We start from the raw sequence: 570474 nt of genomic DNA, 5'->3' as shown, positions 1-570474 counted from the left end.
CACCGAAAACAAAGAAAAATGAGCGAACAACATATGGTATGCAGAGACAGGAACAGACACCCGTAGGAGACCCTGAAGATAGGAAGCCAAGGCCCCCCAAAAACTCTGGATACTCTCACATTCCCAAAGTCCATGAAAATAAGAGTTCACCTCCACCTGACAGGTGAGACAGTATTGGGTATCGACACACCCCATATGGTAGGCCCGGCTCTGGGAGGCATACCCTCTTAGCAGGGTCCTAAAGTGACATTCTCGAAGCTCCGCACTATGCACCAGAGTAGGAGTATGACGAATAGCCCGCAGCAAAAACCCCACCCCCAGCTCCTGCCCCAAATCCCTCTGCCAAGCCTCCAGCACCACAGTAAAATCCCTCAGGGGCCCCAGTGCCCCAAGCTGCTTGTGAAATACAGAGACCGAGATCCCAGAGGCTAGGTCCTCTCCCCCCTCCAAAAAGGCACGAAAATTGATCCCAAACTCCAAAGAAAGAGCGCTCTGCGGAAGGGACTTCACATAATGCCGCAGTTGACAATGAGCAAAGAGAAGGCCCGATGAAGGCAGACCACATCGCAACAACTCATCGCAAGAGAGGAGCGTCCCATCCTCCCGCATCATATGAAAAAGACATTCAAACCCTCGAGCCCGCCAACGCCCAAAAACAGAAGGAAGCAGCCCCGGGAGAAAGGAGCGATTACCAGTAATGGGCAATAACACACTAACATGAGGATCCTGACGCCATAAAGACAACACCCGTCTCCACACTTCCCAAAGGGGGCGAAACAAAACACTACGGCGACAAAACCCCGGCAGAACTGACAGCCGAGACTGCAATAGAAAGAGCAGATGAGAAGGATAATAATAATCGCGCTCCAGGGATATATCAGTATAAAGGTCAGTACCCAAGACCCAGTCCCGGTCATGGCGTAAAAGACACGCCTGATTATAAAGAGCCATATCCGGCACACCAAACCCGCCCCGAGCCCAGGGACCCACCAGCAACTGCCACCGCAACTTCGGTCTCCGACCCCCCCAAAGGTATTTAGACAACAAGGACGAGAGAGCCCGGATATCCTTACGCAAAAGATACAGCGGTAAAGTCTGTAAAACATAAAGCCACTTAGGGAATAAAACCATCCGAAAAAGTTGCACCCTCCCCATCAAAGAAAGCGGCAGAGTACGCCAAGCGGCCAACACCGATCCGGTAACGGAGAGCAAACGAGCAACATTCAACCGATAGATCTCCCGAACATCCATGGACAACTGCACTCCCAAATAGCGAAACGAGGATTCCGCCCAGTGCAAGGGAAAAGTCCCACTCCACGAACGCTGCAGGCCTGCATCGGAGGCCAAAGCCTCCGATTTCTTTAAATTTAAGGTGAACCCTGAGAAATCACCATACTCCCGAACACTCTCTAAAAGGGTAGATAAAGAACGCTGCGGATCAGTCAAAAAGACCAAAAGATCATCAGCGAAGGCCGCAATCTTAAAATGAGCGGCCCCCAGTTGAAGTCCCCGAATGTCAACATTAGATTGCAGCTCTCTTATCAAGGGATCCAAAGACAACACAAACAGCAAAGGCGACAGGGGACAACCCTGACGGGTCCCCCTACAGATGGAAAAGGGGTCCGAATAGCCGCCATTCACCGAAATCCGCGCCACCGGGTCACTATACAACGCTAAAAGGGCGTTAAGAAAAAAAGGGCCAAAGCCATATGCCCGCAGCGTAGCAAAGAGGAATCCCCACTGCACCCGATCAAAAGCCTTTTCAGCATCGAAACTCACGAGTACAGCAGGGTCTCCGTCCACAGCAGACTTCTCCAGGGCCAGCAAAATACGGCGAAGATTTTTAGATACCGGCCGATCCCGCACAAATCCTACCTGCTGGTCCGATATTAAAGAAGGCAGCACCCTAGCCAAACGATTCGCCAGCACCTTAGCCATCAATTTCGTCTCATAATTCAGCAGGGAAATGGGTCTATAGGAGTCCGGCAAAGTGGGGTCCCTCCCCGGCTTAGGAAGAACTATTATCTGAGCCGAATTCAAATAACGCGGTAAAAACCCCTTAGCCACATTCAAATTAAAAATTTCGGACAACACCGGAGCAACCTCATCCACCAACACCTTATAGAATTCACCCCGGAATCCATCGGGTCCCGGAGCCTTGCCCAACGGGCTGGCCCGAATCACCCACGCCACTTCCTCCACCTCCACCGGGCGCTCCAACATCGCCAAGTCTACAGGAGAGATATGGGGTAAATCCAAGCTGTCCAAATAAACCCCCCCATCAAGCACATCCGGGCCAGGCGCAGCATACAAGTCAGCGAAAAAGTCCCGCAGAATACGCCCAATGTCCTCAGTCTTATGATACAGCGTTCCTTGCGCATCACGCAAAGCCGAGACCCCCGCGGACCCACGAGAGGAGCGAGCTAAACGCGCCAACATCCGGCTACTCTTATTAGCGAACCTGAAGAGCTGGAATTGATAGTGTTCCCGAGACCTCTGAGCCCCCCTATGCAGGAGTTCATTCAAGGCCTGCTGCGCCTCCAAAAGCTGCCTCTTAAGCGCCAACGTGGCAGCACTTGCGAAACGTTGCCGCAGAGTCCGAACCCTACGCTCCCAGGCCAGAATCTCCCTCTGACGCGCTCGAGCCTCAAAGGCCACAAAGGACATGATTTCCCCACGCAACACCGCTTTCGCAGCCTCCCAATAGAGTATGGGGTCCTCTCGATGTTGCAAATTCGTACTTTGAAAATCCCTCCATCTAGCCAACAAAAAGTCATGAAAACGGGCATTGCGATACAAATGACAAGGGAACCTCCATGAAACACCTCCACCCCGAGGGGACCCCCACAGCCACCGCAGGCCCACCCATGCATGATCCGATATTTCAATCGGACCCAGCATGGCCTCCTGAACCCTCGGGAGAAGACTCCGGGAAAGAAGAATAAAATCAATACGGGAAAGCGTCCCATGCGCTCGAGATAAATGAGAATAGTCCCGCTCCACCGGATGAAGAACCCTCCAAACATCCAATAAATCCAAAGAGGAAGCCAGCATGGTAGCCCCAGTACAGGCCCGCAGCGATTCCCGACCCACCGAAGAAGAACGATCCAGCCGAGGATCAGGGACCTCGTTGAAGTCGCCCCCGAGAATTAAGGGAATATCCCCAAACTGCAACAAAAGGTTACGCAACTTCTGAAAAAATTTGGCAGAAGGATTATTAGGGGCATAAAGATTACAAAACAGCAAAGGCTTATTGTTTAGAGAGACCGAGGCAATAACGTACCTACCCCCAGGATCCCGAACCACCTGATGTACCTGCAGGTGAAGGCCCTTACGAAAAAGGATCACTACCCCACCCTTCCCCCCCAGAGCCGGAGCCTCCAAATGCGTACCCACCCACCAAGAGCAGAGCTTAGCATGCTCCATAGAGGACAACCGGGTCTCCTGTAGAAAAGCAATAGAGGCCCTCCTACGATTCAGTGCTTGCAATATTTTATACCGCTTGATAGGCGAGTGTATCCCCCCCACATTCCAAGAAATCAAATTATGTTCCAGAAAAGACTAAAAAGAGCACCACAAGCAGATACTGAATAACCCATCTCAGCATGCCAGAGGAGCGTCCCAGCCACCACCCCTCCAACCACACACTCACAAATCCGCCCATCCCCCACCTGTCTGACCCAAAGGAAACCCCCAACCCCCACTCCCCCTAACCCCCCCAACTCCCCCCAACCCTCCCCCGCCCCCCAACCCTTGCCCATCCAAATACTGCACCCCAATAGGTGCCACTTCCAGAAAGCTGGCGCGCCCGCAGCAGGCCTCCCTCAAACCCCTCAGCCCCCCCCCAAGCTTCCCATAAGCTAACAAACACTCTCCATTCCCACCACCAACCAGCGAACCCCATCCACTCCTCCACCCAGGCTATCAGCCCTCCCGATACCACCCCCCTAGACAAACCCTACCCCCCTCCTCCTTACAGCCACCCCTTCCCCCACCCCCACTCAAACCAACACAGCCCAAACACTCTCCCCCTGCCCCCAACACAGCAAGGCACAACTAACACAGAATGCAGAGAACCCAACAAAAATGCTGAGTGTAAGCTGGTGAAGTCTCAGCGGCCATGAGGAAAGACCCACAGGGGAGACAGCGCATCATCCACAAAGTCAGAGTATACAGCCGTCAACTCCCAGCATCGCCAACCCCACCGAAGAAGACAGTCAGAAGATCACAGCGCCACCTCCGGAAACTTTTCCTCCACAAATCGCTGGGCCTCCTCCGGCGTATCAAACTGGTGCGACCGGCCGGCGTGCATCACCCTCAGCCTCGCTGGATACTGAAGAGAAAAAGGAATACTGCGCCGGACCAGACTGGAACAGAGTGGAGAAAACTTGCGTCGAGCCTGAGAGACCTCCGCCGAATAATCCTGGAAACAGAGGACCTGCTTGTTGTTGTAGAGCAACTTCTTCCCCTGGCGCAGGGCCCTAAGGACCGCAATCTTATGGCGATAGTTGAGCAGACGACAGATAACCACCCGTGGACGCTCCAGACCATCTCTCCGGGGCCCCAGACGGTGCGCCCGTTCGATATAAAAGGGGCCCAGCTGCTGCGGGGGGGCCAAAGACTCCATCAGCCACTTCTCCAGAAAGTCTCCCAGGTCCGAGTCCCCCAGAGATTCAGGCAGACCCACAAACCGCAGGTTGTTCCGGCGGGACCGGTTCTCCAGGTCCTCCACTTTTGCCCGGAGCGCCGCCATAGAGGTAGAGTGGCCCGCCTGATCTTGTGTAAGCCGCAGCACAGATCCTCAGTGGAGCTGACCCGTTGCTGTGTCTCCCTCACCTCCGAGGACAGAGCGGCAAAACGCTGATCCAGGGTGTCTAACTTATCCAGAATTCGTTGCAGCTTGTCCCCCAGCGTTCCCTCCAATGCAGCCTGCACTTCCGCTGTAACCTCCGCGACCCAGAGGGAGCTGGGGGTTTCGGGCGATGCAGGCGCCACGTGCGCCGCCATTTTACTTTCAGGCTGCTTCCTTCTCTCTCGTTCCGTCTTATTCGGACGCGCGGCCATCCCCCAGACCGCCGCGAAATCGCTACACGGACCCCCGACAGCGCTCCCCGACGTGCTGACACCGGGAGCCGAGGAATTCAATGCCGCTCAAAAACAATTACCGCCGCGGGCGCGCCGGAGCCTCGAGCCTGACCTGCTCACAGCCCCATGCTTCCGCCGGAAGTCGAACAGCTTCTTTCTTTTGCCAGATGATTTGTTTACATTGAGCTCACAGCCAACAGCGGTAACAGACATGTCAGAGCAAAGCTTATCTAACACACACATTTTATCACCAAGGCATATCACAAATTTCTTGTACTTGTGAAATGCAAGCAGGACATTTTGGTGCCATTTTCAGTAGCAAGGATGGCCACTTCACCCGCAAAACTAGTGCTACCATTGGCTCTGCAGCTTTCAGTTCTGGGGATACATTTGAAGCAATCAGAAGTTCCTGATTATCTTTGATAAGGGATGAACTGATATATAAACTGATAAGAAAGAACTTGGTTTAAAATATGCATGTCCGCAAATAGGCGGCAGCGCAGTACGAAAGGTAGTTTGTTGGTTAGAAATGCGTCTCCATGAATGCGCAAAACCACAAATTGTGAGTGTGCAGATAGCGAGACCGCCCTGTACTTTGTATGTTATTACTAGAATATCTTAATTTGGTCACACTTGCAGAACAGAGACAAAACCTTTTACCAGACTAGAGCAATTGACCACAACTTACAATCAGCACTAAAATGGAAACCGAGACACCAAACACAGGACAAAACTGTAAAGCTAGAAATAGACACACATTTCTTTCTTTGCTAAGCTGACCTCCCATTGCTGCTGTTGCAAGGAATAGGGGTATTATGCTGGAGCTGAATCGGGCGGGGACAGAGTGTTAACGTTATTTAACATCCACCAATCCCAGCATAACATCTTCCATCCCACCTGTGATACCTTGCCTTTCTTTCCTATCTCCATTATTCACTGACCTCCCTCCTGTGCACTATAGGCAATTAAGAAAGAGCTTTCTCGTCTCTCTCTCTCTCTCCCCCCATTCTTCCCCTGCCTTCATCAGAGGACCAGGAATGTGAGGAAGAGAACGAAGATAGGAAATGGAGCAGGGGTGGAGGGAATAAAGGGAAAATGGACCAGAAGTGGAGGGAAAAGAGGAATGAAAGATGAGAACTGAGGAGAAACATAAGAGTATGACAGCAGAAAAGGGGCCGACGGCCCATCAAGTCTGCCCACTCACGAACCCTCCCTCCTTCGAGAATCCGTCTTCTAAGTATTCCTCTGGAGCGACCCCACCTGACGGTCCCATCGTCCTTTGAAGTCGAGCGTGGTGCTCGCTTCAACTACCTGACGTGGAAGACCATTCCATCTATCAATCACCCTTTCGGTGAAGAAGAATTTCCTGGTGTCCCCATGAAATCTTCCCCCCTTGAGTTTTAACGTGTGCCCTCTTGTCACCGTGGGACCAATAAGGTGAAAGATTTCTTCCTCCACCTCAATGCGGCCCGTGATGTATTTGAATGTTTCTATCATGTCCTCCCTTTCTCTGCGCTCTTCGAGAGAATATAAGCGTAGAATCTAGAATGGGAGGAGAACAAAGGATAGTAAAGGACACAGGTTTCCAGGATTGAGGAGAATTGGATTAGAGGAGGGAGAGCAGTGTCCCTATCCATACTTTTGGTTCTGCTCACACATTGCCACTCCTCTCTAGCCTCACTTTCTTTCTTACCCTTAATTCTGCTTCTTAGGGCTAGATTCACTAACAATAACAACTCAATTGCTGTTGGCCGATTTTCCAGCAGCGATTGATTTACTATTAAGTTATGCAAATGATTTGAACGCAAACCCACTGACTCAATTGCTCAGTGAGCGATTCAGACATGCACAGAACACTAACAGTAGTGGAAGCAGCCTCCTGTCACTGCTGTCAGGGCTTCTGCCATTTTGGGGGGGTTCTTTTTTTTAATGGCACAGATATTTTGCATGTGCAACAAATTTTAACTTTTTTTCTGGGGCAAGAAGAAAATGAGGTTTACTTTATAGAATTTGATCTCCTGTGTATGAAAATAGCCTCAGTTTTCTCCTATAACGTATAGTTTTTGAGCAAATCGCAAATATTTATAGCATGAGAAGTCATAATGTAACACATTGCACCGATTTAACTAAGAAGCAAAACTCTGATATAAAATTGACAATTTAATCTCAACAGTGCTGGTGAAGCTTGAAAATTGCTGATGATGCAATAGGCCTACAGAGGACTGCAAATTCCAGCTCTGCCTCCTAACATTTTGTAATCTAATCTAGCACAATTGAGTTTTTATTTATTTATTTATTTATGAACTTCAAATAACAAATCAAGATAAAACTTGTACAGAAAGTGATTACAGCAAAAGAAACAGAAGAAATCTCATAATTTTACATAAGAACAAAATATTGCATAATCTCTCAAGTCCACCATAAGATCCATGATGTAATATGAACGGAATAACAGGAAAATACTAACTACAGATACGTGGTACATGGTTAACTGATGTTCAGGCGTCTAATATCTTAAAGCCCTCATTTCTTTCCCTTCTCCAGGTGGGACAAGGAGAAAAGGGCCGTCAGCTGGTTTGGCTCAAAGAAAACATATTTCTGAGAATTATATTGTACTATACATTTGCAGGGATGACGAAGATAAAAAGTTCCCCCAAGAGCCAAAACTCCAGGTTTTAATGGTCCTGGAATTCTTTCCTGAAAATCCTGATTTTTGTTGGGTAAATAATAGATCTGAGTGAAAGGAGGCAATGAATCTTCCGGTACTTCCAATATCTCCAACAAATAACGTTTTAACATTTCTCTTGGAGTCACTGTTGAAATTCGGGGAAAATTAATCAATCTAAGATTGTTATTCCTAGAGAAATTTTCAAATGTCTCTATCTTCCTTCTTAAATTAATATTATCCTTAATTAAAGTATCCTGAAGCAATTTGGAAGATTTGAGTTGATCTTTAATACTCTGAATATCTAATTTTGATTCTCCCAGGTCTTGTTTTATCTGAAGAACTTCCTTCTCCTGAGATTTTATTTTGGCCTCAATCTGAAAGTAATTAATATTCACTGTTCTGACCAAACTGGCAGTCAGATCCCACAAAGCCTCCAATGTAACTTCTTGGGGCTTTACAATATTAAAAGTCTGCAAATTTGATAGTAGAAAATTGGGCTCACCAGCCAAAGGATCTTCTCTTCTCCGTTCCTCCTGGGTCGGGACTGACCCCAGCGTTGTAACATCCTCGTGTACATTCAGGCTCTGCTGCAAACTCTCAGAGCCTGAATCGTTGTTTGTCTCGCCGTTCCCAGCAACCTCAGGGTGGGAGCGCATGCCGATGTCCGACTGCCTCTCCACCCCCGGGGAACTGGCGGCGCGAGGGTTGGGAGGAGGGACTCTCACATCGGGGCTCAGCGAGATCTCATGAGCCCGAAGAGACGCCTCCAATCCGTCTCCAGGAAGCGTCTCAGGCGGGTGCAATGCCGACGTTCCAATGGCGCCCTGCATCTGCCTCAGCAACTCCTCGATGTTGCCGGAGGAGACTGCACCAGAGCGCCGCGAGGTTGCAAGGGCACCCTTTCCTCTCCTCTTCAGCATGACCGCAATCAGCAATGGTAAAACCGCCAGAAGAAGAAATTTTTTTCAGAGTAAGGCTTGCGGGCGGTTGCTCAGTGAACCACGACCGCAGCCATCTTGGATCGCATCGCACAATTGAGTTTTTAATATTTGCTTAAAAATGTAATTGATTCGAACAGGTCCTCAGGATGCCAGGGAGGAGATTCCATTGTTTTACGCCTGCCACGGACATCAATGCTATTCTTGTTTTTCATACTGGACAGTATTCTCCTTCCTTCATTGAGAGGGAATCTCCCTCCAGGCCCCGTTATAATGAATGAAACACATAAGTGTGAAATAAAGGTATTGTAGGTTCTCGATACTATAGGGTAGATGACAGTATTTAGTTCACTGGAAAAGCTACAGACCTGAGGAGAGTTCTGGGTTAGATACATCCAATGTTCAGGCCAATAGACTACTCTGACAATTCCATGGATGATATCCTTTCAGACCAAGCCCTAGGGGTCCTGGGGTCACCCTCAGAAGGGGGAAGGGTTTAATGATGAGCACTTACCTTCCAGGATATTTTCCTCACATAAAAAGTGAGCTGCAATCCCTTTCTGTCTTGTATACTGTTCCTAGTCTGATGATGCGAGTTGTTCCCATTAGATCACTGATGCTTATGGAGGCATCCTCCTGATTGGCTCTGTACACTTTTTTAAACCGTGGAATTCCAATTCTGTCTTGCCTCTGAATAAGTCTGTCTTTCAAGTTCCTGAGTGCTGTACTTCTGATGAACTTGGGTATTTGACCCATGCCTGCCTTCTGCATAGTCTGTTTCTCGATCACCCTTCTGCCTGCTATTTTGGTGATGGTCCTGTTAGTCAAGACTGTTGAAGTTCAGGAAATAAGAATATTGAAATCAGAAAATATGATTCCTGCTTTAAAATCTGGACTTTCTAGTATGATTGTGTTCTATATTCAAACAGCAGTGTTAATTTTAGATTGGGAAAAGAAGCAAAAGTTAGAATAGATATACGCATCATCCTCCAAGCAAAAAGATGTCATAAATCATTCAAAAAGCATTGCTAAAAACAGTACACATATTTGAAGTATGCAAATCTAGGATCTAGAGGCTTTTTCTTGCGTGTCTGTGTCTTGCTTGCACCTTTAAATCAGCTCAACAGTAAAAAAGCAAGACAGTGAAAAGGTTGCAGTGATCTTTAAAAGAGAAAACAGGTTCCTCCACCGTTAATAGGCAAGCTCTGACTCATTGAGTGCATTTTATGGCAGCCATATGTTCTGCATAGTTATGTTTTCCTTGGTACTAAGAATATGCAAATTTCTAATCAAGATTTGTCACTAAAAATATATTATTATTGCCACCCCTGCCCAATGTCAAACACTAGGTTTCTTACTATAACCCACTTTGCAACTGATCATGCTGTGGATGTGTCCTGAGTGTCTGAGGAAAGCACCTTTGGGCCTGGCACATAATTAGGTTTATCGGGCAGTGATATTTCTACTCCTCTAGTTCCTGTAGCAGGGATCCATGCAGGACTTTTTAATCCCCTAAAGTAGAATAAAGAGTTTAGGGAGAAAAGCAAGCAAAAGCACGCCATTCGCTGATATTTTTCTACAGCAGTGGTAGGAAGAGTTCACAAGTATGAAAAGAAGAGAAGTTTCATATACAAAATACTTGTACCGTATGTCAAACTGCTGTTCTGTGTTTGCCATACCTTGTTTTTATTTGCCATCCAGTGATTGTAGAAAAGAACTGCCTGAACAAGTTACTTTTGGAGGCATAATCAAAACTCTTGGACGTCCCAAAACTGGCATAAGTCTGCACTTGGACATTTTTCTCCCCAAAACATCAGAGTGCCTATTTTCAAGTCCGACTTTTTGAATGTCTAGCGGAACTTCCAAGCCACTGTGCGCCCAGAGTTCCACTGGGCATGTTTTGGGCAGGCTTTTCAAAAAGAAATAACATTTCAGTTTGGTTTTCGAAAATGGTCATTTTCTGTGATCTCAACTTTGGGGGTCTTGCAGGAAATGTCCAAAGTCAGACTTAGGCATCCTATCGAAAATGGCTAACATTGTGTAATCTGAGCTCTGATTAGCAAGAAGAAGCCTGTTCTGAGAGATTTCTTTCACTGATTAGCGGTTAGAACAGCTATGTCTGAGCCAAAAAAGTAACTGTGTAAGCACCCTCCATTTTCTGTAAGTAGATTTATTTATTTATTTATTTTAAAAATGTGGAGGGGCATAATCAAAAGATACATCTAAGTCCGTTTTGGACCTAAGTCACTAGTCGCCCAAAGATGGCAGTGCCTAAAGTCCATTCCCGAAAAATACGTCTAAAATATTTTTTCCCGAAAATCGTCTAATTATACGTCTAGCTGTTTGATCGGCTAGACCGCTAAGTCCCCTTTCTCGTCCAAAAATTCGTCCCAAGTCAAAAACGCCTAGAACAAGACCTTTTGGATGTGGAATGGGCCAGGACAGTGATGGACTGGACACCCAGACATGGCAACACAGTAGTGGGGCACCTTACAGGGCACTGCTGCGAACTTCACAAAAAGGGTGTCATATAGACATCTCACCAGAACTCTCTTATAGGTCATGGTGAGCCCCCCAAAACCTACTAGACCCACCTGTCTACAGCCCCAATAGACCCAGACTACTTAAGCCACCTCTGTGCTACTCTATTAGGCTTTCCTAAGCCAGGTGCTGATGTTCTGGAGGCAGATATGTTCATTTTTATTCTGATTTTTATGGTGTTGTGGGGGGGGGGGGGGTATGTACTTTGTGTCTGCAGTGATTATCCAGTCACTTTGGATACCTTCTGGACACTTAGACCTGCTTTTACATCACTTAAGTCACAACGTACAAGTTCCATCCAGGCAGCCTCGTTAAACTTTCAGTTATACTTGCAGTAGGATTAAGTCTAGGTCAGCCCACATCCCGCCCTGACCACTCCTCCTAAAACGCCCCTTTCAGCTCTGGGCGTACAGCAGCAGTGAAGAAGCCTAAGCTGTTTTTAAATATGTCTAAAATCCATTTTGGTTATCAGCACTTGGATGATTTGTCATTAATTGTCCAAGTGCCAATTTAGATGGGATTTTAGACATACAGTATTTCCATTTTGTATTTTGAATAGTTAAATTATTTATTTATAATTTATAATCACATCATATGTATTCTTATATTAAAGATGAGGATGGGAAAAATGATTTTTTAATGTAATAATTATATAGTGAATAGTGTGTTTTGTGCAGTTTTTCTGATTTACCATTTGTATTGCACTGTCGAAGTTTGAAAATCAATAAAGATTTTTTTAAAATAAAATGGGGGGAGGTCACGTGGTGTCATGCGCGAGTGAGGACGTCTCCTCGCTTGCTCCGGGGCTGCCCTGCACATAATAGAGCCGATTGGGACATTCCTCTATCGAACGCCGCGATCGTAGCAACATTGGAGAACCCCTCCTGCATGGACAGATATCTGACACGCTCCAACGATTCCATGCAGGCGAAAACAGCGCGAAAAGAACGAGAGCGTGTGCGGCCGACAGATAACAAAATGGCGACGAGCCCCGCGGCGGCGGTCTCCCACCTTACAGAAACTGCACTCAGCGACATAAAAGCGGCGTTGGCACAGGTACTGGGGCCCCAAATGGAAACCCTGACTGCCCAGATATCCAATATAGAAACGCTACTTGCGGCGGCTGCCACACGTACTGCAGCACTAGAACAACGGGTGTCTGACCTGGAAGACACTTCTACAACACGTGCCTCAGAGGTCAGCACACTACAGGAGCGGTTGCGGGCCCAGTCTGACAAGCTGGACGATTTAGAGAATCGCTCTAGACGCTCTAATTTGCGTTTGATGGGGGTCCCCGAAACAATCGCTGACCGTTCCTTGCCGGAAATATTGGAGAAATGGCTACAGGATGAATTTACTTTTCCACCTTCCATGGGGCCTTTGCGCCTGGAACGGGCCCATCGCTTAGGCGCCAGGCCAGGATTGGAAACGCGCCCTCGGGTGATAATATTGAAATTCCTGAATTACCGACATAAGGTGGCTCTACTACAACAATATCGTGCCAAGAAGGAGGGCTTGAGATATGATGGAAATTCGATTCGCATGAGTCAGGATTTCTCCGTGGCACTGCAGGAACGGAGGAGGCCCTACTACCCTCTATGTGCCCGACTCTCGGAAATGAAGCAACGCTTTCAATTTACCTACCCGGCTATGCTGCGGGTGCAATCCAATGGTGTCTGGAAATCTTTCCAGACCCCAGAAGCTGCAGATGAATATATAAAACAACTAGCAAGCCCCGGCGCCGGAGCGGACTGACTGCAGGAATTGAGATGCTCCTAGAGGGGCCTATTGCATATTTGTAACCATAACTGTGGTTTTCATTTGAGGGGGGGGGTGTCTCAGGGGCTCATTTGAGAACATGATAATTGATGGTCGGGGTGGCCCTGGGGGAGATATCTTTTGTGACCTACATTTCTCCCACGGGATGGGGGGCTTTGGGTTGATTGGGGGGTATAAGGGGGAAGGGGATTACTTGGGGGCAGCAGCGGTGTGGTACTGTTATTCTTTGTTCTATGTTGCTTTCTGTATTTGGTTGATGTGGGTACAGCTGAGTGGATGGTTTGACAGGAATGTGAGAGAGATGTCTTGGGGTGTGGCTGGGCGCCCTGGGACACGACTTCTTAGGTGTATTGTTTGCAAGCATATGGAGGGTGCGGATACCAATGGGTGATCGAAGGATACGTATATTATCCTGGAATGTATCAGGTATCACGTCCCCTGTAAAACGCACCAAAATATTATCACAATTGAAACATCATTCTGCAGACATAGCTTGCTTACAAGAGACTAGGCTTACTGATCTTGAACATCGGAAACTTCAGAGAGGTTGGGTTGGAGAATTACACTTCGCATCCTCCCCGGGGAAGAGGGCGGGGGTTGCCATTTTGATTAGAAAGGGCTTCATGGGCAAAGTGCAGGTAATACGACGTGACCCTCAGGGCAGGTACCTTTTGGTGAGAGTGGTGGGACCTGGTGGGACCTTTAGATTACTGGTGGGATATGGACCTAATGGATATCAACATTCCTTTTTTCAGAATTTGGTTAATGTTTGTTTGCTTGATTCTGACAGCCCACTAATATTGGTGGGCGACCTAAATCAAGTACAAAATCCCACTATGGACCGCTCTGGGTCGACGGGTGAGGTAGCGATGAGGCAGACAAAGGGTATTCCTTACCTGTGTAGAGCTTTGGGGTTGGTGGACCCCTGGAGACTGCTTCATCCTACCGAACGTGATTATACTCACCAATCTAGAGCACATGGCACATTCTCTAGGCTCGACTATACTTTAATCTCTGAAACATTGTTTGCCCAGGTCTCTGAGGCTACGATAGGCCCCCTAGAAATATCAGACCATAATATGATTTGGATTGACGTAGCTCTAGGTGGTCGTACAGGCCCAGGATCGGGCTGGAGATTCCCCTCCTACTTACATAAAGATACCCACTTTCAGAAATTTTTGCTTGAAAGGTGGGAGACTTATTCCACACACAATGCCCAACATGCTGCTCAACCCACCCTGTTCTGGGATACGGCCAAAGTAGTCTTACGTGGAGATATCATTGCCTATGTAGCGACTAGAACCCGCAGGATAGCACAGCGCATAGTACAACTTGAACGACAGTTAACATTGCGGAAACAGGACTTATTGCGAGATCCTTCAGATGTTAATAGTGAGGCATATAGGGCGGTTCTGGTGGCGCTAAATTCTCTTATTCACGAACGTACTAAGAAATTGTTGTTTTATCGTAAATTCCATTTCCACAAATACGGTAACAAAGCAGGGAAACTGTTAGCATCCATTACTAAAAGTTGGAAGGGATCTAGATATATACCCATGATACAGGAGAGCACAGGGAGGATTTTAACCTCAGCAGAGGATGTCTCGGCTGGCTTTCGGAACTATTTTGAGGCTTTTTACGCGTCCCCAGGTCCTTACACGGGACCGGATGTGTGTGACTACCTGGAGGATGCGGGAGTGCCTCGCCTGACGGCAGCCCAGGTATCATTATTAGATAGGCCGTTACATGTACAAGAGGTGTTGCAGGCAATACAGAAATTGAGGCCGTGTACTGCACCGGGACCAGACGGTTACTCACCGGAATTTTACAAGATCTTATCCCTCTCCATAGGCGTACCCCTTTTAGACTACTTCTTGACTATTCAGGAACGAGGGGTCTTCCCCCGTCATTCTAATGATGCCCTGATTACATTAATTCCAAAACCATCTAAACCCCCAGAGGACATGGACTCTTACCGACCGATATCACTATTAAATGTTGACGTTAAAATATTCGCTAGAATATTGGCCGATAGGTTGGCACGCATTTTGCCTTCTCTTATTGTACCTGAACAGGTGGGTTTTGTTCGAAACCGACAATCAACACTTAATGTTAGGCGGATCCTTTTAGCTTACTCTCGTGCACAACAAGAGAAATGCCCAGGACTGCTTGTTGGGTTGGATGCGGCAAAAGCCTTTGATAAGGTTAATTGGCACTACCTGTTTCAGGTTTTACAATACATAGGGATTCCCGTGAATTTTATGACATCGGTACAAGCACTATACACTGGACCGACGGCTTCAGTGTTAGTTAATGGGGTGAGATCTCCCGGCTTTTCCATAGGTAGGGGAACCAGACAGGGCTGCCCGTTGTCTCCCTTACTCTTCCTTTTATATTTAGATCCTTTGTTACGCACCCTACAAAGAGATGATGTGCTAGTGGGTTTATCAGAGGGCTCGTCACAATTAAGAGTACTAGCCTTTGCGGACGATCTCTTACTTGCATTGGGCAATCCCCATAGATCACTACCGCGAGCATTAGAAATATTAGATGAATTTCACATTTATTCTGGGCTGGTTCTTAACAGGCAGAAGTCTTTGGCGCTTCCTACATTATCTGAGGTGCGACAGACTTGGCCGGGTGAGTTTCCTTTACAGTGGGCTCCCTCTTCCTTGACATATTTAGGAGTGATCATTCCCCAAAATTTAAATAAGCTCTACTCAGCCAATATCCTGCCTTTGCTCCATCGAACTTCGCATCTGTTGGGGGGCTGGCAGAAATTTCCTATTTCTTTATCTGGCCGCATAGTACTCTACAACATGATGATACTGCCCCAATGGCTATATATACTGCAAATGCTCCCTGTTATGTTAACTGCACAACATTTAGCACTGCATAGATCAAACTTGTCTACATACTTGTGGCAGGGTAAGCGAGCGAGGATATCTTTGGCCAGGTTAATGCTTCCAATTGCTCAAGGGGGATTAGGATTATTATGTATATCTAAATTTAACCTGGCATGTCAATTACGTCATATTCATGATTGGTTTTGTAATACTACTGCTTTTTCATTACCTGAGATTGAATGTTTTCATTTTCAGCCTTACCATTTCAGTTACCTTCTGCATGTTCCACAGTTGCCTGACTTACCTCAACTGCAGTCCCACCCACTCTTGCCGGCTATGCGCAAAGCATGGAAGATGTTGTGTAAAACGTTGCTTATTTCTCCACGCAGCACACCCTGCCTTCCTATAGTTGGTAATGGCGACTTCTTACCAGGCTTGGACTCTATAGTATTTCGACGCTGGTCCCAGCTAGGTCTCCAATATGTGTCACAGACTGTGCAACCTACCGGCTCTCCTATCTCATTTATGGACCTGCAGACGAAGTTTCATTTATCACACACAGACTGGTTTGCATACAAGCAACTTCAACACTATTTGACGGCCTTGACTCCGACGATGCTACGGGAAGATGTATATGACGGACTGCAGGAGGCACTTTCTCTCACTGCTCAAGAGCCCGTACCACTACGATTCTATCATAAGTGGCTACAGGAGCGTGCTGGCGTTTTGGACTATTCCACCTTGGCCCAGAGGTGGTCCACGGACCTTCAGTTGCCTGTCTCAGCGGACATGATTCGTAAAGGTATAGGACTGGGAAGGACTACTACAGTGTCATCGACGGAGAGGGAACGTAACTACAAATTCATATTGCGTGCGTTCTATACACCGAAGAGAGCGCATGTGATGGGGATCAGTGAGAGACACTGTTGCGGGAAGTGTGCTTGTCCTAGGGCGTCGTTTGGACATATGTTCTGGACATGCCCCCTGATATCGTCCTTTTGGATACAGTTGGTGACTCTGGTGGCACGAATTTGGAATTGCTCTTGGAGACTGCACCCCAGTTTCCTTTTCACCATGCAGATTCGTTTTCACCCACCTAAACCGGGCTGCGCAGCCTTTCTCCGAAAAACCATATTGTTGGGACGGAAATGCATCTTGTTGCAGTGGCTTTCCCCACAACCTCCAACCATTCCTCAATGGAGAGCACTTATGCTGCACCAAATGTTATTGGAACGACAAGATGTGGTGGATATGTCGACCAAAACTGGACGCTTGTTTTCTCAATGTTGGTATCCTTTTAGCTTGACTTTTACTCCTTATGTTCAAAACCAAATTTGGAGAACTTAATTGGACTATTTTAGTTACATCACTATTATTTGACTTTGTTACCGCTGCTGCCGGGGTGGGAGGGTGGGTGGTTGGGGGGTGGGATTGGAGTTGTATACTGTTCTGAAAAATGTGATTTGTTATACGCATTGTTGCTTTTGTGTAATAAAAATGATTGAAACACATAAAATAAAATGGGGGAAAAAAACCATCAGTCAGTCTTATTTTCTTTCTTCAACAGATCTCAGATATGCCTCTAGTTCCTGTTAAGTTTCTCTCAGTCAGAGTCATGGAAGGCATTGCTCTTTCACACTTTTCAGTATCCAGCCAAATAGCATCAATTAGGCTGGATGAACCCTTTCACTAAGCTGCTTACAGAGCTAATGCAGGGTTTATTGTGCTGACGACAGTAACGTGGAACTGAACTACCGTCTCCTGCACTAAAAATGAAATGGTTGTGGTAAAAATCCGACTTTAGCTGCCTAATGCAGAAATGGGTGGAATCTGGATGTGATATGGGAGGGTGGAGGTGTGGCCGGCTGTGACAACTAGCATGCAGATCCATACTGCTTGCTAGCTGTAATGACTGTCAACAGCACAGCCCAACCTACCACTACCTCAAGAAGAAGCAGTAAGTGCAGCTGTTTGATGTGACCATTAAAAATTGCAACTATCCTTATCACTGGGGAGAGGCGGTTTGGCATTGCCGGACCTGCGGAAATACAATGTTGCCTGTCTCCTTCGTCACCTGGTCGACTGGATCAAGAATACTACCTATTATACTCCTGTGTCCCTGGAACAGCAACTGATGGCACCTATGCATTTGTTGGGTGGGTTATTCTTGGCTTTTGCTGAGTATCTTTTGTCTCCGCGCAGAAACCTCTAGTCTTGTGTTTTGATTTGTTCCTGGTTCTTTGTATTCAGATTGTGGTTTACTTCTTTGTATTCTTCTTTTCTTAATAAAAGAAAATTTTTTTAAAAAAAATTGCAACTATGTCATTACCCTCTTACCAATGTCAGGCTGGATTCCCTCCCCACTGACCTGAACACTGACCACCCCCCGCCCCATCTCACTCTGAACCTCTTGACGACAATCCCAGCCCGGACCCAAAGACTCTACTCTGCAACAGAAACAACCAGGAAGCCCCAGGCAGCAGCAGTAACATTATGCAGACACTTGGGTTGGGCCATCATCCAAAATGGCACCTCTCCCTCTAGTGGTAGTCTCGCCTTACTTGCAGTACAGGTGGTCCACATTTGGATTGAAAACTTTAGTGAGAACCTTTGGGCACAGTAAAAAGCAGGCAAGTGTGAACCTGAGAGTCCTTTGTGGGGGGGGGGGGGGGAGGGAGGAAAGAAATGTGCCCCCTTCACCCCCACTGTTTCCTTGAGAAACGGACATTGTTTCATTTATATGAGACTAAAGCCAGTAGGATAAAGATAGATAAAGAGTTGCATGATTAAAAGCAGCAATGCCTGCTGTGTTTTTGGACAACTCAACTGACAGAACTCCCCCCCCCCCCGAAGATCATCTATTTTTGTTTTTTTATTTGTTTCATATTTGTATTGCTTTTGCTGTAAATCATCTTGAATTCAATTTTATTCAAGGAAAGCAGTGTATAACCAAAACAGAACATAATATTCATCCTTACAGCATTTAAAATCATGTTTAAATTGTCTACTTCTTTGTCAAATTTTGTTTTATCTATGAATTTGATCATTATTTATCCTTCAAAACTACTGCATTGTTTTTGGTGAAAAAATGACCCAGAAGGAATTGACATCCAAATTTCCAGGGGTAATTTTTCAGGGAGCAATCATCAAAGCAAACCCACCCAACGTAGTTGCAAATTCTGTGGGTACCTTTTACTCACTGTGTTTGCAGCAATAATCCTACCTATGTTTCTTGATTCTTGTTTCCTTACTCTGATTAAACACGGCTGTCATGCATCCATGATGACACTTCTCTCATTGTGTTTAACACTTTGCAATTGTCTCTACACTCTCTTTGGTAAATATTTGCTTTTGGGTTCAACTGACTGATCATGTTTGGTCTGTACCAGCTGTGTCGCGTGTATAGTTTTGAAACATTAGCTAAAGGAGTGATTTAGGGAAATAAAATGTTGGGTGGAGGTATTTACTTTGCAGAGTTGTTGGCTTTCTGCTGAAGAAACAAACTTTAAAGCGATACTAGTTTTAAAATATGAATCTTAACAGCTCAGACCCGTAATTGCTACAAACAATGAAGAGATTTTTTTCTCACTGAAGCAACCTCCAATATCAACTTTCTTCGAAAACGAATCAAAACATTTTTTGTGCCTATTGAATAGAATTAATTTTTAAAAGAGATTATGAATGTTATGCCAGCAATGGAGACCACAGTGAAAGTGAAAGGTGCAGTAGACTTAACATACTCAAAAAGTAAACTAAACCAAAATACATCCCCTGGATGTGAAGCCTTACACTTCTCCCTCCGTATGCACTGTGATAGGGAATTAACAGAACCGCAAATACAGAAAAACCGTGAATAACTTTTTCATAAGTTGTTCACTGTTTTCTATTAAAAACCATCATGAATATGGTGAAACCGCGAATAACATGGTGGGAGGCAAAACATGGTAAAGAAAGTGTCAGGCATCAGCAGGTTTTTTTCAGTAAATCCTTGGAATCAGCGATTTTTCTATGCAAGCTGATGTAATTTGGGGAGGAGCCAGCAAGCTAAAAATCGTGAATAATCGAAACGGCGAATGCTGAAACCACGAATACGGAGGAAGAAGTGTATATATTCACAGAGAGAAAAGGTTTTCAGCTGAGTGGGCTATGCAGAATGTTTCCAGTTTGTTGCTTAGGTTGCCTTGGGTAAGGATGTTATGAAGACAGTAAAGAGACTGGGACTTGTGGTCAACATTGAAGGATGATACCTAAAAGTTGGATTCGGAGCTTATGATTGCAGGGATCTGGAAGGAGCTCTTATGTATGCCCCTTCTTCCCTCCAGCCCTGAACTAAGGCTATAATGACCATGTTAGGGATTTTGGGGGTGATGTAAGAAGAGCAGTCCAAAGGAAGGCGATAAAAATGATATTGGAATTGTGCCAAGAGACATATGAGAAGAGGCTTGAATACCTGAATACGTATACTCTGGAGGAAAGAAGGGATATAGAAGATATAATACAGACACTTAAATACTTGAAGGGTATTAATCTACAAACAAATCTGTTCCAGAGATGGAGAAGCAATACAACTAGAAGTCATAATATAAGGTTGCGGGGTGGTAGACTTAGGAGTAATGTCAGGAAATACTTCTTCGCGGAGAGGCTGGTGGATGCCTGGAATGCCCTCCTTGTAGAAATAGTGGAGGAAAACACAGTGATAGCGTTCAAAAAATGTGTGGGCTAGACACAGGATCCCTAAATAGAAAGAGGATAGTATCAACACAAATCTCAACAGGTCAAAAACTATAACTTTATGATGTGCCAGAATGGTGCTTAAATGGAAGCCCTTCCCAATCCTGCATATGACAAGACGGATTGGGAAGGGCTGGAGATAGCTTTGACGGTGACTCCAGCAGTGGGACAGTGTAGCTGATGCTCGACAGATCTAATGGTCTCTGTCCCATATGAGGCAAGAAGGATCAGCAGCAATTATGCTTATTTTATACCACGTTCAAATCATCTGAGTACAGATCTTACCTATCTTGGGGGGAAGGGAAGACATCTTGTACTGGAACTTAGCAAGTAAATACTGGTTTGTTGCTTCAACATTGCCTTGAGAATGAATGTGACTGTTGGGCAGACTGGATGGACCACACAGGTCCTTATCTGCTATGTTACTATGTAACACTTTTCAGTATTTTTATGGCTCCACTGGCTGTGCAATAATTCAGTCATTAGGATTGACAACATGGGGTAAATTCTATATCAGTGCTAAAAGTTAGGCACCAAAACCAGGGCATCTAATATAATAAAACGCTAGGCTGCGCATGCGCACTTCCTATGTGTGCACCGGTTTTCCGTGAGCTGTAGCGACACATAGGAAGTGCGCATGCGCGGCTTACGCTCTGTCCTGCTCCCTGTTGGAAGACGCAGCGGTCGCCGCCTCTCCGCTCTCTCTCTTCCTTCCCCCCCCCCCAAGGCGGATGTTGACCGCGGCAGCCAAACCCGGCTTTTAAGTTGGGCACTGCTTCTCCTGCGGTGCGGCGGCCCGAGTCGGATGTCGGCCGCCTCCTTCCCTCCCCCCCAACCCGGGCAAAGACGCAGCCAACAAACCTACCCAGAGCCGGAAATGAAACGCCAATCCCTGCAGAGGCTCCCGGTGTGTCCTCCATGGCGCTGACATGCCAGCATTTCACCATGTTATGGAAAATACTTTCCTGAAAAACAAGCCACCTGTTGACTGAGTCCATGGCTCCTGGCCCCCCTCGCGTGCACAGAGGCACATGGAAAACAGATGCTCCATGGCTGGCCATCCAGTAAAACCTGGCATGTAATAGGAATAGAAAGACCTGAGGGGTCCATTTCTGTTGATTTTAAGCAAAATCGAGGGGTTTTAAGGCAGAGAGACTTTAGAAATAAAATTGGGAAATCCTAAATGGCCACCGCAGCAGCGATTCTGTCACCAAAACAACCCAAAGAAGCCAAACTAAAAGCTAAAAAATATATAAAAAGTAGCTTTCTGTGGGAGAGAGACCACTACACAGAGGGATGGGAGGGAGGCAGGCAGGCTGGCTTCGGGGGTGGGGTTGGGTCAAAGTCTGGAAGGCAGTGAGGGGGACATAGGAAGGAGGCACTGGGGGTCACTAAGGACACAGGACAGAGGCACTGGGGGCACTAAGGACAAGGAAAGGAGGCACTGGGGGCACTAAGGACACAGGACGGATGCACTGGGGGCACTAAGGACATGGGAAGGAGGCACTGGGGCCACTAAGGACATGGGAAGGAAGAACTGGGGCACTAAGGACATAGGATGGGACAGTATGGACATAGGAAGGGGGCCACTGAGAGACAGCCAGGCATGGCACAACAGAGAAATACAGAGACAGAAAGAAAGGGGGCCAGGGAGAGACACAGTCAGAAAGAATGACAGACAGACAGCATCTAAGGAGAAAGAGACAAAGAAAAAAAACAACCCCAAAATAGATGTCTACGCTAGCACCCGTTAATGTAACGGGCTAAAATACTAGTTTAGGTAATATTCTATAAGAGCAGTTCAGTACGCCAAATCTGTTCTAGAATTCTAGTGTAAGCCAGCAATTACACGCCAAGCTGTAGGCACAACCACATGCCATGACTAGGGCGGGTGTAAATGGTGGCACCTAAATGTGGCATCTGGGCACCTAAAATGCAACTAGTCTATACAGTACATGCAAGGCTAGCCAACAGGCTCATGCCGCTCCCTCATTTACAAACTCTTTGCATGAACACATGAAAAAAGTTTGATGTACTATTTATGGAAACGGAACATAAGTCCGTTATGTACTCAGTGTCAAATTAGCACCAATCAGTGCTTATTCATGCCAATTTTTTTATATTTATTGCCAAATATTTGCTAATTTAGTGACCAGTAGTTATGTCACAGGTGTAACTGCCCCTTTTCTATAAATGCACGCCCAACTGTATGTCTAACTTTGGACACTATTGATCGAATTTGGGGCATACATCTATGGTGACGCTATCCAAATCCTTTTCACAATAAATCCCGCTAACCCCAAAAAGGGAACTGTCCAGCAGTACCCTGTGTTCTCCCATCACAAACACTGTGTGACATCCTTCAAGTCTCTGCTCTTCCCCAGTGCAACTAGGGCCAAATCTGAACATCTACTATGGTATCTAAGAGACCCACTGAAGCACAACTTGCACCTGGCCTTGCTGGCTGCTCTGTAAAATCATGAAATCTGGGGATAATGCCCCTTGGGATGTTAGGGCCCTAACATCCCAAGGGGCACAATAAAACAGGGGAAACAATTCCACAGAAATCGAACAAGCAAGAGCAAAGTGGAAATGTCCAATCAGAATGGTGCACAAAAAAGTGTCTTTCAACTCATCTGATAAATCCAATGATCTTTATTCATCCAAGACAATTCATACATCCAACTCTAACCACTAGGCCACTCCTCCCTCCTAACCATAGAAGTGAATGGGGTTTGCTCCTGTCTCTGCACTACTGGACATCAGCAATGAAGACTCCTGATGCAGGCCGGATGGCCGAAACATGATCATGTCGAGTCATTGAGCTGCTTTGGATGTATGAATTGTCTTGGATGAATAAAGACCATTGGATTTATCAGATGAGTTGAAAGACACTTTTTTGTGCACCATTCTGATTGGACATTTCCACTTTGCTCTTGCTTGCAGGGCCGTATGCTGGAGCATTCTAAATTTTGCTTGCACCTTCTGCCTAGCCTAGCCCCCCCCCCCCCCTCCAAATAACCAAACCCTACCACCTCTCCTCCCCCGATCTCTCCTTTCCCCCACCTCAATCCAATCCTTCCATCCTTCTCTCTTACCCCTCCCCTCTCGACACCCTCCCGTAATTAATACTTGTCATTTTGCCACTCTTTATCCATGCTATATAGGCATCTATCTTTGCATAGTAAACCACTACAACCGCATTATCCAATCTCTTGCACTGTATCTTACTCTTTTTAAGTCTCTCGCACCGTATTTTCACTGTATAAATATCGCTGCTGTAGATGTACAGACTCCTGCACTGTAATTCTGCTTTGTTTTCCGCTGTATTAATACCTATGTTAAATATGTACAGTCCCCTGCATTGTAATTTGCTCTCAACTGCATAGTACATTCCCTGACATTGTATCTTCGCTGTATATATACAGTCTCTTACATTGTAAACCGCTCTGAACTGTTTGTGGTATTGCGGTATACAAAAATAAAGTTATTATTATTATTAAAGCTAGCTGCATCACCACCTCCTTACAGTCATCAGACTGGTATCTCTGAGATCCCCTGGAAATGCAAGTTCTGCTGCCATGTGTATAAAAGAATTCCAGCAGTACTGCTTTCATATTCATACACCCAAGCATTGGTTTTGCAGGAGATATCAGCCTATTAGCAATGCCACTAGCTATGTGGCCAAGTCTCCTGAAAAAGGTATAGTCCGCTACACCAAAACGCTTGCAGCGTAGAGTTGTTCTCTGCAGAATTGTATTTCTTCTTTCCATCAATAAAAATTTAATTTGGAAACATCCCGACTGATCCACTTGCTTCTGCTTTGATCTACTACATTCGTGGGACTGCCGTGTTGCTTTATATCCCTAATATTTCATATAGGACATGAGTCTTTCTTCAAGTGCTTTTTGCTACAGCTTTCGTCTTAAACTGTCATCAGCTAGAAATTGGGCCTTTAGCTAAGTGGAATTTTATGCTTAGCATGGTTAGTAGCCTCAATGGCTATTTCAACTTTCGAAAAGCCTTGAAAAACTTGGATATTTTCCAGTACTTATGGAATGTCTTGATTGGTGGCTCTTTTTTTCAAAAGTGACTTCATGTAGCTTGCACCATTTATGTATTGTATTGTATTTTTATTCTAGTTGTTGTAAACTGCCTTAAAACTTCTGTGAAAGGTGGTGTGTATCAAATCAGATCACCTTCAATGCAAACTTCATATACATCTGGAAAAATAAAGAAATAGGTCTGTGCAATTAATCTAAATATTGAACCTAAATAGTAATTTCCTACACTAAAATGGACGATGAAAGCAATAACAAATATTACAAATGAGTAAACATAACGTTAGTCATCCTGAACCAAATCAGTCTGTTCTGATTTTATTTTGTTTTTTATTTCTTTATTAATTTTTCATTCTAAACACAGTGCATAAAGGAATACATACAAATAATTTGAAAAACATCACTTACATCCATCAATAAATACATGAGAAACCATTTTCTCCCACCCACCCTATATTAGGAATTATTTATTAACTACATGTATGTACTGTTGTATGGTTTTATTGTATACATTGGAATTTATTTTGTTTTGTTGTGGAGGGTTTTCTGGTGTAGTAGATTCTTTCTTCTTCATTTCTTTGTTCCGGCTCTCCCTCCCACTGTCACCCTTAGCAATGATCCTGGTTCCTTACAAGTTTACAAGTTTATTAGAATTTGATGGATCGCTTAATCGGTTTGCTAAGCGATATACAAAATTATTAAAAGAAAAGTGTGAATTACAAAAAGGACAAACCAAATGACAAAATTCTTAGAGACAAGACCAACTTGAGTTGGGAGGAAGGGGGGGGGAAGTTACAATTCTATTTAGAAGAAAAACAAAAAAGGAAAAGAACAAAAGGAAATGGGATAGTTAAAATTTAAAAATATTAAGGTGTGTGGACACTGCTGCCACAGCATCCCAGCCTCATCCAGCTCAGGTGTGGCCTACACTGGTTATTGAACCCTAGCAGTGTTCAACACTGGCTATGGGCAACAAGGTTATCTTTTATTTCAGGTTGTGAAAAAAAGGCTTCTTTCTTCCTTTTTAGGAACTTTGGTAAATCTGCCATCCTCCCAAGGGTTTCCTAGTTCTCCTAAAGTTCTTGTCATAAACACATGACAAGGGGTGCAGCAGAATTCACAGATTTTGTAGGGATTCGACAGAGACACCAATGTAAATATTCCTATTGTAGTTCTTAGAACTGGGCTGTAATCTGCAGCTCATTTCACACAGGACACCTATGAACCTCAGCTACTTTTCAACCAATAATCCATGAGTGAAAGGGTCTATTAGCATCCCTTGAACATCCAGGCTCTACTGTAGGTTATCAATTTAGTTCAAATTTCTTCTCTGCTGATCAATGAAAAAAGTATTTCAGGCAGCTCACAGAGGGTTGTAAGGTTGGACTCTGCCTTGTATTGTGGAAGTACTGTATATGGTATCTGCGTACACACCCCTATGTATAGAAGTCCACTTACAAATGTAAAGCAGGAGCACAGCTGGAGAGCAGAGTCGGTAAAGGAGATTGCTTAAGCAAAGGGTGGCATAAATCTCAAGCACGTGAGGCTGCCAAGATAAAAAGCCCTGCCTTTCAATTCAGAATTTTAATGATTTTCATCACTGGCAACGTTGCATATCCTCATGCGTGATTTTGTGCACCTGGCATTGCTGAATCAAGTTCTCTGTCCCTTACTGAAAAGGCCTCTCTGTACAATATTATTCAGGTTCATAGGCCTTGCTTAAAACAGTTTTGGATGGGCAGCAAACATTCAGGGTGGTGTCAGTGTATCCGTAATAAGTACACAGTGGCCTTTCACTCACTTATTCCGCTCAGGTCTCCGGATCAGGCAGACGAGATCCACCTTATTCTCCTCTTCTTGAAGGCCAATCGCTCTGTGCACTTGATAGGTACTGTACTTTAATCATCATCGGTGTGGATGAACACAGACTGAAATGAACACCCGAAAGGGTTCATCTTCCCTGAGACAGAGCTCTGCCTTTCCACTTTTGTGCAGAAGCTGAGCTTCACCAAATGGTTGGCTAGAGGGGTTATTAAAAATTTACAGAGAGAAACAAAGGTATGCTCTGGTGTCTCCGATTACCCTTTCTACTGTTACTCCAGCACACAAAAGCTAGAGCCAGCTTCATGAATAATGTGCCATGCAATATGTAGGATGCATTTTTAATGGCACCAAGTAATAACATTAAGAGAAATACTTGCAATCATCAAATTTCATACTGCAGCAGGCTCAGTAATTTGTTCTGATTCTGGACTGTCGTAGTCAAAATATTTTTTACTAAGTTCTACAAATAATGCAGCCACTATTACCGCTTAACATCTCGAAGTACTGTGCAGGTGTTTAAGAGACAAATAGTTCCTGCTCCATGGAAACACAGACAAATAAATTCGAGCAAGAATTTAAGTATTAGCAGGAACAGTTTTTAACACAAAAGGGTCAGAATCAGCAAGTCAGCGGCTTTTGGATTTAAAGAGGGGGTCTTTAAGCTGGGCGGAGATCAAGCAGTTGCACCAGTTCAAGAAGGCCACTTTGGGTGGTGAAAGCCAGAAGCTTGAAGTTGGCAGTGGAGAAGGGCCAACCTGAAGAACAGAAATATCACAAGGAAGGGTACAGCAGGGGGGGGTGGGGGGGAGACAGCATGGAGCTGCAGAACAAAGGCATTTGCAGTTGTGAAGAAAAGGTTTGAATCTGCAGATTAAAATGAATTATTTGCAGTGTAAGAGCAGAGACTAGTCAATGGCCAAAGTGATTTATGCGATTAACTTTGGAGGAAACCACATTTTTATACTGAATATTTAGAGCCAGTTTTTTTGACGGGAATCTCAAGATGTCATGACAAGCATCATGCATTTAGGTTCTGGCATTGTAGGAACAGGGCCAAAATATGCAGGTAGTGTCAACATTCAGCGATATCTGGATAACTTTATGCATTTACATAAATAGGACCAGCTATCCCAACTTAGGACTAGATTCACTAAAGCTTCCGATCCTGTCCCGACGATCGTTTTACCGGTTTTGCGATCGTTCCCTGACCCGATTCACTAAACTGCTGCCCAATCAAATCTCCTACCTGATACGATCCACCCATGCAAATGAGGGGAAATGGCATGCATAAGTAGGAAGCCATCGATTCACTAAGCAGAAGATTGGGTTTGCCGATCTGAAATGAAGTGACTTGCCGACTTTCCTGCTCTCTGCCGCCCTGAAATCTCAGTATCAAGGTTAAAACCCCATATAAAACAGCCATCAAAATATCTATACATATGCATACAAATTCCTTTTTTATATATTCTGCAAAACACGCAGTGCAAGCCCATGGTTTTAACCCGCGGGTTTAAAGTGTGTTCTGTTCCATAATCTGGCTGCACAAAAATTGAAATCATTCCTTTTAAAATGTCCACTCGTATAGCCAGCAAGTAAACTGCTGCCACCCTCCCCACCCCCCTCTGTTTTGAGCTCACTTGTGCGAAGAGCAAGCACATGCGTAAATTACATCTACAACCAACTAGGACAATCTGCGCATGCGTCTCGATCGCTGTAGGGCGTGCGTCCGATCAGATAATTTGCATGCAGAATCTGTTGTGAATTGGTCGCTCGGCAAAACTCGGCCAAGAATCACCCAACAACGATCCAGATTGGTGAGTTTAGTGATTGTAGGCCTTAAACAGATAAATGAGCCATTTCAGTGCAGGACTGCAGATACAGCAATCCTAGTTAGCCTACATACTGATACTAAATATACCCCCCAAATTCTGTAAGTGGTGCCAAAAGCTGTGCACATACATTGGGGTGCCTACCCAATATGCACACAACTTGATTAATTGACCTAATCAGCACTGATAATTGGCAATTAACACCTCATGATTCATCCTTTTTGTCCTGTTTTCCATAATTAAGTTGTAAGCTCTTTCAAGCAGGGACTGTCTCCTGTGTGTTTAATGTACAGCACTACGTGCTTCTGATAGCGCTATATAAATTATAAGTAGTAGTAGAATAATCAAAGCTAATTGAGACTAACTAAAAGTTACAGTGAGAAGCCCACTCTCTAACACAGTTTGATGAAAGGAGGAAGAGGATCTCAGAAACCAGCTTAGTAATTGGTAAATGAACCTAAGCCAAGACTTACAAGGTTCCACATTTCAATCATCGATCCTTCTGCCTTTCCCCTTCCTATTACAAATCTTGAGTATTCACTCTTTAAAACTATTTATTTAAATTATTCCTAAAAGTTTTGGAAAAACTCATTCGTTTTACTCTCTTAGCTTCCAAAACATATATCAAATAAAGAGGTTTGATCACTTATCTTCTGTTTGATGATACAGGCAGCCACAGCCCGACGGGACCCGTTTCGCCAGAAATAATGGCTTTGGCAAGGGTTCATAGTACTATTTCATGAGCTGCTGTGCTCCTTCTTAGGGCTGGGTGCTGGTTCTAAAGAGTGAATACTCAAGATTTGTAATGGGAAGGAGGAGGGCGCAAGGATCGATGATTGAAATGTGGAACCTTGTAAGTCTTGGCTTGGTTCATTTACCAATTACCAAGCTGGTTTCTGAGATCCTCTTCCTCTTTTCGTCACACTCTATGTGTTAGAGCAGTGTTCTTCAACCACCGGTCCATGGACCAGTGTCGGTCTACAGAAATTTCCTGCTGGTCAACAGGTCCAGCATGTGCATCAGGCCCAAAACAGTGTTCTTCAACCGCCGGTCCATGATGTGACCGATGCAACGTTATCTTCGAGCCAGCTCCCTCTTCCTAACTGATTCAGTGCACAAAGCCACAGGCAGTGGCTCCTAGGGCATTCTGCGCCTGAACCGGAAGCCTTCTCTCAGAGGGAAGGCTTCCAGATGAGGCACGGGACGTGCAAGGTGCAATTAGTACTATTAAGGGGGAGGGGTCTGGGGTAGATATGGGCGGGGTCTGGCCCACGACTTAGCCCCATGTTCTTCAACCGCTGGTCCACAGAATAATTCTTTTATTTCTGCTGGTCCATAGGTGTAAAAAGGTTGAAAAACACTTTGTTAGAGAGTGGGCTTCTCACTGTATGGTTAGAATTTTTCTGTATAGATCCCACTTACCATCTATTTGAAAAACAGATTCTATAAAAAGTATAAACTAGTTCCGCTGCACAAATCTGAAGGGAAGTCATGTCTACTGGTGGATCGTGGGCATTCCTAAGAGTTAGGGGCATTGTTATAGAATATGCCCGATGTGCACACAACTGATTTTAGCTGGCCTAAATGGATGCACTTAAGTTACGCAAGTGCGATATTATACAAGGTATTCACACATTGTAGAACGTGCTAAGTGCCATTCTAGTTGGCACTGATTTTTTAGGCGTAGGTACCTTTGTCATCCACATATTTTTCTATGGCAGCTGCCCTACTAAAGACTGACGTCACAATGTGTGCAGGACTTCCTCCAATCAGCACAGCTCCAGAAATGCTTTTTAAAGGGGGGGGCATGCCAGTTTTATTCACCATCTGAACACAGTTCCTTTATGAAGAGATGCTTTAGAACAGTGGTCTCAAACTCGCGGCTCGCCAGATACTATTTTGAGGCCCTCGGTATGTTTATCATAATCACAAAAGTAAAATAAAACAGTTTCTTGATCATATTTCTCTTTGGCTATAAATGGCAATATTATTATTAAGACTTAGCCAAAAGGAAAGATTTATAAACTATAAAGAGTTTTACCTCATTCAAAATTGTCATTTCTTTAATAAGACATTAACTATTTTTTTCTGAGGCCCTCCAAGTACCTACAAATCCAAAATGTGGCCCTGCAAAGGGTTTGAGTTTGAGACCTCTGCTTTAGAGTCAATTGAACTTTCAAGGAAAATGGAGTATATAAAAGTAAGAAAAGCCAAATCCGTTTGAGCGTACATTTTGCCAAAGGCACTTACTTACATAGCAATTTTTAAACCTCCCATGTATCTGCAAAGGCCATGGATAATTTACACCCACAGACCTTGCCCCTGTATCTCTTTTTTGTGCAGGTATTTTTTTCTGAGTAAAATAAGCCACCTACATTTGAAAACCCTATTCCACTATTCCAGCCCCAACTTCACCTACTGCAATAAAATGACCATTTAGTTTTGCTGTGTGCATAATTTTACTTGCATTGGGCAAATTTCCAGAATCCTTGTTTTTGCCAGGTTACATGTGTAAATTGCACATGTAGGGTAGGGTAATTGCACGTGTAGGGTAGACGTGTAGGCTACACATGTAGTCAACAAGTGTAGGGTACACGTGTAGGCTACACGTGTAGAGTAGATGTGTAGGCTACACATGTAGGGTAGACGTGTAGGGTAGATGTGTAGGATACACGTGTAGGCTACACGTGTAGGCTACACGTGTAGAGTAGATGTGTAGGCTACACGTCTACCCTACATGTGTAGGCTACACGTGTAGGGTAGACGCGTAGGATACACGTGTAGGGTAGACACGTAGGATACACGTGTAGGGTAGATGTGTAGGGTACACGTGTAGGCTACACGTGTAGGCTACACGTGTAGAGTAGATGTGTAGGCTACACGTGTAGGCTACACGTATAGAGTAGATGTGTAGGCTACACGTCTACCCTACATGTGTAGCCTACACGTGTAGGGTACACGTGTAGGGTAGATGCGTAGGGTACACGTGTAGGGTAGATGTGTAGGGTACACGTGTAGGGTACACGTGTAGGGTGGCCGTGTAGGCTACACGTGTAGGGTGGCCGTGTAGGCTACACATCTACCCTACACGTGTAGACTACACGTCTACCCTACACGTGTAGCCTACACGTGCAACTACCCTACCCTACACGTGCAACTTACACGTGTAACCTACATCCCTAGTAAACATATTTTATCTTGAATGTACCACTGGCACTCTGGCCCCGATTCTGTAAACTGCATCTAGTTTTAGGCGTGGCGCAAAGCCTACACGTGTACCCAGAGGAGATTATTGCGGAATCCACTGTTCTAGGATTTAAAAGCAAACTAGATGCACATCTCCTCTCGAAAGGCATAGAGAGATATGGGTGACTAAAATTACGCCAGGTGAACACCTGGCTGGGCCTCCGCGTGTGCGGATCGCCGGACTTGATGGACTGAAGGTCTGATCCGGAGATGGCAGTACTTATGTTCTTATGTAGCCTACACGTTAGCTTGAATGTACCACTGGCACCATTGTGCAACTCGACACCTCCATTTGCAATGAAGGAAAATGCATGTTAAGGTCTGTATCTGTTTTTTCTGATTTTAAGCTTTGAGAAATTAAGTAATGTGTGCAATCTTTATATATTTTTCATGTTCTTTCTTTGCTTTCAAGAAAGAGCTGATTGCAGCACTGTTTGGTGAGAAAATCCAAAGGTGTGTGTTTTTCATGTGCTGTAATTAGGTACTTATATTGCTGTTTGGGCTGAAAAGCAGTGGCGTACCTAGGGTATGTGGCACCCGGGGCCCATCATTTTTTGACACCCCCCCCCCCCCCATGTAAAAAAATTTTTTTTTTTTTTTTTTTGCAATAACCATGAAATGGAATAAATGGTCAGAATAGAAACAGGCAGTGAAAATTTTCTTTTATTGAACCTCATATATGTAACCATTATTCCAAACATAACATAACATAAATTATGTCTAAATTGTCATGACATTAGAAGTACATATGGAGTAGTTGCAGGTGATGCTTGGGACAGTTCTGATTGTGTTAGTTCGGTTTTATGTGTTTTTTGAATAGAAGGGTTTTTATTTCTTTTTGAAGGTTTTGCAGTCTGTGGTTGATATCAATTGGTTGTAGAGTTGGGGGTCGAGTGTTGCAGCTCGAATGGCTAGGAGGTTGTCGAACAGTTTTTTTCCTTTTGACGTTTTTGGTTGGAGGGTGTGTGAATGGTGCACAAGTTCTCCTATGTCTGTTTGAAGTGGATTGAATTATTTAGCTGAAGAAATTAGTTACCTCCCCCATTCCACACACATTAATTCTCTTCCATTTTTGTTCCCATTATAAAAAACACCGATAAGTTCCCAGAAAAAAAATACATTAAAATAAGAAGTGAAAACAAAGGCCCCTACAGATGAGAACATAACATAAGAATAGCCTAACTGGGTCAGACCAATGGTCCATCATGCCCAGTAGCCCATTCTCATGGTAGCCAATCCAGGACACTAATACCTGGTCAAAACCCAAAGAGTAGCAACATTCCATGCTACCGATCCAGGGCAAGCAGACACTTCCCCCATGTCTTAATAACAGATTATGGACTTTTCCTCCAGGAATTTGTCCAAATCTTTCTTAAAACCAGCTACACTATCTGCTTTTACCATAACTTCTGGCCACTTCATTTTTAAGTTTAGATCTTTCCTTTCAAACAGAGACCTTGCTAGATGTCAAATACAGCACAAGGTAACTTCACATGGACTTAGCTGTGCAGGAAATGTGAATCTCCTCATACACCCACCATATAGTGCAAAAATGTGCAAAGGTCTGTTTTTTTCTTTCAATCACTACATAGCCTAATGCCACACAAGCAGCGCTGTTACAAACATATTCTGTAGGTCAATGCTAAGGATAACAAAGTTTCCTTCCTTGGACCAGAAGGAGATAAACCACTGGAAGAGATCCCAAAACAACACCCAAAGACCCACTCAGTGTGTGAATCAGTTGAGTGGAGTGGACTAACTGGGGGGTGGAAATGGGCCCGGAGTTTGCTCAGCAGAATTTCCCAGACCACCTCTTCCTCTCAACACATTGACACGCTGCCACCATCACCACTAGGAACACCTCACTGGGTAGGCCAGCTATGCTATAAACTTTATAAAACACATTATTATATTTTCTTATAAAGCACATATTTTAACTGACCTCTCTGACATCCTCAGCCTTTCCATTCACAAAAATAGAAGGAAGAAAAGTTCCCATTTCCTGCTGTCTCATGTCCCCGGCCTATACAATATTTTTTTTCTGCAGACCCTTCAAAAGTCTGACCAAATCCTCGTTTCACTTGCATTATAAAGTACTGAGGATGCCATCTCTCCCCAATCCCAGGTCCTAAAGTCTAAGACAGTAGCGCAAACTAATGCTGCCAGATACAGGAAAAAAAAAATTTTGATTCGATTCAGCCCTATTGAATTGGTTTTTCAATTCGATTTTCCTGCCCAGTTGGGTGATTTTTTTCAAAACTCCTGGTGGGTTTTATAGCTTTTTCACCCCCTTTGGCTTCTCCTAACCACACTGGTGCTGTGGTGTAAATAAAATAAAGAAACAAAAAGGACTTTTCCTCTTTCTGTTAAATCCTAGCTCACGTTTGCAGTCCAACACCAGCTCTGGCAGGATACACATTTCAAATCTGACATGTTATAATCACAAAACAGAAAATAAAATTAATTTTTCTACCTTTTGTTGTCTGGTTATATTTCAAATCTTGTTGGTCCAAGGCTCTGGTTTTCTTCTGATAACTTGCTTGCCAGGGTCTCCTTCTTTTTGCATGCTAACCATCCATCTGCCAACTCTGTCCTCCCTTTCCATTTCCCTTCCCTTCCCAGGAAGTCTGGTATCTTTCCTTTTTTTCATCTCCCTCCACAGATCCACCTTTTCTTAAATACCCTTTCATCCGGCATCTCTCCCTCCTTCCCCACCATCCCAGAGTCCACCATCTCTCCCTTTCTTTTCCTAATTACCCTCCTATCCAGTATCTCTATCCCTCCTCCACACCATCCCTTGTGTCCAATTTCTCTCCCTTTCTGTTCCTTCCCTCCCTAAATCCCATGGTCCATCATCTCTCACCCTCTCCTCTATTTTCAGACCCATTATTTCTTCCCCCCCCCAAAGTTTGGCATATGCATGTCTCTTTGAACACCCCCTTCCCTCCGTGTACTTCTAAATCATGGTCCCCCCCCAAAGGCCTGTCCCCCCTTAAAGGTCTGCCTGTCCCACCTTGAAGGCCTGCACCCCCCTTGAAGGCCTGTCCCTTCCCCTTGTAGGCCTGTCCCCCCCTTGAAGGCCTGCCTGCCTGTCCCCCCCTTGAAGGTCTGCACCCCCGGAAGGCCTGCACCCCCCCGAAGGCCTGTCCCCCACTTGAAGGCCTGTCCCACCCCCTTGTAGCTTCTCCCCCCCCCTTGTAGGCCTGTCCCCCCTTGAAGGCCTGCCTGCCTGCCTTTCCCCCCTTGAAGGCCTGTCCCCCCTTGAAGGCCTGCACCCCCTTGAAGGCCTGCACCACCCCCCTCGAAGGCCTGCACTCCCTTGAAGGTCTGCCCCCCCCCCCCAAAGGCCTGTCCCCCACTTGAAGGCTTGTACCACCCCCTTGTAGCTTCTCCCCCCCCTTGTAGGCCTGTCCCCCCCTTGAAGGCCTGCCTGCCTGCCTTTCCCCCCCTTGAAGGCCTGCACCCCCTTGAAGGACTGCACCCCCCCCGAAGGCCTGCACTCCCTTGAAGGTCTGCACCCCCCCGAAGGCCTGTCCCCCCCTTGAAGGCCTGTCCCCCCCTTGAAGGCCTGTCCCACCCCCTTGTAGGCCTGTCCCCCCCTTGAAGGCCTGTCCCACCCCCTTGTAGGCCTGTCCCCCCCTTGTAGGCCTGTCCCCCCTTTAAGGCCTGCCTGCCTGCCTTTCCCCCCCTTGAAGGCCTGTCTCCCCCTTGAAGGCCTGCACCCCCCTTGAAGGCCTGCACCCCCCCTTGAAGGCCTGTCCCCCCCCTTGTAGGCCTGTCCCCCCCCCTTGTAGGCCTGTCCCCCCCTTGAAGGCCTGCCTGCCTTTCCCCCCTTGAAGGCCTGTTCCCCCCCTTGAAGGCCTGCACCCCCTTGAAGGTCTGCACCCCCCCAAAGGCCTACACCCCCCCCCGAAGGCCTGCACCCCCCTGAAGGCCTGCCTGCCCCCCTTGAAGGCCTGCACCCCTTGAAGGTCTGCACCCCCCCCCGAAGGCCTGTCCCCCCTTGAAGGCCTGCCTGCCTGCCTGTCACCCCCCTCCCCCTTGAAAGCCTGCTTGCCTGCCCGCCCGCCCCACCCTGAAGGCCTGATGCCCCGACCCACCCCGAAGGACCGCTCGCCCCCCTGGCCTCCCCGCACCACCTATGAAGCAGCCGCAGCAGGATCGCGAAGTCAGCGTCAGCGATCCCTGCGCTGCTTCCTGCGCCACGGTCCCGCCCCTCCTCTGACGTCAGAGGAGGGGCGGGATCGCAGCGCAGGAAGCAGCGCAGGGATGCTGACGCTGACTTCGCGATCCTGCTGCGGGCTGCTTCACAGGTAGTGCAGGAAGGTCAGTGGGGCGAGCGGTCCTTCGGGGGTGGCGGGGGACTGAACGGCAAGGCCTGGAACACCCCCTTAGGGCTGGCACCCGGGGCGGCCCTCCCCCCCGCCCCCCCTAGGTACGCCACTGCTGAAAAGTACTATGTTTTGCATGCAATATGTTTGTATTGATGTGCCCTATTGATATGGTGCCTTATTAAATGTATTAGGAGTGGAAAAAAAGAGGGAAAAACATATTCCTGAACTCTATGTAGAAAATATAATTTCGGAAGCCCAAAGGACGCCTATGATTCACCCATAAGAAGTCGCGTCTTGCTGAAGCTAAAACCACACTTAGACCAGCTTTTCATTCGCCTACAAGTTCTGCACTGTATGGACGCCCATATAGCGCCTATCTCAAGCCTAACCTTAACCACTCCCAGGTTACGTAGGTAGACGTGACATAGGCACCAGTTTTTGTTGAGGACGCCTACAAATAGGCGCCCCTCAGAACTCGCGTCTATCTTTTAAGGACACCTAAGTGGCGCTTACCTCCATCTAAGTCCCAATTAGTGCTTGTTAAGACCCTTAAAACACTTGATTAGGACAGCTAAATAGTAAGCGCACTTTGCAGAATCAGGGCCTAAGTGCAAAGGCACCCACTTATAATATCTCAAGTTTGTCAGTACTTAACTTTAACCGCTTCTGTTGTAGCCAGAATGCTCCAATGTTCACAGTACTTTGTCCACTAATTATTAAAAAGTACAAAAACTAAAACATTATGTACATATAAATACATTTGAATCAAATGAGCGGTGGACTAAAATTGAGACTCTGAAGGGCTGGAAAGCTGGGAGCCCTATGGGACTCAATGGCCTAATGACATCACTTCTGAATATTTAGCTCCATCTCAGGCAAGAAAGAAAAAAAAAAAAAAAAGATTTGTTTTAACTGCTCAAATTAGGGCTTGTTTCTTTCTAGCGGCGCTGAGCTAAATTAGGAGAGAAGCAATCGTCTTGCAAAGTGGTATAAGAGGAGCAAAAGATTCTTCTTGAACTCTTCTGCTTGGGTTGCTCTCTTTTCCTTCAACACAGATTTTTAACTACTCAAAATGAACGCAATAACAAATAACGTATAATTGGAAAAACTGGAGTAGATTAAATTATAATTTCTGGTGGAATTCCTTATGTTATGTTTATAAAATGGAGAGAGTTATTGCAATACAGCGGGGATGTTTTAGGAAATTTCAAGATGTGTGGGAGCCATTAACAAAGTATTCTACTGAGTAGATGTCATTGTTTCCCTTAAATTTACAAGGTCAGTGATAAGGGGGGAGGGGGGGTAATTTTATAATTACATATTGTATATGATATTTGATTACAGGTTAGGAATGGGGGGGAAGGATGAGTGATAAGGATATACTATTTGCATCATTGATGATTATTAAGTGATTTATTTATTGTTAATTTGTTTGGTCATATTGTCACACCTATTGTAAGTCTGAAAATGAATAAAGAATTTAAAAAAAATAAAAAAAATGAACGCAATTAGTTTGGCTTTGGATTTTGCAATGCGCATTTCTTCTGTTGCAATAATACCGATATTATGGAGTACAATTTTCAGTATAGGGCTCCTTAGCGGTTTTAGCGGCAGCTCAATGCTGGCGTTAAGGTCTACCGTGCGCGCTGCGGCTTAGAAAAAGGAGCCCAGAGTCTTATTTTATAAGTGCCTGAAATTATATCCTCGTTCCATGGTATAAAGGTTCACATTAGTGTCTTATTCATTCAAGCTTCCAAAGAAGTGAAGAAGATATTTTTCTATCAGCGGAGTAGCAAACTGAATAAAATTATTACTTCTCAGTGAATGTATTCATCGGCAAGCTGTGGTTTTTCCTCTTCCTAACAAATTGAAGTTTCCCCTTCCCCCTGCCTCTCTCCCTCCCCAAGTAATTCTGCAGTGGAACAATTTCACTGGCCCACATGTTACTTCTGATGTAGCAGGGTCAATGATGCTTAGCCTGACATTGCCTTTTCTCTAAGTTCAACAGCCAGTTAATTATTCTTCCATTTTGTTTGGTTGATTTGCAAATAGTTTTTGAACATCTCATAAGAACATAAGAACATAAGAAATGCCTCTACTGGGTCAGACCATGAGGTCCATCGTGCCCAGCAGTCCGCTCACGCGGCGGCCCAACAGGTCCAGGACCTGTGCAGTAATCCTCTATCTATACCCCTCTATTCCCTTTTCCAGCAGAAAGTTGTCCAATTCCCTCTTGAACCCCAGTATCGTACTCTGCCCTATCACGCCCTCTGGAAGCGCATTCCAGGTGTCCACCACACGCTGGGTAAAGAAGAACTTCCTAGCATTCGTTCTGAATCTGTCCCCTTTCAACTTTTCCGAATGCCCTCTTGTTCTTTTATTTTTTGAAAGTGTGAAGAATCTGTCCCTCTCTACTCTCTCTATGCCCTTCATGATCTTGTAAGTCTCTATCATATCTCCTCTAAGTCTTCTCTTCTCCAGGGAAAAAAGTCCCAGCTTTTCCAATCTCTCAGCGTATGAAAGGTTTTCCATCCCTTTTATCAGACGTGTCGCTCTCCTCTGAACCCTCTCGAGTATCGCCATATCCTTCTTAAGGTACGGCGACCAATATTGGATGCAGTACTCCAGATGCGGACGCACCATTGCTCGATACAATGGCAAGATAACTTCTTTCGTTCTGGTTGTAATACCCTTTTTGATGATGCCTAGCATTCTATTTGCCTTCTTAGCAGCCGCTGCACACTGTGCCGACGGCTTCATTGTCAAGTCCACCATCACCCCCAGGTCTCTTTCTTGGGTACTCTCATTTAAAAACATCCCTCCCATCGTATAGTTGTACCTCGGGTTTCTGTTTCCCACATGTAATACTTTACATTTCTCAACATTGAACTTCATCTGCCATCATGTTGTCACTTCTTAAAGAAAGAGTGGAGAAATAGCCCTCACCTTGAGTATCGGGTGCAATTCTGGTTGGAATTTGAAAAGGTTCAAAGGAGAATGACCAAAATGATAAAGGGGATGGAACTCCTCTCATATAAGGAAAGGCTAAAGAGGTTAGGGCAATTCAACTTGGAAAAGAGACGGCTGAGGGGGAACATGATTGATGTCTACAAAATCCTAAGTGGTGTAGAATGAGTAAAAGTGAATTGATTTTTTACTTTTCACAAATGACAAAGACTAGGAGGACACTCAATGAAGTTACATGGAAATACAGTGGAACCTTGGTTTACGAGCATAATTCGTTCCAGAAGCATGCTCGTAAACCAAATTACTCATATATCAAAGCTAGTTTCCCCATAGAAAGTAAAGGAAACTCGCTTGATTCATTCCCCCCCCCCCCCGAGACCAGCGGCACTGCTCTACCCCCCCCCCCAAGAACCAGCATTGCTCCCCCTGCTCACGAAGGCCCCCCCCCTGCGATCTGGCATCCCTCCCTCTGCCGCGATCCGGCATCTCCAAACGCAGCCATCCACCCACCCAAACACATCACTTACCCCCATCTGGCACCCGGCACCCGCACCAACGCACAGGATATGCCAGTGCCAAGATCTGCCATCCTTTTTGCTGGTGCCAGTGTTTGGCGTATGTGGGACAAATTTCTGGAGGAAAACTCCATAGTCTGCTATTAAGACAGACATGAGGGAAGCCACTGTTTGCCTTTGGATCGGTAGCATGGAATGGTGCTACTATTTGGGTTTCTTTAAAAATAACATATAGTAAGGCCCCAAAATATTTTTTATAAAGAACAGAGTTCTTTATAAAAATTTGTTTGGGCGTCAGGCCTGTTCAATTTGAAAGGCAGCTTTGGTCCAAAATTTCCCCCAGAGAAGACCCGGTTCAGGCCCACACAAAGTAAAGGCATCGTGAGTTCCTTATTATATCAACGTTGATGGTGGCAGGCTCCACCTCACAACAAGCTAAGTGTTGCCTTTTTTCTTTCAAATATTAGCTTTTTTGCACATAATTTATTCATATTGAGACACTTTTTAGGCATGTGTACACTTTAGGCACTTGCACTTTGGTCTACTGTACATTTTTACACTCATATTTTCCTTCATACTCTATAGCCAATCAATTTGGGTGTTTTATACCTTAAAGTTTTTTAGGCACATGCACTTCATGCACCTTAATAATCTTTTCAATGTTATAAATTCATTGAATTTTAATATAATATGAATATAGCACTTTAAGATGAATTGACACTTTAAATTCTAATAAATCATTCACTTATTTATTATTTTTTAAAGTATATATTATAATAACAAAGTTACTCACAATAATAATAATAGTTATTCAAAATTAGTGATAATAATCATCTTAGAGATTAAAATTAAATAGATCAATATTTTTCTGGTAAGTGGGTGGTGGACATAGATGATTATAACAACATACAAGACAGGAACTTGCAAAGGTATATATCATAAGAGGTTCCAAAGACTGAAGTCTGTATAATTTATGATATGTCCACCACTATTTCCTTTAAACACTCAATAGGGATTGCAACTTAATATTAATATTTTTATAAATACATTTTTAGAATAAATACATTTTTAGTAAAAATTAATTTACTAAGATGCCATTATGGCCTTAATACAGTTATTAATTCTGTGAGAGTATTGTTTAATCATTTCATTTATTGATTGAATTATCTTCCCTTTTACTATTTGGGTTTCTGCCAGGTACTTGTTACCTGGATTGGCCACTGTTAGAAAGAGGATATTGGGCTAGGTCAGGGGGTAGGCAATTCCGGTCCTCAAAAGCCGGAGCCAGGTCAGGTTTTCAGGATATCCACAATAAATATGCATGAGATAGATTTGCAGCTCAAGGAGGCAGTGCATGCAAATCCATATCATACATATTCATTGTGGATATCCTGAAAACCTGACCTGGCTCCGGCTCTCGAGGACTGGAATTGCCTACCCCTGGGCTAGGTGGACCATTGGTCTAACTCAGTGTGACTGTTCTTATGTTATGTTAGAGAGCTGGCTTTGAGAAGTGGGAAGTCAGTGATATAAAGAGAAAACCAAAAAAACTCTGTGGAGTGACGATGTTCCCAAATGGACTTTATTTGAAAGTATCAAAGTTCCAAAGATACACTAAAATCATCCACATAAAATAATTCCATCCACATAAAAGTAAATCATCCACATAAGAGCCTTAAAGGACCTAGTCCGCTAGGGCAGTGGTTCCCAACCCTGTCCTGGAGGAACACCAGGCCAATTGGGTTTTCAGGCTAGCCCTAATGAATATGCATGAAGCAAATTTGCATGCCTATCACTTCCATCATATGCAAATCTCTCTCATGCATATTCATTAGGGCTAGCCTGAAAACCCGATTGGCCTGGTGTTCCTCCAGGACAGGGTTGGGAATCACTGCGCTAGGGATACAGGACCCAACATGGTCCGCGTTTCGACAAAAAGTCTTCTTCAGGGGTCCCTGGGGGTCCTATAAAGGTGAGTACGTGGGAAACAATTGTGTTGTGAGCCGGAAGTGAGATACTGCTTGCATTTGCAATGGACTAGGTCCTTTAAGGATCTTATGTGGATGAATTATTTTATGTGGATGATTTTAGTGTATCTTTGGAACTTTGATACTTTCAAATAAAGTCCATTTGGGAACATCGTCACTCCACAGAGTTTTTTTGGTTTTCTCTGGATTTTCTTCTTTGTGGATATTTTGGGGTCAATTCCTTTTGTTTTAAGTCAGTGATATAACCCTGCTCCTCCTGATCTCAGGAACAATATTCAGATTGTAAGTCCTCCGGGAGTCATATGACCTCCTGTAGCTGAATGCTGTTAAAATTTAGAAATCTGAGTTATTGAATCTAAGCAAAGATGCTACAAAGTCTCTTCAAAATTTTATTCATTTAAAACAAAGTCCAATAAATACATGCCAGAAAAGATAATACACTCTATAAAGTTTAATCAAGTTGTATATACAATCTGTCGAAAAACAAAACATTGCCGTTTTGTTCATATATATATCTACAGGATTACTTAAGGCAAAGTCTGCTAGCAGTCCACGCATAATGAGGCCACCAACCTTCATGGCTGATAATATCTGAGGAAGAATGTAATAAATGCATCATATAGAGCTCTCCTGCTCTTCTTCCTCTTCTCTGTTTCTTGTAGTCAGTCCTGCACAACACATGATTATTTGAGGCAGGAGGAAGGGGGCTAGGAGAAACCTGTGGCTGCTTCGACACTTTTCACTGACTTAGGGCTAGATTCACAAAGCTTACTGATCGGTTTGCGACCCCGACCAGATAAATTTACCTCATGGTCGATCCAATTCCGATCCGCGCATGCAAATGAGGGGAAATGGCTTGCAAAGCAGGAAGGATGCGATTCACTAAACTTTTTCAGGAATCCCGACTGGGCTGGCCGATCAAAAAAGAAGCGACTGGTAGGAACCAGTCGCTCACGACCTTTCCTGCTCTCTGCCAACTACTCCTGCCTTGCCACCCGCACTTCTCCTCTCGCTGCCCTGCTGGCTGCCCAGACTTGCTGCCCTGTGCCCCGAATCTGTCTTGCTGTCTCGCCATCCCGACTCTCCTGCCCTTCCCCTGCAGCGCGAGCCCATGGTTTTAACCCGTGGGTTTAAAACCACAGGCTCGCAAAATATTTAAAAAGTTTTTAAAAAGCAGCTCGCAGCTCTGTAAACATGCACAGAAGATAGTCTGCACATGCTTCAGGATCGTTCATTAGCGATCTGTGTGGTTGGTGGTAGGGGCGTTCCTCTGATCGCCCCCATTTGCATGCTGACCCTTGGTGAATTCATCAGCCTGCTGCAGATTGGTCACGGATCGGGCAGGTTAGTGAATCTAATCCTTAGTGGTAATAACAATTCATGGTATGTCTACAGTCAAGCTCTTTGTTCATCTAGCTCAGGGATCTCAAAGTCCCTCCATGAGGGCCGCAATCCAGTCGGATTTTCAGGATTTCCCCAATGAATATGCATGAGATCTATGTGCATGCACTGCTTTCAATGCATATTCATTGGGGAAATCCTGAAAACCAGACTGGATTGCGGCCCTCAAGGAGGGGCTTTGAGATCCCTGATCTAGTTCCAAGCTGAGGTTTTCATGGATTTTACCCACTTCAGCGGACATCTGTAGTAAATCTCCTGCTTCTCTCATTCTGAATCCTGTGCTAGATATACAGATGTGCCCAGGAAAACAATGAGAGGCAGAAAACTCTGAAAGTATTGATACAAAGCCCTGAATAAAAACGCAAATTCCTGGAAGCAGCTAAAATATAGCTTAGAAATTGTTGCCATCCTATAAATAACACAAGTATTTTAAGTTAAACACAAATCATATATACATTTGAGGGGGTAAATTTAAAAAAACTGGACATTGGTTGTAGAAATAGCCAATAGATAGTAGAGAGGCTGTAATTGGGAATCCAAGCCAGGTTTCACCAGTATTTTAGAACAAAAACTGCCAACTAAAAGTCTGTTCTAAAATACAGGAGAAATGGATGTTTAGGCATCCAATACGTACATCATAAACATCCATTTTAGAAAAAGAAACAGTGAAAATTTTGACGGGTCAAAGACCAGCTATGAAAATATGTATCAAGAAAAGAAACTGGTTTGTTTTCTTTTTGTAATACAACAATAGATTTAAGATTTCTTTTGGTCACATTCATTGGTTTGTTTGTTTTTTTCCCCTTTTTAACATTTATGTGCTGGAACATACACAGTTATGCTGCAAAATAGTAACATAAACATATCGACGCCAGTGCACAGTTTTATCTTTGCCTGTTTAAAAATACAAACATATATTTTTCTGATGCTAGATTGGCTTTTGGGGGGGGGGGGACAAAAACCCACTGGGGATTAAGGATGCAAGTTCCACCCACACACACGCTGCTCAGTCAGAGCTGTTTGCCCTAACTTAAACGTGTTTGGAAACAGGTATAAATCCTGAGGCTAACTGTCACGACATTAACATCAATTCCCCTTCTGAAATGCACAGTCTAATCCTGCCCAAAACATGCTCAGACCATGCCCCCTTGCCATTTGCACATATTTGGGAACTTAGAACGAGATGCACTAAAGTCAGCGATTGTCGCTAAACCTGTTTTCACAGCTTTACCGGCAATCGCTTTTACCGACCCGAAGCACAAAACGGCCCACCGCGTGTTTTTACACTTGATTGCCCATTTTCTGATCTGGCCATGCAAATTAGCTAAAACCTCATGCAAAATAGCCAAGCGATTGATGCACTAACATTGCTTGGCTATCCCCCCCTCACAAAAAAGGGGTTTTAGCATCAGAAAAAAACAACTGCCTGGGGGGTTTTCAATGGCACAGATATTTTGTGTGTGTTACACACATAAAATATCTGTCCCATAAAAAAAGGGTCCCCCAGCACTAGTGACAACCCTCTCCAATGACCGCCAACAAACATGGCATGAGAGAAAATTGGCAGGAAGGATACCCCAATGCCATGACTTCTCTGCACCAGGCACCCCTGAGCCACTGTCCCCCCGAACCCAAATAAATAGCAGGATGAATGCCCACACCCTCCTGTTAGACAGAAACCCCCCAAGCTACTGTCCTCCCACCCGAATCTCCCCCAAATGGCAGGTGGATGCTCATTTCCTCCTGCTATGCAGAACACCCTTTCACTATGACTCCCCCCCCTTACCAGGCACCCCGAGCCACTGTACTCCCTCCAATCTCCAAAAAGGTGGCAGGAGAGATGCCCACTCCCTCCTGCCACCGGACCTCCTCCCCCTGAACCTCCCCATATCTTTTTAAAAAGTTGGAAGCAGGAAGCCCGCTCTGAGGCTCCTCCTTTGGGCCTGCTAGTCATAAATGCAAGATAAACGTTTAAGTACCGGTTTAAGAACTTCTCAAACGCAAAGAGACCATCTAAAATGACTCCATAAGTTGTATGTGGAAAATTTTCCTGCATGACCGGAGGCATTTTGGTGCAGGGTTAGGGAGGGATTAGTGTTTATGCACATATTTTAGAAAATATGCAAAAAAAACGAAGCCAGGAAAATTATGTTTATTAAATAACAGGTCATTTTCCCTTTGAAAACTGGGTTTATGTAAATACGTACTTGACATACAAGTTAGGTGACGTGTTCGTAGGAGTTACCTCTGTGGGTGTTGAGCACACCTAATATTGAGCACGTTCCTTCATTATGTTCAGGTTGGGGGAGACAATTTGTATTATGTTGGTACCTCCAATCATTTTGAAATGTGCACGTTAAAAAAATTACCTTCCCTTCTATGGGATTCCATCCAAAATTCTTGATAATGAGCTGATTAAAAACGAGGGCTTGGTCACTTGAATATTAAACTTGAGTCTTCCTTCTGCAGGGAGTTTAGAGTAATGCATGTTCCACACACCTCTATATAAGACATAGTCCCTTTTTTGTGGAATGTTAAGCTTTAAGTTTTAAGGAATTTGTTGCGAGTGCTTCTCATACTACAGTCCTTAAAGTTGTCTTCTAAGCGGGTCCTGGTTCAGCTCTCCTTTCCTAATGGCTGTAGAGGGTTCTCAACCTGTTCAGTGAAGATGTGTTAACACTTTTGGGTAATGTCTTAAAATGACCAAAGAGAGGCCTGAGCAAGAGAGATTGGAAGAGGAATAAAAAGCCACTTTTTGAATGGGGCTGGGTAGATTTCCCCAGCAGGCGCTTTTTCCTTCTTTCATGTAACCATGACAACCACCAGAACATCAGCAGAAATTGGGTCATTCCAGGTGCTCGTGTTTGCTGTTTACTCATGGCGAGGAAAAGACAGCTTCTTCCCTACTCACTTGAGCCCATGTTGTGTTTCCCGATGTCTTCTCAGATCCACTTTTCTCTGGAAGCCCTTCCCACACAGATCACAGCCAAAGGGCTTGAAGCCAGTGTGTTTGCGGCTGTGCGTAATCAGGTTGGAGCTCTGACTGAAGGCCTTGCCGCATACCTGGCACTTGTGCGGCTTCTCACCTGCAGGAGAATGGAAAAGAGAGTGTGAGCAAAGAATGAAACATGGGAATCTCACCTAGAAAATCATAAAACCTGTAAAACATATGAAGACCCATTTTCATAGCACTTAGGGCTAGATTCACTAAAGATAGCAACTCAATAGCTGTTGGCCGATTCTCTGGCCAATTCATTCACTATCAAGTTTACATGCAAATGATTTGCATGGAGGTGCACATGATTTGCATGCAAATGCAACTGGTTCAATCGTTCAGTCAGCGACTGACACATGCATGGAGCCCTAACAGCAGTGACAGGGAAAGCAGCCTCCTGTCACTGCTGTTAGGGCTTCTGGATTTTTTTAATGGCACAGATGCTGTGCATGTGTTAAACATACACCATCTTTCCTATTAAGAAAAGCCCCCCCCCCCCGTGCTTGCACCCCAGAGCCACTGTCCCCCTGAACCTCAAAAAGATGGCAGGAAGTATGCCCACCCCCTCCTGCCATCCCAATTGACTCCCCACCCTGCCCCGCAGCAAAATGGCAGGAGGGATGCCCACTTCCTCCTGACAGGAAAGACCTCCCCCCTACCCTCCCCCCAAAGAAAAAGGCCACTCCCAACTTCCATGAAGGTGCCCATTACCTTCCCCTCCTCCCTGAAAAGAAGGTAGGGGGATGCCCACTCCCCCTGCCACCAGAGGCCCCCCTCTCCCTCCAGGCCCCCATGCCCTGTACATTAATAGTTGGGAGCAGGAGATACTGAAACCTCCTGCTCCTCATCTCTTGTCAATGACACTGGGCCTTAGGCCCCTCCTTGGTGCATCATGTGATGTACAGGGAGGGCCCTAAGGCCCTGATTGGTTCAGACATCTCTGACTCCTCCCTTGGGAGGGGCCTGAGACATCTGAGCCAATCAGGGACTTCCTTAGGAAGGAGCCTAAGGAAGTCCCTGATTGGGACCTGATTGACCAATCAGGCTCCTTCCTAAGGAAGATCCTGATTGGCTCAGATGCCTCAGGCTTGGCTATTTTGCATGGGGTTTTACTAATTTGCATAGGTTGGATTGGATCGGATCAGAAAATGGGTGATCAAGGGGAAAAATATGCAGTGGGCCATTTAGTGAATAATGACGGTTAGCAGCAATCATCGCTAAACCTGACTTTAGTGAATCTAGCCCTTAGACACCTATGGTACTTTGTGTGTCTAAGTGTTTTGAAAATGAGCCCCTAAATCACTGACTCAACTGCAATGAAGCCTGTGAAATATGAAATAGCTTTACTAAACAGCAGAAATCACACTAAAGGTAAAAATCTAATAAAGTGAATTAAGACAGAATCATCCTACCAAGGGGTTGGGAAGGAGAAAATGTAAAATATATATATATTAAAAATAATTCATCAGACTGATTCCATTGTGACCCATAGACAAGGCAAAAGTTACCTGTTAACAGGAACATTCAGGGACAGTTTTTATTCTGTAAGAAAAGGGATGAAGCAAAAGCCTGGTACAGCTGGTACTCATTTCAAATAAAATATAGAATGGAAACGTACTTAAGTGTCCAAATAACGCTACAAAGATCAAATAAGGTGGAGCACTCAATTATTACATATAATGTAAATCCTAAAACAGAGGAGAAAAGACCTCAAAAAACCCCTGGAATATGATCAAACAGACCATAGCCAATTGGGGTTGGTTTTCATCACCGGTCAAAAACCCCTATGAATTATTTTTATATGATTTTGATTATTTAATCAATATATACTTTTTTGAAAATTTTTTAATTTGCCAAAATTTTAAAAGGTTTTTGTTCTATCAGAATCTCTCATCAAAATCTCTCTTAGTTTTCAATTGAGCATAATAAACCAGCAGCTCTAAATAAATTTCAAAATATATTTGTCAAATTGCTCACATGTTCCGTGAGAACGCTAAATGCTCATGGTTGTTGAAATGAACCATGAGCATTTAGCGTTCTCACGGAACATGTGAGCAATTTGACAAATCATTGTATACCGGCACTATCCAAGCTCTATTGTTACCCCCGAAGAAGCCCGTTAGAGCGAAACGGATGGGACCTCCGTCGGGTCACTAAGATAAGTGCTTGACATCTAAAAGCTACATATTTTATATTTTGAAATTTATTTAGAGCTGCTGGTTTATTATGCTCAATTGAAAACTAAGAGAGATTTTGATGAGAGATTCTGATAGAACAAAAACCTTTTAAAATTTTGGCAAATTAAAAAATTTTCAAAAAAAAATATATTGATTAAATAATCAAAATCATATAAAAATAATTCACAGGGGTTTTTGACCGGTGATGAAAACCAACCCCAATTGGCTATGGTCTGTTTGATCATATTCCAGGGGTTTTTTGAGGTCTTTTCTCCTCTGTTTTAGGATTTACATTATATGTAATAATTGAGTGCTCCACCTTATTTGAACTCATTTCAAATAGACATGACCACTGAGTTGATCGCGGCAAGGAATCTTCCTGGGTTAGCTGAGCAGCTGTGACAGGGAACTCCCCCGCTATGAAGTCCACCAGCAGGAGGGATGCCCACTCCCTCCTGCTGCCAACCCTCAAACTCCCCCCCATGAATTTCCACGCAGGAAGGATGTCCATTCCCTCCCGCTGCCACTCCTGAACTCCCCCGCAAATGTCCACAGCAGGAGGGATGCCCACTCCCTCCTGCTGCCAACCCTCAAACTCCCCCCCCCATGAATTTCCATGGTAGGAAGGATGCTGCCACCTCCAACCCCCCTCCCCCCCACAAATGTCCATGGCAGGAGGGATGTCCATTCCCTCCCGCCATCATCCCTGAACTCCCCCGCAAATGTCCACAGCAGGAAGGATGCCCACTCCCTCCTGTCACCACCCTGGACCCCCTGACTAATCCCACTCCCTAGAACTTCCCCCCCCCAGCCCACCTTAGGAATTTAGCCAATCTAGCAACCTGCAGATCACATTTTATTTCGCTACCAAAATGTAAGCCAAACATGTAAGTCATATGAATGTTTAAATAGAATAACACATTAAAGTAAGATTGCTGGATATTTTCTGTCCCTGTCCTGATTCTTTAAAAATCATTTTGTATTCCAGCTCTCTACAGAGATTTATTAGTGAAGACAGCAAAACACCATCCATAGAATTAAATGATTAGATTTAAAGCTCCATTGTCTATTTTAACCACCTAGTGAAACCAGACCTACCTGTCTCCTTTGTCTAAGAAGCTATAGATGATCCACGGATAACTTGACATTATCTGATAGAGCTGTAAATATTTAGACGGAGAACTAGAGCCTGGGAGCTGCTATTGTCAACGCACTTCATAGAACACGAGATCAATGGTGTTCTCTGCAGGTCTCAGCCCAGATCACCTGCCATGGCAAGAGGCCCTATGAATCGAGGTCAGACTGATACAATACACTTATAGAAAAGCCCTTCTGGATATATGCGGGACAGATCACGTTAAAAAGCAACACTGATTGGATTGCTCGGATTCACTTAAGCAGATGCTAGTAATGAATTCAAGCTCAAATATCCCTTCTCTCCGCAGGGAGACAGTTTGTGCTGTGGTGATGGAGTTACTGCTAGGTCAGATTCTGCACAAACATGAACTTAAAGGCAAGTCGCATGCAAATATTGTTCAACACAGAAAGATGGATTCAGAAATGTCATCCGTTCAAATTTGATGTCCTAAGCTAATTTCAGATAGGAGACTGCTAATAAGGCAATGTATAAAGTTTGTAGGAAGTCTATTAATTAATCATTGCCAAATACTGCATGAAACTGTGCCATACTGAGAACACTTAGGTCATGTTATAAAAGGGAAAATATTAATCAGAATCATTATGAATAAAAGAGACAGGAATGGAACATCTTTTTCATCACACAGTGGAGCCAGGGCCCCCTGCCCCACCCCCATTTTCTTATTTACTTCTTTATTTCCACTTTCTTTCTTTTTTTTCTTTTATTTAAAAATTCAAAACAAACAACAAAGATTGTCATCCCATACCATCAGTAAACTATACCGTTGCTGGAAGCAACGTCGGCAATGGGTAAAATCAGCGCTGTAGGCTCCTTTTATTTTCACATTTATTCACTCTCTACTGCTGCAGAACGAACACAGTCACTGAAACTAGAAAAGCAATAACACAAGTGGAGAAAAAGACCTCGGTATTTTCTAGCTCTACTGCTATGAGCTCACACTCTTAAAAAACAATAGGCTATCATTCATTCTCTGGTCAGAAATCAAATCAAACCGCCACAGACTCCACCGCACGCGCCGCACATAGAACACGACCCCGGAATCACAAGTCACGGCGGCAGGGATCACACCATTTCAACTACACATGCGTGGGTGAGGGTTTTATTCTATTAAATGAATTTGATTTACTTTATAAAATAATAACTAACCTTAGAATACATTTTATTGATTTTTGGCTTTATCCCTAGCTCATTTCTTTACTAATAGTCTTAATTTGTGCAGGGCCATTTTTGATAGAACGTCTAAGCCTAATTTGGATGTTTTGGAAAAAAGCATCCAGAAATCCAGTAAAGAAAACGTCCATTTTCAAAACAGCCAAACGTCTATCTTTTATTTATGAAAATGGCCTATGTAGACGTTGTGGCCCTTAGTACGTCTATATTTTTTGGCCATTTTCAAAATAAAAATGGCCACATGAAAAATGCACAAAAGCAAGTTTTGCAGAAATACCCAACTACCTTGTGGCAGAGTATCCCCAGCAGTTGAGCCAGTTTCGGGGATTCCTGCTGGCTCAGCTGATGATCCCCATGCCAGGATCAACTGAACTGGCAGGTAGATTCCTCTCTCCCTCTCAGGCACCAATCTCCTCCAGCACACCTCCAAACTAACCAAATAAAAAAAGAGCTGCTGAGACCTACACCCCTTCCCCCAACATCCCCCTGAAATCCCTGGACCCCCAACATCCCCCAACATCCTTGGACACCCTCCTGACATCCCCAGACCCCCCTAACTCCCCCCATCCCCCTGACATCCCTAGACCCCCTCAACATCCCCCCCACATCCCTGGACCACTCCCCCCTGACATCCCCCAATACCCCTGTACCTGCAGATGACAAATCGGCAGGATGGAAACCCACTCCCTTCTGCCTATAGGACTGCGAGCTCAGAATGATGGGCCTTCCCCCTCCCAGTGCATCTTGGAATGCATTGATAGGGGCCTAAGGTCCTGATTGGCTCAAAATCATGGGGATGTCAGGGGGTCCAGGAATGTTGGGGGATTTCAGGGGGGTCCAGGGATGTTTAGGGTCCAGGGATGTCACGGAGATGTTGGGGGGAAGCCAACAGTCACTCAGGAGCGGATGGTTCAGTATGGAGTATCCTTGAAGGATACTATTGAAACAGGATATTTAGGGGGTCCTAATAGAGAGGTTTCAGTAATGGTGAAAGAAGGTCAGGAGTTTGAGAGGAAGGTAGAGTAAAGGACTCAAATTATCCCTTTCATCTTCTCAGCAGCCTGTAGTTACAAGAGAAAACACAATTTGAAGCTTTTAACATTTGATTTTAATTCCTTTAACTCCCTTAAGGAATTAAGCAGCAACGAGCCCTTTCCTTGTTTTTTTTCCCCTTATTTGTCTTTTGTTCCTATCCAAATTGTATTTCTAACCCTATTTCCTTTTGTCTCCCGTCTGTCTGTCTCATTTATCCCTTTTTAATATGCCAATTATTAGTTGATGTTTCTTTGTAATTGTTTTCTTTTGTAAGTATTAATAGTATTGTTAATGCCACTTTTATTATGTTTATGCTCTCTTTTTTTTATATTGTAAACTCACTTAGAAATTAGATAAGCGATTAAATCAAATTTTAATAAAACCTTGAACCTTGAAACCTCTATATACAAATGCTAGAAGCCTAAAAAATGGAGGAGTTAGAGTATATAACACTGAATGATGAGGTACATATAATAGGCATCGCAGAAATCTGATGGAAGGAGGACAATCAATGGGGCACTGTGTTACCTGGGTACAAATTATATCACAATGATTGAGTAGATCAGATGGGAGGAAAGAATTGAATCAGACAGAATAAACATTCTCCATGACATAAATAGCAGTGTGGAATCCATATGGATAGAAATTCCATGTGTGAATGGAAGGAATATACAGGTAGGGATATACTACCGTCCCCAGTACAGAATGAGTAGACAGATGAAGAAATGCTTTCAGAGATTAGGAAAGCTGGCAAATAGGGCAAAAGTATAATAATGGGTGATTTCAATTACCTCTGGAACAATTAGTATAGGATAGAGTGGTAATTAATGATCAAAACTATAGCAACCCACTCTCTACTTCTGCAGAACGAACACAGTCACTGTAACTAGAAAAGCAATAACACAAGTGGAGAAAAAGACCTCGGTATTTTCTAGCTCTACTGCTATGAGCTCACACTCTTAAAAAACAATAGGCTATCATCCATTCTCACCACTTTTTCTTAGCCACATAATAAATGTGAAAGTAGTTCCTCCCAAACAGCAGGATCATAATTCTAAATTGACTTAAAAGACTTGAAGTGTTCCCAGTCCTTTCAAACTGCTACTAAAACACAGTCCCGCTACTTCCTCTTTCAGTTCCTCAAAGGTTCACAGATTGCTACATTACTAAAGTGTCATTAATAATTGCCATTCCAAAGAATTATAAACAAGTATTTTTCTCTACAAAAATCTAATCTAATCTAATCCTTAGGTTTGTATACCGCATCATCTCCACGTTCGTAGAGCTCGACGCGGTTTACAGTAGGAGAAATAGGAAGGAACTACAATTTAACTCTGACAGATCCTACATAGGGAGGGAAAAGCATTAGGATCCGTCAGAGTTAAATTGTCATAGAGCTCTGTCTAAGCCAGAGACTAAAAGTGTCAGGGACCTCAAAGTGGCGCAGACCTCGGATTTTTAAGGATGTGACATGCAGTTCAGGTCGTGAGGTCCGCGAGGGAGCCGGGGGGCCTGAGCTGAGCTGCAGGGAAAGCGAAGGCAGACTTGTCAATGCACAGACCTCGGATTTTTAAGGACATGCGGTTTTAGATCCGTGAGGTCCGTAAGGTCTGTGAGGTCCGCGTTTTACCCCTTCCCTGTTGAAACCTATAAAACAGTTTTGGTCATAGATTGAGAGAAATGCGGCTGAAAGGAGAGGTTTTGAGCGAGACAGGGTTTGTTTGTTGAAGGTAGAGAATGACACGGTGACAAAATTCATCACCATCCCCGTCCCCGCGGATAACCGTGGGAAATAATCCCATGTCATTTTCTAGTGTCTATTTCAACCTCAGTCCTTCTACACCAGCATTCTTCAAACAAAGCTTGAGGGTCAGTGGTTGAGGCCATTCATACTCTGATTCTTATGTGAGCCAAGGATAATGAAGCCATTGTGACATCACTGATGTGATTGGCTCTTAGGCACTGGTGGAATGAGGCATTATGACATCACAATATCTGCTCTGGATACCAGAGACTGTCATTCTGTAGTGTCTGTTTCAACCTCAGTCCTTCTACACCAGCATTTTTCAATGCAAGGCTTGAGGGTCAGTGGCTGAGCCCATTCATGCTCTGGGTGGGAACGGTGATGAATTTTGTCACCATGTCATTCTCTAGTTGAAGGCTCACTGACAGTTGGGCTAACTCGTGCCAGAAGAGTTTCACATGCATCCCATGACGGGGATGCATCTCACTTCTAAGCCAGTGTACAATCCCGAGCTCTCCAATTTCCTGCTGGGCTCACCTGTGTGGATAAAGGTGTGCTTCTTCATATCCGACTTCTGGTGGAACCTCTTCCCGCAGTACTGGCAGGGGTAGGGTCGTGTGTCCGAGTGGATAAGCAGGTGGGTGGAAAGAGTGGAAGAGCGCTTGAAACTCTTCCCACAGATCTTACAATCAAAGCTCCTTTCCTGTAGAAGGCAGACAGAAACAACTCAGCTCATACCCCTTATATTTAACACACTACAAAGTTTCAAGTTTATTACATTTTTTGTTACGTACGCAATGTCAAAAGCTTCAAAGCGTATAACATTTTTTAAATGGGGGGTAGAACAAAACTCTTTTACATAATTACAATCAAATGCTATCCATTCTAATACATAACTGGTACAAAAGGTGAAAGGGATGAATTACAATCTTTAAAGAGAGAAAGAAAACATTTAGCGGGGAACACAAAAAGGAAAAAAAGAGAAAAAGGAAAAAAAAAAAAAAGATGAATCCATAATCAATTCAGAAATCTAATTTAGATCTAAGAAGTTTGGTGATTTGTAAAATTGTGTTGTCTATTTTACAAAAGCGTATATCACTGTCAAATGAAAAGCCTGAATGTTTATAAAATTGATGTGCTATGATTTTTACACTGATTTTGCATAAATCCAGCTTTACCCTATTTTGCTAATTTTCATAGCTCAGTGTGCATATGAGAGAATGCAAGACAGATGTTTTTCTGAATAATTGAGGTTCTTTCCATGAGAGAAAGTCTGGAGAGTCAGACTGCAAGGAATGGTGCTGGATTGATGGAATTGATAGCAGAATGAACCTCTTGACTCGTACATAAAGCACCACAAGATCTTTATAGTCTACAGAAGATTAAGAGGGGATATGATAGAGACTTACAAGATCATGAAGGGCATAGAGAGAGTAGAGAGGGAAAGATTCTTCAAACTTCAGAAAATAAAAAAACAAGAGGGCATTCGGAAAAGTTGAAAGGGGGCAAATTCAAAACAAATGCTAGGAAGTTCTTTTTACACAATGTGTGGTGGACACCTGGAATGCAATTCCGGAGGACGTTATAGGGCAGAATACGGTACTGGGGTTCAAGAAAGGATTGGACAAATTCCTGCTGGAAAAGGGGATAGAGGGGTATAGATAGAAATTTACTGCACAGGTCCTGGACCTGTTGGGCCGCCGCGTGAGGGGACTGCTGGGCGCGATGGACCTCAGGTCTGACCCAGCGGAGGCATTTCTTATGTTCAGACAGCACTTCAGTTTAAGGCCTGGCTCTTTCCATGGTAGGAGGAGCTTCAGCTAGTCCCTGATGAAGGTTCTCCTCTACTGAGCTAACGTCATTTTCTGCAGCAGCTAATGTTTGACGTTCCCTACTGAGATATGAAACCAGGCTCAACTTCCAAGCAAAGATGCCTCTTCATGCTGTTTCTAACCCATAGTCTGTTGATTCTTTGCAATGCCATTAATTTAAGTAATTGGGTGTAATGCTGATAATTTATTTTATTCTTATAATTTATATTCCGCATATCTTACAATTCTATGCGGATTACAAATTATCCAGGTATTCAAGCATTTTCCCTAACTGTCCCGGTGGGCTCCCACTCTATCTAATGTACCTTGGGGATTAAGTGACTTGCCCAGGGTCACAAGGAGCAGTGCAGGATTCGAACTCACAACCTCAGGGTGCCGAGGCTGTAGCTTTAACCACTGCACCACACACTCCCACAATTTGTGGGGGAGGGGGGTTCATCTTCTGTTCCGCACTCTCATTTTCTTGATCAAGAGAATTTTTGTAAATATTTTGAATTGCATAAATACAACGTTAAAAAAAAAAAAAAATGATTTAAGATGCCAGCTATAGGCCAGTTCTCCTCTTTACCAAGACTGGTATAGAAGTATAAAAAGCCATGCTTCTGATTTGAGGCTTTAACCAATAAAATATTTTACTGACTCACTTTGTTATTCAAAAACAATGTTAAATCAATCAATCAAGTAACTGAAGTTATTTAGTGAACACTCAGACAGTCTGAGTGTTCACTAAATAACTTCAGTTACTTGATTGATTGATTTAACATTGTTTTTGAATAACAAAGTGAGTCAGTAAAATATTTAAGTATATCACTTTGGATAAATAAATTCCCTTGAGGCACAAGATTTAACCAATAAAAGTCAAACATCCCCATGCAAAATACATATGTGTGTGTGTATGTATATTTATGTTGATTGGATAAACACAGAAAAACACCACTTTAATACTCTCTCATTTCATCCCTGATTTGCCTTGTATTCTTCATTCAGATTTCCCTTCTACCATTTTATTTCTATATTCCACATTTGCTATACCGCTACAACTGTAAAAATAGAGCTAAGTGGTATAGAAACTAAGGGCTTCTTTTACAAAGCCACGGGATGGGGAAGTAAATGCTCTGACACTCCTAGGAATACCGCAGTTTTGTAAAAGCTAATGTAAATAAAGTAAGGAAAGGAACGCCATTTATTTGGATAGGAAAGAGAATTTGAGAGTTCATGTGTCCATGGAAAAGAAGCATAAACTTCTCTCTCCGTATTCGCGGGGGATACATTCCAGCTATAGCCGTGAATATGGAAAAACCGTGAATATGAATTGTATTTGTGAATCGCGTTTTTTTGTAAAAGATAGCGGTTTTGTTACTAAAATCGCGATTAACAAATACAATTCATATTCGCAGTTGTTCCATATTTGTGGCTATAGCTGGCAAGCAGCGATTCAGAAAGCTTTAAGCAGGCAAGTGATTTTCTCTATGCATGCTGGGAAGCAGCATTTCACTCTATGGATGCTGGGAAGCAATGTTTCACTCTATGGATGCTGGGAAGCAGCGTTTTCCCCCGTGCACCGATGTGAACCAGTGATTTTCAGGGTGAAAGTTTTGAAACTTCAATTTTGTAGGAGAAATCATGGAAGCAGAGTGATTATTGGTAAAAGTCTAACTTTTTTTACATTACAGCATGATGTAATTTTGGGGGGCGGAGTCACCTGATGAAAAATTGCAATTATGTGAAACCGCGAGTGCAGAAACCACGAATACGGAGGGAGAAGTGTAATAGAAAGGGAGGGCAGTGGAGAAACAAGTTCAAGGGGAGAAGGTGGGGGGGGGGGGCGGTCTGCTGTTCAAAGATCCTTGCTTCATTATTTATGTTTATTTGGATTTGATATACCGCTGAATCTTACTAAGAGTTCACAGCGGTTTACTTATATACTAACCCCCTGTTTTATGAAGCTGTGCCACAACAGCCTTTAAATCTTTATGGGCTTCATGGCCGTTACTGCAGCGCAGCCGTTAGCATGGCTTCGTAAAACAGGCCCTAAGTATTAAGAAATAAATAAAAAAGGAATGCCAGTTAAAATAGGAAAACACACAGAGAACAACAAAAGAATACAAATTTCAATCAAGTCTTTACAGCCACCTTAAAGTCTTTGAGAGGTGACAGATTTCAGACTGAAAGAGGTAAATTATTCCACGTCGAGGGGCCAATGAAGCAGAAAGCTCTAAGCCTGGTGACTTCCAAGTGTGTCTGTTTAGGACCTGGGAGGTCCAGGTGATGATCATTCAAAGAGGCAAGCTGGGGAGTACGGAATGACCAAGACTGACATGCAATGGGGAACATTAAGGCGCAAGGTCAAAAATAATATTTTATATGCGATTCTTTGCCTGACCGGGAGCCAATAATAAGATTTTAACAGGGTGTTACCGTGTCATGTTGACCTGCCTTACAAAGTAGCCAAATGGCTACGATCTGGAGTGTTAGCAGTTTTTTTAATTGTGGAAATTGGTAGACCTGCTTAGATAATGCTCGCCAGCCAGTGGTAGCATCCTGTGTAAGTGGCCCAGGGGTACTGCTGACTGCCAAGCTTGGTAACAGGGAGATCTAGCTGCCTTCAGAAAAAATCTTCAGCAGTAAGGGCTTGAGGATCCTCACCAGCTACAAAAATTTATCCTTTGAGTTTGGAGGCCTCTGTGGGAGGGGAGAAAATGTTGTGCCACCCACTTTGTGCTTAGGCCCACCCAAAATTGGCTACTTAGCTAAACCACTGATCTTATCCACTGCAAAAGGTACCCAGCTGTAGTGTCTGTGCTATGAAAATACCATTCAAGACTGGGTTTTTTTGTACTCTCAAAGGACACTTCTTTGCTGGAAAATAAACACCAAAATGTACTATTTATAACACCTAATAGAAGCCCTAATGGAACATAACATAACATAATGTAGCCAGCCACTTAGAATGACCAGCTATAGAGAACAGCAAATTAACCTATTTCCTTAGTCACCACCAAAGCTTCCCTGAGCCCTTCTGTGGAGCTCCCCTCTCCTCACACCTTTTCTCAGCACACCCTCCCTAGCTCTTTACTGCTGGACTGGGTGGCTTTGGATTAAGGTGTGACTGCCAGGACCACACTCATAGGTTACCTGATGCTACAATCCCATCTCCTCCCCCTTCTTTAACTGCACACACCCAACTGGTCTTTGCAAACACAGGCTTATTTGGTTTGTCATCTGCTATATGCTGCTAAACTCACTTTGTCATCGACATGGAAGGTCACAGGTACTTCTACATTTCTACAATGGAAATTAGGACTAAATTATACTTATAAAATTTAAAATCTTACTTCCAATTAGGCATAAAACTCTAGCAGGCTAGCAGAAAATTTGAGCTAAGTGGCTGAATGAGACATCACTGCTCTTCTTTTAGTTATAAATTATTGTCAGTTTCTTGTGTTCCCTCTTCCATTCCCCTCCTCTTTTTTCTTTTTAGTGTTCTAATAGGGCAGAGTACGGTACTGGGGTTCAAGAAAGGATTGGACAATTTCCTGTTGGAAAAGGGGATAGAGGGGTATAGATAGAGGATTACAGCACAGGTCCTGGACCTGTTGGGCCGCCGCGTGAGCGGACTGCTGGGCACGATGGACCTTAGGTCTGACCCAGCAGAGGCATTACTTATGTTCTTATGTTCTCTTTTCTTAAAAAAAATATTTAAAAAATGAATAAAAATGCAAAGAAAAAAAACTTAAGTTTTATGTGCTATATATTTTTTTATATATTCTTGTAATCACAGCTATAGTCCAATTAGAAATTTTTCTTTTTCTTTTATAATTAAACAAAATATATTTTTATAAATTATTTGTGAAGTGCTCAGAGCCTCCACTAGGTAATATTTGAACTTAAAAAGTTTATAAGAACTTGAATAAAGGGTTCTTTATGTTTTTAATAATGCTTTAATAGTGTTTAGATCTAGATTTAGATTGTAAAGCTATTATTATTTAATATGTAAAGTTGAGTTGACATACACTGTTTGTTTGATTTTTTCTTAGTGTCCCTCCCTGACGAAGAGACGAAATCCGGGTCGGAGGGACGGGAATTTAATCAGATAAGAAAAAACGATTAGTATTTTATTTAAGCATTTTATTTTTATTTTCATTTTTCACTGTTATTTCAATAAGTCACCAATGAGAGGCAACATCGTTAATTGCTCCCCAAAATAGATCAGCACCATAAGTTGGATGCACTCACCAGATAGGCTTTACACAGGCCTTAAGATATAGGGAGGGCTGGGGACTTGTGAAGGCGATGATGGTCCCCTCGAAAACCTCATTGTAGTGACATCACTATTATATGGGTTTCTTGGTCTGAGCACTTCACAAATAATTTATAAAAATATATTTTGTTTAATTATAAAAGAAAAAGAAAAATTTCTAATTGGACTATAGCTGTGATTACAAGAATATATAGCAATTAGTGTCACAGATTACTAAGAAATTTATCTCTCTAATTTGTAGTCTATATATTTTTTTAGCCATTTTTCTGTCTTGAAATAACTTTGATTTGTTTTATAATGAAAAAAAATTATTTGCTAAACACTGTGCTCTTTATTCTTCAATAAAAACTTCTTGTTTAAAATTTATTTATTTAAGTACACCCCAGAAATGAGAAAGCAAGGCTGCAGGCACTAGAGCTGTACATAATCTGGTCCCCATCACCACCTGTCCCCAGTAAATTCTTTCCCACTCCTCTACCCAACCTGCATGTACAAGATCTTGTAAATTCAAACAAAACATAAAAGGCCCATGATGGTCAGTGATATTTTTTTTTTTTAAATACTGACTATCGTGAGCAGAATTAGCCCCACATATTCAATGCTGGACCATGTTTGGCCACCAGCATTGATGATCCAGGGCTAAAGCTATAGCCTCAGCACCCTGAGGTTGTAGGTTCAAACCCACGCTGCTCCTTGTGACTCTGGGCTAGAGAATGACACGGTGACAAAATTCATCACCGTTCCCGTCCCCGCGGATAACCGCGGGAAACCATCTTCATGTCATTCTTTAAGGAGAGAGGGAAGAATCAGAGTATGAATGGCCACAACCACTGACCCGCAAGCTTTGCTTTGAAGAATGCTGGTGTAGAAGGACCGAGGTTGAAATAGACTCTAGAAAATGACATGGGATTATTTCCCACGGTTATCCGCGGGGACAGGAACGGTGATGAATTTTGTCACCGTGTCATTCTCTACTCTGGGCAAGTAACTTAATCTCCCCATTGCCCCAGGTACATTAGATAGATTGTGAGCCCACCAGGACAGACAGGGAAAAATGCTTGAGTACTTGAATAAATTTATGTAAACCATTCTGAGCTCTCCTGGAAGAACAGTATAGAAAATTGAATAAATAAATAAATAAATAAATAAAATTTGGCATGTGCAGACTTCAGCTGATATTTAGCCAGGACCTACATATGACAGTTTAAGATGCTTTCAATTCTAAACTCCAACCCTCTAAGCACCAATATCTGTATTATCCTTCCCTCTGTAATTCCCCCACCTGAGCACTGTGTATAGATGCACCTTCTTGTCCAGTTTGTCTGTCTTGACTAGATTGTAAGCTCTTTTGAGCAGGGACTGTCTCTTCTGTTGTTTGTAAGAATAAATATATTGACAACAAATATTTTGGCTGCCTTTGGTTTACCACGTGTATGTATGAGTGTGTGTGTGTGGTTAACTTTTTTTTTTAATTCAGCACCATTCATATTTTTGAAATTCCAAACAACTTCAAAAATATGAATGGTGCTGAATTTAAAAAAAGGTTTTTCATGGTCCTTTAGGCAGAGGGAAAAGTTCCAGCCATTATACAATAATGCCATCTAATGGCCAAACTCAAGATGTGCATATATCAGATTCTAGAGAGCCATAGTCAAGGCAGGATTAAGGCAAAAACTCATGCCTAGGGCCCAAATGTTTAAGAGGAGACCTCTTAAATGTGCTAATCTCATGGTTCCCAAGGCTGTACTTTGTTCTGGTAAGTCAACTACAGACAGGAAAAATATTGGAGTGGGGAGGGAAGAGGAGAAAGTCACCACAGACTGCAGAAGTCTATCTTGTCTCCTCACCCTCTATGCTTGGCCCTGCGGCTGGCTGGAGGAGTTCATGAGCAGGGCTTCCTACTTGCTGCTTCCTCACTCTACTGTCAGAACCACGCTGGGCCCCTTTTAAAGTATTTTTATATAACGATGGGGGCCCAAAGATATTTGTTTGCCTAGGGCCCAATAAAGGATGGAATTCCACTGGACCATGGTCTGTGACAGCTGAGCTAGATGATGGATAGGGGTACAACATGGGAAGCTGTGAATGAATGTTTAGCCCAACAGAGACTGGGCTGGGCCCGAAACAGATAATGTAGAGGTAAGGTGGTCAACTCTGAAATCAACCATACACGAAGCAACCAACCGCTACATAAAATCAGTAAGTAAACGGCGAAGAAACAATAAACCACAGTGGTTCTCTGCGGAGATCATAAAAAAGAAGAAAAGAGCATTCATCTTCTACAAACAATCAGGGAAGCAAGAATCTAAGGAAGACTATTTGGCCAAGTCAAAAGCAGTCAAAACAGCAGTCAAAGAGGCCAAACTCCGAAGAACATCAAGAAGGGCGATAAATCCTTCTTCAGGTATATTAGTGACAGAAAAAGAAACACAGATGGGATAGTACGCCTTAGTCAACCCGACGGGAACTATGTAGAGTCGGACTCCGATAAAGCCAAACTTCTAAATGAATACTTCTGCTCAGTCTTCACTTGCGAGGCACCGGGATCCGGCCCTCAGCTACAGACAAGGGAAAGCTCGGAAGACCCGTTTCGAAATTTCGAGTTTACGCCCAGCAGTGTTTACTATGAGCTATCAAGACTCAAGGTGAACAAAGCTATGGGACCACACAAACTACACCCCAGGGTGCTCAGGGAGTTGAGTGACATCCTGGAAGAACCGTTATCTGCGCTCTTCAATCTTTCCCTAAGTACAGGAAGAGTCCCGTTGGACTGGAAAACGGCTAACGTCATTCCACTCCACAAAAAGGGATGCAGGACAGAGGCTGCGAACTATAGACCAGTGAATCTCACATCGATAGTGAGTAAAGTTATGGAAACACTAATCAAACACCAATTAGATACGATCCTGGACGAGGAGAATCTCCGAGATCCCCATCAACATGGTTTTACAAAGGGAAGGTCCTGCCAATCAAATCTGATCAGCTTCTTTGACTGGGTAACAAGAAAGACTTGGCAACTAGGTTTCAATGCCATAAAATGCAAGGTCATGCACCTTGGCGGCAAAAATCCATGCAGGACTTACACCCTAAATGGTGAGATCCTAGCAAAGACTGTAGCAGAACGTGACTTGGGAGTGATCATTAGCGAAGACATGAAGACTGCCAATCAAGTGGAGAAAGCTTCATCCAGGGCTAGACAAATCATGGGTTGTATCCAAAGAAGTTTTGTCAGCCATAAGCCCGAGGTCATAATGCCGTTGTACAGATCCATGGTGAGACCCCATCTGGAATACTGTGTACAATTCTGGAGGCCACATTATCAAAAAGATGTGCTGAGAGTTGAATCGGTTCAGCGAATGGCTACCAGGATGGTCTCAGGACTCAAGGATCTCCCGTATGAGGAACGGCTGGGTAAGTTGCAGCTATACTCACTCGAGGAACACAGAGAGAGGGGAGACATGATCGAGACGTTCAAATATGTCACGGGCCGTATCGAGGTGGAAGAAGATCTTTTTCTTAAAGGACCCACGACAACAAGAGGGCATCCGTTGAAAGTCAGGGGTGGGAAATTTCATGGCGACACCAGAAAATATTTCTTCACCGAAAGGGTGGTTGATCGCTGGAATAATCTTCCACTACAGGTAATTGAGGCCAGCAGCGTGCCAGATTTTAAGAAAAGATGCTTCAAGGTAAAATAACACTATTCGCCGATGACGCCAAACTATGTAATATAGTAAGTGAATGCAGTTTACAGAATTATATGGCGCAGGACCTGCTTACATTGGAAAGTTGGTCCTCAACCTGGCAGCTAGGCTTCAATGCTAAGAAATGTAAGGTCATGCACCTCGGAAGCGGAAATCCATGCAGGACGTACTTCTTGAACGGAGAAACTTTAACTAGGACTTCAGCAGAACGAGATTTAGGAGTAATCATCAGTGCAGACATAAAAACTGCCAATCAAGTGGAGAAGGCTTCATCTAAGGCAAGGCAGATATTGGGTTGTATCAATAGAAGTTTCGTCAGCCGAAAGCCTGAAGTCATAATGCCGTTGTACAGGGCCATGGTGAGACCTCATCTGGAGTACTGTGTGCAATTCTGGAGGCCACATTACAGTAAAGATGTGCGCAGAATTGAATCGGTTCAACGGACGGCCACCAGGATGATCTCGGGGCTCAAGGGTCTCTCGTACGAAGAGAGACTGAACAAATTGCAGCTCTACACTCTTGAGGAACGTAGGAAGAGGGGAGACATGATCGAAATATTTAAGTACCTCATGGGACGTGTCGAAGTGGAAGATGATATTTTCTTTCTCAAGGGACCCTCGGCCACAAGAGGGCACCCGCTCAAACTCAGGGGCGGAAAATTTCATGGCGACACCAGAAAGTATTTCTTCACAGAGAGAGTGGTTGATCATTGGAACAAGCTTCCAGTGCAGGTGATCGAGGCAGACAGCGTGCCAGACTTTAAGAATAAATGGGATACCCATGTGGGATCCCTACGAGGGTCAAGATAAGGAAATTGGGTCATTAGGGCATAGACAGGGGGTGGGTAAGCAGAGTGGGCAGACTTGATGGGCTGTAGCCCTTTTCTGCCGTCATCTTCTATGTTTCTATGTTTCTATGGATTGGCATGTGGGATCTCTTCATGGAGGAAGTTAGGGGGTGGGTCATTGGTGTGGGCAGACTAGATGGGCCGTGGCCCTTTTCTGCCATCATTTTCTATGTTTCTATGTTCTCATTGAGTCTAAAGCTCAAAGAAATGGGAAGAAACTATTAGGCCAAATAAAAAAAAACCAAACAAACCCAACTTTTCTTAAGATGATTTCCCTATGTTATTTTGGCATCTAGAGAAATAAGAGCTCTTCAAAATGGTGTTGCTTGTAATCTTTTCTAAACAGCCATGGATTAAAGCACCCTGAGGTTACAGGGTCAATCTCCATGGCACCCCTTGTGACCCTGGGCAAGTCACTTAATTCTCCATTGTTCCAGATACCATAGGTAGATTGTGAGAAAAATACTTAAGAGTACATGAATGAAAAACATGCCTTGATGGTCTTGTAAAGAGCGGTATATAAGTACCTTAATAAATATGTTATGCAACCTTGTATACAGGTATTCTATCAGTTTGGAACAGCACTGAACCTAATGGTGCCACTTTGACACCATTTCAGAGGAACTGGGATTATTTCAGGTGCCTTTGGTCTGGATGGTGCAAGAGTTTCAGAAGCTCTAGGCAGTCCTTCATCCTTAGGTCCCCCCTCCCCCATCCCAATGAACATTTATGTCCTATGACCAACCCCCCCCCCCCCCATCAATCAAATTCACCCCAAGGGACCTGAGCCCTAGACATATCTTCAGCCATGCATCTCCCTTCCCCAGAGTGGCTCAAGGTTCAATCTCTCTGTAGTCCAACATCTCTCCTTCTTTCCCTAATCCCCTCATAGTCCAGCATTTCTCTTCTCCTTCCCCTTGGGTGGGCAACATTTCCTTTTCCCTCCACCCAGATGACCAGTATCCTACATCCCCTCTCCACCCTCCCTCCCCAACATCTTTCTTCACCACTCCCAGATGGCCTTTTCTCTCCCTACCCCTATTTAGCATATTCTTTCCCTTTGTCTACTCCCCATCCGCATCACCCCACCCCCCCTACCCTGCCCCCACTGCTGCTGCAGCTGTCCTATTTTCCTGGACCCAGTTCAAAGTTGAAAGCAGACTCTGAGCTGGTGCATGGACTTTAAGGACAGTCCACACTCGAGCGCTGCTGCGTCTTCATTCCCCATCTCTGCGGCAGGAGTTCCTGTCAGGAAGAGGTTGGGAGGTGGCTGTGCTTGAGAGTGTGCCTGTGTCTGAAGGCTGCACAGTGGCTTCAAGTCGGCTTTCAAGTTTGGCCTGCATCCCGGAAGAGGTAGGGCAGCAGTGGCAATGGGGGCCAGGAAAAGAGGGGAATGAGGATGTTCACCTGCCACTCCACAAATGGTGCCCTCCCCTCCAGGTGGATGCCCAGTCCAACAAGTGGCAGAGTCAGCCCTGGATCACCCCATCACTACCCAAAATGTATTTGCCCGAGAAAGGGCCCTTAGTTTTATTAGGTTCCACCCCCTTTGTTGGATTTATTTTAAGTGCACTTTATCTACTGCAGTAGACGAGCAGTGGGGCGTTCTTGGCATAAAATGAGATACAAGAGTGAATACTTTTCTACATGGTTATAGTGTGAATTACCTGCGAGTGCACGGCTTTATGCTGCTCCAGGCTCACTGCATGGCCAAAGGTTTTGCCACATATTTCACAGGCAAAGGGTCGGGTGCCACTGTGGGACCTGCGCACATGAACCTCAAGCCCATGCGGTGTGGAGAAAACCTGCACCAATAAAGCATCAAGTCAACCGGTGAGCAATAACCAAATAGGGATGCAGGCTTCCCTTCCTCGCCCAGCACCTGCACACTGCCTGCTCTCACTCAGCCCCAGCACCCCTCTCTCCTCCTCCACTTGGACACCTCCCTCCTCATCCACCCAATGCCAGGACATCTCTTGCCCACTTTCCTTCCCTCACATCCTTACCCCTGAACCCAACACCTGCACACCTCCTTCCCTCATTCATCTACCTGGAGCCCTCCCTCCCTCCTCATCCGCCCAATGCCTAGACACTCCCCCCTCCTCCATTCGCCCAACACCTGGACATCTCTCGCCCACTTTCCTTCTCTCACATTCCTACTTCCTCACCCTACATCTGCATCTTTTCCTTTCTTTCACCCAATGTCAAGACAACTCTCTCCCTCAGTCTTTGACATCCTCACCCACCATCTGCACATTTCCTTCTCCTACTATCCTTTCCTAAGCCTTTCCTTCCCTCCCCCTCTCCTCCTCTTGGTTTTACTTTTCCTATTTGAGTACTGCAGTTCCTTTCCTTTTCTGAGTTTTTGCTTATAAGGGTGGTATGTTAAGTACCAGTAAACATCCTCGCACTCACCACCAGCACACCTCCTTTTTTCATTCTTCCACCTTACCCAACACCTGCACACCTTCCTTCTCATTCATCCAACACCTTCACACCTCTCTTCCTCGTTTACCCGCTGCCTGAACACTTCTCTCCCTCCTCCCTTAGTTCCTCTCACCTACCTTGCTGCATTTGATGCACTTGTAGTTGCCACTGGTGAGAAGCAGCCGGGTGCAGAGCACATCTGCCTCCATCTTGATGCCGGGACCCTTGTCCTGCTGCTGGTTTCCGCGCTCAGGATAAAGGCCTGGCCTGCCATAAAAGCGGCCACCTGGGCTGAAGTCAGCATAGAGTTCAAGGGTGGAGCTGCGCTCAGAGCCGTAGAGGCCAAGTGGGGCTGTGTGGCCGTAACTCGGCACCAGCGTACACAAATCTGGCCTCCATGTGTAGGGCAGTGAGAACTGAGGGCTCTGCTCTGGGGACGGGCACGGTGACTTTTCAGAGCCTGAAATCAAGAGCCAGAAGAAGGTTTTAGGCCTCCATTCTCCAAACCAGTGTCCTTCCAAAACCAGCCACTAACTAAGCTGAAACAGATAGCAGGATCTATATGTGTGTGGGGGGGGGGGAGGGGGTAGCACAGATATTTGATCCAGGCTTCGCTATGAAAAGGAGCCTCCCTCTGCAAAACTTCTACTGTATATAATTTTATTTTTTTTTTTTACTATAAGTTCCATGATTCTGGGACTTCCTAATCTGAGTGTGGTGCAGTGGTTAAAACTACAGCCTCAGCAACCTGGGTTTGTGGGTTCAAACTCACACTGCTCCTTGTGACCCTGGGCAAGTCACTTAATCCCCCCACTGCCCCAGGTACATTAGGTAGATTGTGAGCCTGTCGGAACAGACAGGGAAAAATGCTTGAGTACCTGAATAAACCCATGTAAACCGTTCTGAGCTCTCCTGGGAGAACAGTATAGAAAATTGAATAAATAAATACTACCTTGGTACCTCTATGATTCTCTGAAAAGTTCTGATGAGTAAGGGATTGGGACTTGTATACCACTTTTGATAGTTTTACAATCTCATTCAAAGCTGTTTACATACAGGCAATCCAAGCATTTTCCCTGTCGGTCCTGGTGGGCAGTGGAGGATTAAGTGACTTGCCCAAGGTCACAAGAAGGCTGGGGCTGTTGCTCTAACCACTATGCCAAGAAAGACCTGGTAGATCCCTCCTCATAGATTTGGAAGTGGTGCATTATTATTGCTGAGCAAATAATATCAAAGTCAGTCAAGAAATTCATTTTTAAAGAAAAGAGCAGGGATCCGAAAGTTTCAACAAGCATTTTTATGAACTGAAGCAGTGAGTTATATGCCAGTAGTCTTTTCTCAGTAGAGTAGGAGCAGGAGGGGGGAAAAAAACAAGTTACAGCCTCTTTTACATGCCACGCTAGTGGTTGCGCTGACGGCCCCGAAGCCCATAGAGATTTAAAGGGCTTCGGGGCTGTTGCTGTGCGGCTTTGTAAAAGAGGCCGTTAGTTTTATTTGGGCTTTAATTTTTATTTATTTTAAAGTGTCTTTGGCAATTGTAAGGTTGTAACTTGTTATCTGTATATTTTCAGTTATTTTGGATGTTTTATTGTTATCTGCATAAAAGCGCAGGAAATGCAGAATATAAATGTTTTAAATAAATAAAGCAGAGAGATAACCTAAGCACTTTACAATGGACCATCCTTTGAAAAAAAATACTTTTCAGGCTTTAGTTATGCTGAGATCAGATTCTGTTGGAAAGTCATGATGAAAAGGGAAGGGGTAAAACGCAGACCTGACGGACCTCGAGGATCTAAAACCGTCCGTGCCACTTGTAGTTAGTTTCTGGCTCTGACAGACCTCGATGACAATTTAGCGCTGACGGATCCGTCTCAGCATAGGGAGGGAAAATTATGAGGATCCATCAGCGTTAAAATGTCACCGAGGTCTGTCAGAGCCAGAGACTAATGCTGGAGCGGCTCTAAAACGAATCCTTTAAATCGGTTTCCTGCAGCCCCAGTAAATTAAAAAATCTGAGGTCCGCGGCTCTGGCAGATCTCGATGACATTTTAGCGCTGACGGATCCTAATTCTTTTCCCTCCCTATGCTGAGACGGATCCGTCAGCCCTAAATTGCCATCGAGGTCTGTCAGAGCCAGAAACTATCTATAATCTAATCTAATCTAATCTAAATCTTAAGTTTATATACCGCATCATCTCCACGAATATGAAGCTCGACACGGTTTACAAGAACTTAAATAAAAGGTAGAGAAGGAGAAGGTTTACATGAACTTATATGTAGAAGGGAGGAAAAAGAGGGAAGGATAGAATTACAATTTGGTGAAAAGCCAAGTTTTCAGTTGTTTGCGGAATAATTGGAGGGAGCCTCAGATTTTTAAGGACATGCGGTTTTAGATCCGCGAGGTCCATCAGGTCCGCGTTTTACCCCTTCCCCGATGAAAATATATATTACTGATATTGGTATTAGATCCCTAGTGTGTGTCCAGTTAGGATAAAAACCTGTACCAGAAAAAAATAATCTTGTAGTTTAACTATGGCATATTCTAACCTGTTAACTGTATATTATGTTATTAAACTGTAACCCGTCTTGAGCTCTTTGAGGAGGAGGGGAGTAATCAGATCTGACGTCATATATCACTAGGGGGGGTCTTTTACTAAGGCGTGCGAGCCGATTTAGCGCACACTAAATCAGCTAGAGTGCCTTAGTAAAAGACCCCCTAGGTTTACTATCAAGACTGGACTTCCGGGGTTATAAGTGCATTAGTTACACCTGAGATATTGAGAAGCACCAAACCTTAATATCGGAGATCGAGCCGTCAAATTTAAAAACAATCAGCTCATTATAACAATGAGTAGAAAGCACATTTTAGAAGCAAACAGCCATGCTCATTTCCAGGGGCAACAGCTGCAACACGAAGGGAGAAAAGGTTCTTACCGGCAGCAGTGCATATGTTTAACTAGTGGAAAAGGGCTTAAATCCCGGGACAGCAAAACTTTTCTCATTGTGATTTTTCAGATGTGTAGGATTTCTTTATTTCTTACTTACGTGAAATGTGCGATAATACTCAAGGTTAAGGATGTCGCACAATTAATAAAATTAAATTAGTTTCATGATTTAATAAAACAATAAAAATTAATAAAATTTAATTAGTTTCATGATTTAAAGAAGTCAGAATTTTCGTGATATCATTTTATAAATTGTGTCATTAATTTACTTGTACACTTTCACTGGAATGAAAAAATGTCATGAAAAAGAAGAGGAACGCAGCACTGCTATCGCTCTAAAGGGGAGGTACAGCTAACTGGAGGAAAAAGCCTCAGATAGGAGCCCTTCCACCACCACAATGGTGGTCCAAGGTGGTTGGACGTAACACCTCACTGGCAAAAAACCTCCAGACCGACCCCCCGTAGTAAAGAACTTAAAGCAGGGCGGCGGTGCAAACGATAGAGGATAACAATCCACTTATGATAAGTGGATTGTTATCCTCTATCGTTTGCACCGCCGCCCTGCTTTAAGTTCTTTACTACGGGGGGTCGGTCTGGAGGTTTTTTGCCAGTGAGGTGTTACGTCCAACCACCTTGGACCACCATTGTGGTGGTGGAAGGGCTCCTATCTGAGGCTTTTTCCTCCAGTTAGCTGTACCTCCCCTTTAGAGCGATAGCAGTGCTGCGTTCCTCTTCTTTTTCATGACATTTTTTCATTCCAGTGAAAGTGTGTTTTTTGTAATATTATTGAGTTTCACAATTCCGAGTTTTTTCTTGCTATTAATTTACTTGTATACATACAGAAAAATTGAGTGTCATATATCAATAATTCAATCAAAAACAAGTTTGAGTTTCTAATATATCAATAATTTTAACACAATAAAATTCTGCAAATACAAAAATACGATTTTTAAAAATTTCCCAAAATACATTTAAAACGAAATTTTAAAAAAACCAAAACAAATTGCAGTCTGTGAATTGCACTGGTCCTGGGAAAAATATGATTTTTTTTTTTTAGGGGGTGAGATCGTTTGTTGGCTCAGCTGAATAATCTAACGATTTGACCAAAGGCCCTGCAAAATCATATCATTATTTTATGTTGAGCCACGGAATAAATATCATGACTTGTGAAACATCCAGAAAACCCTTATGTTTGGTGCTAAAAAAGAGACAACTCTTTTGTATAGATTTTAGGTGTTTCTAAAGCTCAGGTTTGATGTATTTCTTAGGTATATTATATCTTTTCTAACTGCAGAGTGTGCCCGGGGTACCTGGTGAGACGGAAGGAGAAGGAGGTCTCCAGTAATCCTCATAGTCGGCTGCGGTGCTGTCACAGCCGCTGCCCTCGCAGCCTGGGGGAGACTCGGGGGACCCGTTGGCCACTTCCCCCACGTGGGAGTCGGGACTAAAGCCACCTTGGCATTCGGGCTCTGCCTCGTCCTCAAGCTTTGGGTCTGGAATGGAGCAAGAAACGAAAAAGGGAGCACAAAGTCAGATCCGGCAAACGAAATAAACGAAATTCGTTCTGCCTTGCCAGCTACTGCTACCCATCCTCTCAAAGCATGCACCAAAGGAAGCCTATATTTCACTCTCCCACAGATACATGAAAGCGCACCACTAGGGAAGGAAGCCCTTGGCTACAGGTTGCCGCTTCCCTACCTGCACAGATGTGAGCTAACGTGTTCTCCAGCCGCAGGTTGTAGCCATCCTCCGGAGAGCGGGGCTGGTGGTAGCTGTGAGCTTTCTTGCTCTTCACCAGGAAAGATCTGGGCATGATGCGGCCGCGCCACAAGTCAAGGCGGCCAACGCTCCGGGACTCAGTGGCGATCTAGGGAGAGATTGGAGAAAGCCTCGGTTAGGAATGCGGGACCTGGCGGGGAGGACGAGCCAGGGACGCGCATGCGCGTCGCCTCTGCTCCGTTCAGCAGGTGGCACGCGGACAGGTGGCGCCGGGATCCATCTCTCTCTCTGCTGGTGGCTCGGTCCCTCGAGGCTCAGAATAACCGATGCTTCTCTTGCAACCTCTCTTACTCAAAGCCCAGTTACTCAATACTCAACGCTGTCTTTCATCAGAAGCCCGATAACAGACATCCTGGGCACCCTGTGGAAATAGGCCCTTCTTGCTCACTGCTAGGAACAGGCAACTGACTTTTTTTAAAGTAGCAGCCCCCCCACCCTCATTTCATTCACATTGGGGAAAAGATGCTGCTCGTAGTGGCTCCGGCTTGGGGAGGGATACGTCCTCTACTGTTCCAGTCACTGGAGATCAATATTTGATGAAGGGAAAGAATGAAACCCCAAATCTGCTGAATGATCGGCCTGTGGGGGAGGAGAAATCTCACATTTCTGGGACTACTGAGGGGGGGGGGGGAACAAAGCAAATTCTCCCCCCCACCCACCCCCACCCTCAACTATTATTGAGTCAAGAATTTTCGAGCCATAGGTGTGGATGGAGAAAGTTTCTTTTTTTTTTTTTCAGTTAAAAAGTTTTATTGAATTTTTAACATCATCAAAACAGATGCTTTACAAAAGATACAAACCCCCAAAACAGAAACTGCAGACTGTGTACAAGATGCAGGCTAATGTTTATTACACCAAAAATGAATTGCAGGTTGGTAATAAGGTTGTATAATCACTGCAATTCATTTTTGATGTAATAAACATTAGCCTGCATCTTGTACACAGTCTGCAGTTTCTGTTTTGGTTTTTTGCTTGCTGCTTGATATACTGCAGACCTGGTTGGATTTTCTTTTGTGTTACAAAAGATACAAAGCATAATATATAACAACTTAGAACTAGAACAACCTGTTCATCTCTCCACAATGCATCTGAGGTTCTAAAGCAGTGGTCTCAAACAGTTTCTTGATCCTATGTCTCTTTAGCTATAAATGACAATATTATTATTAAGACTTAGCCAAAAGGAAAGATTTCTAAACTATAAAGAGTTTTACCTCATGCAAAATTGTTATTTCTTTAAAAAGACATTAACTATTTGTTTTGCGGCCCTCCATGTACCTGCAAATTCTAAATGTGGCCCTGCAAAGGGTTTGAGTTTGAGACCACTGCTCTAAAGGGATCAGACCTGCTGATGGAGAGGGATCATTAAAGACTACTCTCTTCTCATTCACCCTGGCAGAAAACGCAGCCACTGGATATCTCTGGAACAGATCAAGAAGCTGTGTTAAATAATACCCGGAGGATTCACGCTATAAGTTGTTTATACTGTAAATGATTAATATGTATGAAGTTGCTGGGTTCATAGGAGCACCTCCAATATTGAACAAACACTTTTCCATTGGGTTTAGTACCCCCAACCATTTGGAAAAGTTGGCTCCTATGATTCTGTTATATAGCTTACTACTGCTTATTTGGAAATAATATTAACAAAAAATATGAGATTTGTAATTCTGTTATCCCCCAAATACGTTGTGGAAAAAAGTTTTAGAAACATACATAGAAACATAGAAAATGACGGCAGAAAAGGGCCACAGCCCATCTAGTCTGCCCACACTAATGGCCCACCCCCTAACTACCTCCATGAAGAGATCCCACATGCCAATCCCATCTTTTCTTAAAATCTGGCACGCTGCTGGCCTCAATTACCTGTTGTGGAAGATTATTCCAGCGGTCAACCACCCTTTCGGTGAAGAAATATTTTCTGTCCAGCCAACCAACTTCCTAAATTCTGAGCGTTATTTTGCCACTGTTATCTTATTTTTGTTCTGGGCCAGTTTTCAGAATTGCAATTCTTTGTTGTTTTGACGTTGTTTCAGATCACTCATTGAACCAAATCCACCTTTCTCTTCTTGGTTGGGCAGAGAACTTTTCAGCACCCCCTTGTTTGGCAACTAATTGTAGGAGAAAAGACCCTCTGATAGGCTTGCACTATTATTATTATTATTTAAATATGTTTTACCCATTTATATGCCTTTAATCAATTGATTGTCCTTGTGGCTGATGTGTTGTGTCCCCTCCCCACTCTCTTTTGCGTCGTGCCTTTGTATCTTGCTTTGTGCTACGGATGGGCAGACTAGATTGGGCCATTTGGCCTTTATCTGCCATCATGTTTCTATAAAAGATGGTAATTGTTTGCAGCTGGACAGCACAAGTTGTTGTAATATGTAAAAATATTTCTGGGTTTTATTGAATTGAATATTAGAAGATAGCTGTGAGTAGCTGGAATCTAACTATGGCGGTGTGTTTTGGTTTGGTTTTAACTGATAATTAGCAATCTTTGTATAAAACGCTGATTGTTGCTCAGATCAAGCCCTGCATTATTTCTTGCTATTATTATTAATATACTCATCATCACCACTTGCTTTACAGGCTCCCAACACATGGGAATAGGAGAGGGATCGTCCTTTTTTGGTGCAGAGCTGAATGTGAAAGGATTTGGGGTGGAAGAGGCACCCCCGTAAACCTTGTAACATTTCCTGAGGGGGAAGGGGTAAAACGCGGCCCTCACCGACTTGACGGACCTGGCGGATCTAAACCCGCACGGCCTTAAAAATCTGAGGTCCGTGTCCGTGCCACTTGTAGTTTCAGTCTCTGACAGACCTCTATGAGATTTTAGCTCTGACGGATCCATCTCAGCATAGGGAGGGAAAAGTATTAGGATCCGTCAAGCTCTTCATCTCTGCTTCCAGAATCTCAAGTTCACCTACATCACATCACAAATCGGAGAGACACGGGAAGGGGTAAAACGCGGACCTCACGGACCTGACGGACTTCACGGATCTAAACCCGCATGTCCTTAAAAATCTGAGGGCTCTGACAGACCTCGGTGACAATTTAGTGCTGACGGATCCGTCTCAGCATAGGGAGGGAAACGTATTAGGATCCATCAGCTCTGAAATGTCACCGAGGTCTGTCGGAGCCAGAGACTAGTGCTAGTGCTGGAGCGGCTCTAAAACGAATCCTTTAAACTGGTTTCCTGCAACCCCAGTAAATTGGCTCTGACTGACCTCGATGACATTGTAGCGCTGACGGATTCTAATACTTTTCCCTCCCTATGCTGAGACGGATCCGTCAGCGCTAAATTGCCACCGAGGTCTGTCAGAGCCAGAAACTAACTACAAGCAGCACGGACCTCAGATTTTTAAGGACGTGCGGGTTTAGATCCGCAAGGTCCGTCAAGTCGGTGAGGTCCGCGTTTTACCCCTTCCCCCATCATATCACAAATCGGAGAGACACAGCTAACAGTGGAAGATTAGGGCCCTCTTCCACACATACACTGTACAACATCATTACTTCACTTGGCCTATCAAAAAAAACAACAACAAAACCCCAAAACAACATTTCACACTATATTTTGCGGAATTTCTTTTAATTAAAGCTGCAATCCGAAACACTGGCTGAGTTCGGTTTGTATCTGAACTCGAGGGTCTGAAATCAATAAGAACATGTGTTTTTGCCAAAAATATCTGTCCCTTTCATTTCTATATATTCAAAGTTTCCATGAGAGAGCTCCTCCTTTACTGCACCTGTTGCTGATTCATCCTTGAAAAACTACAGTTTAACTGAAAAAAAAGCTAAGAAATCAAAGCGCTTTGATAAAGTTTGACAAATTTCGTCACATATCACACACCTTATTCTGCCTTCTACCGAGCCTTTCAGCAAGGCCTTCTACATTTAGATTAAAAAACAAAAACAAAAGTCATAATCAGAGAGATTAACATTTTGAGTTTCTGCATTACACAAAATTTTGGATTTTGGAGGGTAAGATTAATTAGAGTAAGATTAATTAATGGATTACAAAATCTACCCGCTTATTTTTGTGCAGTTTATTAATCATTTTTAATTATTGTTAGATGCTGTATGCAATTTATGGATGTACAACTGTAAATGTATTCCTTTTGGGGGGCTTTAGTATCGAGCTTAAAAGTGGATAATCACTCATTTATGCATTTAGTTATTGTACATCAACCGGAGCAGATTAAATCGTTATTTAGGACATGAAGAATTCAGAATATTTTCTCGTGCTTTTATTAAAGCTAGACATGCTGCTGGGCATATTTTCTTCTAATCTGGGCACGCTCTGCATTTAAATCTGCCTCCTCTTTCCCACCTAAAATCAAGGCCCCTCAAGCTGAGATCTCAGAATAATCCAAGTAAACTAATCTCAGCCACTGGAGGCCTGCATTGAGAAAAGGGGTCCAGATGTGGGAAACCGTGCTGCAAAGCACACCTGGCCTTTGTACATGACTCAAAGAAATGTAGCATATGGCAGAGCTTCAGCCCGATCTTAAAATAACACCTACAAGATTAACAGGCAGCTGCTGGACTCCTACAATCCTATATAAAACCGGTCTAAGAAAAGACATACAAATTGTTCGATTGCATGTCACATTCATTCATTAATAGAAAAGTGGTGTTTTGGCATGACATGACATGCCCTAGCTCTTTTATTTGATACAGGATCGGTCTTTATCTTAGTGGTTACATATGAAAGGGTCATAAAGTCTTTTGCAGAGATTAAGTCGATCTCTAGACCTCTTACAACCAGGGGCAGCGGAGCACATTCATTTGGGGGTCAGAAGAGCCAAGCAAACCGTTCTGCAGCCCTAGCCCCAGGCTCTGTAGTCGCTGATAAAAATATTGGTGGGTCCAAGGCCCGCCCCTGGTCTGCTACCTGCACTGACAGCAAAACGTTTTGGAAAGACCAAGTTAGTTTTCTAAAGATTTTCCTGAGCTGGCAGCAGGAGGAAACACATTCATCCATTCCCGACATTATTTTTTTTTTCCAGCGGGGCCCTATGTGGCACCTATGGATTTGGAACAGGCCCCCTTTGGTCTGAGCTGCCACAATCAATCTAGGTCAGTGGTCTCAAACTCAATCCCTTTGCAGGGCCACATTTTGGATTTGTAGGTACTTGGAGGGCCTCAGAAAAAAATAGTTAATGTCTTATTAAAGAAGTGACATTTTTGCATGTGGTAAAACTCTTTATAGTTTATAAATCTTTCTTTTTGGCTAAGTCTTAATAATAATATTGTCATTTATAGCTAAAGAGACATATGATCAATAAACTGTTTATTTTACTTTTGTGATTATGATAAACATGCCGAGGGCCTCAAAATACTACTTGGCGGGCCACATGTGGCCCCCGGGCCGCGAGTTTGAGACCACTGATCTAGGTTAATCTCCAAGGCGAACCTTCGCAGATAAACCTGACTTTAAAATCGTCCGCGCATCTCTGAACTCGGGCAGGACGGCTGGACCACTTCACAGAGCTGTTTAACAGGAATCGACGTTTTAAAAGAGGAAAAAGGAAGCTCCTTACCAGTCAAAAGTGCCAAGAAACGTGGATTGTAGAGGTGACATTGTCGGCGTGATGGAGGAGAAACTTACGTTTTAGTTTAAACTTTAAGAAGAGTTGATGGTTTAAATTTGGGGTTTGTTTGTTGTTGTTTTTTAAATTCAAAACTCCTTCAGAGCTCAGTTCTCAAACCACCCCACCAACTTCCTGAGCGTTAGGAGCTCGGCCAAACCAGAGGCGACTTCCCCCAGCTTAGTTAGGCTACGAGATCGGTCCCGAATTCCTGCTTAAAGCTTCCTGGGCTCGTCCTAGCGACAGTGGGCGCAGATCTAGGTCTGGCTTTCCAGCCGTGCGGCTCACGTTGGCTACAAGTGACACAAAACTGAACTGCGCTTGGATCCTCTTTGACTTCCGGCCCGAGCACCAGCCCCCGCTGTGGCCCTTCACATCTGTCTACCCAACATCTGGCCAGGCGCTTTCGTCCTGCGCAGAAGGTGACTGGCTCGGGAGGAGCCGTCCTCGGCTGAGGTGCAATTTCAGCCCTCCAAAGTCTACAAATAGCTTGTTGTGGTAAGACGTTGGGCATACACACGCCCAGTGGAGCTGAAAATACCGCCGAACCCAATCGGAGGATTGGCTCATTTCCCCTGGGATTTACGTAGTAGTTAAGTCTGGCGGAGGTGGGCGAGAGAACCTGAAGTCTGGAGACAGGATCTAGGCGCATTTTCCATATAAATATTCATTCATCATAGCAAAAAACCTGTGTCATAAGTACCCCTAGCCAAAAATATCCCACATTTATAGTTTCTTTTTGGGTTTTGTTGAACTCTGGTGTCCTGCTGGAAGTGCTGCCAGGCTCTTCCCTTTGAGCCTTTCAGAAACTAGACCCAGCCCCCAGATCAACACAGGAGTGGCAAAGTTTTACCTGTAACAGGAATCAAAATAAAATGCCAAGATCCTAATAATGACCGGGGGAGGGGGGGCAGGGAAATACAAGGGGATGCTGAAGAGATACTGGGTCCAACCAAGAAAAGAAGGATCAGAAATGACAGCAGGATTTTGCGGGAAGGGGTAAAACACGGACCTCATGGACCTCGCGGATCTAAACCCGTACGGCCTTAAAAATCTGAGGTCCGTGTCAAACGCAGACCTGACGGACCTCGCGGATCTAAACCCGTACGGCCTTAAAAATCTGCGATCCGTGTCGGTCCGTGTCCCTGCCGCTTGTAGTTTCTGTCGCTGACAGACCTTGATGAGATTTTAGCGCTGACGGATCCGTTTCAGCATAGGGAGGGAAAAGTGTTAGGATCCGTCAGCGCTAAAATCTCTTTGAGGTCTGTCAGAGCCAGAGGCTAGTGCTGGAGCGGCAGAGCAGAAGCCAAGAGAGTGGGGACATAGGTTTTGGACGTGCGTTATGGAAAAGAAGTCTCCAAACTCCAGCACTAGTCTCTGGCTCTGAGAGACCTCGAAGAGATTTTTAGCGCTGACGGATCCTAACACTTTTCCCTCCCTATGCTGAGACGGATCCGTCAGCGCTAAAATCTCAATCAAGATCTGTCGGCGACAGAAACTACAAGCGGCAGGGACACGGACCGACACGGACCGCAGATTTTTAAGGCCGTAACGGGTTTAGATCCGCCAGGTCCGTCTGGTCCGCGTTTTACCCCTTCCCGGATTTTGCTTCTGCAAATTGGCATTCACAAATAAGCTTTTCAGCTACAGTCAAAATAATGCTCAGCATTAGGAAGTTGGTTGGTTGGGCTGAGAACTTTTCAGCACCCCCTGGTGGTGGAAGGGCTCTTGGACACAAAGCACAAGGAGGGTTTCTTTGACCACAGAGACCAAATCTACACCCAAAGAGAGGTACTAGCCCCAGGGCTATCTTAATCACTAGGCAGACTTGTGGAGGGGTGAGTCACCAAGGAATAGGGACAATCAAAACAAAACAAGTGGTCCTGACAGTCCCTAAACCTGCAGGGAGGATAAATGGATACACACATATCATAATCATCATCATAATAACAGTTCATATACCGCAGCACCGTGAAGTTCGATGCGGTTTACAAAGATTAAAAGACGGTACAAATTGATTGAACTTGACAGAGGTGAAAGCTAGTGATTCACAGCTCTAGGGATCAGTATATTGTCTCCGCCCAGTATATTGTAAACCGCCTAGAAGTCGCAAGATTGTTGGCGGTATATAAGAATAAAGTTATTATTATTATTATTATTATTATTATATTGTGGAGAAAGAGCTGTACGGGTCGAACAGATACGTTTTTAGGCGTTTCCTGAATTCTACGCGTGTAAACACGCAGAGGAAACTTTAGTCCTGAAAATAACGGTGTCCAGTTCTGCATGTTTACAGAATTGTTTTGGAAGGGATGGCGTGGGGGTGATCATGATTGTTAAGTAAGTATCATTTTATTCATTTCTCACTCCTACTAGCAACATCTTTGTAGCAGGCGGGGCACAAGGCTGAGTTGTTTCCCCAGGTCAGTTCTGGAGTAGCCCCTTGCCAGCCAGGTTTTCAGGTATGTATGAGTTTGATTTGCATTCACAGCCTCCATTGCAAACCGCTGAGAACTGTTGTTAGATTTGGCCGTATATTAATTTTGAATAAACAAACATAAATCAGAAGTAAATTTCCCAAACACTGGTCTGGGGTGCCTAATACCCTTGAACCGCCTTTCAGTATTCTTCTAATATTACACATACTTGTGAAACGGTCACATTGGGTCGGACTAAAAGTTCATCAAGCCCAGTTTCCTGTTTCCAATAATGGTCAAATCCAAGTCACAAGAACATGGCACATGGCAGGATCCAAATTGATATCATTTGAGATAAAGACAATAGTGGTAATGACCAGAGCAAAAGCCAAAACATACTTAAAAGGGCTTTGTTGTAAATATTATGCATACTTTGGGGTCCTTTTACTAAGGCATGTTAACTGCTAAATGCAAAGGCATAGAATATAATGAGTGCCTTAGCATGCACTAAATCAGTTAGCACGCCTTAGTGAAAGGACCTCTTCGTTAGGTAAAACCACTAGAAAAGAATTTGTTGAAAAGGGGAAATAGGAAAATAAAAGGTCTTTAAATGTGAAAGCTGGGAAGTAATTTATTTATTAATAAGAACGCATAAAAGACCACAACAGTATAACTCATAGAATTTAAAGCAAGACGTGAAGAACATAGCACTTGAAAAGGAAGGTTATTAATATAATGAGGGTGAAAGGAGAGGAAGCCATGCAAACTTAGAGACATGAGTGACCAAGCTTCTAAAATTAAAAATGAAAGAAACGCTGCTGAAGATTGCAGAACTAGTCCTGGGGAAGTCTGGAGGTATATTAATAACAAAAGGATGATATAGGTTTGTTTGTGGAGGAAGTAGGTCAGAGAATGGAGACAGAGCAGAAATCTGATCTGTTTGTCCCAGTATATGGACAGGAGATCTCTTATAGGCCTGAAAGGATACCAGACCTGGGCAGAATGATGTTTAAATACATCGATGCAGGTAAGGAGAAATTGTAATACAGTATGTAAAAAAAAACATTTAAGCCAGGATAAGAACATAACAATAGCCTTACTGGGTCAGACCAAAAGTCCATCTAGTCCACTAGCTAGCCTTCACAGTGGCCAAATCTAGATCATTAGTACTTGGCCAAAACCCAAGAAGCAGCAACATCCCATGCTAACAATCCAGGGCAAGCAGTGGCTTCCCCCATGTCTGTCTCAATACAGACTATGGACTTTTCCTCCAGGAATTTGGCCAAACCTTTCTTAAAACCAGTAACACTATCCGCTCTTACCACAACCTCTGGCAACGCGTTCCAGAGCTTAACTATTTTCTGAGTGAAAAAATATATTTCCTCCTATTGGTTTTAAAAGGGAAGGGGTAAAACACGGTCCTCGCGGATCTTAACCGCACATCCTTATAAATCTTCATTGATTGTAGGCTGAGGTTTCATATTTCATGTGTGCAGGTCGGCGTTTTAGCCCCTCATTCCACTCGCTGTGTCTGTTGCCGCTTCTGACCCCACGGATCTGTGCCGACGGTCTTTTATTAATAACACTTCAGCTACAGGAGCTCTGACGGACCCTAATGCTTTTCCCTCCCTAAGCTGAGACTAAAAGTGGCACGGACCTCAGGGCACACGTTTTGCCACTTTTAGTATACACACCCCACACCAAACTACCCCCCTTTATCAAGCTGTGCTTAGATTGAGCAGTTTGGCATTTAGCTCGCACTGTTTGACAAAAGGGGAGGGGGTTTAAATATGTAAATAATATCACATAAAGATCTATTTATTCTAAAAGTTTCAAGTTTATTGTATATTTGATTAATCGCTTACTCAGATTTCTAAGCGATGAACATATCATTAAAATTACATACAATTAAGGGGGCAGCAAAACAAGCAGAAACAAAACAAACGTGACATGTTAAAGACTAAGTACAAATATGTAAAAACGAGAGGAAAGAATGAGAAATACAAATTGCTGATAGAAAAGAAGACAATTATGGGGGGAATAAATAATGAACCTTAAAGAGGTTATGGAAATGAAATGAAACTCCTAGTCACATCACACCCCCATTCTTCATAAGTTTAAGAATGGTCTCCACATCTGCTTTACACCCTATTTGTCTCTACTTTAGACAGGGATCATTTCCATTGAAAACACCTTCCAAGCTATTTATAGGCAGCTCTCTACAGGTGATTTGTTCTGCAGTATCCAGTAGGCACAGGCTGTCGTTTGCAACAACATGGGAACTATTGACATCATATCTCATGTTGTTAAAACCCAAACGGTTCATAGACAACGGCGCGAAAGACAAAGGCGCGCCCAGACAATTGAGCGCAGCGTGGAGGTGCGCGCCGCTCAAAATTACTGTTTTTAGGGGCTCCGACGGGGGTTTTTGTTGGGGAACCCCCCCCCACTTTACTTAATAGACATCGCGCCGGCGTTATGGGGGTTGTAACCCTCCACATTTTAGTGTAAACTTAATTTTTTCCCTAAAAACAGGGAAAAAGTGAAGTTTTCAGTAAAATGTGGAGGGTTACAACCCCCCGCACCCCCCACATAACGCGGCGCGATGTCTATTAAGTAAAGTGGGGGGGTTCCCCCCCCACGCCCCCCCCCCCCCGTCGGAGCCCTAAAAACAGTAATTTTGAGCAGCACGCGCCTCCGCGCTGCGCTCAATTGTCTGGGCGCGCCTTTGTCCCGGCGCGCTTTTGACCTGACACCAACCCAAATAGGGGAAAAAAAATATCATGGCTTGCTGATAATTTACCCTCCCCCTTTCACAAAACCATGCTAGCGTTTTTAGCACCGGTCGCAGTGGTAACAGCTCCGACGCTCATAGAATTCCTATGAGCATTGGAGCTGTTACCGCCGTGGCTGGCGCTAAAAACCACGCTACGGTTTTGTAAAAGTGGAGGGGGGAGGGGGGTTAGTGCACACTCGTGAAAGAAAGCACACTTTTAGAAAAAGGGTGCACTTTCTAACAGTGTACACCAGAGGTCTCAAACTCATAACCCTTTGCAGGGCCACATTTTGGATTTGTAGGTACTTGGAGGGCCTCAGAAAAAATAGTTAATGTCTTATTAAAGAAATGACAATTTTGCATGAGGTAAAACTCGTTATAGTTTATAAATCTTTCCTTTTGGCTAAGAATAATAATAATATTGTCATTTATAGCTAAAGAGACTTCTGTGATTATGATAAACATACCGAGGGCCTCAAAATAGTACCTGGCGGGCTGCATGTGGACCCCAGGCCGCGAGTTTGAGACCACTGGTGAACACTGTTTTCCAGATGGAGCACCATTACACATGAACACATTTTCAGCAAAGGAATGTGCAGTTTCAAAAAGAGTGTGGTCTTTTTCCAAATAGTGAATACTCGATGACTTTGCTCCTGAGATGAAAAAAAAAAATTAGCCAATTAACACGAACAAAATGAACATTCCTGAAGATGACACAGGAAACACCACAAAATAAAAATTTTCTTGCTGCCGAGCCCTAGTATACATATATACACACATACAAATTGTCCAGATCCCCCCTTCCCAGCATTCCCAACATCTTTCCAAATAACCCCAAAATGTCCTACTGCAGCAGACTTCTGTCTAAAATTCAAAGCATTTCCGAGTACTTTATTTTTCAACAGGAGGAACCAGGGCATCCATCTCACGAAACAGCTAAGCTCTTAATTAATTAAACTCCAAAATTCATTGAGCTAACTGCTCAGTAGCATTGAAGACTTTTTGAAAGTGTCAAGCTTGAAGGAGGACACTTTGAACACAAATTATGAATTAACTAAAGAACCCCCCCCCATGATACTAATGTATTTTCAAAGGTCATATTAAATGTTTAAACAATTGCCAAAGTACAGTAAAACCTTGGTTTGCGAGTATAATTCATTCCAGAACCATGCTTGTAATCCAAAGCACTCCTATATCAAAGCAAATTTCCCCATAGGAAATAAAGAATACTCAGACGATTCGTTCCACAACCCAAAAACTTTAATACAAAATACTATACGTACTCATATTGCAAGACGTCGCTCATTTAAAACAGTCACTTCACTCCTGCAGCATCAGCGAGAGAAGAACCATCGGCTCAGTTGTGATGTGTGTATACTGTATGTACTTGTATTGCAAGACATTGCTTGTATATCGAGTTAAAATTTCATAAAATGTTTTGCTTGTCTTGCAAAACACTTGCAAACCACGTTACTTGCAATCCAAGGCTTTACTGTTTTTTTTGAAACTATGTCAGGGGTCCTTTTTTAAATTCCCAGATTACATAAATAAACTCTCATGATAAAACACAGCCAGCAGCTCAGGTTCTAATGCCCACAGTCGCCACCTTTCTGCTTGCAAAGCCAAGTAGAAGCTGTCTCCAAGGAGTACTTGAATTGTTGAACTATCTAAATTGAGTGTGCTGTTTGTTTGTGGTGAAGAGAAAGGGGGAGAGCTGTGTCTGCACCTGCCCACGGATGACACAGAGTGATGGAGGAGGGAATCCCCATACAGACTCAGAGAAGTCAAACAAGATTTTTCTGAGCTGGAGGAGAGCTCCAGCACACCACTGGCTGTGTGGTGACCTCACCAAGAACTGTGGGTGCACTGAATATACTAATAAATTCATTAGTGATTCAACAACTCGATTATTGTAGTTCACTTTATATGGGGCTTACGCCAGAAAGACATCCGAAGGCTCCAAATAATTTAAAATACAGCAATTTGATTAATTTATAATTTACGGATCATATAACTCCTTCAATGAAGGAAGTCCATTGGCTACCTATAAATCATCAAATTACTTATAAAACCCTTCTATTGGTTTTCAGAACATTACACACAGGAGAACCGTTGTCTCTTAAACCCAAACATACCATTAAGATCTCTTAGGTCAGACACTCAAAATAGCCTCAGAATTCCAACATATCAAGAAATTGTACATGAACACTTCTTCAGTAACAGGTCCCAAACTTTGGGATTCTTTACCTATAAGATTATTGAACACCATTGACAAGTTTAAGAATGACCTTAAAACCTTCTTATTTGAAGACGCTTATAAATCGTAAAGATATAAGATAAATATTAAGATTCATAATGGGGATCAAATTGTGCAGGTTGGATTCTGCAAGACTTAAAACTAACCATACTGTGTTTTCTCATCCCTTCTTTCCTATACAATTTTGTGGTTCATAGACAATGGCGCGAAAGACAAAAGCGCGCGCTGACAATTGAGTGCAGCGCGCCGCCGCCGTGCCGCTCTAAATTACAGTTTTTAGGGGCTCCGACGGGGGTTTTTGTTGGGGAACCCCCCCAGTTTACTTAATAGACATCGCGCTGGCGTTATGGGGGGTTTGGGGGGTTGTAACCCTCCACATTTTACTGTAAACTGAACTTTTTCCCTAAAAACAGGGAAAAAGTGAAGTTTTCAGTACAATGTGGGGAGTTACAACCCCCCACACCCCCCACAATGCGGCGCGATGTCTATTAAGTAAAGTGGGGGGGTTCCCCAACAAAACCCCCCGTCGGAGCACTAAAAACAGTAATTTAGAGCGGTGCGGCAGCGCGCGCTGCACTCAATTGTCTGGGCGCGCCTTTGTCCCAGCGCGCTTTTGACCTGACACCCAATTTTGTAGTTCAAATTAACCAAAATTTCTGTATGTGAAATGAGAGACTGTTATTATGGGGTTCAAATTCGAAAATGAAATATGTCCAAAAAATGGCCTTAGTCAGCACTAGGACATCATTCATTTATGTTTGTCCAAGTGCCGCTAAACGAACTGGGTTTTGGACATGTTTACAAACGACCTAGGCCTTCACAGTGCCGCTGAACGACCAGAACTAAACAGGGCATTTCAGGAGGAGTGTCAAGGGCGGGATGTGGACTGTGCTAGATTTAGTCGTACTGCATGTATAACCGAAAGATTTACAACACAGCCTAGACAGAAATTCGACGTAGTGACTTAGACCATTTAAAACATGGTCTAAGTAAAAAAAACAAAACCCAACAACCTAAAGTAACCAGATAAGCACTTCAAACACAAAGTACAGACCCCCCACACACTACCCCAGTGATCACCGACCCCCCCCCTAAAAATTGTAATAACAACTTTAAATATCTGTCTCCAGAACATCAGCACCTGGCAGCCTGACATAGGAAAGCCTAGTCAAGCTGCACAGAGGCGTCTTAAGTCGTCTTGGGGGTGGGTTAGGGACCCATGGAGAGGAGGACCCAGGCCCATAAGCCACTGTAAGCACTGCATTCATGGTGCATTTTGCACTCCCCAAAAAACCCCAAAACCCTTTTGCACTGCCCTATAAGTGGCTCCTGCAGCCATAAGGGCTATTGGGATAGTAGATAGGTGGCTCTAGGATATTCTGGGGGTGTTTTGGGGGGCTCACCATGACCTATAAGGGAGCTGTAGTGAGATTATAATGTGGCACTCTTTTTGTGAAGTTCACAGCAGTGCCCTGTAAGGTACCCTACTATTTAGGTGCCATGTTTGGGTGTCCAGTCCATCACTTTGCTGACCCCTCCCACGTCCAAAAGGTCTGTTTCTAGGTGTTTCTGACTTGGACGAAAAGTTGGACGAAAATGTGGTATAAAGATGGATGATTTAGCGACTTGACGATCATGTGGCTGGACGTATAGTTAGATGATTTTCAAAAAAAAAATATGGGGACGTATTTTTTGAAAATGTGTCCTACGCAGTGTTTGACTTTGGACGACATGCAACTTAGAAGTTCCTTTTGATTATGCCCCTCCACATGTATTACTGGATTTTGGGTTGTAAGCTGCCCAGAAAGATTGACGCTGATGAGGGATAATAAGATTTTAATAAACCTGGAAACTTGGAATAGACACCAAAGTCCATTTCTGGAAGAATGGCCTGGAATGCAGTTCTCTACTTCTTTTCAAATTTCAAAGCATTAGGGGGTGTCCTGCTCCAACCTCACCCTTCCAGGCAGCCTGCAGGGAAGAGGAGCGAAAGGGATAGGGGCTGAAGCAGGAGAGTCAGGAGACAGAATCACATTCTGTCTGACACATCCCCTAGTGCTCCTACCCCACCCACTGCACATGGCCACTACAGGGGAGACAATGAACAGTGAATACTATCTGTGCGCCTGTTTCCTTTGTGTCTAGTGCAACCACACTGCCCACATAGTCCTCGGGACATTCCTGGCCTGAGGCAGGGTAGAGAACAGTGACAATATTCCATGACCTCTATCTGCTTCTCCTTTTGCTTCTTCCCTGGTCCCACTATTCAATTTTCTTTTTAAAATTGTGTTCTCAGTCTGAAGTTAAAAAAAAAGTGTATTAAAATGGAAGTTAAAACCATTGGTTAGAGCAGTGATTCCCAAGCCTGTCCTAGGATATCACAGTCAGTCAGTTTTTCAGGATATTCACAATGCAAATGCATGAGATAGATTTGAATATCAAGGATGTGCAAATCAACTGCATGAACATTCATTGTGGATATCCTGAAAACCTGACTAGCTAGGTGTGTCTCGAGGACAGGTTTAGGAATCACTGGGTTAGTGGAAGAAGTTGAAATGAACTAATGCCTCTAAATTAGGCATTCTCAACCCAGTCAATCAGATTTTCAGGATACCAACATGAATATGCATGAGATAAATTTGAATGCACTGCCTCCACCGTATGCAAATCTCTCTCATACATATTCATTGTAGGTGTCCTAAAAACTTGTCTGGCTTGTTGTGTCCCAAGGATTAGACTGAGAACTACTGCTCTGACTATTGAATTAGAGGCCGACTGTTCCAGTTCTGAATAAGCTGGAAACCCTGAAGCATGGAGACTACCTCAAAAGCCAAAGAACATAATACTCCTCTCACACTTTCACAGTACAATCCACTAAGCCACTACCCCAATTCTAGAAGAGTCCTCTCCCACCTCCCCCTTTTCCTATCTACCAATACTCAGGGTGGTTCGGGAAGGGATAAAATTGGATAGGTGGGGGTTGGGTAAGCAGGTTGGGGAATGTGATAGTGGGTTGTTGGGAAGATAGGTAGGTGAGGGAGTAAAGGTTAGCTTAGCTGTCTTGATAAAAGCTATGTCAAGGGGAGGGGATTATTAGAGTGATAATAGAAGCCTGGTTCCATCACAGATAAGGTGGAGTCCATCCTTTTGGAATAGGCTCCCCCTTTCCCAGAAGGTAGCCCAGTTCCTAACAATCTAAATCTCTCAACCCTGTACCATCGTCTCAACCACACATTGAGACTTTGGAGCTTTGTCTGCCTCTTGGGTCCTGAGCGTGGAACGGGGAGCATTTCTGAAAATGAAACCCTGGAGGATCTAGATTTTAGCTTTCTACCTAAATTTGATTTCCAGAACCTCCCCTCCCATATTTTCCTATGTCATTAGTACCTACATGTACCCAGGCAGCCGGTTCCTCCCCAGCACTATAGGGAACTATGATAAAGTACCTGAATGTAAACCACTTAGGATATAAGTGGTATATCAATAATAAAATAAATAAATAAGTGATGCGTGAGGTGCACCAGGCAGGCAAGTGACCAGGCAATCCTTAAGCCCACCAGCCACCCAGATACCTACATGCCTAATGATTGAATCTCCCACTTCAACGGTTGCCCTACCTTCTGGGCTGAAGCTCCTGGAGCTAGATCCTCAGTACAAGAGGATATTGCATCTGCATCTCTTGGTGGGCAGGTACTAGCTACAGGATTATTTCCTGCATCACCAGGGTGATGTTCTCCTTTTAGGAGACCTCTCTCCTCTAAGGCAGCACAGGGGCTTCCAGACTGGAAGTGGGACTTCTCTACAATGTCCTTGTAAGTCTCCTCTATGTACCTCTCTGTCTCCCTCAGATCTTTCAAGCCTGCAACTCGAGCTTCAAGGGAACAGACTCGTTCTCTGAGAGCCAGGAGCTCTTTGCATCGAGCACACACATATAATTTCTCGTCAACTGGGAGATAATCATACATGTGACACTCGGTGCAAAAGACTGGATAGCTCCCCTCTTGCTGCTGGACTACTGTCTGCATCTTATTATTGAGCTGCTTAATTAAATCCTATTAAGGTACTGGGTATGTTAGACTGGTATAGAGAGCCTTAAGGTAACTTGTATGCTTTATTTAGTTTTTGAGTCTTAGCAAGTAATGAAATGTAATAAGAATATGTAACAACTTGTTCACCTGTTGTCCTAAACAGGATAATTGACTATTTAAATAAACACTGTAAGTAAAGGAAATGAGCTAGGGGTGGGTGAGTGGGGATGCAGACCAAGCTAGACATTATCTCTGGCAGAAAGTTCAAGTCTAAAAACTGTAGCAGGCTTTTACTCCATCGAAACTAGCTAAGTAAAGATTGTTCTTTTAAGATCTAAAACTATCTTTATAAAGGAACCTACAGCTTAGCTTTTTATCCTTCAAATTAGCAAAGCTCAGAGCAAATTAATGTATACTCTACTTACCCAGAGAAATATCCTGTCTCCTCTCCAAAAGATGTGTCCTCTCCTTTCCTCTCAGAGAGAAATTTTGGCCTCTGCAACTGTCCTCTCAGATTGTCCTTGTACCAGAAAATTTTCATGGGTTATGATAAGAAAAAACTGAAAAACAAATCTCAGTGACCTGGAAGACATGCTGAGTCAAATTGAAAAATTAAATCACCTGAATTGGATGGTATGCAACCTAGGCAACTGAAAGAACGGAAAACATGAAATTGCTGATCTGCTGATAGTGATATGTAATCTGTCATTAAAATAGTCTGTAATAATTGAAGATTGGAGTGTGGTCAATGTAATGCTGATTTTTAAAAAGAGTTCCGGGGGTGATCTAGGAAATTATACGCAAACAAAACAAAACTGCAGATCTGTACAAGACGTAGGCGAAATTTATTGTGACAAAATAATTATATGCAAACCCTTTTACCAATCAAGGGACCCGACTCGGTCCGTGTTTCAGACAAACCTTCGTCAGGGGTCCATGGTAAAAAAGGAAAACAAAAAAAGTCACAAAAATTGTAGCAGCAAGGTTTAAGCGACGTTAGTAAAAATCAAAACAACAACCCTGGTATAATAATAAACTCGCTCTCCTTCGTAAGCAACTTTGCTCCGTAGAGCATAAATGGCGAACTACACGCCTCAACAATTTTCACCTTCTATTTAAGGAAAAAGCTACTCTATACAAAAAAGCCATTCAACAAGCAAAAAAAGAATATTACTCAAAACTCATTACAACCACTCGTAACTCCTCCACCCTTTTTAATCTTGTTCAGTCCCTTTCAAAATATTCGAAGAAAAAAAACCCACCCCCTACTACTCAGCCATCTGCAGACGAACTATCACTTTTCTTCGACAAGAAAATTAAAGACATCAGATCACATCTGGGACCTTCATCTCCTACTACTTCTTCCCAAACCCACGATTCCAACGATTCCATGCAAATATCATTCAGCACTTTCTCCAAATTCAAAATGCCTTCGCAAGCTAATCTTCTTCTTATTCTTCAAACATTAAACTGCTCTAACAACCCTTTGGAAAGCATTCCCCCTTCGCTCCTTAAAAAATTCTTCTCTTTCTTCGGCCCTTAAATCTGGGAAATGATATCCAAGTCTCTCTCTGACAGTCTAGTACCCTTTTCCTGGAAAACAGCCCTTCTTTTCCCAAAACTTAAACAACACAATCTAGATCCTTCTCTGCCCAAAAATTACCGTCCTATAGCCAATCTACCACTACTCTCGAAACTTACCGAAAAAATCATTCATACCCAACTCACAGAATTCATAGAAAAAACCCATGCCTTACATCCATGCCAAACTGGCTTCCGCTCTTCACACTCTACTGAATTGTCTCTGTTAGGCCTAATTTCTTCGATACACTACTATCACGACCATCAAAAATCTGTCATCCTTATTTCTTTGGACCTGTCAGCAGCCTTTGATACTATCGACCACTCTCTTCTTATTAACAGACTTAAAGACTGTGGTATCACAGGCTCAGCTCTCTCCTGGTTTATATCCTATTTCAATGAACGTAGTTTCAAAGTCCGAGTAAACAACGAAACTTCCCAACCTATTTCTCTAACATACGGTGTCCCACAAGGTTCGATTCTCTCCCCACTTTTATTTAATATTTTCCTTTCTCCTCTACTTACTTTAGCACAATCTATCAGATTCACAATTTATGCCTACGCAGATGACATTCAACTCCTTCACCCAGTTAACACCACAAATAGCTCAGACATAAAAGACATAAATGATAAATTAGATACTATATACAATTGGCTCATTTTAAATAAACTCTCCCTTAATATTGATAAATCTCGCGCCATCTTAATCCCAACTAAAAACTGTGTTCCCTTACCAGGACAACTATCCATTAATTCCATTCCAATACAATTAGAATCAAAGTTAAAACTCCTAGGCGTCATCATTGACAAAGACCTCACTTACCATGATCATATCAGCTCAACTGCAAAAATCTGTTTTTTCAAACTTCGTATAATTCGGTCACTACTTTCAATCTTAGAGACCGAATCAATCAATATCCTAATCCACTCTTTAGTCATCTCCCACTTAGATTACTGTAACTCTCTCCTCAACGGTCTCCCCCAAAAAGAAATCAGACGCTTACAACTAATACAAAACACAGCAATAAAACTCATCTACAAAAAAGGCAAATTCGATCATGTCACTCCTCTTCTCAAAGAGGCTCATTGGCTCCCCATTAACCACCGCATCACCTATAAAATCATTCTACTCACCTTCAAAATAAAACATTCTCACCAACCTTTATTTCTTGATAAACTTCTTATTCCCCAATGCTCCCCTCGTACTCTAAGGTCAACAGACCAAAAACTTCTCTTCATTCCCTCTATAAAAGACTTTTACTATACTCGGAAAACAAATTTCGCAGTAACTGCGCCAACACTGTGGAACTCTTTACCACAGCAAATCCGTGACGACCTTCATCTAGACAAATTTAAGATAAACTTAAAGACTTTTTTATTTCGTGATGCCTTTGGCTAAGTTCAGACATACCTTAATGTTCTTTTTTCCTCTTTTTTTTTTCTTTCTTTCCCCTTTTTTCCCTCTCATTCTAATCTCAACCAACCGCTTTCATAAAGCGACCCATCCTATATGTTCTTTCCCCTTCCCCACTGTCACCAGTTCTTCTTCACTATGTAACTTTCCCCTTCCCTCCCCTTTACCCTCACTTTCAAGTTTGTCCTGTCTATGTTATATATGTACACATATTTATTTTTAATACCTAATATTTTATCTTACTTTTATCTTGTTTTATATATATTGTAAACCGTCCAGATATTTGTTTGATGGTCGGTATATTAAAAAACCAATAAACTTGAAACTTGAAACTTGATTGGTAAAAGGGTTTGCATATAATTATTTTGTCACAATAAATTTCGCCTACGTCTTGTATAGATCTGCAGTTTTGTTTTGTTTGCTCTTGGTTGGTTTTCTACTGTAGATTAGGTTGGGACCTCCCTTCTCTCCTTGTTTTGCTGCCTAGGAAATTATACACCAGTAAGCTTAACTTTAATGCTATGAGAAAACAGCACAAACTATTATAAAGAATAAAATTATGAAAAGTTGTTTAATGGGAAAATAATCTTTTTCCTTTTTCTTGTCCTAAATAGAGCAGCAGCAGAAGAGCCCACCATATCAAACAATGTTAAATTTAAATAATTAGTGAAGGGAGAATCCTCAGTCTTCACAACTCATAACTGTGGGAAACAAAGTAAACCACTCTCTGGTTAATTCTTCATCTTTTTTGATTGGGTTTATTGGATTATAAATATATTGTTTAACGGGACAGTCAGTATGGATTCAGTCAAGGAAAGAGACTTGGGAGTTCTGATCGGCAAAAAGGGCGAACAGAATGCTAGGAATGATTAAGAAGGGGATCACAAACAGATTGGAGAGGGTCATCATGCCGCTGTATCAGGCCATGGTATGCCCTCACCTGGAATACGGTGTCCAGCACTGGTCGCCGTACATGAAGAAGGACAAAGGTACTACTCGAAAGGGTCCAGAGAAGAGCGACTAAAATGGTTAAGGGGCTGGAGAATTGCCGTACAGTGAGAGATTGGAGAAACTGGGCCTCTTCTCCCTTGAACAGAGGAGACTGAGAAGGGACTTGATCGAAACGTTCAAAATATTGAAGGGAATAGACTTAGTAGAGAAAGACAGACTGTTCACCCTCTCCAAGGTAGGGAAAACGAGAGGGCACTCTCTAAAGTTGAAAGGGGATAGATTCCGTACAAACGTAAGGAAATTCTTCACCCAGAGAGTGGTGGAAAGCTGGAATGCTCTTCTGGAGTCTGTTATAGGGGAAAACACCCTCCAGGGTTTCAAGACAAAGTTGGACAAGTTCCTGCTAAACTGGAACATACGCAGGTGAGGCTGGACTCATTTAGAGCACTGGTCTTTGACCTGAGGGCCACCGCGTGAGCGGACTGCTGGGCAGGATGGACCACTAGTCTGACCCAGCAGCGGCATTTCTTATGTTCTTATGTAACAATTTACTTCATTTCTTTGAAGGCATGAATAAACATGTGAATAAAGTTGAGTTGGTTGATGTAGTGTATCTAGATTTTCAGAAAGCTTTTGACAAAGTTCTTCATGAGAGACTCCTAAGAGACCTAAAATGTTTTGGGGTAGGAGGCAGTGTTTTGTTGTGGATTAAAATTTGGTTATTGGACAGAAAACAGAGAGTAATAGAGTGCCGCAGGAATCTGAATTGGGACCAGTGCTATTTAACATATTTATACAAAGTCTGACAATTAAATTCGCGAACTTGCCTCCATGTGCTTATTTTGGCAGCACTGTACAAACAACTTGGTAAGGTTTTATAACCTTGGTTATCAGTGTCTCAAAGCTGTGTTCATGCCAACGTGTAGTGATGTCTTCCTGAGTGGCATTCATTATTGTTGTTGCGTGTTTTTATGTGCTGTCGCAAGAATGTCGGAGCTTGAATTAGAGCAGGGGTCCCCAAAGTCCCTCCTTGAGGGCCGAATCCAGTCGGGTTTTCAGGATTTCCCCAATGAATATACATGAGATCTATGTGCATGCACTACTTTCAATGCATATTCATTGGGGAAATCCTGAAAACCCGACTGGATTCGGCCCTCAAGGAGGGACTTTGGGGACCCCTGAATTAGAGCAATGAACAAACAATAAATTTCTTGTTAAAGTTGGCAAGAGTGGAAGTGAAATCAGGGACATGCTGGTCCAAGTTTATGGGGATAATGCTATGAAGAAAATGGCAGTGTACAAATGGATTCAACTTTTTTCTGAGGGGAGAGAAAGCATCACCGATGAAGAAAAGTCAGGGCAGCCAGTAACAAGCAGAACTGATGAAAACATTGCAAAAATTTGTCAACTTGTGCATAAAATCATTGGCTGACTGTGGGAAGCATAACAGATCATGTAAACATTGATAGTGAAATATGAAAATCTTAACTGAAAATCTTGGCATGAGAAAAGTGTGTGCAAAAATGGTCTCAAAGGAGCTCTTGATGAACAAAAGGAGAGTCTCAGGGCTCCTTTTACTAAGGTGCGCTAGTGTTTTTAGTGTGCGCTAACCCCACGCTACATGAAAAATACTAACACAAGCTCTATGGAGGCGTTAGTGTGTAGTGTGCGCAGTAGTGTAGCGTGCGCTAAAACCACCTTTGTAAAAGGAGCCCTAGGTTTGCCAAGACATTTTGGAGATGCAAGACGATGTTTTGGGCCGTGTTATTACTGGTGATGAAACATGAGTGAACCAATATGACCCTGAAACAAAGCGTCAAAGTGCACAATGGAAGTCAGCCAATCTCCATAACCAAAAGAGGTCCGCCAGTCCAAATCAAGAGTCAAAATGACATTGCTAACCTTTTGATATCAGAGGGATTGTTCATTATGAATTTGAACCAACTGTATAAACAGTTAACCAAGTTTACTATTTGGAAGTGCTGAAAAGGCTGCGTGAAAAAGATAGACCTGAACTTTTCAGTAACAACTCACAGCTCTTACATCATGACAATGCATCAGCTCACAAAACACTCTCTGTGAGGGAGTTTTTAGCTAGAAAACAAATAATTGTATTGGAACAGCCTCCCTACTCACCTGATCTGGCTCCCAATGACTTTTTTCTTTACCCAAAGATAAAGGAAATATTGAAAGGAAGACATTTTGATGACATTCAGGACATCAAGGGTAATACGAAGACAGCTTTGATGGGCATTCCAGAAAAAGAGCTCCAAAATTGTTTTGAAGGGTGGACTAGGGGTTGGCATCAGTGCATAGCTTCCCAAGGGAAGTACTTTGAAGGTGACCATAGTGATATTCAGCAATGAAGTATGTAGCACTTTTTTTTAGGATGAGTTCATGAACTTAATTGTCAGATCTCATAAGTGATCTGAAAATTGGAACAAGTGAGGTGATAAAATCTACAGATGAAATAAAACTTTTCAATATTTTTAAAACACATGTGGACTGTGAAAAATTGCAGGCAGGTCTTAGGAAATTGGAATGCTGGCCATCCAAATGGCAGATGAAATATAATGTAGGCAAATTCAAGTGATGCACAGTGGGAATAATAACCCAAATCATAGTTACCAGATATTAGGGTCTACCTTGGAGGTCAGCGTCCAAGAAAAAGATCTGGGTGTCATTGTAGACAGTGTGCTAAAACCATCTGCCCAATGTGCAGAGATGGCCAAAAAAGCAAACATTCTAGAAATTATTAGAAAAGGGATAGTAAACAAGATTAAGAATGTTATAATGCCTCTTTCTTCACCCCCATGGTACAACCTTACTGTGAGTATTGCGTTCATTTCTGGTTACCTTATCTCAAAAAAGATTAAAAAGCCCAAGAGCTAGTCTCAACGGGCGACTTTAACGCGGAGCTGGGTGGCCCGCTGAGTCGCCCATGGGCTAGGAAATCTAGGGGGAGTAGGTAGGTCGAGGGCAGCAGGAAGTTCATCGGGGGAGGTTGTTTCGTCGAGGGATCGACCTTCGATTGGTCCGTCATGGCCGAAGAGGATTGTGGGTGGGAGGGGTTAAAAGAAGGGCTCTCGGAGGACCCTAACGGTTTTCGATCCTCCGAGGCAGCCTTTCGTGGAGCCGTGTCGGTGCGAGGCCTACCTACTCGTTGACACGGCGGTTTCGGAGCGTCCTCGTGCTCGTTGGTGGCAGCGTGGCGTGGGTTGGTGTTGGCGGGAGCATGGCGCACGCTCCTCGTACTGCCGCCGCGGATCCAGTGGAGCTGTCTTTGTTGGAGGGTGACTCCTTCGATGAGGGTGATCCTGCCCCGGTGAGTGCGGCTGCTGGCGGGGGTCGGATGTTGCCTCCTTGGCGCTTACATTCGGCTGCCCGAACGGCGATATAGCTGGAGGTTGTGGGGGAGGTGCCTGCTACAGGAGGTGGCGCCAGGGTCGCCATCAGGGCAGTACTACCAGTCCTGCATTCAGGGGCCCGGAGCTGACAGGGGGCCCGGGCTCCCCCAGGGTCCTAGGCAGTGTTCTAAGGCAGGGGCGCCAGTAGCTCGCCAAGGCAAAGTGAGTCGATCACCCAGGACTCACTTTGTCTTGGCGATCTAATCTATCGGGCCGATCAGTCTTCCTCTCCCCGACGTCAATTCTGCAGTCGGAGAGGAAGTTCGGGCCAGCCAATCGCTGCCTGGCTGGGCGGAACTTCCTCTCCGACGGCAGAATTGACGTCGGGGAGAGGAAGACTGATCGGCCCGAAGCAGGGAGAGCATGCGTTGGCGTCGGCTTTGGGGCCTGTTATCCATTGGTGGGTCCTGTTCCCCGATGGCAGCGGCAGTGGCAGTGGCTTGGGGAACGGCAGGGAGAAATAAAGAAAGGGGGCAGGCAGGGAAACAGAAGGAAAGAAGAGAAACAGAAAACAAGAAAGAAAGGTCAGGGAGAGAGGAAGAAAAAGTTGAGGGAGGGAATGAGGTGTGGAGGAGAGAAAGCATACAGGCTGATAGAAGGGAAGAAAGATTGGATGTACAGTCAGGAGATGAAAGTGCAACCAGAGACTCATGAAATCACCAAAGATAGGAAAAGTGATTTTATTTTAAATTTAGCAAAGTGGAGGCAGTATTACCACAGTTTTCAAAGGAATTTGCCCAAATAACTTAATAGTTAACTGGATAAATTCCCAGAGATGAAAACTTCCCTTCACTTACTATGCACAGTTCTGAATTTATATCTGCTGTCTATATTTTACAATATGGTCCCCTTTTACTAAACCGCAATAGTGGTTTTTAGCGCAGGGAGCCTATGAGCGTCAAGAGCAGCGCTGGGCATTCAGCGCAGCTCCCTGCGCTAAAAACTGCTATTGTGGTTTAATAAAAAGGATGGAGGGTATATTTTTCTATTTTTGTATGGTTGTTACTGAGGTGACAATGCATAGAGTCATCTGCCTTGACCTCTTTGAAAAAAACCCAGAATAGGAATGATAATTAACATTTTCTCAGCGTATAGTGTGCTTTGTGTTTTTTAATTTTATTGTTGGTAGATCATTTTGACTTGGTCATTTTAAAGTAGCTCACAAGCTCAAAAAGTTTGGGCACCTCTGAGCTAGAGCGTTGAAACTGTGTATTTCTTTTTTTTTTTTTTTTTTTTTCTGAAACTGTAATTTCTTTTTTAATTTATATACATGTGGATTTACTCCCGGGCCATAAGCTTCTGCTTCTTCAGCTTTTTCTGAGATATCTTTTTCTTCTGAGCAACTTCCTCCTCTGGCTTGGGAACAATCTGTTCTTTCTCTGTGAGAATCATTTCGATGTGGCAGGGTGAGCTCATGTAAGGGTTGATGCGGCCTGTATTTCTGTGTATTTCTATTTTATCCCCCCTTTTACAAAACTGTGGAGCGTTTTTTAGCGCCAGCCGTGGTGGTAGCAGCTCTGATGCTCAGAATTCTATGAGCATCAGGGCTGTTACCACTGTGGCTAAAATCCACACTACAGTTTTGTAAAAGAGTGAGGGGTTAGTTTGTGATGACATATTCCATACTAGGCGAAGGTGTTTTCTGTGTTCTGTGTGTTCGAAAGACATGGTTTTCTGTTAGGATTGACGGTGTAGGATTGATCTGTGCTGGTATGGCTTGTTTAGTTTTACTATGGGTGTATTGATGTACTGCTCACTGCAATATGTAAGATGCTGCCTTTTCCTAGGTACTCATGTGTGATGTGTGGTTTGTTACTAAAAATCATGTTTTTCTTACAGATGGGGGGGGGGGTGCCAAAAAATGATGGGCCCCGGGTGTTACATATGCTACGTACGCCACTGTATGTAAAGATACCAGAAAGCTGGCGTAGCAAAAACTTTAAGTAAATTGTTATTCTTCTAAGTTTTAAGTATTTAACCCTCCCACAATCTCACGGGCACTCGTTTCAAGTTTCAAGTTTATTGAGATTTTGATTTAAACGCAATATCAAATATTTTCAATGCGTATAACAAAAATAAATTTGGGGAAATAAATAAAACTATTTGAACAATAAACATACAAACATATCCATAGATGATTAAAATTACATAAGGAGTACAAGGATAAACTACATTTGTTTAAAAATGCGTTCTCCGTGCCTGCTCATAAATTTGTTGACTGGAAGGATCCAGCAATGTGGCCAGATGCCATTCAGGACAAAGACAGAGAAAGAATTGTGCAATTTGGATTAATGATGGAAGATGATTTAAAGCAAATGGCACAATCTATGAGTAAAGATCTTGACGGACGTTCTTTTTATGAATATCTCCTCTATGCCAAATCACCCAATGGACGTGAGAAGATTTTACGGGACTGGCTTAGGTGGGGCATTAGCAGAAAAGTATGTGTGTATTCGGCCCATGGAAGAAGGGGGGGGCGTCGGGGGGGGGGGAAGGGGTGCGTGGGGGGCCCAATAGGATTGCTCAGTAAGGGGCCCAGAAATTTCTGATGGCGGCCCTGGGTGGCGCGGGTTTGACCCGCAAGGGCAGAAGCAGGCTGCCTGTAGTGCGGGGACGGGGTAGAGCTGTATCAGGGAGGGTTGCGGTTGGAGCCTTGCCTGCAGCTGCGGTTCCTCTGGCGGTGCCTCTGGACGCCGGGGTGGTGTCTGAGGTGCAGGGAGAGGACCATCGGGGATTGGGAACTTCTTATCTCACTGGGGGTGGGGAGTTGGGGAGTGGGCTCCAGGAGGCTACCATTCGCTCCTCGACTTCTGGTGCGGGTAGCGGGCCGCCAGCGGGTCTGGCGGGCTGGTGGTCTCCTTGGGGGTCGTGGGGTTCTCCTTGGGGGATGGGCCCTTGGGCTTCGGTCTCCCCTCCTTTTCCGGGAGTTGTTCCTCCGTCTCCCTGGGGTCCGGGTGTTGCTGGGGGGTCAGGGGGTTTTGGGGAGGTAGGGGTCCATAGTGGGGGGTGCTGGTTCCGCGGGGCTATCTTACCCTCATGCTGTACAGGTTGCTGGCCCGTCCGGATTTCTTCCCATAGGATGTCGCCGCTTGACATGTCGGTGTTGCTGGGGCCTCTGCTGCTGGACCGGCTCATGTCGGACGGGATGGAGCCCCGTGGATGGGTGTCGAGGAGCCTGACCAGACCTGGCAGTGTCCTGCTATGGTGGTTGCTGCGGATGGCGCCGCTTTGGGAGCAGTCAGTGGCGGACGTGGACCTGGAGGTGATCGGACTGAGGGTAACATGGCCCTAGGGGCTGGGGTTGATGTCTGGGGTAAGCGGGGGAAGGGTAAAAAGAGCCATGGGGGCAGGGATTCTTCTTCGTCCTCTTCCTCTTCTTTAACATCTTCTTCCTCTTCTCTGTCGTCTTCCTCTTCTGGGTCACATCGGCGGGCGGCGAGTGAGCAACCGGTGCAGGAAGGTGACGATCTGGGGGCCCCTGCGCTTGTGGCGCTGTCGGAGCTGTGGGAGATGGTCCCGCAGTCCCTGAGTCGTAAAATTAGGAAGCGTGCGTGTGTGGACATTTTTTAACTCCTGGAAGGTCGGGTTCGCGGTAGCAATAAGAAGAGTAAGAAAGAGGGAGGGAAACCTAAGGTGGGTGCGGTTTCGCGCAATGTTCTCAACTGGAAGTACGCGTTCTTACGGTTAGCCAGTGTCTGGGGGAGGGAGCGACCCCAGGATTACGGCCTTCTGCTGGAGTATGCTGACTCCATTTTGGATGCATGTCAGCGCTTCGGGGGTTGGGTGTGGCTGAATTATGATGAGGCGTTCCGTGACAAGATGGAGGAGAACCGGCACATGTCCTAGGGCACGCAGGACATTAATCTCTGGCTTACCCATATGGCGAAGCCGGGAGGTTTGGGTCAGGGTATTTCGGGTAAGCCGGGCTCTCAGGCCACGGGGGGGGGGGGGGGTTCCTTTCGTCCGCCCGGAGGTTCAGGTGGCAGGGGTGGTCCAGGCCTTTGCTAGCAGTTTAATAAATCGGTCTGCTCCTTTACCGACTGTCGCTTTCGTCACGCCTGTTCCCTGTGCGGTCAGGGTCACTCGGCTCTCAAGTGCCCCAAGAAGGGAGCTGGGTTGCCTGCTGCCCCGGCTAAGTGAGACTGGGACCCGTGGGTTGCCCATCCCGGTTGCTGTGGGCGCCATGCATCCGTGGCTTGCTCAGTATGGCAATTCGCGGGTGGCGAATGTTTTGTTGGGGGGGTTTAGCGAAGGTTTTGTGATACCTTATTTGCTGCCCTTGGATAATGTACAGGCTTCCAACGCTTCCTCCGTTTCTCAGCTTCAGGTGGAAGTTCGGAGGAAGTTGGCTGAGGAACTCGAGCGGGAGCGGATTGCGGGGCCTTTTCGTGAACGCCCGTTTCCAGTGATGGTGCTGTCTCCCCTGGCTATTATACCTAAGAAAGAGCCTGGCAAATATCATTTGATTCACAACTTGTGCCTGTGGGGCGTTCGGTGAATGACGGCATTCTGCGTGATCTATGTTCGGTGCGCTACGTGTCCTTTGACAGTGCCCTATGTCTTATTCGACGGGTGGGCCCTGGGGCTTTGTTGGCGAAAGTCGACATTGAATCTGCTTTTCGGTTGTTGCCAGTCCACCTCGTATCCATTGTTAGGGTTTCGGTTTGAGGGTGCCTTTTATTTTGATCGTTGTCTGCCAATGGGGTGTTCGATATCCTGCGCCTTTTTTGAATTGTTCAGTTCCTTTTTGCACTGGGTAACTGTTCGGCGGAACTCAGTGGTTCACTACCTGGATGATTTTCTTTTTGTTGGGGGGGGGCGGATTCTGGCGATTGTAGGCTCTTGAAAGTCACTTTTGAGGGCATGGCCGCGGAATTTGGGGTACCGTTGTCGGCTGATAAGTCCGAGGGTCCTACTACGTGTCTCACGTTCTTGGGGATTGAGATCGACTCGGTGGCGATGGTTACTTGGCTTCCGCAGGGTAAGGTGCGGCAGTTGTTGGATTTGCTCTCACTGGTGCGGGGTACCCGCAAGCCTACTCTGCGGGTTATTCAGTCTCTGTTGGGATCTCTTAACTTTGCCTGTCGGGTCTTGCCTATGGGTCGCCCCTTTTCTCGTAGATTGGCGGTAGTGACGGCTGGTGTCCGAGACCGCAGACACTTCATGCGGGATTCACGCAGATATGCAGATGTGGTCCCTTTTTCTCGAACGCTTCAATGGATCGCTCCCAATTCAACAGCCAGAAGTTTCTAATTTGGATCTTGACTGCAATTGGACGCGGCAGGTGGTGTAGGTTTCGGTCTCTATTTCCAGGGCGATTGGTGCGCAGCGGCTTGGCTGGAGTCTTGGCGGCAAGCTGGGCTTACCCGTAATGTAACACTTCTGGAGCTTTTTCCGTTGGTGGTGGCTTGTGAGTTGTGGCCGGATAGGTTACGGAATAGGCGTGTCGTGTTTTGGTGTGACAACATGGGCGTGGTTGAGGTGGTCAGTAGGCAGGCTGCAAAATATTTACAGGTGACTGCGTTAATGCGTGAACTTGTCCTGCGCTGTTTGCATCTTAACTTGTTCATTCGGGCGCGTCACGTTCCTGGGGTTCAGAACAGACTTGCTGATGCTCTTTCTCGTTTCCACTTTTTGCAGTTTCGGCAGCTGGTGCTGGCAGCGAAGATGGTGGGATCGCCGATGCCAGAGCATTTGTGGAGCCTGGTGGAGAACAGGCTTATTGCAACGATCCGTAGCTTCGTCTACGTGGACCCGGTACAATCGGGGTTTTGTTACGGTGTCCGGATTTCTTCAGTCTCGGGGTTGGACTCCTGGACCCGTATCTGAGATCCTGCTAGCGGACTTCCTAGCATCAGCTCAGCTTCGGGGTTGTTCCCGGAGTGCGGCGGTGGGGCATTTGGCGGGCTTTGCGTTCTTTTGTAAGGCCTTCGGTTGAACATGCCCTTCGGATGCTGGCGGCCTAGGGGCGGGTGGCTCCGCGGCCACCGGATTCCCGGCTGCCGATTACCCATGTGCTGTTGGTCAGTCTTGTCGGTGTTTTGCCAAGGGTGACGAGGCATGCATGTTTCGGGCAGCTTTCTCCTTGTCCTTCTTTGGAGTGCTGTTGGTGGGCGAGCTGCTTGTCCATCCGTCGGATGTTCGGGGTCTGCTGCGTAGCCAGGTGTGTATAGCTGGGAACACGTTGCGATTGTTCATTGCTCGGTCTAAATCGGACCAGCTGGGCAGGGGGCGCACGCTGATCCTGCATCAGATGGAGGGTTGTACGTTGTGCCCCGTCCGCTCTCTGGATGCCAATATGGCGGTCCGTCCTCACTCTGCCTTGGCGTTGTTGGTGCACGAGAATGGAACTCTTCTTTCACGTTATCAGTTCCTGGCGGTGTTGCGTCTAGCCCTGGCTCAGTATGGTGAGGAGCCGGAACGTTACGGCACTCATTCCTTTCGCATTGGGGCGGCTACCAGTGCGTTTGCGGCAGGGGTTCCCGAGGCGGTCATTCGACAACTCGGTTGGTGGTCGTCGGATGCTTATCATGGCTATATTCATCCATTGGGTTCTGATCGTGGTGATTCTCGGTTGGGTGGGTTGGATTAGTGGGGAGTTCTGGGGTGAGTGTCTGTCCTGGGTGGTGGAGGGGACGGGGTTTCCAGTAGGGGGATTGTTTCTGTGGTTGGGGATGGGGCAGGGGTCACTGCATGGCTCCCTCCTTACTAACATTCCGGTTTTGTGGACTGTGACTTACTTGCGGGGTTTTGCTTTGCAGGTGCCGTGCAGCGGGTCCTAACTGTTTGGATTATCGGGCACTCCTTCATACATTGGGCTGGGGAGCGTGCCGTTGTCCGGCCAGGCAGTCGGCACTTGGGCGTCGTGGAATGTTCGTCTCTTGGTGGGGACAGAGGGGCATGCGCTGGCATCAGTTGCTACCTCTTATGGAGGATCTTCGGCAGCGCCCTCGTCGTCCAGACCTGTTGCTACTTCACCTGGGTGGCAATGATGTCGATGCTCTTAGCGGCAAACATCTCATTGATATGATCATTAGTGATTTGGGGGTGGTTCAGGGTTGGTTCCCTGAGGCGCGGCTGGCTTGGTCCGATATTATTCCTCGACCGAGCCGGTTGGCGTCTCGGCGGTGGACCAGGGGGCTAGCTAAGGTTAATCGCCAGGTGGGACGATGGGTGGAGGCTCGGGGTGGTATGCAGATTAGACACGACTGGGTGGATGTGTCTTGTTCAGGGTTATACTACAGGGATCGGGTGCATCTTTCCGCTATTGGTTGGGATCTGTTGTTGGACGACTTCGCATCCTGTTGCGAGCGTGTGTTGGTTCCTTAGCCGTAGCTCTGTTTCTTGGGGGGGCCTGTAATTGGTTACAGGCCTGTGGCGGTATCCCGAGCTACTAGCTACTGGGCTCATCAAGGGATGAGTGGTGGGCCGGCTGGGAGCTGTGCCTGGTGGGTCGGATAACCCTGGATAATGGGGCATGTGTGGGACATGCCACCCCTCGGACCCTTGCTTAGATGGCGGGGTCGGGGGCCAGTTACATCTATTAAGGTAGCTCGGGATCAAGGTCACAATGGCGATACCATTGTTTTGGGTAATCGGTTAATGTGTTATTTATGGCTGTTAATTAATATATATTTAATTATGTTAAATGTTATATGAATATGTTTACTGTTCAATAAACAGGGCTGTGGCCAGGTTTTACCAACTAAAGAGTATTTGTCTCCTTAGGAAGGGTTAGAGGTATGTCGGGTGGGAGGTAGATTGTTATGGGGAAGCGGGTCACTCCAGGTTCCGCTGTTAATAGTGGAACTAGAAAAGGTTAAAAGAAAAGCGACCAAGATGATAAAGAGGATGAAACTTCTCTCGTATGAGGAAAGACTAAACAGGTTAAGGCTCTTCAGCTTGGAAAAGAGACAGCTAAGGGGAGATATGATTGAAGTCTTCAAATCCCTGAGTGGTGTAGAATGGGTACAAGTAGATTGAATTTTTTACTCCATCAAAAATTACAAAGATTAGGAGGAAATATTTTTTCACTCAGAGAATAGTTAAGCTCTAGAACACATTGTCAGAGGATGTGGTAAGATTGGTTAACATAGCTGGTTTTAAAAAAAGGTTTGGCCAAGTTACTGGAGGAAAAGTCCATAGTCTACCATTGAGACAGACATGAGGAAGCCACTGCTTGCCCTGGATTGATAGCATGGAACGTTGCTGCTATTTGGGTTTTTGTCAGGTACTTGTGACCTGGATTGGCCACTGTGAAGATGGGATACTGGGCTAGATGGACCGTTGGAAAGGCTATTTTTATGTTGTTATGACCTTGTATTGTGTTCAGTGATGGTCGCAGTTATCTCAAAAGATGCAGCAGAATTAGAAAAGGTTTAAGGAAGAGTGACCAAAATGATAAAGGGAATGGAACTCTTTTCATATGAGGAAAGGCTAAAGAAGTTAAGACTCTTTAGGAGATGACTAAAAGGGGATATGGTTGAGGTCTACAAAATCCTGACTGGTCTTGAATGTGAAAAAGTTAATCAATTTCTTACTTTTTCAAAAAGTACAAAGACTAGAAAACACACAATGAAATTACATGGAAATAATTTTAATACAAATAGGTAGAAATATTTTTCACTTAAGGAATAGTTAAGCTCTGGTACTCATTGCCAGAGGATTTAATAACAGCAGTTAGCATATCTGGGTTTAAAAAAAAGGTTTGGACAAGTGTTCCTGAAGAAAAATCCATAATCTGCTATTGAGCTAGGAAGTCACTAGTTGCTCTGGGACTGGTAGCATGGAATGTTGCTATTTGGGTGTGTTAGATAATTGTGACCTGGTTGGCCTCTGTTGGAAGCAGGATATTGGGTTAGATGGACCATTAGTCTGACCCAATATGGCTATTCATATGTTGGGATATCTCTGTTGTTGGGGAATATGAAGTTTGTGATACAGAACTGGAGATGCATTGCATAGCTTATACTTAGTTTCTTTCCAATCCCGTAGAGAATCTAGACTTATACTACACCGCAGAATTTGTTCAATGATGCTATATAATACTGGTTTTACTTGGTTGTTGAAACTACCTGGAAGAGAATGGTTTCTTTACACATATAAAGCCATGGTGTCTTACATTATTAATTTTAAAAAGGAGCTTAGGGGGAGGGGTATGTGATTTGGTGAGCATGATGTGTGAAAATGTTGCATGACTTGCCCTCTCTCTATAACTAGCTTGCCCCTGCTTTCAGGAGTAAACTGAGTACACTTCCCCCTCCCTATTTGCGGTTTTGACTTTCACGATTTCGATTATTCACGGGGAGTTTTCCCCAGCCCCCCCCCCCGCGAATCGCTCGTTGGCAGCCCACATTAAAAAAAATGGCCCTGGGACTTGGATCGGGGTGAGGAGGGAGGCGATCAGAGGAGGAGGGGGGGGGCGATCAGAGGAGGGGGCGATTGGAGGCAGCGGAGGCGAGGAGCTGCCCCAGAAGCATGGACGTTACCTTGTGGTCTAGCGGTGACGTGGGGCAGGAGCGATCTTCCTACACTCCTGCCCTGTGCAGAGCCATGCTGAGAGTTCCAGTGGTCTCACGAAACAACAACAGGGAGTTCCTGTTGTAGTCTCGTGAGACCAAGTTTTCAAGTTTCAAGTTTTATTAGGATTTTATATACCACCTATCAAGGTTATCTAAGCGGTTTTACAATCAGGTACTCAAGCATTTTCCCTATCTGTCCCGGTGGGCTCACAATCTATCTAACGTACCTGGGGCTACGGAGGACTGAGTGACTTGCCCAGGGTCACAAGGAGCAGCACGGGGTTTGAACCCACAACCCCAGGGAACTCACATCTTTGCATGGGGCAGGAGTGTAGGAAGATCGCTCCTGCCCCGTGTCACCGCTAGACCACCAGGTAAGGTCCGGGGGTGTGTCAGAGCCGGCTCAAAAGTTATTCATGAATTTTCCCTATTTGCGGGCCGGCTCTGCCCCTAACCCCCGCGAATAGGGAGGGAGAAGTGTATAAATACTTCATCACAGAAAGAGTGATGAATTGAAGAAAGCTTTGGACAAGTACACAGGATCTCTAAGGAAGGAAGGGCTAATAGATGGCATGGATAGGCAGACTGGATAGGCCATACAGTCTTTATCTGCTTTTATTTTTATCTGTATATTTGATTTTTACAGTATGATGCTAGCCCACTTTTTTGAAACTGCTTTCAACTCTTAACTCCTACTCACTGTAAGCTCTTCCGAGCAGGAACTGTCTATTGAATGTTAAATTTACAGCGTTGCATATGCCTTTCAGCGGTATAGAAATGATAAATAGTTGTAGTACCCTGTTTTCCCCAAAATAAGCCCTATCTCGAAAATAAGCCCTAGCATGATTTTTAAAGATGCTCCTAATATAAGCCCTACCCCAAAAATAAGTCCTAGTTAAGATCGACCCCCGAAGCCCCCCGCCCCCGAATGTCCCCAACACTCCTTGACTCCATCCCCAACACTAGTGCTGCCTTATTTGCTGAAAAAATCAGACTCATCAATTCAGCAACTCCCACCCCTGCTGCTTTAGGAGGCCTCGGAGTGGAGGTATGTCAGTCTCATGGTGGGAAGGATGGTGGGGTTCTGCTGCACAAGGGAATGGGTGAGAGGGGAGTAATGATGCTGCACATGGGGAGGGGGAGAAAGGAAAGAGGAAGAATTGGGATAGAGGAGAAGGGAAAGATGATTGTTGAACATGAAAAAAATAAGACATCCCCGAAAATAAGCCCTAGTGTTTTTTGGACCCCAAATTAATATACGACACTGTCTTATTTTTAGGGAAACACGGTAGTAGTAAAGAGAAATGCCAATACAACAACTTTTATTAAATCCTGAAAAACTTTATTGTTGTTACATACATATAAAGTTAAAAGACTTTGATCAATAGTGTTCTTGAATAAGCTTTTTAGTTAGAGGCTGGGACCTGCTAGTGTCCATGGCTAAGCACAGCCTTAAAACCTATTCAACAGATATCTGATTAGTGTTTTTTTTCTTTTCAATATCTCGCATCCATGTATATACTGTATACAACTTTATTCTATTAGAATGCTGAAAGCAAAATTGTATTGCAACATTTACATTCCCCATATAAAATGAAGGTGTGCAAAGTACATCTTCTGAATGATGAAAAGATATATATGTATGTACAAAATCAGTATACCACAGGTTACATACCATTTTGACTGGTTTTGTTAGCAATACATCACAATTACATATAAATTAAAAGAAAAATGATTTGAAAATATTTCCAGAACAGACAGTGTAATCATTTCATTACTGTTTCTAAAATTAATTGTGCCAATCAAGGCTTGTGTGTAGTGGGAGTCTACCTGGTAGCTTCCAATAAAACAGATTTTCCATAAGAGACAGAAATTCACACACGGAATCAGATGCTTCCCTATGATCTAATGCTTTGCAGATATCCTTCTTGATTAGAAATCCATACATAAGGTAAAAAAAGGTAACACAATGCTTGTTCACTGAGCATAAAAGAATATTGCACAAAAGTTTCTTCTAAAAGAAATAAAACCCCATTTCCTATATTCAAACTGCAAAACATGTTCTTATTTCATGTGCTGAATTAATAAGTTACAGTTGCGTTTTCTAAAACAAACATTTAGGAAAATAATGTTCTGTAATACTGGTATCTTATCCTTGTGCACCATCCTCTGTGCAGTATACTTTATAGCAAAAGGATGTTGAAGAAAAGGATTTGGCAGCGGTTGAAAGTATGTAACAGTCTGTATATGTGTTTATATGCTGAAAATCTCAGGTTTCACTCAATTCATCCCTTAGATGGTGACTTTTTGCAATGATAATAGAACTTTTAATGAAATTTGCAGGCTTGGATGTTAACCACAGTTACAATCAGACAGTAGTTGAATAGGATTCCACTCTTTTCTGTTCCTTTTGCTTCTGAATGATTCCATTTCGATTGCCATTATCTAAAATGCCTTCCTCAGCGTCACTGTCGCTACTGTCTTCTACAGCTGGGCCCAGTGCTATCTGGCCAGTTCTCCTCTGGAGATGAAAATGGACTCCACCCTCCTGTAAGGAACTACTTATAAAATCTTCATCAGAGGAATGAAATGATTCATCATCTTCTATCAAATGACTGACAATATGGATTCCATCAAAAGTGGGTTGGCCTGAAAAGCCCTTCTGGCCTTTTAGGCATCTTATCTGTTGAAAAAAAAAAATTACTATGAAACAACAGCTAACAAGCAAAGCAATAGAAAAAGAACACACTGAAAAAAATGTTAGAACCATTTATGACTGTCACTTTTCAGGTTCTGATTCCCTTTTCACTTAGCAGTTCTATAACTCACATGGGATATGCCTCTATTCAAACTTATCTCAGTTTCAACCATTTCACTGGATTCCACCACATCACATTCTGCAGGTTCTCTGTTTCTTTACTTATGTGGCACTGCTCTCACTCTTCAATGTTCTTTTTACCACCACATGTATTTTAGCTTAATGTTTTCAATAGAAAAGGAAGTTCTAGGCAAAGGTCATGACATTGGGGTTTCAGGAGCAAGATTTGGAATTTTTCATGAAAAAGGTAATAGATTTATGGCATCTACTCCTGGAAAACACAGAGAACTCTTAGCTGCTAAAAAGGGAAAATAACACTACTATTAGTGTTTCTTATCTTGTATTAATCTGTAAATTCCTAGATATAAAATCTAATCTTATTGTTTGTAATTCATACAGAACCACTGACAAAAATCAGGCACAACTGTAACATGGAATAATTAATCAGCAGTTTGGTTTGCCTAGCAGGCCACATGTATAATATTTAAAGACGCAACGGTCTCCAAGTGGCTTAAATCACTAAACTAATAGTTCTAACAAAAAGCAGGTATTCATATAGCCACATCTGTCTATGTCAGCACTTGCTAGTCTTTTTGGCTGCAACCGCACTTTGCATGGCTGCAAAAAGCATATGACCCCTGGACAGCACAGGACAGTTACCTCCTATGGAGTGCCTGCCCAGATCACAACCTACATTTTTCGAAGCTCTAGTCTATGTGCTTCTCATATTGTACAGACTGTTAATGTGAGAAAGCCACATGGACCTACTGTCAAAGGGAAGAGGTGGAGTAGCAAGTCATAAATATGTTGGCAACTGTTTGGATTATCATGAGAGTTTGTGGACAGACATGGTAAGGGATGAATTCTGGGGAGAACTAAAACAGGACCTTGCATGTTCCATAACACAGAAAGAATGACAAGACAAAAAATATAGGAAGACAAAAATCTGTCCTGGGGAACTTAGCTTCAAATGACCTTTGTACTTGGGCTTCCAGTCTCTGATCCCAACAGGGCCTGTGTCGCCCTTGGCTTCTTCAACAGATCAAGAGAAATATTCATACACAGCCATATTCCAAAAACATTTAACAATCAGAGAACCCCAATGGATGGAGGAGTAAAATGTGGCTACAACGAGTAAAGATGCAGTAATATTGAGGAGAGAAAGTATGGAATCTTGTTGAATGTACTCGATTGTTTTTGGAACATGGCTGTGTATGAATATTTCTCTTGATCTCCTGAAGAAGCCAAGGGCGACATGGGCCCCATTGGGATCAGAGACTGGAAGCCCAAGTACAATGGTCATTTGAAGCTAAGTTCCCTATTTATCTTTTCAAGAATGCGATATGGTACAATTTTAGTGAATTTCATAATTTGATCTATGTTTGGAGGTGGTCGCGGACCAGTGATTATAATAATACCCGCTGAGTAGATCAGCTTATGCTGCTCTGTAATGAGTTGGGTCATAAATATCTGAGGTCCTACCACTTTCCAATTTATTTATCTATGAATATCGAAAATTTTGTTCAGCCAAATTTATTGGAAATGAATGAATAAGATAATGAGATTTTAAAATTTTTATTAATAATTTATATTTGCTCACATTTTTGCAGATTGTCATTTTTTGACCATTTGGATGGAATTTATTGTCTTTGTTTTAGCTGTTATGAATTTTACCAGTCATAATATGAAGTAATCCTGATTTCTTTATTTTCTCTCTCATCCTTGATGTGAATTGTATTTTCTTTAATAAGTGTTTAATCTGTACTCATTGTTAAAAACTTCAAAAATGAAAAATATATCTAGTATTTTTTCTTAGGGCCTTTGGTGAGGAGTGGTGAAAAATATGGATAGAAAGGAGCTACTGTTAAAAAGCCAACATGTTTCTTGTTCAGTTTCTTAATATATATATATATTTTTAACTGTACACTGTTTTATACTATTTTATTGTAAACCAGTATGATATTTACTGAATGGCTATACATGAAGTCTCATAATAAACAAGCATACACAAAATGGCCCTTGTGTAGTATAGGAAAAAACCAAATAGTCTGCCGTATGTCAAACAGAACATTCAAAAAAATTCAGTATCGGGGAACTGAAACGTAATGTAATGCTCTTAAACAGTGTCCCCCCGGGCTGACAACTTTGTGATGGCTATTGAAGGCCCAATGAATTTGTCTGATACATCATATTGTCTCTTAAGTGCTGAAAGTGTGCTTGAACAAACTTACAGGAGTGAAAAAATATATAATAATAATTAACTCATTCATCTCCCTCTTTCAACGTATTCTCAAAGTCCAAATAAGTAAATAGTAAGAAAAAAGTGCCACAATCACAAGTGACAATAAATATCATAAAAGTTCAATGCAAAATAACACAGGTAAAGTTCATCTTATCTGAATTTAAAAGCTGGATCCGTCCGTGATTATTTAAGGTAAGTCCGTGATATAATTGACAGAGCTCTGTTTCGTTGTCTTCTTCAGGAGCCGAAGTTCCTCCAGATGAAATCTTGAAAAAAACGCTTTGCACTCCACAGTGAATCCATCTATTCAAAGTGAAACGTGAGAGAATAATACTCAAAGAGATTTTGTTCTCTCTCACCACCCAAACATTGAAGAGCATTCAATGGCGACTGAACAATGAGGCCCAGTTAAAAAGCTCCACGAAAAGGCTGTGCACTATCTGTAATATGATGGCGTGAAGACAGCGAAACAGAGCTGTCAGGTATATCACGGACTTACCTTACATAATCACGGACGGATCCAGCTTTTTAAATTCAGATAAGTTGAACTTTACCTGTGTTATTTTGCATTGAACTTTTATGAACTTGTGATTTTGGCACTTTTTTCTTACTATTTACTTATTTGAACTTTGAGGATACGTTGAAAGAGGGAGATGAATTAGTTAATTATTATTATATATTTTTTCACTCCTGTAAGTTTGTTCAAGCACACTTTCAGCACTTAAGAGACAATATGATGTATCGGGCAAATTCATTAGGCCTTCAATAGCCATCACAAAGTTGTCAGCCCGGGGGACACTGTTTAAGAGCATTACATTACGTTACAGTTCCCCTGATACTGAAGTCTCTCAAGTTTCTTTTTTATAGATTTTGCTTATGCAATTTCTTCTATAGGCTTTTCATTTATAGCCATTTTGAGTATTGGTGTACTTTTTCTCTTATTTACTCATTCATCTCTTCCTTCTTTCCTCAATTTATGAGCAGAGGTGTCCTCCTCTGCTCATATTGTTGCCGATTTTTTTGAATTTTCCTTATGTAGTATGTCATTTCAAAATGTGCTTTCAGCAGTACTATCTATATTTTATAAAGGGCTCAGTACTCATTAAGCCTTTTATGAAATACTTATCTGGTTTTATATGGGTAGACATAAATGTACTGTATACTTTGAGTGTATTAAGATGTTTTAAAATTTAGCATGTTTGTTATGCTATTTTTGTTTGATTTTATTTAAGGCTCCTTTTACTAAGCTACGGTAGCGTTTTTAGCGTGCGCTGCAGATTAGTGCGTGCTAACCCCTGCGCTACGCGGAAAAACTAATGCCAGCTCAATGGAGGCATTAGCGTCTAGCATGCGCTAAAACCGCTAGCGCAGCTTAGTAAAAGGAGCCCTTAGTGTGTCCAATCAAAGATTATGTATGTACACAATTGTTATCTGCCCAGAACTTTGGATGGTGTGCCCTGTAAATATTTTTAACTAAATACATAAATGTCTGTTTAGCTACCTGAACCAAATTTATGGGAACAATCAAACTTACAACGTATTGCTGGAAAAAAATGAATGTACTCACAGCAAACACCACACACCCAGGGCAGGATTAACCAATAGGCCAAGTAGGCACGTGCCTAGGACCCAAAATGGTCAGGGGGGCCCGAAGAAGGAGGGCATCAACATTGTTTTTTCCAAACGGTGATGGGCCCCTCCAGCATCAATCGGCAACGCGTACCCCCTGATCGGCAACGTTGGCCCCCCCCCCCCAATCGGCAACGCAGCCCCCCCCCAATCGACAGAAAGTAAGACAAGCAAACAACGCGGGTAAGAAAGGCAATGGGAACTGTAATTGTGCAAGCGGTGTTTCTTGCCCAAAGCTTCCTTCTGACGCAGCTTCCTGTTTCCGCCTGGGCGCATGGTGGGGTGGGGTGGGGCAGGGGGCCCAGTGTACTTGTGTGCCTAGGGGCCTTCAACGAATTAATCCTGCCCTGCACACACCAGCAGTGAATTAAACTGTATTGTTACTGTGCTCAGAGGTATAGGCAAAGAGACCAATCACTGGGTCACGCTCAATATAGCACTTCTCTTCCAGTTCTCTTAAACACTGCACTTCTTAAAAAAGTGGGGCCTGATTAGGGCCTGATTTTCTAATTACAAAGACTAGGGGTTAACTCAATGAAGTTACATGGAAATACCTTTAAAACAAACAGGATGAAATATTTTTTCACTGAACAAATAGGTAAGTGTTAACAGAGGATGTGATAACAGCGGTAGAAGGGTTTAAAAAAGGTTTGGATAAGTTCTTGGAGACAGACATGGGGGAAGCCACTGCTTGCCCTGGGATTGGTAGCATAGAATGTTGCTACTATTTGGATTTCTGCCAGGTATTTATGACCTGAATAGGTGACTGTTGGAAACATGATACTGGGTTAGATGGACCATTGGTCTGACTTAGTATGGCTATTCTTGTGTTCTTATGTTTTGCCATTATGTGTCTATGTGAAGGAGCCCAGTAAATCAAACCCATAAATGTGTCACAAAGCAGCACTTGCAGTAACCAACAGCCCCGCCAATCGTCTTCCCATAAATCATGCTGTAAGCCTACATCATTTCCTTGAAAATTGTGCTTCAAGTGCTTGCCTCTTGTCTTCATCTGCCACCATGGCCCAGTCTTGTTTGTCTCTCATTTACTTTATTCTCACCTTTATCCAATCTCTCTCTCTCTCTTATTCACCTCTTCTCTCCTCACTCTGTCTCATCAGTCTCAACTCCACTGCTCCCATCCAGTTATCCAGCTCAATCTAACAGATGAACCCGCTCAACTAGAGCTAGCTACCCATCCCTCATACATTGTCATTTAGTAGTAGTAATGTGGCTGGCTGCCTCAGAAACAGTCATCTGCATTATGACACTGCTGAGCTCTTAGTGAATTTGAGCTGCATGGTACCTACATTTATAGATCTCACTATATCTAGTCTTAAGACTTGAAACTGTGAAATCAACAAACTCTTTCTGCATTATATGGCTCAAATTCATTCAGAGCTCAACAGCAATGTGGTGGAGATGTCAGGAATGCCTGCTTTATAGGGGAGACAGCCAGGAGTAGAGTACATGAAATCCTAGGAGCCACAATCCAATTTCCTAGCACCATGGCAACCTGGTACCCAGGATTTGTTGAGCCTTGGTACAGTTAGTGCAAGATAGTGACAGGACAACAATGAATGGGGTGCTGCCAATTCACAAAGCACTAGATGAAGAACCTTTTCCGCTTAAAAACCAAGGTATGCTAGACAGCAGGTTTCCTTGAATAGACTCTGGTAGTCAGAGTTGAGATAAAGTGCTGCTCAATTTCCACACTATGAGGACTAGTAATGAGACTAGGATGAAGAAGATAGCCCTTATTCTGAGTGATCAATGATGGAAATAACTGAAGCCTGCATGGGAGACATGGGAGTAAAATGTTTACATAGTAAGTGCTTATGTCTGATGCATAGGCAAACAGGATGGGGACCTTAGCTTCTGGAAGTTTTCATCACATTGCAGGCAGGGCCAAATCCCTAGGTCCTGCTCGGAAATGAATAAATAATAATTTGCAAACTAAAAATTTATGATGAAGACATAAATCATCAACTGAAGACAGAGAAATAAAAATCTCTCACAAATCAAGAGCAGTTTGTTTTACATCTATACAAAATTGAAGAGCTGAGGAGTCTGCTGCGTGCAGGAACGGCTATGGATGCTCAGAACTGTACATGAAATTCTGAGCTGTTCCATCCTGGTAACTTGCAATGATATCACACATTTGTGTGCCCGACTCATTCCTGTTTCTCTCTTTATTTTTAGGCATATCTGAATTATTCTGCCAATACTTCAAAATGATCATTATTTAAAGTAACTTTATATGATTCAACTTAAATTACAAATTCAACCTCTTTTGAAACCTGAATTACATTAGGCTAAAAATTTTATTCACGTGACATTTAAGCTTTCTTTGTAATTTCTAAAGCTTGTCTCTTACATATCACCTCGTATTTAATTTTTCCACCTGTGAGTAGTTTCTTGTTCATTTCAGATAAATAAAAAAAAAAAACAACAACAATCCCCAACCTAAGTATTACATATGAGAAGTGCTCTGTTGTGTGCAGGGAGGACTGTATTCTCTTAGGGCTCCTTTTCCGAAGGTACGCTACGGGTTTTACTGCATGCACTGGATTAGTGCGTGCAAACCAAAAATCTACCGCCTGCTCAAAAGGAGGTGGTAGCGGCTAGTGCACGTGGCATTTTAGCACACACTATTCTGTGCGTTAAGGCCCTAGCGCGCCTTTGTAAAAAGAGCCCTTAATATACAGGTTTTCTTTTCTTTAAATCATTATTGCTGAGAAAGAGTCTTCATAGCTCATTTAGGGGTCTATCAATTCAGAGTTAAGTATCATTATTACCAAAGTTGAGCACCCATGTGTATCTTAAGCTGATTCTAGATCAGAGTTGCTCAATTTCGGTCCTCAGGCAGGTCAGCTTTTCAGGATATCCACAATGAATATGCATGAGAGAGATTTACATACACTGCATCCTTTGTATGCAAATCTCTCTCATGCGTATTCATTGTAGATATCCTCAAAACCTGACCTGCCTGTAAACCCTGAGGACTGAAATTGAGTAGCCCTGTTCTAGATCATTGCTTCTCAACCTATTATTATTATTTTTTTAATTTCAGAGCATGCTTTCAATTTTGCTTGATCCTCATGATACACCAAGCCAAATCTGCACCACTCACACACATCTGCAAGCCAGAAAGCCAGTCTCACTCTTACTCCCAGCCAGCGTACTCTTTCCTCACACTAATTCAGCCAGCAAGCCTTTCTCTAGCTCACTCATCCCCTATTGCAAGCAACATGTCCTCCTCTCTGGCCCATTCACTCACACACAGACACACCCCAGCCACCATGTCCTTCTCACTTCCTCACTCATACAAAGCCAGTATGCCCCACTCCACACATACCCAGCCAGCATGCTCCATTTCTGCTGCACACATACAATGTCCTTCTGCTAGTTCACACATACAGCCAACATGTCCCTTGATTTTTTTATCCTCCCTCCCTACACATAGCCAGTAATTCACTCTCTGCTTTTCCTACACACACAGAACTAACATGTCCCTCTTCTTCATCACCCACACATAGAAAGCATGCCCCTCACCCCACATAAACCCAACATCTCCATTGTTCACCTATATTATCCACATCCAGGCAGCGTGTCCCTTTTTTCATGATCCACATTTACACATAGCCAACATGCCCCTCCCTGCATATTTATCTTTTCACACACACACATGTTTGTTCCCTCCCCCCCCACAGGCAGTATCTGTCCTCTCCATATGCACAGTCAGTATCTCTCTTTTTCTCCACCGCCCACATCCAGCCCCTCTTTCTCCTGTCCCCTACCCAAATATACCCTAACATGCTTTTTTTCCACTGCCCACCTACACACCCACACAACCAGCATGTCCTGCTCTGCTACCCCTACCCCACAGACCATAATGTCCCTGTTTAGAGCCAAAATACACCCCTCATACACACTGTCTTCCTACACAAACATCATATACCTAGCATGTCTCTTTTTTGGTGTCCACCTATATACATACAACCAACACGCTCCTCTCTTCTTTCCACTTCACACTACTAGTACTTATCATTTCTAAACCACTGCAAGATATATACAGTGTTGTACACAAGCACGCGAGACTGTAAACTCTATAGAGCAAGGACAAATAAATCAGACTCAGCTTTTAGATGCTTCCCAGGAGGAAGCAGTTGAATGGTGTACCTCTTTTTTGACCATATTTTCCCTGGAAGCAGGTGGAAATAGATACAACAATTATTTTTTAGACATCAGGAGAAGTTGTCTATGGGTCATAAGATTTGGGTTTTTCCAAATTGTTGTAAGGCTGCTCTTAATGCAGGGTGTAGATTTCAGAGGTGTACAAGAACATATATTTTATTTATAGTTGAATTTTTTTACATACTTTTCCAGTGTCTATATTAAGTCACAAGTCCTCAATTTTATTTTGTGCTTCTTTCCTTCACTTAGTTTTCTTTCATTTGTTTTGTTTGTATTTTATAAACAAGCACCTTTCTCTTCTCTTGTGATCTGAGCTAAATCTACGTCTTCCTTTCAAGATAACAAAAGAAAAATGCATCAATTGGACTATCAAAGTATATTAAACTAGAAACTACAAAAGTGAAACAATAACTACAGTTTTTGAGATGAAATTTGAATCTTTAACTTATGCCATCTTGAAGATTCTGATATCCTGATGAAAACCCCAGAGGAAATTCACTCACCAGTTTGATTTACAATTCCAACAAACAGAAATGTCTTGTTATATGTTAATTGTTGGAATCTATAAACTGTTTTACCTACATTAGAAGGCAGAAAATAATATAGAGAGATTTCCTCTGCTGTGGATGAATAAGCAATTCTGCAGGGCTGACAGACCACTCATCTGTTGGACAATCTCAACCTTCCAGGAAGCAAGCTCTTCAAAGAGACTTTTAGCAAATAGTGTTTGCATAATTAACATTCTGCTCTTAATTGCTGCCAAAGGATCAGATTCACTAAACTCACTGGTCTGGATCATTGTTGGGCAATTCGTGGCCGAGTTCTGCCGGGCAACTGATTCACTACTGTGTCCTCATACAAATTATCTGATCAGACACATGCCCCCCACGGATTGCCGCAGAGCGATTGTGACGCACGCGCACGCTCTCCACACAAGCGAGGTCAAAACAAGGGGGAGGGGTGGCTGCCTTGCTGGACCCACGAGTGGACATAGGAATCATTGAAATCATTTCAAATTGAGCAGCCAAAATGGAACAGAACACGCTTTGCAGCCAGACTACTTGAGCAGACAGATATGGAACAGAACACGCTTTTAACCTGTGGGTTAAAACCAAAGGCTTGCACTGCACTGCACTTTTTGCAGAATATATGGGGAGTAATGGACAGTTTTATTTTTTATTTTGAGGGTTGTTTACTGGGATTTCAGGGCGGCAGAGAGTAGGAGAGTCGGCAAGGGCAGTAAACGACTGGTCCTCAGCAGTCGCTTCATTTCGGATTGGCAACCCCAATCGGTGTTTCTTCTTTTGCTTAGTGAATCACTGCCTTCCTACTTATGCAGGCAATTTCCCTTCATTTGCATATGCGGTTCCAATTGGAGATTGATCGCACAGCTGTTTAGTGAATTGGGTTGGGAAACGATCGCAAAACCATCGGTACACAAACGGTACGTTTAATGAATCTAGGCCAAACTGTCCTCTTGTTATGTGTCTCTCTAACTGTGTGCCCCATAGAGATTCCAGAATTTTACTTTATTTTTTATAATTCACTACATAATTATACACTAGAATAGATGACATGTATGTCTACACAAATTACTTACCTGAAGCAGACTGCCTCACCATGTTATGCTTGTAGGAAACAGAGTGAAAAGAATAAGGTACAGTCCATAATTTTCGGATCAATTTTATAGATAGAAAATATAAGCAGACCAATGACTGATATGCCTCTTCTCAATTTCTAAAATTTGTAGATAATTCATTATTCAAATATAATTTAGGGCACTGTTTCTCAAGCCAGTGCTAGAGTACCTCCCCAGCCTGTTGGGCATTCAGGATATCTACAAAAAATATATATGAGGTAGATTTATAAGTAAAAGAGGCAGTTTGCGCAAATACATTATATTTTAATCTGTAGACTTCTCAAAACCTTAAAACAGGATCTAGGCAGTTTACAGAACAAATACATATGCAAATTTACAAAAAATCTTGATCTTAAACAAAATTAGACCCACTTAACTGTACAACACCAGCCCCAAAGACTAAGTCACAGCCTACCCAACTGCTTCTAGAATAAAACAGGTTTATATTTGGACTACACACTTAGCTAAGAACTTACAGAAAATGGCACTACTAAAAAGGTTGTTAACCTATGGCAGTTCTTCAAAGATTCTAATGAAGGGCTATATTATAAACTGGAATTTAGAATCCTGCATTCGTATTGCACCTCATAGTCTTAATATCCTACATATCTGTCTTCACGATCCTCAGCAGGGCCACCAGGCACTCAAATATTTTTCATAGTGCTTGGCTTTATGCTCCAATTCGTCATCAGATCATTTCATACCCCACAAATGCTCACCTTGCTTTTCTCTAGAACTATGGACCCTTAAGCAGGAAGGATGGAAACTGGAAAGAAGATGGTGTGAATCTTGCCTGGTAAGGACAGGCTAAACTGTAGGAAACACATGGGAAAGTACCACCAAGCCTTAACAGCAGCCAAAAAACAATGTTTCTCTCAATTTATTCAACAGCTTGCCAATTCAGCATAGCAAACAGCCTACTGCAAACCCTTACAACAGAACCAGCCTGCCTAGTCAAAACTGAACAACAATGGGTTTGCTGCATGCATCAACAATAAAATTAAAGTCTCCACTAAGATTTACAGTATAGGAAGATCCATCCAGTCTCCAATCAGCTAACTAGGAGCGCACAAACTTGCTCCCTCCTGACACAGATATATGGGACTCTTTAGTCCAATAACAGAGACCTTCGATCAACTATCTGCTTCCTCAATCCCTGACCATCAAAGAAAGTGCAGCAGGGAAGCAGGGACCTCCTAGAAGGCAAAAATTACAAAAATTGTAAATGCCTCTTTCTAATAGGCAACTACCAACAGTATTAAAAGGGACAGCGGTGCGTCCTCAGCTAAAGAAAATCAACAATGAATAGGACAAACTTTAAAGTTGCTGGCTGGTATCTAAAATCCCATTTCTAGGAAAACTTAAAAAACAGTCTGTTTTCAACTCAGTGATTAGCTAGAAAAGAGAGATTGGCTAGATCAATGTCAATCTAGATTCAGACCTGGTTATGGAACAGAAATAAACCTTGTATACCAGTGGTCTCAAACTCGCGGCCCGGGGCCACATGTGGCCCGCCAGGTACTATTTTGAGGCCCTAAGTATGCTTATCATAGTCACAAAAGTAAAATAAAACAGTTTCTTTATCATATGTCTCTTTAGTTATAAATTACAATATTATTATTAAGACTTAGCCAAAAGGAAATATTTATAAACTATAAAGAGTTTTACCTCATTCAAAATTGTCATTTCTTTAATAAGACATTAACTATTTTTTTCTGAGGCCTTCCAAGTACCTACAAAGACAAAATGTATGCACTGCTACTTTATTCTGAGGCTTTTTTCTCCCTCGTATATTGGGTGCATGCTGGGTTTGAATTGGGGTGCCTCAGTGGCCATGATCTTACAACACTTTTTGTGGATTTATGTAACTATAATTCATTCCAATCAGATCAAACTTGCAACAAGCCCTCTCACCCACACCCTGTCACCTAATATTCCCTTCCATGATGAAATGCAGCAGGAATCCTTGATGTGCCACTGGGAAAAAGAACAGCAGGCACAGTAAACAAATTAACTGTGGTTATCCTGAATAACTAGAATGTTTGCGAGGTATTCCAGGACAGGTTTGTGAAACATTGTTCTTAGGGGATTGTTTAACACAGAAATACATAAGGCTCCTTTTACTAAGCTGCAATAGCGTTTTTAGTGCACGCTAACCCCTGCGCTATGTGGAAAAACTAATGCCAGCTCAATGGAGGCGTTAGTGTCTAGCACCGCACTAAAACTGCTAGCGCAGCTTAGTAAAAGGAGCCCATAGTTTCAAAACTCCTACAAAATGAATTTTTTCAGTTGCTTTACAGATTTATCAGCATTGTAAACCTTTTATTTCTTAGTTATCTATGAACGATCTGAAGAAGGAAGGTAAGACAAGTGACCATTTTTGGCTATTGATCTCTGCAATCTGCAAATGATATAACTTCTGTATCAATTGTTCTAACAAATGATAAATGGATTTTATCTCAGGCAAACAGTCCTGATGCCTATACCATTTAAAATTAATTTTGCGAATTGTGATCACAATAGTAGGCATTAGATATCTTATATCTAATTGGGATAAAAATTTACAAAGTTAATTTTAAATGGTATAGGCATCAGGACGTTTTATTTGAGAAAATCTATCATTAGAAATAGAAACAATGAGGAATTTAGAAACAATGGGGAATTTAGGAAACGCCTAAAAACATATCAGTTCCTGAAGAATCTAGGCAGCTGACCCACACAACTCTTTCTCCACAATAACTGATCCCTAGAGCTGTTAATCACTAGCTTTAACTCTGTTAAGTTCACTCATTTTGTACCATCTTTAATCATTGTAAACCGCATAGAACTTCACGGTCCTGCGGTATATAAACTGTTATTATTATTTGGCAAAAGCAATTATTATTATGAAACAAATTACCGACAGAGAAAGGAGAAAGCACGTAAAGTACTACTATATCTGAAAATAGGTAAGAGAACAAGGATCAAAAGAGGTATACCCAGAATACTGAGAAAGTTTAAGAAGTGTTGGTGCTACATGTGCCACTAGGCAGTACACTAGTTCCTCGTAGATTACTGGCACCATAAGCATATTTTAAATTTGCAAGCCAGTTGTGCTGCTTTGAAATGTGAAATCAGTTTTATAAATGCACTCTGAGCTGGTATCTACACCATCCAGTGATTGGCTCTTCTGGCAGTCTTCATTATGGTGTAAATTTTATTGTTTTAGTGGAGTGGATTCTCTCCCATGGCAGTCAATCTTCATTTGGTTGAAACTTCCCCCCAGTATCATCTATGAAACCAAGCAAAAAAAGTAAAGTGCTGATCCTAGATTTAACCTTTCATTTGGAAATGGGGATAATTCTAGTGATTAGAGAATAAATGTAGTACCACACCAAAAAAAGTGTCAGTCTAAGATCAGTAATAGGCAAAGTTAAAGCAACAAGGAAGACAATGGGAATGGGTAATCCAGCACCATTAATCATTTAGGCCTAGATTTTCAAAAAAAACTGTGTTTAAAAGCAATGGTCTGCTATTGCAGCTGTTCTGATGCAAATTTTTAAAAAACAAGTCATTCTCCAAAAAATGCTCATGTAAATGAAGTTGGCAGAGAGTAGCGAAGACTCGCTTAATTTGCATGTGCTCATCACTGCTGATAGTGATGACCACATGCGCAGAAAAAACGTGAACTCCCCCCCACACACACAACAACAGCAGGAGAGATGTTCAATCTCTCCCACTGCCAACCAACAACCCCCCACCCACAGCAGCGGGAGAGATGCCCATTCTCTCCCTCTGCAAACAACCCCCCCCTGCAGCGGGAGAGATGCCCATTCTCTCCTGCCACTTACACCCCCTTCAGCGGGGGGCGACCCCCCCCTTGCAGCGGGAGAGGTGCCAACTCTCTCCCGCCGCCAAGTGACCCTCATTCCCCAGCAGCAGGAGAGATGCCCACTCTCTCCCACTGCCATACAACACCCCCCTGTCTCCAACGCCCTCCCCTCTTATCTCCATGTAGATATCTGACTGCGGGGATGCGAATTCCCTCCTGCCAGCTGGCTCGCCGCTTCAAAATGGGCCTTCCCCTCCCCGGTAGATCCTGGGATGCACCGGGGAGGAGCCTGAGACTCTGAGTAGCCCAAGTTGTTTAAGGCCCCTCCCATGGGAGGGTCCTTATGCAACCTGGGCCAATCAGAGCCTCAGGCCCCTCCCCAGATGCACCAGGAAGGGGCCTAAGGCTCTGATTGGTCCAGACACCCTATAGGAAGAACCTTAGGTGTCTGGGCCAATCAGAGCCTTAGGACCCTTCCCGGTGCATCCGGGGAGGGGCCTGAGGCTCTGATTGGCCCAGGTTGCATAAGGACCCTCCCATGGGAGGGGCCTTAAAATTCTTGGGCTAATCAGAGCACCGGAGATGGGAAGGCCCATTTTGAAGTGGCGGGCCATCTGGCTAGAGGGAATCTACATCGCTCCGGTCAGACATGTACATGGAGGAAAAGTAGGGCGGGCATCGGAGATGGGGGGTGTTGTATGGCAGCGGGAGAGAGTGGGAATCTCTCCAGTTGCTGGGGGAGGGAGGGTTGCTTGGGGTGGGAGAGAGTGGGCATCACTCCTGTTGTGTGCGTTTGTGGGGGGGAGGAGCAGTGCCGTGCGGCAGCAGTGGTTTTGCTTGGCTGTGGGAGAGTGGGCATCTTTCCCGCTGTGGGGGTGGGGGGGGGTAGGAGGTTCATCACCACCACTTTTCTAGCAGTCTCTGTACCAGCACCCCTTGACCAGTCACTTTTTTTGTTGCCAAAAGCTGATGCCGCTTTTAAAAAATGGCTCAGCATTTTTTTAAGAATCCACTGGAGTGCTCATTTCAATGTGGAAGAGCCCATTTGAATGTTAGTGTCAGAGACTGCTAGAAATGTCGCTAAAGATAGATAATCTATTTTGATAATCCACCACTAAAATGCATGCAGGCTAAACTGCTGGAAAACAGTTTAGCAATGGTGTTAAACTTTTGAGAATCTGCACCTTAGAATCCAGGGGCCAAGGAAAAATTGCTTGTGACAAGAGTTGCTGGGCAGAAAAGATCAGTTGAACCCAAGCTCCAAGCAAAAGAACTTCTTTATTTCTCATAAATTCCTCTTACCCACTGCAGGCTTTACAAGTAGTATAACAGCAGGCTCATAAAAGCACAGTGTGCTGCTACTCATGGAACCTTCCTTTTCTTTGTTCAATTATCCGTCCTTCACTGTGCCTAGATTTTCAAATTCTTTGCCTGGGACCCACCTTCATGGTTTCCCAAAAATGCTCTTCTTAAGATGGGTTGGTTGGTGTTCCTTAAGGATGGCTTATTATATAATCCTTCACAATGCCTTTTTATTATTGTTTGGTGGTGGTGGTGGTAGTGAGGGAGGGGAGGTGTAGGCTGATTGTTAGACTTGACTGGTGTTTAGAGTACTGAATTAAAGTGATGCAGAGGATATTATTTAGACTTCAATAAGGCCTTTGACAGTTTTAGATGCAGTTCACAAAGTAGGATGTTGCACTAGACAGTGTGGGAGTAAACAGAAAGCTAAGTAGGTGAGCAACTGAGTTCAACACTGGTGGTCAAAATAATCACTTTTGATCAGAATAAGCTGACTAGAGGGATGCTTCAGGATTTGATGCTAGGGATTGGCGCTTTCTTGTTAGCCACCTTGTGCAATGCCTTGCAAAAGTCTTCAAACAAGTGTATATTTTTTACATTTTGTGGTCTAAAAAAATACAATGATGTAGAGGTGTTTTTTTTAATGGCACACAGAGCTTCAAACTGAAACCAGAAAAATTCCACTTTGGTTTTATTGGGGTACAAAATCTTCTCCCACTTTCATACATGGTCTAAGGGTAAATCTTTATGCAGCATTTAGTTAAATCCTAATGCATTCTCTCTCAGGCTTCCACTAAAAGTGGGATTTCCAGAATATGCATAATAAACATTCATACATTACAGTCTACTCAAATGCTGATATATAAAAAAGAAGAGAAAAATCTCAGTGTTACTGGATGATTCTAAGGTTGACTAAGGTATATAAGGAGTGGTACACTTCTCCCTCTGAATCCATTGGTTTAGTACCCGCGAATTCAGTTATTCGTGATTTTTGCCCTGGATCTCCCCCTTGTTTTTTAATGCAGAAACGCTGCATCCCAGACCTTATCTGGTGGTCAAGTGGTGACGCGGGGCAGGAGCGATCTTCCTATACTCCTACCCTGTGCAGAGTTGTCATAAAAAATGGCTGCCATGAGTTCCTGTTCTCTATTGAGACTACAACGGGAACTCAGGCAGCCATTTTTGATGACGGCTCTGCACAGGGAAGGAGCGTAGGAAGATCGCTCCTGCCCTGCGTCACTGCTAGACCACCAGGTAAGGTCTGGGGAAGGTCTGGGACGCAGGAAGGAGGCAGGGGGGGGATCAAAGTCAGCTCTAAAACTTATTCGTGATCTTTCTATATTCGCATGCCGGCTCTGCCCTTAACCCCCACGAATATGGAAGGAGGAGTGCACAAACTGCATATAAAAGATAACCAAAATATTTCTAGAAATAATTCCATCAAGTGAGCTCTTGCTAATGATGTAGTCACTGCACTGTTTTGGTGGCCCTCTTTTGGCTGACTGATCTATATCATTTTTCAGATGAGGTGTAACTAATTATTTGTGGCAATATTCTCATTTTTATTTCATTGAAGGTCATATGTACTTTAGCAATCCCTAAATTCTTGTAGCCTTATGATCACCCAATATCATGCTGAGACTCTTCTCCTGTTTGTCCATATCAGCACTTGGGTAGACTTTAATGCATGAATGTTTATTATACATGTCCTAGAAATTCCAACTTTAGTGGGAGCTTGAGGAATGAATATGAAGAACAATGCATTAGTATGTAAAAAAATGTTACATAAACACTTAGGGCTCCTTTTACTAAGGTGTGCTAGCGGTTTTAGTGCGCGCTACAATACCGCATAAGCTAAACGCTAACGCCTCCATAGAGCTTGCGTTAGTATTTTTTGATTAGCATGTGCTAAAAATGCTAGCGTACCTTAGTAAAAGGAGCCCTTAGATACTATAAAAGTAATTCTATAACTGAGCACACGCAGTTCCTTGTGCACTGAAATGTATCACTTATACATATAAGTGCACTATGCACTAATCCAGGGTGGGCAATCGCTATACACAAGAGGGCCATATGAATACCAGTACTATCTGTAGCTGGTTGCACACAGAAAATTAACAAATGAGCCATATAATTAATTAACTGCTAACAAAATTCAATGTGATAACTGAATGAACATAAACTATTACCAGAATGATCTGTTACTGTACACTTTTGTCTTTCCAAGCAGTTGCTAACACTGTCAAACAAATCTTGTCCTGTTGTATCCTTTAATGGCTTCACTGACAACAAAAATGATTACTGATGTTTGTGCAGGCTATGATCTCACTGGATGCCCACCTCCACACTAGTCTGTAAGGGCTACACTATGTAACTCCAAGGGGGAAGGCAGTGCATGGAAGGGGCATGTGCAGGGCTGTCACTTACAGTATGTACATAACTTGCAGAATAATGTATGCTATGCAGGTTGCTTAGGAGTACCCATGATTTTCATTATATAAGCCATGGTATTAGTTTGTAGATATAGGTGTCTGTTTTATTATGTTTTTATAATATTATGTATGTAAATCATGTAAACCGTTTAGTTTTAAACGGTATAGAAATTTTTAAAATAAGTAAATAAAATAGATAAATATACCTGCCATTGACTTGGTATAAAAGCATGCACTTACATTTATGAATGCTAATGCTAGTTTATGCTAATATTCTATAATGGAATCTGGGCACTCAGATGTAATTATAGAATAGGTGTTCTCCGTGCAGCACCTACAAAGGGGGCACCCAACCTATAAGGATAAATAAGTGCCCCTTACACATATAAATGCAGGGAAAAATTTCACTTACACACGCATGCCCTAAGTGTTACTCTATAAGGGTACATGTAAGTGCTACTGTGCATGACTGCAAGAGGGGCAATACATGTAGGAATACCATAGATAGGACATGGGTATGTCTCCTACATAAGCCCATAATTTACAGAATACTATGGGTTACACACACCCATGCCACCTTTACATGCTGCAGTTACACCAGGTCTATAGCAGACGTATATTTTAGGCATGCCAATGCCAACCTATGCTAGTATTCTATAATAGAATCTTGGTTTTAAAATGCTGTTCTAAAATAGGCATTCCCTGTACTACATCAGTGCACCAAAAAGAAGATGCTCACTTATGGAACAGGGGAAATGTTTTGTGTCATGATGACACCAAAGTGAAACTTTCAAGTCTGAATTCTAAACTTTGAATGCCATTGAAAACATTCCTATGTTACTATAATTTTTAGACAATAAAATGTAAAAAAAATGCACAAGTATTTGAAGACTTTTGCAAGGCACTGTACATGGGGGCTAGCGGAGAGCACCAGTCCCCTCCTCTTTGTCTCAAATCTTGAAACATCCTTATAGTCACTTAAATCTGACCATAACTGATTAAATTTATCACCAGGTTTGAAATCAGTTGCTCACCTACTGAACTTTATGCCTTACTCCCACACTGTCTAATTAGCTGCATTTGTGAAACTGCCAAAGGCCTTAATGTAGTTTAAATATGTTATGTATAAAAGAGACACAGACAGTAGAAACATTCAACATCAGAGGTATAATGTACAAGAGGCAAGCAAGGAAAGGAAGTTCTAGAGGTCACAGTGAAGCCAACAGGATGATCTTCAAAAAGACATATTTCTTCACAGCAAGTGTGGCACATATACTGTATGTCCTCCTAATTAAGGTGGTAGAGGCAAATATGTATTGGAATTAAAAGCACAAAATTAATATACAGGATCTAAGGAAGATATAAGACTAGGCTAAAGATCAGCTCTGTTTTGTAATATTAAAGAGAAAATAAAAATGGGCAAACTAGATATGCTTGAAGTCCATATCTGCCATCATACTTTATGATTTTATGTATTTCAGGGCTTAAGTTGGCTAAAACTAAAGGCTCCTTTTACGAAGGTACGCTAGGGTTTTTAGCGCACGCACAAAATTACCGCACGCTATAGCATGTGGTAGCCGAAAATCTACTGCCTCTTAAAAAGGAGGCGGTAGTGGCTAGCTCGCTCGGGAATTTAACGCGCGCAAGGCCCTAGCGCACCTTTGTAAAAGGAGCTCTAATTATATTTGCTGTATAAAAAATATATTCCAAATACACTTTTAAATTCCACAGTCAATAGAGTACTATTTTTTTAAAATACATTTTTGGGGTACCTTCATACTCGTATCAATAGCTATCAGAGATTATGATGATTCAAGGCTCTGAATCTGCCAAATCCTTATAATCATGGGTCCATTTATATTTATACCCAAACAGAAGTGCATAAGCCAGCAGAACTGGGACCTAAAGTTCTTTATTCAACGAAAGACCCGACATTGCCAGTGTTTTGGCTTTTGGCCTGCTTCAGGGGTCTTTATAATTATCTGTTGTTTGGGCTTTTTTAAATTATTGTCCCAATATCATATAAAACAATGGCTGTGGTTCAGAGTACAGTACTTGCCTATATTTTTTTGAGATACGGCAACCAGATTTGCACTCAGTATTTGAGGTGCAGCAGCACCATAGAGAAATACAAGGACATTATAACATTTCCTCCTTTGTTTTCCATTCCTTTTCTAATAATTCCTAATATTTTATTTGCTTTCTTAGCTGTCACCACAACACATTGAGCTGAGGATTTCAACCTATCCTCAATTATGACACCTAGATCCTTTTCCTAGGCAGTGACTCCTAACGTGGAAACCTGTATCACAGAAGCTATAGTTTGGGATCCTTTTTCCCACATGCATTACTTTGCACTTGCTCACATTAAATGTCATCTGCCATTTTGACACCCAAGGTCCTTTTGCAATTTTCTACAATCCTCTTGCGATTTAACAACTTTATATCATCAGCAAATTTAATTATCTCCCTAGTTATTCCCATCTCTAGATCATTGATAAATATATTAAAAAGCAGCTGTACCAGCACAGACCTGGGGAACCCCACTATTTACTGCTCTCCATTGAGAATATTGACCATTTAAACCCAATCTCTGTTTTCTGTCTTTCAACCCGTTCTTAATCCATAATAGGACATTATCTCTTATCCCATAGAAACATAGAAACTTACGGCAGAAAAGGGCTATAGCCCATCGAGTCTGCCCATACCAATGACCCACTCCCTGATTCTTACTCTCCTAGAGATCCCACATGAATATCCCATTTTCTCTTGAAATCTAACACGCTGCTGGCCTCAATCACCCTCTGAGGCAGCTCGTTCCAATGATCTACCACCCTTTCAGTGAAGAAGTACTTCCTCGCATCACCCTGAAATTTCCCTCCCCTGATTTTCAGCGAGTGTCCTCTGGTTACTGAGGGCCCTGTAAGACTGAAGATATCATCTTTCACCTCTATACGCCCAGTAATATACTTAAAGGTCTCAATCATGTCCCCTCTCTCTCTTCGCTCCTCCAGTGACTTCTAATTTCCTCAGAAGTCTGTCATGAGGTACTTTGTCAAATGCCTTTTGAAAATCCAAATACACAATACCATCTTAAGATCATCACATACTATCACACACAAGTCCTGTCGAAACGCGGACCGTGTTGGGTCCTGATCCCTAGCGGACTAGGTCCTTTAAGGCTCTTATGTGGTTTTCTCTGGATTTTCTTCTTTGTGGATATTTTGGGATCAATTTCTTTTATTTTTTACCAAAAACAAAATACAACGATGAAGTACAACAAAGTAATAATAAGAATCCACACACAGAGAGTCATAGCCAACCCCAATCCCTCCCCAACCCTCTCCCTCCCCCCTCCCACCCACCCTGGGAACAGTAGCAGCAAAACTAAACATGGTAAAGTAGTGGGGTACCTTGGGATGTATACCATCCAGTCCAGGTAATTTATTTGACTCAGTACGTCTTCCTGGTTCACAGAGATTTCATTGAGGAGCAGGCCTAGAAGACGATTGATTGTAATGTCTTTTGGTGTTAAATAGGAATGTCTGGATGAGGCAGAATATCTTCTAGACCAGGGATGCCCACACTTTTTTGGCTTGCGAGCTACTTTTTAAAATGACTAAGTCAAAATGATATACCAACAATAAATTTTTTAAAAAAACCAAAGCACATTGTACACAGTGAAAATGTTAATTATAATTTATATTCAAGTTTTTTTTTCCAAAAAGGTCAAGGCAGATGACTTTAAAATATGCAATGTCACCTCAGTAACAACTATACAAAAATAGACAAATATACCCCCTCTCCTTTTACTAAACTACAATAGCGGTGTTTAGTGCAGGGAGTTGCGCTGAATGTCCCATGCTGCTCCCGACGCTCATAGGTTCCCTGCGCTAAAAACCGCTATTACGGTTTAGTAAAAGGGGGCCATAGTGCAAAATATAGACAAGATATAAATTCTCAAAATGGACACATTTTGATCACTAAATTTTAAATAAAATCATTTTTCCTACCTTTGTTGTCTTGTGATTTCATGAGTCTCTGGTTGCACTTCTTCCGACAGTGCATCCAGTCTTTCTTCCTCTCTTCCAGATCTCATTCGATTCCCCAACTGACATCTCTCTCTGTCCCTCCATAAGTCCAACTTCTTCTTCCTCTCTACCTGCCCCCTGCCACCCGACACACTCCATTCCTTCCCCCAACTTTTTTCTCCTCTCTCCCTGCCCCCCTCCCCTTCCTTCCTTTCTTTCTCTCTCCCTGTCCCCCCCCCTTTCTTTCTGTCTTTCTTTCTCTCTCCCTCTCTGCCCCCAAGCCACCGCTGTCGATTTCAGCCACTGCCATCAATTTTTCCCTGCTTCCCCGACACCACAAAAGCCAGGTGCAAGTGCCGGGCCCACAAGCCTTCTCCCCCCCCCCCCCCCGACTTCAATTCTGATGTCGGAGAGGAAGTTCCAGGCCAGCCAGGCAGTGATTGGCTGGCCTTGAACTTCCTCTCCAACATCAGAATTGATGTTGGGGTGGGGGGAGGCTTGTGGGCCCGGCACTTGCACCTGGCTTTTGTGGTGTCGGGAAAGCAGGGAGAACACAAAGTCAATGTGAATCTATTGCGGAGCCCCAGGATGAGTTCCACGATTGACTCAAGTTACCCTTGTGATCTACTGGTCGATCGCGATTGACCTTTTGGGCATCAATGTTCTAGACCAGTGTTCTTCAACCACCGGTCCATGGACCAGTGCCTGTCCACTGAAATTTCCTGCCGGTCCACAGGGCCAGCATGTGCATCAGGCCCAAAACAGTGTTCTTCAACCGCCGGTCCATGGTGCGATCAATGCGGCATTATCTTTGAGCCAGCTCCTTCTTCCTAACTGATTCAGTGCACAAAGCCATGGGCAGTGGCTCCTACGGGCATCCTATACCTGAACTGGAAGCATTCTCTCTGATGTTGCAACGTTAGAGGGAAGGCTTCCAGATGAGGCATGGGATGTGCAAGGTGCAATTAGTACTATTATGGGGGCGGGGTCTGGGGTGGAGATTGGGTAGAGATGGGCGGGGTCTGGCCCACGATTTAGCCCAGTATTCTTCAACTGCCGGTCCACGGACCGATGCCGGTCCATAGAATAATTCTTTTATTTCTGCCGGTCCATAGGTGTAAAAAGGTTGAAAAACACTGTTCTAGACAATGAAGAAGATTGAGTAGTGTGTGGTTTAGATAAAGTTGTTATTGTATCAGTGTGTTTTTTGATCAGTGTGTTATAGTATCATTCTGTTATCAGCAGTTTCTTCAATTTTATCCCCAAACAGGTCATCTCCCTTACAAGGAACTTATGAAAAGCATTTGTGTACTGAAGTTTGCATATAAGAATATAAGAACATAAGCTGTGCCTCTGCTGGGTCAGACCTGAGGTCCATCATGCCAAGCAGTCCGATCACGCGGCGGCCCATCAGGTCCAGGACCTGTATACTAGACCTCTATCTATACCCTTCTATCCCTTTTTCCTTCAGAAAATTGTCCAATCCCTTCTTGAACTCCAATACCGTACCCTGTCCTATCACTTCCTCTGGAAGCGCGTTCCAGGTGTCCACCACCCATTGGGTGAAGAATAACTTCCTAGCATTGGTTCTGAATCTGTCTCCTTTTAATTTTTCGGAATGCCCTCTCGTTCATGTAGTTGTCGAAAGTTTGAAGATGCACTCAAGATGCACTGGGAAGACCTGCCATTTTGGAGTAGTAGGCTTGTGAGCAGGAGCGATTGGGCATCCCTCCTGCTGTCATCATAATTTAGAGATACAGGGGAGGTTTGGGGAGCAGGAGGGAGTGGGCAACCCTTCTGCCTCTATTATGGTTATGGGCATCATCAGGGGGGGGGGGGGAGGACGCACTAAGCCAGTGGTATCATACTGAAACCCTTTCAGGGCCACTTGTTGGATTTTTAGGTACTTGGAGGGCCTCAGAAAAAATATTTAATGTCTTATTAAAGAAATGACAATTTTGCATGAGATAAAAATTCTTTATAGTTCATAAATTTTTCTTTTTAGTTATGTCTTAATAATAATAATATTGTAATTTATAACTAGAGAGACATTTGATCAAGAAACTGTTTTATTTTACTTTTGTGATTATGATAAACATACTGATGGCCTCAAAATAATACCTGGCGGGCCGCATGTAGTCCCCGGGCCGCGAGTTTGAGACCACTGCACTAAGCCAAGCCAAATGACGCATTGCAATTCTAGATATTCTGGAAGAAACATCAAAGGCATTAAAAAGAACCTCTAGCCAAATACCCGTATTTTTCGGACCATAAGACGCACCCTAGATTTAGAAGAGGAAAACAAGAAAAAAAAAACAACATTCTGACCCAAATTCTCCCTGCCAGGCTCTGCACCCAACTCCACACTCCTTGCCAAGCTCTGCATCTTGTCCCCCCTCCCTGCCAGGCTCTGTACCCTGTCCCCCCCTCTGGTGATCTAGTGGCTGGCAGGCAGGCAGGGACAGGGCAGGCAGGCCTAGTGGCTGGCAGGCAGGTAAGGACAGGGCAGGCAGGCCTAGTGGTTGGCAGGCAGGCAGGTAGGGACAGGGGACAGGTCAGGCAGGCCTAACCACCCCCAAAGCATCCTCCCGCAGGCAGGCAGACACTGGCCTCACCCCTCCATGTACCTATTTTTAATTCAGCAGGCCTCAGTGTGCCCATACCTAATTCCCTCCATACCTATTTTTAATTCGGCCCGTACCTATTTTTAATTCGGGCTGCCCCCCATACCTATTTCCCCTGTACCTATTTTTAATTTGGCAGGCTCGGGCCCCGTTACTTTCTCAATTCCACTGCCCTCCCTCGCTGGACGCAGCTCCCCCGTTGCCTTAACTCAATTCCACTGCCCTCCCTCGCTGGAAGCGGCTGCCTCTTTGGCAGCAGAGCAGGGCACAAGGCTGCCTGCCTGGTCATCTGAAGCATCAGCCTCCTCCTCTCCAGCGGCAGAGCGATGCACAAGGCCGCCTGCCCGGTCCTGCGCTGCCACCTGTGAGAAAAGTGCATCTTATGGTCCAAAAAATATGGCACATTCTTGAAGTGAACATTGTGTCCATTTTTTTAAAGAGCTACCTGGATTGACAGGGGGTTCTCTCAGTTTTTAAATAAGGTATCTTTCATGACTCTATGCAAAGGAACCTTAATGCATTCATTGGGTGGTATTTCAAAGTCAAGAAGTTCAAACATATCAGAGATAGACTCTTCCTCTATTTCCATTTTAATGGGTAAAGATTGCCCCATCTGCCATACAAAGCAAATAAAAGAAACTTTCTGGTGGAGATTTGTGTCATTGAGGAGGAGGGGAAGGATCAAAATATATACCATAGGATTCTTCTAGTGAGTATTCTGGCAAATTCTCCTCTGAATGGGTAGAGATATGAGTCAGAGTCCTTGAAGTACTCTCCGTAAGGCGAGCCAAGGGATGTGTGTAAAGAGGAGCATTGACTGTCCATTGAGATGGAGGTCAATGGTCTGAATGTTACGCTGATCTTCATGAAAGGTTCTAGGGGTAATCCAGAAAACTACAGACCGGTGAGTCTGACCTCAGTACTGGGAAAGATGGTAGAGGCACTGATAAAGGACCGCATCTTGACGAACACAATCTGATGAGGACCAGCCAGCACAGCTTCAGCACAGGAAGATCTTGCTTGACGAACTTGCTGCACTTCTTCGAGGGAGTAAACAGGCAGATAGAAAAAGGTGACCCAGTCGACATTGTATATCTGGATTTTCAGAAGGCGTTTGACAAGGTTCCGCATAAAAATTGCGAGCCATGGAATCGAGAGTAAAATACTCATGTGGATTAAAAACTGGCTGGTGGATAGGAAACAGAGTGGGAGTAAAAGGACAATACTCAGACAGGAAAAGCGTCACCAGTGGAGTGCCGCAGGGTTCGGTGCTTGGGCCCGTGCTCTTCAACATATTTAAAACAATCTGGAAACTGGCACGACGAGTGAGGTGATTAAATTTGCAGACGATACTAAGTTATTCAGAGTAGTGACTGTTTGGAGACAATTGGATTCTCCGGTAATGTGTTAAAATGGTTTCAAGGTTTCCTGACTAAATGTTCGTACGGAGTGTATAGCGATAATAAACAATCCTCCAGCTGGGTAAACCCATGCAGAGTCCTGCAGGGCTCCCCTCTATCCCCCACTTTGTTTAACATTTACCTAGCCCCATTGGGGAATCTACTGCAAAGCTTAAAAATCAAATTTTATATCTATGCTGACGGCATCAACATAGTTCTTCCCTTAACAAGCCTGACTTCTGAGACCAAGAATCATCTGGCATCAACATTAAAGAAAATCAAATCATGGATGGTTAAATTCAAACTAAAACTCAACTCAGAAAAAAACAAATTCTTCCTGGAGAGTCCGAATGACAAAATCAAAGATACTTCAATTTCCTTGAACGGTCAGATCTTTACTATTGTTGATTCCATAAAAACTCTGGGAGTGACGCTGGACCGCTACCTCACTCTAGATGTTCACACAGAGTTACTGGTTAGAAAAGGCTTCTCCACATTATGGAAACTAAGAACCATCAGAAAGTACTTTGATGCAGCATCATTCCGATTACTGGTGCAATCTTCCATTTTAAGCCATCTCGACTATTGTAACATCATTTATCTGGAGTCTTTCAAGAAAACCATTCAAAGACTCCAAATCATACAAAATTTGGCAGTTCGACTGATTTTTGGTATTAAAAAATGGGAACATATAACCCTCTACTATCAAAAACTTCATTGGCTGCCCCTAGAAGCAAGAGTGTTGTTCAAATTTGCCTGTCTCTGTTTTAAATCCATTCAAGGTTTGGCCCCCATATACCTGATTTCCCATTTTAACCTGGACTGTTCTACCAGGCCTATACGCAGAGTACATATGTTTAGCCACCCAACAATAATGGCCTGTCGATTCAAGAGACACCTGGACAGAACTCTTGCTTTCCAGGCAGGTCAACAGAACGGTTGGTTGGGTAACATCATTAAGCACTCCTCATCCTATCTTAGCTTTAGAAAACTAGTTAAAACAAACCTGTTCAACCGATTTGTAACCAAGAACTCTTAATGCCTTATCCCTGTACTTTACTTACATGTACTCGATGTCTATACACTGTGTCTATTACTCTGACTTTCTCCCTCCCCTACTTGTATCCTCCCTCTCTACATGTATTTGATGACTTCATTGTAATTATTTTCGCTGATTGTCCAGCTCTTCTTGTTGTAAACCGCCTCGAACTACTATGGCTTTGGTGATATATAAGAATAACATTATTATTATATTATTATTATAGTGAAGATGCAGGAAGATTGCGAAGATCTGCAACGTGACATAAATACGCTTGAGAAATGGGCTGCAACATGGCAAATGAGGTTCAATGTGGATAAGTGTAAGGTGATGCATGTCGGTAACAAAAATCTTATACACGAATACAGGATGTCCGGGGTGGTACTTGGAGATACCCACCAGGAAAGAGACTTGGGAGTACTGGTCGACAAGTTGATGAAGCCGTCCGCGCAATGTGTGGCGGTGGCGGCGAAAGGGGCAAACAGAATGCTAGGAATGATTAAGAAGGGGATCACAAACAGATCGGAGAAGGTTATCATGCCACTGTACCGGGCCATGGTGCGCCCTCACCTGGAGTACCTGGAGAATCACCGGTGCCATTTTTAAAATTTGCATAAGCAGTAAATCTAAACGCAGTGAGTACTATTTCAATTTAAAATTTCAGCGGCTTTTGTACTTAGATTGTATATCTGACTGCACTTTTTTCTTTCATAGTTTTCATAAAATCCCCCGACGAAGCCTAAATCTGGGCGAAACGGGTCTCGTTGGGCTCTTATCATCATTTAAGATAAGTGCAGCTCTTATCATTATTATAGATAAGTGCTTTGTGTTTTCAAGCTGATCTAAATAATCACATGGTGTATAACACACTGAAATTAATTAAATTTTTTGATCAGTCACAAGAGGTTTTTGACCAATGATAGAAATCCTGTCCCTGCCATTAGCCAATTGTGAATTCATATTCTTTGTGGTGCAGGAATCTGAGGTCTTTTCCTATTATTAGTTTATCACAGCTGTATTTTAAACCTGTTTTCACTTTGATCATGCTTATATAGAAACATGATGGCAGACAAAGGCCAAATGAATCATCCAGTCCACCTATCTGCAGCATTCACCAACCCCTCCTCCCGAACCCAGTCTGTCTCCACTACCTCCACCGGGAGACCACCCCACACATCCACCACTTCTCTGCAAAAAAGTACCTCCCCAGATTACCCCTAAGCCTATGACTCCCAATCTCATTCCATGCCCTCCCATTCCAGAGCCCCCCTTCAACTGAAAGAGACTTGCCCTATGCACATCCATGCCACACAGGTATATAAATGTCTCTCAAGTAAAAAAATAAGAGTAATAAATTAACTCAAAAATCAACTAATATATATATTACTCACCAGAGATGGGCTACACCCCCCCGATAAACATTTCATCAAAAAGTGGAGAAAAAGCCTCAAAATTGATATCAGCAGTCAACCATCAAAATTGATATACGTTCAAATCTGCTTGTTGGAATTGAAGGGGACATGGTCTTTGGACTGTTCATTTCGTCAGCGCCGTTGTTCCATCTTGTCTGGCCAGACTTTTCCAGCCACAGCATCTTTATGACCATGGATCCTAAGCTAAGTTAAACTTTTCAGTTTTTCTTTTCCTGTGCACAGTGATGGGTTTTTCACCCTTTTGATAAATACATTTCAGTGGTGGTAGAATTTTTTTTGCCTGTGATAGAAAATAAAGCAGATTTTAACGTATATCAATTTTGATGGTTGACTGCTGATATCAATTTTGAGGCTTTTTCTCTACTTTTTGATGAAATGTTTATGGGGGTGGGGGTGTAGCCCATCTCTGGTGAGTAATATATATATTTGTTGATTTTTGATATAAATGTCTCTACCACATCTCACCTCCCTTATCTTCTTAGCTTTCTTATGTGTCGCGTTTTGGGATAGTGATTTTTCACTTACAATTTATTTATTTATTTCATTTAAGTACAGAATTGTGCTTAACAGGTAATATAACAATATTGGTTCATCCAATCTTCTATTGGGTTAAATAGAGATAAACCGAAAAGCAATATTAACTTAAACATAGTCCTCAAGTTAAGAAAGGAAGAGAAAAACAAGAAAGAAACTCTTCCAGGAATGAGAACATACAGTATTGCCATAATAAAAGGAAATTAAAGTGAAAACGTCAGCATTAATAATGGACTTGAATTATTCCAGAAATCACTGAGGTGCAAGCAAAACTCCTTTCTCTTCTAAAAAGAAACGTAATTGATCTGGGTCATAAAAAATATACTTATTATCTTGATATAACACAAAACATTTACAAGGAAATCTTAACTGGAAGGAAGCACCCAATGAAGTAACTTTATCACGATATGTAAGAAATTCTTTCCTTCTTGACTGAGTCTATTTAGAGACATCCGGATATATGTATATTCTTTCTCCCAAATAAGAAACTAAAGTCTTTACCCTGATAAAATACCAGGGAAACTATTAGTGTAGCTCATCCTGACAATTCAAAATCTGATGACTCCAAAAGTGCTGATAGTTCTTGTTCTGTTGTTACATTAATTTCTTTTATTGTCCTTTTTAGATAGTAAATCGTTTGCAAAAGTGGTATATTCACTTCCGAAATTTTTAATATGGAAGTTAGAAAGTCCTTGAAAATCTCTCTGGGAGCTTTAAATTTCGACATAGGAAAATTTAAAATCTTTAGATTTAAACTCCGATTTTGATTTTCCAGATTTTCAATCTTCCATAGAAGAAAAACTTTATCCATTGCTTGCTGTTTAGTAACAGTTTTAATCTCTACTATAAAGAGCTCAATGGCCAGTGAGTTCAAGTAACTAGGACACCGAAAACAATGTTCCTGGAGGGAAAAAAGGGCCTGGAGTGGCCTAAAGGTTGAAAATGAACCGAAGTCAGGTAAAATACTGGAACACAACAAAAACAATGAAGTAGGAGGAAAAGAATGAAAAATAAGTATTGGATGGCACAAAACAGTTTGACACACTGAAGAGAGAACTGAAGTCACAACTTCTCAGCACCACAGAAAATGAACAACTGATTGGTCCATGAGCTGCTGGGCATGAAGGCACCAGCATGCATGTGGTATGCGCACTGCCTAAAGATTTAATGTGGTAGAGCACTTAAGCTGTGTCTGTACTGGGTTCTGTGGATGACGTCAACCATGTTAGAATATTAAGACTGCTTGTCTTCAGAGAAAAAAAAAGAGTTATACCTAGGTCTTGTTGTTCAAAGTCCACTGCATCAATCAGTAGACTACCCCATACACTTGTTTGTTGCTCTATTAGGAATGACCATTGTCATAGAGCTTGGTATCCTCTGTCAGTTTTACTTTTTAGGTGGGTAGGAGGGAGTCAGTAACCATAGGAAAATTAAGGAAGGGTAATGCCTTTTTCTATCTAGTGGTCTGCTGCTCAATCAGGGCACCTTTTTGCACCCTTGATGTGATTGAAAGAGGTCTAGATAAAAATGACCATTTTGGCCTTGGATATTTCTTCCTGTTCCATTATCACTGAAAGACATCTAATTGTGGGCCTGCCCAAAACATACCTCCAATGTGCCCCCCTCCTTGCTATTTGGATGAACCGCAGTGTAAAACATCCATCTTATGATTTAAAAAGACAGAATTTGAATGTTTACAGCACATGTATTTTTTGGCTATTTGAGACATCCATCTGCTTTGAAAATGAGCACCATAGTGATAAATTATAACTGAAGGCACCATAGTAATAAATTATAACTGAGCACCATTAGAAATTTTATAGCAAATATATGATTGAAATATTAATAACAACTAAAGAAATATGTATTTCTCAGAATGTATATACACATCCAAAATTATATGAAAAAGACAATTCTATTAATATACCAAACTACTACTATTCCTACCTTTCTGTCATCTAAAATAATTTTTAAATTATTCAAACCTTAACACTATTCACAAAAAAACCACACATTTTATTGTAACTAAGGAAGTACATCTTTCTTGAAGCACATATACAGCAATTACAGGAAACCTCAATTTAAACTTTTTTTCACTTAGGATTCTAATAGGTATCACCAAGTGTATATAATTTCAATTTGTCCAGTTCAGTAATTTTTAAGAGGTACTTTCTGTTGAAATATCCCTTTTGACCAAGTTTCTGAAAGCTCTTCATAAGTGTGCTACTATACATTAACTATTAGATACAAACTAAGCTAAAAGTTCTGTCAGTTTAAGAGTGACCAAAGCATACCCTCAGGATTTGACTGAGAATGTGTATGATGGTTACTTGCTCAAAGCTATTTCCAAGATCTATTTAGCCAGAAATTATTATAGTCTTCTCTCTGTCAGAGGAGGAGGGGTGCTACCCAGTAGCCTGGGAGCTAATTCTTCTAATAAGGCTACATAGAAAATTTGATATATGCTCAAGGTTGGTGAAAATATCACTTTAAAAGACTGAGTTTATTTCTCTCTCTCTGAAGAATCCTATCTTTCAGATACATCTGGTGGCCATTATTTTGTTGTCTACAGTATATCCTGAGCTTAAATTGAATAGTTGCCTTACTGGGCCTTATGTTTATTCTTGACTCTTTTCAGTTCCTGCGGATTACGAGAACTACTACTTGGATCTTGAACTGTATATCACTTGTATGCTATCATGAACACAATCAACAACTGGTATAGAATAGGATCATCAGGATGACTGAATGTACGAGTATGTTATAAGCAAATTGCACAGTAGGCAATAAAATAATTGAATCTTCTTGCTGGAAGCTGCAAATGCAACGAAGGCACTGTGCTAAATGATCTGCTTTATCTGGTCATAAGTTTATGGGTCGTATGCAAATAGTCTGAATAGATCTGCAGGAGTCTCAGAAGTACTGTATAATGGAAATACATAGTAATCTTTGATCTGACATGATATGTGATGTGAAGTTATATCATCTCACTAGTTCTTCCAGGAATATATTGTTCTAAGGGGTTTATGGAGTCATACTACTGCTATGATCAGCTACTTTTTAAAAGAAATCCACCACCACTACTTAGAGAAAGAAAAGATACTTACCTGTTAGAAGGTGTTCTCCAAAGACAGCAAGCATAAATTCTCACATGTGGATGACATCATCCATGGAATCCAGTACACATACTACCAAGTGAATTGTCACTTTAAATTATTTAGACAGTGACCCATACTGCATGTGTGTCGGTGCCTTCCCACCTGAAGTTGGCTTGTGGGTCTATCAGTTCAATAACAAAGCTAAGAAGCCAATTTGGGTAGGTGGGAGGGTTGTGAGAATATATGCCTGCTGATCTCAGAGAATACCTGCTAAGTATCTTTGCTTTCTCTGAGGACAAGCAGGCATCATATTCTCACATGTGGGACTCTCAAGCTGCAAGGAAGAGGTTATACATAGAATAAACATTAACCTGGCGAAATCTGATGTATCCTCTGGCATGGAATCCTTTAATGTCTGTGAAGACTGCGATTGCAGTAGCCATGAAAACTCTTGTCGGAGAATAGCCCAGATCTCCTCCTAGAGAGGTGGTGCTGGTACCAGCATGGAAGCAGTCTGCTATACTGGTTGGTGTGGCGTTGGAGACATTGATGTCGAGGGATGCCTACAAGGACACACCATTTGAAAGGAAGGAGAACAAGCCATTGTTGTGTTGATGTTTACTGTGTATCAAGAAAATTGACACCTGGGAGGATGCAGTGTCATGCCTAGAAGGGGAAGAATATTTGTGCTTTTTAACTTTCTTAAATGCTACATTCTTTGACACTCGCGGCATCAATGATACAGTGTTGATGCCCTCAGTGCCGATGCTGGGGTTATAGGAGACTCAGTATTGGGTTTTGAGTCCCCTGCCATGCTAGATGTTGATGCTAGAATGAAGTTTCTGGGCTTTGAGTGACCTCTTTTGGATATAGAGACTGAAGGCACAGTTCAGGACCTAGACACCAGACACACCGATTATGTGGGTCAGAGTCTGAGATGATCTGATTTCAAGAAAAGTATTTCTCAAAGCCTTCAGTACTGTCTATGAAATGGAGGGGAAATGGCTGACTGAAAATTAAAGGGCTCAATGGCCTGGGGAGCTTGAATGGAAAGTATCCTGAAAAAGATAGATGCTTTGTGGTAAAGAAGCATGCCTACAAGGACACACCATTTGAAAGCCCCCAAACTAAAAAGTTGACAAAATTAAACCAAAAATACTGGAACATGATAAAAAAGAAACAATTATGAAAATTAAGAACAGGAAAGCACAAAAAAGTTGACAAGTTTGATGCACTGAAGAGAAAACTGAAGACACAAAAAAGTTGACAAGTTTGATGCACTGAAGAGAAAACTGAAGACATTGTTTTTCAGCTTCGCAGAAAACAAAGAACTGATGATCCTCTAGTCAAAATCGGGTGGGAAGGCACCAGCATGCACGCAATATGGGCACTGCCTAAAATTTTAAAGTGACAGTATACTTGGTAGTGTACATACCAAGTTTTTTGGATGACATGATTATGAATATTGAGAGCTTCTGTACCGCTACTAATGACTGGGGAGTCAATTCAGAGCGGTTTACATGAGCCTTTGCAAAGGCGCTATACTACATGAGTTTCTGTAAAGGCATTATGATATATTAGCTTCTGTAGAGATGTTACCACAAGGAGTTGAGAGGTGTTTCAATGCACAACGCTCTGTGGTGGTGTTACATAGTTATTAATATGGGCATGGTTATGCCAATAATCTATCATCCTACTTATATGAACGTGTTTATATCAAATCAGTTGTCCTATGTATGTACACATGTAATACTAGGTTTACTATTGCAGCTAAATACACTATACACTTATTTTTATATATATATTTTTTACATACCTCTTAAGGAGGTTGGCCATTTCAACTAAATATAATCTATTTACATGCACCCACAAGTGAGAATATTATGCCTGCTTGTCCTCGGAGTTCAGTTTATACTAAGATGATTAAATACTCCTATACTGGAGATAGTTTGATTTAAAAAAAAAAATCACTTGAAACCCATTCCAGTGGCTTCCCTGGCCTCTGAAAGTAACAATCTAATAATTTTTGAGTTCTACAGATCTCAAAAGTCTCCTTCCAAGGAGGATTCATGACAACTGTAGGATCTTCAAAGGGTCCTCTTCTGGTCTATGCTCTATTAGTTTTAGAAACATTCTCCATCCCAAACAAGTTCCAGGATTGCTTTTGTCTTCGATAGTTGGAATTTTTTTCTTTCCATAAATGGGTCTATGCAAAACTTCTTAATCCTATTTTACTGGTACTCATTCCAAATTCTCTGGTTTCAAGATCATGGATAGCTCTTCTTTTTTTCTTTAGTCTCTCTCATAAACTAAACTAAACTAAACCATTAGGTTTGTATACCGCACCATCTCCGCATGCGCAGAGCTCGGTACGGTTTACAGAGGTTAAGAGGAAAGGAATTACAAAGAAGGGATATAGGAGAGGGACTGAGAGGATAGAGAGGGGCAGGGTACTAGAGAACGGGAGGAGATTAGATTTTTGAGAAGAGCCAAGTTTTCAAGCGTTTACGGAAGGATTGGAAGGAGCTAGAATTTCTGAGTGGGGATGAGAGGTTGTTCCAGAGTTCAGTGGTTCTAAAGGGGAGGGATGTTCCAAGTTTTCCTGCGCGGGATATACCTTTTATAGATGGGAAAGATAGTTTCAGTTTTTGGGAGGGTCTAGAAGAGAGCGGGTTTGATGAATTCCAGAAGAGTGGGATAACGGGAGGAAGGACGCCATGTAGAATCTTGAAGGCTAAGCAGGCACATTTATAGAGGACTCTGGAGTATACTGGGAGCCAGTGAAGCTTGGAGAGGAGTGGGGAAACGTGATCAAACTTGCCTTTTGCGAAAATAAGCTTGGCAGCGGCGTTCTGAATTAGCTGAAGTCTATGGAGGTTTTTCTTAGTTAGGCTTATATAGATGGAGTTGCAGTAGTCTAGTCTAGAGAGGATGGTGGATTAGACGAGGATGGCGAAATGAGAATGATGAAAGCAAGATCTTACTTTTCTTAACATATGGAGGCTAAAGAAGCATTTTTTTACCAGGGAGTTGAGGTGATCGTTGAAGGAGAGAGAGGAGTCTAAGATGATGCCTAGGACTTTGCTTGAAAACTCAAGATGAAGAGTGGGGCCGGAAGGTAGAGGGATGGAGGTGGGTAAATGATCTGAAATTGGGCCGAGCCAAAGGAGTTTGGTTTTGGACTCATTTAGTTTCATTTGTACAGATTGGGCCCAGGATTGGAGGTTCGTAATACATGTGGAGATGTTCTCAGTGAGGTTCGAGAGGTTCGCGTCGGTTTCGAGGAGGATGAGGATGTCGTCAGCATAGGAGTAGAGAGTTTCTAGGGGGGATAGATGAAGGAGTTTCAGAGAGGACATGTAGATGTTGAAAAGAATAGGAGAGAGGGGTGAGCCTTGCGGGACTCCACATTTCGGCTTCCAGACGGGGGATGCGGAACCGTTTGTGTTTACGGTGTAGGAGCGGAAGCGTAGGAATTTCGAGAACCAATCAAGGACTGTGGAGCTTATGCCTATTTCGGAGAGTTGGAAGATAAGGATGTCGTGGTGAACGACATCGAAGGCTGCGGAGAGGTCGAATTGAAGAAGAACAGCGAATTTGTTTCGAGAATGGAGTTGTTGCACCTTAGAGATTAGTGAGGCCAAGAGGGATTCGGTGCTGAAGTTGGGTCTGAAGCCGAATTGGTGGGGTAGGAGGATAGAGAAACGTTCTAGGTAGGATGAGAGTTGGGTGGATATGATGGATTCTAATAGCTTGGTTAGGAAAGGGATATTTGCTATAGGACGGTAGTTAGATGGAATGGTGGGATCAAGGTCGGCCTTTTTCAGTAGAGGGGACAGTGAAATGTGTCCCATGTCGGGGGAGAAAAGGCCCGATGTTAGGGCAGAGTTTATGAGGTCGGTGAGGGAAGCGATGGCCTGTGTAGGGATATTATCGAATAGATAGGAGGGGAAAGGATCCAAAATGCACTTGCAAGTTTTTAGTTTGTGGCAGAGTTTGGAGACTTGCGGTTCAGAGACAGGCTCGAAGGCGGTCCAGGATCTGTCGGCAGGAATGGGGGTGGATACAGGTGAGGTAGGATTGAGATCAATAGAGGTCAGGGAATTGTAGGAGACTGTGGGAGGGAAGGAGCATCTTAGAGTGGTAACCTTTTCATTAAAGAAATTTGCAAGGGCATCAGCTGATAGGGATGGTGGAAGCGAAGGTGGGTCTTTTTTTGTAGTTAGGGAGCGCCAGATGTTGAACAGCGCACTGACTTGGTTATTGGATCTAGAGATCTTATCTCCAAAGAAATTTTTCCTGGCTTTTTTTAGTGTTGAATTGTAAAATTTAATGTTAGCCCTCCAGGTCTGTCTATCAGAGGGGGATTTAGATTTTTTCCATTTGCGCTCCAAAGCGCAAATGGTAATGTAATGTATCAGCTTTCCTGTTTTGCAGTCCCAGTCAATAAGCTAACAAAGGGGGAAAAGAGCTATCTTACTTGCCTGTCTGAAGTTGAGATGTTTTGATATTTTCCACAACTCTAGCTTTCTATGGTCTGGAAACATTAAACCTAATATTGTCTGCCATCCAACAGGTGGCACAATTTTTCAAAGGTTGCCTTAATAGTCAGGTAATTCTTCTCAGCCTAGGTTAACATCCAGAAATAGAAGGTACCTGGGTGGAAAAGGCTTCTTCACACTTCTTACTGACATATCAAACCTCTACTGCTCTACTGGACATACTTGCCATCTCTATAAATACTTACATAGAATCTGTGTATACCAGGATTAGACAAGTAGTGAATGTCCTCAGATCTCTGTCTAGCTAATAGGCATTCCTTTTCCCTTCTTTAGAAGCTTAATGAAGGAGTCTGCTATTGGAGAAACCTCTGATAAATCTAACAGAAATCAGAAAGACAATAAGGTTTGGTATTAATTACAAGACTTGACTATCCATTAATGAAAATCCTGTGCTTCAACTGATGTGTCCTTTAAGTTATGCTGTATATTCAGGAAAGGAAAAAAAGAGGGAGTATTGCAGTAATTTATACTAAAACATTGGAGTTCAAACAAGTTATACAAACAATTATGACATCTAACATAGAGGAATTATCCCTCAGAGTAAAATTACACTCATTTAGAGATAGGCCTGTTAGAGATTTAGACTGCTATGGTAAATGAACTGCACTCGTTTTTAATTCAGCATTCCATCATTTTTCAGCATACTATCACAGAAAGGGATTTTAACCTCAGTTTGGAAGATCAGAATCTTCCTTGCTCTTTTGGACAGTCTTGATTTAAAAGTAATGAATTCTGGGGCCACATGTTAGATGCTAAGATTTTTGCTCCAGGTTGGGATGGAGGGAAACAGTTGGTCTGTCCCTGGCGAGAACGTTATGGATTTAGCTATATGCTTAGGTTTTGAACTGTTCTTTATTCTCCATCCCCGACCCTGAGGAAGAAGACTGAAACGCGTCGGTGGGGATTAAGACAGAACTGTTCTAAGCTAAGTGGCTATTTAATACGTCTATTTTGAAGTCATGATAATTTATTTATTCATTATTAAGCAGTGGCACTTTATCACAAATAGATATATTTAATATAAAAGGGTCAAATTGAAAACTTCACCGAATACAGGTTCCTATGAGGACGGCTACCACACTGAGTAATCAATTATCTAATATATTGAGTGTGGCATTCTGAGGAACATGGTGACGGTAGTCATTGGACACATTTAAGGTGGTAACTAATGCACTAATAAGTTGTTTGACTAAAGATATTGTGCATATTCGAGTGTTGTGAAACTTCCAGCATTAGCCATGTCTACAGTGGTGTTAGGTTTCAAAAAGCGCCTACATTTTTCCTTTTAAAATGATGTTTTATTTTTTTTAAATGGCATCTTCAACTAACTTAAGGCGGTTTATAGAATATGGACTTATGTGATTAAGAAAGATCTAAATTTGGTATTTCTCCATGATAAAGAAGGAGGAATGTCAAAAGTTAGAAAGAATATTGCAGCATTCATTAACAGATTCTTCTAGGGTTGAATAGAGAGCTCAGATTAGGGAGTAAAAAGAGATAAAAGAAGGAAAGAGAAATTATTACTCTAAGCTAATTGGTGGAAGTTAAGACTCCTCTAGTACTTTTTTTGGGTAGTAAGGACTCTGATAAACTGTACCCTTTGATGCAAACGTACCGATTCAATCGCTCAGTGACAGTCTCCTGTCATTGCTGTTAGGGCTTTTGTATCTTTTTTAATGGAACAGATGTTGCACGTGAGTTAAACATACACAACCTGTCCCATTAAAAAAAAAAGCACCCCCCCCCCCCGTGCCATGCCCTCCCACCCTGTACCAGCACCTCAAGCCACTGTGTCCCTCTACACTCCCCCGCGGCAAAATGTCAGGAGGGATGCCTGCTCTCTCCTGCCATTGAAAGAGCTTCCTCCTCCTCGCCCCCAAAAAGGCAGGAGGGATGCCCACTCCCTCCTACCATGAAGGTGCCCACTACCTCCTCCTCCCCCCCAAAAGGCAGGAGGGATACCCACTCCCTCCTGCCACTGGAGGCCCCACTTTCCCCCTCCAGCTCATACCTTAAAAGTTGGGAATATGAGGTACTGAAAACACATCCTGCTCCTCCTCCTTCGATGACAATGGGCCTTAGGCTCCTCCCCAGTGCATCATGTGATGCATGGAGAGGGGCCTAAGGCCCTGATTGGTTCAGATGCTGAGGTCCTTCCCTTTAGCGACGATCATTGACTTTAGTGCATCCCCCAGATAGAAAGCCTATAGGGTTCTCCAAACACGTGGTTTTTAAAAATAAGGGCAAAAGATGCTGTGCTCAAAAAGTACAGAAAAACACAAGAGGATAATGGAAAGGATTACTGGATTAAACTGAAAGAAGAGGGGAAAACAGCTAGCAAAAGCACAGGCAGAAGAAAAAATGCCTAAAGATATTTAAAAAAAAAAAAAAAAAGTGATGAGGCCTTTTTTAGATATATTGGGGTAAGCAGATAAGCTAGGAATGAAATTTAAAGACTGAAAGATGTTGAGAACGACTATATGGAGAGTGATGAGGAAAAAACGAATGTGCTAAACAAATACTTCTCTTTAATATTAATGGAAGAAAATCTTGGAGAAGGACCACAGTTGGCTGCCGAGGATATATATAGGAATGGAGTGGATATTGTGCCATTTACAAAAGAAAGTGTTTATAAACTACTAGAAAATCTGAAAATGGACAAAACTATGGGCTAGATTCACTAAGCAAACCGATCGTGTACCAAACGGTTTGCAACCCCTTTGTGACCCAATTTCCCTCCGGCCTGATTCACTAACCTTTCCTGCGATCCGCTTCTGATCCGTGCATACAAATGAGGGGAACGGCATGCAAAGTAAGCAGGGACCCGATTCACAAAACAAATTTTGCAATCCGACTGGGCTGGCTGATCAACCCAAGAAGCGACTGCTGGGGACCAGTCGCAAATATCTTTTCCAACTCTCCAGCTCCATTGCCGCCCTGCTCTCCCCCGAATCACCGCCAAGCTCTCCCCTGAATCTCTCCTGCCCTTCCCCGCACTGCGAGCCCATGGTTTTAACCCCTGGGTTTAAAGCAGGTTAAAACCACGGGCTCGCTGGGATATAAAAGTAAAAATCAAGGTTATATTATGGCATGACAAAAATCCGCCTACATAGAAAAATAAAACGTGCCATCGTTGTATCTATTTCTTCCCAGGAATGTGTGCCAGAAGCTGGAGCTTTCTTTCTGGAGAGCCCGGAGTTTTTTCAACTGGGCTCTCTGGAACTGTGTGGTGTCTGCGTGTTGATTTGTCATCCGAAGTCCCTGTTTTCAAAAATGTTTGCACTACCGACACAGGAGTCAGCTCTGCTGGTGCTGTGAATGCTTTTGAGAAGGGAGGAAGGGTTTCAATGGCCGGTTGTTAAAGTGACTCTGAGTTTTTGAGTTAAAAAAGGATGATGATGATGCATGAAAGTATGGGTTTCTGCCCTTCCCTACACCAGGAGAGTCAGGGCCTGACCCCCCCCCCCCAAACCAACTCAGAACACCCCCCCAACAAAAACGGACACAAAACGAATGTACAGACCATCTGCAGGAAAAGCAGATGGTCTGTGCATGCATCAGAATCGCACACTAATGATCCATGCGGGCAGAAGGGGGGGGAGGTGTTCCTCCTATCGCACTCATTAGAATTTTTTGCTGTTGTGAATTGGTCAGGTCTGCTAGAATTGGCCATGGATCGGCCACAGAAATTAGGTTAGTGAATTTAGCCCTATGAGACTGGATGGGATACATCCCATGATACTGAAGAGAACTCAGAGAAATCCTGGTAACATCTCTTAAGAATTAATAGATCTTTAGAGATGGAAGAGGTTCCGCAGTATTGGAGAAAAGTAGATGTGGCCTCTATTCACAAAAGCGGGGACAGAGAAGAAATGGGAAACTACAGGCCGCAAGCCAATGAGCCTAATGTTGGTGGTAGGAAAAAAGATGAAGTCGCTGCTGAAGGAAAAATATGGTTAACTTTCTAGACACTGGTACAGCAAGTGAGGTGATTAAATTTGCGGACAATACGAAGTTGTTCAGAGTAGTGAAGACACAGGGGGATTGCGAAGATCTGCAACATGACATAATTAGGCTCGAGGAATGGGTATCGACATGGCAGATGAGGTTCAACATGGATAAGTATAAAGTGATGCATGTAGGTAACAAAAATCTCATGCATGAATACAGGATGTCCGGGGCGGTACTTGGAGAGACCTCCCAGGAAAGAGACTTGGGAGTTATGATCGACAAATCGATGAAGCCATCCACGCAATGTGTGGCGACGGCAAAAAGGACGAACAGAATGCTAGGAATGATAAAGAAGGGGATCACGAACAGATCGGAGAAGGTTATCATGCCGCTCTACCGTCCATGGTGTGCCCTCACCTGGAATACTGCATCCAGCACTGGTCGCCGTACATGAAGAACACAGTACTACTCGAAAGGGTCCAGAGAAGAGTGACTAAGATGGTTAAGGGGCTGGAGGAGTTGCCGTACAGTGAAAGATTAGAGAAATTGGGCCTTTTCTCCCTCGAACAGAGGAGATTGAGAAGGGATATGATCGAAACATTCAAGGTACTGAAGGACAGTTTGTTCACCCTCTCCAAGATAGGGAGAACGAGAGGGCACTCTCTAAAATTGAAAGGGGATAGATTCCATACGAATGTACGGAAGTTCTTCTTCACCCAGAGAGTGATGGAAAACTGGAACGCTGTTCCAGAGTCTGTCATGGGGGAAAAAACCCTCCAGGGATTCAAGAGAAAGTTGGACAGGATCCTGCTGAACTGGAACGTGCTCAGGTAGGGCTGGTCTCAGTTAGGGCGCTGGTCTTTGACCAGAGGGTGCCATGTGAGCGGACTGCTGGCACGATGGACCACTGGTCTGACCCAGCAGCGGCAATTCTTATGTTCTTATGAATCTGAAGGCAACATGGCTTCACCAAAGGAAAATCCTGCCAAATGAATCTGATTGATTTTTTTTGACTGGGTGACCAAGGAACTGGATAAATGACATGCGCTCTAGATGTAATTACATGGATTTCAGCAAATCTTTTGACACATTTCCTCACTGAAGACTCTAATAAGCTGAGAGGGTTGAACTTAAGACCTAAAATGGTGAACTGGATTGGAAACTGGTGGACCCGCATGTGACAGAAAGTGGTGGTACTGTAAATGGAATTTGCTCAGAGAAAGGAAGGTGAGTAGTGGTGTGCTTCAGGAGTTGGTACGGAGGCCAATTTTAATATCCTTGCCTTGTGAGAGACATTGCTGAAGGGTTAAAAGGAAAAATTTGTCTTTTTGCAGATGACACAAAGATATCCAATAGAGTGGATACACCAGATGGAGTAGAAACCAATGGAATAGATCTCCGAAAATCAGAAAAATGGTCAAAGATTTGGCAGTTAAACTTTAATGGAAAAAGTAAGGAATTACAAGCTGGTAAGTCTGACTTCTGTGTCCCACCAATGTAAATATATTAACCATTCCCTCTTTCCAAATTGATCCACAGTGCCTCATCGTTGCCCTGAAGATCTTGCAATTGTGTGGCTTTAATATGATCATTAACATACAACGCTATTCCTCCTTCTTTTCTTCCTACCCTGTCTTTCCTGAACAGATTATAGCCCGGTATAACTACATCCCAGTCATGGTTCTCTGTGAACCATTTCTCTGTGATCGCCACTATATCCAACTTCTCTTCTTCCATCAATGCTTCTAGATCCATAATCTTGTTTCCCATACTTTGAGCATTAATATATACTGCTTTCCAGACATTGCCCCCTTTTCCCATCCGTGTAGCGGTATTCAGTGATTTATATACCTGAGGGCTTATACTCACCCGGGAGCTTTGATCACCCTGCCCCATCACTTATAGTTTAAAGCCCTCTTCAGTAGATTAGTCAGCCTGCTGGCAAAGACACTTCTTCCCTTCTTTGATAGATGAGGTTAAATATTTAATCTCTTTTAGACTGGAATAGGACAATGACCACTCTTGAAGACCTCAAACAATGTTCATTGTCAAGGTGATTAAGACACCCTAAATATAGATGCAGTTCCTGAACTAATGGAGACTTAAGTTTTTGATGCCAATGTATGTTTGTTGGTGCTTTCTTTTAGTCAAACTCTCTTCTTAGGTAAACTTGATGAACTGCTTGAGATTCACAGTTATGATATTAATTTTTATCCATGACACGATATTAATATTTATCTCTTTTAAGGTTTGTTTTAATGTAAAGCTTTGCTAGCATTTTTTAGCTATGAGTTTTAAGATCTTTTTGTATGTCTATTTTATGATGTTTCAAGATTATGTATGTATACCTTGTTAACTGTTTAGTTATAAACGGTATAGAAATTTTTAAAATAAAATAAATAAATATGTACCTGGTCTCATCAATGAAAAACTTTTCTCTCTGACTTTCTCTACCATGAATCTCTCTCTTTGACATTTGTGAAGAGAATATAATGAGAGGGTTTCGTGGTTGGATCCTGGACTTACAAACACCATGAGTAGATAGTTTCAAGTTTCTTTATTTTTGATATACCGTTTATCATACAGATATCTAAATGGTTTATAATAATATGTAATAGAAGTTAAAAAAAATAATAAAAACTTATCTAAACTAAAAAAAAGGTGAAACATTTACACTTGAATATACATGATACGTTACAAGAAGATGGGAAGGAAAAATTAATAAATACATCCAGATAAAAATAAAAGAGGAAAATGGGAGAGGGAGGTACAATTAGGCTGGGGAAGTCGCTTCTAAAAAAAGCGTTTTGGTTGCCTTAAGATTCTGTAAAGGATAATCGAATTTCAAAGGAAATAGTAATTACAAGGTAAAGGCATCTTTAAAGAGGAACGTTTTAAGTTTGGATATATAGTTCTGAGGAGCCAGAAATATGTTTTGAAGCTGCTGGGGGTCTTCCTTTGGGACATTTTGTCTTGAAAAATAGCCAATGACTCAATGGTATCAAATATACTTTGGCTGGGAGCTTGAGGTCAAAAAACAGCCTGTTAGCTGATGAGAAAAGAAGAAATTAAACAAATTTTGTCAAAAATCCTAAGGAACTACCAAGTGCTTCTGGACATACTATGTGAAAGTGAGATGATTTAGAATTTTTTCTCAATTACAGCCTTTCAGTCTAAGGCACCAAGGTTCGATCAGTTCTGTGGAAAAGATTAGGAAATGTTGTGCCATAAGATATTATATCATAGGCATCATTGAATAAAAAGTTTTGAGATTGGTTTTAAATTTAATCAATGATGTTTCATGACGAAGGTATGATGGAAGGGCATTCCAGAGAGAAGAAACTATTACTGAGAAAATGGTTTTTCACATGGTGTCATATGTTATATGCGTCAGAGAGGGAATGATTAATAGATTTTGTTGACTGGATCAGAGTATTGTCGTTGGGATGTATGGAGTGATTAGTTTCCAATCTATACTATGAAATTTTCTTAAAACCAAACAAACTCAGAAAGAATCTCTTGCTTCTTATCAAAATCAAGAAATTGTGTTAAAACCACTTTTTCTAAAGGTTTAGATAAAAATGGTAAATTGGACACCGGCCTAAAATTACTCAGCAGACTTGCATCTAATGAAGGTTTTTTCTCAAAACTGTCCTAACTACTGCAAGTTTCTAGGCATAAAGCACAATTCCCATTTTCAAAGATTCATTTATCAAAAATAAAAAGCATCACATCTTTCATTGCCAATAAAGATGAAGGTCATGGATCAAAATAGTCTCTTTGCATTCTTCTGCTTCTATCATTTATCTACGTACATCAGGGGAGAGTATGGCGCAGTGGTTGAAGCTACAGCCTCAGTACCCTGAGGTTGTGGGTTCAAACCCATGCTGCTCCTTGTGACCTGGGAAAGTCACTTAATCCCCCATGCCACAGGTACATTAGACAGATTGTGAGTCTACCAGGACAGAAAAAAATGCTTGAGTACCTGAATAAATTCTTGTAAACTGTTCTGAGCTCCCTTGGGTGAATATAGAAAACTGAATAAATAAATAAATCATTAAATGACAGGCTGAAATTGAGAAAAAAAAAATCATCACACTTAGGCCTCTTCTGAATACTAGAATTAGTATGATACTAGGTCCCCTACATCCATAGGTTGGGTCCCTAATTGCAAAGCTAAGTGAATTTTGTCAATCTTCTCACAAAAAAAATCTGACAAAATTTCACAATTCAATCAATATGCATGAGATTTATTTGCATGCACTGCCTCCATTGTATGCAAATAAATCTTACGCATACTCATTCAAATAGATCTCATACACATTCACTGTGGAATCCTAAAAGGCCAACTTCAAAAGGCCAATGTTGCACATACCTGTTCTAGACCAAATTCCAAACCCAGTAGAAAAAAGGAGAAAGAACCTCTATAAATCACAAAGCAGTCCAAGACAATGAAGGTGGTCAAAGGAAGGAAGGGACACTAATAGGTCAAACAACAATTTTATTGCAGGGAACCATGACTTGGCTAAGTTTAAGCTAATAGCCTGCAGGGGTTATCCGGTTCTCAAGTGGTAACTGGTGAATAATGATCACTCCAGTATGCTATGGATAGGCAGACTAGATGGGCCATTTGGCATTTATGTTTTTCTGTCTACTTCCAAACAATTTCCTGTAATCAAACAAAGCCTACTGGTGTCCCCTTCTTCCTTTAACCACTTTCATTGTCGTCGACTACAGCAATAGCTCAAGTTTCCTGCATGGCATTAAGTCAGATTGATTACTGAGAACCACTGATATGTTTAAAGTTGATTTATGTCAAATTATATTTTACTGAAGCCAAGTCCAGAACAGCACCAAACAAATCACATTTCTTTCTTTCTGATGCCTGTTAAAATAAATAGTGGCTATTTGCATTGGATAATTTCTTGCTTGACACAAAGTTTTTACCTGTGTTTACCTTCCCCTCTATTCTTTTAATAGGAGTTATCCCTTTAACCTTACTTTTATGCAGTATGTTATTTTGTGTCTTTCTTTCTTGTTTGATCTGATTTTAGATTATAATCCACCCAGGTTTTACCCTTGGTGTGAGATAGCACAGTTACTTACCGTAACAGTTGTTATCCAGGGACAGCAGGCAGATATTTCCACACATGGGTGATGTCACCGACGGAGCCCCGCAGTGGACAGCCTCGAAAGCAAACTTGCTTGAAGATCTTGATCTTTCGAGGGCTGCACCGCGCCTGCGCGCGTGCCTTCCCGCCCGAACTAGGGGGCGCATCTCCTGCGAGGATCCTAAGTTCAGATACCTAGCCAAGAAGCCAACCAGGGGAGGTGGGAGGGTTGTGGGAATATCTGCCTGCTGTCCCTGGATAACAACTGTTACGGTAAGTAACTGTGCTTTATCCCAGGACAAGCAGGCAGCATATTCCCACACATGGGTGACCTCCAAGCTAAGTAAAAAGGGATTGAGGGAAGTTGGCAATTTACGAAAAAAGATTTTGCAAAACAGATTGGCCAAAGTGGCCATCCCTCCTGGACAATGTATCCAGACAATAATGAGAGGTGAAAGTATGAACCGAGGACCAAGTGGCAGCCTTGCAGATTTCCTCAATAGGAGTTGATCGGAAGAAAGCTACAGATGCCGCCATAGCTCTAACTTTGTGGCCCGTCACTCAACCTTGCAGAGGAAGACCAGCCTGAGCATAGCAGAAAGAAATGCAAGCAGCCATCCAGTTGGAGATGGTGCGCTTTGATATAGGACGTCCCAACCTATTCGGATCAAATGAGATGAAAAGTTGAGGAGATGTTCTGTGCAGTTGAGTGCGTTGGAGGTAAAAAGCCAAGGCACGTTTACAATCCAGGGTATGAAGGGCCATTTCTCCAGGATGAGAATGAGGCTTTGGAAAAAATACAGGTAGAACAATAGACTGATTGATGTGAAATTCTGAAACAACTTTAGGCAAGAATTTAGGATGAGTACAGAGAACCACCTTGTCATGATGAAAAACTGTGAAAGGTGGATCTGCAACCAAAGCTTGTAACTTACTGACTCGTCAAGCAGATGTGAGAGCAATCAGGAACACAGCTTTCCAAGTGAGATACTTGAGATGAGCTTTGTCAAGCGGTTCAAAAGGAGGCTTCATAAGTTGAGCTAAAACAACATTGAGATCCCAAACCACTGGAGGTGGTTTAAGTGGTGGATGGAGATTTAGAAGTCCTTTCATAAAGCAAGAAACCATAGGATGTGCAGAAAGAGGTTTTCCATCGAGAGGCTGATGGAAAGCAGCTATAGCACTAAGATGGACTCGAATAGATGTAGTTTGAAGTCCAGATTGTGACAAATGAAGTAAGTAGTCCAGAACTGATGCTAAGGAAGACGAGGTTGGGTGTAATTGATGTGTAGAACACCAAGTTGAAAATCTAGTCCACTTCTGGCCATAACATTGTCTAGTTGATGGCTTTCTGGAAGCAAGTAATATATCTCGAACAGACTGAGAAAATTGAGGAAAGTCTGTTATGCAGAAAGGTACCAAGCTGTTAAGTGTAGAGACTGCAGATTGGGATGAAGCAAGGATCCTTGACTTTGCGTGAGTAGAGAAGGAAATATTGGCAGAAGTAGAGGCTCCCTAGTGCTGAGTTGAAGTAGAAGGGAGAACCAAGGTTGCCTGGGCCACCAAGGAGCTATCAGAATCATGGTGGCCTGTTCTGACTTGAGTTTGACTAGAGTCTTGAGAATCAGAGGAAACGGAGGAAAGGCATAAAGGAACTGATTCCTCCAATCCAGTAGAAACGCATCCGCTTCGAGACGTTGAGGAGTGTAAATGCGGGAGCAAAATTGAGGCAGTTGAGAGGCGAGGCAAACAGATCTATCTGCGGAGTTCCCCAACGAGCAAAGATTTGGTGAAGAGTAGGAGAATTGAGCGTCCATTCATGAGGTTGTAGAAGACGACTCAATTTGTCCGCCAAATAATTGTGTTGACCCTGAATGTAAACAGCCCTGAGGTAGAGGTTGTGAAGAATTGCCCAATGCCACAATTTGAGAGCTTCTTGACATAGGGAATGAGATCCCGTCCCTCCCTGTTTGTTGACATAATACATGGCTACCTGGTTGTCGGTACGTACAAGAAGCACCATGTCGTGAAGGAGATGTTGAAAAGCTTTGAGAGCATAGAATATCACTCTGAGTTCCAACAGATTGATGACACCACCGGTCTGCTTGAGTCCATAGACCCTGAGTACGAAGACCGTCCACATGAGCTCCCCATGCATACATTGATGAGTCGGTTGTGAGGACTTTCTGATGAGGAAGAGGGTGGAACAGCAAGCCTCTTGAAAGATTCAAAGAGAGCATCCATCAACGGAGAGACTTCCGCAATGAAGGAGTTATGGAAATCAGTCGAGCTGGTGGATCCACGGTTTGCTGCCATTGGGATGCCAGGGTCCATTGAGGAATGCGAAGGTGAAGTCTGGCAAAAGGAATCACATGAACTGTAGAAGCCATGTGACCGAGCAGAACCATCATCGTTCGTGCTGGAACAGTTGAAAGTTGGAAGACTTGTTGAGAAATCTGCTGAAGGGCGGCCTGACGTGGTTGTGGAAGGTAGGCCCTCAGATTGATAGTGTCTAGAGTTGCTCCTATGAACTGGAGAGACTGAGAGGGAGTCAACTGAGATTTGGGAAAGTTGATGTGAAATCCCAAACTTTGCAGAAAAAGAATAGTCTGTTGGGTCGCTGCAATAACCCCTGAAAAAGAGGGAGCTTTGATGAGCCAGTCGTCGAGGTATGGAAATACTTGGAGACCCTGGTTGCGAAGAGCTGCAGCCACCACCACGAGACATTTTGTGAAAACTCTGGGAGAAGAAGCCAATCCGAAGGGGAGAACTCGGTACTGCAGATGAAGGCTTCCTACTTGAAATCTGAGGTATTTGCGAAATGCAGGATGAATAGGGATATGAGTATACGCCTCTTTGAGATCGAGGGAGCACATCCAATCCCCTTGATCCATTAAGGAATATAAAGTTGGCAGAGTGAGCATTCGAAATTTCTCTTTGACTAGATATTTGTTGAGAGCTCTGAGATCTAGGATCGGTCGTAAATCCCCCGTCTTTTTGGGAACTAGAAAATAACGGGAGTAGAATCCCAAGTTCCTTTGTGGAAGAGGAACTTCCTCCACAGCTCGCAGGCGCAGAAGGGCCCGAGCTTCTTGAAGAAGAAGGGGAAGGTGCGACTGATCGGAAGGACACTCTCTTGGATGGCGATCTGGAGGCACCTGTAGCAACCGAAGAGAGTATCCCTCTCGTAGGATTGAAAGCACCCAGAGATCTGATGTAATGAGCTCCCACTGGTAATAAAATGTGGACAGACGACCCCCTATGGGGAGGGGAGAGTTTGGAAACAGAGAAATTGGAATGCTCAGGCTGAGACTGTCAAAAAGACTGAGCTGGTTTGGTGGCAGCAGGAGTCTGAGATTTTTGCTGGCGCTGTTGTTGAGGAGGATGACGAGGAGGAGGCCTAGAAAAAGCAGGAGTCGTTTTTTGAGGATAACGACGTGGAGTCTGTTTAAAACCTCTAGTTGGTGCAGGTTTGGGTTTTGATCGAATGAGGGAAGCAAAAGAGCGTTCATGTTCTGATAGACGCTTGGTAGCTACTTCAATAGAGTCATCGAACAATTCGTTACCCTGACAAGGTAAATTCGCCAATCGATCTTGAAGATTGGGATCCATGTCAACAATACGTAACCATGCTAAACGACGCATGGCTACCGCAAAAGCAGATACTCGAGACGATAGTTCAAAAGCGTCATATGAGGCTTGTAACATGAAGAGTCGCAATTGGGAGAGAGTCTTAAGGATGAGTTTGAATTCTGAAAGACGAGTTGTGGAGATGTCCGGATAAAAAGATGGTAAGATCTTGAGAAAATGGTTGAAGTAAGAAGTAAAAATGTAACTGTAATTAAGAACTCTATTTGCCATCATAGAGTTCTGGTATAAACGGCGACCAAACTTATCCATGGTACGACCTTCTCTGCCTGGAGAAACTGAAGCGTAGATTTTAGAAGGATGTGCTTTCTTCAAAGATGATTCCACTACCAGGGATTGATGAGAAAGTTGAGATTTTTCATAACCTTTGCATGGAACTGTTCGATAACGAGATTCCAATTTAGATGGAATGGCAGTGATTGAATAAGGAGTCTCCATGTTACGAACAAAGGTTTGTTTGAGAACAGGAGTCATGGGTAAACGTAGTGACTCTTTAGGTGGATGAGGAAGCTCCATATCTGCTAAATATTCAGGAGTATATTTAGAATCAGAATGAAGATCCAGTTTGAGAGCTTGTCCCATATCAAAAATAAATTTGGCAAATGAAATGGATTTGGAATCAGATGCTTCCTCAGGAGACACACTGCAAGATCTAGGAAGTGCTGAGTATGAAGGAGAAGCCTCTCTGGAATATGGTGACAGTGGTTCCGAGTCAAGGCGTAGAGTCACCGAAGAAGCTGCACTGTGAGGTGGAGTAAGAGAATGTTTTCTCTTAAGGCTCCTGGATGGAGAAGTACCAGGTGTACGTGGTACTGAATGAGTCGAGGTCTGAGGCGAAGTGTCTCGACGAGCCGGTTTCGACGGAGGAGTCTTCGGTCGAGAAGGACTTCGAGTCGATGCTCGATGGTGTCGAGATCTGTACTTCAACTTTGAAGAATGCGGCAGAGAAGTCTCGGTATCCAAAACCGAAGACTCCCTCCGAAGCTTAGAAGCACTATGTCTCGAAGGCTTCGACCGGTGCTTCGGAGGAGGTGAGTCTGGAGAAGAATCAGATGAAGGTATTCTCTTCGGTGTCCGGGATCGGCCTCGAGATACTGGATGCTCCGGTTGGGTGACAGGCTGATCCACCCGAGGCAAGGTCGAGGACGGGACCAATTGAGCCACTAAAGAGGAAATCTGTGTGGTCAGTATAGATTTTAGCATGTCCTCCAGCATCGGCACCGAGACAGAAGGTTCTGATCTCGTAGGTGCAGTAGTACGCTCCGAAGAGGGCGACCTTGAAGGTGAGTATTCCCTTATCTTGGAGGTACGCTTGGAAGATGGACGAGTAGAGGACTCTGGTGGCTTCTTGGGTACGGTACCTGAAAGACGGAGACACCATCTTCGAGGGAACCGAAGCAGGCAAGGTCGAGGCCTTCGAGACCGAAGCTCCAGCCGGAACTTGGGTCGAAGCCTTCGAGACCGTGGTCGTCGATGTTGTTGGAGTCGAAGCCTTCGATACCGGGGCAGCCGCCGAGGTCAAAGTCGAATCCGAAGGTTGCTCCATGTCTCCGAAAAGTTGAAAAAATTGGGCGCACCTGCGTCGAAAAGCCCGTGGAGTGAGAGTGAAGCAACGATGACAATCTTCTGGGGAATGGGAAGGACCCAGGCACTGTAGACAGCGACAGTGGGGATCAGTGACCGAAATCACACGATTACACTGACGACAACGTTTAAACCCGGTGAGAGGTCGGGACATAGAAAAAATAAAGTCCGTGTCGAACGGAAGGAGCAATTGGGCCTAGGCCCAAGGCTCACTGGCTGGACAAGCGAGAAAAGTAGAAACAAAAATTTAATTTTTTTTAAATTTATTTTGAGAAAGGAGAAATAAATTAAAGCACAGCGACCGAACTTTGTGAAAAAAAAGAAACAGCCGCGGTGAAGAGAAGGCAAAAGTGCTGCAGAGCTGAAGAAAAACGTGTCTTCTTGTCTCCGCGGAATTAAACGAACTGAGGAACCTCTCAGGAGATGCGCCCCCTAGTTCGGGCGGGAAGGCACGCGCGATACAGCCCTCGAAAGATCGCGATCTTCAAGCAAGTTTGCTTTCGAGGCTGTCCGCTGTGGGGCTCCGTCGGTGACGTCACCCATGTGTGGGAATATGCTGCCTGCTTGTCCAGGGATAAAGTAAGATATGAATAAACTTGGAAGGATTTAAAATGCCAAGGATTAAAATCAGAGGTAAGTGAGATGGGAGAAAGATGGTGGACATATTGGATCCCTAATTAGCTTTGTATATACCAACATGTTCTCTCTTTTATGGTATTAAAAAAAATTAAAATTGTGATTGAACTAATGTTTCTATAACATCTGTTCCCATACTGACAATAGAGTGCTAGTTTTAAGTAAATCTACATATCATTTCTAAATGTTACTGACTATGCATAATTCCCTGTGCAATTCACACCTAATATAAATTCACTTTTATGAGGCACTTAGCTTGTGGTAATGCTAACATGTAATTTTGGGAAAACAGCAATATAATGATGCTAATGTAGAAAATTGCATTTGTAATTTCATAAATAAGAGAATTATTGAAGAGTATATGCAAAACACTATAAAAGCAATTCAAAAAGTTGCATTTATATTTTTCTGGATTTCTTTTAATGTAGGTTCTTAATATATTAAACTATTAAAACTATTTTAGTATCTAAACATATATCAAAATGAAGAGCACCCATTAAAAGTTTAATGTACACTAATTTTAGGAGCCTGTTTACTAAAGAGTGGTAAAATGTTACCATGTGATACACATGGCCTCAGTCACACTTACTGCATGGCCATGATATTTAGATCATGTTAATTCACATGCTAAGGGGGAAATTCTACAACTTGGTGTCATAATAGGGCATGCTTACTACTGTTTTATAATGGCACTTAGGCACATCTAAACCGTTATACAGGAGAACACTAGTGGAAAGCCATGTTGGTGCACCAAAATTTAGGCATGCCCACTTAAGACAGGTCAATGATTGGTATAGATTGGCGCACCCAAGTGTACTATGTAATGCAAGCAACTGATAGCATTATATATATGTTGTGTACAACACTTGGAAAACAATCCCAAGCTCCATCCATGTATACATTCATTTGCAGTTAAGAAGTTGGGGGGAGGAGAAGTTATCTTTGTGTATAAATGTAAGTGTTATGCTTTGTATTGCTGTTGCTTTTTGCTTGCACACTAAAAATTAATAAATACATTTAAACATAAGAACATAAGAATAGCATTACTGGATCAGACAAATGGTCCATCAAGCCCAGTAGCCTGTTCTCACAGTGGCCAATCCAGGTCACTAGTACCTGGCCAAAACCCGAGGAGTAGCAACATTCCATGCTACCGATCCAGGGCAAGCAGTGGCTTCCCCCATGTCTTTCTCAATAACAGACTATGGACTTTTCCTCCAGGAACTTGTCCAAACCTTTCTTAAAACCAGCTACGCTATCCGCTCTTACCACATCCTCTGGCAATGCGTTCCAGAGCTTAACTATTCTCTGAGTGAAAAAATATTTCCTCCTATTGGTTTTAAAAGTATTTCCCTGTAACTTCATCGAGTGTCCCCTAGTCTTTGTAATTTTTGAGAGTGAAAAATTGATCCATTTGTACCCGTTCTACTCCACTCAGGATTTTGTAGACTCCCCTCAGCCGTCTCTTTTCCAAACTGAAGAGCCCTAACCATTTTAGTCTTTCCTCATATGAAAGGAGTTCCATCCCCTTTACCATCTTGGTCGTTCTTCTTTGAACCTTTTCTAGTGCCACTTTATCTTTCTTGAGATAAGGAGACCAGAATTGAACGCAATACTCTAGATGAGGTCGCACCACAGAGCGATACAGGGGCATTATAACATTCTTAGTCTTGTTAACCATCCCTTTTTAAATAATTCCTAGCATCCTATTTGCTTTTTAGCTGCTGCTGCATATTGGACGTAAGATTTCATTGTATTGTCTACAATGACACCTAAATCCTTTTCTTGGGCGCTTTTCCCCAAGGTGGACCGTAGCATCTAGTACCTGTGATTCAGGTTATTCTTTCCAATGTGCATCACTTTGCATTTGTCCACATTAAATTTCATCTGCCATTTGGACAACCAGTCTTCCAATTTCCTAAGGTTCGCCTGCAATTTTTCACAATCTGCATACGTTTAACAACTTTGAACAGTTTAGTGTCATCTGCAAATTTAATCGCCTCACTTATCGTTCCAATTTCCAGATCATTTATAAATAAGTTAAATAGCACCGATCCCAGTACAGACCTCTGTGGCACTCCACTGTTTACTCTCCTCCATTGAGAAAAATGACCATTTAACCCTACCCCCTCCCTTTTTACTAAACTGCGATAGTGGTTTTTAGCGCTCTCGACGCTCATAGGCTCCCTACACTAAAATCCGCTACTATGGTTTAGTAAAAGGGGGCCATAGTTCAAAATATAGACAGCAGACATAAATTCTCAAAACGGACACAATTTGATCACTAAATTGAAAATAAAATCATTTTTCCTACCTTTGTTGTCTGGTGATTCATGAGTCTCTGGTTGCATTTTCTTTTTCCGACTGTGCATCAATATTTCTTCCCTTCTTTCTACCTCATGCATGCTTCGTCTCCTCCAGACTCCATTTCCCAACCAACCAACATCTGTCTTTCCATTAGACCAACTTTTTCTTCCTCTTTCCCTGCCTGCCCCCTACCAACCGACACACCCCGTTCTCTCCCCCAACTTTTTCTTCCTCTCTCCCTGCACCCTCCCTTTTCTTTTTTTCTCTCTCCCTGCCCCCTTTCTTTCTTTCTCCCTGTCCCTTTCTTTCTCCGTCTTTCTTTCTGTCTCCCTGCACCCCTTTCTATCTCTCTATCTTTCTTTCTGTCTCCCTGCCCTCCTTTCTTTCTTTCTGTCTATCTGCCCCCTTTCTTTTTCTCCCTGCCCCCCTTCCTTTATTTCTTTCTGTCTCCTTGCCCCCCTTTCTTTCTGTCTCCCTGTCTGTCTTTCTGTCTCCCTGTTCTGCCTCTCTGTCTTTCTCTCTGTCTGTCCTTTCTTTCTCCCCAAGCCACTGCCGGGGCCGTCATCTGGGAACAGGCTCCCAAGCCACCGCCAACATCTGGGAACAGGCCCCCAAGCCACTGTTGCTGCTGAGTTCTTCCTATTTCCCGATGCCACAACAGGCTAGCAGCAACTGCAGAAGCACCAGGCCACCTAGCTTCCCCCCCCCCCCCCCCGATGTCAATTCTGACGTCGGAGAGGAAGTTCCGGGCCAGCCAGGCAGCAATTGGCTAGCCTGAAACTTCCTCTTCAACGTCAGAATTTACGTCGGGGGTGGGGTGTGGGGAGGCTGGAATGCCCGACGCTTCTGCAGTCGCTGCTGGCATGTTGTGGCATTGGGGAACAAGGAGAATACAAAGGCAATGCGAGTCTATCGAGGATCTCGGGATGGAATCTGCGATCTAATCACGTTGCCTTTGCAATCTACTGGTCGATCGCGATCGACCTTTTGGGTACCCCTGCACTATACAACTGGCTCACTTTTATCCACATGTTTATTTACACCTTCAAAGAAGTCAAGCAAATTTGTGAGGCAAGATCTCCCTTGGCTGAACCCATGCTGACTCCGCCTCAAATCATGTTTGTCTAAGTGTTCCACAATTTTATTTTTATAATCGTTTCTACCATTTTGCCTGGCACCGAAATGAGGCTTACCAGTCTGTAATTTCCCAGATCTCCCCTGGAGCCCTTTTTAAAAATTGGCGTAACGTTGGCCACCCTCCAATTTTCAGGTACTACAGACGATTTTAGCGACAGGTTATAGATCACTAACAGCAAGTCAGCAATTTCATTTTTGAGTTCTTTTAATACCCTGAGATGTATACCATTCAGTCCTGGCGATTTATCACTTTTAACTTGTCGATTTGGCTTAGTACATCTTCCAGATTCACCGAGATTACAGTTACATGTTAAGTGGTGTGTATGCTATAGAACGGCACCTAGCACTTACATGTAAACGCCAATTACTGGTGCCACTGATGTGCTTAAATGCTAAAATTTGTGAACTATATATGCAGCTGGTGTCTAATAGGTACCAAATTACAGAATGAGGGGTAAATGCATATATGGAAATGGGTAGATTAAAGACATGGTCACCACCTTGCATTTAATGCACAAATTATCATTTACTGTTAAGATTAGATAGTGCAGATGTACCTAAAAAGAGGCCTCACTCATCCCATGATTTCTTCAACATCCCTCCCAGCTACTACCCAGGGGGACAGCAATCCCTGATTACTCCTGCCCTGTAGGCCCATGGATTCAAAATGATGCCTCTGATCTCTAGGGATCAAGCTGCCAAATAAGGTGTGTACATCCTTATTTGGCAGCTTGACCTCTAGTAATACTACCACAATGATGCCAATAGGGTTGGAGTGTCTAAGGATTGCTCCTGCTCCCCACTAGCCACCAGAAATCCTTGGTAAGAAGAAAGAACCTGGAGGAGGGATGATGATATGTATGTATGTAGAGGGGGGAGGGGTTATTAAAGTCATTGAGGAGAGTTCAGGGGATGGGGGACTTGCCATTTAAGGGAAGTGGTGAAGGGTACTATTTAGCCGAAGACCATGAAAGGTGCAATGCTAACAGCAGGGATGTATTCGAGTTATCACCAGCACACTCATGGTGTGATAAATGTACATACTGTGCAAAGGCTGGGCATGCTCCCAACAGTTATTATACAGCTTGCAAATACATACTACAGTGCAGTAAACCTATGCATATAGACCCCTAGTGTGGACTTTAATTAACACTAAAAGAAATTATTGACAGCTCATCCCAGGAAATATTTAGCATATTGGATTGGATGAGATAGATCCTCAGTGCCAAGAAGCAGGCATGTTTTAGATAAGGAAAAAAAAAAAGAGCACTGCAGCATTAGCTTTTACACTACAGTGTCAGCACTAAGTACTAGCTGAAATCAACCATGATCAAATATTATCAGTTGATCCATGCTGATATTTTTCTACAGCACATTAGAAATTACAAGGTTTTTTTGACTCTCAAGAAAGGATACAAGGAAAGGTCATGCTACTACTCATGCTGAAGAACTAAACAATATGCTAGTCATTCTTTTAAGACATGCAAGGGTTTTTTAAGCTCTGCATACCAGATATATATAAAAAAGTCTGCTACAATAAGATTGGGCGTTTTAAAACCACATGACCCTATGAATGCTATCTTATCATATCACAAGTTCCTCTGACTGACCACAACCACTTAAATCAGACACAGGCAGCAGAAACTCAGCATCTTTGACACGTACAAGCCAAGTGACAACATTTTTAGCTACCCAGTAACCCCTGAATAGCTTTGCTTGTGGGGAGTGCAAATCTGATTGTCTCTTCTTCCTCAGCTGTGCTTGTAAGATAGGAAGAAAAAAAGGGCAGCACATGATTTACTTAAGTAGAAACTTCAACCACAACTTTATTTTTTGTTTTTGGTAAATCTGAAAAGCATTTTTAAATTTACTTGCATTCTTTTTCTAAAAGACTTCCATTAAGATCTCATCTGAAATTTAGGGTACACTTTGACAACCTCATTAATGATATTACTGATATTTATTAAGAAGTGTTTAGTTTGCAAGAAGAGAGACTAAAGGGGGATAACATTATTAAGGTATGTTAAACACCTTTCACACAGGGAAGAATTATATCCCATATTGCTGATAAGACTGTAGAACAGAATGCCATCACATTTTACTAAGGCAAATATAGCATAGATTTTAAATATGCATGTTCAATTTGTAAATTGTCTTGAATAATCTGAATTACATTAATGATCTACAAGATTTGATAAATAGATATATAAATAATTTGCAAGTTGCCTGGGGTATGTGGGGCAGGTCTCTTAAATGTGAATAAATCAATGTGGATGTGCAAATTGCTGCTGTTGGATATTTTCCTAAGTGATAACACAGACTAGTAGTTGGACAAATGATCAGTTGCATCAACAATGTGCATCTAAAATAGCTGAGAGAATGTACATTCTACAAAAAAATCTGTTTTACCTCTTTAAACACAATGGCTCAATGTTAAGAATATCATTTAGTGCCAGCATTAGCTGGCTCTGAACATCACAAAACTAGTACTTCAGGGTGTGGTATTCTGTTCTGTACGATGAAGATGGTAAACTTCATCTACAAGTGCCATGAACTGATCTGGCTTTCAGAATTTCTGAAATGAATTTTCATGAAGGGGTATCTGGACATATTTGATCCATGCAGCAGTTTAGATTGAGCAGCTTCAACTGTTATGAAAACCAGACCCAGACAAGATCCAACTCTTTAGATTATGGTTATGGCTCTGTGCTGGCCATGTCTGGAAGAGCTGGAAAAGCAATGGTCTTCATACTAAGCATGGATACTCTAAATATACTTATAAAGAGCAAAGCATGCTGTCAAAAGTCTGAGACAAATCTTGATTATGTAACCCAGAACAGGAGCTTTTGTCCTTTTCCTGCAGGTATAGCTAAGTGGTCTAGTCCTTGGGATATCTGTAATAAATATGTATGAAATGTATCTGCATGTACTGGACACTATCTCATGCATGCTCATTTGGGATTGTTCTGAAAATAGATTAGATAGCTATCCCTTCAGGAAAGAGTTGGAAAACCAATCAAAATAGCAAAAATTAAAAGTGGGGAACCTAAGGAATGAAAAAAATACTGTGGTGCTTGTTTTCCAAATCTGTATTTGCAGACGGCAGAGACAGAACATGCTCAATTCTGAGCCTCAAGGCTACCAAAATATCTGGATTTCATAACTTAACATTTATAAAGAACTAATTCATTTATGAATATGGCCAAGATACATGATTTATGGGGCTGTTTTACGTCAACATTCAGAATCCTAGTGCAATCCCTCATACTGAGTCAGCTTGACTACTGCAACATCGCCTATCTAGCAATCTCACAAAAGAATATGAGACGTCTCCAAATAACGCAAAATGTTGCGGTCAGACTTATCTTCGGGCTGAATAAATTCGACCACGTGACACCCTACTATCGGCAGCTACACTGGCTACCAACGGAAGCCCGAGTAAGGTTTAAATTTGCCTGCCTCTGCTTCAAAGTACTACACGGCCTGACCACCAAGTACATAACGGACCTTTTCGCATTTTCTAATAACAAACTCAAGAGAAACACACACCCAAAATTCATTTCCCCTCCAGTTAGAGGCTGCAAAATGAAAAAACACCACGATCACCTTCTCTCTCACCAAGCAGTCCTATGGGGCAAAGACCTAGACCAACTGCTTTCGCCCACTACATACGGGGAATTCAGGAAACGCCTAAAAACATACCTGTTCCAGAAATACCTAAACAATTGACCCGCTCTCCCTCTCCCTCCCCCCTCCCTATTCCACCTGAACTTACAGCACTGTTATAAATATAATCTGTTATCTTCATCTTATCGTAACTTTACGTTGCTATTTATCCCCAACAGGTCCTGTCGGACATTACCTACTAAAATGTACATATTACATTTTCGCTCAGCAAATTGTATTTCTATACTATTGTCTCCTGAGGTCTCTGAATATCTACTTATTGTATTTCGCTGAATGTCCAGCACTCTTGATTGTAAACCGCCTAGAAGTCGCAAGATTGTGGCGGTATAGAAGAATAAAGTTATTATTATTATTAAAGGACATTCAGTACTTAATGTGCAGAAACAGGCTACTACTCAACCATATTAAGTGGTTTTTCAATAGTTTGCCTTTTTCCATGTGCTAAACCCTGAATTATTGAATTTTTAAAACTTCGCTGTTGGGGGCATGGCACAGACAGAGAGTGGGTGTGGAAGCATCAGTCAATTGGCACATTACACTTACCATATGCTAACCTGAGTTAATGCAAGATCATTGCTGCACATTAACCTGAATGCTAATGTGTGGTTTGCAATAAAAAAAATACTGGCAACGCCCCTTCTCAAAGCAGTGTTAGTTTTGGGCTCACTGTGTGTTAAAATTCTGCGTTATAGCAATTTAAGCCAAAAACCTAACACATTTTAACAGAAATGCCCCTTAGATTGGAACTAACCTTAAGGCTATGGTGCCATAAGCTTGTATTTTCAACTACCCAGGGATTTTCCCCTATTTTATATCTCCTTCAAGTCCCAATTCACTTAGACCAAACTCTGCAGTGACAGTCCTTAGCTACTATGTAGAAGTAGGATTAATACAGACACAGCAGGCTGGTTGCAGGCAACCAGGAACTGAAAGCATGAGACTACTAATTCCCAACAACTGTGTAGATACAGAAAGTTTGCCTAACCACACTCCTGTGCAGTTTAGAGGGATTACTGCTCAAAGACCATGGCCCCCTCTCCAGAATATGATAATATGGACCCTAAATCTAGTCACTATCACTGTTGAGCAAAGGCTAAGGCTTCTTTACCTGATAGTTATGAATGCAGTTTGTACATCACCACCCCAAGCTAAACCAGAAGTAAAGTTCTGGCCTGGACATAAATTTAGGTCTTCTATATGCCAGCATGCAGCATTGCCACTGAAACACCAGGTCAACTATAGGATTATTTCTAAAAGTATGTATTTGTGGACTGCCAGGACCGAGTGAATCATTCTTGACTTAACAAGTGATATGCTTAACTATAGTTTTTGAGGAAGTGTATTAAGATGCATCATATTCATTTAAAAAATGTGTTCAATGGCAACTGCCACTTTCATATTTTTAAGTCCTGCATTGCAAATATCAGATGCCAGTGAGAGCAAACATACCAGCAATCTTAACAAAATTGCTTTTGTATTCTGATCTCCTTAGATATTAGATTTATATTTGCTTACTGCTCTAAAGACATCTGGATGTGAAGCACATGCCGCAAGTGAGTTATTGCCATCTTCCTAGCTGTGATAGGAAGTATTATTATCTGGAGGGAGGCTGATAAAGTTAAATCAGTAGGTGGTTTTTGACAATCCTAAGAATAAAGATGAGAATACAGAACAAAAGCAGAGAAAAAGGTCAATTTATTTTATCACTTCTGTAGTGCAAGATGGAGATTTCAGGGAATTTTTTGTCAGAGTTCTTCATTTCCCATTATTCGTAGTTACTAAAAAGTAGAGAAAGATGTATATACTGTGGCCTAGGGCTTTCACTATATCTATCTATCTATCTATATATCTTAAACACACACACATGGTCTGACAATTAAGTTCTTGAACTTGCCACCGTGTGCTTACATTGCCAGGACTGTACAAACAGTTCAGTAAGGTTTCATAACCTTGGTATATCAGTGCCTCACAGCTGTGTTCATGTTGATGTGTGGCGGTGTCTTGATGAGTGATGTTCATTATTCTTGTTGCATGCTTTTGTGTGCTGTTGTGAGAATGGCGGAGCTTGAATTAGAGCAATGAACAAACTTTAAAATTCTTGTTAAACTTGGCAAGAGTGGAAGTGAAATCCGGCACACGTTAGTCCAAGTTTATTGAGATAATGCCATGAAGAAAATGGCAGTGCACAAATGGATGAAACATTTTTCTGCAGGTAGAGAAAGCGTCACTGATGAAGAGAGGTCAGGGAAAACATTGGAAAAATTCATTGAATTGTGCGTCAAAATCATCAGCTGACTGTGAGAAGCATAGCATACCAAATAAACATCAATAGAGAAACAGGAAAGTCTTAACTGAAAATCTTGGCACGAGAAAGGTGTATGCAAAAATGGTCCCTCATGGCTCTTGCATCATGACAATGCACCAGTTTACATGGCACTGTCTGTGAAGGAGCTATTAGCCAAACAAATAATTGTATTGGAACACCCTCCATACTCACCTGATCTGGAACACAATGCCTTTTTTCTTTACCCGAAGATAAAAGAAATATTTAAAGGAAGACATTTTGATGATGTTCAGGACATCAAGGTTAATATGACAACAGCTCTGATGGCCATCCCAGAAAAAGAGTTCCACAATTGTTTTGAAGGGTGGACTAGGTACTGGTATCAGTGCATAGTTGTCCAAAGGGAGTACTTCAAAGGTGACCATAGTGATATTCAGCAATGAGGTATGCAGCACTTTTCTAGGATGAGTTCATGAAGTTAATTGTCAAACCTCATGTATATCTGCATACACACAAATATACATACATTTCATCATATGAAGCTTTATTAAACAACAAATCATATCAAGCCACATAAACAGACACGTCATCATTTCATTATATGGTTTCTACTGTGAGCATAAGGCTAAATGTAATCAAATTATATGTGGGTAAAACGTGTAACAAATGAGGGTGGGGAAAATATGCTGGATGCACACGCATAAAAGTTTAATGGTATGTGTGGCTTCTTTGTAGGCATGTCCATAAGACATAGGAAACAAAGTGCCAGCACTCATTGGCACCTGATTTGTACTTAAATATGAGACTTGCAAAACTTTCTTGCACATATAATTTTTAAAAGGCTCTGACATGTGCCACTTCAACCACCATTTCCCTCTGGAAATGCTGTGCTGGATAGGTTTTATGTGTTTTTTGAAGAGTATGGTTTTAATATCTCTCCTGAAGGCTTTGTAGTCTGAAGTCGAAGATAACAGAGTAGTGATTTGTCTGTCCAGTTTAGCTGCTTTGGAGACTATTAGGTTGTCATAAAGTTTTTTTCGTTTGACATCTTTGGATGATGGGTGAGAGAAAAGTGAGTGAGATCTTCTGTGTCTGATTGAGGAGGATTGATTTAGTCGGCTATTCCAGTAGGTTGGGCCCTCTCCATTGAGAGCCTTGTAAAGTAAGCAGTAGAATTTGAAGTGTACTCTCGCTTCTATTGGAAGCCAGTGCGAGTCATGGTATGCCTCTGTGATATGATCATATTTTTTTTAGGAAATATACAAGTCTCAGGGCTGTATTCTGTATTGTCTGCAATTGCTTCATCATGGTCGCGGGACAAGGTAGGTATAGTATGTTGCAGTAGTCTATCATCCCAAGCATAAGAGATTGTACCAATAGTAGGAATTGCTTCTTTTCGAAGAATGTTTGGATTTTTCTTAGATTTCTCATGGTAATGAACGATGCCTTTATTATTTTGTTAATTTGGGGTTGCAGGGTACAGCTTCTGTCAATTGTGATTCCTAGCAATTTTAGTGTAGGTTGTATTGGGTATGAGATTGAGTTTATTACAAGATTAGTTAATGTTGGAGTTTTATTGTTTTCTAGTAGGATGAAATTTGTTTTGTCAGGGTTAAGTTTTAATTTGTGCTCTGTCATCCAAATTTCAACTGATTTTAGAGTTTTGTGTATTATGCTAGTCATGACGGGTTCTGGTTGGTCGAAGGGCAGGAGAATAGTGATGTCATCTGCATAGCTGTATGAACTTATGCCATGATTATCTAGGTAGTAGCTGAGGGAGGCTATGTATATATTGAATAGTGTGGGTAATAGGGGTGATCCTTGGGGAACTCCGCAGGGGTTAGACCATGGTTCTGATTATTCTTTCATTGTTTTAACTCTGTAAGTTCTTGATTGCAGGAATCCATGCAAGTACCTTGTCTGAGATTCCTATTGAGTCGAGAGTTTGTAGAAGCATGTCATGGTTTACCAAGTCGAAGGCTGCAGAAAGATCTAGTTGTATCAGCATGATTTTCTTGCCTGTACAGAGGTGTTGTCTTGCAGTGTCCATTAGTGTTCCTAGTAATGTCTCCGTGGTGTATTTGGCTCTGAATCCCGATTGTGTGGGGTGGAGTATGTTGTGATTCTCTAGGTAAGAGGCTAAAGTTTTTGCTATGAGACCTTCCATCAGCTTGATGTACAATGGGATTGAGGCAATGGGTCTGTAATTGGAAGGTTGGTCTTTTGCTCCTTTAGGGTTCTTTAATATCAGAGTTATTATGATTTCGCTGAGTTCTTGTATACAGGCCCTTCTGTCTCTAGTGGGTTCAGAATCTAAGTTCTTATACCTGAGGCAATGGAGGGTTACGTGACTTGCCTAGTCTGTCACAAGGAGCTGCAGTAGGAAACAATCCCAGTTCCCCAAATTCTAAGCCCACTGCATTATCATTAGGCTTCTTCAAGATGTTAAGAGGAACAAATATAAAGACTAGTTCAGACTAATTTAATTATTCATTGTACATTATGTGATATGTGCTATGTGATTGCACATTGTGTTTTGGTGATAAACTATTTTGTGAAGAATTGTTGGGTGTTTATGTGGCTTAATGATGAACTAAAATGTTCATAGTGCAGCTCAATATTGGCTTTAAATGTCCTGATTCAATCTGTGCTGGGATGGAGTTGGGGCAGACCTGAGAAAAACTGGGACACAGAAAAATATTGCATAATAAAAAGGGTGATCCCCTCCCTCCAATATTTAGCTTGCAGTAGTTGGTGAATTTAAAGGTATTGGCTGCTGTGGGTTGCATCTTACCCAGATATTTAATGCCGTGCCATGATCAGGCACCAGCATGTATACCTGGGGCTTTGGTGGTACAGGAAGTCATGTGGATACCTGACAATATTCGGTGTCAGTGCCAACATAGCTATCCAGGCAGACAGAACTGTATAAAAATCAGCCCAATCTTTGTTGTGTTAGGTATGTGGGTACTGACAATGAATATTGGCAGGCGCCTATATAACTTCCAAGTTCACTGAAGATCTGAATATTCAATGCCAGTGCCCAGCTATCAAGACCTCATATACAGTCACTCAATATCACCAACTGCGTGATGACTGGGACCATCCTCCCCTAGCAGCTGTGAATATTTCTTTAATGACCTAGACTGGCCAAGGTTGCAAAAGGATAGTGGGACTGACAGGTTCTCAGTTATGACCCAGCAAGGCTTCTGCAGCATTTTTGGGTGGTTTAATGAATGGTTTCTATATTGCTACTGTACATTAAGAACAAAAGAATAGCCTTACTGGGTCAGACCAATGGTTAGATATATAACAGTTTTTAATGCAAATGTTTTATTCCATATATCATTAAACAGATTTAAAAAATATTTACAAATAAAATGCTATCATTAACTCACATAAAGGCATATGATGACATAATGTTAATTACAGCCTAAATCACATTACCAATAATATTGTGAACCAGTAAAATTCCTGGAGGATCATATTTAGTACTGTCTTAACCGGCTAAAATTAAGTGGATAAATTATCAGGCTGAATTTAGCTGTATATTCAGAAACTTCCCTAATTAAATGACACTAGCTTAACATTAACTTATCCAATTAACTTTAGGCTAGGTATTTCTGTGGCCTCATTTAACTGCACAACTATTGTAAACTGGTCAGCAACTAATCAGATAATAGCATTTGCTAGACTCCTACATACAGTATGTATTTTCTCTTTTATATGTAACCAATTAAATTTTGTGTGGATAGTTAACAGGTTTAAATTTTGTTGCCTTCAGTCTAATTATTTATCTAGTTAACTACAAAAGTTAATCTGATCTATCATTTTGATTACCTACCCTGGTTTTTGTCTTTCAAAGCATGCTGTGGTCTATCACTACAGTTGTGGGCAAAATTGTTTGTTCTAATCTCTTGCAGCAGCAGCACTCCTGTAATCTAGGTAGCACATTGTAGCCTTGCAACATCCAACAGGAAGCAAAGACAGCTGCTTAGCAGAAATATAAATAAGCAGACTATTAAAGTATAGCAAGTTTTTATGGTAGTTTACAAATCATACTCGGTGCAAAAAGTTAGGTCAAATAACAATCCAAACAATTATGACTATAATCTCTAATAGAAGGAGGAAAAGATTTCTCTTTGGGAGCCCATTTCACCATATATTGATCTTTTTTTGAGATCTATGCTGCAGTCAAGCAAAACATATATCAAAGATACTACACAGTTTGGGGGTCTTTTACATATGTCTCAGGTTCTGCTTTCCTTTTTTTGATGATGATTACCTTAGATGTGGTCTCCTTATATACTTCTTTGCCTCATGAAAAATGCCTGCAGGTGATTACTTTTGTTTTGGAGGATCGTTCACAACCTCATCAGGTCCTTACTTCTTTTTTGATTATGCTGGCTTATTTAGCAATCAAAAATATTTTTTTCTTTGTGAATCTAATTTATATCTTCAGCATACAGGTGTGGCAATGAGAGCTACTTTTGCTCCATCGGTCACCTGTTTATATAGGATTGAATTTGAAAACCAATATTTGTTGAATTCAGTAGGCATCATTATACTGATGATGTTTTTGTATTTTGAAAGGAAAGGAACAACAACTACATTTCTTTTTTCACTGGTTGAATGGGAGGGATGTTCACATCAAATTTACTATGCATTTTCATGGTCAACTATTAGTTTTCAGGATGTTTTATTACAACAGGAGATTAAGGCTTTAGTTACTACTGTACATGTGATACAGACAGATAAGAACGATTTCTTCAGTATGGCAGCTGTCATCCTTTTTCATTGAAGAATAGTCTTCCTTTCTCTCAGTTCTTAAGATACAGGTGTATATGCTCTAAGACAGTGTTTTTCAACCTTTTTACACCTATGGACTGGCAGAAATAAAAGAATTATTCTGTGGACCGGCATCGGTCCGTGGACCGTCGGTTGAAGAACACGGGGCTAAGTTGTGAGCCGGACCCCACCCATCTCTACCCAATCTCCACCCCAGACCCCACCCCCATAATAGTACTAATTGCACCTTGCACATCCCGTGCCTCATCTGGAAGCCTTCCCTTTGACGTTGCAATGTCAGAGAGAAGGCTTCCGGTTCAGGCGCAGGATGCCTGTAGGAGCCACTGCCGGTGGCTTTGTGCACTGAATCAGTTAGGAAGAGGGAGCTGGCTCAAAGAATGCTGCATCGATCGCACCGTGGACTGGCGGTTGAAGAACACTGTTTTGGGCCTCATGCACTTGCTGGCCCTTTGGACCGGCAGAAAATTTTTGTGGACCGGCACTGGTCCATGGACCGGTGGTTGAAGAACACTGCTCTAAGACAAGTGATTTCAAACAACAATCTAAAACAGTGAATCGCACACTAGTGTGCAATGGTGAGATTCTGGGTGTGCTGCGAAAGACACACCCTGTACACAAGTCAGCCGGCACTGGCACCTCTCCACTCTCCTGGTATAGTAATTTCAGGGTTAGCAGATTTAGGGATTTCCAAAACCCAGCAGTTTGTCTGGGTTTTGGAAGTCCCCAAGCTCAGGCCCTGCATCTGGAGGGCCCCCACGCATGCCTGGACATTTAAGTGATGACATCATGTGTGCACGTGGTGTCATCATGTTGATGTCCACGAATGCGCATAGGACCTCCAGATGCAGGCTCGAGTTTAGTGTACCAGGGCAAAAAAAAAGTTTGAGAGACACTGATCTAAAACTTTAAAGAAAAAATTACACTGGTTAATAAAAAAAAAAAAAAAAAGTTTTTCTTTGCCACTGAGAACTTAAGAAGTGTTCTTAATTTAATGACGCTGATTTTAGATCTGTAATTGAAATTCAGCTAGCACGTCAGGTTTCTGAGATACACATTTCTGATTTTTTAGAGTTTGCCATATTGGCACAATATTGCGAGTATGAACTGTGTCCCACCAAACTTGTCTTAAGGAGTTTTCTCTGAAAACAAACACGAAGACAATAAGGAGACATGCTACAGCGTATATTTACGCCTCTCTTAACTCACACAAAAGTGATGTCAGCATGTTCAGAAATGTTTGAAACACTTGCTTTTACGCTTGTAGTGTGCATTTGTCTCTCTTTGCAAGAACCAACAACAGTCTCCCATCATACTGGGATTAAACTTTCCCTGATATCTGCTTTCCATCACCTTGATATCTTGATGAAATCTTTCCCCATGCTTATTGCTGACATCACCAAGGTTGCGTGGGAAGAAGTGAATCATTAAGATCTTCTTGAGTTAGCAGGTGAGGTTATTTTTCATCCACTTCAGGTTCATACAACTCCTCCACCGCAGCAGAGGCACATTCTTCATCTGAACTTTCGGTACATTGTGCTGCAGATGTGGAAAGAGGAATTGGAACTGGATTCTCTGAGTCATGAGGAACGGGTTTAATTGCTGATGGGCAATCAGAATACACAATTTTTGATTTATTCCTCTTTGTGAATCCAGCAATTTTTGTCATGCAAAAATAACAGTCTGAGTGATGATCTGTTGGTTCACATCACACCATGGGTACAGCGAAAGGTATTTTCTTCCATTTCCCATTCAGCCACTGTGTTAATCCGGAATAGCAGACAGTGCAGCACACATGAGGTGCCCACGCTTTATCTTGGTCGCCAACTTTACAGCCAAAATAATGCTTGTATGAACTTTGAAGTCTGCTGGACAGATTATTTCACTGATCTTGTGCAGTAAATTGTCCGCAGACATAACAGAAATTATCAGGATGGTTAACACAACCTTGTCTGTTCATAATAATTATAATATCTTAGACAAAAACTTATTATAAACTTTCAAATTACCAGTATCACTAAGCTGTCCTAAAATGCAATATTGTGTTACAGAAACAGTAAAATACTGACGCTTCACAGTAGCATTATGACGAAACTGATATAATTACAAACTGATGCATAACTTAAAAACAGGATGTAATAGACGAAAACTGTTTTCAGATTTTGAGTCAGGATGTGGCCCTTGTTAAGGTTTAGGTGACAGAATTCCAGTTGTTGACCAGTGTTATAGGAGCGGGGGATATCCTGAATCTGTAGTTACTCAAACATATAAAAGAGACTGTCTCAAACAATCATAGAGACTGGCTTTTACAAACAATGGATACAAAGGATGATTCGGTTTTTCAATCTTCTGTACAAACTTGTGTAATGAGGTTTAATAAAGGTTCTTCAAAGATATTTTAAATACTAAAAAATCACTGGAAAATAGTTCAACCTCACCCTAGTTTTGCTGGATAAATTTGCTGACTGCACTTTACGAATTGCTTACTCTAGGGGTAAGAATTTGGGTGAACTTATTCAATAGAACCCTGCAATCTTGGGTCATCTTCAGTGTGGCCACTATAAGGCATGCCCTATAACAGTGGTTCTTAAACCTGTCCTGGGGGACTCCTGGCCAGTTGGATTTTCAAGATATCCCTAATGAATATGCATGAGGCAGATTAACAAGCCTGTCACATCTATTATATGACTCACGCATATGCATTAGGGATATCTTGAAAACCAGACTGGCTGGGAGGTCCCACAGGACAGGTTTAAAAACCAGTGCCTTATGATGTTACAACATAACTATTTAAAAAATCCTCTCAATAAAAAAATGTATTACTCTCCAGGTCTAAACTCTTTACAGATTGTAACACTTCATATGTTGTTTACCTTCTCAATTGTTCATGTCCTAAAGCAGTGGTTCCCAACCCTGCCCTGCAGGACCACCAGGCCAGTCGGGTTTTCAGGACAACCATAATGAATATGCATGAGAGAGATCTGCATAATATGGAGGTGCATGGCAAGCAACTCTGCTCCATGCATATTCATTAAGGCTATCCTGAAAACCCGACTGGCCTGGTGGTCCTCCAGGACAGGGTTGAGAACCACTGTCCTAAAGTATACGAGGCATGACAAGTTTGTGAACTCATCCTAGAAAAAATGCTACATACCTCATTGTTGAATATCACTACGGTAACATTCAAAAAGCTCCCCTTGGGAAGCTATTCACCAACGCTAGTGCCTAGTCCACCTTTCAAAGCAATTTTGGAACTCTTTATCTGTAATGCCCATCAGAGCTGTCATCGTATTACCCTTGATGTCCTGAATGTTATCAAAATATCTTCCTTTCAATATTTCCTTTATCTTCGGGTAACGAAAAAAGTCATTGGGGGCCAGATCAGGTGAGTAGGCAGAGTGTTCCAATACAGTTATTTGTTTTCTGGCTAAAAACTCTCTCACAGACAGTGCCATGTGAGCTGGTGCATTATTGTGATGCAAGAGCCATGAGTTGGTGAAAAGTTCAGTTCTTTTTGTCTAACTTTTTCATGCAGCTCTTTCAGCACTTCCAAATAGTAAACTTGGTTAACCCCTCTGATATCAAAAAAGGTTAGCAACATTGTTTTGACTCTTGATTTGGGCTGGCAAAATTTTTTGGGACATGGAAAATTGGTTGACTTCCATTGTGCACTCTCACTCTTTGTTTCAGGGTCGTATTGGTACACCCATGTTCATCACCAGTGATAACATGGCCCAAAACATCGTCTTGCCTCTCCAAAATGTCTTGGCAAACTTTGATTCTGCTTTGCTTTTGTTTTGAGCTTCTTCGGAACCATTTTTGCACACACCTTTCTCAAGCCAAAAGTCGACAAATTTATTCAGTTCTGCTCATTACTGGCCACCCTGACCTTTCTTCATCAGTGACGCTTTCTCTCCTCTCTGAAAAACATGTAATCCATTTGTGCATTGCCGTTTTCTTCATGGCATTATCCCAATAAATAGTAACTCTCTTCCCTTCCCCTTCTCTTCTGTCAGCAGTAGCCCCTTCCCCTCCCTTGTCCAGGAGTACCCCTTCTTCCTTTCCTCCTCCCCTTATCAAACAGTAATTCTCATCCCTTCCCTTTCCCTTCTCCCCTGTCAGCAGTAGCCCCTTCCTCTCCCTTGTCCAGGAGTACCCCTTCTCCCTTCCCTCCTTCCCTCTCCAGCAAATGTTTCCTCTATGTAGGCTAGTGGCAGCTCTGTGTGCTTTTAACTTCGGCACACAGCTGCCCCTAAGCAGTATTTTAGCGCGGTTTCATGAGGCAGCCTCGGGGCCTTTGGTAGGCCGGCCCGCTTCGATGAAGCGATGTGGGCCGGCCTACCAAAGGCCCCGAGGCTGCCTCATGAAACCGCGCTAAAATACTGCCTAGGGGCAGCTGTGTGCCGAAGTTAAAAGCACACAGACCTGCCGCTGCTTTTCTGGGGGTGCAGAGACATACGTGGCAGGAGTCGGTGGTGGCAGGCAGGAGTGCCGGCATAGCGACGGCAACAGGAAGTTGCACGTCAGCTGACGCCGGCACCTTTTGCTGCGGCGGGGTACTGAATCCTTTGCGGACCGGCAAGATTTTTTTGCGGACCGGCGATTGAAGAAATGTGAATTAGACGATATAAAAGCAGGTATAAGTGCCAAAAAAGTATCCAAAGTGACCAGATAACCACTGCAGGGACAAAGTAAAGACTCACACACACTCCCTCCATGTTCACTGACCCCGTCGCACCCCTACAAAGTTTAGAATAAAAATGTACATACCTGCCTCCGGAACATCAGCACCTTTTATAGGACAGCCTAGTAGAGCTGCAGAGGTGGCTTAAATAGTCTGGGGGGGTGGGCTAATGAACCATAGATAGGAGGACCCGGGCCCATAAGCCACTCTAACCACTACATTAATGGTGGAAAATGTGAGCCCCCCCAAATCCTACTGTTCTGCCATATAGGTACCACCTGCAGCCATAAGGGCTATTGGGGCTGTAGACAGGTAGGTATATAGTGGGGTTTTGGGAGGCTCACCATAACCTATTATAAGATAATTCTGATGAGATGTTTATGTGGCACCCTTTTTGTGAAGTTCACAGCAGTGCCCTAATAAGGTGCCCCCCTGCTCCATTGCCATATCTGAGTGGCCAGTCCATCACAATGCTAGCCCTTCCCATGTCCAAAAGGATTTGTTCTGGGTGTTTGGAATTTGGATGAATTTTAGGTTGAAAATGTGGTATAAAGATAGACCTGATGGTGGTCTGGATGTTCAGACACCTAGACGTACAGAGAGATGATTTTCGTGGGGGGAAAAAAAATTTTAGATGTACTTTTTGAGAATGGACATTTTGCTGTTGCTGACTTTAGGCAACTAGTGCCCTACAGCGTAGAGGTTTATTGTTTGCTTTTAGTATATAATCCACGAGTCTTGTTATAGGACCTAAAGGGACCCCTGAGGAAGACAATAGTGTCAAAACATGGACCGTGTTGGGGGCCAAATGGTCTCAGTATCCTAGACATTTTCATGTAGATTATCAAGTTGTTTCAATAAAGCCTTCATTTTGGACATCAACTCTCCACAAGTCTCTTGTTTTGGTTGGTTTTCCTTTTGTGAAGGAACTAGGGTTAACTCTTTTGTTTGGTTTGTTGACATTGTTTCAGACCATTGATTGAACCGTGTCAACAAAAAGTGTGGAATTTTCAAGTGTGGAACTCTGAGCCATCCTGAAGTTCCTATTCTTGCATAAGAAAAATCCAAAGGAAATCTATGAATGCATGATGCAAACACTGAGTGACAAATGCCCATCATACTCCACAGTGAAGAAGTGGTGTGCAAACTTTCAGCATAGAGATTTTGAAACTGAAGATGCAGCAAGGTCTGGAGGCCTCAAAGAGTGTCAACTCCTGAAATTGTTGACCATGTCCATAACTTGATTTTGGAAGATCAGCGAATATCAGTTAAAACAATTGCTGATACACTACAGATATGCAGGGAGCATGCTGGGTATGCAGAAATAGTCAGCATACCCAACATGACGAGAAACAATGTTGAGTGGTCACTTCCAAGTTGATTTTGCAGCATTTTCAGTGATCTGATGCCAACTTTCGAAATGACTAGCTACTGTTGATGAAACATGGTTACAGCACTATGATCCTGAGACAAAACATCAGTCCATGCAATGATGGCACTCAGGTTCTCCAAGGCTAAGGAAATTCAAGACCTAAAATTCAGCAGGAAAGGTCATGACTACAGTGTTTTGGGATCAGGAAGGTATTATAATCTAATCTAATCTAAACCTTAAGTTTATATACCGCATCATCTCCATGAGTATGGAGCTCGACACGGTTTACAAGAACTTAAAATAGTAGGTAGAGAAGAAGAAAAACATGAACTTATGTGAAGAAGGGGGGAGAAAAAAAGGGGGGGAAGGATAGAGTTACAATAATGACTGACTATCTTCCCAGGGGCTAAACAATTAATGCGGAATACTACTGTAACTTGCTGTGCCGATTAAAGGAGGCACTGAAAGAAAAAAAGGAGAGGGAAGTTGTGGAAAGGAGTTCTCTTTTGCAAGACGATGCACCTTCTTACAAGGCTGGCAAAACGATGGATGTTTTGACATAGTAGGGGTTTCAGTGCATAGACCATTCACCTTACTCACCAAATCTTGCTCCATCTGACTATTTTCTGTTTCCAAACCTTAAAAAGAGTTTGAAAAGGTAACAAGTTTTGAGTGATTCGGAGGTGATTGCAGCAGCGGAGCAGTATTTCAATGACCAGGGTTACAGATACTTCAGACACAATATGCCAAGTGTGTTGAAGTTAGGGTTGAATATGTGGAATAACTTATAAGTTTCATGGCTCCATGTCATTCCCTTCTTGGTTGGGCTGAAAATATTTCAGCACCCCTCGAATGGCTGGACTGAGATGCAGAGTTATCATGATTAAAACCCAAACATAAATAAGCAATGTAAGGCCAGAGGTTTTGGATAACAACTCAGTTGTTGTGACTGTGTAGATTATTTATTTATTTAAAAATGTACAGCCCGCACATCCAATAATTCTATGTGGGTAACATAAAACATACATAATAAAATGACCAACAAACACATACAACACAAGATCCATAACAACTTTTTTTCCTTAAAAACAATAATCCAAAGCAGTTCACAGTAGTTCCAGAGAAAATCTTTACCTTCAAGAAAACACCCTTTCAAACAACAAGGTTTTCACCAATTTTCTAAACTGCAAGATACTGTTTGCTTGTTTATTTTGATTATAACAAGACATGGTAAAAGACATGGAAGGGACTCACAGTATTGGATTAAGTACTGGCCTTGCAAGAATCAAAGAAGACATGGTATGAAATGGTCTACTAGTGAAGCTGGTGGAGGCTAGCACAGTGGTACTTTTTAGGCATGCTTGGGTCAGATGTGGAAAGCAGGCTGCAGCAAAATGGGCATTAAGAGAGCAGCTAGAAAACACAGTATGGGGAAAGCACTGGTGTTAGTTTGCTTATGGGACTTTGTATGCTAATCTATCCAGAATGATAGAAAACTAGAGGAAGAATCTCAACTGGGTCAATTGGTCTTTAATCTACCATCATTTGCTATATTACTCTCTTTTTATGAAAACAGAGCCCCAAATTATCACCAACCCTTGGTGGGTTAGACTGCTTGTGGTATTTTTCTAGCATTACTAATAATTTTCATTTTAGTATATGTTTTCAATTTATAAACATTGTGGATGGTTTCTGCTTTTGTATATTGCTCCAAATGTTTTCCAAGTCCATGGTTTGAATTTAGAAAGTGAGTGTTCGTCCCCAGACTATACTTTTTCCTATGATATTGTAGTTGTGCATTTACTTGGACCTATTAAAAAGAAGGAAACTGTCAAGCTGGGGAAAATAATCTTCTTGACCAACTTGAGTGTTTTTATTTTGAGAACCAGTTTTAATAAGCACAAATATTTAGTAAGGGGTTAACTTTATTTCAAATAGCTAGTTTAAGCCCCATGAGTGTTTCCCACATCCTAGCAAGTTGCTGGCTGGTTGTGGTCAGAATGTCATGTAGAACACATCCCTATCTTCAGGAAGATGAATTTGCAAGTTTGTTTTCAAAGTTTCCATGAACATTTGGAGAAGTACAATTGCAGATTAGTAAGCTGATAAAAAGTACAACACAATAAAGGCCATTAGCAGGTCACATGAATTAAGGAGCATGTCTGTAACAGACAACTGATATACTACAGTGTTTACTACAATGGTTTTAAAAATGAAATACAAAGAAGCACGTGACCTTTTGCACTCATATTAAGACATTAGAATTATAAACTAGACATTCATTTCATTTGGATTTAAAGATATTTAGACATGCTTAATATTAATTAGATTCTGCAGAAGTTCTCTATTTCTTTGTATTGTTGCCATATTCACTTGAAAACTTACAAACAATTGAAAATCCACCACTCCTCCCTCTCTAAACACAAACAAATATTCTTGAGGCCATTTTTCATGATTTACTGAAACTTTTCATGCTGTTGCAATTCCTGTGGAACAGGAGTATGATAAAAATATTGATTATTTCCAATTGTGTGAAGTAGTGTACTGAAAAATTAAATGCTGGTGGCCCAATGACATAGGTAGCAAGTGCTATGCAGTCTAGTGCTGCCCAATTCATCGATTCACTTTAGCTAATTACGACAGCCTGCAGAGAGGATTGCTGGTGCTGTAGCGATCCTTACAGGCTGCTGTCGTCCTCCACAGCACGTTCCCTGTGGCGTGATCCTGTCCCTGATGTCAGAGGAGGGGCAAGACCACGTCAGAGGGAACATGCTGCAGAGGTTGATGGCAGCCTGTAAGGATCGCTACAGCACCGGCGAACCTCTCTGCAGACTGTCGTAATTAGCTGAAGGTAAGACTGGAAGGCCAGGGGAAGCCGGAGAACGTTGCAAAGAAGGGGGGGTAACATGCAGGCCTTCAGGGTGGGGCCCTGGCGTAGAAGTACATGGATGGAGGGAGGGAAGGGGGGGTTTCAAAGAGACGTGCATATACCAGACTAGGGGGGTGGGGGAAATAAATAATGGATCTAAAAACAGAGGAGAGGGAGAGAGATGGTGGACAATGGGATTTAGGGAGGGAAGGAACAGAAAGGGAGATAAGTTGGACACGAGGGATGGTGTGTGGGGGGAGGGGTAGAGATACTGGATAGGAGGGTAGTTGGGAAGAGAAAGAGAGAGCTGGTGGACCCTGGGGTGGTGGGGAAGGAGGGAGAGATGCTAGATGAAAGGGTAGTTGTAGTTGAGAAAAGGAGAGATGGTGGATCTGGGGATGGTGGGGTCCATCGCTGCAGCTGCGGGGATGGAGACGAAAAAAAGAAAAGATGCCAGACCTCCAGGGGAGGGAAAGGGAGGACAGAGATGGAAGATGGATGGTTTGCACAGAGAAAGAAGAAAGCAACAAATGGATAGGAGACCCTGGCAAGTGAATTATCAGAAGACGTTTGTCGCAAAGCTTGGGACCAACATGATTTGAATAATGACCAGCTAAGAAAAGGTAGAAAAAATATTTTTATTTTCTGTTTTGTGGTTACAATGTGTCAGATTTGAAATGTGTAGCCTGCCAGAGCTGGTATTAGACCGTGAACGTGAGCTTTGTTTATTTTGTTTATACCACAGCACCTGTGTGGATAGGAGAGGGCAAAGGGGATGGGATGGGTGAAGAGGCTATAAAATAAACCCACCAGGATGTTTAGGGCAAAAAAATCAATTCAATAAGCTGAATCAAATCGAATATTTTTTTCTGAATTGCAGTCATATGGAAATTCCTGGTTCAATCTCTGTACTAGGATTTCTGTTCCCTAGGCAGGCTGGGAATGCTGAGAAGAAAGTATTCACAGGTCATTGTGAAAGAGGAAATTGTGAGCACTGATTAAGAGTGACATGTGAGTTAGGGGAGGGGGGAGAAGGGTGATGCACCTATTTTATGCATACAATTCTTTATAAATTAGGCACTTAAAATTGGCAGACGACACCAAACTATTTAGTGGAGTTGGGACTAAAGAGGAATTACAAAGGGACCTGAACAAACTAGAAGAGTGGGTGATGAGATGGCAGATGAAGTTTAATGTAGAGAAATGTAAAGTCTTGCATGTAGGGAACAGAAATCCGAAGTACAGATATACGATGGGAGGGCTGGTAATGGGTAAAAGTACCCAAGAAAAGGACTTGGGGGTAATAGTGGACAACACAATGAAGCTGTTGGCACAGTGCGCAGCGGCCTCTAAGAAGGCGAATAGAATGTTAGGTATTATCAAGAAAGGCATTACAACCAGATCAAAAGAGGTCATCCTGCCGTTGTATCGGACAATGGTGTGCCCGTATCTGGAGTACTGCGTCGAATATTGGTCGCCGTACCTTAAGAAAGATATGGCGATACTCGAGAGGGCTCAGAAAAGAGCGATGCGATTGATAAAAGGTATGGAAAACCTTTCATATGCTGAGAGATTGGAGAAACTGGGGCTCTTTTCCCTGGAAAAGCGGAGACTTAGAGGGGACATGATAGAGACTTACAAGATCATGAAAGGCATGGAGAAAGTGCAGAGGGACAGATTCTTCAAACTTTCAGAAACTACAAGAACGAAAGGGCATACGGAAAAATTAAGAGGGGACAGATTCAGAACCAATGCTAGGAAGTTCTTCTTCACCCAAAGGGTGGTGGACACCTGGAATGCGCTTCCAGAGGGTGTGATAGGACAGAGTATGGTATTGGGGTTCAAGAAGGGATTAGATGAATTCCTGAAGAAAAAATGGATAGAAGGATATAGATAGAGGATCACTATACAGGTCCTGGACCTGATGGGCCACCGCGTGAGCGGACTGCTGGGCAAGATGGACCTCTGGTCTGACCCAGCAGAGGCACTGCTTATGTTCTTAATACCCAATAGCATACAAATGCTCCTGCATAAGGTTACATCTGCTCTGAGACAAGTGCAACTTTCAGCATTTAGGTCCGGATTCTAAATAGGATGCCCGGGACGGGTCTAGACCCAGCTAAAATAAACCACTCAGTCTGCCCCTCCCCCCCCCCCCCGGAACGATCACGGCAAGACGGTGCTCAACCCCTCCTGCCTGAAGACGACCCACCCATCCCCGATGATCATGGAGGCAGGAGGGGGCCCAACCCCTCCTGCCCAAAGATAACCCCCACCCCTATTGTTCACCGACATCATCAGTGATGCGGCAGAGGAAGCCCGGAGGGAGAAGAGAAGGCTGTGAAGAAAGCTGATTAGATTTTTGTCAATGCTGCGGTTTGCAAGGTATATCGGTCTTGCGGTTGGCAGTATTTTAATGGGAGGGAGAGATAGAAGTGTCATCGGGGATTCGGCTTTGCAAGGGGGGGATAGAAAGATGCTGCATGGGGGGATGGGAGGGATTGAAGCTGCACAAGGGATGGGATGGGAGGATGTGAGGGAGGGAGGGAAGGCACAAGGGGATGGGTGAGAGGGGAGGAAAGATGCTGCATTTGGAGGTTGGGAAGAAAGGAAAGAGGAAGAATTGGGGTGGAGAAGAGGAAGGGAGAGATGATAATTGTACATGAAAAAAAGAAGACCTACCCCAAAAAAAAGACCTATTGCGTTTTTTGGGCCCATAATTAATATAAGACAGTGTCTTATTTTCAGAACATCTTAATAATGCTAGTGAGAAATTCTCCTTCTAAGAATTGGCCAGGCGCATGCAAATTTTTTCAGTGTGAGCAACAAGTTCAAAACATTTTTTTTCATTTGAGTAATAAGTTTTAAAAATCAGATTTGCAAGTATATTTGTGAGCAACCATGTAAGATCTGTGAGCGATACTCCTAAAATGTATGAGAATTGCTCATGTGCTCCACTTAGAGGGAACATAGCTAGTGAGGTTATTTTTGTTCCTAGTAAAACTGTTGAGTTACCAATAAAGTTGGTTTGAATATTTCCTTTCTTTTGGAACAGTCAGCTACATGATTCTTCTTCTTGCTTTATTTGTACAGAAATATAAAAACATTGGGGTTACTGGCAACTGTTAAATGTACAACTTCCTTGTTTGTAGATTTTCAGCTGCCATATGGATAGTGACAATCTGAGAATTTCTGTTCACTCCTCCACTATCCATAGAATGAATGGGTGGAAGGAGGGAGTAGTGGCTGTATTATCTAGACAGCAGCAATTTTTGGGCACTATCCAAACAACCTACAAATTTAGTTAAGATCTGCAGAATAGGAGGCTTAAATTAAACAGTAGGAAAAACAGCAATCATCGCAAAAAAAAAAAAAAATAAAAAAAAAAAAAATATATATATATATATATATATATATTTATATTCAGAACTTCTGAATATCCTATCCATTTAAAAGCTGTAGCCAGTGTTTAAATTAACACACAAACAGCCACTACTGATTATTATTCCTATCAATTTTACCAGTAATAAACCTATCCAGGCTTTCTCCAGGCTCAGTATTGTTATAAAGCACAGTTACAAAGGAGGAAGTGACGTCATCGCCGCGGATGGGAGCTTAATCTGAAAGCTCCGTTCGGGCCCGGCGATCTAACTCCTTAAAGCTGTGTAAACGGCGCTTTTTTCGGCTTCCCGAGTGGTGGTGCGGTGGGTGAAGGCTGGGAAAACCCCATGGCAACGCGCAAAAAAATCCCCGGAGACAAACCCGGCCAGCGCACGATGGAGCAGGCGCTGGGCCGGGTAGCACGTGGCGGAGCGGGCCCGGAGACTAGCAGCGGGGAAGCGGCGCGCCTGAGTGGCGCTATCGCGGCGGTTGCTGACATGCTGGTTGAGCCTGTGCAGGTGGATGCCCCGCTGGAACCGCTTACTAAAGCGGATATGCAGCGCTGGATTACAGAAGTCAAATCAGAAATTTCAGCTGTGGCGGTGCAGGTACGGGAAGCGGTGCAAGAGCTACGCACTGATCTGGTGGAGGTGGGCACCAGGGTAGAGGTCGTAGAGATGAGACTAGACAGCTGCGAGGAGAATGTGACCGGGGTGCAAAGATCCTTGGAGACTGCCTCTGCTGATTATCAAATCCTCCTGGATAAGGTTGAGGATCTGGAGAACCGCACTCGGCGCAATAATTTGCGGGTGCGGGGCCTACCGGATTTGCCAGAGTATAAAGATGTGCGGGCCACTACTATTAAGCTGATTAGGTGGCTGTTACAGGATGATGCCTTGGAGCTGGGTCTTGAGCGGGCGCATCGAGCTCTGGGTCCTCGGACCTCTGATCAACCTAAAGATATTGTCCTCTGCCTCCTGAGCTTCACTCTTAAAGAACGGATCTTTCGCAGAGCCCGGGAGATGGGCACAGTCACCTGGGAAGGACACCGGCTGGAGTTCTATCAAGACCTAGCAGCGGGCACGCTCCAGAAACATCGGGCTTTCAGAGAAGTGACTAAAGCAATGCAGCGTTGTAATTTGCGTTACCGATGGACTTATCCCTTTGGGGTGGTGATTACAATCAATGGAGTTCATACAAAAGTCACAACAGTACGAGAGGCTTGTGGCCTGTTGCAACAAGCGGGTATTGAAATTCCAGAGGTGGCGGCTCCTGCTGGGGGAGTGGTATCTCCTAGAGTGACACCATCCACCCCCTCCCGATGGCAACGCGTGGAGAGAGGAACCCGGAGCGGGAGAGGCGGTCAAGGCGGTGGACATCCTCTTCCAGTCGTCGCTTCTACATCCAGTGCCCTCCCCTGAGGGCTGCCTAACTGTGTTTGTGTGTATGGACCCCTCCTTGGAGCTGGGTGCCTGGACTTGAGTATTGGAATGGTCCAGCGAGGGGGTTAACTGTGGACTGGCTCTGGGGGGGGGGGGGGGAGGGGGCAAGTTGACGGGTTATACTGGTGTATTGGGGGGAATGTTGTCGTGTGGGGAGGGGAGTGGGAATGGAAGGGGGAAGTGATATGGGGGACTGTGGGGGTTGGCGGGTTGGATGTTGGGAATTTTTGTGGGAAAGGTATATTGACAGTTAGTGGTGAGTTGTGGGGTCTGTGTAAGGGGCCTTGGGGATGGATCACTTCCTTGAATGCTGGTGGGAGATCTGTGGACTCTCACTGTGGGGGAGGGGGGGGGGGGGGGGGGGGAGGTGGCGGGAGATTGTGGGGACAAATTAGCAGGGGTTGGGTTTGCATTACTACTTTTTCTACTGGATTATGGAGGGATTCCGGTTAATCTCTTATAACATCAGGGGTCTCAATTCCCCCAATAAGAGGCGAGCATTTTATAGGGAATTGCAGCGCTTGCGGGCTGATGTTTGTTTCGTCCAGGAGACACACCTACTCCAATCCCATGAATCTCTAGTTAGGTATTCTAGATTCCCTCAGGCCTATTGGACTTCCAGGGTGGGCACTTCTAAAAAGGGTGGGGTGGGTATTCTTGTTCGTAAGGGGATTAGATGTGAAGTGCGGAGGGTGGTGAGGGATCCACAGGGTAGATATATAATAAGAACATAAGAACATAAGAAGTTGCCTCCGCTGAGGCAGACCATAGGTCCATCCTGCTCAGCGGTCCGCACCCGCGGCGGCCCATCGCCTGAGCAATGGTCTATACCCCCCAATCCCTTTTTCTTCTAGGAATCTATCCAAACCTTCTTTGAAACCATTTAATGTTTTCTTGTCTACAACAGCCTCTGGAAGCGCGTTCCATGTATCCACCACCCTCTGAGTGAAAAAGAACTTCCTAGCGTTTGTTCTAAACCTGTCCCCTTTCAATTTCTCCGAGTGCCCCCTTGTACTTGTGGCGCCCCTTAATTTGAAAAATCTGCCCCTGTCTACTTTTTCTATGCCCTTCAGGATCTTGAAGGTTTCTATCATGTCTCCTCTAAGTCTTCGCTTTTCCAGGGAGAAAAGTCCCAACTGCTTCAATCTGTCAGTATATGGGAGATTTTCCATTCCCTTTATCAGTTTGGTTGCTCTTCTTTGTACTCCCTCAAGTACCGCCATGTCTTTCTTGAGGTACGGCGACCAGTACTGGACACAGTACTCTAGATGCGGCCGTACCATTGCACGATACAGCGGCATGATGACTTCCTTTGTCCTGGTCGTAATACCCTTCTTAATGATACCCAGCATTCTGTTTGCTTTCCTAGAGGCTGTGGCGCATTGCGCCGATGTCTTCAGTGTTGTGTCTACCATCACTCCCAGGTCTCTCTCCAGGTTACTAACCCCTAGTGGTGTTCCCCCATTTTGTATGTGAACATCGGGTTCTTTTTCCCCCTGTGCATGACCTTGCATTTCCCCACGTTGAAGCTCATCTGCCACTTTTCGGCCCACTTTTCCAGCTGCATTAGATCCTTTTGGAGATCCTCGCAGTCTTCCTTGGTTTGAGCCCTGCTGTATAGTTTGGTGTCATCTGCAAATTTAATGACTTCACACTTAGTTCCCGCCTCTAGATCATTTATGTAGATATTGAACAAGAGCGGTCCCAGCACCGACCCTTGCGGAACTCCGCTCGTGACCCCTTTCCAGTCTGAGTAGTGTCCCTTTACGCCAACCCTCTGCTTCCTGTTTGCCAGCCAGTTTTTGATCCATCGGTGGACCTCCCCTTGTACCCCGTGGTTCCATATCTTTTTAAGCAGTCTCTCGTGTTGGAGGCATTGATAGAGGGGGTCTTGTACTCCCTGGTTAATGTTTATGCTCCCAATGAGGGGCAAAGGGTCTTCTTTCGTGAGCTGGTGCCTAGAATTCTCCGGTTTAAGGGGGGTGCCCTGGTTCTGGGGGGGGGGGGATTTAATCTTACCGTGACTCCTCATTTTGATAATTCAGGGGGGGTGGGCCAGTATGGGAGGTGGGATCGTAAACTATTAAGGGAGGCCTTAGCTACTCTGAATGTGGTGGATTGCTGGCGATGGCTTCATCCATCGGTTAGAGATTATACTTATTTTTCGGGTATTCACTCCTCTTATTCTAGAATTGATTTTATTTTTGTGGAGCGGGGATTGCTCCGGAGGGTGGAATCTGCGGGGATTGAGTCCCTAACATGGTCGGATCATGCTCCAGTATGGTTGCGGGTACGGGGAGAGGGTGGTAGCTCGGGACGCAAATTCTGGCGTTTTAATGATAATCTCCTGGATGATCCTGAGGTGGGAGCACAGATTGAAGGGTGGATACAGGACTATTTAGATGTGAATGTGGAGTGCGGTGCTTCCTTAGAAGCGGTTTGGGAGGGGTTAAAGGCTACCCTTAGGGGCAGATTGATATCCCTGGCCTCTGCCCGGCAACGTAAAAGACGGGAGGAGGCGGCGGCCTTGCTGATTTTGATTGGTCGATTGGAGGGCTTGCATAAGCGTAGCCCTTGGGATGTTGCACTACGGGAACGTTTGTTGCAGGCACGTCGAGATCTTCAGGCTTTAGACCTGGAGCGTCTACACCACAACTTACAGCTTCTCAAGCAGTGTTATTTTGAATTTTCTAATAAAGCTAGCCGACTGGTTGCCCATCGCCTGAAAGTGAGGCAGACGCGCAATCAGATTCTCTCGCTACGTGCAGCCTCTGGTGAGTTGTTGCGGAAAGAGGACGCTATTCGGACACGTTTTGTGGAGTATTACTCCCATCTTTACGCACCAGACACTTCTGCGTCCTTACCAGACCTGGATGCTTATTTGGCTTCAGCAGAGTTGCCCCGGATTGCGCAGGATGACGTGGCGAGGTTGGACCGTCCTCTTACGTTGGTTGAAGCTCGTGGAGCGTTGCGCTCGATGCCCCTTGGTAAATCGCCCGGATTGGATGGTTTTACTGTACGATATTATAAACGCTTTCAGGATCTTTTGCTGCCTCCTTTGTTGCGTTTTCTTAACTCTTTGCAACAGAATAGTGCCCTCCCCTACTTTATGAGATTAGCGGGTGTGACGGTGTTGGCCAAGGAAGGGAAGGATCCCCTACAATGTGCTTCCTATAGGCCGATCTCGTTATTGGGGGTCGACACTAAGCTTTTTACGCGGATCTTGGCAGACAGATTGATGAGTTGGATCCCTCGGCTGATCCATCCGGATCAGTCGGGTTTTGTAACAGGAAGACAGGTGGGAGACAACACACGTCGGGTCTACAATTTGTTTGAAAGGGCAAGGGGGGGAGAGAGGGAAACGGTGTTTCTATCGGTCGACGCTGAGAAGGCGTTTGACAGGGTTTCCTGGCCTTTTTTATTTAGGGTTTTGGAATCAGTTGGTTTGGGTCCGCGCATGCGAGATTGGATCCAGATCCTTTATACTTGCCCCATTGGATGTATTAAGGTCAATGGGGGCTACTCGGAGACTTTCTCGCTAGCGCGGGGAACGCGTCAGGGGTGTCCTCTTTCCCCTCTTCTCTTTGCCCTAACGATAGAACCCCTGGCGCAGAGGGTGCGGTTGAATCGGGATATCAAGGGGGTTACGGTGCCGGGTGGGGATTATAAGTTAGCATTGTTTGCGGATGATCTCTTGTTTACGGTGGAGGATCCTGAGGGTTCCCTGCATGCTATCTTACGGGAGTTGGATGTTTATGGTAGGGTCTCGGGGTTCCGGGTAAATGTTGGGAAGTCTGAGCTTCTTAACATAAACTTGGCTGATGACCGAGTGGCTTACCTCCGAGATCGGTTTTCGTTCCGGTGGGTTCAGCGTTCTCTCCGTAACCTAGGAGTTTACTTTGGACCTCCGGGAGTGGATCTCTATGATCTTAATTTCCCCCCGCTATTTCGTCGTATTCGCCAGGATTTGCTTAGTTGGAAAGATCAATACTTCTCTTGGTTGGGTAGGGTGGCAGTTGTGAAAATGATGATTTTGCCACGCCTTTTGTTTTTATTTCAAGCACTGCCGCTCTGGGTGAGTAGAAACACATTGGAGGGAGTTCAACGGCATATCTCTCACTTTATTTGGGCCGGAAGGAAACCTCGGGTGAGCAGAACGGTGTTATGTATGGGTAGGGGTGATGGTGGGTTGGGGGTCCCTAATGTGGTAAAATACTATCAGGCGGCTCAGCTGCGCGCCCTCTTAGAGTGGCAGACGCAGACACCGAAACGGTGGGTGGAGATAGAGCAAAATTTGAGTGGGGGGGTACCTTTGTTACACCGGCCTTGGTTACCGGGCAGGGTGCGGCTGGAGGGTGGCATGTCCTCGGTGGGAACTTCTTTGAGGGTTTGGAATCAGACCCGGGGTAGTCTATTGCTGGGTAGGCGCCATTCCTGGTTTACCCCCTAAGACACAACCCAGATTTTCCACCGGGAAGGGGTGGTGGAGTGTTTGCTGATTGGGAAACTAGGGGCATAGTGTGTGTGGGTCAATTGTGGGATCCGGTTCTGGGCCGTATTCGACCCTTTGCGGAGCTCCGGGGTAGGTTGGGCTTTGGGATGAGAGATTTGTTTCCTTACATGCAAGTGGTTCATTATATCAGGGTCTCGGGTCTTTTGAGGGATCTGAGGGGGGGTAAGACTCCCTTTGAGTTGTTGTTGGGACCGGTGCTTAGGAAGGGAGCTCTCTCTGCTCTGTATAGATGCCTCAACTGTCGGGGGAACCCACATTCCTACATGAGGGCGTGGGAGGGTGATTGGGGCTCTGCTATATTCTGGGACACCTGGGGGGATATTTGGTCAGAGATTTCTTCGGCGGGTATAGCGGCCTTGTTGATTGAAAATGGATACAAGGTTCTTTTTCGTTGGTATTATACCCCTCAGGTGGTGGCCCGCTGGCAGGGGGGGGGGGCGAGTGCTCTTTGTTGGAGGGGCTGTGGGGAGATGGGTACCTATTTTCATATGTGGTGGCAGTGTGGGCGGGTGTCTGGGTTCTGGATTGAGATTTTTTCTCGGGTGTCTCAGATTCTAGATATTCCCATTCCAGTGGATTGGCGACATGCCTTATTGTTCTGGCATCAATTGGATTTAGCTTGGGGTGATTCTATGTTCTGTAAACTAGCCTTTACAGCTGCAAGATTAGCTATTGCCTCCCTTTGGAATCAGGTGCTCCCTCCCACGTGGGCCATGGTGGAGCATCGATTGCTTGCTTGGCAACTTCTTTACCATTTAACAGCTCTACGCCATGGCAAACTTCATGGCTATGCTCATATTTGGCGCAGATTTCGGGCTTCTGTGGGGATCAGTGGCAGGGGTGGACTGGGGCACCGAGTTGATTAAGCGGTTGGACTGGGATAGTGGAGACTGGGGGGAACCTCTATCTATATCCCTATTCTATTCTTTGGGGTTTTTTCTCTATGATATTAGATGCTTCTCGACCTACTGGGGTGATGTGGGATTTGTGTTTTGTCCCTGGGGGGGGGGGGGGTGAGGGGGGATTCTGACTGTATTTTGGTGGGTTTTGTAGTTTGTTGTTGTTGAATTGGGGGGATGATTTTGGATTTGTTCTTGGCTACACTTCAGGTGTTTTTCTTTTGGAACATGGTTGATTGCACTTTATTTACTTGCTGCTGTATGCCATATGTTTATGTTTTGCTTGAGGTGTATTTCAATAAAAGCTGTTATTTAAAAAAAAAAATAAAGCACAGTTACTATCTAAAAGGTATTATCTGGAGACAGCAGGCAGATATTTTCACATGTGGGTGATGTCATCCATGGAGCTGGTACGGACAGTGGTAAAAGTGCATTGTCACTTTAACTTTTTAGAAACTTCGCGAGGGACTTCCCGCCCAACAGCTCGTGGTACCTCAGTTTCGTAAGCAAGCTAAGAAGCCAACCAGGGGAGGTGAGAGGAATGTGAGAATATCTGCCTGCTGTCACCGGATAACAACTGTTACGGTAAGTAACTGTGCTTTATCCTAGGACAAGCAGGCAGCATATTCTCACCTGTGGGACTCCCTAGCTTACTGAAATGGGATGGAGGGAGAGTTGGCCATTAAGAAGAAAATAAATTATGTAATACTGCTTGACCGAAATGACCATCTTCCCTGGAATAGGACTCTAGTCAGAAGTGATATGTGAATGTGTGAATTGAGAACCAAGTAGCTGCTTTGCAAATTTCATCATTGGGAATGGAATGTAAGAAAGCTACTGATGCTGCCACAACTAAGACCCTGTGTGTTGTAACATGTCCCTCAAGCTGCAGCTCAGCCTGAGCATAGCATAGGAAATGGAGGCCGCTAACCATGTGGAAATAGTTCTCTTAGTTACAGGGAGGCCCAATTTGTTAGGATCAAAAGAGATGAACAGTTGAGAGAAGTCCTGTGTGACATAGTCTTTTTGAAAGCGTTTGACAAGGTCCCACATGCAAGGCTTATGAAGAAACTACTAAGCCATGGAATAGGAGGAGAAGTGCACAAATGGATCGGTAAATGGCTAGAGAACAGAATGCAGAGGGTTAGCATAAAAGGGAAATTCTCGGACTGGGTGAAAGTGACTAGTGGAGTGCCCCAGGGCTCGGTTCTTGGGCCTATTTTGTTCAATATTTTTTATAAACGATCTTGAGGAGGAAACAACATGCAATATAATAAAGTTTGCCGATGATACAAAACTATGTCGGGCGGTTGGCTCTCAAAGGGACTGCGAGGAGCTCCAGAAGGATCTAAGACAGCTGGAAACGTGGGCGACAAAGTGGGAGATGAATTTTAACATAAATAAATGCAAGGTGATGCATCTAGGAAAGAAGAACAAAGAACACGAGTATAGAATGTTTGGGGTAACATTAGCAAAATGCGAACATGAAAGGGATTTGGGGGTACTGATTGACAGAACCCTAAAGCCATCGGTGCAATGTGCAGCGGCGGCGAAGAAAGCAAACAGGATGTTGGCCATGATTAAGAACGGGATCACGAGTAGATCGGAAGAAGTCATAATGCCACTTTATAGAGCAATGGTCAGACCACACTTAGAATACTGTGTCCAACACTGGTCTCCTTACCTCAAGAAGGACATAACTCTGTTGGAGAAGGTGCAAAGGCGAGCCACGAAACTAGTCAAAGGAATGAAGAATTTGAGCTACGAAGAACGCCTCAGGAAACTGGGACTGTTTACACTCGAGAGGAGAAGACTGAGAGGCGATTTGATAGAGACTTTTAAAATATTAAAAGGATTTGATAAAATAGACCAAGAAGCAGCATTACTAACATTTTCAGATGTGACACGGACAAGAGGTCACAGCCTGAAACTGTGTGGCAGCAGGTTCAGGATAAATGTCAGGAAGTTTTGTTTCACACAACGAGTGGTGGGCGCTTGGAATTCTCTTCCGGAGGATGTTGTGGCAGAGACTACTCTTCTGGGTTTCAAGCGCAAGTTGGATATACACCTTCTTGCAAATCATATTGAGGGAAACGGTAATTTCAGGTCTTAAAAATAGAGAACCTAAATGGGCCGCCGCGTAAGTGGATCGCCGGACTTGATGTTCTTATGTATGTAGTAAGCCAAGGCACGCTTACTACATTCTACATAAGTCCAAAGTGCGTAGAGTTGTTTCTCCAGGATGAGAATGAGGTTTTGAGGAAAAAAACTGGAAGCACAATGGATTGCTGAAATTCTGTGACTACTTTTGGGAGGAAATTTGGATGGGTTCCGAGAACCACCTTGTCATGATGAAATACTGTGTACAGTGAACCGGAAACCAATGCGTAAAGTTCACTCACTTGACAAGCAGAAGTGATAGAGATGAAGAAGACCACTTTCCAAGTGAAAAACGTAAGAGGAGTAGATGCCAGAGGTTCAAATGGTGGCTTCATCAGACTGGCAAGGACTACTTTAAGATCCCAGACAACTGGAGGTGATTTGAGCAGAGGTTTGGAGTTGAAAAGTACTTTCATAAACCAGGAAACAAATGGATAAGTGGCCAGAGGTTTATTGTTGACAGGAGCATGGAAAGCACTAATAGCATTGAGGTGAACTGTGACCAAAGTGGTTTTAAGTTCAGAATTGAATAAATGGAGAAGATAATCAAACACTGAAGGAAGAGAAGAGGAGGTTAGCATCTTGGTCATGGAGAGTACACCACAAATTGAAGGGTATCCACTTCTATTGATAGCATTGCTGAGTAGATGGTTTTCTGGAAGTAGCTATAATGGTTTGTACCAAGTCAGAGAGACTAAGATCTGCAGAAGTCAGACCAAGAGGTACTAAGCTGTCAGATGCAAAGATTGCAGATTGGGATGTAAAAGAGATCCGTAACTCTGAGTGAGCATAGGTGGAAAGATTTGTAGAGTAATTGGATCCTTGGAACTCAGCTGGAAAACCAGAGTTGCCTGGGACACCAAGGAGCTATTAGGATCATGGTGGCTGAATCGCTCTTGAACTTGATTAAAGTTTTGAGAATGAGAGGGATTGGTGGAAAGCATAGAGGAATTTGTTTGGCCAATCCAGAGAAACACATCTGCTTTGAGACAATGAGGAGAGTACCATCTGGAGCAGAATCGAGGTAATTTGTGGTAGTGGAGAGATGCAAATAGGTTTTGAGAGTCCACTCGTGTGGCTGAAGAAATCTGCTGAGCTTGTTGGATAGAGTATTCTGTTTCTCTTGTACATATATGGCTTTGAGGAATAAGTTTTCAGCAACTGCCTAGTTCCAAATGTGCTCAGCTTCTTGACACAGAGGAAGAGAGCCTGTTCCCCCCTATTTGCTGATTGTCTGTTTAAACAAGGATGACTTGGATGGAAAGACTCTCCTGAAATGATTTTAGAGCATTTTGAATTGCCCACTGCTCTAACAAGTTGATGTGAAATGTTTTCTCTTGAGCAGACCATCAACCTTTTGTCCTGAGACCATGCAGATGAGCTACCCAAGCATACATGGATACATCTGTGGTGAGAACTCTGATATGGGGAGATGTGGAAAAAGCAACCCACTGGAGAGATTTTTTTTGGATCCATCCACCACTGAAGAGATTGGCAAAGAGGCAAGGTGACTGTGATTTAATATTAAGATGGGTATAGAGAGGGCTCATTCAAAAGCAAAGCTTCTAGACTTTTAAAAAACTAACTTTGTTCAGATGGAGGATTACATCAAAGAACAGTTGTCTGGATGGGAACGTCTGGAAGGCGTGGAAATGCAGTAGGCAAAACTGAAAGGAATAACTGTGAGCGCGACAAACCTTTTTGTGAGGCAAGTAAGTAAAAGTAAGAGGAATAGAAGGTTGCTTTAGTTCTCAAAATTAGAAGCTGAGAAGGTAAGGAATAAGAGGTTAGCTTTCATAAACTACAAAAGATTAAAAGAAAGAGGAAGACAGGCAAATATATCTGGAAAAGTTAAGAGAGGATGGTTGTGTAGTCAAGAAAGCAAAGATGTAAATGGAAGAAAAAATAGCTGACACGGTAAAATGGGGAGACAAAACTTTTTTAGATATATTAGTGATAGGAAGAAGTGCAAAAGGTGAAGGGGAGGAATATGTAAAAGCTGATAAAGAAAACACTGAATTGCTTAACTGCTAGGCCATTTGGCCTTTATCTGCCATCATGTTTCTATTCCCAGAAGAGGTGGTGAAGACAGAGACTGTGTCTGAATTCAAAAGGGCCTGGGATAGGCATGTGGGATCTCGCAGAGAAAGAAAAAGATAATGGTTACTGCGGATGGACAGACTAGATGGGCCATTTAGCCTTTATCTGCCATCATGTTTCTATGTTTCTAAATATTTCTGTTCTGTGTTCACAGCTGAAGCACTGGGAGCGGGACTACAGAAGACAAACATGAATAGGGATAGAGTGGTAGACCCTGATTGATTTTCAGAGGTTTGAGTTCGTGAGGAACTAGTTAAAATAAAGGTAGACAAAGCGATGGGGCCAGTTCGTGTATATTCGAGACTGCTGAAAGAACCTAGGGAAGTTCTGGTGCCTCCTCTGACTGACCTTTTCAATGAGTCTCTAGAATGGTATTGGAGGACTGGAGAAGGGCAGATGTGGTCTCTATACACAAAAGTGGAAATATGGAAGAAGTAGGGATTTGCAGGCCGGTAAGTCTGACTTCTGTGGTAAGCAAATTAATGGAATCACACTTAAAACAGAGAATGGTGAAGTTTCTGGAATCCTGTGGATTACAGGACCGGAGGCAACATGGATTCACTAGAGCTAGGTCTTGTCAGACAAAGCTGATCAATTTCTTTGACTGATGACTAGAGAATTGGATAGAGGGGATGGGCTAGATGTAGTGTATTTGACAGTGTTCCACACAGACGTCTAATAAACAAAGAGAACCGCTGAGGTAGGAAAAAAGAGAACCGATTGGCCCAACTGAGGCAGAAAAAAGAAAAAGGAAAATATAAGGGTTTTTAAAAGATTTTTTTTTACAGATTGAAGGATAAAAGAAACAATAAAACAATAAAGAAAACCGAAGGGCCAAAAATAGAAGTTGTTGACGGGAAGGCAACGCTTTGGACAGTGCAGAAAATTTTAACTTCTTCACTCCATGGAAAACAAAGCACTGAAGAATTGTGAGCTGGCGTCAGGTGGGAAGTAGTGCTGCCTCATTCACTTCGGTGAATCAATCCAAACTGATTTGTTTCCTTAAAAAAGGGACTCACCGATTCAGTGAATAATGAGTCTCTTCCGTGTCTCCTAAAGCAGCAGTAGCAGTGAACAGGCTGCTCCTGGCCTGCCTGCGTCACTGATTATATCATTGATGATGCAGCAGAGGGAAGTCCTGGTGGGCAGGCTGCAACTCGAGCAGCCTGTTCATTGCTGCTGCCCAAGTTGAGGTCTCATGGAGGGGGGGGGGGGTTGATCAGGAAGGGGGATGGGAGGGAGAGATGGAAAACTACTGCACAGGGGGATGGGAGTGGGGAATAAAATTCCCTTTTTCCATGCAGAACCTTGCTGTGCCGGCTGTGTCAGCATCGAATCTTGCCATGTTGCGGTATAGGCAGAAATTCACACACACAACCTGCCGCTGACCTGGAAGTCTCTCTGTGGCAGAGGGGAGACCTCCAGGTCAGCGGCAGGCAGCGTGTGAGTCACTGCTAATACCGATTGTAAATTATCCATGCCAACTGCTGAGCAAATTGTAAACAGATATGGCAAACTTGCTTGGAATGTCTGTATGCAAATGCATAAGAAGCCTAAGAAACAAGATGGGAGAGTTAGAATATATTGCACTTTGTAAATTATAGCCTGTGTATCAGCCTAAGAGATTCTAACTATAATGTACAATTATAAATTGTATCCTGTTTGTCTATGCATTATGTAAAATGCATTATGTTTTTATTGTGAATGCCAAGCGATATACATCAAGGAACAGAACAAAATCAAAAGAACCAGCATCCAACAATACAACATTTGTGGATAGATAATAAAACAAAAGCAGCAATCCCCACCCCCCTTCTCCCCAACCCTACCAACCTGCAAAGACCCCAAACACCAACTCCTCTCCCCACCCCAGATAAACACACAGAAGATGACCAAGAGGTCACTAAGATCCCAAAGGCCCATACTCTTGTGGCCCTTGGTAGCTACTGTAAGAAGACCCCCCCCTCCAAAAAAAAAAAGAAGAAAAAAAAAAGGAGCCTGCAGCGACCGATCCCGGCAGCTACCATGGTGCATAACAACAAAGCTAAGCAAGAGGGTTCAAAAGGAGACTATGTCCTCTAGGAGATAGGGAAGCCAAATAGACTCCCCAGACCAGCAAAAAACTACATCTGCGGCAAGGGCGACCAACCACCTCTCGAGTCTCCCAGGTGGCCAAATTATGCACCAAAGATCTCCAGGTCCAGAAAGAGGGAGGCTTAGAAGCAGTCCAGCTTTGCAAAATGCATTTGCAAGCAAGAAGACACACCTTACGACACCAGAGGGGTCCCCTCTTAGGAAAGCCCCGGAAGGCCCCAGGCAGGTCTAAAATCAATTGTGCTACGGTACCCGCAATGGGACTCCGAAATAAGCCCCGTAAGTACTGGACTATAGACTGCCAATAAACTTGGACAGTCCAACAATCCCAAAAGGAATGAACAAAAGTATTGGGGTCCCGGCCACATTTCAAACAGAGAGGTGAGTAAATACCCCCAATTTTGTGCAATTGCACCTGAGTTTAATAGGCCCTATATATTACTCACACATAACACTCTCGAAACAGCGCTCCCATAATCAAGCGAGGAACCCCCACAGGGCATGTAAAATATCCCAATGGCTAAGATCCATATGAAGGTCTCGACCCCAATCCCTATGTAATGCCAACGCAGAAGTGGATTGGATTGCCACCTCTGCAAAGAAAATCCTAAGGCGCTCCCCTATTGGCTGTGCAATCCAGTCCTGAGGGAGTGAGATGTTTAGCCTGGCAATAGGTGAATGAATCACCCCAGCTCCCACCCAAGCGATCCGCAAAAGCCATTAGGGGTTTCAGTCCTCCCTCCTCATTCAACAGGTGTTTCAACTGACTAATTCCGTGATCAGCCCAACTAAGCAAAGCAGGGTTATCACATCCCGGTGGGAAGGCCAGGTTCCCACGAAGGGGCAATTGATTCATCACTAGGAGGTCCCCTCCCAATTTACCTATCAAGCTCCCCCACACAGCCCGCATAGATTTCAAAAGAACGCAGGTACAAAACTCAGCGGGAATCTCCCGAGCAGGCAAGTGCAAGAGACTCACCAAAGAATGAGGTGCATAAAAAGCCTGTTCCAAATCCAAAGGAATAAATTGGTGTTCATCTTGTAACCAATCTTTCAAATGTCGGAGTAAGCAGGCTTCATTGTAAAGGCCGAGATCGGGGAGACCGAGGCCCCCCACCCGAGTCCAGCCACCCACCAAATAAGGAAAACGAATGCGTGGTTTACGAGAGTTCCAACAGAAACACGAGAATAGGCAGTTCAATCGCACAAGGTCTTTTCTCAACAACCAAAGGGGCAGAGTTTGCAGCACATAGAGCAAGCATGGGAAAATCACCATATGGATCAGGGCTATACGGCCTATCAATGTCAAAGGGAGGTCACTCCAGGCTTCAAGTTGGACCCTGGTATCAGCTAGAAGCTTAGTAACTGAGCAAATAAAGTGGTGCCGTAGAGGTCGCAAGATACACCCCAAGATACCGGAAGTGGCCCGTAGCCTATCGTAAAGGAAAGGAGGCACCCCATTGTGTCTGCAAGGCCAAGGATGTCTATGCATTATGTATGTCAACCTGTAACCCGTTCTGAGCTCGTTGGTGAGGATGGGATATAAAACAAACAAAATAAATAAATACATTTAAAATGGCACCACAGGCAAAAAAAAATGTGCTAGATATTTAAACTTGATACTGTGAAGCTGAATAGCTTGAATGAGGCTACTGAGTGGGATGCATTTTTTTGATAGTGGTACCAACGATGGGATGTGAGACTCCTTGTGGAATTATTCAGTTTCAAATCATTTTCAATTCTGGAGCTTTGAGGTTTAATTTTGTAAAATTTTTATTGATATGTGCTAGGTGTTATAGCAAAGTTTTTTTATATTTATATTTCAATCTATGTTTGCTTCCCAATTATGTTTTCGTTTTGGCTAAACCAGTGTATCAGCATAAAACTGCTTTCAGTTCCAGATGGCTGAAGTGAAGAAGTCTCTGGTCTTTGACCAGGAAACTGGAGTGTATCACTGGATGATGTGTGCTCCCCAGCCATCACTAGAAGCATTGGTAGTAAATCCATAATGATACTGTTGACATGTAAAGGGGAGCCCAATGAGAAGGATGGATTCTGCAGTTCACCATTTGTCTGGGATTTGCAGATAAGCACAAGGAAAGATCCTATAAGACCAAAACTGAACAGTTTGATTTCACTAAAACTTAACACTCCTTTGATGCATTCTCATTTTGGAATTGCAACAGGTACTACCTGAACAGTGGAAATCCTGTAACCTAGCATGTGGGTTCATTAATCATTTGTAGACAGTCTAGCAGAAGAAAAGCTTTCACTTTATGTGTGTCTAGAGATGCTTTTGTTGGGATGAAATTGGATGTTTCAAAATTTTTGTGCTATCTCAGAGACTATAGCAATCTTTAGGTTCATTTCTTAGGCTGGCTGTCAGCTCTAGTGATGGGGCAGCAGAGAGCTGATTGCACAGGAAAAAAGAACTCCATTCTTATGTAGGTAAGTTGACAACTTATTTGTTCACTCATTCCAACACCCTGCTCTTCTCAAAACCAAATCATAGTGGTTTACCAGTGTTGTGCTGCAGGAATTGACCCTTGGCCTGTTTCTTTATGATATTTTGTAAGCAATATTGCAGAAGAGCTGTTTAAGGTTTGCCTCTTTGTGAATGTTAGCAAAATCTCCAACAGGGTAGACACAAGGGATATAGTAAAGAATTGTCTAGAATTTGGCAGCTAAGATTTAATGCTAAAAAATACAGCCATGCATTTGAGTTGCAAAAGCCCAAGGAGGTGGTACAGTATAGTAGATGAAGTACCAGGGTTGACATAAGGGACTGTGGTACCCCCTACCACCACAATCTGGTATCTCTCTTCTCCCCCTCCTCCTGTGATCTGGTATCTTCCCCTCTCTCTCAAGTCTCCCCCTCCTCCTGGACCAAGTGAGGCAATGGCTCAGGACACTGATGATAAAGGGCGTCAAAATTCCAGTCTAGCATCTATCCCTCTAGAACAGTGGTTCCCAATTCTATTCTAGAGGACACCAGCCAGGTGGGCTTTTGGTATAGCCCTAATGAATATGATTTAGAGATTTGCATACAATAGAGGCATGCAAATCTGCCCCATGTAGATTTATTAGGGCTATCCTGAAAACCTGACTGGCTTTTGGTCCTCCAGGACAGGGTTGGGAACCACTGTTCTAGAAGTTTGAAGGTAGACTGGTCTGGGATTTTTGGTGCCCTTTATTACTGGCACTCTGGACCAGGGCCTCTCCTGGTCTATAGACAGAGCCAGCACTACAAACTACTTCTGTGCATGAAAGAAGAGTGTGTCCCGGGAATGGCTATATCTGATGACCAAAGAGGTAGGAAAAGCAAGAGCAAAATAGTTTTGAAACAGCTGGACACATTTGTTGGGCATGTGGGTTATATGAATCCTTTCCCTTTTCAGGTTTCATCAAGCTCATAGTAAGGAGTTGTTATTGGTATCTGTTATGGATGTCTTGAAGAAGGGTTTAGATAGAAATGTAACTTACTGTTCGATTTCTCTGGATGTGCCTGAAGCATTTGACTCCATGGACCTGCAGTTCCTGTTGTTAAAACTAGAATTCTTTTGACAGCAATGTATGATTTAAAGCTTGATTGTATTTCTGAATTGATTAAATTTGTGCTCTATTACAGGGACAAATTAATGATGTTGTTTAGACATGTCTATGTTATGCATATGTGGTAATCGAAGGGAAACAAGATTTTATGTATCTGATATGGAAACTGCATAGTTGTATGTGGTATATAAATATTTTAATAAATAAATAGAAGGCATGGGCTTTAAAGATGAGGTTTTACAATGTTTCTACTCATATTTGCTAGATCGCTCATTTTATGTCTGTAGTGTCTGCTTTGGGTAAATCTCTTCGTGAAAAGGTGGTTAATAAATCCAAATAAATAAAATAAAGTCTGGATTGTTTGGTTAGGTTTTTGGCCATGGCTTGGGCTTCCGGATTTTTGTTTCATGGCAAAAATAGTATTTTTCTTATATTAAGTTTTCTTGGATGAAAGTTAAAATTTGGGATTGTAGACCACTGAGATGCTTCTGAATAGCTGTATAGAAAAAAAAAAATCTCCCCTAAGATGGGCATTTCCCTCCCCGGTGCATCATGTAATGCACAGGGAGGGGTCTTAGGCCCTGATTGGCTCAGATGCCTAAGGCCCCTGCCCTTGGGGACTCATTCAAGCCAATCAGGACTTTAGACTTCTCCCCCTTGTATCCTGGCATACAGAGGGAGGAGCCTAAGGCCCTGACTGGTTTGCTTTAGGCCCCCTCCCTGTATACCACAAGATGCATCGGGGAGGGAAAGGCCTGCCATTTAGAATTTGGGGGCCTATGAGCGGTATGGACTGAGCTTCCCTCCCACTCCAACTTCTCTGGGTTGCTGAAGGCAGCATGTTTGCTGCACTGATACTACCAATGGCCAAAGAGTTATAGCAACGCTGAGTGAGCAACCACCTGATCCGGCACATAGGGGGAGGGGATAGTATAGGGAAGGTAAAAGAGATGCTGGACTGCGGGGATGGGAAGGAAGGGGAAGGAAAAATGCCAGACTTCCAGGGGAAGAAAGGGAAGGGGCAGTTAGAGATGGCAGACCACGGGAGGGGGGAAAGGAGAGAGATATATATATATTTTTTTAAATGTATTTAATTTTCTATACCATTCTCCCAGGGGAGCTCAGAACGGTTTACATGAATTTATTCAGGTACTCAAGCATTTTTCCCTCAGACTACTGGATAGGGAAGGAGGGGGGAAGAAGAGAAAGATGCCAGACCAGGGAAAGGAAGTTGGAGGGTGAAATTCCATACTAAGGCAGGGGTAGGGGAAGGGAAAGGGAAAGAGAGAGATGCCAGAGCACAAAGGAGGGAGAGAGATGCCAGACTGTGAGAAGGAGAAGATAAATATCCCAGACCATAGGAGGAGGAAAGGGAGAAGACAAATGTAAGAACATAGGAGAAAGAAAGAGAGGGAGGAGATGGTACACAGGGATGGAGGGGAAGGGGAAAGAGAGGGAAGAAATGATGCACAGGGGTGGGGGGGGATCGGGGGGGCCTCCGGTGGCAGGAGGGAGTGGGAATCCTTCCTGCCTTTTTTCAGGGGAGGGGAGGGGATGATTTGGGAGGGCACCTGCTGTGGGTGTGGGCTTTTGCTGACAGGAAGGAGTGGGCATCCTTCCTGCCATTTCGCTGCCGTGGGGGGCAGGGTGGTAAGCATGGCAGGAGGAAGTGGGCCTTTCTCCTGCCATTTACGCTGACGTGGGTGGGGGCACGGTTTGTGGTACCAGTTTGTCGAGAAGAGCAATCATTGGCCGGGGGGAGAGCTTTTTTTCTTTTTTTTTAATGGGACAAATATTGTGTATGTGTAACACGCACAGCATCTGTGCCCATTAAAAAAAAAAAGAAAAAATATGGTTTCCTGCCCCAAACAATTGAGTGGCAGTAAGCTTTTCCCCTGCTGGCTCTGCACGTGTGAGAGTTGCTCTCACAGCGATTATCAGATGGCAGAGTTGTGGATTACGATGAACATCCAAGTGCATTATTTGCATGCAAACTTTTTAGTGCATAAATAGCTCTTTCTGAATTGGCCAAAAAACCGGATCAATGCAGACCCCCATAGTCTTACCAATCCTTTTAATGCACCTAGGCCTCAGAATGGAATATGAAAATGTTCTTTGCCTTGTCATTACCAGTTTCAAATCATCTGGTAGTCTAAGTAATGGCATTTGTGAATATCTTAAGTTTTATCCTAGGATGTACTCTTCAATCTGACTGCAGAGCCAAAGTGAAATTTTATCATGTAAAATTTTATTTAAAATATTAAATTAATCCTTTGCATTATTGGAAGTCTGTATAGGGAGTAGAGTACCAGATGAATATACTCATACAATTCCAGAGATTTCATACATATCCATATTTTTAACTAATTGCAATCTGCTCAGCTGCTTCTCTGGAAGACCTACATACAAAGAATCATAATAGGCTAGCAAAGATTTAACGATCACATGTGATTCAGAAATTACATCATTTTATTCAATAGGGTTACAGATGATGTATATTCCAAAGATGGAAAAAATACCATGGCAGCACTTTGATTCTCCATCTTAAGGGAGGTATCTACCCAAATTACGAAGGCTTTGACTACCTTGCTAGGTTTTATTTATAGATCCCCCTTTTGCACCTGAAGATACAGGAGCTTCATATTATGAACACCCTTGAAGGTGTTGAGCATGGTGCACTTTCTAATAAAATTTACAGCAATGGAAGTGTCAACACCAGAAATGAAAACAAAGAAACTCATAAATTCCGTGCTAGTATCTTGCAGCCATTAGTGCATGAAAATGATTTGAAATAAAAGTAATATTGAGAATTCCCCGACGCAGTCGAAAATAGGCGAAACAAGGTCCTTGTCAGAAGAACTGAAGTGGAAGTAAAAATAAGAGACACTGAGGCAGGCATATAAAGCCATCGCCTGATTGCCGCTATGCTTTAAGTTAAGTGAATGATTCAGATGCTTTAACCCTGTGCACTGTGGTGGGCTAAGTCCCTATTTGAGATTTGGTATTTTGAATGGAGTTTTTTATGCCCATGAGAAAAAAAGGAGCAGCTTACAATCCATGTAAGACTGCTCCCTCGATGTAATAATTGAGGCTTTTTCTCCACTATGTTTATTAAATAATGTACTGTTCACTATAGGGTGAACCCACTGCTGGCTAGTATGATTGTTGCAAAATTGCAGTTTTCCTCCACAACCAGCCTTGCCCATTAGCTTTCTCTCTCTCCCCCACAGAACCCCCAATATACAGTACCTTTTCAGAAGTACAGTAAGGAAGTCTTCGTGGTGCACTGCCAATGGCTGCCTCTGGCCTGCATTTCACCTTTCCCTCTAACCTATCCCTATCCTTCCAAAAACAGGAAGTTGCATCAGAAGGGGAGGGACTAGTCAGAGGGACAGGTGCAGTGGGAGAGCATGGGGGAGTGAATGTGTGCTGCGAGCAGTGTTGGAAATGAAGGAAGAGATGCTGGACTGTGCAGAAGAGGGGAAGTTCCTTGAGGACCTTGGGCCCCTCCACTGGGCTCTGGCATCTACAGTACAGTACAGCTGCAAAGAGAGAGAAAGAGAAATGCTGGATGGAAAATAGACACAGAGTGTAAGAGAGAAATGCTGAATTAGAATTTTGAATAAATTCTGCTTGAGAATCCAGAAAATCCAGACTTACCCAATCCCTGAGCAGTCTGGAAGCTAACAATCTCTACAAGTTACAGGACATCTTTCTGCAAATTTTAATGCTTAATCACTGACAATTTTAACAGACTGAAAATAATTTTAAAAAACTAAACATAGTAGGTGTACAAATGTGGACACACTTCTTGTTGATTATTGGGGGTTTTTTAAAGTCATTAATTAGGGCCAAAATGTTTAGTGATTTTAAATCTTCTTCAGTTAGTCAGGTGAAGACTGTTCCTTCTCTTTGTCTCCTTTCAACAACCATTGGCTCTTTTAAGCAACCATCTGACCATTTGAAAATGAAGATAATTTACTCTTACCAAAGTAGGGGAATGCATTAAAAAAAACAACAACCTCTCAACACTTCCAGCTAGCAATTATAACTGTCAGAAACACTTAAGAAATAGAAAGTTACATGGAACTATTAAAGTCAAGGCAAGATAAGATCACAAAGTAGGGTTACCAGATTTCCTCTTTTTTTAAAAAAAAGAGGACACGTGGCCCCACCTTATTCTGCCCTCAGCCTGTCCCCACTCCGCCCCTGCTTCCGTCCCCACATGGACCTCGTGTCTCCTTCCCTGAGCTCCAGGATGCTTCTAGAGGGACTCTGCACATGTGCGGACGTCAAAGCAATGACATTCCCGCGTGTGATGTCATTATGTCAACATCCAAGCATGCGCAGAGGCCCTCCAGATGCTTGCCCTGAGCCTGGTATCTTCCAAAACCCAGACAAACTGTGACAAATATCTTCCTACTTGGGGTCTTAACACAACATTTATTCCTATCAGAACACCTGGCCTTGGTCACGCGTGCAGAACACAGATAAACCCTATGCAAATACAAGACCACAAATAAAATTTTTGTCCTAATATACACAAGCGAAACCCTAAGATGCCAAACACTGCATGCAGTACAAAACCAGAGAAATAGAAAGAAATCCATTTCTTCCTAACAGTGCAAAATATAGACAGCAGATGTAAATTCTGAAAACTTTTCCTACCTTTGTTATCTGGTTTATTTTATTTTTCTACTCATCTTTTCCCAGTCTCTGGTTGCACTTCCTTCTGTCTATGCCAGAGGTGTCCAACCTTTTGGCTTCCCTAGGCCGCATTGGCCGGAAAAAAAATTTCTGGGGCCGCACAAACGCTGCAGCAAGACAGAGGAAGGAGCCGGCAAGATGGTAAACACCCAGGGGCAGCAGAGGAAAACACTGCATTGCCCTCAACCGAGGCCACACAAAATACTTCACGGGGTCGCAGGTTGGACACCCCTGGTCTATGCTCTTAACTCTGTAAAAAACACCTCTGTTTCTAGGGCCATCTTATCCATTTGCAGTTTTTCACTCCTTCACTTTTTGCCCTACATCCAACTTTTGCATTAACTTTTAACATTCAAATTTCTTCCATATTTCTGCTTCTTCCTCAGATCTATCTACTTTTCCATGTCTTCCCTTCCCTATACCTGGTCTCCCATTTTAAATTGGATCGTTCCACCAGGCCTACACGTAGAATATATATGTTCAGCCACCCTTCAATAAAAACCTGCCAATACAAAAGATTCCTTAACAGAACGCTAGCCTTCCCAGCAAGTCAACAAAACAGCTGGCTAGGCAACATCATCAAACACTCCTCATCCTACCTTAACTTCAGAAAACTAGTTAAAACCAACCTGTTCAATCGATTTGTAACCAAGAACTGTTAAACCTTCCACTGTACCCCTATCACATATTCTTGATTTCCCCACATTGTGACTTTATGTAACCAAAGTCTTCATTGTTGTTTTTTTTGCTGACTGTCCAGCTCTTCTTGCTGTAAACCGCCTCCAACTACTATGGCTTTGGCGGTATATAAAAATAAAATTATTATTATTATTTTTATCTATCCATGCACACTCTTACTGCCCTTCCCCACCATCCATGTATATCATCTCCTTCCTCTTTCTTTTCTCCTATTCTCATTTATCCATAAACAGCATTTCTTCCACCTCTCTTCCCTTCACCATCCCTTACATCCCTGTGTATCATCTCCTCCCTCTCTCTCCCATTCCTGTGTACCAACTCCTCCCTCTCTTTCCCTCTCCTATGTTCTGACATTTGTCTTCTCCCTTTCCTCCTCCTATGGTCTGTGATCTTTATCTTCTCCTTCTCACAGTCTGGCATCTCTCTCCCTCCTTTGTGGTCTGGCATCTGTCTTTCCCTTCCCCTTCCCCTTCCCCTACCTTAGTCTGGAATTTCTCCCTCCAACTTCCTTTCCCTGGTCTAGCATCTTTCTCTTCTTCCCCCCCTTCCCCATCCAGTAGTCTGATATCTCTCTCCTTTCCCCCTCCCGTGGTCTGCAATCTCTATCTGCCCCTTCCCTTTCCTTTTTTTCCCTGGAAGTCTGGCATTTTTCCTTCCCCTTCCTTCCCATCCCTGCAGTCCTGCATCTCTTTTACCCTCCCTATACTATCCCCTCCCCCTCTGTGAAGGATTAGGTGCTTGCTCACTCGGCGTTGCTGTAAGTCTTTGGCCGTTGATAGTATCAGTGAAGCAAACATGCTGCCTTCGGCGACCCAGAAGCTTTCTCTGTGCTACTGCTTCCTGCCTAAGCGGGAACAGGAAGCAGTAGTAGATAGAAAGCTTCCGGGTCGCCGAAGCCAACTTGTTTGCTTCCCTTATGCTGCCAAAGGCCAAAAGTTATAGCAGCTCTGGGTATGGGGAGGGGGATCCTGCACAGGGGGGGAGGGGGGGAAGGAGGACTTCGGATAGGGGCGCGATCTGCATAAGGTTACTATATGTCCGGTTTCTTCGCACAAAAGTTGAAAAATTAAAAAAACGCACAGACTCCTGACACAGTCCCTGCATCAGGTAATCTGGGGCAATCTGGATATCTGGTAACCCTACCACCAAGAAAACTCTGATAGAATTCCCCAAACCTAGTCAGATGTGCAGAAAGGAGCCCACAATCACTAAAAAAGCTAGTGAACATTGGAGCATTTGTCTACAGGTCCATGTACCTCATTGTTTAAACCACGAAACCTTTTTATAAAGCCACCGTCTAAAGTATGTAAAAACAAACAAACAAACAAACAACAAAAAACACAAAAAAAAACAAAACAGTGATCAAACTGCAACTTTTTCAGAACAAAATGCTTTGGACTAATTAAACAAAAATGGAACTGTTTAGCCAAAGCACCTAAAGACATAAAAGGAGAAGAAAAAAAAAAAAAAAGAGTGAAGCATTTGAAGAAAAGGACACCTTTCCAATCTATTATAATTTGAGGTTATGTGGTAACTAGTGGCAAAGGAAATACTATGAAGGGGAAGGAAATGTGTATTCAATATGAACAAATGCCAGAAGTTAATGCCCCATAGTTAGTGAAGAAACTGTAGCTGTAGAGAATGGATAATTCAGCAAGACAACAATCCAAATCATATCAGAAAATCATCTATGAGGTACTTTCAGAAAATAAAGATGAAGATTTTTGATATGGCCTTCAATATATTCAGACTTAAATAGTACTGAAAATCAGTTGAGACATCTCATCCATGTCGTACATGCAAGGAGACCTAAGAATATTTCTCAGCTAGTAGAGTTCTGCACAAACAAAAATAAAAAAAAAAATCTGTTAACTAGTTACTAGAAATACTTGGATGCTGTTATTTCTGCTAGAGTAGGTATTGAAGTACTAACTGAAAGGGTGTCTCTTTTGTGTCTGTCATATTCATTGTTTTCTTATTTTGATCAGTAAAAACATATCGCAAATTAGTAGTAATTATGCAAAAAAACAACAGAAAGATGTTATGTTGAGAACTATTGAAGGCTGGCAGCTGGTCTATTAACACGGGGTCACTCCTTGAAACAGCCCTAGTGAAATGTGGATCTATGTCAGAGCCCCGTTCAGCTATGTATTTAAGATAAGTTATTAAACTAACTACAAGTGAAATGAAATGAAATTATAATGGAAAATATATTTAAAAGAAAAATATAATTAAAAATTGGAGATGGTCGGAGCTTGACCGATGAGGAGGCTAGCTACATAGAAGTCTGTACCATACAAAACTCAATTTGGTGCAGATGTAGCCGCTGAGGTTTACTCCTTCCTATCTTTGAATGATAAAAAATGAATACTATTGATTTTCCTGAAAGCATTTGAAAGTGCTTGATCTTATTGAAGCTACTGTGCTGGAGAAAGCTAAGAATTTTGAATACTTCCTAAGAATTTGGTTTGAAATAAGGAATACAGAAGTGAGGACTATTTGCAGGATACTGGATGCTTAAGTTTCAAGTTTTATTAGGATTTTATATACCGCCTATCAAGGTTATCTAAGCGGTTTTACAATCAGGTACTCAAGCATTTCCCCTATCTGTCCCGGTGGGCTCACAATCTATCTAACATACCTGGGGCTATGGAGGATTAAGTGACTTGCCCAGGATCACAAGGAGCAGCACGGGGTTTGAACCCACAACCCCAGGGTGCTGAGGCTGTAACTTTAACCACTGCGCCACACACTCCTCATAACTTTGCATCATGTAGTAGTTGGGTCACCTTCTATTCACTGAAACAAGATTTGACCACTCACTCATTTCAGATAAAACTGCAAGTGTGGTAAAATTAACTGTGCCAAGAAAATGCTGGTTGCGTTTTTGATCTCACCTATCTTTCTCCTTTCAATGTCTTCAAATTATTTTGAAAGCAGCGTCAATAATGAAAAGAAAAAGCTGACTACAACAATCTTTCTTTTTAAAAATTTGGAAAAAAGATGTCTTGAGGTTTTTTTAAACCCATGCTATAGTGACAGTTGTCATCCTCTTTTCAGTAAGACTAATTATGTTGTGTGAAGGGAACGCTGTTGATTTAAATAGACTGGCAAAGCTCTTATGAGCTTGATTTCCTAAAAAAAAAACAACAAAAAACTGTGACCATCACACACACAGTTCACTATATCTATCTGCTGGGAAAACACTAAAGAGAGAATCTCACAGCTTCAGTGCCCCTTTTAGAAAAACTTCAACTACAAAGAAATCAGTTTAACTGACATTAGGCAACTATCCATTTTTTGCAATCTCAGTCATACATCATAAAAAAGTACTTTCCCCACAACGGTAAATACCACAAATCTGCACATGCACTGCAGGCTAGAGCTACTGAAAGAACATGAAGAACCTTACATATATGGGAAACTTAAAATGTTTTCTCCACTTTTTGATTGCAAGAAAGGAATAATTAAGCATGTGCATTGTATTTTTACCTGACTTCTTCAGCAAATGCATACTGGTTCTATGGAGCCCAAGAATTCAACTAAGATTAGAGGCAATCTATGCACTGACAAGCTATTATATTAAAACATAAATGTTTAAATATGAGAAATGTTGCAAGGGATGTAGCTTTTCATTATATGCATTTCAAATCAATGGGTAGTCATTTTCAGTAAGAACTTTAGTTGTTGCCACCAGAGACTGACAGGAAAGATATGCATGCACAAAGATTGTAGAATTTTATCACTTACCTCATGATGTAGCTCTACTATCTGATCTTTCAGCTCTCTGATATATTGGCTGGAGTCAGACTTATTTAGCTGCCCTTGAAATTTACCCTCTTCTTTCTAAGTATATCAAAGTAGATAAAAACAAGATTTTGAGCATACTTTGTATTTCAAAAGCTGAATTATTAAAAAATCCATATTGAAAATTATAAAATGCATATAACACTTTCAATCATATTTATATTTTCTTCAAATATTGAGATGACATTTGTGTTTTGCATGGTCTGTATCATCTCCTCTTTGCTTGCTTATGTAAATATTAACTAATCATTCCAGTTGCTATTAATGAACATATCTACCTACAATGAAGACCACTGATCAAGGCATATAATTATGTATTAAAATGAGTTACAGTATGATCAGTTAATGTCCTTGTTTAATAGCTTAAACCCCTAAAAATGGCTGAAGGAAATCTGATGCTTGTGGGGTTTAAGCTACTAAATAAGGACATTAATTGATCATACTGTGACTCATTTTAATACATGATTATATGCCTTGACCAGTAGCTTCAGCCTGTTCTGAAGTGTATTCTGGTGTAGGTGGGTTCTATAGCCATTCAAAATCAACAAGAGCTGCAGGGTGATGTCATTGACATGCTCTTAGATGACCTTTTTTTGGGGGGGGGGGTTACGCTATAATTAGAACCTCAAATTTGTCATCAGATATGATTTATTGGGATTTTCAATCAAAGTCCTAATATCCATTGTACAATTTAGATAAATATGGCAGTCATTTTCAAAGCATATGAACATCTCAAAAAGCTGAAATGGATATCCATGTGCTTGAAACATCCAAATCCCAATTTTGCAAATGCAGAATAAGGACGTGCAACTAGCAAAGGGCGTGTTCTGGGCAGCACTAGGTATGGCCTGAATATGGCCATCCAATAGTGATTGCCAAAGGGGAAGAAACATCTAAGTCTAAATAAAAACATCCAGGTTACAGATAGGTGCTCTGATTGAACAACTGTCTACTGGAGGGATTAAGGCATGATACATCCTTACTCCTCCAGTGGTTGCTGTCTCTCCTCCCTCTCCCTCTCCTTTGAAAGTGAAGCTGGAAGAGGATACCAGGCTCTATTATAGCTTCAGGTATTACAAGCATTCTTAGCAGAGAAATGCAATTCTGAGGAGTAGCCTAGCAGTTAGTGCACTGGATTGTAAAACAAGGGGCCCAGGTTCAAATCCCACTGTAATTGAGAGCCCTCCAGAAACAGAAATCTACCTTCAGTACCTAAATATATAAGACAGTTGCAAGCCTAAAGGCTATTGAAGTGGTATACGTTCAAGTACAGTAGGTATTTTTCTGTTTCTGGAGGGTTCACAATTGCAAAAACAAAGAGATAGTGGGATTTGAACTTGGGTCTCTTGCTTTTCAATCCACTGTACTAATCACTATGCTGACCTTCTGTTCTGCATGGATGTCTATGTGAACATTTTCTAATGCTGTTGCTATACAGTTGTCCGATGATCAGTAGCAGCCATGGAGAACCCTTTTGTGCATCAGCAGAAGAGTTTCTTTGCAAGTAAGATTGCTTAAAACCAGCCTAACTTGCAAGGAAGCTTTTTATGCATCAGGGTCAGAGTGTTTTTGTGGTGTCTTCCTCTTGGTCACAAAGGAAACTAGAAAGACAGAAAGCAGTCACATACACTATCATTTAAGGTATCAACATATACAGTTATTTTTTCTCATTTCTCCCTCAAAGCACATACAGAATGATTAGGAAGAGAAAGCATATTTTCAACCATGTTTTAATATCCAGTTACCTTACTATTTACAAGGCTCAGGACTGAATTGAGCTACAGTATAGCTACATTACGGACAACTTAACCACTGCCCCCTTCCTCACCTGCCTACTTCAACAGTGCTAATGAAAGGAGATACTGTATTAGGCTAGGAGGAATTTTCACATTCCTCCATATTTGTGCCCTATGCAGCTACACTGCTTGCACAGCCCTTGGTGCAGAGACAAAAGGGCTCATATAGATACATGTCATATAATGCTGTACGTTATCCAGGAATTCATGAATTGTATGAAATTTTCTTCAGGTTTAATTGGTAACAAAAATCTGTTAACCAACTTCCCTAAAATACATGAAGCTACAGGTATGAAACTATAATGCTCTTTTTGGCAAAAGGCAAGTACTGTATCAGGAGTCCACTATCAGAACATCTGAAATACTGAGAATATATTCAACATATCCTGGCTTATGCACCATGGCATGCACAAAACCCATTTTCAGATGTTAACTCAAATTAAAAGTTTATGCTCATTGCATTCCCACATTTAACTTTACTCATTTTGGCATTCATTTAAAGATATCTCTAAAATTTGCATTAGACTCTCTGTTAAACGGAATTCAATTAACCGGGACTCTCAAGCAAACAGAAAAAAAATCTAAGAAATACTGTAATACTTTAAATAAAAATGAAAATAAAATCAATTTCTGGCAGAAATGCAATCACATGTTCTGACGTGGATGAGCCACGTGTTTTGGAACTGCAGACTAGGCCTGGCCAGGTGTTCAAACTTTCGGAATTGTACCATGGCGTCACGTAGACAAAAATCATTGTCTTTGGCTGAACGTGTCCACCATGCTGGACAAAAATTATTGTCTTTGGCTGAATGTGTCGATATATTAAAGAAACTTGACCAAACGGAGAGTCAGGTCTCTATTAGAAAACATTACAGTGTTCATCCTAGCCAGATTTCTCAGACTTACAAAAAAAAGCAAGCAATATTGAAAGACTGGCAAAACAACAGCAATTCTACCAGAAAACAGAAAAGAATTGGGAAGGCTGGAGACGTTGAACAGACGTCACTGTGATGGTTTGCTGAAGCTAGAAGTCGACAACTGCTAATCAGTGGACCTCTGCTGATAGAGAAAGCAGCAAAGTTATCTGAAGAACTGGGTGTAGAAGACTTCAAAGCGACAAACGGATGGTTAGAGAGGTGGAAAGTTCGTAACGGCATAAAATTTAAGAAGCAGCATGGTGATAAACAAGACGCGGATGAGTTTGGTGCAGAAAGATAGGTTATGGAAATGTTGCCTTCAGTCATTGGTGGATAGGAACTATGTGACATGTTCAACACCGATCAGATGGGCCTCTGCTGGCATGCCATCCCTGACGGAACACTGGCTTTCAAACGCAGCGAAGATGTTGGCTTCAAGGTGCCAAAGGAACGATTGACCTTGCTGCTCAGTTGCAATGTGGATGGTAATGAAAGCTCGAGCCACTGGTGATTGGGAAGAATCAAAATACTCAGTGCTTCAAAAACATTAAACACTGCCTGTTGAATATGAAAGCAACAAAAACGCATGGATGTCAGTGATATTGTGGATTGAATGGTTACAGAAGCTTGATAATCTGATGAGAAGGCATAGGAGGCACATTGTAATGCTGTGTGATAACTGTGCAGCACAAAGCAATGACATAAGACTAACCAACATCAAATTTGTGTTTCTGTTGCCAAACTCGACCTCTTTGATCCAGCCGATGGACCAAGGGATAATCACAAACTTCAAATGTCATTACAGGTCACTCATCATACAATATGTGATGGCAGTGATTGATGCAAGCACGGAATCCAGCCGCTGAGCTGGTGAGAAAAATGACGGTGCTCATCTCTCTTCATATAGTATGGGACGAATGGAGTCGAGTCCCATCATCAACGATTTCAAATTGCAATCGACGGGCAAGTTTCATTCACGCATCTGATGAGACAACTTTGTCCATTGAACTCCCAGTTGGATTCGTCTCACAAGAGTTTGAGCTGTGTGTAGCCTTTGACAACGATCTACCCACATCATCTGACAGCTCTAATTCCGATATCTGTACAGTCATAAAGAACACTGTAGACAACCAAGAGTCTGATGATGACGGAGATACTGCTGCTGTCATCACGACTAATGAACCATCTGCAGAGATTGTTTCCTTCTCGGACGTGTTGAAGTCCCTACACACGCTGCATTATCTGGAGATAAATGGCTGAAACGACTATGGATAGTTTTACAGCATCAGTAGTCAAGATACATAGCCTGAATCGTGCAATCTGTGTGCAGAAAACAATGATTGATTATTTCAGTAGAATGTTGGTTTAAAAAAAGGTTTATTGCATTAGACCGAACAGTACTGTTTCTACAACTGTACTACTTTGTATTTGGTGTGTTTTTGGTTGAATAAAAGTTTTATTGCATTTGACTACCACATACTGTGATTTTTTCATGACTAACAAGTGGTACTCCTATTAAGCGCACACTCCACCAAAAGAATGAACATATTGGGCAGCTGCCGGCACTGTCCTGGAGCCACAGGCTAAACCCTCCCTCATGCATGCTCAATTTTCTCACTCGTGTGAAACTTAGCATACGTGCATGGAAGCTGGTGGCTGCAGGACAATGTCGGCAGCCGTCCAACATGTAAACTCTTTGGCAGGGAGGTTTTCAGCTGAAGGAGCTTAGGGATCCTCACACATGTATGTAATTTTCCTTGCGCTCATGGAGCAGAAATTATTTTGCTTTAGTTGGGGGAGGGGGTGTGGAGATGAAACTTTTGGCCTACCCACTTTGCTCTCGAGCCCACCCTAAATCATCTGCCTGGCTACGCTATTGGTGCTGAGTGAAAAAATATTTCTTCTCCCATAGCATTTGTTTAAAATATATTCCTGTATATCTTCATGGTGTTTCCCCCTAGTCTTCGTACCTTTTCAGTGTTCAAACAACTGATTCAAAGCTGCTTGAAAATACAACTAAGAGGTTAAATGAAGAATTCAATACTATGCCACACTTTGTGTTTCACACTATATTAAAAACTGAATCTTCTGCTTCTCCCCTTTCCCCCATGAAGTGCACGTGGTGATCCGGTCCGAAGGGCATGCACTTAAGCGGAGTCGACTGTAGATTTAAATGGATATGGGGGAGGGAATAATTTTCTCAAATTAAAGATGGAGGTGTGGCCTAGTGGTTAGAGAAGCTGCCTCAGCACCCTGAGGATATGAGTTCAATTCCCACTGAAGCTCCTTGTGACTCAGGGCAAGTCACTTAACACGTCATTGAGCACAGTTACATACCCTAACAGGTGTTATCCAGGGACAGCAGGCAGATATTCTCACTGATGGGTGACATCACCGAAGGAGCCTCAGTACGGACCACTTTAAGAACTTGGAAAGTTCTTGACGCCCGCACCGCGCATTCACGAGTGCCTTCCCGCCCAACGTAGACGCGCGGTCCCTCAGTTAAGATAAGACAGCTAAGAAGCTAACCCGGGGAGGTGGGTGGGTTTTGAGAATATCTGTCTGCTGTCCCTGGATAACACCTGTTACGGTAAGTAATTGTGCTTTATCCCAGAACAAGCAGGCAGCATATTCTCACTGATGGGTGACCTCCAAGCTAACAAAGATGGGATGGTTGGAGAGTTGGCCAAAGAAAATACAATTGTAAAACATAATGGTCGAAGTGTCCATCCGTCTGGTGAAAAAAAACAGACAATAGTGAGAAGTGAAGGAATGAATGGAGGACCAGGTAGGTGGAAGCTGTACAGAGTTCCTCAGTAATGTAACTATAAGGAAAACAACAAAAGTGCCAGAACTCGAACTTAAGGATTGGGACACGAAATCCCCGTTCCAGGCCAGTCAGAGTAAAGGAGAATGAGAGGGAGGCAATCAGCCAAGAGAAAATAATTCTCAGGTATAAAATATCCAAACTGAGTTGAATCAAAAGAAAAAATTGGAATAAAATCACTGCAGCTCCAACCTGAGTAACAAGAAGGACAAAAAAAAACACTGATAGGACAAAACAAATAAAGCCAGGCTCCTCGTAGGAAAAACGAGGTGCAAGAAACAACACAGACAAAAGAACTGACTGGGCAAAATGAAAAAAGTAGAAGATACTGTGGACATGAACACAGAATCACCTTGGCTAGATGACTGATAAGGATGAAGCTGCTAGCCCGGCATGAAACTCACTGATCCCCCTTGAAGAGGTGAGAGGCAGAAGGAAAAACCATTATTCAGGAAATAAACTCAAGAGGAGCTGACGCCATTGCTAGAAATGGTAGCGTCAACAAGCAGGAAAGAACCCCAGGAAAAGTCCAGAAGACAGAAGAAGGAATGAGTTGTGGTTACACACCTGAAAAAACCTCTGGCATGATCCTGGGAACCAGAGGAGAAAACAGAAAGATGTTGCTCCTCGACATATCAAGGGAAAAAAATGCAATAGCATTAAAAAGAAGTCTGAGAGCTATAGACTCGAGACTAGTAGCAAACAAAGAAAAAATACCACCGGGAAGAAGGTGGAAACATGCAGAGAAAAAGACACCAGGAAAGAAAACGAAACTACTCTTGATATCAACAAGGGCGAGTGGCTGGTGTCCTGGGAGAAGCCAACAAACGGGCTAAGAAAGATGTAAATGAAATGGACGCAGCCCCCCAAAAAACCAATGAAGATTGGAAGAAATCCAAAATTCCTGAGTCGGAATAAACCAAGCAGGAAAATGAGAAGAAGAAAGGGTTCCCTAAAAATTGAGTGGACGAAGAAGGGAGAACCCCATGTTGACGGGGTCACCATGCAGCATGTTGATAACAGCTCTTGTGAGCTTGATGAAAAAGCTCAACAGGAGAAGAAGCGAAGGGAATGCATATAAAAAGATGTTCGCCCAATCCAGGAGAAAAATAACTGTCTTCGACGAAGAAAAATCCTGGAGTAAAAGAACGAAAGAATCCTGCTGAAGTTGGCTACTAGGAAATTCAGCTCCCCAAGAAAATCAGCAAGAGCAGATGGCCAATTGTCTTCAAGGTCACAAAAACAAGACCTCCTGAGATAACAAGAGAGAGCCCTAGACTCCTTGCTCAATGATATGTAGTGTAAAACTCCTGAATGGACTCTGCAAGGAAGGAGGACTTGAGGACAGAGTAGATGAAGAAAATCATGAAGTCCTAAAATATCATTAGAAGAATGAGGAAAAATCCGATGCCTGGCAGTCGAAAGACCCTGAGGCTGAAGAATGCCTAGAGCAGGGGTGTCCAATGTCGGTCCTCGAGAGCTGCAGTCCAGTCGGATTTTCAGGATTTCCCCAATGAATATACATGAGGTCTATTTGCATGCACTGCTTTCATTGTATGCTAATAGATCTCATGCATATTCATTGGGGAAATCCTGAAAACCCGACTGGATTGCGGCCCTCGAGGACCGACATTGGACACCCCTGGCCTAGAGGAACCCCCGAGGCAGAAAAAAGATGCAGGAAGAATGAAGACCATGCAAGGAGGTAACAGACTAGAGACTAGAGAGCAAAGATATACATGCTTTGAGAGATAAACCCTTGCCTGGTACCACTGTAAAAGAGAGGACCACTGAGGAGTACAAGAATGTAGTCCGACTGAGCAGTAGTGGCTCGTGGCCAGTAGGGGGTGATGTCTATGGAACGGTAATGGAATGGACGTCAGAACATGATAGTGCAGTATTTTTGTGGAATGTTTCTACAAAAGGGCCTGTTTTTCGTATGATTCTGGGTAACTCTAGTTAGATACAAGCATATGTGTTAGTTAAGGCCACGCCCAATAGAAGCGTACGAAAAACTGGTAAATAAAAATCTGAATATGGATGTAGCCAAGGCCAGAAAAACACACTACAGATTAATATTAAGGGAAAGCATAATAATATTCTCTTTACGTACTTTGTTATTAGGCTAGATCATGGAGGAAATCAGGATATACATGGACTCCGTTTTGTTCTCTGTCTTTCTATGTTTTTCTGTGTCTTGAACTCCATTGTGTGTCAGTGACTTTCTGTCTCTGTCTTTGTTCAGGTTTCCCGCTCCTAGCATTGTGGTCCTAATTGATACCAGATGTGCCTTAGGCTGGCTAGAAAAAGTATATGAGATTACGTATCCCAAATATGTATGAAATATGAATGACCAAGCTATGAATGTATGAATGTTGGGCCCAAGTATGGATGGATGAAGGAATTTTGTATTAAAAATGAAATGGAAGAATACTAAGGAAAAAATCCTGAACACAACATCTGGAAATGGTTAAGTTAGAATCAGAGATCTGTAGCAGTCAGTTCAGGGAGAGGGAGAGACAGCCCCTCCTTTCCTCTAAGGCTGACCAATTTTCAGCACTGTTTGTAGGTGTAACATGAAACTTAGTTGTTCAAAGCAGGCTTAGAACATTTCAGCACCTTGCCTGATACTAGATAGATTATCTGAAATAAGTTTTAAGAATGACAAAAAGAATATTGGATATGTTATAAAATGTTAATGTATATTCAGAAATGAATGTAAACAAAACAAATATGATTTCTGAAACTTTTAAACGTAGAGGAATTTTCTTTGTCTAACTTTAAACACCACCTCTGTTAATTTTGATTGGCTGACAGCCAATGATGTCACACTGAGCCAAAGGTATATAATTGGGTGCTTCGAAGTATTGAGCTGAGCTCGTTATCAGAAGGCCAGCATTTTGGCAACTATAACGACCTCCCACTAACGCAACTGTTAACGCAACTATGCTTTATTCTTTTGAGTTTCATGACTGAAAAATAAAAACAACAAATACATAATTATTATATTTTGGTAAAACCTTGCGTTAGCGTCATTTTCCATGTTTTTTGTTATTTTACACACCTTGAGTGAAAGCTAGCAGCTTAATTGGCAACTGCATCTTTATGAGTGCGCAGGCGTCCAATGCCCATGCTCACTGACTCGTGCCATAACAGAACCAGGAGATTGCTTGGTGTTCAGAAGAAACAACATGTGTAAAATCGAAAAAAATCTGAAAAAAGAAACACTCTCAGAAGAGTGGGGGCAAGAAATACCCAAAAGAAACACAGATATGACCACGGGTACGGAAAATGAAAAGGTAAAGAAAATAAGATGAGTGAAAAAAAACATCTGAACCATCTCTCAGGGAAAAAACAACCGGGTATAAAACCCAATGTTCAAAAAATGGAAAAACAAGAAGGCCCTGTAATCGAATAGATGTGGCCAGCATAATCAGATATCCCCAGAATAATCGGGGGTGGAGGGGGAAGGGGGGAGGGGGGACAAAAAACAATACCGGTAAGTAGAACGGATGAAAAAACACAGCTTGAAAGCTATATAAATTGGAGCCTATAGAGGGTGTACGGAAAATAGGGAAGGAGAGCCATGAGGTCTGAGAACCAGAAAACAAAACACAGTCATCCAGTGTCCTTGACAATGAAGAGAAAGAAGGGAAGAGTTTTCCTAACTCGAGTAATCGAAGTGAACTCTTCAAGGAGAATAAGCAGTAGAAAAAAAAAACATGAAGTACTGTCTAAGATGCCCCGGAAACTCTTAACAGAAAACAGAGTCTGAGAGTAGGGTGAAAAGAGTAAATGAAGAAATCCTCCACAGGAATAGAACTCAGAGCCCAGGCTCGTAGGAGTACATGAAGACTGATAAGACAGCCGCTGTGAAAATAAAAACTGTCACACAGATGCAGCCAGAGAAACTCACCAGGGTCATAATGGAGAGGAAACATGTTCCAGCATAGCCCCAGAAACACCTCCCCAAACAGACATATTCAAGAACCTGTCCAGAGTAATGATAAAAACAGACAGAGCAGATCTGGAAACTGACAAGCAGCTACATGGAATGTGAACACAAAAGTATGTCAAGTAAAACTAGGCAGGCAAGCAGAAGAATCTAGGAAGCTCAGTTGGCCAACCAGTCCCCAGCACTGTCCACTGTGCCTAGAAAAACAGAGGCCGACATACAAAACATGAGGAGGAATTCCACCAGGAGGGAAAAAAGGAGACATGTGAACTACTCCATAGGGCGTGTCACAAAAGTCCCCAGAAAGATCATGGAAGGGAACCAAACCACCCTTGAGGAGAGAAGTAGAAAGAAGGAAAAGAAATTCGGAAGGGAAAGAATTGACTGTACAAAGTCAACTCCCAAAGGAATGCCTTTACAGAAAGTACACTAATGGATCTATAAAAAACGATATATCATGCAAGTATGAAGGCTATGTGAACCACACTCAAGGAAAAAAAGCACATGTGATATACAAACACCCACTACTTCAGAGAGAGATGGGGGTGTAGTTCCAAAAGACACCCCAAGCCTCTCAACCAGTCAAAACCAAGACCATCAAGGAGTCGATGGCGAGGGCCAAACACAGCTTGAAGACTGCAAAGCTGTCCCATACCAGAAGAACACCGACACCGGTAACTGCAACGACAACTGGTGACACAGGAAGGAGTCAACAAAATCAGAGAAGAATCAAATGAAAATGTCCCCTGAATTAAAAAACTGAACCGGACAGCACTAGAAGAGACGGTGTCGACAGAACTCAAACAACTGGATCACAGTTGAACATGGCGATGTCGAGAAGAAAATCCGATATCGACCTGGAGGTCGATATGGACGGCGACATCGATCAGAACTGACGACAATAACATGACATCGAGTAGGGAGGTCGACACCAATGAGAAAACGTCTACATCACACTCAGGAACAGTGAAAACATGCAGATGTCGACCGAAATCGTGGACATGAAAGAAACACTGTTAAAAAGGGAGAATTGGTATCAATGGATATAACGTCGGTACCAAGGGTCAAAACTCCTGAGATTAACAAAGCCGATATCAAGGCACACAGCACCACCGGAGCAGATGGGAAAGGACACCGGTACCGATGGTCCATGACCGGTACCAATGGTGTCATTCCCAAGCAGAGAGAAAATGACACCGGTACCGTTTGTCCATGACTGGTACCCATGATGTGAGTGCCAAAGAAAGTGAAAAAGACACTGGTACCGTTGGTCCAAGATCGGCACTGACGTTGTCAGTGACAAGCAGAGAGAAAAGGCCACTGGTATCGTTGGCCAATGTCCAGAACCGAAGGTGTCATTGCCAAGCAGAGAGAAAAGGAAACCAGTACAATTGGTCCATGACCGGTACCCATGGTGTCGGTCCAGAGTAGAAAGAAAAAAGCACCAGCACCCAGGGCCAATGACCGGTACCATCGGTGCCGCTCCTGAAGGAGAAAGAAAAAACACCGGTACCCATGGTCCCCGACCGGTATCATTGGTGTTGTTCCAGAGCAGGAAGAAAAGAACAACGGTACCCTTGGTCGATGACAGGTACCATAGGTGTGGCTCTAGAATAGAAGAAAAAAACATTGGTACCTTTGTCTCATGATCGATACCATCGGTGTCGCTTCACTCTTCCAAGATGAACAGACCCATATCAAGACAGTCATCAACATCAAAGCGGAGCCAGATATAGGGCTGAAAAAAGGTCGGCAGGACTTGACTCACTGCTACAATGACCAAAGTCGGCAGGGTTAGACTCACTGCTAGAAAGAAGTCTAAAGGAGAAAACCAACTTACTAAAGAGAAGCATCATGGGCGGAGTGGACCGGAGAAGTGGTGCCGGAAGTACGCCGGGTACTGGTGTCATCTGGGGCCCGATTGCTGGTACTGGATTCCTGGTACTGGATCACTGGTGTCGACTGGTGCCGGATTCTTGGCGACGTCAACGGGAACCTGCTTCTGAAGAAGACACATGAAAATGCGCTGAAGAAGAAAAAAGCAAGGGAAGAAAAAACCAGCAAGGCCGAGGTCCTGAGATTGCTAGGATAACAGAAGGATGATGGTGAAGACAAGTTCCACCACAAAACAACAGCGTGGAGGGAGAGTGGGCAGGAAAATCCAGCCCGGGACAAGAGCCATGCAGAGGAGAGAAAAGAAAATAGCGATTCATAAGGCCCCACAAGGCCAAACCGACAATGGAAAAGAATAAAACAAAGTTCAATTGATTTTTTTTTGTGGTATGATACTTAGGAAAAAAATAAAAGAATATACTGACAAAAAGTTAGTAAACCGCGAGAGCGGGAAGGCAGTGAATGAAAAAATTTTTCAATAACCATTGAAACGTGACTTCTTAACTCCGTAGAAACTAAAAAACTGAGGGACCGCATGCCTAAGTCGGGCGGGAAGGCACACGCGCATGCGCGGTGCGGGCGTCAAGAACTTTCCAAGTTCTTAAAGTGAGAATATGCTGCCTGCTTGTCCTAGGATAACACCAGGTACAAAAAAGTACTTGTGTAAAATTTGTAAACTGCTTTGATTGTGAAAATCACACAGAAAAAAACAGTATACAAGTTCTATCCCTTTACCCTTTACCGTATTTTCTCGCATATAACGCGTGCGTTATACATGGTTTTTACATACCGCGCACACCCTTGCGCGTTATACGTGTGAGCGCGTTGTACAAAATTTTTTTTACATAGTTCCCCCCCGACGTCCGATTCACCCCCCGCAGGACCGTTCGCACCCCCACCCCGAAGGACCGCTCGCACGCACCTGCACCCCCACCCCCACCCCGCTCTACATTACGGGCAGGAGGGATCCCAGGCCCTCCTGCCCTCGACGCAAACCCCCCTCCCCCCAAAGACCGCCCCCTCCCCCCAAGAACCTCCGACTGCCCCCCCAGCCGACCCGCGACCCCCCTGGCCAACCCCCACGACACCCCCACCCCCCTTCCCCGTACCTTTGTGTAGTTGGCCGGACAGACGGGAGTCAAACTCGCCTGTCAGGCAGGCAGCCAACGACGGAATGAGGCCGGATTGGCCCATCCGTCCCAAAGCTCCGCCTACTGGTGGGGCCTAAGGCGCCTGGGCCAATCAGAATAGGCCCGGGAGCCTTAGGTCCCACCTGGGGGCGGGGCCTGAGGCACATGGGCCCAACCCGACCATGTGCCCAAGGCCCCGCCCCCAGGAGGGACCTAAGGCTCCCGGGCCTATTCTGATTGGCCCAGGCGCCTTAGGCCCCACCAGTAGGCGGAGCTTTGGGACGGATGGGCCAATCCGGCCTCATTCCGTCGTTGGCTGCCTGCCGGACAGGCGGGTTTGGCTCCCGTCTGTCCGGCCAACTACACAAAGGTACGGAGAAGAGGGGAGGGGGTGTTGTGGGGGTCGGCCAGTGGGGTCGCGGGTCAGGTGGGGGGGGCGGTCGGAGGTTCTTGGGGGGCGGTCGTTGGGGGGAGGGGGGTTTGCGTCGATGGCAGGGGCCCTGGGATCCCTCCTGCCCGTAATGTAGTGCGGGGTGGGGGTAGGGGGTCACCGTGGCCAGGAGGGTTTGGGCTCCCTCCTGGCCCGAACAACTAGCGTGGGGGGGGTCACCAGGGCCAGGAGGACTTGGGCTCCCTCCTGGCCCGAACAACTAGCGGGGGGGGGGGTCGCCAGGGCCAGGAGGACTTGGGCTCCCTCCTGGCCCGATATTGTCGGGGAGTTGGGGAGTCAGTGGGGCAAGAGGGCTTGGGCTCCCTTTTGCCCCGATCGTGTCGGGGAGTCGGGGAGGCAAGAGTGCTTGAGCTCCCTCTTGCCCCGATCATGTCGGGGGTGCCGCAGTTGGCTGGGGCAAGAGGGCTTGAGCTCCCTCTTGCCCCGATCGTGTTGGGGAGTCGGGACCGCCAAGAGGAAGCAGCAGGACACCGGTAGGAGCTTCTACATGATGGCGGGGAGGGGGGGTCAGGAGGCTGTGGGGGTGCGAGCGGTCCTTCAGGGTGGGAGTGCGGTGCGGGTGGGAGTGCGTGCAAGCGGTCCTTCGGGGTGGGGGTGGGGGTGGGGGTGAGCGGTCCTTCGGGGTGGGGGTGCGAGCGGTCCTGCGGGGGGGGGGTGAATCAGACGTCGGGGGGGCATCAGGCTTTCAGGGTGGGGACAGGACTTCAAGGGGAAGAGGAGTCGGGGCGGGCGAAAGGAGAGTCGGGGTGGCCAGAGGAGAGTCGGGGCGGGCGAAAGGAGAGTCAGGCGGCGATGGGAGAGTCAGGCAGCATGCGCGGTATACTGGTGTGCGCGGTATATAAAAATTTCTGTACATAAATTTGTGTTTTTCGCACGCTATACCCGTGTGCACGTTTTACACAGGTGCGCGTTATCTATGTGAAAATACGGTAAATCATCAATTGTACATTTTTCCTTAATAACTAAAGGCTCCTTACTAAAGCTTAGCACATGCTAATGGAATCAGCATGCACTAAATAAGAAGCAGCTCATTTTATATTTATGGGCTTCTTATCATTTAATGCGTGCTAATTATGCTAGTGCATACTAAACTTTAATAAAAGAGCCTCTAAGTAACAAAGCTTGTGCTATTTTTTCTCTCTCAAATCCAGATAGAAAATAACTTGAAAATTAAAAGAAAGGTAACTTCTAACTGGATTTAAAAAAAAAGATTTACAAACTAAGTAAAGGAAACACTGAAATAAGCAGCAATCCCTGCCCTCTTCGAGGGTTATATACACAGGATGTGGGTTTTCTTTTTGGAGTTGTGTTACATGATATTTGTGGTCACAATGCAAGGTACTAGCTTTTACAGGTAAACACAAAAATGCACTTGAAATCATCTGGCCACTTAATATGGTAAAGGATGGCAGATAGTGACCATAATGGCTTTTACACCATATAAAAATGAGACCCATGTAATACTACAGGATGATTTGGACTTTTCCAGTCAAAGCAGCCTGAACAGAGAGCCACATAAATAATCTGAATTGGGCCTATGATCTATGTGAAATAGTAAGATTAACACATAAAAAGCTAAAAGAAGGCAAAGCAGCACAACAAAGAAAAATGGGGAGGCCCAATAATCCACGGTGAAAACAATCCACCGATGAAAACAAAAACAAAAACTATGGATACAGATGTTCTGGAGATAATTTATTATACACTGACATATAAAAAGATGAAAATTTAATTAAAAATGTACAATGATAAAAAATACAGTGATTAAAATCCAACCGGACCCTACACGGTCCATGTTTCAGCGAACACGCCTTCCTCAGGGGTCAATGGTTTGCAAACTCACATATAAAGAATTGGACTGAAAACAGTTTATTGTCTTTAAACATGTGAGCAAAGAACACCGCAGACAAGCTGAAATTCTTTGCTCACATGTTTAATGTATTTGCATGCCTTTTACCTCCATTATATGCAAATCTCTCTCATGCATATCCATTAGGGCTATCCCAAAAACCCGACTGGCCTGGTGGTCCTCCATGACAGGGTTGGGAACCACTGATTTAGACGACCTCAACACCCTGAGTGTGGAACTCATGTGGTTCTGGGTGTCTGGGGGCATTGTCCAATAACAACAGAACCTTGAATTCCATTCATTTACTGGCAAGGTATTTTCTTACTTCAGCCACTGATGAAACCACTCAAGGAATAGTGCTCTTGTTGTCTAAGCCTTCTTGTTGTTCATCCAGTAAACAGGCAGCTGGAACTTATCTTTTCCCTTCAAGGCTCGGGGGTTCGCGGCTTTATAAATCAGTGTTTGCTTTATCATATGGCTTACAGCACTTGCATAAAGCAGCATGGTTAGTCTATTCCTTGCAGCGTTGAAGCCTGGTGCTTGCTTTTCCTCTTTGCTAATGAAAGTCCTCTGTGGCTTTCTCTTCCAAAATAGAGCAGTTTCATTGGCACTGAATGCCTGCTCAGTTTCATATCCCTTCTCTTCAATAATTTCCTTAAAGGTGACAGGGAACTCTCTAGCTGCTCTTGGTTGGCAGATGCTGATTCTCCTGTCACATTACATAGGCCATACCTGTGCCTGAATTTAATAAACCATCCTTTACTGGTCTGAAAGTCTGTGGATTGCGACAATCCACCTTCCCTTTTCCTTAAATTATCATACAAAGACTTTGTCTTTCCTCTTATCGACACAGAGTCTACAGGAATTCTCTTGTAGCAATCCTGCACCCATATAAATGTTGCCGTTTCCACACAAGAGAGATTGGTATCTCGCACAACATGTAATGTCATCGCACCTGCCTGTGTAGTTGCAGTAATGGCTTCACAGATTGGTTTTTCCTTCTTCTTTATATACCTAACGTTAGAATCATTAATGCCATAATGCCGAGCAATAGCGGAGGCTGACTTTACTGAAATAAAGGCTGCTTACTTTACCTCACTGGGGATCCACCATGAAGAGAGAGAGAACCCCCCCCAAAAAAAAAAACCAAAACAAAACAATTCACAAGATTACATTGTATATTCCAAAGCACATAACTTTTTATTCTAGTAATAAGTATTATAGCAGCATTTGGCAAATCAAAATAAATCAGTTTGGACATATACAATGGAGAGAAGAAAAAACTCATACAATCAGTGCCAGCATATTTCTGTAAGTATGGCACAGCTTCTCTAAAGAAACTCTGCCAAAGCATGGGGGTTTTATACAGAAAGTTTCTTTGTCTTAGACCATCCCCTGGCTGTGATTATGTATCACCTTATTGGAGCAGATATGCTGTCTATCTAACCCACTCCCAGTCCATGCCTTCATTCTTCCCTGGGAGGCCCTGGACAGGCATAGCTTTTGGAACTTTTTTCTTCTTGAAGTTTCCATTCTTCACACGGGTACATCGGTATCAATTAGTGCTGCCCGATTCACGATTCAAATCGATTCACAGATTCATTTCGGGTGAATCGATTTGAATTGATTCAACCCCCCCCAAAAAAAAATCAGCCTCCCGATTCACTGTCTGACCCTTCCCCCTCACCCCTTAAAGCAGGATCGGCAACGCTGCCGCTCCTGCTTTAGAGGGCAAGGGGGAAGGGTCAGTCTGGTCACTGTTATAGTGTTCGGCTTCCCCTCTATCCTCCCGCGCGTCCCTTTACCTGATTGCGGCAGAGAGCAGCCTGCAGAAAGGATCGCGAGTACTTTAGCAATCCTTGCAGGTTGCCATAGGCATCAGGAGCTGTCGTCCCTCTGCCGCGATCCTGCCTTTGACGTTAGAGGAGGGGCAGGACCACGGCAGAAGGACGACAGTTCCTGAGGCCTATGGCAACCGGCAAGGATCACTAAATTACCCGCGATCCTTTCTGCAGGCTGCTCTCTGCCGCAATCAGGTAAAGGGAAGCGTGGGAGGACAGGGGAGAACACACAGTCCTTCGGGGGGTGCAGGCCTTCAGGGGTGGGGTGCAGGCCTCCAGGAGGGGGGAGACAGGCCTTCAGGGGGGACAGACCTTCAGGGGAGGGGGTCCTGGTGTAGAAGTACACAGAGGGAGGGAAGGGGGGGTTTCAAAAATACGTGCATATGCCGGACTTGGGGGGGAATAAATAATGGGTGTAAAAACAGAGGAGTGGGAGAGAGATGGTGGATAATGGGATTTAGGGAGGTAAAGAACAGAAAGGAAGAAAAATTGGACACAAGGGATGGTGTGGAGGAGTGGTTAGAGATACTGGATAGGAGGGTAGTTGGGAACAGAAAGGGAGAGATGGTGGACCCTGGGGTGGTGGGGAAGGAAGGAGAGATGCTGGATGAAAGGTTAGTTGAAAAAAGGTAGATCTGTGGATGGAGATGAAAAAAAGGAAAGATGCCAGACCTCCAGAGGAAGGAAGGGAAATGGAAGGCGAGGATAGAGATAAAATATTGATGGTTAGCACGGAGAAAGAAGAAAAGAAGGAGACCCTGGCAAGCAAGTTATCAGAAGACAACCAGAGCCTGGGACCAACAAGATTTGAATATTGACCAGACAAGAAAAGGTAGAAAATATAATTTTATTTTCTGTTTTGTGAATGCAGTATATCAGATTTGAAAAGTATATCCTGCCAGAGCTTTTGTTAGACTGCAAATGTGAGCTAGGATTTAACAGAGAGAGGAAAAGTCTTTTTGTTTGTTTATTTTGTTTACACCACAGCGCCAGTGTAGTTAGGAGAAGGCAAAGTGGGTGAAGAGGCTATAAAATAAACCCAGTAGGATGTTTTATAAAAACATCCAATTGGGCAGGAAAATCGAATCGAAAAATCGATTCAATAGGCTGAATCGAATCGAATTTTTTTTTTCCTGAATCAGGCAGCACTAGTATCATTGCCTCAGTGCATTAGCCTGGTATCACTTTATCAGTTCTTAGGTTCCTGGATGGAGTGTCCTGCTGACTTGCATTTTTTTTCAGCACTGTTAAATAGCTCATTGTCTTTACAGCACTGTTTGGTATCCTGGAGAAACTCTTCACAGCAAGAGATCTACACATCCACATACCACACATTAGCATCTCAGCATCTGAAGTAAAACCAGTTTGTACAAGCCCGTGACTTCAGCAACTCCAGCAAAATGCAGGAATAGGTCTCACAACCTATAAAAGTCTCCCATAGGCTCCTGTCATCTATCTCACTATGAAGAAAACCAATAATTGAACCTTTTCTGGTAAGATCTTCATTTTTTTCCTCTTGGGAGCACTTTCACTAGCACTTGAAGTCTTACACTTTGTAGCCATACTGTAAATATGGATAGAGATCTGATCGGTTCCTGAAGAAGAGGCAATTCTGTACCAGATATGGGTATACAGTATCTCTGGTTTGTTAAACTTTTCTCTCTGCACTCCCCAGCAACAAAAGCATGATTATTTAGGCACACAAGCTTTCCCACCTCCTTTAGTTTAATAACATAAGAATAGCCTTACTGGGTCAGACCAATGGTCCATCAAGCCCAGTAGCCTGTTCTCATGAGGGCCAATCCAGGCCACTAGTACCTGGCCAAAACCCAAGGAGTAGCAACATTCCATGCTACTGATACAGGGCAAGCAATGGCTTCCCCCGTGTCTTTCTCAATAACAAACTATGGACTTTTCCTTCAGGAACTTGTCCAAACCTTTCTTAAAACCAGCTACACTATCCGCTCTTACCACATTCTCTGGCAACGCGTTCCAGAGCTTAACTATTCTCTGAGTGAAAAAAATATTCCTCCTATTGGTTTTAAAAGTATTTCCCTATAACTTCATTGAGTGTCCCCTAGTCTTTGTAATTTCTGATGAAGTAAAAAATCGATCTACTTGTACCCATTATACTCTACTCAGGATTTTGTAGACTTCAATTATATCTCCCCTCAGCCATCTCTTTTCCAAGCTGAAAAGCCCTAACTATTTTAGTCTTTCCTCATACGAGAAGAGTTCCATCCCCTTTACCATCTTGGTCGCTGTTCTTTGAACCTTTTCTAGCACCACTATATCTTTCTTGAAATAAGGAGACCAGAATTGAATGCAAAACTCCAGATGTGGTTGCACCATGGAGCGATACAGGGGCATTATGGAATTCTTAGTCTTGTTAACCATCCCTTTTTAAATAATTCCTAGCATCCTATTTGGTTTTTTGACCAGTGCCACACATTGGGCAGAAGGTTTCATCGTATTGTCTACAATGATACCCAGATCCTTTTCTTGGGCGCTAATCCCCAAGGTGTACCCTAGCATCCGGTAACTGTGATTCAGGTTATTCTTCCCAATGTGCATCACTTTGCATTTGTCCACATTAAATTTCATCTGCCATTTGGATGCCCAATCTTCCAATTTCCTAAGGTCTGCCTGCAATTTTTCACAATCTGAATGCGTTTTAACAACTTTAAATAGTTTAGTGTCATCTGCAAATTTAATCACTTCACTCGTCGTTTCAATTTCCAGACCATTTATAAATAAGTTAAATAGCACCAGTCCCAGTACAGACCTCTGGGGCACTCCACTGTTTACTCTCCTCCACTGAGATAATTTACCATTTAACCCTACCCTCTGTTTTCTATCTGATAACCATTTCCTAATCCACAACTGAACTTTGCCACCTATCCCAAGACACTTTAATTTTCTCAGGAGCATCTCGTAAGGAACTTTATCAAAAGCTTTCTGAAAATCTAGATAGACTATATCGATCGGCTCACCTTTATCCAAAGAAGTCAAGCAAATTTCTGAGGCAAGACCTCCCTCGGCTGAACCCATGCTGACTCCGTCTCATTAAATCATATTTTTTATTTATTTATTTAGATTTTTATCCCGTCCTCCCAGTAGCTCAGAACAGTCTACAAGTAAACATTCACAATGGAGTATAATTGGACATACAAGATTATACAGTAGATTTAAATGTTTGGACATACATGACTGTGTAGCAGTTTAAATACAGGGACTATACAGCAAATTAAGAGCAGTAGTTTAAATATAAGTAGTTTAAATACACGTTTAAATACAAGTTATTGAGTACAGGCTGAGAGAGGACTATATAGGAATTAGGGGGAAGATTAGAAAGGAGAAGGAAGAGTAGAGGTGGGGCTTAAGTTTGATTAAGTGCTCCACAATTTTATTTTTTATAATCGTTTGTACCATTTTGCCCAGCACCGAAGTAAGGCTTACCAGTCTGTAAATTCCTGAAGCCCCTTTTAAAAATTGGTGTAACATTGGCCACCCCTCCAATCTTCAGGTACTGCAGACAATTTTAGCGATAGGTTACAAATCACTAACAGCAGGTCAGTAATTTCATGTTTGACTTCTTTTAGTACTCTGGCGATTTATCATTTTTAAACTTGTCGATTTGGCTTAGTACATCCACTGAGATTTCTTTCAGTTCCTCAGTTTGCCCAACCACACTGAAGCAAATGCTGAAAAACCCCCGAAATTTTCTCTCTGCACCCTGAAGTGCTGGGAAAAAAGTGAAATTCTCTCTGCACGCTGAAGCAAGTGCTGAAAAAAAGTGAAATTCTCTCTCTGTATGCTGAAGCAAGGGCTGAAAAAAGCGCCAAACTTTTTCTCAACACTCCAGAATGATGTCATTTTTTGGGGGGGAGGGGGTAGAGCTAGCAAGATAAAAAATGTGAATAATCGAAGTTGTGAGTGCTGAACCTGCGAATATGGAGGGAGAAGTGTATATATATATATATATATATAAAATAGGCTTCCTCAAAATTCCATTTTTGAATTAGCTTTGTAAAAGCATACCAGAACATGCATGTACGTACAGTATATATATTATATATTTTGGTGTCTTTTTACAAATCTATTTCAAAAATGGAATATATATAGAGGGGCATAATAAAAAAAAACATCTAAGTCAGTTTTGGATCTAAGTGGTTAGTCGCCTAAAGTTGGCAGTGTCTGAAGTCCATTCTCAAAAAATACGTCCAAAATATTTTTTTTCTGAGAATCGTCTACCTGTACATCCAGCCATTTGATCGTCAAGCTTTATACCCCATTTTTGTCCAAAAATTTGTCCAAGTCTAAAACGCTTAGAACAAAACCTTTCGGACGTGGGAGGGGGCCAGCAAAGTGATGCACTGGCCACCCAGACGTGGCAACAGAGTAGTGGGGCACCTTACAGGACACTGCTGCAAACTTCACAAAAAGGGTGCCACATAAACATCCCACCATAACTCCCTTATAGGCTATGGTGAGCCCCCCAAACCTACTAGACCTACCTGTCTACCACCCCAATAGCCCTTATGGCTGCAAGTGGCACCTATATGGCACTACAGTAGGGTTGGGGGTGCACATTTTTCCCCATGAATGCAGTGGTTAGAGTGGCTTATAAGCCTGGGTCCTCCTCTCTATTGTTCACTAGCCCACCCCCCAGACTACTTAAGCCATCTCTGTGCTGCTCTATTATGCTTTCCTATGCCTGGTGCTGAAGTTCTGCAGGCAGGCATGCACGTTTTATTACGATTTTTATGGTATTGTGTGTGTGTGTGTGGGGGGGGGTCAGTGATCACTGGGGCAGTGTGTGGGGGGGGTTCTGCAGTGGTTATCTGGTCATTTTGGATACCTTCTGGGCACTTAGACCTGTTTCTAGATTGCCTAAGTCACAATGTACAAATTCCATTTAGGCAGCCTTGTTAAACTTGCAGTACGACTAAGTCTAGGCCAGCCCACATCACGTCCTCACCACTCTTCCTAAAACACCCCTTTCAGCTCTGGGTGTACAGCAGTACTGAAAAGGCCTAAGCTGTTTTTAGATACGTCTAAAACTCGTTTTGATTATCGGCACTTAGACAACTTGTCTTTTTGATCATCCAAGTGCCGGTTTAGGTGGGATTTTAGACGTATTTCCATTTCGATTATGAGCCCTATAGGGTTTTTTTGACCTGTGATGGAAACTGGGTTCAAGATGCAGTAATAAAGTTACTAGTCTAGAATCTTTGAAGTCTTTTCCTCTTTTTAGACATAATTTCAGTCCCTTGTGCAATATACTTTTGTTGTGAAAAATTTTTCTTTTAGCTTACAGCAGCATCCCATATAAAAGTGGTGAACAACTAAGATTAGGACAGTGGTCAATAAAAGCTATATTATACAAACAAGAATTCAGACTACCTATATGTAAGAGTTCCTAAAGTACTGTATTGATTTAAAATTATATAAGTTAACATAACTATGTTAACATTGACAGCCTGCAACCAGACCATGAAATCCAATAAGTCAGACATCCCAACCTAGTAATGATATATTTGTTCACCTTCTTCCTGCAGCAATTTCAGTTATCCACTGACCACATATGCTAAGATTACATCAGAATATTACTACAGTACTACGGAGATATCATGATGATAGCCTAGGACACAGATGTGCTTTATGTAGCTCTTGGGCTCTGACCACATTGTTAACTGTTTTTCTTTAAGATCTTGACATCTGAAGCTCTGTTTAACTGACAAGGCAGCAAAGTTACTCATCTGTAGCAGGTGTTCTCTGAGGACAGCAGGCATATATTTTCACATGTGGGTGACGTCATCCACAGAACCCAGCATGGTCAAACAAAAATTGTACTGTCATTTTAAAACCTTAAGACTGCCCATATTGTGCATGTGCTGGCGCTTTCCTACCCAACATCAGCTCATGGGACCTGCAGTTCAGTAAGATAACTAAAAAGCCAATTAGGGGAAGTGGGAGGGTTGTGAGAATATATGTCTGCGGTCCTCAGAGAAGACCTGCTACAGGCAAGTAACTTCTTTTTCCAAGGACAACCAGGCATTATATTCTGGCATGTGGGACTCACAAGCTGCCAGGATCATGCCTCTGAGAAGAGGGTTATTGACAACTACTATGAGCTTGGCAAACTGAAGAGGTTGTTGGGAAGTCGGCATATTAGTAGAGAAAAAATTTTGGCCGAACCGACTATCTTGTCTAGAATGATTCTCCAAATAGAAATGGGATTTGGTGAGAATTGATGACCTTAACAGGAGTGGAATGTAGATGGGCTACTGAAGTTGCCATTGCTTGAACTTTATGTGCAGTGACATGGTTTTGAAATATCATTCCAGCCTGAGTATAGACAAAGGAGATACAGTCTGCCAACCATGTGAAGATGGTTCTTTTGGTGAAAGAAGCTCCAAATCTGTTAGGATCAAGTTGAGTGGTAATTCTGTGAGGCTTGGTCCATTCTAAGTAGTAAGCAAGAGCATGTTTAGAGTCCAATGTGTGGATTGCTGCCTCACAAGGGTGAGAATCTGGTCTTGGAAAGAAGACAGGTAGAACTATGGACTGGTTTAGACGAAACTCCGAGACAACCTTAGGGAGTAGAAAGCTGTATAGGGTGGATCTGAAATGAATGCTTGAAGTATACTAACCCGGTGTGCAGACGTAATAGCTACAAGGAGACCATTTTCCAAGTGAGATGTTTGAGAGATAAAGTTGAGAGTGGTTCAAAGAGAGGCTTCATCAGAGTGGAAAGTATAACTTTTTTTATTTTTTATTCATTTGCTACAAATTTTATAATAAACTCAGGAAAATCCAATTACAACTATAAACATAAAGTTACAAAAAAGAAAAGAAAATCAACAGTGATCTAGTCCACATCATCTAGCCGGCAATACAGTCCTTTAGCAAAGTAATTAATATAGGAAAAACATTTTAAACTTATTTAACTTCTAAGAAGGCAGAAGTAGCATTTATATATCTGTACGTTTCTTCAATTATCCTCCCTAGTTGGAAAATAAATAAAAACTCCCTAAAAAAAGGGGAAAGAGAAAAATCTAAGATATTGCTGGAACCAGTTTATCTTTTAGAAAACCTTCTAACTGGACTGGGTCTAAAAAGACATATTTATCACTTGCATATGATGTAAGGCATTTACATCAAAATTTTAAGAAGAAGGTCACACCCACTGCTAAGGCCCTAGGCCTAAGTGCTAGGAACTGCTTCCTCTTCATTTGAGTCTGCTTAGAGACATCAGGAAATATAAGAATTTGTTGGCCACAAAATAGAGCCTAGTTTTTTTGTAAAATATAATTTCAAAACAGCTTGTTTCTCGATCTCCGTTTTGAAGACTACTAAAAGTGTAGCATGCTTTGCAATTGTGTCTTTAGATGATTCAAGAAACTGAGAAAGATCTAAGCTATCTGGAGAAACTAATTTATCAATTTCCCCCTCCACACCCTCCTTCCCTAGAAGCCTTCGGAACATAATAGAGGTTATCAGGTTGAAAATTATCCACTTCAGAATATTGCAGAATTTTCTTCATATACATTCTTACTAGCTCTAAAGGGGATAGGAAGTGTGTAATCGGGAAATTCAGAAAACAAAGATTCCTAAATCTCATATAGTTCATTTCATTTTGGCATGAAATAGTATACTTTCTTTAATATTAGATAGAGCCGTACTATGTAAATTACCCACAGACTTATCCAATTTATCTAATTTATTTCCTAGCTCTGTTATTTGATCATCATGCTCTTTCATTTTAACAGTTACATCTGAGGAAAATTGAAAGTATAACATTAAGGTACCAGGTAACAGCAGGAATCTTGGCATGGTAAAGGCCTTTCATGAATCTGGAAACCAAAGGATGTACAGATAAATGTTTTCTTGTCCAATGGTGAATGAAAAGGACTAATTGCACCAAGATGTACTCTGACTGAAGTAGTCTTGAGTCCAGAATTGGAAAGGTATAGGAAATAGTCTAAAACCGACAGAAGAGGACAAGTGATCAGATTCAGGGAATGGAGATTACACCAGACTGTGAAGTTAGTCCACTTGAAATGATAACAGAGTTGAATAGAAGGTTTGAATAGAAGGTTCTCTAGAAACTTCAATGATAGTTGACACTGAAGCAAATAGTGTGAAAACATCTACTTATTGGGAGAGTGATATCAAGCTGTGAGTGCTAATAAATGTAGATTGGGATGAAGGAAAAAAACAAACCACTTTGTTCTGCATTAATGTTGGAAATAGCTGAAGTGTAATGGGTTCTCATACACTGAGTTTTAGGAGGAAAGGGAACCATGGTTGAAAAGGCAACCAAGGTGCTATGAGAATCATGGTGGCCTGTTCTTGGCAAAATCTGAGTGTTTCTGACTAATGCCAAACTAAGAATTCAATAGAAAAAGGCAAATATGATTTTTTTCTCCCCACCAGGAAGCAGAAGTCTTTTTCAAAACTCACTTCATGGCCAAGGATGCATGGAGCTCTGCCATGTCTTTTGGAAACAGTCCTCTATTTACCAACAAGAAGCAGCCATTTATTGTGACTAGGAATTTTATTGGGGTAATTGAAACCACTTCTGTCAGAAAAATATTTTAAGGATAAAAGTGGTAATGAATCACAAACCTACTCAAAACCCACTCTCTTCTACAGAAAGAAGAAACTATATTTATCAAAAAAACAGTGGAGAAAAAAAGACCTCAGTCGTTTCCAAAGCACTACAGTTATAAGCACAAGCTTCTCAATAAACAGCAGGCTTTCAATCACTCATCGGTCAAAAAAATTCCACTTATTCTAATTTTTCAAAAACAAATACATCACAGTTCCTTCAGTCAGCAGGATACATTTCTAGACTCTTCAAACTTCTTCATACAAACTGTAGTCAAAACCTGATATCGCAGTACTAGAATAAGCTGAATGACCAGATCTTCAACCTATATGCAGACAACAATCATCCGATTTCCAATCGGGTCTAATAAAGAACACATGCACTCAATCAAAAAAGTCCCAATTAAAAACAGTTTGTAACAACCCCTACAAGAGTATCCTGTTTTGCAAATGCATCCTCAGAGGAATCAATTTTTTATAGTTCAAATGCGATGCTGCAGTCCAAAATCATGGCGGTTCTCAATCACAATGCAGAATTTCAAACTGTAGTGTTATGACATCATCATTATTATGCTAAAAAAAAAAAAAACAAAACCCAAAACCATTTTCCATTTCACTGCTGAGTTCAACCCCTTTGGGGCCATAGTCTGTAGTAAAAAAAATTCAGCATTGTTCTTCTTGTCTCAACTGTGCTCATTACAAGGTATTTGCTCCAACACTATACATTTGAATGAAGAGAAAACATAGCCCTTTTCCATAGCATGTTCTACTAGAGGTTCCATCATTTTACTAGTTGTAATACAATGCCTGTGTTCTATTAAACAGGTTTTAGTAACCTCGAAGTCTGCTCTATATACAGATTACTACAAGGCATATTAAAACATAAATCACACTGCTTGACTCACAAGAGGTTACTGCCCTTAATGCAATCATCTGTTGGGAATTCAAATCATGAGTGTCCTCTAAGGACATTACATACTTGTCCTTATTTCATATGCCTACCCTGGACCACCCACCTCTGCCCATCCTGAGCCTACACCATAGCCAGACATAATATATCCTTCAGATTCCTATTCCTTAGAAATGAAAAAAATGATATTAATGTTATATCCAGATATACAGATTAATGTTATATGTTCCAGATATACAGACAACACATTCAGTTGTTTTTTCATTATCTTCACTATCTTAGGAGTATATATATTAAACTTTGACATAAGAATTGCCATAGTGGGACAGACCAAAGGTCCATCAAGCCCAGTATCTTGTTTCCAAGAGTGGCCAATCCAGGTCCCAAGTACCTAGCTAGATCCCAAGTAATAAAACAGATTTTATGCTGCTTATCCTAGGACTAAGCAGTGGATTTCCTCAAGCCATCTCAATAATGGCCTATGAACTTCTCTTTTTATTATTTTTCCTCCTCACTTGCACGTTTAAAAAAGTTACCATAATTCCTCACTATCACAATGTGCCTCAAATTTAATGAACAAATTACAATGGTACCTTAGATTACGAGCATAATCCATTCCATGAGCATGCTCGTAATCCAAAATGCTCGTTTATCAAAACAAAGTTCCCCATAGACAATAGTGGCAACAGCAACGATTGGTTCCAGAACCCGGGGTCCGTACCTGTCGGGGCCGGGTGCTGCAGTGCTGTCTCCTCCATCCGTCATCGGAAGAAGAACCCGACAGTGCCGCTTCGGGGGGGGATGCCAGCTGCCAGAGAACCCCACAGTGCCGCTTCGGGGGGGGAGATGCCAGCCACCAGAGAACCTCGCAGTGCCGCTTCAGGGGAGGATGCCAGTCGCCAGAGAACCTCGCAGTGCCTTCAGAGGGATGCCTCCTCCATCCGCCAGCCAGCCCTCCACATTGGATGCCCCTCGCATGTTGGAGATCCCCCACCCGGGCCCACGCAGCTGAGCGCTGCCCCACCTGCACGCTGCTCACGACACGCACAACGCCGATGAATGACGCTGTGCGCGTCACACGCAACACACAGGAGGGACAGCACCCGGCCGCGCAGGCCCAGACAGGGGTCCTCCAACCTGCGGAAGGCACCCGATGTAGAAGGCTGGCCGGAAGACGGAAAAGGAATCCCCTGTAAGTGCTCGTTGATCGGGGCAGTGCTCGGTTTGCGAGTCAAAAGTTTGCTGAGTGTTTTGCTCGTCTTGCAAAACACTCGCAAACCGGGTTACTCGCAAACCGAGGTACCACTGTACTTTGTTTTAATTTTTTTTTCTTTATCGAATTTGCATAATAATGTACAAGATAACTTTTGCCAAAGAAACACAAAAGGAAAATAAAAATTAACAAATGTTTAACCATTAAACCAAAAAAATCTTCCTTAGACCACAATAAGTATAACTTCAGGGAAAGGAATCAGAAAATAGTGAAGATAAGCCAATTTAAAGTAAAGGTATAAGAACTGGCTTAACAGACGTTCCGTCAATTTACATTGCTGTGTTATAATTACTAAACTCCCTCTGCCGACAGTTTTTTCATATCCAAGAAGGCACACAACTGCTCGGGTAGAAAAAATACATATTTAATCCCCAAGTACTTAACTATACATTTACAGGGGTAAGCAAGAAGAAAATTTGCAGCCAAAGTTACTGTTTCAACTCTCATGGCTAGAAATAATTTCCTGCGCTCCTCGGTGTTTAGTAACATCTAGGTAAATCCAGAATTTTTCCCCAGGAATAATACTTGAGAGTTGCAGAAGTATTTTCTAAAAAATGCAGACACATCTTGCTCGAATACAAAAGAAACCATTAGTGTAGCGCAGTGTTCTTCAACCTTTTGACACCTATGGACCGGCAGAAATAAAATAATTATTTTGTGGACCAGCACCAGTCTGCGGAGCGGCAGTTGAAGAACACTGGGCTAAGTTGTGCCCATCGTCACCCAATCTCCGTCCCCATAATAGAACTAATTGTAACACCATTTTTTCCATCCATTTTTCATATATACACGTATACAATATAATCGTATTAACAACACATATTGGTTAACCACAAAATTAAAATACACAAAGCACACTGTATGCTTTTCAACATTCATTCCTACCAGAAAACAGATAACCCCATGCAAATGCAGAACCAAAAACTAAAAGTACAAACAAACCCTAACATGCTGACATCCTTTCAATCTACCTTTTCGCTTGCTAAACAAGAATACTACAACCATTTAACTCTCTTAGTGCCAATTCTCGTCATCTCTTTGCCACACTCAACTCTCTACTCAAAGTGCCCCCACCTCCTATTCACTCTTCACTTTCCCCCAGACGTTGGCAGAGTTCTTCCATGACAAGATTCACCTTGAATTCTCAACCATGTCACCTCCCCCACCACCCCTTCCAACTGTCCCCTCTCTCAACCTCCCTTCAACAACCCCTACAACTCTTTCTTCCTTTTCTGAAGTCATGGAAGAGGAAATTGCTCACCTTCTCTCCGCCTCCATACCCACAACCTGTTCCTCTGATCCGATTCCTACCCACCTACTTGGATCCATTGCTCCCACTATAATCGCTCCCATCTGTCACATCCTCAACCTTTCGTTCTCCACTGCTACAGTTCCTCCTCAAAAAGGCCTCATTAGATCCCACATCCCCCTCCTCCCCTTCCTATCCAAACTACTCGAACGTGCTGTTCACCACCATTTCCTAGACTACCTTTCTTCTCATAATATTCTTGACCCGCCTTCAATCGGGCTTTCACCCTCTCCATTCTATAGAAACTGCCCTTGCTAAAGTCTCTAACAACCTGTTCCTGGCCAAATCCAATGGACTCTACTCTATCCTCATTCTTCTCGATCTGTCTGCTGCCTTGACACTGTTGATCACCACCTCCTTCTTGACACAGTGTTCTCACTGGGATTCCAGGGTTCTGTTATCTCCTGGTTTTCTTCCTATCTCTCCCATCGTACTTTCAGTATATGTTACAGTGGATCCTCCTCCACTGCCATTCCACTGTCTACTGGCGTAGCCCAAAGCTTCGTCCTGGGTCCTCTCCTCTTTTCCATATATACTCACTCTCTTGGTACATTGATCTCCTCTCATGGTTTTCAATATCACCTCTATGCCGATGACTCCCAGATCTACCTTTCAACATCAGATATCTCTATTATTATTATTATTATTCAAGTTTATTAGGATTTTTTTTTTATATACCGCCTATCAAGGTTATCTAAGCGGTTTTTACAATTAGGTACTCAAGCATTTTCCCTATCTGTCCCGGTGGGCTCACAATCTATCTAACGTACCTGGGGCTATGGAGGATTAAGTGACTTGCCCAGGGTCACAAGGAGCAGCGCGGGGTTTGAACCCACAACCCCAGGGTGCTGAGGCTGTAAATCCAACCACTGCGCCACACACTCCTCCTCTACAGGAATTCAGGCCTGAATCTCAGCCTGCCTGCCTGACATTGCCATTTGGATGTCTGACCGCCAGCTCAAACTGAATGTGGCTAAAACTGAACTACTTATCTTTACACCTAAACTCACCTCCCCTCCCCCCTCCTCACCATTCTCTATTTCTATGGATAATAATGTCCTCCTCCCTGTCTTGTCAGCTTGCAACCTTGGGGTGATCTTTGACTCTCAGTATGCAACTGATCCTAGCCAACAAATGGTATGTGGGATCAAAAGGAAACACAATCCAACTGTATAGGAGGTCCCACAATCGAGTATAAAGAGTGTCAGTAAAGGGAGATTGAGGATCTCAGAAACCTGCTTGGAAATAGGTAAATAAACCTTAGACCAAGACTGACTAGTTCCAAGTTTCAATAAATGATCCTCTAAAATTCTCTTGCTGTATTCCACATTTCTTTATTAATCTTCCTTAAATCGTCACTTTAAAAAATTAATTTTTAACCTAGCAGAGAGAATCCATCACTTATCTTAAAAAGATGCAAATATCCGAGGCCCGACAAGATCCATTTTGCCAACTTTAATGGCTTTTTCAAGGGTTCACTGGTGGCACTGCATGTCTTTTAACATGCATCACTTCTGGAACAGGCTTCCTGAATCAACAAGTCATACTCCATCCCTAGCAGTATTCAAATCAAGCTAAAAGCCCACTTTTTTGAAACTGCTTTCAACTCTTAACTTCCACTCACTGCTGTCAGATACCTATACCTACTGTATTATTTCTTCTACCATAATCTCCCCCAACCCTGAGATGTCCTATCTGCCAAATTAGACTGCTAGCTCTTCTGACCAAGGACCATCTATTGTATGTTAAATGTATAGCGCTGCATATGCCTTGCAGCGCTATAGAAACGATAAATATTAGTAGTACCTCAGAATTTCACCAACTCACATAATCTTTGGGCTGCCAGTCAGATGGAACCTGACTGAGACCTCCACCTCCATGGAACCTCCTCACTCAATTGGGGATGGGGAAAATGCAGCCTGTGCCAATACCCTAATGGTTCTTACTAAGGGCACAAACAGCTTGCACTTAAACCTCTGGCAGGGTCAGCAGCTAAACACGTTCCCAGGAGGATGGACCCCAAGCTCTGAAGGCGACATACAGCAGGCTGGCTCCATAAGTTCTCCCAAAGCTTTCCCTGTGAAGCAGCAGTCCAGTTCTGTGAAACTGCATCCTATTCCAGAGAACCCCTCCAAAGGAGTCTCAAGGCATCGAAGCCACCGAAAAAGGTGGACTTTAGTGAAGAAAGACAAAAAAAAAAAGCAGAAAAGATCAGAAAGACTTCTGCATGGCTTACTTGCAGAAATGAAAACTACAGGGTGCTCTACTCCTCAGACAAGTGGGAGGAGCACGCAGTGGCATACCTAGGGTATGTGGCACCCGGGGCCCATCATTTTTTGACACCCCCCATGTAAAAAAATATTTTTTGTAATAACCATGAAATGGAATAAATGGTCATAATAGAAACAGGCAGTGAAAATTTTATTTTATTGAACCTCATATATGTAACAATTATTCCAAACATACCATAACATAACATAAATTATGTCTGAATTGTCATGACATTAGAAGTACATATGGAGTAGTTGCAGGTGATGCTTGGGACAGTTCTGATTGTGTTAGTTCAGTTTTATGTGTTTTTTGAATAGAAGGGTTTTTATTTCTTTTTTGAAGGTTTTGTAGTCTGTGGTCGAGGTCAATAGGTTGTAGAGTTGGGGGTCTAGTGTTGCAGTTCGAATGGCTAGGAGGTTGTCGAACTGTTTTTTTCTTTTGATGTTTTTGGTTGGAGGGTGTGTGAATGATGCGTGAGTTCTCCTATGTCTTGTTGAGGTGGATTGAATTATTTAGCTGAAGAAATTAGTTAACCCCCCTCCCCATTCTACACACATTAATTTTCTTCCATTTTTGTTCCCATTATAAAAAAAACACTGATAAGTTCCCAGAAAAAAAAAAACATTAAAATAAGAACTGAAAACAAAGGCCCCTACAGATGAGAACATAACATAAGAATAGCCTAACTGGGTCAGACCAATGGTCCATCATGCCCAGTAATCCATTCTCATGGTAGCCAATCCAGGTCACTAGTACCTGATCAAAACCCAAAGAGTATCAACATTCCATGCTACCGATCCAGGGCAAGCAGACGCTTCCCCCATGTCTTAATAACAGACTATGGACTTTTCCTCCAGGAATTTGTCCAAACCTTTCTTAAAACCAGCTACGCTATCTGCTTTTACCATAACTTCTGGCCACTTCATTTTTAAGCTGAGATCTTTCCTTCCAAACAGAGACCTTGCTAGATGTCAAATACAGCACAAGGTAACTTCACACGGACTTAGCTGTGCAGGAAATGTGAATCTCCTCATACACCCACCATATAGTGCAAAAATGTCCAAAGGTCTGGGGTTTTTTCCGATCATTACATAGCCTAATGCCACATAAGCAGCGCTGTTACAAACATATTCTGAAGGTCAATGCTAAGTTTCCTTCCTTCAACCACAAGGAGATACTGACAAACCACTGGAAGAGATCCCAAAACAACTACCCAGGCACAACACCCAAAAACCCACTCAGTGTGTGAACCAGTTGAGTGGAGTGGACTAACTGGGGGGTGGAAATGGGCCCGGAGTTTGCTCAGCAGAATTTCCCAGACCACCTCTTCCTCTCAACACACTGACACGCTGCCGCCACCACCACCACTAGGAACACCTCACCGGGTAGGCCAGAAATGCTTATAAACTTTATAAAACACATTATTATATTTTCTTATAAAGCACATATTTTAACTGAACTCGCTAACATCCTCAGCCTTGCCATTCACAAAAATAGAAGGAAGAAAAGTTCCCATTTCCCCCGGCCTATACAATATTTTTCTTCTGCAGACCCTTTAAAAGTATGACCAAATCCTTGTTTCACTTGCATTATAAAGTACTGAGGATGCCATCTCTCCCCAATCCCAGGTCCTAAAGTCTAAGACAGTAGCGCGAACTAGTGCTACCCGATTCAGGAAAAAAATTTTTGATTCGATTCAGCCTATTGAATTGGTTTTTAAATTCGATTCGATTTTCCTGCCCAATTGGGTGTTTTTTTTCAAACATCCTGGTGGGTTTAATTTATAGCTTTTTCACCCCCTTTGGCTTCTCCTAACCACACTGGCGCTGTTGTGTAAACCAGTGGTTCCCAACCCTGTACTGGAGGACCACCAGGCCAATCAGGTTTTCAGGCTAGCCCTAATGAATATGCATGGAGCAGATTTGCATGCCTCTCACTTCCATTATATGCAAATCTCTCTCATGCATATTCATTAGGGCTAGCCTGAAAACCCGATTGGCCTGGTGGTCCTCCAGGACAAGGTTGGGAACCAGTGATGTAAACAAAATAAAGAAACAAAAAGGACTTTTCCTCTCTCTGTTAAATCCTAGCTCACGTTTGCGGCCTAACACCAGCTCTGGCAGGATACACTTTTCAAATCTGATATATTGTAATCACAAAACAGAAAATAAAATTATTTTTTCTACCTTTTGTTGTCTGGTCAATATTCAAATCTTGTTGGTCCCAGGCTCTGGTTATCTTGCTTGCCATGATCTCCTTCTTTCTTCTTTCTCTGTGCTAACCATCAATCTGCCATCTCTGTCCTCCACTTCCGTTTACCTTCCCTCCCCCGGAGGTCTGGCATCTTTCCTTTTTTTTCGTCTCCATCCACAGATTCACCTTTTCTCAACTACTCTTTCATCCAAGATCTCTCCCTCCTTCCCCACCATCCCAGGGTCCACCATCTCTCCCTTTCTCTTCCCAACTATCCTCCTATCCAGTATCTCTATCCCCCCTCCACACCATCCCTTGTGTCCAACTTCTCTCCCTTTCTGTTCCTTCCCTCCCTAAATCCCATTATCCATCATCTTTCTCCCACTCCTCTGTTTTTAGACCCATTATTTCTTCCCTCAAAGTCCGGCATATGCACAAATCTTTGAACCCCCCCTTCTCTCCCTCCGTGTACATCTACACTGGGACCCCCCTGAAGGCCTGTCCCCCCCCCCCAAAGGACTTCACCTCCCCCCCGAAGGTCTGTCCCCCCTGAAGGCCTGCACCCACCCTGAAGGCCTACACCCCACCCCTGAAGGCCTGCACCCCCCCGAAGGTCTGTCTCCCCTGAAGGCCTGTCCACCCCTGAACCCCTGAAGGCCTGCACCTCCCCGAAGGCCTGTCCCCCCCTGAACCCCTGAAGACCTGCACCCCCCGAAGGTCTGTCCCCCCTGAAGGCCTGTCCCCCCCTTGAAACTCTGAAGGCCTGCACCCCCACCTGAAGGCCTATCCCCCCGAAGGTCTGTCCTCCCTGAAGGCCTGTACCTCTCCCCCTACACCCGAAGGACTGTCCCCCCTCCCCCTCCACCTCCCCCCGGGAAAGCTTGTGTGTTCCCCTCTGGCTTCCCTTTACCCGATTCCTCTTCAAAGCAACCTGCAGAAAGGATCGCGGGTACTTCAGCGATCCTTGCAGGTTGCCATAGGCCTCCCGAGTTGTCCCTCTGCCACGGTCCCGCCCCTCTTCTGACATCAGAGGAGGGGCAGGACTGTGGCAGAGGAACAACTCGGGAGGCCTATGGCAACCTGCAAGGATCTCTGAAGTACACGCGATCCTTTCTGCAGGTTGCTTTGAAGAGGAATCGCGTAAAGGGAGGCGAAAGCCTTGGGGTCGGGCCATGAGAAGGGAAGTCAGAGACATTTGGGAGGGGCTTCTGGGAGTCAATCTAACTAGGACTTATTTTTGGGGTAGGGCTTTTATTAAAACTAGGGCTTATTTTCGGGGAAACACGGTATGATGCAGCCCTGAGCAACAAGTGGACAGTTGTGATAAGAAGGCATGTTCCTGACTAGCCATTACAAAACTATACCAGACTCCTCTTAAGCTTCTACATTACACTTTGATATTATGTGTTATTTTTATAAGCTTTAAGAGATTCTTCTCAGTAGATGTAGTTTTCTACTCCAAGATACCATCACTTTACTACTACTACTACTATTAATTATTTCTATAGCGCTACCAGACGTACGCAGCATTGTACAGAGCTTACAATCTAAACAGCCAAGACAGACAAACAGGATGTCATGGATACAGTTAAGGGGAACGGTTAATCAGCTGGCTGCAATGGTGGGCAGAAGAGTAGGGTTAAAGATTGAAGGCTTGAAGGATTTAAGATTTTATATTCTAATGCGAGACAAAGGGGTCCTTTTATCAAGCCGCGCTAGCGGGGTTAGCGCTTCAGACATTTCATCACACGCTAACCCCCATGGCCTACTAAACAACTAATGCCTGCTCAATGCAGGCATTAGCAGCTAGCACTGCAGGCGGTTTAACGTGTGTTAAACCCCTAACGCAGCTTGATAAAAGGACCCCAAAGTCATTAGGACCCCAAAGTCACTGAAAGTTAATGTCAAAAGGATCAAGGATTTACCAACAAAACAGGCATTATAAACTACATGAATACAGAAAGCTTAAAATAAAAATTAAATGTTCTTTATGTGGTCTATTGTACAATTTAAGGAAAGTGAATCACAACATTAAAGGTAGTTATCAGAAAATATATTTTTCTTTTTAAAGCAAATTAAAAGAAGAAAATCTGAGAGACCTGCTCTGTTGTGAATTCCTCTTTAAGTGTTGGGAACTCCTCTTTAAGTGTTTTATAAGCAATTGCTTAGTATACTTTTTATACACGGATATGATTTTATGGGTTTGCTGGAGCACTGCAAAGCAATTTTTTTTAATCCTTGCTCATGTTAACCATTGCACAATCTTTTTCAAATAAAAGCTGTGGTTAAGTTAGTAAAAGAACAGATTTTTTTGCATTTTTAAAAAGTAATACGTGTACTCAGAAAAGCATAAAATGTGGTGATAAGTGTCCTCTCGGTGACTTATGGTGACTCATTTTAGACCTTCAGCTAACATATCATACACCGCTACCGCTACACTGAAAAAAAAAAAAAAGATTTCCTGTAACTTAGAGGATGGAAACTAAAACCATTTAGAGTTTTCTTTATATTTTGTTATCTAAAAAATATTTTAAAAAGGTAATGAAAGAGTACAATCTTGGAAATCAGACGCAACTGTTGACCATAAAGGAAAAACATTAAGTCTTGTCATATGCACTCAACTTTTTTCCTCCTTATGTGAATGATACTTTTAAAAAAAAAAAAAAATAAAATAGAATGGTGTTGACATGTCACAAATGCAGAAAGAAAAAAATGCTCATATAGGATGATTAGAAAGTCACTTAGGAAGTTCAGAGATTTTTTTTCTTTTAGTTTGGTTTTCTTAAGAAGTAGAGCTCCAATTAAAATAACTATGACCAAAAAGCATCATGACAGCTTTATGCTAGGCTCATCTCATACTGTATAATTCAATTAATGGATGACAGAAATGGCATAATATAATGGGGTTTCTCATGTATATTCTGTAAGAATATAAGAAAATTAATCTCTCCATTACACTAATATGCAGTGAAATCTGGGCTTAATGTATTTTAAGTAGACTTTCCCTTGCACACTAAGCCCAGATTTAACATGGCACTGAGAGAATTTTTAAAAATGTTTTAATGTAGGTCGTGTGCTAATGTTGTCATTGGTTAAAATCATATACACAAATAAATTAATGAGCCAAGATATAAATAAATAAAGGGACAAAAAGCCATATATACAAGTAAATGAATCAATCAGCCAATATACAAATAATTAAACAAGGGACTAATAAATAAATTGCATACAAAGAAAACCACTTCAGCATGTGAATTAATTAAAAGCATATACACAAATAAATAAGTTAATGAGCCAATATATAATGTTTTAATGAATTTCAGTTTAATATCGTACATATCTGTTTCAAATATGTTTAGCTGCTCTAAACTTTATAGATATAGTTCTTAATCGTATGTAAGTGTTCCCCTTTAGACTATCTTTTAATTTGCTTTTTGTCCCTTTATTTATATATTGGCTTATTGTTTCATTTTTTATATATATGGCATTGATCAATTTACTTGTTTTTTTGCCCCTTTATTTATATATTAGCTCATTAACTTAGTTATTTGTGTATATGATTTTAACCAATCCACATGTTGAAGTGCTTTTCCTTGTATGCAATTTATTTATAAACCCCTCTAAATGTACTTCTACATGTATTTCGATGTATACTGTTGATTTGATGGTTTTACATATGTGCAAAATTTCCTTCTTCTAACTTATCATATGTACAATACATTTCTATCTAGACTGACATATTATATCCCTGAAGCAGGCCTCCTGTTGGAGGCCGAAACACAGACCTTGTCTGGTCTTTGGCCACAGAACACTTGGGTCATTGTGCACAGGACTTTTTTATATTTGGACTTTTTATGTGATTTTATATGTATTATATTTGTAAGTTGTTTGTACAAATAAAGATTGGCTACTCCTAGGTTGATGCAGTCTTTCCCACTCCCCACTCTTTCTTTTGACATTTGAATTTACGTGGTGTTTCTGTCCCTTCTTTGTGTGTTCTGTATTTACTCCTAGTCTAAGGATAAAACAGGGGAAACAAAACCAAACAAAAATCTTGCAGCTGCCATTAGTGTGTCTGCATATTCATGCTGACACGTTATCTGATATACCTGTTGCAGACTCTTAAGACTCCTCAGGCAGGCCTGGTTGGCCGAAACACGTACATGTCGAGTCATTGAATCATTGAATGAATTTATGAGTTTTTGGACGAATAAAGGCATTTGAACCATCAGATGAGTTGAAGGACACTTTATTTGTGTGCATCACTCTGATTTGGACAATCCTACTCTGTTTTTGTATATGTTTACTCCTAGTCTACCATCTTGCAATATTTCTTGTCTCTCCTTTCCTCTAGGGTATATATACTCAGATCATCAAGTCTTTTTACATGTATCTTTTGGTACAATCCTTTATTACCATTTTTTTCTTCTTCCTCTGAACCACTTCAAGCCTTTATGCCCTTAGCAAGATGCAGTCTCCAAAACTGAATACAATATGCCAAATGGGACTTCATCAATGGCCTATAGAAGAGTACTGTCTCCTTTCTTCTGGTTATGCTCTCTCTACATAACCTTCTGGCTTTGGTCACCACCTTGTCATACTGTTTTGCCACCTTGAGATCCTTACTCACCTTCATCACAAGGCCTTCCTCTCTGGCACATGGGTATCCGTCTCTCAACCCCTATCAAATTATGCTCCTTTGGATTTCTATACTCAAATTATCACTCTGCACATTTTTTGCATAAAATTTTAACTGCCAAATACTGTCAGCTTTCTAAATTTTGTAGATCAGTTCTCATCTTTTCAAGTTTCAAGTTTATTAGGATTTTTATATACCGCCTATCAAGGTTATCTAAGCGGTTTTACAATCAGGTACTCAAGCATTTTCCCTATCTGTCCCGGCGGGCTCACAATCTATCTAACGTACCTCCTTTCAGGATGTCCACTTTATTGCAAATATTTGTGTCATCCATGAAAAAAACAAACTATTCCTTCTAACCCTTCAGCAAAGTTACTCAAAGATATTGAATAGAATTTGCCACAGTACCAATCCCTGAGGCACCACAGTACCAATCCCTACTCACCTTTCTTTCCTCCAAGTGAATCCCATTAAATTCAATGCCGTGACCGGAGAGCATCCAGAAGTGTGCGGATGTCAATGCATACACGGAGGCCCTCCTGCTGTGGCCCTGAATTTATTTCTACACCGGTAGGGGTTACTGATGGAGCAGAGGTGTGTGGAGAGGAGGAGAGGTGCCAGTGCTGGCTGACAGCCTAAAGGACGTGCCTCTCACTGCGAAAGGCTCATCCTGTAAGCAGTCAGCCAGTGCCAGCGTCTCGTGGCACACGTGGAATCTACCATGGCACACTGTTTGCGATGCATTGGTTTAGGCAGAAAGATAAGGAATTTGGTTTTGGCCATAGTTTTAGATGGCGGTGAGACATCCAAACAGCAAAGTCTGACAAGCAGGGTGAGATTCAAGTCTGAATCTCTTTAGAGATATGTGGTGTGGAGAGGTAGATCTGGGAGTCATCAGCATAGAGGTGATACTGAAAACCATGGGAAGAGATCAGTGTACCGAGAGAGAGTGGGAATATATGGAGAAGAGGAGAGGGCCCAAGACAGAGCCTTGAGGTAACAGTGGGATAGCAGTGGAGGAGGATCCACTTTTACATACACTGAAAGTATGATGGAAGACATAAGAAGAAAACAAGGAAAGAACATAACCCTGGAATCACAACAAGAACAGCATATCAAGGAGTAGGTGGTGATCAACAGTATCAAAGGCAGCAAAAAGATTGAGAAGAATGAGGATAGAGGCCATTGCATCTGGCCAGGAACAGGTCATTAGACTTTAGCAAAAGCAGTTTCCATACACTAGAGAGGGTGAAAGCCCGATTGAAGCAGGTTCAATATATCTTGAGAAAACAGGTGAAGAGCATCAGGAATCCTCACCCCCCCAAGGTAGGGGCATGTTACCATATTAAAGATATCAGAGTGAATGACTTCCAAATAATTGGAGGCTTTTTTAAGTGAATTGAAATAACTATTTTCTTTAATTTGTAAATCCAGGAAAAAGATGTAAGTGAAATCTTCCTGTAAGGTTAAGAACTGCTATTGTACTAAGAGACCGATTTTCCATCTTTAAACAGTTCACCAATTTTCCTGTTGGTGCAGTTACAACAGACATGCATACACATTGCCAAGAAACTTGTTGAAATGCCTAACAATATCTTAACTTTGGACCTGTTCTAATTGCACCATCACAAGGGAAGCTCTGAGCTGTCAGAATAAAAAAACAAAACAAAAACCCTAAACTCTACTTCTTATTTACTACAAACATATACGGTAAAAGGTGTAGGTAATGACATAAGAACATAAGAATAGCCTTACTGGGTCAGACCAATGGTCAAGACCAGTAGCCCGTTCTCACGGTGGCCAATCCAGGTCACTAGTACCTGGCCAAAACCCAATATATAGCAACATTCCATGCTACCGATACAGGGCAAGCAGTGGCTTCCCCCTTGTCTTTCTCAATAACAGACTATGGACTTTTCCTCCAGGAACTTGTCCAAACCTTTCTTAAAACCAGCTACACTATCCGCTCTTATCACAACCTCTGGCAACGCGTTCCAGAGCTTAACTATTCTCTGAGTGAAAAAAAATTTCCTCCTATTGGTTTTAAAAGTATTTCCCTGTAACTTCATCGAGTGTCCTCATGTCTTTGTAATTTCTGACGGAGTGAAAAATCGATCCACTTGTACCCGTTATACTCCACTCAGAATTTTGTAGACTTCAATCATATCTCCCCTCAGCCATCTCTACTCCAAGCTGAAGAGCCCTAACCGTTTTAGACTTTCCTCATACGAGAGGAGTTCCATCCCTTTTACCATCTTGGTGCTCTTCTTTGAACCTTTTCTAGCGCCAGCGCCAGTATATCTTTCTTGAGATAAGGAAACCAGAATTGAACGCAATACTCCTGACAAGGTTGCACCATGGAGCGATACAGGGGCATTATAACATTCTTAGTCTTGTTAACCATTCCTTTTTTAATAATTCGTAGCATCCTATTTGCTTTTTTGGCTGCCGTCACACATTGGGCAGAAGATTTCATTGTGCAATGACTCTACTTTTTTAATTTATGTACTTGTAAATAGTCTCATGATTTACTGTCCATTATGAATACTGCAAATCAAATAAATACATAAAAATTAAGTTATTTCAGACTCTTCTTTTACTGTAGTTCATATGAGCCTGTTAGGAAGTATATAAGGCCATGTTTAAATTTCTGGCCTGCAAATCTGTTCACTTGCACAATTTTGAAAGTATAAACTTTTGCTTAAAAAAACAACAACCAAAAACCTTATATAAGCTGTAGGACTTATCAAAAGCACTGGATGTACAAATTGGACAGAAGTTCCATAATTTCTTTTTGCAAAGGATTTTACCCACATGATTTTATTTTTTGTGCAATATTTTCCCTTGTAGACAGTGAAAGGAATTAAATCATTGGACAAAAGATAACTTTTCAAAACTGTATACCCAAATCTACTACTTTTTACTCTTATTCTGCCTGAAACTTACATTTGGGTATTAAAACACAATCTCTGTTACAGTGTTATTTTAAGTGCTCTTTATTGCTTGACCTAACAATGAAATTCTTTAAAAATACTGTGTGTATGCTCATTCTATCTGAGCTATATGACAACTTACAAATTCTCTTTATATCCTGTTGTCTGCCGTCTAACCTATAAATGACCTAGATGCTGATTTAAATCTATCTTCTCTTGTCTAAAAGTAAAACCAGTACTAATGTGGGTGTAAGTAATACTCATAAAGCATTACAAATTTCACACCCAGCACATCTACTTACATGAGATGTTACACTCAATTTTGTAGGTTAAATAGGGGTTTTATACTGCCAAGTAAAAAATAGACATGGTTACAAGTCCACAAGGTTTTATGAAAAGTCATCCCTCCCTAAAAGATATGTGTTAAGGTAATGTCCTTGTTTACATTCCTTTTAATAGTTGGGTCTATCCTAAAGCAGTGTTCAAAGTTCACAACATATGTAATACAGAAAGACTTCCTCAACATTAAAAACAAGTGGAGGCTTTCTAAGGTCCCCTACAAATTTTACAGTTGGAACGTACCCCAAAGTCCTCACTCAAATCCCCATCTCCAAATATCCAAAACAAAGAGGACAAGAGAATCGGGTACAATTAATGAGATTCAGCATAGACTTTGCTCCTGCCAGATACCAATGCTATTGCTTTTTTTAAGTACATTATATATAACGTAAAACTTTAAAAAAATAAAAATCACATAATGAAATATTTACCCTCCTTTTACAAAACTGCAAAAGCAGTTTTTAGCGCAGGCCGGCACATTGAATGCTCTGTGCTGCTCCAGACACTCATAGGCCCTCTTTTACTAAGGTACGCTAAGCGATTAGGGCGCACATGTAGTCTATGGACACGTTAGCATTTAGCGCGCGCTAATCGGCTAGCACACTTTAGTAAAAGAGGGGGATAGAGTTCCTTTGAGCATCAGGAGCAGCACAGAGCATTCAGCGTGCCAGCCTGCGTTAAAAAATGCTTCCGCGGTTTTGTAAAAGGGGAGGTTAATTTGATAATTTTTCTGCTTTTGTTGCATATTCTCCATCTCATTTCAGCTTTTTTCCTCTGTGCTATTCCAATTCCTCTTAGTGATCCTTTCTATATCATTTTTCACTGAACAAGTTTCTGAGTTTTTCTTTCTCTTTTCCCCCTTATCCAATTCTTTTCTGACTCCCTTTTAAACACAACATTCTTGTACATCTCTCCTATCTCAATAATCCAAATATCTTGTTCTTCCAACTTCATCATCTCCAAATATCACTTTTAGTATCCTTCTTGTGGTATCTCCCCTTTTTGAAATTTCTTCCCTATCAACTTTCTCCATTACACCATAGTCATCTACTAGCCCTCCATCTTCAAACTATTCGCTGCCCTTATTTCCAAGTCTCCTAATCCTTTTTTTCATCTATCACTCCCCTCTTTGTCCTCCCTTCACTTGTAACTGTTTGATTACCAATGTATTTTTGCTTTGGTCCATTTCATGTTAATTCTCTTTTTTTGTCTTTACTTCTGTGTTTCTCTGATCTTCTCATTTTGCTGCCCTCACCAAACTTACCCTCTTCCCCTTCTCTAGTCACTTCTGTCCTTTCTTCCCTCTGAAGACCCTTACCTCACCCATTTCAATTCTTTTTGTATTAGACTCTGTACCACTTCTACTTTGATTCAGACAGATCCTGCTGGACTGCACAACAATGCTCCTCCAGCACAACTGCTTCAGTTAGAGGGCTTTACAGAGCCATAAAACATAGTTCTTCCATCCAAATCAGCAGCCAAATGATAAGTACCTGCTCCCACTCAATCAGCAACTGGGCTTAGCAGCACAACTACATCCTTGTAACTAGGTTAGGCTTTCCAGAAATGAGTCCATGTTATGTCCCAAACCCCAGAGGAATCATAATAGCAGCTATCCTAATCTCCTTCTATTGTATGCTTCTACTTTCAGATAGAAACGAATTCAGAAAGTATTTTCCTTCTCTTTAGATCAGAGGTTCTCAACCCAGTCATCAGGACACTCCCAGCCAGGCAGGTTTTCAGGATATCCACAATGAATATGCATGAGATAAATTTATATGCTCTACCTCTATTGTATACTATCTATTTCATGCATATTCATTGTGGATATTCTAAAAACCTAATTGGCAAGTTGTGTTCGGAGGATTAGGTTGAGAACCACTGCTTTAGACAAAAAAGTGCTTTTATTTAGTGAAATGTAGGGGCATAAAAAAAAAAAAAAATCTAAATCCCTTTTTGGCCTAAGGCTTTAAGTGTCCAAAGTAGGCAGCAGGAAAATGTCCATTCTCGAAAAAAAGTCCAAAATGTGGGGGGGGGGGGGGGGTTTTCAAGAATGGCCTACCTGTACGTTCAGGTGTTTAATTGGCCAGACCGCCACCACATCTACCTTTAAGTTATATTTTCAGGGGGCGGGAGGGGGGTGAAATCACCCAAGTCCCAAATGCCCAAAACAAAACCTTTAGATGTGGAATTCTCTAACTGGCATCTGTCATATACACCAGTTAGAGAATCGTGGAACCATCCTGTCCCCCTGCAATGATTGCACAGGAGAGATACCCAGTCTCTCCTGCCAGAACCCACTGCAGCCCCCCCGAATGATTGCGGCAGGAGAGATGCCCACACTCTCTTCTGCTAGAACCTGCCAAGATCTCCCCGAATGATCACAGAAGGGGAGAATGGGTATCTCTCCTTCTGAAGAACTATCGGGGGTCGCGAGCATCTCTCTGCCGCAATCATTTGGGGGGAGTCATGGCAGGTGTCTGCAGTAGTGATTGGGCATCTCTTCTGCTGCGATCACTTGGGGGGGGGGGTCGCAGCAGGTGTCAGTAGAAGTGACTGGGAATTCTTATGTTTTTATACCTCTTCACGAAAAACACTGTTGCCACAACAAATATCCTCTCCTGTATTTTGCATTCAATCAGCAAGAAAAAAATCTTGAGTACTCATTGCACTGTCCCGGGATCTCCCTTGGCAAATACACCGGCGGTAAGGGATAGAGAGGGCAGATATGTCTTGCTTAGGGTGAACACTGACTCTTAGACATTCACGTTGGTAAATGTTTACTTCCCCAATGAAGATCAAGCTGGGTTCCTTGAAAGCCTTACTCAACTCTTCCTGCAATTTGCGGAGGGTTCCCTACTGTAGGGAGGGGACTTCAATTTGACAATGAGCCCTGCCCTGGATAACTCAGCCACGAATACCTCTTATGGTAGTATCGCTAGAGGAGCGTTCAAAAAGTTTTTAAAACAAAGGTACCTTATAGATCTATGGAGAGAGTTACATCCCCACACTAGAGATTACACTTATTACTCTGCAGTCCACAAAACATTCTCCTGTATAGATTATTGGTTTGGGGACTCTACTATTTTGGGTACTTTGGAAGCTACTGAGATCTTGTTTCGCAAGTGGTCGGACCATGCTCTCTTGACTCTAGGCCTTACCCTGTTGGAAACCAGATCGTAAGTCCTTTCAATGGCATCTTGATGATGCTTTATTGTTGGTTCTTCAACAAGTTAAGCAAATAGAAAAAGAACTTCTGGATTATTTAGATATAAATTATACTGGTGATGTTGCACCCGCCACTCTGGGAGGGACATAAAACAGTGATGAGTGGCCGCTTGTTTGCTTTGAAGGCCCATTTACACACCACCGCTCAGGGCCAGAAAAACTCATCGCTTCAACAAATTGCAGATCTAGAGGTGAGGGCCAAGCAGAGGGACACCACTTCAGCTCTGCTCCAACAACTTCACGAGTTGTGCTTGGATCTTCACATACTCCACCTAGAATCCTTAGCTTCTCAATTGGAGAAAGCGCAACAGACTCACTTTGAATTTGGTAATAAAGCAAGTTGATTACTAGCTCACAAATTGAAGAAGCAGGAGTCCTGAAAATTTTGTCTCCTCTATATATGGACCTGCTGGTACCCTATATACTACTGCTGAAGCTGTGACACCTTTACACAATTTTATGTTAATCTTTATATTCCAGATTATGTTCCCCTAGCAGAGGATATTACTCTTCTTTGAATACAATACCATTACCATCTCTACAGGAACTAGAGGGAGAGGATCTCTCAAGACCTATTGAACTTGAGGAAGTACAGTGGGCCATAAAGGACTTGCCTGTCGGTAAGTCACCTGGACCCGATGTGTTCTCTAATACATATTACAAAACCTTTAGCAAGATGCTAGCCCTTCACCTCCTTTGGGTGTTTAATTCTTTTGGTAAAGCTGATAATCTTTCCTCTAAACTTAGGGAGCTAATTTTGATGCTTGAACAATAGGAAGGCCTAACGATTTCTTGGTCAGGTAGAATTCAGGTCATTAAAATGATGCTTCTGCCAAAATTGTTGTTTCTGCTGCTGCCTTAATATCTGAAGAAGCAACTTCAAAAAGCTTCTTCAAGAACTTGTCCACTCTGAAATCCTGAAATATTTCAGCATCACTCCTCCTTCACTCGGGAGGGGCAGTGTGCTTGGTTACCTGTGCCACTGCCAAATCCACCTTAGGCTGCTCAAATAGCTGCTGAAAATCTATCTGATCGGCTGTTGCACTCCCCCAAATTATGGGTGAAGTTGAAGGAGAGCTGGACTCCTTCAACACCTCTGCGGGCGGTACCCTGGTTGCCTGTGCCCTCTCTTCGAGCAATCATTTCACGGGTCCCACTGGCAATACATGGCTTCCTACAGGTATGGTCTGCAATACAGGTTCAATTTATCCCTAAGAGAATGTACTTTCAGCAAACCTCTTTGGGCTATTTGCCTGAGTGCCAACCAGCCCACAATGATAAGACCTTCTTGGGCTGGGGTAGATGGGGACTTTATATCATAAGTCAGTTATGGGAGGAGGAGCAGGTAGTACCTTTCCAGACATTACATGATGAATATGGCTTACCAGATGTTGACTCATTTAGATACACTCAGCTACGTACTTATATAACACATCATGCAAGTGATGATCTTACCCTTGCTGAGACCAATCTGGAAAGGGCACTAAGTAGAGGAGGTGGTAAGAGTGCTGTTTCCAGACTTTACTTGGCTTTGTTGGATTTTCATGATCCCATTTCTATTCATATGGAGAGATGTGAAAGGGATCTTCAAATCACATTAACATTTCAGCAATGGCGCCGTAACCTTTCCTATTTGCTCAAGGTATCAGTTGCTAGCTACCTGAATGAAATTGGGCACAAAATGCTGTTTCATTGGTACTATACTGCAGCCAGACTCCGGGCTTGGTTTCAACTGGGAGACAGAAATTGTTGGGGAGATTGTGGAGAACAGGGTGACATGTATCATATCTGGTGGACATGCCCAAAACTAGGTAACTTTTGGAGCTCCGTTTTTACATTAATTAACCCGATTACAGGAGAACAGTACCTGGAGTGGGCGGAGTATTGCTTACTGAATGTATGCCCACTGGGGGTTCATCCTAGGATCCATAAACTGGCTTCTTTTATTTTTGTAGCAGCTAGATTGGCATTGGCCCAGGAATGGAAAAATCCCTCACTCCCTTCTTTGGAGATTATGTGCCGCAAATTGGACTATGTATTTTTGATGTCTAAACCATTGGTCTGCACGGGAACGGGGATTGTGAAAAACCATGGGTCCCACGGGGATCCCCCCCACCCATGCTCATAGGATTCCCACGGGGATGGAACTAGGGTTCTCAAGGCCTGGAAAGAGAATTAGTAGAAAATAGACAAAAGCAGAAATGGGGACCAAGATGATGGGGAATAAAAGTCCCACCAGCTATAACAAGGGAGATATTCATTTTGAGGGGGGGATAACCTCAAGATGGGAAGCCCAGCCCCCTCTCATGGTTATGCCACCAATTGTGTTTAGTACAAAATGAAGTACTTGCTGAGTTTGTTTTGGGGTTTTCCAGTTCAGTTTTGGCATACTTTTCTTATGCAACCATTGTCCTGAAAAGTGGTTCTCTCAATTCTGCTTTAAATTATTTTGATGCTGTATTGATTCTTTACTCATTGCTACATTAAAAATAATTTGTGGATCTTGGAAGGACCTCTCACAAGTTACCTATGCCAGATGGTGGAACCGGATTTGTTTGCTCTACAGATATGAGCTTTATATTGCCAAAAAATCCAACTCTTATTTCTTTTAACAAGAAATTGTCAATCCTATAGTCACATGACCTAATGTCTATTCTAATTCTTTCCGGTGATGTATGCATCTCTTATTTCTGTTCACTTTTATTTGTTTATATTGTATTTTATTGTAGGTTTAAATAAATTAAGACTTTAAAAAAAAATCAAAACTATCAGAAGTAATTGCTGTTTTTTATGGGGACAGGTAACTTTTATGGGGGGATGGGTGGGGACAGAGGAGATTCCTCGCGGGATTGGGTGGTCCCGGAAGGGATTCCTCATGGGGACAGGCGGGGATGGAGGGGATTCTAGCAGGGACAGGCGGGGACGGAAGGGATTCTGGTGGGGACGGGTGGGGATAGCTGGGATTTCTGTCTAAACTAACTGCCTTAAAATCGGGTCATCTGGCACTCTTTTATAAGACTTGGGACCCTTTTATTTCTTGGAAGGAGGTACACCAACAGCGACCCACAACCTAGACAATTGACATTTATTGATTTCACTCATTAGCTTTTCACTATTTCTTCGGTTCAGGAGGAGGACTCTTTAGGGGTGGGGTGGGAGGGAATTGGGACTCATTTTGTAATTACTTTTTGTTATTGATTCATGCTGCTCTGTTGATTTTACTTTCTACTCTGTATTGAGGGTATTTTTGTTACTAGAATGTTCTGACTATTGTATAAGATCTATCTGAAAATCTTTAATAAAGAAATTTGGAGAAAAGAAAAGAACATATGAAATATTTTTGTGGCAGCAGCCTCGTACACACTATTTCTATAGTTATTCATTAAAAGCAGCCTTTTTGAGCCGCTTTTCATTGCAGTTTTACATATGAGAATGTTGGTGGATTATGATAAAGAAACTAAAGATTGTAGACAGACATCCTCTTTTTCACAGCAATTGCTGCTGAACTGTTTTAGAGAAAATAAACTTCAGTATCAGTTAGAAAAACCTGTATTTTTTGGTCATCATCGCCCTCTAGAGCATTCAAGAGAAACAGAATCTCAGTGTTCCTCTTTACTGTATTTATGCCTTTTAGGATGAACACTTTTTTAAAAAAAATTTTAAGTGTGTGGTTTTTTTTTAACTTCTGCACACCAGCACCAAAAAGCCAAATATCAGATATAAACTCCAAAAAACACAACAGGTTTTAACAGTATGTTATTTCCACAGCGCCACTATCCTTCTTTCACCTATAGTACTACACTGACGTCTCCTACACCACTCTCCTTCCATGTAAACTAGATTCCCCTACCCCAATTAGCATTTTTAAATGTATAAAACATGAAATAAACTAAAGGAAACAAGAAACACTACTCACATTCATAAGATGTAGAACAAAATATATCATCATCAATATTCCAAGCCACTTAAGAGGACAAAACAAATTATACTACATTCATTGGGGAAAAAAAGAACATATCACTACCCAATTTTATCTAAAGACTTTACATTTTTCAACACACCCATACTCATAACAAAAAAACGTCACTAGGAAAATTAAACAAAAGAAAGGGGGAATGAATCAAATAATCCTTTTGGACAATGTACATTAAGCGGAAGAACTTCTGATTTACTCCAATTTATCTTATATCCTGAAAATTTTCCAAATATATCAATCGCATCTAGTAAATGTAGAATGGTAGTTTCAGGATTCCTCAAATGAAGTAAAATATCATCTGCATACGCAGAGACTTTATATTCCCGACCTGTATAAAGAATACCCTGAATCTCCTTTGTTTGTTGAATAGCCAATAGCAAGGGTTCCAGTACAATATCAAACAACAAAGGAGATAATGGACATCCTTGTCTAACTCCCTCTCCAGACAAAAATGTTCCAAAAAATTATTATTAATATTCAGTCTAGCAGAAGGGGAGCTGTACAAGGTTTGAATCATTTGTATAAATCCCCGAACCAATACCAAAACAGTCCATTGCTTGATATATAAAGGTCCATTCCACCTTCTCTGCATCCAAAGAAACAGAGAAGGCCGGATCATCCATGGCTTTTGTTAAATTTAATATGTGAAAAGCCAATCTGGTGTTATTTGAAGAATGTCTTTGAGCAAAGAACCCCATTTGGTGCATACCTATAATATAAGGGAGGGCCTTGGCCAAGCGTAGAGCCAATAACTTAGCTAGAAGTTATCCATCTACATTAATCAAATAAATAGGCCTGTAATTTGAAACCAACGTAGGATCTTTATTTGGCTTCAGCAAAACAATAGTTAAAGATTCTGCCATAGTACCTGTAACGCAGTGGTCTCAAACATGCGGCCCACCAGGTACTATTTTGAGGCCCTCGGTATGTTTATCATAATCACAAAAGTAAAATAAAACAATTTCTTGATCATATGTCTCTTTAGCTAAAAACGACAATATTATTATTAAGACTTAGCCAAAAGAAAAGATTTATAAACTATAAAGAGTTTTACCTCATACAAAATTGTCATTTCTTTAATAAGGCATTAACTATTTTTTCTGAGGCCCTCCAAGTACCTACAAATCCAAAATGTGGCCCTGCAAAGGGTTTGAGTTTGAGACCACTGCTGTAACGCAACCCTTAATAAGTTGAACCTGGTATAAATTTAATGAGGTAATAGAATATTTTGAAATGATTTATAAAACTCTACAGTAAAACCATCACCACCTGGAGCGGATCCAACACTAAGGGATCTCAACACTGCTTGTATTTCTTTCAGTGAAATAAGCATTTCCAGAGATCCTTTTTTATGCTCAGGAATTTTAGGTCCCTTAATTAATTTTAAAAATTCCAACCTGTCAAGTTCTTTATTTGAATAAATAAATAAAGCTCAGAAGATATTTCCAGTCTGGGATTGAGTTACCCCATTCTGATCTGTGATATCCACAATTATTACTTTTCTTTTTTTTTCGCTTTCAGATAATTAGCTAATATTCTTCCCGCTTTATTTGAGTTTCCATAATACAAAGCCTGCTGAGAAAACAACTCTTTCCTAGCCATTTGAGAGGAAATCTCATGATATTTATATTTAGCTTTTAAGAGAGCCTGTAAGTAGTTTGCTCCCATTTCGAGGCCAATTGTGACTCCAAATCTTTAATATTTTGTTCCAGATTAAAGAATTCCAATTTAAGTTTTTTCCTTACATAAGCTGAATATGAGATAATTTGGTCTCTCATAGTAGCTTTGAGAGCAACCCAAAGTATTTCTAAAGAAATTTCCTCTGAGGCATTGATTTGAAAAAATTTATTCATTTTTAGTTGAAATTCCTCAATAAATTTATCATCTGCAAGCAGTGCATTATTAAATCTCCACACAGGTCTATTACTATCTTTTTCAGCAAAATTAAATTCAACCCAAACTCCACCATGATCGGATAAAATGATTGGATCTATGATGGCTTTTGTTACCTGCAGAACTAATTGATCCAAAACAAAAATATAATCTATACATGAAAATGATTTATGAACATGGGAGCAAAAAGAAAATTCCTGAGCATTACAATTAAGAACACTCCATATATCCTTTAAATCACAGGATTTAACCAAGTTATCTAAACCTAATGATTTTAATACCTTACTATGTTTTTTATCCAACACTGAATCCATAACAGCATTGAAGTCCCCAGCCACTACCAAATTAGAAGCAGCCAGTGGTAGAATCAACTGGTTGGAGAGTTTTTAAAAATTCCATTTGATTCAAATTAGGAGCATATACATTAAAGAGCGCCAAAGTATCATTCCCAAAGCTCATGTTCACACCTCCCTGAGATATCAGCAGAAATTAAATTAAACATTGCAGAACATTTCCTATATACTAAGATAGCATCCCCAGCCTTCTTACCCACAGCAGGAGTATAAAAACAATGTTTCACTCACTCACCCACCCACCCTCCAATTTTGCTGATTCAATTGCGGATAGATGTGTTTCCTGAATATAATAAATATCAGTGTCCTATTGTTTCAAAAAGTTAAGAGTTTTCTTTCTTTTAATAGGATGATTAAGACCATTAACATTTAAAGAAAAAAGTTTAAAATTCATTATACATTTCAATATACTGGTACCTTAAAAGATATTCCCAAAATTTTCCATGTCTAAATATGAAACATACAACACACGTCCAATATCCCATAAAAAGATAACCCTCCCCCCCACACTCCTCCCCTTACACAAAATGCCTGCTTGGAAGCATCCATGTAGATTTATAATCTAAAGCCCCCCTCCAGGTGCCCCTAAACTAAGAATCTCCTTTTATATCACACCATAAGGTCCTTATATATCCTTTTAAACCAAATTATAATATATATATATATAAATATACCTTAAATATTGCCTGTAATAAATATAACCTTTAAAAGAACTCAATCATATTAATTATATAGTTAATTAAAAAAAAAAAACATTTCTTAAAAGTCAACCCTGAATTAATATCTATATCCCTCCATCAACTATCTCTTCCAACTATTCCGAAAGCATCTGAAAACTAGGCTATTCACAAAAATGTAATGTCTTCTTCCCTCTATACTCAATCTCTAACCCCCACTATGGTGTTCCTTCTTTATATTAAGCTTCTGTAAACCATGCCGAGCTCTATAATTATGGAGAGGATGCGGTATATAAACTTAAGGTTTAGTTTAGTTTATAAACTCCCACATAATAAATTAAATCATAGCAATCACCCTTATATTCCTCTAAATCATCTTTCATTTAGATAAATATGTAAACATTATAAATAATTATCCCTGAGTCCCATATAATTTAAAATAATTAAGTAAACCTAAATAATAAATAAATAATTATAGTATAAAACACTAAATACTGGTGCTACATTTGGACTGTAAGGTGAATAAGGTAGGATCGTGAAACTCATCTTAACAATTGCCCCTGTTGTTTCATGCTGTATGAGGCTTAGCATTGTCATGTTGCGACAAAATTTCCTTCTGCTTCCAAACTCCTAATCATTCTTTCAAAGTTTTCAGGGTTGCAATGTAACATTATGAGTGATCCTTCTTATATGCCTCATTACTACATTTAAGAAAATGTAAGATTAAAAACTCCCTAGAATAATATATAGCATTATGCGCCGTTAATGTATTAATCCCTCCATATAGCTTGGACCAACTGGTAGCCAATGCAATTTGATCAGCAGAGGTGACACTTTCATATTTTCAGTATTTTGCACTGACAAACACCTTCTTTTACCACCACATCCTTACAGTCATCATAAATATCAGCAATATTTTGAGGCTTGATAAATGAAATTAGGGCTGATTGCCTTTCATGTAAGGTGTATTTAACTGTAGTCTCTCTTTCACTTTATAAAGACTATGGGCCTCTTTTACAAAGCCGCAGTAGTGCTTCTCCACAGCAAATGTACCAAAGCCCATAAGAACTGAATGACCATTGGTGAATTTGCTGTGGGAGAAGCACTATTGCGGCTTTGTGAAAGGGGCCCTATTTTCTTTAAGTATTTGTTTTCTAATGGATAGTCAACTTTTCTTAATTGATGTACTATTTTTCCTGTTTTTAAAACAGATACAAAAAAACATTGTTACAGTACCTGTAAATAGAAATTACTGTATTCTGGTAACAAGAAACAGAGCAAGGGATAGGAAAGAACAAGGATGGAAATGGGCACAGTAAATAAGTCTAAATTTACATGTTTGTTTGGTACCTGGATTTCTAACTCGGCAATATGTTGTTGGAGTTCAGCCACTGCTGCTATACTGTCTGCTTCTCGAAGCCTCACTGCCATCACTTCTTCCTTATTCTAGAAAAAAAAGTACATAAAAAACATTTTGACCTACACAGGATCTTTATATAATTTTCCAAATTGCAGTTTCACACACTGTAGCAGAAACATAGAAACCAGTGAAAATATTTTTCCACTCAGGTCCAGATTCTCAAAACTTTAAAGCAGTCGCTAAACTGTTTTCCATCAGAGGGAAGGCTTCCGTGTCAGCCACGTGAAGTATGCAGTAGCCATTGCCCACGGCTGCACTAACTAAACTCCCGCCGTGACCCGACTGACCCCCCCCCCTGCAGCAGGAGAGATGCCCACGCTCTCCTGCTGCACTAACTAAACTCTCCATCTCCGCTGCCCCCCCTCCCCCTTAAGAAAGGAATCACGACCAGGACGAAGGAAGTCATCCTGCCACTGTATCGTGCATTGGTGCGCCCACATCTGGAGTACTGTGTCCAGTACTGGTCGCCGTACCTCAAGAAGGACATGGCGGTACTTGAGAGAGTCCAGAGAAGAGCAACTAAGCTAATAAAGGGTATGGGGGACCTCTCATACACTGACAGACTGAAAAAGCTGGGGCTTTTCTCGCTGGAAAAGCAACGACTCAGAGGAGACATGATAGAAACCTTCAAGATCATGAAGGGCATAGAAAAAGTGGACAGGGACAGATTTTTCTAATTATGGGGAACCACAAGTACAAGGGGGCACTCAGAGAAATTGAGAGGGGAAAGGTTTAGAACAAATGCCAGGAAGTTCTTTTTCACCCAGAGGGTGGTGGATACATGGAACGCGCTACCGGAGGTTGTAATAGGCAGAAGCACGCTACAGGGCTTCAAAGAGGGTCTGGACAGGTACCTGGAGGACAAAGGGATTGAGGGGTACAGATAAGGGTAGAGGTAAGGTTAGAGGGATAGGATTAGAGGTAATTTGTAAAATTAGTCAGAGACCACTGTTCAGGCAGTGGGCCTGATGGGCCGCCGCGAGAGCGGACCGCTGGGCGAGATGGACCTCTGGTCTGCCTCAGCGGAGGCAACTTCTTATGTTCTTACCTCAATAGATGAGCCGGAGGGACATGGAACCCCTCCTCACAGTTGCTGCTGTGTTGTCTAAAATGGGAATTCCCTTCCCGGTGCATCTTGGGATGGGAGGGGCCTGAGGCTCTGATTGGCCCAGATTGTTTAAGGCCCTTTTAAAACCAATAGAAGGGAATATTTTTTCACTCAGAGCTCTGGATTGGCCACCATGAGAACGAGCTACTAGGCTTGATGAACCATTGGTCTGACCCAGTAAGGCTATTCTTATATTCTTATGAGAATACCATGGACCGTGAAACTGTTAGAATTCTGCATTAAGTTTCAATTATCAGACTTCTTAAATTGTACTGACGCACTTCACAACTCACAACACAATGCACAGTACAGAATCCTTATTGTTTGAATTGGCATTAAAGCCAAAATCCTATCTAAACAGAGGTAAGCAAACTGTTTTGCAGCAGGTTGACATCTCAGCCACTTTTGATGCAGTTGACCACTCCCTAAGTGAGTAAGGATTAGATGGTGTAGTATTAAAATAGTTTATAGAATTCTTGGAAAATACTGCTACTATATGGGTTTTTGCTACTTGTGACTTGGATTGGCCTCCATGAAGACAACATACTGGGCTAGCTGGACAATTGGTCTGACCCAGTAAGGCTATTCTTATGTTCTTATGTATGAGGTAAGAAAGGGTAGTAGGAAGTTCCAGAGTTGGAATGCCTTCTGTGGAGTACCATAAGGCTCTCCGCTGTCTCCTTCCTTATTTAATGTGCATCTAAGAGCCTTAGGCATGAGATTCTGCCTTCCCCAGATGCATAAATTTTCTTATGAAGATGGTATCTCCTTCTTTGTGCAGCGAAAACCTCCTTCGATGAGAAACTACAATACTTAGCAAAACTTATTGAAGATCTAAGTACCTGATTACAGAAGAACTTCCTTAGATTAAACAAAGTGAAGACAAAGCTGCTTTGGTTTGGTGATTAGAACTCACTTCCATACAAGGATCTGGTGTTGGCTACAGGAGAGAAACTTAAAATCAAAGAACATCTAAAGTTGTTGGCATTATCCTGGACACCTACCTAACCCTTGGAGACCAGATTAACTCCCTGTTTTAAAAAACATTTTCTTCAGACTTAGACAATTGAGAGCGATAAGACCCGTCTTAAGCCAGCCCAGTTTCAGAAAAGTTGTACAGGCAGTTTGTTTGTTTGTTTGTTTATTTTTCACCCGCCCTTACTCAGGGCGAGTTACATATTAACATACAAAATAAAAGATTTACATTTATCATGCAAAACACTTCAGATACACACTATAACAAATTACATACTTACATATCAAATCAAATTACATATAACATACAGTTCTGCTCCAATATTTGGATTATTGTAACTCCTTCTATTATGGTATCGCAGAAAAAGAACACAACAGGTTACAACTACTCCAGAATACAGCAGCTAGATTAATTTACCTAATTAAATTTGAGAGGGCTAGCCTGTTGCTGTAGTTACATTGGTTGCCAGTGAAAAAATGAATCCAATTTAAGTTTGGTTGTATCTATAATAATAAAACCCTTAGTCAGCGCATGCGTATTAGGATTGAAACTCCATGCCTCCGCATGCGCAGTACAATAGACCCGCCGAGCAGGGAAGTGTCTCAGTGCATGGTAACGGTACAGAGGACTAAGGAAATGGTGAAAGATGAGGTGGTGGGACTGGGATCAGTGGGAGGCAGGGTCCGGGCATGGTAGAGGTGGGGCATGGGTGGGGTCAGGGTATAGGTGGCTGGAGTTACAGAGATGCAGCTTAGAACAGCTGAGCAGGGAAGCGTCTCAGCGCATAACGGTACAGAGGACTAAGGACATGGTGAAAGGTGAGGTGGTAGGACAGCCTGCCCAAAGATTCAGTGCAGTGGCCGGGGAGGGGATAGGTGGGGGAGTCAGGTGCTGGAGAGAGTAGTCTGAGGATATCATTGAGGGGTGGCGTTTGAATTGGTGCCACCAGGGAGGAGGTAGGTGAGGCAGGGAAGTGTCTCAGCACACGATAATGGTACAGAGGACTAAGGAAATGGTGAAAGGAGAGGTGGTGGGATTGGGATCAGTGGGAGGCAGGGTCCGGGCATGGTAGAGATGGGACATGAGTGCAGTCAGGATATAGGTGGGGCTAGGGTTACAGAGATGCAGCTTTTGGGGCAAGCCGTTGCCAGCCTGCCCAAAGATTCAGTGCAGTGGCCTGGGAGGAGGTAGGTGGGAGAGTCAGGAGCTGGAGAGAGTGGCCTGAGGATACCATTGGGGGTGGGATTTGAATTGGTGCTGGGTACAAGAGAAAGGGTAAAAAAGGAAGAGAAGCTGGGTGGGGGTGGAATATAGGGACAGGAAGAATGGCCTTGGAGGCAAAGGAAGAAAGGATAGATAGGGATGGGAGGCAGGGTCCGGGCATGGTAGTGGCGGGGCATGGGTGGGGTCAGGGTATAGGTGGGGCTGGGGTTACAGAGATGCAGCTTTGGATCAAGCCGCTACCAGCCTGCCCAAAGATTCAGTGCAGTGGTCGGGGAGAAGGTAGGTGGGGAATTAGGAGCTGAAGTAATCTGAGGATACCGTTGGGGGTGGGGTTTGAATTGGTGCAGGCTCTTGGTGTTGGGGTATGGTTGGGTGAAGAGGGTTAAAGTGGAATGGAGAGGGGGAGTTGGAATGGGGAGGGGGAGAGTTGCAGTACCGTGGGGAGGGACAGGGGAAAGACAAAAGATAAATTGGTCCTGGGGTGGGGTACAAGAGAATGGGTAAAAAAAGGAAGAGAAGCTGGGTGGGGGTGGAATATAGGGACTGGAAGAATGGTCTTGGATTCAAGGGAAGGAAGGATTGATAGGGATGGAGCTGGAACTGAAAGAGTGATAAATGCAATGGAGGATCGATGAGGGCCAAAAGGGTACAGAGGACTAAGGAAATGGTGAAAGGTGAGATGGTGGGACTGGGATCAATGGGAGGCAGAGACCGGGCATGGTAGAGGGTGGGGTCAGGGTATAGGTGGGGCTGGGGTTATGTGTCCTCTTTTTTATCTTCACAAATATTTTAACTCTACCTATATTGAAAATGCATACCAAAAAAAGAAACTCTATTAGTCTAATAGTGATCCCTGTTGACTGGTTAATGGCTAGCATCTATTCTAGCACCCGTTAATGTAACAGGCTTAAACACTAGTGGTCTATAACAGAGGTTCTCAACATGCAGTACGGGTACCCCTAAAGGTACACAAACCGCTGGTGGGGGGTACGCGGCACTGCGTGAGTTTCCCACCCTCCTTCCTTCTCAAACTGATGATGGGGCCACTATTATCACCGCTGTCCCAGCAATTAATTTTGCAGTCTTAGAAACATAGAAACATGATGGCAGATAAAGGGCAAATGGCCCATCTAGTTTGCCCATCTGCAGTAACCATTATCTCTTCCTCTATCTAAGATAACCCAAGTGCCTATCCTATGTCTTCTTGAATTCAGACACAGTCTCTGTCTCCACCCTGCTAGAGAGCTGCACGGTAATGGGGCTGACAGGGATCCCATGGGTTCCCCCCTGGGAACGGTGGAATCCAAATGGGTTGCTCCCTGGGTCTGTGGGGATCCCCCTGGGGTCATAGGGATCCTGCGGGGATGGAGGAACCTCAAGAGGCTCCCACGGGTTACCTCAGCAGGCCTCTTTTTTCTTGCCCTCCAACCACATACCCCCTCCACAAAACCACGTGCACACTCCCAGCACATTGCCGAAGCCGACATGGAAGCTTTCCTTCCGACATCAGAGGGAAGGCTTTCGTGTCAGCCACTTGAAGTATGCAGTAGCCACTGCCCACGGCCCTGCAAAGAAGCAAGTGCAGCTGACGAAAGGAAGAAGGAGCCCATCTGGATGGTCTTGAACAGTATAACACTTTAAACTGATCTTTCCTTCACCTGAACAATCAATCAGAAAAATTATTCAAACCTACCTTTGACTTTCAAGGTCCTAAAGTCTGGAACAATCTAACAAACTATTTGCACCAACTCTCTTCCTACTACCACTTCAGGAAACTGTTAAAGGCATATTACATTACATTAGAGATTTATATTCCGCCAATGCCTTGCAGTTCAAGGTGGATTACAAAAGAATTACAAAAAAGGTATTACATGAAGAAGATATCTGGTAATTTATAGAGGAGATAAAGAGTAGATTACCCCTTCATAATGCTCCTGATCTATACTCATTTATAAGTGAAACACCATAATTAAACTTAAATGAATGTCGGAAAATCTTTTGTAAACCCCAATGAATCCTTGCTGAAACTTGCGGTATGGTATGAACTGTTGCATTCACGGCCTGGTGAGCTTGTTGAGGTGTTGAAACCTTGATCAACTAGTCATCTAAATAAGGGAACACATGGAAACTGCAGGAGTGGAGAATTGCAGCAACTACCACTAAGCATTTCTTGAATAATCTTGGTGCAGAAGCCAGGTCAAACAGGAATACTTTGTGTTGGAAGTGGTGTGTTCCCATTCAAAAGTGAAGATATTTCCTGTAGGCTGGGAGGATGGGAATGTATATGTAGACTTATTTGAGATCTAGAAAGCAAAGCCAGTAATTTTTCTCTAACAGTGGTAACAAGAGTTCCCAGAGAGACTATACTGTACAAAACTTCTCCTTCATTACATATTTCTTGAGAGTATGGAGGTCCAGAGTTGGATGGAGACCTCTAATCTTTTTGGAATGAGGAAATACTTGGAGTAGAACCCTGGCTCCTCCCCTACAGAGGTATTTGTTCAATTGCGTTGAGCTGGAGGGCTGAGAGCACCTGGTGAAGGAGGGTGGTCTGATGGAAAGACTTTCTTGCAGAACTAGTCTTATAGCCCGTTACATTAACGGGTGCTAGAATATGTGTGTGTGTGTCTGTATTTATTTATTTCTCTCTCTCCTTAGCCTGTTTCTGTATTTCTGTATTTTTTTTCTTTCTGTCTTTCTTTTTCCTCGGCTGTTCAGAGGGGATGGTGCAGCCTGGGGGTGGGGGGTCGTTTTATTATTATTTTTTTTAGGATGATTCTTATCATTCCTTTCTCCTGCTTTCAGCTTCCAGCTTTCCTCGCCCGTCCCCTCTCGCCTTATGTTGCAAGCTGCAGACTCGATTCCTCCTCTCTCGGTTCCCCGCTCCCCTAATAGCCTGTAGAGGAGAAGAGCAGGGAACCCCGGTGTCCCTTTGTGGTGAGTGAGGTGCCCTCCCCTCCTCCCCCCCCCCCCCGGATTTCTGAAAGCAGCGGCTACTCATGGCGCTCCTCTGCCACTGCTCCGTCTCTCGCGCGTGCTCTCTCTCTCTCTCTCTCTGGCACGCGCCGTTAAAGGAGCTGCAGTACCGAGCAAAGGGCGGGAGAGGCATCGCAGCGCAAAAGTTCATCTCTCAGGCTCTGCTGTGGCAGTCGAGGGTCTCGCGTTCTTAAAGGGCTTTCTCATTTTCATTATGGGGCCCAGACACAGGAACACCCCCCTCCCCTCCCCTGTTGTACAAAATGAATAAATCAATACAACACGATAAAGTGCAGCCCGAGTCCCACGTTTGCTCGACTCCCTTTTGCCCATCACAGTTAACACTTTATATGGTGGCTGCCTCGCATCTGGCTAAAGGGTGACAGAGCGTCTTTTTGGATTGAGTTTTCTGTTTGCTTCCTTGGGGAGGGGGGGGCAGATCATTATCGATGTCGAAACTTTCTTTTGCTCTCTTCATCTCGGAGTTTGAGGAAAAACAGGAGCTGCGCCCCAGGCCTAATGCACTCGGACAGGCTTTCCCTGCCACAGGGCTCTGCCCGTCTCTACCCTACACGTTTGTGTGAATGAGTGCGAGCGGAATCCCTGGGGCAGGGGCGACAGAAAAGGAGGAGCCGTAGGAATGGAAATTTGATCGTGTAATTAAATGCTGATGATAAATCCTAATACTAATAAATTCTAAATGCTGACTGTAGCGGTGGGGAGGGTGGAGCTCGTACAGGTTGAGCAGCAGAGAGGAAGGCGGAGGGAAAGCGGGAGAATGCAGGGTGTGGGGTGGGGGCAGGTTTAGCCTTTGAAAACCTCCTGCGATCATTTCTTGCTATATGATAGGAGGAGGAGAGGTGGCTGCACGGGAACTCCAGTAGCCACATGGGACTCTTAAAAAAAAAAAAAAAAAAAGAGCAAAACCCACACACTTTTTTTTTATGCGGGTTACGTTTTAGTTCTGCGTCACAGGGGAGGACTCTTTAGTTTCCAGCAAACAGCGCGGCGACACCAGCTGTTGACGAAATCCAGGTCCCTGTAATGGCGTTGGAAGGCCGTCGCAGCCTCCCTCCCAATCTGTGCTGTAGCTTTAACGATTGGGGAGAGCTGTTCTTTGCCGGCTCCGGCACGAAGGCGAGTCGCGAGTGTGGGGCCATTACTACAGCGGCACGAAGTGGAGAGCAGGGAGGCTGTGGTGATGTAGTACGCGTGCATGCACACTCTTGCCGGCACAGCGCATCAGATCAGGGAACACGCGGCGAGAGTGCGTATGTGCGCGTAGCGTTTTATTATTATAGATGGTTTGGAGGTATTTTCTGTAGGTGAAGAGCATAACCTTGGACCCAGTGATCTGTTGTTAAAAGGGCGCAAAGTTGGTGGAAGTGAGTGAGACAACCTCCTTTAAGAGTCTAAGGAATAAGTTGTATTACACTAGCTAGGGTCTCCAGGATGAAGTCATAAATACTTGAGATTTCTGTTGAGTCTGCGATTTGGGATTTTTGAGTCCTTTGTTGTCTGCAGGTTCTTTGTGGAGGAGCTCTGGAAGACGTAAACGGTGGAATACATTTGCGGTTGGGATAGTAAGAAGAGTGTTTAGGATTGTAAAAATGCTTAGGAGGTTCTGTCTTGGATGACTCTGAAGATGATAGGGTAGTCATTGAGTCCTCATGTCTTTTGATTTTTTTGGGTGGCCTCCTCAATTCTGTCTCCAAATAACTTGGCACCCAGAAATGGAATTTTGGTCAAACATTCCTGGACGTTGGCATCGAGGTCAGACACTTGGAGCCATGTCTGTCTCCTCATTGAAATGTATAACGCTGATCTCGTGAGGTGACAACAAATACATCAAAAAAGAGCGTGCTATATACTTTATGTTTCAAAAAAGACTGTTGGAGATATGCTAAAATGCATTCAGATGGTCTTCTGGTGGAATAATTTCTGTACTAGAGATTTCATATAAAATGTCATGTATAAGTTATAACTGAGGATTCTGCTAGTCAACATTTGCTTGATAATCGGTATATCAAAAATAAAGAAAATTTGAAACTTGTTTTGAAAAAGTCTACGACCAAATTTACAGTAGATTGGGATGGAGAAGGGATCCTTCATTCTGAATCAGCAAAGTTGGAAAAAGTTTTAGTGGAATGGGTTACAGTAGGTTTCTCAACTTCTTCAAGCCAAGTATGCCCTAAGTCCAACAAATATCAACCAGGTACCCCCGCCCAACCTCTGTCCCTGACCACACCCCCATAATAATAGTACTAATTGTAATGCAATTTCTTCCATTCAGTTCTTACATACACACAATATAATCTTATTAACAATGCAGAATGGTAACCACAAAATTAAAAAACACAAAGCACACTGTACGCAGAGAAAATGTTAATCATCATTTATATTCATTTTTTTTTTCAAAAAGGTCAAGGCAGATGACTTTAAAATATGCAAGGTCACCTCAGGAACAGTTACAAAAAAAATATAGATAGATGTAAATTCTCAAAACTGATGCATTTTGATCACTAAATTGAAAATAAAATCATTTTCCCTACCTTTGTTGTCTGATTTTATTAGTCTCTGGTTGCGCTTTCTTCTGTGCATCCAACATTTCTTACTTCCTACCTCCTGCACACTTCCTCTCCTCCAGAATTCATTCCCATCCCCAACCAACATCTCTCTCTGTCCCTCCAAGAGTCCAACTTTTCTTCCTCTCTCCTCCAAACCCATTAGCAACATGTCTCCCTCTCTCTCTCTCATTAAAAACATAACATAAGAAGTGCCTCTGCTGGATCAGACCAGAGGTCATTCGTGCCCAGCAATCCGCTTGTGCAGTGGCCCAACAGGTCCAGGACCTGTGTAGTAGTCCTCTATCTGTATCACTCTATCCCCTACTCCTTCAGAAAATTGTCCAATCCCTTCTTGAACCCTAATACCATACTCTGCCCTATCACGCCCTCTGGAAGCGCATTCCAGGTGTCCACCACCCGTTGGGTGAAAAAATACTTCCTAGCATTGGTTTTGAATCTGTCCCCTTTCAACTTTTCTGAATGCCCTCTCATTCTTGTTGTTTTCGAAAGAATTTTTTTGAAGAATCTGTCCCTCTCCACTTCCTCCATGTCCTTCATGATCTTGTAAGTCTCTATCAGATCCCCTCTAATTCTCCTCTTCTCCAGGGAAAAGAGCCCCAATTTCTCCAGTCTCTCAGTGGATGAAAGGTTTTCCATACCTTTTATCAAACGTGTCGCTCTCCTCTGAACCCTCTTGAGTATCACCATATCCTTCTTAAGGTATGGCGACCAATATTGGACGCAGTACTCCAGATGCGGACGCATTCCCTCCCCTGCTGCAAAGGGAGTGAGGAAAGAGAAACAGAGATCCATCGTGCATATCTCCATCCCCCCCCCCCCCTGCCACATCCAACATTTCTCCTGGATCATGTGCAGCTTCTTTCACCATTGCCCACCAGTCCCGTGTCCAACATTTCTCTTTCTATCACCCCTCTCCAGCACATGCCATATCTCTTCCTCATTCCCTTCACCACTATGTCCAACATTCCTCCCCCTTGTATCCCTTTCAATCTGTCCCACTGTTCTCTCTCCTCAACCATATCCAACATTTCTCCCTCTCATCCTTCTCTTCCCCATGCATTTCTACCTCACCATTTCCTCTCCATCCCATAGGAAACATATCCCTTCTCCCCCATCATGTCCAGCATTTTTCCATACCCATCCATCCAGCCTTACCAACTCTCTCCATTTCTCCACACCCCTTAAGCCAACATCGATCACTCTCTCCTCTCCCCTCCCCCAGCAAGCATTTTTCCTCCTCTAACCTCCCTACTTCTGCCACCCTACCACTGCCTGACCCAGAATATGGATTCCATGCAGGGCCCGGCACCGGTGCTAATTTCAACGAAGAACCTTCACATCCACGCGCTCGGGAAGGCCCTGTTGGCTCCACCCACTTTGACATGTTTGCATCAGAGGTGCGGTACCAACAGGGCCTCACGAGCAGACAGACTCAAAGACTCTGCATCAGTTAAGCGAGCACCAGTTCCCGTATAGACCAGTTGTATAGACTCCAGACTCCCTGACAGGCAGCGGGAGGGTGGCAGAAGACAGAGAGCTCTTCATCGCTGGAGTTAGCCTGGTGTTGTCCAGACTGTAGAGCCTTCCAGGTCAACTGGGGTGACCCCACAGACTGGGCAACACCAAGCCAACTCCAGCGATGAAGAGCCCTCCATATTCTGCCACCCTCTCGCTGCCTGTCAGGGAGTCCGGAGTCTATACAAGGCCTGGCACTGGCGCTAGCTTAACTGTCGCTGAGTCTTTGAGTCTATGTGGCCAGGATTTTTCCCTCTCTTCCTGGAGGAGTGCTAGCACAAGCTCTGGAACTTATAGCTTTCTTAAGTGCAGATTCTACCAGGAGAGATTGGTGTTGCAATTGAGGTTTATCTGTAAAAAGAATTCAGTTTTCTGGGAGCCACTGGAACAAGGAATGGGGCCTCCCATTTTTTAAACATAGTATCTTTCATCAGATTATGAAAGGGCAGTTTCAGACAGTCTTTGGGAATCTGCTGAAAATCCAAGGACTTGAAGAGTTCTGCCCTGGATGCTGATTCTGACTCCATTTTCACTGGAAAAGCTTGGCCCATTTGACGGATGAAGCATATGAAAGACAGACTCTCTGAAGATGATCTCCTACTAGGTGGTGGTAGAGATGGGTCAAAGGATAGACCATAAGATTGCTTTGCCGAGATGTCCAGGCACTCGAGTAGGTATGATGAGACAAATCTGAGTCTCAATGATCGATGTCTGGACACGCATCGATGAGAAGGACAGTGCTGGCTGCGCCCTCACCTGGATTACTGCATCCAGCACTGGTTGCTGTACATGAAGGAGGACACGGTACTACTCGAAAGGGTCCAGAGAAGAGCGACTAAAATGGTTAAGGGGCTGGAGGAGTTGCCGTACAGTGAGAGATTAGAGAAACTGGGATTCTTCTCCCTCGAAAAGAGGAGATTGAGAGGGGACATGATTGAAACATTCAAGATCCTGAAAGGAATAGACTTAGTAGATGAAGACAGGTTGTTCACCCTCTCCAAGGAAGGGAGAACAAGAGGTCACTCTCTAAAGTTGAAAGGGGATAGATTCTGTACAAACATAAGGAAGTTCTTCTTCACCCAGAGAGTGGTAGAAAACTGGAACGCTCTTCCGGAGTTTGTCGTAGGGGAAAACACCCTCCAGGGATTCAAGACAAAGTTGGGCAAGTTCCTGCTCAACTGGAAAGTACGCAGGTGAGGCTGGGATCATTTAGAGCACTGGTCTTTGACCTAGGGGCCACCGTGTGAGTGGACTGCTGGGCATGATGGACCACTGGTCTGACCCAGCAGTGGCAATTCTTATGTTCTTAGATCATTGACAATGCTAGTCTGACATCAAACAGGAGGAAGAGTTCTGATATCTGGATGTCCTGGTTCTTGACTGGTGTCAATACGGCATATGTGACCTGGTTCTTGAAGCCCTTGAGGAATGATGCTCAGAATTGGCTAGTTCCAGTAGTGTCACAGTAGTGGCTTGAGCTGCTTATGTTTGCAGCATGGAAGCCAACTGCCTCTGCACTAGTTCCTTGATTTGCTTTTGGATCGACAGCAGGGGTGTCAAGGCATTGGTGACCTCAAAGACAAAGTACACCTCTGAGGTGACACCACCTGCAGGGAAGGAGATCTCTGGATGTCAACACTTGGGATATGTTGATGAAGTTGATGTCTGAGAAGATGCCAATGCTTTTTGAGGTGAGGAAGCATGCTTGTACTTCTTAGCTTTCATAGTTGGCATCCCCAATGGAGGTAATAGAGAAGAAAGCCAACCGAGCATGGCATTAATGCCGGTGCCAATTTCGATGCTGATGTTGGTCTCTGGGTTTCAGAATCAGAGATGGTGGACATCCTCATCTAGCCTTCGGAATCTTTTTTGTAGCTGGCAGCAGTGCTTACAAGATTCCAACCAGTGATCAGGGCCCGGATGCTGAAAGCACCAACTGTGTGAATCAGTGTCTGAGATGGTCCTATTGCACAGAGTGCACTGCTTATACAAGTTCAATTTATTTGATATACCGCCAATATAAAACCAATGTAAAATTAAATGTATAATAGCATCATACAACACTATAATGATATGTTATCCCAGGCAGTGAGGAGAGTGTGGCACAGTGGTTAAAGGTCCTAGGGAGGTCGAGTAGATGTTATACCAAAAAACAATCAACGATCCCAGCCCAAAACAGGCTTCACGAGGCAAGGTCCAAAAAACAAAAAATGCAAAAAAATTAAAGAAAAATAAAGAATAAGAAATTTGAAAAGGAAAATGAAATACTGAAGAAAATAAAGTCACGAAGACACAAAGAGGGAAACTGAGAACTGATGGTCCCGCGAGCTGACATCAGGTGAGAAGGCACTGGCGCACATGCAGTATGGGCAGTCGTGAGACTTTTGAAGAAGTTTTAAAGTGACAGTACACTTTTGAACTATTAGTAACTAGGATCTGTGGATGATGTCACATTTATTTTTCTATACCATTCTCCGAAGGGAGCTCAGAATGGTTTATATGACTTTATTCAGGTGTTCAAGCATTTTTCCCTGTCTGTCCCTGCGCCTTACAATCTATCTGGTGTACCTAAGGCAATGGGGGATTAAGTGACTTGCCCAGAGTCACAAGGAGCAGCATGAGTTTGAACCCACAACCTCGGGGTGCTGAAGCTGTAGCTTTAACCACTGCGCTACACTCTCCCCACTGCCTCAGATAACATACCTTCATAGTACTGTATTATGCTATTATACATTTAATTTCAATAAAAATATATTGATTAAAAAACCCTAGATATAAGAACTGCCAACATGGCTTTTGGAGGTTCTACATATTTTAAGTTATTAAAAATAACAGACCAATGTCCTAATGTCAGTCACAAGGAAAGAGGAATCTACCAGTAAATCTACTGAAACAACCTCTTCATAAAGAGACTCATATCAAGGAGGAACAGAAGGAATCCTTGCAGAGAACTCTTTCACCTCAAGTAATGATCTCACAGGATATAATCCTGATCTGGGAAAACCTTCAGGTCACTTTGAAAATTCTCAGACTTCAGATAAAGACTGTCTTTCCTATGGTTCTGAAAACAGAATTGAACAAAAATGAAATTATGGATCTTGAGATGACTGAAACTTAAACCCTTTGCAGGGCCACATTTTGGATTTGTAGGTACTTGGAGGGCAGTGTTCCCTCTAAGCTGTGCTGGCGTGCGCTGGCGCACAAAATATTGCCTCGCAGCGCACAATGTCACGTCACAGCGCACGGCGTACGGAGATGGCAGGCCGCGGCGAGAGGAGAATCGGGCGAGTTGGTGCTGGCGCCCGATATTTTTAGCGCACGGGGAAAAAATTTTGCTCACACCACCCGCCCGCTTAGAGGGGACACTGTTGGAGGGCCTTAGAAAAAAAAAGTTAATGTCTTATTAAATAAATGACAATTTTGCATGAGGTAAAACTCTTTATATTTTATAAATCTTTCGTTTTGGCTAAGTCTTTAAATAATATTGTCATTTATAGCTAAAGAGACATACGATCAAGAAACTGTTTTATTTTACTTTTGTGATTATGATAAACATACTGAGGGCCTCAAATAGTACCTGGCGGGCTGCATTTGGCCCCCAGGCCGCGAATTTGAGACCACTGCACTAGACTGAGAGGCCTACACTTGGTCTGGTAGGTTACACCTAAAAGATTCTTGCAGCAGTCCTGGACAAAGTCAGAACATTTTCTGCAATAATAAATGTGGCCTTTTCAGCAGAGGAAGAGATACTTGCAAGGGGGACTCATACTAACACTGGAGTAGATACTGAAGGATTTCTCTCTGAAAGTGGAATGAAAGGACATTGCACAGGGATGATAAAACAGAAGCCTGTGCCATGATTGGCAAATTAAAGCATCTACACTGCCTCTGTGCAGATGAAGAGGTGGTGTTGCATCAAATTCCAACTGATGTTTATGTTTATTAAAATCTTTAAATACCGCATATACAGCCAAAAAAGGAACAAAGGTGAAGGGAATACAACAGCATTGTGTTCTTGCCATGGATTTTAGCTTGGCAAAGGTAATGTGAGTAGGGATTTGTATCTGCTTTCACAAAAACATATTATTTTGAATGTCATCTGTGCTCATATAACAGCAATTCTCCATTTTTTCAATTTGAAGTCGCCTTGTACCTGTATGACTGCACTAAAAACATCAGTGTTTCAGGTTCAAAAGTCTCAACCAAGACCTGCGCCAGTCTGAAGGATCCATGGCACTGTCCCTTGACAACTGGACTTTTGATATCACTATGCAAGAGACATTCACAGAGAAGGATCTTTTTAATTAGGCAGAAGCTAATCTTTGTTCTTCTTTCTGCTTAAGCAGGAGCCTATGAGCTCTTGAAGTACTTGCATTCCGCTTGGTTATAATCTAACCCTTAGATATGACACCTGAGATGGGCATCAAAGTTTTAGATCTTTTGTCAACACTAAGGACATGGTCAGAATCTCAAAGTGGTCTGCACTAAACTTCACAGAATGAAGAAAAATAAAATAAGCAAACAGCACAAAATAATTTTTTTTGTCAGAAGATAAACAAGCATTTAACTCCCAAAAATATGGGACAGATGATTTTCCATTCATTAAGCAGAGCAGAAATAAAACTAAAAGGATTGAAGAAACCACTGTGCACAAGATGGGCCACATATTCTTAGATGAAGCCAAGGAAGGAAAGCAGAACCCTTTGTGAAGAGGATCCAAAAAACAGTAGTGACAGACCAAAGAAATTCCACTATCCAAGGGATAAAAGAACTCATTTTAATAAAGCATCAACTTTAAAAAGACCGAACATAAGCCATAATTCAGCGAGGTTACTATCTGCCTCAGGGATCAAACCATATTCTGTTGGATGTGTGAATGAGTATGAGAAGTACAATTGTAATATCCAATGTGAAACAGCCACTAGGAATCTACCTTTCAATAGCATCAGAAATTAAAAAACAGCAATAGAGCGGGAAACAGGCATTTATACTAGTTCTCAGCTCTGAGAGAGCTGTTCTGTATTGGAACTTTGCAATTTCATCATCCAACTGTGTATCTGATTGCCCTGCTCAGCAATAGAAAAATGATCTTAAACAACAAAATTTATCATCATAGTATTCTCGGTATTATTCAATAAATATGATAATTCTCTATAGCATTCAATAAAGGATGTCAACTAACTCACCTTGCAATCAATTTCAGCTTGTTTGCGCTTTAATTCAGTAAGCTGAGCAAGAAGACCTTTGTTCTGTGCAGACAAAAGTTGCACCTTTTCTTGTAAACTGCCAACTTCCTTTTCAGCTCTGCGGAGATGATTGCTATTGATCTGATTCTGAAAAAAAAAAATTAACAAAAAAATGCAACAAAAGATGAATATCACACACAGGTCTTAAGTAGATGTTCACAACTTCTCTTAATTGAAAAAGCGGGCATTGATCTGCTTCTTGAAGTATGTCATTGCACTCATATGGTATAATCATTTTTGTCAATTAGGTTTAGACTTATTTTAACATGTTACTGATGTCTCTTCCTGAAGCACACATGGTTTTAAGTACCAATATGACATAAACTCTGTTTTTTGTTTCTAAATTAAGGGAGAAAAGTAATGTTTACTTTTAATAAAGTTTTATCTTTATAAATTTCTCAAGAGTTTTTTAAGACCTCTCTCGTTACTTTCAAGAAAGATTTCAAAACGTTTTTATTTTCTGATGCTTACTCATAAGCATCTGTTCTTATAATCTGTAATACCAATCATACCAGTTGAAGCATATAGAGCAGTGGTCTCAAACTTGCTGCCCGGGGGCCACATGCAGCCCGCCAGGTACTATTTGGAGGCCCTCGGTATGTTTATCATAATCACAAAAGTAAAATAAAACAGTTTCTTGATCATATGTCTCTTTAGATATAAATTACAAAATTATTATTAAGACTTAGCCAAAAGGAAAGATTTATAAACTATAAAGAGTTTTACCTCATGCAAAGTTGTCATTTCTTTAATAAGACATTGACTATTTTTTCTGCGGCCCTCCAAGTACCTACAAATCCAAAATGTGGCCCTGCAAAAGGTTTGAGTTTGAGACCACTGATATAGAGCATCCCCAGACCTTGTGTGTTATCCTTTCCCTCACTTTTCTATAATAAATTCTATTTCTTTCCTCCATCCCTTTGTGTTGCACACTGTTTATATAATTTTTATTGTTTACAGTTTTATTTTTTGATATTATTAGTTATTTGTATCTTTTTTATTGAAAGCCACTTAGTTGTTATATGATTTGCGGGATATCAAAATTAATAAACTTGAAGAATGTAAATATAAATTCAAGAGAAACAAGTGTTCTTGATGGCTAAAGAAAGTTCTTCAAGGAAATCTTTTAAATAAAGAATATAGAATGAACCAATTACTATATATGGAAAACTTCTGAAATGGAATTTAACACATACCAGCTGAAAACTCTTTTTTTTTTTCCAGTTCAAGTTTTATTATTTTAATAGTAAGATACAGAAAACCAAGTGCACAACAGAAAGCATAGAGAAAAATAAAGCCATCATATGAAATAGTATATTACATACATAGTACAAGAGTGATATGAGCTGCATACAAAGTATGTGAAAAGTATAATAATAAAGCAATACCCAACATGATTGTTCAAGAGATACAATCTACATAATGCTATTAATACCAAAGATCAATATGTTGTATTACAATGTGAAAATAAAGGCTCCCAAGTATTATAATAGGAGCTGAAAGTATTAGATTTTTCTGCATTAGCCCTTTCATATTTAGCTGTCAGACAAAGTGTATTCCACCATGTGTTGTAATCTGTCTCAGAAAGATTTTTCCAATTATGTAATACATTTTGTAAGGCAAGAGTAACCATAGCACAAAATGATAAAGGCAGATACTCATCTAGACAACCAAAAATGATTTGGGAATGAGTAATATTTCTTGGAAGAGAGAGCACATCTGTTATAGTGTGACATACTCATTCCCAATAAATTTGAAGAAGAGGACACTGTAAGAGCATATATTCCAGAGAACCTTGTTGCAATTTGAATGACCAGCATAGAGAAAGAGTGGCAACATCGATTTTGTTGGAGAGAATTGGCGTCCAAGTTGCTCTGTGAAGTAGAAAATACATGGACTGAAGCTGTGAAGCAGATTTAATGGATTTAAAGAGATGTGTCCATATGTGATACCATGTTATGGAGTCTGTAGGAACAGTAAGAGCATCAAACCATTTTGAAGTGTTAGTAAACGTTTCAGTATAGATCTTCGCTTGAAGGAGTTTGTACCAAGAAGACACAATACCTTTAGCTGTAGAGAATTTATCTGTATACAATAGTATATCAGGAATCGAGGATAAAGCAACCTCATTTGAATACGCCTTCCTTAAACAATGCGTGAGCTGTAACCAGCAGAACTGTTGACTAATGGGCATATGATATGGTGACGACACTTCAGTAAAGGTCATCCATCATTGGTGAATGAGCAAGTGTTTCAAAGACCATATTCTGCATTGTTGCCATTGATGCCATGATATGGTGCAATGTTGGATTTTGATTTGAGGAATGTTCCGTACAGGATCTTCAATCAAGTTGAACCAAGGAGTATCCATTAGTTTATCCATAAAAGGAGAAAGCTGTTTTGGTGGAGGCTAACAGAAGATTTGATTTTAATGATGGTGGCAGATCCATACCAGCCAAAGTTTTCAAAAATGCTTGCCATATAAATTCTGTTCCATTAGTCGCCAACAGGGAGGATCATCCAGCACATCAGGGTAGAGCCACAACAAGCTTTGCCACATCAAGAACGAAACATGGTATTGGAAAAAACAGGGAAAATTAACTCCACTCACATGTTTATTTGCCTTTAGTTTATGAATACCAATATGCGGTTGTTTATTGCTCCATAAAAACTTGGTAAGGAGCGTATCAACAGTAGAATAAAAGGACTTCTGAAAAAGGAAGGGTAGCATATTGAGCACATAATTAATCTTTGAAGAGATAATCATCTTTATGGTTTCTAAGTGACCTCACCAGGTGAGATTAAGAGGTGATCATCTGGTAGCAAGATCTTTAACCATATTTAAAATATAATCAGCGTTGTATGATCTAGATCAGTGTTTTTCAACCGCCGCTCCATGGATCGGTGCGAGTTTGCAGAAATTTTCTGCCGGTTCCTAGGGCCGGCACGTCCATCGGGCCCAAGACAGTGTTCTTCAGCCGCCGGTCCATGGTGCAATCAATGCAACATCTTCGGGCCGGCTCCCTGAGTGCTGCAGTGTACAAAGCTGTGGGAAAAGGGTCCTACATGCGTCTTGCGCCTGAACTGGAAGCCTTCTCTCTGAAGTCGCAATGTCAGAGGGAAGGATTCCAGATGAGGTGCGGGACGTGCGCGAAGAGCCGCTGCCCACAGCTTTGTGCACTGCAGCACTCAGGAAGCCGGCCCGAAGACACCGCGTTGATCGCACCATGAACTGGCCCAAAGATAACACCGGGGGACAGGCCAGAAGACAAGGCACATGGAGGGAGAGAGACAACGATGGTAGGGGGAATGCTTTTATTTTTTTATTTAGTGATTGATTTACATTTGCTGTCTTTTCAGGAAGAAATGCATTTGTTTCTTTTACTCTGGGGTTATACTGCTTGCAGAGTCTTGCATCTTAGGGTTTGTTTGTAAATATTAGTACTTTTAGTTTTTGTTCCTGCATTTGCATGGGGTTATTTGTTTTTTGGTAGGAATGAAGGTTGAAAAGCATACAGTGTGCTTTATGTATTTTAATTTTGTGGTTAACCATTATGTGGTGTTAATACGATTATATTGTGTGTATATATGAAAAATGAATGGAAAAAATGGTGTTATAATTAGTACTATTAGGGGGGGTGGGGTCCAAGGTGGAGATGGGCACGATTTAGCCCAGTGTTCTTCAACTGCTGACCCGCGGACCAGTGCCGGTCCACAAATTAATTATTTTATTTCTGCCGGTCCATAGGTGTCAAAAGGTTGAAGAACACTGATCTACCGTATTTTCACGCATATAACGTAGGCGTTATACACGGTTTTTACAAACCGTGCATAACCTTGCGAGTTACATGCGTGAGCGCGTTTTACAAATTTTTTTTTACATAGTTCCCTCCCCAACGTCCGATTCACCCCCCCCCCCGCAGGACCGCTCGCACCCCCACCCCTAAGGACCGCTTGCACGCACCCGCACCCCCACCCCGAAGGACCGCTTGCACGCACTCCCACCCGCACCCCCAACCTGAAGGACCGCTCGCACCCCCACAGCCTCCCGACCCCCCCCTCATCATGTAGAAGCTCCTACCGGTGTCCTGCTGCTTCCTCTTGGAGGTCCCGGCCCTTCTGTGAGCCCTGCGTCTGCGCTGCTTCGTCTTCCGGCGGTCCCGCCCTTTCTCTGACTTCAGAGAAAGGGCGGGACCGCCGGAAGACGAAGCAGCGCAGACGCAGGGCTCACAGAAGGGCCGGGACCGCCAAGAGGAAGCAGCAGGACACCGGTAGGAGCTTCTACATGATGAAGGGGGGGGAAGTCGGGAGGCTGTGGGCGTGCGAGCGGTCCTTCAGGGTGGGGGTGCGGGTGGAAGTGCGTGCAAGCGGTCCTTCGGGGTGGGGGTGCGGGTACGTGCGAGCGGTCCTTTGGGGTGGGGTTGCGAGCGGTCCTGCGGGGGGGTGAATCGGACGTCGGGGGGGGCATCAGGCTTTCAGGGTGGGGACAGGACTTCAAGGGGGAGAGGAGAGTCGGGGCGGGGGAAAGGAGAGTCGGGCGGCGACGGGAGAGTCGGGGCAGCATGCGCGGTATACGGGTGTGCGCGGTATATAAAATTTTTTTTACATATATGTCGGTTTCCCGCACGCTATACCCGTGTGCGCGTTTTACACGGGTGTGCGTTATGTTCGTGAAAATACGGTACATAGCTGAAAACTCTTTTTGTTTTTTTAATTTAATTTCCAAATTTCCCAAAACAAGCAAAAAGGCAAAATGATCAACTACATATAAAATTAAACAAAAAGTAAACATAAGGCAAAATATCAACATTCCAGTCTTAAGTCTATATTTATGGGGAAGTAGGGAAGGGAAAAGGGATTTGATAAGAACTTAAGAACATAAGAATTGCCACTGCTGGGTCAGACCAGTGGTCCATCGTGCCCAGCAGTCCGCTCACGTGGCGGCCCCTAGGTCAAAGACCAGTGCTCTAAATAAGCCCAGCCTCACCTGCATACTTTCCAGTTGAGAAGGAACTTGTCTAACTTTGTCTTGAATCCCTGGAGGGTGTTTTCCCCTACGACAGACTCCGGGAGAGCATTCCAGTTTTCTACCACTCTCTGGGTGAAGAAGAACTTCCTTATGTTCGTACGGAATCTATCCCCTTTCAATTTTAGAGAGTGCCCTCTCGTTCTCCCTACCTTGGAGAGGGTGAACAACCTGTCTTTATCTACTAAGTCTATTCCCTTCAGTATCTTGAATGTTTCGATCATGTCCCCTCTCAATCTCCTCTTTTCGAGAGAGAAGAGTCCCAGTTTCTCTAATCTCTCGCTGTATGGCAACTCCTCCAGCCCCTTAACCATTTTAGTCGCTCTTCTCTGGATCCTTTTGAGTAGTACAGCGACCAGTGCTGGACGCAGTACTCCAGGTGAGAGCACACCATGGCCCGGTACAGCGGCATGATACCCTTCTCCGATCTGTTCGTGATCCCCTTCTTTATCATTCCTAGCATTCAGTTCGCCCTTTTCGCCGCTGCCGTACATTGTGCGGACGGCTTCATCGACCTGTCGATCAGAACTCCCAAGTCCCTTTCCTGGGAAGTCTCTCCAAGAACCACTCCGGACATCCTGTATTCATGTATGAGATTTTTGTTAACGACATGCATCACTTTACACTTATCTATATTGAACCTCATCTGCCATGTCGATGCCCATTCCTCAAGCCTGATTATGTCACGTTTCAGATCTTCGCAATCCCCCTGTGTCTTCACTACTCTGAATAACTTTGTATCGTCCGCAAATTTAATCACCTCACTCGTTGTACCAATGTCCAGATCGTTTATAAAGATGTTGAAGAGCACGGGTCCAAGCACCGAGCCCTGTGGCACCCCACTGGAGACGCTCTTCCAGTCCGAGTATTGTCCATTTACCCCCACTCTCTGTTTCCTATGCTCCAGACAGTTTTTAATCCATGTGAGTATTTCACCCTATATTCCATGGCTTGCAAGTAGTCATTCATGTGGAACCTTGTTGAACGCCTTCTGAAAATCCAGATATACAATGTCGACCGGGTCGCCCTTGTCTATCTGCCTGTTTACTCCCTCGAAGTGCAGCAAGTTCGTCAAACAAGATCTGCCTTTGCTGAAACCATGCTGGCTGGTCCTCATCAGCCCGTGCCCGTCAAAGTGATCAATGATGCGGTCGTTTATCAGCGCCTCTACCATCTTTCCCCGTACCGAGGCCAGACTCACCAATCTGTAGTTTCCTGGGTCCCCCTTTGAACCTTTTTTGAAGATCAGTGTAAGCTGCAGTAGAAGTGGCCTGGGTGTGCCCTTATGCAAGTTTTTCACACAAGCTAAGGCCATTTTTACCACAGCAGTAAAATGGCCAATTTGTTATTTTTTCAATTGATGGTCATGTGCCAATATTTGCCTAGATTCACTAACAATAGTGACTCAATCGCTGTTGGCCGATTCTCTGGCAAATTTTCCAAAAGTGATTGATTCACTATTAAGTCTGCATGGAAATGATTTGCACGCTGAAAGATCCCATGTGCCTATCTCAGACCCTTTTGAATTCAGATACAGTCTCTTTCTCCACCACCTCTTCTGGGAGACTGTTGCATGCATCTTCCACCCTTTCTGTAAAAAAGTATTTCCTTTGATTACTCCGGAGCCTATCACCTCTTAACTTCATCTTATGTCCTTTCATTGCAGAGTTTCCTTTCAAATGAAAGAGACTCCACTCATGCGCATTTATATTACGTAGGTATTTAAACGTCTCTATCATATCTCCCCTCTCCCGCCTTTCCTCCAAAGTATAAAGATTGAGATCTTACGACTCCATCCTTTTATATCTTTTTGAAGGTGTGGCCTCCAGAATTGTACACAATATTCTAAATGAGGTCTCACCAAAGTCTTGTACAGGGGCATCAATACCTCCTATTTACTACTTGCCATACCTCTCCCTATGCAACTTAGCATCCTTCTAGCTTTCGCCGTCACTTTTTCAACCTGTTTAGCCACCTTAAGATTAGTTTTGGTTATCATGTTATTTTGTTTGTTTTTAAGTTGTTATTCATGTTGTCTAGTTTTCTAATTATGTATGCATAGTTATCATCTGTCTAGGAATGTAAGTTGAATATACATTTGATAAATAAATAAAAATATGGAAGTCCAAGCCAGCAAATTTGCATACCATTGTAAGGCATACAGCAGACTAAACTTAATTTTGGGGTTAAATGCACCAGAAAATGAATAGTTCACCTTATACTATACTTGGCCTCTCTGCATTGGCTCTATCTAGAATACAGAAATTGAATACAGAAATTTCTGAACATTTTCATGAGTCAGAAAGCAGCTAAAAGTATGGTACCTTACAGATAGATACAAAGAAATACATAGGGAACTAATGTTTTAACAGTATACCTGATTTTTGAATTGGGCATGTTAAACTGATACTTTAAAGCAGGGGTAGGGAACTCCGGTCCTCGAGAGCCGTATTCCAGTTGGGTTGTCAGGATTTCCCCAATGAATATGCATGAGATCTATTTGCATGCACTGCTTCCAATGCATATTCATTGGGGAAATCCTGAAAATCCGACTGGAATACGGCTCTCGAGGACCGTAGTTCCCTACTCCTGCTTTAAAGGGACAACCATACTATGTGATAAGTCATTAGTATGTTACAACATTATTTAATGGGTTATTCTGATAAAAACACATTACAAAAACCTTACCTGTGTTTCCATTTCCATCATCCTCTGTTTCATTTCTCTTAGCTCAGCCTGAGACTCTGCCTCTCTTAGTCGCACTGTCATTAATTCATCTTGAAGCTCATTCACTGTATTTTTTCTAGGAGGATCTTTCCATCTTCCAGCAGTACGAGCTAAATGCCGCTAAACAAAATCGCAAATTTACTCTAAAATTTTAAATATTGATCATTTTTATTTTCTCCAAAAATCCATAACATTTTAGGCATACCAGATGCTTATAAATGGCTCATCTAAAGAAAATGAAGTATATCTGCTCATTTTCAGTACACACACACACTTTGTTGCAAGTATGAACATAGAATAATTTAAAGTTCATAAAAGGACATCATCAATGAGAGCATGCAAAGATCGTATGTCCTTTAAGAAATTATTGAAAATGCTATTATTTGTAAAACTTTTCTCTAAACTCTGTGGTTACTGTTTGTTTTCAGATATTTTGGTATTAAGAGAAGTTTGTTTGTGTTTTAAAACTGTGTATGTAATGTTCTTGTACATCGCTTAGTTTTAAGCAATTCATAAATTTTAAAAATAAATAAATGTCTTTTTTTTTTTTTATCTGATAGTTCCTTCCTCCTCCTTTGGGTTTTATCTAAATCAGAAGCTACCTCTGTTGAGCCTTGGAGTGAATTCCATTTACTACTACCCTCTGTTGTCTATCATCAAGCAGTTTCTAATCCAGACCATCAACCTAACCTTTGGAAAAAGCAATTTTTTTTTTTTTTTTAATGTGCAGGGCACCATTTGCTAATTTTTTTAAAAAATGAATTAGTGCAAGAGTCTTAAACTCTGGGTCAAGCTCTTCTAGCCCAGAAATAGAATTCCCTGAGACCTCAAGTTCTTAATTCCTTTCTTTGGTTTACAAGGCATGTGTAGAAACAAATATATAGTACTACCTATCAATAAAGTCTTGTAAAAGTTTGTTATAAGGCTCATTTGCATATAGTCTGAGACGTACCAATACATTTGTGCCATAAAAATGATATATCAAGATTGTGGACTTTTCCTCGTTACGAGGACGGTCCTTTCAGCGAGTGTGGGAGCCCCTCTGAACTACAATGACTCCCTTGTCAAGGAGTCGACTTCTGAACTTGTGATTTATATCAGTTTTTCTGCTGTTGGACCCTAAGTCGTTTCCTGTAGCACCACGAACTGTTTGGAGACACCCTGTGGAGGGGGAGATGGGGGGAGTTTAATTGAAATAGTTTGAGCTTGTATTTATCTGTAAGGATTTTCTGTACTTTTTCTGTGTTAAGCTCAATAAAAATTATTTGAACAAAACAGTTATATAAATCAATGTTATTATAAATATATAGTACACTTCTCCCTCCGTATTCGTGGTTGCTATTCCGTATTCACGATTTCGAATATTCACGGTCTTTGTTTTGATGGTTTTCCCACAGTTTTTGTTTTGATGGCTTTCCCCGGTCCCGCGCCCACAGCAATAAACTTACTTTTCCCTTGTGGCTGTCGGACAGCACGCTGTTACTCTTGCCTTTGACTTGCAGAAAGCTCTGATTGTCACGTACCCCTTCTAATTGTCCACCAGCTGTCCCTGGCACCACACCCTTCATTGTGGTAACTGTCATGATGGACAGGTTTCTCCTGTTGCCTCTTTTCAGTGTAGGAGGGGGAGGGAAACCCTCTTGCATCTTGATAGGGCACTCGTGCAGTCAGTCAAGTTTTCCCTTCTCTCAATAGGCAAGCCTTTCATCCCTCCCTATTCCTTCCTGTTGCGGAGTTAGTCCCAGAGTGCTGACATCTTATTGGCTAGGGTAGCTGCCAATCAGTGTCATCACGCCCCTTCCAGCCCTGGTTCTCCATCTCCGATTGGCTACATCCAAAGAGCCTGCGTCAGCTCCCCTGCCCTGCCAGCTCCCAGAATGCAGCATGCACACGGTGAGACAGGTTTCTCCTGGAACAGGGCTGAGGTGTGCGCGACAAACACCAAAGCTCCCTCCCCCTCCCTCCCTTTCTCCCCTTCCGAGGCACAAGGGGGAATTAGAAACAGTCCTCGGATTTTTAAACAGCTGCTGGCAGGCGCCGCCGAGATGAGAAAAAGAGAAAGCGCGGCACGGATCACTGAGGCGGGTGGCAAAGAGTGCAAAGCTGAGCAGAGCCTGGGCAAATACATAGAAATAGTTATTCGCAATTTCTCCATATTCGCAGGCTGGCTTTGCCCCTAACCCCTGCGAAAACGGAGGGAGAACTGCTGTGTGATTTTCTTTTAAGATTTGAAAGACTACATTAGACAATAGAGTAATACTGTCTACTAATGTCTATATTGGAAACTTTGGTAACCGTACATTATCTGAAACTCAATCTGTTTACTTATATATCTCTAGACAGAAAATTCTACATTTTTAGGTAAAGGGTCGCCTGTGCACAAATTACTTATGGGGTCACAAATTACTTATGGGGGCTGCCACTTTGGTGGCAATTTCTTGACAGACTTAGCGGGGTCGTTTGCCATCTCCTTCCCCGGTCACTTTTACCACATAGCTAAGGCCAGGTACTCATTTACTTACTGAAAGTGGATGGATGGCTAAACTGGCCAGCTATCTGACAGAAATCCTGATTAGGTTTATACCTTTAATAATCTTCTGTTAGTTCCTTGAGGATTCCAACCCACAATCAGGGAGCTTCAGAAATCCACAACTTTTCTGAGCACAAGATCCACCCCCTTAGCCTGAAAGCTAAGAAACATATCTATTTAAGTCCCAAAGCCAAGCAACATACCTGAACAAATCCATGACAAATGGGTATGGGGAGAATCCCCATCAACATAAGTAATTCATGAACTGGTTTGCTCTGCAAAATATTAATAAACAGGCACAAAGGCAACTCAGAAAAACATTGAGGAACAATGTAGAACAAGCCAAAAATGTGCAACGAGCCCCCCCAAGAAAGGCCTTCAGTAATGTGCATACTCACAGAAACATCCCACAGGATCTGGCAACTGGCTGGAAAATCTTCAAGCCTGTAAGGAGAATAACCGAGATAGAAAGGAGCAGGCTACTCCAAACAACTGAGTCTATACAGAGAGGGCAGGTTGTATGGAATCCTCCAGGATCTAACAGAAAGAAGATTATCAAAGGTATAAACCTAATCTTCCATTCTGTTACGTCCCTTCCGGATTCCATTTGCCATTCCATGTGCCATACCAAAGCCACATTAGCTAGGGAGGGACAATAGAGCCTTCCCTCAAACCTGAGGTACTGAAAACGGAAATCAGAATGCGAAGCCACATCCACATCCACTCGGTAAAAGTATGAAGAGAGGACCAAGTAGCCGCCCTGCAAATTTCATCAGGATGAATCGCACGAGATTCTGCCCACGATGCAGCCATACTTCTCATCAAATGTGCTTTAAGCGAGATCAGCAGCTGCTTGCTAAGTCAAGGAAATGGCCATTCAAATCCATCGAGCGATCAAGGACTTGGATGCTGGCCTACCACAGTGAAGCACAGAAGTTAGAACAAAAAGGTGATCAGACAGCCTGAAAATAATCCACTCCAAATAATCGAGCAAGACCCTCTGGACATCCAATTTGCGTAAGATCTGATCTTTGCGCTCTGAACATGTTGGATGAAATACAGTCAACTTAACCTCCTGGTTGACATGGAAAGAAGAGACCACTTTCGGCAAGAAGGTAGGTACAGTACGGAGAAAAACACTGCATCCTTAATATAGAGGAAGGGTTCCCTGCACGAAAGAGCGTGAAGCTCTGAATACACCGTGCTGAAACAATGGCAACCAAAAAGATAGTCTTGATCAAAAGGGGCCACTTCAAGTGTCTGCAAAATGATGTTAAGATTCCACGAAGGGAAAGGAAGAAAGAAGGGAGGACGCAGATGAAGTACCCCCCTCATAAACCTGGTCACTTCTGGATAAGCAATAAGAAAACTAGTGCCTTTTCGTGCTCGAAAACACGAAAGGCCTGCAACATGAACTTTCAGGGAGGCGACTGCCAGACCTTCATCTAAACCGTCCTGAAGGAAAGCCAGGCCTACCGAAATTGGAGCCTGCTCAGGCTCCACCTGATCCCTAGCATACCACTGATGTAAATCCTTCCAGGCTTTGGCATAAAAAGCCATAGTAGAGGGTTTCTTCAAATGCAAGAGATTCAAGATAACTACCTCTGAATAACCAAGCTTCATCAGAATAACTGCGCTTCATCAAGGCTGAGCACTCAAAAGCCATGCCATAAGACCAAAATGCTGTAGGTTCTCCATTGGCACCAGTCCCTGACTGAGAAGATATCGATGAAGAGGGAGCCGGAACTTCTCGTCCTGCTGAAGACATACGAGATCCGCATACCACAGGCAGCGAGACCAATCCAGAGCCACTAGAAATACCAGGCCGGGATGAATTGCTATCCGGAGGATGACCCGACCAACCAGAGACCACGGAGGGAACGTCATAAAGGAACTCGTGAGCCAGCCAAGGCATCCAGCCCTAGCTTCCTCGCTGCTTGTTGACCAAAAAATGCCCGGCCTTCAAGTTCTCTGCCTAAGCCAACATATCCCTCTGGAGCTAACCCTAGCTCTTGTAAAATCAAATGGAACACTTCCTGCGAAAGAGGCCATGCTACTGGGTCCAGGAACTTTCAACCAAGGAAGTATGCCTGAACATTATCGACTCCAGCCCCATGGGCTGCCGAGAAAGGCAGAAGATGTGCCCCCATCCAGTGGAATGCCAAAGATCTTTCTGGCCTAAGAGAGAGAACACTAGAGCTCCCTTGTGATGTACATATGCCACCGCTATGGTGTCAAAGAAACTTGCACCACTGGTCCTTTCAGAAGGGCCTGGAGAGTGAATAGCACCATCTAAATTGCTCAAAGCTCCAGACAACTGGTCAACCAACTTTTTAGACCAGGAGGCTGGCATCCATCCTAACAGTCATCAACTTGGAAATCTGAAGAAGCCAGCCCTGGCCGAGAGCTTCCTCCTGAAGCCATCAGCTCAAGTTGCTGCTAGCTGGCACTGTCCAGGGGAGCAGCATCTGAAGGAGAAAATTCTGCAGAGACCACCAAGATAGGAGGGACTCCCATCAAGGGCGCATGGGATTCTGACCCAGGGGATCGCCTCCAAGGAGGCTGCCGAGACACCAAAACCTGCAGATAAAACCAGGCCAAGGGAGCTGGATAGGCCAGGAGAATTCTGATCTGTTGTCGAAGGTTCTGTCTAAGTGCCTTGAGAAGAAAAACATGATCCTGTCTGGAGATGAAGAGAAGCCCCAGATACTCCAGGGACTGGGAGGATGCTAAGTGTCTCTTCCTGAACTTGCCAACGCTTGCAGCAGAGACTACTGTCTCCATCGCACTTTCATACCCAATGAGATGGAACCCGGATCACCAGCTGTCCCAGGAAGGGTGGACTTGGTCCCCACTCATTTGCTGGCAGAAAGCCACCACAACTACCATCACTTTGATGAAAGTGCGGGAGCCGTCACAAGGCCAAGGGGCAGAGTTGCAAACTGGAAATGCTGTTGCAGAACATGGAAACCCAGAAACCTACAATGCTCTGGGCAGGCTGCAATATGGAGGAAAGCCTCTGAGATCCAAGGACACTAGAAACTCTCCTGGAGAGACAGCAGCTATCACTGCGTACTCCATTGTCCATTCAGAAAAGGGAATTCGCAAGAAGAGGGTGACTGACTATAGATCCAGAATGGGTCTTCAATCCTGCATGATAAACTATAAGAGTATCCGCCTAATACCCCATCTGTGTTCAGGAACAGGTTCCAGTATCCTGATGTCTAAGAGGTGTTGCAGAGTATTGCGGACCCTGGACTCTGTTTCAGTCGACTTGCCGGAGTCTAGAAACCAAGCCGTAAGCAGGCAAAAGAGGACTAACAAGTGACCGATGAAAGTTAAGTCCAGGCCTGACAAAAGTGAAAAGTCAGCCTTCAAGATGAGGAAGCCATGCCTGACCCCTGGCATCATTGGCACTTTTCTTTTTTTAGTTAGGTGTAGCCACTGCATAGGAACCTGAGGACGCCTGGAATTGGAACCGTTGTAATGCAAGCATAGCCCTGGGAATGTCTCTATGAGGAAAAACCTGTGCATCACCGATGACACCTGCGAGAGGAACGAAGAGTACTATGACGTCCTCCCGACACCCAGCGAAACTTGTTCACAGGAAGCGACTTAGGGTGGCACTCGGCAACACCTGTGTACAGGTCATTCAAACCTATACCAACAAAGAAGCTGGCCCTTGAAAAGATACCCGCTAAAGGTGATCCTTGAGGTAGCATCCTCAGTCCAAAGACATATTCAAAAAGTCTGGCGCGCACACACTGCACCAGAAGAAAATGTACTAAGAACTTAAATGATATCATAAAGGGCGTCCGGCATCTAATCCACACCAACCATCACCAGCAGAAGACAGGCATGCACCTCCACAGAGGACGCATTGCACAGGCCGGAATGACAGGCATAAAGGAAGTGGCCACCGCCGCTCACTACCTGAGGATACAGCTAGAAAAGAATGTATTGGAACATAACATCCACCCTGCAATCCTGAGAGTACTTAAACCTCACTCCCCCATCACTAGGGAGGGCTGTGCGCTGGGATAACCTGTGCCATGGCAGAATCTACCTCAGGCTGTTCAAACCTGCCAAAAATCAGGATCCAGGTAATAAAGCGTAGACATAGCTTTAGAAGGTCGGAAAGAGCTTTCTGGGGTATCACATTGTTCTGAAACCAGACCAAGGAACTGTGGACTGAATGGAAAAAATGGCACAGGAGAACAGTCCAGAACCGAAGCCTGAGAAATTAAAGGTGGAGAATCCAAATGGAGCTCTTTCAGAACATCATCCATAAAGAGGCAGACATAAGCCTGCTTAAAATGTGAAGAAGGGTCAGCACAGACAATCAGGGTGGCCGAGGAAACCAGTCTCAGCAAAGGCATCAGCCGGATCCAAAATAAATACAGTGGCAGGAGACAGAAGAATCATAAAATCTGCATGGTAACTACTACAATCAAGGTCTGGCAGCCAAACGAGAGGGCTTCCAAATAGGAAGCTTCGCCACAAGTGCAACAGACCAAAAAAGCCCTGACATCCAGTATTTCTAATTGTAAACCGCCTCAAACTATTACGGCTTTGGCGGTATCCTCTATAATAAAATCCTAAGCGCACATGCGCACTTAGGGTTTCGTGATTCCTGCCACCGTGCTGTCTGCCTCCGTGCCGAATTAGATTTGCAGCGCGTGGGGTGGCTCGTGACGACTTGAGTGGCAGTGGCAGTTTGACTCCTGCACTGCCACTGCTGGGACGCCTCTTCTCACCCCCGGACCAGCAAACGCAGCAGCCTTGGGGCATATGCTAGGCCAGCTCACTTCAATAATGCGAGGTAGGCCAGCCTAGCAAAAGCCCCAAGGCTGCCCGGGTTCGCGGATGCTGAACAGGGGGAGGAGGAAAAGGAGAAGGGGTACTACTGGACAGGTGGATCAGGTAAGGGATGCTGCTGGACAGCAGGGGAGGTAATAGGAAGGGAGAAGGCCTACTGCTGGACAGGGGGGAGGTAAAAGAAAGGGAGAAGGCCTACTGTTGTACAGGGGGAGCAGGGAAGAGGTGCTGCTGGACAGGGGGGAGGTAAAACGAAGGGAGAAGGGGTGCTGCAGGATAGGGGGAGCAGGGAAGGGGTCCTGCTGGATGAGGGGAGATAAAACGAAGGGAGAAGGGGTGCTGCAGGACAGGGGAGCAGGGAAGGGATCCTGCTGGAAGAGGGGAGATAAAACGAAGGGAGAAGGACTGCTGCTGGACAGGGGGGAGGTAAAAGGAAGGGAGAAGGCCTACTGCTGGACAGGGGGAGCAAGGAAGAGGTGCTGCTTGCCAGGGGGAAGGTAAAAGGAAGGGAGAAAGGTTACTGCTGGACAGGGGGGAGCAGGCAAGGGGTGATGGTGGACAGCTGAGGAAAGAGAGAGACAGAAAGAAAGAAAGAAAGACAGACAGACAGCGGCTAAGGAGAGAGAGAGAGACAGAAAAAGACAGACACACACATTTATTCTAGCACCCATTAATGTAACGGGCTTAAAGACTAGTACAAGAATAAATTATTATTATTATTACCAGCTGTGTCAAACAAGCAGAGTCTGAGGAATATGCCTTTCAGAGTTGCTGAATAAAATCTGGTGAAAAGGCCCACTTTGGCAGGGCTCTGTTGAGATACATGCGCCGCACAAAAAGAGTCACCAGACTTGGAACACAGGTATTTTGTGCCAGACTCCAGGACGGCCTCTAGGCGAGATTTTCTTCAGAAAGCACAGACCCAGGCCAGCTCCCCAGCCTAAGATTACTCGGAGGAGGGAAAGTCCAAAGCTATCACTTGCTCTCCCAGTGTGCCAAGGCACGTGGTACACAATCGCTGATCCGGCACTGATCCAGCTCAATCAATTCAACAGATTAGGGACTGGGGAGTCCATCTGAAATGATTTTCTGTCAAATTGAGGGGGTTTTGAGGCAGAAATAAAAGTTAGAAAAAAGATAGATTTTAAGATCCAAGATGGCTGCTTTCACAAATTTACACCAAAAACAGCAAAAACAAACAAAAACCGAAAATAAAAAATTACAATTTGGAGTATGGGGAGGGTGGGGGACCTGAACCCTACCCTTAGAAACTGTGAAAAACGATTTTAAAATCATTTTACAAGCTACCTCCGAAGTTCCCATAGAAAATAATGGCGGTTTACTCACAGCATGTAGTGCCAGACTGTCACTAGCTTTAAACAGCATTTGAATGGAGGAAAAGGATTTTCTGCCTCAGACACAGCTCCAAATGGATTCAGACTTGAAATTTTCAGACTGCCAGCTGGCCAGAGATCAACTACAACCTCAGCCCCACAGATCCTTGTCCACGTGGTCGGGGGCGGGAAAGGCTGTCTGCACCTTGAAACCTGGTGGGTTTCACTCCAGACGCATACAGCCTGCGCTTGAAACCCATGACAAAGTCATCGGCAAACAGACTCCCAGGGGAAGGGATCCCAAGTCTAGAAATGGTAGCACACAGCAGGCTGGCTCCATAGATCCACCAGCATTTCTCTGTGAAGCAGCAGTACAGCACCACAGGACTGCATCCTTTTCTCTGACAGGGGACCACCAGGAAGGGGTCTCAAGGCACTGAAGCCACCTAGAAATGAACTTTAATCGTAAAATAAGAAAAAGAAGCAAAACAACTGCAAAAGACTTCTGCATGCATTGTTTGCAGAAATTGTAATTGGATACGTTTCCTAGCTCTCAGGCTAAGGGGGTGGAGCATGTGCTCAGAAAAGTTGTGGATTTTTGCAACTCATGGATTGCGGGTTGGGATTGAACACCTAGCGTATGGAATCCAGAAAGGACATAACAGAATGCAGGATTCATACTCAGGTCATAGATGCAGAAAGCAAATGACCAATTGCATTATGAGGCCTCCTTACAAAAACCTTAAAACATGCAAAGATGGTTATATGAATACCTGCCAGTATTCATCCAAATCCTTTATTTTCTGTCGCTGTTCTTTTAGTCCCATTAAAGCTTCTGCCTCTCGCAACTTCACTGCAATCAATTCCTCCTGAAGTCTAGCCACATTGTTTTCATCAGGGAAAGAACTATTTCTCTGGAACATGAAGTGGGAATTTCTCATTACAAAACTGCACGTTAGCCTGTATGCTTTTTAAATAAGCACCAACTTAAAGATTTACTGTTGCAGTACCTGTAAATTTTCCTTAAAAAATAACATTAATGAAGAAGCCTGAAATATATTTCTTTTGAAGATAATTAGTGAAGTTGGTAATGTTGGTAATATTATTTTTAAAAGAGGTAGATATTTATCTTAAAACACAAATGCCATACCTAAATGTAATAAGATGCATACTTAATTTGTCCCGTTGTTATTGCAAAATAGTAATTTTATCTAGTTATCAAGACAAAAAGACTCAAGTCAGATACTGTAATCTCCACTTGTGAACTACAGTTTTACCTAGATATTAAAAAAGTGTTAACCTATCCATATGTTCTTTCAGCAGCAAGCTTGTAATGTATGAAGAGTCCTACTAGGAATATTCTATAATATGGATTCATTCTTTTTCAAAAAAAATCCCATACAGTTTTAGATAACAACTGAAGCATGCTAAGCTTATTGTGAAAAGAATTTTGAAACAAACAGAATGAGAGACACCCTTAGAAAACCAGGGTCCACATTGTTCCACTGGAATCACCTTTTCCATCTCCAGAATCTTATCTTGCATTTCTTTCATTGCACAGTGAGATTCTGCTTCTTTCAATCTAGCTTGGACTAACTCTTTTTCCAGCTGCAGCACAAAATCTTCAGAGTAGCGATGATTGCACTTATACTACAAAAGAAACAGATATGCACATTATTTAAGAAGCATTTAGTGGTAGTCTAAATCAGCTTTTATACACAGTATAGTAGAGCAATAGACAAAATAGAAACCAATACAAAAGCAGAAAAAGCAGTTACTTACCGTAACAGGTGTTATCCAGGGACAGCAGGAACATATTCTCACGTATGAGTGACGTCATCCACAAAGCCCAGATGCGGACAGCTGCAAAAGCATTTTTGCTTTAAGAACTTTAAAAAGTTTGCGAGTGCCTTCCCGCCCGACGTATCCTCAGTTCAGATAGCCAACTAAGAAGCCAACCAGGGGAGGTGGGTGGGGGTTGTGAGAATATCTGCCTGCTGTCCCTGGATAGCACCTGTTATGGTAAGTAACTGTGCTTTATCCCAGGACAAGCAGGCAGCATATTCTCATGTATGGGTGACCTCCAATTTAACCAGGATGGGATGGTGGGAGTGTTGTCGTTTAGGAAAATAAATTTTGTAATACTGCTTGCCAAAGTGGCCATCCCGTCTAGAATAGGATTCCAGACAGTAATGAGAAGTGAATGTATGAACTAAGGACCAAGTAGCAGTTTTGCATATTTCCTCAATAGCAGTAGATCTAAGGAAAGCTACTGAAGCTGCCATAGCTCTAACTTTGTGGGCTGTGACACGAGCAGACGTGAAAGAGATGAGGAAGACCACTTTCCAAGTGAGATATTTAAGATGAGCTGCAAACATTGGTTCAAATTGAGACTTCATTAATATAGCAAGACCACTGAGATCCCAAACCACTAGAGGTGTTTAAGAGATGGTTTGACACTGAAAAGTCCTTTCATGAATCTGGAAACCACAGGATGAGCAGAGAGAGGATTGCCATCTAACAGTTGATGAAAAGCAGTAATTGCACTGAGTTGGACTCTAACAGAGGTGAATTTGAGGCCAGATTGAGATAAATGAAATAGATAATCCATAACTGAAGACAAGGAGGTAGATTGAAGCTCCCGGTGATGAAGATCACACTAAACAGCAAACCTAGTCCATTTCTGGATGTAACATTGTCTTGTGGCAGGTTTTCTGGAAGCATCTAAAATGTCTCTGACAGATTGTGAAAATTGAAAGTTTGAAGTTATGCCGAAAGGAACAAGGCAGTCAGATGCAGAGACTGCAGGTTGGGATGAAGAAGAGAACTATAACTCTGTGTAAGCAGAGACGGATATATTGGTTGAAGTGGTTTCCAGCTACTGAGCTGAAGTAGAAGGGAGAACCAAGATTGTCTGGACAATGGAGGAGATATCAGAATCATGGTGGCATGTTCCCGCTTGAGTTTGACAAGTGTCTTGAGAATGAGTGGAAATGGAGGGAACGCATAGAGGAATTTGTTCGTCCAGTCCAGGAGAAAAGCATCTACTTCCAGGCGATGAGGAGAGTGCAGTCTGGAACAGAACTGAGGCATAGATCAAAGAGTTTGTCATAAGAACCTTCTGATGAGGGGGCATTTGGAACAGTAAACCTCTGGAAAGATTGGAAGAGAGCATCCACCACTGAAGAGATTGTGGTAGAGAAGATGTCACTGTAATGTGCTGGGAGAGCAGGTCAAAAACCTGTGACCACTGAGAAGCCAGGGTCCACTGAGGAATCCTTAGGTGAAGTCTGGTAAAAGGAGTCACGTGAACTGTAGAAGCCATGTGACCTAGGAGAACCATCATATGTCTCACTGAGAGTGAAGGAAGGGGGAACACTTGTTGGCAAAGATGTATTAGAGCATCTTGGCACTGCTGAGGAAGAAATGCTCCGAGTTGTACAGTATCTAGAAGGGCTCCAATAAACTGCAGAGTCCGAGAGGGCTGCAGCTGAGATTTGGGAAAGTTGATTTTGAAGCCCAAATTTTGCAGGAACAAGACAGTCTGTTGTGTCGCTACACTAACCCCTTGAGATGTAGTGTGTTTGATGAGCCAATCATCCAGATATGGAAAAACCTGGAGTCCGTGATTTCGTAACACTGCTGCTGCTACTACTATCAGGCATTGGTAAAAACTCTTGAGAGATGATGCAAGGCCAAAAGGTAGCACCTTGTATTGGTAATAGTGATTTCCCATCCTAAATCTGAGAAACCTGCAAGAGGCTGGATGAATAGGAATGTGAGTGACCTCCTTGAGGTCCAGAGAGCATAACCAATTGTTGTGATCCAGAAGGAGATACAAAGACGCAAGAGACAGCATCCAAAACTTTTCTTTTGATGAGATATTTGTTGAGAGCTCTGAGATCCAATATCGGTGAGAGACCTCCCGTCTTCTTCAGGACAAGGAAATACCGGGAATAAAACCCTATTTTCTGCTGGTCCAAAGGAACTTTCTCAATGGTATTGAGAATGAGCAGAGCTTCAACTTCCTGAAGAGGATTTGAAGGAAACTCTCTTGGCGGGTGATCTGGGGGAGTGTGAAGGAAATGAAGAGAATAACCTTCTTGTATGATCATGAGCATCCAGAGAACGGAAGTGATTAAGTTCCAGCGATGATAGAAATGGTTTAGACAACCTCTGATGGGAAGAGGGGGAAGCAGAGATATATTGACTGAAGTTATGCTCTGTATGAGATGGTCAAAAAGGCTGATTTGCCTTGGAAGCAGCAGGGGTCTGAGTCTTCTGAGGACACTGCTGGCGTTGTTTTTTCTGCAGTGGTCCAGACAACGGCGCAAACTTTGGAGGATAACATCTCTGGTATGATGAATATGGTCTGTATGCTTTAGAGGCTGAAGACTTGGATTTTGGTCTGAGCAATGACTTAAAATAATTTTCATGCTCAGAGACCATTTTGGTTGCATTTTCTATGGAGTCACCAAAAAGTTCATCCCCCAGGCACGGAATGTTGGCTAAGCGGTCTTGAGGTTAGGGTCCATATCTGCCACTCTTAGCCAGCCTTCTCATGGCTATGGAGATTGCTGAAACTCTGGACAAAAGTTCAAAGGCATCATAGGAGGATTGAACCAGATGCTGTCGGAGCTGAGTGAGAGAGTGGTACATATGTTTGAAATCCAGTAGACGATGTGAAGGCAAGTATTTGAAATAGGTTGGCATGGTCTTAATCCAGTATTTCAAATACGACGTGAAGTAAAAATTATAATTTAAGACTCTATTGGCCAACATAGAATTTTGGTACAAACGCCTCCCAAACTTGTCTATCAAACTACCTTCAAGCCCAGGAGGTACCACAGCGTACACTTTAGAAGGGGCTGACTTCTTCAGAGTAGACTCCACAATGAGAGATTGGTGAGACAACTGGGGTTTTTCAAAACCTTGAGAAGTAATAATTTTATACTGAGTGTCCAGTTTCCTAGGGGTTGCAGGCACAGAGTATGGGGTTTCCAAATTCTTACAAAAGGTGTGCTTCAGGATGCCATTCATAGGAAGCTTAAGAAGTTCTTTAGGAGGATATTTGATTTCTAATTCCTCCATGTACTCCTTGGAATATTTAGAGTCTGCCATCATCTTTATCGCAAGGTCCTACCCATCTGTCTAATGAAACGGGTAAATGAGATAGGTTCCGATGGTGAGGTTTCCAATGAGAACTGGAATGAGGAGAACACTCTGCTTGGGAACCATAAGCTTCCGTGGAGGAAGGTGAAACCCCATGAGTAGATTGAAAATGAAGAATCTTTGGGAATGGAAGAAGGGTACCGTGCCTCTTGGAACAGTACTGAGTTGAAGAAGCAGGTGATGCAGAGCGCTTCCGCTTAGCTGAGCATGAAGGAGATGCTTGGATTTGTTAGCATGTTTTCCAGATTTTGAAGATGGAGGGTGAGGAGATGAATGTCTGGAGTGATTTGATCTGTGTCCAGAAGCACGATTCTGTTTACGCACCCGCTTTGGAGAAGCTGAACGGTACCAAGAAGAGCTATGCTTCAGAGAAGGTGACCGATGCTTCGATGACCAATGCTTTGGTGAAGGTGAAAACTGATGTTTCAGTGCAGGTGAAGAATGATGCCTCGGTGAAGAGGAACGATGCCTCGGTGAAGGTGAGGAGCATTGCTTCAACGAAGGTGAAGAATGACTCCTTGATGTAGGAGACTGAAGCTTTGAGGATCGATGCTTCGGTGAAATGTAGATCGGCAAATGGAGTGATCAACTATAGATGCCATGTGATCTAGAAGACACATCATTTGACATGCAGTGATATGTAGAAGAGAGCAGTCCCTTTCCTGGGAGGGCTCTCCAAGTACCGCCCCGGACATCCTGTATTCGTGCATGAGATTTTTGTTACCAACATGCATCACTTTACACTTATCCATGTTGAACCTCATCTGCCATGTCGATGCCCATTCCTCGAGCTTGATTATGTCATGTTGCAGATCTTCGCAATCCCCCTGCGTCTTTACTACTCTGAATAACTTTGTATCATCCGCAAATTTAATCACCTCACTCATCATACCTATGTCCAGATCATTTATAAAGATATTAAAGAGCACGGGTCCAAGCACCGAGTCCTGCGGCACCCCACTGGTGACCCTCTTCCAGTCCGAGTATTGTCCATTTACCCCCACTCTCTGTTTCCTATGCTCCAGCCAGTTTTTAATCCACGTTAGTTTCACCCTCAATTCCATGGCTTGCAATTTTCCGAAGTAGTCATTCATGCAGAACCTTGTCGAACGCCTTCTGAAAATCCAGATATACAATGTCGACTGGATCGCCCTTGTCTATCTGTCTGTTTACTCCCTCAAAGAAGTGCAGCAAGTTCATCAAACACGATCTGCCTTTGCTAAAACCGTGGTGACTGGTCCTCATCAGCCCGTGTCAGTCAAGGTGATCAATGATGCTGTCCTTTATCAGTGACTCTACCATCTTTCCCAGTACCGAGGTCAGATTCACCGGTCTGTAGTTCCCCGGATTTCCCCTCAAACCTTTCTTGAAGATCGGTGTAACATTCGCCACCTTCCAGTCTTCCGGAATCTTTGATCTAGAGGATGTGGTAAGAGCGGATAGCATAGCTGGTTTTAAGAAAGGTTTGGACAAGTTCCTGGAGGAAAAGTCCTTAGTCTGTTATTGAGAAAGACAAGGGGGAAGCCACTGCTTGCCCTGTATTGGTATCAACGTAAATGGCTATTAAATAGCTGGAATCCAATGTAATAACTTCAACAACCAAAAACTTCCAGTACTATCTACAAAAACTTTTTCAACCAGACCTAGTATCAATTAGGAATGGTAAAGATTCTCAGAGGGTTAAACTACCCCAATGGTTCCCGTGAAGCAAATCACTGATTCCGATCTTCATTGGATCAAATTTTCATTAATTCTTTTTAAAATTTTATTATTTCATTAATTCATATATATTTTTAGCATTTCATTGTTAGTAAAGTACTTAGCTTAGATGTAACAGCGAAGACTTTAAGGGAGTGCCTCTACCAACATGCCCATGTTTCAGATTACTTTCGTCAGGGTTGAGGCTCCCAATTTTAAATTATCAAGCATCCGAGAAACCGCTCCTCTCCATAGGTAATCATGTTTTAACATCTAAGCTAAGTACTTTACTAACAATGAAATGCTAAAAATATATATGAATTAATGAAATAATAAAATTTTAAAAAGAATTAATGAAAATTTGATCCAATGAAGATTGGTTTTGATTGCCCTGTATTGGTAGCATGGAATATTGCTACACCTTGGGTTTTGGCCAGGTACTAGTGACCTGGATTGGCCACCGTGAGAACGGGCTACTGGGCTTGATGGACCATTGGTTTGACCCAATAAGGTTATTCTTATGTTCTTATGTGATGGGATTTCTTGTAACTGACTGTAAAACCAAGAGGTTCTAGAAGATGTATAGCTGAATCCATGGCTAGATGAGCTTTTTGAGTTGTCAGTGCCTTGATCAACCAGTAGTCTAGATAAGAGAACACATGAAAGCTGCAACAGGGGAAATTCTGTATAGGACACCAGTCTCAGTAGCCACCTAAAGAGTGAATGAGAATTGCAAACTAGTGTCCTAGACAGAATCGCATCTGCTCTAACGGACAGATGCCTAACCCAGCCTAACTGCCCGATTCTCTCACCAGTGCCCATGTCACAGGCGCCGGTTAGAGAATCGCATCTGAGGGATCCCTTGCCATCATGGCAAGGGAATCCCCCTGCTGTGATCAGCTGAGTGGCTGTGGCAGGAACCTCCTCTGTGAAGTCTGCCAGAAGGGATGCCCACTTCCTCCTGCACCTGAACATCCCCCAGAACTTCCCCAAAATTCTCAATCCTGCCCCCCCAAAAAAAGTACCGTGGCATGAGGGATTCTCACTCCCTCCTTCCCTCCTGAAGATCCGGGCAGGAGGGATGCTTTAGGCAATCAAGGCCTTAGGCCCCTCCCCTCCAGAATGCACTGGAAAGGGGAAGGCCTGCCAGCTGGAGAGAGTAAGCATCCCTCAAACTGGACTTTCTTCTGGACAGGTACGGGGGTGCTGGGAGAATCTACAGGTTTGGGGGGGTGCCAGGAGGGATGTCGCTGGTTGGGAGTTGTTGAGAAGTTCCAGGGGGGTATTGGCAAAAGAGAGTGGGCATCCCTCCTGCCCAGCTCTTCAGGAGGGGTCCGGGGCAGGAGGGAGTGGGCGTCTATTTGAAATGTAGGTCAGGGAGATGTCCAGGGCAGTTTAAGCTCATCTAAGTCCATTTCCGGGTGAAACCAGACCCCAGCCAAGCTTGGGTAAGCTTAAGTGTCCCAACATGTCTCCCTCAACTGCGACAACCACCTACAGTGTAGGCAGCCTGCCTTGGGGTTTGGGGGGGGGGGGTTAATATGCATCCTGATTGGCTGGACATCCGTTTATAGAATCTGTCCATCTGTGAATACTCTGGGTGCTGATGCTAGACCAAATGGAAGTCCCTTGCATTTGAAGTGACATGTGCCTACTCGAAAGCGAAGTTATTTCCGGTCTTTTTCGGTAATTATGAAATACTTCATGTAGAACTCTTGGCCCCTTTCCTGCAAAGGAACTTGTTCAATGGCGTTGAGCTGGAGGAGTGCCAAGAGCTCTTGGCAAATGAGGGTGGTAGACATTGAGATGTCGAAACATACGACGAAGTGAACATGCAGGGAAGTGGCAACTATGTCGCTGAGAAATACTTCTAAATGTTCTATGACGTCGATCCACTGAATGTCTAAACCACAAAGATGATTTTCTATGTCTCGATGATGTAGCTCTCTTGGACCTAGAACATTGATGGTATGGAGTCTGAGATCTGGCTCTCGATGGAAGCTTGGAGCACTGCTTGGACTAAGGTGGATATGTTGTGGCAAAGGCTTGCACCACATGGGACTGTAACACACCAGCCAACTCCATTTGTACCAATTCTCTGATTTGGTCCAGTAAGGATGGCACCAGTACTGTGGTAGTCATTGGTACAGATTGTGAAGATGTATTAGGTGTCAAGGCATTAATGACCTGGATGATGAGGCATGCCTCTGAGGGGACACCACTGTAAGGACGGCGATCTTGTCTCTGTGTGTCGACGCTTGAGATTCATCAAAGGTGGTGATGCCCGAGACGATGTCTATGTATGTTTGGATGGGGAAGAGCGTTTATACTTCTTAGACTTTTTAGCTGACACCTCTGAGGTACCGATACTGATGATGGTCTCTGGGTATCAGCGTCATCCTCTATGCATCTCAAGTTATCCTGAAAAGTTTTTCAAATTGGAGTTGATGAGCCTTAAGTGACCTCTTCTGCAGACTAGAACAGTGCAGGAAAGAATTAAGACAGTGTTCAGGACCTAGGCACTGGACACACCAGTTATGTGACAGTCAGTGGCTGAAATGGTCCTGTTTCACCGAGTGCACCACTTGAAGCCACTGAAACACACCAACATCGAGGGGAAGACCACCAACATAAAATCAAAGGATTCAATCATCCTAGGAGGTCGAGTAGATATAGAACTGAAAAAGGCTCAATGCTCCTGAACTGAGAACAAGCTGATATGAGCCTAAAGGCCCAAAAACAAAAAGTCAGTAAAATTGTGAAAAAAAATTTACAGAAAAGAAAATGAAATAATGAAGAAACAAAAGGAAAAATATGAACAGGAAGGCACCTGAACTATTAAAGTTTGACATGCTGGTAAAAACACAACTTCTCAGTTCCGCGGAAAACTGAGAACTGATGGTGGGAAGGCACCGGTGGTCTCAAGATTTTTCAAGTCTTTTAAATGACAGTACACTTTTGCACTGTCCATACCGGGCGCTGTGGATATCACTCCCATGTAAGAATATGATGTCTGCTTGTCCTAGGATAAAGGCCTAGATGCACAAAAGTCAGTAGGTATTACCGACTAGCTCACTGGCCAATTCCCCAACAGTGAATGGAGGTGCAAATCATTTGCATGCAAAAGTGACCGATTCAATCGCTCAGTGAGTGCCTGACAGATGCGCAAAGCCCTAACAGCAGTGACAGGGAAGGCAGCCTCCTATCACTGCTGTTAGGGCTTCTGGTTTGGTTTGGTTTTTAATGGCACAGATGTTGTGAGTGTGTTATACACAACCTGTCCCCTTTTTTTTTTTTTTTTTTAAAAAGCCTCCAGCGCCATGCCCTCCCACCCTGTGCCAGCACCCCGAGCCACCATCCATCCCCTCCCCAACCCGCTGCAAAATGGCAGGAGGGATGTCCACTCCCTCCTGCCACAAAGCAACTCCCTCCCTCACCCCCCCAAAAAGGCAGGAGGGATACTTGCTCCCTCCTGCCAAGAAGGAACTCCCTTCCCCCACTCGAAAAAGACAGGAGGGATGCCCACTCCCTCCTGCCACGAAGTAACTCCCTCCCCCTCCCCGAAAAAAAAGGCAGGAGGGATGCCTACTCCCTCCTGCCACTGGAGGCACTCCACCCCCTCCAGGTCTCCCTGCCCTGTATCTCTTAAAAATTTGGGAGTAGGAGGTACTGAGACCACCACCTGCTCCTCCCTCCTACGACACTGGGCCTAAAGCCCTTCCCCGGTGCATCATGTGATGCACAGAGGAGAGGCCTAAAGCCCGGCATTCTGGACAGCACATCAGAGGAAGCAGGAGGGACTGAGCACTCCTCCTGCTCCCTAACAAAAATGTATGGGGGAGGGGGCCTCGTGGGGGAGGCACCCTCCTGCCTTTCTTTTTTTTTGGGGGGAGGGGGTGGTCTTTCCTGGCAGGAAGGAGTGAACATCTATCCTGCCGTTTTGCAACGGGGCGGGGGGAGGTCAATCAGGATGGCAGGAGAGAGTGGGCATCCCTCATGCCATTTGTTTTAGGTTCGGGTAGGGTGCCGCGTTTGTTGGGGGGGGGGGAGGGCGCACACGATTGTAATAATGTACTGCTATTTCGAAAATTACTTAAAGCTCATTTTTTCATCTTAGCTTTTAGCTGTCTCTCCTGCATCTAATAAGATATTTGACGATGACTAATATTTTTGTTGATTGATGGTTTGGTTTTGCGGTTGTTGGTTTTTTACCATTTTACTATGTAAGTTTTGCAATGTGATATAAAATGTAATGTAAACTTCAACCTTTACTTTGTATACTTGTAAGCCACTTAGGTGATAAGCGGATAATAAATTTTTAAAATAAAATAAATAGACCATTAGGAAATATATACTATGGTTTGATTCCAGCCTTATGCTATGTTTAAAGGAGTTTTCCATTTTAAGTTTTCCCTATGCCTTTAGCTACTATATTATATATGTGGCACCACCTTTGTTTCCTTATGAAAACAGTTAGTGAAACTGGCTTTACAGGAGTGTTTCATCCATTAACAATCCCTGGTAACAAGATTCCTTGCAACCCTCCTAGAAAGAAAATCTGGTCTTATAAGATACAGAAAGGCATTGCAAATGGTCTAAATGTCCAAACTATTCTGTAAGGAAAATAAGTTGTTAAACCAGTAAAATATGATAAAAATATGTGCTGGCCAAATTTGAATTCTCAAACAACCTGTACAAAGTCACTTTTAAAATAATGTATTTTTCATTGCTGCTGAATTTAAAAAGATTTTAACAGGGTATAAAGATTGCTATATATCAAACTATAAAATGCACCAAGGTTTTAGGATGGGAAAACTAGGAAAAAATGTTCCTGTTTCGGTGAGAGAGCAACTGGAAATACTGCCACCTCCCTCTCTCTCTAGCCACTATTCCTATTCTCTTCCTGCAACCCACCACCCTCTGGATCTCCTTCCAGTGGTTAGAGGAATAGGCTCTGCCAGCTGTCCTGGGCCTCTTTCAGTCTTTGGTGGATGGTAGGCTGGGCTCTCCCAACTGCTTCTCTTTGAAAAAGTAAAGGCAGCTGGGCACCAGACATCAGTTGGAAGATACCGTCATCCCAACAACCATCATGACAAAAAAAGTAGCCCAAAATAAAGCGTGTTTTATGATGGAATAAATATGATAATTAAGCTACAAAAAGGATGTTTTTATAACTAGTTGATACAACAGATCAATGAACTAATCAGTAATTTCAAACATTATGAAGTACCTATTATAATTTAATGAATTTCATAAATATTGTCCTTTTTGCTTCTACTATAAATAAAATTCAGAATATACAACAAAAGATCTGAATTTATGAAGATACTTGCTCTGCATTACTTAAGTTCCACAAAAAAAACTACAAGGTTTATCCATAGGCCTGATAATGTTTAATACTGGCATGCAGCAGAATCACATTTATGCCTAGTGTCCATCAGGGTAATATGCCTTTTCATCTTTAGACTCCAACACAACCTAAATCACCCAAGACTGCCCCAAATACTGTCTCAATTTAAAATAGAAAGGTTTGATTATATGGTGACTTAGAAGGCCAAATACTACCTGCATAAAGACCAGCATTTGTTGAAATCATATAAAATTAGTACTTGCTACTAACTGGATAAATGATTTTGAATATTGGGCACAGTGTATATATTCTAAGCTCTTTGTACAAATCAAAAGCAGGATAAAAATCAGCCCAAATGTATGGAAGGATTAGGTTCTTACCTCATTAATCTTCTTTATAGTAGACAGATACTCTATTCCTGAACAAGCAGGTAGTTAACCTCACGAGAACTCTTGTAGGGAGATTCATTTGTATTATTTTTCTCTGCCTTTCATTCATCTGGGCTGTCCCTCAATTCCTCAGTTCATATCAAAGCCGATGATCAGCCCTGGAGAGGAAATAAAATAGGGAGAAACATGTCTGTTCATACCATTAAACATATAATAGACTGCTACTACTATCCATTCAGTTGTGTCCAACCGTTGGATACCCTGTAGGCCAGTGCTTGCCATGCTTCCTTGTTTTCCTCGACTTCTTTCAATTGCTTGATATTCATTCCCGTGTCATTCTAGATGGTGTTCATTCCCATATAATAGACAACCAAACTTAAACATTTGCAAAATGTAACAAGGTGAAAAAAAGACAAGTCACCAACTTGAGCATAACCTGCACTGAGTGTGGAAATTTTATAGATAACACCTAGATTCTCCAATATGGCAGTCACAGCCACTATTTTTGTCAAGGCTGGACAAAACAAAGAATGAAGATGTCCAAAGTGTCAGGCATCATAGAGACAGGAAGCAGGAAAATGTACATCTGACAGGGTGGGCTTCAGGAATGGAGTGCCTCTCCACAGATAGAAGATTAACAAGGTAAAAACCTAATCTTTCCTTCTGGTGAGACAGACACTCCATTCCTGAACTAGTTGGTTGTAACAGAGCTGTCCCTCAAGCTTAGGGTAGTACAGATAAACCTGTCACCAGAACCAAACACTCGAATGTGGAATCCTGCTTGGCTGCCACATCTACTCCGTAAAACTTCATGAACATATGAGGATGTAGAGAAGGCCAAGTGGCGGCACTAGATTTCTTTTGGGGATACTGCCGAAGATTCTGCCCATGATGAAGTAATGTTTCTCGTTGAATGTGCTGTTACGGATATAGGTGGATGTTTTCCACTTCCAATAGAAGCTGAAAAAATTGCCATATGGATCTATCTTGCAAAAGTCGCTTTCGAGGCTGGTTGACCTTTATAGGCCACCCCAGCCAGTACAAACAGATGATCTAACAATCAAAAAACGTTCTTAACTTCAAAATACCATAGTAAGAATCTGCGCACATCCAATGATTTCAACACCTGATCGCTTTTACTCAATCCAGAGGGTGTGACTCAATTGTATCTTGTAGCGCTACAGAAATAGTAGTAGTAGGTAAGCATATTTCCTGGTTTATGTGGAAGCTGGAAACCACTTTCAGTAAGTAAGATGGGAATGTGCGCTACACAATGCCTGAATCTGAATTCCTAAGAAATGGATCTCTGCAGGACAAAACCTGAAGTTCCAAAACTCTTCAGGTGGCAGTGATTGCCACCAAAAACACCGTCTTGATGATGAGGTTCATCATGGAAGCTTGATCCATAGGTTCATAGGATGCTCTTACTAGCACCCAGAAGACCAGATTAAGATTCCATGTTGGAAAAGGCTGTTACACCGAGGGCAGAGCCGTCACATGCCCTTCAAATACCTGGCTACATCTGAATGTGTGGCTATGATGCTCTTATTAATCCTGGGCCCAAAACAGGAGAACCCCGCAATTTGAACCTTCGGGGAACCAACTGCTAGGCCTTTTTATAGACCTCCCAGTAGGAATGCGAGTATCCCCAAGATCAGAGCCAAGCTTGGGTCTGCACTGCTAATAGCACACCAAGTTTGGAAGCACTTCCAGGCTGTCACATATGCTGCTATACTCGACTTCTTCCTGCATCTTAGAATAGTGGAGACCACTCCATCCGAATAGCATTCTGGACCTAGCATGAGTACCCGGGGATGACATTAAAGTTTGAGACTTTGATCCCTTTGCTGACTGATCAGGTCTGCATACCACAGTCATCTTGGCCAGGCTGGTGCTACTAGAATCACCTGGTGTGCCATGATCCTGCACAGGAGTCAGCCTATCATGGGCCATGGAGGGAAGGCATACAGAAGACCTGCCTTTGGCCAAGGCTGGACCAGGGTGTCCAGGCCATTGCTTCCTGGCTCACGTCTTCAACTGAAGAATCGAACCACCTTCTTCTTGGTAGCCAATACCATAAGATCGAATGGTGGGCACCCCCACCAATTCACAATGCAGGTGAAGGCTTCTTAAGCAGTGACCACTCTACGGGATCCAGGGTCTTCCAGATGAGGAAATCTGCTTGCACATTGTCTACTCCTGCTACATGCACTGCTGAGAGTGCCAGAAGATAGGCCTCCGCCCATCAAAATGGCATCTAGGCTTCCAAGCACAGAGTAGCGCTCTTGGTGCCCTCTTGGTGATTGACATAGGCTACCGCCATTGCGTGTCCAAGAAAACTCAAACCACTTTGTTCTATAACACACTCCCGAACTTCTAGAGCATCAGGTTGATGATTCAAAGTTCCAAGCAGTTGATCAACCACTTCCTCTGGGAAGGAGACTGGCATCCCTGAACTGGATGCCCCTCACAATGCGCCCCCTCCTCCTCAGCCATATAGGCTGGCATCTGGCATCATAGTCACCCAAGAAGAGATACAGAAGGGACCAACTCTGGTGAGAGACTGGGGTTTGAACTACCAGATTAGACTGCAACGGATTTCCGCTGTCCAAGGAAGCTGCTGGTGAAGCGCATCACTCTGCGGGCACCATCAGGAAAGGAGCACAACCTGGAGCAGATGCAAGTGTGCTCTTGCACAGCGGACTATGTCCATGGTCACAACTATTGATCCCAGAACCTGCAAAGAATACCATGCCGTCGAATATGACTCGCTCCAAAATTCCTGTATCTGATGAAGCAGCTTTTCTTTATGGGCTTCTGGAAGAAAATCTTTGCCTTCCCTGGTGTCAGATAGGCTTCTGTCAAATCCAGGGAGATGAGAAATTTCCCCAGCATCACCAACGCAATCACCGATCTCACCATCTCCATTTGGAAACGTGGTATCTTAAGGAGGAACTGAAAGAAATCTCGATGAATTTGGAAGAAGAACAAAGCCAAATCAACAAGTTAAAAAAAGTGATAAATCGCCTGGACCGGATGATATACATCCCAGGGTACTAAAAGAACTCAAACATGAAATTGATGACCTGCTGTTAGTGATCTGTAACCAGTCGCTAAAATCGTCTGTAGTACCTGAAGATTGGAGGATGGCCAATGTTACACTGATTTTTAAAAAGGGCTCCAGGGGAAATCCAAGAAATTATAGACCGGTAAGCCTCACTTTGGTGCCGGGCAAAATGGTAGAAACAATTATAAAAACTAAAATTGTGGATCATGTAGACAAACATGATTTAATGAGACAGAATCAGCATGGGTTCAGCTAAGGGAGATCTTGCTTCACCAATTTGCTTGACTTCTTTGAAGGTGTGAATTAACATGTAGATAAAGGTAAGTGTATCTAGATTTTCAGAACACTTTTGATAAAGTTCCTCACGAGAGGTTTTCAATCTGACCATAGACAAAATGACAGCTCTATAGGATTTACAAAGGAACACAGATGTGGTGATCCAGTCCACAGATAAAGGAGGAGCCATTGTGGTCCCAGCGATATCTGATTACAATGAGAAGATTTTGAATCAATTAAATGCTCCGGGGACTATGTGCATTTGGACAGTGACCCGACTGCTGGTCTTCAAACCAGAATCTCAGAGTTGATTCAATAAGGCCTGGAGAAAAAATATCTTACACCTTCTGAATGTGGATTTTTGCATGTTACAAGTCCCAAGTGTCCGATACTATATACTCTCCCCAAAATACACAAAAGATTAGACCATCCCCCTGGAAGATCGATTGTGTCGGGAATGGAGTCTTTACTCAAACCTTTGTCAGATTTTGTGGACTGTTTTTTTACAGCCTTTTGTGAAGCAAACATTTTCTTATGTTAAGGATACCGCAGATTTTCTATGCAAGATTACTAACATTTCATTCACTGACCCCTCTGAAGTTTGGATGGTTATGCTAGACGTTCACTCTCTTTACACTGTTATTCCTCAGGAGGAGGCTCTGACGGTGATTTCTAAATTTTTGAACCAACATCCCTCTCCTACACGAATACCCACTGATTTTCTGGTTGGCTTAGCCAGACTTGTCATGTGTGAGAACTTTTTCATGTATGATGGACAATATTATAAACAAACTTCTGGTGTTGCCATGGGGGCCACTATGGCTCCATCCGTAGCAAATCTTTTTATGTCAGACTTTGAAGATCATTGGCTTCATCAGTTCCCTCAGTTTCATTTAGTTTTGAAATGGATGAGGTACATTGATGATATCTTTTTTTTTTGGATGGGCGACCATGTTTCTTTGCTTTCTTTTGTTGACTGACTTAACAACTGCCACCCCAAGATAAAATTCTCTGTACAATGCAGTACCACACACATTACATTTTTAGATGTGAAAATTATGAGGGATCAAAATATTTCCTGTATAAGCTATGTTGTTGATAATTTCAAATTAAAAAATTGTCTTAATCTATCTTTGTGTACAAAATACTCATGCTTGGTATAATTTGTTGGAAAATAAATAATTTAAAAAAAATAAAATAAAATATCTTCTTACCAAGTCCACTGAAGACAGGGACTTCGGAAAATTCAAAAAGCGTAAATTATTTCTCCTTAACTGGTTTTCCAGATATTCAATCTACCTTTGGACCAAGTTCTTATCTTTCACTAAAACCACTCCAAGATTTTGTGCTTCCTCTACCTTTTTTTCTAAAGATGATACTTTCTCTAATTGTTGAACTGAGTCTTGGGACTGGGAAGCAATTTTTTCAGAAAAACTTTTTAATTCACCTTCCATTTTGTACAGTTTTCAAAAAAGAGGAATTTAAATCTGTATGTCCTCCCAGAGTACTTCTAAATTTATAATGGCTAGTTTCTCAATCCTCACCACTACAGTAGGTTCAGAAGGAATTTTTCCCCCACATGCCCCACTCATAATTCTAAATGGCAAGAATTTTTGCGCAGTGGACACCTTCGATGGTATACCCTCCTACTTTTTATTAGAGCTGAACAAAGTTTGGACAAATTCAAAAGTAAAATGTTTTTTGTTTAAAGAAGCCTACAAATGAGATTTCCAATTCTTTAGTTTTTTAATTTTGAAACTAACTTCCTACTTCTCCTTACCCTACTGTGTTATCTTTTCATGTTTACTTTACTTAAGAATTGTAGTTCTCCCTGCTTTTCCTCTTGTTTACACCCATCCTTTCCCAATAAAGTATGTCTAATTATATGAAGATTTTTTCTACTACTTGTTGTTCGTTTCCCCATTTTATATTTTTAACTTTTTAAATGTACAACGCTTGAAATATTATGTTAAGCGTTTAATCAAATTTTTAATAAACTATGAAACTATCGGAGAGGGGTTTCCGTAAAGCAGTGAAGAGGTCTGAATTTCTCCCAAACTCCTCATTGCTGTTATCCCTCCAAAAGACTTTTTCCAGGTTGAAGGGAGTACTGTGTGGTTCTCGGGACTGGACAAGATCCCGTTCCTACTGTCACTGCTCGCCTGAGTTTGTAGAGAGGAAGAAACAGACGTCATGGGTCCGACGGATGACCAAAAATCCTCCAAAGTGGTTTGCCTCATCAGCGGTATCTGGCTGGGGACTAGAGCCTTCGCTTTCCCCTTCCTCTTGCCCATTATAACAGCAAGAGAAGACCAATAGACTCAGACTTCAGGAAAACAGACAGACATTTTTCATACTAACCAAAGTCAAAAACCAATACAATACAACTTATCCCATAATTTTAAACAGGGAATCATTGCGGCCTACAGCAAGATGAGTTACATTTGTGATATAGTGTTAGAGATAAGCGAGCTTAACATTTGTTAGGTTAGTTTTAGGGTGGCAGCCTGTGGGATGAAGAGGACTGTGATGAGTTGAGACCATTGGGGGTAGAGAGATGTTTTTAATCCTTTCCTGAAAAGGTAGTGTGTGGGGAGTTGTCGCAGATAGACTGTTCGAGATATGTGGCCCTAGGAACTCAATGGTGGAGTTAAACATCCTGTTCTAACGTACACCTTGAGAGGATGAAAACGGTATCTTAAATCGCTACGTGTTCATTGAATTGAGGAAGGTGTGTGAGATTGGAATGCTGGCCACTAGTCTGCTGTGCAATTTTAGGATTTTTCAGGTAGGGGAACACAGGAGAACATGCAGAAACCTTCAAAACCCCATTTTTCAAACTTCCCCCAATTCACCTCACAGGCTGTGACAGCCTTTACTCACAGAGATGTGCTGCAGCCTGCCTCAGCTCGCTTACAGAAGCTGGAAACAGAGAATCACTGCCTCTTGCTAGGAATGCCTCTTTGACACAGATCTTTGGGCTGCCAGTCTGATCCATGCCTGACTGCATTTCCACCCTTGCGGACCGAAGGACGTGCATCGGGATGTGCAAAGGTGAGAAGACATAGCTTGTGAGACACTGTCAAGATTCCTAAGAGTGCCTAATAGCCTGCGCTCGACCCCTGTTTAGCTGAGACAACTTCAGGGATGGTCCTAAGTTTCAAAGAAATCTAAGCCACTGGGATGGGCCTGTCAGTTACAGACCGATGTCTGTGTGTTCACAGTGCAGGCAGAGCAAAGAAAACGCTCTGAGCACAAGAATCTTGAAAGAAAAGGACTAAAAATACTGAATAAAATAATAAAAAGGAGAGAGCAGAATAAGCACACTTCTGCTGGCACACATGCACAAGGAAAAAACTGTAGCTGGAGCTAAGGAACCCAGTGAAGTACACAGGAGACACAGAGAAAAATCCGAACTAGATTCCTTCTACAGATGGCACACGGCCATGAGTACACTATCCACTTGTCTAGAATGTCTCACCTATTGTACTCGAACAAGGCTTATAAGGTGCAACTCAATTTAGAACTTTCTACCTCCACAGGCAGTGTGAAATGGCACTGCGGAAGTACTGTATTGAAGCAAAATGATAAAACCTAATAATGCAGTGTCTTCTAAATTACAAATCTAAATGAAAAGAGTTATTCTAGCTCTATACAATGTATCTTTTCTAAATACTGTACATGTAAAGTTTAAATAATTATAACAACTGCAGAATTAGAATGCATGAACAGCAGAACATAATCAGTTGAGAAACAGATAAGGTACAGTGCTGCCAGGCTCCTTACCCATTGCTGCTGCTGGAGCTCCCTGATGGTATGCTGAGCTTGCTCCAGTTTAGTGCTAGCCTCATCACTCTGCTGTTTGATGGTGGCCAGTTCCCGTTTTATGAGGTAGTTTTCCTCAGCCTCCTGGGCCCTTGTCACTTGTCCCTTTGGACATAATTTTTTTTATAAAGCAACTGAAGACAAATGCAAGACCGCCTTTGTAATGTTTAGCAATTTACTTTATAATCTTCAAAATCTTCCCAAGGACCACAGGATTGGCAGCAGTTTTAAAAAGTGATCCTTAGTAGCAGTCTAGAAAAGTTCTATTAGTCATTCACTGAAAAATAGTGACTTCCCTTACTAACTAAAAAATGCAAGCACAAATTTCAGTATAATTTTGCATTCAATATAGGTTTAGTACATGCAAAAAACTTGGTTATACATGCACAGATCTGTTAGAGATTGAGTTATCCACATTAAGGGAACGTGCTAAAACAATTTAGCAACAAAATTGATTGCTGAATTTGTTGTACTATATGTTTTGAGTATGGTTAGCAATAAAGCGGATTATAAACAACGTGCAGTTTGTCAGTTTCGCCTATTATTAACATTTACAAATATATAGGCAGCTGTATTAAATAACAGCAAAATATTTTAGCTCAAAACTAACATGTATTATAAAATAATGTAATTAGCAGAATGCATGTTAAAACATGCATCAAAAACAGGACTCTGTTTTGGGGAGGTGGTTTTTTTTTGGTCAAACAGTAAAATACATAAAAACTATACCTGTATTAATCTATCTGCCAAGGAAGCACTTTCCTAGGAAAAATTCAGACAGGAATATAAGGGAAATAAATATAAAAAGTAAAGTAATAAAAGAGACAACTTAAAGAATAGAAATAAAATTGCATTCCTTAATTCTTTGTCTTCCAAATGCAAGAATCTATATATTATATTCATTATCACTGAAGCAATAAAGCACAGTTACTTACCATAACAGGTGTTATCTGGGGACAGCAGGCAGATATTCTCACAAGTGGGTGACGTCATCCACAGAGCCCAGTATGGACAGTGATAAAAGTGCACTGCCACTTTAAGTTTTTAGAAACTTCGCAACTGCCCACACTGCGCATGTGCGAGTGCCTTCCCACACGATGCTGGTTTGCTAAGAAGTCAACCAGGGGAGGTGGGTGGGATATGAGAATATCTGCCTGCTCTCCCCAGATAACACCTGTTACGGTAAGTAACTGTGCTTTATCCTAGGACAAGCAGGCAGCATATTCTCACATGTGGGACTCCCTAGCTTACTGTAATGGGATGGAGGAAGAGTTGGCCATTAAAAAGAAAATAAATTCTGTAATATTGCTTGGTCGAAATGACCATCATGCTCGGAATAATAATAATAATTTTATTTTTTTATATACCGCCAAAGCCAAAATAGTTTGAGGCAGTTTCCAACAAGAAGAGCTGGACAGTCAGCGAAGAAATAACAATGAAATCCTTGAATACAATGAAGTCTTAGAATAGCAATGATGTCTGAATACATGAATATTTGTAGGGAGGAAGAGAGAGAGTGAGAGTCGCATTGTAGGGACGTCAAGTGCAAGTAAGTAGAGTACAGTGGTGAGGCTTTTTAAGAGTTCTTGGTTACAAATCAGTTGAACAGTTTGGTTTTAACTAGTTTTCTGAAGTTAAGGTAGGATGAGGAGTGCTTGATGAGATTGCCTAGCCAGTCGTTCTGTTGACATGCCTGGAAAGCAAGAGTTTTGTCAAGGAATCTTTTGTATCAGCAGTTTTTTTATTATTGGGTAGCTAAATATATGTATTCTGCGTGTGGGCCTGGTGGGACAGTCCAATTTAAAATGGGCGACCAGGTATAGGGGGGCCAAACCAAGAATGGATTTGAAACAGAGGTAGATAAATTTGAACAGCACTCTAGGGGCAGCCAATGGAGTTTTTGATAGTAGGGGGTTATGTGGTCCCATTTTTTTATATCGAAGATCAGTCGCACTGCTGAATTTTGTATTATTCGGAGTCTTTGAATGGTTTTCTTGAGAGAACTCAGATAGATGATGTTGCAATAGTCGAGCAGGTTTAAAATTAAGGATTGCACCAGTAATCGGAAGGATGCTGCATCGAAGAACTTTCTGATGGTTCTTAATTTCCAGTGTCAAGAAGCCTTTTTTGATCAGTAGCTCTGTGTGAGTATCTAGAGTGAGGTGACGGTCCAGTGTCACTCCCAGGATTTTTATGGTGTCGACAAAAGGGAAGTTCTGTCCGTTCAGGGAAATTGAAGTGTCTTTGATTTTGTCGTTCGGACTTGCCAGGAAGAATTTGGTTTTTTCGGCGTTGAATTTCAGTTTGAACTCGGTCATCCAGGATTCTAGACAGTAGTGACATTGTGAACTGACAACCAAGTAGCTGCTTCGCAAATATCATCAATGGGAGTGCAACATAAGAAAACTACTGATGCTGCCATAGCTCAGACCTCGTGGACTATAACACAGCCCTCGAGCTGCAGCCCAGTTTGAGCATGGCAGAAGGAAATACAGACTGAGTCAAAAATAATAGGAAGTGAGGAAAATGCTCTCAAAAATATACAGAAGTAAGAGGTCAAAGTCAATGACAAAAATATAACTAGAAACAAGACTTCTCAATATATAAATCAAATAATAAGGCTTGAATATAAATGTTGAAAATATAATGCAATTTTTCACATACACTCAGATTTGTGTAATCCGACCAAGAGCCGTAGCTCCTATAGTCGAACCCACCGTCCCATCACTGTGTATGACTTTGATGTGAAAGATAGTAAGTGAGGCTACATGCTCTACTGATTAATAACTTTGTTCTCAATGGCAATGAGAGGAGAAAACAACCCCTCCACTTAGCTTTAAGGTGAATTAGCAGGACCTGCTAAGTGAGCAGATATGGAAAAAATTGTAAAGGAATTGGATCCTTGGAACTCAGCTGAAGAAGAAGGGAGAAGGTTGTCTGTGCCACCGAGGAGCGATTAGGATCATGTTGGTTGATTCGCATTTGAGCTTGACCAAAGTCTTGAGAATGAGAGGAAGCTGCAAAAATGCACAGAGGAACTAGTTCATCCAATCCAGAAGAAACACATCTGCTTCAAGATGATGAGGAGAGTATGGCCTGCAGCAGAATTGAGGCAATTTATGGTTGAGGGGAGATGCAAATAGGTCTATCTGAGGAGTCCCTCATAATGAGATGTGGCATAAGACTTTAGAGTTTAGAGTCCACATGTGTGACCAAAGAAATCTGCTGAGCTTGTCAGTTAGTGTATTCTGTTTCTCTTGTACATTTATGGCTTTGAGGAATGTTTTGAGCAATTGCCCAGTTCCAAATGTGCTCAGCTTCTCAACACAGAAGAAGAGAGCCTGTTCCCTCCTGTTTGTTGATGTAGTACATTGCTACTTGATTGCCTATGCAAACAAGGATGATATGGTTGGAAAAACTCTCCTGAAAGGTTTTTAGAGCATTTCGAATTGCCCACAGCTCTAACAGGTTGATGTGGAATGTCTTCTCTTGAGCAGACCATCGTCTTGTGTCCTGAAACCATCCAGGTGAGCTCCCAAAGCATACATGAATGTGTCCACGGTGAGCACTCTCTGATGTGGTAGGGATGTGAAAAAGCAACCCCTGTAAAAATCTGTCAGATCCATCCACCACTGAAGAGATTGATGAAGAGGCGAGGTGACTGTGATCCTTCGAGACAAGGAAGCGAGGGATTCAGACCATTGAGATGTTAGGGTCCACTGAGCTGATGTGAGATGAAGTTGTGCGAAGGGGGTAACGAACTGTGGATGCCATGTGACCTATGAGTCGCATCATCTGTCTTGCTGAGACGGTTTGTAGAGTGGAGACCTGATTGCAAAAATGAAGTAAGGTGTCTTGTCTTTGCTGAGGGAGAAAATCCTATAGAAGAGTGGTGTTGAGTAGGGCTCCTATAAATGTGCTGACAGAAGAACTTTCAGAAAACTTCTTAAAACACAATTTTTTGTCAATGCTTTTTTATAGGGTCTGACTTGTCTTGATCAAAGATTAACTGTGAAATTTAAATTCTGATGTTTTGTCTCTCTTTTGTACTGTTTTTAAGTATTATGTATGTAGATATATTGTAAACCGCCTAGAATTCAGACGGTATAGAAATTTTAAAAATAAATAAATAGTTGAGAAGGTTGAAGCTGTGATTTGGGGAAGTTCACTTTGAACCCTAGAAGTTGAAAAAAATATATTGTCAACTGTGTTGCCAAGTGGACTGCTTGGGCAGATGTAGCTTTTATCAGTCCATCGTCCAGATATGGAAACACCTGAAACCCTTGAGTATGCATGGTTGTTGGCAGACAAACATAAAGGCAAGGGAGGCGTCTTTTCAACCAATGATCGAGTCTTTATTCAAAATAAGACTCGATCATTGGTTGAAAAAAAATGCCTCCCTTGCCTTTTTGTCTGCCTATATCCCAAGGCGAGGTGTTCTTCTGTTTACCTATATGCAGGGTTGTTGCCACAACCACAAGGCACTTGATGAATACTCTTGGAGAAGAAGCAAGGCCGAATAGCAGAATTTTGTATTGAAGGGTTGATGAGCTATCCGAAAATGTAGAAACTTTCTGTGATTGGGATGTATGTGTGTAGGCCTCTTTGAGGTCCAGAGAGAACAGCCAATCATTTCATTCTAGAAGTGGATATAGGGCCCCTAAAGATAGCATGCAAAACTTTTCTTTGACCAGATATTTAAGACCTCCCATCTTCTTTGGAATTAGGAAATACCTTGAGTAGAACCCCTGATTTTTCTGGGAAGGGGGAACTACTTCTATGGCATTTAGTTGAAGTAGAGCTTCGATTTCCAGAAGAAGGAACATCTGTTGAGATGTTAAGGAGGGTGGTTTGGAGGAATAGTTATAAAATGGAGAGAGCAACCTTCCCTGATGACCTTGAGGACCCAGGTGTCTATGGTGATGAGAGTCCAGCTGCGATGATACAATTGAAGTCGACCTCCAATGGGTTGAGGAAGAGGCTGAGAGGAATTTTGGCTATGCCCCCTAGAAGCACGTCAAAAACACTGGGCTGGTTTTTGAGAAGCCAAAGACTGGGCTTTATTAGGTCTCTTGTTGTTTCTGTCTCTTCGGTGGTAAAGGCTTAGAAGAAGCGGATATTGTAGGATACTGTCTCTTAAAGGAATGAGGTAGATTTTTTAGAAGGCTTAGATGGTTGAGCTTTAGTCTTAGATCTCATTAAAGAATTTCAATTCTGACCATGCTGAGTAAGTTTCTGAGTAGCAGCCTCTATCCTGTCACCAAAGAGCTCTTCACCGAAGCAAGGGATGTTTGCTAACTGATCTTGACAACTATGTCCATATCGGAGACTTGGAGTTAAGCAAGATGTCTCATAGCAACAGACATAGCAAATGCTCTGGATAACATTTCAAAAGCATCAAAAGCTGTTCTTGCCATGTACATTCATATTTGAAGAAGACTAAGTAGTCTGCTGAAAATCTGTTAGGCAGTTAGATGGAATATGCTGCTCAAAATCAGCCAACTTCTTTATGAGATGTTTAAGGTAAAAAGATATGTAGAAGTTGTAATTAAGAATTCACTTGGCCAACACAGAGCTCTAGTAAAGACGGCGATCAAATTTAACTATAGTATGACCCTCATTCATGTCCTGGTGATGCAGTGGTATAAACCCTGGAGCTGGAGGATTTTTTTTTTAAGGGTCGATTCAACAAGCAACAATTGATTTGGTAGTTGTGGTTTATCAAAGCCAGGGCAAGTTTTGATTCTATAAAGTGAGTCAATCTTTCTAGGGGCTATAGTAACAAAAAGAGGATTCTTCCAGTTCTTAAAGAGCACTTCTTTGAGGAGATTATGTAGAAGCAACTTAAGAAACTCTTTGGGAGGCTCATCAAAATCCAAGGAGCTCTGTTCTGGGCTCAGTGTCTGCCTTCAATTTGACAGATAGAGTTTTCTCCAACTGTCTGATATACTTAGTAAAGGAAAGCCCCTCAGGAGGAAATCTTCTAGGAGGGAGAGGAGAAAGATCTGATGGGATACCATAGGATTCAGGAGCAGATAATGTAGACTCATACTCAGTATCAACTTCTTGTACCCCAGGAGATTCTATGTAGGATGAAGATTTTCTAGGTTGAGATCGATGAGTGTCAGAGCGTTGAGAAGAGCTTTTTAGATGACGATTGACAATGATGGTCTTTTGGACCTGGAAGCATGGGGTGTGGATGTATGTCAATGCTGCGATGCAGAAGGTTAATGCTTCGATGCAGAGTGTCCATGCTTCGATGTAGTACATCATTGTTTTGATGGAAAGCGTTGATGCCAAAATGAAAAGCGCCAATATGATGTAGAATGGTGCCCTGATATAGACCTGTAATCGGTACCATGTGGCCTTGGAGTCTTTTGCTCAGCCTGGGCCAGAACCAAGGGAGTCAATGAAAGCACTGATATCGAGTGCAACTTAGAGAGGCCACTAAGCTTCCTCCAGAAAAACTCATAGAGTTGTTCCTTGAAGATTTGCACCGGTACCCTTAGCTCAACAGCCGGTATCATCAGTATTGCAGGGTGTTGAGGGATGGGAGGCCTCGATGAAGATGCTCACCCTGTAAGAGACACAGCCTGCACTCACGGATATTGATAGTGTCAACGTTTGGCCTGCATTGAGGTACTTGATGCTGTAGAGGCCTGCGATGCTTTCTGGGAAGAGGATGGTTTCTTAGTGGGCTTGCCTGATGGAGGAACAGCTTCCGATGTTGATACTGGTACTGCCAGTACTGATGGCTCAGATTTATCACCGGAGTCCATGGATGCCTTTAACTAGCATTTCTATAGCGTAGAACAACAAGTACAAGTGTCTACTTGATGCTCAGGCCCCAAACACTGTAGGCACCAACTGTGCAAGTCAGTGACTGAAATAGGGTGCTGGCAACGACAGCACTTTTTGAATCCGCTTGAAGGTTTAGACATGGACACAAAAATCTCGGCGGCGAGATCAAAAACCTCAATGATGAAAACGAGAAAGAGAACCGCAGCCGAATGAAGCACAAAATAAAGGCAAATATCAAAAAAAAAATTTTTTTTCTTTTTTTAAACAGACCAAAAAAGGATAAAAGAAAACAAGAAAGAAAGCCAAAGGGTCAAAGTAGAAACTATTAATGGGAAGGCAACGTGCTTTACACAGAATCCAGAAAAATAGAACTTATTTGCTTCGTGGAAAATGAAGAACTAAGGTACCACAAGCCAGTGTCAGACAGGAAGGCACCTGCGCATGCGTGGTGTGGACAGTCATGAAGTTTCTAAAAACTTAAAGTGGCAATGCAGGCTCCATGGATGACAATGCACTTTTACCAGGATCCATGGATGACATCACCCACATGTGAGAATATGCTGTCTGCTTGTTCAAGGATTTAAAAAATAAAAAACAGTATTTGAGAATTATATTCATTTGCTTTTTGTTTTATGCCTTTACTAATATGGTATTGAAATGTTACCTTAGACCAATCAATGCTCAATATGTAAAAAAATGGTTTCTAAGGTGCTCAATAAACAACTTATATCAACTTAATGAATGTTTTCAATAATTTTCTAGTCTGTTTAATAGACCTCAGAACCACTACTCCTCCGTCCCACCGAAGTGTAATCACGGGGAGATGCAAATGGTGCACTCCTCACCGGTCTATTTAATTTAAATTTTATATCATTCCTCCAATTTTTATACTTAAATTTACTTATCTTAGTAATGGCGAACTATCAGTTCTCACGGTAGACTGGCGGTAAGACCCGACATGTTTCACAATTATTTCTTCAGGGGTCTGTCAAATGCCGCTGCCATCCAACTCTAATCAATCTTTGTTTGGTTGGATGGCGGCAGCATTTGACAGACCCCTGAAGAAACAATTGTGAAACATGTCGGGTCTTACCGCCAGTCTACCGTGAGAACTAATAGTTCGCCATTACTAAGATAAGTAAATTTAAGTATAAAAACTGGAGGAATGATATAAAATTTAAATTAAATAGACCAGTGAGGAGTGAACCACTTGCATCTCCCCGTGATTACACTTCGGTGGGACGGAGGAGAGGTGGTTCTGAGGTCTATTAAACAGACTAGAAAATTATTGAAAACATTCATTAAGATGATATAAGTTGTTTATTGAGCACTTTAAAAACCATTTTTTTACATATTTACTAATATGGTAAACAGAAATCTGGAAAAATTCAATAGTCAATCAGAAGACAGACTCAAGATTCACCTCTTTTAATTGTCTTTTCATTTCTCAAAAATGAGGCTGTGCCCTGTTAAGTTCTACCATATCTGACGGAAAAAATGTTTAAAAAAGGCTTGTGAATAAATTAAATATATTTGCTATACTGTCTTTAAATAAACCTGCACAGGAAATGTGCACACTAGCATATTTCAAAAATAAATAAAAGCAAAGAGACAATTGTCAAGCAAATTCATGTAGCTTTTTTCCCACCCTTAAATTCTAGAGCCAGGATCGCAGTTTTGCCCTTCTATGAATTTTTGAAATCAGTCCACCTGTCTTCTTAGAAGTAAAAACAATTTTGCTGAAGCCATGAAAAGGGATTTAAAAAAATATATATATTTAAATCTTAGTCCCCCAAGCTCTATCCAAGCAGCTCATTATGCCAACAAAAGCAAAGGGAGCCTTACACATTTCATGCAAATAAATACAGGGACATTTCTACGAGCATTCCATACAGCAAATAGCATGTGCGCTGTACATGTTTCTTAGGATAAGCACCAATTTCTTATGCATAAACTGCTGCTTCAAAGCCAAAAGATTCAGATAATTTATTAAGATGAAAGGCTACCAAGAAAATAAGCTAAAAGAAAATTAGTTCCATCAATACTGCTACCTGTAAGCTCAAATATAAATGTATTCCATGATTAATCCATATATACTATAATTAGTAACACATAAATACTTCAAAAGATCATAAACTATACTTTTATTTAATGCAGGAAATACATTCAAATCTTTTTTGCAATTTTAGCAAGACATGGAATTTGTAAACATCCAAATTAACTGTGCTTTTTGAAAAGTATTTCAGTACAGTATATGGAAAAATCAATCAATTTCAGCCCTGCCATATAAATATTTTAAGATGAATGTAGGATTTTAAAAATTCAGATTGTCATGTACACTAAATACATAAGACTCGTAAACTGGTTATTTTAAAAAAATTAGTATTTTCTACCTAAATGTATATATAAAAGCTAGCCTGTAAAGAGAAAAAAACAGAGCTAGTATGCGATTAATACTGAATAGTGTCTAAATGCTACATTCACAAAGTATGAAAGTTACTAATGGTAGATATGTGCATTCATTTGAAATAACTCTTCCCAAGTTGTTTCATCTTGTTTTCTGCCTGAAACAAGAGAAAATGGGGGGGGGGGGCGCCCTGGTGAACACTGCATCCTCCCCCTTTAAAAAAACTAAACAACTCCTACAAATAACACAGGAGTCCTTTACTAAGCTGTAGAAGAAAGTGGCTTTAGCACATCTTTACATAGATTCTCCCACACACACTAAGGCCATTTTTACCACAGTAGTAAAACGGCTGACTTTCCACTTTTTCCAATTGATAGCCAAGTGCTAATGTTGCCATTAATGCATATCACTATAGCAAAGTCACCCAAACAGCAACTAGTATTCAAAATAATTTTTTTAATAGATCCTCAGCAAGCTCATTATTCTTTTTTTGCTTTTCTTTTTCTTTACTGGATCCTTTTATTTATTTATGTAGCTGTGCCTTGCTTATTAGTTGATAATATATTCAGGGAGCACCTTCACCAACATGACCATGTTTCATAAATCTTTCTTCAGAGTCGAGGCTCCCAACGTATATATTTTCTCATTGTATTCATGCTACACTTCACAGGGTTCATAGTCAAATGCGCGCAAGACAAAAGCGCGCAGACAAGTGAGCACAAGACAAGTGAGCGCAAGACAATTCAGCGCGAATGATTTTTAGTAAAAAGCACGAGCGGGACAAGTAAGCACAAGACAAGTGAGTGCCAAGACAACTGAGTGCAAGACATAAGAGTTTTTACCTCATGCAAAAATGTTTCTTTACATCCTTATTACTTTTCAATTCTATAACTGAATTAAATTATACAAACAATTAATATCTCAGACATCAAAATGAAAGAATATGTTTTCCCCCTCTCCCTCCCACCCAAATTTGAGAACAAGCACAAAGAGCATTAAATGACACATAATATTAATATCATAAATCTCCCTTCTCGCGCTTTTATTATGCGGGTGCAAGAATGACCAAACTTTGATCCGCGCATGTGTGCTAAGCGTTCCATTATAGTTGCTACACTCGGGTCAAAGTTAATTATGCAAGTGTACAAATGACCACAAACAACAAAACTTTAATCTGAACAAGCGCACTCAAGAGTTTTATTATTATATCCTCGGTTATCTTGCGATTCTGTAGCGCGCATCTTATATAGCTTTCAAAAGTAAGGAAATTAAAATATACTGTCTGCGGCCATTTGTCCGCGCGCTTTTGTCTATGAACCAAAAATATAAACGTACCTGCAAATGAAGAAATTTGGAAGTAGTGTTGCTCTCACCAAAGGTGAGTAAAATCCGTGCAAGACAAATATCTGTATAGAGCAAATTCTAGCAAATTCAGAGCTTTACCTATAACGGACACAGTCAGACAGCGAAAGGAAGGTGGGCTGTTCTGAGCACATATATAAAGAGGAAACGTAACCATAGTAACGAAAATGCATTCATGTGACTTATATTCAAAGCACAAAGAGGCAAGGTAACCATACTGATAACGTGGTGACGTGGTGAACATGCGCGTGACCTCAGCCATGCGCCATTTTGAGGCACGCTGAATTGTCATTGCGCTAAGTTGTCCCTACGCCCAATTGTCTTGCATGCTGTTATTCTTGCACCCAATTGTCTTGCATGCTGTTATCCTTGCGCCCAATTGTCTTGCGCTCACTTGTCTTGGCGATTTTCTCGGCGTGCTTTTGTCTTGCACGCATTTGACCTGCCACCCTCCACAATAGCCATTAGGAACTGTGGAGCGCAGCATGAATACGAGACAATATATACGCTGCAATATATATGCTGGGAGCCTTGACCCTGAAGAAAGATTTATGAAACATGGTCATGTCGGTGGAGGTGCTCCCTGAATATATTATCAACTAAAGATAAGTTAATATTAAACAATTTTAAGAGATGGACCGTTCCACATCTACTGGAAGAGAGACTACCAAGTCTTGTACGGGGTTCCGGACCTTGGAAACCGCACTGGGGTTGCTCGATGTTTGGAGAGTGTTACACCCTCTAGAGCGCGATTACTCTCACTTATCTCGGGTACATGAGACACTTTCCCATATAGACTTCTTTCTTATTTCGCGAGCCCTACTCCCCCAGGTGCAGGGGGTGGAAATGGGACCCACTGAAGTTTCCAACCATCTTGGGTGGGTTTTCATTGGAAGTGGGATGATTCAGTGAATGGCCACCAGGATGGTCTCGGGACTCAAGGATCTATCGTACGAAGAAAGGCTAAACAAATTACGGCTATACTCTCTCGAAGAACGTAGGGAGAGGGGAGACATGAGTGAGACGTTTAAGTATATCACTGGTCGTATTGAGGTAGAAGATGATATTTTCTTTCTTAGAGGACCCTCAGCCACAAGAGGGCACCCACTGAAAATAAAGGGCGGGAAGTTTCATGGCGACACCAGGAAGTACTTCTTCACCGAAAGAGTGGTTGACAATTGGAATGAGCTTCCAGCACAGGTGATCGAGGTCAGTAGCGTGCCAGATTTTAAGAACAGATGGGATGCTCATGTCGGATCTCTAAGAGGGAATGGGACATCAGAGTGCTATCTCTCAAAGGGTAGCTAGGAGGGTGGGTGGGTCAATAGAGTGGGCAGACTTGATGGGCCTTGGCCCTTTTCTGCCGTCACTTTTCTATGTTTCTATGATTCTCAGAGCAGCTGGAGAAGGTGGCAGTTTCTTTGCTATCTCTACCATGATGTCTGGTTTCAGAAGTTTTTGATGCGTCAGTGGAAAGATTTTCAACACACTAATCAGCAACATTGTGAGGATCCCATTCTGTATTGGGAAACAGCAAAGGCTGTATTACGGGGAGAGGTTACTGCCTATGTGGCCCGAGAAATCAAGATGAGACACCAAGCTGTTCTTGGATTGGAGTGTCGAGTGACAGTGTTGAGACATCTATATGGTCATCAGCCGTCTCTCATGCTTAGGATGCAGCTATTGGAGGTCCAACAGGAATTGAATGAGTTATTATAACTGGGAGTGATGAGGGCGTGGGAGCATTTTAAGTTTCAATAAAAGTAGCTGGTTGTTGGCACGTTTGGTCAATACGCTTAGGGGGCGAGAGGCCATTACAACTCTTCGTGATTCACAAGGTGTTCTACATCATAGACCAGTGGAAATATGTGAGATTTTGCAGAAGTTTTTTGAGGATTTATATGCGGATCCAGGCCCGGAGGTTCTGGATGGGCAAATGTACCTGAATAGTGTAGATTTGTCCTACTTGTCTCCTAGGGATTCTGGAGCTATGGAACATCCCTTTACTGCTGGGGAGGTGGAGTGGGCGATCAGGGTTAGTCCTTTGGGCAAAGCACTGGGACCGGATGGGTAGGGGGGAGTTTTATAAATTACTGGTGGAGGAGATTGTGCCAGTGTTGGCAGATGTTTACAACCTTAGTGTCAAGGGCTTCCTCCCCCGGTATTTGAACTTAGCACAAATTATCGTCCTCGTGAAGCCTGGCAAGGATCCTCACTTTCCAGAATCGTATAGACCAATCTCCCTTTTGAATTATGAGGCTAAGTTTATGGCTAAAATTCTTGCTAATTGCTTGGCGTGTGTGTTGCCCTCAGTTGTCTTGGAGCACCAAGTGGAATTTGTAAGGGACCGGCCAGTGGCTAAGAATATCTGGTGAATTTTGCTGGCATTGGAAAGAGTGCATTCGGAGGATAGCCCTTCCTTGTTTATTAGCTTTGACACCAAGAAGGTATTTGATTGGGTGAGGTGGAGCTACCTCTTCATGGTGCTTCGAACGTATGGAGTGGGTACCTTCTTCTTTAACGCGATTAGGGCATTGTATAGTGACCCTGCAGCGCAGATTCAAGTCGATGGGGAGCTATCGGGCTCGTTTAGGATCCGCAGTGGTACTTGGCAGGTATGCTCTCTGTCGCCACTTGTTTATTCTTTCTCTGGATCCTTTGCTTTGTGAAATCCAATTAAATACTGACATCCAAGGGTTATCTCTGGGTGCGTCTCACTTTAAACTTGCAGCATTCGCTGATGATCTCTTGGTGTTTTTGACTGACCCCCAGCGCTCGTTGCCCACGTTGCAGGAGCGTGTACGTGAGTACGGCGATTTCTCTAGTTTTACCCTGAACTTGGCCAAGTCGGAGGCTTTGGCTTCTTCGGAACATCTTCAAGTGCACTGGAGGCGAGACTTTCCATTGAGATGGTTTGGGTCTTCCTTTAGGTACCTGGGATCTGGCTGACTAAGGATCTAACTCAACTTTATCGCATTAATATCGATAAACTCCTTGTTGATACTAAAATGCTTTTGGTTAAATGGCAAGCTCTTCCGCTTTCTTTGTTGGGCAGGATCCACCTATTTCAAATGGTCTTATTCCCGAAGTGGCTGTATGTTCTTCAGACTCTCCCCTGTCTTTATTACAGAGGGATGTGAAAGCCTTGCATTCTTTGTTATCGTGGTTTTGTTGGGGGGAGGGGGGGGCAGAGGCCTAAAGTGCATTGGTCTTTATTAGTTGGTTCTACTGCTGGGGGGAGGGGTTCGGTATGCCTGACATTCTAGTGTACAATCAGGCAAGTTTGTAGCGCCATATCAGTGATTGTGTGTTAGGCATCTCTCTACACACGGATATTTCCTTTGAGCAGGACTATTTTATCCTCTTCATCTTCTTTATCTCCTCCATGCCCTCTTGTCCAAACCGCCACGCTCGTGCAGGAGTAGTGTTCTATTTCGGCCTCTATGGGTGGCATGGCAACGGATTCTTTGTTTGTGGAATCAGAACTCTCATGTGAGTGTGCTCTTGGCATTGGTAGGGAACCTAGCTTTTCCTCTGGGGGTTGGCCCTTCAATTTTCAGTGGCTGGCGGGCTCGGGGGATTGAGCAATAACGGCATGTTCTGCAGGGGCCCTTCTTTCCAGTGATGACCTGGTGCTACAGGGAGTCCCTAGGAATGGACTTTCTTTTGTCTATTGTCAACTATGGCATTACGTGGGCTCTATCTTGGGGGAGGGAGGGCCTTGGGTAGAGATTTTGGGATCCACTTCTGTGCTTTTTTGGAGGCAGATCTGGAAACTAGGGTCTCAATCTCTTATTTTCATAAACAGATTATGGCCCATTGACTGCTCAGGGTTTTCCCCTCTGTTTTGGAGGCCTGGCAGCATGACTTGGGGAGGGACCTAAGGAGGGATTTTTTGCTAAGGGTATTGAAACGCACTGCAAGTCTGGTATATAATGCTGAATTATGGGAATGTCACCATCGCATAGTCCTGAGAGCTTATGTCTCTCAAAGTCAAGCCTATTATCTGGGCTGTGTTGATACTCAGTTATGATATGGGCTGTGTTGATACTCAGTGTTGCTCTGTTGAAGTGAATTCTTATTTTCATGGGCTCTGGAGTTGTGAGGGGATCCAGGATTTTTGGAAAGCACTGGTTTCCTTTTTACAGGAGCTTTTACAAGTGCCCGTGCCTGTTTCGGTGCTTTCTAAGTTGTTTGCTCACTTCTCCCTGCTCTCTGTGTACACCTCTGCAGAAAAACTATTTCTTAGTAAATGTTTTATTTTGGGGAAGAAATGTATCTTGAACTGTTGGCTTTCTCCCTCTTTTGATATTGGAGAAAGAGACTACATGAGCTGATGGGCTGGGAAGTTCGTTTGGTGTTATCCTCTTGACGCCAGAGCAGAGACTCCATATTTGAATATTTTGTCTCCAGAGAGTCATAGCCATATCTTGAATCGACTTCAATTGTATACTACAATACCTATATGACATCTGACCTCAGTCTGTGCATTGTTTCAGTTGTTCGGGGGGGGGGGGGGGTAGGGGGGTTGGGAGGGGCTCTGATTTTGGGTGGAAGGGGGGGTTAGTGTCTGGATGTAGCTGTGGAGGATATAAGAGTTCAGTCCTCCATTGTGGATAGATTCTATTGTAAAACTTTGTATTGCACTTTTGTCTTTTTGTGTTTGCATTTGTTTAATAAAAAAAGATTTAAACATAAACAATTTTAAGGATTCACATCTTGCACTAATAAGCACTGCACACAGCTGCTTAGATAAATAAAAGGATCTGGTGAAGAAAATGGCTCATGCGATATTTGCATGAAAAGCAAAAAGAGAATATCTATTGTGACAGGGAAAATCCTGTCACATCTAAGAGGACTGCTAGCACGTCCAAAAGTACTTGATCAATCCATCTCTTCCTAAAAATAAGCCTGTACAGCCTGTCAAAAACCTTCATACAGCTAAAAGCAAAAAGCCTTCATACAGCCAGGGAATAAGGAGAAAAGGCAGGTGATGTCACAGCCAGGAATCATGCAGGGAGGGCACAGAAAACACAGTCTATCCCGTATTATTCCTTTCCCAGAGCTATGGAGAAACATAATATCAACTCAGAGGGGGGTGGAGTTAGGCCTGGAGCTCTGTAGTCAGGTCAGCTTCAAGCTGGACTAACAAGTGAACAAATTAATTACAGCTGACTCTCTCGAGGCAGGCAGAGCATGGCACACCAGAAGCAGCCCAAGAACCTTCCCAAACCACCAAGACAGGAGTTTTACTCTAGGTCAGGAAGGAAGGACAGGAAATGCTACCTTCGGAGAGGTATTGTAATACCCCATATAAGCCTTGGGAGGTAGGTCTCAGAGTTTGCTCAGACCAGGAAGAATCCTAGTTTGAAACTGTCCCAAACACCCAGGGAAGGGGATGGGAGGTGGAAAGTGAAGCAGGAGAGCTAATGGAAACTGGCAGTGATACAGGGTGGGGGAGGGATAGTGAGGCTGAACCAGAATTCTGTGTGCTCGAGGAAGGCATGGAGAAATGATTTAAAAGTAACAAATTACTACCTTCCTCAAAGTAAAGTCAAGCCTCTGACCAGAGAAGCCTGAGCCTAATTAAAGCTGCAGGAAGTAGCAAGGCAGCAGTGCCTGAATTGAAACACGTTTGTAACCTTACTAGCAAGGTCCACAAGGAATAAAAGCTATTGGACTTTGGGGGCAATTGGGAGGGCCTGAACAGCTGAGAGCAAAGGGAGGCTTGCTTCCACACAGCCTGCAGAGCAGGGCTGTGAAACTCCTTATAGGGGACAAAGTGCTAGTAAAGAAAAGCAGTGGCAGAGAAAACGTGTTTTTTTTTTTTCTTGAGGACTTGTTTGGAGAAGGATTGGTACCTGCTATGCCCAGCCAGTACTGGCAAGAACTGTTGCTAGTAGCAGCCAGCAGCCCTAAGGAGAGAGACTTGGGGAATTGGAGAGACTGAAAAGCCTGTTTTGATTTTTGGTTTACCTTTTGCTGACAAGGAATGTCGAGTTCATGAACTAAATCACAGATAGGTTGCACTGGAACTAAGTGGAAGGAACTGTATTATTGGTGACTGTGAGAAACTACTTTATGTTTTGGAATTTTTCTTTTGCCTTATAATAAACCCGGTGAAGTTTATTTACATTAAATCCGGTGTCCAGGTTTTTCCTTACATCAGCCATATAAAAGGCGCATTGAAAATCTTACCTGTGGTCCGAGCCGGGTTTTCCCACTTGCTTTGGGCCTGGCCCGGCCACACTGTTAAAAAATTTATTTTGGATACTAGTTGCAGTCTGGGTGACTTTGCTATGGTGATTGATGTTTGCCTATTACCCAGTTGAAATTTAGCCATAAGTTATCAGTAGATGCCATTAATGCTTATGCATTAAAAAAAATTAGCACATTAGCACTTATAAAACCTATTTCGTAGGTGATAAGGACTCATGCACTAATCTTGCACTCATCAGTGTGCAGTAATGTAGCTGCACTAACCGATCAACACAGAAACACCCACTCTCCACCCCCCAAAACTCCCCCTGCATGGAAAATATTTAAAAATTTTAGCATGGTATTTACATGTGCAAATATCAAACTTGCAACTGGAGCCTGAGTATGTTCTATGGTAAGCCATTTTAAGTTGTAGTAAGCCCATTTTGCTTACTGTAGCTTAGTAGATGGACCGCATAGAAACTAAAGTTCCACAAAGAGTCCACCAAGAAGAAAGCCCACAGATGTAGTGAAGATGAAGAAAACAGTGGGACTGAACAAGCTTTCCACAAGTAGCCAGAAGGTTTAAAGTTCAAAAGTGTTTATTTCAGTCCAAAATACACAGTAATAAGGACTGTGTATTTTGGCCTGAAATAAACACTTTTGAACTTTTAACATTCTGGCTCCTTGTGGAAAGCTTCTTGTCAATTCTTGTTTTCTTTGTCTCCATAGAAACTAAACCACAAAAATTTATGCCCTGCACATCCTTACTAAACAGTTGGGGGGTGGGGGAGGGGGGAAGGAGTAGTACAAACAAGTCTGAATTTTCAGCTTGCCTCCTGCATTTGAAAATAGAACAAAACTATGTTCTTTGCTGTTATTTCAAATTAGGGAAGACAGCAGCAAATCACTTTCCCTTACTCCCATTTTTAGAGTCTATCATGTGCCAAGCCACTAATAAAGGGCTTTGGAAGCACCACATAACATTGATGCTCAATGTAATTTTAAATATTACACCAAACATCAAGTAATGAGGTTATACAATTATATAAAATATACAAGTGTTTAAGTGTTAAACATTTCAAATATATTCTAAGGATAAGATGATATTTTGAAATGAATATCTAGTGGAATTTTACTGTAAGGTTAAACAAAATACACATATCTGTCTAATGAAGCTACGGTGTACTATTTCATTTAATAAATGATTGAGAGGTCCTTTGATTAACATAAACTAAGGGGGGAATTCATCAATGTGTGCTATTGTCAAGTTGGATTATTTTTGCACAAGGTCTCATTCAGTCAAATGAAGTATGGATGTTGAAAAATTATTTTATGCTGTGTGGAATACTGAGAGAACAAGTCTCCCCTGACCCAAGAAAAGGGGTGAGGGGAAGAGACAGCCCAACAAAAGCAACCTACCAAATTTTTTTGAGTGAATGGGAAGCCCTCAGTCTCACAGCCTGCAGTGGGAACAAGCCCCTAATGCACCAGCTGTCACAGTCATACACCCAAAAGGGTATTATTTGTGAAACATCCCCGGGCTTACTGAAGTGCAAATTTGACATGAATAACTAGTGCACAAACCAGTGTGCTAAAAGTGGAAATAAGTTAAATAATTAAATGAACAAATCAATAATTTATTTTTCTCAAGTACTTTAGCAAGATTGTGAGCCTTTGGGACAGTCAGGGAACTCTAAGTACTTTTTCTTCATTTTAATTAATCTTACTTAATTGCATCTCTTCTGTGTCTACTGTAAACCACTTTGAACCTCACGGTATAGCGGTATACAAGAAATAAAATTATTATTATTATTATTATTAATAAGCTAGTTAGCTGTCTCTGCCCCTCATCCAAGGGTAAAGCAGCGGCCAAAGTCAGCCAAGCCAGCATAATCACAAGCTGAACATAAAGTTCTTAGCTTCTCCATAGAAATCTGGAGTAAATAAATGAGTAGCCAGTATAAATTGATTTACCCTTTTGGGTGTATGACTGTGACAGCTGGTGCATTAGGGGCTTGTTCCCACTGCAGGCTGTGAGACTGAGGGCTTCCCATTCACTCAAAAAAATTTGGTAGGTTGCTTTTGTTGGGCTGTCTCTTCCCACTCCTTTTCTTGGGTTAGGGGAGACTTGTTCTCTCAAGATATTTTCAGTACTCCTCTTACTGGGTTTCTTTGCTGCTAAGTTGTGGAATACTGAACATTGAGATGGGGAGATATATGTTTTGTTGTCTGATTTTCTGTAGATGTTTGTTATGTATGTGATTTTGTAATCCGCTTTGTAAAATGCAGAATATAAGTAAATAAACTATAAACTATTGATGAATTCCCCCCCTCAGCAGTTAGTAACTGTTAGTATGCAGTCACAGTAACCAGCACCACACTGGCATTACAGTTAGCATGCTCTAACTCAGATGCTAACTTGTTAAACTAGAATGAAGAAAGGAATGGGTGCATTACTGGCAGGGAATGGGTATGGATTGCAAGCCACAGTTAGAACACAATTTTTTTTTATTATTATTAGAGGATATGCTTATTGATGATCTATTACAAGAATGTATTAAACCAGAGGGTAATAGAAATTTAAAATAATACAAAACAGGAACAAGCCACACAATTTCTTACCACACTGTCACTAGTGCAGGTAGCGTGGATACCTAAAGTGCATTCATGTTATCTGTAAGCACACTTATTGTACAATAAAGTATATTTCTGTATGATAAAGGTATGTGAACATGTTAAGAATATCTTGAATATTTAGCATAAGGGGTTTGTCCTTTCTGCACAGTAACCACTTAATTCTGTAAGCTTTGCAGCTCAATATAAGTGCCACTTGTGCACTATGATTATACAGAGATTAGGTCCTTACCTTGATAATATTTTTTTTCAGTAGATAAGGATGGTATGCTGAACCATAGGGTTGTCCATGCCTGCTCGCAAGCATTCTGCAGAAGATGTCAATTTTCTGCTTCCTTCTCCCTGATCTCTACTGCCCCCTTCAGTTTGTACCAAAGCTGATGACAGCCCTACAGAAAAATACAGGAGAAGGAGGAGTATGGTGAATTCCCTGACACCAAGTGCCTGATCTGTTCAGATGAATTTTAAAACAATCACTGAACAAACAGTAATGTAGTGAAAACATTAACAAGCAGCTGAGAGGAACAATGAATGTAAGAAAAACACAAGTTGAACAAGAACAAAACAGCCTGAACATTTATGGAGCTCAACCATTCTTCCCTTCTAATTATATACACAGACTCTTCATAATCCCATAGTCTAACTGACAGGAAAATCTTAGCTGTGTAACTGACCATTGTACGTAAGCCTGCCAGAGGAGATTAATAAACTCTGACGTAAAGGCCTGAGAGGGCAGGTCTCCTTGTCCCTTAGGGTGGAACAAATGCCTTTTCTTTAGCTGCGAATCATCTAAGTACTTACGGTGCACAGAGCTGCTGTCCCAGGGTTACAGAAGGTGTTTCATTCCCCCTGACAGAACCATCTGCCTTTCTCTAGTCCCAGAGGCCTGGGGAGAGCTAAGTCCAATGCTTCCGACTCTTCATCCCATGCCGCAAGGCACATGGCACAAGGGCATCCTTCAGCCACCCATCCAGTGCAAATAAGGCATGATATAGGGTTATTAGAGACTGAGGATTCCATCCTTGCCAATTCTGAGGCAAAAGGAGATTTTTTTTTTTAAGTCTGAGAACTTAGAAAACTAATTTGGGAAATCCAAGATGGCTGCTGTGGCAGCATTTTGGCATCAATAATGGCTTTAACATTCTTCAGGGCTGACCAAAAACAACCAAAAAATAGGATTTTAGATGTGGAGGAGGGACAAAGTCTTGCTGCAGAACAGTCAAAACACAGTTTTTCAGACATCCCCCCTCCCCAATTTTCCCATAAGCTGTCACAGCATATACTCACAGACCATGTTCTGGGGAAATGGTGCAGCAGCCTGCTTCAGCTCCAGAAAGAGTAGCTGGATCTGGAGGGATTCTCTGCCTCAAGCTGCTGGTCAGCTGTCACACTGAGATCTTCAGGCTGCCAGTCGGATTGAGCCTCTACCCCATCTACCACCAGGCTGTGACGAACGCCGAACGGAGGAGGGAGAGGCAAAACTGTAGCCAGCATTATGAGCACCCCAAAGGATGCTATTGATGCCCAACAGCCTGCGGTCAAGCTCCTGATCAAGTCAAGTAAGTGAGCAAATGCTGAGGACCCAGAACCCTGAGCTCCACAAATTTTCAACAGGCTGATTGCACAGGTCCCCAAAGGATTCACCTGCCAGCAGTTCCTTGAGCCACGTAAAAACTGTGAGCAACAAAAAACACACTGCAAAATAATAAAAAAAAATAAAAGGAGCAAATCAGCATGACATCTTCATGTTCACCTGCAAAAGGAAAAACTGAAGGGGGCAGCAGAGATCAGGGAGAAGGAGGAGGAGCAGAAAAGCTGTGATTGACATCTTCTGCAGAATGCTCCTGAGCAGGAATATAATTCCTATTGCACTGGAAAGATTATTAGTATTTAAACTTATGAATATAACACTCATGTGTATAAGTGCTAAATGCATGCTCAAAGATCTTATATAACTTTAGCACACAGTAAGTAAATGCAAAGGGGCATGCATGGACAGGGCATGGACATGTCATACATTTTCAAATGTAGGTTATAGAATATTGGTCATTTACACTTGTTACTGACATAGGCATAAGAGGGAGTGCCTAAATGATAGCTTATAAATGCCAAATTATGCTAGTATTCTATAACAGAATCTGGGCACTCAGAATTTCCACACAGCACACTGCTTTCTAGCACCTAAATTTAGATGCCCTTTAGAAATTAAGTGTACAACTTTACCATCATTTACTTTCAGAAGTATAAAGTCATCCTTTTAACAAAACTGGTTTATTTTACATACATATTTATTTGTTTAAAAAATGTATATTCCACATATCCTGCAATTCTATGCGAAGTACAATAAGACATCCAAATGAGAAATAACAAATTACAATCATCACATACAACACATAAGACAGCAAAAGAACATGATACAATAAACATATTATAATACAACCACCAAACATATAACAATACTACCGACAAACCACACAAACAGAAATACTTAATTGTTATTACTTGTTTGAGGACTTGGCTGCTGATTCATTACTCGCTGTTACTGATTGCAAAAGCACGCAAGAACAGAGATGTTTTTTGCTTTTTTCTAAACTGTAAAACCGAAGCTGCTTGCTTAAGATACATAGGGCTCCTTTTACTAAGGTGCGCTAGGGCTTTAACGTGCAGAATAGTGCGCGCTAGACCTTAACGCCAGCATTGAGCTGGTGTTAGTTCTAGAAGCATAGCGCAGGTTTAGCATGTGCTAAAAATGCTAGCGCACCTTAGTAAAAGGAGCCCATAGAAAGGCTGTTCCAACAAATAGGGCTCTGAACTGAAATATCACTTGTCGGTGACTCAAAAGTTTAACCACAGACAGGGAAGGCAAATTAAGACAGAGCTGATCTCAACAGTGTAAACTCCATGGCAGAACATAAAAGTGCACCAGTGAACATAACAGCTCTGGAGTACCATCCTTCAAAAGTTTAAAAATTAAACACAAAATATTAAACTTGATGTGGGCCCTAATAGGCAACCAATGCAAATCTTTCAAAACTGGCATACTATGCACAAATCGAGAAACATGTGCCACCAAACGAGCAGCAGCATTTTGAGCAAGTTGCAAGGACCTAAGAACACTAAGATACAGAGCATTGCAATAACCCAGCACAGGATTAATCATCTGCACTATGGTGGTTTTAAAATTATCCTCAGACAGATAATCTCTTAATCTATGTAAAACGTGTAGCCGATAGAATACCCCCCCCCCCCGAGACCACTGCTTTTATTTGCGCCTTAAAAGACAAGGCGGAATCCAGTATGACACCCAAATATTTGCATTGCTGCCAACACGGGGACAGTAGCATTACGAGGGCTGTTCAAAAAGTATCAGACCTTAATTTTTCTTGCGTAAACAAATAAAGCTAAGGAGGCGTGGTTTGGTGCACGTATGTAGGCAACCCTAATGCGCATGCTTGAATTTTTTCTCGCCTACAGAAATTGTCAGTCACCGGCAAACCACTGTTGAGTGAGGAAGTGTAAGTGAGTGCCATCCGATTTTCATTTTTGACAAAATGACAGAAAAGTATAAATTTGCTATTCCCTCGTCAGAATTTTTCCACTGGCTACAATTTTCTCACTGCATTAATAAATGCTCACCTTTCTTCTCTGATTACCCTAATTCATCCGCTTTTCTCTCCTTTTCATGTATGGGATTCACTCTAGGACACTCCACATTCATTTTCTATAAAGAATTGCGCTCCAAGCTTTATTCCAGATCGAAAAGATCCACGGATGCATGGTCCAACGAAACATCTTGGAAAGGTTCCTCAAAGGATTTGGAGACCTACTTCACCAAAATTCTTCGTCCCACAGCATCTTCTAGTGTCTCCCAATCTTTATATTTTTTATCATATAAAGCTTTCTGGACCCTGAACAAGATGTTTTGAGCTGGTCTCCAAGAATCTAATCTCTACTGGCATTGCCACTCAGACCTGAGAGACTTACATCACATGATTTTTTTCATGCCCAACATTGCCACCTTTTGGTCTCAAGTTTGACACATCATCAAACAGATTCTCCCAATACAATCTGCATTCAATGCTGATATACTCATATTTAGAGCAATCGCAATTGGAGACTCTCTATCAATTGGCAGAAATCCTTACTTAACATTCTATTAGCAATTATTATTGAAATGATTCTACATGATTGAAAATCCACGGATCTACTGAACACCACATTTTGGTGGAACACAGTCCTAATGATACATTTATACGAATCCAAAGCAGCGGAATTCTCCAACAAACAAACAATTGTCAATAAAATCTGGGCCCCCATAGTGGACTTTTCTCAGCAGCCAATGACATCTCCACCATAATTCTCTGCAGTGTTATTGAGCACTGAAATATATTATATATTGTTGACTCCCAACGATTTACAATTTTCTGGTGCAGACTCCTTTTACACATTCTGTCCTCGTTTCTCAATAGTTGAGTGTGGTGCTATTTCTTCCCTCTCCAGGTTCCACTTTTGACCACTACGGGTTGCCTTGTGTGATTACGTACCTTCATATTACCTCGTGTTTTTAACATTGTATCTGTATTACTGGAATGATCTTCCACTGCAGGTGGTCGAGGCCAGCAGCGTGCCTGATTTTAAGTCAAAATGGGATCGTCACGTGGGATCTCTTCACATAGAAAGGTAGGGGAGGGTTATTGGGGTGGGCAGACTTGGTGGGCCGTGGCCCTTATCTGCCATCTATTTCTATGTTTCTATCACCATGTACACACACTTTGGCAGACGCCATATTTGTTTTACTTGTTCTGTTTTATTTGACTAAAAGTTTCAATAAACATATCTGAAATCGAACGTTACTGCTTTAAATTTTGTGTAAAGCTTGACAATTCCCAAGTGGAAATGATCCGCAAGATTCAACAGGCCTTCGGAGACAAAGCAATGGGCACCACACAGATAAAGGAGTGATACAACTGCTTCAGAGATGGCCACAAATCAATGGAGAGTGAAGCATGTTCTGGTAGGCCCTCTACATCCAGAAATTAGATTGTTATTGACCAAGTGAGGACCCTGGTGATGCAGGATTGTCGAATCACCAAAGGGTACTACAAGAGGTTCTACATCACGTTCATAACGCTGTGAAATGCAAACGGCAGGACCTGTGGGCAGCGGGCAATTGGCAGCTCCATCACAATAATGCACCTGCCCATTTTTCACATTTGATATGGAGTTTCCTGGTCAAACACAACACACCTGTGATTCCCTCAGGCTCCCTACTCTCCCGACATGGCTCTGTGTGACTTCTGACTTCTCCCCAAGCTGAAAATGCCCCTGAAAGGGACCAGATTTCAGTCAAGAGAAGGCATCATGCAGAATGCGATGAACCAGTTGCAAGCAATCTCAAAAGAGGCATTCCAGCGCTGCTTCCGACAGTGGCAGAGCCATTGGAAGAAGTGTGTGGCAGCCCAAGGGGACTACTTTGAAGGAGATTAGTATAAGATTGTTGTATCTGAATAGGAGTATTTTTTATGAATAAAGGTCTGATACTTTTTGAACAGACCTTGTATCTAACATAACCTCAGAGGGAAATGCTTGCAGCTGATTCTGTCGATCCAAACAGAGGCTCTCTGTTTTAGAGACATTCAGCTTTAACTGATTACTACACATCAACCCCTGAATCACCTGAAATGCGCTAAGAAGCAGTCCCAGGGCCTCCGTCATAGAATGGTGAATCGTAACCAAGAACTGTATATCATCCGCATAAAGAAAGAAATTCAAACCCAAATCTTTTAACTTTTTGCAAAGTGGTAACAGATATATATTAAATGACAGTGCAGACAACTCTGATCTCTGAGGGACCCCACAATGCAATGAAGACCATCCCGACTTTGATCAAACTCAACACAAAACTCTCTAGGAAACATCAATTCTTAGAAGAAAATTGGAGACAATAGAAAATAGTTACCGAGCCAATAATTTATGCTTGCTGAACCTTCCCAAGTTCCTTCTATAACACCAAGGGAAACATTTAAAAAGTACTTTATTGAGATCTTGAATGTTCCTGAGGAATCTATACCCCATTTACATGGGTATCTTATTTACCCGGTAAAGTGCTAGAACAGCAAGCGGATGACCAGAATCAGGTTTAACTGGAACAGCAGTTAAATTTGACTGCAATTTTGGAATCTTCTGATAAAGAATTGGACAAACCAGCAACTATTTTGTTATTCGTGGCATTATTGCCAAAGAATGGATAATAAAAATGTTCTTTAAAAACAAATATAAAGACTTTCTAGGCTTGAAAATACAAGTTTTCCCAGATGTCAGTAAGGAAACTCAAAATCGTAGACATCAATTTCTTATATTGAAACCAGGTTTCATGCAGTTAGGTGGTATATTCTTTTTATGTTTTCCATGTAAATGTATTGTAAGATATGGAGATAACAAATATGTGTTTTTTTAACTGGTTCAACTTACTAGTTTCCTGACGCTGAAACGCCTGGAAAGGGAAGGAACATTGTATTAGTTAATTGGAATTGGCTCCTTGAATCATCAGATACCTTTATTTTCCACTTTGAGCATTTTGTTAATTTTCCTTTATAGTCACTCAATGACTCTTGGATCAAAAATGAGATTGTCTGAGTATGCTTAGTATTATAAAAAGATTGTTTTCCTTAAGTGTAATGTTAACACTCAATCTTTCTGTACAAAATATTTAATTTTGTTAAAATGTAAAAATTGATAAATAAATAAAGGAAACATCGAAACCAATCTAATACAACTCCTCCGATGCTGAAAGCATGCAGCATATCCAACAAGATAGCATGATTGACCGTATCGAACACTGCCGACATATCCAGCATTACCATGAAAAAAGAAGTTCCATGGTCCAATCCTAGACGCACTGTCTCCACTACTGATAACAACAGATGCTCTGTTGAGTGCCTAGGTCTGAAGCTAAATTGAGAACTGTCCAGCAGCTGATGATTTTCCACAAAATCATTCAAATATTGTAAAATGATTTTCTCTAATACTTTAGCCATAAACTTTAAGGAAGAAATTGTCGAAAATGATCTAATTCCATTAAGTTCTTATGACTTTTTAACAATGGACGCACTACAGCTTTATTCAATGTAGATGGAACACATCCAGTGTCTAAAAATTTAGTCATAATTTGCAATAGTGATGGTACCAAAACTTCTGCTATGGATGTAAGCACTGCCAGAGGGCACGGATCTAAAAAAAACAAGTCATTTTATTAAGACAATAAATTTACATAATTTACAAGAAATTAGTCACAGGAAGTAAAAACACAGGTACATAATAAAAACTATGACATTAAAATTTCTAGAGAAGCCCCATCTTATGTATACAATGGAAAAATTACAAACCTCATGACATATTGATATACTCACTTTTTCCAATGTTTCAATGCGCTGCTTTAAAAGCCTAGTTTCTGTGCGTAACCTCTGTAAGAACAAGAGGACAAGAAACATCTTTCTACTTGCACTTCCATTTTTTGCTTTTGTTCTTGGCAGTTTGCTATTACCCCTCTGGACTTCCAAGTCAGTCAAAGCCAGAGCTGCAATTGGCACTACAAGTCTTTCTTCCCCATTTCTAAGGAATATTTCCCCTTATTTTATAACCCCTCCCAACTTCCTCTACTCCAGTCATTAAAGCAACAATCCTCAGTCCAGCACCAGGGCTTCTTTCAATAAGTGTTGCCCCTAAATAATGGCTACCTCTCTCCCACTCTCAGAAATTCTGCTTCCACAGCATCACCAGCTCCTACCAATCTGGGAAACTTAAGAAATAAGCCAGGGATCAAACCAAGTCCCTCATTTCCTACCACAGAATGATGTAGCACCAATGTTTGTTTGGATTTTGGTTGTTTTTTTTTTTTTTTTTTTTAATATACCATTATACAAGACATCCATACTTTCAAATTGCCAGTGACTGCTGCAGAAGCACAAAAAGCTAAATATTTGCTAAGAGAATGGAAGAATAACATAATGGTTAGAGCAGGGGTAGGGAACTCCGGTCCTTAAGAGCCATATTTGGGTTTTCAGGATTTCCCCAATGAATATGCATGAGATCTATTTGCATGCACTGCTATCAATGCATATTCATTGGGGAAATCCTGAAAACCCGACTGGAATACGGCTCTCAAGGACCGGAGTTCCCTACCCCTGGGTTAGAGCAACAAACTGAGAACCAGAAAAGCCATGTTCAATTTCCAGTGATGCCTCTTATGATCTTAGGGCAAATTAATTAACTTTCCATTTCAAATCAAGTACCAACTTAGATTAACTGTCTGTGGGGGACAAGGAAATATCTGCAATACCTTGTGCTGAACTACTGAGAAAAGCAAGATCTAAATCAAACAATGACTATTACTACCATCCATACTTTCAATAGCCATCTATTAGAATTACAATTGGAATTGTGCATCTGGAATTTCAAAAACCTAGCAAAAACAAGGTTGTTTGGGCAAATATTTTGTAAACTACTACTAATCTACATTGTAGTATTTTACTCATAGACTGTATTGTGATCAAGTACAATAGGTATTTTGTATAAGAAGAATATCAAATTTCTTAATATGTACATTGTATATTTCAGCAGAAGAGTTTAGCTTCGTTAATCAAATGTCATGAGTGATAGAAAAACTATGAACTTATCACTGATATTATCTTACAAATACAAGATAGAAAAAAGTGTTTATTTCATATTTTGTGGTCTATATATACAGTAAAACCTTGGTTTGCAAGCATAATTCGTTTCAGAAGCATGCTTGTAATCCAAAGTACTCGTATATCAAAGTGAATTTCCCCATAGGAAATCATGGAAACTCAGACAATTCGTTCCACAACTCAAAAACTTTAATACAAAATACTGTATGCTGTGAGTGCTTGAATTATGGGTAAATTAATTGGTTGTGACGCTTCTATTACATTCAGCCACGCTCAGTGTAAGATGCGCATATGTAGTGCGTGCTTGAACTGTGGGTAAATTGGGCATGACACTTTTATTACATTCAGCTTTTATTAAGTTCAGCCGCGCTCAGCGTAAGATGTGTGCACTTGAACTGTGGGTTCTGATAACGTGACACTTGTACCCTGTTTCCCCGATGGTAAGACACTGTCTTATTTTTTTTGGAAGGCCAAAATATGCTCTAGGGCTTATTTTCGGGGGGATGCCTTATTTACCCATGAAGAAGACTACAGTACACAGTTATTGTTGAAAAAAAACAGAATTTTATTACGTTCGCGATAGGTACGTTCGCAATGCATTCGTTGGAGGAAGAAAACGGTCGGCTGAAGAATCGGTCGGCCGAAAAATCGTACCGTGTATGGCCAGCTTTATCCATCATACCATATATTGTACCATTTAATGTCCCCAATGTTCTCCATCAGGGAAACACAGTAAAGAGATTATTCTGTAGTGCAGCATCAGAGGGGACTTGACAATGTGAAACCATTGTTTATATACCGTATGCATTTTAAACAGGCTTTATATACAGTAAGTGGTATTGCTCACAGCAAAAGAAACCTGTCTGCGTGTCTCACTTTTGGATGTTCTGGCCGTGAACAAACTCCTGCAGTCTCCGTTAGGGAGGGATGAGGGAAGCTGCCTGTGTTTGCCCCCACACATTTCGCCCCCGCACATTTCGCCCCTGAGCGTTGGATTATGTGTACTACATCAAAATGATCCAAACCGGATTTTTCAGAATTTGAGAGGACCAAAATACATAATTTACTTTTTTTGCTTTATTTTATCATGTTAAAATGGTGATTTGTTTCAAAAATCGAAAATTTGGGGGAGATGTCTCCTTTATCCCCAGAGCGAAGTCATTGATTTCTGTGATGTTTATCATTTTATTTTTTACTGTGCAAAACAAAAACTAACCTGTCAAATGAAATAACAGTCCAAACACAACACCGTCAAATAACAAGTAAAATGAAATACAGTGATAAAGTGAACCTAAAAGTCAGAAGCACAAACGTCAATCAAAATTCAAAATTGTATGCTATTCCTCTGAGATAGTCGATCAAATTTTGATAGGACCAAAATACATAATTTACTTTTTTTCGATCAAATTTACTTTTTTTGCTTTATTTTATCATGTTAAAATGGTGATTTGTTTCAAAAATCGAAAATTTGGGGGAGATGTCTCCTTTATCCCCAGAGCGAAGTCATTGATTTCTGTGATGTTTATCATTTTATTTTTTATTTTTTACTGTGCAAAACAAAAACTAACCTGTCAAATGAAATAACAGTCCAAACACAACACCGTCAAATAACAAGTAAAATGAAATACAGTGATAAAGTGAACCTAAAAGTCAGAAGCACAAACGTCAATCAAAATTCAAAATTGTATGCTATTCCTCTGAGATAGTCGATCAAATTTCGATTGCCCAAGTCCTCCACAATACGCCGAATCCTTGCAGAAATCGCCGCGTATTTCTTGTTTCACGCATTGACAGGATTGCCGGCTATAATCTGCGTGATTTCAAAATTGTGAAGGCCTTGCTGTCTTTTCAAGCAGTTGATGAAGCGGTATATATTGGGGAAAAGTGAGCCGCAGGTTTCTTGAAAGCTGCGATGCCAGCCCTCGACGTCATTGTTCGTCCGATGTTGGCCGTTCAACGTTCGTTGATGAACATTCCAAAACTGAACTGGAAACAATGGATTCTGGCGTCCTCTTCGGTTCATTCGACCAATGTAGGTGTCCTCGAAATAGTTGGCAATGGGTACTGCTTCTTCTGGAAAGTTGGGATCGTCCAGCAGCTCTTCAAATGATTGCACAACAATGACCGGAGGCAGAAAAGCAAGAGCTGGTATCATGCGGATCCACTGGGCAAATTCGTGGTCATTTTGGTAGCGCACTTTCAATCCTTCATTCTGAACTCTTCGCCATATTGACTGCGACAGGTGGAAGAAGCAGCCTGTTTTCTCGATGTTAGGAAACTCGATTTCAAACGCTTGAATTGCAGCTTGTTCAAAATCGGTCATCAACTGCTGCGGTTGGAGACCTGGCTGCATATTCTTAAGCTGCTGCAGCATGTGTCGATAGGTTGTTCGGGTCTTGTTCGGCAACAGCGCGAACAATGCTGGAATGATGACACCACCGTGAACTGCATGAATCGTATAAAGCTGCTCGAACAAAGCTGGTGCAGAAGAAAACGTGCCATCAGCGAACCATTCACTGCTCTGTGCCAACGAGTGGAGATTATCCCTCGTTCCAAATATCAATATTCGGCTGCTTCCAGTCCCTGAATAAAAATAAAAATAATTTAGGCATAAATTTAGGCGGTGGATGGAGGAAACCCCTCAGTTGGGACGGGACATATTGTCCTGTCCATACATGGGGGGGTCCGCCAAATTTTCAAAGTCCAAAAAAGGGTCAGAAATAGTCAGGGTTCGACGTTTCTCGACGAGCTCTATTCACTGGCATCAAAAAATTCCGAAAGACAAAAAAAATATTTTTTCTTCATTTTTTTGAGCTATTACGTTAATGGAATGTTTGACAAATTCTACTAAAATTCTACCAAAAATTGTACGAAGTAATTCAGTAAAATTAAATGTGGAAGATTATATAGCAACAATAATTCAAGAAAACGCTTAAAACGGCTTAGAAGACTCAGACATACTTGATTTTCAGAAAAACGATGCCATTTGTGGCTATTTTTGAGACCATTTTGGATATGTTCCTCCCCCCCCCCCCCCCCCCCCGAGGGCCTCCCTCTCAAAATTCTGAACTGTTACATGTATGGTGACAAGTTATTTGACCAATTATAATAAATTAAGAAATTTTTTGCCATTTTATGTGCCACAAAGTGATATAAAATGCGAGCAAATAACGCCTACATGTACGAGTACATAATGCTAATAGCTTGAAGAGAAAAGTTTACCCGAGTCCCACAAAAGAAATTGCTGTTGGACTCCATTGATAATGATCTCCTGAAATTCTGGCGGGATGACGAGTTGATCAATGGTTTGAGGCAGCCGCGTTAAGAAATTTTTTGCCATTTTATGTGCCACAAAGTGATATAAAATGCGAGCAAATAACGCCTACATGTACGAGTACATAATGCTAATAGCTTGAAGAGAAAAGTTTACCCGAGTCCCACAAAAGAAATTGCTGTTGGACTCCATTGATAATGATCTCCTGAAATTCTGGCGGGATGACGAGTTGATCAATGGTTTGAGGCAGCCGCGGCATACCCTCGAGTTGTCTTGACGCTCGAATTGATCTCTTTAGCGAATCTTTTCTAGGCAGAAGCGCTCCAACGTTTGCATGGCTGCCTGAAATGACCTCACTGAGAATCTGCTGTGGCGTCTCCTGTGTCGACCTTGCCCTGGCAGTAACTTCATTGATTAATCGAACTGCTTTAGGCCTTGCTGCCTGTGCTGCATGATTATGAGCATTTACGATTTTCACAACTTCGCCATCAATTCCTCGAGTCCAAACGCGTCCTTTACACGTTGACCGCTTTTCGCATACCCAAATAGCATGGCTGTCATCTGCTGTTCGTTTAGAGAATAAATAAATATGATTTTCGTAAACTAGCTTCTTCTTGCCACGCTTTGAAAGAACTGAATCCATAAATAAAAAATAAATAAATAAATAAAAAAATCACTACACAGATCAATTAATCAAGCGCCAATTCGGAAATCATAAGGACTAAATGACCAAGAGGCAAGAACCCATTATATTTATAGAAGTGTAGAGCTTCTGGGATCAACCTCTGTAGAATTTTGCAAAGTCATTGGCCAATTTTGGCGCCAGATTGGCCAATGCTCAGGGGCGAAATGTGCGGGGGCGAAATGGCCGAATTTAGCACTGGCGACTATAATCAGAATACATCACAAACATTAAAATCTAGGTCAGGTATTGATGTAGCAGTCACACATACATACATACTAGGGGAAAAACACTCAGGGGCGAAATGTGCGGGGGCAAAATGTGCGGGGGCGAAATGTGTGGGGGCAAAACATCCGGGGGGCGAAATGTGTGGGGGTGAAAGTTCCGGGGGCAAAACATACCTGGGGGCGAAATGTGGGGGGCGAAATGTGAGGGGCGAATTGCTGGGGGCGAAATGTTGGGGGCGAAACTTCCGTGAACCGTTTTATATGGCCTTTGTGCCCCTGTAGGGCAGGGTACTTACCGCCTAGAACTCACTGGGTATGGCGGTATACAAGAATAAAGTTATTATTATTATTATTATTACTTGCTCGGAGGCACTTGGGAACCTAGTTGTCAAACAGGAGATTGCTGGTGTAGGGGCACATGAACAGGTACAGGCAAGGCCTAAAAGTTCGAGTTTCTCTTTCCCACATGCATCACTTTGCACAAGTTCACATTAAACATCATTTTGATGTTCAGTCTTCCGGTCTTTTAAGGTCCTCTTGTAATTTTTCACAATCATCTTGTTATTTAACAATTTTGAATAACTTTGTGCCATCAGTAAATGTAATTATCTCACTGGTTAAAAAGCAGCATTTCCAGCATAGACCCCTGGAGAACCCCACTATCTACCCTTCTCTATTGAGAATATTGACCAGTTCTTAATCCGTAATATAATGCCAAGTTGCTAGTAGGAATTTTTGTGCTGTGAAAGCATTGAGGTTTCCCAAATTGCCAGTCAGTTTCTCTGCTTGCTCCTTACATCCCTACTAGTGAGCTGACAGTGCCTGCTTGCCAGCATCCCTAAAGTGACCATACGTCCCGTTTTCAACGGGACAGTCCCGTTTTCGGATCCCGGGTGTGTGAGACGGGGGGGGGGTGAATGGGAGGAGAAATGCTGCTGTACCCAATTAGAGGGGGAGGGGGAAGAGAAATGCTGGTGCTTCTGCTGTACCCAATTGGAGGGGGGTTAAGAGAAATGCTGCTGCTGCTGCTGCTGTACCCAATAGGGGGAGGGGGAAGAGTCATGCTGCTGCACCAAATTAGGGGGGAGGGTGAGAGAAATGCTGCTTCTGCTATACCAAATTGGGGGGACGAAAGAGAAATGCTGATGATACTGCTGTACCCAATGGGGGGAGGGGAAGAGAAATGCTGCTGCACCCAATTGGGGAGAGAGAGGGAAGGAGGGAGAAGGAAGATCAGGAAAAGGAGGAAAGAGATGCAGAGACCATGGGAGGGAGGGAAAGGAGATACCATACCATGGAATGGAAGAGAGTGATGTCAGGGCATATGGGGGGGGGGGAAGCAGGGCCGGCTGGCCTGGAACTTCCTCTCCGACGTAAGAATTGACATCAGAGGTGAAGTCTTGTGAGTCCAGCGCTTGTACATTTCTGGTCTGGCTCGTGGAAGCAGGGAGAAATTGGCATGGTGGCTTAGGGGGTAGGGAAAGAATCGGGGAAGTAGAGAAATTGGCGCGATGGCTTGGGGGGGCAGGGGAAGAGAGAAAGAAAGAGAGACAGAAAGAAAAGGGGAGGGGCAGAAAGAAAAAAATATTGGATTTATAGTCAGAAGAAGAAAGTGCAAACAGAGACTCATGAAATCACCAGACAAAAAGGTAGGAAAAATGATTTTATTTTCAGTTTAGTGATCAAAATGTGTCTGTTTTAATATTTTGCACTATGGCCCCCTTTTACTAAACCGCAATAGCGGTTTTTAGTGCAGGGAGCCTATGAGCATCAAGAGCAGCGCAGGGCATTCAGTGCATCTCCCTGCTCTAAAAACCAGTATTGCGATTTAGTAAAAAGGGAGGGGTATATTTTGTCTATTTTTGTATAGTTGTTCCTGAGGTGACATTGCGTAGAATTGTCTGCCTTGACCTCTTTGAAAACCCACGGAATATAAATGATAATTAACATTTTCTCTGAGTACAGTGTGCTTTGTGGTTTTTAAAAAAATTTTTATTGTTGGTAGATCATTTTGACTTGGTCATTTTAAAAGTAGCTCGCAAGCCCAAAAAGTGTGGGCACTCTTGCTGTAGAGCCATTTCTTGTATGACTGGATGAGCTATATTTATCTTTTTTTTTTTTAGTTGTTTAAATTCATGCAGAAATAAATAGCTAGATTGAACCTAATGACTTCATTAATGCCTTTCCCTTTTTTAAACCTCTATACCATTTGAAAGAGGGCAAATACTTCTTAAATTTAGTAAAAATATTCTGGCACAAGTGTCAAACCTTAAAAAAGGAAGTCATATTGAGCATTGGAAAATAATAATAATAATTAACTAATAAAAATAGTATACATTTAGGGCTCCTTTTACTAAGTTCCGATAGTGATTTTAGTGTGCGTTTAGCGCGCAGAGGAATTGCCATGCGCGCTAGATGCTAACGCCAGCATTTAGTTGGCGCTAGTTTTCCAACGTAGCGCAGGGGTTTGCGCGCGCTAAAAATGATAGCGCACCTTAGTAAAAGAGGGGGTTAATTTTCCCCACCACCAAATTTCCCCATCCCGCCCCACCCGGCTACTTTTTCATGCCACCCAGCTGGAAAATATTTCTGGGGAGAACACTGATCCCTATCAATTTTAAGCAAAACGGAGGTGTTTTGAAGCAGATTTAGGCTTTTAAAAAAAAAAAAGTTAATTTAAAATCAAAGATGGCTACCGCCAGCGAATTCATACCAAAAATGGCCCTGGGGGGGAGGGGGCCTTCCCTGAAGTTCAAAACCTAAAGGGAAAGAGTTTTTGGAGGAGGGTGACCCTAGCTATGGCTCCAGAAACCCTCAAATTTCAATTTTCCAGAGCCCCCTCTCCCAGTTTTCCACTGTGCCATATGATACCTGCCTGCCTCAGCTCAGAAGCGCAGCTGGAATAAATAGAGAAGAACTCTGCCTCACAAGTTCGCTCTATGAACTTGATCTTCAGGCTGCCAATCAAACCAATGTCAGACTGAGCCTTAACCCTCAGAAACTCTCTCACCACGACGAGGGTGAACCATGCAGCTGGCCCACTATTAATCCCATGATGCCAAGCCATGAAGAAGCCAAACAGCCTGCGCTCAAGTTTCTGATAAATCAGGGATGCAAGCAGATACTCAGAAGACAGCCCCGGAGCATCAAAAATATTACAGCAAGCTGGTTATACAGGTGTCCCCGAGGGCTGATCCTGCTAGCAGCAGATTTCCATGCGCAAGTCTGCATCTTCTCCTAGGCAGAGGTCCTAATAAAAGGAAACCTCTCATTAAAATGACAGAAACCCCCCCCCCCCCCCGAAAATAATAAAAACGTAGAGCAGATCAGAAGCTTGCTTGCTGAAGAAAACTTGGAGGGGCAGGAGCAAGCCTACTGGTAAGGAGGCAGAGTTGAACGATGAGTGATATCATTCTGGAAGCAACTTGCGGGTTCAGATGCATAACCCTAGTGTTCAGAACTATTAGACACATTGCACTAGAAATGAAGATATGGCCTGTCTTATGAACCAGAAACGTGAACAGAAGAAGTCTAAGATTTAATACAGATTTTCACCCAAGAAAACAATTTTTTTCCATTAAATCACAACTACAGATTATCAGAATCAATATCTTGTAGTGTGCTCACAAACACAGCTCAAAACATAATTGTTCTATCCTCACTATATCCAAGCAATCAAATCACATTATAGGTTACATCATTAAAACATGACTAACTTACTTTAATTTCAATTTGTTCTTCCATTTCTTTAGATTTTATTGTAGTGTATTCCTTTTCTAACCTAGAAAGAGAAGACATACAATGCATATTTAAGTATTTGCACACTAAACTTTTCTGCAGAGTGGCCAAAATACGTAGTGCAGAAAACTATTAACAGCACAAGTGCTAATCTCTGGGCTGAATTTTCCATGTTTTATTTGTCATAGCTTCTAGGTGAGGTACGGTATATGAGATGCAATTGAAGAACAATTTACTCAATATAAGGGAAACTTTGTTTCCTTCATTTTGTTCCAAATTAATCTTATTTGTTTGTAACATAATACTGTACAATGTAAACTATTATTTAGTGCACTGCTCATTTAAATTTGATGGTTATGAAGGCATCAGATATTAAAACTGTATTCAAAGTAGCATACAGAAGGCCTGAGGGCTAAGTGCACAGTTTTCTAAGACTGAGGGTTGTAATGTGTGGTCTGAGGAGAAGTGAAAAGTTAACTTGTTCTTCTGTAGCTAGCATTAGTGAGGATTTCATGATTGTTCCTTCTCTTTTGTGTGAACATGAAGGACCCACAATGTTTTTCTTGTTTTATTGAAGGAGAAGTTAACAAAGAAAAAAAAAAGAGGAATGAAAAGCTGAGGTGATCAAATTTATCAAATGCAGGGTTAAGGGAGAATGTTGTGGCTGTGAAATGAAAGGTAAAACACAAAACTGCACCATCCTATATAATAAATCCCTAAGCGCGCATGCGCACTTAGTGTTATGTGATCCCTGCGGCCGTGTTTTCTGATCCATGGCCAGATTCTATTTTAGAACGCAGCGGCAGGGATCACTCTGGCCACTCCCCTCCTCCCGCCCTCACTCACCAACCGCTGGAGGAAGCACAGGCAAGCTCTCTCCCTGCCCGCTGCCCTGTCACTCCTCATACGCGCACAACACCGAGCCAACAGGCCAGTGCCCAGCAGAAGCCCCGACACAGCGCCGACCACAAGGGAACTGCGCACAGGAGACCTGCCCCGACACAACCCTCCAAGACAGGCAGCACGGACATGGACCCCCGAAGGCAGCCCGAGAACACTTGTCAACTCTGAAAATTTGCCGCTGTCGTCACCCCCTCCCCCCTGCACCCTTTCCCTGCGCACACGAACCCCTATTTATCCTCTCAACGCGAGACGCACAAACCTCCCGACTTCAGCAGTGGCCGCATCACACTAAAGACGCTGCTTCGCGGCCTTCCCATGCTCTGATTTCCTCTGCCGCGTCTCTGATGACATCATCAGAGACGCAGCAGAGGAAATCAGAGCATGGGAAGGCCGCGAAGCAGCATCTTTAGTGTGATGCAGCTGCTGCTGGAGCAAGTAGGTTTGACGGTCGTCTCGCGGTGAGAGGGTCAATGGGGTCGGCTGCATGGCAGCGATAGTGGTGGGGGGGAGAAGGTTCTACTGCACAGGGGGATGGCTAGCAGGCAGATTGGCTTTGGAGGGTGCTGGAGGGACAAAGTATGGAAGGCAGTGAGGGGGAGCAGAGAAGAGGTGCTACTGGACCGGGGGAGTAGAGAAGAGGTGCTACTGGACAGGGGAAGCAGGGAAGAGGGACAGGGGGAGCAGGGAAGAGGTGCTACTAGACCGGGGGAGCAGGGTAGTGGTGCTACTGGACAGGGGGAGCAGGGAAGTGGTGCTACTGGACCGAGGAAGCAGGGAAGAGGGACAGGGGGAGCAGGGAAGAGGTGCTACTGGACAAGGGAAGCAGGAAAGAGGTGCTACTGGGCAGGGGGAGCAATGAAGAGGGATAGGGGGAGCAGGAAAGAGGTGCTACTGGACTGGGGGAGCAGGGAAGAGGGACCGGGGGAGCAGGGAAGAGGTGCTGCTGGGCAGGGAAGTGGAGTGGTGAGGGAAATGCTGCTGGTGAGAAAAGGGGGCTCGGGCTGAAAGGGAACAGATGGGAGAAGGGGGCAGGGGGTGGTAAAAATGGGTTTGGAGCTGGGGCTGAAAATAGGGGATATGTAAGGGAAGGAGGCTTTACTAGCATCCGTTAATGTAACGGGCTTAAACACTAGTCAATAATATTTATGCACAGAATAGCATTCTAAACATGTGCATGTATCTTCAGGTTCTGATACAATTTTTTGTGTGCAAATATAGATTCTATTGCTAACTTAGGCCTGTCTATATTTATTTCCATGGCAATCAGTGTGCTCTCTCAAGTTTATGCATATTTTTGCATGAAAATTATTTTCACACAATTATTCTTTGTTTCATGTATGTGTTAGAAAACCATGTGCTGAGCTTCAGTGCAAGGCTTATTAAAACAACTCTCCTCCCTCCATGTGTAACCCTCATCATGCAGAGCATACCTCTTCCTGCTTATGCACATCTTATGAACTCATGGGATAAAAAGACATCAATGTTCAATCACAACATCATTTGTATAGTGCCACCAGATGCATATAGAGCTTTACAATATAAAAGTTCTTGCACTTTGATACTTAAAATCTACCAAAACAGATAAATACAGGCAAAACACCTTGGGGTGGGGGGGGGAGATCCTTACATAACACTTGGGCCAACTGCAATAAGTGAAGTCTAATGAGGAAGCAGTCTTTGGATGAAATAACATAGTAAATAACAGCAGATAAAGACCTGAACGGTCCATCCAGTCTGTCCATAAGTTATAGCCATTAAAAAAAAAAAAATAAGGCGGCCATAAGCAGAAACAATTAAGTTCAAATTTTCAAAACAACTTGAAAATGGTATGTTTTTTAGGCTGGATTGAAATGGGGGCTTTGGTATGGGGGTAGACATGTTAAAATGCCAAGGTGGATGTAAAAGTATTATCTGGTAATGGTGATGAAAGACAAAAGACAGCTCACAAGACAAAGTCACAACTGCAGAAATGCCTAATCATACCTCTTCTCTTTAAAATATGGTATAGTCTGTTTTACATAAATGGAGTCTTTGCAAGTAGTGATTGAGAGATTAACAAACATTTGTAGTACATGAGTTTTAGTTTCAAACAATTTTTTATTGATGCAAGCCAAAAACAAAGCCAATAGGCAAGAACAGTCACCAATGAAATAAACAAGAATGCAGCTTATACAAAATCCCCAATATAACAACTGGGTGAAATTCAAATAGAGAAAGTTCCCAAAGGGCTGTGAACTAACAAAAACGAAAAAGGAAACAAAAACCAAAATGAAAATGCCTTTAAACCTCAAAGGTGCTCAGAACCAATATATGGTAAGAAAGTGACCAGACCAGGGCAGCAACCCCTATAAGGACTTTCAAAGAGTCTATCATTGCACCATCCTCAAACGGTAGAAAGGTATTTAAATTTTGGTGAATGTCTTTTTGTGCTATTTTTCTTCTTTTTTCTATTAAATGTCCATTTAAAGTGTCCAAAGCTTAAATGAAAACTATGATCCTCAAGATAGGCAAAACTTAACTGCGAGTGTTTAGGAAGCCAACTTGCTACAGCAGGTACAGGTGGGTCCTAACGCGTTTCGCCGACAGGCTTCTTCAGAGAACCCCCATGCTGGATGAAACATCAAGTTCAACAACTTCCTAACGAAAGAAGATAGAGACATACCATTATAAGTGTTCAAACCCCATACACTCTCACAAACTCACGACGCTGCTGATTGCAATCGGTTTAGAAGTGAAGATTCAGGTATCCAGCCAACAGCGTCGTGAGTTTGTGAGAGTGTATGGGATTTGAACACTTATAATGGTTTGTCTCTATCTTCTTTCGTTAAGAAGTTGTTGAACTTGATGTTCCATCCAGCATGGGGATTCTCTGAAGAAGCCTGTCGGCAAAACGCGTTAGGACCCACCTGTTCCTGCTGTAGCAAGTTGGCGTCCTAAACACTCACAGTTAAGTTTTGCCTATCTTGAGGATCATAGCTTTCATTTAAGCTTTGGACACTTTAAATGGACATTTAATAGAAAAAAGAAGAAAAATAGCACAAAAAGACATTCACCAAAATTTAAATACCTTTCTACCGTTTGAGGATGGTACAATGATAGACTCTTTGAAAGTCCTTACAGGAGTTCCTGCCCTGGTTTGGTCACTTTCTTACCATATATTGGTTCTGAGCACCTTCGAGGTTTAAAGGCTTATACAAAATAACAGATAGCATCCAGCATCAAATTCACCCCTCCCCCAACTATATAAAAAAAAAGCAGAAAAGCATAACAATGCGATAAAGAGGATACTGCAAGAAGTACAAAAAGTATACAACTAGGATTTCAACAAGTAGTAGGACAACCAGAATAATAGACAACTCAAGAACTCTATAACCCCTCCACCCCCCAAAACCCCAAGAGGTGTTAAGTTAGGATGAGCAATAAATATAACAACCCAAGAAAAAGCAGAGATGAACTAACTCTCTTTCAAGCCCAATAAGAAGGGAACAGCAGCCTTATAGGGAAACTGGCCTCCACAAGTACCAAAAAGAGCAGACGACAATCCCCAACCTGACCTCTCCACCCCACCCCCCAGCACCTGAGGAGCGAAAACAGCATCAAAACACACCAAGGCCCTGGACTCTTATGAGCCCTGGAGAAATCCCTCCCTCAGATCTGCTAATCCCATCGTACACCCTCCTACCTACCCTTAACCCACCCCCCTCATGCAGTGAAATAGAAAGGATGGTGGCTGTGTGTGTGCAACAGTCAATACAACCAAATCAAAGCCTTCCAAGAGGACGAAAGGCTGCATCCCCCAAGCGATTTAAGATAGAACTACGCAGGCGATGAGGCAAAGATTGTATGTAAAGGCCCCATACTGAATAAAAGAGTTTTGTTCTCTTAAAAGTCAAAAGGAGATCCCGGAGTTCCAACAGTAATAAATACATGAGTTTTAAACCAAAAAGGTCCCTTCAGATATGCAAACATAGCCTATAAAGATTCAAGTTTTCTAGTAGTCCAGTTTGGGCTGAACATGACAAAATAGGTATTGTGTCTGGAGAGAGCTCCACTAAATCTTTTGCTAGAGTATGGAGAACTATAAGAGACTTAAAGACAATGTACAAAAATGAGAACTCTTTCACATATACTGTATACACAAATGCTTTTATAATCACTAGATTTTACAGAAGGATATAAAGATTCAAAATTCTCTAGAAACATTTGTAATTTAGAATTGCACATAACTTAATACTAATATAAATGAGGCTTAGAGTACAAACTGAAAAAGAAACAAGAGTCCTCCATATCAAAATATTTCTTTTGGTCAAATTCCATTCTCTCCCAACACTCAAAAATTCATTTTTAATAAATCAAACCTATCACATTTGGTCTTTAAACAAACCCCAAGAATTTCAAATTTCTAAGAATTATTTTGTGTGAATTGCAGCACTCTTCTATATCAATGAAAACTGTTCATTTTTTAAGGTTTCCTGCACCTTCTCCAAAGAGCCCAATTTGCTTCTCCAGGGATCTTTAAAAGCAGACCCCTTTGGTGACATCATGCTCAGGAGAGGTCGCTGAAGCAAAGCTCTCCTGCTGCCCACCTGATTAATCAGCTTTTTTGGTGATTCAGACACCCCTCCCCCTCTTAACCAGACTTTCAAGAGTGCTGGCGGTTGATTACCTGCGTGGCTACAATTGTTGGTGGAACCGGCCGCAAAATTGATGCGGAGAGAGAAGGACAGGGCACAAGGGCTGGATGAAAAAATGGCAGCATCTCCCAGCCCTGTGGGCCCCTCCATAGCATCAATCTGGGTATCAGAGATAACCTTAGAGGTTACGGAGGTACTAGAAACGATTCTAGACAAATGATTACTACCTATTCATCGGAAATTGGAGAATGTACATGGAAAGATTGAGGAGGTGAACTGGGAGCTTGGTGCCTTTCAACAGTGCATCAGGGCCATCGAGGACAGGGTACAAAAAGTGCAGGCCGCAACAGATCAGCACGAGACTTGCTTGCGGCTCCTGGAGGAGTAGATAGAAAACTTGGAGAACTGCAATCAGCGGAAAATCTCTGCTTTGGGGGCCTGCCCAAGTTCTTACCAGAGGTGGAGTTGGGTCGCTTCTTTGAGGAATGGCAACCATCTTGCCTGCAGCTTCCAGAGACCTTGGGACCTCTGCACATTGAGCGCGCTCACCGCATTGGTGCAAGACCTGCAGCGGGTGTAAGGCCCTGGGTAATTATAGCGATGATCCTCAACTTTGCCCATAAGACAGTGACACATCAGGCACTGCGGTTTGGAACTCTTTTGAAATATGAAGATCACCGTTTCCTTTGCTTTCTGGACTATTCTAGCAACTCCACAGAACATTCTCCTCAATTTGCACAAAATTGTTTGCCCATAAGATTCGCTTTGCACTGAACTTCCCAGCGAAGCTCCGTATCACATACAATGGGACCACTACCGTATATGACTCTGCATCAGCAGCACAGGCTTTGTTGGCAATTTTACCAGATGTGGGGAATGAACCCAATGCTTCACCGCCCTCAGGATCTGCTTGAACTGGGTGCTTAAAATAGGAGAGTTAGAGTATATAGCACTGAATAATGAGATAGATATAATAGGCATCTAGGAGACCTAGTAGAAGGAGGACAATCAATGGGACACTGTGTTACCTGGGTACAAAAACAGCTCTGAAGCCACGTCTGCTATTTTTGTTCTTTTGTAATTTTTGCTTTTGGATTTGGGGATTCTGCTGTCCATTAGCTAAGTGAAACAAGGCAGGAGGTTCCTGAAGAAGCCAGTGGGCGAAACAGGGATGACCCTGTTGGATCTCTGCTGAGTGTTTGGATCAACAGAACAACAGTAGTTGGAAATGCTGCCGAAGATACCATCTGTGAGATAGCTGTGTTGGACAGATTGGACTCAAAAGCAAGCTAAGTGGTTGGTTTCAATTTTTTGATGCTGGCTTTGGAGGACAAGTCTAAACTCTGTCGCTAAGAAATAGCAGTTTTGGAGACCTTAAAAGTAACTGGAGTTTGAAAAATATTTCTGACTGGGAGTATTTTTGGATGGCCATATGAAGCTTAACTGAGGCCTTTTTTCTCCCATATTTTTGGGTCTCCAAGATAGCTGCATACATGAGAGAATTGCCGGGGCTTTTGATCTTGTCATCCAGATTATTTGTGGATAATTTATTTAGTTTATATGATTTCAATTACCCCACCGTTGACTGGTTAAATGTTACATCGGGGAATGCTAGGGGGGTAAAATTCCAAGATATCATAAATGACTGCTTCTTGGAGCAACTGGACACAGGATCCGGCAAGAGGGGGGGGTGCTATTTTAGATCTGGTTCTTAATGGAATGCAAGACATAGTACAGGAGTTAACTGTATTGGGTCCACTGGGAAACAGTGATCATAACATGATCAAATTTGAGCTGATACCAGGAGTAACATCACAAAAGAAATCTACTGCAGAGGCATTTAATTTTCAAAAGGGTGACTGATAAAATGAAGAAAATGGTTAAAAAGAAGCTAAAGGATCAGTTGCAAAGGTTAGGACTGCAAACCAGGCATGGATGTTATTTAAAAATACCATCGTGGAAGCCCAGACCAGATGTATTCCACATATCAGCAAAGGTGGAAAGAAGAGGAAACAAGAGCCGGTGTGGTTAAAAGGTGAAGTGAAAGAGGCTATTAGAGCCCAAAAAACATCCTTTAAAGAATGGAAAAAGGATCCGAATGAAGAAAAACAAGCACTAGCAGGTTAGATGCAAAGCATTGATAAAGACAGCTAAGAAAGAATATGAAGAGAAACTTGCAAAAGAGGCAAAACCTCATAGCAATTTTTTTAGGTACATCTGAAGCAAAAAACCTGTGAGGGAATCTGTGGGACCATTGAATAATCAAGGAGCGCTCAGGGAGGTTAAGGCCATAGCGGAAAGACTGAATGAATTCTTTGCTTCGGTCTTTACGGAAGAAGATGTAAGAGATCTACCTGAACCGGAAATGGTTTTCATGGGTGATGATGAAAGAACTGAAAGAAATCTCGGTGAATCTGGAAGATGTACTAAGCCAAATCAACAAGTTAAAAAGTGATAAATCATCTGGACCAGATGGTATAAATCCCAGGGTACTAAAAGAACTGAAGCATGAAATTGCTGACCTGCTGTTAGTGATCTGTAACCTGTTGCTAAAATTGTCTGTAGTACCTGAAGATTGGAGGGTGGCCAGTGTTACGCCGATTTTTTAAAGGGCTCTAGGGGAGATCCAGGAAATTACAGACCAATAAGCCTCACTTTAGTGCCAGCAAAATGGTAGAAACAATTATAAAAACTAAGGGCTCCTTTTACGAAGGTGTGTTAGTGTTTTAAGCGCACGCACCGGATTAGCGCACGCTAGCTGAAAAACTACCGCCTACTCAAGAGGAGGCGGTAGCGGCTAGCGCACTTGTTATTCCACGCGTTAAGGCCCTAATGCGCCTTCGTAAAAGGAGCCCTAAAATTGTGGAACACGTAGACAAACATGATTTAATGAGACAGAGTCAACAAGGGTTCAGCCAAGGGAGATCTTGCCTCACTAATTTGCTTGACTTCTTTGAAGGTGTGAATAAATATGTGGATAATGGTGAGCCAGTTCATATAGTGTATCTAGATTTTCATAAAGCTTTTCATAAAGTTCCTCACGAGAGGCTCATGCGAAAATTTAAGTGTCATGGGATAGGTGGCAACGTTCAGTTGTGGATTAGGAATTGGTTATCGGATAGAAAACAGAGGGTAGGGCTTATCTCAAGAAAAATATAGTGGCACTAGAAAATGTTCAAAGAAGAGCGACCAAGATGATAAAAGGGATGGAACTCCTTTCGTATGAGGAAAGACTAAAATGGTTAGGGCTCTTTAGCTTGGAAAAGAGACAGCTGAGGGGAGATATGATTGAAGTCTACAAAATCCTGAATGGAGTAGAACGGGTACAAGTGGATCGATTTTTCACTCTGGCAAAAATTACAAAGACTAGGGGATACTCGATGAAGTTACAGGGAAATACTTTTAAAACCAATAGGAGGAAATTTTTTTCACTCAGAGAATAGTTAAGCTCTAGAACACATTACCAGTGGTTGTGGTAAGAGTGGATAGCGTAGCTGGTTTTAAGAAAGGTTTGAACAAGTTCCTGGAGAAAAAGTCCATAGTCTGTTATTGACAAAGACAGGGGGAAGCCACTGCTTGCCCTGGATTGGTAGTATGAAATATTGATACTCCTTGGGTTTTGGCCAGGTACTGGTGGCATGGATTGGTCACCATGAGAAAGGGCTACTGGGCTTGATGAACCATTGCTACAATACCTGGCCCACAACTTAAAAAATGGGAAGTTCCTCTCTAATAACGGTCACATAATAATAACCCCAATTCTAAAAAATCGCAAAGAACCCTCAGCCCTAATAACCAACTACAGACCGGTAGCATCCATTCCGTTTATTGTAAAAATCATGGAGGTACTAGTACATACCCAACTGATGGACTATCTTAATCAGTTCTCTCTTCTACACGAAACCCAATCTGGTTTCAGACCTTTATTCGGTACAGAGACAGTAATTGCAGCTATTTTAGACAATCTGCACCTACTGTTTAGCAGGGGCCTCAATGCATTGGTTATGCAATTCGATATAAGTTCAGCCTTTGACCTGGTAGACCACAGGAAAATGCTACAGTGCCTAGACGCCATTGGTATCAAAGACAAGGTGCTGAACTTGTTTCGTGGCTTCCTTACATCCCGCACCTATCAGGTACGCTTCAATTATGAGCTTTCCGATACCTGGAGCAATCCATCCGGTGTGTCACAAGGGTCACCATTGTCTCCACTGCTATTTAACGTCTACATGTCCTCACTGAGCTTGCAATTAACTCAGCTGGGGATAAAACTATTCAGTTATGCAGATGACTTCATGATTATAATCCCATTTGCTGACTCTATCTCGGAAACTATTCCCAAGGCTTCAGAAGCCATAAATATGATGGAGCAATGGATGACAAACTTCAAGCTCAAACTTAATTCAGAAAAAACAAAATTCTTCATTGCTTCACCACATCCGTTTGACACCAAAACACCTCTATGCATCAATGAACTTAATCACCCCATCCAGCCCACCATAAAGATACTAGGCGTAACTCTAGATCAATGCCTAACCATGAAAGACCAGGTGGACTCCTTAATCAGAAAGGGTTTCTTCACTCTCTGGAAACTCAGATCCATTAAAGCTTATTTCGATACGTCGGCATTCAGAACCCTGGTCCAATCCCTCGTACTAAGTCAACTTGACTACTGTAACATTGCCTACTTAGCTATTTCCCAAAAAAATATGTGATGTGTACAACTAATGCAAAATGCAGCGGTCAGATTAATCTAAGGACTAAAGAAATTCGATCATGTATCACCCTACTACTGGCAGTTACATTGGCTACCGATGGAAGCACGCATAAAGTTTAAATTCGCCTGCTTCTGCTTTAAAGCGCTAAACGGACTTGCCCCTAAATACATAATTGACCTTTTCTCCTTCTCTGCCAACAGACACAAGAGAAGCTCTCATTCCTACTTTGTTTCCCCCCCCCCCCAGTTAGAGGTTGTAAACTGAAAAAACACCATGAACACCTTCTTTCACATCAAGCAGCATTGTGGGGTAAAGACCTAGATCAACTGCTTTCGCCCATTACTTATAAGGAATTCAGAAAACGTCTAAAAACTCAACTGTTCCTAAAGTATCTAGACAACTGACCCACTCATCTTCTTTCTCCTCCATAGTGATTCCTCTGTCCTATTAATCTCTTTCTCCTCAACAACGCATTTCCGGTCCTAATAACTCTCCTCTTCCCCCTCTTAAATTCAATCAATTTGTACCTCGCTTAATCTATTGTAAACCGCATAGAACTTAACGATATTGCAGTATATAAATTGTTATTATTATTATTATTGGTCTGACCCAGAAAGGCTATTCTTATGTTCTCCTATTGGTTTTAAAAGTATTTCCCTGTAACTTCATCGAGTGTTCCCTAGTCTTTGTCATTTTTGACGGAGTGAGAAATCAATCCACTTGAACCCGTTCTACTCCACTAAGGATTTTGTAGACTTCAATTATATCTCCCCTCAGTCCATCTCTTTTCCAAGCTGAAAAGCCCTAACCTTTTTAGTTTATCTTCATACGAGTACTTGGTTTGAAGAAACACTGGTCTAGTCGATGAGTTTATCTGTGTTTAATTATAATTGGTCTTTTTACAGAGCTGAATTTTCTCTGTTGCATTTGACAGCACAACTTCCCATTTGGTTTAAACAAAGTTTATTGTTATGCTCCTCAGTGTACGCATGGAAGTGGAATTTGGATGGAGACCCGTATGCAACACATCAGATTCCGCTAAGGGGCCACTCCCTTTTCATACTGGGGAATGACAATGTTGCTGGATCATGTAATCACAAATGAGGGGACTCTAGTAGATTTTGTAGATTTACAAAGAAGAGTTGGGAAGAAGTGGGGAAATAGGTATGCTTATTGTCAGCTTACACACTATTGTGCCACTTTAGATCATAGTCAGTTGAGAACTCATATGGGGGCCTGCTTGTGTGACTTCTTCTATGGTCCTGGCAACTAGAGCACCACCTTTGCAAAAACAGGTCAAGGTAGTGTTTTTAAGGAAGGAACATACAATGATGTAATTTCATCCAGGCAAAGTCCATGTCATTTATTAAATGCAGAGAACAGAATTTTTAAAAAAATTAACCTGTTAACTTTTGTAGTCTACATTGATGTCAGTTTTACTATTTGATATTGGCTTTTTGTACAGTGGTACCTTGGATTACGAGCATAATCTGTTCCAGGAGCATGCTCGTAATCCAAAATGCTCGTTTATCAAAGCGAGTTTCCCCATAGGAAATAATGGAAATTCGCTTTGATGCGTTCCCCCCCCCCACAAGAACCAGCATTGCTCCCCCCGAAGGCCCCCCTGCGATCCGGCAACCCCCCCCCCCCCACGATTGGGCACCCCCGCCACGATCCAGCACCCCCCCCAAGCGATTGGGCACCCCCCGCCACGATTGGGCACCCCCCCCGCCACGATCTGGCACCCCCCCAACCGCTTCTTACCCTCATCTGGGCACCGGCATGTCCTGTGCTTGGTGCCGGTGCCCGAAGATCGGCCTCCTCTTCTGCTAGGCCTTGAGCATGCTCAGATGCTCAAGGCCTAGCAGAAGAGGAGGCCGATCTTCGGGCACCGGCACCAAGCACAGGACATGCCAGTGCTGGTGCCCAGATGAGGGTAAGAAGCATCGAGGGGTGCCGGATCGTGGCGGGGGGGGGGGTGCCGGATCGCGTCGGGGGGGTGCCGGATTGCGGGGGGGGGGGGCCCTCGTAAATCGAGCCATGCTCGGTTTCTGAGGCACCGATTTTGCAAATGTTTTGCTCGTCTTGCAAAACACTCGCAAACCGGTGCACTCGTAAACCAAGGTACCACTGTATATATTTCAAAATAAAAATTAACCAATAAACATAAAAGCCACAAAATTACTATACAAAGTTTTTTTATTCTTTAGTTTAAACCATTTAGATTATAAAACAGGAAAGAAAAAAAAAAAATCAGTGAAGCAAAAACATTTTTAGTAAATTTAGTACCTACTTTTTCATTTGTTTTGCATTGTACTTGACTTGATAAGAAGCTTGGATTAATTTGTCTGGACCACTGTCAAACTGATGTGGAACAACCTTTTGAAAGTGCTAAAAGGTAGAGTAGAAGATTCCATGTAATTAGTACTAACCCAATAAATTAATGGTGATTAAATTTAAAAATCCAACAGACATCCATATACATTATATAGATGACTTACCTGTAACATCCCTTCCATGTCAAGCTGCATTAGCTCGGCTTGATTCATCTGCAGAAGAGCTAGTCCGGTTCGAAATACTATTTCTAAACCCTGAAATGTATTAGGGAAAATATATACAAAAATTTCCTCAATGACATGATGCTTATTTGAATAAGTAAAAACTGTGTTTGAAAATCTACAAGCAGCAAAAGCATTTTTGGTATTGCATAAAATATTTTCCCTCATCATGCTCCTTCATATGTGGCTGGAACATGCAAGTTGCATAGCAAACAGCATCTTTCCAGACTACAGTAGTCAAGTCATTGCCATACATTTCATTAAAAGGTTGATAACTTTATTGAACACAAAAACAGCTCAATTTCAAATGCTACATCCATGTCGCTTCTGCAACATTTACAACAACACTTCAAGAGAACTGAAACCAACATGTCATCCCTCCTTCCTCACCATGCCATCCATCCTGCCCCACCATGCTACCAAACATGGCTAAATTATATTTAAAAAACAAAATAGACAAAACACACTTTCACCTGCTATTATGGCCTGACCATAATTATACCAATGCAAATATGTTATAATACTGTCTAGTTAGTAACACCATAGCAAGAATCAGTGGTCTTTTATATAGACATAATAGGGGGAAAAAAGAAAAACACATGAACTGGTACATTTGGACCCAAGAAGTTTTGGTTTTCATTATCTTTCCTAATAAACATTCAGGAGAATGGAATAGCATGGTACATAGTGTTTCTTATACATACCAGACCGATTACCATAAAAATTTAAGACAGACAAGTTACCATAATCTCCCTAAAACCTCCCTCAATTTCCCACCCCCCACCTTCAAAAAACTAAAGGTTCCAGAGAAACTAGAGCAATTGGAGCTAACACAGAAAAATAAAACCAGATAAAGACAATATCCAGTCTGCCCAATCATGCAATCTACGATCAGGTGAGAAACTGATAAAGGATAAAGGTACAACAGAAGAAAATAAGGGGGTATTCAAAGAGGTTGAGTGAAAAAGAAAGGCAGATAGCTTTGTCCCAGGCATCAGTTCAATAGCACAATCATACTCTCAATATTTGACTAGAGCCATGGTCTTCACTCCCAGTCCTCGTAGGGTACCAGGCTACCCTTAATGAATAAAAAGAGACAGATTTGCATACAATGAAAGTAGTAGGAATGCAAATCTATCTCAAGCATATTCATTACAAGTACCTTGAAAACCTGACCTATTGGTAGACTGCAAAGGTCTAGGCATATCTTACAGTAATGTTAGGAAACTATGGTTGGGGTATTTACCAAGCCAACAGCCTCATTCCTGGTGGATGGAATTGGGACAGAGCATTTCCTGTTGTAGTAGGGCATTCAGCAAAGATATTCACTGTCACCTTTGTTAGCTCTTCAAATATTGGAACCACTGCTAAGGAGAATACAAGGGAGATGACAAATGGAAAATAAATTTGGGGGGCCAGGTATTTAAGACAGCAGAATTCACAGATGACCACCTGGTTCATCTGACTAATCCCATGGCAGGGAGAGTTCCTGTTATTATCTAGTTGTCACTCTTCATGTGGATTCATCAATGTTCTATGAATAACGACTCAGTATATACATTTCTTGATGTAGAAGCCATTACTACTTTTGACACTTTTTTGTAAGGTAACACTTTTAAAAACAATGCTTTTCCAAAAATTGCACTGTATTCCACAAGCCATGCCAATTTAGTTACTAAAAGGAGACAGAGGATTAAGAGGGTAATTTGGTTATTTCTTTGGTGAAGGATATAAAAAGACTTGAAGTGGTCCAGAGGAAGGTGACGAAAATGGTAAGGAGTTTGAACCAAAAGAAGTATGAGAAGAGACTGGAAGACCTAAATATGTATATTCTGAAGGAGAGGAGGGGCAGGGGAGATATGATACAGACGTTTAAATACTTAAAAGTATTAACATAGAACCAAATCTTTTCCAGAGAAGAAAAAATGGTAAAATGAGGACATAACTTGAGGATGCGGGGAGGAAGACTTAGGAACAATGTTAGGAAATTCTTCTTCACAAGAAGGTGGTAGATGTCTGGAATGCCCTCCCAAGGGAAAGTGGTGGAGAGGAAAACAGTGATGGAATTCAAAAAGGTATAGGACAAAAATAGAGGATCTCTAATTAGAAAACGAAGGATGTAAATTAAAAGAACTAAGGCCAGTATTGGACAGACTTGCATGATCTGTGTCCCATATATGGTGATTTGGTGTAAGATGGGCTGGGGTGGGCATCAATGGGACCTCCACTAACTTGGAACATGAGGATGTTACTGGCCAGACTTTACGGAAGATATCCTGCAAACAACGAGATGGTTTGATAGGCTGGAGAGAGCTTGGATGACAACTTCAGCATTTGGAACCTAGGACAATACCGGACTTTACAATCTATGGCCCAGAAATATCAAAGAAGAGACAAGTTAATTTAATCATGTATTTTTTAATGGGCAGACTGGATGGACCATTCAGGTCTTTATGTGCCGTCATTTATTATGTTATCATATATCCTTAATGCAGTTTGATTCTAAAACTGATTACAGTGGTGCCTCGCATAACGAACGCCTCGCACAACGAACGCTGCACACAACGAACTTCATGTCTTGATTCACACAACGAACTTCACACAACGAACTTCGTTTCACACAACGAACTTCGTTTCACACAACGAACTTCGTTTCACACAACGAACTTCGTTTCACACAACGAACTTCGTTTCACACAACGAACTTCGTTTCACACAACGAAGTCGCCCGAGCTGCCGATGTATTGCATCCTTCCGCGCAGGCACTGCAGGCAGTCGTTAGTCACTGCGCTTAACTGCCCTCTCTCACTGTATACAGTCGTCCTTTTAAGATAAACTCAATATTTTTTATATATCATGGCTTCTAAAAAAAGCAGGAAGGTGATTTCTGTTGAAATGAAACGGGAAATAATTTGTGGGGTAAAACAGTGTGACCTCGTCAAAGAGTTTGGCCTCAGCAAGACCACCATTTTCACCATTTTGACAAATTTATCTTTTTTTATGTCATCTTAGCATATTTTATGCTGCAGAACGAATTATTTTTTTTAACATGTATTGTTATGGGAAAACGCGTTTCACATAACGAACTTTTCGCATAACAAACTTGCTCCTGGAACCAATTAAGTTCGTTGTGTGAGGCACCACTGTATTTTCTCTTTTATGTCTATGAGATATAATATTCATCATATACTCAAGTTGAACATAAGTACACATGTTAAATTAAAGAAAGCATGAAAGAACTGATGTATTAAATAATGTAATAGTCTTGATTTTCACATTTGTATATTGCTTTTCCTAAAGGAGACAAACTGCAGCAATACATAAATCAGCTAACAGCAGTGATAATAAAAACTGACAGCAATTTCAACTCTGGTTCACTTCAGCCACAGTCCTTGTTAAAAAAAATTAGGTATATAGAAAGCCTCAAGAACACAAGCCTCAGCACATAAGCCATACAGGCAAAATTTCTCAGCATGAATGCCTCATAGTATCCCCTCCCAATTTTGCTTCTTCACGTACCTCAATCAACCTGTTCAATCCTACTCCACAATAACTGATCTCTAGCGCTGTTAATAACTAGTTTCTAACCTTGTAAATTCTAATTAATTTGTAACATCTTTTAACCATTGTAAACCGCATAGAACTTCACGGTCCTGCGGTATATAAACTGTTGTTATTATTATTATTATTATAAAAGTAAATGCCCCAAACTCGGTAATAAAATAAAAGGCCATATGCACTGGCACTGGCATTAGTTAAATCAGAAAAAGACATATTCATCTTACTATAGAACCATGCATATATTATTTTGAAGTAGACTATTTTAAGCATAGCTATTCAGGGCTAAGTAGACAGCAAGTAATAGTTTGCCAGATAAAGACACATCTTGAGTTGCTTACCTCAGACATGAAGATATCGAACACTCTGGTTGCAATGGGCAATGGGAATGTTGTAAGAAAGATTGTTAAAAACCATGAGGAGGCATACATAGAGGTATGGAAACTCTGGGCCTGAAAGTGCATATAAAGTTCTGGTAACTGTTCCTAGAAAAACAGACAAAATTTAGGATGGGTACATCTAGATTAAAAAGTATTCACTGGCTACATTTTCAAGGGTGTTCAGTTCATTTTTATTTTCTTTCTGTGATTCAAAAAATGCCTATCATATATCGGAGCAGCCTTACAGTGGCTATAAAAAGTCTAAACATCCTTCTAAAATGTATGCTTTGGTTGTCTTGTAATCTAAAAACAAGTGCATCCACATATCCTACCCCATAACTAACAAGTAAAACTACAGTAGAAGCTCAGCTAACAAGAATTCAATTAACCATCCAAAGTGGTGCTCCTGACCTAATAACCTCCCCTCCTTCCAGCCCCAGAGGCATCAGCAGCAGCCACCAATCTCCTGGCCTCCCTCCAACTCCCAGAGTATCTCAGCAGCCACCAATCTCTCTCCCTCCATTCCTGAAGCAGCAGAGCCGATCCTCACAAACTCCTCCCTCCCTCAGTTCACAAAGCAGTAGAGCCAGTCCTGTCAACCTCCTCCCTCCCTCCATTCCCAAAGCAGCAAAGTTGGTCCTAACGACCTCCCTTCCTCACCCGGCGATGTAGTGGCAGCCAGCAAGCAGTATTAATGGTGTAAAGCATGAATATAAAACTCTAATTTGTTATAAATATTTTTAAAAATGTAAATAATATAATGATCATCATAAATTGAAAATATTGATAATAATATACATCTTTAAACAACACAAATCTCTGAAAACAGATAAAATATGTTTTTGACTAAACAGAAAAGTAAATGTGGAAAAAATGTACATATAAACAAAATATGTATTAAGATCATGAGATTATTGAATAACCACATATATTGACAACATATGTAGAAAACTTTAAAATTATAAAATTTCAAAATCACAACCTATAGTGATAACTCATTAAAGCTTCAAAGGAAAAGAGAATATACACTGAAAACAAAGAAAATATATGTGCATTTTTAAAAAAATCAATAAAATCGATTCTGGAACTTGGCTGTGGTTTAGATGGCAGCGTGATTTCACTGCTCTCCCCTGCCTCACAATTCTAAGTGCTGTGAAGGAGGTCAAAAATATTTTTTTTACTTTAATTTTCTGACAAACAATCATTAGAGATTAGATATGGCCTCGGGTAAGCAAACCAAGCTCAATGCTGCTTTTGCAACAGGGGGAAACGCTAAGAGATCGAAACATGATCCCCCCCCACACCAAACAATAATAATAATAACTTTATTCTTCTATACCGCCACAATCTTGCGACTTCTAGGCGGTTTACATTCAAGAGAGCTGGACATTCAAACAAGACACCATTACCTAAGGATTCTACTGAACTCCTTGAACAAGTCACAGCTGACCTGCACACTATTAAGGAACTGCTTAAAGAAACTACTTCTAAGCTAAATGGGCTAATAGATGGAGGTTTCCAGCTTGACACATCAAATGACTGTGAGTAGTGCTCGGACAGAGCAGTTAGAGAAGCGGGTCTCAGCAATTGAGGAAAACATGAATCAGTGCCACCAAGATCATCATAATATAGCTAGGATTTCTGCTGAGCTGGAGGAGGCTCAAAATAGAAGCAGACAAAATAATATTCACTTAATGGGGCTCCCAGAGGGGGTGGAAGCATTTCTTACTACTTTTATCCCCCAAAGTCTTGTCTCTCAAATTTGTGCAGCCATTTGAAATTGAAAGAGTACACAGGGTGCCTGCTCATATTACAAACAAGCAAATTGGACCAAGCCCTATAATAATTAAGGTCTTGTGATTTCAGCAAGTTATGGAGATCTTTGAAGCTGCTAAACAGGCAAGAGTGGTGAAGTGGCAGGAAGGAAAACTTCTGTTTTTACCGGACTTTGCTAAAAAGACTGCTTCTATAAGAAAGCAATTTTTGGCTCTCAGGCCACAGCTCAGAGATATAGGGGCAAAATATAGCTTGTTATACCCTGCAACTCACTACCAAGACCCTAAAAAACTGGAAGAATTTATACTTCAACAGCAACATCAGATGGATTCATAGATGGGTCAGAACTGAAAGTTAGAGTAACAGTTGCAGAGGTGCTCTAATTTGAAACATTGCTTGATTATTAAAGTAACTTTGGAGTGATAAAAGATCCCTTTATTGGGATATAGGAATGGCAGTTATATCAGCTAATCTGAATGTTATTTTTGTGTAGTTTTTGAATGAAAATGTGTTTTACTATGCAGTTAATGAATACAGAAATAGGCAATCAGTTATAGAACTCTAAGAAATCTGATTTTTTTTAACTGCCTTCATTTCACTGTGTGTGATCCTCAGATGAAGAGGAGTGATGTCAAAGTCTTAAACAATCTCCAGCTGACCTGATTGGTAAAGCAGACAGTTACAATAGATTGCAGAGTTGTGGATTCTTTCTGCAAGTCCAGGAGGAGGAATGTAGAGAGTGGGAGGTAGCTTGGTGGAGTGGTTAAACTTTTGGATCACTTTGATTTGTTTGTGGAGGAGGTTCCTGCCCACTTTTTTGATTGCTGAATTGGACAGTGAGTTTTCTCTTTGCACCCCTCCCCCCAAGAACAAACCGTGCCCAGTCCGGAGTCTGAGTGTTTCTTTTGGCATGGTTGCCTAGCAACAGGGGCATGCTCATGACAGAGAGTTTCCTGGCTTGTTTTCTTTATAGCAACTGGAACTGACTCCCCAGGGACATTTGTTACAGCGCAGCCCCTCCTTATTCTTAATGGTCAACTGTAGCTGAAGCACAGAATGGTTAAATACTTCCATAGTAGTGGTTTGCAGTTTGCTATAGATAATATGATCATGGCTCCAGTGAGTGGGGAAAGGGGGGGGTGCATTGGGGTGGAAAGTGACCAAAGTGACAAAAGAAACCGGCTTCAGGGAAAGGAAGAGCAATGGATTATATGCTGACAGCAGGAAGCGGGAACTGGGCTAATTGGTTTTCTGAGATTTCTAAGATCTTGGTCCTGAGAATAAATGGATAAGCGAGTGAGGATTGGTACATGTAGCATGGAGAAGACAAGATGTAAGTTAAAAGAGTATTGAAATGGACAGTATTATATGATAAGTAGATCTTAATGAGTTTTTATTCCTTAGGTTAAATGTTTTAACATAATGAGAAGTATTATAGGGTTTTTAATATCTGTCTAGTGATATGTGATATACAGGACAGATTCATTCTGTTTTCAGCTTTCATGATTAACAGTCTAGCATTAATATACTTAGGCAGTATCCATGTGCATTTATTTTGTTTTATGAATTTCTTAATTGAGATTTTCTGCTTTCATTAAGGGCTCCTTTTACGAAGCCGTGCTAGCAGGTTTAACACACGCGACTTTTTATCACGTGCTAACCCCCACGCTGGCCGAAAAACTACCGCCTTCTCAAGAGGAGGCGGTAGCAGCTAGTGCATCTGGCGGTTTAGTGCACACTATTACCCGCGTTAAACCAATAATACGCCTTCATAAAAGGAGCCATTAATTTTAAATATTGTTTCATGGGTTTTTTTCTCAGTAAGTTAATTCTGGGGTGCGCTAAGGGTAAGATTCAATGTGCTTGCAGGATTAAAATTATACTCATAATGTAGAATTTAGTACAATTAACAAGTTAATATATATTTTTCTTTCTTGAGGAATTAATATAAACATATATTCTGAATTTTATTAAAATACAACTTAAATTTTTCAGGCTTATTAATATTACATAGGGTTAATAGGGGATTCTTTGAGTACAGTCAATTAATTTATGGTTTTTATTAGTTATTTTATTAAAATATGTTTAAATGGGAGATATAAGGTGAGAACGGGTACTAGTTTCAATTTCATATATGGGATGATTAATATAAGATATTCTGTTGCCTTATCAAGTTTCAAGTTTATTATTTTTCTTGATTAATCGCTTAATCAAATTCTAAGCGATGAACATGTTAAATATAGTCTAATAAGGACAATACAATACAAAACAAACTTTAAATAATAACATTGGGTAAAAACTAATACATAATATTTTATACTTATAACATAGGGTAAGATAAGGGTTAGAAATACAATTGATAAAGAAAAGTAAAACAAAGGAAAAATACATTAGGGGAATCAATTAACACATAGCATAACACAGTAAAATAACATCACCAAATTAAGAACTATTTAATTAAATATTAAAAGCATCTTTAAAAAGAAATGTTTTCAAATTGCTTTTAAATTTTCCTAAATCCTGCTCATTCCGCAGGTAAATGGGAGATCGTTCCAAGTTTGAGGAGCAGTTACAGAAAAAATAAATTGACGTCTAGTGTTAATAATTTTAAGTGATGGAATGGTTAATAGGTTTTGCTCATTAGACCTCAAAGTTCTATTTGAATGATAAGGAATTAAATGTTTAAATATGAATGCTGGGGTCTTATGAAGAAGAGATTTAAAAACAAGCAGACAGAGTTTGTACGTTATCCGATAATTAACTGGAAGCCAATGTGCATCTATCAAAAGGGGTGTAACATGGTCATATTTTCTAGACTTAGTGATGAGTTTAATGGATATGTTCTGAATAATTTGAAGTCGCTTAATTTCGTTTAGCGATATCCCCTTAAATAGGGCATTACAATAGTCCAATTTAGAAATCACTAAAGAATGGATAAGAATGTTTATTGATTTAGGACATAGGAATTTTGCAATAGATCGTATCCTACGTAATCTGTAAAATGTAGATTTAATTATAGTACTAATATGATCATGGAAATTAAGTTTTGAATCAAAAGTTACCCCTAAGATTTTTATATTGTTAACTATTTGCAATGGTGTGTTTTTTATTGTAATGGGAGCAATAAGAGTAGGATTGTCTTTCCAAGGAAAGAGCATCACGTTGGTTTTTTTAATATTAAGAGAAAGTTTATTTCTATTTAACCAGTGGTGAATTTGGTCGAGTTTTTCACTAATTTCTTGAATATCTGTTGTTTTGTTTAAATCCATTGGATGCAGAAGCTGAATGTCGTCTGCGTAAGCGAACACCTGAAAACCCACGGACTGACATAGAGTGATCAGAGGAGCCAGGAAGATATTAAATAGTAACGGAGAGAGGATAGATCCTTGGGAATCCCATAAGTAGTTGATAAAGAGGTAGATATTGAGTCATTGAAGAAAACAGTAGAAGTGCGGTTAGTTAAATATGACACGAACCAGGAAAGAATTTGGTCAGTGATACCGATAGAATGAAGTCTGTTAAGAAGAAGCTGATGGTCAATCGTGTCAAAAGCCGCAGAAAGGTCAAGAGAAATTAACAAAGTCGTTTGATGGTGATCCAGATAATATTGAATTGAGGTGGTCAGACCTATCAATGAAAGTTCGGTATTGATGTTGCTCAATAGTAATAATTCAGAGGTGTAATTGTTCTATTTCTTATAATTTAGAATGTATTTAATTCATGTACCTATTAGATTATATTATGCATTTATATATATTGTCAGTGATTACTGTACAGGTAATATTGGGTAAATAATATTTTGAATGAACTCAATGAAATATGGGAAGGATGATATACTATAAGATGCGGGGTGGGGGAAGGTGGGTTTATGGGTCTATTCAGTCCATATCCAAGTTCACATGAGTTATTTCATGGGGTGGGTAAGGGAGGAGGTCTGTGTTTCCTGGAGTCCTGGATGTGTATAGGGGATTCCTTAATAAAGTTTTTTTTACAAATGGAAGGGTGATAATTTGAAATTCATGGTAAATCAATTAAGATGCCTTTAAAAATTTATTCTCTGAACGTTAATGGACTAAACCATCCCATCAAGAGGAAAAAAGTACTCAATTTTTTGAAGCAGCAACAGGACGTTTATTTTATACAGGAAACACATTTGTCATCAAGTGAATCGGTCAAATTGGAAGGGGGGTGGATCAAACACTGTTTTTTTGCACCTGCAGTGGGGAAGAAGGCTAGTGTGGCTATCCTGGTTAATAGGAAGTGTCCTGCTGTATTTGGTAATTCTCGAGCTGACCCTATGGGTAGATGGCATCATGTTGATATGACTTCAGGAAATGATGCCCTGATGCTTCTTAATATTTATGCTCCTAATTCAAATCAGGCCGAGTTCTTTAAAAAAACTCCAACAAATAATTTTGTCACTGGCTACGTCTAATCTAATCGTTGCCAGAGATTTCAATGCTGTCATGGATCTTTTATTGGATAACCAACCTAGTAAGCAAATAAAATCATTAGGTCTAGACCATCTTGTGCAGTCATGTGGATTGAAAGATATATGGAGGCTTTTTCATTTTAATGCTCGTGAATTTTCTTTTTGCTCTCATGTTCATAAATCGTTTTCAAGATTACATTTTTGTTTCAGATAATTTAACTCAACAGGTTACAAAGACTAGCATAGACCCGATCTTTTTGACAGATCATGCTGGCATTTGGACTGAATATCAGTTTAATGAAGAAGATTCTACTAGACCTGTTTGGAGATTTAATAATACATTGCTTGCTGATTCAAACTTTCTCGAGGAAATTCATATGAAAATGAATGAATATTTTCAATTCAACACCTCAGAGGAAATCTGCTTTCAAAGTTAATTCATGGGCCAAAAATTCCCGAGCATAAAAAAGGAAATCTTGAAGCACCTATATCACTTAAGGAACTACAGGCAGCGTTGAAATCCCTCAGAGTTGGATCCGCTCTGGGTAGTGATGGTTTCACAGTGGAGTTCTTCAAATCATTTCAAATTATACTTTTAGCTCATCTTCTAAATTTATATCAATCACAACTAACTAAAGGTTATATTTCAGGTACTATGGCAGAATCTTTAATCAATGTTTTGCCAAAGCCAAATAAAAATCCCATGTTGGTTTCAAACTACAGGTCTATTTCTTTAATTAATGTGGATGGAAAACTTTGGCTAAGTTATTGGCTCTAAGATTAGCCAAGGCTCTCCCTTTTATGATTGGTATGCACCAGGTGGATTTTGTTGCTCAGACATTCCTCAAATAACGCCAGATTGGCATTTCATATGCTAAATTTAGCAAAAACAATGGATGATCTGGCCTTCTGTCTCTTTGGATGCAGAGAAGGCCTTTGATCATATAGAATAGACTTTAATGTATCAAGTAATGGATTGGTTTGGTATAGGATCCAGATTTATACAAATGATTCAAACCTTGTATAGTTCCCTTTCTCAGAGAGTTTCCATCTGGCATGGGGAGTTAGACAAGAAAGCAATGTTACTTACCGTAACAGTTGTTATCCAGGGACAGCAGGCAGCTATTCTCACTAGTGGGTGATGTCATCAGACAGAGCCGGTACGGACGTACACAAGTGTGTTGCTTGTAGAAACTTAAAGTTTCTAGATGCCCGCACCGCGCATGCGCCGGTGCCTTCCTACCCAGAGATCCGGGCGTGTCTCCTCAGTTCAGGTAGCTAGCCTGAGAAGCCAACCCAGGGGAGGTGGGTGGGACGTGAGAATAGCTGCCTGCTGTCCCTGGATAACAACTGTTATGGTAAGTAACTGTGCTTTATCCCAGGACAAGCAGGCAGGTATTCTCACTAGTGGGTGACCTCCAAGCTAACCTCAGTGGGATGGAGGGGGAGTTGGCGACTTAAGAGAATAAATTTTTCAATACTGTTTGGCCAAACTGTCCATCCCGTCTGGAGAGGGTATCCAGACAATAATGTGAGGTGAATGTGTGAACCGAGGACCAGGTGGCAGCCTTGCAAATTTCCTCGATTGGTGTTGATCTGAGGAATGCTACTGAGGCTGCCATTGCTCTGACCTTATGGGCTGTGACCTTACAAGGAAGTGATAATCCAGCCTGGGCATAGCAGAAAGAGATACAAGCCGCCATCCAATTAGAGATGGTGCGCTTTGATACGGGTCTTCCCAACTTGTTAGGATCGAAGGAGACAAAAAGTTGAGGAGTGGTTCTGTGTGGCTTGGTGCGATCCAGGTAGAAAGCCAAGGCACGTTTGCAGTCTAGAGTGTGAAGGGCCGATTCTCGTGGTGAGAATGAGGCTTAGGGAAGAATACTGGAAGTACAATGGATTGGTTGAGATGAAATTCGGAGACCACCTTAGGCAGGAATTTCGGGTGAGTGCGGAGGACCACCTTGTCATGGTGGAATACTGTGAATGGTGGGTCCGCCATCAATGCCTGGAGTTCGCTGACTCTGCGAGCGGACGTAAGGGCTACAAGGAAAAGCACTTTCCAGGTGAGATACTTCAGAGGGGCCCTGTTGAGTGGTTCAAACGGGGGCTTCATGAGGTGGGAAAGGACTACATTGAGGTCCCAAACTACTGGGGGTGGTTTGAGAGGAGGGTTAACATGGAAGAGTCCTTTCATAAATCTGGCGACCACCGGATGGGCCGAGAGGGGTTTCCCTTGTAGAGGCTGGTGGAACGCCGCAATAGCGCTCAGGTGGACTCGTATGGATGTGGACTTGAGCCCAGATTGAGATAGGTGTAGGAGATAGTCCAGCACGGAGGATAAGGAAGCTCGCTGAGGTTCCTTTGACTTAGAAACACACCATGAGGAGAATCTGGTCCATTTCTGGGAGTAGCATTGTCGAGTGGCGGGCTTCCTGGAAGCTTCCAAGACCTCCCTCACTTCTTGTGAATTGGTGAGGGGTTACGTTGAGAGGAACCAAGCTGTCAGGTGGAGAGACTGCAGGTTGGGATGAAGTAGTGATCCTTGATGTTGAGTAAGTAGTGAAGGAAACACTGGAAGTGGTACTGGTTCCTGCTGCTGAGTTGAAGTAGGAGGGAGAACCAAGGTTGTCTGGGCCACCGAGGAGCTATTAGAATCATGGTGGCCCGTTCGAGTTTCAGCTTGACCAGAGTCTTCTGGATCAGCGGGAATGGTGGGAACGCATATAGAAATCGTTTCCCCCAGTTCAGTAGAAAAGCATCTGCCTCGAGGCGATGAGGAGTGTAGATCTCGGAGCCTGAGGCAGTATGGCGTTGTGGGGAGCCGCAAAGAGGTCTATCTGAGGCGTCCCCCATTGCGTGAAGATTTGGTGAAGGGGGTTGGAATGGAGAGTCCATTCGTGCGGTTGTAGCAGACGGCTTAGTTTGTCTGCTAAGACGTTGTTCTCCCCTGGATGTATACTGCTCTGAGTAGGGCGTTTGTGGCGCACCGCCCAGTCCCCAGACTCGTAGAGCTTCCTGGCAAAGGAGGGCCGAGCCCGTGCCTCCTTGCTTTTTGATATAATACATGGCGGCCTGATTGTCTGTGCGAATGAGGATTACCATGTCGTGGAGTCGGTGTTGGAAAGCTTGGAGCGCATTGAAGATGGCTCTGAGTTCCAATAGATTGATTTGGTGTAGTCTTTCCGCACTGGTCCAGAATCCTTGGGTGCGGAGACCCTCCAGGTGGGCCCCCCATGCGTAATTCGACGAATCGGTTGTGAGAACTTTCTGATGGGGGGGAGAGTGCATCAGCAAACCTCTGGATAGATTCGAAGAGGTCATCCACCAAAGTAGAGACTGCCGAAGAGCAGGTGTGACTACGATGCGTTTGGACAGTGGATCGGATGTCTGATTCCACTGTGATGCCAGGGTCCACTGGGGGATCCTGAGGTGGAGTCTGGCAAAGGGTGTCACGTGTACTGTGGAGGCCATATGGCCCAGGAGCACCATCAGTTGTCTCGCCGGTAGGGTTTGGCGAGTAGCCACCGACTGGCAGAGATGAAGAAGAGACTCCATGCGTTGCCGGGGCAGGAATGCTCGGAGTCGGGTGGTGTCCAGGACCGCTCCGATGAAGGGGAGGGACTGGGTGGGTTGTAGATGAGACTTGGAGAAGTTGATCTCGAAGCCCAAATTCTGGAGGAAGTAGGTTGTAGCCAAGGCCGCCGAAGTGACCTCTGAGGCTGACGGGGCCTTGATGAGCCAGTCGTCGAGGTATGGAAACACCTGTAGACCCTGTCCGGAGTGCTGCGGCCACTACCACCAGGCACTTTGTGAAGACTCTGGGGGACGAAGATAGGCCGAATGGTAGCACTCGATACTGTAGGTGCAGATTTCCCCCCGAAATCTGAGGGACTTTCGGGAGGCCGGGTGAATGGGGATGTGAGTGTAGGCTCCTTGAGATCCAGGGAGCATAACCAGTCGTTCTGCTCGAGGAGGGGGTATAGAGAAGCCAAAGTCAACATGCGAAACTTCTCTTTGACCAGGAACTTGTTGAGGGCCCGAAGGCCTAAAATGGGTCGCAGGTCGCCCGCTTTCTTCGGGACGAGGAAGTACCGGGAGTAAAACCCTCGGTTCAATTGGTCTGACGGGACCGGCTCGACAGCCCGAAGCTGAAGTAAGGTTTGGACTTCCTGAAGAAGAAGGGCGGTCTGCGTCGAGCTTGAAGGATACTCTCTTGGAGGATGGTCCGGGGGGACCCGGTGGAATTGAAGAGAATATCCTTCTCTTATGATGGAGAGGACCCATAGGTCCGTGGTTATGGCCTCCCATCGGTGGTAAAAAAATGGAGGCGGCCCCCTATGGGAGAGGCCGAGGTTATGCTCCCGGGAGGGGCGTCAAAAGGGCTGGGGAGCCTTAGGTACAGCCGGTGGCTGAAGTTTTTGCTGAGACTTCTGGGGAGGTTGTCTCTTCGCAGGCTGTCCGCAGCAGGCGTTTGTCTGGGCATGTAACGCCGCTGGTAAATCAGGGGTGGCCTGGAAGGTCGAGACTGTTGAGGTTGGGTTGGGCCGTAGGATGGATTGAAAGGATTTTCATGATCCGACAGCTTCTTGGTAACAGTTTCGATAGACTCATCGAACAGGTCAGCTCCAGCGCATGGTACGTTGGCGAGTCTGTCCTGTAGGTTGGGATCCATATCGATAGTACGGAGCCATGCCAGGCGACGCATGGCTACCGCGCTTGCGGCGGCGCGTGCCGAGAGTTCGAATGCATCGAAGGAGGATTGCATCAGCTGGAGGCGTAATTGGGAGAGAGAGGCTACCACTTCCTCGAACTCGAATCGAGCTTGGTTGTCTATGAACGGAGTGAACTTGCGGAGCACCGGCAAGAAGAACTCCAGATAGGAAGAGAAAAAGAAGTTGTAGTTTAGCACCCGTGACGCCATCATGGAGTTTTGGTAGAATTTTCTACCAAATTTGTCCATCGTTCTCCCCTCTCGGCCCGGCGGTACAGAGGCGTAGACCGGGAGAGGATGAGAGCGTTTAAGGGAGGACTCGACCAGTAGGGATTGGTGGGAGAGTTGAGGGCCCTCGAACCCTTTATGGTGCACGATGCGGTATCGAGCATCGAGTTTGCTGGGGATCGGCGGTATGGAATACGGCGTTTCGAAGCACTGCATGAAGGTCTGGTCCAGTAATTTATGCAAGGGGAGCCGAAGCGACTCCGTTGGAGGGTTAGGTAAATGCATGGTGTCCAGATACTCTTTGGAGTATCTGGATCCCGTGTCAAGGGTCACATCCAGATCATCCGCCATTTGTCGGAGGAATGATGAGAAGGACAATTGTTCCGCCAGCGTCGGTCTGTGGGACGGGCTGGAGGAGGATGAGGCCTCCAGGTCGTGGACATCGGGAGTGACAAGGAGAATCGGGCACCGGTGTCTCCTCGTACTCCGGCCCCTCGGAGGGGACACCTCTGATGAGGAGTATCCCCTACGTTGCAGTTTTTTCTGCGGTGACACTCTCCGAATGGCGTGAGGAGTGCCAGGATGAGTGTCTCGATCGGTGCCCGTCTCGGTGGCGGGACGGGGATCGGGATCGTCTGTGCATCGCATGGTCCCCGAGGCCCCCAAGTGGATAGGGCTGGAAGCGGTGGATGCAACTGGGTTTGCGATGCGGGTTCTTGCGATGCTACCAAGTCTGGTAAGGAGTACGGAAGAACTCTTCCTGACTATGCTCAGGGCTTCGAGTATCGATCGGAGGTCTGGTCCCATGTTGGCGCGGAGGCGTAATGGGTTCTAATGGCGGCATATCGGTAAGCGAGGCTTGCCGCGTGGGCATCGCCGCCCTCCCCGTTCGTCCTCGTCGGTTGTCGAGGTCGAACGGTGTGGGGGAGGGAGGGGGCGGACCGCCCCTTTGGATCGGTACCGGGAGGTCACCCTGTATGGCAGCGATGAGCCCGGTCCGATGGTCTGCATGAGCTCAACGAATTGAGCTTCCAGCACGGACCGTAGCGAAGCCGATAGGAGGGGGGGAGGGGGGGGGGGGGGGGGTGGGGGGGGGGGGGGGAGGGGGATCCGCACCGAAAGGGGGTCCTCCTGCACGGACATCGCGCTCCTTCGAGGCCGAGTGCTTCTGCTTAGTAGCTTTCGGCACTTTGATGACCATTGGTGGCACTGTGGAAGGAAGAGGTACCTGAACCGAGGAGACCGGGGCAGGCACCGACGTCGAGCTCGTGGATGGTGTCGGGGCGAGCGATGCCGGTTTCACCACGCTCGATGCAGGAGGGGTCGATGCCGGTTTTGCCCGAACCGGGGAGGTATCGGATGAAGTGGAGGCTGAGGGATCCTTAGCTGCGTCCATCTTGAACATCGATTCCCACAATAGGCAACGCCGCTTGAATGAGTGTGCCGTAAGGGTAGAGCAAGGCCTGCACGATTTCGGAATGTGGTCAGGGCCCAAACACTGCAAACAGCGCCAGTGAGGGTCCGTGAGTGAAATCGCGCGTTGGCACTTGCTGCACTTTTTAAACCCGGTGATTGGCCGGGACATAGGCCGGAAAATCTCCGCCGCGAGGTCGAAGCCAGTGGGCCTGAGCCACGTGGCCGGCCCGTTCGACCCGCCGGAGGAAATAATCTTCTTTTTTTTTTTTTTTTACCGAAAAGAAAAGAACTGTTAACTGTAATTAAAAGAAAGCGAAAAACAAAGGAAGGCAAATTTAACTGAATTCAGCTAGCGCATGATGAAGTTGAACTTCTCAGCTCCGCGGAAAAGAAAGAACTGAGGAGACACGCCCGGATCTCCGGGTAGGAAGGCACCGGCGCATGCGCGGTGCGGGCTCTAGAAACTTTAAGTTTCTACAAGCAACACGTGCTTGTGAGACGTCCGTACCGGGGCTCTGTCTGATGACATCACCCACTAGTGAGAATACCTGCCTGCTTGTCCTGGGAGAATGTCCCTTATCTCCTTTGCTTTTTTATATTGTTCTGGAACCCTTGTTGTTGGCTATACAACAGGTAAAGGAGATACAGGGGATTCCTTATGCAGGTCAGGAATATAAGATCTCTGCTTATGCAGATGACATCTTGCTTCATTTGAAGAATCCTGAATCTACCATTCCGCATTTACTAGAATTGATTGATCGATTTGGCAAATTTTCTGATTACAAAATATATTGGAGCAAATCAGATGTTCTTCCGTTAAATGTGCATTGTATAAAAGGATTATTTTATTCATTCCAATTCCTTTGGAAGGAAGAGGGTACAAAATATTTAGGTATAATGATTCAAAAACACTGGAAGATACAATGACAGTAAATTAAAAGTCTTTATTGCTGAAAGTCAAAGAGATGTGTGAGCATTGGAACCCATTACATCTTTCTTGGTGGAGAAAGAGTCCAAACCATTAAAATGATGATTTTGCCTGTAGTTTGCTACCAAATGAGTATGTTTATTTTCAAGAGTCCTTGTATAAGAAATTGAATGGAATTCTCACTAAATTTATTTGGCTGGGTAAAACTGATAGAATAGCTTTAGTATCTTTGCAAAAACCAATTGCGGCGGGTGGGGTAAATTTTCCAAATTTCTATCGGTACCATCAAGCTTTTATTATGCGGCAGGGTATGTATTGGATCCTTCCTGAACTCATGGAGCATCTTCCGGATTGGTTAATATTAGAATGGCAACTCCTGTCCCCATTGCGATTGTGTCATGTTTTAAGTATCAAGTTACCTAGGATTTATAAGGACAAAAGAATTAATTTTCCACATGGCAAACATTAAAATTTATTAATAACCTAATACCTATTCCAATTCATCAATCCACATGTCAGTCCTTATGGTTGAACTCCAAGATTCAAATTGGCGAGTCTAAGATCCTCTGGAAGCATTGGTTGCAGGCAGGTATAATTATGTACATTAGATGATGTGTTATCAAATGGGAAAATGCTTGATTTTTTACAACTGCAGCAATCATTCGGCATTACAAAGTCTCAAGGGTATAAATGGTTGCAGTTAAGGCAGGCCATTCAGAAATGGTTCCCTGACTGGCAAAATTTAAAAAATCAATATAGCTTGCTGGGCCTACGCCTCCAGACAGATTTGCTAGGGCATCAGACTGCCAAGTGGTATAAATTAATTTCTGAATATCTGAATAAGAAACCTAAAACTAGTCTAAAAAACATTTGGAGCATTGAGATAAAGCAGCAGATTTCTGCTACTCAATGGCCATGGGATTTGACTTGGGGATGAGATGTACGGCGTCAGCATCCATGAGACAAACTTGGTTTTTTCTGTTATATATAATTTTCTGGACCCCTGTTCGTTTGCAAAAGTTAGATAGTTCTAAGTCTAATAGATGCTGGCATTGTCATCTCGATATAGGGACACTGGATCATCTATTGTTCTATTGTCCCTTGATACTTAAATTTTGGAGGTCTATTTGGGGTCAAATTAATATGATATTGGAAGTCTCACTGTCATTATCGTATGACATAGTGTTGTTTGGAACACTATTAATGCCCAAGAGTCCAATAAATGCAAATAAGAATAGATTACTTCTTATCATGACAGGAGTTGCTATGCAGCTAATCACAAAAAACTGGAAAAATGGGATAGAATAAATTATAACTTTTATTGGGAAACCTTAAGCCAAGTTTATAAGTTTGAACGTATGAACTCGTTACAATTGGGACATTATAATAAATTCAAAGAGATTTGGGATCCATTAACAAAATTTTGTACGAATTGAAGGAGTCGGACACGACTTGGAAGCAGAATTGAGACAGGAATGCAGGACTGGAAGTGTAACAGTGATGGGGGACTTCAACTACCCAGGAATAGACTGGAGTACGGGTCACTCCAACTGCACTAGGGAGACAGGATTTGTAGAAACTGTGAAAGACTGCTTCATGGAGCAACTAGTCAAAGAACCGACGCGAGGGGGTACTACTCTTGACCTCATCCTAAACGGATTAGGGGGGCCTGCTAGAGGGATAGAAGTGGGAGGACCACTAGGCAATAGTGATCACAACACGATCAGATTCACATTAGAAAGAGAGACACCCATAGTAAGGAGGACAGCAACAACTGCGCTGAATTTCAAGAAAGGGAACTATGTTGCTATGAGGGAAATGGTGGGGAGGAAGCACAGAAACATCTTTAGGATGGAGACTGTGGGAAGCGCCTGGACCCTATTCAGGGACACCCTGCAGGAAGCACAGAGAATGTATGTACCCAGTTTCAGGAAAGGCTGCAAGAACAAGCGATCAAAGGACCCGGTTTGGATGTCAACAGAAGTAAAGAGGGCGATAAAGGACAAAAAGGTATCCTTCCGGAGATGGAAAAAGGACCCAACGGAGGAAAATCACCAGACGCACAGGAAATGCCAAAAGGAATGCCACCAGGAGGTTAGAAAAGCAAAGGGGGAATACGAAGAGGGGCTGGCCAGAGAGGCGAAAAACTTCAAGGCATTCTTCAGTTACGTTAAGGGAAAGCGACCAGCGAGAGAGGAGGTGGGGCCGTTGGACGATGGGGATAGGAAGGGAGTGATTAAGGAGGATAAAGAGGTAGCTGAGAGGTTGAACACGTTCTTCTCGTCGGTTTTCACGAGCGAAGACACATCTAATATACCGGACTCAGAGGAGCTCATGAGTGGGGAACAGGCTGAAAAATTGGATCACATAGAGGTAAGTAAAGAGGATGTCCTCAAACAGATAGACAGGCTAAAATGCGGCAAATCACCGGGCCCGGACGGGATCCACCCAAGGGTTCTGAAGGAACTAAGACAAGAAATAGCGGGCACAATCCAGCATGTTTGTAACCTATCCTTGAAAACTGGTGAGGTACCAGAGGACTGGAAATTGGCGAATGTCACACCTATCTTCAAGAAGGGATCGAGGGGTGACCCCAGGAACTACAGGCCGGTGAGCCTGACTTCAATTATAGGGAAGATGGTGGAAGCTATGATCAAGGACGCCATTTGCGAGCACATCGAGAGGAATGGCCTACTGAGAACAAGCCAGCATGGATTCTGTAAGGGAAGGTCGTGCCTAACGAACCTTCTGTACTTCTTTGAGGGAATAAGCAGTCGGGTGGACAATGGGGAACCCATAGACATCATTTACCTCGATTTTCAAAAGGCTTTCGACAAGGTGCCACATGAAAGGCTGCTTAAGAAGCTGTGGAACCACGGGGTGGGAGGGGATGTGCACAGATGGATCAAGCACTGGTTGTCGGGCAGACTGCAGAGGGTCGGAGTAAAGGGTCAATATTCTGACTGGCGGGGAGTCACGAGCGGTGTACCACAGGGGTCAGTGCTGGGGCCATTACTCTTTAACATATTTATCAATGACCTGGAAAAGGAGGCAAAGTGCGAGGTTATAAAATTTGCAGACGATACCAAACTGTGCGGCAGAGTTAGGACCAGGGAGGAGTGTGAGGACCTACAAAGAGACCTGGACAAGCTAGAAGACTGGGCAAACAAATGGCAAATGCGCTTTAACGTGGACAAATGCAAGGTCATGCATATAGGGAAAAAGAACCCGTTGTTCAACTACAAATTGGGGGGGGTATTGTTGGGAGACAGCAGACTTGAGAGAGACTTGGGTGTGCTGGTGGATGCATCACTGAAGCCATCTGCACAGTGCGCAGCAGCCTCGAAAAAAGCCAACAGGATGCTTGGCATCATAAAGAAGGGCATAACAACCAGAACACGGGAAGTCATCATGCCATTATATCGAGCGATGGTGCGTCCACATCTGGAATACTGCGTTCAGTATTGGTCGCCACACCTCAAGAAGGACATGGCGGTACTTGAGAGAGTCCAAAGGAGAGCAACGAAAATGGTAAAAGGGCTGGAACACTGCCCATACGCCGAGAGGTTGGATAGGCTGGGGCTCTTCTCTCTGGAGAAGAGGAGGCTCAGGGAGATATGATAGAGACCTTCAAGATCATGAGGGGCATAGAGAGGGTGGATAGGGACAGATTCTTCAGACTGAAGGGGACAACAGGTACGAGGGGGCATTCGGAGAAACTGAAGGGAGATAGGTTCAAAACAAACGCAAGGAAGTTTTTTTTCACCCAAAGGGTCGTGGACACTTGGAATGCGCTACCAGAGGAAGTGATCAGGCAGAGTACGGTACAGGGATTCAAACAGGGATTGGACGGATTCCTGAAGGATAAAGGGATCATGGGATACTGAGGGAGGAGCTGGGATGTAACACAAGTATAGAAAGCTAATCAAGTAATGAGTATAGAAACCAAACCAGGTCGTGCATGTGCAAGACCGGAGGGTTAGGACTTCGATAGGAAGACAGGACTTAAATGAGAAACCAAGGTGGCAAGGGAGCCCCTTCTGGTGATACAGACAGGTCGTGACCTGTTTGGGACGCCGCGGGAGCGGACTGCTGGGCAGGATGGACCTGTGGTCTGACCCGGCAGAGGCACTGCTTATGTTCTTATGATCATTAATATTTCCCTTTGATTTCTGAATGAGTGTTATGCACATCCAGGAAGGGTGGGGTGGGAGGGAAGGGGAGATAAGTACTTATTTTATTATTTGATTGTAATGAGTGCTGTTTTTTGTACCAATTATTGGTTAATCTGTTGCACTTTGTGCTGGCTTTTAAAACGAATAATGAATTTGGAAAAAAAAAAAATCAATAAAATCAAAATATTTTTGATAAAAATTAATAGGAAATTAGGGGATAATGATAGAAGAATAAAATAAATTAAATAAAAACAATTTGTTCATGCCATTTTTAATATAATATCTGTATGAAGCCATTACATGTATTGTATTATTTTATTTCTATGAAGGTGATGTGTACTATTCATTATTAAGATGATGGAACAATCTTGTGAGGTAGTGATTGTAATATGAAGTGAATGTAGAAGAACATGTCTGAATATAGAGATTGTATGACATTATTCTATTGGAATCATTATAGAGGAAAAGAAAAAAAGGAAAAAATGAAAAAGGAGGATAAAAGGGGGAAAAGAAAAAGGAAAAGAGAAAAAAAGGGGAAAAAAAGAAAGAAGAAAGGGAGAAGGAATGAAAAAAAACCAGATATGAAGAAAAGGGAGAAGAAAGGAGAAAAGGGGAAGAAAAAAGAAAGAAGAAAAAAATGAGAAATGGAGAACAGGAGGAAGAAAAGGAAAAGAAGAGGAAAAAAGGGGGGAATATATAACCAAAGTGAAAAAATAAACTAAAGTATTAAAGCATTCATTTGTCAAATCTTGTTAATCAAACATGAAAAATAGATAATGAGATAAAGCGTAACAGTCACCTGAAACGACATACATTACATCAAACTTAAAATTCATAGTTACTAGGATATGTTTGCATATATCATGTGGTGAAAATGCTACAGTAAATTGCAATCTCAAAATAGTTTTGTTGCTAATAAACCTATAATTGCTGGGTGTAACAGATCATAAAACCCTTTATCTATGTTGTCTATGAAATATGAAGATCAGTGTGGCAACCAAAATGCCACCATTTTCAAGTTCTCAAACGTAAAAATGTTGAATGTGTGTCTAATCATTGAACTAAATATTTTATATGGGATGTGCCTTTTGTAGTTATTGCTCATTCACAATTTCAAATCTGATTAGACTGTCAGAAATGATTACACAATAATGTCGCTAAATGGTCTAAAAGGCAACATATCTATCTCACTGCCATTATAGCTGGCAATATGATGATGCACTATTAATACGCTATGTGTGAACCTTAATTGAGGCAACATTCATTATTTGATAGGTAGCACAGTATGTTCAGTGTGTAATCTAAATGTTTGTCTAAGGAACATGCTAAAAGTTTTCTGCTATCTATGCTTGATTTGATTTTTGTAGCTGTACAAAACCTTTAGTTGGCCAGAGCCAAGTCTAGTGTCATATCTTCTTTCATTTCTGTATAAAGATAAACATGTAACACATACTTACTTCTGTGAAATCAATAATAATAAAACGCTAGAGCACGCATTCGCTCTCGAAAATTCGTGAGTCCTGGCGCCGTGAGGTGTGCTTCTGTGGCAACATTCTAACCTCACGGTGCATGCGGGGGCTGAAGGCGCGTGACTATTCTCTCTCCCTGTCCTCGGCGCGTCACCGCCCGCCCTCACTCGCCGCTGCCTCTCACTGCGCCGTGAGGTGCCAACATTCTAATTGACATATCACGGCGCTTGCAGGGGCTGGAGGCGCATGCCACGACTGTGCTCTCTATATACCTCCCGGCTCCAGCGGACTAGGCAGCACCAGTGGCAGCAATGGTGGACAGCAGCCCCGCTCCGACCGTTGACCCTCCACAAACCTCCCGGCTCCAGCGGCGTAGGCAGCACTATAAACACGCTGCTTCGCGCCCTTCTCTGCCGATTTCCTCTGCCGCGTCTCTGATGACATCATCGGAGACAGACGCGGCAGAGGAAATTGGCAGTAGAAGGCTGCGAAGCAGCGTGTTTAAAGTGCTGCCTACGCGGCTGGAGCACCGAGGTTTGTCGGCGGTGGGAGGGTCAGGAGCAGGCCAGATCGAGCAGGACCACGGCAGTAAAAGAAGGGGGAGGGGCCGAACGGAGAAGGGAAGAGAAGATAAGAGAAGGGAAAGGGGGGTGGGGGAAAATGCTGCTACTGCTTCTGCACAGGAAAGGGGGGATAGGAGGGAAATGCTGTTGCTGCTGCATAGGGAAGTGGGATGGAAATGCTGCTGCACAGGGAAATGGGGAAAAATGACAGACAGAGACAGCGGAGGGAGGAAGGGAGACAGAAAGAAAGAAAGAAAGACACAGGGGCAGGGAGAGGGACAGAAAGACAGACAGAGAAAGGGGGCCAGAGAGAGAGTCAGCGGGAGAGGGAAAGGGGGCTGCTTTGGGGGGAGGGGTGTGCTTGGGGCAAACAGCTTTGCTCTGGGGGGGAAGACAGAAGGGGCCATGGAGAGACAGGGAGAGGGAAAGAGGGCTGCTTTGGGGGAGGGGTGTGCTGGGGGGGAGACAGAAGGGGCCATGGAGAGATAGGGAAAGGGGGCTGCTGGGGACAGACAGCTTTGCTCTGGGGGGGGAAGACAGAAGAGGGCCATGGAGAGACATTTTGGGGGGAGGTGGATGCTGGGGGCAGACAGCTTTGCTCGGGGGGGAGGGGGAGATAGTAGGATACAGACAGCGGCCAAGGAGAGAGAGATAAAGAACACAGACAGACAGACACATCTATTCTAGCACCCGTTAATGTAACGGGCTTAAAGACTGGTAAAGTAATAAATGACTACAGCTAGCCTTGTTGAATTTAAACCTCAATATATATTGAACTTTTCCTTGAAGAGTGAATACCACCTCCAAAAAAATCCAAACAACCATATAAGCCATGTGTTGATATCAAAAAGCTCCAATAGCATCTCTAGCTGAAAACAACTGCCTGTCTGGTGGCACATATCAAGTCAGGAATGCGAACAAATTAATCTGCAGATTGGCAAAAAGAAATGTGTGAGGGAGCGTGGTTTAATCTGTGGCAACACTGAAGCAAAATATAGAATACTCTGGGGGTTGGAGGGGGTAATCATGCCAAGTGTGACACTTGGTGGCTGGGTTTACAACCCATGATATAGGGTTGCAGCAATTATGACCAGTGGAAGAGTGGGTCTATGAAAAATAAAACAGGAACATTGGGGGGAAATACCCAGGTAGTTGTGAATAAAGGCTCACGATGCTACAATTACATCACTGGTTCTGACCAAATGAGAAAAGAAAGAAGAAAGTAGTATGCTAAAAAAGGTACATAAATTTAAAATAAAAAAAACTTACAATGTAAACAGGACAGTTTTGTATAATTTATGTTAGCATATTTTACCTGTATCATGTATTCAAATTGATACATACAGAGGCCCAGCTCAGCCATACTTGGTTTAAAAAGTTCTCGAAGTCTATAATCTTGCATTAATTTAACAAAAACACAAAATGCTTCTTCCTCTGGCATCTGTATAAATAAAAAAAATGGCACAATTAAAACCAAGATACACTAAAGCACAGTTACTTACCAGGAACTACTACTACTACTACTACTATCCATTCAGTCGGGCCCAACCTTTGGATACTTGCTAGGGACAGCAGGCAGATATTCTCACAGATGGGTGACATCATCCACGGAGCCCCGGTATGGACAGTGCAAAAGTAACTGTCACTAACTTTTTTAGAAGTGGTAACAGCATTGTGTGGACTGTTTTCTGGAAGTATCTATTATAGCTGATACTGGAGCAGAGAGATGGAATTAATCTATCTGCTGAGAGAGATAGTGAGCATAAATTAGGATGCAGAAGGGACCCTTCGTTCCGAGTCATAGTTGGGAAAATCTGTAGCAGAATGGGTTCCCAGACACTGAGTTGAAGAAGAAACAGGAATCAGGGTTGTCTCAGCCATCTTGGAGCTATGAGAATCATGGTAGCTGCCTCCTGTCTTGAGTTTGAACAGAGTTTTTGCTATTAGAGGAAATGGATGAAACGCATACAGAAACTTGTTTGTCCAATCTAGCAGGAAAGCACTGAGTTCCAGATGATGAGGAGTGTGTATTCTGGAGCAGAAGTGTGGACGTTTGTTATTGCTGGGAGATACAAAAAGATCTATTTGAGGAGTTCCTCGTGTTGAGAAGATTTGACATAGAATTGTCGAGCTGAGTGACGACTCATGAGGTTGAAAGAATCTTTTCAGTCTGATTGCTAGTGTTCTGCTTGCCTGTTAGATCAAAAGCCTTGAAAAAGATATTTCTCGGAATGGCCCAATTCCAGATTTGTATCGCTTCCTGGCAAAGGAGGTGAGAACCCATGCCCCCTTGTTGTTTATATAGTACATGCCGACTTGATTGTCTGTCCGGATCAATATTACTTGGTTGAATAGATGATCTTGAAAGGTTTGAAGAGTGTTGTGAATTGTCCGTAGCGGCAGACTCAGGACTAATGTCAGGAAGTTCTGCTTCACACAGCGAGTGGTGGACACTTGGAATGCTCTCCCGGAGGAGGTTGTGACAGAGACCACCATTCTGGGATTCAAGGGCAAATTGGATGCACACCTTCTTGCAAATCACATTGAGGGATACGGGTGAACAAGGTGTCCATCAGGGAACACCTAGCTTAGCCTCCGAGTGTGCGGGTCGCCGGACAAGATGGACCTAAGGTCTGATCTGGTGAAGGCATTTCTTATGTTCTATAAGATTGATGTGAAAAGATCTTTCTTGAATACTCCAAGTGCCCCGAGTGTGAAGACCGTCTAGGTGAGCTCTCCATCTTACGTGGATGCATCTGTTGTTAGTATCTTCTGATGCAGATGTACATGAAACATAAGGCCTCAGGATAGGTTTGTCGGGTTTAGCCACCATGGTAGGGATTGACGGAGTAGGGAGGTGACAAGTTGATGGGAAAGCGGATCTGTGGCTTGTGACCACTGAGAGGCAAGAGTCCATTGAGGATCTCCGAAATGAAGATGTATGAATGGGGTAACATGGACTGTCAATGCCCTGTGTCCTAACAGCTGCATTATGTGACATGCTGTGATAGTTTGGAAAGTAGATACGTGCTTGCAGAGATAAAGCGGTGTCTAGTCTCTCCTGTTGAAGGTAAGTATGAGACCGTGTTGTGTTCAGCAGCACTCTAATGAATTCTAGATTCTGGGTTGGCTGGAGGTAGAATTTTTGGTAGCTGACTGCAATTCCTAAAAGCTCTAGGAGACATATGGTTGAGTTCATGGCTGACTGGCAGCTTAAAATGACGATGCTTTTATCAACCAGTCGTCCAGACAAAGGAATACATGAAAGCTGTAAGAGTGGAGTGTTGTAGCCACCACAACTAAACACATTATGAATACTCTGGGTGCTGATGCTAGGCCAAAAGGTAGCACCTTCTATTTGAAATTGCAGATATTTTCTGTCGGCTGGAATAATAAGGATATGCTTATATGCTTCCTTGAGATCCAGAGAGCAAAGCCAGTCGTTCTTCTCTAGAAAGGGAAACAAGGTTCCTAGGGAGATAATGCAAAATTTCTCTTTGACTAAATATTTGTTGAGAATCAGGTACAGTCCAGTTTTTTTTCGGTATGAGAAAATATTTGGAGTAGAATCCCTGGCCCCTCTGCTGAGGAAGTACTGGTTCGATGGCATTGAGTTGCAGGAGGTCCAAGAGTTCATATTGAGAAGGGAGGTCTGTTGTGTTCTAATACTCTCTTGGAGGTTTTCCTCATAGACAAAGAGCGTAGCCTTCTCTTACAACTTGTAAAACCCAGGTGTTGATTGGGATGAGAGTCCAATGATGGTGGTAATGTGTGAGCTGACCTCCGATTGAGTGGGGAGGAAGTTGAGATGGAAGAACAGCGGCTAGGTTACATAGAAACATGATGGCAGATAAAGACCAAATGGCCCATCTAATCTGCCAATTTGCAGTAACCATTATCTCTTTCTCTCTTGTGCCTATCCCAGGCCTCTTGAATTCAGACACAGTCTGTTTCCACCACCTCTTCCGAGAGACTGTGTTCCACGCTTGAGTGAGTCAAAAGGACCGTATTGACTTTTGTTATAATTGAGTTTGAGGTTTCTGAGAACGCTGCTGTCTGGGGCGTTTCTGTAGAGGAGCTCTGGAGATAGAAGTTGGCTAACTATAGGATGCCAATTGGTGTCTAGGATTGTAATAATGCCTAGGAAGCTGGGGTTTTGTTGATTTAATGGCTGAGAGAGTGGTCATTCTTTGTTCATGACTGGGTAGCTTCTGAAGAGTTCATCGCCAAGACAGGGAATGTTTGACAGACGGTCCTTGACATTTGGGTCTAGGTTGGACACCCTGAGCCATGCTTGTCTTCACATAGCGATTAATAGTGCTGATGCCATAGAGGTGACATCGAAGGTATCAAACACAGATCATGCCATGAACTTTCAAGTCACCAGGAGATGTGGGTGTTTTTCTGAAAGTCAGCCAGCTGGTCTCCTGAAATGTATTGCTCATAATGTGATAGTTGCTGAATCCGTTTAAAGTAAAATGTCATATAAAGGTTGTAACTTAGAATGTGACTAGTCAGCATTGAGTTCTGAAACAGTCTGTGACCAAATTTGGCCAGGGTGAAGCCTTCTCTGCCTGGTGGAGTGTTAGCATAGGTCCTGGTACTGGTGGAGCAGATTTTACCAGGAGAGAATGATAGTGTAGCTGAGATTTGTCAAACCCTGGGCATGACTGAACTCTGTAAAGGGAGTCTAATTTTACTGGTGCCACTGGAATGAGAAAAAGTGTTTCCCATTTTTTGAACATTGCTTCCTTCATTAGATTGTGGAATGGAAATTTTAAGCAGTCCTTTGGGATTTGTTCCATTTGTTCAAAATCCAAGGCATCGAACAGCTCAATTCTCGGTTCAGATTCCATTCTGACTGATACAGCTTGTCCCATCTGTCTGGTAAATTTATTAAAGAAGATCTCCATCTAGGTGGTGGAAAAAAAAAAGTCTGATGGGATGCCAGAAGATTCTGGAACAGAGAGTTCTGTGTCAGAATAGGAATGATTCTAAAGGTCACAGCCAAATTCCTCAATGCCTGGAGATGGGAACCATCTAGATCGATGGTCTCTAGAGGAGGAATGCCACTGAGAAAAATGCTATGATGTTGAGGAGAGTGTCGAGAGGAACTATCTCGACCCTGGTGCCAATCCAATGTAGATCGGGAAGAGGTGCTTCGGTGTCAAGGTGATCATGACCTGGTAATGTGATGGCCTTGTAGAGTGATGCTCCGACTGGGCTAGTATCAATGGAATCGAGGGAGGAACTTGGGCTGTATGCGTCTGTAGTATAACTGCTAACTCCCTTTGAAGTAGCTCCCTCATTTGGTCTTGGATGGACTGTATAAGTGACGAAGGTATTGTCAGTATGGTTGGTGCTGCAGGGCATCGAGGTTCTAGTGACTTCGATGAGGCGGCATGCCTCTGAGGGGACACCAGCTGCAGAGATGGAAAGAGAGACTGTTTGCATAAGCATTTGGCATGCATCGACTGACTTGATGCCTGAGATGCTGCCGATGTGTGTCAAGCAGGTGAGGCATGAGAGTGCTTCTTAGCCTTTTTAGGAGATGATGTAGCTGGTGGTACTGCAGGAGCAGACACTGAGTGGGGTACTGACGCAGCCAGAGAATACTATTTGTCCAATTCAGATGGGGGGCACATTGTTGATATGTTTTATGTCCAAAACAACTTTTCCTACTGTAAAAGTCAAGCCTTCAAAGAACATTTCTGCAGCTTGGAGCAGCGAGAGCAAGAGTCTACCCGATGCTCAGGACCAAGGGAACTGGAGATATCAGTTGTGCAGTTCAGTGACTGAGATGGTCCTGTTACATGGAGCACACCTCTCGAAGCTGCTAGAATGCTTGGACATCAATGGAAAGACAGCCTCAGAGAGGTTGAAGGACTCAATTTTCCTGGAGGTCGAGTGAACGAGAGTCCGAAAAAGGCTCGATGTAGTCGGCCTGAAACAGGCTGAGGGAGAACCAAAGGCCCAAAAAACAAATACATGAAAATTAAGAAAACATAAAAGAAGGAATTGAAAAAAAATTAAGAAATTAAGAAAATTTAGTCATGGGAAGGCACGAAAATGGAACAAAAAAACACTCTTGGAGAGATTCCAAAAAACACAACTTCTTAGCTCCACAGAAGACTAAGAAGTGATGGTCCCGCAAGCTGACTTCAGATGGGAAAGCACTAGTGAATGCGCAGTACAGTCTCAAGACTTCTAAAGAAGTTAAAGTGACAGTACACTTTTGCACTGTCCGTACTGGGGCTCTGTGGATGACATCACCCATCTATGAGAATATGCTTCCTGCTTGTCCTGGGATAAAATAAAAGTACATGTAAAATGCTGTGATCAAGAACTATAATGGATATTTATAACTTAATTGTAACATAAAATAGCATTTCTTGCTGCATCAGGGGGAAATTATTGAACAATCGAGCTGCAGCAAGAAGTGCGAAACAAGGCCTGTCAGTTATTCTATATTTTTTTCTCCCATGCAATAGAGTGACAGCAGCACTGGGAGAATAACATGGACTGCTATGATTTGAATCACGTCCGGAGGATAAAGAACTTTTGAAGATAAGTTTTCCTATGAATTGCTATTGAGTTTTTAAATGAAATACCACCAGTTAAAAAATATATTAACTTTTCATACGGAGTTTTTGTAGACCAAGGATGTTTTTTCCTATATAGCTGTATGGTACAGCTGTATTGTGACAACAATCCCTGGAAAGAACTGAGGTCTTTTCTCCATTAAATAATAGGAAACTGTTGCTGATTACCTCTGGTACAGTGGTGTTACAAAGATTGAAGCACTTGACAAATCACAACATATAAATATCTCATTCATAAAACTATCAAAAACTTACCTCAAAAGCACTGTAAAAAAAAAGACAAAAAGTCAAATGCTTCAATCAAAGCTACATGCTAAGTAGCATATTTCATCTGATAGAAAAGATGTTTGCCTGAAGTTGCTACCTACACATCTCATCAGAGGGTTGGGCATAAGTGCTAAACTAAACTAAACTAAACCTTAGGTTTGTATACCGCACCATCTCCGCAAGCGCAGAGCTCGGCACGGTTTACAGAGGTTGAGAGGAAAGGAACTACAAAGGGATATAGGAGAGGGACTGAGAAGATAGAGAGGGAACAGGGTACTAGAGAACGGGAGGAGATTAGATTTTTGAAAAGAGCCAAGTTTTCAATTGGAAGGAGCTAGAATTTCTGAGAGGGGATGAGAGGTTGTTCCAGAGTTCTGTGGTTCTAAAGGGGAGGGATGTTCCAAGTTTTCCTGTGCGGGATATACCTTTTATAGATGGGAAAGATAGTTTTAGTTTTTGGGAGGATCTAGTGGAGAGTGGGTTTGAGGAATTCCAGAAGAGTGGGATAACGGGAGGGAGGACGCCATGTAGAATCTTGAAGGCTATGCAGGCACATTTATAGAGGACTCTGGAGTATACTGGGAGCCAGTGAAGCTTGGAGAGGAGTGGGGAGACGTGATCGAACTTGCCTTTTGCGAAAATAAGCTTGGCCGCAGCGTTCTGAATTAGCTGAAGTCTATGGAGGTTTTTCTTAGTTAGGCTTATATAGATGGAGTTGCAGTAGTCCAGTTTAGAGAGGATGGTGGATTGAACGAGGATGGCGAAATGAGAATGATGAAAGCAGGATCTTACTTTCCTCAACATATGGAGGCTAAAAAAGCATTTTTTTACCAGGGAGTTGAGGTGATCATTGAAGGAGAGAGAGGAGTCTAAGATGATGCCTAGGACTTTGCTTGAAAACTCAAGCTGAAGAGTGGGGCCGGAAGGTAGTGGGATGGAGGTGGGTAAATGATCTGAAATTGGGCCGAGCCAAAGTAGTTTTGTTTTGAACTCATTCAGTTTCATATGTACAGATTGGGCCCAGGATTGGAGGTTCGTAATACATGTGGATATGTTCTCAGCGAGGTTAGAGAGGTTCGAGTCGGTCTCGAGGAGGATGAGGATGTCGTCAGCGTAGGAGTAGAGAGTTTCTAGGGGGGATAGATGAAGGAGTTTCAGAGAGAACATGTAGATATTGAAAAGGATAGGAGAGAGGGGTGAGCCTTGCGGGACTCCACATTTCGGCTTCCAGGGGGGGGATGAGGTACCATTTGTGTTAACGGTGTAGGAGCGGAAGCGTAGGAATTTCGAGAACCAATCTAGGACTGTGGAGCTTATGCCTATTTCGGAGAGTTGGAAGATTAGGATGTCATGGTGGACAACATCGAAGGCTGCGGAGAGGTCGAATTGAAGAAGAACAGCAAATTTGTTGCGAGAGTGGAGTTGTTGCACCTTAGAGATTAGAGAGGCTAAGAGGGATTCGGTGCTGAAGTTGGGTCTGAAGCCAAATTGGTGGGGTAGGAGGGTAGAGAATCTTTCTAGGTAGGATGAGAGTTGGGTGGATATGATGGATTCTAATAACTTGGTTAGGAGAGGGATATTTGCTATAGGACGGTAATTTGATGGAATGGAGGGATCAAGGTCGGCCTTTTTCAGTAGAGGGGACAATGAAATGTGTCCCATGTCGGGGAAAAAAAGGCCCGATGTTAGGGCAGAGTTTATGAGTTTGGTGAGGGAAGCAATGGCCTGTGTAGGGATATTCTCGAATAGATAGGAGGGGAAAGGATCCAAAGTGCACTTGCAAGTTTTTAGTTTGAGGCAGAGTTTGGAGACTTGACAAATCACAACATATAAATATCTCATTCATAAAACTATCAAAAACTCTATATCACTCCTTCAGATACAGCAGCAGAAGAGTAATTTTAAGCACCAAAGTTACTGCACCAACAGAGGGAGACCTTAGTTGACTATTATCCAAGGAAGCTGCGCCCCACTGTCTGAATAGTCTAAGATTCCAGTCAGCTCAGCAGCAAACTTGTCCATACCCAACTGAAAATTCACACAGGCATTTTGTGACAATCAATAGCTTGTTCAACAAAAAAGATCTCTTCCTTGCTCCAAATAAACTGTATTTCTAATATCTCCTCAATGCTTATCCAATGTAAACCGTACTTCAAATATCTCCTCTTTGCTTCCTACAGAGGTCTCTTCACCGCTCCCCTTTCTCCTTTTTCCTTTATCTGTTCGCTTAACACCCGAATTGTACGTCGTCTTGAACCTATTTAGGCATATAGCGATTCACAAATTATAGATTAGATTAGCATTGAAATTGAGTTTTAGGTTCAAAGAGGAAAATAGCATGCGTACATTCTATTTCCAAATATAAACATGCTATTTGATCCGAGGAGTAAACTACACAAGCACTTTTAACATGTACTTTTCAACCACTAATTTTTAAAGGGAAACACGGGGAGGAGACCTAAGAAAATCCAGAAGCGGCTGCAAGTGGAACCCTGCTTTTGTGAATGTTTTCTCTCTGAAAACTAGTTGCAGTGCTTGCAGCATAAAAGTGACTATACAAAACTGGACTGCATTACATTTGTAGAAGCACAGCCCACGGATGCATTACTACTACTACTAATTATTTCTATAGCGCTACCAGAGATACACAGTGCTGTACAGAGTCACGAAGAAAACAGTCCCTGCTTGAAGGAGATTACAATCTAAACAGACAAGACAGAAAGCACAGTTACTTACCGTAACAGTTGTTATCCAGGGACAGCAGGCAGCTATTCTCACATATGGGTGATGTCATCCATGGAGCCCGGATGTGGACAGCCTTGCAAGCAGACTTGCTTGTAGAAATTTAGAAGTTTCAAGTCAGCCGCACTGCGCATGCGCGAGTGCCTTCCCGTTCAGCGCAGGGCGAGTCTCCTCAGTTCAGATAGCTAGCAGAGAAGCCAACCAGGGGGAGATGGGTGGGTTGTGAGAATAGCTGCCTGCTGTCCCTGGATAACAACTGTTATGGTAAGTAACTGTGCTTTATCCCAGGACAAGCAGGCAGCCTATTCTCACATATTCTCCAAGCTAACCAGAATGGTATGGTGGGAGCGTTGGCAACTTAGGAGAATAAATTTTGTAATACTCTCTGGCCAAAATGGTCATCCCGTCTGGAGAAAACATCCAGACAATAGTGAGAGGTGAAAGTATGAACCGAGGACCAAGTAGCAGCTTTCCAAATTTCCTCAATAGGTGTAGATCTGAGGAAAGCTACTGAAGCTGCCATTGCTCTGACTTTATGGGCTGTGACTTGACTCTATAGTTGTAATCCAGCCTGGGCATAGCAGAAAGAAATACAAGCAGCCATCCAGTTGGAGATGGTATGCTTAGAGATTGGATGTCTCAACTTGTTTGGATCGAAGGAGACAAAAAGTTTGGTGTGTTCCAAATAGAAGGCCAAAGCACGTTTACAGTCCAGAGTATGAAGAGCTGATTCTCCAGGGTGAGAATGAGGCTTTGGAAAGAACAATGGATTGGTTGAGATGAAATTCTGAAACCACTTTAGGTAGGAATTTAGGATAAGTATGGAGGACCACCTTGTCATGATAGAACACAGTGAAAGGTGGATCAGCAACTAAAGCTTGGAGCTCACTAACACAAATTGCTGCTCTAACATGGTCTGGAAGGAAGCCGGCAAGGATGGATCAGCGTCTGAAGTCGGACCACCTGTTATGGCTGGAGGTTCCAAAGAAGCAGTGGAAATGTGCTTTGACTTTGAAGTCTTAGCAAGCTTGAGGATCACCACTGGAACTTTCTGCTGAGCTATCTGACCTGAGGATCCAGAGGAAGATAGAGCAGGTGTACTCAAGGCAAGAGCCGCCGAAAATGAGGAAGATTTGATGAGGTTCGAGGTTGGAGTCGTGGAGGCAGGAGGACCCTCGGTAGAAGGTGGAACCAAGGCCGCTTTCGAAGGCGAGGGTGTGACTGAACAGTCCATCCCGAAAAGCTTCTCCACTAAAATCTGATGTTTACGGGCATGAGGTTGAAGAGTAGCACAGCGCTCCCACGACTTTGGTTGATGGCCCAGCCCAAGGCAGTTGAGGCGCCAATGGTGTGGGTCTGTGAGAGAAATCACACGCTGGCACTGGCTACACTTCTTGAAGCCCATTGCTGGCCTGGACATCGGAGGAAAAATAGCTGCAGCAAAGTCGAAGCCCCTGGGCTGCGGCCGTGCGACCTGTCCCGCCAGTCGAACGGAAGAAAATAATTTTTTTTTTTTTAACTAGAAATAAAAGAAGACACCAATTCGTGAAGAAAATAACACAAACCACGGTGAGAGAAGGCACAAAGTAACAAAGTTAAATGCAGAGAGTCAAAGACGGACTTCTCGGCTCTGCAGAAAACTGAGAACTGAGGAGACTCGCCCTGTGCTGGGTGGGAAGGCACTCGCGCATGCGCGATGAGGCTGACTCGAAACTTCTAAATTTCTACAAGCAAGTCTGCTTGCGAGGCTGGCCGCATCTGGGCTCCGTGGATGATGTCACCCATATGTGAGAATAGGCTGCCTGCTTGTCCTGGGATAAAAACAGGTTGCCATGGATACAGTTAGGGAGAATGGTTAATCTGCTGGCTAGGGTGGTGGGCAGTGGGGAGTAGGGTTATGGATTAAAGGCTATATCAAAAAGGTGGGTTTTTAGTCTGCTTTAAAACAAGGGAAGGGGAGTGGCGGTCAAACTCAGGTAATTTATTTCAGGCATACAGGGCAGCTAGATGAACAAAGTCTGGAATTGGCAGTGGAGGAGAAGGGTACAGCTAAGAGCAGCTGATCTGAGGAATGGAGTTCTCTGTATAAGAAGAGAGGAGAGATATTGAGGGGCAGCAGAATGAACACACTTGTAGGTTAGTAATAGGAGTGGAAACTACTGGAAACCAAAATTGGAAAAGGTGTAGCAATGGATAAGGGAAGACTGGACCATGGCGAGGACAACTTGTTTACTAGGCCTAATGCTGGGATGGAATCCAGAATTTGGATCTCTTAAGAAGATAGGTCATCTTTGGATATTGGCAGATAAGATAGGAATAGCAAAAAAAAGCATTAGGCCTAGTAAACAAGTTTTCCTGTCCATGGTCCAGTCTTTCCCTATCCATTGCTACACCTTTTCCAATTTTGGTTTCCAGTAGTTAGGTGGCTCCAGACAATCTCAGTTGTCAGATCGCTACTCAGCAGTGGTTACCAAGAAGTCCCAATGATGTCAGGCCGAAGCCCGAATTTCCCCAAATAGGAGGGAGACTTTCAGAGTACAAGAAGGTCTGGGCAAGGATTTGTTCAGACAAATGAGTACTGGACATCATTTAAGAGGGCTACAAGCTTGAATTTGTTCTCCCTCTCTGAGACCTCTTTGTAGATTCTCTGGCTGGAAGGCTAGAGAAAGCGGTCAAAGTCTGAGCAACTGTAAAATGGCTCCTGGAAATTCAGGCCATAGAGTCAATGCCGGGCACAGAGTTGGGCTTGGACAGATACTCTGTATACTTTATCATGACTAAGAAAAACTTAGATGACCAGAGACCCATACTGGATCTGAAGTCAGAGACAGAGCGTTCGGTTGTAGCCTCAGTGGCACTGGAAAAATTCCTAGCCTCGCTAGATTTGACAGGCTTTCTGGCATTTTCCCATTTTCTTGGAACATAGAATGTTTTTCATGTGTCACGTACTAGAGAGACATTTCCAGTTTTCAGCATCCTTTTGGATTTTTGATCTGTAACTTCTTGGGGGGGGGGGGGGGGAGTGCATTTTGTGACGAAGGATCCTCTTGCGAAGCCAATGCACCCTCAGACAGTGCAGAAGGATCCCGACAACTTATAAAAGGAGAAAGCAGTTGATGCCTTCTGCAATACTTCCAGGTTTGGGGAAAGAACCCACTACTGTACCCTTCGCACTGAAACAGTTTTTAGCCTCAATTACATTGTGTTCAAGACCTACCTTGCCCCATCCAGTCTCTCCCATCTTTCCTTCTGCCAATATTCTTCCTCTATCTAAAATCCCTGTCCTCAACCTTTATATCATAACACATGACATAAGAACATAAGAATTTGCCTCCGCTGGGTCAGACCAGAGGTCCATCCCACCCAGTAGTCCACTCCCGCGGCAGCCCCTCAGGCCTATCACCTGTGTAGTGGTCCCTGACTATTCCTATAACCTAGCTCAACTCCTATCTGTACCCCTCAATCCCCTATCCTCTAGGAACCTGTGACAGTAACAAAAATGTTAGAACACACCCACAAAAGCTCATCTGTCTCTTTCCCCTCCCAAAAATTAAAAAAAATATATTAATCTAAGCACTCCACATACCCATGCCTTCCTCATGGAATTTGTTGGGACTTCCAAGTATCATCCCCTTCACTGTTTTTCCTCATCAGGGCTCATCTTAAAACTTTATTTTTTTTTTTGTTTTAATCAATTTTTATTAGAATTTTATAATGATGATAAACAATACAAACACCATTTGTAAACCAATCCGTAATATTACAATCTTTCAATAAAGCATATAAAAAAAAAAAAAAAAGGGAGAAAACCCCCTAACATAAATATATCTCAATCCCGCCACCCTACATAAAGTAAACCAATATAATCAATAATATCCCCCATCGAATAAACACCATGAGGGAGTCCTTTCGTTGTTCCTTCAAAAAGACTCCCAATGAACCACACCTCCCCTCACCCTCTATCCCACCCTCCCACCCCACATGAGGAAATAATTAAATGTACTGAAATATTTTGTCCCAAGTCCGCCTTTGTAAGTCATAATAACCATAATGCTTAGCAGCTATACATTCCATCTGTGCAAGTTTTCGCAATTTCTCTAACCATTCCTCTTCTGGTGGAGCGGCTAACTTCTTCCAATATAATGCTATTAAACATTTGGCCGCCACCAACCCCATTCTGACCAGTTTTGTCTGCCAAGGAACTTCTCTAACATTATGTAACCCTAACAGACAAACTTGAGGTGAAAGTTGCAATGGATCCTGGATCCACAATGTCAAAGATCGTGTAACAATAACCCAAAATTTCTGAATCACCCCACAGTCCCACCAAATATGCATAAAAGATCCAGGGCTCTTACCACATCTCCAGCAAGAGTCTGAAACTTGAGGGTACATAATATGTAACCGTGCAGGTGTGAAGTACCAGCGTGTTAAAATTTTATAAGCATTTTCTTGGACCAATATACAATGAGATGCTTTCTGTACCTCCATACAAATACGTGACCAATCATCTGCAGAAAGATGCAGCTGGAGGTCCCGTTCCCACTGTTGTTTAAAAGGAAAGGAAATCACCACTCTACCGCGCAAGAACTTATAAAGAATGGAAATCGGTCTCGGTACTCTACTCAACAAAAGCCATAAGTTTTCCAAAGATTCAGTCCCCTGGGGATTCCCTTTATCCCAACTTTCCGAGATCATAAAATGTCTCAATTGCATGTATGCAAAAAATTCGCCTCTTAACCCAGGCTTCTTAGTCACCAATGCATCAAAAGTAGGTAAGCATCCCCCAACTAGTACATCTCGAAATGTAAGAATCCCCATAGATTCCCATTTCCGAAACGCCCTCCTTTCCAATCCTGCCATAAACCGCGGTTCCCCCTTGATAGGAGCCAGCGTGGAAACTCCCCTACCACTCTTTTCCCTTTGATATAAAGAACCCCACATCCGTACTAAATGACAAAAGAACGGGTTCCCTTGCCCCTGCAATCGCTCTGACAGCGAGGAAGAGATCCACAGCCAATTATTCAGTGTACAATGCGGAACATAGCTTTGTTCTATTTGAACCCCAGGTTTAAACACTGCGATCTTCCAATCCAAAATAAAACGGAGTTGTGCAGCCTCGTAATACCAGTGCAGATTGGGCACTGCCCGTCCCCCATCTTCCCTAGCAGACCAAAGTACTTGTTGACTCAACCTGGGATGTTTCCCTTGCCAAATAAAATATCGAAATTCCTTATGCAATAGCTTCAAAAGCCCCCTCGGCACCGCTATGGGCAGCGTTTGGAATAAAAATAATAGACGGGGTAAGATATTCATTTTGACAACAGCTATACGCCCCCACCAGGACAACCACAAACCCTTCCAAGCTTGCAAGTCTCTCCGCACGAAACGCACTATCTTAGAGTAATTGAGATCATAAAGACACGATAAATCAGATGGAATCAAAATACCAAGATACTTAAGATGCCCCAGTACCCGCCTCACCGGAAAGGTGTCAGCCAACCTCTGCGCCTCCCCCTCCTCCAAAGAAATATTCAAAAATTCGGACTTGTCCATGTTGATCGTAAAACCAGATAGACCTCTAAATGTCCCAAATACCTCCAACAACCCAGTCAGAGTAGTCTCCGGGTCCATCACATAAAAAAGAATATCATCTGCAAATAGCGCCAATTTATGTTCCCGATCTCCAATATGAATTCCTCTAACTGCCCCCAAATCCCGAATATAACAAGCCAAAGGTTCTAAATACAAAGCAAACAGTAAAGGGGAGAGTGGACAACCCTGTCGGGTCCCTCTTGTAATAGAGAAGAAATCTGTATAAAGCCCATTAATTTTAATACAAGCCCTCGGTGTCAAATAAAAATTCCTTATCCATTTTTCATACATTCCCCCAATTCCCATCCGTTCCATTACTGCCCATAAAAAGTTCCAATTGACCTGATCAAAGGCCTTTTCAGCGTCTATGGATAATAGGACCATTTTACTATTTTGTTGCTGTGCCTCCCAGATCAAATGTAAAGTTCTACGTATATTGTCTCCCACTTGACGCTTCTGGATAAATCCAGCTTGATCAACATGGACAAGTCCCGGTAACACTCGTCCCAATCTCAATGCTAACACCTTCGCCAAAATTTTAGCATCAACATTTAATAATGAGATGGGACGATATGCTCCACACTGCTCCGGGTCCCGTCCCGGTTTCAACAATACTGTGATCCCTGCTTCTCCCATAGTAGATGGCAAAGAGCCCCCGTCTCGCACTCCATTACCAACCCTCACCAACAGTGAAACAATCTGCTCCCTAAAGGTCTTATAGAACACATTCGATAACCCATCTAATCCCGGAGATTTCCCTCCTTTCAAACCCCGTATGACCCCAGACACCTCCCCCTCCGTTATGGGAAGATCCAACCTCTCTTGTTCCAAATCCGAGAGCTTTGGCAAAGGGACCATATCTAAGAAATCTGAAATCTTAGATCCCTCACTCAAGTTGTCCCCACGATACAACTCTGCAAAAAATGTAGTAAACTGGTTATGTATATCCTTATCAGTCCTATACCTAACTCCATCAGTTCCACGAATACTCTGAATAGTAGCAGACATCCTTCGAGCTCGCAAATAGCGGGCAAGCATAGCACTAGACCGATTTCCATTCTCAAACATAGCCTGTTTCAATTGTGTCTTTCTAAAAGCTAAATCCTCCAGTTGCATTTGGTGTAATTCCAATCGAACTTTACTCAAGGCCTCATACACCCTAGGCCTAGGATCTAATTGATGCTGTTTTTCTAAATCCACCAATTGCTCCCTCAATCCCAAAGAGCGCTTAGCTTTGTCCCGTTTTTTACGGGCCCCCCATTTAACAAAAATACCCCGAATAACAGCTTTCAGTGCATCCCAAAGTGTCCCATCCCTTACTTCCCCATTGTCATTTATATATAGATAGTCTACAATAGAATCCTGCACTTCTTGCAATACAATAGGGTCCCCTAAAAGTGATTCATTTAAACGCCAAAATCTGTTACCTGATTGTATCCTAAGTCCCTTGCATACCACCCAGACAGGAGCGTGATCGGAGATCTGAATGTTACCAATCTCCGCCTCTTGAATCCCGCCCCAAAGATTTCTATGTACCCAAATACCATCTATTCTCGTGTAAGTCTGAGTAGCATTAGAGAAATGAGAATAAGTCTTCTGAGTACCATGTAGCAATCTCCAACAATCCACCAATCCCAATAGATGCATAAACCTAATCAAAGCCTTACTATGACGTCGGAGAACCACTCGTCCCCCTTTGGAGTGATCTAATGATAGATCTGGGCACACATTAAAATCCCCTCCACAAAAAATCGCTCCCCTTGCGAAAGCAGTCAAGTCATCTGTGAGACCAGAATAATAATGTGATTGATCAGTGTTAGGCCCATATATATTAATAATAGTAGTCATTTTATCCTGTATCTTACCCCGTATAGCTAAACAGCGTCCCTCCCTATCTTTGAAAACCTCATCCACCTCCAGCCCTATCCCCTTACGAACCAAAACAGCTAAACCCCCCACCCTCTGTGTGCCTCGAGCCCTATGAGTCCACACTTGATCATAATGTTGAGTGTGCAGTAACCGCTCGTCCCTCGATCTTAAGTGAGTTTCTTGCAGCAAGCATATATCCCACTTCAGCCGATGCAGTTCACGAAAAACTATACTACGCTTTCCAGGGTTATTTAATCCATTAACATTCCACGAGCCTAGGACAAGAGAACTATCATTCCTCAAGTGACCCCCCCTAACCCCACCCCCCCTACCCCCTCTCCCCCCCTCCCTCCCCCCCTGCTGTCTATACGACCCTGACATGCCCAAGATCTGGGCAGCCAAGGAGAAGAAGTAAGGTCTCCCCCCCACAGAAGGCAACTGAGCCCTTTTATACTAGCGTCACTCATCCATACCCCAAAAACCACAAATGCCCATTACAATGAACAACATCCGTAATAGTATAAGTAAAATAATAATAATCCCACAGACAATAATTCTTGTCATGGAAAACTCGTACTAAATTCTATACATAACCTCTTTCTGAATATGCAGAATCAAATTAGTCATTTCAAAAATCAATCTAAAGAACCCCTGGCAAATGCCAGACTCCCCTAAACTAGGACCGAACGTCCTAGAGAAAAACGGGGAGGAAGCAAAGAAAAAATGGGTAATAATCCCCTCAATCCATCAGGTCTGATCCTTTAAATGCCGCTTCCCCGCACGTCCAACAGTGGACCAAACTCCAGTAGAACGCTTCTCCGCCTTCTTAGATACAGGCACTGGAACCTCAGGAACATTCTTGCACCCCATTTCCTTCAGGGCTGCCCACGCCTCATCCACATCACCAACACGTTTGGATTTGCCATCAATCGTGATCCATACTCCAAAGGGAAATAACCAGCGGTAGCGATGGCCCTCAGCTCGCAGCAATTGCGTTATCTGTTGAAAGTTCCGACGTTTTTGCAGAGTGGTCCAGGCTAAGTCTTGAAAGATGCCCACCGAGATATTATTCCAGCGGTATTCCTGCTTGCGCCTCGCTATTTGTAGAATGCTTTCTTTAATCCCAAAATCCTGGAAGCAAGCAATAATGTCCTTAGGCCCTGTGCTTCGTGCAGGACCTAAACTGCGGTGTGCCCTCACCAGCACTATTGGATCAGTCAGGGAGCCATGTGCTTCAGTGAGTAAATCAGCACAGATCTTTTTCACCACTGCAGCCCCATCCTTATACTCCTCCAGCTCTGGAATGCCCTTAAAACGCAAGTTGCATCTGCGTGATCTATTTTCCAAATCCTCCACCTGAGATTGCAACATCTGGATGGAGGATGGCATTTGATTCAATTCAGCTCGCATATTCAGCAGATCTTGTGTCATCTCCGAAACGCGATCTTCCGTGTCTCCCACCCGACCTCCCAACTCGGCCACCTCAGACCGCAGTTCCGTCATTGCAGCTTTTAAATCCTGGCGAACACCCACCATTTCCTTCTTAAGATCTCGAAACCACTCTTGTAATACTTGGGGGGTGATCGCTTCAACTGGTGCGCTCTCGATGGCAATCTCTTCCTCGTCCGATTCCACGTGCGCCGGCGCCATTTTTTTTTTTACATCCCGGCAGTCCGCTACTGCCCGCGGTTGCCGATTTCTCCCCTTCAGGCAAAGGGAATCGAAATTTGTCCAACTTCTTACGGGTCTCCATCTCCGCTGTTGTGCCACAGTATCATAAAGAATATAACTCCTTCGGTCAGAACGCTGCAATTTTAATATTTCTCCCGTGCCTCCACGGAGCTCTCTGTTCAAGCAGCCATCCTGTGAGCTGACGTCACTTCCTCCCCCTTAAAACTTTATTTATCCAAAGTATTATGTGATTTACAATAAAATATATGTCAATACAATACAATGTCCATAAAATAAAATGAATCACATTAATAATCATCAAATTATATTATATTCCTTGAGTGTATTTTGTGTCATCTGTCAAAAACTTATACTAAATACAAAAGCAGGGAGGAAGCTGTTGGACTTAATAAGATTCCACATCTGAGGAAATCTCTACCTGTCCTCTAAATTCCATGCACCAAGGCCTCACTCTTCCAAAACCCCAATTACTGCCCTGGAGGAATTCTGTGTAACATTTTTGAAAATTCTACGCACAATATTTAAAAATTCTGCAAAATTCTACATTGTTTGTAATGTTTTTGCACAGAATTTCCCCATCATAAGGCCTGAAATTCCCTCCTGCCTTTTTCCTCTTCAGGTTGAGGGTTTCCTGGTTCCTTCTCTCACTAACTGCAGTTCTCTCTCCACTGACCCCTAATTCTGTCTACCCCCAAAGTCTCCTCCCATATGCAATGCCCCCGCCTCTTATTCTCTGTCCCACCACCACACTCCTACCTCTTATTCTTCTTTCCCCTAAGTACTCAGTCCCAATCATTGTATTCCTCCTCTACCCTCCCCAGAACTCCTCAAACCTGAGTCCCCCACACTGATATCAGCTTGCCACCATCTCACCTTAGTCTGCCTCCAACCCTCTCCATGGCAATGATGACACATTCACTATGCTCCAACCCTCTTCCTACCCTCTCCATGGCATACTCACCTTGCTCTGCTCTCCCTCTTCTATCCTTCCGATGACATACTCACTATGTTGTGCCCCTCCAAATCTCCCCATGGTACATTCAGCAAATATCAACTGCTCTCTCTCCCCTCCCACCCGCACCGCAGGAATTGCCTGGCAGGAGAAGAAAGTGAACCATTGCACATCAGATCACATCCTCCTCCTCTGCCAGCTTTGAGCCAACTGTTTATATGAACCTTGGGGCCTTTCTACAGCCCTACAGTTCATTTCCTCCTTCTCCTGCTGCACAATCTCTACAGGGGAGAAAGGAGAGGGACCCAATGCTGGCACTTCACAAAATTATATGGGTGTGGAGGAATTCTACACAAATTCTGCACTGGGCTGAATTCCCTCAGGAGTAACCCCAACCCAGCAACAGCTTAACAGCCCAAAAATAGCCAAATAAAAGCAAGCCAGGATATAGAGGAGTGAAGGTAGGTAAAAAAACAAACAAAACATATCTACATGGCAGCAATATTCAGCCACTATTTGAGTAAGCTTAAACTAAATGGATACTGCCAATGTGGTCACATACCAAACACCATCACTTATTATCTATTTAAATTTAACCAGACAGAAATATTTAGCATTGCCAAACTAAACTCTAACCATACTCCCGGAATGCCTAAATTAGTATAGTTGCTTGAAGTCAGAGTAGAAATAAACTTGCTTGGGAAGTGCATAGGACCTTTTGGTCTACACCTCTCTCAGTGACACTGAAAAGCACAAGAAGGGCTCTCGGGACATAGTGCATATACAGAGGAAAAGAAAAACAACACACTTCTTCCATTGAGTTCAGTGGAATGAGGGCATAAAATAAAATAGAAATACATATTGGAAAAAGTAGATTTAGATTCCAGAAAAAAAGTTTAGCACATGCAACTATTCTCCTCAAAGGTTTTAGAAACTAATGCATACCCTTTAAAAACATGTTTCCACTAAATGAAGCATTTACCTGCATTAGAAGAAGACCAACTATAAAAGCACTTCCTTGACAGTAACCAACTTCTCGATCCACTAAAGAATAAGCCTAGAAGCAAAAATGTTATAGAAGTAAAACATTAACACAAGGCCAAAGGTTACCACTGAGAGAAAATGCACAAAGCTCTGGGCAACCCAACAACAAAAGCTGGGTTGGGAGCAATTTTCTTTTGCAGAGCTATGCTCAGCACAACAGCATACAAATCATATGCATGCTAATCGTGCTGAGTAGCCCAGTAAAACATGGGAGGAACTTTATCTGGCACCTGCTCAGAAGAGCAAAGCAGTAGGCAAAGTTCCTCCCCTCATCCCCCTTCCTGTCACAATAGGCTCCCTCTGCTCTTTCCTTCCTTCAGCTTCCCCTGTCAGTTCAGCTGATCATGGCTCTGGAGTCATGTTCAGTTGAACTGGCAGGGGAAACCCCAATCAAATGAGCTGGCTTTGCTCTCCCAGAGTCACTCAGCTAAACAACAGGCTCTCTTGGTTTTTTAAATTTATTTTTTAACCTCTACTAAACAATAGGTTCACCTGGGTTTTGTTTGTTTTTTTTTAACCTGTGCATTCCCTTCTTTTCCCTTTGAGTATTACAAGGAGTACAGGCAGTCCCCGTTTTAAGAACATCTGACTTATGTCGAACACTTACTTAAGAACCGGGGTCCTGCCTCTCCCTTCCTGTGCCAACGTGCCCACCCTTCCTCCTCCTTTCCTTGTCCCAATGTGCCCCTCATTGTTCTTCCATCCATTCTGCATCCCAAATTCATGCCTCTTTCCTACCCTCCCTCATATGGGTGTTTACATTTGCTGGCCAGCAGCCTCTTCCCAGTTGCACTTCTCTTCGCAAAGCCACGAGCAGCAGTTCCTGCACACGGCCTGTGGCTGACCCAGAAGCCTTCCCTTGACATCAGAGGGAAGGCTTCCAGGTCAGCAGTGGGCCACATGTTGGAAATGCAGCTGTGGCTTTGCGAAGAGAACTGCGGCTGGGAGGAGGGAGCTGACCAGAGGAGGTAAACACCCGCGGGAGGGAAGGAGGCACAACGAGGCTCGCATTGGGACACCCGCGAGAGGGAAGGAGGCACGATGAGGCTCGCATTGGGACACAGAAGGGAGGAAGAGGGTCAAGTTGGGATAGGAAGGAAGAGGGGATGCATTGGCACACAAAAGGAGAAGCAGGGTCGCGTTGGGACACAGAAGGAAGGAAGGGAGCACAAACTTCAGACTAAGGATGGAAGGAAGGAAGGAAGGAAGAAAGATGGGAGGGGCATGAACTTGGGACACAGAATGGAAGGAGGAAGGGGAGCATAAACTTGGGACATAGGACAGAAGAATGGAGGGAGTGAGGCAAAGAGATGCTGAGGTGGGGAGGGAATAGAAAAGGAGAATTATTGGGCATGGGTATCTGAGTGAGAGGGAAAGAGATGGTGCACATGGGGAAATGAAGAAAGAGGAGAATTGTTGGGCACAGGGAGGAAAAGACAAGTACTGGATATAATGGTGGGAGAGGAATGGGGTATAGATGAATAGGGAAGAGAGAGATAAGAGAGAGAAATGTTGGATGTGGTGATGGAGAGAGAACAGTGGGACAGATGAAATACAAAATTACAGTATATACTCGAATATAAACTGGGATTTTTAGGCCAAAAAATTGGCCCAAAAATGAGGGTCCTGGTTTATATTCAGGCCAGTGCCCCCCTCCCAGAATTATTGCAGGCTGCCACCAGGCTCTGCACCCTATCCCCCCTCCCTGCCCTCATACCTCCTCTGCCGATCCCTGGTAGTGCAGCGGGCAAGAGCGAACTTTCTGCGCTCCTGCCCCGCTGTTAACCCGGTCAGTGGTGGCTGTCGCGAGATTGGGTTTCTCAGCCACTGAGCAGCACCGAGTAGGAGCATGCTTTGGCACTACTGCTCAGTGCTGAATGGCTTCTTGACTGGCTCCTGAGAATTCTCATACAAATTCAACTTAACAGTTTAAAAAACGGAACTCATTCTTAACCCAGGGATTGCCTGTACTCATTTAACTACTAATGAGCTCCTTGTAATGCATTTGTTTAGGGTTCTCAGTGACTGCTACCAGGATCAGTAAAAGCCCAAGAACCCTTTTGAGCATAAGAAGCAGAGCTTTCTTGCAAGTAAGACTGGCTTTCACCAGTCTTACTTTCAAGGAAAGCTTTTGAGCATCCGAGCCTCAGTGTGTGCTAGCAGCTTTTTAAACACGAGCCCCATCTTCAAACATGGTTCTAAGTTAGGTAGAAATTATCCAGCAGAATTTAAATTGTGTGTGGACAGCCTGGAAAAGATTTCCACCCATTCTTTTCAGATCTGGACCACAAAGCAGTAAACTACACTATCTTTTAGCACAGTAGTTTAAGCATTTCCCATACTAATCTTACTTCCAACACAGTAAAAACTTTAGTGCAGTAGTTTAACTGCTGATTTTCCCACACTTAAAGTGCAGTTAGCAAGCAAAACGATGAATTTTAAATTGCTAAGAGAATACCTGGCCTTAGTCACAAAATAAGAAATAGAATTGAAGACTATTTTGAAAATTAAAAGATGAGCAAATCCTGGAAATAGGAATAAAGTTTCAGGCTTTTTACTCCAGGGCCATTCTCAACAGCTCTACAGGTTGAACACATTCCAACATCTTATCCATTTAAAAGAGGGGGTCAATTTTTCAAAAATGGACATCATATGAAAATGAGTATCTAATGAAAGATTAAGATCATACCTTTGATAATCTTCATTCTGTAAATTCACTGAGGAATCAAAACGATAGATATTTTATCCTTCTGCTCTGACCCCGTGGGACAAAAGATAGGCAGATGAACCTCCTGGTTGACATGGAAATCTAAAACCACTTTCAGAAAAAGGAAGGAACTGTATGGAGGGAAATCCTCATCTCCATGATCTAGACAAAGGGCTTTCTACAAGAGAGAGCCTGCAGCTCAGAAATATGCCTTGCTGAAACAATCAATGTTCAAAAAGTGTGTCTGGATCAATATAAGATTTTAATAACTTATGATAAGTTCAAAAAGGACACCTCAGCCCCACCACTCCACCGCATGTAATATTTTCTATAGCGGGAAGCAAATTGTGGTGCTTCATCATTGGCTGTCACTTTTTGCTTTTGCACTATTGTTTTTTGTTATTTTTTATATATATATGTGTATTTACTTTTAAATTTTTATATCTCAATAATTTAAAGAAATAAATATTTCCTTAACACTAAACATTCTCAGTGTCATAGTGTATAGTTTAAAAGTAAGTAGTACTTATCTCAGCCAACACCTAGGGAGTCTGACCCGACATGTTTCACACAACCAAGTGTTTTATCAAGGGTCTCCCTGTGAAATATAAAGCAAAGGGTGTCATATATACTTAAATGTCACCCCTCCCCTATCTAAAGCATATTAGAAAATTTTATATTCGCATATATTTAACCTTACACTCACCAAAGCTGCCGCTGTCATCCGACTCCATATCTAAGTGAGAAAAGATGGCGGCGGCGGCCCTGATCCAGAGTTTAAATCCTCCCTCTCAAACAACTATAGTAAACGCCCCCCTGCAGTTCATTGGTCCAAAAATAGGTTACATCAGGGAACCCCATTCTAATTCGCTGTTCAGGCCATGAGGCTCAACTGTGTCAAGTGAAAAAATAAGCCTTTGCTCGTTTTCATTAAGTTTAACCTGGTCACATCCCCTATCCCACCCTGTCACCTTCTTTATGACACGCCATCTCAAGTCCGCAATAGTATGTCCCACCCTCAGCCAATGGTCTACTAAGGGGGCCTGCAACGTCCATGAGGCTTGACACAGTTGAGCCTCATGGCCTGAACAGTGAATTAGAATGGGGTTCCCTGATGTAACCTATTTTTGGACCAATGAACTGCAGGGGGCGTTTACTATAGTTGTTTGAGAGGGAGGATTTAAACTCTGGATCAGGGCCGCCGCCGCCATCTTTTCTCACTTAGATATGGAGTCGGATGACAGCGGCAGCTTTGGTGAGTGTAAGGTTAAATATATGCGAATATAAAATTTTCTAATATGCTTTAGATAGGGGAGGGGTGACATTTAAGTATATATGACACCCTTTGCTTTATATTTCACAGGGAGACCCTTGATAAAACACTTGGTTGTGTGAAACATGTCGGGTCAGACTCCCTAGGTGTTGGCTGAGATAAGTACTACTTACTTTTAAACTATACACTATGACACTGAGAATGTTTAGTGTTAAGGAAATATTTATTTCTTTAAATTATTGAGATATAAAAATTTAAAAGTAAATACACACATATATATAAAAAATAACAAAAAACAATAGTGCAAAAACAAAAAGTGACAGCCAATGATGAAGCACCACAATTTGCTTCCCACTATAGAAACTATTACATGCGGTGGAGTGGTGGGGCTGAGGTGTCCTTTTTGAACTTATCATAAGTTATTAAAATCTTATATTGATCCAGACACACTTTTTGAACATTTATTGATAGTGCTTTTGGACTGGATAAGACATTTACTTAAACCACATTGCCATTGTTTAAGGTTGCTGAAACAATCGCCACGATGAACACTGTCTTGACTGTAAGGTCTAGAAGGGATAAATCCTTAAGTGTTTCAAAAGGAGCTTCTGCAAGCCCCTTCAGCACATTTCAATTCTAAGTAGGAAAAGGCTGTCGCAGGGGAGGCCGCAAGCAAAACACTTCCCCCCCCTCCCCACAAAGAAATCTGGTCACATCTGGATGAGCCGTAAGCATATTGGAACTGTTATGCATGCTGAAACAGGAAAGACTAGCCACCTGTACCTTGAAGGAAGTCATGACCAGGCCCTTCTCTTGACCGGCCTGAAGGAAAGCCAAGACCACCGGAAAGGGAGCACAGAACAGCTCCACCTGGTCCCTGGCACACTATTGTTGGAAAGCCTTCCAAATCTTGGTGTAAGCTGCCATTGTAGAGGGCTTCTTGGACCTCAACAGAGTGGCAATGACCACATCAAAGTAACTCTCTAAATCAAGGCCTGGGACTCAAGAGCCATGCTGGGGGTTCTCCATGGGAACTGGACCCTGAGTGAGGAGGTCATGATGAAGAGGAAGCTTGAGCTTCCTGTCCCATTGATGTCAGATAAGATCTGCCTACCATGGATGGTGAGGCCAGTCCAAGGCCATCAGGATCACCCGGATCAAATCAAGTTTCAAGTTTTTATTAAAATTTGATATAATCGCTTATTTTGTTTTACTAAGCGAAATACAATAATAAAAGTCATTAAAACACACAAAAAAAGAATAAAACATACTATTTATAATTTCAGAACTAAATATAAAATAGGGTAAACAAATCGACATACAAACCAACTAATACAGAAGGGTAGAGGGGGAGGAACTACAATTTAGTTTTTTAAAGTTCAAAAGAGTAACAGTAAGGAATGTACAATAGGGTAGAGGTTTAAAAGAGGAAGAAGAAAAAAAAGAAGGTAAAGAAAGAGAGAAAAGAAAGGAGAAATGAGCGGGAGAGATTAAAAAGATATTAGATTAATAAAAAAACAAACCCAAAATTAAAGGCTGAAAGCGTCTTTAAATAAGAAACTTTTCAGGTTACTAAAGTGGGTCAGATTAGCTTCCTTTCTTAGATGTTGTGGCATACCATTCCAGAGCTGGGGCGCCATCACCAAGAAAACGCCTTGTCATCGAGTCCCTATTATTGCAAATGACTCAATCCACCATGGGCCAAGGCAGGAAGATGTAAAGGAGATCCTGAGTTGGCCAGGGCTGAACCAAAGCATCTAAGCCTAAGCTTCCTGGCTTTGTTCTGTGACTGAAGAAGTGATTGACTTTCGAGTTCTTGGCTGAAGCCATCAACTCTACCTTTGGCCTGCCCCAACAATGCATGAGACAAAATGCTCTCTGAGAGAGAGACACTCTTCCAAGTCCAGGACTTGGCAACTGAAAAAGTCTGCTTGCACATGTTCCACTCTGGTCATGAGAGTAATCCACTCCGTAACTCAAAGAGGCATGCCCTTTCTTCAAGCTTCTGCATGAAGCCACCAGCACAGGCTGCAGCATGCTGGTTCCATCCAAGGAAAGAGCATGACACTGAGGGGACCAATGAAACAAGAGGGACTCCTGCAGAGACCGCATATGTGCCCTGGCACATGGCACAACATCCAGGGAGGCCACCATGGACCCCAACACTTGAAGGTAATGCCAAGCAGTGGGGTTCAGAAGCACCAAGAGAGTCATGATCTGTATCTGGAGCTTTTGTTTGCGTGGCTTGAGAAGAAAAAGAAGCACTTCTGCACAGTTTGCATACAGAAATAAAAACTTAGGGGGCTCTGTGTTACATTACATTACATTAGTGATTTCTATTCCGCCTGTGCCTTGCGGTTCTAGGCGATTACAATTAGAAGAGATCTGGACATTACCGAGAGAATTACATAACAACGAAACAAGTAGTTTACATATTGTGGTAGAGAATTACAAATTAGAGGATATCTGGAGTTTTTCCGATAGAATTACTCAGCTAGATTCAGTAATTACAGGATACAGTGGAGAATAACAATATATTTGGGTAACAGAAGAAAGTTACCTTACTTGAAGGGATAGGATTGTTGGATAGCGATGGGTGATGCTTATTTGGGAATCTAATATTTTGGCTGGTGAGGTTCGAGGAGTTGACTGATGTGTTATTCACGGGGGAGAGAGTGTGTGCGATTAGGGAGGAGCTTGGTAAGTAAGGACGCGTTTTTTGAATAGGAATGTTTTGATTTCTTTTCAAAATACTTTGATGTCTGTTGTATTGATCATCAGATTGGTGATGGTGGGGTCAATTTTCGCTGCCTGTGTCGCTAGAAGGCTGTCGTAAAGTTTCTTACGTCGGGTATCTTTATGAGGGGGGAAGGTGAATAGGTTCTGAGTTCTCCTTGAACTGGGTACTCGGTAGTGGTAAAGGCGGTTGTTTAGGTAACTGGGGGCGGTACCGTGGGTTACTTTAAATAGTAGGCAATAGAGTTTGAATTGGGTTCTTGCTTTTATCGGGAGCCAGTGAGAGTCTACATAGGCGGGGGTGATGTGGTCAAATTTGCTAAGAAAGTAGATGAGTCTGATGGCTGTGTTCTAAACGGTCTGGGGATTGGAGGAGAGCGGATGTGGTCCCTATTCATAAAAGTGGTCACAGGGATGAAGCAGGAAACTACAGGCCGGTGAGCCTCACTTCAGTTGTTGGAAAAATAATGGAAGTGTTGCTGAAAGAAAGGATAGTGTATTTCCTTGAATCTAATGGGTTACAGGATCCGAGGCAACATGGCTTTACAAAAGGTAAATCGTGCCAAACGAACCTGATTGAATTTTTTGATTGGGTGACCAGAGAGCTGGATCAAGGACATATGCTAGATGTAATTTATTTGGATTTCAGCAAAGCCTTTGATACAGTTCCTCATAGGAGGCTGTTGAACAAACTTGAAGGGCTGAAGTTAGGACCCAAAGTGGTGAACTGGGTCAGAAACTGGCTGTCGGACAGACGCCAGAGGGTGGTGGTTAATGGAAGTCGCTCGAAGGAAGGAAAGGTGAGTAGTGGAGTCCCTCAGGGTTCGGTGCTGGGGCCAAACCTGTTCAATATGTATGTAAGTGACATTGCTGAAGGGTTAGAAGGAAAAGTGTGCCTTTTTGCAGATGATACCAAGATTTGTAACAGAGTAGACACCGAAGAGGGAGTGGAAAATATGAAAAAGGATCTGCAAAAGTTAGAGGAATGGTCTAATGCCTGGCAACTAAAATTCAATGCAAAGAAATGCAGAGTAATGTATTTGGGGATTAATAATAGGAAGGAACCGTATATGCTGGGAGGAGAGAAGCTGATATGCACGGACGGGGAGAGGGACCTTGGGGTGATAGTGTCCGAAGATCTAAAGGCGAAAAAACAGTGTGACAAGGCAGTGGCTGCTGCCAGAAGGATTCTGGGCTGTATAAAGAGAGGCGTAGTCAGTAGAAGAAAGAAGGTGTTGATGCCCCTGTACAGGTCATTGGTGAGGCCCCACTTGGAGTATTGTGTTCAGTTTTGGAGACCGTATCTGGCGAAAGACGTAAGAAGACTTGAGGCGGTCCAGAGGAGGGCGACGAAAATGATAGGAGGCATGCACCAGAAGACATATGAGGAGAGACTGGAAGCCCTGAATATGTATACCCTAGAGGAAAGGAGAGACAGGGGAGATATGATTCAGACGTTCAAATACTTAAAGGGTATTAACGTAGAACAAAATCTTTTCCAGAGAAAGGAAAATGGTAAAACCAGAGGACATAATTTGAGGTTGAGGGGTGGTAGATTCAGGGGCAATGTTAGGAAATTCTACTTTACGGAGAGGGTGGTGGATGCCTGGAATGCGCTCCCGAGAGAGGTGGTGGAGAGTAAAACTGTGACTGAGTTCAAAGAAGCGTGGGATGAACACAGAAGATTTAGAATCAGAAAATAATATTAAAGATTGAACTAGGCCAGTTACTGGGCAGACTTGTACGGTCTGTGTCTGTGTATGGCCGTTTGGAGGAGGATGGGCAGGGGAGGGCTTCAATGGCTGGGAGGGTGTAGATGGGCTGGAGTAAGTCTTAACAGAGATTTCGGCAGTTGGAACCCAAGCACAGTACCGGGTAAAGCTTTGGATTCTCGCCCAGAAATAGCTAAGAAGAAAAAAAAAAAAAAAATTTTAAATTGAATCAGGTTGGGCAGACTGGATGGACCATTCGGGTCTTTATCTGCCGTCATCTACTATGTTACTATGTTACTATGTTACTATCATGTTGTTTGGGCATGGTAGGTAGAGGCTATTGCAGTAATCTAAGGAACTAAGTGTGAGGGATTGTACAATGATCTTGTAGTGTTCTTTGGTAAAGAATTTTCTTATTTTTCTTAGGTTTCGCATGGTGAAGAATGCTTTTTGTATGATTTTGTTTATTTGTGTTTGCATTGTGCAGCATCTGTCTAATTGAATTCCCAGAATTTTGAGAGTGCTCTGTATTGTATATTTGATTGCGTTTACTTCCAGTTCTGTTAGGGATGGTTTTTGTTCCTTCTCTAGTAGTAGGAATTTGGTTTTCTCCGCATTCAGCTTCAGCTTATGGTTCTTCATCCATTTTTCTACGGTTTCCAGTGTTGTTATCAGGCGTCCATTGGAGATGGGGTTTTGGATGTCGAAGGGGAGGAAGATGGTTATGTCATCCGCATAGCTGAAAGATGTTATGTTTAGGGCGTCTAGGGCTGTGCCTAAGGAAGCTATGAAGAGGTTGAATAGTATGGGCGATAGAGGGGATCCTTGTGGTACTCCGCAGGGGTTTGTCCAAGGATCGGATAAAAGATCTTTTGACTTGACTCTGTATGATCTTGTTTTAAGGAATCCTTGGAACCAGTTGAGAACTTTACCTGATATTCCTATGGCATCTAGTATCTGGAGTAGTATGGTATGGTCCACTAAGTCGAATGCGGCTGAAAGATCGAGTTGGATGATTAGTAACTTGTTTCCTTTGCTGAGGTGCTGTCGGGCTATATCTAGTAAAGATACCAGTAGTGTTTCTGTACTGTGATTAGCTCTGAATCCAGATTGAGTTGGATGCAGAATGTGGTGGTCTTCTAGGTAATTGGCGAGATATTGAGCGAGATACGTCTATGAGTTTGACGTATAGAGGGATAGAAGCGATTGGTCTGTAATTTGTTGGGTTGTCTATTGGACCTTTAGGGTCTTTTAGTATGGGAGTGATTATGATTTCGCCAAGTTCCAGAGGGAACTGACCTTCCCTGAGGGTGGTTTGCAACCATAGCGCGAGACATGCTTTGAATTTAGTTGTGTTCCTCAACTAAGTGGGAGAAACAGAGAAAAAAGCATGTGGCTTTCTGCAAGACCCAGTTAAGACTCAAGAAATTGCTCATTCAACACAATTAAGGTAGAATATTATTGTTATCAAGAAGGATACTTGATACTTATAAGGGCTTCAGAGGTGACACTCATAGGACCATGTCGTTAGAGTGAAAATTCACCATGCTTCTTCACTAGTCTGAATATTTTTTATCTGTATTTTTAACCATATTCACGAAATAACTAAAGTGCTTGATAATAGTTTCCTTCTTTATAACCATGTAATTCATACAATGTAACAATATAGCTCATAAAGTAACTTATCTGTATTCGCATCGGAAAGGCTGTTTCAAGGCGCACTCCCCCGTTTAAGTATGCTGCAGTTCAAAAGCTTATTATAAAATGCATTCACATAAAGTTCTCATTAACTTACTTTCATTACATTGAATAAAACCTCTTGACCAAGGCTGTCTTTTTCTTTAAAAAAGTCATGTTCAGGGTACGTTCTAGCAATGTCCCGTCTGATCAGTTTTTCACAAGGTGAGGTCATTTTCAAAAGTTCTGAATACTGGTCCTTTATTGGCATGTTTTGAGCATTGCATAAAAGTTGCCAAACTATTGCTCTAAAATGATGAGGTATCCCTTTTCGAACAAGCTCCTGAAGGACAAGCAGAGAACAAAATTAGCAGAGAAACACCATATTGCATAGTTTTTTTAATTACAAATGAAACAACTGAACAAAACCAAGAAAAAGAAACACTGATAGGGCGTGGCTTTGGGAGGACATTTGACATGGATTCAAATGTTTACATTATTCAATAAATTTTCTTTTTCAATTTCCAGTCTTGATCAGTTATTCAGCATTCAGTGTCCGATTCTAAGCTCAGGCTCCAAGAGCCGAGTGTGCTGCTGATGCAACAATTATTACCAGAGAGGTATACAGTAGTGCTGCCCGATTTCCGATTCCAATCGATTCACCAATTCAAATCGATTCGTTCTTAACAAAAATTGGCCTCACCGATTCAGTTACCAACCCTCCCTCCTCGCCCCCTAAAGCAGGAGCGGCAGCGCTGCCTCTTGCTGGCTGTCCACTGCCGCTGCCGCTCCTGCTTTAGGGGGCGAGGGGGGAGGGTCAGTTGGGAAGTGCTGCAGCCCCTCCCCAGCCTCCCGCTCTTACCAGTAATTACAGCAGCCTACAGAGAGGATCGCCAGTGCTGTGCAGGCTGCCGTCATCTTCAAGAGCACGTTCAATCTGCCGTGATCCTGCCCATGATGTCAAAGGAGGGGTGGGACCGCGGCAGAGAGAATGTGCTCCTGAGGACAATGGCAGCCTGCACAGCACTGACGATCCTCTCTACAAGCTGCCGTATTAGCTAAATGTAAGACCAGGAGGCCAGGGGAGGGACCAGGCCTTCAGGGTAGGGGACACCAGGAGCAGGCTTTCAGGGGGGGAACACCAGGCCTTCAGAGGGAGAACATGCAGGCCTTCGGGGGAGACCAGGCCTTCGGCAGGGGGGGGGGGGTCCTGGTGTAGAAGTACACGAAGGGAGGGCGGGAAGGGGGAATTCAAAGAGACGTGCATATACTGGATTGGGGGGGAGGGAATAAATAATGGGTCTAAAAACAGAGGAGAGGGAGAGAGATGGTGGACAATGGGATGGAGGGAGGGAAGGAACAGAAAGGGAGAGAAGTTAGACACAAGGGATGGTGTGGAAGGGGGTAGAGATAGTGGGTAGGAGGGTAGTTAGGAAGAGAAAGGGAGAGATGGTGGACCCTGGGGTGGTGGGGAAGGAGGGAGAGATGCTGGATGAAAGGGTAGTTGAGAAAAGGAGAGATGGTGGATCTGGGGATGGTGGGGTCCATCACTGCAGCTGCAGAGATGGAGACGAAAAAAAAGGAAAGATGCCAGACCTCCAGGAAATGGAAGGAGAGGACAGAGATGGAACATGGATGATTAGCATGAAGAAAGAAGAAAACGACAAATGAGCAGGAAACCCTGGCAAGTGAGTTATCAGAAGACATCCATGCCGACAACCTCTCCAACTCCTAAGCTTCCCGGATTCCTTGATCTAACATCCTCATTCAATCTCCAGCTGTCCACCCCTACACACCAAAATGGATGCTACCTGGACCTAATCCTTTACTCCAACTGTTTGAAGACTAAATTCTGCAATACCACCCTTCCCCTCTCTGACCATCATCTGCTAACATTCACAACTCATCACGCCACCTCACAGACTCGGCCAATCGCCACCAATACATTCAGGAACTTTCAGCCCTATCCACCGCTTTCATCCCTCCCTTCAACTATGGTCAAATATATTTTATTGAGCAAGCAAGAACACAACATAGTAACACAAATTACAGAAACAGCTCAAAAATTTTGTTTTTTGAAACAGTCCCCAAAAGAACCACCCCCCAAACCCCCCTCCCCACCATACCCACCCCTGGGTCCTCCTTCGAAACACAAAGTAACAAAGAATTGAATAACAAACTATACAAAAAAGGCACAAAAGGGAAGTACAGACAAAGCATCAATTAAGTATCCGGCTACGAGCCAGAGGGGTCAAAGTATTCCAGAAAGGTTCCCAAGTGGTCTGGAAAAGACGACCATGTCGAGAAGCCAAGTCAGTCACATCCCGTCGCTCCCACATCAAAAGAGCGATCATGCGGCTCCTCCAAAGGGAATAGTCCGGTGCCTCAGCTTCAAGCCATTTCAGCAGGATGCATTTCAAGGCAATCAGGATAGACCACTTGAGGAAAGCTGCAACTCCCTTGAAACGTGGAAAGTAGTGAGGAACAGTCCCAAATAAAAGCAAAGGGGAACTGCGAACCGTAACATGCCAAATAGACTCCACAAAAGCAAATACAGCAGTCCAAAAAAGTTGTATCTGAGGACAAGTCCAAAACATGTGGCCCAAGCTGGCTTCCGGAGCCTGACAGCGAAGACAGGCTGCATGGGGACGGAAGTGAGCCAAATAAGCCCTTCTAGGAGAAACATATAAACGAAAAATCAATTTAAAATGTTGCTCCCAAAAGGTAGTGTATTTACGAAATGCAGGCAGTCGCCGGACAGCCTGAAGAAGGACATCAGAAGGCAAATCAACAGCAAGATCACCGGACCAAGCATCTCGCAGCTTAGAATGGTCAAACAAAGGGCATTCATCCTTCAAGTGGCGGTGATGAAACTTGAGAGGGACCGATTGTTGAGAACCAAGGGTAAAGGCCGTGGACAAAGTCTCATGACAAGCGGCCGTCAAGGAGCTAGAAGGTAAGGAAGAGATATAATGATGGATTTGCATGTAAGCAAAATAGTCAGTAGCAGGGAGATCAAATTCAGCTCCTCCCTTCAACTATTATATCACATAAGACTGTCAACGAAGCTGTCCTCTTCTATAATACCATTCTCTCCTCTGCTTTAGATACCCTCGCTGCTCCAATTTCACAGCCTGTTAGGTGTGGTAAACCTCAATCCTGACTGATCCCCTACATCCACTACCTGCACTTCTGTGCCTGCTCCGCCGAACATCTCTTGCTTAAATCCCAAGAACACACTGACTTCATACACTTCAAATTCATGCTGACATCATTCGTCTGCTCTCTTGCTTGCCAAATAAGAATACCATAACCACTTAACCACCTCTCTTAGCTCCAAACCTCACCATATCTTTACCACACTAAACTCCCTACTCAAAGCACCCTCACCTCTTATCCCCCCTCCCTTCAATTTCTCCTCAGACTATGGCAGAGTTCTTCTACAATAAGATCCAGAAGATTCACCTTGAGTTCTCAACCAGGCTGTCTCCCCTCCCCATCCATTTGTCCCTTCTGCTAACCTCCCCTCAACACCTGCCACCCTCTTCTCCTTCTCTGAAATCACCAAGGAGGAAATCCTCCAAACCCATTATCTACTCCTCCGATCCAATTCTCACTCACTTACTCAGCACTCTCTCCCACTGTCATCCCTTCCATCTGTCACATCCTCAACCTATCACTCTCCACTGCAACAGTCCCCGATGCTTTCCAACATGCCGTTGTCACACCCCTCCTCAAAAAATCCTCACTGATCCCCATGTGCCCCTCCAACTATTGCCCCATCTCCCTCCTCCCCTTCTTATCCAAGTTACTTGAATGTGCTGTTCACCACCGTTGCTTGGACTTCCTCTCATCCCAAGCTATTCTTGATTCGCTTCACTCAGGGTTTCGCCTGCTGCATTTCACGGAAACGGCCCTTACTAAAGTTTCCGAAGACCTGTTCCTGGCCAGATCCAAAGGCTTCTACTCTATCCTCATAATACTCAATCTATCTTCCACCTTTGATACTGTTGATCCCCACCTACTTGATATGCTGTCCTTCCTGGGATTCCAGGGTTCTGCTGTCTCCTGGTTTTCTTCCTATCTCTCCCATTGCACCTTCAGTGTATGCAATGGTGGTTCTTCATCCACAGCCATCCCTCTATCAATTGGTGTATCTCAAGGCTCTGTCCTGGAACCACTCCTTTTCTCAATCTACACCTGCTCACTTGGAGTGATGATCTCCTCCCATGGCTTCCAGACCTACTTCTCCGCACCAGACATCTGTATTGAAATGCAGGCCCGAGTCTCAGCCTCCCTGTCCGACACTGCCACCTAGATGTCTCACCGCCACCTAAAACTGAATATGGCTAAAACGGAGCTGCTCATCTTCCCACCTAAACCCATCTCCCTACTTCCCCAGAACAGGATCAGGGGTTGAGGGCTGCATGAATCTCATTGATCAGAGAACTGGTCCTATAAACAAGAGGTCAATAGTTCAGTTCTCATCAGGGCGTAGCTTTATCCCAGTTGCTGACAGTTTTCTTAACATCCGGAGTGGATAACACCCTGGACTGTGTGGATAACACTAGAAAAGATCAAGCAAAGCCTGACACAAACGGTCTAGAATTTGGCAGTTAAGATTTAATGCTAAAAAAATGTAGTCATATTTGTGCTGCAAAAACCTCAGGAAGCACTACAGTATAGGGGGCGAATACTTCTATGTGTGAAAGAAGAGCAGGATTGAATGTGTTTGTACTCGATTATTTTAAAATAGCCAAACAAGTAAAAAGGTGACAACAAAAGTCAGAATGATGCTTGGGTGCATATGCAATAAATTGGCCAGCAGGAAAAAGGAGGAAACAGAGCCTCTGTTTAAGTCTCTAATGAGATCTCATTTAGAGTATTGTGTACAATTCTGGAGACTGCACCTTCAAAAAGACAAACAGAATGGAATGGATCCAGAGGGTGGCTACATTTTATAGAAAGGATGATAAAATGCATGGAACGGCCTTTCTTGTGGATGTGGTAGAGATAAGGACTGCATATGAATTCAAGAAAGCATGGGACAAGTACAGAGCATCTGCAAAGGAGAGGAAGAGATAGTAAAGATTGGCAGTTAAAATGGATGGATAGACTGGCTAAGCCATATGATCTTTATTTGTGGTCATTTTCTATGTTTCTAATTGGAGTAAACCTGATATTCACAAAAGATTCTATCTTACATAGATATTACTTCTGCTTCCTTCAGTCAATTTGTCTGCAGTGTCAATGACATTATATGTACAGATCTTCGATTCAGATGCTTAACAGGACCAACCTGTTGAAATTCATTTTCTTAGTCCAATTCTAATACTGCATTAATAAATGATAGCTTGCAAAAAAAAATAATAATAATTTTCTCCAAGATGAATACAGCTACTAGTTCTTTGTTTGGCACTGTAAAATACCTTAACTTGTTTTTCTTTCTTTTTACGTACATCCTCCCACTCATTTATAATTCTTCCCCATAAAATCCAGGTGTCTTCTTCTAGATGGCTGAGATTGCTAGATGCTGAAGAACTGGATACAAGAGAAGACCCACTATTTCTTCTTGAGCCATTTACTGATCGTAAAGACTTGCTGTCTGTCTCTAATAACCTGTAATATGTAACAAAGAACAAAAGGTTTTGCAAAACAGTGCAGCAGAATTACTGTTACAACTGGATTTCTCATTGTTCATCTAAACAAGCACAGAATCTAACGGCTAAAACCCAAGATATCCAAACCAAAATCCACTTGTATTTGGTTTGATCTATTGAGAGCTAATGAAAAATCCAGATATCAAAGTTCATTATTTGTATGAATGTTTGCAGAACTAAGTGAAATTGACCAACATGCTAAACCCTTGCACAATACAAACTGAAAACAGAAAAAATGCATATCTAGCTCTCATAAGAGGAATCTATTTTCAAAAGGATGAAGTGTGGCATATGTTCTCAATGAGCAGTCACTGCAGTTTCTTTTGCAAAACATCATAACTCTTAAAAGCTTAAAAGTTGATTCAGAATGTGTCTGTGTTGAACTACTTAGCAGTACTGTAAAGCAAAACCCAACAACACACATAGAACTATGCAAGAATTCAAAATTCTTGCAGTTACTTTATCTAATATACAAGAGGTAGCACACACCAGGAAAAGGCTATCCTTTATCCATCATCTCCTTTCTACCTCCCCCTGCCCAATTAACCACAAACACAATTTGCTGCTCTGAAATAGACTGAACAGTCAAAACATCAGGATTCTTTCGATGTGCTGAGATGTGCAAGTTCAAGGTTGAGGTAGGAGTATCAAAAGGCAAGAGATCCATAACGACAACCTTTAACTTCAAGAAAGGAAACTACGAAGCAATGAGGGAATTGGTAAGGAAGAAACTTAGGAACACTTCCAAAACATGGCTAACGGTAAATCATGCCTGGTCCTTCTTCAGGGACATGGTGAAAGAGGTGCAAAATCTGTATATCCCCAGATTCAGGAAGGGGTGCAAAAAGAATCGAACAAAAGACCCGGCGTGGATAACCAAAACAGTGAAGGAAGCGATAGGCAATAAGAAAAATTCATTCAAGAAATGGAAAAAGGACAAATCTGAGGGGAACTGGAAAGAGCACAAGAAGTATCAAAAAGAATGTCACCGTGAGGTTCGGAAAGCTAAAAGAGAGTATGAAGAAAGGCTAGCCAGGGAAGCAAAAAATTTCAAACCGTTCTTCAGATATGTTAAAGGGAAGCAGCCAGCTAGAGAGGAAGTGGGACCGCTAGACGACGGAGACAGGAAGGGAGTGGTGAAGGAGGAGAAGGTAGTGGCAGAAAGGCTTAACGTGTTCTTCTCGTCTGTATTTACTAACGAAAACACGTCCAACATGCCGGAACCTGAGCAATTCTTCAATGGAAGTCAAGCAGAAAAATTAACATTCATAGAAGTGAGCATTGAGGACGTTCGCAGGCAGATAGAAAAACTAAAAACTGACAAATCCCCGGGTCCGGATGGCATACATCCAAGGGTTCGGAAGGAATTAAAGGAGGAGATAGCGGAACTACTGCAGCAAATTTGCAACTTATCCCTGAAAACAGGCGAGATCCCGGAGGATTGGAAGATAGCCAACGTTACGCCCATCTTTAAAAAGGGATCAAGAGGTGATCCGGGAAACTACAGGCCAGTGAGCCTGACTTCAGTTCCTGGGAAAATGGCAGAAGCACTGATCAAAGAAAGCATTGATCAACATTTTGAAAAGCACGAACTTCTGATAGTCAGCCAGCATGGTTTCTGCAAGGGACGATCGTGCCAAACAAACTTATTGCACTTCTTTGAAGGGATTAACAAACAGATGGACAAAGGAGACCCCATTGACATCATATATCTAGATTTCCAAAAAGCCTTTGACAAGGTGCCCCATGAACGCCTACTCCGGAAACTAAAGAACCATGGGGTGGAAGGAGACGTACGTAGATGGATCAGAAACTGGTTGGAGGGTAGAAAACAAAGGGTAGGAGTGAAGGGCCACTACTCCGACTGGAGGAGGGTCACGAGTGGTGTCCCGCAGGGCTCGGTGCTCGGGCCGCTACTATTTAATATCTTCATAAATGATCTAGAAACAGGGACGAAGTGCGAGATAATAAAATTTGCGGACGACACTAAACTATTTAATGGAGCTCGGACTACAGAGGAATGTGAAGAATTGCAAAGGGACTTGAACAAACTAGAAGATTGGGCGACGAGATGGCAGATGAAGTTCAACGTTGAGAAATGTAAGGTATTACATGTGGGGAGCAAAAACTCGAGGTACAACTATACAATGGGAGGGATATTATTGAATAAGAGTACCCAGGAAAGGGACTTGGGGGTATTGGTGGACATGACAATGAAGCCGACGGCACAGTGTGCAGCGGCCGCTAAGAGAGCGAATAGAATGCTTGGTATAATCAAAAAGGGTATTACAGCCAGAACGAAAGAGGTTATCCTGCCGTTGTATCGGGCAATGGTGCGCCCGCATTTGGAGTACTGCGTCCAATATTGGTCGCCGTACCTTAAGAAGGATATGGCGTTAGTCGAGAGGGTTCAGAGGAGAGCGACGCGTCTGATAAAAGGGATGGAAAACCTGTCATATGCTGAGAGATTGGAGAAGCTGGGTCTCTTTTCCCTGGAGAAGAGGAGACTTAGAGGGGATATGATAGAGACTTATAAGATCATGAAGGGCATAGAGAGAGTAGAGAGGGACAGATTCTTCAAACTTTCGAATAATAAAAGAACAAGAGGGCACTCGGAAAAGTTGATAGGAGACAGATTCAAAACAAATACTAGGAAGTTCTTTTTTACCCAACGTGTGGTGGACACCTGGAATGCGCTTCCAGAGGACGTGATTGGGCAGAGTACGGTACTGGGGTTCAAGAAAGGATTAGACAAATTCCTACTGGAAAAGAGGATAGAGGGGTATAGATAGATTACTGCACAGGTCCTGGACCTGCTGGGCCACCGCGTGAGCAGACTGCTGGGCACGATGGACCTAGGGTCTGACCCAGCAGAGGCATTTCTTATGTTCTTATGCTCTTTATTATGGATAAAATAACTTCTCAGATGAGTAATTTTCTCTATTATTCTGTACTGTGTCATATTTAAGCATGATACACTTGTGAAGAACCATTTAAACATTAACTTTCAAGTCAGCTCTGCTGGAATGCAGCACAAAGACAAATTTCATTATGGATTGAGTTTCATTCTCTTGCATTTAAAAGCCACTCCTCATTACATGCAGAAAATTGTTATATCAACACATACATGAAAGGCTTACAGAAAACAGAAGTTTCTAACTTATACCAACTTATAAAACAAATGATTTAAACTATTGTAATTACAAAAAAAACAACAACAAATTACCAGTAAGCTTAAGTTTTAAATGCATATTCCTCTACTCTATAGTATGAACATCTTACCTGGTTATATTCATGATCCATACATTTTGATCAACTTTCTTTCCTTAAAAACTGGCCACTATAGGGTGACAAACATATGTGCACTTTGCTTCATTTCTAGCTTTACCACTAACAATGATTTACTATTCTCAAACAACTCTGTTGGTACATTGGTCTGGACTGAACCATTCTTAAGTGCTTGAAGGGTGAATCAAAATTAGTTTAAAAAAAAAAAAAAAAGTCCTTTTATACAAACATGTTTCCTTTGCTACAATAAAAACAGTTTGTTGTGCCTTTCTTCCCATTTCTCATGGTCTCCTGATACTGCCATCTCTTTTTTGATGTGACCCAAATGAGGCAGCACACCTGCACATAATGACAGCTCCCGTCAGATTACTAGTTCCGCAGCCACATCCAAAGGCAGCCCAGAAGCTATTCACTAGGCCAGTTTTCTGAGCAAAGGGGCTAAAAGGATTTTTTTTTCAGTAACTTTATGCACAAGTGTTTTATCTCTTGCATAAGCTCTAGCCACCTCAATGGCCTTTCTGCTTATCCAGTAGCATATGTTATCTTCACTGCAATGTTAGCCCCTAGAGCAGGAGCCCAGTATAGGAAAGAAAGGGAGATCTCTTGCAGAACATCTAAGCTCCATCACTATGACAATGCTACTGTCCTACTTCCTTATGCATTTATTTTTAGCTGTCAACTGAGATGTGCAAAACATGTTATTTACTTTAAAAAGTTTGTATTGCCTGCCAATACTTACTATAACCTTTAATTTTCAACAAGGAAAAAAGGTTTAGAAGAGGAAATAAGCAGAAAGAAATGTTATTTATTCTGTCATTTGGGTATGCAGTGGGTAATTTCCTAATAAGACACCTAATCTGAAAAGTTATACTGCAGCTAGATTGATCTGATAGGCAAACAAATGGGAAAGAGAAACTCTTGTTGAGACAACTGTATCAGCTTCCTATAGAAGCATGAATACTGTTTAAATTATGTATGTTAATATTCATTATTATTCATGGTTTTGCACCATTGCCATTCACATTAATTCTGTCATTTTCTTCCTCTGGGAAAAATCTTTGTCCAAATGGTCAGTTAAAGCTTCATTTCCCATCTGTTGATATTATCAAATACAAATGTATCCCATTCTCCAATGATCCCTTAGCAATCTGCACAGATCTGAAATGCCAACAGAAATTAGGTTGGAAACAAACAGTGAAATATTTAAGAAACACTTAAAAACTTTTTCTATTTAAGCAGTATTCAATTATTAAATTTTTGACTATAGATGGTTATGTATACTTCAGTCTATGCTCCCAGTATCTACTACTACTACTACTATTTATTATTTCTATAGCAGTGAAAAGGCGTTGCAGCACTGTACATTTTAACATACAATAGACAGTCCCTGCTCAGAAGAGCTTACAATCTAATTTAGACAGGACATTACAGGGTTGGGGAGATTATGGTAGAGGAAATGATACAGTGGGTATAGGTATCTGACAGCAGCAAGTGGGAGTTAAGAGTTGAAAGCAGTTTCAAAAAAGTGGGCCTTTAGCTTGGATTTGAACACTGCCAAGGATGGAGCATGACATATTAATTCAGGCATACGGTGCACAAGAAAGAAGGGACAGAGTCTGGAGTTGGCAGTGGAAGAGAAGGAGACAGATAAGAGGGGCTTGCCTGATGAGCGGAGATCACGGGGGGGGGAGCATAGGGGGAGATAAGCGAGGAGAGATATCAGGGGGCTTCAGAGCGAATGGACTTGTAAGTCAGCAAGAGGTGTTTAAACTGTATTCGGAAATGGACGGGCAGCCAATGAAGTGACTTGAGGAGAAGCGTAATGTGGGAATAGCGATTCTCACGGAATATGAGTCACACAGTAGAATTTTGAACGGAATTTTGAAGAGGCGAGAGACGCGTGCGTGGGAAGCCCGAGAGAAGTACGTTGCAGTAGTCTAAGCGCGAGGTGATGAGAGCGTGGATAAGGGTTTTGGTCATGTGTTCAGAGTGAAGAGGATGGATTTAGAGGAGGAAATGACAGGATTTGGCGGTCTGTTGAATCTGATCAGAAAAGGCGAGAGAGGAGTCAAAGATCACCCCAAGGTTGCACGCCGACAAGACAGGGAGGAGGATAGCATTATCCACAGAAATAGAGAACGGCGAGATGGGGAAGGTGAGTTTAGGCGGAAAGATAAGAAGTTTAGTTTTAGCTATATTGTTTGAGATGGCAGCGAGACATCCAAGCGCCAATGTCTTGACAGACAGGCTGAAATTTGGGCTTGAACTCCTGTAGAAATATCTAACTTGAGCTGGATTATCTTATCGTGATTTGCATTGAACCTTAAAGCTAAATGTAGAACATAAATGGAGCTGCAACTTAATATAATGTTATGTCCATAAAGGTGCCTATTTTATAAAAGGTAACATGCCCATGCCTTTATAAAGTAGAGTTATATAATGAGCCCTTGTAATATACATATTCTCTAACATAAATTTACACCTGATCAAAAGAAAGAAGAGTGTGTGTGATCTCACAGGAAAGGAAGTTGATTAAAATGTATGGATCATAAATATAACCCAAGTAAGATGAACAATAAATACTAAAAAGGAATTAGCAGTTATAAACTTAAGCTTATTGGTAGTTTCTGTAATTGGTTTAAATCAGGGGTGCCCAATACGTCGATCGCAATCGACCAGTAGTTCAGGAAGGCAACGTGAGTCGATCGCGGAGCCCATCCCGGGCTCCGTGATAGACTCGTGTTGCCGTCCTGATCTTCCTCTGTGTTCTCCCTAGGGCCTTTTAGCTGGGCGGTCCACCCAGCTGTCATCTGCTGCTGCCGCCGCTGCTGAACATTAAAAAAAAACCCGGCTTGGAGATTTCAGCCTGTAGCGAACTTATGCTCCGGGCTCTAACGTGTGCGTGCCGGCTTCTCTTCTCTTCCCTCCGAAACCGGAAGTTATGTCCGGGGGGGGGGGGAGAAGGGAAGCCGGCACGCACATGTTGAGAGCCCTGAAGCAAGCGTTCGCTATGGGCTAAGGCGGGAGACAGGTTAGTGAAGCATTTCCTCTTCTTGCTGCCAGGTCCTGCCTACTTTCTGTTTCCGTGAAGGCAGGACCCGGCAGCATTTCCCCCAATAGGTCGATCGCGAAGCTGGTCGGCTGAAGCAGGGAGAGCTTGGGGCGTCGTCGGCTTTCAGGCCTGTTATTGGTGGTGGTTGGGTCCTGGTCCCCGATGGCAGTGGCAGTGGCTTGGGGGAGGGCAGGGAGAAAGAAAGAAAAAGGGCAGGCAGGGAGACAGAAGGAAAGAAGAGAAACAGAAAAAAAAGAAAGGGAGGCAGAGAGAAAGAAAGGGCAGGGAGAGAGGAAGGAAAAGTTGGGGGAGGGAATGAGGTCTGGAGGAGAGGAAGCATACAGGCTAAAAGGGAAGAAAGATTGGATGCACAATCAGAAGAAGAAAGTGCAACCAGAGACTCATGAAATCACCAGACAAGGTAGGAAAAATTATTTTATTTTAAATTTAGTGATCAAAATTTGTCTGAATTTATATCTGCTGTCTATATTTTACACTAAGGTCCCCTTTTACTAAACTGCAATAGAGGTTTTTAGCGCAGGGAGCCTATGAGCGTCGAGAGCAACGCTGGGCATTCAGCACAGCTCCCTGCGCTAAAAACTGCTATTGTGGTTTAGTAAAAAGGGAGGGGGGTATATTTGTCTATTTTTGTATGGTTGCTACTGATAGTGCATAGAGTCATCTGCTTTGACCTCTTTGAAAAATCCTGGAATAGGAATGATAATTAACATTTTCTATGCGTACAGTGTGCTTTGTGTTTTTTTTCAATTTTATTGTTGGTAGATCATTTTGACTTGGTCATTTTAAAAGTAGCTCGCAAGCTCAAAAAGTGTGGGCACCCCTGGTTTAAATCATTTGATTTATGTTGGTATAAGTTAGATAGTTCTGTTTCTATAAGCCTTTCATTTCTATGTTGATATAACAATTTGCTGCATGCAGTAAATAGGCAATAGGCTGAAACTCAATCCACAGTGAAAATTGTCTTCAAGCTGCATTTCAGCAGAATTGGTACCATTTAAACATTAACTTTCAAGTGGACAATGCTTAAAAATGGCAAAAGCTATCTGAAAATTTAAATGCACTACATCATCTGGTTCACCTTTATCCACTATGTCATCCTCCTCAGGACTGCACTCAGGTTTCCAGTTCATGCAAAAGCAGACAGTCACACCTGTAGAGGATATAGAAAAAAGGGAGGGATACAGAGAAACTCCCCGACAAATAAGTCTAATCTACTCATAACATGAAAAGTTTTAACAATTTAAACAGGTTATGAGTAGGCCTGCTCTTACTATCGGAAGCTAAGTAGGGTCGGGCCTGGCTAGTACCTGGATGGCAGACCACCTGGGAATACCAGGTGCTGTATGCTGAGGACCCCTATGTTGGGCAGCAGAGTGGAGCTGCACACTGCGCAGAAGAAGGCAATGGCAAAACACTCCTTTACTCTGCTGTGAAACATCACAGGATATATTCCTTACTGTGAATGTTGCCAGTATAAACCTGAAATAAACTGTGCTATAAGGAAAGACAATCTGCATTAACAGAGGGGGGGGGGGGCGCTACAGCTAGGGACCCCAAAGACAAAGTGCATAACATATTGAGATGGTACTCTTAGAAAGGATGGTCAAGAAACCATAAATCCAGTTTACCAGTACTTATTAAGGCAGACAAGCAGCAAATCAGAAACTCCCAGGGCGGGTTCCAGGAATAAAGCGTGGATTTACAAGAAAGAAGATTAGCAAAGGTAAGAACCTAATCTTTTGTTCTTGTACAATCCCGCTCTATTCCTGGACAAGCGAGATGTAACGGAGCAATCCCGAAGAGTTAGGGTAGGACTAATGAGCCTGCTGACAAAACAGAGGAACCAAAAGCAGCATCCTGCTTGGCCGCCACATCGATCCTGTAAAAAACTTGGTAAAAGTATGCAAGGAGGACCAGTTAGCAGCTCTGCAAATCTCCTCAAGAGAAATCGCTGATGACTATGCCCACGAGGAGGCAACACCTCGAATAGAATAAGCCACGACAGAAATAGGAGGCTTCTTTCCGGCTGCAATATAAAGCAGATGAAATAGCCATAAAGATCCATCTCAAAATGGTGGCTTTCGAAGCTGGACTGCCCTTATGGACAGTACAAACAGGTGGACGGAAACCCGAAACTTGTTTGTGACTTTCAAGTACCTCAACAAAAACCTACGCACATCAAGCAACTGTAACCCAGTCCTGCTCCCTCAAACCAGAGGGAACAAAGGTAGGAAGTTAGACCTTCTGGTTGATGTGGAAGCTAGAGAGCACCTTCGAGAGAAATGAAGGAACAGTGCGTAGAAACACGCTGGAATCCATAATCCTAAAACCTGAATCTCAGGGAGTCCAGAAAGAGCTCTGACAGGGGCCAATAAAACTCGAGTTTGTGGCCATCGCGAAGAATATCCAAGACCCAGCAGTTGGAGGTGATGGATGGCAATTCTGCCAGGAAGGCCAAGAGCCACCCTTTGATCTGCCTAACGTCAGAACTGTTTCTTAGGGTAGAAACTGTTGGTGCCGGAAACCACCAAACCACTGTTTGGCTGAATGAAAGGAACGCTGCTTTGAGGAGCCCCCTAGTACCGACGGGAATGTCAGAAGAAACAAAAGCTAGGATGCCGTGGATCTCGAGAGGACCAGGTCCTACTGTCTAGCCATGAGATCATTTAGACCTTTAACGAACAGCAATTGTCCTCTGAAAGGTAGTTTACTCAAGGTCACTTAAAAAGAAGAGTCACCGGACCACTGCCGGATCCACAACATCCTGTGTGCCAAAATAGAGTATGCCGAGAGCTTGCTCAGCACTTTGAAGAGATCATAGAAAGTGTCCACCACATAATCCATGCCTGAAATTAAAATAGGGATATCCTGGCAGGATCATGGCATAGCTTAGAATGACAAGCTCTGGTCACAAGGAAGCAACCAATGATGCTTTCAGCTTGGAAGCTGCATAGCCAGAGTCATTTGAGGACAAAATCAACTTTACGGTCCTTTGTGTCCTTCAGCACAACTTCTTCATCACTTGGGAGAGAAGTACATTTGGTGACCTGTGCCACTGAGGAATCCACTTTTGGGGAAGCAAAATGCTTGTTAAAAGCGTCCACCATCGGACAGAGCTTGGACATGGCTCTAGTGACTCTCAGTGCCTCACAGTGGTCCATGAGCATCTTGACAATATATGATCAGGGAAAGACGAAGACTGTGGCTTTGTGCTACTCATAAGAGATCATTCTGCTACTGCTGACTGCTCAACCTCTAATTTCAACTCCTGGAGGGATTCGGAAATTAGATTGACCAAAGCCGGGGGCTTGAAGAATCTCCTCACCCAGATCCAGAACCTCTCCTGGATCTGGATCTTAGAGATCGACGAGACCCGCAACATCCCCTACAGTGGTGGTGCCAGCCTGAGTAAGCAATGATATCGTCAAGTCATCCTGTTCATCCGTGTCATCAGCTGGTGAAACAACCCTGGACAACTCAGGAAAACTGGACTTAAGACCCATGTCCTGGGAAGGGGAAACTCCCATAGCCAGCAAGGATGCCAGAGGCAGCACAGAGGGCGCCTTTTTCTTGGTAAACAAGCCTGGTAGAATATGTTAATAAATTCTGGGGAAAGCCCCTTGTCTGGGGCAGCAGCTGAGAACTCTCTAAAATTTTTGGAGGATTTTTGCCCCTTAGACGCCAAATCATGGCTGTGTTTCGCCGGGGCTTCAAACACACTGTCCCCGGGGGCCAATTTCAACTTTTTAGACTGACCTCAGCTGGAGTGAGTGGCAGGACCCCCTTCAGGGGTCAAAGGAACTTGGGCTGATGAAGTCTCGCCTCCCTCCCACACCACAGAAAACTTGGAACAAGACTGCTCATCAGACAGCCATCCACCACAAACAGGGCATGAATCTGGAGTATCTTGCCTTGATGAGTCCATCTGAGCAGTTTTCGTGCAAAAACGAAACTTGTAGAGGCAAAAAATAGCTTTAAATTCAAATTTGGAAAATCCAAGATGGCTACCGCGAGTGTAATTTTCAGGAACCCCCCCTCCCCCCAGGAAAAGAACAGAAACCCCCAAAACACAGCAATTGTAGGATTTTAGCAGTAGGACAGACTAGGGCTAATTCCCAAGCTGCCCAAAACTCATTTTTAAAGACACCCTGCTCCCCCCCCCCCCCCCAAATCACTGTACTAGGCTGTCAGATCTGTACTCATTGTGTCATGCTGTGCTGAAAGCTGCAGTAAGGAAAGCTGAAACAGCTTACAGGGAGACCCTCTACCTCAATGAGCCTTGCAACTGGACTGCTGGTCTTCTGAATGCCCCTCTGGCCCAAGTCCAACAGCCAGGGACCTCTGCCACCCATGGAACACAATGCAGACATGACTTTGCAGAGGAACGCAGTCGGCTCCAATCCCGGGCATACCTCCACAGAGCCACAAAGCCTACACTTAAACCCACTAGGGGACAAACCTGGGGTGAGTCAGCTTCCAAGGGAACGGTCCCTGAGTCCCAATCTGAAAGTGCAGACTGTCCAGATGGTGCACTGCCAGGCGGCCAACCCTCTGGAAACAGATTTTATCCTCAGTCTATGATCTCCCGCAGCCAGAGCTGTCCCCGCTGGGAACTTCTGCAGCACGAAGACCCAAGAACGTAAAAATACTGATTTGAAGAAAAAATAAACATGAGCAGAAGACTAGCTCCTACTGTCTTGCTTGTAGGAAAGCAACTGGAAGTCTGAGAACAGTCCTGAGGTAAGAGGGGAGGGTCTGAAAAAGTTGTTGAAATGAGGCATCCTAAAAGCTGTCTCACGACATGGGATGCGTAACCCACTTGTCCAGGAATAGAGCAAGATTGTACAAGAACTATATTTTTCAGATTAGAATCATAGAATTTAGCTAATCGGAACCCCTGCCAAGATCATATCTATGTGAGACTAGATGTTGTGGACAGCAGAATGGTAGAAATAGTCTCTGGTAGTAGCATTTCAGGCTCTCCAAACATCTGTGAGTTTAAAATCTTGCATCAGTATCTTTAATTTTCTACATTTATGCCCTTTAGAGCTAAAGGTTATATTTGACCTGTCTAGTGTAGGATTTAAAACAACATTAAAATCTCCTGCCACTAATAAAGCCCCATCCAAATCATTGGTGAGCAGCTTCCCCAGCACCTTCTAAAATATTCTTTGGCTTTCATTAGGAGCATAGGCATTGACCAGTGTTAACTGGATTCCCAAAATCTATTCTTAAAATCATAACATGCTTTAAGTATTTTAAAATATTCTTCAAAGAGTAAAAAAAAAATCCAGACAGTATGAGCTACTGACCTGTTTTGTTCCTCTAACTTTGCCAATAGCTCAACCTCATCTGGACTTAGCTGTGCTGCTGATGTAGGGGAGTGTGCTGGGGTAGACAGGGTGGTAGATGAGGATGTAGTATGTAATGAAGCTGATGGACTTGCCACCTGACTGGCCATTTGACTGACAGTATGCGAGACTGTGTTCTTCACCCATGAGAGAGTAGAACTTAGCTTTTCTGCAACCTTGTCTGTCGCCACCTGAAAAGATGACAGGTGTATTGTATATAAAAACCATAATTGTAGTGATTTACATTTTTGAATTCTAACAAACATCATAAGACAAAGTGCTATTTAATAAAAATAGTTCCAAAACATGACATAATTAGTCAATGAAATAAAAGCCAAAAATTGCAAAATGTTTATATGCCAGTGCTCCACTAATCAGTAAAATCCTGGTATATTTCTAAAAAATATTGCAGACTAATATCTTCAGTTAAGACTTTGACAGAATGATTGAAAAGCTTACAACAGGCATGCCAAACCAAAAAAAAAAGTTTAATACATATTTACACTTATATATAACCTTCTTCTATGAACATTAATGTCAATACATCAATTAAGTAAAAACATACAATTATATAGCTCGTCCCTAAACCTAATAGAAAATAAGACAAAGTGATTTTCTTCCATTACTTAGGTAAGTCAGCAAAGCAGCAGCCAGAGCAATCACAGCCAGCAAGTTGGTAACTACAGTTCAATTTTTCTCTGTATTTCTCATCATATTATGTAATATGCTATAATAAAAGATTTATAACATGTCTTTTTGAGAGCATTGCTTTTACTGAATGCATTGTATTTCATAATTACATAAGCATCGCCATAATAGGACAGACCAAATGTCCATCAAGTCCGGTATCCTGTTTCTAACAGTGGCCAATCCAGGTCACAAGTACTTGGCAAGATCTCAAAACAGTAAAATAGATTTCATGCTGCTTATCACAGGAAAAAGGAATGGATTTTCCCAAGTGAACCTTAACAACAGTTTATGGATTTTTCTTTTAGGAACTTGCCCAACCCTTTTTTAAAAACTTTATCACATGTTTTGGCAACAAATTCCAAATCATTACATCTTGAGTGAAGAAATACTCTCTCTGATTTGTTAAATTTACTACTTAGTACAGTGTATCGCAAACTTTGTGCCTCTTGAGATTTCAAGTGTGCCGCGAGACATTGGGGAGGAGGAGAGGAGCCGGCGCCAGCTGAGTGCCTACAGGACGTGCCTTTCGTGGCGAGAGGCACATGTTTATGTTTTATTAATATCTGATATACCGCTTAAACATATTACAGATCTAAGCGGTTTACAATACAGTACAATACAGGTACTTAGAACTTCCCTATCTGAGCCGAAGGCTCACAATCTAGCTTAAAGTACCTGAGTAAACAATTATTAAAATAGAAAAGATAACACAAAATTCAAAGAAAAGTACATCCTGTAGGCAATCAGCCGGTGCCAGCTCCTCTTTTCTCCGCACGTCTTCCCTGCTGGCACCCTCCACTGGTGCTTCAGAGTCTTTCTGGAGGGCCTTTGCGCATGTGTGGACATCAATATGATGATCTCAAGCATGCATTTGACCTCATTGCGTCAACATCTGCACACTTTCGGATGTATGCCACAACTCGACAAAGTTTGTGAAACACTGACTTAGCAGGTTCATTGTGTACACCTAGTCCCTGTATTTTTTGAAAAAGTGATTCACAATCACATTTATTCATTCCACTCCACTCATGATTTTCTCCTCCGCCATCTCTTCTTTAAATTGAAGCACCCTAGCCTCTTTAGCCTTCTCTCATGGGGAAGTCATCCTATTCTCTTACCACCTTTGTTGTCTTTCTCTGTTTCTTTTCTAATTCTGCTACATCTTTTTTTTAGATGCAATGACCAGAATTGTACTATGGAATAATACAAAACCATTATAACATTCTCAGTTTTTGTCTACCATTCCTTTCCTAATAATTCTATCTGCTTTCTTAGCTTCTGTTGTACATTGAGCAGAGGGTTTCAATGTATCAATAATGATGACATCTAAATTATTCTCCTGGGCAGCGATTCCTAATGCAGAACCCTGCATCACATCGCTATAGTTTGGGTTCCTCCCCCTACATGCATCACTTTACATTTGCTCACATTAAATGCCATCTACCTTTTAGATCTAATCTAATCTAGAGCACTGTTCTTCAACCGCCGGTCTGCAGAAAATTCCTGCAGGTCAGTGCAGGGCCAGCGAGATTGACATCTGCAATTTCCTGCCGGTCCACACAGGACCAGCAAGATCAACGAGCTGAAGTCCACGCAGGGTTGGGGAGATCATGGATAGCCTCCAACAGTGGCTTTCTCCCCTCCCAGCAGCTGTACTTACCAGCGCAGCGATTCAGGAAGGCAGCCTTGGGTTCTTTGATGGGTCGCGCTGCCTCTGAGGAAAGAGGAAGTTGCATCATCAGAGGCAACCCCAAAGGCTGCCTTCCTGAATCGCTGCGCTGGAAAGTACCGACAGCTGCTGGGAGGGGAGAAAGCCACTGTTGGAGGCTAGGAAGCTGCTGGGCAAGGGAAAAAAAGGGACAGCTACTACTGGACCTGGAGGGAAGGAGAAGGAGAGATGTTGCTGGGAGGGGAGGAGGGAAAGGAAGCTGGGAAGCTGCTGGACAAGGGAATAAAAGGGGCAGCTGCTACTGGACCTGGAGGGAAGGAGAAGGAGAGATGCTGCTGGGAGGGGAGGAGGGAAAGGAGGCCATAGACCTTTCTTCCCTTTTAGGATGAGGAAATACCAGAAGTAAAAAAAAAACTGGTTCCTCTACAGAGGTGAAACTTTTCTTTTGATGAGAAGAAGAGATACCATCTCCAGAGAAGAAGAGACGACTTGAAAAGATTATCTTGGAGGATGATCTGGAGGCATAATGTTAAGTGAAGAGAAAGTCATTCACAAATTATTATTTTTTTTTTTTTTTAATGTAGTGGCCTCCTCCTCCCCTACAGCCACTCCCAAACCTCCAGGCTTTTGGAATCAAAAGAAGATGGAGTAAAAGTGGTGTGGTGTGGTGAATGTTCTTTAAGGAACACAGGTATAGGGAAAAGACTTAAAGTAAATGGATGTAGGTACTGTATAACCACTGATGGAGAAGGTACTGCATAAACATTGATGGAACAGTGGAAGACATGTTGCAAGAAAAAACCTGGTTGATCCTGCTTCGAGGAAAAAACAGTGGAAGGTTCAAAGATGGTGGCAATCTAACTTACAGGCTCTACACAACTGTTAGATCCCGCCATTTCATGTATAATTGTATCGAAACAACAGGAAAGAGCCACCTTACAGGCTCTATGCCTCATGGTGGAATCCTGGATTAGTTGCAACTCATTTGAAGCTTGTAAAGTTGATTGCTGAATACCATGTGGAGGAATCCAACTTTACAAACTCTACACCCATGTTAGATTCCTCCTTAGAAACAAACAAACCTCAGTGGAGATGTGCAGAAATGTTGGTGTGCAACTTTATTCTGCAATTGTAGAAATATGTGCGATGGCTCGGCATGCTTGTGTTTCGGCCAATATGGCCTGCCTCAGGAGCCTTATTACTGGTGTACTATCGCTTGCGTGGTGTAGCCTATAGTAAATGGGAAGCCTCATCAAACTGCTGTAAGTGACGTCTTCGGTTCTGCTCTGGTGGCCTCACACCGAGCCTTCTACGCCGCCTGGTAAGGGGCATTTCCTAGTTCTTATGAATGGTCTCTTTGAGAAGTTCTTTAGGAGGCTGATCAGAATCTAAGCCCTCCATTCAGTACTGTAGGCAGAATCAGCTTCTAGCTCAAGTGGTACTCTTTCAGCAACTGCCTAATAACTATAGTGAAAGAAAGTCTTTCAGTAGAAGATTTAGCCATTGGTGGACACTGGTATGAAGACTTTTCCCAAAGGAGTGTCATAAACCTCTGTTGTTGAATCAGAGAAGTCCTCAGTTGAATCAGACTGTAAGTCAGAAGGATATGAAGGCCTTGGCAAAGAAAAGCATCGAGAAGATCAATGCCTTCTTCGAGTACGGTACCGGTTCGATGAGTAGGAAGAAGTATGATGCAAAGCTGGTTTTCTCTTTGAAGAACAGGAGAGAGCAATGTTTTCTCTTTGAAGAATGCAAGGAGGAACGATGCTCATTGGATCATCAATGAAGAACTGGACTGGTGATGAGAGGATCAATACCTAGACATGGAACATCAATGTCACTCCAGAGAACCAGCTGCAGTACCATAGAACCTGGTAGCCATATGCTTAGGTTGAACCAGTACAGAGGGAGGTGATACTGGGATACGCAATTTACATGCATCACCCAAATTCCTTCAGAACAGCGCATCAAGCTATTCCCAGAAGAAAAGCATCAGTAGCTCTGGCTTATTTGCCGGTACCATCAGTGCCACAGCTTGCCCTTGAGGTTGAGGCAAGCTGGAAGGCGGTCATCGCTGCTTGGTCGGCATCAAGAGACTTGATGCAAAAATGAACTGTGATGCCGGCTAGGAAGCTGGTGGCCTCTGAAGCACCAGTACCTCTGACTTATTTGCCAGTACCACTGGTATCATGGCTTGCCGCAAAGAGGGTGACCTCAATGAGGATACACACCTCGAGGTTGAGGCAAGCCGGAAGGCTTACCAGCGGAGCAATGTCTCCTGACGCTGATGTCGATGTCTTCGATGACGAAGGTTGCAAAGTCTGTTCAATGCCCATGCCAGTCCCATACAATCTTTCCTGTTGAAGTTTCCAGGCTGATTATCGAACATTTCTGCAGGGTAGTACTCTGGGCACAAGTTCCACCTGATGTTCTGGGTTGAGACTGTATGTCGAAAGAGAAATTGGCCTTGGCCACCTGCAGCATTTTTTTTAAGACCATTAGCAGCCTGAAAAGGTCGAAAAGACCACTTTAGCCAAATCGGTGGCTTAGGAAAAATTAAGGACTCAGCGGGCGAAGCCTCCAAGGAAAAAAAAAGAGGAAAAAATGTTCCTCATTTACTTTCTTTTTTTTTAAGAAGTAAATTTTAAAATAAGTTAAGAATAAAAGAAAAAAAATGTGTGAGCGGGAAGGCAAATAGCAAAAAACTGAACAACATTCAGAGAATGACTGCTTAGCTCTGCGGAAAACTAAGAACTGAGGAGCCACGAGCCTGCATCGGGCGGGAAGGCACTCGCGCAAGCGTGGTGCAGGCAGTTCGTGAACTTTCTTAAGTTCTTAAAGAGGCAATGCACTTTTAAAGCTGTCCTTGCTGGGGCTCCATAGATGATGTCACCCACATGTGAGAATATGCTGCCTGCTTGTCCTGGGATAAACTATCCTATATCTTGCAGAAGTTCAGAGAAGTGTACAATTTTTTATTATCAGGTACTCTAAGTTTAATTTTTCCTAGTGAAGGAGGTTGCAAAAGTTTAAATTTATATTCAGTGTCCTTTCAAAATTAATGCAGAACCAGAACCAGAACCTCAGGGGAGCTCCAAGGCAACCTTCCAAAGCTTGTGGGCAAAGAATCAGTAATCTTGCAGTTCCCTTGAGCAAGCTTTATGTGAAGCATGGAATCCAATAAGAAATATTTGGGAATATAACAGCATCCCAACATGCCAACTGGGGCTTCAAAATGGGAGGACTTTTTAACCAACAGTTAACATGCACTGCCAGCCACATAGCCTATTTTATTCCTATGAGCATAGCAACAGTGTGCCAACAATGCATTATGCCAAACTGTTATTAAATACCAGCATGTTACACTGGCTTATCTAAAGGAAATTGTGAAAAAAAGGAGACATCAGGCATAATTTGATGCATGCTTTAATTACCTATCGACTTGATTATTTTAATTATCGGTATTCTGTATTGCTGAAGAAACAATTACAGTGTATACAACTGATTCAGAACACAGCAGCCAGACTGTTAATGAGAACAGATATAGTCATATTACCTCTGTTTTATGTTCTCAGTCTATACTATCTGACAGTGAAAAACTCAATTAAATCATTATGCTTGGTCTTAAAAGCTGTGCACCATAAGACAGACCCCTTGATACTTATTTTGATATCCTATTAATCTAAGAGGAGCCTTGCTATTAAATCTTGCTTCCTTAGTGCAACTACAGTAGAATCCCAGTTAACTGGTATTCAATTAACCAGCACTCTCAACCAACCGGCAAAAAAAAGTTGTCGACAAAAAAAAAAATAATAATAATTAGCTCCTGTACTCCACCTGACAACCTCCAAAGTCGTGCTCCTGATACAACAACCCCCTTCCCTCCCTCCAGCCCCCAAAATATCAAGGCAGCCACAAATCTCCCTCCCTCAGGCTCCCAAAGCATCAAGACAGCCCAAATCTCCCTCCCTCCAGTACCCAAAGCTACAGCCAGTTTTGACAACATTCCCTTCCACCCCCAAAGCAGCAGCAGCTAGTTCTGACAACCCCCCCCCCCCCCTGAAGCAGTAGAGCAGTTCTGACAACCTTCCCTCCTTCTCATTTACTCAAAGCAGGAGGAAGCTGTTGAGCAGAGGAAGCATCATAATAGGCTGCTTCTGGACAGCCCCCAAGCAGGGCTTTTCCTCTGCCAGGTGATACATTGCCGAACTTGGAAGCTTGCCTGCTCTTCCAGTGGGCAGAAGCCCATCTCTTGGCCATCTCACTGGCTTACGGAGCTGGGGGTGGAGAATGTGCAGGTGGACTTCCTAAGTGGGTAGACCTTGCATCCTTGGGAGTGATCTCTCTCACTTGGAGAGCCTTAGTCTGCATAGTCAGGCGCTGGGAGGCATCCGAAGTTCAACCTCATGGCCTCAGCATCCAACAAAAAGTCAGCTCATTTTTTCAGTCGAAGGTACGAACCCAGAAGTGCTGAGCTGGATGCTCTAGTCCAGGCCTGGCCTGTGGAGGAGCTCGTGTATGTGTTCCCTCCATGGCCAATGATAGGCAGCAGAGTGCGTCAACGAGTCAGAAGAATCCAGGTCAAGTGATCCTGGTAGCTTCAGACTGGAAGAGATGGCCGTGGTATGCTGACTTAGTACGTCTGCAAGAGAGAAGTGGCTATCAGGCTTCCTTGTCATCCAAATCTTCTCTCACAGGGTCCCATTTCCCTGGAGGATCTGGAGCGCTTTGGCCTTTAAACATGGCTCTTGAATGCAGAGTCTTAGAAAATAAAGGCTATTATTCTCTGAAGATTTCTGCCACGCTTCTGAGGGCTAAGAAACAGTCCACGTTAGCGGCCGAAGGCCTGGAAGTGTTTCAGAACCTGGTGTGAGCAAAACTGTTTGGACCCAGTGATTGCATCAGTTTCGGTAGTGCTCATCTTCCTGCAGGAAGGTCTGGAGAAGGGCCTGGCAGTTAGCTCCCTCAAGGTATAGAAAGTCAGACTTTCTTGCTTCAGAGCACAGTCCAACAAGTCCAACAGATTTTAGAAGGGAGCCTTGTATCTTCGCCTTCCAGTGCAACAGCCTTTCCTGTCTTCAAATCTTAATCAGGTCTTGCAGGCATTTGTAAAGGTCCCATATGAACCTTTGGAAGAGGCATCCATGATTGATCTGACAGTTAAGACAGTTTTCTTAATGACTGGGATGTCAGTAAGTTCCAGGCTCTGTCCTGCAGGGAATCCTTTCTTTGCATCTCAGAGGATAGCGTCTTGAGTCGAATGGTCCCTTCCTTCCTACCGAAAGTCATGTCCAGTTTTAACATGAACCAGGTGGTGTGACTCCCAGCTTTCATATTTACAGGAGTGAAGAAAACAGATATTTTGAAATTTCTGGATGTGCGATGAATTTTGATGCAATACTTGGAGGTGATCGAGTTATGGCTGTCTGATCACCTCTTCGTGCTTACAAATGCAGCATATCGGGGGAGACCAGCACCTAAAGTGACCATATCCAGGTGGATAAGGATGGTGCCTCCTTGCCTGTTTACATAGGCTACTGCAGTCGCATTGTCTGAGATGACTCAGACTGCCATTCCTTCTGGGGTGCTGTCTAGGGCTCGTAGAGCTAATTGTATTGCTTTCAGCTCTAAGCAATTGAGATGGGGACCACTGCCCATCTCAACTGCTTAGAGGTCTGAGATGGGAACCACTGCCCTTGTAGCGGGAATCCCTCGCAATGAGCTCCCCAGCTGAATAGGCAAGCATCCATTTTCAGGACTGTCCACTGGGAGATGCATACCCTGTTGAAGGACTGTGGCTCCAGCCACCAGTCCAGGCTGCTCCATGCCTTGCCCGATCATGGCAGCGGGAGGTCCAGAGTGTCTGCTTGGAGATCACCTTGAGAGGAGTGACTCCTAAAGTGGGCGCAAGTGTGCACTTGCCCAGGGAACCACATCTATCATGGCTACTATGGATTCCAGTAGTTTAAATAACTAACTGTCACACTATGAGGGCCTGCAAGCCGCGAATCTCCTGAATTTGCCTAAAGAACTTCATTTTACTTGCTTCCAAGAGGAAAACCCTGTTCTGTGCCATCTCAATACAGATTTCCAGGTATTCCAGAGCCCAAGTTGAGATCAAATTGACTACCCAACCCAACATCTATTGAAGCTGGATCACTTGCTCTACCGCTATCACTCCCTCAATCCTTGAAGGTGCTCTTATGAGCCAATTGTCTAGGTAAGGATGTACCTGAATTCCTGCCTTGCGGAGGTGCGCTACCACAACCACTACCACTACCACTGGTATTCAATTAACCAGCACTCTCAACCAACCGGCAAAAAAAAGTTGTCGACAAAAAAAAAAAAATTAGCTCCTGTACTCCACCTGACAACCTCCAAAGTCGTGCTCCTGATACAACAACCCCCTTCCCCCCCTCCAGCCCCCAAAATAGTAAAAGTTCATAGAGTTGCTGCTAGGCCAAAGGGAAGAGCAGAGAATTGGAAATGTTGTCCAGAATATGGAATCTCAAGAACTTTCTGTGATACAGAAAGATGGGAATATGCACGTGTGCCTCTGTGAGGTCCATAGAGGCAAGGTATTCTCCCCTAGCACAACTGAGGCAATGACCAACCACATTGTTTCCATGCGGAAGCGGGAAATCTTGAGGGTTGCATTGACTGACTTTAGATCCGGAATTGGTCTCCAGTCTACTGAGTCTTTTTTGGGGCACGATGAAATATATGGAGTATCTGCCCAAGCTCTGTTCTCCTTGTGGTACCTAGAGCAATAAGCTTCTGAATCTTCAACTGCACCCAGGCCACCTTTTCTGGTTTCCCTGCCAAAGAAGTGAGAAGGAATTCCGGGAGGGGCCAGTACAATTCTAGCTTGTACCTATCCAATGACTTCCAGCACCCACTGATCTGAAGAGATCTGTGTCCAAGCCTGATAGTGTCCAGCCTGACAGCCTGCTCCCCACCTTATGGGAAACGGCCCACCCTAGGGGGAAAGGCCCTGAGATTGTCTAGGCCCTTGCCAAATAGTAACTGTCTCTGAAGGGAAGTTTACTTAGGATCGCTTTAAAGGCCGAGTCTCCCGCCCACTGTCTAATCCAGAGCATTCTACAGGCGGAAATCGTATAAGCAGAGACCTTGCTCAGAACCATGAAAAGATCATAGAGATTATCCGCAGCATAGTAAACCCCCTCCAAGAGGAACTGGGGGTTAGGGCTGCTGTCTGAATCCGGAGCCTGGCTTAAATGAGAGTGGCATGCCTGTGCAATATAAGATGCCAATGCTGCTACCTTCAGTCTCAGTGCAGGAACCTCAAATTGTCTTTTAAGGACAAAATCTACTCTGAAGTCTTGTGCATCCTTGTCAGAGTCGATCATAGTTCCTCTACATTGTCCATCGTGCTTTGGTTTTGCAGCACTTGGTAGATGTAGTCCCCCATGTCCTGAAAGTTAGTTCCTTTAAAATTTAGGACCTTAGTCGATGTATTTGACCTAGTGGATCCTTTCTTGAGGTGGAACCAAACCATGTTGTGATCGTTGGTGAGCAACAGGTCCAGGATTGCCTGATCCCTAGTGGGTTCCAATACCATCTGCTTGAGGCATGCTCCTTGCATGGAGGCTAGTAGCCTCTTGCTGCCGCTGGTTGTAGCGGAAGGTTTGTTCCAGTCCACATCGGGCACATTAAAGTCTCCCACCAGCACTGTATCTCCACACAGTGTGATGGTCTCAATGTCTTTCATTAGTTCATCGTCTGCATCCTCCTTTTGTCTTGGTGGTCTGTATACAACACCAAGATACAGGCATTTGTTATTGCCCCTGGCAAGGTTCACCCAGAGGGATTCTCTCGTAAACTTGATGTCTGTGATTTTAGTAACCTTGATGTCATCTCTAATGTACAGAGCTACCCCTCCTCCTGATTTGCCCTCTCTGTCTCGGCGGAGTAAGTTATATCCAGGTATGACCATATCCCATCCGTGAGACTCCGAGAACCACGTTTCTGATATCGCCACCACATCAAGGTCGGCGTTTCTCATTTCCAGTTCCAGTTCCAGTATTTTGTTGCCTAAGCTCCGGGCATTAGCATACATGGCTGTCCATTCTTTCTTTTTGCATGGAGTGTTTTCTGACTAAGATAGTTTGTCCCCTTCATTCTTGCCTTTGTCCCCTTCAATCTCGCTCCAGGCATTAGCTAACATGGCTGTCCATTCTTTCTTTTTGCATGGAGTGTTTTCTGACTGAGATAGTTTGTCCCCTTCATTCTTGCCTTTATCCCCTTCAATCTTGCCATTGTCTCCCTTACTATTGCCTCTGTCTCCTTCAGGGTCCATGCAATTTCTCCCCCCTGGCCCCCTGTCCATGCGATTTTTTTTCCCCCTGACCCCAAGATGGAGTCTCCATCTCTCCCTCTGTTCCCCACTCTACCGACTTGATTACTTACCTCAGGTACTAAGTCTGTGCCTCTCACTCTACCTCCCTCTCTCCCTCTGTCCCCTTTAGTATTCACGTGATTCCTTACCTCAGAGTTACTTACCCAACTTGTGTGAGAGTGGGTACCCTCCCCCGGATCACCTAGTTTAAAGCCTTCCGGAGCAGGTGAGCCAGGCGTCGACCCAGGATGTTCTTCCCTCTTCCAGTTATGTGCAGCCCATCTGGACCTGCAGTCCCTGAAGTGCCTCTCCGTGGTCTAGGAAGCTGATAAGGATGAGGAGAATTGGGTAATGGTCTTGGGACTTGATTATTTTTCCAATGCAGGTGGTCACATCCCGGATCTTGGCTCCTGGTAGACAGCAGATCTCTCTTGCTTGTGGATCTGGTCTGCATACCGGTCCCTCGGTTCCCTGCAGCATAGAGTCCCCAATAACGACCACTCTGTGCTTCTTGGGGGGTTGCCGAGTCGTTGCTTCTTGAGTTGGGGCTGTTGTTTGCCGGGTTTCGAGATTACACTCCTGGATGTCTTCCTGAATATTCTCCTAAGTTCTGCTGGCGGGTCTTTCTTTTAGGAGTTGAAATCTGTTTCTCAGGGTGATCTGCGGAGTTGATGTGAAGTTGTTGTGTATGCTTGAAGATAACCAAGAGGAGGACTGCCTTCTGTGTTTGCTTGCAGAGGTGACTAGTTGCCAGGTGTCATCGTCTCGAGTCTCTTCTTCTTTGCTTGCAGAGGTGACTAGTTGCCAGGTGTCACCGTCCCTAGTCTCATCTTGTACCCATCCATTACTTCCAATGCTGCATGTCCGTTTGTTTCGGGTGTCTTGAGAATGGACCTATCTTCGTGCACTTGCTCGGAGACCTGAGACAGTTCTAGGAGGACTCCATCAATGAATGCCTCGCTCTCCCAGATACTTCTTAGCCGCAGCACCTCTTCCCTTAGACTTGTTAGTTCCTGCAGGATGCCTCCATTGAGCTGTTGCTGGGTGTCTTCTTCTGTCTGCACAGAGACTGAAGTCTTCAGGTGGGGCTCATCTTCGGTCTGTACAGAGCTCTCCGACTTCCATCAGGGGGGGGTCCTCATCTGTCTGCACAGAGACTGAAGTCTTCAGGTGGGGCTCATCTTTGGTCTGTACAGAGATCTCCGCTTCCATTGGGGGGGCTTCCTCTTCAGTCTGCATGGAGACTGTGGCCTTCATCTGGATTTCTTCGGCTGCCGGGGAGTTGACCTTGATTGTAGCTCCTCGTCTTCCCTGCCATTCCTGGTCCTGTCTTTTCACTTGGTTTGTACTCCGGTTGTTGGTATGTGTTGGTTGGTGTACCTACTTGTGTTGGTTAGTCTGCCTGCTGTGTGTTGGTTTGCCTGCTTGCGTTGGTTAGTCGGCCTGCTGTGTGTTGGTTAGTCTGCTCGCTGTGTGCTGTCTGTTGCTAGCTAGATATGTGCTGGGTGTTAACTTTTGTTCTTGTTCTTACCTTGCTGCGTCCGTTAGTCTGTCCGCTGTGTGTGTTAGTCTATCCTCTGTGTGTTAACTACCATTGTGTGCTAGTCTATCCTCTGGGGGTTTTTTTTGGGGGGGGTTTGGGGGGGGGTTGGGGGATTTTTTTGTTCTTACCTTGCTGCCCCTAGGTGTCCTGTCGTCTGCGACTTGGCTCTTCTCAAGGCTCTTCGCAAAGGCGCTCTCGCTAAGGCGAACGCCTTTGCCGCTCGCCTTCGGCTTGCCTCCTTTTATGGAGGAGCCCGGACGCAAGCTGCTGACACGTGGGGGTGGGCGGAGCTACTCTCGCCGCTGCCCTGATGTTCCTTCTCCTTCCCTGGCGCTAGTTCCGCTTTCTTAGTGCCTCGCCTCTCTGCTCCCTGCCTCATGGAGCGTAACTGCACCTATTGGCTCGCCTCCTTTTATGGAGGAGCCCGGACGCAAGCTGCTGACACGGTGGGGGTGGGCGGAGCTACTCTCGCTGCTGCCCCAATGTTCCTTCTCCTTCCCTGGAGCTAGTTCCGCTTTCTTAGCATCTCACCTCTCTGTTCTCCCTCTCTTCTCTGCTTCCTTCTCTCTACAAATTCAACTTAAGAATGGTTTAAAAAACGGAACCCGTTCTTAATCAGAGGACTGCCTGTATAAGCAATGCAAAACTGTGGTTGGAGCTAAACAATGTGAAGCAGGAAAATCAGCTCCAACTATCCTCTGGCCTTAGTATTATCAGGTAGGAAGGATGAACACAGAGGAATTTCCAGCTGCTTCCTGACAGGGTGCGAAAGCAGTAGGAAAATTATTAATACTGCATATACTGCCACTAGCAAAGTTTAAAGCAACTAAACAAATCTGCAACTCTTCTAATCTACTGCTTTATAAAAGCCAGTTCAATTTTGCTGACTCAAATTTGTGAGGCTAAAGATTCCCAGAAGATGAGGGTTGTTATAATGCTATGATATAGTGTCAAACACACTCAAATGAGGAAAACATTAGATGGAATACTGCCAGGCAAGGAAGAAAATCTCAACACACACTAAGCCCTGAATCAGAGTAATTAACTTTCTATTTAAAAGTCCTCATTTCCACTGAGGCCATGTAGAGCAGTACATTAGTTCTATGTTCTCTGGGAAAAGATTTCATCACCATTTTGGAAATGTTTTCTCCAGCTGACAACATTGAAGGTCCTCTTTAAAGTTAATAAAATCAAGTATGGAAAATTTTCTGCTACTATTCAAAAGTAACATTAATACAAGTGATATCCATGTAGATCTCCTTACTTCTTAGCCTGGAGACTAGTGTGCATAATTCACACACTAAGGTCTGACCTGATTAGAAAAACAGGGATCCTGATCAATCTTGCAAAAATAAATACATAATTAAATAAATAAATAAAATCAAAGATCATCTTACCGTAGTTTCTTAGTGGTTTAGGTCTAAAGCAGTGGTCTCAAACTCAAACCCTTTGCGAGGCCACACTTTGTATTTGTAGGTACTTGGAGGGCCGCAGAAAAAATAGTTAATGTCTTATTAAAGAAATGACAATTTTGCATTAGGTAAAACTATTTATAGTTTATAAAACTTTCCTTTAAAAGTTAAAAGGAAAGATATATAAAATATAAAGAGTTTTACCTCATGCAAAATTGTCATTTCTTTAATAAGACATTAACTATTTTTTCTGCGGCCCTCCAAGTATTCTATTTTTTCTGCAGCCCTCACATTTAAAGTTTAATATCTTTTCTTTCTCAAAACTGGCACATTTCAATCACTATATTGAAAATAAAATAATTTTCCCTACCTTTGTTGTCTGGTGACTTTATTTTTCTGTGCTTTCAACTATGTTTCCAGGGCCTTCTTGTCCTTTGACTGTTTTTCTCTCCGTCTTCACTTTCTGCCTTGCATCCATCTTTGGCATTAACTTAATGTTCAATTTTTCTGCTTTCTTTTCAAAATCTACGTTTCCATGTCTTACCTTCCCTTCCTATCTCTCTCTTCTTCCGTCCTATTTCCATGGTCTGGCATCTCTTTCCTTCCTTTCTCTCCCGCCCTCCTTCCTTCCTTTCCCCTGGTCTGGCATCTGTCTCCTTCCCCTCCCCATGCCTTGGCATCTATCCCTCCCCCTCCATGGTCTGATATCTCCTTTCTTTCCCTCCCTCCCATGAACTTGGCTTCTTCTCTTGTTCCTCTCCTCTCCCTTCTCCTTCCTCGCCTCTCTTTCCCCAATTGGGTGCAGCAGCAACAGAAGCAGCATTTCCCTTCCCCCTTTCCTGTGCAGAAGAGGCATTTCTCTTCCCCTTTCCCTCCCTCTCCCTTTCCCTGTACAGCAGCAGCAGCAGAAGCATTTCTCTTTCCGTTCTCTTCCTTGTGGAGCAGCAGCGTGTCTGGCCGGCTCGTTCCGTTCAAAGCCGCGGGTGGCGGCTCCTTGCGAGATCCGCGCCTGCGTCTGAAGCCTCTCTGATGTTGTGATGTCAGAGAGGCTTCCGATGCAGGAGTGGATAGCGCGTGGAGCCACCAACCCGTGGCTTTGAACGGAACGAGCTGGTCAGACACGCTGCTGCTCCAAAAGGAAGGGAAAGGGGAAGAGAAATGCTGTTGATCGCATCTAGACCGTGGGCCGCAAATAACACCTAGAGAGCCACATGCAGCCTGCGGGCCGCGTGTTTGAGACCGCTAGCATAGAGGAATTTGTTCATCCAATCCAGGAAAAAAGCATCTGCTTCCAGGCGACGAGGAGAGTAGAGTCTGGAACAAAACTGGGGATGTTTGTTGTTGTGGGGAGACGCAAAATGATCTATTTGAGGAGTCCCCCCATTGAGAAAAAATTTGATGGAGAGATGGTGAATTGAGCGACCATTTGTGAGTTTGTAGGATGTGACTTAATTTGTCCACCAGTAAATTTTTCTCTCTTTGAATATAGACAGCTCTCAGATAGAAGATGTGAGGGATTGCCTAATTCCAAATCTTCTGAGCTTCCTTGCAAAAGAGAAGGGATCCTGTTCCTCCCTGCTTATTGATGTAGTACCTGGCTACTTGGTTATCTGTACGAATGAGAACCACTTGAACTTGAAGATGCTGGAAAGCCTTGAGTGCACTGAAGATTGCTCTGAGTTCTAACAGATTGATATGATTTTGACGATCTGTGGTGGACCAATGCCCTTGAGTACAGAGACCATCTAGATAAGCCCCCCAAGCATAGGTTGATGAATCTGTCATGAGAACCTTCTGATGAGGTGGCGTTTGAAACAGCAAATCTCTGGAAAGATTGGAAGAAAGCATCCACCATTGAAGAGATTGCCATAGAGAAGATGTCACTGTAATGTGCTCAGAGAGCGGGTCGAAAGCCTGTGACCATTGAGAAGCCAGGGTCCACTGAGGAATCCTTAAGTGAAGTCTGGCAAATGGAATCACGTGAACTGTAGAGGCCATGTGACCTAGGAGAACCATCATGTGTCTCACTGAGAGTGAAGTGAGGGTGGACACTTGTTGGCAAAGTTGTATGAGAGCATTCTGACGCTGTTGGGGAAGAAATGCTCTCTGTTGCACAGTATCAAGAAGAGCTCCAATAAACTGCAGATTTTGAGAAGGCTGCAGTTGAAATTTGGGAAAGTAAATTTCAAATCCCAAATTTTGCAGGAACAAACAGTCTGTTGTGTAGCTACAGTAATCCCCTGAGACCTAGGGTCTTTGATGAGCCAATCATCCAGATATGGAAAAACCTGGAGTCGGTGACTTCGTAACGCTGCTGCTACCACTACTAGGCACTTGGTGAAAACTCTGGGAAATGATGCCAGGCCGAAAGGTAGCACTTTGTATTGGTAATGTTGATTCCCCACCCGAAATCTTAGGAACTTGCGAGAGGCTGGATGAACGGAGAAGAAGGGAGGCCTGAAAAGGATTTGAAGGAAACTCTCTTGGCGGGTGATCTGGGGGGAGTGTGAAGGAAATGAAGAGAATAACCTTCTTGTATGATAAAGAGCACCCAGAGGTCGGAAGTGATTAATTTCCAGAGATTGTAGTAATGGAGTAGATGACCTCCGATTGGAAGAGGTAAAGGCAGAGATTAACGTTATGCTCTGGCAGAGATGGTAAAAACGGCTGAGTTGTTTTGGACGCAGCAGTTGTCTGAGCCTTTTAAGGATGTTGCTGGCGTTGCTTTTTCTGGGGCGGTCTAGAGAAAGGTGCAGACTTTGGTGGATAATGACTCTGGTATGAGGAAGAAGACTTGCACCCTGAGGCAGAGGATTTAGATTTAGATCTGAGCAACGAAGCTTAGTGGCATTTTCAATGGAGTCCCCCAAAAGTTCCTCCCCCAGGCAAGGGATATTAGCCAACTGGTCCTGGAGGTTAGAGTCCATATCTGCAATTCTAAAACCATGCCAGTCGCCTCATGGATATTGAGAGTGCTGATATTCTGGATGACAGCTGAAATGCATATGAGGATTGCACTGGATGCTGCCGGAGCTGTGTGAGAGAATGATACATGTATTTGAAATCCGGTAGTCGATGAGAAAGTAAATATTTGAATAGGTTGGCATGGTCTTAATCCAAAATTCAATATGAAGTGAAGTAAAAGTTATAATTTAAAACTCTGTTGGCCAACAGAGTTTTGGTACAACCTTCTCCCAAACTTGTCCATCGATCTACCTTCACGCCCTGGAGGTACCGTAACGTACACCTTAGAAGGGGCTGAATTCTTCAGAATAGACTCTACTACTAGAGACTGGTGAGACAACTGAGGTTTCTTGAAACCTGAACAAGGGATAACCTTATAGCAAAAGTCCAGTTTCCCAAGAACTGCTGGTACTGAGTATGGGGTTTCCAAATTTCATGGGAAGCTTCAGCAATTCTTTCGGAAGATGTTTGAATTCTAACTCCTCCATGTACTCCTTGGAATATGTGGAGTCTGCTTCCATCTTTATGTTAAGGTCCTTACTCACCTGCTAAATGAACCAGACAAATGAGACAGGTTCTGATGGTGAAGGTTCCCTTTGAGAATTAGAATGAGGAGATCACTCTGCTTGTGAACTATAAACCTCCGTGGAGGAAGGTGAAGCCCCATGTGTAGATTGGCAATGAAGATCCAAATCTTCAGGAATGGAAGAAGAAGAGTACCGCCTCCTGGAACAGTACCATGAAGGAGAAGGTGATGCAGATCATTTATGCTTGAGCAAACCTGCAGAAGAGAGATGTTTGGATTTGGAAGCATGTTTCCCAGATTTTGATGGAGATGAATGTCTGGAAAGACCTGTGTCCCAAAGCACGACGGTGCTTTTGTTGAAGAAGAATGGTACCTAAGAGAGCGACATTTTGGAGAAGATGATTAATATTTAAATGGTAGATGCTTTGAAGGAGATGAAGACCGATGTTTCAGTGAAGATGAGGAATAATGCCTTGGTGGGGAGCGATGCTTTGGTGAAGCAGATCGATGCCTTGAAGACTGATGTCAAGCATGGCTCGAGGATGATGAACGATGCGTCGAAGCAGTACCGATGTGCAGTGTTCTCCCTAGGGCCTTTTAGCTGGGCGGTCCGCTCAGCTAATTTAGACGAGCGCCCGGCTATCATCTGCTGCTGCCGCCGCTGCTGAACATTTAAAAAAAAAAAAAAAACCCAGCTTGGAAATTTCAGCCCGTAGCGAACTTATGCTCCGGGGCTCTTTTGGGGGAAATGCTGTCGGGTCCTGCCTTCGCGGAAACAGAAAGTAGGTAGGACCCGACAGCAAGAAGAGCAAATGCTTCACTAACCTGTCTCCCGCCTTAGCCCGTAGCGAACGCTTGCTTCAGGGCTCTCAACATGTGCGTGCCGGCTTCCCTTCTCTTCCCTCCGAAACCGGAAGTTATGTCCGGGGGGGGGTGGAGAAAGGAAGCCGGCACGCACATGTTGAGAGCCCTGAAGCAAGCGTTCGCTACGGGCTAAGGCGGGAGGCAGGTTAGTGAAGCATTTGCTCTTCTTGCTGCCGGGTCCTGCCTACTTTCTGTTTCCGCGAAGGCAGGACCCGGCAGCATTTCCCCCAATAGGTCGATCGCGATCTTGGGCCAATCAGCCTTCCTCGCCCCGATGGCAGAATTGACGTCGAGGAGAGGAATGCTGGTCGACCGAAGCAGGGAGAGCTTGGGGTGGGGTCGGCTTTCGGGCCTGTTATTGATGGCGGTTTGGGGCCTGTTATTGGTGGTGGTTTGGTCCTGGTCCCCGATGGCAGTGGCTTGGGGGAGGGCAGGGAGAAAGAAAGAAAAAGGGCAGGCAGGGAGACAGAAGGAAAGAAGAGAAACAGAAAAAAAAAGAAAAGAAAGGGAGACAGAGAGAAAGAAAGGGCAGGGAGAGAGGAAGGAAAAGTTGGGGGAGGGAATGAGGTCTGGAGGAGAGGAAGCATACAGGCTAAAAGAAGGGAAGAAAGATTGGATGCACAGTCAGAAGAAGAAAGTGCAACCAGAGACTCATGAAATCACCTGACAAGGTAGGAAAAATGATTTTATTTTAAATTTAGTGATCAAAATGTGTCTGAATTTATATCTGCTGTCTATATTTTATACTAAGGTCCCCTTTTACTAAACTGCAATAGAGGTTTTTAGCACAGGGAGCCTATGAGCGTCAAGAGCAGCGCTAGGCATTCAGCGCAGCTCCCTGCGCTAAAAACTGCTATCGTGGTTTAGTAAAAAGGGAGGGGTCTATTTTTGTATGGTTGTTACTGAGGTGATAGTGCATAGAGTCATCTGCTTTGACCTCTTTGAAAAACCCTGGAATAGGAATGATAATTAACATTTTCTATGCGTACAGTGTGCTTTGTGTTTTTTAAAAATTTTATTGTTGGTAGATCATTTTGACTTGGTCATTTTAAAAGCAGCTCGCAAGCCCAAAAAGTGTGGGCACCCCTGCTCTAGAACATCGCTCCTTAGTTTTATCAAGTGGTGCAGGGAAGGGCCAGCACTTTACATCTTATCACCTCATTCTTTCTTTTTTTCTCCTCATGTACAGCACGGTTCTTTATTCTAAGCAGCTCTGGCACTAACAGTACTACGGGTGCCTTATGCTACTTTCACTACCACTTGCAGTCAGGTTCGGCATTTTATCATGGTTTTGGTTTTTTATTTAGTTTTTCAACAGTATTTTCATTTATTTATTAAAGCAGCCTTTTTTAACAGCCCGATGTCCCTCCCCTATCAGTGTGCATTCAATCCACTGCCGACACTGTTTTAGCGCCTCTTTCAATAGATCAAATATCATAGCCCCACTATCGCGTGTTCACATTTATTCTACGTACGAGTTTATCTCATCAGTGTAGAGACCTTTTCGTTAAGTCCATTTTACTCTCCCTTTTTTACTTTCCCGAGTGCTGTGGTTTTATTCTTTGGTTTTAATAGAAGCTCATTTGAACAATAATTTAGATCTTTCCCAGGTTTCACTTTTCATCTATCCGGTCTTTTCTGGTTTCCTTTCTATAGTCTGCTTTTCGTCTGGAGTCTTTTGAGTTTAGAATTACATTTTATGACATATTTTTGTGGTTATAAGAACATAAGAAGTTGCCTCCGCTGAGGCAGACCATAGGTCCATCCTGCCCAGCGGTCCGCTCCCGCGGCGGCCCATCAGGCTCATTGCCTGAGCAATGGTCTATACCTATCTATACCCCTCAATCCCTTTTTCTTCTAGGAATCTATCCAAACCTTCTTTGAAACCATTTAATGTTTTCTTGTCTACAACAGCCTCTGGAAGCGCGTTCCATGTATCCACCACCCTCTGAGTGAAAAAGAACTTCCTAGCGTTTGTTCTAAACCTGTCCCCTTTCAATTTCTCCGAGTGCCCCCTTGTGCTCGTGGTGCCCCTTAATTTGAAAAATCTGTCCCTGTCTACTTTTTCTATGCCCTTCAGGATCTTGAAGGTTTCTATCATGTCTCCTCTAAGTCTTCGTTTCTCCAGGGAGAAAAGTCCCAACTGCTTCAATCTGTCGGTATATGGGAGATTTTCCATTCCCTTTATCAGTTTAGTTGCTCTTCTTTGTACTCCCTCAAGTACCGCCATGTCTTTCTTGAGGTACGGCGACCAGTACTGGACACAGTACTCCAGATGCGGCCGTACCATTGCACGATACAGCGGCATGATGACTTCCTTCGTCCTGGTCGTAATACCCTTCTTAATGATACCCAACATTCTGTTTGCTTTCCTAGAGGCTGTGGCGCATTGCGCCGATGCCTTCAGTGATGCGTCTACCATCACTCCCAGGTCTCTCTCCAGGTTACTGACCCCTAGTGGTGTTCCCCCCATTTTGTATGTGAACATCGGGTTCTTTTTCCCCATGTGCATGACCTTGCATTTCCCCACGTTGAAGCTCATCTGCCATTTTTCGGCCCACTTTTCCAGCTGCGTTAGATCCTTTTGGAGATCTTCGCAGTCTTCCCTGGTTTGAGCCCTGCTGTATAGTTTGGTGTCATCTGCAAATTTAATGACTTCACACTTGGTTCCCGCCTCTAGGTCGTTTATGTAGATATTGAACAGGAGTGGTCCCAGCACCGACCCCTGCGGAACTCCGCTCGTGACCCTTTTCCAGTCTGAGTAGTGGCCCTTCACGCCAACCCTCTGCTTCCTGTTTGCCAGCCAGTTTTTGATCCATCGATGGACCTCCCCTTGTACCCCGTGGTTCCATATCTTTTTAAGCAGTCTCTCGTGTGGCACCTTGTCGAAGGCTTTTTGGAAGTCAAGGTAAATGATGTCTATAGATTCCCCTTTATCCACCTGGCTGTTCACTCCCTCAAAGAAGTACAATAAGTTTGTGAGGCATGACCTACCCTTACAGAAGCAATGTTGACTCGGTTTTAGCTGCTCATTTTTTTCGATGTGCTCACAGATGCTGTCTTTAATCAGTGCCTCCATCATCTTTCCCGGGACTGAGGTCAGGCTCACCGGCCTGTAGTTTCCCGGGTCCCCCCTTGCGCCCTTCTTGAAGATGGGCGTGACATTTGCTATTTTCCAATCCTCAGGGATCTCTCCGGTTTTTAAGGATAGGTTGCATATCTGTCGAAGTGGCTCCGCTATTTCGTCTTTTAGTTCCTTGAGTACCCTTGGGTGAATGCCGTCCGGACCTGGCAATTTGTCGCTCTTTAGTCTGTCAATCTGCTTGAGTACATCCTCTTGGCTCACCTCTAAATCTACCAGCTTATCGTCTTGGTCTCCTATTACGATCTCCTCGGGTTCCGGAATGTTGGTTATATTCTCCATCGTGAAGACTGACATGAAGAACTCATTTAACCTGTCAGCTATCTCTTTCTCTTCTTTTACTACTCCCTTTCTGTCTCCATCGTCCAATGGTCCCACTTCTTCTCTCGCCGGTTGCTTCCCCTTGAGGTATCTGAAGAACGACTTGAAGTTTGTTGTTTCCTCTGCCAGTCTCTCTTCGTATTCTTTTTTTGCTTTTCTAACCACTCGGTGACACTCCTTTTGGTGTTCTTTGTGCACTTTTTGGTTCTATGACATGTCTAAATCGGTCAAGTTATCCATTCTTTTTATTATTTTTTGTCCCCTCATACAGTGGCAGACAGCCCCGGGTGCAGGCCTTAGGGGGGTACACAGCCGGCTGGATCCAGAACCTTCCGAGCTGCTCTAAATGGCACCTGCACCTCAGTGCGGCTGCCGTACTTATTCCGAAGCTCGGCAGCCACACTGAAGTGTAGGAAGATCCTGCGATGACTGCATTTGCCGCCTCTGCCTCCGGTAGACGTAAGTGGCGTCGGAAGGAGTGGACTGGCAGCTGCAGTCATTGCGGAATCTGGCCACAACTCCCTGCGTCTGCCGGCCCACCCCCTCCAACATCACTTACATCTTCCAGAGGCAACAGAAGCAGTCATCATGGGACCTTGCTGGTTTGGAGGGAGAGAGGAGCATAGAAGGGTGGTAGAGGGAGAAAAAGGGGGTCAGGGTGGTATGGAATGGTGGTGGAGGGAGAGAAAGGGGCAGATGCTGATGGAATTGGTGTGCAGGGAAAGGAGAGAGAGACATAAGGGGGAAGGATACTGGATGGAATTGGGTTGGAGGGAAAGAAAGGGGGCAGATGCTGATGGAAGTGGGGAGAAGGGAGAAGAGAGAGTGAAATGCCAGACCATGTGGGTGTGGGAGAGGGAAGGGAAGAAGAGGAGAGAGATGCCGGACCATTGGAGGAGGGAAGGGAAGAAGATGGATGCCAGAATAATAAGGGGTGAAGGGAGAGATGGAAGGGGAATACAAGGAGAGATGTCATATAGAAGGGGCAGAGAGAGGGTAGACAGTGGATGAAAGGAAGAGAGTGACAAGACTATGAGGAAAGCAGAAACCAGAGAAGACAATGTAGAAAAAAATTCTATTTATTTTTTACTTTAGGGGAGATGCATCGCTGTTTCTGTGGTGTTGCATTGTATACAGAGTCCCCTTGGTGGTTCAATTTAACCTTTGTCTACTTTTTCTATTTTATCCCCCCTTTTACAAAACTGTAGAGGGTTTTTTTTAGCACCAGCCATGGTGGTAATTGCTCAGAATTCTATGAGAGTCTGAGCTGTTACCACCATGGCTAAAAACCACATTATAGTTTTGTAAAAGGGAGAGGGGTTAGTTTGTGATTACATATTCCATACTAGGCGAAGGTGTTTTCTGTGTTCTGTGTGTTCAAAAGACATGGTTTTCAGTTAGGATTGACTGTGTAGGATTGATCTGTACTAGTATGGCTTGTTTAGTTTTACAATGGGTGTATTGATGTTGTACTGCTCACTGCAGTATGTAAGATGCTGCCTTTTCCTAGATACACTCTTGTGTGATGTGTGGATTGTTACTAAAAATCATGTTTTTCATACAGATGGGGGGGTGTAAAAAAAATGATGGGCCTCGGGTGTCACATATGCTAGGTACACCACTGCCTTCATAGTTTATATCTAATCCACAAGCCTGCTTTTAGGTCCTACAAGGTATGTATCCCTCTGATTCATGACAATTTCACTTCTCATGTTATCTTATCCATTCTTTTTATTATACAACTGCCCAGATAAGCATCAGTCTTTGACGTGATTGGACCTTGAAAACTAACAGCAACAGTGTTCTCCCCAGAATTTTTTTCCAGCCATGAAAACTATTTGATGCATTTAGTGTGCCACAAAAAACATTTGCTCCGTTTAGTGTGCCGGAGTTAAAAAAGTTTGAGAGACGCTGCTCTATACCATTTGAAAGAGGGTAAATATCTAATTATTCAATTCTAGACTTGGATACTTCTTAAATTTAATAGAAAATTATGGAACAAGTGTCAAACCTTAAGAAAGGCTGCCATATTGAGCATTGGAAAATAACTAATAATAACTAACTAATACAAACAGTACACATTTAGGGCTCCTTTTACTAAGCTGCGCTAGCGGTTTTACCACACGCTTAGCTCGCACAGAATTGCCAAACGTGCTAGACACTAATGCCAGCACTGAGCTGGCATTAGTTCTAGCCATGTAGCACGGCAATTCTGCACGCGCTAAAAACGCTATTGCAGCTTAGTAAAAGGAGCCCTTAATTTTCCCCACCACCAAATTTCCCCGTCCCGCCCCACCCGGCTACTTTTTCATGCCACCCGGCCGGAAAAAATTTCTGGGAAGAACACTGTGATGTGGCAACCCTGCTACCTTCAGTTGGCATGGAACGATGCTCAGGCTTGATCGGTACCGGAGGAGCCGATATGGCAGTGAGCATCAAGAACATGTTCCCAAACTCTAACTGAAAGAGAGCATCAAGCTTTTCTTTAAAAGCCTGCACCAATACCTGGAAGGTGGATGCCATGGCTCACTCTGGAGAGGAAGACATCGAGGAATATGCATCTTTAGATTGGGAAGCAAGCCGCATCAGAGGTCTTTGCTTGGCCGGTACGAATGGACTCTGTACCTTTATGGCCTGAGACCCTGTCTGGGAAGCTGGTGGCTTCTTGGCTGGCTTACCTGACTGGGATGGCGACACCGACTTGGACACTGGTACCTCTGGCGATGGCGATGGCGATGCCTTGGATGTCGATGGTTTCATCAGTGTCAGAGATACCGAAACAGCATCCATGACACAAAAGATCTGCTTTTGTTGTAGAAAACGGTTTTTGATGGACTGTTTTTGTAGCGTGGCACAGCGTGAACACGACTCCACATGGTGGTCTGGGCCCAGACACTGGATACATTACTTGTGGGGGTCCGTGAGAGAAATCGTGTGCTGACACCTGCTACATTTTCTGAAGCCGGTTAACAGGCGGGACATGGACAGAAACACCTCCTCAGCCAAATCAAAGTCCAAAGGCTAAGGTGGAGGACAAGGCCCCTCTGTTGAGAACGGCCCCAAAAAAAAAAAAGAAAGATTCTTTTTTTTTTTCTTATTTTAAGAGAAAGAATAGAAGAAAAATTGAGACGATCCTGATGGGAAAGAATTCCGTGGCAAGAAGGTACTGAAAAACAATGCAGAATGTTCAAAGTAGGACATCATGGCTCCACAGAAAAATGAGAACTGAGGAGGCGCATCGGGCGGGAAGGACTCGCACATGTGAGGTGCAGTCAGTCGAAAACTTTCTAAAGTTCTTCAAGCAAAATGCTTTTGCAGCTATCCGCATCGGGGTTCTGTGGATGTCACCCATATGTGAGAATATGTTGCCTGCTTGTCCTGGGGTAATGATTATTTTTGTTAGAAACACAGATTACAGAGTTTGAATCTGAATTGTATTGGAAAAAAAGTAGGTGTTATATCCGTCCGTACTTTTCTTCAAATTTATGACATAATTCATGCCTTCAACAATAGCTCTTAACAAAACCACATGCAAATTCATGTGGTAAAAACTTACTATACTTTAGTAAAATTTAATGTGTAGTGCACTGTCATGTAGCACTGCACTCTCTAGTAACCCCACTCCAAATCTCAAATTTGTCTGACACTATCACCTTAAACGTGAGAGAGATTATCTTTCCTACCAAACCCATTTTCTATGCCCCATGGATAATATTGACAGTCTACCCATCTCCTTGGGATCATTTTCAACTCATCTCTCTTTCTCGTCATGCATCCGAAACAGTGAAATTATCTATGTTGTCAATGTACTTAAAACATAAACAAGAAAGGTTTGTTTTCTCTGAAGCATCTGTATGGTAGATGCAGTAATTATAAAACTTTATCACACTTAAACTTGATATGTATATTGAAAATTATAAATTAAAAAAAACTTTATCACTCTTTAGTAAGAGGGTCCCAAAATAAAAAAATTTCTTCAACAAGAGAAGATGTGAAAGAAAGATTAGGTTCTTACTTCAATAAATCTTCTTTCTTGTACACATGACTCGTGGTCCTAAAAGCTAGGATTTGCATCTAAACCCGCAAGTTGCTTGCACAATGCTGTCAGTCATCTTTTGAACTGTCTCCTTCCCAGGAAGATGCTCCTGTCCCCTCAGTTTGTACAAAAGCAATCATGTAGCAGTGCACTACAATGACAGACATTACTGAAAGGAGGGACCCCTGCTTAACAGTAGGTGAGACTACATCAGGGACAGCTCCAAGTTCCAGAGAAAACTATGCAGGCTCACTAACACGTATCCTGTGGGATCGGCCTGTCAGCACAGACCGAAGTCTGTGTATTCTCAAGCAGACAAAGATTTAAAATCACTCCAAGCACCAAAATTCCCCAAAAAAGGGATGAAATTACACCGAATAAAAATAATAAAATGGGGAAAGTAGAACAAACACTCCTTCAGGCATGCGTGCAGAGGGAAAGAACTGTAGATGGAGCTAGAGAACCCAGTGAAGTACAGCAGAGGCAGAGTGAAAAATCCAGAGTGGATTCCTTCTTCAGCAGAAAACCGCTATGGGGAAATAACCCGTCTAGAATGTCTCACCTATTGTACTGGCATAGGCTCCATTTAGGGCTCACAAAATCTGAGGTGAAGTCTTGTACCGGGGGGTCTCTAGGACCTTGTTAGTGCCCCTGCCAATCTTCCTGGGCTCCGCGGTCACCGCACGTCTGCGCTTGGCCAGTGCACCTTCCAGAGGGCTCTGGAAAGAGTCTCTTCTCTTAGGAACATGCCTCTTGTGGATCCCCAGCCCTGATGAACTTGGAGGAGGCTAAGCCCAAAGCTCCTACCCCTACCCTGCACGCTCCTTCACATATGGGACATGGATACTCCTTGGCTGGCCATCAAGCACATACTTGGCATGATATAGGGGTTGGAAAGCCTGAGGGGTCCATCTCTGTCAATATTAAGTAAAATTGAAGGGTTTTGAGGCAGATGGAGGCTTTGTGTAAAAAATTTAAAAAAAAAAAGATAATGTAAAATCCAAGATGCCGCTGCATGTAAAATCGCACCAAAAATGGCCCTTGGGGATTTCCCTGAAGTACAAAAAAATGCAGAAAAATGGATTTTAGTGGTGGGGGCCTTGGCTCTGGCTGCAGAAACCTTCAAAATTTGGAGACCCCCACACACATATGATTTTCCCCAAAGGCTACAATAGACTTATTCGCTGTGCCTGCCTGCCTGCTTCAGCTCAGGAATGTAGCTGGGATAAATGGAGAAGAACTCTGCCTCACAGGTTCACCACTCAAACTTGGTCTTCGGGATGCCAATTGGACCAAGGTTGGACTGAACCTCAACCCCTTGAAAACTGCGTGCCACGAAGGGGGAGGACAATGCAGCAGGCTCACTATTAATCCCAAACAAGCCGGGAAGGAGACAAACAACCTGCACTCAAGCTCCTGATAAATCAGGTATGCGAGCAGGTATGCAGGGGACAGCCCCTGAGCTCAAAAAATACAAAAGTAGGCTGGCTAGCTAGGTGTCTCAGAGGACTGATCCTTCTAGCACCAGACTTCCGCAACATGAGTCTGTGTCTTCTCCCAGGCAGAGGTCCCAACAAGTGAGAACTCTGGGCATCAAGCCTCTGACCAAACACTTAGAAAAAATATCCAAAAATAATAAAACTGCAGAGCACAGCAGAAACACTTCTGAGCAATTTGCTTGCAGAAAAAAATCTGAAGGGGCAAGAGCATCTCCCTAGGAAGGAAGCAGAGTTCTAATGATGATTGACAGCATGCTGCAAGGAACTTGCAGGTTCAGATGCAAAACCCTAGTGTTTAGTACAGGAAGAGACCTGATTCATATGCTGTCAGGACTCAGTTTTCACCAAAATGCAGATCTCTAACAATATGACTCACCACAATCTAGAGAATTCACAGACTCCAAAACATTCCACTCAATGAGCAACTGATTTGCTCATTAGAATGCTGCTTGTTACATAATGACACAACACACCAAAAATTTAAACGGTATTTATAATCAAACCTCAAGGGGAAAACTGCCATCCATGGGACCCTGACCTGCCCACTATGTAAACTAATGCACCCATTCATAGGAGGTGTGTATACAGATTCATCAATAAAATTAAACATTTATGTACAGTAAATTCATTTGGGGATATTTTATGTCTGTATATAAAAAACATTATCACACTTTCTGAAAAAGGATGTTTTACACATTTTGGAAATCATTTTTTCCATCTACATGCAATTCACAATGGGAGAGCAAGTGCTACTTATGGAATTACTGCTCTCTTATCACTCCAGTGACAAACTATTTGATTATAAAGGTATAGAATTTGTGCAATTATTCTGTGACAGTCTTACCACCCACAGGCAAGGAATATGTACAAACAAGATTTCTAGAAACTAAACTCCATATATTTAGAACAATTTATTGATGTGCACAGCACTTCCTCCACTTATATATAAGATTTCTTCTGTATTCTGGGCACCTAAGCAAGCACTCAACTTGAGTGCGTGTAAAAATATGGCAGAATATAAGGTTGCCAAATAAAACAAGGAAGACAAATTCCATAGATTCTCATTGGGTCATTCCATGTCAAGTGGTCCAATATTGAAAATCATTCCCACTCAACCTCCAAATTGAATAAAATTTTGTGTGGATGTTACCTATAGCCTCAAATGAAACCATGTGAAATTCTTCAGCTGGATCTCTATTGGTTTGAGGCCTAGTACTGTGCTCCAACTTTGTCCAGCCACCACAGCCCAACAAAGCTTCCAAGGGAACTGAAATTTTGCGGATTAATACAACCCCTGGCATTAACTTCATGTGCAATGTTTGGAATGTAACATTAGTTTACCTCCCCTTTTATGAACCAACAAAGTAGGCAAAAAATGTTATAAAAGAAATTTACCCCCTCCTTTACAACACCATGCTAACGTTTTTAGCGCCAGCCACAGCAGTAGGAATTCTATGAGCATTGGAACTATTACCACGGCGGCCAGTGGTAAAAACAGTAGCGCAGCTTTGTAAAGGAGGGTGTTAATGCCTACTTTACTTGTATTTCGATTCAAGTCATAACTGTACCAGCAGTCATGGCACATAACATGGACAAAGGATTTGCATTAAAAGGCTTTGCAGCCAATTGGAAGCAAAAGATATAATTATACAAAGAAATGATTTTAGTGTTTTATAAACATTTTGGCCTATTTGAGTGTAAATATCTCAACTGTACATCATCCAATTTTTTTTTTTTTTATATCACTTGAAAGAGCATATTTTTTTGCTACAAAACCCATTCTGTTTCATATTTGACCAGGCCGTGCTTTGGTCAGAAGTTAAGTCATTATTTACATGCTTATACATGCAGTGGTACAAAAGGGCTTCTTTAGCATATTATTGTGTAACTAGTGTTTTAGCCCATTACATTTGTTATAGTAACAGGTGCTAGAATAGCCCCACCCATGCCCCTCCATCTGGCCTCCTGGACCCCCATTACTTGCCCAAGGCAGCAGCAACAGTCCTGACGTACCAACCCCTCCTCCCTCAGTGCCCCAAAGCAGCAGCGGTCCTACCATTTCCATCTCTCCTTTTCCCCCCTTTCACACCCTCTATCATCTCTCTCTGACCCTGTTTCACCCCTTTTGCCATCTTTCCCTTTCCTGTCCCCTCCGTCCTTCCCCAAGGCCATCTCTCTCTCTCTCCTGCCTCTTCCATTCTCCCTGAAGTCTATCTCTCCCTATCCCTTACAATCTCTCCCCTGTCCCCCTTGTAGCCCCTCGGTCCTTCTCATCCATCTCCTAAATCTGACATCTCTCCCTCCCTTACACCATCCCTGAGTCTCTCTCTCTCCTTTCCTCACTTGACTCCAACATCTCTCCTTTCTCCCACTCCCTCCCCCCCGAATCCAGCACCTTCTGCCTCTGCGGAGCTCTCATAGCTCCTCCTCCTTTTACCATCTTTCCCTTTCCTGTCCCCTCTGTTGAGGGAGCAAGATTTTTCTTCCGGCCCTCTCTGCCGCTCCCCTTCCTGGCATATAATGCTATTACTTTCACACCCTTGGGCCACCTCAGCAGACGATTCCCTGCTCGGCGATTACTTCCTTCATCTTCTCTCCACTGCGGCCCCGCTTCTCTTCTGGGCGGTTCTACTGTACTGTGCACAGAGATGCGCGCTAAGGGTTTTATTATAGGGGATATGCAAATGAGCAAGAAGTATGAAACTCAAGTTTCTCAAGTTTATTGTGGATTTGATTAATCGCTTATTCAAAATTCTAAGCGATGTCAAAACAGAAAAATTACAAGTTTTTAGGGAAAACAAACCAAATAAATATGACTGACCTGACAAAACATTTAATGCGAAAGGGAAAAAAGAGGAAATAAATACAAGTTATTGATGGTAAATGAGATGAGTAAGGGAAAGAACACTGGGAGAGAGAGGGAAGAGAAGTGAACTTAAAAGAAATTAGGAAATAAAATTCAGTTGATGCTCCTAATCTAATTTTCTAGTTGTCAAATGCATCTTTAAAAAAAAAAGCATGGTACAGCTAAGCTTGTTGGGCTTGCCATGCCAACTCAGATTATAACATCCATGCTTTCACATACTCTTGTAAATAGCCCATTTGTGGAGGGACATTCTCTTGACTGAACTATGATTTTGATTGCAAATACTTCAGACATGTTTATCTATTTACCTATGTATGTGTTAGTTACATGCCGATTATGTTGGTTTTTAAGTAAACTGCTTAGGTTTAAGCAGGTTAGAAATGTTTTAAATAAAGAAAAGCACAGTGTGCCTAAAAGTTTATGGGGGCAGTAACTGGTCTTAATCTCTTCCAGTTCCTAGAATCTGAGCCCTATTGTGCTGTCTGTTCAGGAGCTATGTTGTGTCAAATATTTGCCTGTGCATTCCACAACAAACGTTTTCATCAATTTTGTAGTCTCCCAGTAATACACCAAAGCATGCACTAATGATCTGAGTGGTATATTTGGATTCAGTACAAAATGTTGTACTGGAATTATGACTTTTAGTTTGGTCAAACAACTATCCTTTCCACAACCTGAATCAAAAGTTGACGTTTTTTCCACTATCTTCCATGGAATGAAAAAAGTGGCCCCAATAACAAGGCCCCTAAGTTTGGAAAAAGTTGAGATACTGCTCTAAGACTTTGCACATATTCACTGTATGCCCTATTGTACTTCCAGGAAAAATGCCATCAACTTCTGAGATGGTCAAGTGGGGAGGCCTAGACTACTTGACATGGTTCATAGACAACGGCGCGAAAGACAAAAGCGCGCGCCGCCGCACCACTCTAAATTACAGTTTTTAGGGGCTCCGACGGGGGGTTTTGTTGGGGAACCCCCCCAGTTTACTTAATAGACATCGCGCCGGCGTTATGAGGGGTTGTAACCATCCACATTTTACTGTAAACTGAACTTTTTCCCTAAAAACAGGGAAAAAGTGAAGTTTTCAGTAAAATGTGGGGGGTTACAACCCCCCACAACGGCCCCACAATGCGGCGCGATGTCTATTAAGTAAAGTGGGGGGTCCCCCACACACACCCCCGTCGGAGCGCTAAAAACAGTAATTTAGAGCGGCACGGCGGCGCGCGCTGCGCTCAATTGTCTGGGCGCGCCTTTGTCCCAGCGCGCTTTTGACCTGACACCACTTGACCTAGAATGATGGCCCATTGCGACTTCATTGCCACTTTATCATCCATTGCCTGAAGTATCAACTTAGACTGTTGAGCCCATTTGGGCATAAAAATAACTCATGCAGCTGAATGTAACTCAGTTTGAGCTACTAATTAGGAGGTTTTGATGTTTAGTTACAACATAAAATTATAACCAAATGTTAAATAAAAATATTCTTACTAGTTTGTTATTCTTTGATTATAGGAGATTTATTTTTGGGTGTGCAGAAGATAGAAAGTCTTTAGTACACTACATGCACACACATTCTTTAAGGAACAATTTTCTAATTGAGAAGTTGCCTAGTTATTTAAGAAAAAGTTGAGAAGTTTTTTTTCCCTTTTTATATGATCACAATAAAAATTACCTTATGCTCCTTCATCAATACTGCCAGATTGGGGTACTTTATGTCCCAGTGGATTCACTTCTCAGCCCAAGCCTCATGTACTACACCCACCCACCATCAGGAGCATAATCTCAGAATATCCTCATTTTATAGTATGATCTTTCAATTACTAAACAGTGGTTGCAAAATTGGAGTTGGGGGAGGAGCCCCCCCCCCTGCCGAAACACAGAGGAAGAGCTGCATTGGCTCTTCAAGTTCAGAACTATTGAGGGGGGACCAAACCCACATTCGAGGAACAGCCGCTACGTTGGGCTTTAATCGCCTTTTAATTTATGAGTACACTGTTACACACTACTCAAATCTATAAAAGAGGAAATCCTGCAGTTTATCTTGGTTTCATCCCCATGGTTCAAAGCACTCTCTGGTATAACAGTATCAGGTAAATATTTTAGTCTTATCAGCATGCTTGCAGTTGTATTATTGTTTACATACTGCCCGGAATCAACTCCAACTAACGTGCTGCTGATTCCTATTAAACACTCGCCAGTCAGAGACAATACACACCATCTCCAGCAAACGTTCCTCTCCAACCCAGCACAACAGAATGGAGACTAACAGCTGTCAAGCACTACAGCCTTGGGGCCTCTGCCCAGCCCACGGGTAGGCCGAGCGGACCCTCACTTCCCAGCTCCTTTCTTCCGGTCTAGCTGGCTTGAAAGTCAAGGGGTACGCCGCCAGCCCCTCCAGGGAAGAAAAACTTGGCTAGGGCCAAACCAAGCGTGTACTGTCCCGTGGAGAATCTGTGTCAGCTGCCCTCGCGCGGGCTCCCCCTTACCTTGGAAACGGTCCGCGGTGTCAGAGGTAAACATTAACTTCGCATACAGAAAGTGGCGAAGAGCGAGCTGGCGTTGACTCAGACGCAGATTCAGTTTTACTTCTTTTCTCTCTTTCTCTCTCTCTCTCTCTCTTCCCTACTCCCGATAGCCCAAAACTCGCAGTGCCCAAAGCAACCACCACCGACGTCAGGAGAGGCCAATGAGCATGCGCAGTACGAGCCCAGTGGTAGTCTAGCCAGACTCGCGCCCAGTTGCAACCAGAACAGGAAGAGTCCCAGCTGGCGAGCGCGCGGAGGGGGAGGAGTCTGGCTCCGAAGAGAAATGCACGAGAGGGCAGGTAGATTAAGAGTCTGTGGTATACAGTGGCGAATTGAAGTCGAATTTTTAATTATTCACAGTTCTTAATTCACGTGCACCTGCTGGTCTTACGTCTCCGAACTCTCTATTCTGCTCTTGACTGCCCAGAACACGCTTTTCTTGGGATGCGTTTCATGCTCAAGACACGGATCTGATCCTGCTGAAGAGGATCGACCACAGAAACGGAATAGCTGGCTGCTGTATGGAGGTTGCATATAAGGGTGCTTAGTGGCCTGGTATGAACGCTGGGAATCAACTAGGATGAATCAATCTGTCAGAATGTTAGCCCAAAAAGAAAAGGCAGCGCCGGTTTATCCTTCGTCTGCAAGTTATTGTATTGAAAATCGTATAATTTTGTTAGTAGCTTCCTATGCACAACTTGCATTCACAGCACTTTGGTCTAAACGAAGGCCCGAGCCGAGGAAGCACGCAGACCATTTGCAGAACTGGCTTTCAACGATGAGAACCAACATCACAAATAATACAGCCTTTTTGTTTCTATTCCATCCCCTAGCCATGTGACACATATCCTGCCTTTTAAAAATTACTCCAGTTAGAAGGCCATTTGAATTTCCGATAGCAACACTTTTAATTGCGTTTCTGAAAGAATGGTTGAGGGGGTTAGTCCCTCGGTATCTCTCTACATCTGTTTGCTTATGTAAGTCAGAAACGTACATGAAACTAGTGTTGGGGAAGACAAGTGAACCACAGAGGGGGTGAGCAGTCCAATCTCAAAATAAGCGGGGGCTACAGCACAAGGAAAGACATTAACAACAGTAGAGAATATAATAATGGGTGCTGACGGAGCCCAGCTCCGAAGGCACCGTCGAAAAAAAAGCCTGGTGTAGTAGCTGGGTAAAAAACTCAAATCCACACCTAACGCCAGAGGGGTCTAGTGCAGTCTGAGGATGCAGGTGGCACCGCTGAACTGATGCACAGAATCTAGCCAGTGCTACAGCCAGTTATTGCTGGACTAGACATTCATTTGTGCAGAAAGTTCAGAGGGCTGCAGCGCAGGCAATATGCACGCTAAATGAAGTAGAAGTCTACCGAATTTGCTTTTTTTTGTCGGTTTCAACTGAAAATGCATCTGAAATTGAATCTGAAAACTAAAGTTTGGTTGTGTGAATGAAAACCAATGAGGCTCACTGGATTGTCAGAGTTTGCCATCAGCAGCCCTCCACAAAAGCCACCGGAATTTTCCCTCCAGTCTTTAAGAAATGCAAGCACAGGCTAATAACTGGGCAGTGACTTGCCTTCAGGCCTGGATGCACTAAAAATGATTAAGACCATGCAGGTTGCTGTGGGCCAATTTTAAAACAGCGATTGATATTCCAACAAGTTTGCATCAAATGAGTTTTGCAGAAGTTAGCTGTAATCCCATCTGATCAATCATTCAGAAAGCAATTCACATATGCACAGAGCCAGTAGGGGTAACCCGAAGCAGCCTCCTGCCACTCAGCTGTTCGGGGCAGGAAGACTTTTTTATTTTTTATGGCACAAATGTGCATGTGTTACACAAGCACAATACCTATTTCCATTGGGGAAAAAACACCAAAACCCATGCTGGCCCCAGCCCCCCAATGACGGCCCTCAAAAAAAAAAGCAACAGGAGGGACTCCCTCCTGCTGCTGGGTGGCCCACTACAGATCTGACCCCTGATGCCATGAATCCCCCATGCCTTGAACCGCCTCCCCTTCCCCACTCCTGAACTTTGGAAAAAAACCATTGGCAAGAGGGATGCTCACTCCCTCTAGCTACCAGATGTCCCTCCCCCCCATGCAAGGACTCCACTCCCTTCCCCACTCCCCATACTTTAAAAAAAAATCAGTAGCAGGATGCCCACTCCCTCCTGCCTCAGCCACCTAGCTGCCCTGCCCCTCTGAGCACGCATGGATGATGTCACATGCATCCACATATGCTTGGAGGCCCTCTGGTAGGAAAGACGAGATGAGGCTGTGTGGGGCTGGGGCAAAATGGGGCAGGGTTTGAGGTAGAATGGGCTGGACTGGCGGCGGAATAGGGAGGGGCTATGCATCCAGGATTTTATTGTTTTAAATACAGTAACCCTAGGGTATCTCTCCTTCTGTCTTCAAATAAAGTATTGGGGGGAGCCCAGAGCGCTGATTCAGGAGGGAGTGGGCATCCCTCCTACTGATTTTTTTTTTTTTTTAATACAGAGAGTGAGGAAGGGGAGGGAGGGTCTTGGCATGGGGGATTGGTTCGGTAGGGGGCTTACCTGGTGACAGCAGGGAGTGGACATCTCTCCTGATTTGTTTTCTTTTTTTCAAAGATTGGGGGTGGGGAAGGAGGGTTCACATCATTGGGGGTTGATTCCGAAGTGGCCACCTGGCAGGAGGGAGTAAGCATCCCTCCTGCCTCTCTTTATTTTTGTTCTGGGGCATTGTCAAAGAGAGGTAGTCGTCATGGGGGCTCCGGCGCAACATTTTTTTTATGGGGCAGATATTGTGCGTATGTTACACTCACAACATCTGTGCCCATAAAATAAAAGAACAAATATGGCAGACCTGGCAGTAATTTTTGGGGAGTTATTAGCCATCAATAAATTTAGTGCAAGTCTTTGTGATGTTAGGGAACTTCTAAGTACCTTTCTTACTTATAATTTTAATGTAATTTTCTGAAAACCGCTTAGAACCTAACGGATGTAGCGGTATATAAGAAATAAATTACATTACATTACATTACATGTTAGGCCATTGATCAGATGGCTCCTTTTAATATTAATGAGATCATTTGCATGGCAGAATCGGAGAATGTATGAAGTCACAGAAAACCACACAGCAAGACATTTGGAAAATCGGGTTGGCAAATTAGGTCGTCAAGATGATCAGACATAGTAACATAGTAGATGACAGCAGATAAAGACCCGAATGGTCCATCCAGTCTGCCCAACCTGATTCAATTTAAATTTTTAAATTTTTTTTTTTTTTTAGCTATTTCTGGGCAAGAATCCAAAGCTCTATCCGGTACTGTGCTTGGGTTCCAACTGCCAAAATCTCCGTTAAAACCTACTTTAGCCCATCTACACCCTCCCAGCCACTGAAGCCCTCCCCAGCCCATCCCCCACCAAACGGCCATACACAGACCGTGCAAGTCTGCCCAGTACTGGCCTTAGTTTAATATTTAATATTATTTTCTGATTCTAGATCCTCTGTGTTCATCCCATGCTTCTTTGAACTCAGTCACAGTTTTACTCTCCACCACCTCTCTCGGGAGCGCATTCCAGGCATCCACTACCCTCTCCGTGAAGTAGAATTTCCTAACATTGCCCCTGAATCTACCACCCCTCAACCTCAGATTATGTCCTCTGGTTTTACCATTTTCCTTTCTCTGGAAAAGATTTTGTTCTACGTTAATACCCTTCAAGTATTTGAACATCTGAATCATATCTCCCCTGTCCCTCCTTTCCTCTAGGGCAATGGTTCCCAAACCTGTCCTGGAGGACCCCCAGGCCAGTCGGGTTTTCAAGATAGCTCTAATGAATATGCATGGAGCAGATCTGCATTCCTGGCATCTCCATTTTATGCAAATCTCTGTCATGCATATTCATTAGGGCTATCTTGAAAATCCGACTGGCCTGGGGGTCCTGCAGGACAGGTTTGGGAACCACTGCTCTAGGGTATACATATTCAGGGCTTCCAGTCTCTCCTCATACGTCTTCTGGTGCAAGCCCTCCTCTGAGTATATCCAGGCCTCTGTGAATCCCCAGCCCACAGCAATGTTTTGTTTACTTTTTGCCTGATGTAGTTTGATTGGTTGAGCAGGCCTGTTCAACCAATAAGAACATAAGAATTGCCATATTGGGACAAACTGAAGGTCAATCAAGCCCAGTATCCTGTTCCCAACAGTGGCCAAGTGGTCCCAAGTACTTAGCTAGATCCCAAGTAGTAAAACAGATGTTATACTGCTTAGCAGTGGATTTCTCCAAGTCATCTCAATAATGGCCTATTCAAACCTTTTTTAAAAACCTTCAAAGCTAACTGATTTTTACCATATTCCCCAGCAACAAATTCCAGAGTTTAATTACATGTTATATGAAGAAATATTTTTTTCTGGTTTGTTTTAAATCTACTATTTAGTAGCTTCATCGCATGCCCCCTAGTCCTACTATTTTTGGAAAGAGTAAACAAGCTTCTACCCTTTCCATTCCACTCAATATTTTATACATCTCTATCATATCACACCTGAGCCATCTCTTCTCCAAGCTGAAGAGCCCTAGCCTCATAGAGAAGTTGTCCCATCCCTTTTATCATTTTCGTCACCCTTCTATGTACCTTTTCTAATTTCACTATATCTTTTTTGAGATACAGCAAACAGAATTGCTGAGCAGCAGGAGAAGCCCCGAAGCAGCCATTCAGACAGTGGCTTTGCACGGAACAGGAGCTTAGGAAGATTGCTCCTGCCCTAGGTCATCACTGAACCATCAGAGATTTTAAAGGTATGCTTTTTACTAATCAGGGAGGCTGGGGGAGCTGAGAGTTGTTAGAGTAGGCTGGGACAGAAGGTGGGAGGGATCCCTCCTATCTTGGACTACCAGGGATTTTAAAGGTACAGCTTTTTACTAATTAGGGAGGTGGGAGGGAGATGAGAGTTGTTAGAATCAGCTGGGACTGAAGGTGTGAGGGATCCTTCCTGTCCTAGCCCACTGCTAGACCATCAGGGATTTTAAAGGTATGCTTTTTACTAATCGGGGAGAGGAGGTGAGAGTTTTTAGAGTTGGCTAGGACAGGAATTGGGAGGGATCTCTCCTGTTCAGCCCACCACTGGACCACCAGGGCTTACAGCAAACCAGGTGGAGGGCTGCAAAGCATCAGGAGAGAGGGGGGGGACAAGATGCAGAACCTGGCAGGGTAGGAAAGGAGAGGGGACAGGGTGCAGAACTTGGTAGGACAGGGAGGGAGAGGGGGCAGGGTGCAAAGCCTGCCAGAGCAGGGAGGGGGGCTGGGGGCAGAGCCTGTCAGGGGAGGGAGGGGGGTTATATTCAACTAAACCTTTTTTTCTCTTTATTTGGGGAAGGAAAAGGTTACCTCTGTTTATAGTCAGGTCAGTTTATATTTGAGTATATAAGGTACATATTTACCTCCAAGCAAAATAGCCTTTGCACACATGAGCCTCAACTAATTAAAACTGAAACTAAAAGCCACAATGCTTTTTTTTCACAATGGCAGATTTTGAGCGACATTTGGAGTGATAGCTGATGTCATATCTCTATGAAGAGGCTAATTCTTAAGGAGATTAGAAAAACAAATTTATGTCCTTAACTTCCTGCTAAACTTTTATATCAAAAGCATTTATTAGGAACACTCTATTTACCATTTAAACCGCTATGCAGGATCATAACTATATTACTTGCAATTCACATTACACACAAAAATGCAAATACAGTATACCCCTCCGAATTTGCGGTTCACGATTCGCAATATTTTCTGACCACCTCTTCCAGTCAGAAAATACCATTAATGACTGACTAATAGAAAAGCTCTCAACGCTCATCCAGCCTTCCCTTCTCCAGCCTGCAGTCTTCCTTGGCCACATGCCTCCCTTGCCCCCTACCACAACACGTTGAGCAGAAAAATCACCACCACCAATCTCCGGAAGACGCCGCCGAATTAAGGCAACTAGGGCACCTTTGCTAGGGCTGGTCGCGGGGAGACCTCGAGGGTCACCACTCAGCACCATGCTCAAGGCGTGGAGAGCAGCCCCATCCTGACTCCTATTCAGAGGGCCTGTTTTCCATGAGTTTTTCAAGTTTCACTCAGCCATGCGCTCAATAGCTTCACAAAGCTGATTTCAAGCTTCAGCGAATTCCTGAAGGAGCGAAAAGCGACGCAGATGCAAACGAACTAAGGGAACCCCTGAGAACAGTATGGGATCCAGCACTCTCCTCAGCCAGACAGCGGTGAGTCTTGGGAAACCAGGGGTCATTTTCTATTCTCTTCAACAGGGACTCAGAAGAGGGGAAGGGAGGCAGCACAAGGCTAATAAAAACGCCTTCTCTGCATCTTAACTTCTTTTAAAGCATGCAGGCCTTGTGTTTGACACGTGCGCTATAGAAATAATTAATAGTAGTAGATATGCATGAGATAAATTTGTATATACTGGGCACAGTGTTTTCTATATGCTATGCAAAATGGGATGGAATTTGATATACAGTATTCCCCTGATATTTGCGGGGGTTCCGTTTCAGGAACCCCCGTGAATCTCAAAAAACTGTTTTTCATGGGGGAACCTGAAGAGGGCAGCAGGAGAGCAGCCGGAGCGTCGCGAGTGCAGGAAATCACTCGCGGTATGCTCCGACCGCCTCTTCCCGCACTAAGTTGGGCCTTACCCAATCAGGAGCTGCCCGACTTAGTGCAGGAAGAGGCGGTTGGAGTGAACCGCGAGTGATTTCCTGCACTCGCGGCACTCCGGCTGCTCTCTCCTGCCTCTCCCACTGCCCTCTCTTTGTTGGCGGTTCGCAGTCGGAAAATACCGTGAATGACCGGGACCGCGAACGACCGGGGGAACACTGTACCGCCCTTCTATGGTTACAATTAAAACTGTTTACATATTATATACAGGTACTTATTTTATACCTATGGCAGTGGAGGATTAAGTGGCTTGCCCAGAGTCACATGCAGCAGGTTTCATTACAAATTAATTAGCATAAACCCAGAAACCTGCCTACCTAGGTGTGACTTCAGGATAGGGCTGAGAAATATTGACCTAAGGGATATAGAAGAGTTATGGATAAAGCCAAGTGGAAAATTTGAAAATGCGGGCGCCTCATGTACTGGTATTTTTTAAAATATGTGCACCAATGTTTTCTTTTTTTGTTTTATTTTTCTTGCAGTTACAGAAGTTCTTGCTATATGGGTCTCACCAACTATACTGTCTAGAAGCAGCAAGATCTGGAAAACTGCAACAAGCATGACACCAGCTACGGAATCCTAAGAGAAGACAGCCTCTAGCCCGTATTATTTATTTAAATGGTTTACATTCAGGTTCTCAAGCATTTTTCCCTATCTAGCCCAGTGGGCTCACACTTTATCTAATGTACCTGGAGAAATGGGAGATTAAGTAACTTGCCCAGGGAAAACAGCTGGACTCAATTTACTGAACTCTGCAAGATTGGTACTCTTACTCCACCCGCCCTTAAACTGAAGAACCGGTATGCTGTTCTGGAAGTGGAGGAGATGAGAGCATCCCAGGGAGAGAAAGGACCAAAGCTTGAAATCCTAAAAATTGCTGGATCCATGACCACTAGGAGGCATAAGGTAGTGGTGGTTGACGATTTCCTTCTGAGCAATACAGAAGCGTCCATCTGCAGACCAGACATGATGTCCCAGGAGGTATGCTGTCTGCCTGGTACCAAAATACCGAGAGATTGCCAAGACTCATCAAGCCTGATAACTATTATCTGATGCTGCTCATCCACGTTGGCACTAATGATACTGCCAGGTGCCCCTACAAACATATCAAAAATTATTTTGCGACTGTGGGAGAGAAGGTGATGCAATCAGGTGTACAGGTGGTATTCTCATCTATCCTCTCTGTTGAGGGTAAGGGCCAGGTCAGAGAAGCACGCATCCTGAAGATGAATGCAAGGCTACGTGGATGGTGTCGAGAGTGGTTTGGCTTCCTGGATCATGGAATGATTTTCCAAGGGCTGCTGAGCAGGGATGCTATCCATCTATCAAAGAAGGGAAGAAGTTTCTTCAGCAGCAGGCTGGATAATCTACTGAAGAGGGCTTTAAACTAGAAGTGATGGGGCAGAGTGATCAAAGCCACCAGATGAGTGTAAGCTCTCAGGTAAGTAAATCACTGAATAGCTCTACATGGATGGGAAAGGGGACAATGTATGGAAAACAGTATATACTAATGTTTGAAGTATGGGAAACAAGATTCTAGATTTAAAAGCTGTGATGGAAGAAGATGAGTTGGATATAGTGGCGATCGCAGAGATGTGGTTCATGGAGAACCATGACTGGAATGTGGTTATACCGGGCTATACCGTATTTTCACGCATATAACACGCGCGTTATATGCGTTTTTACCTACCGCGCATACCCCTCGCACGTTATACGCGTGAGCGCGGTATACAAAAGTTTTTCTACATAGTTCCCACCCCGCCCGACGCCCGATTCACCCCCCCAGCAGGACCGCTCGCACCCCCACCCCGAACGACCGCTCGCACGCGCTCCCACCCGCACCCGCATCCACGATCGGAGCAAGAGGGAGCCCAAGCCCTCTTGCCCGGCCGACTCCCCAACTCCCCAACAATATCGGGCCAGGAGGGAGCCCAAACCCTCCTGGCCACGGCGACCCCCTACCCCCACCCCGCACTACATTACGGGCAGGAGGGATTCCAGGCCCTCCTGCCCTCGACGCAAACCCCCCTCCCTCCAACGACCGCCCCCCCCCAAGAACCTCCGACCGCCCCCCCAGCCGACCCACGACCCCCCTGGCCGACCCCCACGACACCCCCACCCCCCTTCCCCGTACCTTTGGTAGTTGGCCGGACAGACGGGAGCCAAACCCGCCTGTCCGGCAGGCAGCCAACGACGGAATGAGGCCGGATTGGCCCATCCGTCCCAAAGCTCCGCCTACTGGTGGGGCCTAAGGCGCGTGGGCCAATCAGAATAGGCCCTGGAGCCTTAGGTCCCACCTGGGGGCGTGGCCTGAGGCACATGGGCCCAACCCGACCATGTGCCTCAGGCCGCGCCCCCAGGTGGGACCTAAGGCTCCAGGGCCTATTCTGATTGGCCCACGCGCCTTAGGCCCCACCAGTAGGCGGAGCTTTGGGACGGATGGGCCAATCCGGCCTCATTCCGTTGTTGGCTACCTGCTGGACAGGCGGGTTTGGCTCCCGTCTGTCCGGCCAACTACCAAAGGTACGGGGAAGGGGGGTGGGGGTGTCGTGGGGGTCGGCCAGGGGGGTCGCGGGTCGGCTGGGGGGGCGGTCGGAGGTTCTTGGGGGGGGGGGCGGTCGTTGGAGGGAGGGGGGTTTGCGTCGAGGGCAGGAGGGCCTGGGATCCCTCCTGCCCGTAATGTAGTGTGGGGTGGGGGTAGGGGGTCACCGTGGCCAGGAGGGTTTGGGCTCCCTTCTGGCCCGATATTGTCGGGGAGTCGGCAGTCCTTCGGGGTGGGGGTGCGAGTGGTCCTGCCGGGGGGGGGGGGATGTATCGGACGTCGGGGGGGGGGCATCAGGCTTTCAGGGTGGGGACAGGACTTCAAGGGGGAGAGGAGAGTCAGGGCGGGCGAAAGGAGAGTTGGGGTGGCCAGAGGAGAGTCGGGCGGGCGAAAGGAGAGTCGGGCAGCATGCGCGGTATACGGGTGTGCGCGGTATATAAAAATTTCTGTACATAAAGTTGTGTTTTTCGCGCGCTATACCCGTGTGCGCGTTTTACACGGGTGCGCGTTATCTATGTGAAAATACGGTAATCTGTTCAGGAAAGACAGGGTAGGAAGAAAAGGAGGGGGAGTAGTGTTATATGTTAAAGATCATATTTAAGCCACACAATTGCAGGATCTGAAGGGCAAGGCACTGTGGACCAATTTGGAAAGAGGGAATGGTAAATATATTTACATTGGTGTAATATACAGGCCTCTTTCACAGACAGAAGAAGTGAACAGAGATTTAATAGTAGACATTCAGAATATATTGTGACAGGGACCTGGCAAAAAGTAGTGCCACATCAGAATCAGGTGCTTATCAGTTTCCCAGTCCTACCCCTAAGCACAGCATAAATGCTACAACCCTCCAGGAAGGAAAAGGAAAACAGCCTAGACCTAGTAGGTTTAACATTGTCTCTTTAAGAGACACCAGCCCTGCTCTGATGACTGGGACATGGAAGAGGAATGGTGTCTAGAGAAAAAGCACCTGGAAGAAAGTATTGGCGAGGACCAACAGATGAAGTGGGAAAGTTCCTTTTGTCCCGACTTGCTGGCTGAGGAGAACATGGACCTGAGTTAACTACCTTAACGCAGGTTAGAATAGGGTTACCAGATTTTCCCAAAGGAAAATCCGGACCTATGGCCACACCCCCAGGCCCGCCCCCATCAGGCATCCACGCATGTGCGGATGCAACACGATGACATCACCGCATTGCATCTGCACATGCACCCCTTCCTGACGCGATTTTGATGGGAAGCTTTTCAAAATCCAGACAAAGTGCTGGGTTTTAAAAGGCCGTCCAGGGCCCTGAACATGTCCATGAAAAGGAGGACATATCCAGGGAAATCCTGGTCAGAATACCTGAATTTTAAATGTTGTTTTGAGTGCTTTTTTTTCTCTGGTGCTGCACATTACAAGGTGTGGCTCCAGCACAGCATGTTAAACTTTGAATTTTCTTTTGCCTAGAAGAAATGCTTTTGGGAATGCTTTCTTTTTTAGGGTTATTTTGATTGATGGAGTTTAAAGAACATTAAAGTAAATGCTACAAGCGGAGACTGGAGGGCTTGTGGGCAGGGCTGCAGTGATCTCACAGCAAGTACAGTGCTGTGTTTTGAATGGGAGGTTATAGCTGAGGGCAAAGCTCTCCCTACCCCAGCTGGCTGGTGAAATAGGCTCGATATCAGTCCAGCTAAGTAAGAGCCTGGTTAGCGTTGAATAGAATAAAAGAACATTTTTTTCTTTTGAAGAGAAAGAGGGAAGCTGGAACAGGGCAGAGTCCCCACTGGTGCCAATGAGGCACAGGAGAATTTTGATTCCTATTTTTTTTTTCTTTGTTTTGTTTCCCTGTTTGGAAAGACTATCCTGAGGATGCTAATGGTGTCATGTGGATTACAAGTTTGATGTTTTGCGTTGAAATGGCTGATGCATGAGGTATTCTGACTTGAGCATGGTAATGCCCTATGAAGCCTGAATAAAGTAAAAGTGATTTTTCCAAGGAGGATATTGCTTATTATTGTTTTGTTTTTACTGTGGAATAAGGAAATCCCTTGACTGTTACAGGGCAGAATTTAGAGCCTAAAGAGACTGCACAACCGTGGGCCTGGGAGCCACGGTATATTTTGTGCGCTGGTCACAGCCATCCTTTTTCCTTGTGGCAAGGTACCCTGAGTGGCCTCCCTAGCGACCCACTAAATGTCCCTGTCACAATATCTAAAAAAAGGAGGAAGTTTTACTAATAGGTGATTTTAACATGCCAGATGTTAATTGGGGGTTTCCCTATTGCGAGGTCTTCTAGAAGTAGGGAGATCCTGGATTCTCTACAAAGAGAACAGTTCCAGTAGTTGGTAATGGAACCCACGCGGGATGGGGTCATACTGGACTTTGTGCTAACAAATAGGGAAAGTACAGTTGTACAGTAGGTGATCATCTGGCATTCAGTGATCACTGGATGGTATGGTTTAATAATGAGACAGGTATAGAGAGGGCTCATTCAAATGTACAGGCTCTAGACTTAAAAAACAAATATGAAATTTGGATGGGGGATTACATCAAGGAAGTATCTGGATAGAGTAGAAATGCAGTGGGCAAAACTGAAAGGAGTTATTGTAAAGGGGACAGACTTTTTTGTGAGGCAAGTAAGTAACCATAAGAGGAAAAGAAGGCTGCTTTGGTTCTCAAAAGTAATAGCTAAGACGGTAAGGAATAAGGTTAGCTTTCATACACTACAAAAGATCACAGAAAGAGGAAGACAGGCAAAAATATCTGGAAAAGTTAAGAGAGGCTGGTCGAGTAGTCCGGAAAGCAAAGATACAAATGAAAAAAAAAAATAGCTGATATGGTAAAACGGGGAGATAAGACATTTTTTAGATAGTGATAGGAAGAACTGCAAAAGTGGCATTGTGAGACTCAAAAGTGAAGGGGAAAAATATGTAGAAACTGACAAAGAAAAGGCTGAATTGCTTAACAAATATTTCTGTTCTGTGTTCACAGCTGAAGCGCCAGAAGTGGGACCGCAGAAGACTAACGTAAATAGAGATGGAGGCATGGTAGACCCTGATCGATTTTCAGAGGGTTGTGTTCGTGAGGAGCTAGCTAAATTAAAGGTAGACAAAGTGATGGGGCTGGATGGTATACATCCGAGCCTTGAGGGTGCTGAAGAACTTAGGGAAGTTCTACTTGCTTCATAGACTGACCTTTTCAATGCTTCGGTAGTCGGGAGTTGTACTGGAGGACTAGAGAAGGATGAGATGTGGTCCCTCTCCACAAAAGTGGAAGTAAGGAAGAAGTAGGAAATTACAGGCCAGTAAGTCTGACTTCTGTGGTAAGCAAATTAATGGAAATGCTTTAAAAATAGAGAATGGTGAAGTTTCTGGAGTCCAGTGGATTACAGGACTGGAGGCAACATGTATTCATTGGAGGTAGGTCTTGTCAAATAACTCTGATCAATTTCTTTGACTGGTGCTTTGGATAGATGTGGTGTATTTAGATTTTAGCAAAGCCTTTGACAGTGTTCCACACAGACGTCTAATAAATAAACTGAGTTCCCTCAGGATGGGCCCCAAAATGACAAGCTGGGTCAGAAATTGGTTGAGTGAAAGATGACAGAGGGTAGTGGTCAATGGAGATCGCTCTGAGGAAAGGAAAGTTACCAGTGGTGTGCCTCAAGGTTCTGTTCTTGGGCCTGTTTTTTCATCCCAGATGGTGTGAATAACAAGAAGAAAGACCTAGCGAAACTTGAAGAATGGTCTGAAATTTGTCAGCTAAAATTTAATGCTAAGAAATGCAAGGTCATGCATTTGGATTACAAAAGCCCGAAGGAACAGTACAGTTTAAGGGGCGAAGAACTTATGTGCACGACAGAAAAGCAGGACTCAGGTGTGATTTATGTGATGATATTAAGGTGGCCAAACAGGTTGAAAAGGTGACGCTGAAAGCTAGAAGGATATTAGGGTGCATAGGAAGAGGTATGGCCAGTAGGAAAAAGGAGGTATTGATGCCCCCATATAAGACTCTAGTGAGACCTCATTTAGAATATTGTGTACAATTCTGGAGACCGCACCTTAAAAAAGATATAAAAAGAATGGAGTCGGTCTAGAGCAGTGGTCTCAAACTCAAACCCTTTGCAGGGGCCACATTTTGGATTTGTAGGTACTTGGAAAGCCTCAGAAAAAATAGTTAATAGTTAATTTTACATGAGGTAAAACTCTTTATAGTTTATAGATCTTTCCTTTTGGCTAAGTCTTAATAATAATATTGTAATTTATAGCTAAAGAGACATATGATCAAGAAACTGTTTTATTTTACTGTTGTGATTATGATAAACATACCGAGGGCCTTAAAATAGTACCTGTTGGGCCGCGAGTTTGAGACCACTGGTCTAGAGGAAGGCTGCTAAACTGGTGCATGGTCTTCGTCATAAGGCGTATGGGGACAAACTTCAAGATCTCAATATGTATACTTTGGAGGAAACAGCACAAGTAAAAAACCCTGAATGGATAATAGCCAATAATATCCAAAAAGTAATAAGAATAATACAAAATTGGCTAACACACCTGGTCCTTGGGGAGAAAAAGTCTAAGGAGATGGGGCAAATCTACAAGTTAATAAATAATGGACATCAGTATGAGCCCTTCATAAGTGAATGAACGTGGACCTCTGGCTCAGGCAATATCTCAAAAGGTGACCAGCACCAGACCGCAGTCTAAATGAGAATAGCCTCATACATCATATAGTCCATGTGTGCCTAAGAAAAATTCCACATCCTCCCAAAACCAAATAGACTTTTTTGCACCTGTGGAATTTTTCTTAGGCACACATGGACTATATGATGCATGAGGCTATTCTCATTTAGACTGCGGTCTGGTGCTGGTCACCTTTTGAGATATTGCCTGAGCCAGAGGTCCACATTCATTCACTTATGAAGGGCTCATACTGATGTCCATTATTTTTTAACTTGTAGATTTGCCCCATCTCCTTAGACTTTTTCTCCCCAAGGAGCAGGTGTGTTAGCCAATTTTGTATTATACTTTGGAGGAAAGGCAGGAGAGGGGAGATATGATAGAGATGTTTAAATATCTATGTGGCTTAAATGTGCATGAGTCAAGTCTCTTTCATTTGAAAGGAAGCTCTGAAATGAGAGGGCATAGGATGAAGTTAAGAGGTGATAGGCTTAGGAGTAATATAAGAAAATACTTTTTTACAGTGGTAGATGCATGGAACAGTCTCCCGGAAGAGGTGGTGGAGACAGAGACTGTCTGAATTCAAGAAAGTGTGGGATAGGCACGTGGAATCTATTAGAGAGAGGAAGAGATAATGGTTACTGTGGATGGGCAGACTGGATGGGCCATTTGGCCTTTTTCTGCCATCATGTTTCTATGTTTCTAGGAGCAGTGTGGGGTTTGATCCCACAAGCTCAGGGTGCTGAGGCTTTAGCTTTAACCACTGTGCCACGCACTCATTTATATACTGCTCTTCACTTTAACATCAGTGTGGTTTACAAAAAAAATTATATAAGAAAGAAACTCCATATTTATATAATAAGAAGAAAGAAAAAGATAAAAAAGTCTTGTGTATAGTAATAACCACACATTATAGTTCTCCCAATCCATCTAAGAGAAAATCATATAACTTAATAGTCACAATACTATAGTCTACTAAGAACCATCAAGAGTATGTTAAGCCAAAAAGGTAAGTTTTCAGAAGACTTCTGAATTAGAGGTCTGCATGGGAATGGGGATTGTGGGAATCCAGCGGGTCCTGCAGGACTCCCCCCTAAATCTATGGGACTCCCGCAGGGATCCCCCCCCCAGATTCACAGTACTCCTGCAGGGATCCCCTCCCCAGGTTCATGGAACTCCTACAGGGATGGAACCGGGGTTCCCAAGGCCTGGAAAGATAATTAGTAGAAGATAGACAAAAGCAGAAACTGGGACCAAGATGATGGAAAAACAGAATGTCCCACCAGTTACAGTAAGGGGGCTATTCTCAAAGTGGGAGGTCCAGCCCTCTCTCATGTTTAAGCCACCAATTGTGTTTAGTACAAAATGAAGTACTTGATGAGTTTGTTTTGGGGTTTCCAGTTCAGTTTTGGCACATTTTTCTTGTGCAACCATTGTCCTGAAAAGTGCTTCTCTCAATTCTGCTTTAACTTATTGTGATGCTGTATTGTTTGATTCTTTACTCATCGCTGTATTAAAAACCATTTGTGGATCTTGGAAGGACCTCTCACAAGTTACCTATGCCAGATATGAGCTTTATATTGCCCAAAAAATCCAACTATTTTATTTAACAAGAAATGGTCGATCCTACAGTCACATGACCTAATTTCTATTCTAATTCTTTCTGGTGATGTATGCATCTTTTATTTCTGTTCACTGTTATTTGTTTATATTGTATTTTATTGTTGGTTTAAATAAACTAAGACTTAAAAAAAAAAATCAAAACTGTCAGAAGTAAATGCTGCTTTTTGTGGGGACAGATAACTTATGGAGGGACGGGCAGGGACAAAGGAGATTCCTTGCAGGGTCGGGCGGGGATGGAGAGGATTCCTCGCGGGTACGGAAGGGATTCTGGTGGGGACTCTCTATTCTGAATTTAGAATAAGAAAGCTCACATCGTATATCACTTGGAAGAGAATTCCACAATGATGGGACAGAAGCAAAAAGGCAGAATTATGAGTGGATGTTAACTAAGGGCTCCTTTTACTAAGATGCGCTAGCGTTTTTAATGCACGCAGCAGATTATCGCGCTTTAACCCCATGCTATGCGGCTAGAACTAATGCTAGCTCAATGCTGGCGTTAGTGTCTACTGCACGCGGCATTGTAGCACGTGCTATTCTGCGCATTAAAGCTCTAACACAGCTTAGTAAAAGGAGCCCTAAGTGAATTGGAAGCAAGGATAATCGATGAGCAGTAGAATAATGTAAATTTTGAGCTGGTCTATATGGAACCAGAAGTTTTGCTAAATAGTCATGTTGACTTAAATGTAGTGCTTTAAATGTTAGAATTAAGGTCTTATGCATTAAATGAAATTTATAATGAAACTCTTTGAAAAGAGGAGTAACATAATTGTATCTACAAGCATCAGTCAAAAGTCTACTGTTTGTAAATTTTTGATAACTGCTAACAGAAGCTCAGTATAAATAACATTACAATAATTAATTCTGAAGTAACCAAAGCATAAATGAGGGATTCAAAACAAGATTTATCTATATATGAATGAATTTGGTGCAGTGTAAAAAAAAGCAAGATCTAACCAATGAAATCAATTGCGGATGAAATGTCAATGTTGAATCTAATTAAACTCCTATGGTGGACATGACAATGAAGCCAGTGCACAGCTAAGAGAGCGAATAGAATGCTAGGTATGATCAAAAGGGTATTACTACCAGAATGAAAGAAGTTATCCTTCTGTTGTATCAGGCGATGGTGCGTCCGCATCTGGAGTACTGCGTCCAATATTGGTCGCCGTACCTTAAGAAGGATATGGCGATACTCGTAAGGGTTCAGAGGAGAGCGACACGTCTGATAAAAGGTATGGAAAATCTTTCATACGCTGAGAGATTGGAGAAACTGGGACTCTTTTCCCTGGTGAAGAGGAGACTTAGAGGAGATATGATAGAGACTTACAAGATCATGAAAGGCATAGAGAGAGTGGAGAGGGACAGATTCTTCAAACTTTCAAAAAATAAAAGAACAAGAGGGCATTCAGAAAAGTTGAAAGTGGACAGATTCAAAACGAATACTAGGAAGTTTTTCTTTACCCAACGTGTGGTGGACACCTGGAATGCGCTTCCAGAGGGCGTAATAGGGCAGAGTACGGTACTGGGATTTAAGAAAGGATTGGACAATTTCCTGTTGGAAAAGGGGATAGAGGGGTATAGATAGAGGATTACTGCACAGGTCCTGGACCTGTTGGGCCGCTGCGTGAGAAGACTGCTGGGCACAATGGACCTGAGGTCTGACCCAGCGGAGGCATTGCTTATGTTCTATTTTCTATCTCATCTTCCCCAAAGAGCTCAGGATGAGTTAATTGGCTATGAGTGTAAACAAAGGAGCAGTGGATGGAGTCTTAGGAGAGCCTGTAATCTACATCCCAGTAGTTTTCTGTGGATTGAACACTAATTTGTTTTTTATTGCCCATTCATCAATCATGTCAGATGTAACAGAGCTAAATTAAGATTAGCCAAACTTTGAGGAAAAATTAACTAAATATCATCTGCATAAAAAATAGCTTTTAATTTGATACTCCTGAATCCTTAGAGCAAGGGGGCTCAGAAAAATGTTAAATAACAAAGGTGAAAAAATGGAACCCCGAGGTTCTCCACATGAAAGTTTGCAGAAGATGAAAAAGAAGAAGAAAATGATACTTTAAATATCTATCTGGTAGAAATGATTTAAGCTAACTAAGTACAGTCCCGGAGATTCCCATTGATTGAAGACGCGATAGGAGAAGGGAATAACTTACTAAATCAAAAGCTGCAGAAAAATCTAAAGATATTATCAACACAGCTTTCCCCTGATTGATAGATATATAGCAATCATTTAGCAAAGAAGCTAATATTGTTTCAGTAGAATGACATTTCCTAAAACCAGATTGCGAAGGATGAAGCATATTAGAAGATTCCAAGTGTTGCAAGAACAGCAAAAAGACTAAACGCTCTACTACTGTAGAAATACAGTAAATGGAAGATTAGAAATAGGACAAAAATTAGATGCTGATGTCAAATCAAGGGAATGATTTTTAATAATAGGATAAAAAGTAACAGTTTTCCAATTTGCAGGAACAACTCCATTTGATATATTATTTATAATCATACTCAAACTGGTGGTAACAAACTTTTTATTTTCAAGAATCCAAGATGGATATATTGGATCCAAAGGACAAGTTGTTTTCTGCTCTAAGGTAGTGAGAGAAGGTAAATTAAATTTTAACCATGCTGTAGAAACTTCACTGGAAGGCTTACGAGGTGAAGAAACTATCCCCCTCCTTTACAAGGCCGCACTAGTGTTTTTAGCACTGGCCGCGGTGGTAACAGCATCGACACTTATAGAATTTCTGAGTGTCAGAGCTGTTACTGCCATGGCTGGCACTAACAACACTAGCACACTTTTGTAAAAGGGGGGGGGGGGTGTGACACCTGCAGGCATAAGGGATATTGGGGTGGTATATAATTGCGTACAGTAGTGCTACCTTATTCGCGATTCAATTTGGTTCACCAATTCAGTTTGGGTGAATTGATTCATATCGATTTGTTTTTACAAAAAAACGAACTCGACGATTCAAGTCGGCCCCCTTGCTAGAGGAGCTTTTCCTCTGCCGCCAGAGTTCATCCATCTAATGTAACTTCTGGTTTTGTGAAACCGGAATTTACATCAGAAGCAAGGACTTTGGCAAAGGGAGCACTAAAAAGTAGTAGTAAGTTTTTTAAAAATAATAATAATGAAAGGTCCCATTCTTAATGCATGCTAGAGAGAGAAAGCGCTGACTGTTCCCCCTGCGCACGCAATCCCAGATGCAGGAAGTGAACGTGACTCTCCCTCCCCCTGGTTCTGATCTGCAGCCGCCAGTTTTCTCGCAGCCCAGGCCAACTGTACAGTTTTCAACCAAATGCAGCGCTGATTCGGTGCCAGTAAAATGGAGGCCATCTAGGCTGCCAATGCTGCTTTTCAGTGTGCTTCGCTCTAGTCTCTCTTCCTGTTGGCTACAATATGCAGGAGCTGCTCCTCCCTCCAGCTCCAGTCAGGCCTAAGCAAAGGGCTTGGGGTCCTCAGAGTTGAGAGTCTTCAGTTGAACCATCCTTGCTACCTTTCGAGACTTTGATAATTAAAGTAAAAAAACAAAACTGCATGAGGCTGCCAGAAATCCCAAATTGGTCTGAAGGATCCACCCTGGAACTGGATTACTGTTATGCGGCATTCCCAATTGTACCTTCTCAGCTCCTCTATCTTGGTAACTTTCCTCTAGCATGCATTGTGGGCTAGATGCACTAAAGTCCCTGATCGTCTAACCAGTTTGACTGGTTTAGCGACCGATCGTATTTGTCAACCAAATGCTCAAAATGGCTCACTGCACGGTTATCCATGCGGTCTTACATTCTCCTGGCATGCAAATGAGATCATTAATATTAAAACTAGGCATCTGATCAAATGTCCTAACCTTGCATGCTAGAATCGGGTCAGTAGAACTGACCCAGAAAACCCAACAGGTCTGCTTGTTTTTCATTTTTTTTCTATGGGCACAGATGTGACCATTAATGTATGGCTTGGAAAAATTATGTTAGAGGTCTCTTCCTAGCTTGATTTTAGAAAATTGTTAAAGACTCAACTCTTTGATAGGCTGGTATCTTAATGCATTCTGCTTCATTTTTTCAATCAAGTTCCTTATATTCAACTTGATGTATTTTATCTGTTCTATGTATTACTTCTTTCCCTGCCATACCGGTATTTTCTACATTATATTGTAAATGCTTTCTGTCTTTATCTGTTTTTAAGTCCATTATTCTAATTTGTATTTTATCTGTATCCCATGTATTAGCTCACCTTGTTGTGAACCACCTAGAACTTTTTCGGTATGGCGGTATATAAGAATAAAATTTTTATTATTATTATTATTGATAGGTCTCATGCTGTTTCTTCACTAGGGTGGAGGGGGGAAGATGGATAGTGGAGAGGGGATGGAATTGTGGGAGATTATGGGGAGGGGAGATGGACTTGGGGGAGATCATGGAGAGGAGGGATGGAAAAAATAATGGATCTAAAAAACAGGAGCGGGAAAGAGATGGTGGACAATGGGATTTAGGGAGAGAAGTTGGACACAAGGGATGGTGTAGAGGGGGGATAGAGATACTGGATAGAAGGGTAATTGGGAAGAGAATGGGGGAGAAGATAAACCCTGGGGTGGTGGGGAAGGAGGGAGAGATGCAGGATGAAAGGGTAATTAAGAAAAGGAGATGGTGGATCTGGGGATGATAGGGTCCATCACTGCAGCTACAGGAATGGAGACAAAAAAAGGAACGATGCCAAACCTCCGGGGAGGGAAGGAGGACAGAGATGGAAGATGGATGGTTAGCACGGAGAAAGAAGGAGACCCTGGCAAGCACGTTATCAGAAGACAACCAGAGTGTGGGACCAATATGATTTGAATAATGACCAAACAACAAAAGGTAGAAAAAATAATTTAATTTTCTGTTTTGAGATTACAATATGTCAGATTTGAAATGCGTATCCTGCCAGAGGTGGTGTTAGATCTCAAACATGAGCTAGGATTTAACAGAGAGAGGAAAAATCTTTTTTGTTTATACCACAGCGCCATGTGGGTAGGAGAGGGCAAAGGGGGTGAAGAGGCTATAAAAGGGGTAAAGAGACTATAAAATAAACCCACCAGGATGTTTAAAAAAATATAAAAAACATCCAATTGGGCAGGAAAATTGAATTGAATCGAATCAAAATATTTTTTCCTGAATCGGGCAGCACTAGCGTACAGTATTGTTTTGGGTGAGTTTTGGAGGGCTCACCATGCAATGTAAACGGATTATGGTGAGATGTGTAGTGTGTACCTGGGGCCTTTTATGTGAAATTTACTGCAGTACTCCCTAGGATGCTCCACTGCTCTGCTGAGATATCTGTGTGTCCAGTCTGCTGAGAATGCTGACTCTTTCATATCAATGGTTGTTGGGGTTTTTTTGGGGGGGAGGGGATTTTTTTATTTGGACTCTTTTTTTTTAAATAATTCAAAAAGATTGAGGACAAACACATCTAGGAAATGGCAATTTTTTAGAAAAAAAATTAGACTTTTTCTGTTTTGAAAATGATAATTTTCTCTACAAGATTGTTTTTCCTAAAACATCCAAAATCAGATTTAGATATATTGAAAGTGCACCCTAAATCTTTTTTGAGATGTAGCCAGAACTGTATAGAAGATGCGGGTAAGGTTACCATATGGCTGCAGAAAAAAAGAGCCCCCAAATATATGTTCAGGAATAATTAATTGCCCCAAGTCAGGGGTAGGGAACTCCGGTCCTCGAGAGCCGAATTCCAGTTGGGTTTTCAGGATTTCCCCAATGAATATGCACTGAAAGCAGTTCATACAAATAGATCTCATGCATATTCATTGGGGAAATCCTGAAAACCCAACTGGAATACGGCTCTCGAGGACCGGAGTTCCCTACCCCTGCCCCAAGTGCACTAAACCAGTGGTTCCCAACCCTGTCCTGGAGGACCACGAGGCCAGTCGGGTTTTCAGGATAGCCCTAATGAATATGCATGAGAGAGATCAGCATATAATGGAGGTGCCAGGCATGCAAATTTGAAGCATGCATATTCATTAGGGCTATCCTGAAAACCCAACTTGCCTGGTGGTCCTCCAGGACAGGGTTGGGAACCATTGCACTAAACTGCAAACAGATATGAACTAATGTGCACACAGGTGATTATAACACACACTTTCTAACACTTCTCAGTGCTCAGAGAACCGTTTTTAGCTTATGAGACCGCTGGGTAAGCAAAATTTTTTAGCTCACTACTGATAGGGCTCAATTCTCAATCATTACACTGGTCCCTGTAGTATCTTTTATAAGTATAATACGCTTTCACTTTTTTTGATCTTTTTAAATTACTTTTTGTCTTTTTAAATGCTCATCTTCAAAACAGACTTAGCTTTTAATGCAGGGGTTCAATGGGTTCTGACGTATTTCGCTATGCTGCCTCAGAGAACCCGCATCAACATGAACTTAATTCTGTCCCCACCATGTCTGTTTTTACTTACCCAGCGGTCTCTTAAGCTAAAAATGGTTCTCTGAGCACTGAGAAGTGTTAGAAAGTGTGTGTTATAATCACCTGTGTGCACATTAGTTCATATCTGTTTGCAGAAAAAAAAGAACATCCTGGTTTTACTTCCATTGCTTTCAATGAAGTTAGTCCAATAAAAAGGGTATTATTTTTTTCCTTTGTGTTTTTGTTTTATTTCTAGATATCACCTTGAAAAGTGAACTAACACAGCCACAACACCATTTCGCTTTTCGGTGGAAGCAAAACCTGGATGTCTCAATCCGTCTTCCTTTTTCTGGAGCCATATGGGGGGTGGGAACTGGAGGGATTAAATTGTTTGGAAGAAGAAAATATGGAGGTGTACTGTGGGTGCTGGATAAAAGGTTTGGTATTACTGTACAGTATTTCCGATGTAGTAGCTCTATCTTCCTCCCTGGAGAGGGTGCTATACTGTTCTCCTAGCTTGAATTTTCCCAGTGTGGGCCTGCGCCTGATCGCCTTGGACAAACTACTTACCACGCATGCGCAGAATGTACGGCCTTTTCCCGGTGCTGTGGCGTCCCGACGTAGGTGCTGAGACTTTCCAGTCCTAGCAGAGGCGGGACGAAAAAACAGCCCGATGGTGAGCAACGAGTTTCCATCTGCGCGCCAATGCATTCAAAGGCAGTTGCTCGCCACATTGCGTCCGCTGGCATGTGCCGGAGCGGCCAACAAGTCACGGATGGCGTTAGATTGGGGTAGAGAGGCTGCATTCAGTCTCTTCCAGCGTGGCCTAATGGCGCTGCCTCCCCTCCTTTCCTCTCCCCCCTCGTCTGGCCCTTACAGCTGAGCTGTGCGTGCGCTCTGGGTTTCTCTGTCCTACTCTCGTTCACAGCTCCTGAGCGCTGGGTTGGTGGAGTAAACAGCTTTCTAGTGGCAGGGGACCGGGGGTGAACGCTACCGCCATATTGAACCTCGCTGGCCCCCTTTTTGGAACTTCCTGGACTCCTGGGTGGGGGAGGGGCGCCGTTTACGGGCCACTGTTTGTATTCGGGGTCTTCCCTGAGCTGAGGGGGGGGGAGGGTTCCGGAGGATTTTCTCTTAGAGGTTTGGTTGTTTCTAGGTCTATAGAAATGTTAAAAGTAGTAGGCTATAGTTAATTGGTAACTTCATATTCGGGCTCCGCGTTCCAAAAGTGTTTCTTGTTCCGATCAGTAAGGACGTTAAAACATCAAACGCACTCCGATTGTGTCTCATGTTTCCAAAAGTGAAATTTGTCATAGACGTATTGGGGAAACAATCTATGACAGAGTCCACTAGGTCTATTTTAATATGCCTCGTTGTTATACCGTGAGCCCCCAGGCTATTTGGCTCCTCTGTTGACTTTCTTAAAATAATTTTAGATAGCTTTACCCCTATCAACAGCATTATGAAAATAAATCCATCAACCCTTATAAGAATAAATATTTTGTAATGTGATGCTTGAATAAGTTTGTGCTGGATCTTTTCCATTGAAAAAATGGTTAAAAGTTTCAGCATCATTTGTGCTTTTGAGTTGGCTATATCATACTCTCTTGTTTTGACTTTCTATTCTTTTATAACCTTTGTGATGCAGATATTGCATCATTTTGTCAGTCTCTCTTCCTATTGTGTTGGGCTTTTTTAAAGATATGGATAGGAGTATTCCGTCAACTTATTATAGAGCCTAGAATAGAGCCTTTTACTGTTGGTTCTGTTTCCCTTTGCATATGCTAGCATTTTTCTAGCTTTCACTATGGCCTTGTTCCTCCTTTTGACAATTCTGAGACAAGTATTATTTTGAAGATTCCCTACTTATGCAAAATGTATATTAAAAATTGCAATTGCTGATTTTGGGGGGAGCTAGATACTCTGTAGGTTCCTTCCACTTCCTGGCTTGGTAACAGTTGAGATATAGCTGTGGCATTAGTTTTTCACATCCCATGAAAGTTAATGAACCTTGTTCATAAGCAAAAGGTGTTGAGTATGATTTCTATCTTATATTTACTGGTAATGGTCATCTTAATATATCCAATAACTTTTAAAGAGGGCTTCCTCCTTGAGAAATTCTTAATCTGGCTATTGGTATCTCTTTATGCACAGCTGATCAAGTAGGTCAGCTTAAGTAGTTGTGCCCAAAAATACTTAATTCTGGATCTATTTTGTGTCTAAGTGAAAATGCACCCTATTAGAATTTAAGTGTTTATATGATCCTCAGAAACACCACTTAGCGTTCAAATGATTTTCATTACACTAAGCTTTAAGTGTTAAATCGTCATCAGATCGCAAAGCTATTTATATAAATACATTTAATTCACTTTTAAATAATTTATAATACTAAATACTGTATTTTTTGCTCCATAAGATGCACCCTAGATTTAGAGGTGGAAAACAAGAAAAATATATTCTTACACAAATTCTCCCTGCCAGGCTCTGGACCCAAACCCACACTCCTTGCCAAGCTCTGCACCCTGTCCCCCCTCCCTGCCAGGCTCTGCAACTTGTCCCCCCTCTGGTGGTCTAGTGGTTGGCTGGGACAGGGCAGGCAGGCAGGACCCCCACCGGACCTTTTTTTTTTTTATGTGTTTTTGGGGGGGGGGGTTCGTTTAAAAAAGCGGTTTATAAAGGTAAGGGAATCCATGGATCTATTTAAAAAAGCTACGAAGGGGGAAGTTTTAAAAATGTACGGGGGGGAGGGTTCAAAATTTGTATCTTTGTTCTATAAGACACACTGACGTTTCCACCCAGTGCTGTTCCTGACGTAGACCACAAGAATAAAGCTAAGTAATAGCTAATACAAACGATATTATATGAAATAGTGAAAGACGATTGATTATATTTCCTTAATATTTAGTATTATAAATTATTTAAAAATGAATTAAACATATTTATATAAAAAGCTTTGCGATCCGATGACGATTTAACACTTAAAGCTTAGGGCTCCTTTTATGAAGCCACAGTAGCGGTTTTAACGTGCGTGACGTTTAATCACGCGCTAATCCCAAAACTACTGCCTGCTCAAGAGGAGACGGTAGCGCATCTGGCGGTATTATGCGCATTAAACCGCTATCGCACCTTTGTAAAAGGAGCCCTTAGTGTAATGAAAATCATTTGAACTCTTTTTAAGTGGTGTTTCTGAGGATCTTATAAACACTTAAATTCTAATAGGGTGTTATAGGGATATTTCTGATTCCCTATTATTTGTGATTATTGCTGAATAACCTCAGTACTACTGTTGCTTAATATAGTGCTAGTAGTTTGATATCTTAAGTGAAAATGCATGCAGTTTTATGAAGAACCTACTAGTATATTTGACACTGATTTGTAAGGCTGTTAGCCCTGTATATAGGTTACATGATATTTAGGAAAATAAGTCAATTTTTTGTACAATTGCTGTTGTTATGTAATTTCTGTTTAGTTTTACTTATATATTGCATAGCAACACTTTAAAAAATTGTTGGATAAAAACAATGTGACTTTGATTCAGGGGTTCGTCAAAGTTGTAAAGAACAAGGCTTATTTCAAGAGGTACCAGGTGAAATTCCGGCGAAGGAGAGGTAAGTGAGAGAAATCTATTTGTATAGTTTTTGGTTTGTTTTTTTCTTTAAGAGAAATTTTAAATGTAATAACTTTCTCTTGTATTTGCTAGAGGGGAAAACGGACTACTATGCCCGCAAGCGTCTGGTGATTCAGGATAAAAATAAGTACAACACTCCTAAGTACAGGATGATTGTACGTATTACCAACAGGGACATCATCTGTCAGGTGAGTGGTTGACTTCTCTGGGCCATGAAGTTTACTCCTTGGGGCAATTCTATGCAGAAATTCTATTTTCACACAGAATTTGAAGATTTGGCATAGAGTTTGCCTGGATTATATGAGAGGGAAAGAAGCTGCAGCCCCAGTTAGCACTAGAGCAGGAAGGGCAGTGCCAAGAGTTGAGATCAGGCAAGAGCATGATAACAGTGTCTGCGTTGAGACCAATAGGATGTTGCTATAACAGTTATCCAAGGCTCTATGGAAGTGGCCAGAGATTCTGGTCCAGGAATCCAATGGAAGTAAGACAGAGGTGGGTCAAAGCCTTTGGAGTTGTGTAGCAAGAGTAGGTTGGAACTTGATGGAAAGAGCATGATCTGCTAGTGAGATTGAGAGGAAGAAAGAGAATGTATGACATGGGGCAAGGATGAGCACAGAGTATCAAGTATTGGTGTGGAGAAGAGTGGCAATGGAGTTGAAGCTAGAAAAATAACTGAAGAAAGAGAATGAGTTGAGGGGATGAGGCTGAGGAAGTAAGAGCTGTGGTTAGATTTGGAGTGGGACCACGCCTGGGTGGGAGCCTAGATGGGGTTAAGGATTGAAGGGTAGATACTGAGGTTTCTGAGCCTTTGGTGGGAGAAAAGGGGACACCAGGCCTGGGGGAATTCTGCACATAAACTTTTAAGCACTTTGAATAACTTCAGTGTGTTGCATTTTAAATTAAGGATTTATTTAATACTGTAATTTATTTATTTTGATAAAGTATGCAGAATTTCTTTTTTTGTTAAAATTCCCCAGGAGTAGAAATTAATGTCAGTACTTTAGCAATGGAATCTCCCTTCAGGAGTGAAGCTAAGATTCAAAATGCTGTATGCTTTAGGGTACGCAATAATGAGAAAGGCACTGTCAGATTGAGAGAGTTTATGCAAAGATTGTGAAATACTGCCGATGTTCCTCTGCTGTAGTGTTGTCAGCTGACCCACTTAGCACCCAGACAACTGTATTTTTATGGATTATTACTTTTGATGACATTGATTACTCTTTTGGAAAGTGCATCTCAATAATGGAATTGATCTAGACAATAGGCTAAAGAGGGTATTTCTATTCCCCATCCCCACTGAGGGCAGGATGCACAGTGATCTGACAACACGGTAAAAAAATGCTATATTGGGAGAGATTTTCTTTTACAGGACTATGCATCACAAGGAGTGCTCATTAGAATATTAATGAGCTCCTTGTAGTGCATTTGCTTAGGGTTCTCAGTGGCTGCTATGAGGATTGTTAGCAGCCACAGAGAGCCCTTTTGATCATCAGGAGGAGAACTTCCATGTCAGTAAGACTGCTTTAATGAACCTTACTGGCACAGAAAGCTTTTGAGCACTGGAACCTTCGTTCCAAAAAAAGTATTTTTAGTATACCACTAATGCCAATACTTAATACAACAAAAAGTGACTTGATTTCATATAATAAGTAAATGATAAAACAGCCATTCAAATATACGAAACACATGAAAGATTCTGCATTAGTTACCTTAAAAAAAAAAAATAGAGATTAAAGGAGATTCTCGTGTTTCTTGCCATGTTGACTTGCCTAAGGCAGTATTTTTCAACCTTATCCTCAGGGTCCACCTAACCAGTTGGGTTTTTAGGCTATCCATGAATATGCATGATATATGCACTTCCTTCTCTGTATGAAAATCTCTCATGCATATTCATGGCTATCCTGAAAACTCATTTGGTTAGGTGGGCCCCAAAGATTGGGTTGAAATGCACTGCTCTAGTGAAAGAGTGTTATATAAATATTTCAGAGAATATACTGTATACACTCAAATATAAAACCAAGGTGACTTTTTTCCCCCAAAAGAGGAAAAGGTTTGATTTGAATATAAACCTGAGGGTTATATTCAAATGACTTGCCCTGCCAGGATTTGCATCCAGCCCCCCTCTCTCCCTCCCCTGCCTTCCTAGGCTCTGCATCCAGCCCCCTCCTGATGCTTTCCAGGCCTCCCCCAGGCCTGCCGTTAAGTCTTAGTGGTCCAGAGATGGTCCGGGACAGGTGGGATCCCTCCCGTCCCCTCTTCTGGCAGACTCTGACACAGCCCACCTTCCAAACTTTTTTTAAAAACCTACCTTTAAAGCCCTTGAGGTCTTGCAGTGAACTGGGACGGCAGCAATCTTCCTACTCTCCTGCCCCGTACAGAGCTGCTGTCTGAATGACTGCTGCGCATTCTTGTAGCAACCTTGTGAGACTGGAAACTCACAAGGTTGCCGCGAAAACTTGTGGTAACCATTCACATAGCGGTTCTGCACGGGGCAGGAGTGTAGGAAGATCGCTTCTACCCCATTTAACTGCTGGACCACCAAGGCTTTAAAGTTAGTGGGGGGGATTAAGTCTGAGGAGGCAGTTGAGAGGTGGAATGTGTGAGCCAGGACAGAAGGCGGGAGGATTACCTTCTGTCTTAGCCCACCGCTGGACCAACAAGGCTTAAAACAGGCCCAGGGGAGGCCTGCAACATGTCGTTGCGGAGGGGGGGGCGCTGACCCAAATATAAACAGACCCTCATTTGTGGGCCATTTTTTTTTTTTTTTGCCCCAAAATCTCAGTTTATATTAAAGTATATGGTGTAGGACAGTACTTCTCAATCTTCTCTTGAAGGCACACCTACCACAATGAATATGAATGGGAGAGGTTAGCATATATTATGACTAGTTCATACATATTAATTGTGATAAGCACTGGTGCAGGCGTATAAAGGTAAGCAAACCACTGTCAAAAAATCTGATTATGAGCTGATATTACCTAGATCTGTGGAAAAGTTGGGGTTTTTAGCATCACCTTGTTAAAACAGCAATATAAAGATTTTGTAGTATGATGTTTTGAGACAGGCACATGATATCATTGAAAGCAGATATGCTACAAAATATGATTTATTTTTTTTTTTTAAGTTCCTTTAAATGTTATTGTGTTTGATACCAGAAACTCAGTGCACAAGCTTTTTGGTCAGGAAAAAACACCTAAAAAAACAGATTGCCTAGTGGTTACAGTAATGGATTGGGGAAATATAAGACATGAGTTGAAATACTTCTTCTGCCATTGAAGCTCACTGTGACCTTGGGCCATTGGCTTTTTTATATCCCATTGCTTCTATCTCGCTGGCCACAGTGTTTGGTTTTTGTGGGTTTTTTGTTGTTGTAGGCCGCCCTGATTTAATGGTCTTTCCAAATATCAAGATAGTGAATGTACTGTTGTTAAAACATAGGTGAGAATCTTTATAGGTTTTGGGGAGGAGGGGGAATCCTGTCTTTCCAAGTGTAGTGTTTTTAGTGATAGGTAAGTGTGCTTCTGTGGGTTAGGGAAGCAGTCGGCTCTGAGGAGTTTATCTGCAGTATGCTTTTAGTGCAACAGATTACTGTACTCCCAAGTTTCCTGTTCCAGTCTTCTGATGCGGAAACATCATGGGTAAAACCACTTTGTTAAAGAATAGTGAGTGCAGTGGGCATGCAAAATTGATATTCGATGCATTACTCCTGAATCAATAGGGACCTATGCAGTTGTTTGCTCATCACTTAACACTGTGTTTTTGCACTAGTGCTAGCTCTGGACTGCAGGAATGATCCACCATAGGAGAAAAGAGGTCATCTGAGATGAAATATGGCACTTAGCCTCTGATGACCTGAGATCTGGTAGCCCATTGTTCCCCGATTCCTGGCACTCCACATAGTACCCATAACTTCCCAACACCCCTCTCTGCCTGACTCTCTACATACCTCCCAATCTCACAAGTATCGCTGGTGGCTACTTGCACCCCCTCTTCCTCAAAAATATGCTGGACATTCTAATGCACTTCCAGTGTTGAGAGAGACCTTATGGGACTATGTTTCAAGACAGCTATTCGGAGGAAACATAGAAACATAGAAGATGACGGCAGAAAAGGGCTACAGCCCATCAAGTCTGCCCACTCTGCTTACCCACCCCTGTCTATGCCCTAATGACCCAATTTCCTTATCTTGACCCTCGTAGGGATCCCACATGGGTATCCCATTTATTCTTAAAGTCTGGCACGCTGTCTGCCTCGATCACCTGCACTGGAAGCTTGTTCCAATGATCAACCACTCTCTCTGTGAAGAAATACTTTCTGGTGTCGCCATGAAATTTTCCGCCCCCGAGTTTGAGCGGGTGCCCTCTTGTGGCCGAGGGTCCCTTGAGAAAGAAAATATCATCTTCCACTTCGACACGTCCCGTGAGGTACTTAAATGTTTCGATCATGTCTCCCCTCTCCCTACGTTCCTCGAGAGTGTAGAGCTGCAATTTGTTCAGTCTCTCTTCGTACGAGAGACCCTTGAGCCCCGAGATCATCCTGGTGGCCGTCCGTTGAACCGATTCAATTCTGCGCACATCTTTACTGTAATGTGGCCTCCAGAATTGCACACAGTACTCCAGATGAGGTCTCACCATGGCCCTGTACAACAGCATTATGACTTCAGGCTTTCGGCTGACGAAACTTCTATTGATACAACCCAATATCTGCCTTGCCTTAGATGAAGCCTTCTCCACTTGATTGGCAGTTTTCATGTCTGCACTGATGATTACTCCTAAATCTCGTTCTGCTGAAGTCCTAGTTAAAGTTTCTCCGTTCAAGAAGTACGTCCTGCATGGATTTCCGCTTCCGAGGTGCATGACCTTACATTTCTTAGCATTGAAGCCTAGCTGCCAGGTTGAGGACCAACTTTCCAATGTAAGCAGGTCCTGCGCCATATAATTCTGTAAACTGTATTCACTTACTATATTACATAGTTTGGCGTCATCAGCGAATAGTGTTATTTTACCTTGAAGCCCTTGAGTCAGATCCCCTATGAATATGTTGAAAAGGAGTGGACCCAGGACCGAGCCCTGCGGCACTCCACTGGTCACTCTGATGTTTTAGAGAGGGTACCATTAACCACCACCCTCTGAAGTCTGCCACTCAGCCAATCATTGACCCATGCAGTTAGTGTCTCTCCTAACCCCATCGATTTCATCTTGCTTAGCAGCCTGCGGTGTGGGACACTGTCAAAAGCTTTACTGAAGTCCAGGTACACGACGTCCAAAGACTCTCCCAAGTCCAACTTTCTTGTTACCCAGTCAAAGAAGCTGATGAGATTGGATTGGCAGGACCTACCCTTGGTGAATCCATGCTGACTGGGATCCCGAAGATTCCCTTCATTCAAGATCGTGTCCAATTTGCTTTTAATTAGTGTTTCCATGAGTTTGCACACTATTGATGTGAGACTCACCGGTCTATAATTCGCAGCCTCTGCCCTGCAACCCTTTTTATGCAGAGGAACGACATTAGCTAATTTCCAGTCCAGGGGAACTTTCCCCTTACTTAGGGAGAGATTGAATAGCTCAGCCAACGGTTTCGCCAGGACATCGCTCAATTCTCTGAGCACTCTTAGGTGCAAATTGTCTGGTCCCATGGCTTTGTTCACCTTGAGTCTTGCCAGTTCACTGTAAACTTCACCTGGTGTGAACTCAAAATTCTGAAACGGGTCTTCTGTGCTTTGTGTTGCCTTCAACTGCGGACCGTGTCCCGGTGCCTCACAGGTGAAGACTGAGCATAAGTATTCATTCAGTAGTTCGGCTTTATCGGAATCTGCTTCCACGTAACTTCCGTCCGGTCTTCTAAGGCGTACTATCCCGCCTGTGTTCCTTTTTCTGTCACTAATATACCTGAAGAAGGATTTGTCCCCCTTTTTAATGTTTTTTGCCAGAATTTCTTCCACTCGAAGTTTTGCCTCCCTAACTGCCATTTTGACCGCTGTAGACCTGGTCCTATATTCTACTTTTGCCTCTCTTTTCTCCATGCGCTTGTAGGAGAGAAACGCTTTTTTCTTCTCCTTAATGAGGTGCGAGATCTCTGCGGTGAACCATTGGGGTTTATTGTTTCTTTGTCGTTTATTTACTGATTTTATGAAGCGGCTAGTTGCTTCATGTATGGTTGATTTCAGTGTTAACCACTTAGCTTCTACATCATCGGTCTCCGCTTGGTCCTGCAGCGTCTGATGGACGAAATCTCCCATGCGTGCGAAGTCTGTGCCCCGGAAATTGAGTACCTTTGTTTTCGTGTTTGATCTAGGGAAGCCTTTCCTAAGGTTGAACCATACTATGTTGTGGTCGCTGGAGGCTAGCGTATCTCCTACTGAGACCTCTGAGACGCTTTCCCCGTTGGTGAGTACCAGGTCGAGGATCGCCTGGGCCCTAGTGGGCTCCGTTACCATTTGTTTGAGACGTGCTCCCTTTATGGAGGTTAAGAGCCTCCTGCTACCGCTGGTTGTCGCTGAAAATGAGTTCCAGTCTGCATCAGGCATATTGAAGTCCCCTAGCAGTACAGCTTCTCCTCGTAGAGTGATATTCTCTATGTCTTCAATTAATTCTGTGTCCATGTCTTCCAGTTGTCTTGGGGGTCTGTATACCACATCTAGATACAGGCATTTTTTCTCTGCCTCTTGCCAGGTTTACCCAGAGGGACTCCCCGGTGTACTTGACATCTGTGATCCTGGTGGTTTTGATGTCCTCTTTAATGTATAGAGCTACCCCCCCCCTCCTAACCTGTCCTCTCTGTCCTGACGAAGTAGATTGTAGCCCGGTATAGCCATATCCCACCCATGTGAGTCCGTGAACCAAGTTTCAGATATTGCCACCACATCTAGGTCGGCATTCCTTATTTCAGCCTCCAATTCTAGAATTTTGTTACCTAAACTGTGTGCATTGACATACATGGCCCTCCATATCTTGTGTTTGCTAAGTCCCTGTGAGGCGTATCCTACCCGAGTCGGTGTGACTCCCAAAGAACTGTTTGCAATGTGGGTACTTACCTTGGACATGGAAGCGGAGTTTCGACTCACCTCATCAGGATAATTCCTTTCTGCACTAATATGTGAATGGGTACCCTCCCCCGACTTACCTAGTTTAAAGCCCTGTGAATCAGGCGGGCTAGTCGGTGTCCGAAGACATTCTTACCCCTACTGGTCAGATGGAGTCCGTCTGGTCCCTGAAGTCCTTGTAGTGCTTCCCCATGGTTTAGGAATCCGAAGTTCATATCCCGGCACCATCCCTGTAGCCACTCGTTCGTCCTCAGGATACGTCAAGTAAGCATTTCTCCTGTCTCCCAGTGTTGAAGGTACTGGGGTGAGGTTGGGATAGAAGAGTTACAGGGTTCTGAATGGGAATGCTTAGACCCAAGCCTATTTTTCTCAGGAACGGGCTACAAAGAGCCAGGGATATTTATGAGGTTGGAGGAGTGTGGAGCATTGGGGAGGGGGGGGTCATGGAGTCCAAGTCCCACTGGGACACCAGAGCATTTTTTGGGAGCGTAAGGAGGAGAATAAGGAATAGGAGAATTGATCTCCCTTCCTGTCTGTAACTGAGTTCATGTTCTGTCAGGGAAAGAAACATTTTATTTACTGCACCATATAGATTTTTTTTTTTTTTTTTTTAACTGTGGTAATGCTTGTTCCAGTGCAATAAGGTGAGACATTCTAGACAATAGGGTTATTTCCTCATATTTGCATTCTCTACAGAAGGAATCCACTGGATTTTTCACTCTGCCTCTGTAGTACTTCACTGATCGGTTTAGTGGCCTCTACAGTCTTTCCTTCTGCAAACATGTCTGCAGTTGTATGTGTTCTGCTCTCCCCATTTTATTGTTTTAAATTCAACGTAATGTCCGCTTTTTGGATAATTTTGTGTTTGAAGTAATTTTAGAGCTTTGCCTGCTTGAGATTTCACAGGACTGTAGCCAACAGGCCACTCCCTTTTTGGAGACTGTTAGCCAGTCTGCATAGCTTTCCTTGGAGCTCAGGGCTGTCTCGCCTCCTGTTAAGCAGGAGTCAAGTGCAGACTGTTAGATATGCTTAAGGGGCTCAGCGTTGTTCCACAGCTTCCGCCTGCGTTTTTGCACCTCTGCCCGGCCTGGTGCGCATCCAGTGGTTTGCTGGGGTGGAAGTATAGCTAGACAGTGGAGACTAACTGGAAGCCTGAAGATCAGCTTTGTGAGAGCAATCCCAGCATTGTGGCAGTGAATTCTTCTAGCTACTGAGAAACACTGGACTCCACTTGCACACAGCTCTATCAGGTCACAGTGAGTACAAGGAGCTGACGGCTTGTGAGAGGTGTTGGAGAAAGTTTAAAAGTGAGGTTTTCTGAGTTTCTGCATATTCCCCCTCCTGAAAAATCCTAAAATCGCCGTTTTTGAACTTTGGGAAGTAAAAAATATTGCGTTTTTGGCACAAATCTGGTACTGGTGACCATCTTGGATTTTTAGCTATCTTTTTTTCTTCCTGCTTCTTCAAAATTTTGATTTTTGTCTGGAAAACTGCTGGGATGGAGTATTGGGGTCTACTTGTGATCTCATGTCAGGATTGCGCAAATTAGCACTTTTACGTGGCACAGCTGGGGGAGGGGGCTGTAGTGACCGGTTTAGCTTTCCCTCCACAGAAGCAGGTGATCAGATGCTCAGCTAGCCTGGCAGGGCAGCCTCCATTACTTTCGGGGCTAGACATGGCTGGTTCTTTGGTCAGCCTAGCTGCGGATCCTCCGCAGCCTAAGACACACAAATTTAAGTCATCTATGCTCAAGGAGCCGGATACCTTCTCCTGAGCAGTCTTCTTTCCCCCCAGGACATTTTTGGGTGGGGTGGTGCCTTCGGGCGTATCCTCGCCTCTGCCTGATCCGGCGGCTGTTCTGCCTGCTCATGATTTGGGGGATCCGGATGTTGATCCTGACCTTTCTGATCCATTGTTTGACAGTGCAGCTCTTCAAAGATTGAGAGAATCTGGGCCTTTGTGCTGGATTCACGGATCCTTTGTGGGATCCAGATCCTGGTGATGATCCTACTGTCTTGCGCTTAATTAAGTTTGCACCTCTGCATTATCTTCCTGCTGAATCTTTGCAAGGAATTGAACTTAGTGACTCAGCCGGCTCCATCTGCTTTTTCTTCTCCCTGGCTTTGTAGTAGGCACTTGCACTCTGCAACCTTTCCCTGGTATCCAGATATGAGTTTTATGGTCTCTGAGCAGTTTGACTCTTTGGAAGGAACTTTGAAGAGTGCTAGAGAGGCACAGGAGTGTCGGCAGTTTGGGGGGCAGCCCAAGGTGGATTCCTTGGTGGCACAAGTGACTCGGCACACCTCTCTTCCCAGAGATGGAGGAATTTTGTTGAAAGATATGCAAGACTGCTGTGTGGATGTGGTCCTCAGGAAACTTTTTGAAACATCCAATTTGGGCATCAAAGCTGCTGTGGTGAGATGTCTTTTGTTGCACATGCCTGCCTCGGCTGCACATGCTAGAGACTGATGCAGGGAAGCCTCCTCCTCAACTGCTGATGGCTGGAATGGATTATATAGTGGATACCTTTAATAGCCTTTTTAAAGTTCTGGCAAAAGTGTTGGCATACTCCATTTTGGCCAGCTGAATGTTCTGGGTCGGACAGTGGGCTGGTGATTCCACTTCCAGGGTGACTTTAGCAGGGCTGTCTTTTAAGGGGCAGTTATTGTTTGGCAAAGGCCTGGATGTCCTCATGGATTCGTTATTGGACCTTTGCCAAAAGACCCTGCCTGATAGTAGACCCAGACCCTCCAGGGGTTCTGGGTGTTCTAATTTTGGGGGCTCCAAACAGTATGCATATTCCATGTCGCAGAGATTTTCCCAGAACTTCCGAGGTTGGTATGCGGGCTACAGGCATTCCCAATCTTCCACCGCCTGTACTGCCCACCCTGCCAGAAAGACACCAGGATGCCGAATGCCCCTCTGCAGATAGGGGGCCGGCTCTTGGAGTTTCTGCCTGACTAGATGCACATTACAGCAGATCAGTGGGTCTTGGACATTTATTCAATCAGGATACAAGCTGGAATTTGCCCAGCCTCTGTCAGATTGATTCATGGATTCTCTGTCCAGACTGGACAAGGCGCTCAGAGTCTAGATTGCTGTTCTGTGTTTTCTGGATATTCAAGCTAGAGAGCTGGTGTTACACGACCTCTTGGGCTCAGGCAGCTACTTTGTATACTTTATCATGCCAAAGAAAGGCTCGGAAGATTGAAGGCCTATTATGGATCTTCAGCACGTGAATGCGGCTCTCAGGATTCCCCACTTCCGAATGGAGATCATGCAGTCAATCATTTGCAGCAATTTCTCCAAGGGAATTTCTGGCCTCCCTGGATCTTACGGAGGGGTACTTACACATTCCCATATTTCCGTCCCACCGCAAGCTTCTGCGGTTTCATGTTCTGGAGCAGCATTACCAGTTTTCGGTCCTGCCTTTTGGGCTGGCGATAGCGCCTCAGACCTTCACCAAGGTGATTGTGGTGGTGGTAGTTACCTGAGGAAGATGGGTTTGCAAGTTTACCCTTATCTAGATGACTGGTTGATCAGAGCTCTCTCATTGGCAAAGGGACATCACACAGTGGAGCAGATGGTGGAGGACTTGGGCTGCATTGTCATCCTCAGAAAGTCCTCTGCAGGCCACGCAGTCATTGGCATACTTGGGAGTCCTCTTCTATACAGCTGCGGGCTGTGTCTACCTGTCCGAGACTCACAGACAGAAATTGTGTGTCCAGATTTCTGCATTTTTGGAGCGGCTGGCTCATTCGGCATAGGATTATCTTTAAGTTCTAGGCTCCATGGTTGTCACACTGGATGTGGTTTCTTAGGCGAGGGCACATATGTGTCCTCCAGCATGCATTACTCTCTCACTGGTCGCCACAACAAGATGCCTTGTAGATTTGTCTGCTGTGGCCTCTAGAGGCTTGGGTAAGCATGGACTGGTGGATTCGCCCACAATCCCTTTGCAAGGGCATACCGCTCCTTATTGTCTCCTGGATCATGGTGATGGCAGATGCCAGCCTTTGGGGCTGGGGTGCTCATTTCAATCGTTGTCCTGTTCAGGGACAACACTCACAGAGAAAGTGGTCCAATTTGTTTGGCTCAGATGAGGTTGCAGAAGACTCAAGAGGACCGAGCGATCAAGGTCTTCTCCGACTATGCGACGGCAGTAGACTATGTCAATCACCAGGGAGGGACCAAGAGCGCTCCTCTGGCTCAGGAAGCCCACCTTCTTTTTCCGGGGCAGAATGTCTTCTGGTGCTGACAACAGCACATGTGGAAAGAGTGGATAACGTGCAAGCAGACCTCCTCAACGGACGGTCTCTGGATCCAGTTACCACAGGCATTTCTGATGATTTTGGAGTACTGGGGGAGTCCCCACATCGATCTCTTGGCCACTTCATGATACAGGAAGGTGCTTTACTTCTTCTGTCGCAGTTCCGAGCCCAGAAGCAGATGGCTCGACGTGCTGGTGTAGTTCTGGCAGCAGGAGGTTTTTCCTCTCTTTTTTCTCCTGGACTTTTGGTCAACTATGTCCTTCAGAGGATTTTGGCTCTTCTTGGCCGCATTATGCTGATGGCTTCAGGTAGTTCGTTCAGGCATTTGGGTCGCAACCTTTGGGCTGAGCTCTTCTTTGGACCCTTTCACGCAGGGTCCAGTTACCATGCCAGTTCCGGAGCTTTTGCTCTTCCGGGCTCTCTTACTTAGATTCTGGGACAGTTGGTCCTCTGGCAGCTCATCCTGATGTCGCTCAATTCTTGTAAAGGATTCATCCTGTCAGAAGGCTGGTTGTGCATCCTATCTCTGCCTCGGACATTTGCCTGGTGCTGTCTAACTTTATCTAGGCTCTCTTTAGCCTTCTTTCAGATGCTTCTCTGGATTTGATGCTCTAGGCCACAGGTGTCAAAGTCGGTCCTTGAGGGCCGCAATCCAGTCGGGTTTTCAGGATTTCCCCAATGAATATGCATGAGATCTATTAGCATACAATGAAAGCAATGCTTGCAAATAGATCTAATGCTTATTCATTGGGGAAATCCTGAAAACCCGACTGGATTGCGGCCCTCGAGGAGGGACTTTGATACCCCTGCTCTAGGCCGTTGTTTTGGCTTTTAATTTTGCTCGGGCAGTGTGTTTGCCTGCCTTTCTGCCAACAGGTTCCTCGACTCAAGACCGCCTGTTGTAGCCTCTTGATGTACGCAGGTTTCTTCTGCATGGATGGGAGGTCACTCACGAGTTTCGCCTCTCTGACCATCTGTTTGTGCTGACCCTTTCAATTAAGCGGGGTGTTCCTGTTTCTAGGGCCCAGATATCCAGATAGATCCAAAGGGTCATTTTGTCAGCCTACATTCTTTTTGAGAAACAGTCCCCTGTTTCCGTCAAGGCACTTTCTACCAGGAGTGGGCTTCTTCATGGTCCAAAGCTAGATCTGTCCCTCCTAAGGAAATTAGCAGGGCAGCAACATGGTTTTTTTCTTCCCACATTTCCAAGTTTTACAGAGTGGATGTTGCTGCAAAGCAGGGCTTGGCCTTCAAATCCTTGGTTGTAGGGGCCGGTGCAACAAGCTCACCCTAGCTGTTTGGGGGGACTGCTTTTGTACCTCCCTACTGTCTAGAACAGGGGTTCCCACTCTTTTAAAATAACCAAGTCAAAATGATCTACCAACAATAAAATTTAAAAAAACATAAAGCACACTGTATGTGGAGAAAATGTTAATTATTTATATTCGGGGTTTTTTTTTCAAAGAAGTCAAGCCAGATGACTTTAAAATATGATGTCACCTCGGTAACAACTATACAAAAATAGACAAATATACCCCCTCCCCTTTTACTAAACCGCGATAGCGTTTTTTAGCACAGGGAGCTGCGCTGAATGCCTCCTGCGCTGCTCCTGACGCTCATAGGCTCCCTGTGCTAAAAAACGCTATCGCGGTTTAGTAAAATGGGGCCACAGTGCAAAATATATACAGCAGATATAAATTCTCAAAACGGACACATTTTGATCACTAAATTTAAAATAAAATCATTTAATGAGTCTCTGGTTGCACTTCCTTCTTCTGACTGTAAATCCAATATTTCTTTCTTTCTGCCTCATGCATGCTTCCTCTCTTCCAGACCTCATTCCAGTCCCTCCATAAGTCAAACTTTTTCTTCCTCTCTCCCTTCCCCACTTTCTTTCTGTCTTTCTCTCTCCCTGCCCCCCCTTTCAGTCTGTCTGTCTGTCTCTCTCCCTCCCCCCTTTCTGTCTTTCTCTCTACCTGCCCCCCTTTCTGTCTGTTTGTCTGTATCCCTGCCCCCCCAAGCCACTGCCTCCGATTTTGCCTTGCTTCCCCGAGGTCAGGCCAGGCGCGTACAAGCACCGGGCCCACAAGCTTTCCCTCCCCCCCCCATCAACATCAATTCTGACATCAGAGGAAGTTCCAGGCCAGCCAGGCAGCGATTGGCTGGCCCATAACTTCCTTTTTAACGTTAGAATTGGGGGGGGAGGCTGTGGGCCCGGCGCTTGTATGCGCCTGGCCTGGCGTCAGTGAAGCAAGGAGAACAGAACGCAAAGGCAATGCAAGTCTATCGCAGAGCCTGAGATGGGCTCTGCGATCGACTCACATTGCCTTTGCGATCAACTGGTTGATCGCAATTGACCTTTTGGGCACCCTTGGTCTAGAATGTCTCACCTATTGCACTAGAAAAAGAGATTGTGTACTTACCTGGTAAGATCTTTTCCAGTAGATAGGTGAAACATTCTAGACTCCCCGCCCTGGCTTTCTGCGTCTGTTTACAGTTTGTCTGTTTATGCTTCTCCAAGCTGCTTCTTGGAAGCCTCTCATCCCTTGAGGGTTGGGAAGAATTTACTTCTATGTTCATTTTCTTAGGGAATTGTGCTTCGTTCCTTTAGAGCCTATGTTGGCAGTTAATGGTTCTGTTTCATTACTTTCAGCAGAACACTTTATTTAGCCTGTTATTACAGGTGCCTCTGCTTCACATAGATGGGTGCCTCTCGGTGCTTGGGTTCTGACTGTAGAGGATGGTAAACCGATCAGTGAATACTACAGAGGCAGAGTGAAAAATCCAGAATGGATTCCTTTTGCAGAGCATGCGAGTATGGGGAAATAACCCTATCGTCTAGACTAGGGTGAGCAACTCCGGTCCTCGAGGGCCGGAATCTCAGTCAGGTTTTCAGGATTTCCCAAATGAATATGCATTGAACGCAGTGCATACAAATAGATCTCATGCATATTCATTGGGGAAATCCTGAAAACCTAACTGGATTCCGGCCCTCGAGGACCGGAGTTGCCCACCCCTAGTCTAGAATGTCTCATAGTAACATAGTAGATGACGGCAGATAAAGACCCGAATGGTCCATCCAGTCTGCCCAACCTGATTCAATTTAAATTTTTTTTTTTTTCTTCTTAGCTATTTCTGGGCGAGAATCCAAAGCTTTTCCCGGTACTGTGCTTGGGTTCCAACTGCCGAAATCTCTGTTAAGACTTACTCCAGCCCATCTACACCCTCCCAGCCATTGAAGCCCTCCCCTGCCCATCCTCCTCCAAACGGCCATGCACAGACACAGACCGTACAAGTCTGCCCAGTAACTGGCCTAGTTCAATCTTTAATATTATTTTCTGATTCTAAATCTTCTGTGTTCATCCCACGCTTCTTTGAACTCAGTCACAGTTTTACTCTCCACCACCTCTCTCGGGAGCGCATTCCAGGCATCCACCACCCTCTCCGTAAAGTAGAATTTCCTAACATTGCCCCTGAATCTACCACCCCTCAACCTCAAATTATGTCCTCTGGTTTTACCATTTTCCTTTCTCTGGAAAAGATTTTGTTCTACGTTAATACCCTTTAAGTATTTGAACGTCTGAATCATATCTCCCCTGTCTCTCCTTTCCTCTAGGGTATACATATTCAGGGCTTCCAGTCTCTCCTCATACGTCTTCTGGCGCAAGCCTCCTATCATTTTCGTCGCCCTCCTCTGGACCGCCTCAAGTCTTCTTACGTCTTTCGCCAGATACGGTCTCCAAAACTGAACACAATACTCCAAGTGGGGCCTCACCAATGACCTGTACAGGGGCATCAACACCTTCTTCCTTCTACTGACTACGCCTCTCTTTATACAGCCCAGAATCCTTCTGGCAGCAGCCACTGCCTTGTCACACTGTTTTTTCGCCTTTTGATCTTCGGACACTATCACCCCAAGGTCCCTCTCCCCGTCCGTGCATATCAGCTTCTCTCCTCCCAGCATATACGGTTCCTTCCTATTATTAATCCCCAAATGCATTACTCTGCATTTCTTTGCATTGAATTTTAGTTGCCAGGCATTAGACCATTCCTCTAACTTTTGCAGATCCTTTTTCATATTTTCCACTCCCTCTACGGTGTCTACTCTGTTACACCTATCTACTGGAAAAGAGCTTACCAGGGTAAGTACATAATCCCTTTTTTTTTTTTTTTTTTTGGGCAGTACACACTCTTAATGCATGCCATTAATTTACTATAGCACGTGCTTTATTTATTTATTTATTTATTTAATTTTCTACTACCGTTCTTCCAAGGGAGCTCAGAACATTAGAACACTGCACTGGAGCATAGCTCAGTGTTCTAGTGCAGTGTTTCTCATCTCGGTCCTGGAGTACCCCCTTGCCAGTCAGGTTTTCAGGATACTCACAATGAATATGCATAAACTTGATTTGCATACACTGCCTCCATTGTATTCAAACTTGTTTTATGCATATTCATTGTGGATATCCTGAAAACCTGACTGGCCAGGGAGTAATCCAGGACTGAGTTGAGAACACTGTTCTAGTGCATCAAGGCCTGGGTCTTCGTTGTACTTTGGGCTTTAATTAAAGGCCAGCACTGCAAGAAGGTTTTAAGAGACAAGCAGAGGTTGAGGGTGAAATTTCAGCAGTGCATCAATAGAGATTATGGGAGCCTGAAAATAAATTTGAGTGATCCAGAAAAAATAACATACAACACTGATATAAATTGTCACTTGTTAACAGAGTATGAGTTGGAAAGGAAATAATTGATATGCATGACCTTCTGTTGAGTTAAGCAATACTGACCTAAGTTTGTGATATTCTAGATTGCCTATGCCCGAATTGAAGGGGATATGATTGTCTGTGCAGCCTATTCTCATGAACTACCCAAATATGGTGTGAAGGTCGGACTGACAAACTATGCTGCAGCGTATTGTACTGGTCTGCTGCTGGCTCGCAGGGTAAGGACCTGCTGCATCTCACCTGGAAGGCTTCAGCCCGGGTGACACTGCTTTTTGTGCAAGTTGGAAACATGATGTGCTCTTCTTCCCCTACAATGTCTACTGTATACATTGCTGGCTTCATATTTTGGAGGTGCTTATTAATCCCAGTCTGGAGGTTTGTTAAATTTGAGCAACTGTGTATTGCATGTATATAAGTGACTCAGAGATTTTCTGCAACTGGGTTTTCTGAGTTACAAGTTCAGAAGCATTTAAAACTTGCAAACTGAAGATAAAGTAATTCCATTAACTGTTTTTACTAATGGAAACTGGAACCAATGAAAACATTGGGATTGCTAAAGAACAAGAAATTTAAATTTAGAAAAATGGAGGAAAAGACTTCTGTATTGACTAGTTTAAAATTAAGAATAGCAATAAGTATAGCTGCCTAATGGTTAGTGCAGTGGTTTGAGAACCTGGGGAACCAGGTTTGATGCCTACTGTGGCTCCTGGGATTTCCAGACTATTCTTTTAGGAAACAAAGTACAGATATTTTGTTTAGTGTGTATTCTTTTATGTTCTGATATTTGTATGTTTTTTTAAAAAAATTGTAATCCACCTTGGCAATAGATGGGCTATAACTTAACTCTTCATTGCCTCAGGTACAAAAAACCTAGAGTGTGAGGCCATTAGGGGTAATATGTAAACTGCTTTGATTGTACTACAGGTGGTATATCAAGAATCTAAAAAAAATGTACAAATAACAATGTGAACAATGAGGAGACAGTCACTTCTGCACAAGAAACATCAAAATTCAATAAAAGAGAGCAGAACGAGCCTGGTCTTCAAAACCCACTTTAATAGTAACCAATAGTGCAGCACAGGTACAGGAGAGTCAATCAATCATAAAAACATCTGGTAAGTCATGTGCTGCACTATTGGTTACTGTTTAGAGCCTGGTCTTCAAAACCCACTTTTTCTGCTCTCTTTTATTGAACTTTAGGGTCATTCCATGTCAAGTGAGCCAGTATTGAAAATCGTTCCCTAGAGCATCAAATGAAATAATTTAAAATTTTTCAGCTGGATCTCTATTGATTTTGAGACCTAGAAGCTGTCAAATGTAGGCACTCTCAGAGTATTATGCTCCACATAACACAAAATGGCAACTTTGTCCAGCCACCACAGCCCAACAAAGCCTCCAAGAGAATTGAAATTTTGCGGATTAATACAACCCCTGGCACTAACTTCATGTGCAAAGTTTGGAATGTAACATTAGTTTACCTCCCCTTTTATGAGCCAGCAAAGTAGGCAAAAATGTTATAAAACAAATTTAATGCCTACTTTGACTTATTGCTCCTGACTTGTATTTTGATTCAAATCATAACTGTACCAGCAGTCATGGCTCATGCCATGTACATAGGATTTTGCATTAAGTGGCTTTGCTGCTAACTGGAAGCAAAGATATAATTACACAAAGAAATATTAGTTTAGTGTTTATACAAATTTTGGCAGTTTTTTGGTGCAAATATCTTAGCTGTACATTGTCTATTTTTATTGCTACAAAAGCCATTCTGTTTCATATTTGATCCAGCCTTGGCCAGAAGTTAGATCTAAAAAGCATGCATTATTTACACACATATACATGCAGTGGTTAAAAAAAGGGCATCTTTGGCATCCTATTGTGTAATATGCAAATGAACTAGAGGTGTGAAATTGCATGGTGCAGCTAATCTTGTTGGTCTTGCCATTCTAACTCAGGTTACAACATCCATGCTTTTACATACTCTTGTAAATGGCCCATCAAAATGGACATTTTAGTTGTTGGTGATTCTTTTCAAGTTTAATAAAATGTAGCGACATAGATTTTAGGCCATTGGCTACTAACTGGCCAACTTATTAGATATCAATGTGCTTTGATTAAAAATTAATATTTCAAGTTCTTATTGCAACTTTTTCCACTCTTGATGATGATGCAGCTTGTTCATATTTTCTTATGAAATTTCTGCTCGCTATAATCCTGGAAAAATTGAAGACCAGACAAAACTCTTCATGTCACCCTTCCCTTCATCTCTGGACTAACTAGTAATAGCTCATGATTTGCTTTTCCGTGTCCACTCATTCCAACTTTTTAAAAAGGATTTGCTTGAACCAAAAATCAGGCATATTTGCACAATACATTCACTACCTAGCATTCTCCCAATTGTGCTATGTGTGTTATAATACAACTTTCCCTATTGTATATTTTTTTGACACGCGAGCTACTTTTAAAATGACCAAGTCAAAATGATCTACCAACAATAAAATTAAAAAAAAAAAAACACAACGCACATTGTAGGAATAGAATTGTTAATTATCATTTTTATTCCGGGTTTTTTTCATTTATTGATTTGGTGCAATGGTTTGGGGAACATGAGAGTTGCCCCTGCCGGGTCTGGACGGTGGTCCATCGTGCCTGGCGTGGCGCCCTCTGATCGGGGACCGGTGCCCTGAGACGGATGAAAGAAAGTTCCAGAACGGCAGAAAATTGGAATGCTTCTCCCGAGTCTGCCATAGGGGAAAACACCCTCCACGGACCCAAAACAAAGCCAGACAAGCTCCCGCAGAAACGGAAAACACGCAGGCAGAGCCAGTCTCAGGGCACCGGTCCCCGATCAGAGGGCGCCACGCCAGGCACGATGGACCACCGTCCAGACCCGGCAGGGGCAACTCTCATGTTCCCCAAACCATTGCACCAAATCAATAAATGAACATACAGGCAAAAGCCGCAACTGGCCGCCTATACTGCAGCCCCACACACCTCCCAACCTGCACTGTAGCCCCACATGAGTCCAGGCAATTTTTCTTTTTTTAAATCCTTAATACTACAAAAGCCTCCACTGGCCGTCTGTACTGCAGCTCCACATACCTCCCAGCCTGTACTGTAGCCCCCCCCCCCCCCCCCCCGGCCATGGGGCTCGCTAATCTGGGCCAGAGACTCCCCCTGGCCGCGTGTGGGGCCCGACCACTGTGACCCACTCACCGGCCACGTTGGGGCCAGCGGCCCGAGGCCAGGCAGCCGGATCATGCTCCAGGGACCGCAGATGACTCTATGCACTGTCACCTCAGTAACAACCATACAAAAATAGACAAATACCCACCCCCCTCCCTTTTCACTAAACCACAATAGCAGTTTTTAGCGCAGGGAGCTGCGCTGAATGCCCAGTGCTGCTCTCGACGCTCTTAGGCTCCCTGCGCTAAAAACCATTATTGTGGTTTAGTAAAAGGGGACCATATTGTAAAATATAGACAGCAGATATAAATTCAGACACATTTTGATCACTAAATTTAAAATAAAATCATTTTTCCTACCTTGTCTGGTGATTTCATGAGTCTCTGGTTGCATCTTTCTTTCAGCCTGTATGCTTCCTCTCCTCCACACCTCATTCCCTCCCCCAACTTTTTCTTCCTCTCTCCCTGCCCTTTCTTTCTTTCTCTCTTCATGCCCCCTTTCTTTTTTTCTGTTTCTCTTCTTTCCTTATGTCTCCCTGCCTGCCCCCTTTCTTTCTTTCTCCCTGCGCTTCCCCAAGCCACTGCCGCTGCCATCGGGGAACAGGACCCAAGCACCACCAATGGATAACAGGCCCCAAAGCTGCCGCCGCACCATGCTCTCTCTGCTTCGGGCCGATCAATCTTCCTCTCCCCGACATCAATTCTGCCGTCAGAGAGGAAGTTCCGCCTAGCCAGGCAGCGATTGGCTGGCCCGAACTTCCTCTCCGACGGCAGAAATGACGTCGGGGAGAGGAAGATTGATCGGCCCAATAGATTGCCAAGGCAAAGGGAGTCCTGGATGATCGACTCACTTTGCCTTGGCGAGCTACCGGTCGATCGCGATCGACCTATTGGGCACCCCTGATTTAAAGGATTAGTACCTGAAAGACCAAGCTTTGCTCAGGAAAGTGGGCTGAGTGATTTTGATGGGGTGGTTGTTCGGGTTATTTTGTGTAGCTATTCATCTGCACTTTTTAAGTCTTTTGATGTTGTTGGGGTAACTGGCACTGGTTTAGTTTTGAACCATGCCCCCTTAAATCTTGATATTTTCTTTGTAGTCTCACCTCTCCATTGATATACTGGAAAATAACCAATTCATGCCTTAAATGCATCAATTATGACAGATTACTTGAGGAGCTGAAGGCAAAATTATAAATTGCAAGTCATGCTTAAAAGGTCCAGATTGTACATTGTCCCCACACAATTGGACTATTGAGGAGACTATGTAGAATTATAATGTATCGTATCGAATGGTAAATTAGGCCAAAGGCCTTAAATGCGACAAAGGTGTCCTTACAATACCTGGAAAAAGACAGCATAAGATCATTTCAATTGACATTGAGTAAAAGATCAAAACTTTCTATCAAGATGATAAACTTTCTCAATTATGCCTTGACAAGAAAGAGTAGGTATCTGTTAGGATAAATGGCGAACCGATGCAAAAGCAGAAGTGCTTGTTATTGTGCAACTTAAAAGAACCTTGGGTAGCTTATTAATGCCATTGGCCTGAAGCTGGCTTCTCTAAATTTTGTGAGCTTTGTCCAAAATGATGCATTATAGCCATTCTGTGTGTGTCTGCGCAATTCATCAAAATATAAAACTTATGTTAGCAGCTACTTCCTTAAATAATAACATAAGAATTGCCATACTGGGATAGACTGAAGGTCCATCAAGCCCAGTATTTCCAACAGTGGCCAACCCAGGTCCCAAGTATCTAGCTAGATCCCAAATAATAAAACAGATTTTATGCTGCTTATCCTAGGAATGAGCAGTGGATTTCCCCAAGCCATCTCAGTAATGGCCTATGGACTTCTCTTTTAGGAAATTGTCCAAACCTTTTTTTAAACCCCACAGCATAACTGGTTTCATCGCTTTTTCCGGCAACAAATTTCAGAGTTTAATAACATGTGTGAAGAAATATTTTCTCTGGTTGTTTTAAATCTACTACTTAGCTTCATCACATGCCTCCTAGTTTTAGTATTTTTGGACAAACAAGTGAGTCACATCTACCCTTTCTACTTCACTCAATATTTTATAGACCTCTTATCATATCACCCCTGAGCCATCTCTTTTCCAAGCTGAAAAGCCCTAGCCGCTTTAGCCTTTCCTTATAGGGAAATCATCCCATCCCTTTTATCATTTTCATTGCCCTTCTGTGTATCTTTTCTAATTCCACTATATCTTTTTTCAGATAGGGCAACCAGAATTGCACTCGGTATTCGAGGTACAGTTGTACCATAGAGCAATACAAGGGAATTATAACATTTATCTTTTTCCATTACTTTCCTGCTAATTCCTAACATTCTATTTGCTTTCTTAGCCACTGTTGCTGCACATTGAGCTAAGGATTTCAACACATCTTCAATGATGACATCTAGATCCTTTTCCTGGGCAATGACTCCTAACATGGAACCTGCATCACATAGTTATAGTTCGGGTCACTCTTTCCCACATGCATCACTTTGTACTTGCTCACATTAAATGTCATCTGCCATTTTGATGCTTGATCTCACAAGGTCCTCTTGCAATTTTTCACAATCCTCTTGTGATTTTTTTTTTTTTTTTTTTAATTATTTATTGTTTTATTGAACAAATTATTAAAAATAACTTCTTGTACAGTGTATGATCAAGACAATCAGCAGATATACAAGGAAGCAACTAAAGTAAAGATTTAAAAATAATTTTGCTGCTTAATCAATTTTGAAGTCCCGTATAAAGGATCCAAGATGGTGATCTGAGTGAAAATGAAAAATAATAACAATTTTATCAATTAGGTGGATAGCTGAAAGTGGTTCACAGGAGCAATCTACTTAGGTTAAGTTGTTACTATCTCTCCTTCAAGATGCTTCAAGGAGAGAAAGCCCGTTAACTGTGAAGGTTCAAAGAATACATAATTAGAAGATTTATACTTTACTATACATTTGCATGGATATTGTAATAAGAATGTATCATAGTAACCCCAGATTTAAGAAGCAAAAACTGTTTTCTGCGTTTGTGGGTTTCTTTTGTCACGTCAGGGAATATTTGAACTCTCTGTCCCAAAAATTCTTTGTCTATTTTTTAAATATAACTTTAAAATCCAATTCTTGTCAGGTAGCAGGGCAACTATAACTAGTAAGGTAGCTGGCCTAGCTACCTCTTTCATTGAAGTTTCCAGGATAGTAGTTAAATCTTTATCCCAGGACAAGCAGGCAGCATATTCTTAACGCATGGGTGACGTCACCGACGGAGCCCCGGTACAGACCTTTTTAACTAGAAAGTTCTAGTTGGCCGCACCGCGCATGCGCGAGTGCCTTCCCGCCCGACGGAGGAGTGCGTGGTCCCCAGTTTCTTCGTTTCCGCGGAGCAAAGAAGACGCATGTGTTTTCAACGGCCGTTGAAAAACTAATTTTTGCCTTCCCGCTCGCGTATTTTCTCACTTTTTTCCTATTTTTCTTATTGGATTCCCTTTATTTTTGTTTTCAAAAAAAAAACTCGTCGAGTTTTCATTATTTTTTCAGGCCGGCCCCGGCGGGGCCTGTTGCCACCATACAGGCCTCCGGATTCGATTTTGCAGAGGCCGTGTTTCCCTTCATGCCCCCTCAACCGGGTTTTAAGAAGTGCCAGCAGTGTGCACGCCCGATCTCCCTCACCGACCCACACAATTGGTGCCTCCAGTGCTTGGGTCCAGAGCATCGGGCTGACACCTGCACCCGCTGTGCTACGCTTAAAAAGCGTACTTTGAAAAATCGGCAGATCCAGCAAAATATTTTGTTTGGTACCGGATCTGCCATGGAACCGGCTGTGACGTCGACGGCACCACAAAAGTCGGCACCGACGACATCGACACCACCGGACCCTTCCTCGGGGTCGTTGGGCCCAGGTAAGCCTGCTAAGAAGCCTCCCACTTCCCTTGAGCGCCCTCCTGCCACGGTTGCGACACCGGCCCTCCCGGCACCGCACCGGCCCCGCAAACGCTCCGCTCCGATCTCGGTGAGTGCCTCATCATCGGCCTCCTCATCGCCGGAGCGTAGAGCGGCACCTATGGTACTGAAGAAGAAAAAAGCGGTACCGGTGCCTCCCCTGGACGACCGCATCGCGGCCATACTCCAAACACAGTTACAGGAGCAGCTGCAACAACAGCTCCAACAACTGTTGCCGGCGTTACTGGCACCGCACCTTCCGGTACGAGACCGGTACGAGCCTCACACTGTCCCATCGGTGTCGACCCCCTCGGTACCGATTAATACTTCCATGCCGGTGCTCTTGGCAGAAACACCTACAGTACATACCCGTGATGTTGCCGACCCTGTCCGGTCCCAGGAACGACATCGGTCTTCCTCACCTGGTACCGCCTCGATGCGCTCAGGCAAATCTCCTTCAAAGACCCGCCATGCTGAGCCCTCCACACCGATGTCCAAACGTACGCACCCCGACGTTAGGGACCTAGACTTGTGGGAAGACTCCCCTCACGGTACCGAGGAGGACGCTTCATCAACCGATGAAGAACCCTTAATGACCGACACCGTCTCAAAACCAGAGCAATCCTCTTTCTCCAAATTCCTTAGGGAGATGTCAGCAGCTCTTTCCATTCCCTTAGAGTCCGACTCTAAAAAGTCTCAGGCTTTCCTCGATGCCCTCGACTTTGAGCAACCTCCCAAAGAATTTCTGAAGTTGCCCGTCCACGACATCTTACGGGAAACTTTCTATAAAAACTGGGAAGCTCCCCTCACGGTTCCTGGAGCCCCTCGTAAATTGGATAGCTTGTACCAGGTTATTCCAATCCCAGGGTTTGACAAACCTCAATTGCCCCACGAGTCCCTCCTGGTGGAATCTACTTTGAAAAAATCTCAGGGTTCCAGTGTATATGCCTCCACCCCTCCTGGCAGAGAGGGAAAAACCATGGATAAATTTGGTAAGCGCCTTTTCCAAAATGCCATGTTAGCCAATAGAGCCAACAACTACACCTTCCACTTCTCCTTCTACATGAAGCATCTGGTGCACCAGCTCTCCTCCTTACAGAAATATCTTCCTGAACGTAAGGTCCCTCTTTTCCAGCAACATATTTCCAGCCTCCTCCAACTCAGGAAATTCATGGTTCGCTCCATCTACGACTCATTTGAGCTGACCTCTCACGCATCTGCCATGGCGGTGGCCATGCGCCATTTGGCATGGCTGAGAGTCTCTGACCTAGACATTAACCACCAGGACCGCCTGGCTAACGCACCTTGTCTGGGTGATGAACTCTTCGGAGAGTCCCTGGACTCAACAACCCAGAAACTCTCAGCACATGAGACCAGGTGGGACACTCTGATTAAGCCTAAAAAGAAGACTCCACCTGCTTGCACCTATAGACAGCAGTCTTCCTACCAGCGCAGGTTCTCGGCCATACCTCTCAACCCACCTCAACAGCAGCCGCGCCAACCTCGGCAACAACATCAAACTCAGGCTCGCTCTCAGTCTCACCAACCTGCCAAGCCTCTACCTCCGTCAAAACCATCTCAGCCCTTTTGACTCTTGTCTCCAGGGCATAGCCAGTCTCCCAACATCATTGCCTCTTCCTCAGCCTATCGGAGGTCGCCTCCAACTCTTCCTCAGCCGTTGGGAGGTCATCACATCAGACCAATGGGTCATCAACATCATTCGCCACGGCTACTCTCTCAACTTCCAGACTCTTTCACCAGACAATCCTCCCGTAGAGTCTGCTTCTCACTCCTCCCAAACCCCCCTCCTCCTGAGGGAGGTCCAATCCCTCCTTCTTCTCAATGCCATCGAAGAGGTGCCTCCGGACCAATGGGGTCAGGGATTCTACTCCCGCTACTTCCTGGTTCCCAAGAAGACAGGAGACCTCCGCCCCATCCTCGATTTCAGGGACCTCAACAAGTGTCTGATCAAAGAGAAGTTCAGAATGCTCTCCCTGGCCACGCTTTACCCTCTTCTCTCTCAACACAACTGGCTATGTTCCCTAGACCTCAGAGGCCTACACTCACATCCCCATCCATCTGAATTCACGTCGCTACCTCCGCTTTCAGATTCAGCACCGCCACTATCAGTACAAGGTACTTCCCTTTGGCCTCGCATCATCGCCCAGGGTGTTCACCAAGTGCCTTATTGTGGTGGCGGCCTTCCTCAGGTCTCACAACCTCCAGGTGTTCCCCTACTTGGACGATTGGTTGGTGAAAGCAACTACGTCTCCACTTGTGCTGCAAGCCACTCATCACACCATCTCTTTCCTCCATCTCTTAGGGTTCGAGATCAACTACCCCAAGTCGCATCTGCTTCCCACACAGCGACTTCAGTTCATCGGAGCAGTTCTCGACACCACTCTGATGAGGGCGTTTCTCCCCTTCGACCGACACCGGACCCTGCTCCACCTCTGTCGTCAGGTGCTCCTTCATCAAACCATCCCTGCTCGACAGATGATGGTCCTCTTGGGCCACATGGCCTCGACGGTCCATGTACTTCCTCTGGCACGATTCCACCTCAGGATACCTCAGTGGACTCTAGCCAACCAATGGTCACAGACCACGGATCCTCTTTCTCATCCCATCTCTGTGACATCGTCTCTTCAGCAATCTCTTCAATGGTGGTTGAACTCCTCCAATCTTTCCAGGATCTACTCTTTCATCTACCCCCTCACTCCATGATCATAACCACGGATGCCTCCCCCTATGCGTGGGGAGCTCACCTGGGAGATCTACGCACCCAGGGACTCTGGACCTCTCAGGAGCGTCAACATCACATCAATTTCCTGGAACTCAGAGCCATGTTCTATGCTCTCAAGGCCTTCCAGCACCTTCTCTGCCCTCAGGTTCTTTTCCTGTGCACAGACAATCAAGTCGCCATGTACTACATAAACAAGCAAGGCGGCACCGGATCTCGCCTCCTCTGTCAGGAGGCTCTCCGCATCTGGACCTGGGCCACGGACCACAGTCTCTTCCTCAAGGCTGTCTACATCCAGGGCGAACAGAACTCCCTGGCCGACAATCTCAGCCGCATCCTTCAACCTCACGAGTGGACTCTGGACCCTCCTACACTCCGCTCCATCTTTGCTCGCTGGGGCACTCCACAGGTGGACCTCTTTGCAGCTCCTCACAACCATCAGCTGCCCCAGTTCTGTTCCAGACTCTTCTCTCCTCACCGTCTGGCCCCGGATGCATTCCTGCTCGACTGGACGGATCGGTTCCTCTATGCCTTTCCTCCACTCCCTCTGATGTTGCGGACGTTATACAAACTCCGCAGGGACAGGGCCACCATGATTCTCATCGCTCCTCGGTGGCCTCGCCAACACTGGTTCTCCCTCCTGCTTCAGCTCAGCTCCAGGGAGCCCATTCCTCTTCCTGTGTTTCCTACTCTACTTACACAGCAGCATCAGTCTCTACTACATCCCAATCTGTCTTCGCTCCACCTGACAGCTTGGTTTCTCTCGGGCTGACCTCTCCAGAGAATCTGTCTCAGCCTGTCCGTCGCATTTTGGATGCCTCCAGGAAACCGGCCACTCTCCAATGTTACCATCAGAGGTGGACCTGGTTTTCCTCTTGGTGTCTCCTGCATCATCACGATCCCACCTCATTGGCGGTGGAAACTGTACTGGACTATTTGCTCTCTCTGTCCGATGCTGGCCTCAAGTCTACCTCAATCAGAGTCCACCTCAGTGCCATCACTGCGTTTCATGAGCCTATCCTCGGAAAACCTCTCACGGCTCATCCTCTGGTTTCCCGGTTCATGAGAGGCCTCTTCAATGTCAAACCACCTCTGAAGCCTCCTCCTGTCGTCTGGGACCTGAATGTGGGTTTATCAGCCCTCATGAAACCTCCTTTTGAGCCTCTTGCCACAACTTCGCTCAAACTTCTAACATGGAAGGTGCTTTTCCTCAATGCCATCACCTCTGCCAGGAGGGTTAGTGAGCTGCATGCACTGGTCGCCGATCCACCGTTCACTCTTTTTCACCATGACAAGGTGGTTCTGCGTACCCATCCTAAATTCCTTCCCAAGGTGGTCTCGGCTTTTCACCTCAACCAGTCCATTGTGTTGCCTGTCTTTTTCCCTAAACCCCATTCTCATCCTGGGGAACAGGTGTTGCACACGCTGGATTGTAAGCGTGCCCTTGCATACTACCTTGACCGTACCAGGGCTCATCGCTCGTCTCCTCAGCTCTTTCTGGCCTTCGATCCTAACCGTCTAGGTCGTCCTGTCTCTAAACGGACGCTTTCCAACTGGCTTGCTGCCTGTATTGCGTTCTGTTATGCGCAGGCCGGTCTCTCACTGGAAGGTGCTGTCACGGCCCACAGGGTCAGAGCTATGGCTGCTTCTGTGGCTTTCCTCCGTTCCACGCCCATCGAGGATATCTGCAAGGCTGCCACTTGGTCCTCAGTTCACACGTTCACTACTCACTACTGTCTGGATGCCTTCTCCAGACGGGATGGACACTTCGGCCAATCTGTGTTACAAAATTTATTTTCCTAATGGCCAACCATCCCTCCTCCCTCTCTGTTAGCTTGGAGGTCACCCATGCGTTAAGAATATGCTGCCTGCTTGTCCTGGGATAAAGCACAGTTACTTACCGTAACAGGTGTTATCCAGGGACAGCAGGCAGATATTCTTACGTCCCACCCTCCTCCCCGGGTTGGCTTCTTAGCTGGCTTATCTTAACTGGGGACCACGCACTCCTCCGTCGGGCGGGAAGGCACTCGCGCATGCGCGGTGCGGCCAACTAGAACTTTCTAATTAAAAAGGTCCGTACCGGGGCTCCGTCGGTGACGTCACCCATGCGTTAAGAATATCTGCCTGCTGTCCCTGGATAACACCTGTTACAGTAAGTAACTGTGCTATTTGTTTGCCCTCTACCAGACGCCGCTCCTCTGAGGTTTTTGTAGGAAGATAATAGATTTTTGAAAAGGGAGGAAAATTATCTTCTGGAGCATTGAGTATTTCCACAAAATATTTCTTTAAAACTTCTTTAGCAGAGAGTAAAGGTACTTTTGGAAAATTCAATATTCTAAGATTATTTGTTCAAGTATTATTTTCCAGTATTTCCATCTTTCTTCTTAAGTTGAGATTATCTCTAATTAGGGTCGTTTGCACTTCCTTTACTTCCAATATCTCTTTCGCAACTTTTTCTACGTTAGTCTTTACAACCGTTATATCCTGTTTAAATCAATTTAATTCCTCCCTTTGTTCAAACAGTTTATTGTCTAGATCTTTTATTTGCGGTAACAAAGTCTATCCAAGCGCAGTTACTAAATCCCATAAAGAGTCTAGGGTAACATTGGTAGGTTTAGGCAATGAAAATATACTTGCAGTCATTAATCCAGCTTGTACTGTTCCCGGCGTCTTTTCCCCATATTGGTTTTGTCTTTCATAGTCCCTCGTTGTCTTAACCACCAGAATATTCTCCAGTGCTTCGCACGATTCAGCCTCCCGGGATATAGAGTCTGCCTCTTTGTACTGACTGCTTTTCCGCGGCGAGCTTGCACACTGTGGTTGAGGGAGTGGAGTTCTAGCGTCAGGGCTCGGTGTCGATTCCAGCCCAAGGAGACTCGCGGCAGCCTCACTCCTAGCGCGGTTCCAGTGGGCGATTCCCTGAATGTGCCGACTCCTGGCAAAAACATCTTAAGAAATCATCCAGTCGCTTGTGTGTGTGTGTGTGGGGGGGGGTCTCTGAGCGCATCGAGGCTCCAGATGCACTTTTTCCTCTCCGCTTCGGCATCAGGTTTGTCAGGAAGGAAAGGTAACTGACGAATTCTGTGAGCGTCTCTCCCACACTCGGCTTCTCGCAGCCATCTTGAATCTAATCCTCTTGTGATTTAACAACTTTTGTCATCAGCAAATTTAATTATCTCACTAGTTAGTCCCATCTCTAGATCACTGAAAAATATGGTAAAAAGCAGCGGTCTCAGCACAGACCCCTGGGCAACCCTACTATTTACCCTTCTCCGTTCAGAATATTGACCATTTAAACCTGCTCTCTGTTTTCTGTCTTTTAACCAAATTTTTAATGGGCAATATTGTATGCATTTTAGATTCAAATAATTGCCTGCTGCATTGCTGTGCACTGTGTCCAGGCAGCGAGGCACTTGAGGATTATTTGTCTGAAATGTTCAAGGATTCAAACTCTGATGACCCATTTGCATTCAAAAAGAGTGTCCATACTGACCTTGATATCTAGATGTCAGTTGAGCACTGAGGACTTCTTGACCACTTGACATGGAATGTCCCTTTAATAAAATAAGTGTGTAAATTTAAGAGAATTTGTTTGTTTTTATCTTCATGAAGATAAAAAAGAAAATCCAACAAATCTGCAGTGAAAATGCGATAAACCAAGGACAAAGGAAGGAACTGCAGATAGATGTATAAGATACAGACAAAGTTTAAAAGTGGTCTATTTGTACGCAACAATCTGTTGGTTTGTTATAAATAAACTTTGTATGTATCTTATACATCTATCTGCAGTTCCTTTCTTTGTCCTTTATTCACCATTTGAATGTGGCATGAAGATAAAAACATACTGTCACAAATGATGGCCACTGATTTGTTAATGCAAGGTTGCAACAGGGTGTTAGATTACTTTGTTTCAACAATTTTTATTGATGACTGCACAACAGAACAAATAAAAGAACATCATAGTCCAACACGTCATCCAGTTTTCTTAACAACAAAATAGAACCAATTCCCCTCCCCCCCACACTACCACCAACCCAAAAAACACTATTCCCACCCCCAAGAACTCTTTACTCCATAAATTCTGCCCACTTGGGAATAAAATGGTAACTAAGGTACCTATACTGCCATAAATATACATAGTCTGTACGCAATCTCTTGTTGTCTTTGGCAATCCTACCTTTACAATGAAACAATGTGTTTTATTGAGGACTGCACAAACCAGGTCAGAAATCAATAGAGCAGTATTGACTCACAGTCACCGAAAAGTGATAGACAAGAAATAGAACCCCCCTCCTTTCTCCATGCGACCCCCCCCTTCCTATTCAAAACTAAATAGTGACACTACGTTTGTTCAGAGAACGAAACCATAAGCACATAACTATTACCTTCCACCCAGTGAACACCCCACCTCTCCCTTGGGCTCATACTAGATAACTGCTCCCCAATCCTAATGCCCTATACTGCTACCTCTCCCATGAGTCATCCCCCCAGACCCTATCCCATCCCTCCCACATAGAAGCTAACCTTCAAGCAAGGTTCCAAAATCTAACACAACGCCACTCATAACTCATTAAGCAAAATGCTGCGTCCTCTGGAATGTAACTGCTCTAAATAAGGCCCCCAAATTTTTAAGTAGAGCCGTCTCCCCTTCCACTTCCCTTGAACATCCTTCGCCTCCCAACTGGCCAATTGATGGAGCAAATTACGCCAGTGCCAATAAGAGGGAATGTTGGCAGACAGCCAACATTGCAATATGCACTTACGTGCCACAGCCAACATTGCAATATGCACTTACGTGCCACCAAACTCATTTTGCGACATAACAGAGTTAGAGCAGCTGGCACAGCCCCAAATGCACGCGAGATATCCAAGACCAACTGAGACTCTGTTCCCTCAATAGGCTTCCATGTTGCCCTTTGCATAAAGCCCACCACTCGGTTCCATTATTGTCTGATTCGAGGGCAGTCACAAAAGCATGCTCCAGAGAGGGAAGGGGTGCTGCTTCTGCACCCCCAATCATGAGAGGGAGCTGCTGGACACTCGATCGCAAGGAGGGCTGCTGACCAGGATGGGTGGGTAGGAGGCAACTTGCAGCAGATACTTTACTGTGGGGACAAGGCCAGTTACTGTTCCATGGGTCGGTGAATGGCCTTGTCCCCGTACCCCCGGCAGCCAGCTAGCCGCAAGTAACAGTCACTGTGTCATTCTCTATTAAGAATATAATCTTTTGAAAACAGCCTAGGCTGGAAGGTGGCATTACCCGCAATAGGTATATATTTAGAAGAATGAGCAGGTAGACCATTATATGTTTCATAATATCCCAAGCAAAATGGGGCTAGTTTGAGTAAAATGTATTGCTTCACCCCCCCACACACACACCACACACACACACACACACACACAAGACTTGACAGAAGTCAGTTATTAACTTTGCTACTAGGACCTGACAACTATGACCAAATATCAATACGGGAGTATTTATAATTTGTGAAACTTTTGCTTCTTATCTGTCTTAGCTTCTGAATAGGTTTGGCCTGGACAAAGTCTATGAGGGACAGGTTGAGGTAACCGGCGATGAATATAATGTAGAAAGCATCGATGGTCAGCCTAGTGCTTTTACTTGCTATCTGGATGCAGGCCTTGCAAGAACTACTACTGGAAACAAAGTGTTTGGAGCCCTAAAGGGAGCAGTCGATGGTGGTTTGTCAATTCCTCACAGGTAAGCAAATGTTTTCAAAGTACAAATAATTCTGCAAATGTGAGTAGCATTGTTAATTTGTGATGGTAATTCCTTTTTTTTATTTTTTTTCTGACACCTTTCTGACTTGGGTGGATGCAGGTATTTTGCTAGGATTTGTACTGGGATTTGGAAGGGTGATTTATGCTTTAAAAATCAGAGCTAAAATTCTGTCTTGTGTGCTGCCCTCCTATCCCCAATACCAGTGAAATGGGAGGAGGGTTTGGGCTGCTATTGGAACTCTTTAAGTGCAGTAACTTTAGTCAAAGCCATGTTGACTGTGTCTTTAAACTGTCTTGAGTTGAATAACACTGTTCTTACATATATATACAGGAGTTCCGTACATAGGTGATCAATCCATGCTTGTGAACCACTTGCAGAAGGGTGTCAATTGCATCTTTCAGATCCTCCTCCTTCACCAGTGGAGTATAGTTCCCTCTTCAGTTTTCCTTTTGCATGCGAATCAAGGTATTCTGATCTGCTCTGTTTTGGTTTTTATTGTTTTTGGGGTCTTTTTACTTCATTTTCGGAAGGCTTTGATGCCAGAGAACCCCATATTTGGGGCTGCTCTGCCTGGGAGAGAACGCAGGATGGACTGCAGCTTGCAGAGCAATCCCCAGATGTACCTAATGAGCCAGCTTGCTTTGTGTTACTTGAAGGCTTGGGATACAAAGGTAGGGGAGGGACATTAAGGTGGGCAGACTAGATGGGCCGTGGGCCCTTATCTGCCGTCTATTTCTATGTTTCTATGAATCCCTTTGGTTTTCAGGGAGTCAGCTGCATTTTATTTCTCTCCCCCCTCCGTTGCGCCATGAGGATTTGTGGGGTTGAGCCTTCAGTCAGTTCTGATCTGACAAGCAGCCTGAAGATTTTCAGGTCTGGACTGTTTCACAAGAATTAGAGGCAGAAAGTTCTCTTCTTCATTCAGGCAACAGCAGCACTGTGAGTACAGCCCATTGTTCCCTATGGAGAAAATCGGTGTGGGAGGGGATTATAAAAAAGTAGAATTTAAGAGTTTCTAGGGCCAGAGATAGGGTCCCCCACCTCCTAACCACTTTCTGTGAGGTATTTTTTAACTTTTAAGGGAAGCTACCATGGGCTGCTTTTGGTGTGATTTTCTGACAGTGACCATCTTGGATTTAAAAAAATCTTTTACTGAAGCCACCATCTGCCTCTAAACCCCTTGATTTGGCTCAGAATGACTGGGATTGACTCATCAGGCTGTTCTACCACTGTATTATAACAGTTTTGTGCGGGATGGTTGGCCGAGGGGCATCTGTTTGCGCTTCCGGAGGGTGTGATAGGACAGAGTACTTTACAGGGTTTCAAAGAGAAATTGGATAAATTCTTGAAAGAGGAAGTTATTGAAGGATATGGATAGGGAAGATATAGGATGAAGAAGGGTACAGTTAGAAGGATATAGATAAGGTGGGATAAAAAAAAAAAAGGATTGAAGGAATAGAGGGGTACAAATAGAAGATTACTACGCAGGTCGTAGACCGGATGGGCCGCCGCGCGAGCGGACTGCTGGGCACGATGGACCTCTGGTCTGACCAAGCAGAGGCACTTCTTATGTTACCGCAGCACACATGAGGGAGGGGTAGCTTCTCCTAGTCCTCTTGTGCTGGGGAACTGCAGGGGGGCTGAGTTAAAGGAAGAAAATCCCTCCTGGAGTCCTCAAATAGTGAAGGTGCAAAACGCAAGTGTACAGACACTGCGGAACCCAAGAGGAAGCCAGTCAGGTCCTGCAGGGGTCCTTGGGGCCTCCTGTCCAAGAATTTACTCCAGAATTTGTGAACCCTCAATGGAAAGCTTATTTGATGGACTTGGGATGCACTGTGCTGCTTAGGGGGGGTGCCAGTATCAGACCGAAGAATGATGCCTTTTCAGGGGGTGTCTCCTCCGTGCTGGAGGCGAGCTCCCAGCCTGTTTGACCAAGCAGAGCAGGACTTCCTGGAGGATTCTAGTTCCCTGTCAGGGATCGGGAGTCAAGAGGTGATCATTGCTCTTGATCAGGGAGACAATCCATTAGTGCGGCAACACTGACTGTTGGCTACTGTTCCACGTGTCATTACGGATATGCTCAGGGAGTTGAAATTGGAGCCTCAGCAGCCATTCACCTCACAGCGCATGGTCATGAGTGACACGAATGCTCAGACCACCTTTTTTTTTTTTTCCCCTTGCATCTGGATATCACCTTTCTGGTCACTGAACAATGGGACATTCTGGAAGGCTCCTTAAAAGTGGCCAAAACTATATCCGTACTTTACCCTGTGGCTTCAGAATTTCAGCAGTTGTTTAGTCAGCCAAAGGTAGATTCCATGATGACTCAGGTAACTAAACGTACCTTCTCCCTTGTGAGGGAGGAGTGGTTAAAGGATGCACAAGATTGCAAGGTGGGTGTGATTCTTAAGAAACAATTTGAAGCACTAGCTTTGGAGATCAAAATGGCAGCAGCAGTCTCATTTGTGGCACGTGCTTGCCACACCAGGTTATGGCAAGGTCCAGCCGAGGAGGACAACATCTGCCTCTATCTTGTGCTGGGGGGGTGGATATATGTGATAGACACTCTATATGACATCATTAGTCATGAGCAAGGTGTCTGTGTATGCAGTTTCTGCCTGCCACATGCTCTGGCTCAGACAATGGGCGAGCATTTCAGCCTCCAAAGCCACCTTAAATAGACTGTCCTTCAAAAAGAGCAGATGCTCTGACCTTATGGCCAGATTGTCGCCCCAAATCTTTGCCTGATAGCAGACCTCACCAACCTGTAGGGGGTGACAGAGGCAATTTTCATCCTTCATGACATTCCCGCCAATTCTGTGCAGGTTCCTTCGCTTAGAGATCTTATCAGGAGTTCAGAAAGCGGTTTGACAAATCTAGCCACCAGCAACCCTTAGGGTTTTACGTCGGCACAATCTCCAAGAAATCAGGTCAATAATGTTGTGTCAGCTGCCACGCTTCCACAAATTGATGGAAGTCTGTCCGCATTCTGGGAGCGAATTTCCTCAGATATTATTTGAAAGGGTCACTAGATCAGATTTTATTGCCCTCCTTCAGATCTGTTTATTGGTTCTCCAGTCGGACAGCCAGAAAAGGTGGCCAGGGTTCGTGTGATGGTGCAAAGGCTATTGGATATTCAAGCTATAGAACCAAATCCCAAATAAGAATTGGGCTCTGGCAGATACTCCATAGTGCCCAAGAAGGACACTGAAGATTTGGAGTCCAATCCTGGACCTAAAGTCCATAAAAGCAGTGCTGAGAGTACCACACTTCCACATGGAGATGGTTCAGTTCATCATTGTGGCGGTGGCTCCAGGGGAATTTCTAGCCTTTCTAGATCTGACAGAGGTATACCTTCATATTCCTATATACAATAAATATGCATAATCTCATTGTCCTTTAGACATCTGCCCTTTAACAATATTTAGAACTGCACCAACACATTTTAAGACAGATGTGCTAACTTGGATTAGTTCATTATTACAACATGGTGATCTTCCAATAAATTTAGGTCATATAATAATCACTCCAATAATTAAGGATCCAAAGGCCCTGATTCTGCAAAGTACATCCTGATTGTAGGCAGCTATAGGCATCCTACAGCTGTCTAATCAGCCAATCAGGATGCACGTTTTCTAAAAAAAATGCTCCCCAGGCAGGCCGCCTACATTGAAGGCGCCTCCTGGAGCCTAGGGAGGCCCACAAGCCTGTCTAAGCTCCCCTAAGGCTAGGCGGTAGCCTTAGGCAAACCTAGGTGGCCCTGCACGTCTCCCTAGCAGAGCGGGAAATGCTTACAATGTAGGCTAGCAAAATGCTGGCCTACATGGTAAGTAGATGCGGCCGCTATATTTTATCGCGGCAAGAGATTTCCCTGCCACGATTAGTATAGCGTCCGCAGCTAAAGTTGCCAGTCCCCCCAACCCCCCCCCCCCCCCGGATGTTCGCGGCAGGAGGGTGCCCAACCCTGCTGTTAAAAACAAATCAACTGAACACTAAATCATCCAAAGTGAGGTACATCAGCTATGACTTATATTAAGGGGTTTATTAAGGGCTCCTTTTACTAAGCTGCGCTAGCAGTTTTAGCACACGCTACAATGCCACGCACGCTAGACGCTAACACCTCCATTGAGCTGGCGTTAGTTTTTCTGCGTAGCGTGGAGGTTAGCGCATGTTATAAACGCTACCTCTGCTTAGTAAAAGGAGCCCTAAGTCTCACCCAATCAATTTGCACAAAGAAACATTGTAATAAGATTTTACTAAACATTTCAGTCAAAGAATTCAAATTAGCGCTATTCTATGTTCAGAAGTTCATTTAACAGCACTTTAAAGTTCAATGCTTGTTCAATGAAATGAAACGGACTCACCACTCTAGCATCCTTTCATTCTTGGTGCTAGGATTTCTCTGCTAATGCGCTGCTTTTACTGGCATCTTTTTTTTAAAGCCCTTCACACATGCGCAGACTAATTCATTTTGCTCGTGTGCAGTAAGTTCTTATCACGCCAAATTAGACTGTCAATGGAATTTTAAACAACCTTCACTATTCAATAAAAACTTAATATATCAACTCTATTTAACTAAATAACTCCTTTAAAAAGACTCATTGAACTAAGAAAATCAACATAATTGAAATTAATAAAATCGATCACCAACGTGCACAATTCATTTTGCTCATGCACAGTGAGGTCTTACCACGCTAGTTTAAATAATTTATAAAACTTCAAATACATATACCTGTTCATTAAAAACTTAATATATTGATTCTATGTACCTAAATACCCCTTAAAAACTCATCAAGCTAAAAAATATCATAAAATAAATCTCCAACGTGCACAATTACCTCACCTCACTTAATCATAAGGATTACATATAACCATCTAGTGTAGACCATGAAAATATACTAGATGGTTATATGTAATCTTTATGAGAGAGAGAAAGAAATGTAGAAGACAGGAAAGCAGAAAAAAAAGAAACTGAAACAGACTTGATAGAAAAATAAATCTTTAGACAACCAAAGGTAAAAAAGGAATTTACTGACTGAAATATGTTAGATTTGGGAAATTTATTTCTGGTTTTATTTCTTCACTGTTGAAGTACTTGCTGACCTTTGCTTTAGCTGTTGGTGATCCCCAAGTACCACCAGATGAGGACCTCCTCCAAAAGTGACCAGAACTCCCTTCTACCAAGCGTAGCAGTCACTGGCAGCATCTTTGAGCCATTAAGGTGCAAGTATCTCTGACTTAAGGACTCTGCTGCTGCTTGCCAAGCTTGGTAAAAGGGATTTTTGTCCATCTTCAGAGGAACTCTTCAGCTGACATAGCTTGAGGGTCCTCATCAGCTGGAGTATTTATATTTTATATTTACATAATAGAGGCTCGGACAGAGACCCATTTACATGTATTGTTCCCAGTTAATATTTCCAAATTACTAAAGTGTCTTTGCTTATTTGTAAATGGTCTCTACCAGAGCCTCTAATTCAGTAGCATAATTAAATGAAATAACTACTTCTGAAGATTATGGTGGGCAGGGACAGAAGAGATTACTTGCGGGGACAGATTTGATTCCTTTAGGGATGGATTTGATTTCTGTCCCCATGCAGCTCTCTTTTTCTAGACCTCATGGTGAAGATGGTATTTTCAAAAATGTAAATTTCGCTGCTCTCTTTATAACCATTAATTCTTACTATAGTTTTCCTTTCTTTAAAATTTTTGTAAACCGTGCCGAGCACTATCTTTATAGAGAATATGCTTTATATAAGCTTAAAGTTTAATTTAGTATTCTTAATTGCAATAGTCTCTGCGAGATAGATATTGGAATTGTAGGCTCTTCCTTCCAGAGAACCCTTCCTAAGGATCTCAGAGGCTGGGATTTCTCTGTGCACAGTACCTTCTTTCCTACCAAAGGTTGTCAGCTTTTCGTGTCAACCAAGAGATTCTTTTACACAATTTTTATCCTACGGGTTTAAACAAGCAAGATGAGGTCTTGCAGATGCTAGATGTGTGAAGAGTTCTTCTCCACTACCTGGAAAGGACAATTCTTGTACAATCCCTCTAGTGGTCGAAGCTAAGAAGGATACAAGATCCCACGAGTTTAGCCTCCAGAGGAGATTTACAAGAAGGAAGATTAGCAGAGGTAAGAAACCTAATCTTTCAATGGGCCTCGTCTTCCTGACCATCTGTTGTGCTTACTAGCCAATCCAGATTTGGTAGATCAGCTTCCAAGGCTTCTATCACCAGATTAATTTGCATGGCAATTTTGTCAGCATACATTGGCTGTGGCAAACAGCCGCCTATTTCTGTCAAAACTCTCATTCAACCAGAAGTGTGGCATCTTCATGGATGGAGTCCTGGGCAGTTCCGTCTGAACAGTTCTGTCTGAAGAGATCTGTAGAGCAGCTACTTGGTCTACAAAATTTTATACAGTGAACATGGAGGCTCAAGAGCATACCACTTTTGGGTACTCGGTCTTATGGGTAGGCTCATCTGTCCCTCCCTAAATGTTTGGCACTGCTTTGGTACATCACCTAATGTATGGACTCTTGTGTATATGTAACAGAATGAAAGATTAGGTTTTTACCTGGATAATCTTGTTTCTGTTAATATATACAGGAGTCCGTATAGCCCACCCTGTGCATTCTGCAGTTTGCCTGCTTTCTGCTTCGCACAACTCTGGTGTGGAACTGTGGTTCTTCAGTTGGATTAACATGTATGTTTAACTTACTAATAAAGTACTGAGTTACTGAGCTTTGCAGTTCCTTATGTGTTAGTAGTAGTTGCACACAGCAGGTTGGCTCACTGATAACATCTATGTTGCTAATAATTGTTCTTTGTCATGAGTTACAGAGCAAAAGAGAAATATGTTATTTCCAGGGTAGTTCCCTGTGCTCCTCCTCCTCTTTTCTTCTATTTCAGTGGAGCTCGATTGTTTTGGTACAAACTGAAAAGGGAGCTATACTTCTGTTGAAGGAGGAGCTACAAGAAGTGATTGATATCCTTCTGCAAGTGGTTTGCGAGCATGGATATATCACCTAATGTATGGACTCGTTTGTATATTAACAGAAACAAGATTATCCAGGTAAGGACCTAATCTTTGATTTATAGTAGTTTCTACCATTTACTTAGCACTGACATCAGGATCATTAGTCTGTAGTTTCTTGGATCTCTCCTGGAACTCTTAAAAATCAGCATTAAATTGGTCACCCTTCAATCTTCAGATATCATTGATGACTTTAATGCCACTACTACTACTACTTACGGTAATTCTGAAGTGCTACTAGACATACGCAGCACGCTACACAAACATGTAAGAGAGAGTCCCCGCTCAAATCTATTCAAAGATAGGCCAAATAAAGGTATAGGGAATCTAATTATGGGGATGATTAAAACATGAGATTGAACCAGTGAATGGGTTGGTTAAAAGTAGCATGACATCAAATTAGGAAGTCTATTTCAGGTGAATAGTGCATCAATATGGAAGGAATGGTCTCTGGAGTGGACAGTGGAGAAGGGTACAGAAAGGGTGACTAAATGAATGAATGGTGTTCCCAGGGAGAAATTAGAGGAGCTGCAGAATGAATGGGACTGTAAGTCAGTAAGAGGAGCCAATGAGGGATTATGTGAGTGTACTGAAACCGGTGGAAGATGATTATATCTAATAGCAGATCTGCAATTTCATTTTTCATTTTTTTCAGTGCTCCTGAGGTGTATACTGTAGTTTTGAGACCAGATGATTGCTATTCTTAGTTTGTTGATTTGGTCTATTTTATCTTCCAGATTTACCTAAATTTTCCTTTGAATTACTACCTTTAATATTATTTATCCCAGGACAAGCAGGCAGCATATTCTTGACTGATGGGTGACGGCACCGACGGAGCCCCGGTACGGACACTTTTAGAGTGATTGCACTCTAAGAACTTGGAAAGTTCTAGAGACCGCACCGCGCATGCGCGAGTGCCTTCCCGCCCGACCCCAACGCGCGGTCCCTCAGTTTCTTAGTTTCCGCGGAGCTAAGAAGTCGCATTTTCAACGGCTGTTGAAAAATTTTTTCATTCGCCTTCCCGCTCGCGTAAACTTTTTCGGGTTCTTTTTGCCCTTCCATTTTTCTTTCTTTAAAAAAAAAAAAAAAAAAATTTTCTCTTGTTTTGTCGAGTTTTCTTAATTTGACCCGGCGGGGCCTACTGCCATTATCGAGGCCTCGGCCTTCGATTTGGCAGAAGCCGTTTTTCCGTTCATGCCCCCTCAGCCCGGGTTCAAGAAGTGCCAGCGGTGTGCACGGCCTATTTCCCTAACAGACCCGCACAACTGGTGCCTTCAGTGTCTGGGTCCGGAACATCAGGCCTCTACCTGCACCCGCTGTGCCACTTTGAAAAAGCGGACTCTCAAAAATCGAGAGATACAGCAGAGACTGCTTTTCGGCACCGACATGTCCGATCCCACGTCTTCGGCGCCGGTCTCGGTACCTGTTTCGTCGGCACCCACCTCATCGACGCCACGCGATACCGCGTCGACGTCGCAGCATGCAGGTAAGCCGGCTAAGAAGCCTTCCCCGCTGGAACGTCCTCCGGTCTCCATTGCAGAGAGTCCAATCCTGCCGACCGTGAGGCGCCAGCGGAAGCGCTCCGCCCCTATTGAGGTGAGTCCCTCGACATCGGGCTCCTCATCTCCGGGGCGTCGAGCGGCACCGCAGGTACCGCAGAAGAAAAAAGCGGTACCGGTGCCCTCCCTTGATGATCGCATTGCGGCCATCTTGCAGGTACAGCTGAAGGAACAGCTCAAACAACTCCTTCCAGCTCTCCTGACACCGAGCCCTCCGGTATCGGTCCCCACTGAGCAACCGGTACCGATCGTGGAACAGTCTGTATTGTCACCATCCACTCCTTCGGTACCGGTACACTTGGCCTCATCGGCATCGATGCCTGTCCTCGCACCGGAGCCCAGGTCTCATCACCAATCGGTTCAGACATCGGCTCCGGTGCGACCGATAACATCGCCCGGTACCGCGTCGGTGAGGTCGGGTAAGTCGGTACAGAAGTCCCGACACCGAGAACCATCCACCCCTGAGTCTCGGGACCGTGGTCCCCATGTTCGAGACCCTGATCTGTGGGGCGACTCTGAAGAACCCCTTCAGTCAGAAGGTGAGTGTTCATCAGAGGAAGACGAGCCTGTTCTGCAGGATATTTCCTCCAAACCTGATTCCACCTCTTTCTCTTCTTTTTTAAGAGATATGTGTGAATCTCTTTCCATTCCTTTGGAGGCTGAGTCTAAAAAGTCCAAAGCTTTTTTGGACGCTCTTGATTTTGACCAGCCTCCAAAGGAATTCTTGAAACTCCCTTTACATGACATCCTGAGGGAGACCTTTTACAAGAATCTGGAGACTCCTCTTACTATCCCGGGAGCTCCTCGCAAATTGGATTCCCTTTATAAAGTAATCCCCATTCCTGGTTTTGATAAACCACAGCTCTCTCATGAGTCTCTTCTTGTAGAATCCACCCTCAAGAAGTCCTTGGGAGCTAGTGTCTATGCCTCTGTCCCTCCTGGCAGAGAGGGTAAAGCCATGGACAAATTCAGTAAGCGACTTTACCAGAATGCGATGCTTGCTAATCGTTCTGGTAACTATGCTTTTCATTTTTCGTTTTATTTAAAGCATCTCCTTACCACCATGGCTTCCTTTGAGCAGTACCTTCCTGTGGGAAATCGTGAGGCTTTCCATCAGTGCTCTTCAGCTCTTTTCCAGCTCAGAAAATTCATGGTAAGGTCTATATATGACACTTTTGAGCTTACCTCTAGAGCAACAGCCATATCTGTAGCCATGCGCCGTTTGGCTTGGCTCAGAGTCTCTGAGCTTGATGTTAATCATCAAGACCGGTTGGCTAATGCCCCTTGTTTAGGGGATGAGCTGTTCGGAGATTCTATGGACTCAACGACCCAGAAGCTCTCGGCTCATGAAACCCGCTGGGATACCCTTCTTAAGACTAAGAAAAAACCTCCACCTTCACGGCCATTCAGACACCAAACGGCCTATCAGCGGCGTTTTGTGGCTCGCCCCTTGCAGCCTTCCACTCAGCAACCTAGGAGGCAGCGGCAACAGCAGCGGCAAACACCTAGGCCTCAGCAGCAACAACCAGCTAAGCAGCCTCCTCCACAAAAATCGACTCAGCCCTTTTGACTTGATACTCGAGGGCATAGCCAGCGTTCAACCATCTCCTCTCCTCCCTCAACCGATAGGAGGACGACTGTCTTTCTTTCTCAGCCGGTGGGAAGTTATCACTTCGGACCAGTGGGTCCTCAACATCATCCGCCACGGCTACTCTCTCAACTTTCACACCCTTCCGGGCCAAAGTCTACCAAAAGAGTCTGCTTTGCACACTCCTCAATCTGCCCTCCTTTGTCAGGAGGTTCAGTCCCTCCTGCTTCTGAACGCCATAGAGGAAGTTCCTCTGGACCAAAGAGGGCAAGGATTCTACTCCCGGTATTTTCTAGTACCCAAGAAAACAGGAGACCTCAGATCTCAACAAATGTTTGGTCAAAGAAAAATTCAAGATGCTATCTCTAGCTACGCTTTATCCTCTCCTCGATCACAACGACTGGCTATGCTCTCTCGATCTCAAAGAGGCCTACACTCACATTCCAATTCATCCGGCCTCCAGACAGTACCTTCGTTTCATGATCAATCACTGTCATTACCAATACAGAGTGCTCCCCTTCGGTCTTGCCTCCTCTCCAAGAGTGTTCACAAAATGTCTGGTAGTGGTGGCAGCGTTTCTACGCTCCCACCACCTTCAGGTTTTTCCCTACCTGGACGATTGGTTAATCAAGGCCATTTCATCTCAAACTGTTCTTCTGGCCACCAACCAGACCATCTTTTTTCTACAACTTCTGGGGTTCGAAATCAATATACCCAAGTCTCACCTTCTGCCTACGCAGAGACTTCAATTCATTGGAGCGGTACTGGACACGGTCCAGATGAGAGCCTTTTTGCCGGACAACCGTCTTCACAACCTCCAATCGCTCTGTCAGCAGGTGCTGTCCCAGCACTCCATTTCTGCAAAGCAGATGATGATTCTCTTGGGTCACATGGCCTCCACAGTTCATGTCACACCCCTGGCGCGGCTTCACCTGCGCACTCCTCAATGGACCCTGGCTCTCCAGTGGTCTCAAGCGACAGACTCTTGCTCACGACACATATCTGTGACATCGTCTCTTCGTCAGTCTCTGCAATGGTGGTTGATATCCTCAAATCTCTCCAGGGGCCTTCTGTTCCATCTGCCTCCTCATCATCTGGTCATCACCACCGACGCCTCCCCTTATGCATGGGGAGCTCATCTGAACGAGTTCCAAACTCAGGGCCTTTGGACTCCTCAGGAAAAGAAGCATCACATCAATTTCCTGGAACTCAGGGCAATATTCTATGCCCTCAAGGCCTTCCAACACCTTCTATTTCCTCAAGTCCTTCTAATTTGCACAGACAACCAGGTGGCTATGTACTACATCAACAAGCAAGGGGGAACGGGCTCTCGCCTCTTATGCCAGGAAGCCCAGAGAATCTGGTCTTGGGCGTCCTCGCGCCACTTATTCCTGAAAGCAATTTATATTCAGGGAGAACAGAACTTCTTAGCGGACAAGCTCAGCAGAGTTCTCCAACCCCACGAATGGACTCTCGACCCATCGACTCTACAGTCCATCTTTGCACAATGGGGCACTCCTCAGGTGGACCTTTTTGCAGCTCCTCACAATCATCAGTTGCCCCAATTCTGCTCCAGACTTTACTCTCCTCACCGTCTGACAGCGGATGCGTTTCTTCTGGATTGGTCCAATCTATTCCTTTATGCTTTCCCTCCTCTGCCTCTCATGCTTCGGACCTTGTTCAAACTAAAGAGGGAACGAGCCACCATGATCCTGATTGCTCCACGGTGGCCCAGACAGCATTGGTTCTCCCTTCTACTTCAACTCAGTTCCAGGAATCCATTTCTACTTCCACTGTTTCCATCTCTGCTTACACAGGATCAGGAAACCCTCCTCCATCCCAACCTGCAGTCTCTACACCTGACAGCTTGGTATCTCTCGGGCTGACTTCAGCTGATCTTTTGTTATCTCAGCCTGTTCGCTCCATCCTGGACGCCTCCAGGAAACCAGCCACTCTACAATGTTACCATCAAAAGTGGACGAGGTTTTCTTCTTGGTGCCTCCTACATCATCATGACCCCAAGTCTCTTGCAGTGGAACCTCTATTGGATTATCTGCTTTCTCTGTCTACTTCTGGTCTCAAGTCTACTTCCATCAGAGTTCATCTCAGTGCCATTACGGCCTTTCATGAGCCGGTCCAGGGGAAACTCCTTTCAGCTCATCCCCTGGTCTCCAGATTCATGCGAGGTCTTTTCAATTTGAAACCACCTCTCAAAGCACCTCCGGTGATCTGGGATCTGAACGTGGTTCTTTCCGTCTTGATGAAGCCTCCATTTGAACCCTTGGCTACTGCCTCTTTCAAGTTTCTCACTTGGAAGGTACTTTTTCTTATTGCTCTCACCTCTGCCAGGAGGGTCAGTGAGCTCCATGCACTAGTTTCTGATCCACCTTTCACTGTCTTTCATCACGACAAGGTGGTTCTACGTACACATCCAAAGTTTCTCCCTAAGGTTGTTTCTGAGTTCCATCTCAACCAATCTATTGTACTACCTGTTTTTTTCCCTAAACCTCACTCTCATTCCGGGGAACAGGCTCTTCATACTTTGGACTGTAAGCGGGCTTTAGCTTACTATTTAGACCGTTCTAAGCCCCACAGATCATCCCCCCAACTTTTTCTGTCCTTTGATCCTAATAAGTTGGGACGTCCTGTTTCTAAGCGTACGCTATCTAATTGGCTTGCTGCGTGCATTTCATTCTGCTATGCTCAGTCCGGACTGACACTGGAAGGTTCTGTCACGGCACATAGAATTAGAGCTATGGCAGCATCTGTAGCTTTCCTCCGTTCCACACCCATTGAGGAAATCTGCAAAGCTGCTACGTGGTCCTCAGTCCATACTTTTACATCTCATTATTGTCTGGATACTTTCTCCAGACGGGATGGACATTTCGGCCAATCTGTTTTGCAAAATTTGTTTTCCTAATGGCCAACCTTCCCTCCATCCCTCTTTTTGTTAGCTTAGAGGTCACCCATCAGTCAAGAATATGCTGCCTGCTTGTCCTGGGATAAAGCACAGTTACTTACCGTAACAGGTGTTATCCAGGGACAGCAGGCAGATATTCTTGCGTCCCACCCACCTCCCCGGGTTGGCTTCTTAGCTGGCTTATCTTAACTGAGGGACCGCGCGTCGGGGTCGGGCGGGAAGGCACTCGCGCATGCGCGGTGCGGTCTCTAGAACTTTCCAAGTTCTTAGAGTGCAATCACTCTAAAAGTGTCCGTACCGGGGCTCCGTCGGTGCCGTCACCCATCAGTCAAGAATATCTGCCTGCTGTCCCTGGATAACACCTGTTACGGTAAGTAACTGTGCTTTCTGGCATGGATAGCTCTTAACATCTTCCTCAGTAAAGATCAAAGCAAAGATCTAATTTGATTCTTTGAGCTATAGCTTTGTCTTCCCCATGCCCCTTTTTACTACATGAGGAGGTAATGGTCCAGTTGAGTTTCTCACAAGCTACCTCCTTCTAATGAAAAAGTTTTTGAGTTTGTTTGTAGGTTTTTTGTTTTCCGCCTCTGCGGCAAACAAACTTTTCAAATTGTTCACTGCCCTTATCAACATGTTACACTAAATTACACTCTACTATTCAGGTTCAAAACAGTAACTATAAGAGCAACTGGACAATAACTTAGAATTACATCAAAATATAAAATCAACCGATAACAGGACAAACTATAAATATTAATTAAAATAACATATGGCATTAGTTTTGTTGCTGCGCAAGGAAGCACGACTTTGGCTTGTGCCTTAGGCACTGCATTGATAACTGCATCATGTCTGTCACAGATGGGTGGTGCAAGCTTCTATGCCCAGCCCAATGCAGGGTGGTAAAAGCATAGTTCAGCAAGATAACTACTCACAGTAGCTTAGAAGAAGATGGTAAAGCTAACAACAGCTTTAGGCACTGAGGAAAGCTCTGCTTTGCTGTCCTGCTGATAATAGCATGGCATCTGATGTCATAGATGGGCGGAGCAAGCTTCCACGCCCTGATGGAGTTGGTGGTAACAGAGCCCATGGGTACTTGGGTGTCTATGGATCCACACTGCAGCTCAATAATGGGAGGATCTGGCTGCTTTAATGCAACCTTATCTTGATATCTAGTGATGGTCAGCTTAATTACAGCATCAAAGTGAGCAGTTCAGGTAAATGAAAGCAAGAGCAACTTGGTTAAAAGTACATCTAGCTCACCAGTGTTTCATCCTACTGTAAACAGAAAACATCAGTCACAGACCAACAGCTTTGCTGCTAGTAAGGAATTTCAAATGAAGAGGGGGGGAATTCTTGGGTGACTGAGGATTAATGGTACCAGATGCCATCCCTACTTCTGATTTTGTGTTGGAAGCCCAAAAGGAGAAGGAAAATAGCCAAGTGAAAAAACATACTTAACATTATAAAGTCCAGATGTTTAGATTTTTTTTTTTCTGAGGCCTATCAGATTCTTGCAGATTTTCTGTAAATAATGTGAAAGAAAATGAGCAGTTAATACAAGGGTTTGTCAGGATGTTTACTCTGAATATTAGCTCCTATTTTCATTTTTCTATTTTCCTTCCCCATATATTTGGTTTTATTCTTTGTTTTTCCATAACTTTTTATACTGTTAAGTATATACCCTTACATCCCTCATAAGGGATAAGAGGATATTGGTGGGAAAGGTATACGTAGGGAGGAATTGTTAAAAAGGGTTGGAAGGAAGGGATTAGCTTGGAAATTGATTGCTAATGTTTATGAAGCTTGCTAAAGAAGTGTATACGTTATGTGTTTCATGGTTGTAAGGTTGAATTGCTCTATGAAACTTCAGCTTTAATAAAACAAGACATCCATATAAGTATTCACCAATATTTTTGATGACAAGATTCTTAAAATAGTTTTCAAACATTTTAAATGAATTAAGAATAGTGGAGTTCAACTGAAGTAACTGATATCAGCTAAACCTGCAACATTTTAAAACACTTCATACACACAAAAATATAGGGCTTTATTTTTTTGCCTGGAGCATTATTTGAAAGTTTGAACCCGATTTAGAAGTTTTGGCTTTGACTACGCTAAACTGAGTGAATACATGTATGTCTGCAGAAGCACTCAAAGCTAAAAGGGAGAATATTACACATTTAGGTTTGATGCTAAAAATAAGCATTTCAGGTTAAAGTGCTTGTTGATATTAGGGCTGTGGCATCATTTGTACTGATTCTAACACAAGCGTTAAAATAATTTATTTTTTTTTTTAAAAGATAAATTTATCATCTTTTACAAATATATACATATTTTTGTCCTCTATATCTTAGGTTATATTCACCTGTACTTTTAGGTACAGATCAAAGAATTTAAAAGCTAATATCAGTAGGAGTCGGAGCTGGAGTTAAGTCAGACAGTAGGAAAATAGGGGAGACAGAGTCAAAGGTTTTGTGTACCAATGCCTTAGCCCTGCTTGGTATTTGTTTCACTTCAAAGTACTTGCCAGCTGACTTTTTTAAAAGATTTAGAGCTCCTTTTACTAAAGTGCAGTAACAAATTTAGCGTGCTAAATGCTAAGAAGCCCGTTTTATTCCTGTAGGCTTCTTGTTAGTGCACCTTAGTAAAAGGACCCCTAGACCCTTAGCTCTATCGAGCGGGGATTGTCTCTTACATGTTTTAACAACGTACAGCGCTGCATACATCTGGCAGCGCTATAGAAAAAAGTAGTAGTACTTCTTTTTCCCCCTTTGTAAACAATCATTATGTGAATGGCATTGAACTGGTTGATCCATATGTGCTCAACACCTTGTATATAAGGTACGCAATACTGGGTCGTATCAAAGATTCATCAAGCCCAGTATCTTGGCACTTGACAGTAGTCAGTCAGGCCACAAGTATCTGACAAGATTCCAAAAAGATCAATTTCTTGCATCTTACACCCAGGGACAAATCATAGCTTTTGTTCTCAAGTCTATCTGGTTAATTTTCTTCCAGGAGGTAATCAAACCCTGTATAAACCAAACACATTCTTCATAACAACAGACATATAATTTTAACTGAATGAGGTCCAGGAAATCGAGCTACTTTTTTTTTTTTGAGGGGGGGGTGTGTGTCAAGATTTTGTCTTGTGGTAAAACTGTAAGCATGTTGTTTGGAGATGGATAAAAAAAAACCTGCAGTTCTGATTTGACCCCCCCCCCCCCAGCTTGCCATTACATAATTTTTGTTGAGGTGTTAGTAATCAATATGCAGGAGAAAATCTGAAGGTGAAGTTAAGGAATAACCATGATTTTTTTTTCCTGCAACTTAAGTTTTGCTCTTGATAAAGCCAGGATCTACAGGCATAGACATTACTAATTTTTATGTAGAATGGGAAGCAGCAGAACACTAGTGTTCTTTTTGTGATCTTAATTTGATTGCTATTCTAATCCTTAAGGAAGATTAAATACCAGCTGCTTTCCATGATGATAACCCCAGAATCTGAGCACACTGTAGTTGGTTTTTGGTCTGCATGTGATGTTATTCAGTTTCAAGACGGGGCTGATAGCAGCTGTCATGTCCAATGTTTGAAAAGTAAGAAAGGTTTCAGCAGAATCTGTCCTGACCTGTGTAATCTGGAAGCTTTGTTTTACAGTACCAAACGTTTCCCTGGTTATGACTCTGAAAGTAAAGAATTCAATGCAGAAGTTCACCGCAAACACATTCTGGGACAGAATGTGGCAGACTATATGCGTTATCTGATGGAGGAAGATGAAGAAACGTACAAAAAGCAGTTCTCGCAGTACATTAAGAACACCATCATGCCAGACATGGTAAGGAATTCTCTCAATTACATTTTTATGAAGTGCAGTACAGTATTTGCTTTTGGTTTGTTTGACCCAATCACAATCTCTAGTTCATCCTAAGTCCTCTATTTGCTGATCCTGTGTTGAGCAAAATATTGATTGGGCTCTTTTTCTGCCTATGATCTCATTAAATCTGTAACACTCAGAGCATTGTAGATAGAGTACATTGTAGGGCAGTGCAGAGTACATTTAAATTCAAGTATGAATATGACTGGCGAAAGTTTTTATATTGTCAGAAGAACATAGCTGTGAGAAATGTATAATGATTGTTGTCATATTTCTAGATGGAAGATATGTATAAAAATGCTCATACTGCTATAAGAGAGAATCCTGCTCATGAAAAGAAACCCAAGCGAGACGTAAAAACAAAGAGGTATTGTACAAAATTTTTTACACTTCCACAGGGAGTATATTAAACTGAGTAAAAACCTAAGAGCGTACATCCCAATAATTAAATATTTTTTATTTAGTTTCCTATGTTTGGGATATTTTTGTATTTTAGGACTAGCATTGTTGATAGTGTTCATTAGTGCTGCCCAATTCACAATTCGGGTGAATAGATTCAAATTGATTTAAAAACAAAAAAAAAAATCAGCCTCCCGATTCAGTGACTGACCCTCCCCCCTTGCCCCCTAAAGCAGGAGCGGCAGCACTGCCTCTTGCTGGCCAGCCGCTGCCGCTCCAGCTTTAGAGGGCGAGGAGGGAGGGTCAGTTGGGAAGTACTGTGGTGTCCGGCTTCCCCCCCTGGCCTCGTGCGCATCCATTTACCTAATTCCAGCAGCAGAGCAGCCTGCAGAGAGGATCGCTTGTGCTAGCGATCTTTGCAGACTGACATTGGCCTCTGGAGCTGCTGTTACCTCTACCGCAATCCTGCCTCTGTCGTCAGAGGAGGCGCGGAACTGTGGCAGAGGGAAGGCCTCCGGAGGCCGATGGCAGCCTGCAAAGATCGTTAGCACCGGCGATCCTCTCTGCAGGCTGCTCCGCTGCTGGAATTAGGTAAATGGAAGAGCGAGAGGCCGGGGGAAACACACAGGCCTTCGAGGGGGGTGCAATCCTTCAAAAGGGGTGGTGCAGGCCTTCAGGGATACAGTCCAGGCCTTCAGGGGGACAAAATGGTGGAAACAATTATAAAAAAAAAAAATAGTGGTACACATAGGCAAACAAGATTTAATGAGACGGAGTCAGCATGGGTTCAGCTGAGGGAGATCTTGCCTCACCAATTTGCTTGACTTCTTTGAAGGTGTGAGTAAACGTGGGTAAAGGTAGTGTTCTTTCTTATTTCTAATCTTAATGTATATTTTCTGTAAACCGCTTAGAACCTAACGGATGTAGCGGTATATAAGAAATAAATTACATTACATTACATTGTGTATCTAGATTTTATCCCAGGACAAGCAGGCAGGTATTCTCACTAGTGAGTGACGTCATCCGACGGAGCCCCGATGCGGACCTCTCACAAGCATATTTGCTTGTAGAAACTTTAGAAGTTTCGAGTCGCCCACACTGCGCATGCGTGAGTGCCTTCCTGCCCGATGCATCGGACGTGTCTCCTCAGTTCTTACTTTTCCGCGGAGCCGAGAAGTCCGTCTTCGACTCTCTGCGTGAAGTATCTTCCCTTGTGCCTTCTAGGTCCGCGGTTTTGGGTTCTTTTTCCTTATAATCGTTGGTTTTCATCGTGTTTTATTGTGGGTTTTTTGGTGTTTTTTTTAAATTTGGCCTATCACCGGTTTTAAGAAGTGTGTCAAGTGCCAGCGCGCGATTTCGCTGAAGGACCCTCATCAACACTATATTCAGTGTCTCGGGCCTCAACTTTCCGAAATCGTGCCGGCCTTGCTCCACGCTTACAGCACGTACGTTCAAGCAGCACTGCATCTTGTGGGAGTCACTGTTCAGCATGGAGGCTGCGACGGAGTTGTCATCATCAACGAGTGCCACACCTTCGACTTCGCCTCGACTCTTCCGTCGTCCACCTCTGCAACCTCGAGTCTCCTCAAGCCTGCTTCGTTTGTGCCGGCTTCGACTCCAACGCCTGCTGCGGTGCCTTCCTCCGTCTCTTCAGGTCAGGTAGCACAGCAGCCCATTACCCCGTGGTGCTAAAGGTGCCCAAGACTTCTAAGTCCAAGCGCCAGGGAGCGCAAAGCCCGTGCAGGAGGTCCCATTGCGGATGCGGATCCCTCCTTGCTGGCTTCGTTCCAGACCTTGCTGGAGAAGCAGTTCATCGAGCTCTTCACCACTATGGGGCCGAAACTTTTCTCCCAACTCCCGCCTGGGCATGCGGGGGCCTCCCGCGAGGTTGAGCCGCCTCCGGTGTCTCCACGGCGTAACTCACGCTACAGGGAGCCGAGTCTCTGCGAGTGTCTGGTCTGGAATCGATGCATGCATCGCAAGGAGCAGAGTCTTTGCCCATGCCTCCACTGGAACCGATTCCCTCGATGCAAGGAGTAGAGTCTTTGCGAGAGCCTCATCTGGACTCGATGCCGAGTCTCGAGGCTTGGCGGGTGCCTCGAGATGCTTCCGTCCAACCACCTCTGCTTCGATCCACTGCCTCCAGCCCCATTCACTCGCTGGAAGCCTCGACGGTGCCTCGCTTGCCTCGGCGGTCGAGGCCTGCTTCCAGGCACAGTTCTGGCCATCGCTCGAGGCATTCTTCGGGCCATTCATCGAGGCATGCCTCGCCTTGTAGGAAGCAGCCTTTCCTCGAATACTTACCGCCGGCTTCTTCACCTCCTCCTATGCCGGAGCTCGAGGACACCGTGGGATCTTTTTCTCCCTGCCGATCTCCGGCCTCGTTGGATCCAGAGGCCTCGACATCTTCCAGTCCTTCTCGAGGACCGGCTCTGGCTGACCAGCTGTCTTTCTCTTCGTTCCTTCGACAGATGGCTGTGGATCTCGACATTAACCTGGACTCGGAGGTCCAAATTTTCCAAGGAATATCTGGAGACGATGCATCTCCCTCAACCGCCTGCTGAGTCTCTCCGGCTTCCTCTGCATAAGCTGCTGGACCAGACCTTCATGCGCTGTTTTGAAACACCTTACTCCATACCAGCTGTTCCCGGAAAATTGGATGCCAGGTACCGCATGGTACACCATAAAGGATTTGATGGGGCCCAACTCTCTCATCAATCCCTCTTGGTGGAGTCCTCGTTGAAACGGTCTCATCCCTCCCAGGTCTATGCCACCGACCCTCCAGGCCAGGAGGGCAAGACCATGGACAGGTTTGGCAGGCGCATCTACAAGAACTTGATGATGGCCTCTCGAGTCCTCAATTATAGTTTTCATTTTGCAACCTACTTCGAGTTTTTCCTCTCAGTTCTGCAAAAGTTTCTGCCTTATGTGGACTCTCAAGCTCGGTTCGAGTACCACGAGGTTCTGGCGTCGTTGTCCCAACTGCTACTGCAGATGATGCAGTCATCTTACGATGCTTTTGAGCTCTCTGCCAGGGCTGCTGCTTGTTCGATGGCCATGCGACGCCTGGCGTGGCTTCGGACCATCGATATGGACCCGAACCTTCAGGACCGGCTTGCTAATGTCCCGTGTGCTGGAGCCGACCTCTTTGATGAATCCATCGAGGCGGCGACCAAGAAGCTATCGGATCATGAGAAGTCTTTCCAGTCAATTCTCCGTCCGAAGCCCAAGCCTGCTCCTCCTCGTCCTTCACGTCCGCCTCTGATCTACCAGCGGCGTTACCCACCGAAACAGGCGCCTACCATCTGTCAGCCTGTTAAGATACAGCACCCGCAGAAGCCACAGCAAAAACCTCAAACTTCTGCTGTCCCCAAGGCTCCTCAGCCCTTTTGACTGTCTTGTAGAGAGCATAACTTCCACCGTTCTGCCCTCCCCTGTTTTTCCCATCGGAGGTCGTCTCCATCATTTTTATCATCGATGGACGACAATTACCACCGACCTCTGGGTCCTTTCCACCATAAGGGAGGGGTACTCTCTTCAGTTCAACCAAGTTCCTCTGGAACATCTTCCAAGAGAGTATCCTTCCAACTTAACCCAGACTGCCCTTCTTCTTCAGGAAGCTCAGGCTTTGCTCCGGCTCCGGGCTGTCGAGCCAGTCCCTTTGGACCAACAGAACAAGGGGTTTTACTCCCGGTACTTCCTTGTTCTGAAGAAGACGGGCGATCTGCGTCCTATTTTGGACCTCAGGGTGCTCAACAAGTTTCTGGTCAAAGAAGTTTCGCATGTTAACCCTGGCTTCTCTTTATCCCCTCCTCGAGCAGAACGACTGGTTATGCTCTCTGGATATCAAGGAGGCCTACACTCATATTCCCATCCATCCGGCCTCCCGGCAATACCTCCGATTTCGGGTGAGACATCTTCATCTTCAATATCGAGTGCTTCCCTTCGGCCTGGCTTCGTCTCCCAGAGTCTTCACCAAGTGCCTGGTTGTAGTGGCCACAGCACTCAGGAACCACGGTCTACAGGTGTTTCCCTACCTCGACGACTGGCTCATCAAGGATTCCACATCTCGGGGAGTCGTCTGGGCGACCCGACAGATGATCTGGTTCCTGCAGAGTCTGGGGTTCAAGATCAACTTTCCAAAATCCCATCTGCAACCTTCCCAGACTCTTCCCTTCATAGGAGCTGTTCTGGATACCATCCAACTCCGAGCGTTCCTGCCTCCACAACATCTGGATGCTCTTCTTCGCCTTTGTCATTCAGTGTCCTCTCGCCCGTCCATCTCGGCGAGACACATGATGGGTTCTTCTGGGCCACATGGCCTGTACAGTACACGTGACTCCTTTTGCCAGACTTCACCTCAGGATTCCTCAGTGGACCCTGGCATCTCAATGGACGCAAGTATCCGACCCTCTGACTCGCCACATCCAGGTCACTCCTGCTCTGACACAGTCTCTTCGCTGGTGGATGCTCTCTTCCAATCTCTCCAGAGGTTTGCTGTTTCACACGCCTCCCCATCAGAAGGTTCTCACGACCGACTCCTCGACCTATGCTTGGGGGGCTCATCTGGATGGTCTGCGCACTCAAGGCTATTGGACCAGTGCGGACCGCATGTGTCGCATCAATCTCCTGGAACTCAGAGCGATTTTCAATTCCCTCAGTACTTTTCAGCATCTCCTTCACGACATAATGGTTCTCATTCGCATGGACATCCAGGTCGCCATGTATTATGTCAACAAACAGGGAGGCTTGGGATCGGCCTCCCTCTGTCAGGAAACTCTGAAAGTTTGGGATTGGGCAATTCGCCACAACACCTTCCTCAAAGCTGTCTACATTCAGGGGGCGGACAATGCCTTGGCGGACAACTTAAGTTGTCTTCTACAGCTTCACAAATGGACTCTCCATTCCACGCCCCTTCATCACATCTTCTCTCTGTGGGGAACGTCTCAGATAGACCTCTTTGCAGCCCCCCACAACTTCAAACTGCCTCAGTTCTGCTCCAGGATCTACACTCCTCACTGCCTCGAGGCAGATGCTTTTCTTCTGGACTGGAGGAATCTCTTTCTGTATGCGTTTCCTCTCATTCAAAAGACTCTAGTCAAGTTCAAGTTGGACCGGGCCACCATGATTCTAATTGCTTCTCGGTGGCCCAGACAACCTTGGTTCTCCCTTCTACTTCAACTCAGCAGCAGGGAGCCCTTCCTTCTACCAGTGTTTCCATCTCTGCTTACGCAGCATCAGGGGTCTCTGCTTCATCCCAACCTGCAGTCTCTGCACCTGACAGCTTGGTTCCTCTCAACATAGTTCCTCTTCAGTTTCTCAAGCTGTGCGGGATGTTTTAGAAGCTTCACGGAAGCCTGCTACTAGACAATGCTATTCCCAAAAATGGACTAGATTTTCTACTTGGTGCTTTTCTCAACGCAAGGAACCTCAACATGCCTCCTTGTCCTCTTGTTTTGGACTATCTTTTGCACCTATCTCATTCTGGCCTCAAGTCTATCTCGATCCGAGTCCATTTGAGTGCTATTGCTGCTTTCCATCAGCCTCTTCAAGGGAAACCTCTTTCTGCTCATCCGGTGGTTTCCAGATTCATGAAAGGACTTTTCCATGTCAATCCTCCCCTCAAACCGCCTCCAGTGGTTTGGGACCTCAATGTTGTTCTTTCTCAACTTATGAAGCCTCCATTTGAACCTCTTAACAGGGCTCCTCTGAAATATCTCACTTGGAAAGTGGTGTTTCTCATTGCCCTCACTTCTGCTCGTCGAGTTAGTGAGCTTCAAGCATTGGTTGCGGATCCACCTTTTACAGTGTTTCATCATGACAAGGTGGTCCTTCGCACTCATCCCAAATTCCTCCCCAAGTTGGTCTCGGATTTTCATCTGAATCAATCCATTGTTCTTCCTGTGTTTTTTCCAAAACCTCATTCTCATCCTGGAGAATCAGCTCTTCACACTCTGGACTGTAAACATGCTTTGGCTTTCTACCTGGAACGCACCAAACCACACAGATCTGCTCCTCAACTTTTCATCTCCTTTGATCCGAACAAGTTGGGATGTCCCATCTCTAAGCGTACCATCTCCAACTGGATGGCGGCTTGTATCTCCTTCTGCTATGCCCAGGCTGGATTACCCCTTCACAGTAAAGTCACAGCCCATAAGGTCAGAGCAATGGCAGCTTCTGTAGCCTTCCTCAGATCAACACCGATTGAGGAGATTTGTAAGGCTGCTACTTGGTCCTCGGTTCACACCTTCACCTCTCATTATTATCTGGATACCTTCTCCAAACGGGATGGACAGTTTGGCTAAACAGTATTGCAAAATTTATTCTCCTAAGTTGCCAACACTCCCACCATCCCATTGGGGTTAGCTTGGAGGTCACCCACTAGTGAGAATACCTGCCTGCTTGTTCTGGGATAAAGCAATGTTACTTACCGTAACAGTTGTTATCCAGGGACAGCAGGCAGCTATTCTCACGGCCCATCCACCTCCCCTGGGTTGGCTTCTCTGCTAGCTATCTGAACTGAGGAGACACGCCCGGTGCATCGGGCGAGAAGGCACTCGCGCATGCGCGATGTGGGCGACTCGAAACGTCTAAAGTTTCTACAAGCAAGTATGCTTGTGAGACGTCCTCATCGGGGCTCCGTCGGATGACGTCACCCACTAGTGAGAATAGCTGCCTGCTGTCCCTGGATAACAACTGTTACGGTAAGTAACATTGCTTTCAGAAAGCTTTTGATAATGTTCCTCATAAGAGGCTTCTGAGAAAATTAGATTCATGGGATAGGTGGCAAAGTTCAGTTATGGATTAGGAATTGGTTATCAGATAGAAAAGAGGGTAGGGTTAAATGGTCATTTTTCTCAAAGGTAGAGAGTAAACAGTGGAGTGCCGAAAGGGGTCTGTACTCGTACTGGTGCTATTTAACTTATTTATGAATGATCTGGAAATTGGAACGATGAGGTGATTAAATTTGCAGATGACACACTGTTCAAAGTTGTTAAAACGCATGCGGTTTGTGAAAAATTGGAAATTGGAAGACTGGGCATCCAAGTGGCAGATGAAATTTAATGTGGACAAATGCAAAATGATGCACATTGAGAAGAATAGCCCAAATCACAGTTACCGGATGCTAGGTTTCACCTTGGGGTTTAGCGCCAAGAAAAGGATCTAGGTGTCATCATAGACAATATGATGAAACCTTCCACCCAATGTAAGGTGGCGGCGGTCAAAAAAGCAAACAGAATGCTAGGAATTATTAAAAAAAGGTTAACAAGATTAAGAATGTTATAATGGTCCTGTATTGCTCCATGGTGCAACGTCATCTGGAGTACTGCGTTCAATTCTGGTCTCCTATTCTCAGGAAAAATATAGTGGCACTAGAAAAGGTTCAAAGAAGAGTGACCAAGATGATAAAGGTGATAGAACTCCTCGTATGAGGAAAGACTAAAAGGTTAGGGTAGCTTGGAAAAGAGATGGCTGAGGGAAGATATGATTAAAGTCTACAAAATCCTGAGTGGAGTAGAATGGATACAAGTGGATTGATTTTCACTCTGTCAAAAATTACAAAGACGACTTCCGGTGACGTCATCACCCTGAATGGCGGGTTAGAGCCGGAGCTCTGATCCTCGAGCGAACATTCCCCCGATCAGGAGCAGGCAAGCCGCGGTAGCGAGCGGGGCACCCGGTGAGCTGTGCGAGTGCAGCTGAGCGGCTTCAGAATATGCCGTCTAAAAAGAAACCCGACGAAGGGAGACCGCACGAGAAGGCGCCAGAAAAGAGCGGCCTGCGCCAGTCGCGCGGAGCCTCGTGCGCGTCCCAGCGTGAGTCCGGGGAGAGCGGGTCCGATGAAGAGTCGGAGAGGGGGTCTTCTCCGAGACTGCGGAGAATGGATTCATCTTCCGCAGCTGTGACTAAAGCAGACCTCCAGCAATGGGTCTGCGACATTAAGCAGGAAGTTGCTGGAGTCAAAGGGAAAATCCGGGATGCAGTAAAAGAAATCAAGAGGGACATAGCCGACCTCATGGGGAGAGTGGAGGAGACTGAAAGGAGAATGGGGGAGCAGGAGGAGGTGGTACAAAATTTGAGTGGGGCATTTGAGGCAGCCCAAAAGGACTGGCAGGACTGTTACCACCGGGTGGAGGATTTGGAAAACCGGTCCCGCCGGAATAATGTCCGCATCCGCGGTGTACCAGAATCGGCGAATTATGCAGATGCGGTGAAGGTGGTGCAGGAGATATATCACTCTCTCTTCTCCCTGGCTGACGACGGCGGAGAGCCCAGTGGGGTCTTGAAAGTGGACCGGGCTCATCGCACACTGGGACCCAAGCGAGATGACTATCCAAGGGACATTATTGCATGTCTCCACAATTATGCAGACAAGGAGCGGATGGTGCGCAAGGCCCGTGATCTGGGGTCGTTTGAGTGGAAGACCCATAAAGTGGAGGTGTTTCAGGACCTTTCTGCTATTACTTTGCAACGCAGGAGAGAGTTTCGCCCGATCGTGATGATCCTGAAGCAGAACAACCTCAGATATAGATGGCTGTTCCCCTTTGGGCTCCTTCTCACTATTAACGGTGTCCATAAGAAAGTGACCACTGTAGCGGAGGCTGGCAAACTGTTGCGGAAGGAGGGGATCCTTACTGGAGAGGTTCTGATGTCGGACCGGCAAGGGACCCAGCAGTCAGAGAAATTTCGCTGGAGAGAATGTGTGACCAGGTCCCGAAAGCCGGGTGCTGGTGGTCGAGCGGTGGAGGAACCATGTGGAAGAAGCGGAGCTGGACCTTCCAATGGCACTGGCGAGTGAGCAGTGGCGAGTGAACAATGGCGGATCCTGCTTGGCTGCACTTGGACAATTGGGACTGTCAATGCCTTGACTGGGCAGATGTGTGGCTGGGACTGTGTGGGGGGTTGGATGTGAGGGGTTTTCTTCATGGGGGTGAGTGTGAGAGGGTGCCTATGGGAGTGAGACTGAGGATGAATGCTTGTTGGGGGGCTGGGGAGGGGAGGGGGAATGGATGAGGGGTTCATGAGCTGGGGGGGGGTCACCCGGAGTCATGGAAGGGCTGAGGAGCAGGTGGATATGGGTAGGGTTGGGAGGGGGGTGGGGCTGGTGGGGGGTGGGGATAGGGGGATGGGTAGGTGACAGCATGGGCTTTTGGATCTGGAGTGGGGGGAAGGGGAAGAGGGGTGCAGGGTGTGGGGCAGGATTCTTGGGTCATGGGACCTGATTCTTTGAGATTGGGCAGTTTCAATGTTAAGGGCCTCAATATGCCACGTAAACGCCAGCTTTTGTTGAAGGAGTTGAAAAGGCTGCGTATTGATATCAGCTTCATTCAGGAAACTCATTTTGTGCGTCCTGGGGAGAAGCTGGTACAATATAGAGAATATCCGGGAAGGGTCTGGGCCTCTAATAGGACAGAAAGGAAAAAGGCAGGGGTGGGCATTTTGTTTGCTAAACGTCTTAAGATCGTGCCTGAACGGGAATGGAGGGATGAGCGGGGGCGCTGGGTGATTTGGGTGGGGCAGATAAATGAGGAGGTAGTCACCCTGGTGAATTTATATGCCCCGAATTCTAAACAGGGTTCTTTTTTCGATGAGGTATTGGCCAAGGTACTGCAGGTTAAGAAGGGGTCAGTGATTGTGGGAGGGGATTTTAATTTAGTTATGAATCCCAGGTGGGACTCTAAGGGGGTTGGAGGGGACCGGCTTAAGTCCGATAGGAAACGCCTTAGACACTTGGTTGACGTACTCAATATTGTAGATGGGTGGAGATCTCAGCATTGCATGGATAAAGATTATACATACTACTCCCCTGTTCATGGGGTCTATACTAGAATCGACATGCTATATCTGGATAAGGGATGGGGGGGTAGACTACTGGGGTCCTCCATTGGGGACATTGGCTGGTCAGATCATGCTCCCATTTGGATGGATGTGCGATGGGGAGCTTCGAGAGTAGGGGATCACTACTGGAGATTGAATGATAGTTTATTGAAAGATCCGCAGATGGTCCGCAAGGTGGAACAGGTTATTGAGGACTTTTTGGAGCATAATAATGTTGATTCCTACTCTCCGATAACAATATGGGAAAGTTTGAAGGCCGTACTGCAGGGGGAGCTTATTTCTATGGCCGCTCATAAAAAGAGGCTTCAATTGCAAAAGGAACGGAGTCTGAGAGAGACTTTACGTCAACTGGTAGATCAACATAAGAGGGGCCAGGGGGGAGCTCCCCTTGGGCTTCGGATAAGGGAAGTTCGGGCGGAATTGGGGAAGATGGAGGATAAGGAGATTCAATTCAATCTTGAACGTCTTCGTTTAAGGTTCTTTGAATCTGGTAATAGAGCAGGGAAATTGCTGGCTCATCGTCTGCGCCTGCAGCAGACGCAGTCTAATATTATGGCTATTAAGGATGGCTCGGGACAAACATTGACAGCTGAGGGGGCTATTCATGCACGATTTCGTGAATTCTATCAGCAGCTTTATACGCCAGAGAGTCAGGGGTCGGGGGAAGAAATTGGGAAGTATCTTCAGGATTTGGGCTTGGCATCCCTTACGGCCTGTGAAGCGCAGGGGCTGGATGAGGACATTACGTTGGAGGAGGTACATAATGTGATTAGACAATTGAGACCGGGGAAATCACCGGGCTTAGATGGGTTCACGGGGTTGTTTTACAAGAAGATGTCTACATTGGTGGCTCCATTGTTGGTGCGTTTATACAATAATCTGAGAGAGGGAGCCCAATTGCCCTTTTATATGCGGCTGGCTGGGATCACGATTTTACCAAAGCCAGGGAAGGATGCCACTCAGTGTGGGAGCTACAGGCCTATCTCACTGTTGGGTATTGATACCAAAATTCTGGCTCGAGTGCTGGCTGATCGTTTATCCCCTCACATGCCGACACTTATTCACCCAGATCAGGTGGGATTCATAGGGGGAAGGCAGGCGGCAGATGGAATCCGCAAAGTCTTGAACTTGATTTGGCAGGCCCGACGCAGTGGAGGTCCTTGGGTAGCAGTGGCGGTGGATGCCGAGAAGGCCTTTGACCGCGTGGATTGGCGTTTTATGGAGGCAGTTCTTCACCATGTAGGTCTGGGGGCCAGATATGTGTCTTGGATTCTGTCTTTGTATAACGGACCTCTGGCGTGTGTGAAAATTAATGGGGTATACTCTGCTCCTTTTGAGCTCAGGCGGGGAACGAGACAGGGTTGTCCGCTCTCACCTTTGCTTTTTGCTTTGGTGATTGAGCCTCTTGCGCAAAAGATCCGACTAGCCTCTGGGGTGAAGGGCGTACGGGTTCAAGGGGGTGAGCATAAATTGTCCTTATTTGCTGACGATATTTTAGCAATTGTGGAGGGCTCGGCGGAGTCCCTTAGATCCCTTCAGGATCTTATGACAGACTATGGGGCTTTATCAGGCTTTAAAGCCAATATGACAAAAACGGAGATACTTAATATATCGGTCCCGGTAGTGGATATTCCGTGTATTCAGAGGGTGGTGCCCTTTCGATGGGTTAAGGGCCCTATACGATATCTGGGTATTCAGTTGGGGGTGGATTGGACATCCCTATTTCAGCTTAACTATATTCCTTTGGTAGCATCCCTAGCTAGGGATATGGATCGGTGGGCCTCATTATATGTGTCTTGGATGGGGCGCATGGAGGTTATTAGGATGTTGGTACTGCCGAAGTTCTTATATTTTTTTCAGGTTTTGCCTATTGAGGTCCCTAGACAGTATCTTCTCCGATGGCAGCGGAACCTTTTACGATTCGTGTGGGGAGGTAGACGACCCAGGGTGGCTCAATGGGCCATGTTCAAGTTTAAAGCGGAAGGGGGTCTGGGACTCCCCCATTTGGAGCATTACTACCGCGCGGCTCAACTCCGAGCGGGAGTGGAGTGGCATGCGCCATCTTTGAAGTTGTGGGTGCAGGTAGAGCAGGGAGTTTTGAGTGGCTCGGGTGGGGCTCGTACCCTAGGGTCGCTTATGTGGGGGGACTTGGGGGCACGGGAGTTGGGAAGCATTTCTAACCCGTTTACTAATTGGACAATGAGGGTGTGGAAGGGAGAGGCTGGCAAACTCTTGGGTCGTAGTAAGGGGTTGCATCATTTACCATTGTGCACTGCCTCTGATTTCGTACCGGGCAGAGATGGGGGGATATTTGTGCGGTGGGCAAGGAAAGGGTTGCAGTACTTTGGCCAATTTATAGAGGGAGAGTCCATTTGTGCTTTTCCAGAGATCCAAAAGCTTTATCAGCTTGATTCTAAGGACCTCTTCCCGTATCTACAAGTGAAAAGTTATTTGCAGAAGGCTAAAAGGGCAGATGTTGCAGCTTATAGCTGTTCTGACTTTGAGCAGCTTTTGGGGTCCCCAGTGCGTAGAGGTTGCATTTCGCTGCTGTATAAATGGGTGCATCAGGATAAAGGCCGGAAGCCTTCGTATTTACTGGCTTGGGAAGGGGACTTGGGGCAGGTGTTTGAGGCATCTCTGTGGGAAACTATTTCGTATAGGATACATCATTTAGCTGTAGCCCCTATGTTGGTGGAGAATGCGCTTAAAATGCTGGTGCGCTGGTATCTCACCCCAGTGACTCTGAGCAAGATGTCCGCTACGGGCACAGACTTCTGTTGGAGGGGATGTGGGCAGCGGGGAACATTCTTTCATATGTGGTGGAGTTGCCCCTCCATTCAAGACTTCTGGAGCCAGGTGTTTAAGTATGTGGGGGCTCTCCTTCAAGTGCCTCTCGCGAAAAGAGCTGAGGTGGCCTTGTTGGGGTTTCCCTCTGGAGGGGTAGATGACACCCAGGATAGATTGGTGCGCTTGGCTTTTACAGCGGCTAGGCTGACTGTGGCTCAACACTGGCGCAGTACTGCTTCACCTACTTTGGCTCTGGTGCGAGAGAAATTGGGATGGGTGTGTGAGAAATATCGGCTCTCAGCCCTGTTGACTAGAAAATGGCAGCAATATCACGATATTTGGGGGAGATACCTGGCAATGGAGGGTTTGGGGATGAATAGTTCTGTTGTCAGCTGAGTTATTGGCTTCGGCCGGATGGGTTTTGTGGGGGTGTGTCTTCTTGGGGTTCTTACTGGGGGTCTGTGACCTTTGGTCCACTTCTTTTCTGATTTTTCTACTTTTCCTCACGTTGGGGTGTAATTGTGCCTATTGGTGGTGTTCTTGGGTTTTTGGGGGGAGCAGGGGGCTGTCACTAGGGGGGGAGGGGGGGGGGGGGGGGTGGGGGGGGTGACATCAGGAGATTTGTTGATCTGCAGATTGCCTGCCTGTATTGTAGTTGGATATTCCTGATGTTTTGCTGTGATGTTTTTCTCTTGTCATAAATAAACAGTTACAAAAAAAAAAAAATTATAAAGACTAGGAGACACTCGATGAAGTTACAGGGAAATACTTTTAAAACCAATAGGAGGAAATATTTTTTCACTCAGAGAATAGTTAAGCTCTGGAACGCATTGCCAGAGATTGTGGTAAGAGCAGATAACGTAGCTGGGTTTAAGAAAGGCTTGGACAATTTTCTGGAAGAAAAGTCTATAGTTTGTTATTGAGAGAGACATGGGGGAATCCACTGCTTGCCTTGGATCGGTAGCATAGAATATTGCTACTTCTTGGGTGTTGGCCAGGTAATAGGGACCTAGATTGGCTACCATGAGAATGGGCTACTGGGCTTGATGGACCATTGGTCTGACCCAGTAAGGCTATTCTTATGTTCTTATGCAAGTATGCATCGAACATTTTTATTAAGAGGGATAGATTTGATGGCAATAGGGAAAAAGAATCCTTGTTTTGAGTTGGATGCAGTAGATTCTCACAATATGGATGCACAGAAACTTGACATTAAACCATTAGTGCTCATTCGTGAACCTCTCATTTTGTTTTCTGTGGTCTTTTGTCCCTTCCTTAGAGCCTCTCCTTCCCCTAAAAATTCCTGATGGAAAAATGCAGGCCCAGTAGGTGTGATATATTGAACTCCTTTATAGTAGAGTGTTTTGATAGCACCATAAAGCAAGATTGCTTCATCCCTCCAGCTTACAGGATATAAGCATTGAGTGAAATGGTGTGGATATAAACAAAAGGTGTATCTTACATATTCATATTTCTTTCAAATCTAGGTGGAACCGTCCCAAACTTTCTTTGGCCCAGAGAAAGGACCGTATTGCTCAGAAGAAAGCAAGCTTCTTGAGAGCACAAGAAAATGCTGCAGAATAAGACTGCTTTTCTTTTGTACAAAGATTTTTGAAAAATTTCATCAAATAAATATATTGAAACATCAACTGTGTAATTTTTGTCTACTAGAGAACAAACTTTCAGTATTTGACACCGTAAATGGAACTGAAAAAATTGCTTTGTTTGTCCTCTTCTGCAAAACTATTTTCTTTGCATATCCAAGTTGCGTACAAAAAATGAAAAACAGAAGATCTGGTCAAATGTTTTCCCAGTGCTATTGAGTGACACTTTCCATCTCTTACTTGACACTGCTTGCTTCTGACAATGGTTTTAGGTTCCCTAATGTATACAGCACATTGGGCTTAGGCTATGCAGTAGGGATATCAGTTGTGATGTGTACTAATTGGTTCACAGTCATTCGCGCATGGGAACAAAGCTGCACCGACATTTGAGCCCAGACAATTGGACATAAAACTCCAGCACGCCGCTGGAAAAGTTAATTTTAAAGAGCTCCGACGGGGTGTGTGAGGGGGGGAACCCCCCCACAGTTTACTTAATAGTGTTCGTGCTGCCGTTGGGGGGGGGGGGGTTTGGAGGGTTGGAACCCCCATTATAGAGGAAACTTAACTTTTTCCCGATTTTATTTATTTTTTAAAGAAAAAGTTAAGTTTTCTGTATAATATGGGGGGGTTACACCTCCCCAATGGCAGCGTGAGTAGTATTAAGTAAAGTGGGGGGGTTCCCTTCCCATCCCCATCAGAGCTCTTAAAATTAACTTTTACAACGGCGTGCTGGAGTCTTGCGTTCAATTGTCTGGGCCGAAATGTCGGCGCGGCTTTGTCCCGTCACTGTACTAATTAGTTGAAAGCTTCCTGAGATGGTAACTAATAAGGCTCATCTTGTGCTGTAGGATTTTAAGGTAAAAAAAAGGTTTGCATGAATCCATTTACAGTATGAGTTTGCAGTTTGTTTTGTACACTGACTGCCCCACCTCAGCTGACATTTTTCATAACATCTGTAGGGACATTTAGAGAAATTTTAAAACCAGAAGTTATTTCTTCTGCTATGATTTTCCAGGAGCTCCATCTTTCGCTGTAATAATTTTCTTTAACCAATGCCAGCTTTAAACTTTGAGGATCTTTAATCGGAGTTTAGTACTTAAGAAAACTCCTCTCTTGAGAGATTGATCCAAAGACTGGGATTGTCTCCCAAAAGTTATCTATATTCACACAAGCAAGTTTGACTAACTCACCCTAGGCACTACAGGAAGGTTGGTTTAATATTGTTCTCACTTGAATTATCTCTGGATAAAGTGATCCATCCATTTTTCCATAGGGGAAGAAATTGACAACAGGTACCCCAAGGCAGCAGGCCTAAGGTTGATACATTGGAAAATATGGCACATCCTTTAAAATTAAGGTTTTTAAACTTTCCCAAAGTATATGTATGAGAAATATGTGACTGAAGCACTGGTGGTTACTTTTGAATTAAATTCCCTTGTTAAGTTTATTATCTTCCACAGAATTTGGAAGGTTTACTACAGAAAGACACCTTGAATGTTTCTGCTACTCTGGAAGGTTCTAAATTCAATCCCATCTACATTATTGACTTTTTTATTCATTCAATTTTCTATACTGTTCTCCCAAGGGAGCTCAGAACGGTTTACATTTAATTCAGGTACTTAAGCATTCATTACCTACAGGTAGATAAATATTGGCTACTTAAATTGTACTTTAGGCATTGTGATAAATTGTTTCTCAACTTGAAAATTAACTATAAGAGACAGATTAGCATATATCTGCTGCAGGGTCCTCTGGCAGATAACATGAGCTAATCGTTACTAAAAGGCCCCATATATTTCTTGATGTTTCTAAAAATACTCATATAAGGAAACAGTTAATTTTGATAAGACCAGGAGCATTGCAATTGTGGGCTTTATTTTCAAAGTCTCCCTGTACAATAAATGCACAATAGTTTCAGGCAGGTTGTTATATTTTCTTTGATCCAAATGTTTTTCAAATCTAGACCTCAGCTTTGGGAAGCTTTCTTTCTCTTTTTGTTTCCTGTGAAATTTGAGATATGATTCATCCCCAGTTTTGTGGTCTTTAGCTGCGACTTATTTCCTGTTTTGAATTGTTAAATATTTTTCCTTACAAAAAAGTGAGTTCAGAACCTTTTCATAAGCTAGAGAAATACAGATATTTGTCATTTTGGTGCAAGTAATTTGTTTTATCTATACATGAACTGAATTTTTTAGATGATATCTCAACTCACTTCCAGAAACAATATCTATTTGGTAAATGATTAATTAAAAGCAAGCTTATTTTTTATTTTAATGTTTTTTAAAGAGATTAATTTTTACAGTAATTGAAATACAGTATTTTATATTGGAAATAGTGTCAAGGAAATTTTAATGCCCAGTTTTTTGCCATTGCTATCATTACATTAATAAATAGGTATACTTTTATGATGTAGCCATTGTAAAATATTATTTTTAAAAAGTTGCCATCTCGTAAAATGTTATAATAGACAAGTCAATACATAGTCTCTAAGTGTAATTTTCTATGTTTATTCATGTGTAAAAAAAAAAAAAAGAATAAATCAGATATTCTGAATAAAGTATGATAGCTTCACAGTTTTAATGTGGCCATGGCAGCTCATATCTTTTTAATAAATAATGATTTAGAATATCCTTGTCATTAGTGTGGTAATACTGTTTTGTTGGTCCTTTGGAGTTGCACTTTGTTTATTACCTGGGTTATTTTGTTTGAATGTTAAAGAGCAAACAGAAAGCAGTGAATATTGCATAGGAACAGCTAATTCCACATGTCTCAAAACAAAAGGGATTTGTTACAAAAAAATTAAATGCAAAATAAATTGTTTATGAAGAAAATGTTTATTCTGAATCAAAAGATACTTACAATGAACATAAGAACATAAGCAATGCCTCTACTGGGTCAGACCTGAAGTCCATCGTGCCCAGCAGTCCGCTCACGCGGCGTCCCAACAGGTCCAGGACCTGTGCAGTAATCCTCTAGCTATACCCCTCTATCCCTTTTGCCATCAGGAAATTGTCCAATCCTTTCTTGAACCACAGAACCGTACTCTGCCCTATTACGCCCTCTGGAAGCGCATTCCAGGTGTCCACCACACGGGTAAAGAAAAACTTCCTAGCATTCGTTTTGAATCTGGCCCTGGTTTATGTTCCACGTTCCTTAGGTCAATGGGACCAGTATCAACAATCCTTGCAAAAGGTGACGTCAGCTTAACTTATGGTCCAAGATTGCAATGTTCTGAGTCCTGATGCAGGGCTATTGTCTACAACAATGACTGCATGAGCTAAGCTAAGGAATATTAAACATTGTAGGTAGTTATGAAGGCACATGGCACCATATTCAAAAGGAGGGCAGAAGGCTGCTGAAATGGAGGGTAAATATACAGTGCCTATGTATTATCTGCATAATAGACTAACCACTGAAGATGTTGGAAAGATGCCAAGAAAAGACAATCCATTATTTGTGAAAAGCTTGGCTGTATAATGTCTTGAGTAATGAAACATGACCATAATACAGAAAATTGTATCTGTGAATCCTGCACTAGACATATTTAAACTAAACTAAACCTTAGGTTTGTATACCACACCATCTCCGCATGCGCAGAGCTCGGCACGGTTTACAGAGGTTGAGAGGAAAGGAACTACAAAGAAGGGATATAGGAGAGGGACTGAGAAGATAGAGAGGGACAGGGTATTAGAGAACGGGAGGTGATTAGATTTTTGAGAAGAGCCAAGTTTTCAAGTGTTTACGGAAGGATTGGAAGGAGCTAGAATTTCAGAGCGAGGATGAGAGGTTGTTCCAGAGTTCTGTGGTTCTAAAGGGGAGGGATGTTCCAAGTTTTCCTGCGCGGGATATACCTTTTGTAGATGGGAAAGATAGTTTCAGTTTTTGGGGGGGTCTAGAAGAGAGCGGGTTTGAGGAATTCCAGAAGAGTGGGATAACGGGAGGAAGGACGCCATGTAGAATCTTGAAGGCTATGCAGGCACATTTATAGAGGACTCTGGAATATACTGGGAGCCAGTGAAGCTTGGAGAGGAGTGGGGAAACGTGATCGAACTTGCCTTTTGCGAAAATAAGCTTGGCCGCGGCGTTCTGAATTAGCTGAAGTCTATGGAGGTTTTTCTTAGTTAGGCTTATATAGATGGAGTTCCAGTAGTCCAGTCTAGAGAGGATGGTGGATTGAACGAGGATGGCGAAATGAGAATGATGAAAGCAAGATCTTACTTTCCTCAACATATGGAGGCTAAAGAATCATTTTTTTACCAGGGAGTTGAGGTGATCGTTGAAGGAGAGAGAGGAGTCTAAGATGATGCCTAGGACTTTGCTTGAAAACTCAAGCTGAAGAGTGGGGCCGGAAGGTAGTGGGATGGAGGTGGGTAAATGATCTGAAATTGGGCCGAGCCAAAGTAGTTTGGTTTTGGACTCATTCAGTTTCATTTGTACAGATTGGGCCCAGGATTGGAGGTTCGTAATACATGTGGAGATGTTCTCAGCGAGGTTAGAGAGGTTCAAGTCGGTTTCAAGGAGGATGAGGATGTCGTCAACGTAGGAGTAGAGAGTTTCTAGGGGGGATAGATAAAGGAGTTTCAGAGAGGACATGTAGATGTTGAAAAGGATAGGGGAGAGGGGTGAGCCTTGCGGGACTCCACATTTCGGCTTCCAGGCGGGGGATGAGGTACCGTTTGTGTTAACGGTGTAGGAGCGGAAGCGTAGGAATTTCGAGAACCAATCTAGGACTGGAGCTTATGCCTATTTCGGAGAGTTGGAAGATTAGGATGTCGTGGTGAACGACATCAAAGGCTGCGGAGAGGTCGAATTGAAGAAGAACAGCAAATTTGTTGCGAGAATGGAGTTGTTGCACCTTAGAGATTAGTGAGGCCAAGAGGGATTCGGTGCTGAAGTTGGGTCTGAAGCCGAATTGGTGGGGTAGGAGGATAGAGAATCGTTCTAGGTAGGATGAGAGTTGGGTGGATATGATGGATTTTAATAACTTGGTTAGGAGAGGGATATTTGCTATAGGACGGTAGTTAGATGGAATGGAAGGATCAAGGTCGGCCTTTTTCAGTAGAGGGGACAATGAAATGTGTCCCATGTCGGGGGAGAAAAGGCCCGATGTTAGGGCAGAGTTTATAAGGTCGGTGAGGGAAGCGATGGCCTGTGTAGGGATATTCTCGAATAGATAGGAGGGGAAAGGATCCAAAATGCACTTGCAAGTTTTTAGTTTGAGGCAGAGTTTGGAGACTTGCAGTTCAGAGACAAGCTCGAAGGCGGTCCAGGATCTGTCGGCAGGAATGGGGGTGAATACAGGTAAGGTAGGGTTGAGATCAACAGAGGTCAGGGAATTGTAGGAGACTGTGGGAGGGAAGGAGCATCTTAGAGTGGTAACCTTTTCATTAAAGAAATTTGCAAGGGCATCGGCTGATAGAGATGGTGGAAGCAAAGGTGGGTCTTTTTTTGTAGTTAGGGAGCGCCAGATGTTGAACAGCGTACTGATCTGGTTGTTGGATCTAGAGATCTTGTCTCCAAAGAAGTTTTTCCTGGCTTTTTTTAATGTTGAATTGTAAAATTTAATATTAGCCCTCCAGGTCTGTCTATCAGAGGGGGATTTAGATTTTTTCCATTTGCGCTCCAAATCGTGACATTTCTGTTTCAATTCTCTGTGAAGAGGTAGGTACCAGGGGGCCTTTCGGGGGTAGGAGATGGTTTTGGTGGTTAATGGAGCAAGGGAGTGGTAGGTGGACTCGGAGAGGGCGGTCCAGTTGTGCCAATGTGATTCGGGGTCTGTAGGTCTAGGGTTGGAGGAGAGTTTGTTGAGGAGTTTGGACCAGAATAGGTTGCTTGAGGTTTTTTTGCAGAAGGTTATGGAATGAGAGGAGTGGGGTGGGGAGTCAAGATGTGACATGAAGACGGGGAGACAGGTAGTCCCTAAGAAGTGGTCTGACCAAGGGACTTGTTCCCAGCGAGTGTCGTCGGTTGAGGTTTTGAAGGCGGTAAGATCAATGAAGGTGGTGAAGTCTAGAGTATGCCCTTTTTCGTGGGTTGGGGATGGGGTGGGTGAGGGAAAACCTAGAGAGGTAAGGAAGTTGTTGAATTTGGATGTATCATTGTTATTTGTGTTGTCGAGGTGGAGATTGATATCACCAACAATCAGAAGGCTTTGGAATTTAAGGAAGGCGTTTGTTATGGTCTCATAGATGAGATTGGAAGATTTGGTCCAAGGGGTGGGTGGTCGGTATAGTATTAGGATGCCCAGTGGGTGGGTGCGGAGTTCGTCATTGACCGAGGCAAGCAAATATTCTAGAGAAGCATGGGTGCCTGTCTCAAGGAGCTGGACGTCGAAGAAAGATTTGTAGAGGAGTGCCAGACCACCTCCTTTTCGGTTGGGTCTGGGGGAGAAGAGGCCTTGGTAACCATGGGGGAGGAGTTCATTTTGTGTGAATAGGTCATCTTTGGCAATCCATGATTCTGTGATGCACAGGAATCCAGGGTCGAGCTCGTCTAGAAGATTTGGGTCTTATTGCATGCGGATCTGGCATTGCAATAAAGTGTCGGGACTGGGGTGAGAGAGTCTGGGACAGTGTTGGGAAGATTGGCAGGGGGCAGGGGCTTTAGAGAATCTTGGTTGACTTTTCGGGGGTTTTTCTTGGGAGGGGAATTTCTGGTGCGTATCAGTGTGGGGATTCTGAGTCCGGGGCAGATGGTATTGGTGTTGGCGGGGTCGAGTAGGTTGGGGGAGGGAGGTTTCAGGCTGAGGGAAGGATGGAGAGGTGAGCAAAGTAGGAGGAGAAGGATCCAGAAGGATGCATTCATGGCGGGGTGGTTGGTGTGTGAGAGTCTGCAGCAAGGGGGAGTAGAGTTGGTTGAGGAAGGAGCAGGGGAACTTAAATTAAGCTGGCTAAGTACGGGGCCGAGAGAAGGGAGGAGAGCCTTTTTTTTTTTTTTTTTAGGATTAAAGGGGGGCTATATCAATGAGGACAATTAGCGGCTAAGCGCTTTCCATGTGGTGCCTAGGGCGGAGAGACTTGGGGCAGTAAATGGGTAACAGGGGGATTGCACGGTTAAGGTATGTGTGTAGCCCAGGATGTGCTAGGGGAAACGGGGCAACCGAAAAGTGAGAGACTGGTAAAAAACCTTTGGCAGAGAGTACAGTTTGGTGCAGAACTGAGCAAAAAAAAACAGAAAAAGTTTAGCATCAAAACATGAGCAAATACAATAGTAAAATATGGTACAGAAACGGGTATAAACAGTGGTAAACTTTGGCAACGGGCAGAGTCAGGGTTGGGTAAGGGGAGCTGAGAGTCTGGAGGCCCTCAGTGGACCTTGATAGGCCAAGGAGGGGGGAGGGCGGTGAGGTGAGGCAGAGAGGAGCCCAAGTTGCAGGGGCTTCAGCAGCTCTTGGGTGGGCTGTGGGGGCAAAGTTTCTAGTGAAGAGCAGGTCCGCACACTCCTGCAAGAGTGGCGTCGGGTGGAGGAAGGAGGAACAAGATGGAGGAAGCTTCCTCCTTCCTCTGCCTTGGAGGCGCTGGAGCGGAGAAAAAGCTTTTGTCGGCCCGCAGTGGGCTGAAGAGAGGCCGGGTCATGCTGGCCTTTAGCAGCCCTCGGATGGGCTGGAGAGGAGCAGGCTCGCAAAAGTCTGCAGGGCAGGGCAGATCCCTCCTGCACGAGTGGCGTCGGGTGGAGGAAGGAGGAATAAGATGGAGGAAGCTTCCTCCTTCCTCTGCCTTGAAGTTACTTTACTACACTGAATACATTTTTAAAAGGGCAATTAGGTTTGCTGTATGTAAAACAAATCATATTCTGATAGCATTACCAGTTCATGGTTGAAAAACAGAATTTGCTTCAAGCTGGGATAACTTCAGTATTCTGCTGAGAAATTCACAGGGGGAAAACAAATAGCTCACTCACCTCCATGCAGGGCAAATACCAGTTTTTAATCTGAGAATCATTAAAACTGATATGCTGGGGCTTTGAATGATCAGTACCAGCAGTCAACTGAGAATCAGTTAATTGAAGCTTTCTTCAAATAAAGGTATAGGGTTTGAACCAAACCACAAGGGAGGAAAAGGCAATGGAATAAAAGGAAATGGGGATGACCAATGGACTTCCAGCAGAAAACAGAGAACCCAAAATGCTAAAATTTTATTATGAAAATCCTCAAAAGGGAAAATGTCTTAATCATATACTGTATATAAACAATCATAGATGACCTTATACAACGCAGTGTTTCAATGAAAATCACACCTGACTCAGGAATTAAAACATCCTAAAGAAAGCCATTGTTTGAACCATTTTTGTAGACAGGTAATCTGTTCTCTTTGTTTTGGAGTCACTTTTTGTTTTACTTGCCCTATGTTTTGATATACAAGCTACAATTCTGCCTTGGAATCGAGGGTGAAATACGTGGATTAAAAACTGGCTCGAGCATAGGAAACAGAGTGGGGGTAAATGGACAATACTCAGACTGGAAGAGCGTCACCAGTGGAGAGCTGCAGGGCTTGGTGCTTGGACCTATGCTCTTCGACATCTTTATAAATGATCTGGACATTGGTACAATGTGTGAGGTGATTAAATTTGCGGACGATACGAAGTTATTCAGAGTAGTGAAGACAGGGGGATGGCGAAGATCTGCAACGTGACATAATCAGGCTCGCGGGATGGGCATCAAACATGGAGATGAGGTTCAATGTGGATAAGTGTAAAGTGATGCATGTAGGTAACAAAAATCTCAAGCACGAATACAGGATGTCCATGGCAGTACTTTGAGAGACCTCCCAGGAAAGAGACTTGGGAGTTATGATCGATAAGTTGATGAAGCTGTCCGCGCAATGTGTGGTGAAAAGGGCAAAGAGAATGTTAGGAATGATAAAGAAGGGGATCACGAACAGATCGGAGAAGGTTATCATGCCGATGTACCGGGCCATGGTGCGCCCTCACCTGGAGTACTGTGTCCAGCACTGGTTGCCGTACACGGTACTAGTCGAAAGGGTCCAGAGAAGAGCGACTAAGATGGTTAAGGGGCTGAACGAGTTGCTGTACAGTGAAAGATTAGAGAAACTGGGCCTCTTCTCCCTCAAACAGAGGAGATTGAGAGGGGACATGATCAAAACATTCAAGGTACTGAAGGGAATAGACTTAGTAGATAAGGACAGGTTGTTCACCCTCTCCAAGGTAGGGAGAACGAGAGGGCACTCTCTATAATTGAAAGGGGAACATAAGGAAGTTCTTCACCCAGAGAGTGGTAGAAAACTGGAATGCTCTTCCGGTGTCTGTCATAGGGGAAAACACCCTCCAGGGATTCAAGACAAAGTTAGACAAGTTCCTGATGAACCAGAACATACGCAGGTAGGGCTGGTCTCAGGGTGCTGGTCTTTGACCAAAGGGCCGCTGCGTGAGCGGACTGCTGGGCATGATGGACCATTGGTCTGGCCCAGCAGCGGCAATTCTTATGTTCTTCCCCAACTATTTGGGAAAAGTTGCAAACAGGATTCTGAAGTATAACTAGGTGGGCCACCCTTGCTGCTGGATACCTATCTGGCCAGCCTGTCTTAATACTTGGATCAGCTCAGGGTTCAGCTCCTGAAGGTCTCACCTGGTTTTGTTTGAAGCACATGAGCGGCTGTTTTGGAGCTCTGTGCTCGTCAGGAGACCTTGTGGGTGCTGGCTGCATTCTTCTCTCACTCATTCCCTGAAGAAGCGTGTGGAGACTAGAGGGGTAAAGGGTTTCAGACTGGTTGAGCCTGTGTAAAAGGCAGCCCAAAGGGACAAGCCCCTAGATATCCTGATTGCTTTTCTGAGGCAGATAAAGCTTTTCCTCTATCCAGCTCCAGTGTAAGGTGAGGAGGAGCAATGCCCAATCCCTTCTGCTGGACACCCCATCCCCAAAAGGTAGCCCCCCAGGCCACTCCCCACCCAGACCCCCCCCCTAACCTTTTTTAGATGGGCAGCCGAACGGGTCCTTCCTGCAGCCAGCCTGCCTTCGCTGGAATGGTGGGGGCCTGAAGCCCTGATTGGCCCAGGCGCTTAAAGCCCCTCCTATAATGGGAGTCTGGGCAATTAAACGCCTGAACGTATAGGTAGGCCATTCTTGGGGGAAAAAAAAAACAACCACCCCACATTTTGCATGTTTTGTTTTGTTTTTGAGAATGGACATTTCCCTGCTGCCTACTTTGGGTGCTTAAAGCCTTAAGCCAAAAAGGGACTTAAACATTTATTTTTATTTTTGCTTTTACCCCTCTATGTATTCAATGCATAGTTTTTATTCGAAGCCTTTACAAATTGTTTCATCAGGCCTAGCTTTATATGTAGTGGTGGCAATATGAGTCTATCTCGTGCTACCAAAGGTTCATTGATTACATTTTGTCCTCCAACCACCATATATTCCATCAGAGGCCAACCTATTTTTGCCCAGTTCATGTTTGGCTTTACTATCCCAAAGGCAAAAATTCAACCATATGTAAGAAACTAGAGCTGATGCCAATGAAGGCAAATAAAGACCATGCGGCCTATCCAACCTGCACATCCATGGAGTTCACACAGCGGAAAGTAATGTTACCAGTAATGTGCTGCATGGATCAGACCTTTTTTTATATTTTTGTTGCAGTTGATATCAAAATCTTCAAAGAGTAGATACTCCTGATGGTGTGGACAGCATGAGAAAGGATCAAGCCAAGCTTGAAGAATGGTCTACAATTTGGCATGTAAAATTTAATACTAAAAAACAAAGGGTCATAACATTAGACTGCAAAAACTCAAGGGAACAGTAGAATAGAGTGAAATCATCCTGTCTGTGAAAGAACAGGTCATGGGGATGATCGTATCTGTTCTTAAGGTAGCCAAACAAGTAAAAAAGGTGAAGCAAAAGCCAGCATTCTTGGTGGCAGATGAAGAGGAATGGCCAGCAAGAAAAAGGTGATAGTGCCTCTGTATAAATCTCTAGTAAGGCGTTACTTTGAGTACTGTGCACAATTCTGAAGAAAGCATCTTCAAAAACATTTAAACAGGATGGTATCAGTCCAGAGAGTGGCTACTAAAATGGTCTGTGTTTTTGTCATAAAGCATAAGGGGGACAGACCTAAAGATCTCAGTACTACTACTTATAATTTCTATAGTGCTACCAGAAATACACAGCGCTGTACATTAAACATACAAGAGACTACACCTGCTCAAAAGAGCTTACAATCTAATTATGACAAAAAGGGTGAATCAATACACACTGCTCAAGTTGGAATTATAAGGGGAAGGATGAAGTAGATAGGATAGGGGACTAAAGAGAGAATGACATACAGATATGGGTGCTTTGCAAGTGGGTTGGAGTTAGGATTTGAAAGCAACTTAAAACAATTGGGCTTTTAGCATGGATTTGAATACTGCCAGAGATGGAGCCTGACGGACCAAGTCAGGCAGTTTGTTCCAAGCATACGCAAAACCATTTTGCTGGTTTAGAGCAGTTTGAAGCTTGAATTCTCTCCTGAAGCAGCAATTGGCAAAACAAGGTCTTTTGTTGAGAAAAAGAAATCTTTGTTGAATTTACCATCAATGGTTAGATCTGCGAGGAAGAAAGAAAACATAAGAACATAAGAAATGCCTTCACCGGATCAGACCATAGGTCCATCTAGACCGGCGACCCGCGCACGTGGAGGCCAAGCTAGGTGTTCCCTGATGAATCCCTTGTTTACCCGTATCCTTCAATGTGATTCACAAGAAGATGTGCATCCAACTTGCCCTTGAATCCCCGAATGGTGGTCTCCGTCACAACCTCCTCTGGGAGAGCATTCCATGCATCCACCACTCGCTGTGTAAAGCAGAACTTCCTGACATTTGTCCTGGATATGTTGCCCCTCAGTTTCAGTCCATGACCTCTTGTCCTGTGTCACATTTGACAATGTGAATAACGATGTTTCTTGCTCTTGGAAAATCATCCCATGGTCCAGGAAGCCAAAACTCTCTCTACAACACCATCCACAGAGCCACGCATTCATCACCAGGATGTAAGCTTCTCTGCCCAGGCTTTTACCCTTAACAGGGAGAATAGCAGCTGTACACCCAACTGCTTCATCTTCTCTCCTATGAGGCAGTGATATACGCAAACCATAAATGTTTGAACAAGCCAGAAGCTTTGTGCTGTTGAAGCAGGAAGGATGGTATAGGAACATAAATAACTTTTTATTGTCATATTTGAGTACTGTTTGATTTTTAACCCCTTAACACAAAACAGCTTTATATTTATTTCAGATTTGATCTACTACTCCTGCATTTTACTGACCTAAGCAGTTTACAGTGTCAAACTAAAATGAAATTAAGTACTTTCTACCTGAATAGTATATTTTCAGCACATTTGAGAAGACACTCTTTGTATAGTGAATAGATAGGGGTGCAAAAGTCAAGGTATTCGCAATATATGCACAGTAGGGGGAAGCTGTCTGGGTAACCACACTGGCTCAGGACCACTAGGGTGAGAGAGATGGAGAAGTAAAACCATATCATGCTATGCCTATAGATGCACTTTCAGATTCAGAAAAATTATCTAGAAACAAGGACGAAGTGCGAAGTAATAAAATTCGCAGATGACACCAAACTATTTAGTAGAGTTGGGACTAAAGAGGACTGTGAAGATTTACAAAGGGACCTGAACAAACTAGAACAGTGGGCAACGAGATGACAGATGAAGTTTAATGTAAAGAAATGTAAAGTCTTGCATGTAGGAATCAGAAACCCGAAGTACAGCTATACGATGGGAGGGCTGGTAATGGGTGAAAGTAACCAAGAAAAGGACTTGGGGGTAATAGTGGACAACACAATGAAGCCGTTGGCACAGTGCGCAGCGGCCTCTAAGAAGGCGAATAGAATGCTGGGTACTATCAAGAAAGCTATTACAACCAGAACAAAAGAAGTAATCCTGCCGTTGTATCGGGCGATGATGCGCCCGCATCTGGAGTATGCATCCAATATTGGTTGCTGTACCTTAAGAAGGATATGGCAATACTCGAGAGGGTTCAGAAAAGAGCGACACGATTGATAAAAGGTATGGAAAA

At 43.4% G+C, this 570474-nt stretch overlaps 3 protein-coding genes, 1 long non-coding RNA gene and 1 other non-coding gene across 18 annotated transcripts; 3 read left to right on the top strand and 2 right to left on the bottom strand.

The window, feature by feature from the left end:
- Positions 1-44551: 44551 nt before the first annotated feature.
- Positions 44552-76678, bottom strand: GFI1 (growth factor independent 1 transcriptional repressor). 3 transcript variants are annotated; one of them, XM_033916636.1, is made up of 7 exons: positions 76437-76678; positions 70748-70916; positions 70360-70542; positions 66242-66564; positions 65345-65482; positions 53571-53736; positions 44552-45839 (listed from the first exon to the last, which is right to left on the bottom strand). In XM_033916636.1, the coding sequence occupies exons 2-7, from the start codon at positions 70860-70862 to the stop codon at positions 45661-45663; spliced, it is 1104 nt and encodes a 367-aa protein (XP_033772527.1). In that variant the 5' UTR covers positions 70863-70916; positions 76437-76678; the 3' UTR covers positions 44552-45660. The 3 variants fall into 3 exon arrangements, with proteins under 3 accessions (XP_033772527.1, XP_033772525.1, XP_033772526.1); XM_033916634.1 differs by having other exon boundaries at positions 76369-76677; XM_033916635.1 differs by lacking the exon at positions 76437-76678 and having other exon boundaries at positions 70748-71093.
- Positions 76679-106094: 29416 nt separating this feature from the next.
- Positions 106095-469459, bottom strand: EVI5 (ecotropic viral integration site 5). Of its 12 annotated transcripts, XR_004536596.1 has the most exons (21): positions 469347-469458; positions 436190-436419; positions 424286-424475; positions 418975-419199; positions 408690-408764; positions 389304-389429; positions 368249-368392; positions 364293-364382; positions 364085-364182; positions 351519-351579; positions 342338-342391; positions 316253-316285; positions 315485-315628; positions 297262-297396; positions 296520-296660; positions 287026-287184; positions 279252-279398; positions 263609-263704; positions 210933-211028; positions 143745-143876; positions 107333-107451 (listed from the first exon to the last, which is right to left on the bottom strand). XR_004536596.1 is itself a non-coding variant. In XM_033916071.1 (20 exons), exons 1-20 carry the CDS (start codon positions 469434-469436, stop codon positions 107137-107139), a joined length of 2619 nt encoding a protein of 872 aa, XP_033771962.1. In that variant the 5' UTR covers positions 469437-469458; the 3' UTR covers positions 106095-107136. The 12 variants fall into 12 exon arrangements, 11 of the variants coding, with proteins under 11 accessions (XP_033771962.1, XP_033771961.1, XP_033771968.1 ...); XM_033916071.1 differs by lacking the exon at positions 143745-143876 and having other exon boundaries at positions 106095-107451; positions 424316-424475; XM_033916070.1 differs by lacking the exon at positions 143745-143876 and having other exon boundaries at positions 106095-107451; positions 469347-469457.
- Positions 469460-474154: 4695 nt separating this feature from the next.
- Positions 474155-481141, top strand: LOC117346469. Its single transcript, XR_004536597.1, has 3 exons — positions 474155-474883; positions 475817-476775; positions 480851-481141. It is a non-coding gene; the product is annotated as an uncharacterized LOC117346469 (long non-coding RNA).
- A 10017-nt stretch (positions 481142-491158) lies between these two features.
- On the top strand, positions 491159-557494 carry RPL5 (ribosomal protein L5). Its single transcript, XM_033916346.1, has 8 exons — positions 491159-491249; positions 494112-494181; positions 494274-494389; positions 510322-510456; positions 525621-525823; positions 542603-542780; positions 543098-543186; positions 557333-557494. The coding sequence occupies exons 1-8, from the start codon at positions 491247-491249 to the stop codon at positions 557427-557429; spliced, it is 891 nt and encodes a 296-aa protein (XP_033772237.1). The 5' UTR covers positions 491159-491246; the 3' UTR covers positions 557430-557494.
- LOC117346965 lies at positions 542423-542519 on the top strand. Its single transcript, XR_004536690.1, has one exon. It is a non-coding gene; the product is annotated as a small nucleolar RNA SNORD21 (small nucleolar RNA).
- Positions 557495-570474: the final 12980 nt, after the last annotated feature.

Source organism: Geotrypetes seraphini, chromosome 12 (assembly GCF_902459505.1).
Source record: "Geotrypetes seraphini chromosome 12, aGeoSer1.1, whole genome shotgun sequence".
Lineage (NCBI taxonomy): Eukaryota > Metazoa > Chordata > Amphibia > Gymnophiona > Dermophiidae > Geotrypetes > Geotrypetes seraphini.
The sequence above is the reverse complement of the archived record's forward strand: the minus strand, read 5'-3'. Positions and strand labels throughout refer to the sequence as shown.

Excerpts from the sequence above, each read along its gene's own strand:
- GFI1 (XM_033916636.1), bottom strand. The coding sequence starts at position 70,862 with ATGCCCAGATCTTTCCTGGTGAAGAGCAAGAAAGCTCACAGCTACCAC. Across the intron at positions 66,565-70,359 it reads TTCTCCTTCCGTCTCACCAG|GCTCTGAAAAGTCACCGTGC; the intron begins GTACCCCGGGCA and ends TCTTGATTTCAG. Across the intron at positions 53,737-65,344 it reads ATAAAGCCGTGCACTCGCAG|GAAAGGAGCTTTGATTGTAA; the intron begins GTAATTCACACT and ends TGCCTTCTACAG.
- RPL5 (XM_033916346.1), top strand. Across the intron at positions 510,457-525,620 it reads GTCTGCTGCTGGCTCGCAGG|CTTCTGAATAGGTTTGGCCT; the intron begins GTAAGGACCTGC and ends TATCTGTCTTAG. Across the intron at positions 525,824-542,602 it reads GGTTTGTCAATTCCTCACAG|TACCAAACGTTTCCCTGGTT; the intron begins GTAAGCAAATGT and ends TTTGTTTTACAG.
- EVI5 (XM_033916070.1), bottom strand. The coding sequence starts at position 469,436 with ATGTTGGTTCTCATCGTTGAAAGCCAGTTCTGCAAATGGTCTGCGTGC. Across the intron at positions 436,420-469,346 it reads TAGACCAAAGTGCTGTGAAT|GTGGCGACAGACAAGGTTGC; the intron begins GCAAGTTGTGCA and ends TCATCTTTTCAG. Across the intron at positions 389,430-408,689 it reads TTGGTCTTCTTCTAATGCAG|ATGCCAGAGGAAGAAGCATT; the intron begins GTAAATGCTTCA and ends TTATTTATACAG.